This window comes from Dunckerocampus dactyliophorus, chromosome 11 (assembly GCF_027744805.1).
Source record: "Dunckerocampus dactyliophorus isolate RoL2022-P2 chromosome 11, RoL_Ddac_1.1, whole genome shotgun sequence".
Taxonomy (NCBI): Eukaryota; Metazoa; Chordata; class Actinopteri; order Syngnathiformes; family Syngnathidae; genus Dunckerocampus; species Dunckerocampus dactyliophorus.
Genome location: NC_072829.1, coordinates 19,803,743 through 20,380,458, shown reverse-complemented (window position 1 = coordinate 20,380,458; position 576,716 = coordinate 19,803,743). Strand labels below are relative to the sequence as shown.

At 40.6% G+C, this 576,716-nt stretch overlaps 12 protein-coding genes across 50 annotated transcripts; 5 read left to right on the top strand and 7 right to left on the bottom strand.

Annotated features, from left to right (window-relative positions):
* Positions 1–93,672: 93,672 nt before the first annotated feature.
* tenm2a (teneurin transmembrane protein 2a) lies at positions 93,673–390,018 on the top strand. Of its 16 annotated transcripts, none has more exons than XM_054791378.1 (39): positions 93,673–94,042; positions 172,367–172,660; positions 190,811–190,855; positions 191,372–191,404; positions 192,537–192,830; positions 206,334–206,384; positions 293,459–293,665; positions 305,657–305,888; positions 325,767–326,005; positions 344,203–344,325; positions 346,775–347,001; positions 347,550–347,745; positions 349,617–349,718; positions 350,117–350,311; positions 353,203–353,403; positions 357,050–357,235; positions 358,073–358,099; positions 362,637–362,783; positions 363,096–363,306; positions 366,528–366,647; positions 368,125–368,386; positions 368,672–368,939; positions 369,921–370,064; positions 370,720–370,969; positions 371,106–371,126; positions 371,245–371,474; positions 373,571–373,725; positions 375,193–375,294; positions 377,166–377,983; positions 378,211–378,386; positions 380,660–380,895; positions 381,004–381,300; positions 382,269–382,826; positions 382,944–383,213; positions 383,341–383,751; positions 385,027–385,137; positions 385,242–385,509; positions 387,564–387,694; positions 387,779–390,018. In XM_054791378.1, the coding sequence occupies exons 2-39, from the start codon at positions 172,444–172,446 to the stop codon at positions 388,514–388,516; spliced, it is 8,499 nt and encodes a 2,832-aa protein (XP_054647353.1). In that variant the 5' UTR covers positions 93,673–94,042; positions 172,367–172,443; the 3' UTR covers positions 388,517–390,018. The 16 variants fall into 16 exon arrangements, with proteins under 16 accessions (XP_054647353.1, XP_054647355.1, XP_054647358.1 ...); XM_054791380.1 differs by having other exon boundaries at positions 93,702–94,042; positions 346,796–347,001; XM_054791383.1 differs by lacking the exon at positions 206,334–206,384 and having other exon boundaries at positions 93,702–94,042.
* A 5,289-nt stretch (positions 390,019–395,307) lies between these two features.
* On the bottom strand, positions 395,308–407,253 carry LOC129190369 (cysteine-rich and transmembrane domain-containing protein 1-like). The gene is made up of 3 exons (XM_054792999.1): positions 407,098–407,253; positions 401,853–402,149; positions 395,308–396,261 (listed from the first exon to the last, which is right to left on the bottom strand). The coding sequence occupies exons 2-3, from the start codon at positions 402,133–402,135 to the stop codon at positions 396,158–396,160; spliced, it is 387 nt and encodes a 128-aa protein (XP_054648974.1). The 5' UTR covers positions 402,136–402,149; positions 407,098–407,253; the 3' UTR covers positions 395,308–396,157.
* A 5,183-nt stretch (positions 407,254–412,436) lies between these two features.
* On the bottom strand, positions 412,437–418,358 carry eif4ebp3l (eukaryotic translation initiation factor 4E binding protein 3, like). 2 transcript variants are annotated; one of them, XM_054791961.1, is made up of 3 exons: positions 417,971–418,358; positions 415,880–416,053; positions 412,437–412,989 (listed from the first exon to the last, which is right to left on the bottom strand). In XM_054791961.1, exons 1-3 carry the CDS (start codon positions 418,095–418,097, stop codon positions 412,961–412,963), a joined length of 330 nt encoding a protein of 109 aa, XP_054647936.1. In that variant the 5' UTR covers positions 418,098–418,358; the 3' UTR covers positions 412,437–412,960. The 2 variants fall into 2 exon arrangements, with proteins under 2 accessions (XP_054647936.1, XP_054647934.1); XM_054791959.1 differs by having other exon boundaries at positions 412,437–412,992; positions 417,971–418,357.
* Positions 418,359–420,333: 1,975 nt separating this feature from the next.
* zdhhc2 (zinc finger DHHC-type palmitoyltransferase 2) lies at positions 420,334–438,781 on the top strand. 4 transcript variants are annotated; one of them, XM_054792359.1, is made up of 14 exons: positions 420,334–420,632; positions 424,102–424,128; positions 427,829–427,923; positions 428,534–428,654; positions 429,708–429,777; positions 429,888–429,920; positions 431,466–431,586; positions 431,716–431,754; positions 432,736–432,868; positions 433,188–433,314; positions 437,701–437,793; positions 437,926–438,041; positions 438,118–438,152; positions 438,252–438,781. In XM_054792359.1, exons 1-14 carry the CDS (start codon positions 420,506–420,508, stop codon positions 438,276–438,278), a joined length of 1,164 nt encoding a protein of 387 aa, XP_054648334.1. In that variant the 5' UTR covers positions 420,334–420,505; the 3' UTR covers positions 438,279–438,781. The 4 variants fall into 4 exon arrangements, with proteins under 4 accessions (XP_054648334.1, XP_054648335.1, XP_054648337.1 ...); XM_054792360.1 differs by lacking the exon at positions 424,102–424,128; XM_054792362.1 differs by lacking the exon at positions 431,716–431,754.
* On the bottom strand, positions 438,560–446,982 carry cnot7 (CCR4-NOT transcription complex, subunit 7). Of its 5 annotated transcripts, none has more exons than XM_054792367.1 (7): positions 446,785–446,982; positions 446,142–446,248; positions 445,873–446,066; positions 445,492–445,653; positions 443,453–443,597; positions 442,793–442,903; positions 438,560–440,483 (listed from the first exon to the last, which is right to left on the bottom strand). In XM_054792367.1, the coding sequence occupies exons 2-7, from the start codon at positions 446,142–446,144 to the stop codon at positions 440,352–440,354; spliced, it is 747 nt and encodes a 248-aa protein (XP_054648342.1). In that variant the 5' UTR covers positions 446,145–446,248; positions 446,785–446,982; the 3' UTR covers positions 438,560–440,351. The 5 variants fall into 5 exon arrangements, with proteins under 5 accessions (XP_054648342.1, XP_054648343.1, XP_054648340.1 ...); XM_054792368.1 differs by having other exon boundaries at positions 446,858–446,925; XM_054792365.1 differs by having other exon boundaries at positions 438,562–440,483; positions 446,142–446,265.
* Positions 446,983–448,281: 1,299 nt separating this feature from the next.
* Positions 448,282–464,353, bottom strand: mtmr7a (myotubularin related protein 7a). 6 transcript variants are annotated; one of them, XM_054792527.1, is made up of 15 exons: positions 464,258–464,353; positions 463,849–464,171; positions 459,240–459,368; positions 458,970–459,132; positions 458,280–458,437; positions 458,065–458,193; positions 455,759–455,893; positions 454,995–455,127; positions 454,033–454,142; positions 453,123–453,248; positions 452,604–452,653; positions 452,324–452,524; positions 450,459–450,593; positions 449,713–449,839; positions 448,283–449,630 (listed from the first exon to the last, which is right to left on the bottom strand). In XM_054792527.1, the coding sequence occupies exons 3-15, from the start codon at positions 459,255–459,257 to the stop codon at positions 449,301–449,303; spliced, it is 1,815 nt and encodes a 604-aa protein (XP_054648502.1). In that variant the 5' UTR covers positions 459,258–459,368; positions 463,849–464,171; positions 464,258–464,353; the 3' UTR covers positions 448,283–449,300. The 6 variants fall into 6 exon arrangements, with proteins under 6 accessions (XP_054648506.1, XP_054648502.1, XP_054648500.1 ...); XM_054792525.1 differs by lacking the exons at positions 463,849–464,171; positions 464,258–464,353 and adding exons at positions 459,433–459,513; positions 459,582–459,859; XM_054792531.1 differs by lacking the exons at positions 463,849–464,171; positions 464,258–464,353 and adding an exon at positions 459,645–459,674 and having other exon boundaries at positions 448,282–449,630.
* Positions 464,354–471,735: 7,382 nt separating this feature from the next.
* On the top strand, positions 471,736–489,054 carry slc7a2 (solute carrier family 7 member 2). 4 transcript variants are annotated; one of them, XM_054792347.1, is made up of 12 exons: positions 471,736–472,161; positions 474,482–474,859; positions 474,944–475,099; positions 475,368–475,533; positions 475,621–475,757; positions 478,181–478,403; positions 480,388–480,524; positions 482,738–482,840; positions 484,313–484,527; positions 484,682–484,848; positions 484,917–485,025; positions 486,555–489,054. In XM_054792347.1, exons 2-12 carry the CDS (start codon positions 474,490–474,492, stop codon positions 486,740–486,742), a joined length of 1,971 nt encoding a protein of 656 aa, XP_054648322.1. In that variant the 5' UTR covers positions 471,736–472,161; positions 474,482–474,489; the 3' UTR covers positions 486,743–489,054. The 4 variants fall into 4 exon arrangements, with proteins under 4 accessions (XP_054648322.1, XP_054648320.1, XP_054648321.1 ...); XM_054792345.1 differs by lacking the exon at positions 480,388–480,524 and adding an exon at positions 480,025–480,164; XM_054792346.1 differs by lacking the exon at positions 480,388–480,524 and adding an exon at positions 480,025–480,164 and having other exon boundaries at positions 474,479–474,859.
* A 1,413-nt stretch (positions 489,055–490,467) lies between these two features.
* pdgfrl (platelet-derived growth factor receptor-like) lies at positions 490,468–495,550 on the top strand. Of its 2 annotated transcripts, XM_054792349.1 has the most exons (7): positions 490,468–490,626; positions 491,390–491,592; positions 492,044–492,320; positions 492,398–492,549; positions 493,196–493,489; positions 493,608–493,744; positions 495,306–495,550. In XM_054792349.1, exons 2-7 carry the CDS (start codon positions 491,538–491,540, stop codon positions 495,492–495,494), a joined length of 1,104 nt encoding a protein of 367 aa, XP_054648324.1. In that variant the 5' UTR covers positions 490,468–490,626; positions 491,390–491,537; the 3' UTR covers positions 495,495–495,550. The 2 variants fall into 2 exon arrangements, with proteins under 2 accessions (XP_054648324.1, XP_054648325.1); XM_054792350.1 differs by lacking the exon at positions 492,398–492,549 and having other exon boundaries at positions 492,044–492,271.
* A 478-nt stretch (positions 495,551–496,028) lies between these two features.
* On the bottom strand, positions 496,029–520,734 carry mtus1a (microtubule associated tumor suppressor 1a). 7 transcript variants are annotated; one of them, XM_054792754.1, is made up of 16 exons: positions 517,281–517,534; positions 516,410–516,717; positions 513,859–515,896; positions 512,789–513,017; positions 511,794–512,012; positions 510,663–510,755; positions 510,189–510,341; positions 505,704–505,927; positions 501,498–501,564; positions 499,058–499,272; positions 498,796–498,901; positions 498,511–498,584; positions 498,333–498,425; positions 497,516–497,632; positions 497,349–497,446; positions 496,029–496,910 (listed from the first exon to the last, which is right to left on the bottom strand). In XM_054792754.1, exons 3-16 carry the CDS (start codon positions 515,812–515,814, stop codon positions 496,682–496,684), a joined length of 3,873 nt encoding a protein of 1,290 aa, XP_054648729.1. In that variant the 5' UTR covers positions 515,815–515,896; positions 516,410–516,717; positions 517,281–517,534; the 3' UTR covers positions 496,029–496,681. The 7 variants fall into 7 exon arrangements, with proteins under 7 accessions (XP_054648729.1, XP_054648728.1, XP_054648727.1 ...); XM_054792753.1 differs by lacking the exons at positions 516,410–516,717; positions 517,281–517,534 and adding an exon at positions 520,575–520,734; XM_054792752.1 differs by lacking the exons at positions 516,410–516,717; positions 517,281–517,534 and adding an exon at positions 520,487–520,605.
* A 130-nt stretch (positions 520,735–520,864) lies between these two features.
* On the bottom strand, positions 520,865–528,541 carry sybl1 (synaptobrevin-like 1). Its single transcript, XM_054791740.1, has 8 exons — positions 528,415–528,541; positions 527,924–528,122; positions 527,495–527,552; positions 527,151–527,288; positions 526,914–527,004; positions 526,496–526,563; positions 524,861–524,953; positions 520,865–523,102 (listed from the first exon to the last, which is right to left on the bottom strand). The coding sequence occupies exons 2-8, from the start codon at positions 528,067–528,069 to the stop codon at positions 523,037–523,039; spliced, it is 660 nt and encodes a 219-aa protein (XP_054647715.1). The 5' UTR covers positions 528,070–528,122; positions 528,415–528,541; the 3' UTR covers positions 520,865–523,036.
* A 493-nt stretch (positions 528,542–529,034) lies between these two features.
* Positions 529,035–537,516, top strand: polr1d (RNA polymerase I and III subunit D). The gene is made up of 5 exons (XM_054791741.1): positions 529,035–529,177; positions 529,551–529,648; positions 529,732–529,808; positions 533,894–533,976; positions 535,718–537,516. The coding sequence occupies exons 1-5, from the start codon at positions 529,139–529,141 to the stop codon at positions 535,763–535,765; spliced, it is 345 nt and encodes a 114-aa protein (XP_054647716.1). The 5' UTR covers positions 529,035–529,138; the 3' UTR covers positions 535,766–537,516.
* Positions 536,757–565,742, bottom strand: LOC129189740 (endothelin receptor type B-like). The gene is made up of 8 exons (XM_054791739.1): positions 565,577–565,742; positions 563,016–563,553; positions 557,159–557,271; positions 556,869–557,073; positions 552,795–552,944; positions 552,573–552,706; positions 552,357–552,465; positions 536,757–542,731 (listed from the first exon to the last, which is right to left on the bottom strand). The coding sequence occupies exons 2-8, from the start codon at positions 563,397–563,399 to the stop codon at positions 542,591–542,593; spliced, it is 1,236 nt and encodes a 411-aa protein (XP_054647714.1). The 5' UTR covers positions 563,400–563,553; positions 565,577–565,742; the 3' UTR covers positions 536,757–542,590.
* Positions 565,743–576,716: the final 10,974 nt, after the last annotated feature.

Genomic DNA, 576,716 nt, shown 5'->3' with positions numbered 1-576,716 from the left:
CAATCAGAAGATGAGTGAATTCAGATTTTCTGAGGTTCAGAGGTAGCAGGCCCGTTAAAGTTTTCTATGGGATTTTTTCTAATTATTCTCTTTTATTATTCTGTAGCTTTAGCGAAATTTACGTAATTCCTTGCAAGATTGCATGTGAATTCTGTTACCAACTCATGCTGCATGGATAAAGAAAAAGAAAGACATTGTTATAGATTTTGTTATAGTGTTGATTAAACACGTCAAAACCAATCTTCATATACAGTGGTGCTTTGGTTAATGTCATTAATCCGTTCCAGAAATCAAATCAGGACTCAAATCAAAATGGACTCAAACCAAGGCAAGTTTCACCACAGAAAATAATCGAAATCCAATTAATCCATTCCAGACAATCAAAACATTTAACACAAAACATAATTTATAGACAGTAATTACAGTTTTACATGCCGAAAATGACGCAAAAATAATTACAAATGACAAATAAATGGACAACTAAAGATTTACCTAGTTTTGCATTGACCAGGGCTTCCAGTACATCCTGCCGAGAGCGTTGTGATATTCACTCTCTTTGGAGTGTTGCTGTCACTCCTTTGGACTCATATCGGCTTATTTGGATTTTGTCGCACTCAATAAAAAAAAATGCACAGACAGGAGTCATCACTGCAAGGGTCCATTGTTTTGGCCACTGGCATGTTGTTCGTCTATATCACACTCCTTTGCATGGACAAGTGACCGCAGGAAATACAGTAATACACTGGTAGTATTTAACAATAAGAAACAAGACATTTGGCAAACCTTCAGGGTTGGCGTTATGTAAAGCTCGTGTTGGGTTAGTTAAGTGGTTCTAAATTATCTTCTGTCACGCGCCCACTGGGGGACAGAAATGTTTTGCCCACCCGATTTGACTACTATTGAGAAACTGATGATTTATTTATCTATTTATTTATCTGTATTGTACAGACTGAACTCGAAATTGAAACCAGCCCTGGGTTAGTTAAAGGAAAACTGCACTTTTTTGGGGGAATTTTGCCCATCATCCGCAGTCCTTATGTGAGACATGAGCACATATGGCTTTCTTTTTTTTGTGCGTTCTAAAGATAAGTACCTGGAAAATTTTAATTTTCAAAACCATCCTTTTTCAAACTTAAAGTTGGGACCCAAAACAAGTACCAAATCATTTTTAACATAAAATGAAAGAAAGTGCTTGGATGAAGAATGGTACTTACTGATACTAGAAACAGTTTGATACACAAAATAATTTCTTTCAGTGCTTAATTACTTCACATTAATTTGATTTTTTTGCTCTTCTGCATTCCCACAATAAACTATTCCACTGAATGAGCATGGTGGACCAACTCTGGAGCAATTGCTTCTGTTATTTAGAGGTTCCTTTTCATTTTTCTTTTCTGCTTCCTACCGTGGACTGAGAGACAGACCATGAGATGGCATTCAGCCGGTATGACTTAGCCTAAAGGGCAAAGAAGCACCAATGCTGACTGTTGTGTTGCCTCGCATTAGACATGGACACTTTGTGTGAGGGGAAAGAAATGTCCAGCACAAAATGTGGTGGTAAGAATGTATGTATTTATCATTTACAAATGAAGCTGCATTGATCTGTAAAACCATTGTCACACCACACTCAACAATGACGTGGTTTGATCACAGTTTCTTCCAATGATTGCATTTTAATCGCATTAATCACAGTTTAGAAATGTATTTTTCATGAGAAATCACCACTTGCAAATGTCTGAAATATGCCCATTTTCACTGTATTTTATTAACAGAATGACAGGACGTAATTCGATATATTTAACATACTGCATGTTTACTAAGACCTCCACGTGAACTGAAAATATGAATCAAGCTAAAACATGCCACATAAACCAAAATGTCTGTCTTTGCAACGTCTCTTGCGTGTCTCTCTGCAGTTCCTTGGCTATAGGCTGGAGTTAGATATTTACAACAGTATAGTAGTAATATTTAAACACAGTACAGTTAGAGTAGTAAAAGAGATACCACACCATTATCCTCCACAATTGAATTGGGCCATCTTCATCATTGCTCTTTTTTGTGTAGAAAAATTGCTTGAATGAGCTTGAATAGTTGTTGTTACTCACTGGTCTCCTATGACCTGCTTTTCTTGTGTTGATGTTCGGAGTGCCCCTTGCAGTAGTGTAGTAGAGAATGAGGAAGTGTTGTTCCGAGGATGAACGGAGAGACGTGTTTTCGGGTTAGTTGTATATGGCGTTTGAATTGAGCATGCGCTAAGGTAGGGATAAAGGTAAACCCAAAAATGGCATCAGACTCTGTGTACATCTGTGGGGACGCGCCACCATCATAAAGCCCCGGTCACAACCCACCGTGCGTGTTTTTAGTCCGTATGTTTTTTGGGGACGCCACAGTTACTACGTTTTTCTGAAAACGTGGGGAGGGAGTGGCAAGAGCAGGGAGGGAGTACGTCAACGCACATCACTCGCACGATTGTACAATATGTAGGTACGTGGCCCGCACGCCATGCCTGGCCGTGAGCGGTTGCGTGCATGGTATGTTACACACGTGGTTCAGTGAGTTGTACGTGCTTGCAACGTACGATCTCCGTGAGATTACCACATTATTGTACGATGTCCTTACTCACCCGCATGTTGTGTAAGTGCGATGAATGTGATTTTTTTTCGGAGGGGTGGGGGTATATATAGGACGGCCTTCCGAGGTTCTCCAGATGTCCCTTCTGCTGCTGCTTCAAGCCTGCTTCTGCCCATTCCGCTGCAGAGGGTTCTGATGCTGCAAGAGCAGCTTCAAGTGGCATTGCACCTCCAGCACCACCCTCCTCATGATCACACTCTATGGCATCACCATCTGACCCTTCTTCGCTCCTCCTCTCCTCTTCCTCTCTGCCCCTCTCATCTTCCGCTGCCCGTTTCCGTTGGGCCTCTCTGGCCGTATCCACTGATGCAGCTGACCCCTTCTTCTGTGTCTTCGGCATCTTGGAGACGAAATGTTGGCACTCGTCCGTCAGCTTTAAACAGGCACAATAATCCCTAACATGGGCTACTGTTGTGGTCGTAACCCATACCAAGCTAAAAGTAAACTCAGAACCCCAAAAGCCTCTTCCTGTCAGCGCCCTCCCAAGCAGCTCCGCCAGCACCGTAACATATTTACAGCAACACACACAAGCACAAGTCTAATCTCTTAAATGGCTTGTTTTCTGTTATTATTTCTTCTATTGGTCAACAACTAAATTGTCTTCTGTATTTGTTATTTACATGTTCATTACATGCTCTCTTGCTATGATGTCACACTATTTACATAACCGATGCTGTTATCTCCAAGTCTGATCAGGGTTTATCTATCTTAACTGTAATGTGGTAAACAGCACTGCTTGGTGACATATGCCCCAAAAAGCGGAGATGTCTGAGGAAGAGAGAACATTTAGTCACTCAAATTGACCTGTAAATATATTTCATTACGACTTTAGTACAGCATTGTGCAAATATCGCGTTTATTAACTACACAACTGGTGTCCATGTAAATTTGTAATCAAAGGTTTGAATACACAGCTTTTCCACTTCATTATCTTTGATAAAGCGATGACGTCTCCAGATGCTCCTCCACAGATGGATCTGAGCTATCTGGTGCTTCACATTGACCATACTTGCTTTAATTTTTGGCTTACTCTGTTATCTTCATCCAAATGTGGTTTCAGCAATAATTTTACCAGTTAACTAAATCAAGGTGCCATATGCCATGGTGTGTTTTACACCAAGCAAGACCGAGTGAACTCCTATAAAAAAAAAAATAAAAAAAACAACTGCTGCTCTGCTCTCTTGAGAGTCTGGACCAGGCACTGAACATGTTGTGGTTGCTTTTACTGCATTCTGCTTCCACAATGAAAGATGGAAGGACTCAACCAGAATGAATAACGGCATTTGTGACACAGGGGAACAATTATTTGTTTTCATCACAGCGGCAGCGGAGACAAAGTTTTTTTTTTTTTGTTTTGTTTGTCCCACAAGTCTCCTGAGAGGAATTTAAAATGTCAAAACTGAAAAATGAAATTGATTGGTATGTTTTTATGTTTTAGTGGTGGATTAATATCTAGGACTCCCTGGGCCACATATTTAAAAAAAAAAAACGAAAGAATGCAAGTGCCTCTTTGATATTTTGTAAACCAACACATGTAGATACGCTAATAAGTTACATATCGTTCAAGAAGGAACTGCATCTCAGTGTTGAGATATTGGTGAAGAAGTGTATTATTAGTATGAACCCCCGTCTTTGCTCTATTTTCCCATTTTTTTTCTGTTTAAATTTAAATTTACCAAATCAACTTTCTTCTTAAATCTTTGTAAATTTTCTTTTCATAATATTAGGACTTTATTCCCATAATATTTTGACTTTATTTCTATCGTACAGTCATCCCTCACCACTTGGCGGTTTGAACTTCGCTTCCTCGCTCTATCACGGTTTTTCAAAACTGTATTTCATGGTTGACTATGACTTATTGTTGGTATAAACAAAAAAACAACATATTAAGCACATTTTTGCATATTCTTGGCCTAAATTATGCACTTTCATGCATGAAAATTACTAAATGAACTAAAACACAAATACAGCTTGAGATATTTAAAGGACATTGATGAGCTGTAGTCCATACTGACCACTAGGTGTCGTTAGTAACGCGTACCAAACTTGATCGCTGTCAGCAACGATTATTGCAGGTTTGAATTATCTCGCAACAGGCACAATAATAACAATAATAATCATCATATAATCATAATAATAACATAGGGTACTGTTGTGGCTGTGATCCAGCTAAAACTCAACTCTGAATCCCTGACGTCACTTTCTGTGCACACGTCGGGAAGACATTTATTGAAACACACAGGAGCATGAGTCTCATTTATTTCTTAAATGGCTTATTTTTTCAAATTATATCTACTATATTTGGTAACATGAATGTAAAGGTGACTATAGGGGTGTTATTCCACGTCTAGAGGGCTCTAATAATAATAAAAACCGTATATAGAAGGCTGTACACAGGTTTTCTGTGTTGTAACTAGAAAATATTTGATTTATAAATCCGGATTCCTACTTCACTGAAATGAATTTATCGCGGCGGGGTCTGGAACAACTTAACCGCGATAAAGGATCGATTACTTTATAACTTTCCCCCAACCTAATTTTCCAAAAATTGCAATTTTTGTGTGCGTTTATTAATCTGCCAATAAAAAAAAAATAATACAAATCTGCCACGGGACGCAAATTGCCGCAGGGCCACACTTTGGACACCCCTGATCTAGGATTATTGTTTAGCAGCAATTTTACAGGTCTCATTCATCCTTTATGTTCTTTGTATTTGCAAACAGCATACGGTCGTTGCTCTGTAAATAAGACAATAAAGTTATCGGGAATAGAATGCAAACGTATGCAGTTGTATTGCGGTCTGAGGTGGTGCTCTGTTGTGTTCCGTGTGGAAAGTGCAGAAGCGTGTAGGTTGAGAGAACAACACTATGTTTACGGCAAGAGAAGAAAATGTGGCAGGGCTTCAGGGACTGGGTTCAAACCAATCGCCTGCAGTGAGAGGAGACGGTACAGAAGAGTGGAGGAGGATAGCTGTGTCAAAGCGAGTAACACCGCTGACTTGACTCTCAGGAGTGTGGGACGACAAGCTCGACTGTCAATTTTCCAACCTCATGCCTGTCGAGATTCTATTTTCCATCCATCCTCTTTAGGTTGCGTTGGAAGTATATGTGTCTACCTGAGATGGTATCGTCCAGATTACTTTCGGCTTTGATATTGTGTTGTTGCATAGCAAGACCATAGGACAACAACCACTTCGAACCTATCAAAGCTGTCACATGCTGTTCCTACCAAAGCACCTGTTGTTAATAAAGGCCAAATTCAGCAAGGCCAACAACATGGGTTTATACGCATACTGTGCTTCATGCTTGTTTCACATCAAAACGCCATATCTAATCTCGCATGCAGTACGTCGTGTATGCATGTACACACCAAGAATACGCTCACATGCACTTATGCTGTTGGGAGAAACATTGATTGATTGTTAGCCTCAGTGAATCAGTGCACATAAATACACATTTAGCAAGTGAAGTAGCATATAATTATGTCAGGGAGATACACAAAACATTGCTTTTCAACCACATTATTACGATATACATATATTGTCATAACTTGGGCTGTCTAAAATAACATCTAAACGGCGGTGACTAATTTATTCAATTAATTACATTAAATGTTTTCATAAATTAATACATGTGCATCATGGCAAGCCACGACATTTATGTCTTTCACGTTTTTTTGTACGAGACCCAAAAAGAGTTGATGATGAAAGTGCACAATAACAGATGTCACTTTTCAAGCAGTTTTAAGCCATAAAAACGGCCACAAGGTGGCAGAAGTGCATTTGATAAGAGCTCGGCATGGATCTTTTGCATGTATTAAGGCACTTGAGAGCAAGGAGGAAGTGTGAGACTGTGGAAGAGCGTAATGTGCAGAAGGTTGCGCATTGTAGGGAAATTTTAATGCATGCACACACGCGTGCACATCCACAGTTTAGTTCCAAATGTGAAAATTGTAAATAGTTCATGGTGTTATATTTTTAAATTCATTGTTAAATACATTGTTATTTTGATGTAAAACAACCGTTTTTGTGTTGTTTATGTTGTGGTGCAATTGTTTTAGATATTTGAGCTGTCACAAAAAATTAGTGTCAAAGAGAAAGTTATGTTTGGTTTGGTTTAGGTTTATTTCGAACATGCATATGTCCGAAAAGGAGTATGAAGAAGCAGAGCTTATTTAATCCTACCCCCTTTTCGTAGCATATCAGTTGCTAATACATACATGTGTATACATCCAAACACATGCATACATATATACACACATACATCTACACCTACACAAGTACACAGTACATAAGTACACACATATATACGTATATAGTGTACACATATACAGTATAAAGGTACACAAATGTTTTAAAAAAATGCTTGAAATGTATCTTTTCACAAAAAGCTGTTTTTCCCCCTTTTTTGTTGGGAACTGATATTTTCCTGATATGTATCCCTGTTCTACTGCTGATTACTAAAGAACAGAAAAAAAGTAGAAACACATTTTTTTTCTGATGAAAGACGAGAGTCAAATCTTTTTTTTTGGTGTTTACATAGCCATAACACAATATTCTGTGTGCCTTTAAAAAATCGGTCAAAATTGTCTAAAATGGGTGGTTACTGAAGGGGTTGAATTTTGAAAAATGGCTGGGAATGAATGAGTTAAGGTCATGCCACAGCATCTCAATATTATTCAGGTCAGGACTCTTGACTAGACCACTCCAAAGTCTTCATTTTGTTTTTCTTAAGCCATTCAGAGGTGGACTTCCTGGTGTGTTTTGGATCATTGTTCTGCTGCAATCACTTTTTCACACTTTTTCTCCCTTAATAACAAAAAGGTTCATTTAAAAACTAGGTGTTGTGTTCAGTTGTGTTGTCATTGACTGATAGTTAATTTTGTTTGATGATCTGAAACATTTAAGTGTGACAAACGTGTAAAACAATAAGAAACCAGGAAGGGGGCAAACACTTTTTCACACCACTGTATATGCATATTACATATGCATATTTTGTGACTAACTACTCATCCACCATGAAACATGATTTATTAACTGCTATATTTTTGAAAAACTGAGAAAGTGTGAAGCCTTTAAATTCGAAGCGCGAAGTGGCGAGTGATATGGCGAGGGGTATCAGCATATACAAGCATAGATAAAAGACACTCAGAGTTGCCAACCTTGAAGAAATTCCATCTGATAACTCATAGGTATCAGACATTTCCCAAAAAGGGATGTTTTGCTATAATAAGACACTCCTTTGGAAACGATAGCTGTTGGAAAAGTTGGTGGTAGAACCAAGTAAACCAGTCAAACATTCTACTCGTTCCTGCACAATTGTTAGAGTGTGGATGAATGCCGTCTACAGTATAGATAAGCAGTGAAACAAATGAGTTACCAAAACAAATGGTTATGATGTCAGGCTGTAATCTATGTGATTTGTGCGTGAGAACCCCGGAGAACAGCAACAATGATTATTAATGGTAAACACTGTATAAAAAAGACCATATTAAGAGATCCATGATTAGATAAAGAGAAAAAGGTCACAGCAGGTTGATGCATCTGTCTCATTAGCTGCTTTATTTGTGTCCTTTCGTTTACCCTTCATTAGCCTGCATGTTTTATCCTCTCTCTTTTTCCCCAAAATCTCTCCATTCATTAGGCCTGCCGCTCTCCATTATTTTCTCTCGGCATGTTGTTTCTGACTTTAATGGCTTCCAATAGTCAGTCTGTCTTACCAAAATGTCACCCGAGTCTCTACACAGCATACTACTTTTGACACGAGCACTATGTGCGGTAGACAGGGCATAGGGATTAATTTGCCGTGTGCGTGCACCTCGATACCAGACAGGGGTAGAGACTGTGACTGAGACCGGGCTGACAGTAGAGACGGGGAGGGGGGGGGGATCTCTGGATCTCAACGTCTGCTACTGTCACACAGCGAGCAAAGAGGGAGGATCAGGTGTGGCTGTAGCCTTGTAAGCAATAGAGACAGATGTGAGAGGAGGCTGGGGGATGAAGGAATTGTGTGCATTGTAGGTGTAAAAATGGAAAAGTGGAACGGGATAGATCCCCCCCCCCGTATAGTGCCACCACTGTAATTCAGCTGAATGCCAAAAGAGGTCACATGTGTGCTGCAGTTTTGGTCATTAACAATAACAGCAAAGGACTCAGAAGTATTTTAAAGCACATTTCATGAATCTCTGTAAACAGATATACACTGTTTAAAACTGTTTATTTAATTTTTAAATTGTATTCTTATTTTTTAATAATGCCACACAATTAGTTTTCTCTTAACACACCACTGCACGAATGTTCCCTTGTTGTGACAACTTGTTTCCATCACAGAATGTATTGATTTTGTCTGCTAACGTAGAGTCAATCTTGTAATGTAGCAGCTTTATTTGCCATGGAATCACTCTCTATAATGGCAGCTACTCCAGGAAATCTGAAAATATATTGAAGTGAAACTGACATCCTAAGCTGCTATTAACTTCCTCCATAAATGGGCTTCTCCCATTACAGACATGCATAGAGCGAAGTTATTGTGACTCCAGTGTGATGCATGGTAGTGAGGACAAGTTCCCTGTTGCAGTGCAGTTCACAGTAGCTTCTCTAACAGTTCAAACTAGGTTTAAGTGCTACTGCAGGGTAAACATCACTGTGAGTGTGTAGGGGCTGCATAGAACTTGACAGTTGAGATAGCATCGATAAGAGAAATGTCTCTGGTGCTTTTATTCAAGCCCCACAAAGGACCAGGGTGCTGAATTTGGGAGTGGTTGCTGTAGAGGTGCCGGTTTGATGCTCAAGCGTTAATGAGGTGCCTTCATGAGGACTTCATGGGTCCATCATAGGGAAAGCGTCATTGTTTCTAGTTGAATCCCTTTCATTGTAACTCCAAACAATGGACTAACATAAAAAACATTCATTGAAAATATGCAGCCTGTCATAGAAGTCTCGTGACTTTATGGACTTTTTAATGGCATATGCTGTTCTCGCAGTGTTGATATTTGCCCATTTCAGAGCTTGTGGTTTAAATTTTCCTATATTGTTTTTCCAGAGTACACACACGATCAAAATTGTTGGTACCCTTATGCCAAAGAAAGAACAGGTTCGATTGGATTTAAATCAGGGATCACAGAGATCCACTTCAGAATAGTCCAGTGTTTCACCTTTAGCCATTCTTGAGTGTTTTTGGGTGTGTTATGTGTCATTGTCCTGTTTGAGGACCCATAACCTGTGACTGAGACCAGACTGTCTGACACTGGGCAACACCTTTGGCTCCAGAATGCCTTGATAGTCTTGACATTTTACAGATTAAAGACAACCTGTGTCAGATGCAGCAATGCAGCCTCAGAACAAACCAAATCTCCACTGTTTTACAGTATGTATGGTGTTATCTTGTATGATTCAGTTTTGCTTCTGTAAACATACAACCGATGTTCAGTTCAGATGTGTCGTTTTGCACCTTGTTAATATGCATTTCCAGTTTTTGTTGTAATTAATTTTGTCAGTTAAGAGTTATTTCAGTGGCCATTGTGGGTCTGCCTTTCACAAAACGGGAGATGTATAGCATAGGATACAGTGACGATGACTATCGATTATTAATATAGCCAGAGAGTCATTGCTCGTGGTACCACGTTATTTCAAGAGGTTTTAATTAAAACAACAGCAAATCCATTCAGACTGTTTTTGGTACATGTGTGTGTGTGTGTGTGTGTGTGTGTGTGTGTGTGCGTGTGTGTGTGTGTGTGTGTGTGTGTGTGTACACAACCTCCTCAATCTGACATTGTGTGCTCCATACAATGTTATGCACACTGTATGCAGTAATTCCTTTGTGTATCCTCATCTTAGTTAATAACATCATTGCAGTATTTTTTGTAACTGCCCTTTTTGGGAACGAATGAATGTGTTTTTGTATATAGAACGAATGCTGTCATAAAATCTTTATTACACGTACAGATGTCGCCTGAAGTAACATTTTAACACCCTTACCTTCATAACTAGTAAGTGTAAAAGGAAGTCAACTCATATTAAGAGTAAAACATAAAAACAGTTGTGCCCAAAGTGTATACAATGCTTAAGGTGCGCGACTATATAACCACATAAGCACTTGCCTGATGAGATCAAAGCAATACAATCCCAAACACAAATAATTGTGTTTTTAATCCATTCATCCATCCTCTAGACTCGAGTCTAGGGCTCGTCCAGTCTTAGGCTGTCCTACCTAGTCGGACTAGTGTTTGTCCCACATAGTCATTGAGCATGAACTGATAAAGTCTGCTCGGATGAGAGGTGAGAAATCTTCTAAGACAACCTGAAAAGTCCACATGGGATGGATTCAATGTCCTGAGAATATTCACAGGCACGTTCATCTATCCATATCCATTACCAAATTGCCTGAAACAGCATAAATAATATTCATAGACTTCCTGCAGTGCTAATCAAATGTAGAGATGCTGTAATGTACTCCCAATTCAGAGTTAGCTGATAAAATGAACCTATTGAGGACAAGACGTATAGCGGATGGATACTTAAATATTTTATTCAAGGAGGTTTACCAATAACATTTTAAGGACGCAGGACTCAAGCCTTTATAGTTACAGGTGGTATTTGAATTCTAAATACAAATTCTTCTTTGCAAACACAGCAGTCGACTTTATTTTCTACAGTTGTTGTGAAAAACGTTTTAATACACCTAAGAAATAAAGTGGGACTTGCTATTTAGCCCACTGCTCCATAAAGTAAGACCACAAACTCAGAGCAATCTCAAACTTGTCTTTATTGTTCAACAGCTGCATCTCAACCTTCCCCAGTGAATCACAATCTCTGATGAGAAACTTAACTACCCATGCACCATTCCAACTTCAGCATTGTTCTTGACAGGCCACTGCAGCAAGAATAAAATCATTTCTGGAGCGTCTGTGAAAGTCTGGGAGGGGATATGCAATGGACTGGGGAGTAATGAGCAAGTCTGAGATAAATAATGGATTGCCTTCATTCACATTACAGAGGAAATGACTGTAATGGCGCTTGCCGGGTGAAAGACCTCCATCAAACACATTAACGCTCAGGACAAAGACAGAGAGGAAACAGGGACGAAGAAGAAGACAGGGAACATGAAAGTGGATGACATGAAGCAAAAAGAGGGGAGAAACACACTGTGTTGTATGTGATCTGACATTAAATAAACTAAGGGAGGAAATGAGCATGACTATTTTGAGGCTAGGATTGATTGAAGCACCTAGGAGCTTTATTACCACTGTGAGTAATAACAGAGGGAGAGCTTCTTGCTGCCATCCGAGCATCTTCCTCCTCCTCTTGTGAACTCCTCTACCCTCACTCTCCAGCTCCCTCTCCCTCTCCACTGTGCTCTCCTAGGGCATTAGAAAGAGAATGGTCTGAATGTGAGCCTACAATAGTGGAGATAAATGGGATTTGAAGCGCAGGCTATAAGGAGCGGCAGTCATTAGACAGTAAGTGAGCCAAACGACTTGTTAGGACATGGGCAGCGCTAGTTGTTAGGAAGGGATGAAGTGAGGGAGAGATGGAGAGATGAAGGGAAGTAAAGAGGCCACTGGCTGTTTGTTCTAGGACTAAGTGCTGGATAATGAGATCAGACTGACATGACCCGGCCTCAGAACTGAGAGAGACAGCTTCGCCATTACACCTCTCGATTTGCCTCTACGATGTACAGTACAGTGTCTCTCGACCTCATTCTCTATGTCTTGCACGTACTTTGTCTTTCTCTTTGTGTTACTCCCATTATGTAACACCCCTTCTCTTATCAAGGCTACAACTGCGTCACAAAGGGCATGTGAGCTTTGCAAACTGTATTTGGACAGAGTACTTGCATAAGTGCTGACATTATTGTTTAGAATTCTCTGTAGTATTTGACCAAACATTAGTGCAGTTATGTTAGCGCAGAGTTCAGTTGAGTTTTGTCACTGTCCAATAAAAACCTTGTATATCCACTTGATGATTTTGAGGTTTCCATATTTATATTCTCCATGTTGTCCTGAAGTCCTGTTAAATGTAAGCAGCGAATGCAAATAAAAACCACATACTTCCGTTTTAAGCCAGAGAGGAAAGCCATTACGTGTTGACCATGTGGAAATATGGACATGTTTTGAGGGGAAGACTTACTGATGATTTATTGTACATATTCCCCCGGAGTGCTATTGCATATTTCTTGGCAGAGACCAATGTAAGCTGCGCGCCGCAAAACCATGTTGCTCACAAAATACAATCCAACCTGAACTGTAAAGGAAATAAACATATAACTTATTCTGTACCATTTTGAAATGCAACGCAGTTAGTGACAGAGAACAACAACTGGTAATATGTAACACAATGATGAGCACTGTCCAGCCAATGATAAGATCCTGTTTGCAGGTATTTACTTCCACAGCCAATCAATTCATTAACAGCGCCGCTGTTTTGCAGGTTAGCATATTGCTAATGCTGCTTGCTAACCCTGTATTATAGCTGGCTGTCAAAGAGGCTCCAGCATACCCCTAGTGAGGATAAGCGGCATAGAAAATAGATGGCTGGATGGACAACTTGTAGGAGTATGTGCAAACAGAAGAATAAGAGGTGAAAACGGGTGATATTTTTTGAATGAGAAAGGGCTGCTTTATAAAACATGCAGCAAAGCCAAAGTAGCAAGCCGGTTTTCAGAGTGTAAGGTGTGGATTGAATGTGTGGTGTAACTGCTTTCATTTTGATGGCCGGACGTACCGAAGGGACTGAAAGGTCGGTTGAGAGTTTTTTTTTTTTTTTTTTATTTAGACAAAAGTAAACATATACAACAAACATGGCATCAATTTCATGCAAATTTTCAGGATAAAATAGTGACACAACAGGCTGCTTTAAAACAGAAAGTGAAAGTCAAATAAGGAAATTAAAGTATCCCTAATTAACAATATAAATGGTAAGCAAGAAAATATGTTGAAAATAAAATGATAAACTAGGGGTTTTTACATGATTGAGATGGTTAATTGTATGAGACCTGGCTTATTTTGTCTGAGGTATAGAATAAAAAAGGCTACATTGTGGAATCCTCCTTGCCATCTGTTTGAAACCACTTATATACAAAATATGACAGAATGGAAGTCCTCAGTTCTCAGGTTTTGGACAGATACGATACTACAGTGTGCACATCTGATGATGCTCACAGAGGTCCGAGGAATGCTCAGGTCATTTTTGTGTAACCTCAGATACTTTAAAAATTAGAGGGAACTTTGGCTGAGATGCTCCTGAATTTGCACCATTGTTTCTTTTGGTTTGGCGGAATTTTAAAAATGTCTCCTCCTTAGTCAGCCATTGTGGGCGTAACTTAGCTTGGAAACAGTTTTGCTCTGATCAACCAATCCGAGGATGGAAAAGTGCTGATGTCACTGTGGGACCCTGAGAGGTGATTCTGAAGTCTGATTGGCTTAAAAACAGCCTCTTTGCTCATAGTGTGTAGGTGACATGAACCACCACTCCTGATTCTGAAGGCCCTGGGCAGGTTAGATTGATATGGCAACACATAGAAGCTGAAGTCTGATTGGACAAAAAAAAAATCTAACACACAACAGGAAGCAGAGCAGTCAAGAAACACGCTGCTAAATGAAAATAATCGACTGTTGGAATAAATTAATACAATTTCATAGAACAAATAGTATAATTTAAGAATTTAAATGTATGTCAGTGCTCCTGATAGTGTTTAGGCCAGCAGAGAAGGCCTTGGCGGCCCTGACTGCACACCACAGCATGTACAAAATACAACAATGTCTGTGAAAATATAATTTTTTTCTGGTAATAAATCTGTCTATATGCTGTGTGTGTGAAACCATTTTAAAATAAGTCTTTCAGTTCTCTTGGTGTGTTTTGGCATAGCCACAAGATGCCTTTTGGCCAGTCAATCATTTTCTTTGGCCCTCAGAAACAACTTCATTGGGGATCAGAGGCTAGATACAAAGAACTACTGAGTGAAGAGACAATGACTCTACCTCATAATCACCTCACTGAGACTTGTTGAAGTGATAGAATTTTCATTTCTTTCTCTCATGAGGCAAAATTCGGATATACATCATTGCAGGCCGGCAGCATGGATTGGGATATTTTCAAACCAAAAATGTGACAGCAGTGTGAGTGGACAGATATGCTGGAAAGATATACCCTGTCAATACGAGCAGCTGTCAACGAAACACACTAATCGACAAGTAGTACACACGCTGGATGTTCCTCTCTGAGGAAACTTGGACCTGCTTCAAATTAAGTTGCACTTCATAATGAAATATTATTTACTATTATCTATGTTACTTTAACAGCCTCATTATTAATTCGCAAAGTCAATAGATAAATTTATGCTTGAGGGCATATTGCAATTATATCACATTGACTGACCTTTATTTTTCTTAAGTTTACTATAAGAAAGGTCAGCGGGCTTGTACCCCTCTGGGATTTAGCAATAAATTAGTTCTGATTAGCCTCTGCTTTTTTTATTTCTTACTTTGCTGACTACTCATACTTCTCTGTATTTATATGTCACCATGGTTCTGTCTTGTTTTTTGCTTTTGTCTCTACCGTGTTCTTAACTCTTCATGTAACAGAATGTGAATGGTTGGCTGTCAGTCCTGTGACTGGCAGGCGATCAGCCAGATGGGTTAAGCTCCAGGTGTCCATGACCCTGAATGGGATCACCGGCACACAAAATTGACAGATGCATCGAAAACTGAACTGTATTTTGTTGAAAGACAAAAGGATTGTAAGCTCATGATTTTTGTTTTGGCCTAAAGCTGATATGTTGGAAAGGGAAAACCATGGCAGATGCAAACCATTTATTCAGAAGATGATTTTCCCAGCTACCACTGCCACTCTGGTTTAAAATGAGTCCAGGTGGCGACTGTTTTTGCCAAAGCCAGTGTGGCTATTCTTTGAGAAGTGAATGTCCATTATTGGCAGTTTGACTGACACGAGGCTGTTTGAATGCAGCCATCAGTGCTTATTTGGCAGCTTCTTTGTGAATGTTGGATTTTTTTTTTTTTTTTGCTGCGACACATTTGCATTGGGAAATTGCATTGAATTGAGATCATTGCTATGGCATGCAGTAATTAAGTATCAATTAAACTCACATTGGTTAATCAGACCCTCGAGGATTTTGCAATGTTGCAATCGCACCAGTTCAACCAACCCCTGCGAATTATGCGTGGCCTTGCAACCTGGTCCAATCTCCTCAACTACCCCGCCAATCATTGCCATTTTTGCCCATCAGATTTGGCCCTGAGCAGTGCAAATGCGCACTTCAACTGTCTAACCAATCAAATGTACCTGAACCTGTATCGCCCACCTACTGTTATGTTTGTTTCTTGTGTATACAAAGCAGGAACAACAACATGAAACAATATCTCAACTCAACAGTACTAGAACAGTGTCCGGACCCTGTATACTCATTTATGTGTATTTTTTTTAATTTTGTTTGTAGTGTCCAACAATGTTAGAAATTCTTGCAGCATTAAACAACTATTATAATCAATTCGGTGGATTGAAATTGACTAAAAGTAATGTTTATATTTCCAAGCACGGAGAAAAGCAAACCTTCAGCTCTAATTTGCGCACATGATTTTATACCATATTATAATGATAGTGATTTTAGACGATACCGATGTGCTTGTTCACTGTCACAGTTAATGAACAGCATTCCCAAATAGCAGCAGTTGAATACTGCTGTTCACAAATTATATGTTTTGGTACCTCGTTAAAGTTCTGTTACCACTGTAAAGTTAATGACTTTGAATTGACTGCTGTTATTTTTCCTTTGGACTATGTGATCAACTTTACAATGCATAACAAAAAGTATAAGAGCGCTATAAGGAATATAGAGAGCTAAGATGTAAAGAGTAACATTTTCCATTCAGGGCCAGTTGCTACAAAAGACAACTTGAACTTGTATTGTGACTGTGGCTTCTGCAGATTCTAGCAATGTATGTCTAAATGACACAAATATTTACCATAAAGATCTATCAACTGGGTGGTTGAACTGTGCCTCGATATATTATCTTGTGCAAAATTGTCGCTGCTGCAGCTTTAATTGTTTTTTCAACAATGCAAAAACCTCTCTTACACTAGAACTCTTCTCTATACTCTAGGCAGGTTGTGAAAGTATTATTTGTTATTATTTTGTTAGTTTCATCCATTTGTTTGCCCACCAACTGAAATGTCCTAAAAGTAAGCATGAACTTTCTTGTTGACCTCAATGGTGCATCCTAATTTCAAATGAAATGTCTAAGATACCCGCTAATCTGATCGTCTAACAATTACCTGTCTGCGCTAAAGATTTATTTTCCTCTGAAGAACACTGGATGGTGTCTAGGTGTTTAGCACAAAAACACCTCAGCTGGCATGTTTCCGTGAGCAGACCATCCATCATATTGAAATTGAAGCTATAACTATCGATAAGACTTATCATCTGTATGATTTTTGACGTAAAAGAAAACAAGTCTATACTGCTTAGTTTGAGTGATATATTGGGACAGTTTCGGTGATGATAGGAGTGGGTTTTTTATTGCGTGCAATGGTTAATACATGAGACACAGGTTGAATATTGAAAAAACGACTTATTTTAGTGTGCAGTGTCACCGTGTAATAAACATGGAGTAATCCCTCGCTTACCGTCTTTACTATCAGTTCCAGATCCGACCATAATAACTGAATTTCTACAAAGTAGGATTCCTTAAAAACTTAATATTTTATGACATAGAAGAATTGTATGACATTTTTACGTAGCAGATTACTGTTTGCTTTATGCATAATTTTAGCTGTTTGAAAATCAACTAGATCATCAAATTGTAATGATTGTGATTTTAGAAATAGAGGATTTGTATGTTCTCTGTATGCTGCATTTTGGATTATCCTAACTGATCTTTTTACAGTACCTTTAGCAAATGAAGTGTACTTTTATAGTTATTTCCCCATATCTCCACACCATAAGTTAGATATGGTAATAACTGGGAGCAATAGAGAGTATGGAGTGAATTTTGATTGAGGACGCATTTTGCTTTATTCAAAATTGATGTATTTCTCACCACTTTGTTGTATATTTTTAATGTGAGATTTCCAGCTCATCTTTTCATATATAATGACCCCCAGGAATTTGTTTTCGTTCACCCTTTTGATGTTCACTCCATCAATTTGTATCTGTGTATAAGTATCCTTTCTGCTATTACCAAATAACATTATCTTAGTTTTACTTAGGTTGAGGGGCAATCTGTTTTTATCAAACAATCTTTTTTGTATCGTCACTTCATCTGTGACTTTTTTTTTTATTAGCTCTTGTGTACTTTCTCCAGAACAGAAGGCAATAGTATTATCTGCAAATAATACTAGTCTTAAAACTTTAGGTCTTTCGTGGCTTTACAGATGTCATTTACTATATCTAAGTTGGTCCCAGTATTGACCCCCGAGGTATGCTGCACGATATATTTAACCAAGCTGAACTATATTGCTTCCTGTTGGCTGGATAGCTTTGAACCAAATTCAACACTAACCTTCCTAGTCCATACTTTTCTAAATTTGTCATTAGGATGTTGTGATTATTTGTATCATAAACCTTTTGTCAAATCCATAAATACTGCAACTGTCCACTTTCTGTGGAACTATAGCGGTGGTCATTTCCTCAGAAATTTTAATCAGTGCCATGGAAGTTGAAATGTTAGCTTTGTCTCCCTGTTGGCTTTCTGCAAGTAATTCATTTTTATTAATAAATTTGTCCAACCTAAATTGTTAAATTAATAACTGTGCTAAATTATTGACTGCTAAACCTTATTTTCCTCATAGAACTCTGATCCTTCCCCCGACAGCAACATCATTAAGAACTACTTTTGCTTCTTGGAAAACAGGGGAAACTTTGATAAGGTAAAACAGGTTTAGTATAAATCACTGTCAGATAATTTTACCTCATTCTCTGCAATGCGGCATAAAGCACGATGACCAAACCATAAACATGAATAAAATATGGCACAAACAGACTTACTAAACATAGTTGAGGGGGGAAAGTCAGTCAGCTGAGTGATTCCTTGGAAATGGCAGAGAAAAGTGCAAGAAGTGTAACAAAAAATGGTACCGGATGGCCTGCTGAGCTGAGACGAGTCAAGCTTGAATTCATGTGTTCCATTACACACAAGCACATATGCGATCCACAGAAATATGCACAAATGTGTACCCCCATTCTTTTTATATGTATGAAAGACTTTTGAAAGCATTGGTGAGCCCTTTGTCAGTACTTTTATTTTTTTTTGGTTTTATCTGTGCAGAAAAGGGCTGTGTCTAGAATACTATTCAACACTCAGTGTGTCATCACCACACAGACCTTGCGCCGTATCTCCAAGTTCTAATTTATCATTTTCCGATCAACTCACTTTTGTGCACAGATACCATTTTGCATCAACTTGCTGCAATCAGGGTAGGCAAAAGTGTTTGTTTTATGCTGGGGTGCACTTATGCAGATTGTTGCTGCAGTCCTACCATTAAATGGTTTGCGCTGTCTAAAGTTAATGATGCATTTTACTGGGATTGAAAAGAATGTGCTTACATGGGCAAGAGAGAGGACACAAACACACACAGGGACACTAAAACTCAACAGCAAAAAAACAAACGCGCAACAGACTTAAAAACTTTAAATGTTGTTTTTACTTGCAGCTTCGTGTTCTAGTTGGAATAAAGTAATAAAACATACATGGTGCCACCTGACATGTCACTAAAGGCTAAAAAGCACTGCACTCACCCATACACATAGACAGAGAAATGCATCAAGACTGCTATTCTGGTGGATGTACTGTTAAATATTTGTTTCTCTATGTCTTTTGCATGGTACGTTTTGCGAGTACACCACTATCTGTATTTGTTCACCCATCTAACAGATCTGTATCTGTACTCAGAGTGGGCGGGGCATAAAACTGAAGTGGACGTGGTTTGCCCGGAAATGTGTGGGGCTTAAATCGGTACATTATTTTCTGAAATTGCCATGGATTGATCAGAAATTGCTATATTTATTGTTTATTATTCAGCTATATGTGTACTGTGTATGTGTGTAAGTGATCTGCAAGACTTTATTATTTAATAGTTTTTTATTTATGATCTGTGTGAAGTTGGTGATTCATGCAAACATCCAGTGAAGGCAAACAGGGAAATAATCTGTCAGCCTTGTTCACTGTAGTTTTCTCAAAAGCACTGCGACGAGCAAAGCTTTCCAACTGACTTTATATCACTAGCCAAATTAGAAGCAAGCAGACAAAAAAAAACAAAAAAACTCCTGCAGTGACCGACTCAACACGAGCCGTTTACAGCTCTGTCTTGTCAAATGCACCATGTATGTAACGAAACAAGTCTACCAACTAACTTTAAAGATCATACAAACTGAAATACAGCGAAATAGAGAAAGTGAGCCGGAATCGAATCACTGTTTGCATTGTGTTTGGCTGTAGCGAGTCTGTCTAGGGAGGGGCTGTGTGTGACTGGCCAATCACAGCTGTATTGTCACAAATGTATTATCCGTAACGTATCTGGCTCATCCCGAATGGACACCCATCTCTTCAAACGGTCTTGGTCTGCTTGTTTGAGGCACATCAGAATTCAGATGACAACAAGGCCTAAGGTGTCCAGAGGATAGTACAGCGAAGCAGACTCTCTTCTTATCAGGATAAGTTTGAGGATGAAGTCCAGGGATCCTGGGTAAGTAGAAACTTGCTTTGTTGTACAGGCCTCTGGTGCGCATGAACATGATGTCTGGTATGAACAGACTATGGTTATCACAGACGTCCAGTAATATGCTTGTGTTGAAATCAGGCAGGCTGTATTACCCAATCATGCCGGTCCAGGTAACATTCATTGCATACATGGGCATCAAAGTCTCCCGGTGAAATGATGCGCCCCTGCACTGCCCTAAGCCATTCGTGGTAGTTATTCTGAACTGCTATTTGGAGGCAAAGCACCAACCTCAGCCAGAGCCTGGTCTGAGTCAGAGGTGTAAATGAGATGAAATAACCCTCTTAACCCTTCACCAAACTTACTTACTTCAGTGGTGGGTGATTCATTCTCAAACCTTAACCTGTGTTAATGACTGAGACAAGGGGGAGCGGTCGTAAAGTGGGTGTGAAAAAACATTGCTTTTATTACTGTTGATCATTTTAAAGCACACTTAAATGCATACAACTTCAGAATGTTGGTTAAACAATCAAAATCTTAACACATAGGTTTGGTACCTAGCATTCTCTGTAACGTGCACTTTTACGGCATTGTGATGGAGGCATGAAACGCATTGAACCTCCAAAAAACAATGATTAAATTAAATGTATCAGTACAAGATCATGTAATGGGATTCAACCAATGCAATTTTTATTTTAAAGGATGATTTATACTAAAGGTGTGTCCCATTATATATGGCGTAAAAATAACGCCACATTTCAGAATAAGAACATCATACCAACAGTAAAATATGGTGGTGGTAGTGTGATGGTCTGGGGCTATTTTGCTGCTTCAGGACCTGGAAGACTTCTTTTGATAAAATGGAAATCCTGTCCTGTCATTTATCTTTCTGTTCACAAAATACAGTAAAATGAGCATATTTCACATGTAATTGAAGATGGTGGTTAATAATGATTAATTAATTTGAAAACTGATTAATTTGATTAAAATTGTTAATCATTTGACAGCCGTAGATAAAAGTTAAAGTAATGACAGCAGTTGCAGCTGCTACTACTAATCATTTATGTTGATGTGTAGTTATGTCAAGACACATGTAAAATAGATTGCAGTAGATTAGATTTATGTTTCCACTAAAAGAACTACAGTTAGTGCTACTTAGAAGTTGAGTGTCTCTCTCTTCCCTCGCTCGTCTGTCTGCACCGCCCATTGTTTTCTGCGTCCTGATTGGCTGTGGACCATTGTCAATCAATCTCCTTCGTGCCGCCCTGTGTGTCTCCTGTGTCAATGCTAGCTTGCTAGCTTGTAGATTAATCTTCGGTTCGAAGGACAGCAGCAATATGTTTTAACAAGGATAAAAAAATGCTACAGTACAGTGGAATGGCGCCAGGATGATAAGGCACGGTCACAGGAGAAAAACGACGCGTGAGTGACTAATAATTTCTTGTGTCCTGCCTGTAGGTTGATCATTTAAAAACGAAGGTTCAAACGACGATTTGAACTTCTTTGAGAGTGTTTCAACAAGAGAAAAATATGCTAAAATATTAATGCCTGTCTGAGAAAAGAGTATAAAGTGTATGGTCAGGGGTGTTACAACCTTAAAACATATATAATCATTGTAAAAAAAAAAAAAAAAACAAGTTGGCTACTTCACGGATTTCACTTATTGCGGGCTATTTTGGGAACATATCCCCCGTGATAAATGAGGGAACAATGTACATCTGTGTTGTTGGACCCCAATGCAGAGGCTAACAAAAGTTACAAAAATAATATTTGGTTAACAAAAGGCGCAGAAGTAGTGTATACAAAGTCAGAAAAGAAAAGAACAGAAAGATTAGCAAAAAGAAAAAGTAGCAAAGTAAAAAACAAAAACAACAAAGGAATGGTGTGAAGCCAAACTAAAGTAAATATAAGGACAAGTAACCGGGAGCACTAGTAACCAGGAATACAGGGAGCAAAAAGGTAGCAGCAAATACTCACAACTTGGAAAGGGAATAAAGAACTAGGGAAAACTGGCTTGAAAAACAAAAGCAGGTAACGAGGTGTCATGGAGACATTAGCAAAGAAAACAGTCTGCTGTCTTTCTGTTGCAGAGACAGGCTCGTTACAGGTGTGCACTGGTGGCTCTGCCCCAGAAACATCAAACATGGTCACTCCAACTGAAAGGAGAGAGCCAACAGAAAGGCAGGTGCAGCAAGACAGAATCATGACAATCTGCTTTGGTTCTTGTGGTTATGGTGCTCCTCAGAGTCATAGAAAAACAAAAAAGGCCATCGTGATTGCCTGCTCTGACTGACTATTTAAAAACAAACTTTCCACTGCACAGTGAGGTATATTTTATTCATGGATTACATGTCAGTGACGCCCAAATTGTTGTATATGAGCATTTCATTGTTACTTCACTAAATAAAGTTTGCTTAAGCAGACCATTGTGCTTCTTGTCAGTGTCCTTGAAATATATTTATTGAGAGACAATGAATACTTTTTAGCAACCTTCTTGTTATCTACTGCCACTTTAATGTTGTCTACTTATCACTGACTAACGAAATACAGACATATGATTTTCAGTCTATTTGAAAGAAAGTTTTCTACCCAAGAATATGTGCTCAGGCTTCTTCCTTCTTCTAGAACATTCTGCCACTTATTAAACATGTAAGTTTTTATGGTATCCATTAGGGCTGAGCCGGGTACTCGTTTTAGAAAAGTATCTGTTACGGAGAATGCATTTTTGCCGAGTACAACCATGAAATGAGTACAGCTCATCCTTTTCTGTACTCATGCTAACGGAAATCCTCAATGGGTACCTTATGTATTCAGTATTCACGCTCTGCGATTGGCCAGTCACACACGGCGACCGCTCCTCGCTAAACAAACTTGCTGCAGCCGGAGAGGAGCCGTGCCTCACTTTTTCGCACACAGAAATTCTGATGATCTCTCTGGTTTTGCTTGGCTTGACTCCAGGTCACGTTGCTTGAATCAGTTGTCAGTTTTCCTCAGGTCGCCTATATTTTGATTTTGTATGATATTTAAGTTAGTTGGTGAACTTGTTTCGTAATGTCCGTGGTGCAAATTGGCAAGACAGAGTTGAAAACGGCTCGTGTCACGTTGGTTACTGCCGCTACTCCGGACGGGTTTGTTTTTTAGGTTTTCATCAGCTCGCCCCTATTTAGGTTTGTATCTAAAATTACTTTGTAAACTTGTTTCGGTACGTATGCGGTGCATTTGACAAGACAGAGCTGTAAATGGCTCGTGTTACGTCGGTCACTGCCATTTTTTTTCATCTGCTTGCTTCTAATTTGGCTGGTAATATAAAGTCATAACTATAAAGGTAAAACTCGGCTCATAGTAGTGAACGCAGTGCTTTTCAGAAAACTACAGTGAACAAAGTTGACAGATTATTTCCCTGTTTGCCATCACTCGATGTTTGCATGAATCACCAACTTCACACAGATAATTAAAAACGAATTAAATAATAATGTCTTATAGATCACTTACACACATACATAGTACACATATAGTTGAATAATAAACAATAAATATAGCAACTTCTGATCAATCCATGTCAATTTCAGACTTCAAATAATGTACTGATTTAAGCCCCCACCGATTTCTGGTTAAACAACGCCCATTTCCAGTTTATGCCCCACCCACTCCGAGTACAGATACGGATAGAGATCATTTAGATGGGTGAACAGATACAGATACAGATGGTGGTGTACTGTACTCGCTCATCCCTAGTATCCGTATACTTTAAAAGTTTTAGCTTATTTCAGCATAGCCTCAATTTGTGTCATTGTTGGTATAAACAGCACCCCGATGAGCGCGAGTCTTATTTATGTCTTAAATGGCTAATCGCTTAAATTATTATGTCTACTATACTGAGAAAAGAAGGGTGTTATTTCATGTCTAGAGGGCTCTAATAATGTTAAAATCCGCATTTAAAAGGTCGCAAAGCGGTTTTCTATGCTCAAACTATGAACCAATTTGATTTATGAATAATGAATCCTCCTTCACGGTCGGGTTTGGAACCAATTAACCGCGCTAAACGAGGGATGACTGTACAACTGACCTACTTTACAGCAGCATAGTCTGTGTGTTAATCCGATCCTTAAACAGTCGAGCACAATCTGATTCAAGTGTTTACATGTTTTCTAAAAAGCCAGTTTCAACCAAATTCATTCAATAATTCCGAATTTTTTAATTTTTTTAGTGCATGTAAACTAAGTGACTGACTTATTACAGTCTGTATCTGCCAATGATGGATATAGTCAGTGAGGCTTGACTCAAACAAAGCTCCAGACCATGGTCACAACCTCACAGGCCACATTTCACTGCTGCCTCAGCACATTAAGTGCCCATTGACTGTGAGATTCTGTTTTCATTCACTCATCATCATCCATTTTCTATACCTATGGTATAATGGTAACGGGTAAGGTGGAGCCTATCCCAGCTGACTTTCGTTGAGAGTCTCCAATTAACCTACCATGTATGCTTTTGGAATGTTTTGGAATTTAAGCTGTTGTCGTTGTCCACAAACTCAAATTGCTTGCTTCCTCAGTTGTCAGTCTCACTGTCTGTCCATCCATGTCACATCTATGTGTGTCAAGATTTGCTTCACCTCCTCTTATCTAGACATCTCACATTCATTACTGCATAGCCTTGGCTCAGTCTGCTCTCTCCCCTTCCGTGGTACTCAATTACTCTGTCTTCCTGGGGCAAGCACTGGTGTCAAGTTACTGTAATGACTTTCTGATTATCTGTCTTTATGTGATGAATGAGATGGAAATGTACCACCACGGCCAAACGGGCCTGGCCCTGTGCCAAGCTGCCACACCACAATCAGCATATGGCAGAGAGGGATGAACAGCAAAACAAATAACATTAGATATGTGCTAAAGCGCCCATTGTTATCTGTCACTGCAACTTAAGGAGTCAATTTTGGTATTTTAAAGCCGTGATATAATGTATTGTTTATGACACAACAATTCAGACAACAGTTAAAACCCATTGAAGCAGTGATTAATTAGTCAGCCACTTTGGAGGGGAGAAACATAGACAGCTCTAATGGAGTCGTTATGAGAGATAAAGTCTTTGTAGCATCCCAGTGAGAAATGGGCTTAACCTCTACCTGCGTGGACGTGTTTCGTGTGTAGATGCAGTGCAGAGGACTTGTCATAAAGACACCTCCATCAAGGACAAAATCACCTGCCATTGCATCTCAATCTACAGTTCTTGCATGAAGTAAAGTGATTGCTGATGCCTGACTTTGACCTTCTAAAAACTCCTCTATTGATTTTCTCCCGGTCTTCCAAATCAGTGTTGATGCCTGTTCAGCCTCAGATATGATAGGGCTGAAAAATGAGCTTGACACCGACGTGGTAAACCATTAATGCCAAGGTGGGTGCCACTCTATTGAAGCCAGACACCTGAGGGGAGCAGGCCCAGGTCCACCTTGCCGCTCAGCCACCCACATCTCCACTTCTATTATTCATCCCTCATTCAAATGCCTTTTGTGCCGCTCAATTATCCCTACTGCGGCCCAGTGTGAACACTGTAATGACATTCTGATCATCAGTCTGTAAATGAGAAATGAAATGAGTATGTTATGCCATGCCAGGGAAAGAATGGAAGAACTAGAAGCCTTTCAAAAATGGAGAGAGACGGGTAGCGACAGGATGGGGGTGCAGGTTGAGTGCAGCACTCTTGTGATCATCAACATGAAGATAAAAATAGGAAACATTTTCTAAAACACAATACATGTATAAAATTACAATTTGGAATTTAATTGCTTCCTATTGAGGTTCTCGGTGTAATTTTAACAATGAATTGAGGTCCTTTGATTTGAAAGAATGAATTGGCTTGAAAGAAACCATGTTATGAATGAAAATATGTTAAAACATCTGGTCATCTTAAAAAGCAGCTTTCATATCCTCATTCTAAAACAGAAATTATAAAAGTATAACATTGAAATTCACACCTTCACCACTTCACCACTAGGGATGTCCCAATCCACATTCTTTGGCTTCCGATCCGAACCGGTACTGATCTTTTTTTTGGTTGTTCTTTCAATAATAATAAGCTTTTGTTACAAACATGAATTTGTGGGATTACACAGCATGACCAACAGTATGGTTTGGCTTTTGTAACAAAGGTCCCTAATCCAAAAAAATATAAAGATAATGTTGCCTTATGCCCTGCTCTCAAGGAGGTTAAAAACCTTATGGAAGAAAATAGAGCATGATGCAATGATGTCAGTTTTCTACAGGATGATAAGGCACTATTGGAGGATAATGCTGCCTTGCGTACCACTCTCAAGGAAGAGAAAGAAGCAAAGGAAAATATCACCAAGCAAATGAAAAATATAATTGATGAGATGGATCAGAATGCACGAATGAATGATGTGAGCCTCACAGGGCTCGGAATTACATCCAGGTCAAAAGATAGGGCAGTACAAAACTAAGGAAAACCAGATGGAATGGATGTTCTTTCAACAAAGCAACAGATCCTACAATACAAGGAACAACACCATCGATATTTGCATCCCACTATATGGCAGAAACAGTACCACACCCGTTATCATTAAGTTAATCAACAGGGAATTAAAAACTGCACTGCTGAAACACAGAAAGAAGCTGATAGATACAAACATGTACATGAATGAGCATCTGACTAAATGCAATGCTGACATAGCCAAGAAAGCATGAGACTTGAGGAAGCAGGGAAACATATATACCTCTTGGAAGACCAACGGCAGAATCTACAGTACATCAAGCAAAATGGAGGACCAGTAGAAGCAAGAGCGCTTGTTGTCAAAGACATCAACGTCTGGATACATATTAAAGAAATTAAACCAGAGCACAGCAACCACCCAGAACAAGACCCAATAACAATGTCAGATATCTAAGCAAGACTGTCAAAGATGAAGAGCTGGACAGCACCAGTGTCCAACATGGTCCACACCTACTGGCTTAGAAAGCTAACTGCACTCCATGAATGCTTGGCGGCACAAATGAATCAACTGCTAACATTGGGAACCCACCCAGAGTGGCTAACCCAAGGTCAGACAATCCAGATCATGAATAACTCCCAGAAGGCAACTGACATATAACCTGCCTCGGCACCACATGGAAGCTCCTATCAGGCATCATAATGTCCAAAGCCAGTAGGTATATGGATCAATACATGAGAAGAGCACAGAAAAGTACTGGCAATAACTCCGGGGAGCCAAACATCAGCTATTGGCAGGGCAATTGCCCAACAATGTAAGACCAGAAGCACCAAGAACTCGATGAGGCTGTGTTAGTCAACTCAAAGCCAGCTGCACAGGTGAGCATATTCCAAGGAGATGCTACGTCCCCGTTGCTGTTCTGCCTAGGCTTAAACCCACTGAGTCAGATTATAACCAAGAGTGGCTTCAGGTATCTGTTTCCAAAATGGAACAATGATCAGCTACCTCCTCTACATGGACAACATCAAGATGTATGTCATGAAAAACATGACATAGACTCCCTGATTAATCTCACAAGTATATACAGCAACAACATCGGAATGTCATTAGGGCTGGAGAGGTGTGGGCAAATTATACCTAAAGGAGGGAATTTGATCCCAACTCAAGTGTTGGACTACCTGAAGGCAACATAAAAGATGTGCAGGACAGCTGCAAATATCTGGGGATTCCAGGCAAACGATCACCATGTGTGGGCAGCTCGGAGGTCAGCCACAGCCAAATATCTACGGAAGGTGATCCAGATCCTGAGAGAGAGAGAGAGAGATGCAAGCTTTGACATCATGAATAGAAAGCTCCTTTAAAATGCATGGAGGGCTCTGCCCCATCCTGAGGCTGTACACAAAGTGAAAAGTGGGGGGCCGAAAACTAGTGAGTGTCACATGCATTATCCAGGGGAGAAAACAGGCCTCCAAGAAGAAGAATCAAGGGGATGGCCTCCGGGAAGAGCCTACTAAGTGAATGCCTCAGGCAACAAAGCCCAGTAAGGAGGAGCCATGGGCTGTCATGGGCCCCCTGCATGGCCTGTACCACTGACAAATTGGAAGGTTGGAGGTTGGAAAAGGCTGGACTGAAAGACAACTCTGAGACACTAATCATGGCAGCACAAGAACACACCCTAAACACAAGAGCAATAGAGACCGGGGTCTACCATATCACACAGGACTGCAGGTGCAAAGAAGCTCCAGATACAGTGCAGCACATTACATCAGTAGGTAAGATGCTGGCAGGCAAGGCATACATGGAGCAACATAACCAGGTAGAGGCATAGTGTACCGGAACATCTGTGCCAAATATGGACCGGAGGCCCCCCAAGGGAAGATGGCAAACACCAGGCCGTGGAGAACAACCAGGGTGGATCAACAGAACCCCAGTGCAGGAAAGGAATACAAAAGCTTGAGAAATACCAAAGGCTGAGGGAAGAGCTAGAGAAAAGGGGTGTGAAGGCAACAGTGGTGCCAGTCGTGATCAGGGCACTGTGGCAGTAACCACAAGCTGGGTAGATGGCTCCAACAGATACCAGGAATTACCTGACAGCTCTGTATAGAAAAGTGCAATTCTCCGGCTAAGATACTGTGCAGAACCCTCAAGCTCGCAGGCCTTTAGTAGAGGACTTCCGCTTGAAGGAGACACCCAGCCCAGGACTGCGAGAAACCAATTATTATTTTTTTATGCCATCTATAAAATAATCATTCACCAAACAAAAAAAAAAACCTTAACTTAAAATTTTGCAGGGTAAGAATAACCTTTGGCTTAACAATAATCATTCTGTTACTGAGAGTCAACAGAACATATTGTAACGACCCCCTGACTATACAAGACATTCATGAAAGATAAATGTTGATTCAAGTAACGTGTTCATTGTCATGCATGTAATATGTTAAAACCACATCACCGTTCTTCTCTTAGCTCATCTATTTTCATTTCCATATCTAGATCAATTGGCATTGTGTCGCAATTACCCACATTATTACTTGTCTAGGTTTATGTGGCAATAAAATGCATATCGGTGACTGGCCTGGTCTGCTAAATTGAGCCTCGTCATCCTGAAGCGTCACTCTGATTTCAGTCCGATCAAAAGCAATGCAAAGCAGTCATGACTACTGATTAATTGTATATTAATATACTCTGATCACCTTAATTGATATATTTTAGGGATCAACACTTTCAAATTCTAATGGATGTGATTGTCTGATGGGGTGTAGAAACTAGGGATGAGCGAGGACACCACTGTGTATCTGTTCATCCGTCTAAATGATCTGTATCTTTACTCTAAGTGGGAGGAGCATAAACCGGAAGTGAGCATGGTTTAACCGGTAATGGGTGGGGTTTAAATCGGTACATTACTTTAAGTCTGAAATCGACATTGATCAGAAGTTGCTATATTTATTGTTTATTATTCAGCTATATGTGTATGTGTGTAAGTGATCTGTAAGACTTTATTATTTGATTATTTTTTCATGATCTGTGTAAAAATGGTGATTCATGCAAACATCCAGTGATGGCAAACTGGGAAATAATCTGTCAGCCTTGTTCACTTTGGTTTTGACAAAAGCACCACGTTCAGTACTACGAGCAAAGATTTTTCAACTGACTTTATATCACCAGCCAGATTACAAGCAATCAGATGAAAAAAAATAGAAAAAAACACCAGCAGTGACCAACGCAACACGAGCCGTTTACAGCTGACTTGTCAAAAGCACCTTGTACATTACGAAACAAGTTTACCAAGTAACTTGGGATATGAGCTGAGCTGAGGAAAACCTAAAAAAAAACCTGTCTGGAGTGGAGGCAGTGACCAACGTGACACAAGCCATTTTCAACTCTGTCTTGTCAAATGCACCGCGTACTCAGCGAAACAAGTCAACCCACTAAGTTTAAATATCATACAAACAGAAATAGAAAATGTGAGCTGGAGTCGAGCCAAGCAAGCAGAGAGTCACTATCTGTATTGTGTCTGTGTGTGAACGAGTAAGAGGCATGGCTCCTCTCTCTGGCTGTATGTAGCGAGTCTGTCTAGGGAGGGGCGGTCACTGTGTGTGACTGGCCAATCACAGAGCATGAAGTGTGAATACATAAGTAGTTACCCAATGAGGATTTTCCTTCATCACGATTAAGGGTAATGATGAGCTGTAATTATTTTGTGCTTGTACTTGGCAAAAACGCATTATCCGTAACAGATACTCGTCTAAAACGAGTATCGAACTAAAACGACTATCCCTAGTAGAAACCCCACTGAGCTTTCACGGATGCATGCATGGGAAAGATCTAGAATGAGATGGTGCCAGCTTCTTTGTGGGTAGAGGTAGATATTACTCATGCTTCGCCACCAGAGGAATTTTCTGGTTAAATGAGCTGAAGGAACAGTCTGATAATTTTTAAACAATCCGTTGCATGCATACAGCAATACATACAATCATTTAAACACTGAACTCTGTTAGCCTTTTTGAGTGTTTTCCATATTTGTTTGAAATGAAAACTAAACGTAGCCAACTTTAACATAAAGCTCATCAGATTTCACATTTCTGCATCTCAGTGTTGTTTGCTCAGTAGCATTTACGCCTGTCCTGTCCTTGACTCTATTTGCAGAGAGAGACATTCTTTCATTTTCTCAATCATTTCTTGTTCATTTTTTAATTCGGAAAATAGATGCTGATATTTTTATTAACAGTTCTTTCATGTATTCTCCATCTGTGAACGGCTTCCCCCTCTTACCGACCTCATGTACAGCCACTGTTGCCAACTCGGCCATTTTCACTAAATCTCCCGACTTTCCAAAACCTCTTGGTGACTTATTTTCCCAGACGTAAGTAACGACACATGTAGGGACCGGTAGTTTCTGCCGAGAGGTCCACCCCGCCTCACAGCAGTCAGCAGTCAATGCACAGTCAGCTTCCGTGGCACACTATCTGCCTCTCCCGGAGTCACCACCTCGGCGATTAGCGTGTCACGGGCTCCAAACACATAGCTACAGCGCACTTCTTGTTATAAAACATATTGCTATAGTCACATTATTAATAGTTTTATTTTACTGCACAGTAACTTGTTTCAGACTCAAACCAAAACTCCCTCAACTTTTTTCTCTCCAGTGAGACTCACTGCATACACTAGCCTACCTTCCCTTCCCTTGCTCATCCAATCAGCTGTCAGAACAAAGTGTCGATGCACTCATGGACTTGCGTTGAGTCGGATATTTGGGTGTTAAAAAAATCACTGGGCTCGGCGAAGGGAGCCGCAACAAGGAGGCTAAAGGGCCGCATAAGGCTCCGGAGCCGGGGGTTGCCGAACCTTTTCTGTTCCAGCATAACTGTGATCCAGAAAGGTCCATAAATGCACGGTTGAATGGGTTTGATGTGGAAGAAACCTCTTGACCCTCATGTCCAACATCAGTGACTTTTGAACTCACCATTTCTGGATGACATGTCCTGGATGAATGAGCTAACATTCCCATAGATACACACCTATGTAGAAAGTTTTCCCAGAAACGGTATAGTTTGTTCTTTTTCCTTTGCTGTCGGGATGTAATGGCCAGGTGTTCTAATACTTTTTTGTTGTTGTTGTATGTAGCGTATGTATGCAATTAAGTGTAATTGTACAGGTATTTTCATTCGTGTGTGTGTGTGTGTGTGTGTGTGTGGGTGTGTGTGTGTGTGTGTGTGTGTGTGTGCCAGCGATGCCATATGGTGTTGTGTGTTGACTGCAGTCACATTGTGTATTATGCCATTAGAGCCAGGAGCTTAGGAGTGATTTTGGCGTCTTCATTAATCTTGGCTAACTCCCATGTGCCAGGGAGCCCCATTCCACAAGAGGCTGCTGATGCTAGCACAATGTCAGAACTCACTCAGTCACTCCTTGAGTTCCTTTCAGTGCACAGCAGGAGAAAGAGCCCAATTGTGTGTAAAATGCTAACAATTACTCCACTAGCTGAGAGCATTTGAAGCCTGTTCTGTATGAAATCTTTATTATAGAATGAGATAATTCTTCTTATAAATTCTTAGTATAAAATGCTACTTACGTGGCCATTGCGGCACTGCCATTATGCAGCACCCATAGTGTCTATGAATATGTGCTTATTTATTTATTTACATGAATACACAAATGGTCATAACAATAACGGAAACACAACATTGAGTAATTACAGCATACACTGTACAAAATGAAGTGATGTCGACTAATTGGTGTGCCGAGCTTTGAGCAAAAACTTGACTTTGTGTCAAGTGTTTTGCTTTGTGTATGTGCATCAGTATCATCAGTGCCCTTCACATCATTAAATGCTGGAGTGCCTAGTCGTAACATGATGGAAAGGAACATTTAGAACACAACATTTTTAAGCCTAAAAGCTGCTGGGTGTCCCTGTTTCAAGATATAACATTTTTCAATCAAAACATATAAGAAAATTGGATAGCATATATTACCAATAGTGGTTTAAAAGAAGTTTATATTTTCCCCAAAATTACCCCAAAAACTGCATAAAAATTGGCGTAAATTGTCGTTCATAAGATGACTGATCACTCACAGCTGTCAGGTATTCACACACATGTCCGTAGCACGCACAGACACACAAAAGCAGTCTCAGAGAAGCGATCAGCTATATATTCAATGGTAGCTAATGTCAGTAGCTTAACTTTGTTAAATCACTGTCATGAGCTGACAACACACATAACTGTTGTGTGTGTGTGTGTGTTATGTGGGGTGTAGTTTACATGCTTAAAGCAGTAACAGGGTGGGATATAATGCTTTCAAAAACCTTTGAGTTAGCACCCAAGACTGCCGTCTATCCGTGACGTACAGCAGCTTGAAGTAAAACTTGTTTGTTAAGAGAAAAACATGCAACTTATAATGAATAAAGGTGTGTATTCATTTCAAAGAGAGCGGTACGGTATATCATACTAATTGATAGTCAAGGCAGAGCACTGTAGACATGCTTTCATTAGCTGACTGCCATCTACAATCATTCATGCTTCAAAATACCATCACATCATTTTGTAAAGTCTATTTGCAACTTTGAGTCACATAAGAACAGGATCACTTCAACACTGTCAACATACATTTGCAATACCACTCACAAGGCATCCCTTTTACTAGTACAACGACCCCACTATCTGCCTTGAGAAAACAAGTACATTTTCCCAGTGATGGGTAGGAGAGACGATTGTAGGCGGTCACAATTTCAAAAGAAAAATAATACAGTGGAACCAAGGTTATTGTCCGCCTGGGTTAGGAGGTTTTTCGGTTAATGTGGAAAATTTACGCCTCAATTTTTCTTCAGTTTTCATGCATTTTCCGATTAGCGTACAATATAGCGTGCATCTTGTGATGTTAATACACTGCATGAGTCCAACAGTGTTCTTAATGTATTTTTTTTTTATCACAAAACGCCCTTCCTTCTTAGCATCCTATTAGCTAGCTTACAAAACCACCTGCGGGGGCAAGCATAAAGGTCCAGTGCACTGTGTTTTGGGTGGCGGTCGAGGGCGGGCGCATAGGCGACCTGGTCTTCGGTGGCCAAATCTGGTTCTTGGGACATGGAATGTCACTTTTCTGGTGGGGAAGTTGCCAGGACCTGTGCAAGAGGTTGACACATTCTTACTAGATATAGTCAAACTCACCTCGACCCACAGTTTGGGTTCTGGAACCAAACTCCTCGAGAGGGGCTGGGCCTTGTTCTACTCTGGAGTTGCTGCAGGGGAGAGGCGGCGAGCTGGTGTGGGATTATTAATAGCCCTCAGGCTCGGTACCTCCGTGTTGGAGTCATCCCCGGTGAATGAGAGGGTCATTTCCCTACGCCTTTGGGTTGGGTTGTGCTTACCCGCCAAATGGCAGTCCAGAGTACCCAGCCTTTTTGTAGCCAAGAGAGGGGTGCTGGAGAGCTGTACAGCTCCCGTTGTACAAGGACCAAACTGAAGGCCGAGGTACCAAATGCACTGCCGACTACTGAGTTATAGAGTCCCAGTCTCTTAGTCTTTCAATGTGTCACACGTGTTCGCAATCATCCCCGCTCGTCCCCTGGACACTTATACCTCATTTTCTGATCTCGGAAGGCAGCTCAAGTTTCCAGAGGAGATTGCAGTTACCAACCTCCGAACAGACATCGTGCTCTGGTCCCGGACAACAAAGCACGTTGCATTGATAGAACTGATGGTACCCTGGGAAGAAAGGATCGAAGAGGCCCATGAACATAAGCTGAGCAAATATCAGTCCCTCGTCTTTGAGGGCCAGCAAAGAGGATAGAGAGCCTGGAACTTACCAGTGGAGGTTGGTTGCAGGGGCTTCCCTGGACAGTCACTCTGGAGAACGCTGGGGATGCTTGGGGTCAGAGGTGTAACCCACAGGAACCTGGTGAATGTCACTTCAAAACAGGCAGAGGGCATCCAGAGAGCTGTGGCTAAAGAGAAGCGAGCAGTTGCTAAACCAGGCTGGCAAAGAAGAGGGCAGTCAGAGCTGAATTGTGAAGACCAGAAGGGCTGAGGGAGCATTTCCAGGACGCTGGTTCGGCTGTCCAGCCCCACCGAGGTATCCTGGGCATCGGTGAAGTGGCCCACTTGGAAACCCTGTGAAGTCCCAAGGTCTGAAACATATAGCTCCGCCCTCAGTTGAATGGCGTCTGAAGGGAGCGACTTCTATGCCATCAACTCACATCAAGAGTGGGAGGTAACTTCTGCCAAGTGTGGTGGCTGCGATATCCATCGTTTTAAAAACATTTTAAAGAAATCTCCTCGTTTGTTTTTGTACCACATGCCACACCTTCTAGCTGTTATTCCCAGTGTTCGTTGTGCTTTTTGATCTCGCTTTGCACTGATGCTTTGTCTTTTGACTGGGCCGATTTGATAGCTTTGTTCCGACTCCTTTTTTTTTGTTTTGACCTTGGGCTGTATTAAAGGATTTTCTGAACTTACTCTATTACCTGTTGTGCATTTGGATCCAGTTCCTTCCTAACATCCCTGTCACCAACTATATGACAACCTTTTGTTCGTAGGTATGCCCACTATAGGCTCATTTTTATGGCAAATTAAAGGAAAAGAAAGACAGACATGCACACAAAATAAATGCAAATTAGAATGAATTCTTGGTAGTGCACTAGTTCCTGCTCATAATACAAAGTCATCACAGCCTCATTGTCATTGCTTACTTACAAGGACATGAGCTTGATTGTACGGTTTTGAATTTAAATAAATTATGAATGATAAGAAACTGATGTCATCTCGCTCCAAAAATTTAGTCAGCCTTTCCAGATGATGTCATTTCATTGTGAAGACGTATAAATGTGGTTGCCGATGGCAATTAGAAATCATTGTGTTGTTGTGGTCTTTAGGTTGCATGACGTTACATTAAAATATGCACTTTTAGCCCTTTATTTCATCCATTACTGGATAATTGTGATCTGAAACATGGCTTCCTTTTTAAGTGAACCAACTCAACTCCGTATTTAACAGAGAGGCAGCCAGACGCGATCAAAGAGCAGTGTTTTTTTTTTCTGCTTAGTTTGTCCTTATACAATATTTAAGGATCGCTCATTATACACCTCTTTGGTGTACCATAGTTCATGTCAATGATGATGCACAACACTGGAAACATAGACAGACAAAGCCAGCAATTATTAGCGTGTACATTTTGACACAGCATTGTGCTTAGCTAAATGTTAATGTGATTATTATTATGAAAATGTCACGTTGACGATGCCACCGTAACTAATACACCGCATGTTAATATGTTGTAAGAGTAGAGAATGACTTTGCTCACGTCTGCTAATTATCTCTCATTACAATGTCCCATTGTTGTTTGCACCAAATTCCACGGCAACCAATTCAATAACTGTCAAGCGATTTCTCTAATGCATAAATGTCAACCTTTTAACAGCACAAGTGAAGAAGTCAGGGGGTCACAAAGTAATTACAGTTCATATATTTGTGCCAAATTGTGGCAATCAATCATAGAGCTATTGTGTTATTGGACCAGAAGTGGACCAGAAGATGGGTATTTCTGTATATTTGTATGCTGACTACACAGGCAAGTTTGGAATAATGGGTGGGGTGGGGGGTCAGGTGGGGTGGGGGGGGATAACAAATATTACACTGGGTATTTACTTTGACTATGTTCCTAGTACAGGGATTGCTCTTTTATTGTGATTAATCGGTTCCAGACACGGCCGTGATAAGTGAATTAGTAGGATTCCTTATTTATAAATGGAATATTTTCATAGTTGGAGAATAAAAAACATGTTTATGACCTATAAATATGTGTTTTTAACATTATTAGAGCACTCTAGACATGAAATAACAAATGTGCTAGCTTGATACTAATTTACAGTACATTGAAAATCCCATATATGTGCTAGCGATTAGCATTAGCAGTTTATCGAGTGATTTAGATCACCTACTGTATATGACAGCTACTTAGACATTTAAATGTACACTCCACTTAAACATATGAGGCATAATGAGCATAACAACAAACTGATTCAGGTGCAGAGAGCTTGGGTCCATATACGCCGGAAAGGCCACTCCTGGAAAGAATGCCACCACCAATGGAGCTGCTAACAGACATGGGGCCACCCAAAAAGCAGGAAGACGGGGCAACACAACTGTAAGGGTCTGTTGACCACGCAAATAAATACCGTATACTACAATATGAAAGCTTGGAACATACTGAACGAAATATGGCAGAAGTGCGACAGTAGCTGAAAAACCTGAAGCAATACATTCAAGAGGAGGCAGAACACCTGAGGAAGGAAAACAGAGACCAGCGCAACTAAATCAAGGTATTACAGGACAATAATGCTGCCTTGAGCACCGCTCTTAAAGAAGATAATGAAGCAAAAGAGAAAATCATTGAGCAAATGAAGAAGACAACTGATGAAATGGATCAGAATGTATGAATGAACGATGTGATCTTGACGGTGCTCCGGATTAAACGCAGGTCGTATGCCAGGGCAGTCAGGAACAACAGTTTGCTAACTTCCTACATTCAAACGAGGTGGACATCCCACCATAGATACTTGCGCCCCACTGTATGGAAACAGGGAAAGAAGCTGAAAAGAACAAACGTCTGTATGAATGAGCATCTGAAATAACGCAACACGGACATTGCCAAGAAAGCACAAGACTTGAGGAAGCAGGGAAAGAGTGCCAACTGTAAAATTTGCATCAAGTTAGGACCAGAAGGGCCAGAGTGCTTGCTGTCAAAGAAATACTGAAGACCAAACCAACAAGACAACAAGGAAAAGGGACACAACTCACAAACAATAACGATGCAGAGGGAAGGATGACATTCATTATCATTTGACAGCATCATCAGCACATCACAAGGGCCTGATCAACACCAAGCACTGGATTTATGAACTCATTTATCTACTATTACTAGTATTATACTATATACATATATCTACTACTAATTCCATGTTTTGTGAGAACGTTGTCTGTACTCTCTCATCATCCAACTACAGTATGTTTCTGTCTACTATTAAACCTTTCATCAGTTATTATTATTATTGTGTGTTTATGTATTCTAATGTAACTTGTATGCATGTTCAAAATAAATGCAACCATTCAACCATTACTTTCAAGAAAACCTTCTATGACTCAACAAGATACAGGTGTGACACATTGAACGTTCTATTGGCAGCAGCTCCTGTACCTCCTGACCGCAGCATGACGGAAAATAATTGAGAACCACTGTTTTAATATTTAAACATGACTTCAAGTTTTAACTGGACAGCACGAGTGTCGCCAATTTACACATCCACGCGTCACGTTGGTGCAACGATGCCAGAGCATGATACATGGGCGGGTAATCCAGGGAATACAGTAGATACTGCACATACAATACAAATATGCCTCTTTGGTCCTCCCCTTTTTCATTTTATTTCGACAAAATTCTTTGTAAATATTACATACTTAAAAATAAGCTTAGAAGTCAAGTTTTATCAGATTATTTTGTACTTAGTTTGTCTTATTTTGATCATACATAAAGTGATTTTGCATTTATCTATCGTACGCTCTAGGCAGGGCAAAATTAGAATCCAATCATGATAATTATTGTAATCGTAGAATATACTGAATGACACTCGTGTATAAAAGTTATACATCTTTAGTTTGGGGTTGTAGTTCTTTGTCAGCAGAGAACCAGGTGAGAATACATCAGAGATAAGCACATTCATCTGACAGAGGGCATTCTTTTGCAGATGGGCAGTGCTGTCTGACTTTGCACATTTGTCTTCCGCACTGTGGCACATCAGCAGTTCATCTTGATAATGGAAAAGGCTATGCGAGCGGATTTGGCGAAATAACCTTTTTGTGAATAGAACTTCAATATTGAATAGCAGTGGCTGTGTGTGTGCGCGCACGCGTGCGCACATGCAATGTAAATTAAAAAAAAAAGACAAAAGAAATGATTTTATCATCAGACATTTTATCTCGGTCTCTTTTCATTCTGCTGACCTGCGCCTCATAAAATACATTTTTTGACTTCTGTGTTACGCTTTGTGTGTGGACACTTTCTTGGAAGTCACTTAGATGTGTTTTTTGCAGGGTTTCATTGGTACTGTCAAAAAAATTCACTTGCATTTGTTTTATCAGTATCTTTTGTAGTTCGGCTTCACATGAAGGATCATGAAGATGTAGCATAGAAAGCATCAACAACTTGCGTAAGTTATGGGAAGAAGGAGGGATTGAGCCTGTTGAGCCAATTAGAGAGTGTACAGAGTCCAATTGATCTTGTTACTAAAACTCATGCTCATGCTTTTATCCGCTCTGCATATCTATCCTGCTCAATTGCACAGGGGGCCAAAACTCAAAGCAGACTTTAGGCCGCAGGCTAAACAATCAAAATTGTGAATGTGTTTTTATGTGGACATACATTTTTTAAAAACTTCATTCATGTGGATTTTTTTTTTACATCGGAGTGGGGGAAATGTGCATTTTTGAAAATATCAGTTTGTTCATTTGTGCTGGGAATGTCTACATTCCGATAGTCTCCAGGGTCGTGAATGTGTCCTGACTGCTGATTGGATGAGCCAGGAAAAAGGGAGACAGCTGTGGATTTACGACAATGGTTGTTTGGGCGTGCCGTCGTTTGATTAAAGTGATTGTTGATCGACCACCTCCTCCTCATTCTCTCAGCGGCTGGGCAAAAGCTACAGTATTTTCTCACACGAAAGCATCACAATTGCGAGATGTGTAACCCGGGAGAGTTTGCAGCTGTGGAATGGGCTGATTACACGTTTCCCAGCATGCTTTGTTGTAGTTTAAATATTTTTGACTGTCTTATGCCTCTTTACAATATGCACACACTTACACACACATACATATATATATATATATATATATATATATATATATATATATATACACACACACACACACAAACATATTAGGGATGTCCGATAATATCGGCCCCATGAAAATGTGATGTCGGTACACATCGGTATTTTGTTTCCCGATAATGAAAACCAATATTACAAAAATGCTTTATAGATGGACATTTTTATTTTCACATAGCCGGGATGACATCAAATTTGTTGTGCAATATACATAATAAATAATAATACATAATAAGGTAATAAGTCCAGTCCTGTCCAGTCCAGTCCTTCTACGACAAGAAATATGTGATACACATATCATAGATACACATATATACTGTATATCTATGATATGTGTAATAAATCCATGGGCCTTGAGTTTGACAACTGTGTATGAGATGATGTAGTGTATACGGGAGTGGGATTCTTAGAAAGTGGTGCATTGTTCTCACTAGAAAGAACCATTAGCAGTTCCATCCAAATGAGTTCCATTTGCGAGGTTGTGACAACATCCTGCCATTTAAGACCAATCCAAAAGTTGTCTGGACCGACGTTTATTTAACTTGAATTTTCTTTCTTCAAAGGCCGACGAAGTAAGCGGTGTGTGTGCAGTGTTTCAAGGTCACTGTTAATTAATGATCGACATACCTTTTGCAAGAAAGTTAAACCTTGAAAAAGTCAGTGGATTAGTGCAAGTAAAAGCATGTTGTCTGAAGGATTTGACTTGTTAGAGAGTGTGTTCCTTATGTCTCAGCTGCAGAATCTCATTAGGCTTATTTGAATTTTGTTTACTTTCACTGATGACATTAATTACATACAGACAATTCATGTTGTGTTTATGCATTCAGGATTTACGAGACATCATCCATCGTCCAAATGTGGATCAATGATTATTTTTGTGTCTGCAGCTGGTAGCCACCTGCTGTTTTTATTCAATCCAGAAATGTAAATGTGTTTAAATGTTTGTTTAAATTAAGTCATTTTATGCTATCTTCTCTTAACAATAATAATTGACAAATTGCCATACAGCAGTTTTTACAATGCAATTTAAGAACTTACTTAAAGGTACAGTGTATGTAAAGATTTCAACATTGCATTGGAGTTTTATGTCTGAAATTCAGTTTGTGTGTGTATGTTGTCTGCTGTGTACATGCCGTTAATTCCATAATTATTCATACACTGTTGGAATTCAACAGAGTTCAACTGAATTTCTATTTATGATCATTTTACACATCCATCCAGCCATTTTCTATGCCGCTTGTCCTCGCTAGAGTCGCAGGGGTATGCTGGAGCCTATCCCAGCTGACTTTGGGCGAGAGGCAGAGGCAGGGGAAAACCCTGGGCAATTTAGAATACCCGATTAACCTAACATGCATGAAACAGGAGCACCCGGAGAAAACCCATTCACAGGGAGAACATGGAAACTCCACAAAAAGATGCCCAAACGGAGATTTGAACCTAGATCTTCCCGACCTCTTGACTGTGTGGCCAACATGCTAACCACTTGTCCACCGTGCAGCCCGATTTTGCACTTGTATTGCATATTTCATAAGTGGACAAATTAAGACAGTTATTTAGAAGTACAATAGTCCCTCACCACTTTGCTGTTCGAATTTCACGGCTTCACTCTGTCACAGTTTATATCACATGATATAATATAGTATATCAATTAATAAATCATACTTGCATGCTTCATGGTTGAATATGGTCAATTCTTAGTAAAAAAATTCAAATAAATACATATTTAAGAAAATTGTACATATTTTTTTACTCACATTATGCATTTTCACACATAAAAATGCCTAAATGAACTAAAATACAAATATAAGGCATTCAGAAGAGTGGCAGCACACAAAATAAAATTCAACCTGAACTGTAAATAAAATAAACACATAATTTATCCTGTATCATTTTGCAATGCAGCTCAGTGTGACAGGCGACAACAAGTGCTAACAACATACAACAGTCGTCCCTCAGTACATCGCGATTCACTCTATAGCTGTTTTTCAAAAAATAATTAATACATAAAGGTTTATTTATAATCCTTTATTTATTAATATTAAAAATAAATGCATATTTAAGCAAATTGTACAGAATCTTAGCCGAAGTTAAGCATTTTAAAGCATAACAATTGGCTAAATGCACGAAAGTACAAATATAAGGCATTCAGAAGACGCATTGAAAGACATGATCTATAATAGGGTTGGGCGATATGGACCTTAGCATGTATCACTATATTTTTGCGGCATCTTGTATAAAAAGCTACAAACCTTAACCCATATAATTAAATACACTTAAGTCACATTTATGAATTTAGTGGTAAAGGGATTACTGTATTGGGGAAAGAACTCTTTCATGACTCTTCCAAGAAAAACAAACGGTTGTTCTTATTAAAATATACTTATACATTTTAAACGTTTCAGTTTTGCTGCACCACGACACACAACTAAATCAGAGGTCATGTGGCAGGGTCACAATCTGTTATGAGCATTGGCAAAAAAGTTGTGCAAGGCAAGCAGAGGCCATTAGAGCATTCAGAGGGGTGTGGGGAGCACCTTAAAATGAAAACAAAAACAGGGGAATAAAACCATATGTTTTTATTATGACTGATGAAGATGGAACACCAAAACTGCGGGGATTTTCTTGTAGGCTACCATATATTTTGTCGTTTTGTTGTCTGTCATGACCAGAGCATTTTCTTTTTTTTTTTGGAAAAAGGAAAGAATAAATGCATACCTTTTTTGTTTATGTTCAACACTGCGGGATGAGACACACTCAAGTTGTAACCAAATAAAGACAAAAGCTCACTATTAAATGCATACACATTTCAGGTTACCTTATCTCAAGTTGTGTATATAGCAGAAAGGAAGTAGTTATTATAGGAAGTGATTGTTTTATAACCTATATGCACAGGTGTTTGTGTGCTTTTTATGGGTTTGCGCTGTGCAATGCCATTAAATGACCACAGCGCCATACAAAAAGCAATTACACTCTCGTCTCCAGTTCGCTTGAATTCATCGTCAATGAATGTGGACTTTTTAGGAGAGCCTGGGGTGATCCGGCAGTTGGAGCAAGAGGCGGAAATGAGGTGAGACGGATGAGAAACAGGAAACGGGAGACGAAAGGAATAGATGTGTGAGTGAAAACGCTCAATTTGGAAGAGCGTCAATGTGATATAATAGCTGTGGAGTGAGCCAATCTTGCAGAGTTGAATAGCGCTGAAAGATAGACTGGTGGCGAGATAAAAAAAAAAAAAAAAAATCCAAACAAACTTTGACTGAGATGAATGCTACTGTTGAGCAGAGGTCACACACACAAGGATGTATTAATTGGGCTTTCCTTTGGTGGATTTTAGAACAGGGGTGGGCAAACTGCGGGCAACGGGCCAAATCAGGCGTGCCAAACATCTTAATCTGGCTCACCGGGCATTTCCAAATTACTTTTTTTAAACCTTTAACATTGAAGCTGTCGCTGGCAACATGACTTGCGATGCTACTGTGAGTCACACTCAGCACTCTTTTTCTGTGACTAAGTCTTGTCACATGCAATCTGTAGCTTGTACATAAAAGCAATCTAACAGCACAACACGTCAACACACGTGACATACAATGTAACCTACCTACTGCACCATGTGGGCATACAAATAAACGTCTGCGCACAACACCCATACCAAAATTACAGCCATGTATTCTTGCCGCAAGGCATGCTGGGTAGCTTGTGGCACTCTCGTTCCCAACATGCCACCATGATTGTCGCATTTTTGCTTGACTGCAAAACATGTTGAGGAGGTCATCAGTGAAGTAAACTAGAAGGGACGTTCCCATACTCCTGATAGCCAATGTTTTATCATTCATAGTTCATATTGTTGTTGCCGCTGGACTACCCAGCATGCCTTGCGGGCACTTGTAAATAAAAGTATAAGTTACATGTTAAGTTTAGCAGTTAGTTGTTGGTTATTACCCACATAGTAGTAGTAGTTCATTTGTGTGATGCATTAACTTGCTGTAGATGTGTTGTGTAATTTCATTGCACCGTGAGTAAGTATGCCGTTCTGTTTGATGGCAATCTATATATAGCCAGTCCCTCGGTCGAATTTTTGAACCCAATGTGTCGAAAGGTTTGTAACAACACTGAATTAGTTTTCCAAGTTAAAAAAAGATGCTCAATATTGGCTTTCTGATCGAAATTGTCCAGGTACTGTATTTCCGATATCAATATCAACTGATGCTCTTCTTTCAAACTAATATCAGGTCATATTTTATGTAACGAATGAACGCATTATGCTTTGTTTACTGTGATGTCACAAATAAACACTATTGGTGCAAAATAAGAAAAATACTGCAATATGCAGTATATAGTATCTATATTTATCTTAAACATTGCCTCAATAAAAGTCATTGAAATATCATGACCAATAGTATAAAATAACATGTTCTCTTACTATCAACAACTGGCCACATTCAGCACGTAACTCATGAATGCAGCATGATCGAAACATGTTAGACGCCTTACTCCTCCCTCACATGACCATCTCTTTCATTGCAAATTGCATATTTACAATCCATAAGAAAACTTGCACATCATCATTGTCATTATCAGCAGAAAAAACTACACCGATATGAACCGATATTTCACCTTTATGCCAGTATTGGTGGGCCCATATTATCGGACATCCCTATTAAACACACTTCGAAACAGTTGAAACAAGCACTGGGGCACATTAGGTTTAAGTCCCTGTGAGATTGTGACATGTTAACATGAATTTTCATAGTCATGAGATCTGTCTCGCAACACTTGTTCCTTGGGAAGAAATAAGGTTTCATGAAAAGTCTGAGTAGCCACGCTGAGAGGAGGGATATGGGAAGTGAAGCGAGCATTTGAGAATCTATCATTTCCAGTCCAGGTGTCCAATCCTCCAGTGATGAAGTTAATCCCAGGAGACAGACAAATGCCTAACCAGTTGCTCCTCAGAGATAATGAGCTGCTGAGTGCTGAGAGAGATGTTTACAGGGCCAGAGGGGTGGGATTGGAGTTGCTTCAGTGGTTCTGTACGGAGTGGGCCGGGGCTCGACTCTAAATTAGCGGGCCTTCTAGATCAATGTGGGTCGTAATTAGCTACTATTGATCCCAGGCATCAGCCACTACAGTTGGCCACAGTGAAGCTTCTCCCAACGTCCATCAAGCAGCATCTCCACTATACAGAACAGCAGCCTTATATCATTCAGAGAGTAAACAAATTATATCAGCCGCCACACTTTACTTCTGGTAAATGCACTGCAGATGCTGTTCAACATTTTTAAGATTCACTTACACGTTCCATTAGTGCACAGTGCAATGCATCATTTTGAGTCTGTTTTTTTTTTTCCATTTCTTTTTTACATGAAATCTTATTTGTATGTAATATAATCACATTATGTGCAGTACATGCAGCAAAAAAAAAGTCAAATCTCTTGCTGTTACCCTGATAAAGGACCCATAAATCGGGCATCATTTTCTCTTGCGGACACCGCCAGACCCACCAGAGATGATGGTAATGCAATCTGGCATTTAGAAGAAGAGATCCAATCTGAAATAATTAACATCAAGACTTTGTACGTAGCTCCTCAAAGTGTGGAGTGGTTCTTCTCTTTCGCTGCTGCTAATGATCATCATTCAGTGCATCACCATCATCCAGTGTATTTCACATTGTCTAGGAAGCAAAACAAAATTGTCATTGTTTGTCTTAATTGGTGTTGCCAGTTACTCTGAATAAGTAATCTGATTACATTTTTAAAAAGTATCTTCGTTACTTTATTGGTTATTATAAATGGTTATTAAAAATGTCACATTACCTTCCAAAAATACACCTCACTGCAAAATGACAAGTGGTTTTGGCAGTAATCATTTTTATTGGCGGTGCATTTTTAACAGTAATGTCAACAAAGTATCTCCTGACACTAAAAGCTGAACTTGAAAACCTGAAAGAAATAGGTTTCTTTTATTATTTTTTTTTTTGTAGAAGGGTTTTTAGAAAGTGATACATATTTAAAGACAAAGCTTTGTGTTATTGTTGGTCATGTCAACATTTCAGCTTTTTCTCAGTGTGCTTTTTGCTCTTTTTTTTTACCATTTTGCTGTATTTGTTTTGTTTAATTTTGTTCTAGCAGTGTGCCTCGGGCCACTGACAAATGAGCTGCTGGGCTGCACTTTGGCCACCCCTGCTTTTGTGGCTCGGTTTGACAGCTTACTGTTTTGGGCGAGAAGGGGTTGTTGCAGTTGGAGCTGATTGATGCGCTACAACAGCCAGCCTTAACAATCTGCGTCGTTGCAGCTGGAAGATTTTTGAAGGTGCACGTCACGCAATGCTTGTTGCTCACAGGGCGAGGCGTGCCGGTGTGACGTGTGCTGCCAGTTCTCGCTGGTGTTTGGGGGCTGAGCTCAGGTCGCTAGCACGGTGTGCCTTTGTCGAACAGTGAGGCATCCGGGAGTGTTCAGGGGTCAAAATGTGTGCCTGTTGGTCGCTCTCCGGGAGGGGAGGGCACTGATGTGATAATGCAGTTATTTTTCCAGATATTTTATATTTTTCCAGATATCAACCAGCAAAGTCACAAAGATCGCCGGGTTTTTCGACCACTGCTCGAAATAATAGCTGTGTTTCCCGCTAGAAACTGTCCATGTCTCTCCCACCTCCATTGTGTTGCTCGCTGTGTGTAGCCACGCAGAGTTGTCCTCATGCTGAAAACGTGACTTACCGCATGCATGATCGTCCCTCACCTGGGTGAAGTTGGCCCCCAGCCCACACAAAACTCTGGTCAAATAGCCTAATTTTATTTGTGCTGTCTTTGTGCTGTTTTGTGCAATTAAAATGAACATTTGTGCTGCTTTTGAGTTATTACAGTGTCTTTTATTGGCCAACCACAGTTCACCCAGCCCCCCATTTGCGCCAAATGAAACCAATATAGTCTCATTCTTTTGTGCTGTTTTGTGCAATTAAAATGAATGTTTGCGCTGGTTTCGTTTTTAGGTTATTACATAATTAGCCTCCTGCTCAGAATGGAACTAAAATAGTCTATTTTTTCCCTCTTTGTTTGTGCTGTTTTGTGGAATTAAAATCAACGTTTGTGCTGCTTTTGTTTTTGAGATATTACACATTTTTTAAAGGTCAACCAAAGTTCACCCAGCCCCGCACTGGCTCCAAATGAAACCAAAATAGTCTCATTCTTTTGTGCTCTGTGGTCTTGTGCTGTTTTGTGCAGTTAAAGTGAATGTATGTGCTGCTTTCGTTTTTGAGATATTAATGATTTAAGATTTGGGCTATTACATAATCAGCCCCCGACATGCTCGGAATGAAACCAAAAACCGTGCTTTGCCACTTTGCGCTTCAAATTTTGCAGTTTCACTCTATCACGATCTTTCAAAAATAATTAATGTATTATGCAATTAGGCACAACAATTCCGAATGAAAATCCCTCATAAATAAAAACCCATCTACTTTTGCGGCCATTACCCACACACAGCTGAAACTCAACTCTGAACTCCCAACATCACTTCCTGTCTGCCTCTCTTCCAGGTCCCGTAAGGAACATATTTACAGTACACATGAGCACGAGTCTTAGTTATGTTTTAAATGGCTTATTTACGCGTATTTTGTCTACTATAATTATTCCGTATTACGAGTGTAAAAGCTACTATAGGGGTGTTATTTCATGTCTGGAGGGCTCTAATAATGTTAACTGTATTTGAAATGTTGTAAACAGGTTCTAACTAAGCTGTAACTATATTCCATTTATAAATAAGGGATCCTACTTAGCGGAAATTCACTTATCATGTTCGGGTCTGGAACCAATTAACAGCGACAAATAAGAGATTACTTTACTGTTGGGATGCTTCGATAGATTGGCCACCGATTTCCGTAAAAAATTGCGTGATGGGCATATGCTGATAAATGCCTTTAAGCGCCGATCACAAAAGCCGATCACCTGTGGCTAGCACTACTGTATTGCAACGACCCTTTCGTGCAGTGTAGTGTCTTCCTCTAGCTAACGTCTCGGGCAGCGTCGTCCTCCCACTTTACTTCAAAACAGAAGCAATCATGTCTGCCGTGTGGAACCTGACTGCACATGCCACAAAAACTGTGGTGAGTGTCGGAGGCTCACGGCAGCTCACGTCAAACGGCAGCTAACGCAGCCATGTGGCTAACGCCCACACATATGTGTGTGACAGTCGGACGGCTAAGCTAATTACCCGAAAAATAAATAAAAACTGAGCATCCCCTTCAATGGCACAGGGATGTCCATCCCTGCGAGATATGTGATAAGTGTGTTGACCTCTTCCAAGTAACATCTTCTCCAATTGGATAAACCCTGAAGGCGAAATCCTCTCTCCATTGGGAAAAAGTACAATTTAGCCAGAGAAGAAAAACATTGGAAGGTCTCATCTTGGTCCACATAAAGTGTTGCTGTCCATCTTGTTTGTTCTTCAGGGAATTCTACCATTCATCCAAGAGGATTCATCATTTCTGTTGATTGCAGTAATGATACCATATATATGTGTTCTATTTTAAAGCAATTCAGAGATTGCTGAGGTTCGCTGCCAAACATGAATAATTGTCTTTGCCTCTATCCAGTCTTGACCTCAAATGTATTGAACTACTAGAATATCCAATATCACTCGGCCAAATGTCCTTTTGCTGCAGTCTGGCTTGGTTAGATTCAATATTGCTGTGATGTGTGCAATTCCAGGCCCAAATGAATTTCCCAGCACAAGTCCATCTCAGAAAAGATGTTGCCAGAGATTGAAGAAGAGGGATACCAGGTGGAAGGGTAGTGGCACAATGCAAGGCAGAGCAATTTACACTATACAGGTTCAACATAGTTTGTGTGGTTGATAGAGAAAGGTGAATCAGCAACTGGGTAATATAGTTTTCAGATTAAAATTGGTACAGATCCAGGCATCCGCTGCTTATTGAAGCTTGTGATTTTTTAAAATGGCAGTTATTCAGTCAATGTGCCATTAGTGGATCAACTTGATTAATGTCTTAGAAAGTTTTTAAATAGAGAACACGCGATGGTTTCTTAATAAAACTATTATTTTCGCATAACCCTTAAAATGTTAGTCAATGTATGCTCAAAAACCAAAGACTTACAAAGTTTGCTCCTGTTGTTTGTGAATTTTCAACATATACTGTATACTGTACATGTAAGCGTAGGGCGTGTGGAGGAGATTTTATTAACATCTCAATTGAGATACATTTATTTATTCTCTCTTCGGCAGGATGAAACTTATTGTTGATGCGACAAACTTGCCAAATGAATGAGCCCTTACAGCAGGGGTCCTCAATTATATTTGTCCAAGAGCCAGAATGTTTCTCAGCAGACATTGTGAGGGCCCAGAATTCATGACAGCGCCTCAGGCTAGGGGACGTGAAACTACTCAACACATCTTCAACAAACTCCCTTTTTGACTCATTGTATGACCTCACAAACACAATCAACTGAGTATTATCAGTGGTGTCAGTGGACTCATCCACAGCTAGGGAAATGCACGCCGCATTTTTTATTCTATAACACGGCTGCTTAACCAGATCACCAGCCAGTACTTCAGTGCGTCTGGTTGCTGTGGAATCTGAGGGGGATTTGCCTTCATATATTGCATCCATCTCTTCAGTCATGCATTATTTCATTATTTCTGCATCTCGGGCGGACACAAAATCCACGCCACTCTACGTGAGCACTCTTCTGCTCATAAATGTGACAAAAATAGCTTGAGAGAATAGTTTGCAGCTGGATTTGACAATTTCCGTGCATTTAGTTTTGTTGTCCTTGTTGTGGTATGGTATGGTATGGTTTGGTGCTCTATGTTTATTTGTTTCAGACGTGTGTAACAATTTACATGAAGGAACATCGCATATAGCAGAGCTTATATTTAATCCTCCCCCTTCATCATGTCTATTACTGATAATTCATTAACTTTTAGTTGTTGACACAACATTTCACTTTCCGACATTTTTCATTTATATTTTTTCCCACTTCCTGTATGAAAGGATGATGTTCAAACAATCAAGAAGCATATCGGAGTTACTATACTTTAAACATTGTGCAGTATTAAAGGAATACATAACATTTTAAATTGGAAATCAATTGTTAAATAAATAGAAAATAGCAATGCTACCTTGTTTCTTCTGTTGTTGAACTTTATGATGATTAGGTGTGGTGGTGTTATTCCTTCCAAACATCGGGATGCATATACAGTATCTATGTTGTTGACGTCCACATCCACCTCTTTTGACTGCAGAACGTTGGCCACCTGTTTCTCTGTTGGAGAAACATTGTGTCCTCCTTCATTGTCAGCGGCACTGGCATAATACCTGCGTGTTATGTGAAGCCCGGTCACAATTACATTGTTAATGCACGTTGACTACTCCAAATCATCCACTCTGCATGTCATTTGCGATATGTGATCCTTTTCATCATTTTACTTATTTAAAGCTTCCACTTTTCCTTCTAGCCCAGGGGTCTCAAACGCAATTTACCTGGGGGCCACTGGAGGTCGAGTCGGAGTGTCAAGTATTGGGAGTAGGGCTGGGAATCTCGGGGTGCCTCACGATACGACACGCGATACATGGCTCACAATAACAATAATATCTTGATACAGTAATAGGGTGAATCAAATTAATAAATAAATAATTTCACAGTTTATATTTTGCTGCATTCAGCTGGGATAGGCTCCAGCTTACCCGTGACCCTAATGAAGACAAGCGGTATAGAAAATGGGTGGAATTTTTTTACCACATTTTTTAAGTGACTCCCTCACTCTTAGTTCAGTGTAGATTTATGTGTGCATCCTACGAGTAACATTGGCTTGTCGCTTGTCGTATTACAGTAATCTTTGAAGACAAGTCGCGGGCCGCAAAATGTGACTCGGCGGGCCGCAAATGACCCACTGGCCACGACTTTGAGACCCCTGACTTAGAGCTTAAGGGCCGCATTTACAGTAGTCTTTCCTGTGAAGTCGCGGGCCGCAAAATTTGACTTGGCGGGCCGCAAATGGCCCGCAGGCAGCAAGTTTGAGACCCCTGTTCTAGCCCATCCATTTGTTTATGAAGTGATGCCTTTTCATTCTTCAAATCCTTAATGTGTTTTGTTAAGGATTTTAACAACAATTAGCTTGTCTTGTTAGCAATTGTCAGCACTCGACATAGCTTGTTTTTTTAACGAGTTAATTCCTCACACTAGACGGTATACAAGCTGGCGGTGTCAGTAAACAGATCTGCAATTATAGTCGAGATCTGTGGGCAGCAAAAATGCCAGAATGCCAGAGATTGGTGCAGCGCTTCTTTGTCCATCCACACAGGAAGTGACATCACAAAAAATTCCTATAATTTGTCACGTAATACCTTTTGAAAGCGGACATTTCCATCAGCCTTCTGGCATGCTGAGCACGAGTCTCGGCGGGAGAACGAATGCAAGTGCTTCAGTCCATTCTTCTTTTAAATACAAATGTTGACCGTCCACGTTTCTTTTAGCAGCGAACTTTCATACAATGGAGGCTCCCACAGCTGGTGAAGTGTTGACATGTGCTCCAAAAACAAAAGTGAAAGTTAAAAAGTGCACATAGCACTGAACTCTGTTTGACACAGTAAAAGACTGTCAGTGTATCGTTGGCATGGAGTCCCAGTATACATGCATTGACCCAAACAAAATACATAGGGAAGGAATAACAGTCCGAGGGCCACAAATAGATGGTCGCCTATTGAGGGGCCCTGCTTTACATGATATCGTGGTGTTGTGTAAACTAAGTATCATGTGATTTGCTGTTGGGTGTGTGATCCAAAATGGCTGAATAAGCAAGCATTGCATTGCCGTCCATGTTTGTACCATAGGGTAAAATTAAACAGCACCATAACCGAGATAAAAATTTTCTTCAAAAATGAATGATATGAAAACTTGGGCATTTGAGTGCATGCAAGCAGTAGAGTGCAAACATACCTACTTAACATTTACAGGAATGGTTAGTAGCCTTTGTAAGATTATGTTCACTATGATTTCCCTAAAGTATGGTCATGGTTGATTTAGTTTTTTTTATTTCAAACATGCTTGACATAGTGTGACCAAAAAAATCTAACTTTGACAACTTAAATGACAACTTAAATTTTGTTTTGGTAACTGTTTGTTCTGTCTGTAGATTCTACTGTCTGTAGATTCACAATCTAAGTCTTTCATGTAAAGACTTCATGTCATGTCTTCACATGTCAGATGTACTTTTTGAATCCATTTATAACAGTAGCAGAATATGAAGCTTATGTAGTCATTCAAAGGCCCTGCCTGAGTGGCTATGTTTGAGAGTCTACCCGCGTTGCAGTCTGTAGTGTCCACTTCAGTCAGTGCTCAGAGTCAGAGATGTGTCAGTGGCTCCGATGCAGCTTGTCAGGCATGCTCCAGCTACCAGCTGGCCTGGTCCACCAGCCCTGACCCTCCTTGCACTCCTGGGACTGTCCACAGGCATCCATCACAAGATGACTCTCTTGCTGTCTCTCATTTTCTCGTCACCCTCATCTCTTTGTCCCTCAAGACTTGCTGTTGTGTGAACATGAGAATTAGATAAATGAAAAGTGAAATCCACAAAGTTGACTGTCTGACTACCGTTGTGGAGTTTGATGAAAAGGAATATGTTCTTGATTTGTTGTGAAAACTTGAACAAACACTGTTTGTTCCTACTGAGATGCCATTAGTTGTGGCAGGTAAGTTTATTAAGCATAAGCAGAAAGCCAATCACAATTTGTCTTTGTGGGGAAATACAAGCTTTGACTCACATTACTTAATTATCCCTGTAATGAAGGCTGTCGAAATGAACATGAGCTCTTCTACACTACACCTTCATTTCCCAGGAAGCTTCACGTATAAAGTGTGCAGTCAAAAAAATAACTTCTTCCACACAGATTCACCCGAATTCCATTCTCACATAGAGTATTTTTCTCAATTCTATTCAGGCTTTCAAGATAAAACTGAAATCTGTAGCAAGAACACTTTCAATTAGTGCACAATAAAAACTCGAAGAAAAGCATTCCGATTGGATTTGTTCATTGGTTAAAATGCTTATGCAATTCTAAGGTTCATTGGTTTATTTTTAACCATTTTGGACTAAACAAAGAATTTAACCTATGACTCTTTTAGATAGTTCTTTATATTTGGCTTTGGTGGAGCACCGCTGTTTGATTAAAACAGTAGTTTCAGTTCAATACATTACAAGGGGAGTTACATCCTGGCGTACGTGCTCCTACGTGCTGGCTATGTGCAAAAATGGGGAAAATTGCAAGAGACACGCACAATGCCCACACAGATTTTCAAACCCGCAGACAGCACGCAAAGCCCTCCCGCGGCGGGCGACTCCTCCAGCTGTACACTCTGGTTCTCCCGACCTCTGTGGACGCACGGTGGATGTTCACTTAGCGTATTCAACATTAATGCGGCTTGCCCAGCCACGGGGGGCAGCTTCTCTCGGCCAACACTTTGGTTCACCCGACCTCCGTAGACGCACGGTGGCTGCTCACATAGTGTATCCGACATTAATGTACTCTACCCGGCCACGGTCGGCGGCTCTTCCCTCTGTACACTCTGGTTCTCCTGGTCACGATAGCCGTAGGTGCTGTAAGAAGCCAGTCCAGCCATCTTGCAATCGAAGTGAGTGGGCTTCACAAGCCTCGTACGATGCCCACACACGGTACATCCCCAGTGAGTGAAACGTACGCCAGCCTTACATGAAGCACACCTAGCACGCACCAGTTGCACGCCGCACTCACGATTTAAAAGCTACCAACGGAGGGCGAGAGGCAAGCACATGGGTGTCACAAATCTCTATAAGTACGACAGACTTGCAAACCCTCTGATACCCTACTTCCTCTACGTGCTGGCCACGGCCAACAAATTTCCCAAAATTGCGGAGCCAGCGCGGGTGGTAACACGTACGCCTGGGAGTAAGTCCCGCTTAACTAATCAGAGATATCATGCATCGACAACAGCTCGACTGGCAGATACATGGAAAGAAATGCCTTGTGGGGAATTGGGGAAACATGTTAGTAAAAATTTAACCATAAGCGGTCATATGGTTACAAAGTATTCGTCTATTAAACAGGATAAAGTAGAAAATACCTTTTGAGCATCTGTTTCTCTCTCACAAGATGGTGTCACTGTTGTTGACTTGTCATGTAATTAAGATTTAAAGAATACTCTGGCAATTACCCATCTAATGGGCCATTTATCAACCCTTACTCTCCAAGCTGTCTGTCTTGCTGCCTGACTCCTGTAAAAGCAGACAGATGCAGATGCAAGTGCTGCCAACAGACAAAAAGGGAAAAAAAAAGATGTCCAGACGTCGGATGCAAGTCTTGAGGTGCAATGACTATGGGTCTTTGACTCTCTCTCGTCCACTTGCAGTCGATCATAGTTATTAGAGGGGGGAAAGCCTATATTTTCCAGATAAGAGAATTTATTGATCAGCTGACCCACCAGCAAGCCAGAGACACATTTCTTGTTTCTGTCTCCTGGGGATGATTGGTGAGAAGAGGAGGGTACCACAAACAGTGGGAGTGTAACCACCCTGAACAACCCATATTCAGTAATGCATTGATGTGGTGGTGGTGGGTAACCTATTCTATCATCTGTGACAGTTGGAAGAGGCCCTGCAGTGTTACCGTGACAACATGTTAGGAACCTGCATACCACCCAGGGTGAGGACAGGGTTGAGTGATGTCTTGTCTTTTTGCCACTGTGCTCCACTGATTGTGTTCTTGCAGGATGCTCTGCATGTGTGTTTGTATCAAGCTGTAATAGGACAGAAGGATGGTTACCAGTGCAACTCACCACTGATGTTGTGCAAGTATAGAAGGGTTAAAGTAATTGCAGACAGCAAAGACTCGAGGGAATAAAGCGATTGAAAGTACGAAGTTGAACTCCAAAGATATATTTGTGGTTTATTTTTCAGTACCAAAAATGAATTAATCATTAAAAATGATTGTGTACTTTTTGAATATTACATGTGGGGAAAATTATGTTTGTTTCATATGCTATTCTTGCTTTGGCACATTGAGCTTCTCATGCAATATTTTAGAATCTAAAATATTTGCAACTGAAAAGCTTAATGCTCAATGTGTAGTTTAGTCTATAGCATCGGTGGAAAAAAATGTGTTTTTCAGGTCTCAATTAAGTCTTTAATCCCAAGTCTCGAGGCAAGTCTCAAGTAAAGACGCGCAGGTCCAAGTCAAGTCTCAAATCTAAACAAGACAGGTCGAGTCTGAAGTCATAGGCTTGAAATGTCCAAGTCCTTACAAGTCAGAAGCTGTTTAAGTAATAAGACCAGTGTGACAAGACTTGAGTGCTGACATAGCATTCGGGAATTAGTCAGTGCAAACGAGTACAACAACAAATGAACTTCTGAAGATGTTCAAGAGATATTCATTTTACCTAATTAACTGTGTAACGAGTGTGTGTTTGCGCTCGCGTGCATGTGGATAACTTTCTACCACTCTCCAGCAGTCTGCCGCTCACCCTCGTGTTTGTTCTTAAACCTGACTGGACCTTAGTAGATTCATTCAATGAGGCAGATTCAAAGGGAAAATATGTTGTCTTGCTGGAAATTACATAATGATGATTACGTTCGCTGAATACTTTCAATGGGGACGCATTTCACTCAACACACTCACTGAAAATCTCAAGTATTTTCACATCATCAGAAGTCCGAGTCACGCCCCGCGTCATTGATGTACAAGTTGCAAGTCTTTGATGATATCGTCTGCCCCGGCAAAGCATCTCCAGGGATGAAACCCCAAATTTGCATTGACTGCAAATTAACTAAAAAAAATACGACTTTGGTGTGAAGAACATATGGTAAAATGCTTTACACTGCTCCGTATGTTGATGCTATTTCATGTTGTTGCCTTGCATGTGGTTGGCCGCTTAAGCACTGTTCAACTCGAACAAGCATACTGACTCATTCAGATTGTTTAGGTCATGTTTGGAAATTAGTAGCCTTTTATTTTTTGTTCTCACTTCCTATTTCTTTTCAGATGTCACTTCTTGTTGTCATGCTCTCGTTGACATGCCTCTCCAATAATGTCTTCCCACTTTTTGCACCACCAAGTTGTTGGAAGTGCTTCGACGTTACTCATCCTCCATGTGGTATGGACATCCCTATCTACTGGTGTCTTGTTGTCTCATTAACTCTTAATCTATTTAGTCCACTGCTTCATTTCCCTTTGTTTATGGCAATCTTTAGGCACTGTTATCTCAAGTTTGATTTTTTTCTCCCCAAAGTTAAGAGTTATCTAGCATTTCCCAAACACCATTTCTGTTTGCTAAATAAAACTGGATGTCGTTATTATGTTGTTATTATTCCTTGACACCACAACCATAACTAAGACAGATATTACAGGAACCGCCTGCAGTTTTGGTAGCACGGTGAATACTGAATTAGATTGAACAGATAGGAATCCTGAACAAGACTATCATCACAACAACAGAATTATTGCAGATCTTCTGTTATGGATATCTAACTAAAAGTAAGTACAAATTGACCTGACCGCATTGTTTTGTCTATACTGTAGTTTGAAATGCTGGGCTGTTATAAGGTTAGCCAGTGTGCATCCATGTATGCTAGAGTACAGAAAACCCTGCATGATTGATTAATGGGTAGTGGTTGTTTAATGTAAGTGGTCGATAAGGTGTTTCAGGTTAGTGATTGTTAAATTGACTAATTCCTTTTTTTTCCTGGCATGTAATAATTACCTATTGACAAGCCAACACATCCATTTCTATTTATTCTATTTGGGTGCGTAGTTCTTTTGCCCAATTTGACAACAAACCGATTCATAAAATTTGAGACTTTGCAACACATTTATCTGTGTAATCATTGGTAATTATTGAAACAAGAGCGATTAGGAAAAAAACATGTTGTACTACGATATTTTTTTTCATACAGGTGTTCCTCAGGTTAGGCGTCTTATGGTTACGTACATTTAAAAACATGATTATGGTCCATAAACAGTGGACTCAGGGGAGAGCGAGCTTCAGCACACGCAGCGGATGAATACATGCTGCACGCTTCAAGGATGCAGTGTGTGCTTGTCTTGCGCACTGCGGATGAATGCAGTCTGTGCTTCATTCAAAGCTACATGAAGTGGATAACCTTGCTTATTAATTCACTTTTTGCCCTTCATTATGTTTCCCGAGCGCAATGCAGGCTCTTCTGGTGGAACTGCACCACGGAAAAGGAAAATACATCACCAAGAGGTGAAAGTGAAAGAAGTGAAAATGAACATAAAAAGCTAAGAGAGAGGCAAAACACCCAACAATATTGGCAGCTCGACTATCACGACCATCACTCGGGATAACGATCGTATCATCCAGCATGTTAAACAATCTGATCATATGAAAGCGACAGTAATAACTAACCAGCGCAGTGGTCTGTTATTGTTTTATTTGTTCCCCTGCCTCTTCGGCTTCTTCCTGCCAATGAGCCACAGAGTATTGTTAGGAATTGTTCTCTCCTTTTTTTAGTTACTGTTTAATTTATTTATTATATTTAATCTCTTTGTTATTGTATTTTATATGTCCTTAATGTGTTCTGTGTGCATTTATTATATTTAATCTCTTTGTTATTGTATTTTATATGTCCTTAATGTGTTCTGTGTGCTGTGTGAGTGACTTAAGAGCTAATTTAGGTATAAGATCTGGTTTACACAAAAACTCGACGTACATGAAGGTGTACAAACAAAACTGATACGTAACCCACGGGCCATCTGTATAAAGCATTGCATATTTTAATAATATAACTTAAAGCATTCAAATAACCAGGGATTTTGAGCTGTGGAAAACTGACCCACCACAGAGGGTATAAAACAACCGGGGCCTCCCCTAACCCAACATTTTCCCACTGTCACTGTACATTGTGGCCACCAAAATGTAATTTTACATTTATAGACAAACCTAAAAATACCCCTTTTAAAAGGAACAATATAACCTTATTGCAGTTCAAATCAGTCACTGAACGTATCACATTGACTCCTAAAAATGGACGCATTATAGCTGGGTAGGTTTAGTAAATAAATAAAAATAAAGAAATATATCATAATTTTGTTCTTTACAGTGGAACCTTGGTTAGCGTCATTAAATAGTTCCAGAAGGTACGACTCTAACCAAAAGGGATGTTAACCGAATCCATTTTTCCCATAAGAAATAATGTAAATCCAATGAAACCATTCCAGAAAGTCATAAATGTTAACACAGAACATATTTCTATAGTTGTAAATTAGAGTTTTTGATGCAGAAAACAATTTGAAATTCATTTAAATGATGAATGAAAGGGATAAATTAACATTTAAGGGTATTACCTTCATTGAAGACGTGATCAAGACGTGTAAAACTATAAAAACATGTAGAGTCAACCGCTAATAGCATAGACGAGCTACGTAACTTCCGGTTCAGGTTGCCATTTTCTTTAGCAGGCACTGCAGGCAATGCTACCAAGGAAGGGCGTTTTGTGATTTAAAAAAAAGACATTTAGAACACAGTTGGACTCAAGCAGTGTATTAATAACATGACAAAACACTAACCGGGGAATAAATGCAAAACATGAAAAACACACTAACCGGGGCGGATGTTAACTGAGGTTCCACTGTATTTTTCTTTTCAGCTTTGGCATCCCTGAAGTGTCCCAGGAGAGGTACCCCTTACACCCTCAAACTGCTGCATTTAACCATAATCTCGGCGCACCTCTCTCCATTAACTACCTGCTGGTCACAGCGTGTTATCTCCCGGCATTACTTGTGCATGCTTGACTCTAGCCAGCATCAGAGTTGATTCTACCACAGACTTGATTAGCCAAAATAAAACTCTGCATTGGTATTGTCAATTAACAGATTAGTACCCTGCCTTTTTTGTCCTGGCCTTTTGTATTGCATACTAATAATGTGATTGGGAGTTCTCTTCCGCAGGCCATTATCACACACAGCATGCATGGGTCTGTGTCGCTACAATAGTCTGACCCAGTTACCAAATCACTCACACAAACAAACAGAACTCTCTTATGACTGTTGCTTAGGATATTTTAAGTGTTATTCCCACATCAGAGTGTAAAACATGATCCCTACAGTTTAAGGAGACAGAAGGAAAGGAACAAATAATGTCTTTGAGGACACAAGAAGTTTGTGTGCTCCTGTGTGTGTGTAACGCATATGCTTTCTGACTTCTCTCAATGGATGAGCTCCACTCTGGCGCACAACTACTATGACTGTTTCGACCAGTTCAGCCTCCACTCAATCAGCTGGAGCTTAAGAACTACCCTCAACCCACCCACACTTACCAACAGGGGGGGGACTTACCATTAGGCAAACACAGGCAATTGCCTAGGGCCCTGAGATTTCTAGAGGCCCCCAAAGGTCTCATAAAACTGATTGTTTTTCATAGATTTAAAGTAAATAGGACTGTTTTAGTGTAACTCCTAGGTTCCCAAAGTGGGGTACGGATATGCCCAGAGGTACACCAATTGAAATGGGGGTATGTGAATAAAAATGAAAAACAATTAGTGTCTAACACTCACAATTACGATGGTGCCTGAACGCCTCACGACGCAAGATGAACGGAGTAGAAAGAAGACAGAGCATAAATTTGTTCATTGCTCTGTGTGCATTACATGGTCATGTAAGTTTGATGATTATTTTGTGCATTAAGAGTGTTTAAACTTGAAGATTTCATTTATATTAGTGTTCCAATCCCCGCACGCTTCGTGTACTGCTTTATCATGATTGTTAAACTTTCCCCTTGGTATTAAATTCATATGCAGACTTAAACCATAGCCTTTGGAGCTGCGCCTCATGAGCTCCGTCTGGTGACGGTAAACTATATTAAATGTTGCTTAATGTTCTTCTCAATTACAGTAATGGGCGCCACACACGGGAGGCGACAAACGACCGAGATTGGCGAAATTCATCGCCATCGTGTACGAAACCGTGCACACAGGAGGCGAAAAGCGATTGTGACCTGCTACACAGGTGAGCGCCGCATTCACATTCAGAGGGAATTGTACGAGTCTCCTATGGTTTGATTGGCTGTCAAATGTGGAGGGAATTCCGGGGTATCCAAGTAGTTCAGAGGAGGAAAAGCGGCTGGTGTTGATTGAGGACTCTTGCTTGTGCCGGATCTTGCTAGTATTGAAGACAAACTTGCACAAAGGTCCGTGTAAATTAATGTAAACTTACCAGATATGTTTACCTTAGCGCCAACGAGTTGCCAAGCCACTGCTTTTTTTTTATTTATTTATTTTTTTTTTAAGACTTGTGCCGCATGACTTTCACTTTCACACGCACAAATTTTGCGTGTGGCTTGGCTGGACGGTGACACACAATAATCGCCCTGTCGTGCAGGTTCCACTGAAAATGAATCGAGTCGAGGCGATGTCGCCTTCCGTGTGTGGCGGCCATTAAAGCGTGGAGATCATTCACAATCTACTATTCTTTTCTAGAATGGTCAGATGTCGCATGTATTTTCAAAATGTCCATTATCTGAAGAGTGCATTGTGGGTCATTCACCATTGCTCTAATTTGTGACAGACATGAACACATTTGTCAAAGATGGTCTAAGAAGACATTTTATAATGTTCAGCCTCTGTAGGAAGGGCCTTCCCAGCAATTAGACCAGGGTTGTCCAAACTTTTTGCATCAAAGGCCGCATACTGACAAGTCAAAGGATGCGGGGGGCATTTAGATATTTGTAAATGGTTTTTTTTTCAATACATTTTGGACAAAAAAGTTCAACGCACAGTATAATTAAAGACAAAGCTTTGTGTTGTTCGTTAACAGTGTCAACATTTTCTTTTTACATCGTTCCTACATCATTTAAAGCGACACTTCAAGCATTGTTGTTAAATTTTTAATGCGTAAACATGTTAATATGTACTAGTTTTGTATGGTGCGAGTGTTGTTGCGTTAGTGAGTGTGTGCTGGAGCATGGTGACGTAGTTACATCACTGTGCTTGTGCGCTCTAAGGTAAGACGTGAAATGTGTTCTCTCCCCGGAAGTTGCGTGAGATGTGTTTGTGGAGTTATGTGCTGTATCGTCGCAGGCTGTGCCGTGTTGTACGTTGCATTGTGGATGTCTGGTGAGGGGTTCTGCTGACATTGTGTTTATTGTATTGTGCACTTTGGAACAATGGTCTGCTGCTGAAGTGGAAGCTTGCTTTGCTATCACCGGTCGACTAACGGAACCGTCTCTTCGTGTCTGCGCATGTGCATTTTATTTAGTGTCTTCTTTAATTTCCAAGAGAGCCAGGAAATGCACGGAGGAGCACCCAGCTCAAGCACTGTATGTTTTCACGTAGGTACGATGCCATTGTTGCACCAGCTGTACAATTGGTTGTTTGTTGTTTGTGCCTTTTACAAAGTTGAGTATTGCAGTGTGTGCCGTGTGCTTTATTGTGCTGGGTAACCTGCACACATCCTTCTGATGTGGACGAGGAGAACCAGGAAATGCACGGAGGAGCGCACAGCTCATGCATGTTTTCGCGCAGATGTAATAAAAGACATCAAAGACCATCAAGACTCCCTTCTTCATAACCCTACAGAACACAACACAGGGCAAAGAGAGGCGGGTTACATTAAGCTCTACTTTCCCCATTTTACATTTTTTTTTGTCTTAGTAATATTTCTACCATATGCCGTGGCCCAATAAAGAAAAGGAGCCGCAGGCTGGCAATAGCCCCCAGACCACATGATTTGAATTTTACATAAAAAAAGGTGGACATTCATTGCTTCTGTTATTCAAAGCATGCAGCTTGTCAATGTTATATCAGAGCCCCACTGCCACCATGGGCCACTCATGCCGCAACACAGATGCATTTTATTGATGGCTTTTTGAATGCATAGAGATGCTGTGATAAGAGCCTGAGGCCCACTGTTGCGGAATTCATCCACAAGCATCACCTCATGTTGCAGCATGATAATGCATTGCCCCACGTTGCATGAATCTGTAATTCCTGGAAACTGAAAACATCCCAGTTCTTCCATGGCCAGCATACTCACTGGACAGCCATCAATCATCCATTGAACATGATTGGGATATACGGTATTTGAGTCAAAGGGTGATCACACCAGATACCGAGTGATTTTCGGACCCCTCTTTTAGTTATGTAGTAACTAATTGAGTGTCCACTGAGTGCGGAAGGCCTAGTTATAATTTTGTCTAATTGCACAGAAGGGTCTTGTCTTAAACATTACCGTCTCCGTAAAGCTTACATTGACATTCCCATCTCGAAGCCTAGCCCAGGGCTTGGAAACCTGTATCCAGTTGCACTGAATATGCAGTGTTGCATCCAAGGCACTGCTCCCTAAAACCTTTGCTTTACAGGATGGCGTTTTAATCATCCAAACCATATTGTCCTGGAGGTATCGGATGAATTATGTACATATTAAGTGCAGGGCATCATGGATGTGGTAGACTCTGGAGGTGTCTGACTGAAGCCAAGGGCTGAGGTAAAGGCCTGCAGAAAAGGCACCATGCCATCATCTTTGGCCAGGGCTCATGTCAGGACTGTGGCCGTCGTTGCCATGTCATACAGCCTGAGGATATAGTGTAGTGTTGGCTCATTCCTGCCTGCTCCCCCGTCCTCTATGTTGTGAGACACATTATTGCCCTGGAGCGGAGAGCCTTGGCACTGGACCTGGTCGGCCTACCTGTGTCTGCCCTCATGCCAGCAGCCAGTGGGGACAGCACTGTGTGCAAGGAAACAAAATCCTCTCTGGTCAGTCAGCATTTTGAAGGCTTAGCACATCTAACGCTGTTAATTCCATTATAATAATGAAAATGATTGTTTGAATGAGAATGATATCAGCAACCATTTTTTTTTATCCCGGAGGCCAAATTAAACATAATGTTTTCAATTCAGGCATATGTTTGTGTCATTCTACCATATTATGTTAGTTGTTAGGTAGCTACAAAGGCAAATATGAGTTTAAATACATACAAACATACACATTATTTCTGTCCCTTGATTTTTTTTAGTACCACTTCCTCAATACATGAACAGAGAAAACACATATACAGGAATTGCCATACTGTATGTGGAAAAATGTTTGGTCGTGAGTAAATTAGATCAGTCTGTGAGTTGAGCATTATTTAATATTAATTGTTCTTTTAATGTTTGATAATACAAATGCAACAATCCAAATGCAACCTAGCTGCAATGCTATTGTACATGTTACCTTTGTGTGTTCTTTTTCTTTCCCCGTGACCTGTCAACAGTGATAAAATCATATGTTTTAGGAAGGTACACAACTTTACTCTCAACATGCTGTTTGTCCATTGTGACTGAAAGATACACATACAGCCTAGTCTCCTTATTTATACACCCAAACTCCTGATGAGCAGAGAGGGTGGCTGGACTTGGGGAGCACACAGGACTCACCTCTCATGGTGACATCAGCTGATGTGCGCAGGGTTCTAAACAAAACAAACCCACGAAAAGCAGCAGGCCCAGACAACATCTCAGGACGTGCACTTCGGGTTTACTCATCAGAGCTAGCTGATGTGCTTGCCGACATATTTAACCTGTCGCTTGCACAAGCATCTGTACCGACCTGCTTTAAGTCCACCACCATAGTGCCCGTACCCAAGAAGAGCAACGTGACCTGCTTGAATGACTATCGCCCTATAGCACTCACTCCTATTGTTATGAAGTGCTTTGAAAGAATAGTCATGACCCACATCAAAAAGAGCATCCCGGCGGCAACTGTGGACCCGCTACAGTTTGCATATCGCCAGAACCGATCCACGGATGATGCAGTCAACACTGCCATCCACACAGCCCTTTCTCACCTACAGGGCCAGGACACATATGTCAGAATGCTATTTATAGACTATAGCTCTGCTTTTAATACAGTCTGCCCCCACAAACTCACAAATAAGCTCCTCACACTTGGCCTGTCTCCCTCCCTCTGTAACTGGGTGTTTAACTTTCTAACAGGCAGGCCCCAGTCAGTCAGAGTCTACAATAGCACATCCAGCTCAAGAATTGTGAGCACCGGCACCCCACAGGGGTGTGTGCTGAGTCTGCTCTTCTACACGCTCTTCACCTACGATTGCGTGGCCTCCCAGAACAACACCAGCATCATTAAATTTGCGGATGACACTACAGTCATCGGACTGATCACTGGTGGTGTTGAAACATCATACAGAAGAGAGGTGGCGGACCTCATAGCTTGGTGTTGTGCTAACAATCTCCTTCTCAATACAGATAAGACTAAAGAGATGATCATCGACCCAAGAACAAGGGAAAAGGAGCCGCATAGACCCCTGTTTATTGATGAGACTGAGGTGGAGAGGGTGAAAACCTTCAAGTTTTTTGGCACACACATCAGCGAGGACCTCACCTGGTCTCACAACACCCAACAAATTCTGAAGAAGTCCCAAAGGAGACTGTACTTCCTGAGAAGACTGAGGAAATTTGGCATGTCCACCACAATCCTGAGTTGCTTCTCCAGATGCACTATCGAAAGTGTCCTTACCGCCTCCATCACTGTTTGGTACGGTAACTGTACAACACGTGATAGGAAGGCACTCCAGCGGGTGATCAAGACCTCACAGAACATTGTTGGGGCAGCCCTCCCCTCACTGCAAGACATTTATAAAACTAGAGTCCTACGCAGAACACACAACCTCATCAAGGACAGCACACATCCACAACACTCATTATTCACACTCCTACCGTCAGGCAGACGCTACAGGAGTTTGAAGTCCAGGACCACAAGACTGGCAAACAGCTTTTACCCACAGGCCATCAGGCTTCTCAACGAAGCACTCACACACGCCACACGCAACACAAACACACACTCATAGCACTTTATTTATTTATTTATTTATTTGTATTTTTTATTTGTATTAATGTCTCTTCTGTTTTTGTTGCTTAATTTATTGGTATATATGTTTGTGTTTATGTTTCTTATGTTCTTATTCTTTCTTGTGTTTTCTTTCTTTTCGTGGGAGAATGAACAGAATAAGATTTTCATTGCATGGTATAACTGCTGTTTTACCATGCACATGACAATAAAACTCTCTTGAATCTTGAATCTTGAATCTTATATACTGTCCTGAATGCATTTATGACTCCCCCCGAGTCCCACTTATCTTGCACATTGGCAGCGTTGCTAATTATCGTATTTCTATGATCAGTTAACCCCCTGTACGATGTATGTCCAATAATTCCAAAGATCCCATAATGATAATTTGACCGGTTCAATAGTAAAAGCTTATTAGCAAACACAAACAAGATACATCTTGCACTGCGCCTGATGTTGTGCCTTTTTACAAAGAATCACCGTACGACATAGCACAAATGACACACGATTAGCACGAGTGACGCACGACATAGCACAGAAGCACGAAACGTAAACAATGAGACAGTGAGCACGTTGGGGAGGGAGCACAAAAAGGAGTGGGAAGACGAGGAAGCAGACACAGCAGAGAAAAATGAACAGCAACATCACCAGCAGGTTTAAAGAAGCGGATGGGGGGCGGGGGGGGGGGGGAATGTACTGGGTGGTTACAATATTGTTGGCGTTACCAGCAGCTTTGAGTCGCTGTTGCAATGTCAAAATACTGTATTTTGGGCTATTTAGTACAACGACAAATCCTGCACTGTGGCAAGTGGCAGTGGCAGCTTTGTTCCAAGAGTACTGTCAGTATTTAAGGGTAAAACTGCATTAGAATATATACCGTACACAGTCTGTGGTAATGTTTTACTGTAGCAGATGGTCCTGATGAGCAATGAGCAATATCAATGTACAATAACTGTCCTCAAGATATGATAATTGTAAGCTTCTGGTTGGACAATTTGTCATTTAACATCTGGCAACACTGCCCCTCAGTCCGACCGTCTTAAGCGAGTAGCCCCCGCCTTTATCACAGATCTTTTTCAGTCGGAAGAAATTATGGAGTCCATTTGCGGCCAGGTCCCCCTCAAACGTAAGCCTGTACAAAATATTGTAGGATTCACAAAGAAACACTGTAGACATGCTTGACACGCATGTGTATACTCCTATTCCATACACATGCATTTGAATATAGTCAAAAATAAACAAAACAACTACTTATTTCTTTACTTGCATGCAACATGACCAGTGAGTTATACCATGACTATATTGTCCCGTTTGTTCTTTCGATAACTAAAAGGCCCACTAATGCTTTTTGCTCTTTCATCCGTTTATTTAATGCTCTAAGGCACAGGAATGCTGCACAAAGAAATACCCGCTGGTGCAATGCACTCCGTCACAAAAATACACACACACAACACAAAAACATTCAGATATTCTGACCCAAAATAACACTCGAGCTTCTAGCACGCACACAAAACATACAGACAGCTGCACTGGAGCAACAATAAAATCAAATAAGAAATGTCAGGATCTGGCATGTATGTATACAAATACTCAGGAGAGAGTAGATATTTAGTCGCATATTTACAGTACGCACCCTCTTTCCTGAACCTATTTTCATTATCTTCTGTCAAAGGTGAATTGCCATCCATTCTTGCATCCATTTTCTACACCGCTTGTCCTCAATAGGGTCACTGATGAGCTGTAGCCTATCCCTGCTGTCTTGTGGCATGAGGCGGGGTACACCCTGGACTGTTTGCCAGCCAATCACAGGGCACATATAGACAAACAACCACTCGCTACCACACAAGTACAGCTGTCCAAGCCTGTTCAGAGCAGAAACCTCACACTGTGGATCTGTCTCAGGTCCTGACACCATCTTATGGGAGCTGTCCTTTGTTCTGAATCTGGCATAGCTTGTACAAACTCTGCAGTGGTAAACAGTGGGTTTGTTCATTCAATTCAATAAGTTTAACGTGTTTTATGGTTTACAACACAGTGCAAACCACTGTTATTGTAATACAGTACACTGCCAAGCTCTGGAATTTGATTATTTAGACAAAAGACACCAAAGTCAGCTATTATCAGAATGATGGTAACAGCTTCTGATCCAATGCACGCTACATTATGCTTCAAGCATGGTGAAAGCAGCATTATCGACATCAACGGTCGTCGGCCTGCGTTTCACTTATGGAAGACAAAAGTGAACGTAAAAAGACACACAGACAACACCACAAGTCTAAAAAATGTTAACCCAAAACACGTTTTTAGAATCTTACAATTACAGTTTTACAGTCAGGAAACCCGTTGATCTATGTTCCTACCCTCACCTATGGTCATGAACTTTGGGTAGTGACCCAAAGGACACGATTGTGGATACAGGGGGCTGAAATTAGTTTCCTTCGTAGGGTGGCTGGGCACTCTCTCCTTTAGAGAGAGTGTGAGAATTTCTGTCTTCCGGTAGGAGCTCGGAGTAAAGCCACTGCTCCTCCACATTGAGAGAAACCAGATGAGGTGGTTCGGGCATCTGGCCAAGATGTCTTCTGGACTCCTCTTTGGTGATGTCTTTAGGGCCCGTTCGCCTGGCAGGAGGCCTTGAGGAAGACCCAGGACACGTGGGAGAGACTATGCCTCTCAACTTGTCTGGGAACTCCTCAAGATCCTCCGAGAGGAGCTGGACAAAGTAACTGGGGAAAGGCAAGTCTGGGCTTCTCTGCTTAGGCTGCTGCCCCCACGACCCAACCCTGGGTAAGCAGAAGATGGAAGTTCATTAAGAACGCCTAAAAATGACAAACAAATTGAATAAATGAACATTTAAGGTTACTTTTACCTTTATTGAAGACGTGACTGTTGCCAAAGACACAGTGTGGCAGCAAGATCAACACGGACACCACAATTGTGTTTTGCCATGAGTTATTTCTTGAATTCAACCGTGTTTCTCACCTTCTTTATCAAGCTGGCACTTGCAACTTTCTCTGTCTCAATTTTGGGTTAATTTGCAGCCGTGATCAAAAGAAAAGCACGATTGAATTGAATTCATGAAATGACTCATGGCAAAACACGTAGGTGATGATCTTGCTTACACATCGTGTCTTTGGCAATAAGTACATCTTTGATCATTTGATGATCTTCATCATTTATCTCGTTCATTCATCTTTTATATATAATTATATATCTTAAGAATTGTTTTCGGCATGTAAAATTATAACAGTAAAACTATAATGTTTTGTGCAATGTATTTGGCTTTCTGGAACAGATGAATTGGATTTACATTATTTCGGTTAGAGTATGTATTGGTTTGAGTCAGACCTTCTGGAATGCCTATTTGACACTAACCAAGGTTCCACTATAGTTGCAAACAGTTTCGGACAACAATTTCATGTGACATGTGTTTTATTGATGATATCCCACAGCATGTTTCAAGTTCAACTGACAAGTGAGCTGTAAAGAATATATAGTTCTTTCACTGCAAGAACTCAGATTATAGCAAATGTGTATGCATTTCTATACATCTGGGCCAGGATGAGAATTTTCATGGTGCAGCCTGAGTCATGATGCTGGTGGCAGACTCACCGTTAAATGTGATTTCTCTGACTTCTCCATACTTAGCAATGTGGGACACAGTTCAAACGAAGAGCTCAGACAGAATATATTGGGAAAGCAATATGTGTGTGTGTGTGTGTGTGTGTGTGTGCGCGTGTGACAGAGAGAGTGAGAGACTGCAGGCTGATGAAGATTGTGCATGCACAGAGGTGGTATGTTTGTGTGTGTGCACTTGTGCGTGCACACGCTCACACTAAGTTGGCCATAACGATGGATTCAAAGGGAGCCTTTGAAGTATTTTGATGTTCCCTGGCTGCTCTCTTGCCAGTTTCCTAAATAGGTCAGAGACTCTGCTCCTCTGCCTTATACACTAAGCTATCAGTACTGCAGCCTGCTAGAAAGTGTCATAAAGAGCAGGCAATTTTAGGAAATAAATCTGCTTTACATCCCCTCATATAACTTAAAAGGGTTGCCACTTTGGAAAATGGATTGGTTTAATGCTGATGGCTGTTGTCTGCAGGTGCACACACTTAGCGAGGTGGAGAGAAAGATAAACAAGTTAAATCAGAAAAGTCAGAGAAGGAGAGAATTACACAGTTGAGCTAGATCTCCTGATAGGGTGAAATAAAGGCTTAGAAACTGAACAAATTTGTAGATTTAGGTGGTGTTGAGAGGGATGATGCAGACACATGGCAGAAGAAGAGGTACGTGACTACCGGTGTGGTCCTGGAGGCCATCTGTCCATGTTGCTGTGAGTTCTGGCTGTGTCCTGATGGTTCCATGTAGGCCAGTAATTTGCATCTAGCAGATGATTAATTTGATAACTACTGGAGGTTTTTTCTCAGACACAGCAGTTCAGTCGGGCTCACAACGAGTGTGCTTGTGTGTGTGTGTGTGTGTGTGTGTGTGTGTGTGTGTCTACTGCTACCATCTCTTACGCCACAGTGAGAAAGTATGCAGTTTGTATAAGATGTATGCATTGTTTCTACATTGCAGCCACCCTGTGGTGCTGCAAAAGTATATCGGGGTGGTCTAAACTTAGAAAAACAAATGTTTTATGTGTCCTCTTTTGCAGTGCACACACTTAAACAAGCACTTTCTCTTCCCCACTCCCAGGGTATCCCATCCTATCCTCTCTATGAAATAGGAAGAATAAATCAGGGTGAGTGAAGCGCTTGGTAGTTGCAGTGGTGGCATGTCCAAACCTTCAGGGGTAAGGGATGGAGAAAGGAGGATCCCCCAGAAGAATAGGATTTGTCCTCTGCTGGGCAGGACCATATTAGCAAATAAAGCACCCCGTGTTGCACCACACACCATGTTGCACCACTGGGGGCTCGCCAGGGGAGAGCAAACGAGGACGGGAGAATATCTGTGTTAGAAGAAGCCACATCCCATTTTTGTCTGCTCCACCCTGCTCATCACAGTCCTAAAAAGAGGAACCTTTTTCTGATGCTCCCTCTTTTCCATCACTGCCCTCCCCAGCAGGTGGTTTTGACTCAGCCAGATACCCCCAGTCTCCCTGTGGGTGTCTGTGATCCTCTGCATGTCCCCAAAATGCTTAAAAGCAGTCTTACATCCTCACAGATTTATTGCCAAAATTCAAGGCCCCATACAGTTTGTACCACAGCTAAAACTGGATCTTACCATCATACACTGCACAGCAGATAGTGCATGTACATTAGTTGTATACACACACACACACACACACACACACACACACAAATCATGCGTGCTCCATTTCAAAGTTGAGTCCAAATATGCTCTCATTTTTTATTTAATGTGCAAAATAACAAGATTGAATATATACAAGTCAAAATCAGATTGATGTCTTATCATATGTGAAGTATCACCACCTTCTGAGTTTTGATAAATGAGGGGCTGTATTTGAAACATGAGCATTGGGTCCACTTTTCTTGACTGTTTGTCTTAGTCGACGTCCCGTGGGAGACTGGAAAGCCTGAGTTTGGGGACGCACGAATAGAGATGTGTGAGGTTACGAATTTTCAATACATCAATGCCAGGAATCTGAGCTCCACTATTATACAACTGTCATCTCCCACTGTGGATTATAAAGATTTTTAAAAAGACGAATGCCTGAGTGTTAAAATACTAAACTGAAAACATTAATGGAAATAAACACCTCCAAATGAGGTGTTTGCAGATCTCACTTTTTAATGCGTAAAATGAGGGGCACAGATCATAGGAAGAGGATTAGTCAGAGTGAATGCACCTGGAAAATGTTAAGTGCGAAAGTATCTGAGCCTGAAATAAGAATTATGGATTGGAAGGGTTGCGTGAGAACTTTTGCAAATGTCAACTGTTACAAGGTGGCAATCTCCCGCGATTGCGTGGGTGCTTTTTTTTTTTTTTTTTAAATATGGTGCTTCAATTCACGTTTAAATTTAGAAATTATGTATGTAGTGTTTGAACTGATGACCAAAGCCATCAGGGCATAACATAATATTCCCATTCGTGTCCCATTATGTTGTGCTAACAATATTTACACTATATCTGCCATTCAATTTTGTTACTCCACTGCCACTTAATGAGTGGTATACCTTATTTAGAGTAATATTTATTGTAATACAAGATACATACAATTTAGCTTATCACAATGCTGTGATAGTCATAGATACGGTATATTTAACATACCATGGGGGGGGCAGACATTTTTCATTGGGGTGGCCAGGGCGAGACCATTACTCACATAGGGGTGGCACCTGAAGTGATACCTGAAATGTCTAGATGGCCAGCGGGGTGGCCGGAGACTGACCAGGGGTGGCCACATATCACATAGGAATCCTACTATGCAGAAATTCAATTATCACTTAAGTAAAATAGCATCGGTTTTGTTGTCTTGCAGTAGTCCCATCTCCTTGAACTACTATTGTCAATCATGTCTGCATATTAAAAGGTTCAAATAATGACCAAGTTTAAGATTAAGCCTGTCAAAATACAGCAAATCATTGAGACCTAACAAGCGAAATGTCTCCCACTGCATGTGACATTTTTACTGCAGCCCTCTTCCTGACTGCCACACTGCACAATGCAATGCTGAAATTTACAAGTGCAGACAATCTACCAAATTAAATATTGTTATTCACCAAATGCAACAGTCTTAGATCCAGCGTAAGCAGCTTTCCGAAAAATCATAGCCTTCTCCAGGGTACGAATGCAGAGCAGGCCACAGAGCAGTCAAAGGTAAGTGTTGACATGTTTGTGTCAAGAGCAAGCTATTTAGCTGTCGCATCTTCTTTGTCTGGGAGATTATGTAATTTCAAGGATCCATGACCATAATATTTGATCATTTATGAGGTCAGTTGTTTTTATAATAATAACAAAACTTGATGAGTGATATGCAAAAAATCTGTCCTTTTATCATTGTCCAGATATAAATATTCCAATTCATGATCTGGAAATGATGGCTTTCATGTTAATATTACAACGGATTATGGTATAAACACAATTGTCTACATTTACATTTTAATTTCATTTCTTTCTCTCTTTCTTTCCATGTAATACTGCGTAGAGAATCAATTGTTCTTTCTGGTATATTACATATTACTAAGACGGAAGTGGAATTGGTTAGCACAAGTTCAATATGCCTTCAGATGGCGCCCTTCAGAAAAACAAATGATGAAATAGTTGTTTCTTCTGTCATTTTTCTTTATTGTATTAACTGGTAATGATTTCTAAATAGGGCTTAGGTGTGACAATCAATTGTGACTGAGCTTCATCTTTTGCTTTTTCTGACACACTGACTGCAGAAATATCACTTTTTGTTGAAAGAAATGTTGTTGTTTTTTTTAAATTACCGTGTGACGTTTTTCATATTTTAGTTAAGCATTAAAGCAAGCAAATGCTCTGCCAAAACAATGCATCAGCAAACTAAATACTTGTGTTCAGAACGTCTGCATATTTTAAATGTCTAGTATTAAACTAAATGTTTGCAATTAGCATGGTGCTTAACAGGCGTTAACAATGTGTCAACAACAGTAAGGAGGTACAGTATATATGAAACATATTGAAACTAAGTATTTTGGATACTGTCTTTGTTGGATCTTTGTTTTTTTTGTCAAGTCTGCAATTTGCAGAAAAATACAAAAGGACTTTTTTTTTCTTACAAATATTGCAAACAGCGTCTTGGCTGTTTCTGGGTAGTTCCCACCATCTGTGTATCATTGAGACAAGATCTCAATAGTTTAGTTACTTTCCACTGTGTTCTGATATACAGTACGTTACCTCAAATGACTGAAGTATCAAAAGTACTGATATTTTGATTTGTGAATCAATTTTAGAGGACAAAGATCCGTTAGCGGAAGTGTCAACGTTTCAGTATCGATCTGCACATCACTAGTTCTGGGAGCACCAGTGAACAGCGAAATACTGCGAATAATACTCCCTGCTCCAAACCCTCCTGCTAGCTTGATGTTGATGTTATCCTCCAATTTCAACATTTGCAATAAAAGTGACTGTTGCAGTTATTCAATTGGATTCAACTTCAGAAACCTCCCCTTCTCTCTTCAGTTGCCATTGTTCACTTCAGGTACCTCAAACGCTTATTAGAAATTCAATTAATATCAATAATATTCTAAAGTATAAAATGTACAGGACACTATGTTGCCTGTCACACTATGATACATTTGAGGACCGCCAAAAAGTGTCTCTACGGTTGATGAAAAAACATTTGTGAAGCTTAAAGAAAAAAATGTAAAAACTGTGGGCTTTCTAACAGTGGTACATGTATACTGTGTATTTACTTGTATTATCAAGTATTTATAAATTATTACCAACTTATGGTGAAGAAGATGTACGGGGCCATGAATGCTGTATGGTTTGAGATTCAAGTGATTTTTACTGAGAAGCTGAGAACCCTGACAGAGGTGTATATTAGGCAACAAGTTGTCTGTTGGCGTAGCGCTGTGATTGATGGCAGGAGGCATGCACCATTTACTGACCAAGCTGAGGCTAGAAGGAATCTCCATCTTTTCTTTCAAAGCAGTCACAAGACACCTCACAGAGAAAATTGGCCCATGTCCAGGAGGGAAGGACCGTTAAATCCAGTGTCAGTCACACAGACACATACAAAGGACTTCTCCACACATGCATACAAATATGCAAGTTTGGTCACATGGGCAGTTGGACACTAAATGAAAGCTCACTCGGGGCCAATAAATCTAAGAAGATGTATTTTATCACACCTGCAATGTAGTTTAGCATGTATATGCACTTCATATAGAACTTATGCAAATTCCAACACAAACACAGTTCTGTATTTCCACTGCCCAGCTTCAGAAAAATGTGTTATATTCCAATCAAAAGTATTTGCACTTGAAATAGTTTATCCGCGGATAAAAAGAGATCATTTTCTAATAACACTTTGTACTTCCAGTAAACAAATCTATGAGAACAGTTTATCTATTTGAAAACACTTTCCCCACTCAATCCAAGCTGGTATAGTCTCATCTATGTCGTATAAACATGACTCACAGTCATCGCTCGGTTTAAAATAAAGCGATGCCGTCGCAAACACAATCAATATTATTGTTGTGCAGCTTCTCAAGTGAACAACACTCATCAGCAATATGATAACAGCGGCATGAGACTGCTACCCAACCAATGATTATGTACTGCCTTTCACGGAGGAATAGAGCTGATTAGGCTGTTCGTTGTAGCTTGTAGGTCACTTTTGTCTTCACTTTTTTACTATTTCCAAAAGTGATCTGAGTGACCTTTGTGCTCAGTTGTTATCACAAGCAAACTGACATTCCAGATGGATTGTTTCAGAAAATGAGCTTGGTTCACAAATCCATCTAGGAAATAGCTATTTGAAACAGTTTGAAAAAGGGCACCTTAGAGGTGTCCAGTCCCTGATAAGAAAAAGAAAACTGCATTCCCCGTTAAAGGAAAAGTGCATTTTTTTTTTTTATTTGCCCATCATCCACAATCCTTATGTGACAGATGAACACAAGTCTTTATCTTTTCTGTGTGTTCTAAAGATGTAAAAACTGATAAAAAGAGACAGCTCATTACTGCATGTAAAGGGATTCACCTATGCTGCCTACAAAGACTCGCCATTAAAACACCTCCAACAACCTCCAACAGGCTTTTATGGTTTTATATAGAAGCTGTGGCCATGTAGCAACCGGTATATTCATGATATCATGTAATTCTTACAGTATTTTGCATATTTTGGCCATTTTTATACATTACCGGAACTTCCTTCCTCAGAGCATTGATTTCACAAAGCCATATAGAAGTGAACGTCTACACCTAACGTTAACTTTTCCAAACTCAGAAATAAAAACACAGCAGCAGTGGTGTCAGCTCAAATATGTAGCCATACTTGTGAGTGCGACGCTGACTTGCTGCAGGCGAGTCTGTGGTGAAGCTAGTCGCTAGCCGGCTAGTAGCTAGCCCACGTGTTCTGGCTAAGTGTCAATGTGCCAGTAACGTAGTTCGATTGGCATAACGATGTTAATAATAACAATGACAATGTGGCTGTAGCTTGGTTATAGGCACGTTACATTATATATATGTAAATGGGGCATTGTTGGTACTTGTTGGAGGCTTTTTCAGGAGGCTTTATAGGCGGAATAAGCGGTAGTACAAACTGGTACAATACTGGAAGTGGATAATCATCAGTTTGGCACAAGGTCCAACAAGGAAGTATTCCTCTGTGGTCACCCCAGACTACTTCAGTTGTGCCACTGTATGGTTTTTATGACTTTTCATTTATACGCACTCAGTTTATAAGTCACTGAAGTGTAGACTCCCTACACTTCAGCCATCTGCAGGGGTTCAATTGTATAGTCGTTCTTCTTATTCAAAATAAATAAATTAATAAGTTATCACTTTTGCGGTTGACGACGGTCTAGTATTAGTCAAAAAAATATACATGTACGTATTCAATCCAATTTTACGATCACTTGGGTTAAATTAAGCATTTCCAAGCATACGCAAATGGCTACATGGATGAAAATACAACTATCAGGCATTCAGAAGACGCATTCAAAGATGTTACATGTTGTAATTCTATACATGTCACTCGATGTCAGTAATGTTACATTGATGAGACAATAGCCACTGTAGGCAGCATGCTGTCCAGAAAAAAAACAAGTAGCTCTCCCAGTGCTAATGTGTGAATCTATGTTATGTCCTATTCATGTCTAATATGTCTTATTTTCTGTTATTATTTCTACTGTCTTGAGTAATACAAGTGTAAAGGTTACTATAGGGCTGTTATTTTATGTCTCGAGGGCTCTCATAATGTTAATAACTGTATTTAAAAGGTAAACAGGTATTCTATGTTGTAACTACAATAAAATTCAATTTATAAATAAGGAATCCTACTTTGCGGAAATTCACTTATCACAGTCTGGTCTGGACCCATTAATCGCGATAAATGAGGATTTTCTCTATTTGGCCAATCACATTGGCTTTGTAAATACAGTGGATCCCCATTTAAGAACCTGCAAATTCACAGATTTTTTTTTTCTTCAAAAAGAGGCCGTTTTTTCCACAAAAACACATCTCATTCTCCAGAACTTATAAATACTGTACATGGTAATACAGGTCAAATGTACTGCATACATGTACCACTGTTAAAAAAAACCCAGGTTTTTACATGTTTATGTCTTTAAGCTTCACTGATCAATGGAGGTGTCACAAGATCTCGTGTCACAAGATCTTGTGAGATTAAAAGGTGACAAGATTTCTCATTCAGTCTCATGGACACTAGGCCTGAGGTGATAATAAATTAATTAATCAATCACACAATAAATGAAACTGAAGTTCACTTAACACCTTAGTGCATTTGTTCCATAACACAACGGCATGAATGGAGTGAGTCCTTTTGTCAGTCATTCTGTCTCTGTGGGTGGAGACGGGGCCGGTAGCATACACACAGACTGTAGAAGAGTGTAACATAGTTGAAATGAAATTAGTAGATTGCACACAATAAGTGTGAGAGGCATATTTAGCGTTTAAACCTGGAATGTGTCACAAATGAACAATGGCAATTGAAGAGAGAAGGTGAGGGTTCGTATTGAATTGTATTGTACTTTATTTATCCCACAGCAGGGAAATTCACTTGTTACAGCAGCTGGATTCAGGAGCTGAATCCAATTTAATAATAGCAACAATCAGGTTTTTGCAAATGTTCATCCGAAATCGGAGGAGAACGTTAAAGTCAAGTTAGCGGGGGGGTTTGGGAGTTTGGGCATTGACATCGTTATTGACATTTTCATGGGCGTATCAATTACTTTGGATTTTTGCCATTTGCTGTTGGTCCCACAAGAAAACCCCTGCTTTATAACCATATTTGTTAATACTTGAATGAAACTCTTTTCAATGACTGCCTAAAGTTTGGAGGCCATGGACATCACCATTTCCATTATGCGCTCCTTATCATGACCATACCGACTCCAGGAATTCAACAGTGACACCAGTTTCTTGTAGATGAAATTTGACACTCTTTAAAATAACATTGTCACACACTCGTTTAATAGCTAATAAAAGACAGATTGGTGTTTAATTAAATTACAACCAGTAGTGTATGTCCATGCTCCTTTCTTCAAACAGAATGACTTTGCATCGGTGTCGTTTGGCCCTTCATCAGCCTCGTCTAAAAGCAATGGGCTGTTTGGAGCCAAACTTGCCGTCTTTGTCATTCTTGGGGTACATGGGCTCAACTCTGCTAATTTGATTTTTAGAAACTGTCACAGCTACATGCGCCCTGCATCAATCTAGACCATGCAAACAGAGGAAATAATGGGCTTAGGCTACTTAATTACTGTTTTGTGTAGATTTCTTAGTGCGGGCTGACTGATATGTCACACTTGTCATACATCGGGAGGTGCTTTTCTTACAACGGGTATCCAGTAGAAGTGTCTCAACTGCATGTGGAACAGTGTGAAGACATCTGTGTCTGTCATAAGTGCATGTGTGAAAATATCTTCTCATTCACCACATACACCCGTAATAGTTACGTTTCCAGATACATACAGTTATCATTGTGAGGAACAACCACCCTCCCCCATCCTAACAACCGGTTCATTTACATGACAAAAGCACTTTGAAGCGTGAAAATGCACACTTAAAGATAACATTATTTTTACCGTGGTGACAATGGAAGCAGTGCTCTGTGAAAAGGGAGGGCAGCGTGAGTATGTCGCAATCAAAACAGCAACGGCACACCACAGTGCTGTTGAGGTATTTTTGCTTGTGACACTTCTCCAACAAAGCATGCAAAACCATCACTATGTTTAGCCAAATAACTTTCATACATAACATTTGACAAGGGGTTTTGGAATAGAACCTGGAGTGACGCATTTGCAGCTTAATAACAAAATATTTTATCTATATCAATATTACATCCAATGCTGTTGTCTAACTTTCTCTCTATAGCTGACATTTTATTTGGCAATGTATGGAAACATAATTTTGTATATAAATACATGCAAATATTTGATGCCTATGCTATTGTAATTGATTCAAGTATGTGTTAATTCTAGAGCTGCAACAATTAATCGATGATTAATTGCTTATCTAATTAATCAACTATGTTGGTATTCGATTCATCATTTTTTATTAGCCTTTCAAATATGAATATTTTAAAATTTCCTTAGTCATCCATGAAAGCAGATCTATTATCTTTGTTTTTAGGAAAAACAAGAGATTCACACACATCAGCTTTGACTTTTTGCCTCTTTCCTGATATGTTGTGAACCAAACAACATATCTGGTCCCGCTGGGGCTGTCCAAACTTTTTCCAACAAGGGCCACATTCAACAAAATGAAAGGATGCAAGGGCATCTTGATATTGCTCTGATATACAACACATGTAGATATGCTGAAAAGTTACATATATTTCAAGAATAAACAACAACATCTCAGCTTTGTGATATCGTTGAAAAAGCATGCTGTATGAATATATAACTAGGGATGTCCGATATTGGCTCTTTTCCGATCACCGATACGCCGATACTGTCCAACTCTCAATTTACGATTCCGATGTCAACCGATACCGATATGTGTAACATCACATATCTTTAAAATCTAGTAAAATTGTTCTCAAGTAACAATACCCTTAAATGAGTACAGTTGTTTTGTTGGCTACCCCACCCATCTCTGAGTAGATAATTAATGTATTACATAATTTATTCCCATAAAATTATAGATTTTTCATCAATTTAATTTTGCAAAAATGCCAATTTTATTTTGTTTTGTTGGTTTCAAAATAACATATTATTTCTTGAATATTTAAATTCTATGGTACGAAAATGACATCAGTTTTCCTTATAATATTACCAGTTTATTCTTTCAAAACTATGCCTTTGTGCTTGTTACAAGACAACTTTTTCTTGTAATATTTTTACTTTACGCTCATAAAATTACAGCTGTTTTTTTTTTTCATTTTTGCTGTTTTTTTTAATTTCACTATTTCAACTTTCTTATTGGAAATTTTCTTCTCATAATTATGATGTTATTCCCATAATATTTTGACTATATTCTTGTAACATTATAATTTTTTCTGCTAATTAATTTTCCCCAAATTACATTGTTTTGTTTGCTTTTTGTAATATTCTGACTTTAAAAAAAGAATGTCTTTCTTTCTTCATGCTTATTTTTCTTCACAAAATTACGTTATTCTCGTAAAATTATGACATTTTATCATTTTTTTCAGTTAACGTTTTTTGACATTGCAGTCATCGATTGTTTATTGTGGTGAATTGGTTCCCTAATTCATTCATTGTAATATTTTTTGTTTCGGTTGTCCTGGAAGATATGCGAGGCATCATATGTTCTTGGTGGTAGTGCTTTTGTTTTGAAATCTCACCACAGTGGAGTGTGAATAGCGTTTCAGTGTGTGCAAGTAATACTGCCTCCAAACATACTAAAATGAATTTTACATTTTTTGAAGACATGAATACATTATCAAGAAGCCATCTGTGTATGGGTGGGAATGTATTTTTATGCTGATATACATAGTTAGAATCTGCACAGTATTTGTGTTGAAAAGACACCTGTGGATGCGGATGCTTCCTATTCCATACAAAATGACATGAAATAGAAACAGCTGAACTGTGAAGTTGAATAATATCAGAAGCGGTCTCACAGAGAGCCAAAGCTTCCTTGCAAAAAACATTTGTGCATCTCACTGCATCATTTGTGCATCTCGACATCTGACAACCCCAGGTCTTGCGTTACATCTGTAACTGCAATTGAAAATTACAATGAATGCAACCAGTTATAACTGTTATCACTCACATCAATAGTGTTGCCATGCGCTGCTGGTTTCCACTAAAAAGCAGATTACCCATTGTTATGCGATACCAATTACACAGCTTATCATACGGACAAGTATGCACAATAAACATAATTTACCGGTGGCAGAGCTGCGTGGTCGAATAGTCTCCATCCCTCTTCACCAGTTCGACAGCCTCCCTGGAGTCCATCTGATAAAATTAATTGAAAAGAAAAGCAAGTAGCATCCTAAGGCAGTGTTATTGTTATTATAATTAGCAAGCATAGCCTGGACCTCTGTCTCTGTGGCCTGTTAGTTCATGGACTGAAGTCTCTAATGAGGTAGCTGTTATGTGGTGTCAGCTACAATGGTGAAAAAGCAATGGATGAAGTAGGATCGTGGCTTTGCGTCTATATGTGAAAAACTTTTGAAACTGAAAATCAAGAAGCAAGATCATATTAGTTATTCAGTGCCGCGTCATAATTCTGAGTGTTGTCACAATGTCTGTTGAAACCCTGCCAGTGTTGTTGCTGTAAATTACATTCCAAATCCATACCAATCTAGTTACAGTCAATGAAACCCAACATTTCCATTTCCGTGTCACTTCTGTTCTTGATGTGTGCTACATTGGCGATGTGCACATGGCCAGTATCAGGTCTGGGGATGTTTGCGTGTGTTGTTTTGGTTGTTAATTTACGTGACAAAAGAGTATGGTCTCAAAGTGGATGTTTTTGAAAACATCACAGAGTAAATGCTGAAAACTGAATACAGTCGTACCTCGGTACATTGTGGTTCGAACATCGCTCCCTCACTTTATCACGCTTTTTCAAAAATTAGTTAATGAATGATTGCTGTTTTGTGGTTGACTATGGCCCATTATTAGTCAAAAAGTGTTGAAAAACAAGTCATATGTAATATTCCGGTCACTAGCCAACAGTAATAACACAAAACATTGATGCAGCATGACATTACATTACATTACCTTAACACTGCATGGAGTCAGCCATGACATGTCTGACATAATGGAGTGAAAAAAGTTTTCCTCCCATTCCATGTGGAAGCGGTACGTTTATGGCTTCTTACGTTGTCCTTCTTCCCCACTCTGTTTGAAACCCTTTTTTAAGGTTAGAATAAATAAACTGGTGGATAACTATTTAGCTCGCTAGCATACTGTGCTTAAAGCCGTGGCTGTTTCTTGTGTCCCTGCAGTGATCCCGTAGTCTCCACATTAGTGTTGTGCAATGTGGCGTAAACAAATAATAATAGGAGTTTAAAGGTGACAATGGGGTGTTATTTCATGTCTACACGGCTCTCCATCCATCCATTTTCCTCCGCTTATCTGGGTCCGGGTCGTGGTGGCAGCAGTCTCAGTAGGGAAGCCCAGACTTCCCCGTCCCCGGTCACCTCCTCCATCTCCGCCGGGAGGACACCAAGGTGTTCCCAGGCCAGCTGTGAGACATAGTCCCTCCATCGTGTCCTAGGTCTGCCCCGGGGCCTTCTCCTGGCTGGGGATGCCCGGAACACCTCACCAGGGAGGCGTCCGGGAGGCATCCGGACGAAATGCCATGGCCACCTCAACTGGCTCCTCTTGATGTGAAGGAGCAGCAGCTCTACTCTGAGCTCCTCCCGGATGACTGAGCTCCTGACCCTATCTCTTAGGGTGAGTCCAGCTACCCTACGGAGGAAACTCATTTCAGCCGCTTGTATCCGCGATCTCGTTCTTTCGGTCACAACCCAAAGCTCATGACCGTAGGTGAGGGTGGGAACATAGATGGAATGGTAAATTGACAGCTTTGCATTCCGGCTCAGTTCTCTCTTCACTTACACGGCTCTAATAATGGTAACAATGTATTGAGAAGGTCATAAACAGGTGTTCTATGCTTTAACTATGAAAATATTCCATTTATTAATATTGAATCCTACTTTGCCGAAATTCACTTACCGCGGTCGGATCTGGAACCAATTAAGTGCGATAAACAAGGGAAGATTGTGTTTTTCACAGACTCAGCGTACAGTGTACTGTGAGCCGAGCTTTTCCCGCAATCCTTGCGTGTTGTTTTACATTTTTTATGTCATTGCGTCCTACACTGACAACAACAAAGAGGAGCTGCTCTGTCTGGTGGCTTTGCAAAGCAGTGGAAGATATTTTCACTTCGCTCTGCACACTGCCTCATCCTTGCCCAGTGTTTGAGCAATTTCTTTCCAAGGGTTCTTTGTTTTTTGGTAGTCCACGTAGTCTTTGGTAGTCTCTCTGACGTGCCATAAAGATGTTGTGAATGTCGCACCCCGTCTGTCAGTCTGTCTTCAAAGCTGGGCTTCGTCGGACTTTCTGGCTCTGTTCCACCAAACGATGATGGAAAAATGCAGATTGTGTCACATTAAAAAGGCATCAATGTGAAAAATACATGCCGAGCAGTGTTTTGTGTGATAGCAGTGCATGCAGCGGAGTCCGTGGAGTAGTAAAATCCGAGCTTCACGCGCACAAGGCTTGTAGACGTCCGCTTTGAGTTTGCACAGCCCTCTGCGGACTCTTTCCTGCACCCAAGTATGTATGGGCCTGAAAGGGATAGTTCAGATTTTTTGACATGAAGTTGTACAACCCCTGGCAAAAATTATGTAATCACCAGTCGCGGGGGGTGTTTCATTCAGTTGTTTAATTTTGTAGAAAAAAAGCAGATGACAGACATGACACAAAACTAAAGCTTTCTGGCTTTAAAAAAAAAAAAAAAAAACGCTAAAAAAATAAGGAAAACAATTTAAGTAGTCGTGACCGTTTTTTTGGCCGAGCAGATGGTAAAAATTATGGAATCACTCAATTCTGAGGAAAACATTATGGAATCATGAAAAACAAACAAACAAAAGAACACTTCAACACACTACTACTACTTTGTTGCACCACCTCCTCTGGCTTTTATAACAGCTTGCAGTCTCTGAGGCATGGACTTAATTGAGTGACAGACAGTACTCTTGATCAATCTGGCTCCATCTTTCTCTGATTGCTTTTGCCAGATCAGCATTGCAGGTTGGAGCCTTCTCATGGACCATTTTCTTGAGATCTGTTGAGAAGCAGGGCTTTCGTGCTTTGTTGCACACTTTGGAACCCAGATACAACGTCCCATCGCAATGTGATTTCTCTGACACTGCAATTGTGAATAAGGGTAGTCTAGTTTTTTTGGTTATTCATAATATACTGACTGACGTCTATAAGCTTTATTCTTGTATGTGCCGCGGGTACAGAAATCTATATTTTGTATGAAAACTGTTTTTCACTTTGCTATACAGCAAAAATATTATTTTGTCAGAAATTCTATGCTCGGGATTTTAGTTTGAATTCAGAAGTCTATTATTTATTTGTAAATTATGGCAGATTTGTCTGTGTTGGAATATGCTGAAGTTTGTTCATTTTATACATGCTGCTACTGGTGCACTTTACTTTTCCTGCTGGTTCTGTGCAATGGGAAATATGTCGGTAGATGTAACCTTCCCATTATTAAAAGATAATGGAAATAAATTAATCTGTTTCATGTTCATTTTGACTTTGGATCATTACAAATCTGCTTTGCAGTAGTACACAGTGAGTGAGAAGAAATGATATATAGAAAAAAATTCAGTTTGAAAAAATTGACAAACTATTGATCACAAAAAAAGATCCATCGAGATGCATCGATAATCGTTTTATCATCGCATCGCAGGCCTCTGAATCGTAATTGCATCGAATTGTGAGGTGGCCAGAGATCCACACCTCTAATAAAACGTCAGTTGGAAAACTTAGCTTGTAGTACTGAACACGGTGCTTTTGAGAAAACCACAGTGAACAAGGCTGACAGATTATTTCCCTGTTTGCCATCACTGAATGTTTGCATGAATCCCCAACTTCACACAGATCAATAAAAAATAATTAAAGAATAAAACGTTTTACGTTTTACGTTTTACTTACACACATACACAGTACACATATAGCTGAATAATAAACAATAAATATAGCAACTGATCAATTCGTGTTAATTTTAGACTTAAAATAATGTACTGATTTAAGCCCCACCCATTTCTGGTCAAACCACGCCCACTTCCTGTTGCTGCCCCGTCCACTCCGGGTACCAATATGGATCCAGATCATTTAGATGGGTGAACAGATACAGATACAGATACAGATACAGACTGTGGTGTACCTGCTCATTCCTAGTGAGCAACCAACATCTTTTGCAACATTGCATGGTGATTTACCTTCTTTCAGAAGTTTGATTATCCTCTCCTTTGTTTGAAGTGACATCTCTCGTGGTGGAGCCATGATTCATGTCAGGCCACTTGGTCAACAGCTCTCCAAGGTGTGATCACTTCTTTTTGACTGCAGACTAACCAGCAGATGTTATCTGATGTGGAATGAAGGTGTGGAATGAAAATTTACTCTATACTCTATATACTCTATATATTTACTCTATGATTCTATATTTTTTTTCCCTCAGAATTGAGTGATACCATATTTTTTTTTTCCCTCTGCTCGGTCTATAAAAGTAACTGTTACTGACGACCACAGTTTTTTATTTTATTGTTGTAGTGTTTCCTAAAGACAGAAAGTTGCCATTTGGAATGTCTTTAGTTTTGTGTCATGTCTGTGATCTGCATTTTTCTACAAAATTAAACAACTGAATGAACATCCTCCGAGACTGGTGATTCTTTCATTTTTGCCAGGGGTTGTATGACATCCCAATCAGCAGTGTAGTGCAACAACACTGACTTACACCCACTTCACAGCGGATGAAGACCACTCCGACGCGAGAGTCTCGCGTAGCGATGCGACGGGAGCGAAAGTAACGCCGAGCGATTGTGAGGTCTAATTTTTTTTGATGCAAGTGTATTACTCTTTTAAACGCATATTGTTTTGAGAAGCCAAACTCTTTACTTAAGTGGCCCCAACAACTAACCGGAACTACATCCTCATCACCGAACTCCGACCAGAACTCTGCTCACTGGACGATTGTGGGGAAAAAAGCTGAATCATGATTTTCTGGGACAATTTTTCTCACACACACACCATGCCCAGGGCCATGTGCTTACGTTTTAAAGAAGGTTTTAGAAAAAAAAAAATATTAGTGTTGTCTTGTTTTGGTTTAGAGACACTTTCAGTATGTTTCTAATGTTCTTCATGGAAGATTCTGGAAGGACAGTTGATGGGTGGACTTTTGTAATAAGAATGAGTATGCAGTCACAAACGTAATAAGCTTTCTCACTCGACGGTACGCTCATGCACATAATAAAGACAAGACATAAGGAAAGTCAATTAATTAATGTGATCAGGCAAACTGATGAATGGTAGCCAGCGAGCCAGTCAGCCATCAGCGGGTTGAACCAGGGCAGTGGAGTCAAGTCGTCCTGGCCAGTGAGGCACAGTAAGAGCAAGAGGAAGTGCAGTGTGAGTCCTTGAGTACTATGGCAGCATTTATGACTGTAAAATATGATTGTGTCCAATTGTTGGTGTTATTGCTTCAAATCCGGTGCAAATTTGTTTTGTGTTTAAAAACATAGTGTGTCACATATTATCCAAGAACTAATCTGCTTATCTGTTTGTTTTTGTGCTGCATCACTGTAATAAAAAGTTGAATGCAGCCTGAGTAAAAACTTGTCTGGCAGCATTTACGGTTATATCAATAACAACTCCTTCTTACTGCCCTTGTTGCTGTACCAGGCATGTGAACCGTAGCCTTTTTATCACACCGGGTTCTATTTACACTTTCAAGTGCTCAGCAGTACGTGTCCTAATAAAGCACTGGCTCATATATACCAATACTGTAACAAAATTTGAAAAAAGAACACATCAACTTATGTGTGTGTGTGTTTTACGACTATGTGTTCTGATATTATGGCCATTGTAAAGCAAATTGTGGCAAACGTTTTACAATGTACAGTATCTATTGTTGCCATTTCGGATGTTATATGAGTAAAATGACAATGCACTTGCACTGTAACTCCCTTTCCCCCGTGGTATAAAGTCTGCTGCCAGAATTGAGTGTGCTTAGCTTCTCTGAGCCATCAGCTGCAAAGTTGCTGAGTAAAGGTGTGTGTGTGTGTGTGTGTGTGTGCACAAGATGTGACAGAGGGGGTACTCAATTAAAAAAACAGCTGTGGCCTATCCCTCAGTAAGCCCTCCAGCATTTCTCGCTCCCCCCTCCTTTCATATCTGTGCCCCATCGCCTTACTCCTTCACCCCCACCTACCTCGAACCCCCTGCTGCTCTGTAAGCTGCCTCGAGCTTCTAGACGCGTGCTGACGGATCTAATGCTTTTTTGAAGGCACACTGCACACATGTAAACACACGCACGCATACACACACACAAACACATTACCTACCCCTGAAATACAGTAAATGCTCATTTGCCCCCCACTGCTTGATGCAATTTTGGCAGATGGGTGCAACTTAGCTAGCCAACCTCCACTACTTTCTCTCGTTCCCCGCTGTACCTGTTAATGATGCACATCAGCCAGCTCCCACTATGGTGGGCGCAATTAAAACACAGAGGGAGGTCAGGAAATTAGGGGAAGACATCCGAATTCACATTTTTATTAAGTCAATTGACAGCAAGTAGACAGAAATTGGTAACTTGCTGAAATGTGGCCTTAAACAACCTACAGTACCACAAACTGGTTTAATTCCTAGTAGTCAAGACAGGCAAAACATTTATATAGAATTCTGCTGGATACTCTTCTTTTAATGTGGAATCGCCAGACTTTGGATTTTTTTTTTTCCCCTCACGCTCCGGCTTTCCCCACATCTAACGCAATGGCAATTTCCAGTCAGGCTCAATATGCTGACACAAGCTCTGGACTTGGCGCCCAGGCGCAACAAGGTGGCTGCCCACTGCTCCTTGGGGATTGGTTAAATGCAGACAAATGTCACTGTTTATTGTACATGTGACAAATAAAGTACCTTTACCCTTACCTTTTAAACTTCCCCAGTATATATAATCTTTGGAGGACATCATTGTTTATAAGCCTGCAATTTCACTTTCATAGCCTCCAAAAGACCCCAAAGGTGCTGGCTCACTCGCTTAAAGAATAATACATGAGCCTGTCATGTTTTTTTGGGTTTTTTTTTTTGTCTGTACAAAAAACAGACTTTGTTGTCTCCCATACAAGTTTGTACTGTGTGAGTGGAGATGCTCGATATTGGCTTTCTTCCCGATATAATCCAGCACTTCATTACCGGTACATGTTAACGTGTGGTGGGGTTCATGTCTGGTGGGGTCACTCCTTTGCAGTTTTTTTATTTTTAATGCAGGTTGCTCGTTAGGAGGGTAACAAGACAACAAAGAGAACAATCCACTTTGGTTAAAAATGCTTTCAAGTTGTTTTAAAATACTTTTTAGTCCCATTTATTCATTTATTTTATTAACTGAAATATATTAGTGTTTTTACCTTTTATCTGTATATGAAGTACATGCTATCACCCTGTCCTTCTCCAGGAAAAGTTCTGGTTCTTTGTTGTAAAAGTTTGATCACCTCCTGGTGAGCTTGGATTTGGCCTTCAAATTCATTCATTCATTCGGCAGAGCTGTTTTGTTTCCTGTTTTGTGCTCTTATTTTGTTTTTCTGGTTGGTGTGATGTGAAGCTGCTTTGTGGTCACTGGTAAGCGAGTGCAGCAGTACCTGTTTCTATTAGTACAATAGTCAGCGCTGCTATTTTTGCAGGTTGTATATACTATTTTTAGGCCAATATCGGCCAATAATATCGGTCTGACAATATTATCGGACATCCCTATATGAGACCTAATACCCTTTTTAGGTATTATTTTCATCGTATTTTGAACATTTTACATGAAGTGTGATATTCCTGCTCTACTGAGAAAAAATGCCGCTATTGTGGCTTAATAAGACAGTATCCAGAGGGCAATGATAGTGCTTTGCCAGCCTAATCAGTGCTAATTCTATAAGTTCAGGTTCTTTAATTAGATCATTTACATTTTGAGAGTTAATCAAATTGATTATATAATTAACAGTCCACTGCATCTTCCCAGTGTTAGCCAGGCACATACTGCAAAGCCCACTGACACACACTGGTGATTCCCGCTGGGAGAGGTTTAACTCTTGAGGGTGTGGATATTATTGCATGTGATAGATGTCCGTTGGAGAACTCCTTGCACAAGGTTAAAGAGAACCCCTGACACTGTGCAGCCTGTAATGGTGGCGATAGAAGTGATAACGCAATTCACAACTTGAGTGCTTCAAGGTTCAAGGACCTCTGGGCACTGGCTATTAAGCATTAGGCTTTGATAGGTTATAATGGCGCGTGCTAATATTGGCTCATAAGTGGGAAAGGTCAGCTAACTCATCTATACACACCACATCTGACAACTTGCCTGGGGATTACTTTTTCCTCATTTAAACATGGCCCAAGAAGTACTGTCTTTGAAGGGTCACATTTCATGCTGATTCATCACTTTTTAAATAAGCACGTTCTAATTATAACATGAGATATGATAGAAAGCCTGGATAAATAAGCAACAGAAGTCACCATTGTTTCTGAGGATAAAAATGAGCTTGGGAATGGCATCGAGAAAAAAGTATTGCCGGTGGAGCTTTATCTCAGCCTGGATTTCACCTGATGGTAAAAGTGAGTGTGGAGGATTGTTTACATTATGGTAGACGGAGGGCCATCGGCAGCCTCCAGGCAGAAGCTGGCGGGTGCTTTCTCAAAGCCTGATTTTAAAGAGATGAACAAAAAGACAGTCAGTCAGCTTCTGGCTGATCTTATCTGGACTGGCAAGCGTCCCACATGTAGGTGTTAAAGGACATATTAAGGCTAATCTCAAGGTCTGCCCATATGCATTGAATTAAGTGCAGACGGATAGAAAGGACAGGACGTCATTACTCTAAAATCCTCACTAACTCCCGAGGAAGAGTGGAGGGAGTTGAAGGCTGGTGTTGCCTGATTGCAAAACATATTTGCATTATTTGTTTCAGTATGCTAACTTTAGATCAGGGGTCACCAACGTTTTTCCTTGTGAGAGCTACTTTTACAAAATGAAGATGGCCAAGAGCTACTCATTTTTGTAACATTTATTTTCAGAGCTTATTTTAAACCCAAACAAAGCGAAGATGCTTGTTTTACCAGAACATGAACAAAATGCTGGTGTCCACAACTCACATTTTGTATTTCAGAATGCATTTCTTTCTACTGTTCTTTCATTATTAACTGAAAACCTGAATGAAACGCAGGCTTGCGGGCACCTCATGTGGTCGTGGGGGGGCTACCTACCGTTGGTGACCCCTGCTTTAGATGTTGTGGCTTTGTCAATAACACATGCACAAAAATAGTGCAGATGGCTGTGTTGTTGGCAACAAAACATACACCAAAAACCAAGTCAAGAACGAGACTATAAGGAGTTAAGGCAAAGTCAAGAAGAATGGCAAGTGGAGTCAAGAACGAGACCAAGTTAAGACCAAAAGCAAGATAAGGTCACAAAAAGCTCACACACTACAATATTTTGTTGGCTCGCCTTTAGCTTTGATTACGGTGTAGCTTGATTTTTGCAAGCTTCTGCAATGTCACAACATTTATTTCTGTCCAGGTGGCATTCTTTTTCTTTTTATAAGATCTTGTCTTGATGACTAAAGAGCCAGACCACTGCACACATTTTCCTCACTGACCTTCCACTCTTTAATAATGCGTTGGACGTGTAATGTCCAACGAGCAGCGCTACGCAACAAGCTCAAAGCCCTGTGCTGTCAACTTGGTGCATAGCACAGCTCTTAAGGTCTCAGGGAGGGAGGTTTACGCACATCGTATCACACAGCCACACCAGCTGGCATCCATTACAGACAGTTAACACAATTTTTGTAGTTTCAGCGATCTCCTTAGATTTTTCCTCATGCTTGATGCATGCCAATAATTTGACCCCTCTGAAATACTTTCCACAACCACAGGATGTGTCTAAGACTTGGTTATTTAACAAATGAGAAGCTACTCAGTGCATCAGTTAGACTTAAACAACTTTTTGCCAACTGAAACATTATCGCCCATGCAGTAATTATACAATGAGAGTCTCAGGCCCAGAAGAACATCTGAATGTGATTAACACCGAGATTGGCCAAGACCGCCCAATAGAGACCAATACTGATAGCAAGTATGACAACACTAAGAGTAATACAACTAAAATCAGCAGACTTACAGTGGTGTAAGAAAGTGTTTGCTCTTGCTGATTTCTTATTTTTTTGCATTTTTGTCACACTTAAGTGTTTTAGATCATCAAACAAATTAAAATATTAGTCAGTGACAACACAACTGAGCACAAAATGCAGTTTTGAAATGAAACTTTTTGTTATTAAGTGAGAAAAAAAATCCAAACCTACATTCTGTGTGGAAAAAGTGATTGTAATTGAGATCTATCCGTCTGGTAAAGGTTGTAAAGCCATTGGGACTCCAGCAAACCACAGTGACAGCCATTATCCACAAATGGCGAAAACATGGAACAGTGGTGAACCTTCCCAGGTGTGGCCGGCCAACCAAAATTACCTCAAGAGCGCAGCGACAACTCAGCCAAGAGGTCACAAAAGACCCCACTGTCAGGTTTTGGCTTTGCAGCATTGTGGCGATGATACCGGTATGCAAGAGATGAGGACCAAAGTGCAGGTAAAAAGTGTTTTTAATAATTTAAGGCTGCTATGCAGCGGCAGGAATCCAACAGATGAGCAGTTCAATGACAAACGACATTCGTCAAGCAATGCTCCAACAGTGACTCACACTAACGGCTGAACGAAATAATCCAAAACACAAATTGGCAGCAGGTGCATGAGAACAGAAAAGTAAAACAGGAGGAAGCCAGGACGGAGCAATGACGGAACTAATACAAAATAAAAGGCATGGATACCGGAACTAACGACATGAAAGGGGAACTAAACACACTGTCACATGGGCTAACTCACGGAGCATGACACCCACAACAACATCCAAAGAACTGCAGGCCTCACTTGCCTCAGTTAAGGCCAGTGTCCATGACTCCACCATAGGAAAGACATTGGGAAAAAACAGCCTGCCTGGCAAAGTTTGAAGATGAAAACCACTGCTGAACGAAAAGAACAGTAAGGCTCGTCTCAATTTTGCCAGAAAACATCTTGATGATCCCCAAGACCTTTGGGAAAATATTCTGTGGTCTGATGAGACAGAACTTTCTGGAAGGTGTGTGTCCCATTACATCTGGCGGAAAAGTAACGCCACATTTCAGAAAAAAAAAAAAATACCAACAGTAAAATGTGGTGGTGGTAGTGTGATGGTCTAGAGCTAATTTGCTGCGACATGGAACATGGAAGACTTGCTGTGATAAATGGACCCATGAATTCTGCTGTCTACCAAAAAATCCGAAAGGAGAAAGTCCGGCCGTCTGTTGGTGACCTCAAGCTGAAACGAACTGCATCAGGACAATGATCCAAAACACATCAGCAAGTCCACCTGAATGGATGAAGAAAAACAAAATAATGACTTTGGAGTGGTCTAGTCAAAGTCCTGACCTGAATCCTATTGAGATGCTGTGGCATGACCTTCATGCTGGAAAACCCTCCAATGTGGCTGAATTACAACAATTCTGCAAAGATGAGTGGACCAAAATCCCTCCACAGCGCTGTAAGAGACTAAGGGTGGCCCAAACAGTTATTAGGTTTATGGGGCAATCACTTTTTCACACGGGCCATGTAGGTTTGGATTTTTTTTTCCACCCTTCAAAAAAAGTTTCATTTAAAAACTGCATTTTGTGTTCAGCTGTGTTGTCAATGAATAATATTTAAATTTGTTTGATGATCTGAAACATTTAGGTGTGACATACACGCAAAAAACTAAGAAATCAGGAAAGGGGGGGGAAACACTTTTTCACACCACAGTGTGTCATTTTTTCTTTACCAAGTAAAAATCTTGGGATGCATTGAGCCCAAGGTGTTATATTAATTTTTATGTAGCATTTTTTTTTATTAAAGGCTAACTGTTTGGGGCATGGCACAAGCTGCAACAGCATAACTGGGCCAAACACAAAGCTGATTTTTAGGCTATTATTTTGGAACTTTCAAATGGTCCAATATGTTATCCTACCATCGTCTGATTTTTCTGTCTCAAACTGCACCTGTGTTCCCCTCTAAAGGCATCTTGCATAGCTTGCATTCAATTGAATGTGAATTTGTTTGATTTTTAAATTGTAAGCTTTTACTTAAGCTTTAAGCCACTGTGTCTAATTTGCTATATATGGATGGGCCACACAGTTATGCATAGCATAGCCAAAATAGAAAATGAAATGGAAAAATAAATAAATAATACTCACAGTGATGGATCGTGTTCCATGTCAATCCCTAGTTATGCATTAAAATGCCTCTGAAATGAAGTCTTTATCAAAAGAGCCACAAGGTTCTCTTTACGGGATGTTTTCAAATAAGCAGAAGTTATTATCGTAGCTCCAATGGGAAATATGTATTTACAGCTTGCTTGGAGAGTAAGCGGCAATAGTGTAACTGTTAACTATGTTTTCCCTTGTTATGGTGCATAATTGCATGCTCCTGTTATTACACCTTTCTATTGCTGCTAATATAGCAAAAGCCCATTAGGCAGTGCACTAATGTGAACAGCAGCCTGCAGTGCCGTGGTTGCACTGTTTAAACCGAGATGCATGAGGACCACTGTAATGAGCGCTGGGCGGTGGAAGGTGGTGACTGTACCCAAAGCGGACAGATATAATAGCGTCGACTTTGGCACCACGGGTGATGAATAAAAACTCACAGGCCACAAGATAAGGTACACCTGATCCAATGGAATACTTCGATCAAGGGTTCTTCTTTCACAACTCTTTTACCTATTGATGTTGTGCCATTTCCCGCTTGTTCTTTATTGGCCCGTGGCACATTGTAGAAATAAAATTGAGCAAAAAAAAAAAACAGCATAAATGGGAAAAATACAGCAAAAAGGCAAAATGAAAAGAGAAGAAGCGCAAATGTTGACACTAATAACAAAACAAATAACAGAACTGGACATTTTCCTCAATTTAATTTGCAGAAATTCAGAACTGCACTGCAGCCCAATGAATGTTACTTATGGTGTCAAATTATTTTACTTAGATGCTTGTGTTAGATCGGGGGTAACCAAAGACCAACTCGAAGAGTCACTTGTGACCTCCAGCTTGTTTTTTTTTTTTTTTATTGCCCCGCAGCATATTCAAAACATGAAACATGGTGTCGCATCAGAACAATTACAAACTATTTGCTTCGTCACCTATAACCAATGTTGGGCAAATTACTTTAAAAATATAATTAGTTATAGTTGGTGACAAAATTGTATAACAATGTATAATAACGTACCACATTTGACTTTCGGTAACGCCGTTGTCAGGCTGTTATTTTTAACATAGCGTCTCCCAACACTGCCTATAACACAAAGCTTCGATATAGGCCGCTTTTTCTTTTAATACAATTAACTGCTTAGCATATTGTGACCTGTGCTGAATTGGTTTACTTGTGTTAGATCAGGAGTCGCCAACCCGTCGACTGCAATCGACCGGTTGATCTTTGGGACGATTGCAAAAATATTAGGAATAAATAAATGTATTATCACATCAGTCCCCCCCCCCTCCCAGAGAGTGACCAACAGGCACGTATTTTGTCCACTGAACATGCCCGTACGCCTCGCTGATCTCCAGGCACGCAAGGTCCAGCCTGGAGTCCAGTCCCCAGCGCATGCCACACCGGCTCGCCTCATCCCGCAAGCAACTAGCGGTACGTGACGTGTGCCGCCAAAAATATCTTTGAGCCGGGGCGATGTGGATTAGGTGACTGTTGTAACACGTTGACCAGCCCCTCTGTCCTCAATCACCATCACTTGCCTGGGACACTAAAAGCCAACAAGCCAAATAGAGTTGTGACTTGCTCACACGCCCAACTCTGACAAAGACCTGCAAAAATAGGGGTGCCCAAAGGGGCCATCCGTGGCCCGTGGCTTATTTAATCATTGCATCACTGCAGAAAGAAAGTAACATTTAAAAAACAGCAAAAATGGTAAAACTAGAGAAAAAGGCACAATGAGAAAAAGCTAAAATGTTGACAGTAAAGAACAATAACACAAAGCTTTGTCTTAAAATATGTATCTTTACTTTAAAAACCTTTTTATAGGCATGCTAATGTTTTATATTTGTGTGATATTACGATAACTTATGCCATTTTCACCAAAAAAGTACAACCACGGGTCACATTTTTAAAAAATAAAATCGTGATTTTCATCTACAAGTCCAAAAGGATCACATAATAGAATTGCATCTGGCCACTTCTTGTGAGGATGCTGCAGCAGCCAACAGTACACGGTGGATTAAAGCCACATGCACTGATAATGATGACCATTTGCTCGACCGTGAACGCGCGCTCCTTCATCCTCGGTCATTGTCGTTTGTTGTTGTCTCTTCACAGCATGTCCGCCAGCCTGTCTGAGTCCTTCTCATCCTGAAGACGCTCTACGTTTGCGCACTGCTGCGCGTCTCCGCTCACTGGCCAGCTTCTAAAGTTAGCGCTCTTTCTGCTGCTGCCTGCTTCGACACCGAATGGATTGCTCCGTTTGAGCACCGCATCTGCTGGGATGTTGCGCTGGAGGTTTTTTGGTCACCCGCTCTCACAGCTTGTCCGCATGCTGTAGCGCCGGCAAAGAAAAGTATGCACTAAAATATAAACTGTTTTGTTTGGCGGGGAGAAAAAAAAAGTTGCAAGTGGAAGAAGGAGGATTATGCAGTGAACGCTGCGCATACCTGGAAAAGGTAGGTGATAATTTAAAATATCCCGGTGCGAAGAAGCTTTACGGTGTCAGCTTGTGTGGATTCATGCGGTTCGTGTGTGGATGCAGTGGGTTGATGAGTACAGAGCTGCGTGGTGCCATGACATTGAGGTGCCTTTCATGGAATAATATTCGCAGTCCTGAATGGTGAGCATACACTTGACTGGCAATGGTCACATGGTGCTCTTATTGCTTGTATGCGCTGCAGGGTACTGTGTGTGTGTGTGTGTTCTGTGTTCAGACTGTGATTCCTAAAGCAGATATTTGGGAGGCAGCATGCCGTCACGCAGCAGAATAAAAAAAAAATCCTGAGTTAGTGGATTTTTTAATATATAAAAGGTTGATTGTAAATGTGAGTTGACCCTTAGATGAAGATGCCTGAAGTCTCTGTGACTGATTTAACATTACTGGAGCCCACTATCCACACCCCTTCCTCGACAGTCACTACAGTGCTTGGTCACATCTGTCTTCGCTTGTTTCTGCTTCTGTTCATTTACTCAGATAATATGTTGGGAAGCCAATTCAACATTTATTTATATCTCTTTATGGCATCTATTCTTTAACAGTCCACATATTCTTACTTAATGTCTCACATTAGATGTGAAGCACACATCTGGAGGAACTAAATCTTGTGGTCTGGTCAGGTCGTAGCAACCATATTATTAGTGGAAAATGTTAATACGGTCGCTGTGGTTTTATGACACTTGTGATGTTTTATCATAAGATGTCCTGCATGTTATAAATACGCGGCCAACCAACCAGTGGGAAACCTGTTTCAAACAGCCATGTTTACTATAGTCATGTATTGACTGTCGCTATTTGATGCCAGAACTGTCCATCAAAACATGTCGGCTTCAGACCACACCACCTTCATTCCCTTTGTATTGCAGACAAACAAAGGCATACAACTTGGAGCACCGTTACTTTGTTGTCATGAATCAAATGCCAGGCAGTAAAGGATGCAAGGCAATAAAGGTAGATCCCCGCTTTTCGCAGGTGTTACCCTCCCGGACCATCTGTGAATGGCAAAAAAAATAGGAATAATTGAGAGGGCCATAAGATGTCCATATTTTAATTCCATATTTTAATGCTGTGGGTAAATGTGCATTCATATATGTGCTTGGGGTGCACGAGTATGAGGTTGGAGGTTATCGGGACATTGTTTTTAACTCTTTAAAGTAATTTAGGTTGAATTTTGTATGTATGAAAAGCACTTCATAAATAAAGTTTGATTTAAAAATGCCTATTTTCACAATAACACAGGAGATCATCCAACCAAATGCCTCCCTCATTCACGGTATAACCAACACGTGGAACATACAATGTAACCACACGGACTTGCGCTTCACTTCGAAGTCTGACTACTTCACTAATCTAGGAAGTTGCGGGGTCCTGAATGCTGAATGGGAACTATACGGAGATCCACTGGACTTTTTTCCCAAACTGAGTTTGACGGATACTTGCGAATCCAAATTGTAAAGTACAAATTGATGCAATGTAATATTTTGGTGTATAAAGTATAGAGTAAGTCTGCTGAAACATTTTAAAACATTAACGAAGGAATGCTGTGAACAAATATACATAAAAATGTGCATGTTTGGTTAAATGGAGACTGAATTTCCCATAGGTGTGAGTAATTTGTGCTTTTTGATTGGCTGGTGGCCACGGGTGTACCCCGCCTCTTGCCCAAAATCAGCTCATGTAAGGCCCTATAATTTCGGTTAATAACGGAATCACGGAATTGGCCAATAAAAACGGGATCTACTGAAACGTAGAATCTCGTGGATATTGACTTATTGTGAATGAAATGCTGTAATCGTGAGGAGAAAGAATGTTGGTGTGAAATATTTCCCCAGCGGACCGCTCATTCTGCCGCACGGTGGTCTAGTGGTTAGCATGTTGGCCACACAGTCACAGTTTGGAAATCGGGTTTGAATCTCCGTTGGGCATTTCTGTGTGGAGTTTGCATGTTCTGTGCGTGCGTGGGTTTTCTCCGGGTACTCCGGTTTCCTCCCACATTCCAAAACCATGCATGTTAGGTTAATTGGCGACTCTAAATTGTCCATAGGTATGAATGGTTGTTTGTCTATATGTGCCCTGCGATTGGCTGGCAACCAGTCAGCTGGGATAGGCTCCAACATACCCCCGTGACCCTCATGAGGAGAAGCGGCAACGAAAATGGATGGATGGACCGCTCATTCATAGCAGATTGTCCTACCCCCTCCTGAAGTAAATCCGTGAAAACACTCTTTACCTCACGTATAACAATGGGAAGCGGCGCATGCTAGTGCGGCCGTGTGTAGTTAACATAACCGAGCGTTTTGGGATGCCCATGCACGCTGACGTGTGCGTGAAATAAAGACGACAGCCATGGCTGCAAGAGACACTTGCTCACTGTCTCACTTAGCAACAGTCAAAATATATTTCCAACACACGCCATACTTCCGGTCTTCAAAATAAGAGTGGCGCACATCAGTGGTGATAAAATAGGGGTGTCTTAAAAAAATAGCTTACATTAATGAAACAATTGCACTTACTGTACATCTGCAGCTACATCATCTTGAACCACCAGCCATGGATATGATCGTTTGTTGAGGATTCTGTAGCAATTGAAAGAAAAAATAAATATATTGGGCAAAATTGTCCCGTTATGTATGGCATCAATAAATGTATGGATTTTTGCTTTTTTAAATTTTTTTCTTTATTCACTGACATACGAAAACACGCAATCTGTGGTGATAAAATAAATGTAAAGGAAAAAAACGGAATTTAGGAAAAAATAGAACCGACTCTGGGAAAAAATAAGGCCCTACTAGTGTAGGCTCCTGCTCACCCGCAACTCTAATGAGGACAAGCGATACAGAAAATGGATGGCTGGTTCAAGTGACACGATTCAGATTTTTTCCCCCCCTCTGGATCTATTCAAATATGCATAATTGCATTGTAAGCAGAAGAAAACACACAGTATCGGATTTAGTCAGATCCAAAGTAGGCCTCAGTGATTGGATATACCCTGTCAGTGACTGAGAGGTAGCAGATCGATAATGTTTAAGTTTGTTCACTAAATTACTTCCTGGTGTTGTCACTTCCGTCTCTCTACGACATGTAATTGCACACCTGTGTTTTTATACACATGTTTTGTTTCTGTGGTTCAGTAAATAAACGGATATGGGTCACTTGAAAGTAGACGTCGATAAGCAGTGCCAAAAAAATCAGATATAAGCATCAAATCACATTTGGCCAGTCGAGAGCTGCAGTGTAAATCCAGCCTGAGAGCATAAAAGCTCTGGTAGCCCAGCTCCAGTAGAACCCCCAGTCCTTAGTAAAGACTATGTCACTGAAAGGAGAAGGTGTTCAGTCAGGAATGAAGATTCATTTAGCATGCTTGGTTGAAGGTCTAATGTGTCTGAAGGTTAAGGTTGTATCCGAATAGTTAGGGAATAGGGAAAAAAATAATCATGGGACGGTGTGTAGGGTAAAGGTCCCATAGTCCAGCAGTCATCAACTTATGACGTGATAGCACGGAGATTATGAGGCACCTTGCTGAGATCACACTTGTCTTTAACCCATACAATTTCTCTCTGCAGCTTCTTCTCCACCTTTTACTCTCGTCATGTGCCTGTGTGATGTGTCACCCTCCGTAGTCGATCTTCCCACCACTCTGTCTTGAACTTTATACAGGGTTGTACAATTCAAAAGGCAAGCAAAACCCATGCAATCATTACACACTTAAAACCACTAAAGCGAAATATATACAGTATGGAATGATGTTTGACTTCTGAGACAAATATACTTGCAAAGATGAGCACTTTCAAGTCAGGCATCACTAAGATCTGTGGGTGTGTGTGTGCGCGCGTGTGTGTGTTTGCATATGTGCGAGGACTAATAGGAGCTCACTCTGGACAGCAGCAGGCCATGTCAACCACAATCCCCAGACAAACCCTGAGGGTGTCCTATTTGGCACAAATCCATCAAGCCACCCACAACAACACAGATACACACACAAAGTCACACACAGACTTATAGTGTATATGTAAACAAACAGACCATAGACTTCTAAAGCCGACACAAGAGTCGTGGCATTCAAAGGTTGTCAGCGTGTCAGTGTCCTTGCTGGACCTTTACAACTGTGCCATAAGATTAACTGTCTGTAGTCGCCATGGAGATTAGTATTTCCCAAACCTCCTTTCTAGAGACATGCTTTCCAGAACTGACAAACCATCATGACCCAGTTCATACAATTCCCCATTGAATATAAGACATATTCAGTAAAATATTGTATTGCAAAGATGTAAGCATTTGCCCTTTTTATTGAAGAAAACTATTCAGTTAAGATGAAAAATGATGGAGTAATTATGGCTTTGTGTTTGTTAAATGGGTATCTTATGACTGACAAGAAGGCAAAAAAAAAGACTGTAAGAAGTTGTATTAACTATTAATTAAAATTGTTTGCCATTTTCATACATTCATACATGATGCAAATCATTGATCATCGTTGACGATTGCAGCCCTTTTTTAAAAATTATTATTACCATTCTCAGGATTCTGCAAATTTTTTGCTTAACTCATTGAATCCCATTTTTCAAAAGACAGCCCCTTCAGTACCGATCATTTTAGACTATTTTGACTCATCTTGCAAGGCACACAGACTATTGTGTTCTATGGCTATAGAAATGTGGAACCTACCAAAAGAACGATTAGACTCCTCTCTTTCATCAGAAAAAAAAGTCTGCTTCTACCTTTTTCCGCTCTTCAGTAATCAGCAGTAGAACATAGGAAAAAGGACCCTCCAAAAGAAAGAAACCCAAAAGCCCACAGAAGCAAAAAGGAGAGGAGTGGTAGTCCCTTATGTAGCGGGGGTCTCCGAAAATTTATGGCAACACAAAATTCCTACCTATTTCAAACCAGTAAATACCCTGAGACAAAAAAATAGTGCATCCTAAAGACAAGGCTCCAAACCAAAAACAGACCAATGTGGTCTATTCCATCCACTGTAAAGATGAGGAATGCAAAGAGACTACATTGGGGAAACTAAGCAAATGCTCCAAAAAAGGCTTTATGAACATCGCAGGGACAATTCTAGTGGGCCTCAATATGCAGTACATCTACACCTTAAAGCAACCAATCACTCTTTTGAGTACAGTGAGGTAAAGAAAACCAAAGAAAACAGATGGTTTGAAAGAAAGGAAGCTATTTTTGTCAAACAACAGAACCCATCATTGAATCGGAATGGTGGTTTGAGGTTTAATTTGGACCCTGTGTTCAGCAGGTTACTGAGACCAAAACCCACAGCTCTTAGTCTTGCAAATGAGGTGAAGCCAGGGCCGAGCCATAACAATAGATGCTAACGAGCCAGTATCAGAGTCGTTCATACCCAACTCAGGGAGCGATACTTCCCTTTTTTCGGAGGTGCTAATAGCAGGAGAGGATTATACCACTACTCCGCCCAGGCTTAGTGTAAGGAACCAATAAAAGGAGGGTGTTGGCACACCAATTCCGCCCACTCTTACTGTATTTAAGGCCTAGGCTACCAGCACTTTAGTTCGCTGACGAAGCTCTTCGGATGAGGAGCGAAACGTCCGACACCTTCTTCACAGAAGTACAGATGACGTCTCAAGAAGCCTTTTCCTCGATGGACAACTTTTGTACGACTGAGAGCCTACACAGACGCACTCAGTAATGAGTTGCTGCACTATTCTTGTTAATCGCCTCAATAAATGATTTGGTTTTAACCAGGAGGCTAGTGGTAATGTTGCTGTAGGTGGTGAAGATGGTTTCACAGGGGGCATTCACTGTCTGGAACTGATGTCCGTTTTTGTAAACTTCCCTTGCCATCCATCCCCAAATGTTCTCAATTGGATTTACATCAGGCGAATACACAGGATGGAAGACCTTTGTCAGGTGGGCATTGTGAACTGCCGCATTGTCCTGTTGAAAAACCAAGTCATTACCACACAGACAAGGCCCTTCAGTCATGAAGGATGCCCCCTGCAACATCTCCACATAGCCATCTGCTGTTTGACGCCCCGCACAACTTGAAGCTCCATTTTTCCATTGAAGGAAAAAGCACCCTAGATCATGTTTGCGCCCCCTCAAAGGTTACATTTTTTCTCATTAGACAATAAAACTTTGTTCCACCTTTCAATGGTCCATGTTTGGAGATTTTTTTGGCGTCGAAGGAGACGAGACCTTTGAAGACGTTTTTACTTCTTAAAGGGATAGCTTTGATTTTTTTGGAGACGAAATTGCATGACATCCCCATCAGCAGTGTAGTGCATCGACAGTGACTTACCCACCACTTGGTCCTGTGAGCCGCGTTCTGGTCGGATTTTGGTGATGAGGAACGCAGTTCCGGTTAGTTGGTGGGGCCACTTATGTAAAGAGTTTGGCTTCTCAAAACAATATACTTTCAAAAGAGTAATACATTTTCATCACAAAAATGCCTCCTCAAAGAAAAAAATCAAACACTGAGGGGGCGAACAATTTTTCACACCACTGTATATACACAGTACACTAAGTCCCCAACTAACGAACACAGTTGGTTCCAGACGACCGTTCTTATGTCGAAGTGTTTGCAAGTAGGGGAAAAGGTAATATTACCAATGATATAGGTACTACATGTACGTGTATACATATACAGTATATGTGTATGTATATCACTATGAGTTTGGATGCAGTAGTAATATTAAAAGAGGATAATTAATGAAAATAACAGTAATAATAATGATATAATAATACGTAATGATAAATGTTATTTACCTTTGAAGAGGAGTGGTCGAGCATAGTCGTTGTGGTGGAGTTGGAGGAGGAGATATTGAAAAAAAGGACACATTGTCGTGGTTAGACTATTCTAAAAGAGGTAGTGTTCTGTGGGTGGTGTAGAATTAAGCAGGCCTATTAACTCTTCATAAACTTTAATCACACGCTCTGTCCGGGTTGTATTATACAGCTAACAATGTAGCTTTCTCTCTGCCTGTTCTACTGCTGTTGGTCCCATTAGCAGTGTCACAGTGCCCTCTGCTGGTCAAGCATGTAGCAGTATAAATATGGACTTTATAAGGCAAAACACATGAAAATATAGACTAGTCGGCTTTGTTCGTATCTCCGAAAGTTCGCACGTCGGATGTTCGTTAGTAGGGGACTTAGTGTATACACTACCAGTCAGACGTTTTAGAACACCCCAATTTTTCCAGTTATTTATTTAAATTCAAGTCGTTCAAGTCCAATAAATAGCATGAAATGGTACAAAGGTAAACGGTAAAGTGCCTGAGGTTAAAAAAAAAAAAAAGTAAGGTTACCCAAAACTGAAAAAGAATGTGTTTTCAGAATTTTACAAAAAAGTCCTGTTTCAGGGACCACAAAATGGGTCAACATAAACAAACAAAGCTGTTCTGCAGAAATGGAGGTTGATCAAGCCTTGGCTGTTGGTGCAACTAATTCCTACAGGTGTTCCAAGTTCTGGAGTACTTCCTACCTCCTCTGTCTGCATAGAAACATTGCTCGGAACACACTGTAGTACTATACCATTGTGAACATCAGTTCAACACCATTGTACTGGAGAAAGTAATTTGTTTCTACAAAATTGGCAAGAAAAAAGGCTATTAGCAATGGAAGAGAGACAGTCTTAACTCTTAACTCTTAGTCTATCTCATCTGCACAGTCTGGACTGTTCGTCAACCAATCGCAGAGCACATTTTGACAAATTAAAATTCATTCATTAATAAAATCAAATGTCCCACCGGATCTTTTGGGAATTCATTGTGCAGATTAACTTGTATACCGTTTCCTTTCCTCACTGCGCACGGTAGACCTTTACTGGCCAAAATAGGAATAACTGACTTTCTTGTTATCTCTGCTTCCTCTCATGTCCTCGATATGGGTTATGTATTTCTACATTTTACGACAACACCTGTGAGGTTTGAACAGGGGAGCATCAATCTTCATTAGACCGAAATGAGTCTGACCCTGCCGACTAAATTACTATCACCGTGTGTGTGTGCGTGTTAATGTGTTTTGCTCTGTGTGTATATGCCTGTACATGTGTTTGAGTGTTGAGCCCTGGTCTAACCTGGTTGACAGATGACTGCAGTGATTTCCAGGGTTCAGCAGATTAGGGGATTAGAGACCGAGGCTTCACACAATAACCATAATGCATTTGATGCATACGTCCATCAAATAAACATACACTCTTGGGACAGTGTGCCTTTGTTAGGAGCCACTATTATCCAGTGTGACCCTTGTGCTACAGTCCAGTATATCTTGTCCTGTGTTGCGTACGCTTCACATTCACACGGTCAAACAGATGGAAAAGAGCATTAGAAAACCTCAAGGGTCCAATTTCACTAATGCCGCTTTCACACTGCAGGCATGACCCGTGTTGGTACTGAGAGCACAGTTAATACATTTTGTCCTTCCAAACTAATTCAGAGCCCACTCAGAGTTAGAAAATGAACCAACATGGTGGGCTGAATGTTTGCAACATGGCCAGCGTTGTTCTGTTGCCAAATGACAACCAAATGTCTCTATTCGATGTTAAAAAAGGCACAATTGCGGCCATTGTGACAATTGGAACAATAAATGCCTTCCACCATGTTTACTGATGCCAAAATATCTCACAGTTTTAATTACCTCAGCTGCAGTTACTGGACGTTTCCTTTAGCCATTAACTTTGAATGTTTCTGATTCCTAAGAAAAATGAAAATTAGCTTTACTGAATAATTTTATGTCAGCATGTTCCGTGCAATTACCATTTGTTAGTTAAACACAAAAAAAGATAATCCTCCATTAAGTTGTGCTCCATTTTGGGTTATACTTTCTCAATACATTAAAGACTGAAAAATGATTATTTATTTCCAGCAGCATGCATCACCTACACCCCAAAGCCTCTATTGTTTTCTTGTTGATTTTGATCCATTTTAAGCCTCAGGCAGGTGTTCAGTGCTTCACCGGTAAATGGAGTTGATGGCATGGTTGCTATTTCATCAGCTAAATTTTGAATAACAGTAAAGGCTTGTGCGGCACAGTACATTACCCCCAAAGCATCTTATTATTTGGGAGACAACAGGATATGTGGTAATGGAAGGAGAAATAACCTTGTGTCACAACTGATTAACTAAGAACTCTGAGCTTTGGAGAGTGGATAGGCGCTCTTTATCTTGGATTGCGGAAAGGGGGAGGTATTGTTTAATTGGTGCATGAATTGGTTAGGACACAAGGTGGATCTGATGGTATCGTCATATACGTCCCTTCTGTGATTTTACAAGTAGACCTTGTGTGTGGTAAATTGTTAAACACTGCTATATCGTGACCATACAAATTTAGGTATTTAAAATCATGTTTTTTCTATATCTTGTAGGCTTTTGTTTACCTACAAATTGAGGTTTAGAATTGGAAATTTAAACAGTTGGGATTTTTGCTGTCGGCTTTCCAAAAATGTTTCTGTGCATTTTGTTCCGTGACCCCTTAGCTTTCAAGGATTTTTTGACACCTAAAACATCTTTGTGTTTTAGGCAAATCAAGATATTGACATACATTAGCTTTGACTTTGGAAAACAGTGATGGATGCAGTATGTCTGCCTCTTTTCTGACACCAGACTAAACCACTAACTGTTTTTGGTTCATATTGATTTGGTCTGTTTAGGACCTAACCGATTACTGGATTAATCGAAACAACAAGCTTCAGATTAATTGAGGAAAAAAAAAATTGTTAGGTGCAACCCGAGGACATTATGTGTTTATCGGCGAGGGTGAATAGAGAGCCATCCATCCATCCATTTTCTATGCCGCTTATCCTCATTAGGGTCACGGGGGCATGCTGCAGCCTATCCCAGCTGACTTCGGGCGACAGGCGGGGTACACCCTGGACTGGTCGCCAGTCAATCGCAGGGCACATATAGACAAACAACCATTCACACTCACATTCATATCTATGGACAATTTAGAGTCGCCAACAGAAAACATGCATGTTTTTGGAATGTGGGAGGAAACTGGAGTACCTGGCGAAAACCCACGCACGCACGGGGAGAACATGCAAACGCCACACAGAGATGGAGAGAATCGAACCCAGGTCTTTCCGATCTCCAGACTGTGACTGTGTGGCCAACATGCTAACCACTAGACCACTGTGAGGCCCTGAACAGATAGCGCCAAAACTGTTTGTGACAGTCCAAATGTATTGTAGGCAGGGGCACCGCAAATAAAAGAATGCATAGGAAATACTGCATTAATTACCTCCTAGAAGTGCCAAATTACAGGATTGAGGGGTGTCGTTTTCACCTCTGTTATCTTGTTGACTCGCATGGTAGTTGAGTGCACTCACATTTCCATCAAACTGTATGCATGGGTTGCAAACGTGCATTGTAAGAACACATAAAATATTATCAATAAGTGGATAGAGAAGGTTATTTTTCGTTGTCACTGTTTGCACTCCATTGAATTGTCAAATACTTCTTATTAACATATTTTCCAAAATTGGTCTTTTTCCACATTCTACTGAGTGCCTTGCTTGTAAGTGAATAGATGGGCTGTACATTCTTAAGGCAGTTGTAGATAATTATTCTCCATGAAATGAGCGGCTTTTTAATGTGAACTGTTTTGTATATGTACAGTACAAGTGTGTACTTGTTTTTGAAGAACACTTAGGTTAATTGCTGATTAACCATCTTGAAGTAAGATGGAGTGACATAACGTGCAAGGTACTGCCATGATACCGCTTTATTCGAACGCTGAATCTTAAAATAACTGTCAAGATAAATTGCATAAAATTAGCCTCAGAGATACAGTAGTAACATAATGAGTAAACAATTAAGGATGACATAATATTAGCTGAAGAGAGAACCTTCAATATTCAGCTCTTTCTGGCAACAGATTTAAAATTGCGGACTGGACTCGGCTTAGCTTTCTGTGATTTGAAATTGAAATCTGAAAGTCACGAGTGCCTTCCACCCATCTATGTTGAACATCTTCTTTGTGACCTTTATGAACAATATATATATTTTTTTCATTTCTAAAGAGCATCGTGAATCTCAGACACCGCTTCTTATCGTGCAATGCGTGTGCGAGCTGGTGACACCCAGCATTAGCTGTGCTTTAGGAAAAGTGAGACTTGCCGAGAGCAGCCTTCATCTTGGATTACTATGCTCCTGTATCCGGTGAGTTTTTTAAGAGGATGTGATCGCAGAGCTGGATGATATTAAGGATGATATTTACTACATCAGCCTGACCGCTGACTGACTGATTTTATCTCGACCTTCTCGTATGCCCCACACGTTGCGGGCCTTCGTGAGCTTACTGCTGCAGGCCATGTTGAGTAACCTAGCGTGTCCAACCTACGTGCTTTCTAGCACATAAACTCATGAATAATGGCTCAGATTAATGCCAGGTAGGTGCGATGTTCATGTTAATGGCTTAGCAATAAAGAGCACTGTCAATCATATTTCATTGCATATGTAAACTAGATATGCACGTGTTTATGTATGGTGATCAGGCATCCTTTTCACTTAATGGGATCTATATAGAGCATCTGGATTATTAAAATTCTGTGGGGTTTTTCCATTAGTCTGCATTTCCTTCATTAAATTAACTTTATTGGAAAACAAGCCATATTATAGGCGTGCATTTAAAGACTTTCTGTAGGACTGAGCGATTTATCGTTTTCTGATCAGAACTTCGATTTCAGACAACGCGGTTATACAATCGGCAAAGCTGCGTTTTTTGCAGCACTCCTGACTGGCACAGGATATGTTGTATCAAGTATACATACCACCCACCACAGAGCTGTGTGTCACTTTTGCCCAGGTGTGGAAAAAAAAAACAAGGAGGTGGTCGATCAACTATCAATTTATTAAAACAGGTTACTTTTGGCCAAAACCCCGCAAAAAAACATCCACGGCTGCCTTGCTTGCTGCATGCGCCCACACACGCACACACACACGCACACAGATGAACACACACTCTCCCTGTTTCTTGACTTCGCGCTCATCCAGTCACCAGCCAGGACACACTTATGGCCTCATAGATAGTCGGACATTTTTTAAATCAGAGCCTTGGAAATAACATGTTTTTTTTAATCACCTGTGCAAGTCAAAAGGTGCACAGACACACACACACACACACCACACCTATGCACATCAATGTATATAACTGTGCATATGTAAACTTTGGACATGGTCAACATTTCTGACGGTTAGCTTTGGATCGTGATTGGTTGTTACTCTTGCCTTGTTTGCTTGACGTTGTCACCGTTACTTGGGTGGAATCTTACCGCTTTTTAGACGTTTTTGGCTGTTGAACAGGCCGATGGTTCATCCTCCTCCTGTCACAGAACTCATCATTGGCAACTTAGCAACATTTTGACGACAACAGGCTGAAAAGCTAATGTTTTCACAGCCTTGACATGTTATATACTCACATATTTCATGTAGGCAGCCCGTTCATCGTCACGCTCCCTCTTTTGCAGAGAAGTAAGTCGCTTATTGTAGGACCTTGAAGTGTTTCACCCTATCACAGTTTTTCAAAATGATATTAATTACTAAATCATGCTGTTTTGTGGCTTATTGTTAGACAAAAAATGAGCAAATTTCAGCAAATGTTGTGGAGGGAGAGCCCAGCCACTCTACAGAGAAAACAAATTTCGACCGCACTCCACCCTTTTCTAAGCGAGAATCATGGACTCGGACTCGGACTAAAGTAAGCATTTTCAAGCATAACAATGGTTAAATGAAATAAAATACAAATATAAGGCATTCAAAGACGTTGGTGAATTATGACATGTCGTAGTCTACACTATTTTTACCCACACAAAGCTGAAACTCAACTCTGAATCCCCGACATCACTTCCTGTCCGCCTCTCTTTTTCAGGTGTGAAACACATTTATAGTAAGACACACGAGCTTCAGTCTTGCAATTGGGCTGTCAAGAGCTTTCAAAAAAAAAAAAGCCCCAAAAAAAACAATGAAATGTGTCTTTTTTTCGCAAAAATTATAGTGAAATAAAAATCATAACCAAAAACAAGAAAAAATAGACCCTATTTCTGTTAAAAAAAAAAAAAAGCACTCCGATAAAAACCACACACAATAATAAAAACAATAAAATGGACTATCAAGTTTCTGTGAACAAAATTGCACTTCAATGAGCATTGGGTATTATTCCTTGACACGGTGCTTCTCAAATTTGGGCAAGAGGCGGGGTACACCCTGGACTGGTCGCCAGCCAGTCGCAGGGCGTTCGTCGCTCATTGGTGTTCATGAGCTAAAGTTGTTAATTCTGTTTAAAACCTAAATATTCCCACACTGGGGCTGTGGCATTCGCCTTAGAAAACATCACTTTTGTGCCTTCATTCATACGTATTTGCATTTCCTCACTTGCAGGCTGCAGCACTCTCGCTATAGAGCCCCGATTCCACCCACTGGCACAAAAAGACTTAATCACTGACGGGGGGGTTCATTCACTCCATTCATTCCGCTATAGAACCAACGCGTGCAGGTGTTGAAACAGAGGCACAGAGTTAACCTTCTTGCCATCCAGCCTGTTGGGTAGAAAGATAGAAGGAAAACAAACACGCATGCACGTCAATTTAGCGAGGCCGGCAAAAATATCGAGTTCATTTTTATTGATTGTATGATTAATTGATTTATTGATTATCGTGACGGGCCTAAACGGCGGTACGAGACAGAGGCTGAAGTCAGCTTTAAGTGAAGGTTGACGCACTGCTGTCTGTTAAGTGGTCAACAGAGAAACATCACTTCTGTTCGATAATATAAATGAGATGGGAAGAACATAACAAAGCCTTTTCTCAAACAGTGTCTCTTATAGTTCAATAAAAGGCCACAATCTTAGAAACATATCTTCTTTAATTCATGGATTGGGGAAATATGGACAATTGATTGAAAAATGGAGTGTGATTATCAAAGTCCTTTTGAGTAATGGACACATCCATGAGCATACGCATGCACACACGTTCTTCACTTCCATTGTCAAATTGTAGAATATTTACCATTTATTGGGCACTAACTCCATCATCCTTGATTTATGGGATCATTCAGTTCCTTGTTCAGCTAATGGAACCACAAACTCTCTACGGCAACCATTGAGTTCAGGACATTTAGTGTAGTGTGCCTCTACGCCTCAGTTACATATTCCTTCTCTCCGCCTGCCTTTCTAGCAGATATGTCTAGTTACAGTCTAAAATGGCATTGTGAAGGAGGACGTGAGTTAAGATGGCATCCCCAGAGACTTTTCAGAAAAGTAATTTAATAAACTGGGATATTTTCCCGCTCCACAAGGGAAAGAGAATAAGCTCAGAAACGTAATGAAACTTGGCTGTTGAATTTTTATTAAAGAATCAATTTCCTGTACTTGAACATAACAGAGGGAGAACACAGACGTTTTTATTTCTGCACGGCATTCCTTTCATACTGTTTCCTGTGAGCACGGAAGGTGTAAAAGCTTCATCGATTGATGGGGAGTGTCCCATGACTTCATCCTGCCCTTCAACATTGGCGCAGCAGCTGGAACTACAGGCTATCTGTAATGTGGTGACTGCTGGGGAAGTGCAATAGTGACAAATGAAAGCATGTCTTCCTCATCTACAAAATAATGATGAAGAAAATGAGACCCGGCCCTGATAAGTGAATTTCCACAAAGTAGGATTTCTTATTTATAAATACAATATTTTTGTAGTTAAAGCATATAAACCTGTTTACGGCCTTCTAAATACGTTTTTTTTTTACCATTATTAGAGCCCTCTAGACATGAAATAACACACCTGTAATCACCTTTTCACGCGTAATACACAATATAGTAGACATAGTAAAAGTAAATACTGTAAGTCATTTAAGACATAAACAAGACTGTTCCGGTGCGAGATGAGCTGAATGAGGGACGGACAGGAAGTGACGTCAGGGGTTCAGAGTTGACTTTCATCTTGGCCCGGATTATGGCCGTAACAGTAGCCTGTGTTTTCATTAAGGATTTTCATTAGGGATTATTGTGCCTGTTGTGAGATTACCATAAAAGCCTGTTGTTCTGGGGATCAAGTCTGGCGCTTATGTGCCTCACTGAACATTACAATAACATTACTGACACCTAGTGACCAGTGTAGTACTACATTTAGTGAGTACCACATATCACGTCTTTGAATGCATCTTCTAAATGCCTTATATTTGTATTTTAGTTCATTTAGCCATTTTTATGCTTGAAATGCTTAATATAGGCACAAAATATGTAACATTTGCTTAAATATGCAAATTATTTTACCAATGATAGGTCATAGTTAACGACGAAACAGCAATGATTTATGAATATATTTGAATATACAAAACAAATACAATTATGTGTAAAATTACGATTTCACGTGCAGTGTAAAGTCTTACAAGTTTAAAATCTTGATGGTAAATACAATCTGCATTAGTCGGCACAAGCTAATTAATGTAAATGTTAAAGGGAAACAACTGCGTTATAACATCATGTTCTCAACACTGTCCGGTCATTTAATATAACGCAGGAGATACTAAAGTAAGAGATTCATTATATGGAAATGACAGCCGGTGGATTTACGTAAAGCTAGTCCAAATTTAGTACATGTTTCATGAACAAAAATGAGATGTGCTATATCAGTTATTTAATGATTCAAGAGAATGATTATTTTCTTTAGGAAATAAAATGAAATTAAATGATAAAGACATACAGTTCTTATTTGTTGGAAGCGAAGAAAAACTCTCACTTCGACACTGGGTTACAGATGGGCTGTTGTGGTCTTTCTTCATCTATCTTTGACAACTCTGGACTCTGGTTGCAGAGATTGCACAAGCACCACTTGCTTGTAACACTTGGAAAGAGCAAAAACTAAGATTAAATGGGACCTGTCACGTCTCAATTACCTTACAGTACTGTAGCATATTACAATTATTTTTGTCACATTCATTCTTGATAAAATCACAATAAAACACCTCCTGTAACAGAATGTAGTTGGTTTACATCCTGCAGTGTTTCCCCCACTACCCCCATCCATCAGCACTCATTATATTAATTGTGTTTTCTTTGTCTCTGAGTAGCTTTCTTTCATGAAAGGTTTTCAAATGTAACTAACTGTAATGGAGGAGCGATTGCAGCACATGCATGTACAGCGGTGTGGAAAAGTGGTTCCCCCCTTCAATTAGTCAAAAACAACACATGAAGTTTATAAATGAAACTTTTTATTATTAAGGGAGAAAAAAAATACAAAGCTACATGGCCGAGTGTGAAAAAGGGATTGCCCCCCCATTAAAAAATAACTTAACTGAGATTAATTGAGATCTATCAGTCTGGAAAAGGTTATAAAGCCATTTCTAAAGCTTTGGGACTCCAGTGAACCACAATTGGAGCCATTATCCGCAAATGGCGAAAACATGGAATAGTGGTGAACCTTCCCAGAAGTGGCCGGCCAACCAAAATTACCCCAAGAGCGCAGCGGCGACTCATCCAAAAGGTCACAAAACACCCCACAACAAAATCCAAAGAACTGCAGGCCTCACTTGCCTCAGTTAAGCTTGGTGTTCATGACTCCACCATAAGAAAGACACTGGGCAGAAACGGCCTGCATTGCAGAGTTCCAAGACGAAAACCACTGCTCAACAAGAAGAACATTAAGGTTCGTCTCAATTTTGCCAGAAAACATCTTGATAATCCCCCAGGCCTGTTGGAAAATACTTTGATGAGACAAAAGTTGAACTTTTTGGAAGGTGTGTGTCCCATTACATCTATAAAAGTAATTCCACATTTCAGAAAAAGATCATCATACCAACAGTAAAATATGGTGGTGGTAGTGTGATGGTATGGGGCTGTTTTGCTGCTGGAGGACCTGGAACACTTGCTGTGACAAATGGAACCATGAATTCTACTGTCTACCAAAAAATCCTAAAGAAGAATGTTCGTCCATCTAAAAACTAACTTGGGTTCTGCAGCAGGACAATGATCCAAAATACACCAGCAAGTCCACCTCTGAATGGCTGAAGAAAAACAAAATGAAGACCTTGGGGCGGCCTAGTCAAAGTCCTGACCTGAATCCCATTTAGATGCTGTGGCATGACCTTGAAAAGGTGGTTCATGCTAGGAAACCCTCCCATGTGGCTAAATTACAACAATTCTGCAAAGATGAGTGGGCCAAAATTCCTCCGCAGCGCTTTAAGAGACTCATTGCAAGTCATCGCAAACGCTTGATTGCAGTTGTTGCTGCTAAGGGTGGCCCAACCAGTTATTAGGTTTTTCACACAGGCTCATGTAGGTTTGGATTTTTTTTTTCTCCCTTATTAATAAACAGTTTCTTTTAAAAACTGCATTTTGTGTTCAGTTGTGTTGTCATTGACTAATATTTAAATTTGTCTGGCAAACATGTAAAAAAGTAAGAAATCAGGAACGGGGCAAACACTTTTTCACACCACTGTATGTGTGTTTGTGTTAGCGTTCGCCCACTACCCAATTCATTCATTCATTCATTCATTCATTCAGTTATTTGTAATATTACATCACAGTGACAGTGGTGGTGAGATTTGTGGCAAGCAAGGCTCTCAAAACAACAAAAAAATAAATAAAAAATACAACCGTGAACCCAAAAGAGTAGCTATTGGTTACGATGCTCTCTACATGATATTAACATGTCATGTATACACTTGGACAAGGAAGAATGTTACATTTTTAAATTTTATATCAGTGTTTTCCACAGGGCTACCATCTATTTGTGGTGGTGGGATTGGGTAGGTGACATAATGACGTCATCATCTAATTTGCACCTGTTTTTTTGAAAATTAAAAGGTGGCATTGTTTTATCTGCCTTACCTGACTGCCCTGTATCCTATACAGCAATGGTTCTCAGCTGGTTTGGCAATGGGACCCACCATCACCTCACATTGACAAGTGGTGACCTAAATTGAGGGGATTTTTCAACTTAAACTTCACATATATCTTTCAACACAAGGTGAGCTGCAGCACTGACACACTCTTTTTTTAATGGCGCGCTATTCTTCAGCAGATGTCTGCAGCTGTGTGTCGGACGGACAGCATGTTAAGTCTACCCTCTCTGTCCTTCCTGTCCCACTCAACTTCACAAAGTCGCCCAGAAACATGGCGTGCACCTCACGTCAGCAAGTGAATTGACAAGAATGTGAGGTGCATTCACGGACGGTGCCGCCATTCACTTTTGGGTCCCCACCCACCAGTTGAGAACCACTGCTTTATAGTACACCAGTTAAAGTATCACTTATTTTGCCCCTCACACGATTCTATACATTTGACTGATCCTAAAATACCTGTCAGAGCATTTGCATGTTTGTTCATCGTGGCTATGCAATGACACTCCTTTTACCCTGACTTCACCGCGACGTGTGGCAGCAGCAGAGCGAGGGGGGGCAGGTGATGATTTATGACCAAGATGCTGCATTCCAGCACAGGATGATTAATCTCTTCTGGGAACACTTCAGGAGTACAAGTTTAACCTACCTCGGCCTTGCACTCTCACGTACACACGCACAAACACACACAACTTCAAGCCGCATGCCAAAGAAGGACATAAACACAGGGGCAGAGTGCATGTAGGTGCTTTTGTATGCAATTTGTGTATTTGTGTGCGAGCCCCTCCTCCTCATGCTTCATTTTCTCTCTGCCTTCCTTGTTCATGTTCTCTGCTTTTTCTATCCTAACTGACCTCAGTTGTCCAGTGTCTCACATTCAGCCTCTCTTCTTCTGCTTTGTCCATTCATCATAGTCATAGACACAGACACACACAGAGAGGGATGATGGTGAGGGAGGGAGGGTTGAGGATGAGGGCAAGAGCCTCTCTATAAGGCCACTTGGCTGTGGTACCAGGGAGCATAAGGCTATAGGATTAGCGCAGCTAGGTGCAAAAAGCTGTAATGTCTTAATAAGCCCAACGAAAACCCAGAACTTCTTCCATATGTTTGTTACAGCTGTGTTTGATGTGCAGTAGATATAGAGGTGCAATAATGACTGTTTTTCTATCTGTCTGTCAGCCTGTCTATCTGTCTGTTTATCTGTCTATCTATCTGTCTGTCTGTCCGTCAATCTGTCGATCTATCTGGCTATCTGTCTGTCTGTCTTGTCTGTCTAAAATACCATAGCGATTTCAATTATTAATCATACCTAAGGTATTGCTGCAACTCTAAAAGATGACCATCAAATTAGATTCATTCTGACCCTATATTAGAGGTGCCATTATCTTAAGTGCCATGTTGAATTGAATTGTGAATCATTTATTATTTATTTATGTATTTCATTTTTTTTTTTCCTCAAGGTGATGTTTTGGTTTTATATCGTTCTAATGGAAGTATGCAAAGCGGAAAATGAGGCAAGTATAGCTGCACCTGATGCATTGAATTTCATTTAAAACTTGTACTTTGGAGTTGAAACAAATGTAATGTAAATAAAATACATGTAAAAGATTTTGACGCCCGATTAACGTGTGCACGTCCTGTTTGACCCTCGGCCCACACCGTAGTTTGAGGAAATGCGGGAACAAATAAAGCGGGAACAAATATCATGCAGAAATGGACAACGAAAAGGGTATTTTGAATGGTAAGTATAGCTTCAAAGCCCTGGCAGATGGCTCTCGCAGCAAGACCAAAGTTCTTTGTGTCTACTGTCGCTGTGAGCTGAGTTATCACGCAGTATGTCGACTGCGAGAGAGAAGTGAGAAGGTACTGGAGCACTGCCAGTATTTTTTATTGTCATTTATACCGTGGTACCTTGGCATACGAGTGTCCCTAATGAGTGTTTTTTAGCTGCGTCTCTCGGGTGAATTTTTGCTTCGAACTGAGTTACGAGCTGCTAGTTACCGGCAGGCATAGCCGAGGACAGCTATTTGGGGGCTTGTGTCAATGTGACCATGACTGAAGACGAGAATAGATCGAAATAGCATTAGTAGCGCTAGTATTAGCAGTGCTAGCATGAGCACATCTATTGACCGGGAAAGATTTTCAAGATCGGCAAAACTCGCTTCTTTATTTTATAATGCAAGATTAATGTCTACATCAGCAAACGCAACCGTAGAATCGTACTGAATCAAATTGTATCATTTGTACACTGTATCAAATCGTCTCAAATCATTCTGTCTTTAAAATATATCGCCTTTAAATCATATCTTAACCCGTGTATCGAGATGGAATCGCTTATCACGAGATATTTACATTCCTGCTTATTATAGATAAAAACTTATTTTTATATGTGGTTAATTGTAATTAATTATGAGTTAACTATGGACAGAATGCAATTGATCACGATTAAATTTTCAATCACATCCTAGATCTGATTGAATCAAATATCTTTATGAAAACCTTTGTTCTCTACATAGTTCAATGTGCTGACAACAAAATCACACAAAAATGGAAATAATGTCCCTTGGACAAATTTGTTGGAGGAGCCATGCCCTAAATTGTCGGTGTGAATGGTTGTTTATCTACAAGTGCCCTGTGATTGGCTCGAGGCCAGTTCGGGGTGTACCCCGCCTCTCGCCCAAAGTAAGCTGGATAGGCTCCAGCTCACTCATGACCTTGGACAGTGGTGGAAAATTAATGTATGAATTAATTAAATAAATGCTTATTCAAAAGTCAATCGTCTTACACTATCTGCAAAAGAAGTGATTATTCCAGACAAATGAAAATGGGTGCTGTGAGTTATATAACATTTTAAATTAGGATCATGCTGACACAAAAGAAAATATATTTCTTTCGGTTTGAAGTTAAAACTTACAAGACAATGCTCTAAATCTAATATTGAGGTTAAATCAAGTTGTTATGCCTTGGAGTAATTGGTTGGAAAAAAAAGTAATTATATTTGCATTTTTTGAGAAAACGAAATTGGATTCACCTCACAAGCAGGACTTAAGAATGTTCAAATAGTGTTAAATATACAGAGAGTGAAAGTGGCCATTGGCCCACTTTAATAATACAAAAGAGAACATGCGATTACAGGAAAAAAGATTTGGCGTTGGCGAGGCCTACTGGTTAGCATGATGGCCACACAGTCAGGAGATTGGGAGGATGTGGATTTGAATCTCCGTTTGGGCTTCTCTGCGTGGAGTTTGCATGTTCTCCTCGTGCATGCGTGGGTTTTCTCCGGCTACTCCGGTTTCCTCCCACATTCCATAGGTTGACTGGAGACTCTAAATTGTCCATATGTATGAACGTGATTGGGAGTGGTGCCCTGCGAATGGCTGGCTACCAGTCCAGGGTGTACCCTGCCTCTCGCCCAAAGTCAGCTGGGAATGGCGTTAGCATACCCCCGCGACTCTAGTGAGGACAAGCGGCATGGAAAATGGATGGATGCATGGGTTTGGTGTACAAACTAGTGAATGGACCAGTTCGAATGAAGAGGGTTCATGCTGCCGACATCACGGTCAGAAATATGCTCTTTAAGGTCTTACCTAAAGGTGTGCTGTGTACAGTGAATTAATTCTTCTTATAACGCCAGCTTGGTTGATGTCATTAGGAGGGAGGTGTGGCGAAGAGATAGGGAGACAGCATGCGGAAGGTTGTAACATACAGTAATCCTTTGTGGATGTGCTGTCATGTCATGAAACCTCATTCAATCGTTTCCTCGCCAGCTGCAGAAGAGGTGAATGTCCACAAATCATGGTGAATCACTCTAATCTCATTGCACACACACACAAACAGTAAACAAAAGCTCACGGTGAAGGACTCCACCATCATAGTTTATGTCCACACACACTTGCATTAATACAGTATGCCCTCTGAGGCGGCTGCGCATGCTACAGCGTAGGAGTGATTTTTATATGTTTTGGTCAGCCATGCTTTAAAGTTAATTCCTCAGCTTCCAGTTGTGACTAGGCGTCATCCCGCCTTAAGATTGCTTTGTGTTTGTGTCAAGTCGTTGTAGTCCCGATGTGGCACTGAAGATAAAAAGTCGACGTCACTACACTCAGTGTGTGCTTTGTTTATCCCAGCAGTGTATGATTCTGTTAGTCTACTCCGCTGCCTCCGTTTCGCCATTATCATCTCATGCTGATTGAAAAACATGATTGTGGGCAAGGTCTTGGATGTGTTTGATTATAGCGGTGAAGTTATCTACATCTTACAAGTTTGAAGTGTTCCTTTTCAAGGGTGTGTTTGATGCTCGCATAGAGGATGTGGGATTTTCCAACATGTCGTTCAAGGGTTATTCACAGCTACAACTGAGTTAGATGTAAAACACAGTTCTGATTTGAATAATTGCTGCTTTGCTTTCCATGTATCAAGCACCAGTGTTGCAACTTCTCCTCTGGGACATTTCACTCAATATATTGACATACATGCTCAGTTTAAGTAGTTGCTGGATAATTAGCATACTCTGCTTTGAATGCCAAACATACAAAACACTGGCAAACAAATGCTGTTAGTGAAATGTAAATACATCAGTGATGAATTGGTCAAACACTGACTTTTACAAGCTGTCTTACAATCTGGTTCAGCAGTTACAGCGTGAACTCATTAGACAAAACAATGTTGCATGAATTAGAAAACACTCAGCCGAGTCACATGCTCTCCGTGTTGGATGCTTTGGACCGTTTGTCAAAACAATAAACCCACATCAGTTATAAGAGCAACATAAGTTAAGTGCAAATTTTCTGTGCAGTTTTGCCTCTGATTGTTGTATAGTGCAGCAAACACGCCATGTGCTGTTTTCATGGATTTTGTGTCAGGGATTTTCATAGATTTAGCAAGTGAGGGCGCACCAACAAAATCACTTATGTTCGTCTGTATTTGTTTTTTTCTCTAACGAGTAACCCATGAAGGAAATAAATCCAGTAGGAGTTTGAAGCAGAATCGGAATATGTTTATTAAATCAGAGCTACTGGCAGAGGGGGGAAGATATAGTGAAAACCTCCCATTGAGAGAATTACATATTTATTAAGGAGCTAATGCATATATACATGTACATATGCTGTATATGTAGTGTGCAGTCAGGGCTAAACACTATCAGAAGCACTGAGTATTTGTTCCATGAAATTGTATTAATTTATCCCTAACAGTCTATGATCGTGTGTCTTGGCTGCACTGCTTCCATTACATGTATGTATATGTTTGGATTTTTTTTTTTGTCTCATCAGATTTCAGCATCTATATGTTGCAATATTAATGTAATCTGCCCAGGGCCTTCAGAATCAGGAGTGCTGGCCCATGTCACTTAAATTAAATATGAAATATTGGTTTTAATGATGTAGTGTAGAGGTTTGGAGTTGTCTTAACGCTTTACCATCGAGCAGATCCGTTTATGCTTGTTACATTTGGCTGAGCGCCAATCTCACCGGTGAAAGTTAGTGACTAGACGCTACTAGCACAAATGTAAGCATATTGGTGATCATATTGGTGATCATTTATTTGAATGTACAGGGTTAGAGTGGTATTATTAGGCCTGTCACGATAATCAATAAATCAATTAACCGCACGCTAAATAAAGACGAACTTGATAATTTTGCCGGCCTTGATATATCATTTTCCCTACATGTTTTAAACTAGCAAAGAGTACATCTGGTATACAGGAAGTGAACAAACATATTGCAATTAATGTAAAACGCATGGGGGATAGCATTAACAAAGCTTTGCTTCTTCCGACTCCTTTTTGGACATGTAGCACTGCGAATTGTAGTGTGTGATGTATTCCAATTTAACTTGTATGCATGCTCCAAATAAAGTTTACCATTATCATGTCTGAAATATGCAATTTTTTACTGTATTTTATTGAAAGAAAGATAAATGACAGGGCAGGAATGTGTATATTTGTAGGTATTAAAAGCGCCAAATTAACGGAAAATTTAAGTCAAGTTAAGCATGTCTGAAAATTTTGGTTTCTTTAATAGCAGAATATTTGAATCAGACTTTTAACTGTGTTATTATGACCAATGAGGAGTTGCGTTCGAAGACACCACGCCGTTTAACTTGAATTCATGTTTTGAAGGAATTTTCTGGAATTTCCGAGCATACTTAAGTGCAGCAATTTTGACTTCCGCATTAAGAGCTACAAAGTGAGTAATAACAACATCCACTTATTGATTTTCTTTGCATTTCTGTTTTTTTAGACCACCCATACTTGCATAATAAATACGTTGTTGTGATGTTCCGTGAATGCATGTCTCTCTGGTGACAATTAGGAAGTGTCGTTGCAATGAGGGACGGACTAGGGACGTGTTTGTTTGGAGTTGGAGATACATATGGTGTTGGAAATGCTGTTGTTGAGTTCAGGTAAGAATAAACTTATAAAAGAGAGTCAGACTCTGGGGGGCGTTCACTGTGCCGCCATCTGTCATCATAACAGAGAGCCGTGGCTTGCCATGATGCCTTTGCGTTAATTACGCCAAAAAAAACTTACCGTAATCAATGAAATATATTATTTACCGCCGTTAACGCGCTATTTTTGACAGCCCTACTAATAACATGCTAACCGGGAAATGTACTTAAACGGAAAAACATGCTATCTGGGGTGTACTCTAACTGAAGTTCCACTCTGTAACTATTATTAGTTATTGTGAAGGAGTGTATAAGGTAAAACAAGTGATATCAATATCAATATCAATATCAATATCAAGATCTCGCTCAGCCATTTTTCATGTGTGACTATGCAAATTAACTGCAGCATTTGTTTTTAGTGCGCACACAGGGAAAGCTGGAATTTTAAAGAGATAATGCAAACATTTTTGACAATTACATTTTGTAAGAGTATTTGTCAGGAAATTGTGGGGTACACTGAAAATTTTAATCGTAGTGATTGCTTAATTATTTGGGTTTAGTGTGCATTATTATCACAGCTGTGCCAGTGATGTGAGTGAAAAGTAGAACCCTCAAAAGAGCTCTCGCCCACTGGGCTCATGTTTCTTTCGGTGAGCTCACCCGGCGTGAGACCCACTTTCCTATGGCACCAAATGCTCTTTATTGCTTTCACGGGTAACAGCCGAACAGCACATGCTTCCGAATAATAACTGAAAGGGTTTTCATGGTGCTACAGTTCCACAGAATCCTTTGTCATGTGGCTAAGCAGGGATGAGGCATGAGGAAGGCAAAATAGGAAAGAAAGAAAAGACAAAATCCCAATCGTAGGGCTTTTTCGAGGGGAAAAATAAAATAACTAATCCATTATACTAGCACCACCCCGACTGTGTTCCCCTGATTCCTCCCAGCTATTAGCAGCTTAGGACACAAATAGATCACCCAAGATACCAAAGAGATATGGGATAGATTCAAACAGTTTAGTAGCCCCACCATAATCCTCACTGTGGAACAAAAACAAGTCTGAATATAGTGAAATTACATTGACTGATCCTTTCTGCTATCTAGGTTATTGTTTTGCTTTTCTCTATTGGTGTCAGTTTATTAAAGTAGAGAACCACAGAGAATTAAACAATGTATCACAGTCGCAAGTCAAAAGAGGAACATTATAAAAATACCCCCTTGCCCTCGTTTAAATCATTCTACAAGGAAATGCTGAATAGCAAAAGAAACGGATAAGTCCACCCAAGAATACTGCAACACAAAATGGACGTACACAGTATAGACTGTCCATATTGCCTAATTAATTGAATCTAATTGCTCAACAATCACTTCTGGGGGACAGTTTGTTTTTTTCTAAATGAGTGATAGCTCTTATAGTTGCAAATAGATCTTTAAAATCGAACACACGGTGGCCTAGTGGTTAGCATATCGGCCTCACAGTCGAGGGTTCCAATCTACCGTGGCAGATCTCTGTTTGGAGTTTGAATGTCCTCTCCATGCATGCGTGGGTTTTCTCCGGGCGCTCTGGCCTCCTCCCACACTCCCACATTCCCACAAAAATATGCATGTTAGGTTAATTGGAGACTCTAGATTGTCCATATGTGTTAATATGAGTGTGAATTGTTGTTTGTATATACACTCCTGATCAAAATGTTAAGACAAGCTGAAAAATTGCAAGAATTTACTTTTTTTTTTTTCAAATCAAAGACTTTCAAATGCAAAAAGAATAAATGGGTGTGAGACAAAACCAGTTTTGAGTATGCAATTTATTGCAAACAAGCATTAAAGTGAAATAGGCTGTTCATCAGCTGATCAAACGTTTAAGACCACAGCCTTTAAAAGCCAAAACCTTGGCAAAAATTCTGGATTCAATGTCATTTTCGATCATGTCATTATCTCTCATGTACTGAGTGTCCCTGAATGCATCTCGCGTTCTTCTAATGGAGGAAGTTCCCAGGATGAATGGACTAGAGTCGTGTGCGAGTTGGACGTACATACAGTATATGGTGTTGGGACTGTACTTCTGTTCACGTGTTCAGGTCAGAATTAATAATTGACATTGGCTGTAGCTAGCTAGCTACAGGCTTGGCTTCTGGTCTTCGGACTCCACATGTGACTTTTTCCAACTGTGAAATTTTGTTTTTAAAACAAACGCGCAACGTGTTTCGTTCGCAGCTTGTTTTTGTCCCACGGGGAAGCCACGAGTGGATATCACGTTCATGGGGTACGTACTTTTTCAAGCGTCACTGAAGAAGCTTGCTCTCTTGTTGTTGTTAAACGTAATTATGTTAATTACGTTGTCCTCAAAACACTATTTGTGTGTGGTCGTTGAGTGAACGTAAACACGTAGTGTCCAGCCTTTTGATGGTGAGACTATGACAGGGCTCTTATATCTCACCAGCTGATTTTGAGTCGCTCACCAAAGACCTCAAAGAATATTTGCTTAATCTCTTTGTAGTTTTTTTTTTTTTTTATAATGACTGTTCAAGTCAGACTTTATGCCTTCACATAATGACACATGACCACAAAATAGCATAAAGACGATGGCCACACAGTTTGAGCGGAGGTCTGCTTGTTAAATGAAGTAGTGTACAACTGATATGTTGCCAGTCGTAAATAAAACACAAATCGTTGACAGCTCTAACAGTGATGAAAGTTGCAGACCCCTGCGACCTGGACACTGATTTTTAAGTTGAGCAGGTCAGATTTCTATTCATTAAAGATATGTATTTGTATTATTTTATTCAGTTAATTTTGCTATCTAATTATTGAACAGTCTATTTCCCATGTATTTGTATTACTCCAAAACGTGCATCAAATTAAATTCAGGTGTCCGTCAAGGCAAAAAATACGCCACAATCCATCCAAATGTTTATTTTTAATATTTACCTATTAGCCCGGGGCCCTTGGAATTGTCGAACGGTGCCCCTGGCCAATAGCACTAATTATAAATAAATTGAAAAATTTACTGTTAATTCATGGGAATCGGCAGCTAAAACCCTGATCGGAGCATCCCTAGTCTTGAATGGCTTATTTTCTGTATACTATATATATTATGAGTGTAAAGGTGATTATAGGAGTAGTATTTCATGTCCAGAGGGCTCTGATAATGTAAAAAATCATATTTAGAAGGTCGCTGATGAGGCTGCATGGTGGCTGACTGTCGCATGTTGGCCTCACAGTCGAGGGTTTGAATGTCCCCGTGTATGCGTGGGCTTTGTCCAGGTACTCCAGCTATGTGATTGGTGGGTGACCAGTCAAGGGTGTACTGTACCTCGCCTCTCACCCGAAGTCAGCCGGGATAGACTCCAGCTCACCCCCATAAGACCTAATGAGGACATAGAAAATGGATGGAAGTATAATAAGCTGTGTGTACTTTAAGGTGTATTTTCTGTTGCGTCTGGATGATTTTTTGCGGCCTGGGGGTTGGGGACCCCTGCTGTAGACCGTTTGACATTGGAGGTTCCAGTTTCTTATTTTTTTCACTGTGCCACAAGGTAGTTTATGAAAGAAAGGAAAAGGAGATGAATGCTACTGTACATGCTTTTACAGCACTCTTGATAATCTATGGGCACCAAACATCTCCCCAGAGAAAACGCTAAAAGCTGTTATGCAGGGCACTGTTGCATAAATGTTTTAGAATCAATATGCTTATTATAAAGGAGGCCCACTTGGCATCTCAAATGCTCCAGTCCACATGAAAATAAACAAGTCTCTAAAAAGACTTATTAAATGCACTGTATTATAGCTTACTCAAAAAGACACTAACCATTCTTATGGAATGCAACCCCTAAAGCTATTTTACTACCATAAACAGCGAAGTAGCTTACATTTTAGCCATGTGGATCACTTTCTCATACTCTGTTTTTGTAAGGAGGTAGATACTGTGAGCAGTGGATTGTATGTGTGAGGTTGTGTGTGATCTCTGCCTGTGAAGCTGTAAGGTACGACTTCCTGATCCAGCAGGTTAAAGATGGCTTTGGCTCATGTGCTGCTGACCCATCTGGACTGTTTGCTGGGCTTCAGCCTCATTCCTGGAATATCTCCACAGCTTTCACATTTGGCAACTACAACTCTCACAATATTTTAATAGTCATTGACCCAATATGCCCCTAAATGTATCTTTGTAATATAGGTTCGTGTGTGGCGTGTGTGTGTGTGTGTGTGTGTCAGTAATCCTTTGGCATATGTTGCTCACACTTCATTCCATCACACACACAACTATACAGACTAGTAACTGGAATTATTTTTCCATATTTCCCTTTGCTGGTAAAATGCTGATCCTTTTTCCAATCTGCTGTGGATGAATTTAACTCCCATCCAAATTTTGTATCTCCTTTTGCTCTAGCTTGATGCGACCTCTTACACACATTTTGTGAGTCAAAGAGGATCAGCATTCAGATCCACTCAGATTACCAGCTTCTATCACACAGAGCAGGAACACGAGTGCTTCCCCTTCCCTGTCCACAGAGCTATGAATGAATACGTTGTTTAGACATGGGAAAAATAAAACACGCACACACATACACGCACACCATCAGACGTTGCAGTGTTGTGTAACATTTGAGGGGCTGGATAATGTCAGCAGACCGAAGTGCTCCTAGTCATCCATGGCTGCCAGCTTCACTAACATCAACTCCACTCTGCAGTACCAGGACAAAGGCAGCCTGGTTTCTCTGCAGCTTTTAATAGGGCAGCTCACGTGTGTGTTTGTGTGAGCGTGTGGGCAGGTCAGCATGCGCAAGACTTTTATGCCTTGTGATAAGAAGGGCGACCCCAGCTGGAAGCAACACAATAAGAATGAAGGCTCCGTCTGATGTTCCTTCTTTTTTTGTTGTTGTTGAAATAGTTAGTTTGGCCCATATGCAGTGTGTTGTCTTTCTTACAGTGTATACCTCCGTTCTTGTGTCATGTCCAAATGTTGCACTCATCTACAGTTTTTTTAATTTTCATGAATTTCAAAATACAAATAAAATAACTGTGCCAAGCAGCAACTGAAGACAAACAATGAAAACCAGCTCTCGCTATGCTAAATGTAGTTGAAGTTCCTACAGTGAGGGAGGAGGTAGTTTTGGGGGGAATCAGTTTGTTAGGGAGGGCAGATGAAAAGGATTTGCATACAATGATGAGAGGTAATACAGAAAGCAGCACTGTATGTGATTTATTTGAGTGTCCGAACCCACTTCAATATGTCCAGAAAGTCAAAGAATTGGAATTTCTCAAAAACCTTGTGATTGCTTCATTTTTGCTAAAATGTGCGTATTTCAGGAGGACTATCTGCAGCTTTGTCTTTATATGTTAAATCATCATAGAAATAGTCGTGTGTGTGTGTGTGTGTGTGTGTGTGTGTGTGTGAAAATATGCAGGGTGCATATTTGCATCTGCATTATTTTGCGATTTTGCGAGTTTTTTTGACCAGTCGTATTTTTTTATTGTACTTTTCGTAGAATTAAAGTTAAAATCTCATCTCGTCCCGTTGAACCCAATCTCGTGCATCACCTTATCTCTTGCGTTAGGTGTCTCGTGACAGTCCTGGTCTCGTGGCCAGAAAACTACATCATTTCTATTTCAATTTGTTTTTTTTTTTTTTTTTTTTTTTACATATGATGGGCCAAAACAGCGATCATTCATTAATTAATACATTTGTAACCGCGTTGTAGCGAGGGACGACTGTGTACACATGTATACAAACTAAACCTGACGCAGGATTCATGTCGGTTGTCATTAAACTCCCAGTTGTCCTCCCACGTGCTGCACCATGAGGGCAGCCAGCCTCGTGACACAATTCAATTTAGCCCACATGCAGACTGCAGGAATCGGCTAATGAGTCACATAGCCCTAATATAGTCATAGTGACGAACAACTACTTTCAAGAAGAATCTGAGGAATCATGGGAAATGAGTGAATGTGCAACCTTGAGGGTGGATAGTATATATATATATATTTTTTATATCAGACAAAATGCAAAACCTGTGCTAAGAGTCAGCAAGGAATCGCTCATCTGAGCTGAGGTTGCATTGCAGCACACACTCATCACTATTCAAGGCTGTCTCTGTCTTTTCCCCGGCAGAGCGATGAAACAAGCTGGAAAAGGAAAAAGAGGAAAATAAACATTCTAAACGTGTTAGAAATCAAACTCATTCCCCAATAGCACTGAATTACCTGAAGCGACTGGGGACGTTGAGGAAACACGTGCGCACCAACACACATTTCGCTTATAGTGGTTGGACAGCAACGGTAACAGGATAATGTCTATTGATCACACATGACTGTAGAATCATCCCTGCAGCATGCAGCAAGGCTTCTCTGGTCAATTAATACAAGGGTGATATTAACTCTGTTTCCTCACAAATGATGACATAACACAAAAAAATGACAGGGTACATTATTGTATAGGTTTTATTTCTATGTATTTTCCCTTTGTTTAGACTCTATGCCATTTGCACCGAACATGTAAATACTCATGGCACCTACCTGATGGTGCCTTCGTTTTCTATACAGTCATCCCTCGTTTGTATTGTTAATTGGTTCCAGACCCGACCGTGGTAAGTGAATTTCCGCAAAGTAGGATTCCATATTAATAAATGTAATATATAGAAAACCTGTTTATGGCTTTCTAAATACAATCTTTACCATTGTTAGAGCCCTTTAGACATGAAATAACATCCCTATAGTCAGATATACACTCCTATTATTCTTTGGAGCTGGAAATCTCACATCCAAAATATACAACATAAAGTAGCAACAAATACATCAATATTTAATAAAGCAAAATTTGTCCTCGATCAAAAATCCCTCCATACTCTCTTTTTCTCCCTGGTATTACCATATCTAACTTATAATGTGGAGATATGGGGTAATAACTATAAAAGTACATTTCACTCAGATACTATAAAAAAAGATCAGTCAGGATGATCCATAATGCCGCGCATTGAAAACATACAAATGCTCTATTGCTAAAATCACAGTTGTTAAAATTTGATGATCTAGTTGATTTTCAAACAGCTAAAATTATGCATAAAGCAAACAGCAGTCTGCTACCTAAAAATGTCATACAATTCATCTCGACAAGAGAGGAGAAATGTAACCTCAGAAAATGTAACTTAAAATATTTATGCACGAGAACAACGCTAAAAACCTTCAGCATCTCAGTATGTGGCATCAAATTATGGTACGGATCGAGCAAGGAACTCAAACGGTGCGCTAAGAAACAAGGAACAATACAAGCAGTTGATGTTTGCAAAGTACAAGGAGGAAGACATAGAATGCTATGTCTAAACACTACTACACTCACTACTAACTCGTTCTTCTTGTCACTTATTACTCTTTATTCTTTGGTGAGTACATTGCCAGTACTCACCCATTATCCAACTGCGTTCTGGCATATTTCATTTGTCAGTGCTATGTCTAATCACTAGCACACTTAATACTTACTCTTCCTTTTAACGAGTTCATTGTCATTACCCACCTATTATCAAAGTATGTTTTGTTAGGTTTCTTTCATATTATTTATTAGGATTGTCAAATCAAGTACTTACTGTGACAAGAAATCTACTAAATTTGAAACTTGACTACTATTTTTTTCTACTATTTATCACATTGTTACATTATCTCATTAATCTTCGATGTATTGAACTTGAAGGAGGTTGGAATACAGGACGTGAACAAATGTATTGAAATTGATGTAAAAATGGATGGGGGGTAGGATTAAATAAGCTTTGTATCTTCCTACTCCTTTTGCACATGCGGAACTGTGAATGCAAAACCTTTACATTACCATTGTTTACACCGCATTGCTGAACTGTAATGTGCAGGCTACAGGGTCACTGCAGAGACACAAGAGACGGCCATGGCTTTAAACATTACCAAGCTAGCGAGCTAACGAGTTAGCCTCTAATTTGTTTAACGTGGGGGGAAGGACAAGGAAGCCAAAAACTCACCATTTCCACACTGAATGGGAGGAGAACTTCTTTTCACTCTATCATGTTGGACATGCCATGACTCACTCCATGCAGTGGTAATCTAATGTCATGTCTCAATAATAGAACATTACTGACACCTAGTGGCCAGAATACTACATATACCTTTGTCTCTCAATATTTTTTGACGAATAATACGCCATATTTTGGGGGATTTTGATCCACCATTTGCACAACACACTTAGAATTAGTGTGCACTACATACGCTGTATGTAGTGCAGTCTGATTGTTTGTGTTCTGGCTCACATCACGCAGCTAACAACATTTCTGCTAGGCTTGGCTCTCATAAAATCAAGGCACATTTTCTGGACCATGTCGAAGGGCTTCTTGGGAAATATAGGAAATCACTAACTGAGGGAGAAGTAGATTAAAGATGGGTGACAGAAAATGGATAGAACAGAAAGGTGAGTTAAGCTCCATTTAATCGCAAAAAAGCTGGCACTTTCTCCTTTAATTTAGTTCTTTTTAGGAGACTTGGTCGTTAGGTTGTGAGGTCTGTGCTCCTTGTACATGTGGTCATTGGTTTACAGTCGTCCCTCGCTACGTTGCGGGATGAACATCACTCCCTCGCTCTATTGCATTTTTTTTTCAAAAATTTACCAATTAATGAATGATTGCTTTTTCGTGGTTGACTATGGCCTATTATATTTGGAAAAAAAATATTGAAAACAAGTCATATGTAGTATTCTGTTCAGTACATGTCAGTAATGTTACATTGATGAGACTTTTCTTTAAATTGCATTGCCTTAAGTTGCAGCCATTGATCTTTGCAGTCCGACATGACATAGCGATAAGTTATCCTCCCATTCCATGTGGAAGTGGTAGGTTTTTGGCTTCTTACTTTGTCTTTCCCCACTCAGTTTCAAACCTATTCTTAAGTTTAATAAATAAATTAGGGGTTAACTAGTCAGCTTGGTAGATTACTATTGTTAAAGCGGCGGCCATTTCTTGTGTCACTTAAGAGATCCCGTAGCCCGCACGTAAGCGGTGCGCAATGTGGTGTAAACTAAGCTAGCGGTATTGTTGGAGTGTACGTCTATGTACATTAATGTTAGACTGGCTGTCCTGTATATTAATCAAGTGACAAACGTCATAGTGGGGATCGATTTTTTTTTAATGCCATGCGATTGACCTCCATTATGTTTGCTATAGTACAACAACAAGGAACTTTCCCAATGCTAACGGTGAGTTATTATGCCTTATTATTGTTTATCATCCATCCATCCATTTTCTATGCCGCTTCTCCTCATTAGGGTCGCGAGGGTTTGCCGGAGCCTATCCTAGGTGACTTCGGGCGACAGGCGGGGTACACCCTGGACTTGTCGCCAGCCAATCGCAGGGCACATCTAGACAAACAGCCATTCACACCTATGGACAATTTAGAGTTGCTAATTAACCTAACATGCATGTTTTTTGGAATGTGGGAAGTAACCGGAGTATCCGGAGAAAACCCACGCACGCACGGGGAGAACATGCAAACTCCACACAGAAATGCCCAAGGGAGAATCGAACTCGATCTCCAGACTGTGACTGTGTGGCCAACATGCTCACCACTAGACCACCGTGCGATCCTATTGTTTATCATGTCTACTCAACACAAGTATAAAGGTGACTATAGGGGTGATAATGATAAAGCAAGTGTTTAATAAGGTCATAAACAGGTTTTCTATGCTCTTACTACAAAAATATTCCATTAATTAATATTGAATCTTACTTTGCTGAAATTCACCTATCTATCGCGGTCAGGGCTGGAACCAATTAACTGTGATAAACGAGGAACGACTGCGCAGTGTTCCGATAAAAAATAAAAATAAAAAAATAACATTTTATTTTGTGTTTCGTCAACACACGACTCACCTGAGAACCAGTTACAGAGGATGATTAAAATATGTGCGGCACACACGACTCTCAACACTTCACTGTCCCGCCATCATTAAGCATAAAGATGGTGGATCATTCAATGAGACAGAAACACAAATTCCTACAATTTGAACCTCATTTAAGCTAAGGCTCAAGGTGATACATTTGTTTGCTTGTACGGATGTAAATGTCTGTGTCTTGGGGCCGAGTAGTTTCTGTGGTTGGTTGACTGAGGTTGAGTAGAGAGAGCTCATTTGAGAGGACACGATTTGAGGAGCGATCAGGGAATTCCTCCAACATCTTCCTCCCAATAAATCATCTCTTTAATCAGCCTGAAACTACCTCTCACTGCACAGCTTATACATAGACACATCCGTATGCAAATAAAAAAAAAAAAACCTTCTGCAAGCCAACAGAGTAAGAAACTAAACCTGAAACTAAAAATGAAGAGACTTACTGTAGTACAACTATGCTGGCAGACACAACGAGGCTGGTAATTGGATGAAGAAGTCTTTAAGGAGAGGTATTGACACCGGGAACGCCAGTCTTGGACACTCAATGATTTGGTTGAAGGATTAACAGAATGTCAAACAAGACCCCCTCACTGGACCTTGAGTGTGTTATGCTTCCAGCTATTCGGCAAAAGTTTGAAGAAGGATGTTTTTTGTTCTGCACAAAGTTGCTTCCATAAATGAGTTTGGTGTGAAAGAAAGTGAGAACGCTGACCTCAACTCCGTCAAACATTTTTGGGGGGAACTCAAACTGGTGAGCTCTTGGCCGACCTCAGTACTAACGTGTTTTTTTGGGAGTGAATATACAAGGATTAGCATGTTGGCCACACAGTCACAGTCAGGAGGTCGGGAAGACCTGGGTTTAAATCTCCGTTGGGCATCTCTGTGTGGAGTTTGCATGTTCTCCCCGTGCGTGTGTGGGTTTTCTCCGGGTACTCCGGTTTCCTCCCACATTCCAAAAACATGCATGTTAGGTTAATTGGCGACTCTAAATTGTCCATAGGTATGAATGTTAGTGTGAATGGTTGTTTGTCTCTATGTACCCTGCCATTGGCTGCCGACATTTACTAAACATTAACAAATGGAAATCAGACATTGCTTTTGAATTACCCCTCATGAGCAAACTACTCCAGCTCTGTCAGGTTTGATGGGTGCCTTCTCCAGACTGCATGTTTCAGCTCTTTCCACAGATGTTAACTTGGATTTAAATCGGGGTTCATAGAAGGAGACTTCAGTATAGTCCAATGTTGCACCCTTAGCCATTCTTGAGTGTTTTTGACTGTGTGTTTTGGGTCATGTCCTGGTGGGGGAATCGTGACCTGCGACTGAGACCGAGCTTTCTGAAACCGGGCAACACATTTCGCTCCAGAATGCCTCGGTAGTTTTAAAATTTCATTGCAGCCTGCACAGATTAAAGACACCCTGTGTTGGATGCAGTCTTAGAACATTACCAAGTCCGTTTCAAGTTTTTTCCATGACCATTGTGAGTTTTTCTTTCTGTCCTGGTGTCCTAATACTTTTGTCCAAAAGGTGTATGTGTGCACAACATAGCACACAATCTGTTGACATAATTTAACCGAGATGTCCAAAAGGTAATTACGCACAAAGCACTCAATCCATATGCCAGGTAGTTGTTTTCATATAAATATGCAAAGTATTCATGTTAAGGCAGCTAAGTGTTACTTATATTAAAATTGAGCACTATGGATGAATCTACATCAATACCATCAGTCTCACTAATCCGAAAAAGTGATATAGTGAGATAGAGATGTCCTATAGTTGTATTACAGTAATGCTTTGGTTTAATGGATGGCTGGTTTGAAACAAGGTTGTACTCAGTCCAATTGAGATTGTGTTGCATTGGAGGGATGAGGTGCAACCCCTCGTAAATCCTCTTTTGGATGAGATTGGGGTTCAAAAAAAGTGGGAATGAGCAGATAGTAAGAAATACAGAATGATGCACCCAAATCCTGCAGAGGATTTTGTTGTTGTGATGTGTGTTTGTCCCCCATACGAGCTCTGTTAATCCGCCAGTCAGGCCTGGTGCTGTCAATGTGGCACAGTCTTTTGCCCACACATACACAGGGGTAAGAGCTAATGTTTCTTTGCCACAGCTATTTGGAGAATATAATTTGTTCTTTCAAATTTTATTCCTCACCTTTACGACCCCACGCATGACGTGCAGTACTGGTACATACCTTTAAATGCACTAAAACAGTCACCGTTCCAAAACAGTCAAGCTTCTCCATTTTCACATTTCTATGTTTACAAAGACTATCACTTTTCAATCGCTGGCCAAATGCTGTGTGCCTCTGATTCGGAAGGGGGAGATTGTGGTCATTTCTGCTCGCTGAGCTATGTGGGTGAAGGAAGAGAATGCTAAATTCCAATAGCGTCATCGCAGAAGCCATCTGCTGAAATGACTAAGATAACTTTACATAGCTTTTTCGTGCTGTTGGTCACATTTCAATGTGTCTTTAAATGGCATCTGCTTTGGTTCTTGTGGTAATGGTGCTTCTCAGAGGCATAGAAAAAAAAAAATACATGTAATAATTCAAATGTTTTAGTGCATGTAAACGTAATAAGTGTCTAGCCTTAGTTTTTTGGATGTACTGTAGATTGCTAGAATGAGTGACAGAAGGGGAAGCGGATGAGAGGAGCGATGCCAAAAGGAGGGAGGAGAACAGCTGGAGGTGGAAAAGGTCAGCCAGCCAACAGTTGTGCTTTAAATTAGAAAGCTGCAGTTGTCTGCATGGAATCAGTTTGCCTTCAAACAATAAACAAGAATGGGATGACAAGGCAGATGAATAAATGAGGGCAGACATTAGAAAAAAGCACATCATGGGATGACACAATGAAAGAGGTTAAACAATAAGAGCAGCTTAGAAATGCCAAAAGCAGTAATTTTGTCCAGAGGCTAATGATTTTATCGGCTCCTATGGTGGCACACGGGAGGTAGGGTCAGGTTGCCCGTGTGTAAACAGCAGATGTGAAAAGCTGACTGAACAAGCTACAACCCCAGGCGTAGTCAAGGACTTTTTTCCCCCCTCCTGAACCCTCGCCCATCTGTCGGGCTTCAGCCCCACGAGATAAAGCCTGTAAAGACATTGACAGTGACAGCCACAGCAAAGCCTTTAAGATTCAGGTGTGATTAAAACAAGCGCTTCCATTTGGTTTGACACACACCTCAGCAGAAAGGTGCACAGGCCTGGGCACGCTCATGCTCATTAGTAGCATGGACTGTGTACTGGCAGGCTCTTAATTGTTTTTCTCTGTTTAACTGAGCAACTTCATCAATAATCATTAAACATTGCTGAAGCAGGTGGGCCAATTCTTAACTTGGTCACAGGCTGCACAAGACACCACACAAACACTGGCCATGTGCATTATACGATATATGAGCACCAGCGGTGGGACATGCTCTTCATCAATTAAGTGTGCAATTAGGGGCTGCGCTCAATCAATTAGGCCCCCTTTATTGTTCCAAGGGATTTTGGTGATGCGAATGGTTTAGTTCAGTGCTTCTCAAATAGTGGGGCGCACTTCTCCGGGGTGGCGCGGCGAGGTGATGGGGATGCAACGGGCCATAACATAAACAAAACATTAAAGCACATGTGATAGCGTGATGCTAATTTACATTGAAAATCCCATATACACGCTAGCTATTAGCATTAGCGATTCACATGGTCATTTCAAACACCTCCTAATATGCCGCTAATTAGACAGTTACACGTACATTTCACTTAAATAGATGACGCATAATAAGTAGGGTTTTTTAACAAGACACTCACTTCACGAGACGAGGTTATACATGAGATCGAGTCTACAAGAACAAAACGAGATGAGATTTTAACTTGACTTTGAAGAAAGGTACAATGAAAAATATAAAAAAAAAAACAATACATGGCAATCTACTAATAGAACTTCTACTACGTTACACTCTTTTACACTCTGTGTGTATGCTACTGACCATTCCTACATCCACTGAGGCAAAGAGACAGTATGACTGACAAAAGGGCTCACTCCGTTCATGCCATTGTTCTCTGGAACAAACGTGCTGAAACCAATGCACAGAGTGAGCTCGCTTCCTGCCTGTTTGGAGGCATCTGTTGTGTGATTCATGTATTTATTTGTTATCGTCCCAGGCCTAGTGCCCACGAGACATTTTTTTTCTGAACGGGAAATCGTGGATTTACTGACAAGAGATCTTGTGACACTCCTAATAATAAGTATGGTTGTGAACGATGAACCGATGCAATTGGATATCCAGGTTTGACAAGCGAGAGCAGTGGCAAAGCTCCGGCCACCCCAGTGGCTACCCCCTTGGCTGGGGGACAATTTTGACAAATGCAGCTCTGACCTACGTTTCCGCTTGGACGCATTTCACTGCAGCACACAACAGAAGAGAGCTACCTATTTTGCGGAGGCGCTGGCAATAAAACCGCAAGTGGTAAGTACATTTTCTATGATTACTTCGGTCGGTTCTGGTGAATGTTGACTTTGACTTAAATTCTGAAGCGTGATTCAGCACATAAATCTGTTAATATTGGAAGCTCTCTGTAGCAGCATGAGTGGGCATGTAAACCAAAGAGTCTAGAGTTAAATCAGGAGTGCCGATAGACATCCACTTCTGTACTATGCCCTGCACGGGTGATTCCGCTCACCATCATGGTGAGCGGAATCCACAAACTATGCATTGAAATGAAAACATGTCCTCGGCACACTGCTCAGCTATTAATTGCCTTAATAGCAGTGGAAGAGCTACGGAGTGGCCAGTGGTGGCCGTGTCCACCCCAGGTCACTCTCCAGCCACCCCACTGGCCATCTCGACAATTCAGCTATCAGCTTATTGTCACCCCTATGTGAGTAATGGTCTCACCTTGGCCACCCCAATGAAACATTTCTGGCTCCGCCACTGAGCAAGAGATACAGTTGGATCGGTAGCAGCCTCCTTGATCGATAAGAATCAGCCATAATTCCTTACATTAATCGATTGTAGAGACATGCATCAGGTATTGCAACACTAGCAACCGGTTGACAATACTTAATGCGAGACCCTGGGCTGCCGGCGAAATGATTGTCACGTATTCTCTGTAGCACACCATGACTGAAGACAAGAATGGATGATAGCAGCAGCGCACTAGCTAGTCACCAGGAAAGGTCTTCAACACATCAGCAACATATACGTACATACATTATAGCTCTCTAATTTATCAGATTTATTATGTATTGTGTAAAACTAAGACAGGGACAACATCAAATTAAAAGCACTAAATCAATACAGAGCCACCATCTGCCAGTACGAGCTTGAAGTTAGTTTTTCAGAGAGGTGCACTGAACAAATATGCATATTAGCACTCAATAACGCCATCAGATCTTACCTTTATGCATTCCCACATAGTATCAACATTTGGGACAAAATATGAGGTGAAAGAAAAAGGGAAAAATACAGTGTAGTAGTCTATCTGTGCAGCATGGCCCATGGTTTGATGAGTTTGGTGTGAAGTACTTTATCACATTGACCTCAACCCTGTCAGACACCTGCAGGATGAACTAGAACAGAGATCGTGAGCCAGGGCCTGTCATCCAACATCATACATGTGTATTAAACTCATGCTTGTGGTTCTTTGTACCCTGTTGCAGAAACCCCGATGATTTGAACTGGCTTCATGTCACACTGTATATGACTCAGAGGCTCGCTGAAAAATGTTTCAAGTAGGCCCAGAAACTTTAAACGACGTAAAAGGCAGTGCAGATTAGATTTTTTTTCTTTGTTTCTTTTAACAAAGAATGTCTTTGACTGAAGTGCTCCTGCCGTCAAGAAGCTCCTATAGTGCTGTTAAGTGATTCTCTGCATCCAGCACTGCCTGCTGCCACTGACATTTCAGCTGTACATTTGGAAGCATGCTGAGTTCTGCAAAGGTTCTCTTGGCAAAGTCTCAAACTACTTTCCTCCCCTGCCTACCTTTATTTATCTGTATTAACTATATTTTTCACTCTGCCAGTCATTTTGTTTACAGCTTTTTATGTGGCTTTCATTTCATATCATTATTAAATACACCCACATTGTTCCGCTCAGCAACCTCGTTTCTGTCTGACCTCTCACAATATGAACATACAGTGTTGTGAACAAGTGTGTTCCCGCTTCCTGATTCCTTATTTTTTTGTATGTGTGTCACACTTAAATGTTTCAGATCATCAAACAAATGTAGAAAAAAATAAGAAATCAGGACGGAGGCAAACACATTCTCACACCACTGCACTTGTAAGTTTAAACTCCACATTGTTCCTCCTTTTTTAATATTTAATATGAAGTTGTTCTGATCTTATCTTGTTTTCTTTGTTTGACATGTTCCTATCTTGTCATCGCTTCTTATTCTTTATATGACGACACCTCCCCTGACATTCTGAGTGTCTGCTGGTCCATAGCTTCTCTACACCCCTCACTGTGTTCGCAGTGTTGTAGCTTCACTTTGCTCTCAGTCCTCCCAATTATGTCATTTGGAGCTCGTAGCTGTGTGTATTAGAGGAATCTATAGCCTTTGGGTAGCCTCATGTAGTATAGGCATCAGCACACGTGACAGAAAAAGCTGTACAGCCAACGCTTTGTGTGTTTGCTTTCATAATAACCCAAAAATTCACTCTTGTTCAATTTACGTAAAGTTTGCCTGGCTTCCACTTGCAAAGCCTGGATTTATCTTATATATGTACACTAAATCCAACAGTGAGCATATAAAGTGTAGCTGTGGGTAATGAGTGTTTCTCCAAGCGCATGTGAGTCGTAGGCAGAGAGGAAAAGGGGGGCTGAGGCATTCAGTTGTCTGATTGATGACTTCAACCATGCATGCTATTTTCAGTGTTAATTTGGACTATGTGAAAGACATCATGTAATAAAAGAAAGCTGCAGGTGTGGACTATCCTGGGATTTAATGGTGACATGACATTCGTAATGATCATATGTTGGACCTCATCTGGTTACAAAATGCGGACCCCAAAAATAACATAATGTAAAAATCACCATAAATGAAAAAAAGTTTGTTTTATTTTTGTAATATCACCCATTTGAACTTTAGTTCAGGCTCATTGCAAATGAGAGTTGTGATACGTCTGGCCTTTATAACATCATTAATAGTTAAACAAGTGTAAAATGACGTTAACCCCTGTTACTGTATTTTCCCCGGAGTATAAGTCGCATATATAAAAACATATATAAGTCATACTAGACTATAAATCACATTTATTTAGAAATATATTTCACAAAATTCAAGACCAAGAACAGACATTTAATCTGGAAAGGCAAGTTATTCAACTTGTTTGTGGGAGGGCAAAGTGGGAGGACCCTGCCAAAGATCTTAGTTAGGCCAAGACACTACACTGCACGAAAGGTGATCAGCTTTTGTGATCGGCGTTGAAAAGCATATATCGGTATTTGCCGATCTAATGATTTTTCACGGAAATCGGCCGATATTGATCGGTGGCCGATCGATCAGACCACCGAATTTGATTTATATATAAGTCACACCTGACTGTCGCAGGACCATAAAAAATGTGTAACTTACAGTCCATAAAATACAGTAATACTAACACAAATACAATAATCCATTCATCTTCTATGCCGCTTCTCCTCATTAGGGTCGTGGGGTATGCTGGAGCCTATCACAGCTGACTTCGGGTGACAGGCGGGGCACACCCTGGACTGGTCGCCAGCCAATCGCAGGGCACATATAGACAAACAACCATTCACACTCACATTCATACAGAAAATTTAGAGCCACCAATTAACCTAACATGCATGGTTTTTTTTTTTTGGAATGTGGGAGGAAACTGGAGTACCCGGAGAAAACCTGCGCACGCACGGGGAGAACATGCAAACTCCACACAGAAATGTCCAACGGATATTCGAACCGAGGTCTTCCTAACCTCCTGACTGTGACTGTGTGGCCAACATGCGGCCTCAAATACAATAATAATAATAATTATTATGAATTAATTCTTTTTTTTGATTGTTCTTTTGACATCAGAAGTGTTTGCCTTTTGAGTTTTTACATATTTATTGATTTTTTTTCCGGTTAAATACAATATTCATTGTCTTTATACGGAAAATACAATGATTCTACCAATGATTTGTGTTCTCTGACAGTGGAAAAGCATAAAAGAGGTGACATTTTCAAACACCACACTCACTTTCATCCCAATCACACTACCCCTGTGTCTTTGGCATTTATGGCATGGCTTTTGAGGGACAAAGTGGATGTGCATTTCGAGGAGAAATTAAACCGAGCTTTGCCTTCTGCACATTAGGAGTGTGAAAATAGATGCAAAGAAAAAGAAAAACCCTAAAAATGTTGACTTGTCAATTTCAATTGCAGAAGGAAGTACCGTAATTTCCGGACTATAGAGTGCACCGGTATATAAGCCGCACCCAATCATTTTAAAGAGAAAAAAAGATTTGTACATACTGTATATAGGCTACACCTGCCTATAAACCACAGGTGTCCACGTCGCAACACACACTTTGTCAGTTTCTTTCTCTTTTGTTGTCACTCTCAGTGTCACTTTTGTCTCAAGGCAAATTAGCCTTTTAGTTTGAGCTGTCCTATTCATCACGCAGTAATTCAGCCTTTCGAAACCTGTTGGTGACGACACACTATGAACCTCGCAATCCTACCTCCACTCGATGTTCCCAGCGTCACTCGTTAGCGCTAATGATGAGACGTGAGATGCTGTTTTTCGTCTGCCGCGGTCCAAGCAGTCCAAACTGAAGCTGGAGTAATTCTACACTTGACCAAACATACTTAATATTTGTCAGATCAAAACACGATCATTGCATAAGACTTCAAAATGTGATACAGTATTTGTGTCCACTTCACTACTTCCTGAAGCTGCACTCTAGGCATCATGGGAATTGTATTTCTTTCAGCCATAAATTAGCCACATCACTGTACAAGCCGCAGGGTTCCAAGTGTGAGAAAGAAGTAGGAGCTTCTACACTGGAAATGATGGTAGCTGGCCTGGTCAGAGGGATAGTGCTTGTATCAGAAAAATGAGCACACAGTATTTTAGGGAAATTGAATGTCATTTTTTTTAGTTTTGTGTCGGTGTTCCCTAGAAGCAGTCTCAGCTCTCTTTTTGTGAAACACTGTGATATTCACAGCTAGTGGGAGAATGCTCCTCAGGCTACTAACTGGAAGAGAGCCACGGGAGGTTTGTTTGGCCTGCAGATAGAAACGAATAAGTTTAACGCCTTTTTTTCCCCTTTTTATTTATTTACACATTTGTGTCAGCAATGCTGAATTTGTAAGAAATGAAACATAAATCACTAACATAATTTGCTACTTGCAAAAAGAAGAGGCAGCAACAAATGTTCTGTCTTTTGAGGGATCTAAGTAGAATGCTGCTGCAACATTTGTGTTTGCTCCAAAAATGAGAATTTTAAAAGGGTTCACAGCGTGTTGTTTTTATATTGCCTGCAAGAACATTAAGGACAAGTGATGGCGCATACGCTTGCAGGCACTCAAGCATGCAAACACAGCATATTTAGATTTACACTCTCAGGTATGCTGCAAAAACACACACACTCGCATACAGTGCTTGAATTTACACTTTCAGGGCAAAATTAACATTTAATTTGCTGTGAAATCGGCTTTTAACACCATTAAGTGAACAGTACATCAGTGGTGGCAGGGTTAAAACTGTGTTTTTATGCTCCTAACTCTCTGAGCCATCATGATTAAATGAGCAGAGCACACCACAAAGGGGAAGAAGAGCCGGATTGAAGAAAATAAAGAAAAGAGCACTTATTACTGTGATCCTTATGAGTTGGTCCTAATTAGCATAATGAAGAGAGGAGAATTAACTGAGAATAGGGTACATACGACCATGGAAGAGCACAGTTGCCATGGAAATTAATAAGTTGAAGTGATAGGAGTCAAAGTTAGGCCACTGGTCTTCTTCTGGTCTTATGCTGTGTTTACAGAATATCGAGCTAGTGACAGCTTTATTTAAATAGTGTCTATCTACCTGCTTTATATTATTGTAACAAAAGCATTACTATAATTCAGAGCTGAGGTTATGAATGGGGGGAGGCATGGCTCAGGTGGTGACATGTGACCGTGTCAAAGAATTCTCCAGTTACTGAACCCACAGTAGTTCCTTATGCTGTGCCATCAGTGAGTAGAAGAATGAGGTAACAGTATCAAAGTTCTCCGTGTACATTCAAGGTAGAAAAGCGTAATACAAGTGAACACCCATATACCATAATTGATCCAAAATCCATCCAAAACATCAACCACACCACCGCAAAATTATTAAAGGGATGAAAAAGGAAAAACTAACACGATTAACATAGGAGACATACAGTGGAATTTCTGTTACCGTACGGCCCGGTTGGCATGTTTTTTGGTTAATGCCAAAAATGTAGGCACAAATGTTGTCTTGGTTCATGTACATTTTCTGGTTAGTGTACAATATGGCATGTCGCTTGCTGCTCCTCATTGTTGTCTTTGTCATCAATCAAAGTAAATGTGAAGTTAAACGTTCATTTATCCCTAGGCGACTATATACTGTATCAGCAGTTTGGACTTTTGCACCTCAAAAAATATGAAGAACCTTCCTGTATATTGAGTTTTACTTTGTCACACGGTCCCTCAAGGACTTCATTTATTTTGAAGACACATAGCGTTATTAATCATAAAAGAATTTGGACATTTGTGTTTGGTAGATTATTTCTCTGTAACAATGATTCTTGTGAATGGTTTCATTCTGTTGGAAAGTTGGAATTCCCTTGTGAATGATGAGCAGCACAACTGAGTATGTGCATTGTGCCCATGTTAAATGTGCAACATTCTCAATGCCAAGCAGCTTATTCTGTTGTTGCTACTGGCTCTTGTTTGGTGTTCTTTGGCGAACTGGATGATGATTGATTTGTTGATTAAAGGAAGAAACAAGTCAAGACCTGCAGCTTCAAGATTTACTATTTATTCTTAAAAAAAAAAAACATACAGCCTCATGCAAGTCACACGCTGCTGTAGGATGGCTTTCAACTCCCCAACCAGGACTCGTATCAAGCAAGCTCACGTGGTTGTTTTGGTGATTCTAGCACGGACAGCAAGATCAAGCTAATCCTACAAGTACTGCGATTGCCTTCAATGATGACAAACCTTTACACAACATCACACGACCTTCACTTAAAGGTGTTACTCATGCAGTGCAGCAGTCGCTGTGCTCCCCTGCGCGTCTTGTACACTATTTTTTGACTTATTGCTTTACATAGCGTCCCTCCACATGTTCAGGTCATTGCAGGTGTTGCTGTCACTAGTAGTGCCAGACGGAGTGCAGTCATGGCAGCCCTGTGATCCCGGAGTTCGGCTATGTGCAGTCCGTTCTGAATTGCCAATATTTTTGGTAGTGTTTGTGTCATATTGAGAAAGTATCTTGTTCACCGAAAGCAACCGCAAACGAGCATACACTAGGAGTCGAACAGAAGCCATCCACTGAACAACAAATGGCAGCTTAATGAAACAAGTTTTTCTAACAGCTTTTGTGTGACAAACAAAGCCTTGTCCTTGGAAGACAAATATATTCATACTGCAGGTTCCTTTCCAAGTCCTTGTGTTGCTTATGCTGCTGAGAGAAGAATATGAAATAAAAACAGAGTGAAAGTTATCTAATTTCTTTTTTATCACTACTTGTAAAGTAATCTGCACAGTGCGGGTTTACTTGCATATAAATGTGTGATCTATTTGGGTTTAGTTTAATTTTGTCTTCCTGCGTTGCTTTTTTTGTCAGAAGATATGGGTTTGAGAGATCTTTGTCTCCACGTATGTGGTTGCATGTGAATGATTGCACAACAATGCTTTTACATACATTTGTAATTGAGGTTACAAATAGGGATGGGGTAGCCATGGACTGGTATGAGATTCTGACGGTATGACCTAATATCACTGTTTGACAGTTTCACGTTAGAACGTAGCAACTGAGACCTTGTTAATTGGTTGTCGCTTGTTGTTCAGTGAAGAGTAAACGCTTTATATGACATATCCTCCACTCCTTTTCAATCACAGCTACACATATGGTGACCCTCGACGTGAGTAATATGTTGACCGACAACAACGCGGCCATACCGGCACCGCTCAATACTAACAAGGCCGCTAAAAACGTCTGTGCTATCCATGCCCGACATATGGCAACACAGCACACACCTCTGGCTTCAACACATCAAAGCCCAGTTTCGACTGCGAGGAATAACACGGATTTCTACATAGTGGCCGCGCTGGACCTGCACTTTCTCTCATACATCATAGAAAAGGTGTGATGGAAAATTGTAGTGGTTTTGAAACGGACTTTTTCATATCATGTTATACCTTGAAACCGGTAATCGGCCCGTGCCCAGGATGGGGCAGAGCCGATCTCGAATCAGCGTCGGGTCCTGATACCAGCATAATTCACTGGAATTGCCGATACCACCTGTGGAAAATGTCCATTCCATGAATCATGCAAACGTAGGTAGAATATCAACATATGTAGCCAAAAGAGTACATGAGCACAGTACTGCAGTGGCTACTGTCTCTGTATCAATGTAGCATGACTAATACCTTGTGACCAGTGTGGAAAAACTACATATCACAAAATGTCTTTGAATGTGTCTCTGAATGTCTTATATTTGTATTTTTGTTTATTTGGTCATTTGTATGCTTGAAAATGTTAAATTTAGGCCAAAAATACAAAAAATCTGCTTAAAGATGATTATGTTTTGACTAATAGGCTGGAGTCAACCACAAAACAGCAATTATTTATTCATTAATATATATTTTTTTTTAAACTGTGACACAAAATTTGAAGGACGACGTGGCAAGGGATGACTGTACCAGCAAGCACACATTCACTGCAGCCATCATCGCTCCCGAATTGTATCAGTATCGGCAGATATCCAAATTCAGGCATTGGGATCGAATTGGAAGTGAAAAAATGTAGCAACCCATGTTACAACTTGTATTTGAACCTTTCGTTTGAACTCCCAAGCACGCAGAAACAGAGTCACAGCTACGTGGCCACTCATTTGCATGACAAAGGCTTGCATGGTTAATTATTTAAGATGACTTATTTGATCAATACAGGAGAGCTGTATCCGACGGTAAGGACACTGGCTTCTACAGGACTTCATTATTTATGGGAACCACAGAGAGCGACCAGCCAAGAGGTAGGAAGGAAGGATGGGCAGAATGAGAGTGAGCAATAGCTAGTGAGCGACAACAAAGGCAGCAGGGTCTTGTTACATGTGTATTAAAACTTTTCTCTTTTAGGTGCTAATGAATATTTGACAAGGTTTGAAACTTAGACGGGGTGTTTCTATTGGGGTGAGTGCAGGGTGTGGGTAGAGAGTGACACTGCTGCAGAGGAAGTTAATGGTATGGCTTACACAAGAGCGTTCGCGTTACAATCCTTCACATCAATGTATTAGTCGTATATTCCTAAATTAGGGGGAAAAAAAAAAAAAAAAACAGTTGTAAAATTCCTACAACTCATTTAAAATGTGTCCATGTACTTTCTATGAATCGACTGCCTGGATTGTGAGCATGTTGTATAAATGTGGCACTTGTTTGCGTGCTACGTGTTATGGATTAGTCGCAGGTACGTGTCTGTGCTTCTGCAAAGCAAGGGTCATGTCTAAAAATAACCATAATCCCATTGGAATGTATGTGCTGTCTTCCATGTTGTCTGCCCTCTAACCACACCAGAAGGGGGGGGGGGGATTTCTAGCTGTGTGAAGAGTTTGTTGAATTGCTTAACACGACCCCTACACAAAAGATCATGGTCCATACAGTATGGGTCAGTCACAATACACAAGAAACAAGGATTATTTAAGACTTTTGGGACATTTGCAATTTTCACCAGTTATCTGACTTCAGCTTCCTATGCCGAATTCACAGTATGTTTTTTGTTCATGACATTTCTTTTTTGATCCTCACAAAGGCATACACCACATCTAGTGTAGGTTACTAATGTCATTGTGTGTGTGTGTGTGTGTGTGTTTGAGCACACATGTGGGCTTGCCTCAGTAGGGGATTAGTCTAGTTCCTGCCTGGACACCTGTGGTTTCTTTTGGAGGTTAGGCATAACTGCAGATCAGAGCTAAAACGTGATGAAAGTGCTAAAGTGTAGAAAAGAAAACTGACTGAGTAGCAATTACTTATGAATTTTATATATCCAAATGATATATATAGTATTTTCAGGACTACAAGTTGCTCCGGAGTATAAGTCGCATCAGTCAAAAAATGTGTCCTGAAGACGAAAAAAGAACATATATAAGTTGCCCTGGAGTATAAGTCGCTTTTATCTGTGTTTATGATCAGAAATTAAATTCACAAGAAAAGAAGACAAAGCCAGAGGGAAGGGGGTAATGTTTGAACCGACAAGGAGACATACTAAAGCTACAGAAGCTGAAATAAGTATACTTATTATAGTATATAAATATATGTTTTTAAAGAAGTAAAAACTTGCCTGTTTAATAAATGTCAGAATGGTCTTGAAGAAGACACTTTTAATATGTGACATGATGCCTGGATGCATCCCGGTGTGTAGAAACAATTCAAACAGCCATATTTTAACTAAAATATATATTTTTTTTATTCACAAATGAACATCATAAGAGTGTATTTAGTCAGTGGCTGTGACAGCAGCTACAATCGCCAACCTAGACATAATTAGTGTCCTAATTAAACAGCACTGCTGCCTCAGATATGACATTTCTCAATCCACACATGTATCAAATAATTATAGTTGCATCGAGGGAAAGGCTTCTTGAAACGTCATCTGTACTTCTGTGAAGAAGGTGTCGGACGTTTTGCTCCTCATCCGAAGAGCTTTGTCAGCGAACGAAACCCCTGACGAGCTTCGCTGACGAAGCTCTTCGGATGAGGAGCGAAACGTTCGACACCTTCTTCACAGAAGTACAGATGACGTCTCAAGAAGCCTTTCCCTCGATGGACAACTCCTGTACGACTGATAGCCTACACAGACGAATTATAGTTGCACATTACTTACAGACACAAAGTCTCCAAGGCAGACATGCATTCTATAACAAAAAGCATCCGGTATCCTCTGTATCATTCAATTTGTACGCCTAACTGCATCATAAGTTCAACTCAACTAAATATTTCAGCCATTAGGTGTCGCCAAAAACAACCACCACCCTACTTTAACTTAAAACCAGCACATCTTTATATGATATATGCGTGCTTTGCTATACAGGGTGACCAAAAAAAAAATGGATACCGTGTTAGAGAAGACTTTGAAGACGAGGAGTTTTATTTTCAGCAAAATGGAGCACGCCCACACTACTATGGTGATGTTAAATCCTTCCTTGATGGGATCTTGCCAAACAGGTGGATTGGAGGGAGGGGTTTCGTTGAATACCGTCCGCGTTCACCAGACCTCACACTACTAGCCTCTTTTCATGGGGATACCTAAACGGCAAAGTCTAGACCAGGGGTCACCAACATTTTTCCTTGTGAGAGCTACTTTTACAAAATGAAAGTGGCCAAGAGCTACTCATTTTTGTAACATTTATTTTCAGAGCTTATTTTAAACCCAAACAAAGCGAACATGCTTGTTTTACCAGAACATGAACAAAATGCTGGTGTCCACAACTCACATTTTGTATTTCAGAATGCATTTCTTTCTACTGTTCTTTCATTATTAACTGAAAACCTGAATGAAAAGCAGGCTTTCGGGCACCTCATGTGGTCGTGGAGGGCTACCTGGTGCCCGCGGGCACCACGTTGGTGACCCCTGGTCTAGGCTATGAAAGTTGCAACAGTTGCTGGATTGAGAGCAGCCATTTTACGTGAATGCACGCAAAGGGTTTTGTGATGTGTGCGATTCCTTTGCTTCATGTTGTCAGCAGTGTCTGGACCACAACGGATGTCAATTTGAGAACAGTCGGTGACAAAACAATAGAATGATGTTTGTAAATTGTTTTACACTTTGAAAATTGAACAGATTATGATGAACACCTAGTTTACAATTATTCAAAGTGTGTATACACCTTTTTGGAACACCCTGTATAGGTCGCACATGACAATAAGTCCCATGACCAGCCAAAATATGTAAAAAAGTGTGACTTATATATTATATTATATATTATAGTCCGGGAAATACAGTAAATAAAGCTGTTAAAGTTAAAAGCAATCACAAAGAAATGAATAGATGAGCACAATTCACACATGTGAGGTGACTGATTAATTAAGTTCTTGGGTTGATCCGGGTACTTATGCTCATGTCGATGAAGACATGCACGCTACATGGCACATTGCTGCAGTGGATGCAATTTTCGTTTTAAATTCCTAACAGTAGCTTTAGTTTAATTCTACTAGCGGACCCTGAAAATGGCAGCACTTCTGTAAATGATCTTAAATAGGATTTGCGTGCACAGATGCAGTAAATGCATTAATTTTCTCAAGTATCCACATGGAATTATAAATTCCTTCAGCAGTGAACAGACTTTCAGTGGGTTAAGGCAGCGGATAAACGCTGGATCAAAATCTGAGCTTGACTAGCTGATCAGGTTACAGCTGAAGTGTTTCCTTTGGCGTGCAGCTCCATCAAAGCCATTAATGGATTAACAGGAAGCATGTAAAGGTTCGGCCTCGCTCGTACACTTGGTGTTAACTATGAAGTTCACGTCAAAACTAATAGTCGATGTGATGCGATTGCTCTGTGAGTGTGTTGCCATTAACAGCCAATAATGGCCTACTTTGAGTAGACTGTCATTTGCTCTGTCTGAGCATACATGAATGGCGGAGAAGAGCACGATGGAGAAGGCTTATGATACTGGATTGTGATCATTCAGTGGAAAGAAAAGGACTCATGGTGAATCCCTTAAAATGTAAAAGTCAACTGCGTAGTTTGATATGAATCGTGTGTGGTGAATAGCAATGCCAGCGTGTCCATCTCGTAGCCAACACACAATTGAACAAAGCCTTGTGTTTGACTGTGGTCACTGTTCTCTTCAGCGGAGCATTTTACCTGAACTTGTTTGCTATTTCAAGTGAAGGTGAAGTAAAGGAGAGAAGGATCAGGATGCTGCTCATCACCGAGCCTGCTGTCTCCTACCTTGTCTCCTCCAAGAGCTCTGGCACCCCACTGGGAAAGATGAGAGGCTTGATTACAGTCAAATTAGCAAATGAGCAGGTTAATTACAGAGCCAAATTCCTGTATAAGAAGTGTCATTTCTATGAAAGACACTCTCACTCCTGCTCAAGCAGACTAAAGAAAAAAGAGGGAGAAGGAAAACGGAGACAGACGCCTTTTTGTTACCTTTCATTTTCAAGAAAACACCCTGGCGTCTGCTCCTCCTAGCTCAGAAGGATATTGTTTTAGGTTAAGGGGAAATGGTGACATCAATGAGCCATTATTCCTTGAGAGCACACTAACCCCCCGCCCCTACATTTTTTCACTTCCTTACTCAGGAGGGTGCATCAATCCCCTCATCCCTGCTTTCGACCCACTCTTTTGCTCACTGCCTTTCATCCTTCACTTCATAAGCGCTTTTTGGAGGCTTCACAGTTTTTTTTTTTTATGTGCTGCAACTACATGTAAAGGAATATTGGAATTTTTTTAAGGTTTGCAAGGACGTTCTAATTTTTCCCCCTTACAAGTTCTGTGTGAAATCACTGGAGAAAAGGCAAAGTAATTAAGCAGACAAGAGAGCGCTCTCGGCTGACCTTGTTTAGAGGCGGGCGCTGTTGTTCATGCCACAGCCTCCAAATGAATGTTCAGGAGCCGCATGACTTAGTAGATGGGCTTCTTTGCCTTTCATTGGCTTATGTGCTTACGACAGGTAGGGTGTGTGTGTGTGTGTGTGTGTGTGTGTGTGTGCGCGCGCGCGCGTGAGAGTGTGTGTGAGCGAGAGAGAAAGAGCGGGCGAGATGGATGAATTTTGCGGGCAGATGTGTACGAAGTCTGGAGCAAATGGAGTGATAAGTTGAGCAGCTTGCAGAGGACAAGTAGTGTGGGGTCGTGAAGAAGATTCGCACACACACGCATGCAAAGATTATTCACATGACACATGAAGTGCCATGAGTCACACCAGTTCACTTATCAGACGCTGTCATTTGTGTGTCATCACTGAGGCAACCTACCGCAACACTGCTAACTTCATTTCCCTGCGTGTCACTGCCGCACTTTTTCCAGAGAATTTGTCTCAGATGTTGTCGTGTGTCTTAATGGAAGTGGACACTGACTGTTGGCTCCTCAGAGTTTATGCTGATTTGGCCAGAGGGATACACAAGGTCGTGTCGGAGGCCTTTGCACTCAGGGAACTTGAGAGGGTCTAGCAACCGAGGGAAGTGGCGGAGCATCTATATTTTATCTGTCATTCATATTTGAGTGCAGTGGATGGGGAAAGAGAGGTAGCACATGTCTCACTCTTTACATTTACACAAGTATCCCAGCGACAGGTTATCTATTTTAAATTATAGCATCAGCAAACCCCCTCCTCCTTTTCTCCATTTCTCTGACTCTCTGTTTTCCCCTACCCACTTAGACAACTCTATTGGATTTTTACTTTATTCCAAATGAATTGAGCTGCAGAGCTCATGTCGAAACGAGCCCAGTCAATTGCCTAAATGTAACTACGCTCAGTTATCGGTACTGCACCACATGCTATTTGTGGGAAACCTAAGCATTATAAACAAATAAAACAGCCACATTGCCTCTAGTCCCTTGGTTGGGAATGAACTGCAGTGGTGAATGGGCAGTGAGCGTGAAATTCAATATATGCCTGTGTGTAGGGGAAAGAGAACACTCAACCTGAATCGTCATCAATATAGGATAATACGAGAGCCCTATTGTTGTTGACCACTTCATGCCACATTTGATATGGAGCTCTTAATAGCACAGGCCTCCACCATGCACAATGATGCCAGATAATGGTTAGCATAATAGTAGTGTACACGGGCCATTCCAGTGAATCGGTGCCTTTTCCTGGTTCTTATTCTCTTAAAATAAACTTACATTTCTGTCTTTTTTCAACTCAAAATCTGACAATACACATATAGAACTACTCAAAATGATCAGCCCATCTAAGGGCTCAATATTTGTATAAGCTACCTTATCCAAGATGACTCATTTAAGTAACAGGACTGAAAGTAACAGGAATTAGTTTTTAGCACAGAATGAACAAATATGATCCCTTGCTATGCATCTTGGATTCATATCTCCTGTATGCAAAAGCCTTTTCCATTTTCATCCTCACCACGTCCCTGTTGTTCCTCGTCTTAACATCTGAAAGAAGTTCCACTCAGGCTCCCATCAGATTCACCAGTACGATTGGGGGGGCAGTAGTTAACTTCTGATTGCTTAGATTTTTTTTTACGGCCAAAGCAGCACTTGATTTGCCTCCTGGTGTACGTTTCAGAGTGTTTACCATCACCTCACGACACCCCAGCTTTCTCAAGTGAGTGCGGTAGATTGGCAGTTTATTCTTCAAGCTAGCTTTCCATCCAGCATATCCAGTGAGGGAGCCTCTCTTCGTCAGACAGGGGTGCTTTGAGATGAGGGTCTCTCCAACCATGTCAAACTGTTTATCGGTGACAAAGTCTGTAGTGAACTATTTCTTGTATCAGTCCTTCTAGAATGTTGACTTCAGTTTTGGATCTGGAGTAAGCAATGAGCCCTTTCCTTGTCCGCTATATTGCCTTACTGAAGTTTCTTCTCTGCATTGTAGCAAAACTGTGGAACATGGAAAATGATAGGCCAAAATGAGTGCATCCATGAATTGCCTCGAGGAAGACCCAGGACACGTCAGAGAGACTAAGTATTCAATAGTTTGACATCCAGGGGGAAGAAACTGTTTTTGTGACTGGTTACAGTGCTCTGTATCGCCTACTGGAGGTAAGGAATTGGAACAGTTAGTGGGTGAGGTGTGAGCAGTCCGCAGAGATGTTGCCTGTTCTCTTCTTGGCTCTGGATGTGTACAGTTCCTCTATGGAGGCCAGGCTGATCCCGATGGTTTTCTCTGCAGACCGCAGTGCTCTTGTCCGGCTGGCAGGGGAGCCAAATCAAACTGTGATGGAGGTGAAGAGTACAGACTGTATTGTTGAATTGTAGAAGCTTGTTAGCAGTTCCTTTGGCACGTTGAACTTCTTGAGCAGCCTCAAGAAGTACATCCTCTGCTGTGCCTTTTTCCGAATCGTGTGTCTGTGGTAGGACCACTTCAAGTCCCGGGTAATGGTGGACCCTAGGAACCTGAAGGAGTCTAGTGTCATCTGCGAATTTCAGCAATTTCACCGCTGGGTCACCTGAGGTGCAGTCATTTGTATTTAAGGAAAAGCGCAGAGGGGAGAAGACACACGCCTGGGGGGCACCAATGCTGATTGTCCGGGAGCTGGATATGGCGCTCCCCAGCCTTACTTGCTGTTGATCCACTCACAGGTGCAGGCAGGCACAGTAAATTGGGTGAGCTTCTGAAGGAGGATGTGCAGGACTATAGTGTTGAAGGCAGAACTAAAGTCCACAAACAGGATCCTGGCATATGTCCCTGCAGAGTTGAGGTGCTCCAGGATGTAGTTCAGCCCCATGTCCACTGCATCCTTGACACACCTGTTTGGCCGGTAAGTAAACTGCAGGGGATCCAGCAGTGGGCCTGTAATGCCTTTCAGGTGGACCAACACCAGTCTCTGAAAAGATTCCATGACCACAGATTTCCCCTTTCCTGATTTCTTTATTATCTTTCTTTATTTTCTTTACGTTTCAGATCATCAAACAGATTTAAATATTAGTCAATGACAACACAACTGAAGAAAAAAATGCAGTTTTTAAATGAAACGTTTTGTTATTAAGGGAGGAAAAATAAAAATCCAAACCCACATGGTCCTGTATGAAAGATGGGTTCCAATAGGTTGATAAGCTTGTTGTGCTTTTTCTCATTGCTCATGATTGGCTCCTGTCACATAAACATCTGACTCGTGCGTGCCACAATATGCCATTTTATGGGCATGTGCGGCTTATAGTTCGGTGCAGCTTATATATGTACACATCAAAAACCATGGGTTGCAGAGCTTTCAGCCGCTCTGCTCCCAAACTTTGGAACTCTCTCCCACCGGACATCCGCAAAATAGACCATCTTCCTCTTTTCAAATCCACACTCAAAACCCACTTATTCACCACATCTTATTCTTTATAATTTCCTCATCCATTTTCTTTTTAAATGTGTGTGCTGCTTTTAACTGGATCTATGTACAGTGTCCTTGGGTTCCTTGAAAGGTGCTTACAAAAAAAAATGCATTATTTATTATTATAAATCTGGTTTTCTTTAAAAATGTAGTGGGTGTGGCTTAAACGTCGGAAATTACAGTAATCTTTTAAGTCGTGTTTATTAAATATCCAATGAGATCAATAAAAAATGTGTAAAAATTTTAAAAAAGTAAATAAATAACTTCATTGTGCATTTATACATTTTAATTCCTGGGGACGCAAATGGCACCTATTTGGTAGAATGGCACACACAATATTGAAAATAAAGAAAACACAGAGTGAACTAAAGACAGTTATAATCTATTAGGCTCCTGTCCAGCAGGTATCATTCAACTAGCTGACTATTGCCAAACTAATGAAGGAAGGAGAAGACATGTCCATCTAAGCCAAATTGTTGAAAATATCCCTCAAATATGAACCAAAACATACTGGATGTGTGCCATTATCATGCTGTGAAATCAGCAGGCTTGCATGCACTGTGAGAGAACCAGAGACTCTTCTCTCCTTCACTGATTTGCTGAAACCCAGTGGTTACCATAGAAACCTATTTGTCACCAGCTATTATTGTGACATTGACCCAAAGCAAGTGCTGGGGCTGAGTGTGTTGACCTCACACCATTTGTCGTAGGGTGCCTTTTGAGGACGTTTGTTGTATTCTTCTCTCGGAAAGGGATGGACTCAATGAGGCCATCCGCTGATGCTTCATGGCACACACAAAAAAGTACAAGCTTTTTGTGTTTGTGCACTTTCCTCTGGCATTCTGGTGTGAGTGTTATGTGTGCACACGGCGCTAAGTGACAAGGTTATAGGTAACATGTGTCTCCTCTGATGGATGACCTTGGGGTACGCTGTCCAATCCATTGTGCAGATACTATCAGAGCTACACTCCTGCTGCCACCAGTCTCACAGATAACCTCTCAAAGAGCCACATCGACTAATGTGACCTCCCCTGCTCCATGCCTGCAATAGATCTCATCTAGCCATTCTCTATTCATTAAAAAAAAAAATGTCGTCCTGTAATGTTGTAGTGTACTGTAATTTGACTCAATTCCACTGACTGAAAACATTTCGCTTTGACATCAAAAGATGAATATGATAGCAGAGAGCAACATTTCCGCTTTTATTTCCAGGTGTTTACATGTGGATCGGACGCACAACTTAGAAGATCGAACCTTTTGTTGAAACCGACCCCATTTTTCATGTGAGCAAACGTAATGGAACACGTGAGTTACAGGTGTGTTTTTTTTTTTTTGCCCAGGTGTGTTGAATTGCATTGCTTATTCATAACACTGAATGTCTACACTGGGCATAGGCCGGTATGAGATTCCGATAACCTTGGGTAAAAATATTGCAGTTTGACGGTTTCATTGTATTATAATTATAGCTCTAAAATGTGTTATTTTGAAATATCTTTATTTAAAAGACAAAAAGGACAAGTCAAAACAGTCATTTTTAAACTATATAATATAACACAAAGAAAGTGGAAGATATGTATTTAAAAGTAAATAGGAAAATAAAAAAAAACTATTATTTGTAACTAAATAATACATAAATAAAATGCAGTTCTCAATGCAGTCAACTATGGCTAATAGTGCAACTGAAGTCACAACACAACACATATTTCTTAGCAAAAAACAAAAAAAAACAAAGCAAAATGCAAATACATGCAATCAAGTGACGAAAAAAGGTCACAACATAAATATATATTTTTTTCAAAGTCGTAATGTTACAGTATTATTTAACAGACTTCTGTTTCCGTGTCATGTGATTATTGTTGGTTAGTTATTAGTTAGTAAATATTGTTGCTCGTTCGCTGTAGAGTTAACACTTTATACCACTTTTCATCCACTCCTGTCTCCTTCTCAATCACATCTCCACATCTGGTGACCTTCGACGTGAGTAATACGTGGCCCGAGAAGGGCGACAACAGCGTGGCCGTACCGGCGCCGCTCGATGCTAACGAGGCAGCTAACAACGCCTGTGCTATCTATGCCTGGCGTTTGGCAACACAGCACATGCCTGTGATATCAACACATCGAAGCCCAGTTTTGACTATGAGGAATAATGCAGGAAGGTGACAAAGTATTTCCAAATCGTGCCCGTGCTCAACCCCTACTTTCTCTCATATCGTAGAAACGATATGATGCTAAATTTGAGTGGTTTTCAAACCGTGACTTTTTCAAACCGTGGTATACAGTACCTTGAAACCGGTAACCGACCCATGCCGAGTTTACACTCAGTTTCAGATTGGGTAGGATAGGTTTTGCCTATGTAGTCTGCATTTAGAGCCGAAAACAACATGACAACCAGATAGCTGTCTATGGGTGAAAAACATGCTCTTGTGAATCTGAGATAAAATGGAAAATCAATCCACAAACATTGGTGATAGCTCGTACAACCATTTGGAATGTCCTGAAGAAGAAATAAAAAACCTGTGAACTAAGTAACAGATGTTGAACAAGGTGTCACCTACTATTGTTCATAGAAGACTTCATGAAGAAAAGTACAGTGGCTACACTAAAGGTGCAAACCACTCTAATTGTCAAGAACAATCAGAACGCCAGGCTGGAATTTGCCAAAAAGTACAAAGATGAGCCTCAAATATCCGTGAGTCCACAAAACCTTTATCTCAGACTTATTATAGTCATCTCTGTAGATTTTGGCAAATTCCAAACCTGGCTTCTTATTCTTCTTGCTAAGCAGTGTGAATGCGCAAATTCAGCTATTTTTACTTAAGAAAATAGTTTAAATGATTGGAATCGTACAGAAAATACAATCATAACACAGCTCAACGAACAAATAATATTTATTTTATGTTTTTTTTTCATGATGAGGCAGGAGTCTCACCTGTCTCATGACCGCACATCACTGATATGGCGTCTTTAAAGGTTAATATGATACACTTTTTGCATTTCATTCAGCGGTACTGCAGAGTGGCCCTACGAAAGCCTACAGTAGCTGTCATTCCCCCATCTTACCCCTCATTTAATTTCTTCTGTGTGCCTTCCCAGCCACGTCTTCTCTAATGAAGCTAAATCTAGCATGCTAAATGGAACCAGTCAGCTATGTCATTGGTGCTGGAGTGGCTGTAGCTGTCTTCTGCTGGACCCAAAGGTGCAAACACCAATTTAAAAAAAGCAAGCTGATGGTTCTGGAGACATTTACAATACAGTGGGCATGTGTAGGCCCAATCCAACAAATTTATATGTGTGCTAGCTGTGGAATATGACACCTCTTGAATTCATCCAAAAACAGAGGCACCCTTGTGATGACTGCAAAAAACTGATAAAGCAACAGATTTAGAACATGCTCATACGAATGCAACTGTAGTATCAGTTGAGGTTCTGTTACACAGATCAAGAGCACAGAGACACTCTCTGCAGGCCACCAGCCTACTGATTGTGCTGCTCTTAGCTTCAAAGTTCTCAGCTTTGGGATTTGTATGGAATCTAATGGCTTTGGAGTGTGAGTGCACATAGTAACACAAGTGGAAAAGCGCCGTAATAGAGCACCCTACATGACAATCCAAAAAGCACACACACACACACTTAGAGATGTACACATGTGATCACACACTGTGCAAAATCTCATCTTGAAGTCCAATATATCCCTCACAAACCCATTAAAGGTGCTTCATACAAAAGCCTCTCTCAGGATATAGTGATGGAAAGTGAGAGCACCGACATAGCCTAAAGTAGGAAAATTGTTAGTGAAAGTGGACTTTTTGTGCACACTACTAACTCGGTTAATTTGTGGAAATTCACAAATTTAGAGTTAATAAGCTATAAAATACTGTACATTGTAAAAGCTAATTTAAATGTGTGTATAAGTGAGTAAGTGAGCGTTAAGCTTGTGTGAGTGAGAACAATGTGTCTATTTTGTGTCTCCCAATATTTTTCCATCAGTCGTATGTACATGTTGTGCAACTCGGATTGTGTTATGTTAATGTGTGTGTCAAGAAGGCCTTCTAGAAGCTTTTAGGCTGACATACTCTTGGATAAGTTCCTTTGCACCGTGTTGCTGGTGCCAAATGTCACCTTGTGTGTTATCAGCATATTTTAATGCATTGTTGTAGTGTTGCAACTCAACATTTAACTTTGTGTTTTCCCAATGAACACAGAAGTAGCTTGGTTTCAGGGCTGGCAGTGACAAAACAAGATATATTGCAATCAAGGCGCTGCAAGACGCTTAACTTTGCCAATTGTTCTCCCGGGTGCTGGAGAGCTGCCCACTGCTTCAGTGTCTTACTAATGGTGTGTACTTGCTGTTTTCAGTACTGTATGGGTTAAAATCTGGAGCCAAAATGTTGTGTATGCATGTCAATGGCTAAAGACTGTTTTTTTTTTTCTATTATGAAATCTTTATTTCAAGATGAATAGTTCTTGTAAAAAAGTGAAACACAATGAAGTGGTTGTTTTGTAAGGACAAGTTACTCCAAGCGTATTTTTTAAGTTGTTTCGCGCCCTCCACTGATTGCTTCCAAGTAGTGAAATCTATTATGCCTCCAATGATGCCAACCATAGCAACATAATCCCACTGATACAAAGGTTAAATCAATCAAATATGACAATAAACAAAACTTCCTATCGATCAGTCCCTACACCGCATTGACCAGAATGTAAAACAATATTTTTCCCTATAAAATAGTCTGAAAAAGATTAGTCGTCTTATATTCGGGTTATAGAGGTTTATACATGCAAAACAACAGGTCATTGTTGTTCCTGTATCATTCTGCCTCATGCACACGAAAGAGCAGAGAAAAATTACCTTTTCATGCTTTTTTTCTGTAATTTTATTGCTGTTCCGTGTCTTTGGCCCGCGTAACGGTCACGGCTGAGTGCTTCGTGAACGCACAGCAATGGCGTTCTTTAAAATGGCCAATTTGAACGCTAAGCCAACTGCACCATAACAGGCACCGTGTATCTTACTTTCATTTGTGACCAGAGTACGGAACCACAAGGGAATGCAGCCTGAGCAAACAACGATGCAAATTTTAAGATGATGGTGATCGTTGAAGCGGAGTCATCAATTGTCAACAGCTAAGGGGCATGCTCAATAAAATCTTATGAATATGATGGATGATGAAAATATAATTTGTTAACAATAACAAGAATAACAACAATTGTCTTTGTTTTTTTGGAAAACAGGTCTTGAGAAAGTTGGGTTCAGGTAGTCATAACAAGACAATTTCATCCATTGGGGACTTCTACACAAATGTTATTATTAGGCACAAATGTTTTTTGGTTTGTTTTATTCTTTAACATATCTTCACAAGCAATTTCCCATCTTTGAAGATTTGTACCTCAGAGGCAGCAATGATAAATGGTGGTGAAAAATAGCTTCATTCAAGTTCAGGTATGAATCACTGTGGCTTCTTTTGACCCAGATGTGTCTACCTGGGTTGAAGCAAGACACCTGATGTAAGTCTGACAATCTGCTCCCCTCCCTGTTCTTTCACTTTTTGACAATACAGCCTAAGGAAATGACTCTTCTCTGGCATTTCTTCACTGCAGGGTTCTCTCGCTTGTGGGTTCAGCCTTCTGTCACTTATACTTTTTGAAATCTGTCTTATTGCACTATCTTGCAATTTTGTTGAACAATCAGTAACTTCCCAAAGAAAGGGCATGGAAGTTCAGCTGACTAAAGTGCTCCTTGGTGGTTAACCTCTGCATGTAGAGATCTCGGGTGACCCAGATGCAGAAGAAGCATGTTGTACAGTTAAAACCAGCCAAAGCCTGTGTGTCAACTCTGCCATAGTGTTAATTAGACAGTGTCACCGTCTGTCCCCAATGACATTTATTGCACATATGAATATTTTACCCTGACAGATGGTAAGAATGTCAAGGCGTGACACTGAGTTATTAAGCGCTGCCCCTCTCCCTTGGTGACAGAATGCCGGGCTTGTCAGCACTCAGTTGTTTTAATAACTCACTGGGAGCTTCTCTGCAAAGTTTGCCCTAACTGTGGTGAAACACCGTCCTAGGGCAGAGGTGAAAGAGTCTGCACACGTGAGATAGCAGAGAATTGGACTGAGTGGGAATTCCTTCACTGAATAAAAGAACAGGCATTCTTCCATCCCTCCGCCGACTGCTTCCACCTGCAGACTGACGGGCTTTTTTACAACACCAGACCTTCACCTTTACTCTGTGGTCAGATGCACGGCTTATCATGGACCTCCCCTGTAATCTTGGAATGTGATATTACACTGCTGTAGTGCAGCCCAATGCTTTCACTCATTGGACTGCGTTCTACTGAAGGCATCTATTACTACCTTTCATGATGACCAGATTTAGAATCGGCTTTACCCATTAAATACAATATATTGAAGTGAAGAATAGGCATGCACAATCGTCTTTCTTGGGATTACTTTCCTTCTAGATGCTCATTGACCTGACGTCTAATAAGATATGATGGAGTCTTTCACATTTACATATAAGTTATGCACTAATAGATATGCTGTGTGGGCGTTTAATGTGACAGAACAGCTCAATCTTTGTGTTTCTGTGTGACTTTAGATGCGTATTTTTCTACAAAAAAAATGTATAATAATATTGTACCAGCTAGGGGCAATTCAACTACAGTAGTTGCACTGCTTACTCAAAATGCAACCATAGATGTATCTGTATCGAAACGTTCAATACAGTGGTCTTAGTTCAATACCACTCTGAATCGAACAATACTGTAACCCAAGTCACAAATGTCACATGACACCAGCCAGATGACATCAAAGTCCCCTCTTGATGTAATCCCAGAAGACGGCGTACAAAACTGCATTTTTCATTTTACTATCCAAATTCTGGATAAAATAAAATAAAGAAAATAATAGCCCTTATGGCATTTGTTGTGGCTAGTTCCATGCAAAACCTTAAACTGCACTGTGTGTGCCCTGAACTCCATTACGGAAATGTGTTTTTCCACACCTACTTGTTATTGTTGCCACTATCTTATTAGGGATGAGCCAGATACTCGTTATAAACAAGTATCCATTACGGATAATGCATTTTTGCCGAATACAAGCATGGAACGAGTACATTTCGTCATTATCCGTGATCGTGATGAAAGAAAATCCTCATTATGTATTCACTCTTCACGCCCTGTGATTGGCCAGTCACACACAGTGACCGCCCCTCCTGAGAGAGACTGTGCAGGCTGGAGCCACAGAGGAGTTGATCGGTGCCTCATTCACATACACGGTGCAATTGACAAGTAGAAACCGGCTCAGGTGGCGTTACCCACCTCCTCCACTTTATTAGGTTTTCCTCAGCTTCCCTCTATTTCGTTTTTTAACTAAAGTTACGTAGTAAACGTAGTAAACGCGGTGCATTGACAAGACAGCGCTGTGCAGGCTTTTCTTTCATCAGTCACTTAAGCCCCACCCATTTCCGCTTAAACCACACCCACTTCCGGTTTATGCCCCACCCACTCAGTGTACAGCTACGGATAATTTACATGGAACAGACACGGATACAGATACATTTTTTACAAGGTCATATTTTTGTTTTATATAGTTCTAACTTTTAAGTATGCACTGCAGAAAATGAGGCAGGTATAGCTGAACCAGATAGAATTTTTTTTAAATTCACTTTTGAGTTGAAACAAATGTCGGTAATTTCAATAAAATATATGTTTAAAAAAGGCATGAAAAGTATTTTTGTATCAAAAAAAATATATATATAAGAACTGGAACACCAAAGTAACGAATTGAACCAGACCTTTCTCTATCGTTGCACCCCTACTTACTATAAATCAGTGACAAACTGACACAGTGATTCAAAGTGGAAAGGTTTTTAAGAGCGAGTGGATTGTTCGGCTTTACATATGCGTTACATATACGCTGTAACTTCCAAACAGGCATCTATAATTTAATTGTTGCATCAGTTCAACATGAATTATGTTACAGCACAGTAAACTGAAGTCAATAGCAATTAGAGTAAATGTTCTAGCTACCCTGCCTTATCAGGTGACACATCTCTTGCACTAAGATTTAAGATGAGGGTTTATGGTGGCTGTATTTTCTTGTTGCATACTTGAAGCATCAGTGGCAGACAAAACTGTCTTGCAGGTGTTAATTTGTATTCTTATCAGCCGACGAAAAACAGTTTGAGTGGCTGAAGTTGCGGCAACAATCTTTGATGAAATGACGCTGTCCGCGTGTACGCCGTTCCTTTGGAAGCTTCATATTTTTTCATCCTATACTGCAACAAAGGCGCATATCTTTGCAGTGTTCTCATTAAGGCACAGCTCACTAATCCCGGTAATTGTGTGAACATAGCCATAAAATGAACTGAACCCACCAGTAAACATTATTACATGCTACATTTGCTCAATGTACTCACTGTTACTTAAACATGTAAGTGAAAAATTAACAATACAGTGGCTACAGCTGATATTTGTACAGGCAGCATGTTGGTCTATAGTCTGGCATTGTTGGCTCACAGCATGTTGAATTAAGGGCCGCACAGAGGCCTCGTGGTTAGCATGTTGGCCACACAGTCAGGAGATCTGGAATCTGGGTTTGTATCTCTGTATGAAGTTTGCATGGTCCCTTGCGTTCATGGGTTTTCTTTGGGTACTCCAGCTTCCTCCCACATTCCAAAAATATGCATATTAGGTTAATCGGAGACTCTAGGTATGTCCATCGGTAAGAATGTGAGTGTGAATTTTTTTTTTTTGTCTATATGTGCCATGCGATTGGCTGGCGACCAGTCCAGGGTGTACCCCGCCTCTCACCTGAAGTCATCTGGGATAGGCTTTAGCATACCCCGACGACCCTAGTGACCCTAGTGAGGGCAAGCGGCATAGAAAATTAATGCATGAAAGTTGAATTAATTAAAGACAGCAAATTGGCCATACAGGTATGTGTGTCTGTGTTTGTATCAGCTCCGCAATAAGCCCCTATATAGCCATGAACAGGGAAAGTGACATAAAACAGAGGTGATCAATGGAAGTCTGTACGAAATGAGCCAGGATGTTGGATGTTATAGTGCCTCTGGTATAATATTAAATCTTATTTTTATATAATCATTCATTGTGTTCAAAAGCAACCCCAAAACAACTCAACTTAATACAGGTGGTCCTTGGGTTAAAAACAAGTTCTGTTCGTATGACTGGGATATAAGTTGACTTTTAGTTTAAGTTGGAACTCATACCTAAATTAACACCTAAGTCACTTACACTGTACACATGATGGACATATAAAATACAGTAGACGCCCCTACAACGTAAATATATACGTTATATGGAGCGTAAAATACATGTAAATAGCCTAATCCGTTCCAAGATCTTCCCAAACTCACCCCTTTGGCCCTTCAAAATATTCAAGAAGAGATTTCAATGCGTGCAAACTAGTTTAAGGGCGACTACGATGAGGAAGGGAGGTTGAAGGGAGAAGCCTGTCTTTCACACAAACTCACGTACGCGCTGTATAAGTCAGCCAATGAGATGAGAGCATAGGTGGTGCCCCGATAATCAGCCAATGAGATGAGCGTAGGCGGTGCCCCGACAATCAGCCAATGAGAGCGTGAAGCGTCAGAAGGCGTCACCAAGTGTACTCTGTTAGTCATGCAAAATGTTTCCCTCTCTCTGTCGCGCGAGCTATTCAAATCAAATTTCTGAACTTGCACCGACTTGACGCTTTACGTTATATGGAATTTCTTACGTAATACGATGCAAAAACTTTACATAAATTCTTTACTTTCAGTGGAATTTACGTAAAAGGAGGTTTACGTTATGCGAGGTACTACTGTACACAAATAAAAAATTAAATACAAGAATGAATAACAGTAATCAAAAAAGACAACTTACTTTAAAACCCTTTGGTTGTCTTTCACTGGAAGGGGTGTTGCAAGGGATGGAGAGACAGGCTTATTAGGAGGAGCAAATCTAAATAATAAGAACACTACACTGCCTACTTGTTGCTGTCCATTTCATAGAAGCAGATCCTTTCACCTGTTCAAAGATGCAATCTTTATCCTTTATTATGGTTGCAACGTTTGAGCGGCTTGGACTGGGCATGTAGTCAGTCAATGTTGATTTCTCCACCGAGCATTTTACGATGTCTAATTTCACTTCGCTTTTCATTGTCCTTTTCTTTTTCACGCTGGCACCACAAGTCTGCCTCACGCTTTTGAGACATAATAGAGGTTAACCGTAAAATGTTAACCAAAAGGTAGAAGTGACATTGTCCTTCTTCATTGTAATGACCGGCAAATACGTATTACTCTGCCTACATATTACTCCACCTACCTATTCTTCTGCTGAACACACATAACCAGCTTATTTTTTTCTTTTTGTACAGTATTAAGAATAGATGGGGGTGCATCTGTAACCAGGAAACTTTGTTTAGAATAATTATATTGTATGGCCAAATCTTAAAATAAAAAAAAACTGCACAAAAGGTAGATTTCTGTTTAGACGTTTTCTTTTTCTGCCTTGTATAATTGACGACCCAGTTTTCCTTTCACCCATTCAGTCCCATCATATTTAAAACCCAATCGATCATTACTGTCCGCTCTGTTTGCTGCGTTACAGTATAACACAGCATTTTAGTGTGGTAAATAAACTCATTAAAAAAGCTATTGATGTTTTGCTTTTGTTTGGTGGGCCATTCTCTGTAAATCGGGAACTGTTTGGAATGTAAATCCCAGTGGATCAACTGTTTCTATCATGCTAACCCAGCGCGTCTGGTATCAACAATCATTTGCACATCCGCTCACCTTTCTTTCTTATGTTGATGCTCACTTTGGACTTCAGCAAATCCCACTGAACTTGTTTTCATGCTTGCGGAAACCGCCACGACTGGCTGATTAGATATTTGCTTTATGAGCATAAACTGTAGCAAGCCTGTAGGCACAAACGTGTGTTCCTGGCATTCACTGTATACAATGTGCAAATGAAATTGACTTTTTTGCATCATTTGGGGTCTATAATGTAAGCCTGGTTTGCTTAGTTATTCCGGTTATATCCTTCACGCTGTTCACTGTGTTTCTTTGCCACAGCTCACACTCATCTTCTCCGTCATGTTTCCCATGAGTTTTTGAGCTATGTGTAATTACCCAGTTTGTTTGCGTCTTGGCTCTAACTGCCTGACTTGTCGCAGCCAGCTTGTGTTCACAGGGCACAGGATGTGGGTTTGCGCGAGGGTTTTGCATTGCACAAATCAGTCTTTAGCAAATATGGGTGTGACAAGCAAGAGCATGCAACAGTGCCAATGGGTTTCTCAGCACATGTGTGCATCACCCCTAATGCACGCTGGCAGCCAAGGGGAGACAGAGAGAGGGACCATGTCATCTCTAATCCCTTTGTTTTGAGTCAGATTAGAGCTTTGTGAGGCGTTTGCGAGGCCTGCAGAATGTGGATTTAAGGATTAGTCTAATAAACAGAGGCTCTGTGGCACTCTGGCGGATTGTCCTGCATCCTTTTATTTATATTCTAACAAATGAGAGAATGAGAGGACAGACATAAAGGAGGACATGGAAGGTGGAAGATGTCTTAACAGCGCCCCATCACACAAATGCTGTGCAGTATATTCCAGTGCGGGGAACGCTACCCTGAGTTACTCCTCCCGTTACGTTCTAGTACTCCACTCTACTTTGCAATGGCTTTAAAAACAAGGGATGATTGTGTGAATGCTCACTTATAAAATTCTAACCGGGTGCTTTGATCATTCGGACTCCTTAATTTTTCAACCGATTCGAACCAATCCAGCATCAAATCATTCAGCTCATTCGGGAATAGTTTGGTATTTATTCAGATATTTCAAAACATTCCCAGATTTTCCAAAAATCCACAACATTTTTCCCATTGAAAATGAATGGGCCATTTTTCAAACTTCCACCATTCGTACATTTCTCAACTGATTCCAGCCACCGCCATGATTAAGATTTCTTTCGACGTGAAGATTTCTCAATTCATTCAGACAGTCCAACATCAAACTGTTCAACAAGTTCAGGACATTCAGGCTGCCTATTTTTCAGATGACAAAATTTGTTGTTTTACGCCAAATTCTCGCTTTCTTTAAAAACATATCAGGTGGTTCTACTACCACATATCTCAACCCATTCAAACCACTCCAACATCAAACTGTTCAATACGTTCAGGACCAATTGTTCAGATAACCCAGGGTTCAATACTGGGACCAAAACTGTTCATCCTATACAGTATATACTGTATATGACATCTGTAAAGTCACACAATACTAGGTAGTATTATTTGTAGACAATATTACTGCAGTTCTACAAAAAGGACACAAGCTAATAAAAAAGTAACAGATTAAAGATCTATACTAAAATGGTGGTTTGACAAAAAAAGATTATCCCTAAAAGTAAGTAAAAAAAATAGAATAATCGTATTTGTTAAAAACAGAAAGGACATTTATGAGCCAATACAAACAGACGGCGTAGACATTGACAGGGTCAACGAAAATAAACTTCTCGGTGTTATAATATATGACAAAATCAGCTGGAAATCCCACATTAAAAATATACAACATAAAGTGGCAAGAAATACTTCAATACTGAATAAAGCACAATTCGTTCTGGACAAAAAAATCACTCCATACTCTATTGTTCTCTGTTGTTACCATGTCTAAGTTATTGTGTAGAGATATGGGGAAATAACTACAAAAGTACACTTCACTCACTAACTGTACCACAAAAATGTCCCTCTGATTCCATACGTTCTTGTTTCATTGCAATTCTGTGAAAAAGTTAATGTACTGTATATGTAAGTAAAAATGTGAAAGATAGCCTCAGCACATTTGTTGCACTACTCACTAGCAGTAAGTATTTATACTGGTAGTATTGAACAATAAAAAGCGATTAGTGCCATCGAAGTTGAAATGTTAGCTGTGTATCCATATTGGCTGTCCGCAAGTACCGTAATTTCCGGACTATAGATGTCACTGGTACGGTAGCTGCAACTACTAGATTTTAAGAAAAAAAAAAAGATTTGTACATACCTGTATACAGGCCGCATCTGTCTATAAGCCGCAGGTGTCCACATTTTAACATGGGATATTTAATACTCAGAAGGATGTTACACTGAAAGATTGTTGAACAAATTTAGATTGAATAAATGCTTTTTTGCAAACAGTGCCAAACAGTGTGTGTAATATGACTACCGTAGTTAAATAGTAGCTTACCAGAAAAGTCACTCATCGCTGTTCTCCTCCTCCTCGTGGGAACTAAAACTAAAGCTGTAGCAATTCTACACTTGATCAAACTTACTTAAGATGTGTCAGAGATCGCCGCATAAAACTTCAAAACGTGATATTAGCTTCCACTCCACTGTTCCACGTCACTCTTTCCTGAAGCTGCACGCTAAGCTTCATGGGAATTTTTTTGCCATAACTTAGCCACATCAGTGTATAAGCCGCAGGGTTCAAAGCGTGAGAAAAGAGTAAATGTTTATACACTGGAAATTACAGATTGAATTTGTCTAACCAGTTGTTGAATATATTTTCAATAATTTTGGTAGTAAAGAAACTGGTCGGTAGTTTGTAAATCGGTGTTTGTTTGAAGATTCGTACAACTTTTGCTATTTTAATTTTGTTTGTGATTTGAGTGTATTCATTAATACATTATCTAAAAAGCTACTAGACATTTTCTGATGATCCATAATACACGCTAGTCTTATTTCAAAGTATGAAAGCAATGTGTATATTTGGAACCTGATAGAATGGAGCTTCAATTACAGAGATAAATCAAGTTTTATTCTTGTAAATGACCTTATTGCTATATGGCGGTGCAGATGAGAGGCCGACCTCATTTGAAGAGTCTACATTCGGTTTATGGTGCCTTCACTTGCTAGTGAGGGCCTCCAAAATCAGAGCTTTCAGAACTTGTTGCATAACTGCATGACCTTAAAAATGAAATTGTTGGAAATTAAAATGCAAATGACACAATAACCTTTGACATTATAGAAAATTACCATTTTACATCTTCTTGGATTTCTGAGGCAAACATTAATTTTAAACTCCTTAGTGAAATGTGATATGATTATGCTAGCTGATTGTACAAAAAATTGCTCTAATGGCACACAAATGTCATGCCAGGTATTACAAAAATAACCCTGCTAGTAAATAGCACAACTGATCACATTAAATAATCAAGTGATTTTCCTCCTGTTGGGCTAGGAGGTATGAAGGTAATGGGATGAAGTCATGGCGAGAGAGGGAGCTCATCTCTGCTGTTACCTCACAGCTCATGTTGCATTGGAAAAAAAGATCTCATTTCAAGCTAAACTTGAACTTATTCTTGCAAGTGTAAACTGTATCTATGTATATGGTAAGTATTTTGTCTGTACACTTGCAATCCCACGTGTGGTGCCTTTCATTCAAAACCGCAGCATCACTTGTCTTTACACGAGCACTGATCTTCCTACAGTACAAGTGCAATATGTTGGTTAGCATCATTTTTCTTTTGTGCCTGATTTATTTAAGAAAGGTTGATGATATTACACGCCATTTATTTTTAGCAAGCACAGTAGCATTTCTGCATGAATGCTTGTCTCTTCCATTATTATACAACAAGAAGAAAGATGAGTGCTATTCCCTCAGCATGGCTGGATGGACAAATATTGATTTGGGCTGTCAACATTAACAGGTAAATAATGTGTGAATGCAAATTCTATTTCTATTTTTGTTTATAATTTGAGATTTAATGCTCTCGTGTCCTGTAGTTTGGAGAGACAGAAAAAGATGCATAATGGAAAACAGTTCCTTAGTTGGACGTATATGGCTGCAGGAAATTGTGTTATGTATGGCAAGTTTAGGTTTAAAGTCCTGTCAGATGGTTCTGTTGACAGGAACAATGTTATTTGTATTTACTGTTGCTGTGAACTGAGTTACTTTGAGTCACTGACAGGTAGAGTTTGCTTTTGCTTTCACTTCATTGTATGCTTGTGCAGATTTGATGTATCATCCAGGTCACGGTAATCCTGACTTGAAGACGTTTCACCTTTAATTTCAGGATGTTTATTTGGCCATTCTTTTGTGTGAGAATGAATGAAGTAGCCAACTGTTTTGCATTTCACGGAACATTCTGGAAATCGTTTATTTTTCTGGATCATTTCAAACACGACCATTTGTCTAAAGCAAACATACTGTAGGTGACTGCTGATGAAGTATTATAGTGTTAAAAAATATGTCTTTAAAGTAAACAGAACATTTAAAAAGTGATTAATCATGAGTTAACTATGAGGAAGTACTACATTTGGAGTTGATTGTGATTGCAATTTTTAATCTAAAAAAAAAAAGATATTACAAATACATACAGTATTTGGCATGCGTGTGAAGCCACACTGTGTAAAGTTCAAAGTTTAAGATTGTGAGGATGGATAACAGCAGGATTTTTTTTTTATGCCATGCAATCACTTAAATCAGCTGCTTTATTGTCAACAAAAAATGTTTTGTCTTGAACATGTTGTTCATAGGGCCACACGGTGGTTAGCACGTTGGCCAATACAGGAACAGCCTGGAGATCGGGAAGACCTGGGTTCGATTCTCCCCTGGGCATTTCTGTGTGGAGTTTGCATGTTCTCCCCGTGTGCGCGTGGGTTTTCTCCGGGTACTCCGGTTTCCTCCCACATTCCCAAAAACATGCAGGTGAGGTTAATTGGCGACTCTAAATTGTCCATAGGTATGAATGTGAGTGTGAATGGTGGTTTGTCTACATGTGCCCTGCGATTGGCTGGCGACCAGTCCAGGGTGTATCCCGCCTGTCGCCCAAAGTCAGCTGGGATAGGCTCCAGCATGCCCCCGTGACCCTAATGAGGATGAAGCGGTATAGAAAATGGATGGATGGATGTTGTTCATTTGATGACCTGGATTCGAGTCTCCGCTTGGGCATCTCTGTGTGGAGTTTGCATGTTCTCCCCGTGCATGCGTGGGTTTTCTCCGGGTACTCCGGTTTCCTCCCACATTCCAAAAACATGATATTAGATGAATTGCCGGTTCAAAATTGTCCATAGGTATGAATGTGAATGGATAAGCGCCATAGAAAATGGATGGGATGGATGTTGTTCATTTGCTCATTACTTGCCGCTTGGACGACTGCAACTTCTAGTGTTGTGGTCTGGACCTGTCATCTATACATCTGCTCCAGCTGGTTCAAAACGCAGCTGCCCGCCTGTTAACTGGCATTAAGAGACGGGAACTCATAACTCCAGTCCGGGCCTCCTTACACTGTTTACCTGTTACTTGCAGGATCCAGTTCACAATTCTTCTTATTTTTTTAATTGCTGAATTGTCTGGTTCCTTCACATTTATCCGACTTATTTTCTGTTAATGTTCATGGGAGAACAATCAGGTCCAGCTCACAGTTGCTTTTAACGGGCGATAGGGCTTTTTCTGTTGCAGGTCCAAGACTTTGGAATAGCCTGCCCCTTAACATTAGAGCTGCACAAACACTGGATCATTATTATCAAATCTTTATTGGAATTTACCTTTATGGACTAGCTTTTAACACAGGTTAAACTGATCATTGTTTTACTGTTTTATTAGTGTCATTATTTTTTTGTGTGTTGTTTTATTGTGGTTTTAATTGTACTGTTTTTATTTTTGGGTATGTTTGTCTAGTTTTGTGTTTTATTGGCTATTGTACAGCACTTTGGGCAGTTGAACTGTGGGAAATGTGCTACATAAATAAATTTCATCTTGGCCTTGACTTATAAGTCACAGTTTGGGTTTTGAATTCTTTCACTTTTAAAATTGTTTTGAATGAGGGGAATGGGAATCGTAAACAAAGACACGTTGTTATTTCTTCTTAGGAATGTAAACTGGTATATTCAGATGAAGAGGTTTCAACTTTCTTATCAGTTTCTTGTTGGCTGCACATCTGGGCAAAAAACCTTTCTAGGCAGGTTGGCTCCAACCACTAAAATATTCTCATAGTGATACCACGCCGGTTTGATGCACACAAGCAGTGACTGACATCTTACGGGCTATCAAGCAGGGTACGTTGCCAGTGTACATCTACATGCAGCAAAGGCGGTGAACAAATATTTACATTTCATGAGGGTTTTGCATGCATGCTGGAAATAGTTTATCATCTCCTCCTGAAGTACACTACCATTATGAGTCCACCCTGTGACTGTGCAAAGTGATAACAGGGTGGTCAGTAACAGGGGTAGACATTTTACGTTAAAGTCAGCTACTATTGCTCATTGGATGAGTAATGCATGTTGATGCGGTGTTAGTGCAGAGTGAGGGAATAGCAATGGGAGTAGTGATGTGGAGTAGTGAGTAGCAGATAATATCACGTTTAGAAGTCGAATGCAGCGATCATGTTTTGATCTGATAAATCTGAAGTAAGTTTGATCAAGTGTAGAATTACTACAGCTTTTGCTTGGGCCGCAGCAGCTGCTGCTTGGATGCTGTGAACACTGAGTGCAGGTAGGATCGCAAGGTTTAAAGTGTGTCTTTCTGTTAGCCACATACTAGTTAGCCGCCAATGTATTTATTCTAAACTTAAGAATAAGTTTCAAACTGAGTGGGAAAGAAGGACAAACTAAGAAGCAACAAAAGTACCACTGCTACACGGAATGAAGAGAGAACTTTTTTTTCACAATGTCATGTCAGACTGATCTGACTTCATCTACGTAAGTCATTCATGGCTGACGTAATGCTGGTACTGATTTATCAAAGTAATATTACTGATGCCTAGTCGTGACCGATCTTGTTTTTCAATGTGTTATCACTAATAATGGGCCATACCGTGAAAAAACAATAATTGATTGACAAATTAAATTTTGAAAAAACGCAATAGAGCGAGGGAGTGATTTTCAAACCACGATGTAGCGAGAGACGACAGTACTTACTCTGCTTCTTGTACAAAAGTATGTTGTTATTTCCTGAAGATCATGTTATGCGAGGAATTGTCATTGGGTGTATTTAAAGGGACTTTCATCAGATTCATTTGGGCAGGGGGCAGTCAACACAGGGACAGAACTTATTAAAACATTTGAAAGCATTAAAAACTCAATATAACCAAATTACATTTGTTCAGAAAGTTGACAAAAACAAAATATGTAGAAATTGTTTTAAAATTTGAATTTCTATTAGTTATATTGGTAACTGTAGTTGAGCGACCATGAGTGGGGACATGCCAGTGTGGCGTGTTTGCAAAAAAGCAAGATTAATTATTCTTAATTAATTCATCCTGTTTTTCATATTGCTGTGCTTTATGGTAGAAATGGACTTACGTTTTGAAGTGTGATTCTTTACATTTGAATTGTAATGTTTTTTTTCAACAAAATATAGCATGTCATGTCATGGGGACTCAAATGGCACCGAATTGTAGGAATGACCCACTTGATGTTTACTAATTCATTGATGCCATTAGCCTTCATCTACATTATACTGTATATACCACTTTCCTCAATTGTCTATCCAAGCTAATACTTTCAAAGAAAATGCCTCTATTTGAGACAAACTTCAACATAGTAATTTCCAAAATGAATTCTCCACCTTCCCCGTCGTCGTCCAATTACATTTCTCATTCTGCCTGGATTTCATGGTCACTTCACGGTCGCGGGTGTGTCTATTTTCTCCCTCATCTAACTATGCTCTCTCATTCTGTCAGGCAAACACAGTTACAGGCGGCCTCATGTATGTGTTTGCTTAGTTTTGCATTTTTCTTTCTCTTCGTCTGTTCCTTTGTGCATAAAAATGCAAATCTGCGGTCCTGGCCGGTAGCATGCCACTAAATCTTACGATGGCGACATTCAGAATGATAATAAGTTAAGTACAATTCTTATGAACGGGATAATCCACTTCTGTGTGATGTTCTCGAGAGGTCGTGCTGCTGTCACCAGAGTAATTAACAAGCTCAAGATGGGCGCTTGCTCCTTTGTGAAGGTGGCTGCCTCGATGACCTTGAGGAAAACACAGACGTGGGTGGAATGTGATTGATATGCGATCCAGATCTCTTGATTTACCCCCTCGGCTTTCTTCACTTTATCCATCTAGCTCTCATTCCGTGACCTTTCTCCTTCTGCTTATCTTAACACTTAAACCTACTTAACTTTCAAATGGCTGCTTAACACTTTTTGTGGGGCTTCTTCACACACATGCAAAACACCTGTTTAGAACTCTACTTGTATTAAATGACAATTTTATTGGATAAGGCAGGGCTTGTCAAATAGTGCTATGGGCCCCCCCTGGGGGGTAAGGGGCGAGATGAGGTGTTTGGTGTGAAAGGCAGGGGATACTCATAACATTTCTTCAAGTTTGGCAGGTCTGTTAGCGTCTTTATTCATGTTTGAACAATGCTGGTGCCAGCAACTCATGCAGTGTTTTGTACAGATAAATAAATATGATCAGGTTGTCAATACTATTTCAAATTGGGGGGGGGGGCAAAAGTATAAAAAGTTCCTTTAAGGTGGATTAGCTGTCAGAGTAAGAACAACAGTTGAATCTGGGTGAGATTTTGTTTTCTTTTTCGAATGACAAAGGGCTGCTCTGGAAAACGTGCTGCAAAGCCAAAGTAGCGAGATGGTTTTCTGAATGCGGACTGAATGTGTGGCTTAAACGTGCATGTGGTACTGGCATGCTTTTATTTTGATGGCCGGACTCACCGAATACAGGACGTGTCACGCCTGAGTGATCCCAAAGGGACCGGAAGGTGGTTGTTTTTTGATGGTTAGATTTGTTTTTTGTTTGTTTTTTTTACTTTTTTATTTAGAAAAAAAAAAGTAAACATATGCAGCAAATGTGGCATCACTTTAAAGTACATCTCCAGAATGAAATAGTGCCACAACAGAAACAGAAAGGAAAAAAGGAAATAAAAGTATGCATAATTAACAAACTAAATGGTAATTTGTATATGCTCAGACGCTGGAAAAATTAGGGGGAACATGAGTTTCGGACTGTTCAAATATGTCTTATTGACTGGGATTAATTTTGAGGGGAAAAAAAAAAACAATGTAATGATAAATCTTTTAGACCATACAGTATTTCTATAAATTTAATGAGTAAAAACATTGTAAATACTGCTGCCTATAGTGGTAAATATTGATACGTAACCAACACGGTTACTCAAATATTTTTTTCATGAAAAAAAAAATCTCATTCATTTGTTTTCATCTGTCTATTCGTCTTCCCCGTATTCAAATGCTTTGAGTGTGACATTTAAAATAAATACAGTGCAACCCTAAAAGGTCGAACACAATCTGTTTCAAATGTATCTGTTTTTTAAAACAAAGTTTCCCCTGGAAATAAGCCATAAAATATGTCCCAGGGTGAAACTTTTGCCATCGTAATACTTACAAAATGATTCCGGCAATGTTTTCAAAAAATACATTCTTAAATGTCATCCAAGTGAAATAAAACTCAACAAATAAAAGTCACCCTTTGATGTGCGATGTATGTATGCATCGCCTTTATGAGAACAGTTGCTCAAGGCAGTGAACTTAATATAACACTCAGTTTAATATGTGTTTACTGTTTCACCAGTGGTGACTGACAGTGTAGTGTCTAGGGCTGTCCTACCTCGTCAGACTAATCTTTGTCCCACCTATTGAGCGTAAAGTGATGGAGCCAGCTCGGATGAGAGGCGAAATGTTTTCTAAGACAATCCAAACAATCCAGTTACAGTCGATTCAGCGCCCTGACAATACAGTGACCTGTATGAATGAGAATATTCACAGGCATGACAGTGTAGTGTGTGAGGGTGAATGGTTTGTTTGTTGACCGGTGACCAGTTCAGGGCCTCGTGCACCTTTTGCTGGAAGTTAGCTGACAAAGGCTTCAGCTCTCTGTGACCATGAACAAGAAAAGCGGCATAGAACACTGACAGATGGATTTTACAAGTATAAAAGTTAACCATGACAGGGTGATTGTATTTTTGTCCTGGATTGTGTGTTTTTTTTTCTTTAATAACTGTCTTTAATAGCAAGTTATCAGTGTTTGGAATGTTGAAGATTTGATATTCATGGAAAATGACGCCCTCCACATTTTACTGTCGTTGTTCATGAATGGCTACTTCTCCGGCAGAGTCGGCTGGCCTATTAGCCAATATAGGCACATGCTAAGGGCGCCATGGCCTCCAGGGGGCATAAAAAATGATAATACTTATGTTAAAGCTAGTTGTTACTATGAACTCTTCAAATGGACATGTTTCATGTTTGTTTTATTTATAATACATTACTATTATTATTTATTCACTTATTTACAGGATTTGTATTTTGTGCTTAGATTTGTTTGTGTATTTATTTGTAATTTGTTAACCATATAAATTGGGTGACAGGTCATCTTACGAATTAAAGACCACGGTAAGAACTATTCAATTTTACGTTCAGTTTCTTTTGTAAGCGTATGTAAAATCTCATCTAGGGCGCCTCTCGTGGTCGTGGTCCACTTGAATGGCCAGCCAGCCAGGAGTCCCGACTTAGCACACTGTGGCTTTTCAAAACGTCATGATAAATGGCGTATTCACCATTAACTTCTAAACTTCTAAAGGATCCTTATTTGGATTGTATTCACACTCCTCCCACAGCCACCGCACAAAGCTTTCCTTGTTCCTTATGTGCGTCATGCCAGTCAGTGTCCCCACTATATACTTTACCTCTTGATAGCCTCACTCTCCATTCAATGTACAAACACATTAAGGTTGGGCTCCTAATAGCTCGTGTGATGGATACCGGAGCATAATGAGCTCTTTATGAGACTTAAATCCTACTGTTAATCAATGCACATAGCAGGGCACTTTTCAATATTACCTTCTAAGCATTTTAAAATGAGCCCTCATTGAAATCATTGACTCCCATTTTGGATTCTCTCTTTTTCCCTCCATCTTCTTTCAATCATCCCAGCACGCAATTTGTTACATCACACTTTCAGAATCAAATGATGCCTTTGTCTTTGCAGCTCTAGACTCCCCTGATATTGACGAATACTCTTCAGACTGAGAGTTATGGAAATGTAATGCTCTGCTCTAATGTAGTGGGTGGACCAGACTTCCTGTAACCTCAAGCAAAGAAACCCAGCCAGTCTATTTATTACCTTAAATACCCCATACTGGCAGCTGCTGGGGGCATTGCTGTCAATTACTGCTGGTTGCTGTATTGTTGCACTTTGATCTTTAGCTGCTAATGTACTCTGTTGCTCCAGGCTCTTGCACTTGTATCATACTGTATTAGCATCACCAAGTATAGTCTGCATCTACAAGTATGCGATTTCAATATATTAAAAGCAGGCGGGCTGATTGTGACGTAATAGAAATGGAAAACTGAGGTGTCAGTTTTTTTAATGTTGAAAGTTGTTGGACTGTGTGAAGTTCATGAAACAATTCTTCGCGTGGACACAGGACGCGCACATGCTGGGTTTGTGCATCTGGATGTATGTGTTTCTGGGTGTTTTTGAAGTTCTGTGTGTGCACATCTTTGTCTGGTTGTGTTTGATTATCCTTTACAGTCTCAGAGGGAGCGGGATTCATTCTCACTCTGATAATGAGGGCGAGACTAGCAATGCCCTAAAGTCATTTCTCCCATTCTTCAGTCCTTCCTGTTGCATCTGTCGGCTTTTCAGTCCTGCTCACCCGTTTCCTTTTTTCTTTATTCCTTCTCATGTCCTTCTGTCTCTCATTGTTCTTATGTTCCTTTATTCTCTGTCCCCTCTTGTCATCATTATTTTCCCTTTAGTACATCTATATTCATGCAGTGCTGACACCAGCCGAATGACAGGGACATGTTTGCTATTTAATGTCATAGATTTAGATTCTGATTGAAAATTTTTCAGCATCCTCACTAATATTCGTCTGTCTCTATGGACCTAAGGGCAGGCAGATTTCCACAACAATATCTCCCATCATGTTGCATATTTGCCTGCCGGACTGCTTAAATGTCCATTCAGCACACTCATTCTGATGACCTTTCCCTGTAGATTCTCCTGAGAGCCCAAAGCAAGAGCGAATGCGTTTATTTCATGACTACCCTTTCCTTTATTTCTATTTTCCAGGTGACTGAAGTAGGGATTAACTCCAGCAAGGCCAACTAGGAGTCATATCTACAACAACTGCATCCACACACACCAGCATGGACCTAAAGGACCGAAGGCAACGTTCCCTGACCTGCTCCAAGGACTCCCCGTACAACACCTCATCCCTGGATGCAGATGAGTGTCGCGTGCCGACTCAGAAGTCTTACAGCTCCAGTGAGACGCTCAAGGCTTTTGAGCACGAGCAGAGGCTGCACTACAGCGGCTGTGTGACTGACCTTGTTCACCACGAGGCTGATGAGTACTCACGACAAGGTGGGTCTTCGAGCAAAAGTATTTTAGGGATTATCCGTACAATGCTGGACATGACACAATGCAAGTTTAACTAAATGGCACTCAGTGTGGTGCAGATCTTTGCCAAGGTCAGTCAGCACAAAATTGCACCCACCCTATGCATACGTCAACATTTTCATAAATGTATTAATTATAAACTCATAATTTAAGGAATGGATGCCCTGTGTCCCATTGTTACCAATAATGTAAACAAATTCCTGGGCCACACCTTTATCTGGACCGCACCAACTACAGTTAGTTGGCCTGTGTGCCACCCCTCCACAAAAAATGTAATGTAGGCTTTCTGCTGCTCATCTTAGCTTTTACATCATCCATGATCCAACGTATGACATCTCACCTCATATTGTTGTGTGTATAATAGGGGTGTGAGGAATACATTGAACTATTACAATATTTTTTTAAATTAAAATATAGCCCCTATAAACGTATTATCACCGTTCCTCCTTATTGAGTCGAGTAACCATTTTACATGTAAACCAGGAGGAGCCCCTCGCGAGAGTCGCAGCAAATTGGGCGGAGGTCATAGAAGAAGAAAAAAACGCTACGGCAGACTTGGGCGGTGAAGATAACCTCAAAGATGCGCTGCACAGTTGAAGTCAAAAGCGGGGTCTAACTTCGGCTTTCATAGCGTGAATGGGACGCCGCTGGTGACGGACTTTGCAGTATGTAAGAAGTGTCTCACGAAAGTAAGATTTGATCTCCATAAGAGACATGAGATGTTGTGTTTTCTGAATAAGTTTAAAATAGTGTCACTGTTTGTCAGACAGCTAAAGTAAAATTCTGTTTACGATTATATTGCAATAGATAGATAGATAGATAGATAGATAGATACTTTATTCATCTCCAAGAGACATTCACATTTCCAGCAGCTCTGCAAAGATGGGAACACAGAGGCATGCAAGGTACAGAAAGTATAATAATAAACATAAAAACAACTTAAAAATATGAAGCAAATATTCTGCAAAATATAAAGTCAATTTTTTTGGGGGGGGGTTGTTTCACCATATTGCCATATTTAGATATTACCGTTATTGCGAGTCGTGTATCGCAAATGATATGGTATCGTGGGGTACCCTGAGATTCCCAGCCCTAGTGTATAATGTCTGTAACACAAATACATGATAGTGAAATATTTCCCCACCCCATTATATGAGTACAGTGTACTTTTGCAATCAAAATTCAAATTGGGACTCTCTTGAAAAATGAAATTCTGCATCTCAAGGAGTTATCCAAAATAAATTGAAAGTGACAATCTTCAAGCGGCACAGTATTTAAACGATTAGTAGTAGTTATGAAGTAAAGGAGACATCACAAGATTAGAACATGGCCATAAATTAGCCGCACCGCTGTATAAGCCGTAGAGTTCAAAAGTTTGAGAAAAAAGTACCGGCTTATACACTGGAAATTATGGTATATTTGTTTTCTGACTGGAAGCTATAACTATTTCCAAAAAAATGTATTTTTTTTTATATTTTTGGGTGTCTGGAATGGGCTAATTGGATTTACATTATATCCTATGAGAAAAACGTGCCTTTATACGATTTGTATATCTGTCTACTTATTTTTAGTTGAAATAATAGCCCTGGTGGTATGATTGTACATGCTGCCCCAATGCCCAGAGATGCCCAGTGCCGGTCCCAATCCCAAATAATGGGAGGGTTGCATCATAAAGGGCATGCGGTTTAAAAACTAAGCCAAATCAAACAATTGACTCACTGAGGCAACCCCTGATGGGATAAAGTCAACAGACAAAAAAAAAAAATCGTATTTACTTTCAATTTCCGGTTAAATATTGACGTTCACAAAACATGTAACACATCACTGCACATGCAAATATTTTTTTTGTCTGTATTGTAGCTCCAGCGTGTTTCTTGCAAGGATGGTGTGGTAACCTATCACTGTAATCACTCATTGTAACTGTTACGCTTTGCTTGGCAGAACCGAAGTAGACCTTTGGCCCTGGCGAGCTTGTCATAATGAACTTCTGTGTTTTCTAGTGTGCAAGTTAGCTGATAGGTCATTGGTAAAGGGCGCGCCTGCTCTGTTAGGCATGACTTTAAAGCACTTGTCTATACATGTGCACAAATATATATTACATAGGCACATGAAACAGGCAGTATCGATCCCTGACTGGTGAAAGGAGTCTGACTCAATGGGATTGATCCACATATTTTCCACTCTATTTTCTGTGTACGTGCATAACAAAGAAACCAGCAATGGAACAAAATGTGATTGTTACATACAGAAGGGAAATATTACATCTTGCTCAAAAAAGGCAAAGGTAGATAGATATGAAAAAAAAGAGGATTGATCGGCATCATGGATGAAAGACAGAAAGTCAGTAGTGTGTGCTGGACATATTCCACTGCTGCACAGAGCTGACATCACACCAGGCGATGGCTGGTCGATACCAACGTCCTCTCAGCCAATCAGCACCGTCAAAAGACCAGAGCCGCAGATGCATCGTGGGAAGTGTGGCCACAGGGGACCAACAGTGTTGCAGCACCATAAGGACTGTGACACCACAGGAGAAGTAGAGCTCAGAAGGCGAAGTGAGAAAAGCAGCAGATAAATAGTTTAGAACTAGACACATTCACATTATAACTGTAAATGGGAGATTGGCTCAGTATCATGCTGGTTGTTATTTTGAACAGATTGTATTTTAAGTTTCAAGATGTCATCTCGCTTCTGAAACTTCCGTCTTGAAGATCATAGTTTCACTTTTTTTTTTTTTTTTCCTTCACTGCTTAGCTGACCGACATGGAACATGGAGGAAAGTGAATTAATTTTAATGAATATTTGACACATTTAAGATGGGAACATTTTATATTTAAAATAAGCCCAATGGTTTCTATACTAAATCATTTATTGACTGATTTAGCTGTGCAGTAAAATAGTATGAACTTTGATTAAATTATAATGATATTGGATTTTCGGTTGGGTGGGTATGCTTCTTGCAGCACATTTTTGGATCACTTCTGCAGTAGAAACAGAGTCCACCGATTCAAAGCGTTCTGTGGCGCGGCGATACACTTGATACAATGTCGTTACGCATCCAACATGGCCGTCAGACCAAAAGGTGCAGGTTCGATATAGAATTGGCACATTTGCTGATGTTCAAAGATTTTAATTTGTGGTTTTCCAGCTACACTGTTGATGAAATAAGTTCTGTTAAATAAAAGGGATGGTGTTCACCAGATCACTCCCCTTAGATTTATTTCTATGAGGTTATGTTAAATATATAGATGGATGGATACTTTATTAATCTCCAAGAGAATTTTTCATGAGTGACGCAAAAGATCACGGATGCTATTGCCATCATAGATGAGACAATGCTAAAGCAAATTGGCAAGAAATCGAGTAGGGAGCAGTGACGTGCGGAGAGGTTCGTGGCTGCTGAGGCACTGAGTCCTTTGGAGTTAAAAAATATATATATTATAGGTTTCTTATGAAGAGGACACCACAAATAAAAAGATCATATTTCACTTTTGGTTAAAAAATGTTTGTTTTTTTTTCAAATACTTTTTAGTCCCATTTAATTATTTATTGATTTGTTTTCATCGAAAAACATGTGGTTACCTTACCTGTTACCTGTATATAAAGTCCATGCACCCTATCCTACTCCAGGAAAACTTCTGAAACTGTTTTGTAAAAGTCTGAACATATGTCTTGCATTTGACTTGCTGCTCTCCAGCTGTGCTGCTGCTGTTCAAAAAAACAAAGCAAACAAACGGGACGCTTTATATGGAAGGACGGCAGTGACAAGCACCTTCCAGCTCACGTACTCCCCCACCCCTTCAGGATGAGGAGAGTACTGTAAGCGCCTCCCGTGTGACTTTCCTATGTATTTTATTGTCTGATTAGCAAAAATAATGATGTCACACTTACATTAAAGACGTTACATGGGCTGTAGAAAGTCATGGTGCATAATAAGTGTTTATGCAATATTATTGGCAACATGCTGACAAACAGAAAATGGCAGGGGCCATGATCCAGCTGAGTGCACTCACTGAGTACACAATTTCTCTTTATCCAGAGCTGCTTCATTAAGATTGATGTCGCAGATATCCAAGGATAGATTTGGACATCATTTCTGGCTTTTCTTCCGTTTGTCGGTAGAAGACCTCCAAAATCTTCCTGCAGCTGCCACTCATAATGCCTTCTTCACGTGATTAAGCCCTTTACAACTTTCAAGCACTTCTTAGCGAGAGTGTTTTGAGCGTCTGTATTCTAGAAACATAGCATTTGTTGGCCACACATGTGGTACAGACTCTCCAGATATGTCATTGTAGTTCCTTCTAGCCAGGGGCAGACTTACCATGAACACTAGCAGGCACACTAGGCTATTGCCTACGGCCCCTTGATTTCCCAAATATCTCATAAAAACCATTAATTTATTTTTTTTTCTTTGAGTTATAGAACATATTACTGTTTTAGTCTTAATTTGAGTGCAAGTACATCAAAATGCCTAATCTGTCATGATCGTTTGGACTGCTTCACCCTCCCTTCTCATGCTATTCCATGCTGCTGCGCATGTGCAGATTGACGGGAACGAAAAAACTTGTTGCTGCGGTTTGGAGAAAAACAAAGCGGCGTTAACCGAGTGGAGTGGAAGAAGAAGAGGAGAAGACGAGAGGAAAACAGTTTTTCTCAAAGCTGCCAAAGGTGTCAACCTTTTTCACAGCCACAACAAACGTAGACACACAAAACAAGAAATTATTAAGTCACACGCATATTTCACTCCTGTGACCGTGCCTTTTCGTCCTGGCGCCGTTCTGCTGTACTGTAGCGTTTTTGTATCCTTGTTAAAACATATTGCTGCGGACGAACCGAAGATTAATTTACAAGCCAGCAAGCTAGCGATGACACAGGAGACATGGCAGGATGGCAATGAAGGAGATTGATTGGCAATGGTCTACAGCCAATCAAGACGCAGAAAGCAATGGGAGATAGACACTCAACTTCCCACAATGCAAGTATTCTTAAAGGGCCAGGCTTGGCCTGTAACAGTGTTCATACACCGTAATAAGAAAAAAAAAAAGGAGCACTAAAAAAATCAGTGAATTCGCAAAAGGAGAACTGTGATAGAGAGAGGGAACGCTGTATTAAATGTTGCTTAATATTCTTACAATTACAGTAAAAGCGTTGATATGATTCACTTGTTAGGTGCTAATAATCCTCAGGAAGATTTTAAGGACTTTATTACATTAACATTTAATTGGTTTTTGTGTGGTATATAAACGCAGCTATATAACTAGCAACTTAAGCTAACGGATGACTGTAACAGATTTCAAAAGCAGGAAAAAAGTGGCCTCAATGACTTCTGTAAAAATTAAAATGAGGAAAGTTTTGTCAGTGTAGTATAAGGATGTGGAGGGTTCCAATGACTGGGTTTCCCTTGGGCTCCCAAATGACTAATATGCCCTGCTTCCAGCACAGTGTAGACATATTGTTTGTAGCAGAATTCAGGACACTTGTGCATTTGGAATTTGGAATAAATAAATATTGTGTGTGAATTCACAAATCAGTTTTGTGCATGTCCATGCATGCTACATAGGGTCCACCCAAACAACTGATGATGAAAGCGAGAACAACGCAGCTGTGCGCTATTAAAAATAAATGGTGATGAGATTAGATACAATTCATCAACCCCTTTGTCTTCTCAATGGCATCTGGAGCCTCTGCCAGCTGCTGACACTCTAAAGCATCACGTATCTTCAGCAGTAGAGCACATGAGGCACTGGAAAGTACGCTGTGGCTCCTCCACAGTGCAACACACTCTCACACTCCCGGTGCCGGTGTTTTATTTTTCTGTAGATACAAACTGTACACATGGACTGCCTCAGCTGTATTTTTTAATTCATGCTTTTTGCTCAGAAGATGTGTAGCCAGGATGGGATCACTGCATCAGCTACGTAAATAGTGCCTCATTATACAAGCATGACACAGTGCAACCCGAAAATGATTCAACAAAGGGGAGCACAACGCAAAGCAAGTCACACAGTGGTGACTTGACTTCTTTCTTCTTGGCATGTGGCTGTTTATAACAAGAAGACAAATTCTGTTTGGGGGGGGAAAAATGCTAGTTTTATTGTTTCCTTTGTTTTGTATTCATATTATTCCCATTCCGTTATTTTTGTCCCAAGGAACCGAAGATTCTCTGTCAACCAAAAAAATGGACTGCAGTTTATTTTGGTCCACTTTAACTAGACCCATGCAGTTGATGTCACAAGTGCCAAGATGCACAATAAATAATGCTTGATTCAAATGTATTATTGGGCAACTGAGGTGAAAGCCCAAATAGCTCATTCCACACTTTTGGACAATTATGGTAACCAGATGTTTCCCAAGCAACTCATCTTTCATCCAACGTCAGCTGGCATAGGCTCCAGCTCAACTGTGACTAAATTGGATAAGTGGTAAAAAAAAATAAATAAATAAATAATAAAAATAAAAAGTTCAAATTAATAAACTAGTAAAATATTAAATAAATATAGTAAATATAGTAAATATTAAAATAAACAAAAACACTCATAAGTAAAAACAAATCAGTAAAAGAAAAGACACAGAGGACCAGATGACTGACGCCGAGTGAGCCAGAGAATGAGATTTAAAGCACTCATCTGTGGGGGCCATTTGGACTTGAAGGGGAAGGGGGTTCCACAGCTTGGGCCGACCACAGAAAAGGCCTGGTCTCTCTTGATTTTAAGTCTCCTCTTAAGCACCACTAATTGGAGCTGGCCTTCGGACCTCAATGAGCGCGCTTGAGAAATTTGGATAAGGTCCGTGATGTGCCTCTGACCATTTCCTGTGTGACTCAACATCGCCACAATATGCATGAATAATTGCCCTACATAAACACATTATATACGTAGATACAAGTGTATGGCCACATGGTCACTGCACCTAAAAGAAGTGAAAATAAAGGAAAACATACTAAGAGCTCGAACAGCTTCCCCCATTTCCATAAGACTTTTTACAAGATATTGGGGTGTGTCTGTGGTAACTTTTGTTGATGCATCCAGGAAAACATTTCTTAGGTGAGAGGTTGCTAATGTTGGACCCGACCGAGGGCCTGCTGGACCATCACCTCTGTTCAAGTGGTTCATGACCCTGTGTAAATTAAGTGAACATAAAGGCTATTGGTTCTCTTTAGTGTTCTTGCTGGTTCTTAGGACCGTAGTCAATGATCACACAATTGAAAAGGTTTTCAAACTGTATTAACAAATATGAGCAATAAATTGGGTCCAGCGCTAAACTCTAGCATCAAAGAGAAAGATCTCTGAAAATAAAAGTTAAGTTTGTGAGAGTTACAGTAAGCTGGTGTGAGTGAGAAACATGCGTCTACTGTGTGTCTCCCAGTATTTTTCCTTCAGTCGAATGTAATTGTTGCGCGACTCCGATTGTGCTGTGTGAGTGTGTGTCAAGAAGGCCTACTGTGAGAAACCATTAGACTTAAAATGCACTGAATCAATAGGTGTAATAATATCTAACAAAAAAATGCACAATAAATTCAAACTTGTGCACCCAATTCTTGTCTTTAAAAATCAAGAAGTCAAGAAGCAGTCAAGAATGTGGCTTTGTCACAATTTTGGTTTAACAAACAACAAAATAATTCCGTGGAAAACAATCAGCTATTCTCTCTTTGCCGTACTGTACCATTCATGGCAGGTGATGCCTGTTACACAGCACTAATGCCATTCCCCAACAAGCACACACATTTGCAAATACTGAATAACAAACATGACAACCGGCATCGTGCGTGTGATTTTGGTCGAATAAAAATACATTGCTAACAGACGATGTGATTGTATGATAGTTGAGTTAATCTATGTTTACTGCGTAATGACCCTCTTTGACTCTGCTTTGGCAGCTTTTGATAAATGAGGCAGATTGTAAATGTCACTGTTATCAAGTGTTTTTTTTTTCCCCCACCCTCGACTGAGTCACTTGTCTCCGAGGCTGTAATTAAACTTGTTCCCCTGCCACAGAATTTAACTGTGTGTGTATGTGGATGTGTTTGTGTTTGGATATGTGTCGCATTCTTAATGTGTAAGTCACTTTTCATACTTGTTATGCCCTTGCCACAGTCAAAAGTGATACCTTTACCAATGATTTGTTGTTCTGGTGATGTTGCCATGTGTCACATTTCACTGTGAGCTACATCTTCACAGTGCCAACCAATTTATTTTGGGCGGAAATGCTCAAAACAGGAGTTTGTAAGCCAAGCATAACCAACGCCGTTCCCAGTTGGTGGGGACAGGTAACCCGTATGTTCAGATTAGTTAGGGGACATTAAACAGTTCTGCAACATATTATCGCTTTTCTACAAAATTATGGCATGTTCTACGAACCTGCGGACTGAAAACCTGACATGGGAGTCAAAATTTAAAGTTGAGGTGCACTCGAAACTTTTTTGTGGTGTTCAATCACAACCACATCATAAAAAACACGTAAAAATGATAACCGTACAATGTTAAGTTCATGAAAAATAGTGGCAAATAAAACCTTTACTCAAAAAACATGCACGCCAGTGATAATAGAGCTGATTGGACACCACATGATTTTTAAATATCAATACATAATTGACTTATTCATGTTTTATTCACGTGGATTCATTTGGCCCCATACCTATAAAGCTGAGCTTCTTGCTTTGCAGCTGATTTGTGTTAGAAACACAACAGAAGGCGTTCAAGGCACTTCCCATGCCAATTCCCGTGCGTGATAGCAGAGGACAAAAAAGGTAACGATCGTTTTTGGATTTCCAAAGTGCCTGTAGTCCGTGAACATTAGCTGTGTAGCAAAAATTGTGTGCATTTTGCAAATAGCACATCAATAATGACTTCCACTGCAAATCGTTACAGTTAATATCAAAGCCCACTCAATAAAACCATGATATTCCTGTCAGGTTTTTGTGTCCTTCTTTGCCTAAAATAAATCATCAATCAAAAAAAGACCAAACTTTGTCATCTGTATATCTCAAAAATGAAACAATTACAACCACGGAATTTTCATTTCACTGGCGACCAGTCCAGGGTGTACCCCGCCTCTTGCCCGAAGGAATAACAAAAGTGGAGGAGTGTGTACGTGGACAAACATCTGAACTACAAATGCCAAAGAACATGTCATTTGCAATTTAGAACATTTTACAATGCACATCGATTTGTTTTAATAGTTTTTTTCAACCAAATGAAACAAACACTTACAAAAATGCAAAATAAAAAGAACACTAGTTGAAAATAACAGGGCAGAAGCAAAGTTCATGTAAATGTCCTCCCGTGATCATATAACAAATATGACTATTAAATACACTTACATTACAGATACGGAATACTTGAAAGATTCAATAAAGTGGTGCCATATCCCCATGCGTTGACAGTGAGATCACTATTTTGAATTTCCCTCGAGCAAAAATTTTGTGTCACGATAAAAACATCACAGGCTACTGACAACTTCCATGCAAAACCACTTAACTATAAAATTCTCCACAGAAATTATTTGGCAATATAGAAAATTACACATAATAAATAGTCATAAAATATATATATATATATATATATATATATATATATATATATATATATATATATATGTATATAAAAATATATAAAAATTAGGACATTGTAAAAATGTGAAAGCAAAATGGCGTTGTGTATATTACCTGAACTACTATACTCAGGAGAAAGAACCAGAAAAGTGAAAGCAAATGCTGCTATGTTTCCTTTGACTGATGTGTTTTTTTTTCAGCCGCTAATATCCCTGACACAGCAGTAAACATGGCTCCAGTCCAGTCTGCTGGTCTGCACCCTCTATTTTATCTCCTTTTGCAAAAAAAGTCTTCAGTCCTGCCGGAGAGCGCTCACATTAAACCCCCCGCACATAAAAAAATACATACACACACACATACACAAACATGCAACCGGGAGTCGGTTGTCATTGTTCACTTGAATGACCCGTTCAAAAGACTCGACTCGTTCGCAAACGTCACATCCCCACTGCTCCACTGGTAACAAGATGTCCTCCTGAGTGCATATTATTGTGTCATGTCCTGTCATGTTCTTTTCTGAACCAATGTCTTTTCTCTGGGCAAGGGCAGATTGGGCAAGGACGGGTGACATTTGTCGCTACTATATTAGGCCTCTTGTTAGTAGGTAGAAGAGCTCCTGTGGGTAGAAAAAGAACAGATGTCATCTGAGAGGCGTGGGAAGTGTTTGACCATGACGGATCATCAGGGGGACGTTGTTAAATCGTGGTGTTAATAAGATACCACCGATGTGATTTTGGATTGGACATTGAGCTAAAATGTATCCTTTTCAGATGTCTAGATAAAACCCAGTCGGCCGAAGTAATCTGTTTTGCTCTTAGTGCCACAGAATACTGTGAATAATGTCTGAACATAATGATGATGTCTCAGATAAGATAATTTAACAGTCTGTTTAGACACCCTTGAACATAAAACCTAACCTATGTGAAACTGGATAAGGTGTTATAAGTTGACTCAAGAGCACGTCTGGGAGTCACAATGGATCCTGTAAATCATATCATTGCATTATGAGTTATCTAAAGGCCCTAATTAAGTTGATATAGAGGTATATTCCCCAGTCCTACTGCCAGATAATGCCATTCATATTGATGAGTCTGCAGAACCATGATGAAGAACAGCCAATATATTCATACAAAACTATCTGCACATGGCAGCTCCGCAGTCGGAGGTGCCAACAAAATGTTCAAGTAATTGCAAATGAGTTATAGCTACGGTAAAACAATTGTTTAAACCTGTATGTCCTGATTTGGTCCAATTAGTGGCAGCACGGCGAGCTATTACCTGCACATGATCACAATGTAAACTTAACAAACAGACAGTTGTTTTAGGGAGTACAAATAAGCATTTAAATTAGCATGTATTTACAGTTGGCTTTCTGGTCACATGGCAAGTTCAGTCGTCACTTTATTTTAGCAGCTTTATTTTAATCATCTCCATGCAGCTCAGGAGGGAAACACATCTAACTAGCTGTCAAGATGCTAAACGCTGCAGTCATCTACTAGTCACTATTTACCGTGGCGTTGTTGTTTGGCAGATGGCGTACAAGGAGCTTCTTCTGACAGCTGTATTCCTCATATCAAGCTGATGACAGTAAACTATAACAAAAGCAAAACTACTCAAAGTATTACAACATTCAGTCAAGCTGAAATGAGAATTAACTTACATCGAGGCCTGTCACAATAACACATGGAGCTGGTCGATAATTGTCCTACAAATTATTGTTGACAATCGATATAAGATTTTTGAGACCGTTTTTCATTGATGGTATGGAATAATAATGAGAGAACATCGTATCAAAAGCAATAAACTTTCATTTCTGAAGAGTATTCAACATTGTAATTGGGATGTCAGCAGCTTTTAAATAAATTAAACAACAATACAATTAAAAACACAAAAAAAGACAAAGAAAAATCAATGAAAATAAAATGAACTGCAATGGAAAAAAAAAACCTCCAATAAAAAACACACACAGTTATGTAGCGTATTGTTAAACTAATGTGGGGGGTCCTATTTGAGCTGGCCCACATATCTGTGGTGGCAGAGTAAAATGAATTTTTTCTGATGTCCTTCAACACGTCTCCTTTTACTCGGTTACACAGTTACAGAGACATGTTGTACATGCACATTCTCCCAGGCAATTTGTACTGTCTGTCAAACATTTTTAACATTTCCCGAAATCTTTTGCAATGTAGCCAGCAACACTGACTGACTGTCGGGACTAAGGCTCCTTTCAACCTCCGTTTTTGGTGCGTAGTTGGTCGTATTCCCCTGCTTCCTCGTCACTACTTTCGAACAAATGCGTCACCTCAGTTCATCGGTGTTCATGAAATACTCCCGAAATATTCCCACACTGGGGATGTGGCATTCACCTTTGACACTATCACTTTTGTGCCGTCATTCATGTTAACGTACTGTATGCTGGCTCACAAGGCTAATTTGCTGCTAGCCAAGGTAGCCGCTCCTCCACATACAGGGACAAAGAAAGGAGGAGACGACAGGAGGGTTCACTCTCTCCATTCATTCCGCTGTAGCACCAACGTGCACAGACAGCTGCAGAGTGAACCCTCTTGTCATCCAGCCTAAAAGAGAGACGAGGAATCTTGAAACATGAATGCATGCACATGTCAATTTATTGAGGCCGCTGAAAATGATCAGAGTAGTTTGGTTTTTTTATTGTTCAATTAATCGATTTTATTGATTATCATGACAAGCTTGCTTATATCAGACTTTGTCTTCTGATTCCCAGTGAGTCTTTTGAGCGGCTACGGTCACCGTGTGTCATGTGTTGGAACCGAATGTTTGTAGAGCACGACTGTAGTTAGGATCCCAGGATGCACTTACAGAGACAGTGGAAGTGGAACAACAAAAAAAACACAGACAGTAGGGGAAAAACAATCTGAACTAGCCGGGAAAAAACACTGGACATAAACTGGTGGGCAAAATGGCCAAAGGGGAAAAAATAGCCGGTGGAACGCGTCCTCGAAGACGCATCTGCAGAAAAAGGATGATACACAGTAAAACAAAATACATCACGGATTCCAAAGAACAGGAGCTGTAGGTGAAGGAGATCTAGGATCACGTATAGACCAAGAACAACAAATCACAGAATAAGAAGGGTGGCCGATGGTGATGAGAACCATGGTCGTCCTGTGGGACCGCTCACGATATAACTTGACAATCTACGGTGAGGCAACACAAGCAAAGGCGAGTCACAAAATAAAAACCAGGACAACACATAACACAACGTGACACATACAAGAGAGCTTCGTTCCCCTCCACAAGTGCAAACCATCGCCCCAAACCATTCAAGGCGTCTATAGTGGAAAAGTGTATGAGTGCTGTTTTTGAGGCACAGGAAAGGGAAAGTATTAGAAACATTTCGAAGTGTGATGCAGGGCTGTTCAATACCGCACCAATTAAAATGCAGCATTATTGTCTTAGTGGTAAGTGGAGAACCCTCCAACCATTGAAGTATGGAAATAATTGCGTTTTTATGTTTACTGTGTGTGTTCTGTATGATCATAATTGAACAGCATTCCCACAAAATCTATTCTTTCTCATGGATAAAAATGACCTGGTGTCCTGAGAGTAAAATAGGTATTCCAGTCAAAGCTAAATTATTCTCTCACTCTACTCCTCCGTGGTTTGGTGCTTTCATTAAACACTGTGCCGTCCATCACAAACTTTGGCCCTGTAGTCTGTCTCGTCTCTTCACTCGGCTTGCCAATAACTAGGGATTTCACTGCAGCATTTCATGATCCCCTTCCACCATAGGCTCACCTCATGTTCTATTGTGCAGCATATTTTTCCCAATCAAGGTAAGAAAAAATACATTGTCTCCTCCTTACAGCACACAAAATAGTATAACCTGAACTCAGCTTGCTCTATTTTCATACCAGGACCCAAAGTGAATTCAATGACCACATCAATGAAAATTCATGAATTTTCTCCATCTCATACTCCAGCAATTGTATCTGGAGCCCCTTTTTGCATATGTTTACATAATCAATTTCTTTTTTTTTTCTAATTCTATTACGACGGGAACAAAGAGGGGGGCACTTTAGAAGGTGCAATTTACATAAACATTGGCTTGAGATAGGCAACTGTCTGATGGAGGCTGAATAGTGATCATAAGATTTGTGTGTGTGTGCGTGTGTGTGTTTGTGGCTGGAACCACCAAGAGAGTAAATGTACAATTTTCAACATGTAAGCGAGGGGGTCAGAACAGAAACAGTCCGCCTATCTTCACTTAAAGAATTACATGGTGTTTGAGGCAAGTTTGCATTGAAGTGGCACTTGGCTCAAAAGCATATGACATTTGAATTACGTAATTTAGCCACAAAACTGCAAATGGCAACTCCATGCATAAATAATGCATCACAGTAGGCGTGAGCTCATACTGTGCACGTCCACACACATTTCAGAGGCCCATCATTAACATTACTCCCAGCAATGATAAAGACCCAAATTGGCTGATTTCATGCACTGCTGTTGAGAGTACAGTCTGTGTTTCGAAGAAAAAAAAAACTGACAAGCTAAGCTTGCTTGTTGCATTGGACTTTGACAAAATGGTAAACTATGTTGATGTGAAAGTAGACTTTCAACAGTGGAGATGTGTGCCTTCAACATCAATATTAAGTTTATTAGGACAAATGCAAAAACAATTAAATTCATTGTTTAGTTTTTTTTACCATTATTTTTAGCGGTGTCGAATCTTACAAAATGTGTCTTTATCACCAATTTCCTAGGCCTTTTAAGGAACTTTGATTTTTGTACCAACTGTACCGACGGAGGATGCAGTGTGGGAGAAAGTATTGTAATTTGATCAGTGTATGTGCCACTGTTGGGTCAAAGTTGTCTTCTGCACTGATTCATGTACATGGGAACATCGGTTAAAAGGATGGTTCAGATTTTTTGATATGAAGTTGTATGGCATCCCCATCACCAGTGTAGTCCATCAATGGTGACTTACCCCCCCCACTTTGTTCTGTGAACGGAGTTCTGGTCGGATTTCGGTGAGGAGGAACATATTTCCGGTTAGTTGCTGGCATCACTGAAGTAAAGAGTTTGGCTTCTCAAAAGAATATGCTAACAAAAAAGTCAGACCTTATTTCTTCACCTTTCGTATCACTACGCGCTCTCGCTTGTTCATTTTTGTGTATGTGTTCCACAGGGGAGGAAGACCGTCGCAGCAGTCTCCATCCGCGCGTAAAAACACAGTGGAACACCCACACAACAAAGGACAGACAAGACTGACTGAGCGGTCTGACTACTTTATTAGCAACGGTTTTGTGATGCAAATGTATTGCTCTTTTGAGCGTATATTCTTTTGAAAAGCCAAACTCTTTACAGCAACTAACTGGAACTGCGTTCCTCCCCGCCGAAATCCAACCAGAACTCTGCTCACGGAACAAAGTAGGGGGTAAGTCACTGTTGATACACTACATCGCCGATGGGGATGTCATACAAACGCATGTCAAAAAATCCAAACTATCCCTTTAAGATACGTGCCGGTCAGCGTGATTTTCGGTTAACATTGGAAATTTACACCAAAACGTTGCCTCGGTTTGCAGATGTTTTCCAGTTAGCATGCAAATGGAGCACGTCTTATCATCTACATCAGATCCACAACGGTCGCTGAATTGAGAGCAGCCGTGGAACGTGAATGCACGCAAATACCAATGTAATTGTTTCGTGATGTGTGCAGTTCCATTGCTCCGCCTTCCGCATCCTGCTCCTGTCCCCAGACGGGACGTCAGTTTGACAAAAGACAGTGACAAAAGAATAATGTGATTTTTGTAAATTCTTAAAACTTGTGGTTCGTTTTCAATTTGTTGAAAATGTACATGGAAAATAAAACAGCACTTTGATAGTGTCAAAACCTGGCATTTTCGAAAAATGGTTTCAACCATTAAAAAGCCTAATTTCAGCTATGCAGAAGAGCTGTTAAAGAACCTTTTATCAGCCAGCTCCATTTGGTTCCTGATTTGAATTCCCCACCCAGGTGCAAATCAGTTCTCTATTTTAGCAAATCAGGCCAAATCAGAATGGGCTTTGAAACAGCGCTACCTCCGAAGCTCAAAATGACTTGTCCGAGGGAGACCTGCACTGTAAACTGTTGGTTCTGGGGCGAAAAGGGAATATAATTGCAATGATTGAAGCTCACAGGTGCAGCCTGCTTTACATTCATTCAAGATTTGCACAATGCTGGGTGACACGATATCAACCAGCATAAAGCTGCTGCCCTCTATACTTTGTCTGTCAAACTGCTAACAAGTACAAATTATTTTTAATGGTAGGCCATACCATCCCACCAAGCTACTACTCACAAACAAACACACTTGTACACACACACTGACACAGCAAATTATACACATTTGCTAACACACACCTTCATAATGACCTTTATCAGGGGAAGTACATTTAGTTTAATGGATGACTGCAAATGACCGCATAGCATCACCAAGATGCATTCTGTCGCCCTGTGCAACTTATTTTTAAGACATAACAAGTGGAGCATGACTACCCCAAATGAACAAAATACATCCCCCATTAGGCTTCAGTTCACACAATGACTATTGTTCCTTTCGTCAAGCGGAAGAAAACAAATGTCTGAGGTAGTAGAATTATATTGATTTCACAATTTGTATATTTTTAATTGATACTTTTTCTCATTTGACTTCTATGAATGGAAACATACGTGGAATTATTACATTCTGCCTCTGTAGTTGAATAAGTAACTGGCACACTCGTGGTAATTGCACATCTTAAAAATAAACCAGCACAAACACAATGAATCCAAAAACATGGATCATACTGTATGTATTACCCACAGCATATAATATACCACTGGCGGGCAGTGAATTTCATACGTAGGCCTTTAGTGGGGACTCAAGTGACCTAATCCACCTCTTAATATCACCACTATCACGCCGCAATTATACAAACCATTAGGCATTACAGAATTGGGGATGAATACCATTATTACTAAAGCAAGAAACACAGTTAACCCTTTATCTTCGAATATATTGTCTCTGTAAACTCCAAACCTCTGCACTACAATATCATTTGGAGCGGTTCAGAATCAATATTTATCTAATAAAATGAAAAATTCAAAAACTAAGGAGTGTGCGCCCAAGAAGTTTGCTCCTTAGAGGCTGTAAGCCAGTTGTACCGTTCGTAAGCACTGGTCTGGAAGTGGTGAACAAACCCTCTCCCGGCTGTGACAAGCTAGCTAGCTTCAGAGTTGGTCTACCTTTCCTTATGATGTGTAGCTTTTTCAGAAAAATCCACCTTGAAAATAGATTTTGAAGAATGTTCGACACCAATACATTTTTTGTCGTCCGTCTGCCATTGTGGGCTTTATTGTGTACCAAGCGCTACAGGCTTTTCTTCTTCTGTTGTTGATTGGCAGCTGGCAAGCAACATTTGGTGTGCATCACTGTCCCTTTCTGTTTGTCAAATATTGTTTTGTTTTGCTCTTATCAACCAAAAATGCTGACATTGCTGTTGACATGCTCGCTGGCGCTGTGACGTGAATCTGAAATCTGATTGGTTAAAAAAAAAACAGCCACATTGCTAATGTTGCTAGTTTGTATGTGACATGGGCCAGCACTCCTGATTCTGAAGGCCCTGGGCATATTACGTTGACATGGCAACATATAGAAGCTGAAATCTGATTGGACAAAAAAAATCTTACAAACACCTACACTACTGGAAGCAGAAGCAGTGAAGCAAAGACGCACTATGAAATGAAGATGTTGAGAAAAAAATTCATACAATTTGATGGAAAACTATCATTTAAGTTGTAAATGTAGGTCAGTGTTTCTGATAGTGTTTAGGCCAGCAGAGAGGACTTTGCTGGCCCTGACCACCACATCACTGCTAAAATCTGATTGGACAAAAAAAAAAAAAAATCGAACATACATGCACTGGAAACAGTGCAGCCAAGAGACACGCTACTAAATGAATAAACGGACTGTTGGGAGTAAATGAATATAATTTAATTGAAAAAATAGAATATAATGTATTGAGACTACCTGATTTTGCTGCATAGGAAGGCAAGCCGAAACAAGCTCAAAACACAGTAGTACATTACAATATGGCATGCATGAGACAGACATTGATCTAATTAGAATGCAGCACCATATTGGCCCCCCACATCTGTCATAATATCAAGTAACAAACATGTTATTGGGTTTCTAGTTATGGACTAACTGAGATAGATTTTCATGTCTGCTTCAGCCTCTCGCGTCAATCCATCTTTCTTTGAGATCATGTAGATTGCTATAGCACAGGCCCAGCACTTATGGGGAAACATGGGCATTTCATGTGTAATTGCTAGTTACGGGATGTTAATTGTGTGGATTGACAGCCTGTGGGATGTGATAGTAGAAAGGTGGACTCTTTACTCACAGTGTGAAATTAAATTGATATTCAATTTGTTTGTGGCTATTGTCATTGTAGCTGGGTTTTTGGAAAAAAGATAATTCTATTTGTAGGATAGATCTTTTTCTAGTTAGAACAAGCATGGATGGTGCTAAGAATCAATTTGTTTGCTCTCTCAGGACTTCTGGAATTTTCTCCTGTCCTCCTCCGATACTTCATCTCAGGTATGGATGTAACAACAACGTCATAAAGCGGGGGTCTCAAACTCAATGTACCAGGGGGCTGCTGGAGGTGGGCCACATCAAGTATTCCACCAACAAGTACAACTGATCCAATAACGGTTCTTCAGAACATCGGCTTCTCTTGCCTAGTCCTTGTTGGCAGTGTTTCCTCGCTGAGAAGGAATTCCCAGCATGCCTTGTGGCACTTGTTTTGTAAAACATAGCTAAAGTGTTTAGAATTAACATCATTGTTGTTTATTACTCCCCTAGTAGTTGCCCTATGCATGTTTACTTACCTGTTTCATGTTTGTGTTCGCACTGTGATTGTAGGTACTGTTCTGTCGAGTGGACCCCCCACATAGATTTTGATGTCACGTAGGGGGACACAAAATATGGTCCGGGCCTCGAGTTTGAGACCTCTGATATAAAGCGTCTGTATGTAGAATAACACTTTCGTAGAAACTGTCTAGAGCTTTCTCTATATAGGAGAGTAACACTTTCTTTTGTCTTTTTTTAAAGTGGGAGGGAGACAACCAAAGAAGAAGCCGACTGGTAATATTCAATGATGTATTGCAGTGTTTGGTACACTACAGTTGCTGTAGGCACTTGGCTCCAGCTAGATGTGGAGTCATTTGTGGTTGTGTAGTCTTGTTTGTCGTCTTAGAAGCCCCTTGTGTCTTCTAGTGCACGCTACAAGTTTTTGTTGCGATCTTTTAAAGAGCAGACGAGAAGATCCAGCAGATGAGTTCCATCACTTTAATTCCTCTTCGTCTGATTGCTCCTGATGAGTCACAGTTGACCGAGTCACACAGCTGTGTGATTCTCAGTGCGCTTATTCATACAGTATGCCGCCACCATGACAGCTTCTTGTCGCCGGTCTCCTCCCCATCTCTTTCCCATCCTCACAAACTGCTAATGAAGTGAATCAATTCTGTGTTTTTTTCCTTATCTCTCTACCCCAACAGCTGATGGTGAGAAATTGCATCCACAATACTCTTTTAATTAGTATAAAGAATGAATTGGTTGAGCATGCCTTTTCCCGTAATTGCTTTTTCCTCAGCTTGGATTTAATTGGGCAGTGGTACGTTGCTATTGATCTCTTTTGATGTGCTTTAATTTGGATAATTTTATCTATTTATTTTGGGTGAGACAAGTCAGTTTGTCTTGAAAGGAGTTGAGGTAGGGACAGTGTTAGGCAACCTGGCTGGTGCTGCAGCACTTTATTCAGTTAGCCTCGGGTTCCAGCATGCAGAGGTGACTATAGGTGAGATGTTCTGACCCGGAGGCAGTATTACAGTTCCATTACTATGTAGAGACTGCATGTGAGCAGCACTTTCATCCCACATCAACATCTTATGAGTGCAAAAGCGGAGCATAAAGTCAGGGACCGAGGCATTCTATGATGTCCTTAACAAGCCTGTAGGCCACCACATATTCCTTCCAGCAGCTACTTTGTAGTTTGTCACTGATTCATTCTGTGTCATCTCTCCCCTCCTGTGTGCATCAAGAAAAAGCAATTTTCAACCTCCTCCGTTGTTTTATAATTAGTTTGCCTCTCTGCGTGTGATTGTAGATTTGTTTGCTAGGTGAGTGTGTTTGTTTGTGCAGTCACTTGTGTGAATGGCTCCATTTGCCAGCCACAGCCCTTCACTCCACCTGTGTAACTGCTGTGCCTCCCTTACAGGGGGGACATTTACCCTGGCCGAGCTGGGAGTGTGCGAGCAAACGCCCGTTCCGCATCCTGCCCCTGTCCCCTACTGCCCGGAACTGGGGCTCCTCCAGAGGGGCTACTCCCTCAGTGCTGGCTCCGATGCAGACTCTGACCCAGACGGCCCACTGTCACCTGACAGAGCCATCCAACTTTGGGCCGGAGGAGGAAGAGTTAAGTCCCGCCGCAGCTCAGGAGTGTCCAGTCATGAGAACTCGGCCCTGACGCTCACCGATTCTGAGAATGACAATAAGTCTGACGATGAATCAGGTAGGAAACCTGCATTGTGGGTCATGATAACATATTATCATATGTGCAACTGACCTGAGAACAAAAGACCTAGATATAAAATAAACTGGGCGTAATAATGCCAAACCAATTAATAAACATTCAAGTAGACTACATTAAATAGACACTTCAGTCTGTGAACCTGCACAAACTAATAACATTCAATTCAACAAAGATTCAGATCAGTTCTGATTTTGCTCAAAAGCACCTTGATAGTGCTCAGCAAGCAGACACAGGTGGTCCTTGGTTTACGGCATTTGTTGTTATGGCATTCCGTGTTTACGAACACGCTCGCTCAAATTAATTAGAAAATTAATTTTGGTCTATCAACGTCAGACTCTCTCACTCTTTAACACTACACATAACTGCCAGGTCGTTAGAGCATCTTTGAACATGAGGATCTGCTACTATGAAAGTGAGAGTAATAACTAAGCAGCATAGTGTTTTCTGTGTGTTATTTTTTTCATTTAATTCTGGTATTTAGTGTCCTTCATGTGTTCTGTGTACAGTCTTGAATTTAGCTAAGAGTTCCGACTTCAGCCTTGTTTACACTTGCATGCATTTCATCCCTGCAGTGGTACATTTGCGTGCCAATGGCGTGCCAATGAGTAAACTCGATAACTCGATAACAAGTGTTAAGTATGTATAAACTGTGCGGGGCTGCGTGACAGTGTGCAAAGAAACTTTTGAAATGTTTGTGCCACGCAAAATTTCTGTGAAGAAGTCGTAAATACAACACGCCTCAACCTATATCCAAACAATGCGGGTGGTGTATATTAAAGCATGTCTACGTGTGTCTCATTCACATGATTGGGTTAACTTTTCCACCATCTGTTGAAGCAAGTTGAGGGGAATGCTCAAGTAATTTCTGTCGCCTCTTGGATCTTCCTTGTGCATCTCTGTTAATAAGTGATCATAATGCCCAAAGCAATGTCTTCTGGTCAGCATTTCCCTTTCCCACACTGTTCGTGCCTTCTTTATTCTCGTTTATTAACCCTTCCTGCTATTTGCACATTCTCTTTCTGCTATTAGAGCTTCTTCTCTGGAGTTCAACATCTTGTTGGTTTCTTGCAAGTAGAGAAATTAATGAAGCTTTACACTGAATTTTGACTTGTCAACGCATCATGGGAACGAAACTCGTTCATAACCCAAGGATCACCTGGATGAATAGGACCCTTAACTCCCGTTTCTCAAAGTGATATACTTATGGATCAAACTATTACCTCCCCACAAAAAATAACAATGCTATATTATAGAGGTATTATTCTAACAAAGGTGATGATTGGGTTTGTAGTGTACAGTGGTGGAGAACTGCACTGCAATATTATATGATATGAGAGGCAAGATTTGCCCTTGCATTGGATCTTACCAGCTTGCACAGGTGTACCAATGCTGAAGCAGAACAACAAGCATAACGGTGTGAATTTGCACTTCATCGGGTTGCCACTACAGCATCAGAATGTTGAGTTACATTCTGTAACATGTTATAACACCTATCCAACGTGGCAGCGCTTCCTCTGCAATCACAACTTGAGCTGCTGTATGACTACATCAGTCACACTCGACTCATTATGGTTAAATGTTAAATCTGACATGAGATAAGCTAAATCACATTATGTTGGGCTAAATTTGCTTGTTGCTCTTTAAACAAGCTCATCTAATCTTGGACCCTTTCCGCACAAGATAGCAACCAAGAATAGGTTCAAGAAGTACAGAGAAATTAGGAGACAGGGACGACAGAAAGTCACGTGGCGGGACAAGATTGTCGAATGTGTCTGCATTACATGGATAAAAGTAGCTCATGACATGAAAAAAGATGGTGGCAGATTAGGGAAGCCTTCACCCTTCAGTGAGCTGACAATGGCTATAATATGATGATGATGAGAAGAAACCAAAAATTATCATTTTGGTATTTGAGTGTTGGTTCCCAGTAGAATCAATTTGAAAGGTTCCCAGAGGGATCTTCTTCCTCCAGCAACTTTGTTTATTGCAGACATCCTATTTTCTTGTTAATCCTGAAGTAGTCGCAAACCTCATTGTGGGGTTCTCAGATGTCTCAACAGAGGTTAATGAAAAATAGATGGAAGAAACAAACAGCGACCTAATTAATTACATTTTCATCAGCCGCCTGAACAGATGTGCTGAAACCTCTGTCATACGAGACGTATGTCAACTGATCAAACTACTCGACACCCATTAAACACATCATGAAACGCCTTACCTGAGATGCACCTCTCATCCCAATGGCTGATAATTGGTTTGTGGTTAATTACCAAGCTAATCTTGCAACCCACAATATCTGCGGCAGACGCCGCCTAAGCCTTTTGAGGCTTTAAAAATTAACATTTTAATCTGGCAGTAAATTATGATTATCATCTGCTGGCAGTATGTGTGACTGCGTTATATTGTTGTCATAAAATGTCTTTTCTTGCACTTTAGAAGTAAACAAAAGTGGCAACTTATTGATTTTGCTGCTTTTTGCTTGTTCTACTACTCGACAGGAGAGCTTTGTCAATCTGCTACTCCCACTCAAATATCTAGTTATCAAATCATTTAGGTTAATTTTGTTTATGGGTGATTCTCCTGAAAGGAATACCAGATAGAGTGCCTATTCTTTGAGGGGCATAACGCACAGACTTCAGTGATTTGACGCTATAGCCATATAAAAATATACTGCAAACACATTGAATAAGGAGGGGAAATAGTGTTGAATACTTTATTCGTGTCTGTTGTGTATAAAACACGATATGATGTCCATTTCAGCCCGTTTGCGCGTCACCATTTTGTGTCATGCAAAGGTTTGTCACAAAGACAATGAAAGGAATAATACAAAACAGTGGAACTTACGTTTCAGCTCCTGCTAGTTCCAATTGTGACATCTCATTGCGCATCAAGCGCATTATGCTGCATCAAAAACATGTACTCAGACTAAACGCCGACAAAACATTACACTTAGGTAACGTAAACAGTGTAGTCCACACACAATGTAACTAAAATTGAAGCGAGGAAGACTTTATGCAAATAAACTGACATCTCCATCCGCTAGCTCTGTGTTACGTCAAATACACGACGTCATTACGTCACATCCTGGTCGGTCAGCCTAACAACACCGAAAATGGTAAGCTGTGAAAAGAAAACTTCACAGAAACAGCCTCACCATCATAAATTGTAATAAATAGTGTGCGCAATTCCACTTTTCCATTCAACTCAAGGAACGGGGAGGCACTTAATCACACCGAAGCACATGTAAAAAGTCACCCATCATAGCGCACGTGTGCAGGAACTTCCACATACGCAGCAAGTTCGGCAGCCGAGCTGTAGATGCTCGCGTAACACCCAAGAGTCAAATATGCTCAACTCTATGTCGAGTACCATGAGTCAGTGAAACTCGAGTTTTTGTCCAGTACCGTGATTCAGTGAAACTCGAGTTTTTGTCCAGTACCGTGATTCAGTGAAACTCAGGTCTTCAGCAAGTACCCATGAGTCAGTGAAACTCAAGTATACATGACGGACTCGTTAATCAGTGAAACTAGAGTCTTCGTCGAGTAACATGAATCAGTGAAACTCAAATCTTAGTTGAGTAACCGTGAGTCAGTGAAACTCAAGTTTTTGTCGAGTACCAGTGTGTTAGTGAAACTCAAGTCTACATGAAGTACTCGTGAATCAGTGAAACTAAATTTTTCGTCAAGTAACATGAATCAGTGAAACTCGAATCTTAGTTGAAAACTGTGAGTAAGTTAATCTAGAGTTTTCGTCAAATACCTGTGAGTCAGTAAAACTCAAGTTTTTATTGTGTACCAGTGAGTCAGTGAAGCTTGACTATTTGTCAAGTACCGTGAGTCAGTGAAACTTAAGTCTTTAGCATGTACCGATGAGTCAGTGAAACTCAAGTCTACATGACGTACTGATGAATCGGTGAAACTCAAGTCTTTGTCGAGTAACAGGAATCAGTGAAACTCAAGTCTTTGTTGAGTAACCATGAGTCAGTGAATCTAGAATTTTTGTCAAGTACCTGTGAGTCAGTGAAACTAAAGTTTTCGTCAAGTACCCGTGAGTCAGTGAAACTCAAGTCTATGTCAAGTATTTGTGAGTCAATGAAACTAAAGTCTTCATCGAGTAACGTGAATCAGTGAAACTTGAGTGTTTCTGAAATGCCGTGAGTCAGTGAAACTTGAGTCTTTGTCGAGCACCCGTGATGTAGCTCGGGTAGGAAGGGGAAAGGAGAGTTGATTTGAGCAAGGACCAGATCTGTTGCTTAATCCACGTGGTTAATACATTCATACAAATGCTATTAGAGAAACAGTTGCACAATTAACAGACAAGTTACGTTGTTTGAATTTAGCTAGCTGTAGCAGGGGTGAGTAAGTGGAAGAGTTAATGGTGACGATGACAAGTGAGTCCCGCCCTCGCGAGTTTCAAACAACTCGTTCACGACTCGCACATCTGTACCGGACAATTCTAAAGTTCCGCTGTCTTTCACGTAACAACAGTTCACAACATTGACGCTACTCATAGTCGGGTAAGTCTGGTTTGCCTTAACGTGTGCTGTTTTTATGTTTTATGTATGTTCTGTATCTGATTGGGAAAAAATATGCTTACAATTTTCAACTTCAAAAGTTTTGTATGTTGAAGTGTGTACAGGTCCAGTGGCTCGAAGCTTTTGGCTCGAGTGCTGGAGAGATCAGAGGCAGTGAGGACGCCAGATAAAAGTGCCAAGTGTGTGTGTGTGAGTGTGTCTGATAAAGCCACTTGCTAAGCTACTTAGTCATTTTGAATGAAAAACACCCCACCTCTGCTCCTGCATTTGGTCCAAACATAACACGTGACACTGATGGCACCTCAAAGCACCCAGAAGTACGACTGCACTTCCCCCCAGGCCTAAACAATATGAGTTTGTGTGTGTTTGTGTGTGTATTCTTTCTGGCTACAGGTATGTGAGCGCGTATAAATGTTGCACATGTGTATAAAAATGTGAAACAGGAGCAACAACAGTGTCAAAACAACAGGGGGAGGATGTTAGAGTCTAATAATAGAGCTTGACTGAGACAGACAGAGAAACATCATAAACACATGCTAACAAATCAAAAAGATGGTGACGTGCCAAAACGCCAAGATGCACCTCTCTCATCTCACTGCGTCTTAACTAAGCTTCCAAAGTCTCGCTTCTTCCATCCGCTTCCTTTTCCTCCTCTTCATCACCTTCTAAGCTTTTTCGTCTGTCTTCTCTTATCTCTTGCTGCGTGTCTCACCATCTCTCTGCACGCTGCTGTCAGGTGAGTGACTGACAGGTGTCAATGTAAAGGTCTAGGGTTCCCATCAAGGTGGGAGTCTACGTGTTAGTGAGTGCGCATGCGTGCACTGCTGCAGATCTCGATACCCAAAAATAACCAATAACAGATATCAGGGAAATAGCTATTTGTATTTGTGCATCATCGGGGTGGTGTTTGCTCGACAACTGGCGGTAGATTAAACGCTGGATGTTCTTAGCTTTCTTGGCATTATGTTTTTGTTTGTATTAATGAAATTTTAGTTGACTAAAATTAATTCCAGGCAAAGACAGACTACAAACAGAAATGTTCCATCGTCCCATTATCATTACGCTTTCCAGCGTTTGTGTTATGTTATTTACAGCGATGCATCTGCTGATCTGCAAGGCACGAATGGATCACTGAGGTGAGTGGTGAGAACAGTCAACACCTTCTGTGAAGGACAAATCTGGTACATACCGTATCTGCGGTAGTAACCTCCACATTCATGTTGCGTTTGGCCTTTGTTGTTTCTCTTGGAGAAAAACATTTAATCATTTCAATAGTTTTCTTCTTCTTTGGATGTTCTTCAGATATTTCATCTTGTCCTATTTTTGAATGTGTGTGTATGGAGGGGATGGAAAGTCAATAAAAAAGTCAGCCAATAACAAATTAAAAAGTGTGATACGTTGACAGATACGATTCGTCAGTCAAGGTGTTTGGCGCCTTTGCCAGTCTCAACACAATGAGCGCCAAACTACACAATTTGCAACATTTTAAACAGGTGGAGGTAAATAATCATTTAAAGGCTGTATTGACCAACGTCGTGATGAGGCCTGCTGATGAAGCGTGTGATCCACTGTGTATTTACGGATGACATGTGTTAATGACTACACTGTAATACAGCTAAAAACATGCTCTTTGGTAATAAACTTTTACAGTAGAAGTAAGACACACCGAAACGTGTACAGTCCGTGCGGGCTGTGCAATTTTAGAGGTATATTATTTGTTTTTTGAATACTTGAAGATGTATGAGGAAATGACTAATTTGTTCGTGCAGACATGAACAAAACGATGAGCAAATAAAAAAAAGAAAGAACCAAAACACAGGCAAGCACCTTAGAGTGGAGCACGAACACCTGCCATAACCGACCGTTAAATCTCTCCTACTTGGGAGAGAACCGACCATGTGGTCCATCCCCCTCACTTCACTTTGCATTCACGGCACAGCGGTCAGAGCTGTGGGCGGGTCTGCGTGCACTGAGAGGTGCCGGCTATTTGCATATTTTCAAAACATTTATTTCAAGATTTAACATTTAATTTAATTCATATTTAGATATGCTATTTATATTTAGACATAACATATATATTCCATATTTATACTATATAAAATGTACATTTAGATTAAAATTTTCTTTTTAACATTTAACATATTTCATATTTTCACTTAGATTAAACATTTATTTTTCACATGTATATTTAGATGTAATGTTTATCATTTTGGTTTGACATTTAGATTTACAGTAGCATTGCCATGTACATTAAACACTGAGCTTTAGCATTCAGACATAGCTTTGCCATTCAGATTCACTATTTCATTTTTACCTCAGATGTTAAGAAAATGACTTAAATGTGAGAAAAGTGAGCTAAATGTTCAAAATATATCAGCTAAAAAAGTGTGAATTTTTACATTTAGAACCCCATACGTATTCATGCTTTTAATGAATGGTGATAGTTATGTTGAATTTATTTACTCGAGTAGATGAAACTTTTGAAGTGAGTTTCATAAACACGGAAGATTCCAGAGTTTTCCTACATCCCACTTTATTGTCAAGTATTGAATTTAGACGCTTCTCTTTTATTGCCCCTTCCAGACACTATTAAAATAAAGAGAGTAGAACACTGACTTGGCAGAGCTGATGGTGAGTTCAATTTGTGCAAGCACCATAGTGAGACAAACAAATATGGGCGTGAAGAGCAGCATCAGGAGATTTCATTTTGGCAAAGTGGAGGAAGAGATTTAGTGTCGCACTCCGCGCTGCCTCGTAAAACGTCCGTCTGGAAACACAACCAAAAGAATGCAGAGCTTGTAAATTCCCACAGCCTCACATGATGGCCCCATTCAAAATGCATTGATCAGGAGGGGAAAATGATTAAAACATGCATTAGGTGAAATAAGGCCGAGCTTTGACATTGATTTACACCTGAAGCCCAGGGCAGGGTTACAGTTCGCTGCTTTGTGCGTGCATGCCTCTGCTTTTCTCTTTCATTAAACACAAGGCCTGGATGTAATTCAGGTTCAGCATCGCTTTCTGTCAGCAGGGGCAGATTTTTACAAATATCCAGGCAAAATGATTGAATGGTGATATTAACAAATGCACCGTGCATTAGATAAATCAATATTTGCCACTAACTAAATCTTGTTTTATAGCCTGCCATCAAAGTCATTTTAAAGAGCTGCGTTTTGCATTGTTACGTAGTACATATGAACAGTACTATTGATGAATTATGTATAACTACGTTGAATTGAATTGTGAAAACAGGCATGTTAGGTTAATTGACGACTCTAAATTGTCCGTAGGTATGAATGTGAGTGTGAATGGTGCAACTGCGATTGGCCTGCGACCAGTCCAGGGTGTGCCCCGCCTCTCGCACCGAAGGCAGCTGGGATAGGCTCCAGCATACCCCCGCGATCCTATTGAGGATAAGCGGCATAGAAGATGGATGGATGGATTGTTTTTGCAAGGTGCTATATTAGTTTTACTGTATATGCTTCTAACATTTAAGTATACACAGCAGAAAATGAGGCAGGTACAGCAGCACCAGATACATTTAATTTAAAAACTGTACATTTTCTTTATCGTTGCACCCCATAATTTGTTTTTCTATACAATTCCAGAGGGTTAACCTGCACAAGCCCTATTCTCAGATAAGAAACTACCAGATACTGAAACCTTAATTATGAGTGGCTTTTGTTTGGGGACTGGTGCAAGGATCCATTGGGATGAAATACTAAATATATGGTACCCCAGCATGAGCTTGTTGCGTGTTCGTCTGCAGAAGTAGCAGCCATGAAGAGCATTGTTGAATATATATGTTGATGTTCCATCTCTGTAATTTTGTAATTTATCATTTGACTGTCAGTATGTCACTCTCCATTCCTCTGTCTCAACTGTGTTAATTAGCTTACTTGAAGAAATAAAACACTGCACTCAGACTTCAGAGTTTGACTTATTTAATTTTCCCTTGAGCCACCACGCTTAAATTTGAAATTGGATTGGCCGAAATTGGGATGCCAGCTGCTCCTCGATGCCACCAAGTTGCTTGACCTTTAATAAATCTTGGGTTTTATTGCAAGCTGAGTTTATAAACAAAGACGCATCATGGCTGCATACTCTGCAGTCTAGTGGCCTAATGACACTGGCATGCTGATTAGCTTCCTTCAGACAATATTTCTCTCTGTCATCTCTCTCTGTCTCAATCACTCCATCTGTTCCACTAGATAATAAATCATAGGCCAGCATTGTGACGTGTGTGACGGGATGTATTAATCTCATAATTAGAGAATGAAAAGGTGGCGCTAAATTTAGTCTGGATTTACTGTCTAACCCTGCCCTCCATTCGGCATGTTCTTCGCTGATATTTCCCCTTTTTTGTTGTTTTCTTGAATGATAATAATAATTTAAATACATAAATAATACAATATAATATACTGGATAAAATCATTATAATTTAAGTAATATAAATCACAAACACACACACTCACTGAAAGGATCTTAAATATTTAGCCATGATTATTTCCATTTTGATAGTAATAGAGCTCAAAATGATACCCAGTTGTTACACAATTATCTCCCAGTAATGCCACAGTTCCCACGAATAACACAGTTCACTGCACTACCTGTCTATCAAATTCAAGCAGCACTTATAGCGTTGGACTGACGGGGTCCCTCGAGACCAATGCTGTCCCTTCAGGGTCTCTGCTGATGTGCAGGAAACTGGGCGTGAGTCGGCATGTGTGCTGGAAAGGTTGGCGGCATTAGTCTCTGATTGAGTTTTCAGAGAGCAACGCGGGGTGCGAACGTCTCGACAATGGTCTAACAGAATTAGTCGCTTGTGATGAATGGTGTGTAAGAGCAGCACTGACATTCCGCTTACACAAATACACACACGCCTGTGTGTCTGTGCATGTGTGTGTGTGTTTGTGTGTGTGTGTTTCCATACCACCTCACCAAATGGTTCAAGGACTTTTTTTGCACATGCAACAAGAGCTACGTGAGCTGCAAAAGAGTCCCGAACGCAGCATGCTGTGTGTGTGTGTTGGTCTGACAATTTCCTGCAGTTAGAATCAGAGCTCAGCATACTCACCATAAGTCTTATTTATTTTGCTTACTTGCTCACCTTTGAATATGCACGGTGTTCCATGAGACCTTGCAACTGTTTTCGAACAGTAGGTGCTACAAATGAGCAACACTTCACCCTGAGCAGCCCGGCCCAACAGTATCGATCTGAATGATGTATTCATGAGCCTTGGGCGAGGTTTTAATTGGAAATAATGTCTTAGTTCAAAAATGTAAGTAAAACTATTTGTTGAGGAAGTAATATTGTTGACCACCTATGATGACGAGCTCTGGGTAGTGACCGAAAGGACAAGATTTGAGAATACAAGTAGCCGAAATTTGTTTTCTCCGTAGGGTGGCTAGGCGCTCCCTTAGAGATAATGTGAGAAGCACTGTCATCCGGGAGAAACTCTGAGTAGAACCACTCTTCCTCTGAATTAGGAGGAGCCAAATGAGGTGATTTTTTTAGTTGGGAATGACACAATTGTCATGAATGTAAGACATGTTACACTATATTGATGAATATATCAATATACAGTATATAGAAGAAGAACATATATAGAATAAGATACCCATTTAACAAATCCAAGCTGAAAATTTGGTCAGATTTGGTGTATTTACTGTTTTGTGTCATATGGTGTATCATCCCCTGGAATGTCAAAATACAAAGATCATGAAGGCTTCCTTGTGAGTGATGATGCACTGCCTGAAACAGAAACATTGCACAAATGGAACTGAGACTTGGGAAAATAAACAAGATGATGATTATAAAAAACATGTAGCCACACCCATGTCAGGTCCGACACTGTCTTTATTGGACCTGAACCACACCCATTTTTAATCGAGAGAGCCCTGCGAAAGCAAATGCACCTGCAGCCTTATTCTCAAAGCCGAAGAATAAAGTTACAATAATGTATGTGAACTCTTTTTTTGTGTGGTGGAAAACACCTGAGACAAGACATGTTATTACCAGTATTTAGTGATGTGTGTATGGGATTTTTGTATATTTATTCTGAGTACAATGTGGAAGTCTGGTTCATCAAAAAAATGTTTGCTCACAAGTTATTTTACACCACATTATGTCTTTATGAACCTTGTTTTGTGCACCAAGACACAGCAAAGGGTCTTCTCTAAACTGTTCCCTAAAAATTGGAAGAACAGAAATGTCCAAAATGTCTTGACACGATGACACGTTGCAAGTTGTCGTTGACCTTGGCCAAGCCAAGAAATTCAACAAGGCAATATCACTGCTTTCCAATATCACTGCTTTCTGTGATGTTTTTAACACCGAAGTGGAGGGAATGTGCATTTTCAAAAAGAGTTTAAAATATCCGATTCACTGCAAGTCCGTGAATGCATCTACACTGCTGATTGGATGAGCAAGGCAAGGGGGAAGGGAACCAGTGTGTGCAGTGAAACATGAAAAAGAGTGAGTGTGAGTGTGCTACCCCCGCAGTAAGCTATCAATGATCATGAATACGTCCCTAAAGAAAAATCTTGGAAGAAAACAGAGTTTATTTCTGAATGGACATACTGTATATTTCTGTTGAAAGTAGGGATGCTCCGATCGATCGGCCATCGATCAATATCGACCGATTTCTGTGAAAAAGCAAGTTTTCAGCATACTGTATACCGATAATTGCCTTTCAACGCAGATCACAAAAGCCGATCACCTGTGGCCCGTACTATTGCAGCATGCAGTCTGCCACATCCATATTTCTTTACACTGCGCAGGTGTGCCAAATCCAAAACAAACATGTCTGCCATGTGGAACTTTCCTGCCGTTTGTGAGAGTGATGTACATTTTGCACTCTGCAAAAGATGCCACGAAAAATATCTTGCCGGGGTAGTACGTTAAAAAGCTTTAATTCATTACGGCATTTGAAGAACAAACACTTGATGGAGTATGGTGAGTTTTCGAGGCTCACGATGTCAGATGGCAGCTAATGTAGCCAAGACGGTGGACAGCATTCACCCGTATGTGCGTAGTCAGACGTCTAAAGCAAATAACCCCAAAAATAATTGAATTCATCGGACTAGATGACCAGCCTCCCTCAGCAGTGGAAGACACCGTGTTTGCCGACTGCTCTCTCACTTGGAGCCCTGCCACGCACAGCTTTTTCTAAAAAGTACCCAACTGCAGATGGGCGTAAGAGAGTGATTTCGGAACTACTACAAAAGGTTGAACAGAGCAAATATACAGCACTTTCAAGAAGTGGATCAACACTCCAAACTCAACTACAGCTGCTAGTGTTGAGAGATCGTAAAGACGGGGAAGCCGTTAACAGCTGGAGAATACGTGAAAGAATCTTTCAAAAAAATATCAGAGTATCTATTCTCCAAATTAAAGAAAAAAGAAACAGGAAATTATTCTGAAAATGAAAGAAAGCCTCTTTCTGCAAAGACAGTCAAGGGCAGGACCAGTAGAATGGCAGCAAACATCACCAGTAAGCAAATTGATAACATTAATTAAGCGCAAGCATATTAAATTGCCTGTGATGAGCCAAGTGATGTAAATGATATTGAACAGACAGAACTGATATGTGAACTCTGATATATATATATATATATATATATATATATATATATATATATATATATATATATATATATATATATATATATATTTTATGTTAAAGTTGGCTCCGTTTTGTTTTAATTTTACACAAATACGGGAGTGACTCACATAAGCCTACATAGTTCAGTATTGAACGTATTTCAATGTACAGGAGGCCTACACATGCACTATGTACTTCTGTTAGTTGAATTCTGACAGTTAAAATTGAAAAAAGATTAAAACTTCCAAAAGTTAATAAGCTGTGCCATGTTTTGCGTCTACAGACTATGTTTCTTGACTGGAAGAGGACGCAAAATGGCTGTTTTGATAGTAAAGGTTGCCGACCCCTGGTATAGGAGAATGGGTATGGTAATGCTCCTCATGTTTCCAACAAAGTCAGACTATTTATCATCTATTTATTTATCAAACCCTTTGCTTTGTGCTCGGTCATGTATGGCTTGCACACAGCTGCTCGACCACAGCGACCATAGCTTTTGTTCTGAAGTTAAAGCTGGAGAAAGTTAGGAACTCTTAATTTATTGAGTCAGCAGAATGATGGTGACTTTTACGCTCTATGTGCCTCAGCACTCATTGATCCCACTCAGTAAATTTCTCTGCTTTTTGAATGCTTTGCAAAAATACCACTTACCGTTGACCATGGCACATTTAGCAGGGATATACTGCAGTTTGACTTCTGGCAAAGGTGGGTGGATGTTTACCTATATTAAAGTGGGGAGCAATTTAAATTTAATGGACATAAAAAGGGAAAGGGACACATAAACTTCCAATGAAGAGGTAGAGAGAATTGAGGGAGACTTCCGCGCACGTCGTCAATGTGACGGGTGTCACTCGTTTCTAATAGGCAGAGTGAGACAGCGTAATCATCAGGTAAAACTCAGTCATAGGCTTACTGATATATCAGTGGCACCAGACTTTCTAACTTACTATTATCATAATGGCTTCGATGGTCTCTCACGTCATCGTCAAATGTACGAGGGGACGGAAGACAGATTGGGAGAAGTAAAATAAAATAAAATATGCCACATGATAATGTTTTCTTCTGTGTGGTGCTGAAACTATTTGTAATGAAGTTTAATGGTCAGAGCTGTGCTCCCAATGAACGACAGAGCTAATCGAGAATAGCAATGAGAAGAGTGCATAAGTCGATGTTCACTTTTCTTTTCTCTGTAATATTTCTTTATAATGTATTTTGTTCAGCACGTTCTTTAAGTTTTTATATTTTAATTTCAAATGTTTCATCCTTTTTACCCCTCCATTCATCATATTTTTCTGTTTCTTTTCTCCTTGTTCCCTTTTTCTCCCCTCAATTCCTCCCCTTCAGCTTATCTAGATGATGAGGAGAATGAGGATCCATTTGGGGACTATGTGATCAGTAAGTCATGACGGTGTATAGCCTCTCGTAGAATACCCAACACATCAATATCTGTTTTTTATTATGTAGTTGTGTTTCCTGTGATTTTAACTGTAATTGACTCTGTCTGTCTGTCTGTATTGTTGATGCCTGGATAATAGAGGCTGTTGAACACAGCATAATAGCTTTTATCTGGGTCGCAGATGAATGAATACAACATTATACCCCAGTCGGTTGAAAAGGCTCTTTTGGAAATTGTAATTGTTCATATTGTTGTAATTGCTGTACCATTCACACCTCTACACCACACTCGACATTACGCCATTACATTTTGTTCAAACGTCTCATCGAGAGAAGTTGTACTGATTGCGGTAAGGATGATCAAATATTTTTTTTCTTTTAGAGACTCCTTTCAGAAGGCAAAGCTTTTTTTCACATCTCCATTTCTGAACTTCTTTTGTTGTGATTAATCTACTTTACACGCATTTCTCATTGATCAGTGGACATTTCCCAGAAGGTGTTGTTTGCTTTTGAAAAGCTGAAACACATGTTGGTGCTCTGTGCTTGCTACGCCATCTCGAGGTGCGTGCCATGTTTATGGGCGACTTGGCCAACTTGGAGGGTGTTGGAAATGAAATTCTCCTAATGGTCAAAAGGACCACTTTAGAAAATTAATTTCACCAAATCTATTTCACCTCCCCTTACGTGTTTATTAATCTCCAGTTATGAGAAGGAAAAAAGACTCACACACTGGTATTTCACTTACAAAATGTATTGAAAAATAAATAATAATAATAATAAAAAAAAAACTGAATAATTTCATATTCTTCAGATATCCGGACCAGCTGTCCATCCTAATGTCCTCCTGTGGCTTCCTGACCAGAAGGAGCGAGAGCCGCCCTGGTCGCTAGTCCCCTATGCCTTTTTATCATTGTTTTCTTCAGACCATTGGCGCCAGTGTCTCCCCAGATAACTGTCTCCCGGATTCTTTTACGAAGTTGTGTGACGCCAGCAGGCTTTTGCTGACTTGTTGACACTTTTTTTGCACAAACAGCATATACTTCCCAGTCTGTCTCAAGGCCTATTTTGACTATGTTTTGTTCCCATATCTGGCTGCTGGTCCCGGCTGGCCTTCGCTTATTGTGAGCTCGCAGTATTTCTGTTTGACCTTTGACATACTTAAAAAGTTGTCCATCTACTTAGCTAATTGTTTAATAAGGCATTAATTCTATAAACTACTTGTAATCACTCACTCAGTTAATTATCAAACAGTTATATTTATACTGTACTTATATTAAGGCACTCAGTTAATAATTCAATCAATAAACTATCAATGCAAAGTTATTTTGAAATCTACTTGTAATATTTTCTCACTCAGCTAACAAGTTAATAAAACAATATTATGCTACATGCGGAAGGACATCGAGTGTGGACTTAACGTTGCGTCTACTGGCACACAGCTATAGAAGGACTTAATATCTTAATATCTGCTGAAGAAGAGCGTACGATCAGCGTATCCCCGATCTAGCTCATGCTCATAAGAAGTTGAATCAGAGCAAATAGACTAGCTTACAGCAATAATCAAAATATTGGAAAGAAACAATCAGTTACATGACAATATGTTGGAATCTAAAAAAGGGGACAACTTACAGGTATATAATGAAAGAAAGAAATATAATAATATTAAATAGGAATTCATTAAAAATGCATTTTTCTCTCACAATATTTCCATAATTACTGCTAGATATTACATAAAATGCGACACAAACAACAGTTATTGGGCACATGTAGCAGCAATATATAAGTATATAGAGTAGACTACTCACAAAAGGTTTGGGATATTTGGCTTTTAGGTCATATTTCAGGATGAACCTAAAATGCAGTACAATCTTTGCAGGAACTTAATTTGACCTACTGTAAACTTTTCAATGCACATGTATGACAACCGTTGACCCCCCCAAAAGAAAGTCATTGCAAACAATGTAGTTACCTATTCAGCCATCATGTAGCCACCTTCACGAACATTTTTGAACACTTCTCTCACACTAAACCAGGCTAAATGTGAATTTGGAAAAGGTACTGTAACAAGTAGGGCAGGGACAGGTGTGTCCTGTTACCCCAGACTAGAAAATCATTGCACAGATTTTTCGGAATGTGTGGGTACTACCGAGGATTGTGTAAGAACTTTGCCGACGTGGTTGCTCCGCTCACAAGTCTAGTAAACCCAAAAACATCATTCATTTGGTCCTCTGAGTGCCAAAATTCCTTTGAAGCTGCCAAGCTGTTATTGTGTAGTGCTCCCATCCTCGCTGCACCTGACTTCACGCGCTCGGGAAAAACAAAAACAAATGCATTTATACAGGGTGAGCCAAAAGTAGGGTTGCTTCGTGACGTGGTAGTACCACAACTCAGAACCAAAGCTAACGTTGACAAAGTGTGCTTCCAGCAAGATGGAGCACCTCCACGTTCAGCGCGGACAGTAAGAGAGTACAGCATCTTCATCAAGCCTTTCCGCAGCGTTGCTTTGGAAGACGGGGCAGAATAGAATGGCCACCACGTTCACCTGACCTGGCACCAATAGATGTATTTTGTTGGGGTGTAGCCAAGAACAAGGTTTATGAGAGAAATTGCAACACCGTGAATGAATTGAAAGATAAAATTTCAGATGCATTCACTGAAATTTATGGAGATCGGAATTTGTGTCGTCCAGAGTGTTTTGGACAGATATGAAGATTGTTGCAAGGTAGAAGGTGGACATTTTGATCACTTGAGAGGTTAAATATTCAGTGTAAAATGTCTAATATGTAAATATAATGTATGTAAATGAATTTCTAAATTTCTAATAAATGTAAAATGTCCAATTGTTAACTGTAACCCTACTTTTGGCCCACCCTGTGTTGTTGTTCAGTGTACTGTACATACTGTCCTACATTAAATACAGTAGACTATACATCCATGCACTAAGGTAGCAAATCCAGCCTTTTGTTCAGATTTGTTTATATGCTTTAGGGAATATTGTATCCACTGGTGGACAGTGGAATACATGCCCTGTAGTACCCCTACATCCAGTATTTGTGTGAGGAACAGATGCAATATTTCTGTTCTTCACAAGGACTTGTAATATGTGTGAAATTATATCTGGCAAATATTCCTTCCAGAGTTGGATATGCAACAATGGTGCAAGATTCTCAGGTGGGGCATTAGTGTGTTAAATTTGTTGAGTTATTGGGATTGTTACCTGTATATGGATTTTCGATTTTAGCTTGCTTATCTATTTGCTTTGTATCTATTTCTCTGCTCATGAAAGGTAAAAGTGTGAAGACTGCTGACAAAAGACTTTTATTGTTTGGAAGAAGGCCTCGTGTCTCAGAAAAAAAAAAAAAAAAGTCTTCTGGGACAAGTCATGAAATACACGAGCAACAGATAGCAAATCAGAGTGAAAAGAGAAGGAAGTGTTGGGTTGTTTTTATCATTTGGATTAGGAACAGTTCCTGCAGCTGTCACGTTATTGTTCCTGAAAACAAATAAAAAGAAATGAGAATCAGTGTCATCATTAACAAAAGGTAATCAACTGTGCCATTAAAACCTCAGCTGGGTCCTCCTTTTAAATTTAAAAAATAGAACTAATTCAGCACATACAGTACTTATCCAAAAGCGGAGTCTCGGCTGCTTGTTCAGAGCTTCCTACTCCTGCAGAGTGATTATGACAAACTGATGGGTGTTTTGTTTTCTAGGAAATGAGAGGATCAATGCACAGTTGACAGTGGGCTGAGCTGCTACAGAGAACGCATAAGAGAGAGTGAGGATAGGTCTTGTAGCTTCCAAGAAAATCAGGGATGAAGAGAGAGGATAGAGTTAAAATCAGATGATGGAAAGAGGATCAAGCGCAGTGGGCAAGATTTAGTAGGCTTCAGCCGGAGCATGGGGAGTAATGGATAAAGAAAGGACTGGAAGTGGGCGGGATTCCGGAGGAGGAATGATTGAGAATCCGATTGAGATTTAACAGTACAGTTAAAAAAAAGATGGCTGAGGATTAACATTCTGTGACTGTCTGTGAGCGCCGAGATAATCTCTGGAGTCCCGCAGAGCCCTACAGGGAGTCCAGAACTGTCTTGAGGGTAGGGCCCTGTACCGCCAGGCCTGTCACTGTGCGTACTGTACGTGTGTGCTTTTGTCGAGGTGTGGCAGGTGGAATGTGATGCTGATTCCAGCTCCCCCGCTATGCAGTTTTCTAAGCAGCTTGATAGCTCTGCCCAATGGGTGGTGGTGATTTTATTTATTTCTTTATTTTTGTTATCATAATGACTTTCAGTTTGCGCTAGTTTACCTCCTGGACTCCACTTTTCCTCAATGTTATAAAAGGCTAAAATTGCACAATCCATCATAATGGTTGGACACATTTTGCTTCAGACAGCATAGTGGAGAAGTCAATAAGTAGCTACATGCAGAGTTTTAATCCATATCGATCTGCGCCCCATACTGTCTCATCAAATGGAGCCCGGTGCTGTGGGGTGCCACACAGCGTGGTGGGGAGAGGCTTGGCATCACCTTGTTTGTTTGAAATATGCAGAAAATGAGACATACACTATATGGACAAAGGTCTCGGACACACCTCTCGGCCAATTAATTTATCGATAAGGGGTTGGGCTAGACCAAATAGACCCCGCCCTGTCCTTCATCTTACAATAACAGCCTTTTCACTTCAAGCGTCGCTCTGTCCCAGTGCACAAAGCGAGGTCGGACGTGTTTGATGAGGTCAGGTCAGGACTCTCACGTTCCTCTACACCTGGGATGAACAGTAACATACAGTGACCTCCGATCTCACAAATTGTCCTCCGGATGTCGACCTAACAAAACCATAAATGTGCATTTGTCCATATAGTGTGCAGGATTTCAAATATTTTTATATTTCATCACAGGCCGGCTTTGTTCATATCCAAAGCGCTCTCTTACTACATGAGTCTGAAGACTGCGGTTTGTTGACATTTACATTGAGCACTTGTACTTTGTTTACCCTGGTAAAGGTGTAAACTAGGGATGCACCAATCAGGGTTTTATGCTGCCAATTCCGATACTGATTATTACTATATTTATTATGATGAATGATATTATATACACGGGGGAAAGGCTAGGACAATTCCAAAGGCACCTGAGGCCCCCAAAAAATAGGTAAATATTAAAAAATAAAAAGGGGGGGTCCCCAACGTGAATTTTTTTTTTTCAAGGGGTCCGGTGTTCTTGGCTGTATCCCTGATATTGGCTTAGGATCTGAAAAAAGGAACTGTAAAATCACCATAATTTAGACAAATATTTGACATACTTTTTCAAGAGAACATAGACAGGTATCACTCGTGAAACTTACAGAGGCTGAGAAACGCCTTCTTTTAGGAGACTTTCGATGTGAGAACATTGTCTGGTGGAGCTCTGGCAGTGCTGTCTGTGAAATATTTCCTTTCAGGTAGCAGCAATAGGGCTCCAAGTGAGAAAGCAGTTGTAATGCTGGTCATCTCGACCCATGAATTCAATCATTTTTCTAATTATTTGCTTATCCCTCTGGCTGTCATGCCCATATGGTCGAGTGTTGACTATGTTAGATGCCATTTGACTGTTGCTGTGCCATGAGCCTCAAAAACTCACCATACTCCGTTAAGTGTTTGTTCTTCAAATACTGTATTAAATTAAAGCATTATAGATATTTTTAGTGGCGTGTGTTGCAGGATGTAAACTTTACATCACTCTCACAAATGGAATAGAAGTTCCACACAATAGACATGTTGGGTTTGCTGTGGCACGCCTGTGTAGTATGAAGGAAAGTGGGAGAGGGACACTACCAAAGACATTAAGTAAGGCACGCCACTGCACACGGGGATCTCTACAGGCTGCAAGCTGGAATAGTACGAGCCACAGGTGATCGTTTTTTGTGATGGGCACTGAAAGGTATTGATCAGCATGTGCCGGTCACGTGCTTTTCCACAGAAATCGGCCGCTTAGCTTTTTGGAGTGCGTTTTTGTAGTTCCTTCAGCGACAGAAATTGACCACCAAACTTACATTTCTGTCAGCATCCAGATGCTTTTCCTCATGCAGTCCCAAGCTGGCCTTCTACTTGTGCTCATACTCTAATAACCACTGTTGACACAAAAACTAACGGCAGGGTTAACTCCTGAGTGTCACCCTGCATTGTAGAGAATTTGCATAAAACAGAACCTAGCACTTTCCAAAGTGTCATCTTTACTCTGGATCAAACAGGTCTCATAATGTCCCACCAGACAGGCCAACCGGTGACCTGCAGCACTTTTACTAATGCAAATCCATGAACTCATCTTTGCTGCTCATGCACAGCGTGGATGCCAAGCAAAGAAATGGATTCTAATTTAAAACCAGCAGGAAAAAAGCTGTTAAAAAATGGCTACACTGATGTCAATATTTCTCTTCAAACCATTTTGTCTCCACTCAATACTCACTTTAATAGCTTGGCTTTGTTTTGCAGACAGACAGATAAGGGGGAAGAGAATAGCAAATCCATATTGGAGTCTCTAACCCCTGATTGTGAAAATGGTCTTGTTTTTGCCACTTAATGCTCAAAGCTGACAAATCATCAGAAACACTGCTAGTGAGTATCTGACTGCCTTTCATCACTATAACCATGTTGGACAGGCTGCCATCTCATCGACTGCCAAATCTTTTCTTTTGCAACAAAATTCTCAGTTGTCTTTCTATTTAGGCTGCTGAGGAATGTTTTTGCATGTCTTCCTTTTCCTCGCTGCACTAAAAGCTTTGTCTATGCTGCAGTCGCCACAGTGACAATCAATAGCACAACCCAATCACCTTTAAATCGGATCAATGGGTCAGTCCATGTGTACTCAAGCCTTTTTCACAGTGATCCTTTGCAAAGTCATGGCTATCTATTTTAGGGCAGACAGCAGCAAGTCACCATAATCAATTACAATGCATGCAGTAAATAAGTCCCCGGTTGATCTTTGAGGTAAGCCAATCAAGGGCATTTTTAAAAGATGTTAGCATCAAAAGATGGACTCTTACTGAAAACCATGCATCACATACATAAACAGACAATGACTAACACGCCTTGCCATCCAAAATGCTGCGCTTAGTTGCACATTCATGTGGTGGATAAAGAGAAACCATGAAATGAAACCCCCTTTTTACTCAGACTGGCCAACAGTACAGGTGGTCCTTGGTTTACGGTGTGTGGTTGTGTTTTTTCATCAACGAAATATACACTATGAATACACTGTGCGGCTCATGCGCAGCCACGCTACTCATAACACTGGACTGTTGCCGCCATTAAGGATGAAGATGGTATTGTAACGTCTAACCAGATGTTTTAAGGATGACGAGGGGGCTGTCGATTCACAATCTCTTTATCGGAAAAACAAAACTGTCTACTGTCAGCCAAACAATGCCAAAATCAGCAAACTCAGCTGTCCTCTTTGCAGAGAGCCATACTCATCCCGCACCCACACACACAGTCGCTTTCACGGCGGGTCGGAAATCATAAAACTCTTTAACACTACACATGACTGCGAGGTCACAACAGTATTTTTGAGCATGTTAAATGATCTGCTCCTATGAAAGTGACAGTAATAAATACTGCAAGCAGCCAAGTGGTCTTATTATTGAGATGGAAAGGTTGCTTGTGCTTTGGTTTTATAAGATAATCTAGGTGTACGTGTCACGGTCGGTCATTTAGCCCGCATGACAGTGTGTTTATGTTCGCCTTTATGCCTTAAGTTCCGGTCTTAGGCTCTTATTTTCTAATGACTTCCTGTTCCTGTTCTGCTCCGTTCTGTTTTTATCCACTTTTACTTTCCTGCTCTGACGCACCTGTTTCTGATTTTGTGTCGTTTATTTAGTTCAGCCGGTGGCGTCCTTCTGTGTTGCAGCATTGTCGTTTGTATGGTTGTTATGTTGTGGATTCCTGCCGCCGTTTAGCAGCAGTATAATTATCATTAAAAATATACTTTTACCTGCATTTTGGGTCTCATCTCTTGCACTCTGTGTTCGCCGCCACAAAGCCAAAACGTGACAATAAGATCCAACTTTGTCCAAAACATTGCAGTCTAGGAACGGGACTTGTACATTAATTAACATGAATTAACCCTAACCTAAACCCTTCAAAGGGGGGAAAAATAATTGTAATATGGATGTGGGGCTTTACATTCACTGCCCCTAAAAACAATTACTCTAACACATTTTAAAGTTTGATTTTGGAATTTTCATATATGACCAGCTCTGCATACCTGTTGTTGCCCTGAGACCCCACTCCACCACAGTTAAGTCACAAATACAAATGTACGGCTTACGTTTTGACTGTAATCGTACAGGCTGCACTGATAAACAACAATAAATAAACAACATCTGTCAATCATAATGATCAAATTAAACACATTTATCACTAAATTATTACAGATCTGAATGTCACTAATTACATGCAAAATAAACATTTGAAAAATATTACATTATTTCAAAGTTGGTACACGTCTGTGCCGTAAGGAGCCAAAAACACATAGCACATCGGCAAAAAAAGGGAACACACGAGCACGCTGTCGCAGCATGTCGAAGTTTTCTGTTGATTTCATTTCAGCTGAAAATCTTTTGTATAGTGCCAGATTGATTTTTCCCAGTAGACACCTTTTTTTCATGTTCATCCTTCTTTCAAGCATTTCAGGGACGAAAACCGTGAGATTGCTGATGGGCAGGAAGTGTGAAGATCACTTCAGTAACAGCACTTATTTTTGTGTATCTTTTATTTGACTGCTGCCACAGGACATGCCCATCTCCATGGCGACAGTTTGCTATTTTAACATTATTTTTTCTCTGTATTGTGTTTTCAAGAGAGCTCATGAGAAGGCCGAGTAAAACTGTGTTCCTCTACCTATTTCACATATACTCACCAACCACAAAATATACTACTAACACCTGTACAGTTTGGTGAATAGCAATGCAAGGGCAACTCAAATTATGTGAGAAATGTTCATTTCTGCCTTTGTGGAGACAATAATGCTGAGTTTTGATTGACACTGTCACATAGGTATTCATTTCACGGCATATTTATTACTGTGGCTGTAGTTTGCAGTGATGTAGAATGGCAGCGCATCGCAGCACATTGTCCAGAAGCTGGAACAGTTTTTAATTGGCGTATGGTGCAGTTATGTTTGACTCATGTGAACTCTCCATGGCAACAAGTGGAAATGCACATCTCCGATTTGACCAGGAGTTTGCCCCGCCATTTTTTCCATATAAAATGTTACTGAATCTGTAGTTCATCTCTGACACTGTAGTACACGCAGCGCTGTACATTTACTGTGAAGTATTCTTGAAACGCCCTCTTCAAGTGATTTCACATACACTAGCTTGTTTTAATGCAGACCAAACCTGCCAAGTTGAAACACAGCCTTTTTGTTTTGATGGACCGTGAAAAACTCTATGTATGTGTCATTTTCTTATTTCCTGGTAAATTTCAACAGCATGTTTCGCTGTCCAAAGTTAGCAATCGGGTTCAGTCGACATCTTAAGTGTGATTTATTTCATTTTCGGGATAGGGAATGAAGTTTGATAAATCCATACAAGTGATATCATTCAAAACTGGAATAAAGTAATGCCTCCAAGATGACACCGTGAGTCAGATTGTTATATTAAGTAATGACCTCCTGCCTTTTCCAATGGGGTGATAAGGTCGTTGTGAGTTCCCTTGTAGGTCGTGATTGGCTCCTGTCAAATAAAGCGCTATCTGGTCCTCAAGGACTTATGCCATTTTATGACGTGGACATGTGCGTTTTTTTAGTCTGGTGCGGCTTATATATGTACAAATCGGTTTTGTCTCTGGAAATGTAGTGGGTGTGGCTTAAACAGTGGTGCGTCTTATACACCTGAAATAAATAAATGAATTAATTACACTGATGTCTACTAGTCTTTATGTGATGATTTGAAATACAGCACTTTTTAAATTACCCAGAAACCTTAGGTTAATTTACACAAAACATCAGTATAGGATTGGTATCGCCGATACCAGCCTGAATTATACACGGAATCACACGTCACTACTACGTCTTTGAATGTGTCTTCTAAATGCAACATTTTATTTATTCACTTATTAACTTATTTACATTTTTTATTTTGTGGTAAAGGTATTTATATTGTATTTCTGATTTGGTCATTTTTGGTCGACACGTTATCGTACAAATAAATGTCCACGGTGATAACGATGCCATTCAATTTCTCAAGCGTATGTACATTGTCGCTGAAGCGGGTGCCATATAAAAATATCACCTCGGGTGCCGCTTTGGGTAGGGCTCTGAGCAAATGTGTGCGATCTCTGAATCCGTTGTAACAGTTACAGTTTGCAATGTGGTGGTGTGCAGCGGCAGGTGACAAATTGTGTCAGTATCCATATACTTGGCTGATTAAATTAGGAGTTGCATGTGTGAGACATCAGCCACCCATGAAACTATTTAGCTATTTTACCCAGGCGCACCTTCTCTCTGTCTCTCACAAACCCATTTTGTCGCTTATCGACACACGTTGTGGTCACAAATACGTGCACAAACACACACACACACACACACACACACACACACATCATTTCACAATTAGCCCTGAGTGTGCTTGACTCGGTGTGTTAAGGACCTATCTGGTGCTGTGGGATGAGAGAGGTATGAAAATTGAGAGATTACTCACTCTTCCCAGTACACCCACGCACCTGTGTCCACGTTCACCCCTTTCTCTCATTTGTTGTGCGGTTAACAACAAAATCCTATTTTGTCTTCTCAGTCCCACACATTGAACCACAAGTTGTGAGTGGAACTAGATCTGTGGCTGTGTCTCATAGCCGAGTCATTGCCTCCTCCAACACACACACACACACATTCACTTTGCAGAGGCCATGTGTTAGGATGATGATAGAGGGCTTCAAAGACACACTGCAGAAGCTGATCTTCCACATTAAACGTCTCAGAGGTGAATCTCACTTCCATGCACGTGTCCTGTCTCTGACACACACACTTTATGTGATTATACTGCCAAACTCCAAAATTTGGGAAAAACAACACACATGCGATGAAGCTGTAGCCGTTGAATCACATTTTACCCATCACTTAGAGGAGTACCCAGTGGATCAAAAACATTCTACAATCTAGCACGATGCAGAGTAGATAGCCGCAATTTTGGGGGGTTTACATTCAAAGACAAACAAAAATGGCGAAAATGGCAAGAGGCTAGAAGGCTAGGAAAGGTGTTTCTCCAAGCCTGTCTGCATGTTTCCTGGGATTTAGCTAGTTTAGAGTAGCAAAGGTATAGATTATTGATGGGCATGGTATCGATATATCGATGCTCACAAAAGTATTGAATGAGTATCGAATACTCTTCTAAAGTTCTGATGCTAATTAAATGAAAAAAGAGCTTGTGTCACTTCTTCATCTTTTAGAGTAACTTATTACATACAGGTTTTGTGTTGCAACGCGCCCCGGTAGCATAATATTGAACAGATCCATTAATGTTACGTGACCACTGACCAGAAGAGTGGGGACTAGTTCAACAACAACACATGTTAATGTGTTAATAGAAAAACTAATTAGCAAACTACCATAAATTCCGGTGTATAAGCCGCACCGGTGTATAAGCTCAACCCACTAAATTCAGAGGAAAAAGCCAGATTTGTTCATATATAAGCCGCACCGGTGTATAAGCCGCACGTGTCCACGTCATAAAATGACATATTGTGTCACGCACAAGTCCGTGAGGACCACGCAGCTCTTTATTTGAGAGGAGCCAATCATGAGCTATGAAAAACTCACGACAAGCTGTCAACCCATTGGCAACTGCAGGAGGTCATGACTCAATATAATAGTATAATAATCTTACAAACAACATTAAACTCGTCACACAGCAACTTAACACTCAATAGGTACCTATGAAATATACATCCTGCTGTGGAGACTGGCACGTGCGCAAAGCGCCGGCTCCGCTCCAGTAGCGCAGACATGCAAGAGCGAAAATTACTTTTCAATCACACAATCAAGGTATGCTAATCTGACTTTTAAAAAGCCAAACACAATCTAATTAAGGTGTTTACATGCATGTTGATAAAGACATAAACATGTAAAACGTGGTAAATGTATGCTGTACTTTCTACCTGTATTATCACGTATTTATAAATTATCACTGACTTGGAGTGTATGAGATGTGTTTTATGAGAGAAAAACTGCCTATTTTCGAAGAAAAAAAAAGTTTAAATACCTTGGATGGATGAATAAAGATAAATCTATGTGGACTAAGCTGACGGACACATAAATGGCACCTAAAAATGATTGATGCGATAAAAAAAAGATTGATCTAGTCTTCTTGACCCTGTTAAAGTTGTCATTTGAGCCTCAATGGCGAGGTAGATTGCATTTTGTGGCATTTGACTTTTTGGGAAAGTTTCGTCGGAGCTTTTTTTTCACTGTGCATATGTGTTGAGGGAGTTTGATAGCATCAGTGTCATCACCTGGCTGTATATCGCGTGTAACCCACCTTCAGATTTGTGCACACATATTTTTTTGCCTTCACCTCGTCAGTCGCCTGACTTAGAATTCAGTATCGATTCAGACATCTCAGTGTGGGGGTCATCAAGTTGACCATCTTAGTGCTGTTTGTGTGCTTGTTTTGAATATGTTTGCGTGTTTGTAATGTAAACGCCCTCCTCTCTTGAGAAAGCTGCTCGGCCCCTCTGCCCTTCAAAGTCATTTGGAATTCATATGGAAGCATGACCCTGACAGATGTTTCCTTTTCTTCTCCAGAGAGCAGCAGAGGAAAGGGGAAATTGGGGTGTTGTTATTAAGTGAGAAATATGAGAGAGGGCATATGAATATCGGAAGTGAGACACTGAAAGACAAAATAGGGGACAATTTTTAATTCTTGTTTGTCTGTTGTTAGTCTTTAAATCTTTGAGAAATACAGAACAAAAGGACATCTGAGGAGCTTCTTGAAATATTTTAATAAATGTCTTGGCAAAAGATGCAGAGTGAGGGAAAGCAAACCACAGGGAGCTCTGAAGTTATAATACTTCTGGATTTAAATATTCACTGGGCACAATACCCTGGACTACGCAGAATCAGTTTTTGTGCAAATATAACAATCACTTGCAGTGTGATTCTGTAACAAAATACAATCATAAACACAATTTTATAGTTTCCATGATAAACCCTTGTTTATCGTGATCTATTTGTTCTAGACCCAAAGTGAATTACTGCAAAGTGGGATTCCTGATTTATAAATCAAATATTTTCATAGTTTGAGCATAGAAAACTTGTTTATGACCTTCTAAATATGGTTTTTAACATTATTAGAGCCCTCTAGACATGACATAACAGCCCTGTAGTCATCTTTACACTCATATTCCCTAATATGGACATAATCAGAGAAAATAAGCCGTTTAAGACATAAATAACACCCTTGCCTGTGTATGTTGCAGTTGGATTACGGCCACAACAGTAGCCCATATTATGATGATTATTATTGTTGTTGTTATTATTATTATTATTACTGTTATTGTTGTTGTTGTTATTATTACTACTACTACTACTACTAATAATAATAATACGTATTATTATTATTATTTATTTATTATTATTATTATTATTATTATTATTATTATTATTATTATTATTATTATTATTATTATTATTATTATTATTATTGTTGTTGTTGTTGTTCAAATTCAAATTCAAACCTGCAATAAAAGCCTGTTGTTCCGGCGATCAAGTCTGGTGCTTGTGTACCTCACCAGACATTACAGTAACATTACTAGCGACACCTTGTGACCAATGTAGAATACTACACTTGAACTTTATTGGAAACCTCAGCAGCAGGTCCAATCATCATTACACACACTGGCCCGGCTCACTGTGTGTGATGTATCTCCCTCTAACCGTTCCCTGTTCACTACCTTTACATTACAATCCTATTGTAACTGACGCTCCCTTCGTCCTTTGTTATGAGTTCTTCCTTGAACTTAATAGTGTTTCTCACCTTCTTTATCAACGCTCTGGCACTTGCAACTTTTTGCAAGTGAGTCCCAATTCAGTAAAAAACTTGCGAACGGCTCGTTCGTGACTCACACATAATTGGAGTGAAACCTCGGTTGGCATCATTAATGCATTGCAGAATGTCTGACTCAAACCGAAATGTACTCTAAATTAATCAAACTGTCCCACAAGAAGTAATGTAAATCCAACTAATGAGTTCCAGAAATATTAACGCAAAACATTGTTTAATAGACAGCGAGAACCACACAGACACCACCTTTGTGTTTTGCTATGAGTTATTGCTTGGAGTCAATAGTGTTTCACACCTTCTTTATGAAAATGCTGGCGCTTGCAACGTTCTTTGGCTCCACTGCGGGTTATTCGGCAGTCATGACCAATAAGAAAAGCAGAGACCTGTTGCGTAAGTGTATTAGTTAGCAAAGAACTACACCGTCATCCGCTGGTGACATCATAGATGGCCGGTTCCCGTGCTCGCGCGATGCTAACAGGGACGTTTTGTGATAAACATACCTTGCAGACACAGTTGGACACACACAGTGTATTAATAACACGTCAAGACACGCACAATAGTGTACAATATTGAAATGTACTGAAACCGAGGCAAATTTCCGACGTAAACTAAAAAATATGCTAACCGAGGCATACACTAACCAAGGTTCTATTGTATTACACCAGCCAGATATTTTCATTGTTTGCTCTTAACAGCTGTTTTGTGTACGATACATAATTTTGTGCCTTGTGAGAATATGTTTTTCACAAAAGATTTCAGTGAGTTTTTTTCATTTTGTGTATTATGAAGGACAAACAGAATAAAAATGCCTGGATAAAATGATGTTGTTTATTTGTATTTGATGTTGGTGTGAGGCATAGGAGTGAGGAAGGAAAACAGCAGAGGCCAACAGCTGAGAGAGGCGGGTAGCATGAGAGTCATAGGTGAAAGGAATGCAGGAGGAGAGGGATGAGTGGGGAGAAGCGGCCTGTGATTGGATAAATGGGAAGACAGGAACACTGTCAAGGGAAAGGTGCGATCCTATTTTTACACTTCTCCTTTTGGGAGCCCCTACTCTCCTCATGTATCTATCATAATGACAGAAACCCCCAAACTCACCTGCGTCCCCTTTTCCGCCCCTCTCACTTTATCTCCTTCCCTGCAGCTTTAGTTTAGCCCACATTTTGTTTAGTGTTTTTTTTTTTTTTTTTTTATTTCATGTTTTATTGAATGCAAGCCTGTCTAATGGGAATGAATTATCGCTGTGTGATCTACAAGGCTCGCACATTGAAATTGCTTATCGACTAAAGATAACTATTTGGAGCATGCACAATTCATTCAGACAATGAGTGCACACAAATTTGCACTCCCGGTGCGTACAGTTCTCCTCTCCACAGCTGAATTCTCTTTTCACAGGTGGTGTGTTGGTCTTGTGTTTTCTAGAACAGCTACTTTGACCACAGTTGGTGAAACAAACGCTTTGTAATCTGCTCTGAATTTATACACCCATATTGCACTTTGATCCCATGAAAATACATATAACAGCACCAAAGCAGATTACATGTTCGCGTGGAGAAATCTTGTGCAGCCACGAGAGAAAACTTTTCCTTGCGCTTTGACTGATTATTATGCATGCTTTCATGTGGAGAAGTGAGCCACACAGGCGTTTTATTTGGTTGTGCTGTGCTGTTTACTTAGCCATGACAGGTTTGTTGCAGCAATGCTTGTGTGTACGCTCTTGGTTGGAGTCTGATTAAAATCCCAATGGAGAGATTTATCATCTTTAGAGGGCAGAAAATACAAAATTACAAGCACATCAATTATTCTGTTTGATCTTGTACTCTGTGTCTCGGGCTTCTTTATCCTGCGAATCCATGCCTTTATTTACTCATCTCTCCCCAGGCCCACCATTTCTGTGATGTTGGGGGGTCATTTGTCTCCATGTTATAGCTGTCCTATCGCTTGCTTGTCCTATGTGACTCCTCCAAACTCCGCTTCTCATTATCAGCCCAATACTTCCACTTCTGAATGGTATTTGTGGGATTTATTTTTCCCTGTATTGGTGCTTACTTCTATATCTCCCTTCAAGGATATGTTGAGTTATTTTGTAATTGCTGCTGCATGTCAGATGGTCCTGTGTAGGCGATTTTTTCTCTCTCTAAATACAATGGAACCTCTATTTTCTTCATTAATCCGTTACAAAAGATCCAACAAAAAACAAATAAATTGTTCACATAAGAACTAATTTAAATCCAATTAATGCGTTGCAGACACCCAGAAATATGAACAAAAAACACACTTTATAGGGAATAGTTACTGTATAGTTTTACATGCAGAAAACAAAAGCAAAATACATATAAATGAATGAAATGGATGAATGAACATTTAAGATAATGTTTTTACCTTTAGTGAAGACTTGTTGGTGAACACGGTGATGAGTGGAGGGAGCAGGGGAGGGCAGGTGACGAAAGAGCCACGCTGTTTCACTGTAGTCCGTTACAAACATATTGTTCAGGAATGGACGGCTAGAGCTGTTCAATGGCTCACTTGAACTTTATTGGAAACCTCAGCAGCAGGTCCAATCATCATTACACACACTGGCCCGGTTCTCTGTGTGCAATGTATCTCCCTTTAACCGTTCCCTGTTCACTACCTTTACATTACGATCCTATTGTAACTGACGCTACCTTCGTCCTTTGTGATGAGTTCTTCCTTGAACTTAATAGTCTTTCTCACCCTCTTTATCAACGCTCTGGCACTTGCTACTTTTTTTTTTTTCATCAGCGCATGGAGCAGTGCTTGAAAAGGGGAAGGAAGGAGACAGATATAGAGTTGTTCAATGTTCTGTGTGTGTTCTATGAAGAGATAAACCACACAGACACACACTCATAATAAAGATGATTAAAGGAGTCTGTCTCTGTCAGTGTCTCAACTCTTTTCACAGAGGCTGAGTCACCAATGCATGGATGCTATGTTTTGGAAACTGTTTAGCAATACGATAACCAAAACAGTGTGCAAAAACCATGACATGTGTGGCAATACTTTCCGTTGCAAAACGAATCCGAGGGTGTACAAAAACTGACATTTTTAATGACATTCATGATATTTTTTGTTCGCAGAGTGTAGAAATGTATTGATTTGATGGGGGGGGACTGGTTGGGATTTTCCACAACCAACATTTGACAACATCTGATTCATCTCGTGTCAGTTATTTTTCAAAATCAGTTGAGATCTTGCAATGAAAAAGTAAAAGAAATGAATAAAAACATGTGTTTTTGTTCATCTGGTGTCTGGGATCAGTCAGTTTCACCATGAGTCTTGTTTTGGCACAGAAATGTTATCTTTACAAGTTTGAAGGGGATTGATTAGCAATTGTGGACAGTAGGGCTCTGACAAGGACCATGCGTCTAATGATCTAACATTCCACCTCAGCTTTTCAGCCTTCTCGTGTTCGAGGTTTTTTTTTCTTTTCATTTTTGTTTTTAATCAATAAGGTTGTTACTTTGTCAAAGAAATACAATCGTTGACGAGTTTGTGAAGGCATATGAAAGAAAAGTACAAACCTGCAGGGTTCAAATGAATGAAATGAGAACTTCAACCAATCCAGCGTTTGGATGCCGTACAGTGGGCCTCATATGTTGCTCTATGGCAGGGGTAGGGAACCTATGGCTCGGGAGCCAGATGTGGCTCTTTTGGTGGTTGCATCTGGCTCTCTGGCTTTAACACAATAAAATGTTTTTGTTGTAATTTTATTTGACAGAAATCACAGGGTTAAAAATAACATTCAAAATATAAAACTTCTTTATGCACTTTAATCCATGCATCCATTTTCTACCGCAAGCACAGAAGTCACATTAATGGTAAGAAGTATTTTACAGTATTTATTATTGGTTAGCTTTAATATAACAACGTTATTAAAAATAATAATTCGGAGACTTATTATGCTCTAAAATTGTTGGTCATGCTTAATAACACACATTTAGTTGTATATGGCTCTCACAGAAATACATTTTTAAAAATGTGGCTTTCTTGGCTCTCTTGGCAAAAAAGGTTCCCGACCCCTGCTCTATGGGGTTGTGGGGGCTATAATGAAAGAAATAGTGTGTCTACCCCCGTGACCCTAATGAGAATAAGCGGCATAGGAAACGGATGGATGGAATTCCAAAGGGAGTGTGCTTGAACAATGATGTAAATAACAAACCACACAGACCCCTGCTAGGCAAATCGGTGCCACGGTGCCTCTCAGTGCTTCACACAAGAGGAAGAGTAGGCCATAACCTTCTCTCACTCTTTGTTACCTTGCCAAATCCCGTATTTTGGCATGTGTATGTGCTGTTCACTCGTGTCAAGCAGTAAAATGACCGTGACGACAAGAAGTATTCTTTTTTTTCTATTTGGACTTGTACTTTAGTGTGTTGCGGTAAAAAAAAAAAAGGAAAAATGTGAATTTTTGAACCGCATCAATACTTAGAGGAAGCACTCAACCTCCCACTCCTCAAAATCCAGCTTCTGTCCCCCTTTTTGCTTTTTAAATTAGGTATTACATACGTCCTCCACTGCTCCCACGGTTCAGCCATCCATGCATTTAGCTCAGGGAACCCAAAGATTTCAATGATATCAGCCTGGCACAGAATTATGCCCACAATCAGCTGCTTGGAACATGCAGCTGCATCAATATGCCGCATGCTGCATACTTTTCTCAGAAAATATTCCACCACCGATATCTTTCTAAGAGAAAATAATTTCTCCCCCTTTTTGTCTCGTATACTCTGCCATTAAGCGCATGTGCCAATCTTTGTTTTGCATTGTAGTTAAATTCAACAGTGTGAGAATGCTCCAATGTCACTTTTGGGATGGAAAACATCTGGTAAATGGTCACATTTCGCTTTCAAAGCTGATCAAGCCTATACCTGACGTGTGCCTCAGTCTGCGTGTGTATGTGTGCGTGTGCACAAACCTTGGCACGCCCCCGCCCCCCAGTGTGCCTCCCAAAGTCCTGTCTCTGAAGAGCTATGACCATTAAGCAGCTGTTCGCTGCTAAAGCTGCACGCACACACAAAAATGAGGGAACAGGGAGAATGCAAATGAGTCTTAGTATGCGCCAAAACTTCTCCAGAGGGATGCACTGTTTGGGTCCGAGGCATAGAGAATTGAATATCTGTGATGGCATGTGCACTACTGTTGCAGCTAGGTCAGACTTCCCTATAATTTAGAGCAGAGAAGCTCCTCCTGAATATCAAATGGTCTTCTGGTAAATACATTTTCTCTAAAGTGAAAAGCAGAGGCCAGCATATAATCCATTTTATTGTTTGTATACTAGTATCAACTCTTCTGAAGCATGTTTGAAGCCAGTTTGAAGCATGCCTGATATAATAATATGCAACAATTTTACTGACGGTGTGTGCGTGTTCACCAAGCAAGGTAATTAGTCTAAGGATGGTACTCTTTGTGTAGCTGTCCATGGTTACTAGACCCAGTCTTGAAGGTCAGAGGAGGACAAGGCAGTTATTGTTTTTCTTTTCCCTCCTTCAAAAGCAAGCAATTTCTCTGTTGATCAGCAGAGGTTTTTATTATATGGGTTGAGTCTATAAAATCAATCACTGAACAACTATTTGAGAGGGTAAAAAAAGTGTTTGTGTTCTTTTGAGAGCGTGGTTTTCAAGCTCAATTGTGTTGGCCTGATCTGAATTAATTCAGTGTTTCTCTCTCCTCGCAGAAATGTGATTATTATACGGAGTCAGCGCGCTGGTAATGAGAATATATGGTGAAATGTATGAAACTATCGAGGTTATTCTTTTCAGCGCCCTAGTTTGTTTTTCCTCAACTCAGGCTTTATATAAAGCCAACATCAGTCATCCTTTGCCGTGCTGATGAAAGAAATGTGTGATTTTTGTGTTATTTTAATGCATGCATAAGGGGCTTGTGGGTGTACTGCTTGTGCTCCCTCCCTAATCAGAGCTTAACCTTATTAATCACATGAGTGTGCTGAGGGTGGCCCTGGTGACACTCACACACAGGCTTGTGTAGACACTCACGTGCATGCACAGGCAGAGGCATGTCACTCTGTTATTAGTTAATAGCTCATTAGCACAAGGTGATTAATTACTCTGGCTGGGGCGTGGGGAGGATGAGGATGGAGGAGGAAAGGAAAAGGACTTTGCAGGCAACCGGGGAGAAAAGTTCTGAAGGGTGGTGGAGGCTTCCTCTTCCAATGCTTTCACCTCTATTGATTGTGCATTTTGAACACCACTGTATGGGCCATGCAAGGGTGTGTGTGTATGTGTGTGTGTGTGTGTGTGTGCTGTAGATACATAGGAGGAGGCATTTTGCTTTGCTGTGTGTATTCCTCTCTCACGGGGATCAGCTGTAAAGGTTAACTAGTCTTTTCTTAAGCTTTCAGGCTCATGACAAATGACCATGTTCAACCCAAGGGGGCACCTTACAGCACACCTTCCCTTTTCCTCTCCCTCCCTCACTCTCTTGCTCTTCTCCTCCATGTTTCAGTTCAGGAGGCAGGTGAAGGGGAGAAATAAGAGATGGGGCATTAGAACAAGCAAAGCTGAGAGGACATAGGGGAAAGAGAAAAAAATATCACTGGGGAAGTTTTTAAGGCATAATATATATGTAAAAACTGCAGGCTGTTTCTGCCCAGTGTCTTTCTTATGGTGGAGTCACGAACACTGACCTTAACTGAGGCAGGTGAGTCCTGCAGTTCTTTGGATGTTGTTGTGTGGTCTTGTGCGACCTCTTGGATGAGTCGTCACTGCGCTGTTGGGGTAATTTTGGTCGGCGGGCCACTCCTGGAAAGGTCCACCACTGTTCCATGTTTTTGCCATTTGTGGATAATGGCTCTCACTGTGGTTTGCTGGAGTCCCAAAGCTTTAGAAATGGCTTTATAACCTTTTTCACACTGATAGTTCTCAATTAATCTCAGTTAAGTTATGTTTTAATGGGGGGGCAATCACTTTTTCACACAGGGTCATGTAGCTTTGAATTTTTTTTCTCCCTTAAAAACAAAAAGTTAGATTTAAAAACTGCATTTTGTGTTCAGTTTTGCTGTCACTGACTAATATTTAAATTTGTTTGATGATCTTTATATAAATAAATAAATAAATACATTTATTTATACAGTTTTGTGAAATTGTTTCTGGGCTGATTTTTTTGCTTGGAGCTGCGGGCTAAAATTTGGGTACGAGCTGCAAGTTAACGGCAGGCATAGCTGAGGACATCTATGTTGGGGCTTCTGTCAATGCAGCGCTAGCATTAGCTAGAATTAGCAGTGCGCCAGCTAGTCATCAACACATGAGTAAAACATGCGTACATTATAGAAATCTAATTGATCTTATTTATTGTGTATTCTGTATAACGATGACGTGAACAACATCAAATTAAAAGCATGAAATGCATACAGATACAAACTGGATTTTTTTCCAAAGAGGTTGTGTACAACAAATATTCACATTAGCACTCAATAAGGTCATCAAATTTTACCTTGATGCATTCTCACGTAGTATCAGCATTTGGGAGCAAATATGAAATGAAAGAAAAAGGGTGACAATACAGTATAATAGTCCATCTGTCATGATCGGTGCTCTCGCTCTGCTGCCGCCTGTCTGCCTTGTGTCGAAGTGCATGCTGTCCTGCAGAGGCGGAGCTGTCGGCACACACCTGCAGCCAATTAGTCTGGACCTTCTTAAGCTGGTTGAAGGCAGCTGTTCAGTGCCAGATTGTTCCTTTGTTCATCACCGGCGACCTGTGCCTACGTGCCGTGTGTTTCCCATGTTTGTTAGCTTTCTGGTCGCACTACCTACCGTGTTGTGAGTGTTTTTCCTGCTTGGCTACTTCCAGCACTGATCTTGTTTTTGTGTGCATCAGCTAATGCGAGTACCTTGGTTTTCAGCAGCGATTTCCATTTCACCTAAAGTGTGTTATGTTCTTGCAGCACTTTTTGCTAGCACTTTTTCTGTGGCTTCGCCCTGTATTTTTTATTCTCGGACTGTTGAGTTTGCCTTTTTCCTCTGCGGAGGTCATTTTTTGTATGAAACCTTTTTTCACTACCGTTGTGTTCTTCTCTGCATCTTGGGGTCCAACTACCTGAACACACCAGCGTGTGACACCATCTGTGTGAATTTTTGAGATGAATAAAGTATCTATTTGTGCAGCGTGTGAGAAGCGGAGAAGGTGCGTTCAAGGACAGTCAAGCAGGGACAAATCGCCGCTCGCATTAAACATTCAAAAACGTGGGGATTTCTAACTGTTAATTATTTTTGAATCCACCATCCACCAGTACGAGCCTGGACTTTTCTTTTCAGACAGATTGTGTACCGAACAAATATGCACATTAGCACTCAATAAGGTAATCAAATCTTACCTTGATGCATTCTCACATGGTATCAGAATTTGGAATCAACTGTGAGGTGAAAGAAAAACGGTAAAAATACAGTATAGTTGTGGTAGTACTGTGCAGCGTGGGACAAAGTTAGAAGATGCGTTCAAGGACTATCAAAGTGGGACAAAATGCCGCTCACATTAAACATGCAAAAACAGTGGGATTTCTAATTGTATATTATTTTTTGGAATAAAATAAAACATAAAATTGTATGTAGTTATCATTACTTACGTTACTTTTTAGAGATAAAAACTTTTTTCATCTGCGATTAAATGTGATTATGAGTTAACTATGGGCAACGTGTGATTAACGTAATTAGACAGCCATAAGATATAGATATATACAGTATATATATATATATATATATATATATATATATATATATATATGAATGTTTGATTGAACACAGTCCATTCCAGAACATGGGTCATCTTATGATTTCTTGATTTCGTCATTGATAATAATGTAAATCTAATAGGTTCCAGGTTCACAATGTCAACCTTTTACAGTATTAACTACATGTGCAATGGTCAGGGTCCGATTTAGGTTGGAGCCGGTGGGTGACAAGGCCCATAAAAAGCCTCTGTGTTCCTTTTAAGTGGGGATGCAGCGGTATGCGGCACAATATCGGACCGTTCGATCCGCCTTGCATGTGACAACCTGTCCTGATGGACCGCGTTTTTTGGGGGGTTTTTTGCACTGTGTGTGTCTGTGTGCGTGCGTATACCTGAGCAGGCCTGCGAATAGCCCTCCGTGTGATGTAATGTCCCATTTCCCATACTGCGCATAGTTCAAGTGAGGGACAGTCGGCCTAAAGGCAAACAAAAAGGCAAGGCATTTAGCGAACTTGGAATAGGAGAGCTAGGTGACAACAGTTGCTTCCCCTGCCAGGTCTCATGCTTTGGGATGTTCCGGAGGAACTCGTCAGTGACGGTGCTCGTCGTGCCCCGCGCTTCCTAGCCCCGTCCTCGAGGTGCGGTGCACTTGTTTTTGAACACCTCCTGTGAAATGCATAAATAGACAAAGATGAGGACATAAATTGAACGCAGTGTGCAGCATAATAAATAAAGATGAGAACGGTTCTTCATACTGCAACCTCAGGTAATAAGGAATTTTACTAAAAAATTAAATAATCATCACCCTGTTCCAACTCTTAGTGTTGCACTTGCACCTTCTTAAAAATAAACACTACATTATTGGCCCACAGCTTGTTCTTTATTGGCCCGAGGCTTATTCTAAAAATAAAACTTGATATTCATGAGCTATATCATTATGTATTACACTCATTTGCCGATGCTCATTTGCTTATGCACAAAAAACGTACCAAAACTGAAGCAAAATTGTTGCCCAGAAACCAAGCTACCGTACTGTTGGTTACCTGCACTGTTGCTCTGCGAATGTCTACCGAAACTTGGTACCATAATGGCACCATTGCAGGATGTAAACACTAGTAATCAGGCTGAAAAAAACGTCATGTTAGTAACTCCATTTTGCTCAATCCGTACGCGACTCTTGCATGTCGGATTAACTGGAAAACATAGTTACACTTAACAGTAGTCTAGCGTCGCCAGAATTGTATGTCAGTAATCAATTTCTGCACAAATTGTGTGGAGTGTATGCACTTAAGGCCGCACGGTGGTCTAATGGTTAGCATGTTGGCCAACACAGTAACAGCCTGGGTTCGATTCTCCCCTGGGCATTTCTGTGTGGAGTTTGCATGTTCTCCCGGTGCGTGCGTGGGTTTTCTCCGGGTACTCCGGTTTCCTCCCACACCCAAAAACATGCATATTAGGTTAATTGGCGACTCTAAATTGTCCATAGGTATGAACATGAGTGTGAATGGTTGTTTGTCTATATGTGCCCTGCGATTGGCTTGCGTCCAGTCCAGGGTGTACCCCACCTGTCGCTGGGATAGGCTCCAGCATGCCCCCGCGACCCTGAAGAGGAGAAGTGGTATAGAAAATGGATGGATGGATGGATGGTATGTACTTAATGTACTGTCAAATCATTTTTTTTCTTTTTAACACGCCCTGTTTTGTGAAATGCTGATGGTTTTGCTGTGATAATTATGTTATGATATGTTATTAGAGTCAGATTTGATAGTGGTGACTTTATTAGTTAGTTAAAATGTTATTTATATTATTGAAGTACTTCAATTACGATTCCGTACAACTTGCATGTCACAAAATTCCATAAAAATAAAAAGGCATTGCTTTTGGAGAAAATTTTTATGCTTATTTGTTTTTTAAGTACCGGTTTGGGCACTTTTAAAGCAAGGGTGCTGTTTCCAAAGTACTGATTAGGCATAGTTAATATGCAAACGATACACAACCCTACTTTCTATATGTAGGTTCTTTTATACATTGACAACATTAACAACATTCTATATGATATCAAGTAATAATAATTTAATATAATTATTGTAGTATATTATTAATATACAATATATTATTATATATTACTATATTTGTTTGTATAATAATAACAATGATAATCTAAAATATTGCATTTTTCGTGTAACATGTCATGTGGTATGGCACATATAAGAAACATGTGCTGTAACTGCAGAAGGCTGCCCGAAAGTAGGTGGCGGGAGAAGCCTAACTCTCTAGCTCGCATGCCCACATACATCGCAGGTTATAGGGATATGTGCTGGTGGAATGATGCAGGATGGCAATGATGAATACCCTGCTGGAAACAGAAATTGTATCACTCTGCATTCACATGCATGCACATGTGCAGGGCTCATGAGAGTGGATGTGCGCATGTGTGTATGATAGAGTATTACAAGGTGTTGTCAAGAAAGCAATTTGTTTCTGTCTCGGATGAGTTTTTCATCATGACAAATTGATGTAAACCTCATCTGAAAATCCAGCACCTCCCCCTATGCCCCCGCCGAGACTACCTGGGCGCCACTTTATTAGGATGAAGTCATAGCTGCAATCCCCCCCCCACACACACCTTCTGCACCCCTCCCCTGGCCCCGCCTCTGCTGTAAATCCAGTTTCGACACCTGTGTATACGAGTGTGTATATAAAAGGGGAAGAACTGGATGTGTGCACAGCAGTCCTGATCCCCGCATATGTATGGGTGAACATGCACGTACGTGCAGACACATACAAGCCCACCTATGCGCGCGGCAGGGTGCTGCGGAGGATGATGTCTGAGGATGTCACATGAAGAGGTTGAAAATGAGGCTAACAATGGCCCTCAGCAGCCGTGGCACAGAGGTTGGCATTTGACTGTTCCAACTTTTCATATTGCTCACACATACACACACACACGCAAACACACACTTTTACTTGGGTGAATTCTACAGATATAGACTCGCTGTTCAAAGTGGGTGACTATTGTTCTCTCTCAGTCTTCAGTCACTGTCCTCCAAAAGGTCTGTGTCATTTTTCTTCATACTCATGGTTATTATCCACAAATCACGGACAAACTGACATGCCATGCATACCAGTATGCGCTATTTGGGTTTTGCAAAGGATTATGCAAATTAGTTAGAATGCATAATGTCTGAATAAGTGTTGAGTCAGACATGTTGCTCAATATGTTACATTACTTTTCGTTATAATTATGATAACCAGAGGTTACAAGAGCATGTTGCTTGAAATGGAGCAATATGTCTGCCCTCTGCTGGGCAACATGAAGACCTCCACTTATTGGTAGCATGAAGTGTTGCGTCCTAACACTGTTAAGGCCACATTTTATTGATCTAACATTGTCGTTTTTTGTTTTTGATTTTCTAGTGTGTGCTTTGGCTGACATTTTGTGTTTTGGATGGTTTTGGGGATGTGGGTACATCTTGCCATGTGAAATCCGACATAATGCTGGATTTATCTCTGCAGTGTCCTCCTACCTGCTTGATGTTTTTGTTTCCTTGCTGATCCTTTCCTTCAGTCTTCTGCCACATCCTTTCTGCTTTGCCTATGTGTTTTCTCTCTAAAGCACGTACGTCATCCATTTAATTCACCCATATCCTCAGAATCACCTCCTCCTCACCCTTCACCCAAAGGCTACATCCCTCTACTGTTTTGGTGTCTCATCCTTACCTCTTTCTCCATCCCTTCGGCTCACTCGTTAGCTCTCACAATCGTGCTTCCTCCCTCTGCTGCTCACTACATCGGAGAGAAAGGAAGAGAGAGAGTGTGGGAGAGAGGGAGGTGGGAGTGTGTGTGCGATGAGTCTGCTCTCAGTCTCAGCCGTGGCCAGATGGAGGATGGAACCACAGCCACATCTCGTCTTTTCTTCTGCTCTGCCTGCCACAGGCTGAAAGGCTCTCTCTTTTTCACTCCCAGTGTCTCCTCATCCATCCAGTCCCCCCCCGTGCCTGCCTTGACCTTGGTGTGTGTGAGGGATTGAGCAAGGACAAGACGCAACGGGGGTAGACAAAAAGACTGGGATGGCAGCAAAGAGCTCCGTGCTCATCATTTTTGCCTGAAGCGTGTTGGTGTGCGGCGTGTCTCTCTGCAGTGCAACAGCTACACGTGTGTGTTAGTGTCTTGGTCCACACACTGCATGAGTGTGTGCTCATTGAGAGATCCTCTTCCATATCTCTCTTGCACAGCGCTTTAGCGCTCAGCAAGTGGACTGTGCTTCTCAAAGCTTGGCTTAACACTGACAAAGAGGAAAGAGAATAGAAGAACTGCTAAAGGACAGACTGCCTTCAGGAGGAACTTTGACAGTGCAGGAAAACAGGGTACAACAAACATTGAGAAAGAGGAAAAGGGCTCTCCAAAGGAAGCAGAGAGCAGAGAAGTGGAGGAAAGGACAGAGGGTTAATCAGAAAGCGATACAAGTGTAGAGCGATGCATCACTCAGGCAACACAGGAAGAACAAAGACCCTCTCTCATGAGACAGGTAAGACCCACGGACACTTGTCTCTATACGGTAGTCTCATGCTATTGTGCTGTGGGGTCTCAGGAACAATGGAGCATGGATGTCACTTGACCAATGTGCCGCTGTGCAAACCTCAAAGTCGTCTCAACTGATGTGCTTTAGACTGGGATGAACTATTGCTTGCCTGTTGGAGTGTGTGAGTGAGCATTATGTGTGTGTGTGTACATTCCGGGGATCAAACGGCATACATTAGAACTGAACTTGGCTTTGATGTGCGCTCTAAGTTCTGACTGACATCTGTGAATGTCGGTATGTGTGTATGTGCGTGTGTGTTTGTGGTCAATAATTCGAAGTCGTCGGCGAGTTGTGTGTGTGTGTGTGTGTGTGTGTGTGTGTATGTGCACTTTTGTGCCCCCCAGCTTTCTGGTGATCACCTTTGAGTTGGTGGTAATTATAGTGAGTGACAGGTAGCTGATGGCAAGAAAAGTACGCCGCTGCTTTCACTTGAATGTATAATTCATGCATGTGTGAACCTCAGTGTATGCAAGGTTACTTTTTTATTTGCCTTTGTAATTCAAGACTGCTAAAATAATTGGTTATTATCGTGTGGATTAATTTGGAAAAGTGAAATCTGGCTGCAAACTCTGGATGCAGGTAACTTTTGGTGTCTGTGTGGGTATTTCTGTTCCTAATGGTGATCAACTGCATTGTTGCCGTGAGGTGATAACTTGAACTCTTCTGGATAATCAAATGATTCTCTCAGACACTCTCAGCATGGCACAGACCCTCTCAGCAGCTCTGACACATCTGCCGCCTTCCTATCTGACAAACATTATGAATAAAAGCCTCTCTCACATGCACACTAGCACAACAACATACACACATCTGTTACAGAGATTCAGCCCAGCAATGGATGAATGTGCCTTTATAATTGCCTCTGCAAGAGGACATGATTGGCATGGTAGACCAAGGAATTAGCCTGTGGTTTCCATGGTGACTAATTAGGCGGGTTCTGACTGGGCACTCTATGAAGACAGACGACAGATCAGTGGTTCACTTCCTGATTTGCTGAGTGGGTGGTCCTCTTGGCTCGCAAGATGCCCCCGTCGACACTGGTTACCACACTCATATCCAAATGTCACCAATGTATTAGGTAAATTAAATTACGCTCATGCTCCCTTTTTACATTTAGTGTAAATCAAGACAGATGGATGGACCACCCCTGTTCGTGATGATAAACAGATCAGACATGTATGCATACTGAAGCTGGATGAGTAGGTGTGCGCGGGCCATGAGAGAGAGAAATAGGTGTGATTGGGTCCATCTGTGGCAGGAAAAAAAAAAAAGGAAAGAAAGAGTGTGTGTGACACAGACGGTGCTCCATCTGCGGACACCTGCCCTTCCTCCAGGCTGCCGTCCCCTTGCTGCCACACAAGGCCAACAAGATGTGTGCGTGATGCCTAGGTGTGTGTTTGTGTGTGTTCTTGCGAAGAGTACATGGGCTTTCATTGAGGTTTAATTTGGCTTAAACTTAAGCATTCATTGTCATTTTACTTTGGCATAAAAGTGCTTAAGTTTATTGTCGCAATTTAAACAATTAAAATGTGGTGCTTCATTTGGAATCTCATTTAAGGTAGTAATTCAGTAAACAAATTGCTAGACCTCGACAAAAATAAAGCACAAATTGATGCTGAGCAATTGTAGGGAGAGAGGACTTCCATCCAGTTGTCCATCCTGCCCTTTCCTCTCACTCAGCCAGGCACCAGCTCCACCTAATGGCCTCTGAAGGTATTGTGACTGTACGCACACACATCCGGTGTGTCTCAGAGACTTGACATGCTGACACAATGTGATTTTTTAAATAATATCTCACAGTTCCACCACTAAGATAATGTATGCATTTTTTGGAAGGGATGCGCCTATCAGGAAACACCCGCCTGGATGGGGAAGTAAAGTAATGCTCGAGGGTAGGAAACACAGAGTAGCAAAAAAACTAGGAAACGAGCATGTCACGGCTAAGCAAATAAGCATGTGCGCGCCCAGATGGTAATAAAGTTTTCTGTTACAAGACGAATAGCTTGTGCACACACACACCCACACACACACACATAAGCACAATGTCATTATGCAGAGTATTGGGCCATGAGTTGTTAAAAGGCGAAGCTGACTCGAAAGTGAGCAGCGACAGTCATCGACAAAGGCCACTCTCTTGTACTCTTTTCGCTTTGCGCCTCTTTACTCCGTCCATCTGTCTCTGTCTGCTCCACTCCCTCTCCGTCTGTGTTTCCACCTACTTTGGCCTCTTCACTGACTCGGCTTTCCTCTCCACCCACTGCTCTTCTCCTTCTTCCTCCATTCCTCCATCCCAGCTCATGCTTTTCTTTTTCATTTTAATTCCTGCACTGTGCTTTACTTGAGGAAAATGAGCACCCCATCCTCCCCAGCCCCCATGCTTTCAGTTTAGCCGACATGTGAGGTTGATTCGTCCTCAATCACAGTGAAAGCATTTGTTCCTCTTCACCGCTGGAGACAGATTATGTATTTCACTCCTTTTCCTCTTGTTGCCTTTTTTTTTTCACCCCTTCCATCACATATTTTGTCCTCCCCACTCAAGGTCAACTGGAAGATTGCTTTCAGCCCCCTGTGTCCTTCCTAGACGCACCGCACTTTATTGTGTGCAGGCCTATCAGCACCTATGCATTTGTCTATAATACATACAACTTGACAGCTTTGTGTGCGCGTGCGTGCGTGTGCGTGTGTGTGCGCGTGTGTGTGTTTGTGTGCACAGTTGAAATCTTCATCATCATTTTTGCATGTCCAATCTGTCCGGTCTCTCATTGGGTGAGCATGTGGGAGGTTTTGCATCATGCTGATGAAAATGCAGTCAGCCAGCAAGTCAATCTTATGTTTGCAGTAGAATAAAAATGACATTGATAGGGTGAACACAGGTGACATTATAACAGGTTATTTATTTTTTAACTGGTCAGACATGTCGAAAGCTGCACATTGTCTCCTCATGTGCTCCTGCGATGCATTTTCCATAGTTAATGTTTAATATGTTTATCACTGAGTGTGTGTGTGTGTGTGTGTTTTCGTATGGACGTGTGGTGGTTTTAATTTTCACAGTGGTGATTTGGGTGAGTAAAGGACTGGCAGACTAACTGATTTTTGTCAGTGTGTGTGTGTGCGTGTGTGTGTGTGTGTGTCCAGCGAGGTGGCCGATTTCATGCTTCACCACGCTGGCTGTTCATCCATGTGTGCCATCTGCATGTGGCGCTGCCATGTGTGTCACCTATCCTCTAACACATCCCACTCCTCCCGTGCCTTGAAGCACCCCTCCATCCGCGACTGACACCATCTAACCATTTTCTTCACTCTCAACATGTGAATGCGAAGAGTCAAGCATTCACACTGTTCCTAAAAAGCTACTAAAAAGCTCAATGCTAAACGTTTTAACAGCAGGTAATGGCACTGCCACTTCTCAGTGCATTCAACCTCAGTCAGAGAATAAGCAACTCATTCTAGAATAGGATGATTTTTTTTTCAGACAAAACACATATTTGTGTGGAAGTATTGTCCTTTTCCACGCGGTGATCAAAGGTAAAGCTGCAGCAATGATGTCATGGCATCAGAAAATTACAAAGCATGCAATCATATTGCTTTGATGTCATCCTTCTGCTGCACGAAGCCCAAAGGGGGCATAGTTTTATGCTAACAGGGGATTGCTGAACTGTGCTCGGTTAAATTTAGTAGTAATAAAATTAGCAGCACACAAAATAATCCTGTTAACCCCAGGTGGGTAAATTTGTGTTGATACATAACTAATGCATATCAGTATAGCATTATAAAAAAATATATATATTGACATTCCACACAAACCAGTGTTTGGCGAAAATGTGCAAGTAATTGATACGCTCATAAAAAAGTCTATTTTTAACACATGGCACGGTCCTACCCCTCCAAACCCTCATGCCAGCTTTGCTACCCCTCATACGTCAGATCAACATCTGAAATAAAAGTGACTGTTGTAATTATTATATTAGATTTAGCTCCAGAACTCCTCTTTTCAATTGTCATTGTTCACTAGTGACAGAATCTAACATGCTGAATGCACAATCTAGGTCGAAGCCCTAAATATGCCTCACAGACGTATTAATCGCAAGTAAAGTAAAACATGTATTGGTACTCAGCATTAATGAATGTTAACATAGATCAGGGGTGTCAAACTCAATCGCACAGGGGGCCAAAAGTCAAACCTCCTTTAGGTTGTCGGCTGAATTACCCGCCACCCCACGCCCCAACTTTGTATCTTTCTTATTATTTATTCTGAAATGTTCAATACTTGTATATTTCTGCATATTGAACGTATTAGAAACCTTAACACCTTCTTGTCCTTATGACCAACATAATGGGCGAATGAAGCACACTCATATGCATCATCAGTGCACACACACAGATGCTTTATTGAAGCTGCCCCAATAATCCAGGCTGAAAAAATAGTAGTTAGTATGGTCAAATTTTGAAAAAATCTCTCATTAACACTGACGAATCAGTAAGTAAGGAGTCAACACACCTTTTACATCGGTCCCTTGCGTGTGCAGTGGCGGAATTGGAACATACAATATAATGCATCCCTCTGGCTGCGTTTTCAGATTGGGACAAAATGTGCCTGTGTCTTACATTTTTTTTTAAAACTTCACTCATGTGGATGGGAATTGTGCATTTTTTCATGTCTGTTCATTTGTGATTGAGATAGTCTGAGGTTATATGACTTTGGTTATTTTGCCGTGGTTGATTGGCCACCTCTTTGTCATTCTCTCAATGTCTGCGCAAATGCTACAGTATTTTTATATAAACACAAAAACATCACAGTCCGCAAGATGTGTAATTTGGAAGAGTTTGCCTCTGTGGGATGGACAGATTACACATTTCCCAGCATGCTTTGCTGTAGTTAAAATGATGACTTTTGACTGTCTTTATGGTTATGGTTTCATTTATTTCAAACATGCATACAGTTGACATCGAGTGCTTTATGTTTCAATTCACAATTCCACATGTCCGAAAAGGAGTAGGAAGATCTTATTTAATCCTACCCCCTCATCCTTATCACATCGCTATTATCATTACTATTTTTTTTTTAGCAAAAAACAAACAAAGCAAACAAAAAAGTTGGTTTTTTTTCCACTTCCTACCGTCTTTCGTGTTGTACTATGAGTGTCATTTAATGTAGGGTTCCTCCTTCTAACTGCATGGCTCTTTCTTGTGGCTTGTATCCTGCATTTTCCTTGTTGTCATGGTAATATGTTCTTTAATATGTACCCAGATCTGTGATATCTTTGACAACAAGCACTCTTGCTTCTGGTGCTCCAAGTCTTTGTATCTTTCCCGGCTTCCTCAAGTCTTATGCTTTCTTGGCGATTTCAGTATTGCGTTTTGTACGATTCTTGTTCATGTAGACGTTTGTACCTATCAGCTTCTCTCTCTGTTTCAGCAGCGCAGGTTTGAATTCCCTGTTGATGAACCTAATGCTGAGGGTGTGGTATTGTTTTTGCCATATACTGTAGTGGGATGCAAATATCGATGGTGTTGATATCCACATCCTTGGATTGTAGGAAGTTGGCAATCTGTTGCTTTGTTGAAGGAACATCAAGTCCATCTGGTTTCGTCTGTTTTGTCCTGCTCTATCGTTTGACCTGGGTGTAATTCGGTCTATCGCTTATATTTCTCATTTGCTCAGTGATATTTTCCTTTGCTTCTTTCCCTTCCTCAAGAGTGGTGCACAAGGCAGCATCATCCTCCAATAGTGCCTTGATATCATCCTGAAAAATGTTGATATCATTGCATAATGCTCTTTTTTCTTCTATAGGGTTTTAACCTCCTTGAGAGCAGGGCATAAGGCAGCATTATCTTCCAATAATGCCTTGATTTCATCTTGTAGAACCCTGACACCGTTACATAATGCTCTATTTTCTTCTATCAGGTTTTTTGCTTCATTAAGAGCAGTGTGCAAGGCAGCATTGTCTTCCAATAATACCTTCATATCATCCTGCAGAACCTTGCATAATGCTCTATTTTCTTCCATAGGGTTTTTAATGTCCTTAAGAGCAGTGCACAAGGCAGCATTTTCATCTTGCAACTCCTCGCTTTCCTCTCTTAATGCCTTGGTATCCTTGCTCAGTACTCTTTTTTTTCCTCCATAAGGTTTCTGACATCATTATGGACCTCCAAGATCATGTCGATGAGGCTGTCGTTCTGCGTTTGTCCACGTTTAATCTGTGATTGCAGATTCTTAATTTCTTGCTTTGTTTGTGCTTGCAGACACCTAAATCCTCGCTCTGTTTGTGCTGCACTTGTATCTCCTACATCTTCTTCTTCAAGGCGTGTAATAATATCAGATTATTGCTGTCGGGAGGTGGGGGAAGACTTCTCATTCATCTTTTTCTCAAGGTTGTGAAAAAAGACCCAATTATTGCATTTGAGATGTTTTTCCAAATCTGAATCTGATAGTACATTTGAGGCGTCATCCTCATCCTTCGACAGCCAGACTGACCCTATTTCTGATTTGGAATCCATATTTCCAGGGCCGGTATCATTTTGCTTTGTGTTTGGCTTTGTTGCTAGGCAACCGCTTTGAACTTCAGCAGTTTGCCAGTTCGCTTGACTTGAAAGCACCAAAATAGATCAAATTTCTAGTATCTTCAGCAGAGCTCTTGCCATGTACGTCTTTTCCAGTCAACAAGGAAAAAAAAACACCGAAACACCTCTTTAAAGTGTTATTTTGTACAGACACAGTGTTGTAGTTAAAGTGCTCCCGTTTTTAATCGTGTACAGTTACATTATTTTGACTTTTGGTCTGCATCTGGCACCCTTATTAAGAAGAATGTTTGTGAATGTTGTACCATACACAATATTGTTTCCAGGTTTAATATTTAAATGCCAGAGGAGTAGTTTATACCGGAGGAATCACGTCAATTTATTACGGCAATCGCTGTAAGCACTTTGTTTGATCAGGTCCGCGAGGCGTGCCAACTCAATGCTATTTTCCAAACAGTTCCGCGGGCAACTATGGTGCATTCAAGGGCTGCCGAACAAAGTGTAAATCTCAACACTTGATGAGAAAACATGATCATAACATCAATGAAACATAAAGATAAAAATTGGGTGATTTTTTTTTTTTTAAACTGTGGTACATTTGTGCTGTACATTATCACATATTTATAAATTATTAGAGACTTGGGGCGAATGAAATGTATGCAATGAAATGTAACAGCCTATTTTAATCGAAAAAAATGAATAAATAAATACAACTTTTGACCTTAAATCCGCAAATTTGCAGGGCCGTGAATGCTCAATTGCGAACGTGCATGGGTCCATTGCATTTGTGTCATCACTCGAAGTCAGACACCTGCTACTATAACCCATTTTTGATGTTTTAATGAAATACAATTAAGTGTTTATTTATTTATATTTGTATTTATTTTTCAAGTGACACTACTATTACTGCAATTCCTTCTGTTCCCACTATGAGTGTTGTCTCTTAGCCCTTCTGGCCCTAGTCTTGGTTACAGTATGTCCAATGTTTTTTACTTTTAGCGGGCAGTTCAACCATACTGCTTGCTAATGGAGGAACTCCTGAATGTCTGCATGCCTATGGTGTTAAACCTGGTCAGAACAGAAATAAAATCGGGGCATATTTTTCCGAAAAATGTAGGTTGAACCCCAAATTGCAAACAATTTGGAGAAACTGGCTTTTTTGGCGGTTTCTCTATTTCTTTCCTGTGGCAGTTTTGCTCAGCATTCACACACAAAAAAGACAACTGCAATTTTCATAAGGTATCACAGTTACTTTAAGTCATTCCAACTACTTTGCACTGCACAGTACAAAGACAGCAGTCATTTTTGTTCTCATTTTAATGTCTTCTAAGCAGGAAACCATCATACACTCAATCACAGTAACAGTAACTTGCAGTCTTATCCCATTTGTTAGCCATGCAACACTAACACTCCAAGTGATCGATCTATGCTACAGCTAACTGTGTGATGGATGAAAGTGTCACAGTTACAGTCATGCCCAAGTGACAAACTGATCCCAGTCTTTGTGCTGGAAAGGAGTTTCTGTCTTAGAAGTGCCATTGTTCATCCATGTAGACTTATTATACCTTCTGGGTTTAGACATGACAGCAGTGACTCATTGACTCATCACGACATTGTTTGTAAACTTGAAACCCAAATAACCGTTGCACGTCCCATTCTTCTTATTATCTAACATTCCCCTGCTATCATCGCCTCGCTGCTGCTGCTGCTGCTACCTCCACACCTTCTCAACACTTCCCTTCCTCTTTAATATCCTTCTCCCCAAAGCACTGACTCCATGCAGCTTCCTTAACTCTTCACCCCTTCTTTTGTTCTCTCTGTGGCGTCTTTCCCCCTTTCCACTCTCACGAAAGCTCTCCTTCTTTGTGATTAACATTAAAAAGGAGGAGAGCCTTCCTGTCTCCAGCCACAGACTGAGTCACTCCACGCCGCCAGCTAGTGGTTCCCTCGCTGGCTGTCACCGCACCACACATGTGAGACCAATTCTAAGAGACAGGCTGAGGACAGCAGCTCAGATGGTAGAGAGTTGCATCACGGCAGCGTTACAAAGCCGTTCTCCCCCTTGATGTCGCTACCTCAAGGTAGTTTGCTGTTTTACTTTTGAAGCCAAAAAACAGGGCAAGTATAGGATTTTTTTTTTATTCCAAGAGCACACACACACAGGAAATTTCAGGGGGCCCTGTCACAGCTACCGTACATGGTTTGCTTTATTGTACCTAAAGCATTTCTTCATCGCGACTCTGCTCAGTTTTTTAAACATTTTGTTGTCTGTGTCTTTTGTTCACACCACACACACACACACACACACACGCAACCACACAAATGTTACATATTACCAGGCCATGGCTACGAGATGTACAGTATGTGCAGCAGACTAGGTTTGGCAATTATTTACATATTGCTTGATATCAGTACCAAATCGGTACTTTTAAAAAAAACAATGCTCGATTCAGTATTTTAAAAATGGAAAATGCCCTTTTATACACTGCTGGTCAAAAGTTTTAGAACATTTCAATTTCTCTGGAGGAAAAACCTACATTTTCAAGTGTTAAGATGGTCTCTTCCATTGTTAATTCCCTTTTTTCTTGCCATTTTTGTTGCAACAAATTACTTTCTCCAGTACAATGCTGTTGAACTGATACTCACGAGGGTATAGTACCACAGTGTGTTCCGGACACTGTTTTTATACAGACAGAGGAGGTAGTAAGTACTCCAGAACCTGTAGGAATTAGTTGCACCAACTGCCAAGGATTGATCAACTCCCATTTCTGCAGAACAGCTTTAAATTGTTGACCCATTTTGTGGTCCCTGAAACAGGCCTTTTTGTATCATTCTGAAATACACATGATTTTCAGGTTTGGGGAACCTTACCTTTTTTAAACCTCCGGCACTTCACCACTTACCCTTTGTATCATTTCATGCTATTCATTGGACTTGAACGACTTGAATTTCAATAAATAACTGGAAAAATTGGGGTGTTCCAAAACTTTTGACCGATAGTGTATCTACGAAGTTTAACAGATTCACAGTATAAATACTTGAATGATATACATATAATTATAACAACGTACAGTCATCACTTGTCATTCTCATAATTATCACAGCAAATTCAGCAGCAATACAGAACAAAATATTTGCAAAATATCACAGTACTTTATGTGCATACATTCCGCACAAATCGAGCAGAAATTAATAACTGATACACAATTCTGGCAATGTGCTCTGATATCATGTTCATGTTCAGAATTAGGGTGTTTGTGAATGCACCTCACTCATCATTGGTGGATAATAAGGAAGTGTTGCGTTGGTGTGGATAGTGACAGAGACGCGTGCATGTGCAGGTTTACAGTGTTGGAACTGCATTTAAATTGTGCCCATCATCCACAATCCTTCTTATTTCTTATTTCTGTGTGTTCTAAATATATAAAAACAGCTAAACAGACGCAGCTATGAATTCACGTAATGGGAGGCACCTACAAGTATTCTGCCTATAAAGCCTTCTGAAAAAAAGGCTTCTACTTCTCCAAAAATGCTCAATTTCAATATAATGTGTCATGCATATTAACCAAGCTACAGCAATATTGTTATTCTTATTATTATCATTACCATTGTCACACTGAAGAACTATGTTACTGGTGTAGTGATACCTGCAGCGACTCGCTTCAACACACGCTCGTGCTTACAACGCCTCAGGCCACTACCGAAAGGTAACTTTTTTTTAAAAAGTACAGTTTTCCTTTTAGGTTGGCAATACAATTTAAAAAGAGCGTCGGACACTGTGTGTCTCTTCGGGGAGGTTGCATTACTTACAAGACGTTCTTTGCACAATACGACCTTCAAGCACTTGTTGCAGGTGGCTGTGTCTGCATTCATTTAGCACCGAAATAAGGCACCCATAGGTACCGTTTATGTCAATACAGAGTATGGCTACGCATCCCTACAGTAGTTATGTGGCTGTGACCTTGCTGAAAGAAAACTTTGTCATGATGTGCTTTGGGGCATGTGTTAAATTGGTCAGCCCCTATAGGTGAGATGGGCCAAAGAGGCAGTGAAATGATTCCATCGATCATTTAAACAATGACGCAGAGCACATTTATCTCACACTGTGTGCCTGTTGGACTTGCTCTGTCTCCTTCTCAGTCTTTGTCTCGCACATTGACACACATTGTGACTCTCAGCGTTTGTTTCACTAATGCATTCTGATGGATGTCTGAAAGTGTGTTGGTGTGTGTGTGTGTGCTCACATGCACGCATTTGCTTTCAGCCTGATGCAGCAGTGATGGCACTGGCCAAATGCCAGCTCCATTTGCGTTGTGAAGCCTGGCCGTAGATTGCTATTGATCAACTATGGCCACTATTCATAGGCTATTCAACAACACACGCTCACACACACATGCGAGAACATCACTGCAGAAAAATCCTGAAATAAAATGGACCATAAATGCTGACATTTTTACTGTAAGTTTGTTAAGTTGTATCTGAATAAACGAGAAGTAATTTTGTAAGTTGCATAACTTTGCTAAAAGAAAATCTGTATTTTTTTTGGCTTATTTCCCTCTGCATTAATTTTGGCCTTGGATAACAGGTCAACTTACAGATTTGGGTTTTAGGCAAACCGCGTCCATGTAAGAATGGACCCCATGTGTGCTTATTAATTTAATAAAAACACCCACGCTCAGAGAAGGCTCCTATTCACCTCCTGGTCTTTTTATAACATCTTCCACCGTTTCCATCGTCTCTCTCTCCTCTCACCTCATTTCTTTTGCTCGCAAGAGAGCAGACACACATAATATAAAGTGTCTTAAGTTTCTTTTCTTGCCCCGATTTTATCTTAACTGAGCTTCCACAAGAGACCTTCACAATAAAGCAATGAATGTAGATTCATGATAACGTGCCCTTAATAACCATGTGGCACACATGTACGCTTGTGCAACCCCTCTGTGTGTCCGTGTGTGTGTCTGTGTGTGTCAACATGATGAAGGGATTAGGGATATACAGTAATGCGGCAGGATCCAACAGGTATACCCTCACTTTTTCTGCAGAGACGAGGCTCGAGATGCAGGTTGTTGGAGGGAATGTAGACAGAAAACGATATAAAGAGGCTTTAAGCAAACCAACAGACTGTTTTCCAAAAAAAGAGGATTTTGAACACAGAGTAATGGCCTGTGTATTTGGGAAAAAGAGTAACATGTTTGAAACAGTCAGGATTTTCTCACCTAAACTATTTTGAGATCATGCAGTTTTGCTTTTTAGTTAAAAAAAAAAAAAACCCCGTGCAGCGTGTCTGCAGTCTGTCCGTGATTGATGATGATGTGGAGTGTCATGCACTTAGAAGTGTTAAAATCCCCAAATCCTTTTATATTAATAAATGTTAATAAATGTATTACAGTACTACAGTAATACCTTGCCACTTCACACTTCACGCTTCACTCTTCACTCTTAGACAGTTTCTCTAAACAATATCAATTAATAAATCATGCTGCTTCATGGTCAGATATGGCCTATTATTAGTTTACAAAAAAGCATATTTAAGAACACTGGGCCTCATTCACGAACATCTTCTTAAAAGTCTTCTTAAGAAGTGTACTTAAGAAGGCGCGGGTTGGAAACTGCGCCGCATTCACGACACGTTCTTAAGTAGGGATAATCGTTCGCACCGGTGTTCTTAGGTTGATGAATGCCAACTGCGATGCCCGTGCATGTGAGCCCTAATTTGCATAGGTCACCGCCTATTATTTCCCATACTAGGTAAAAAATGTGCCGTGCGCAACAGGCAGCTGGAGGCGGAGATGGCAACGCGCAAGAGCAAGACTGAGGAGCAGCTGCACAACAAACGAAAGAAAAACTTCAATTCTACAGAAATAGAGGTGCTTTTACAAGGAGTGACCGAACACAAGACCACCTTATTTTCACGTGTATCCACCGGTCATCAGGCCATCCAAAAAGAGTGGGCATGGAGCACCATTGCAGGAAACATAAATGCCGTTTCCACGGAGAAACGCACCACCGCAGAGGTTAAAAAGAAATGTTTTGACTTAAAATAGAGTCCAAAAAAAGATTGGACTGCACCGGAGGGATCTGGAGGAAACGGGAGGTGGGCCATCAATCAGAAACCAAACCATTTTGGAAACTCTAGAAAATATTTACACAATCATGATGGAAAAATAAAGTCAAAATACATAGTTTGTGTGTGACAATTTATTTTTTCTGTGGTTACATTTGATTAGACGCTGCCTAATTAATACAGCAGCCCCGTGCTCTGGCTCAAGACGTGGCTGGGGGCGCATGTCGTTATCTGGGGGTGCTCCGTGCGCAATAGGCACACCACGTTTCATTGCGATGTTATTCTAATGATCCTGAACACCTGCATGAACAGAGAGGGAAGCCTGAAGCGGGACATCAAATATTCGTGACTTTCAGCAAATAAATCTACATGGTCCCTATACATTCTCTCTCTGTGCAGCGCACGTCCAGTCAGCCTTTTTTTTTTTTTTTGATGAATTGGGATTTGAATATATATTTATCGATGGAGTATATTTTAGTTATTTTAATGATAAATAATTGTTGGGATATTTTATTTGCACTACATTTTTTGGGATCAGGTTGCAAAATCCATCATGAGGGCGATTGCGCATTGAAAGTGCAAGCTTTGCTTGTGCGTAAGAGTCCTCCTCAGCGTTCGTAGAATTTGTTCTTAGATCTAAGAACTGTGAGTTAAGAACACGTTTTGTGAATGCCAAAAATCTTTGTAAGAAGGCTTTAAGAACACATTTGTGCGTAAGAACGTTTCGTGAATGAGGCCCATTGTATGTATGTTTTTGCCTAAATGAAGCATTTCAAGCATAAAAATGGCTAAATGAACTAAAATTTGAATGCATTCAGAAGATGCATTCAAAGACGTTATATGTAGTATTCTACACTAGGTGCCAGTAATGTTACTAGAATTTTCGGTGAGACACACAAGCACCAGACTTGATCATCGGAACAACAGACTTATATTGCAGGTTTGAATGATCTCACAACAGAAACAATAATCTCTAACATGGGCTACTGTGCGGCCATAACCCATGTCAAGCCAAAACTCAACTCTGAACCCCCGACCTCGCTTCCTGTCCGCATCCCCAATGCACACGAGCATGAGTCTTATTTATATCTTAAATTGCTTATTTTATTTATTATGTTTACTATATTGGGTAATTCGAGTGTAAAGGTGACTATAGGGGTGTTATTTCATATCTAGAGGGCTCTAACAAGATTAAAAACCGTACCTAGTAGATCGTAAACAAGTTTTCTATGCTCTAACTACGAAAATGTCCCATTTATAAATAAGGAATCATATTTCCCGGAAATTCACGTATCACAGTCAGGTCTGGATTATTATTATGTATATACACTTTATATAATTTATATGCGTAAACACAAATATATTGTAAATATATATTTGTATGTTATTATTGTATTATTACATTATTAAATTATAATATTATTTCTCACTAACAAGGTCTTGAAAAAGTGTTTGAGGAAAGGAAAAGACGGACTACTGCATAGAAATAAGGTGGAGACCAATTGACATGAGGAAAGGAGGGAAGAAGAAGACAAAAGAGGAGCTGAAATATAAAGGAGGAATAGAAACAATGGTAGAGGATAATAAGTTTGTCCTTTTCATGTGTTGCAACACATTTTCAGATGTGCTAATGGCAACAAATCCTTCCTGCACCCTTTTCTATTTGTTTATTTGTGTCAAAAAAGCAGTTGCTCTCTAATGCCGCTAATTGCACTCATGGCTGTTCAAGTATAGCAACAAATATTCAAACGTAATGAGTTGAGTCAATGCCATTTCACTGCTTCACTGTTGAAAATGTTGTTTTTTTTTTATTATTATTTGTATTATTCAATTTAGAGCAACACACTGCTTCAAGGCCTCCACGGCCTTAGCTCACCAAGTTGCATTAAGCAAAAATAAATGGGCAATGTGAGCAAAAGAGCCTGTGTTTCTATTAAAAACAGGGCAGCAACCGGGGGTGTTGTTTGTTATCAGTGATAACTTTTTTAAATGATTTAGTAATTATGGCGACCAGTCCAGGGTGTACCTTGCCTCTAACCCAAAGTCAGCTGGGATAGGCTCCAGCATACCCCCATGACCCTACTGAGGATAAGCGGTATAGAAAACGGATGGATGGATGGATGGATGGATGGTAATTATGTGTAACATAGAGCTGAGGGGAAAATGTGATGTGACATTTGCAGCAACGCTTTCATCGGAATCTGTCAGTGTGTTGTGGAATGAAGAAGAGACAGCAAAGGTAAATTGGAGGCATGGTATGGATACTAATGTATGCACACACCCAGTGAGTGAACCTTTGGCAGTGCTTCTCAAGTCTGTTTGAAGTAGGCTCTCTTGGGAGGCTATAGGATTGTGGCAGAGCTTCACCCGCTAAAACACACACAGTGGCTTGCAGGGGAAAATAGTTTGCAGATGGAAAACAGAAAACCGACAGTATGAAGAGTGCTTCCCCTCAGACACACTCCCGCTCCTCTTATCCCATATCTTTGGTCTCTCGTTGCTCCCAGAGCAACAACTCGGAGACTCCGAGATCAGGCCAAAGTTGTTTACAGACTTTATTTCTCACTCCCATCACATTCACACCGACCGTGAGATAGAAACAGCAGCACTACTACACAGCGAGGATATCACGGTGCATCAACATCTGACGTGTCGTTTCATTAGAATAGCAAGGCAGACGAGATGACTGGCTGTAAGAGTTCAGTCGACTGATAAAAGCCCCTCTTGGAAGAATATTTTAAAGCACAGCTAGAGCGCTCTGACTATGCAGAACGTGCTCGCTTTTGCTCTATGACCCAGTCAAGGCCGTACATATTTCAAGCATCACTTGTCAATTTCACGGCCAGATAAATCAAATAACACAAATCGTAGAAATAAGATGGATATTGAAACGTACAAAAACCAAGGCCATTTTGATGTAAATCCAATCAATCTCTTCAAGACACTCAAAGATATTAACAAAAAAATACATTTTAGAGAGAATAATTATAGTTTTGCACACAGAAAACTATGCAAAATAATTATAAAAGACAAATAAAATGGACAAATGAACATTTAACATTATTTTTACCTTCATTGAAGACAGCGACGAGCGGAGAAGGAGGAGAGGAGGGGATGTCATCTTGCTACTTTCTTGAATCCAATAGTGCTTCTCACCTTCTTTATGAAATTGCTGGCACTCGCAACTTTCTTTGGCCCCATGGCGGGTTATTCAGCAATTGCAACTATATATAGACAGTGACCACTCACTAACGTGTAGTCTACTTTGTTTGGTTGCTCGATTCCGCAGAATGCTAAAGTACAGGGCAAAAGGATTATTGTACAAAAAGTGAGGCAAAATCTTTGCGGAAATGTTTGTTTAAAATTGAGGTTTGGCTAACAAGCTTATTTGAAAATGTTCATCCTTTGCAAAGGAGTAAGTAAGCCCACACGTCGGGCATATGTCTTTCAACACCCCCATGCAATCCCACATGTGATTCAATTCATGTTGCTCTCCTGAATTCCAAACATGTTTTTCTTACGATTGTACCAGACTGCTTAATATGCAGTATAAACCATGCAGACAATGTGTTGGTCCGTGTCTTGCTCTTTTTTTTTTTCTGGCATTCCTGCCATTTTCCCAAAGCAGCTAATAGAGAAGGGGTGTAGAGAGAGATGGATGGCAGCAAGATTAGACGAGTAGAACCACACAGACACTGAAGTGCAAGTGTAGAAGAACAGAGAGGCTGGATGCTGTGAGATGGAAGGCAGAAACGAGCCAAACGTTCAGTTATGATCCTTGTTATCTACGTTGTATCTGCCTGAGACTTCTCCAGGTAATAAAGTACCGCACCTATTCCAGTCACAGAAAACTACAACCACAATAATTTAACACATTGTTAAGTGAATTCACCTCTGACAGTGTCAATCATGATTGTGTTTGTAAAGGCAAAGATTTCAGGGCAATTCTATTACTGGATCTCATTACATGTTTGTGACGAACTGGCTTGTCACACACGCGAATGGCTGCAATATTCAGTCAGCAATCAATTTTATGCTCAAAGAATTGTGTGCAACTAAAGTGTGAAATGGTAATATAACAAACAAACGTATTAACATTAAAAAGTGAAAGACCTGATTACTGTTGGTGGTATTGGAATTAGAATGTTCATATGTTTGCCACTTTTGACTCTTACTGTCCACAAATAGTTATTCATTTACAAGAGGATTGTCGAAAAATGTATATTCAGTGGCTCCCCGCACATTCACCACTCACCATTTATGCTCACGCAAATTGTAGGTAATAATTAAAATAAAAATATATAAATATGTGATAATATAATTCAAATGTACAGCATACTTGTACCACTATTAAAAAAAGTTCACAGTTTGTACATGTTTATGTCTTTAGGCATGACTTACAATGTTTTTACGTCAAGTGTTGAGATGTCGCACTTTGTTCAGCGGTCCTTGAATGGATCATAGTAGTTGTGAGACCCAAAAGTGAAACTTATTTGTAACTACTACACCGTGACTCTTGAATCTGTTCATAGATCAACTTGCACGATCAAACATGAGTGGTGAGTACACATTTTGGTAATGGTAATGGTTGAATTCATCTTGAGCGTGCACAAAAGTTACACCGAGGCACGTCACATAGCACGATTCGCAGTCCCGCGTGTCCAAAAATGAGTAGGAAGAAGCAAAGCTTATTTATTCCTCCTCCTCATCCGTTTCACATCAGTTGCAATACATTTGTTCACCTCTTCTATTCCAAATTTTAAACTGCATAAAAATTGTCTAACAATATAATGCAATGATAGTCAAGGTTTATACTTACTGGAAAGAAACTATACAATAGACTTAATGGGAGTAATAAATTGATAATAACTGATAAACTGTTTGTATTGTTTCTTGAAATCGCTCGTTTTAGTGCATTATTTGAGTTCCTTGCTCAATCCGTTCCACGACTTGATTCCACACACAGAAATGCTGAAGGTTTTCAGTGTTGTCCGTGCATATACCTGTTTTAGGTTTCATTTTCAGATCATATTTCGCCTCTCTGTTGAGAAGAATTGTTTTCCTTTTTTGTGTAGCAGGTTGTTGTTTGCTTTATGCATAATTTTAGCTGTTTGAAAGTTCACCAGATCGGCAAATTTGAATAATTGTGATTTTAGAAATAAAGGGTTTGTATGTTCTCTATAGGTGACATTATGGATTATCCTAAGTGACCTTTTTTGGAGCACAGTTAGTGAGTGAACTTTTCTAGTTATCACCACATATCTCCACACAATAAGTCAGATATGGTAATACCAGAGAACAATAGAATGTATGGAGTGATTTTTGGTCTAGAACAAATTTTGCTTTATTCAGTATTGAGGTATTTCTTTCCACTTTACGTTGTATATTTTTAATGTGAGATTTCCAGTTTATATTATCATCTGTTATGACCCTGAGAAATGTATTTTCGTTCCCCCTGTCCATGTCCACGCCGTCAATTTGTATTTGCGCATACGTATCCTTTTTGCACTTACCAGATAGCATTGTTTTGGTTTTACTTAGGTTCAGGGATAGTCTGTTTTTATCAAACCATCTTTTTAGTATAGTTAATTCATCTGTGATTTGTTTTTATTAGCTCTAGTGTGCTATTTCCAGAACTGACTTATACATTAAAATGGGTTTGATGAGTGTGTGGGGCATATTGAAGAGAGAAGGGGATGCTAATGGAGCTGATTCTAATCTAATAATTACAACATTCATTCCTACTGCAAATTGATCAGAAATCAGAGGAGAACGTCAACGTCAAGCTAGTAGGGAGGATTTGGAGGGGGAGAGGGAGCGTCATTTTCACGGACGTCTCAATTAATTTGGTGGTGGACCCATAATGTAACACCAAGTGGGGAAAAGTGGGGATCTGGAAATGTATGCTATACTCTGCTCCACTCTCGTCATTCCCCCCCCTCTGTTTTCCTTTCTTCTCCTACTCTTCCATCTTTCACTCTGCTGTAGTTCTAGAGGCTTTTTCCCCCCATCTTCACTTAGCTTTTAGTGCTCTTCAGTGCCCCACTCAAGGGGAATCCACCTCTTTCCAGACACTGCCTTATTTTAGCAACACATGCCGGGCCATGGAGAGCGCTGTCAGACCTCACTGCGCCGTGAGGCTGTTTTTATGTGTGTTTTCAAGGGTGTGTGCGTGTGGTCTTGGATGTATTTCCACATTTGCTTACTGACGGGACATGCACAGTCATCAGGATGACATAGTCGATGCCGATTTTAGTCGTCCTTTATTGTGCTCCTTTTTGGTTTCGGTCTAAGCGACAGGTAAATTATGTATGAGTGGGAGTATTGTCATTCTGCCTCAGCTCTTCCACCTGCCTTCTACATAAAAGGGGTGAGGAAAATCAGGAAAAGCCTCTGAAGAAGGGCATGAAATACCAAACATTTCTGGTTTCTTCTGAAATTCAGGAGCCACGGATATGTCCTTTGTAGATTACAAGCTCTTTGTGTACACGGACTTTATGGAACTATGAATATATAATATTCTATTTTTTTCATATTTCCCTCCTCTGACATGGAAATCAATCAAACTTTCGTTCCCTGGTTCATCCTTCCTTCCTCCGTTTTCACTTCTCAGATCACCTGGTGGGGTCTGGCTAGCTGTGCAATGAGCCACGCAAAATGACCAGGAGAGACAATCGTCAGAGGCGTCACTGCAGGCCAAATGCCTTATTATGTTAGATTTACAAATTCCTATCATCCCCTGTTCAGAGAAAACGTGACCTACATAGCTATAGACCAGGAAAAAGAGACCAATGGCCCCATTCTGCTCTTCTCCTCTGCTACCTCTTTCTATGTCGTTTGCTCCCTTTCTCCCTCGTCTAGTCGGCCCTCGTTTATCTCCATCCTTTCCCCGACAGCAGCTTGGTGAGTTATCACCCCTCATTCAGATGAGAGGAGTGGCATACATAATGGTTCATTTTTTTCTTCACATCACTGTGTGTGTGTGTGTGTGTGTGTGTGCGTGTGTGTGTGTGCGCGAGTGTTATATGGTTGGCGGCGCTAAAATGGTATGGTCTGCAGAGTGGGGGTGGTTAGGTGGTCCAAGCAACCTGCTACTAGGTAAACACCATCTGTTCACACAAATCTCCCCCTTCCGACACTATGACCAGAATAGAGCGATCCAATCGCACCTCTCTAGTCACACATCTCCATGCCAGGTTCACACGGAGCAGTGTGCGTGTGCGTGCGTGCGTGCGTGCGTGTGCGTTACTGATAATAATGGATAATGTTGCCGGCTTGTAAGTCACATTTTCAGATATCGCCTGTTTGGATTTTACAGCAAAAATCTTAGCCTCAGCACGCCGTCTTTGTTTTTCTCGTGTCCACCCCCCCCAGTCGACATGTTCTGTCAGCCGGTCGCTGACTGTCAGTCTTCTTTCTCCATTTTTCCTCAATCTCTTTCACTCAGCCTGCAGTAGAATACAGTCAAATCAATCAATTTAGGTTTCTTGGCTGGAGCAGTGGCGTGGCAACAAATTGACCTTTCTTTTCAACGCGTGTGTGTGCGTGTTTTCGCAGAGAGAAACAGTTCCAGCTACAGCGCCTTGTGCCTCAGAGCTGATGGTGCTGTGCACTAAGGCACTGCCGGCGGCTAGCCACTAAGGATCATACACACACACACACACACACACACACACGCTCACAGTAAGGCACACACAAACACAACTTTCCACCCTCAGCTATAGAGGATGAGTATAAGGGCTGTGGACACAGTATTAACAAGGCTCCGTGTCTTTTTATAGCTTTTATGTTAAGTAGCATGCTGTTACGGGCTTCCCATTTTTGCCAGACTGGCTATCGAGTGAGTGAGTTAGCCTGGGTTAAGTGGCTGTGCTTAAGGGCACAACAGCACTGCTGCGATCGCTGGCTGCCCGCGTCCCCGCTTTGCAACCAGCCCTGCGAAACACAAGATAAAAGGCTCATGAGAAGACACACATGCTGGTGGAGGGGACGGCAGTGTGTGAGGACGGGATGCTTTATTTTCTGTCATCCTTTTGTTTTTTTAGATTGTAAATTTGTATTTCTCTCGTTCCCTCTCCTTTCTCCCAATATAGATTGTGCAGTTTATCTCTCTTTCTCATGCACACAAACACACATAGCGTGCCAGATGTGCAGTGACACTCCTCATCTATCCAGACGATGAGGGTTTAATAGATATTTATGATTATTAGGAGGGGAGGGAAGAATATATTGATGGTACTCAAAAATGTATGGTTAGTACGCATAGAGAGGTAAAAGAGGGAGAGCAAGGGAGTTGACGCGTTAAGGCAGGGTTGTCCAAACTGCCGCCCAGGGGCCATTCGTTACCTTTGGCTGTTTTATTATTGGCCCACGGCAAATTCTAACATAATTTAAAAAGAAAACAAAAAAGAATGGCAAAGGTGGAAAAACCAGCAATCATTTTATATGAATAAAGCCAACATATTAAGAAAAGAAGTTGTAATCTAACAAGAAAAAGTCGTAATTTTAGGAGGTAACGTTGTAATATGAGGAAAAAAAACGTAATTGTAGTAGCATTAAGTTGAAATATTAAATAAAAAAGTATTTTTTTTAAGTCATATATTACGAGAAACAAGCAAAACAAAAAATAAAGCTGTATTTTTTGGAGAATTATGTTGCGGAAAAAGTTATAATGTTATGAGAATAGAGTCAAAATATGATGGGAATAAAGTCATAATTACGAGAAGAAAATTTACAAGAAGAAAGTTGAAATAGCGGCACAGTGTTTAGCATGTTGGCCACACAGTCAGGAGAGCGGGAAGAGCTGGGTTCGAATCTCCGTGTGGAATTTGCATGTTCTCCCCGTGCGTGCGTGGGTTTTCTCCGAGTACTCCGGTTTCCTCCCACATCCCAAAAACATGCATGTTAGGTTCTTTGGCGACTCTAAATTGTCCATAGGTATGAATGTGAGTGTGAATGGATGTTTGTCTACATGTGCCCTGCGATTGGCTGGCGACCAGTCCAGGGTGTACCCCGCCTCTCGCCCATAGTCAGCTGGGATAGGCTCCAGCAGCATAGGCTCCAGCGATCCTAATGAGGATAAGCGGCATAGAAAATGGATGGATGGATGGAAGTTGAAATAGTTGGAAAGTTAAAAAAAAACAACAGAAATGGATAAAAGCTGTATTTCTTTTTAGCATAGAGTCACAACATTTTGGAAATAATAACAAGAAGAACATTTACAAGATGAAAATTTAAATATTTGGGGAGAAAACAGCAGAAATGGTAAAAAAAACATCTGTAATTTTACAAGAATAAAGTACTAAGACAATAAGTCAGTTCAAATGAGAAAAAAAGAATAAACTCGTAATATAAGGAGGGAAACTAATGTAATTTTAGTAGCATTGAGTTGAAATATTAAAGATAAAATGTGGCCGGCGAACGGGAAGTCTGGGCTTCCCGGCAAAGACTGCTGCTTCCACGACCCGGACCCGGATAAGCAGAGGAAAATGGATGGATGGATGGAAAAAATGTGATGCTTTTGAAAAGTTTTAATACAGTCCAATTAATCCACTCCAGAAAGTCAAAAATGTTAACACAAAACATGTTTTTATAGTTTTACAATTATAGCTTTCCATGCAGAAACAATTCAAAATGCATATACATACATAAAAATGCAAAATTAAAATGATAAATGACCATTCAAGGTTACTTTTAGCTTCACTGAAAACGTGATTCTTAGCATGACCGTTCCCAAAGACACGATGCGGCAGCGAGACACATTAACATGAGTGATTTCTTGAATTCAATAGCGTTTCTCACCTCAATACTGTAAACCAAAATGGAGCCAAAGAAAGCCAGAATTTTGATGAAGAAGGTGAGAAACACCATTGAATTCAAGAAATAATTCATGACAAGACAGGAAGATGGTGTCCGCGTGGCGTCGCGCTGCCACATCGTGTCTTTGGAAACAGTTACATCTTCAGTGAAGGTAAAGGTAACCTTAAATGTTCATTTATGCCTTTCATTCATCATTTATATGCATTTAGAATTGTTTTCTGCATGTAAAACTATAAAAACTTGTTTTGTGTTAACATTTTTGACATCATAGAGGGGAGATATACCGTAGCTCACTTCCGGTTGCCATTTTGTTAGTAAGCTAATGATGCTAACAGGACGTTTTGTGACAAAAAATACATTAAGAACACAGTTAGGGTCACACAGGTTATTACTAACATGACGAGGCACATGCCATATTGTATGCTAACCGCAAAATGTACGCAAACTGAGACAAAATGTTGCGTGTAAATTTTTTGCGTGACCCGAAAAACATGCTAATCGTACCACCGTATTAAGAGACATAAACAAAAAAATTAGTTTGTGAGAATAAAATCCAAATATTGTGAGAATAAAGTCATAATTATGAGGATAAAGTTGAAAATGGAAAATGCCCCCAAAAAATGGAAAATGGAAAAAAAAAGAGCAAAGACCAAATAATAAAAATAAGACACTTTTTCACCTGTATCACAAAGCTAACATGCATTTTTTATTGAAATACGTATATACTGTATAACGTCTTAGCATATCTACATGTGTTGGTTTCCGAGATATCAAAGTGGCCCTTGCATCCTTTCATTTTTCAGCATGTGGTCCTCGGTGGAAAAAGTTTGTCCACCGCTTCTTTGAGGAGTTTCATCACATAGTTTTGCTTTGCATGCAAGGATCTATGGGTGCGTTCCAGAGCTGCAGGCAAGGTCATAAAAACATTAAAATGAGACCAAAGCTGTTATTACCTGAGGGCATTATTTTGAAAAGACAGTGTCTGTTCAAAAATTGAGAATGCGTTTCTCAGTACGGATGCTTACTTAGACCTCCCACTATGTAGACTTGCTCTTTGTAGCCTCAGTCGAATCATCATAATGCACTATGATTCCTCCACTCTTAGCGCTCTCCAGAGATCTCCCCATGGAGAATTTCTTGGCCAACCCGAGCTTCCCTCTCCTCCATCTTTACGTCTGTCCTTATGCCATCGTTCCACACTAAAACACCCCATAATTATTGTCTTTGCATTCTTCATGTATAATTTATCAGACGACAAAGCGGGGCTGCATGCAAATAAATCTGGAGGGAGCTTCTGTCTTTCCAAATCGCTTCTTCCTATCTCTCTTTCATAATTCCTGCTAGCTCTCACGTGTTTAGGAGTATTCAGCCGTGTCCTTTTACTCTTTTTTTTTAGGCGTTCTGCAGACCAATTCCTCCCTGTCCCTTTCACTAAGTTTTTGAGTACTTTGCTTCCTCATCTTTGAAGTACATGTGTTGGAAATTGGATAAATTGTGTGGAGGTGTTGCTGTTCGCACTCTGTATATGTTTTTGTTTCATCCTTCACTCTTTTGCTCCCTTATCCTCTTACTCCCTGGGAAGAGGGAGAGGAGAGGCGCAGAGTAATTGGATTCCCCCTAATAGCGAGGGTAATGTTGACAGTACATAAATCCTGCCACTGAAATAGCGCCTCGTTTATCTTCTGATTTTGCTTCATTGTTTTTCGGCGTCTGTTCCCCACCCTCGTCTTCATCCTTCCCAGCTCCTTGTATATGCATTCCCTTCATCCCTCCATCTCCCAGCGGGTCTCATCAGGTAGCCTGATTGTATAGATGGGCCGCGTATGGGACAATCCCTACATAAATTGCTTGTCAAAGCTTGTTTGCAGGTTCGTACATGTTGAAAGGAACTTTTTATGCAATGGAGCCTTCGAAGTCAAATGCCCATAAAGTCGTATAAAACTTCTGGGTGCGTACCACGTTTAACCAAGACATCCGCACAGCCAGCATCGAATGATTGCTTTTTGCAACATTTACAGTCATGGATGTTAGCAATGAAACCTGTACATCAAGCCTAGAGTTTTCGCTCTATATGCGGTGCAAGCATGCCATTGGCTCTGTGGCTCTGCGCAATTAAAATCTGTTCATTCTTGCGGTACATATATTTGACCTTGGATATTCAGGGGAGCTTTAACTAATGATGAGTTTCAAGCCTTCAGGCCAAATTAATCGGTTCTACTTATTTAAGAGAAATAATAGAAAAATAATTCAAAAATAGTAATAGAAGTACTGTAATACTTTTTGTAACTTGTAGTGAGTGATATGTCAGAGTTCAGATAAGAATGCAACACAGCACTGCGTCGTGATAGAACATGCTGACCCAATCAAAGTGTCCCAACTGAATTCTAAACAATGGCCCAGAACTTGATACTGATTCCTGGGAATGAAATCAACCACAAATAAATGTCAGTCTTTGTCTACATTGAGATTTATTCCAGTTTATTTGTTGGAAAAGTGTAACCCATCAATACCCATCTTACTTTGTCCACTCGTTTGATCTTGACACAGCCTGTGTAATGCGGTTCAGCCGTGCACCCTGCCCCGGGCTTGAAAACGCATCCACACATTGCCACTGTTTGAGAGTGAAGTTGAGCAGCACTAGCTAATCAGCTAAAAGCCAACTTATTGTCCAGCGCAGATCTTAAGGCGCCAGGCTGTGAGGTTTACACATACTATCGCATATCCGCACTTGCTGGAATCCGTTACACCTTGTTGTTCTTTTGGATAGGTGCATTTCCTCTCTGTCATCCCTAGCCTCTCCTCTGTCGGACGTATTAAACATATTCATCAATAATTGACCAAGAGCATTGCAGTTGATCATTCATGCACAGCCTTTTATAGGACCATTAGAGACTTTTTACACCAAGGCACATACACACAAATACCCCATGTTTGATGGTCTTTCATGATCTATCTCATTGACATATATACTGTACTGTAAGCCCAGGTCAGGTCAACTAATCAATCACCTTCATGGCATTTGATTTGTTATGTCCGTTGAATGGGTTCCTGCATCTCTACTCCTTTGATCTCCGCTAGCCTAGTAACATTACCGTCGTGGGTCAGCGGGAAGAAGGGAGCAGCGAGTGCTATAGGTTGAATATCACACACCGCGCTCTCTTGTCAGCTGCTGTTATGGCCAATCCTGAAATTCAAGCCAAAGCATCAAGGTCAAGTTGTGCTCTTTTATCCTGCTTGTTTGCAGTGGTTCAAACCTTTCAACCTTGATATTCCGAAAGATCACAGGCAGGAAAAAGATTTTTAATTTACGTGTGTGGTCATGCTATCGTTCAATGCCTTTCATGTTTCTTCTATAAGTGACTGCACAGACTTCACAGACCCAGTAAATCACAGTGTTTTCATTTCACTTGCAGAGCAAAATGTTCTCTCGTTGTTGTTCCCATGCACTGTCTGCTGATGCTCTTAACACCACATGCTCGTTTCATTGGATTGTCAATCTGGGCAAGCCCATTTTGTGTTCTGTTTAACTCTCACAATAACACTCAACAGCCCTCAGGCTACCTTAACCACACATCACTGTCTTATAATATAATATAATAAGATCGTATCTTTCACAGATGCTTGGGTTAAAGATGGTGTGCTGGCAAATGGATGAATCAGAGCTAACATAAATTCAAATGTAATGTTGTGGCATGTTGTTGCTCTCCAAAGCTGAGATGGCCGTTAGCCTATCAATAGGTCATATTTCTTATTGCATCCTGGTGTTCACCTAAACAGTTTCCTTCCTGGTATGTAGACACACACACAAACACACACACACACACACTCCTACAGGAGCAATTCTTTTGTTTGGTGAGTCATCGTTTTTCAACTCCATCCATCTTCAGAAGGCTAAAATTTCCCCACCTCTAAACAAACACATGCAGCATTCTATTCTTGTTTTTTTTTCTCATGCCTCCCTTCTTTTCTTCATCAGCTTGCTGCTCGTCTTTTCATCAGTCAAACAAGTCAGCAGGCTGACAGACGAACGAGGCTCTGATGGACGCTCTCAGACTGTCAGCAAACATTTATTTACCAGCATTCACGTGGTACACAGTGTAATGGCTATTACTCCTCTTTAGCCCTTGTTCCTGGTTCTTTGGACCGTGTGGCGCTTTCGTAGAAGTTGTCAATGATCACACAATTTAAAAATTTTTCAAATTGTATTCAAAAATTAATATAATTTAGCTACAGCTGGACTCTACCAGCAATGAGGAAGATTGAGGAAAGAGCCCAGAATGAAAGTACATAGAGTCCATATAAAAGTTGCTGCACCCCTCAAGAAAGTACAATTTAAGTTTGTGTAGAAGTGACAGTTAAGCTTGTGCGAGTGAGAATAAAGCATTTACTGTGTCTCTCCCAGTATTTTTCCATCCATCATATGTACGTGTTGCACTGATAGCTTTGATTGTGCTGTGTAAGTGTTTGTGTGGGTGTGTCAAAAAGGCCTTCTATGCGAAGCTATTACACTGAAAATGCACTGAGCTTATAGGTTCTTTATAGGTGTAATAATAATAATAGCTAACATTAGGTGTAATCATAATAGCTAACAACAGTAAAAAATACTACGTTTGATCAAACTTTCCTTGTATTTCCTGAAAATGTGTCTGAAGGGGATGGCATTATAAATGGGAATGTCACAAAATAAATAAACATTAATGTTAAAGTAATGAAGCGTAAATGATATCAGACTGTCCTTAGGCCATGTTTTTACAGGCCTTCTTTACAGTTAGTACCGTATCAGATTTTTCAATCAATGTTTGATTCCTCAAAGGTTTCGAAACAGGACCCAATTCCTCACTGAGGCAGCTTTGATTCTGAATTAACACTACTTCAACAAGTTTGATTCTGTCTGCTATCTAGTGGTGCAGAGTAAACAGACGCAGCAGGCCTTTGGTTTGGCACGCTGGTGTCCTGTGGGAGTTGCTCTATGAGCAAAGATGAAAATATGCACAGTCTGATTCAGAAGAGAGATGTCCTGCACCCTGCTTCTTCCTCTGCTTTGTTTTAATCCCCTATTCCCTTACTTGTCTTTTCCTGGCGTCTCCAGGGGTTTGGGAGGAACGAGTTGGAGATCAGAATGGGGACTGGTTGAGTGTGAGTGTGTGGACTGTACAACTGTTGGAATTTAAGCATGCTGGAAGTGAGATAATGTGGCGGGATGGGATGTGCATTAGCTGCATCTGGTAGATTCACCAGCAGGGGAATGGATGAAGAGGACAGAAAGCCAAATTTGTCCCACATGGCTTCCAAGTAATGCTTAAACTACAGTGGGGTGCATTTTATGAGTGTTGGTATTTGGAGATTTATAGAAATGGGATGAAGTCAGAGAACAGGCAGTGCTGGCCATACAGAGTCAATCTGTTCCTGGCTCTATTGTCAGTGGGGTTTTTTTAAAAGCTGCATTGATGGGCTGGATGGAGATGGCCCTTACTTGCACTTCCTGTTAGGAATTGTGCAGTTAATCCACTAGCCGGAGTACCATCAAGCCCCTTCTGCTCTACTCTGCTTCCCCATGCATATCCACGTGCAATCTTAGCGCCTTTAAACAACAGCCCGATGGGAAGCCTGTGCCCCCCCATTTGTTTTCCACTTTTTTATTGCCTCTCATAATTTAAATTAGCATGGAAACTGTGATGCACACAAGACAAATGCATTCAAAACTCAAGGCATTTTTAAAAGAAACTTTTAGGACAACATTTGTTAAATGGATCATCAGTAAATGAGGCGCTGCCTGTTAAATGAAGAATCGAATAATGTGCAGTTAACGATAAACAGAACCTCATCATCAGCCTGGTCTAATGATAGCCTAATTGAATTTTTTTCATGGGAAAGAATCGGAATGACGGTGTGTGCCACAGGCTACAATGCACTTTTGCATCTTCAATAAAAATAGCAGGCCATTTGGAACTGTCATTTCCTCCAACTGTATGGATGTTGTCTCCAAGTGCTTGTTTTAAGTGGACTTTCACTGTAAGACACACAGCTGCATCCATCCTGAAGTGGAGCATTTTCTATTTTACGCTCCAGTTAAGACCTGATTAAATTGTTATACGCTCTTAAAAATTCTGACCTGGACTCGGATCAACGGACTAACTGTTGGAGTCCATTTGATAAAGTAAATTTCCCAGTGACCGTAGCATTATTGTGACCATAGTGGTCTTTGGAAAAGGCCACCAATTGTGCCTCCAGAATGACACCAACTGAGGCTGACTTTGTCTCAAGGCGAGACGTGCCAGATGGGGGTTGTGGAGTAGTTAGCGAGATGGAAGGCGGAGGCCTTCAGGCAAAGAGCAGCCCTGTGACATTGAGGGGCACAAGTGGCCGCAGAACTGACAAGATGAGAAGTGATATGCCCTCGCCATTTCTGTCAGTCACGCCACCTCATTAGAGACAGAGAAGAAGGAAGCGAAGCTATTTAGAGGGAGACGCAGAGAGAGGATTCTGGCCGTGTTATTCATCTTAGCGAGAAAGTTTTTTTTTTGTACTATTACAATCGCAGGAAGGATCCACATCTGTCAAAGAAACTAGTTTAACAAATTGTTTAAATTAGCATTAAGCGTGTTGTGTGTTGCTGCGGAGGCACAGAATCAGTGCTCAGGCTAACAGTAGAGTGAAAGTAGAGGAGGGTGGAGGGAAGAAGTGGGGGAGATAACATGAAGGCATGAAATATTAACCTCTGGCTAAACACCCAAGCTTAGCCGTGTGTGAAATCCCACGGTGGACAATGCTAATACATTCTTTCACTAGGGACATGATTGAGCCTTGTTGCAGCACCAAATGGGGGGAAATTTTCTTATGCATTCAAACTGTCCATAATAGGATGTAATAGACGAAAATCCCAACAGTCATTTCAATAACACAGACAAAACAATTGAGAATAAAGAAACGTGTGCTCATACACAGTCGCACACACAGCGTTTGCCTTTGAAGCTAAACAGTTGATTGATGGCCTAAGCTGTGAAGAAATGCGCTCCTTTATGTCTCTAAAGGTTTGTAATTGCTGCAGTGAAAGGATGCTCACTCGCCTGGAATATTGATCCTAATGGGATTACTATCCTCCACCAGAGAGAGAGTGATGGAGGGAAACGGATGGAGGAAGGATGAGGGAGGGATGGGTAGAGAGAGGTGAGCAGGATAGACAAAGGTAAAAATGTAGTTTGTCTTTACCTTATTTCATTGATTGTTTTTGTTAACTCACCAGTCCTTACTACTTTCGTACGGGAAGGATAAAGCATCACTCATGGAGGATCACAGGGAATAGAAAGGATGGGAAAAGGAAAGTTCTCTTGAGAGGAACCATAGAGGGATGAGGCAGCCCACCTCCGTCATGGTCCCTCCAGGGTAGTTGTTGTTGTTGTCAAAGTAGCTGCGGCTATATGGGTGCTGTGTCTATCCCAGCAGCTACAAACAAAATTGAGTTCAAGCAGAATGTGCATTCAAAGTTTCAAAGGGGGATATAAGGTGAAAAACTGTTTTCAAAGAGAGGGAGGGGGGGTGATATAACTGCAGCTGTGTGTTAACTGAGATGCAGCGAGAGAAGTTGAAACAGAGAACAACCATAATAGCTTCTGGTCACCATATTATAATTGCGGAGAAAGTACAGCTCACTGCCTCTGATTGTTCCCATCACTGTGTTCGGGTTTTACCCCGCCCTAATCGCCTCTCTGAATTAATCAGTGTGGAGCCATCAGCAAGTGTGTCCATCCGCCTGCCCGTGTGACTGCACTAACTCCATATGGGAGGCATGGCCATCAGTGTGTGGCCAGACTGTCCTCTGCAGCCATTGATACGTTATGATGAGCCCAAGTCACGCAGCGGGCATATGTGCACGCCCCGGCTGACGGCCCATGTGTGTTTTTTATGTGTCAGTCTGTTTCGTTATGATAATGCCGGCCATTTGGATGTGTTGTGACTCACTCTGTGATCCTTTAGTTGGAGCACTCGCAAAAGTCATTTTATGAATAATTAGTAGGGAGCCTTTATGTCAGTTCGGTGCCTCTGTGGGAGTGTGTCTTTTGTGTCTTTTCATAAAGGAATGTGTGTATGGATGAATCATTGTTTTGGGAGACTTTGAAAGTTTTTTCCCCAGCGGGGGACTCGGGGAGAAATGGCTTTCTATAGAATTTGAAGGGAAGTACAAGGTAATATATGTGAGAATAAACACAGAGTAAGTCATTCTGAGTGTTGGGGGGCAAGGAACAAACACAAGAAAAAAAGACAGCAATAACCAAAAGTGCTTGGAAATGGCGGAAAGGCACTGTGTCCATGTGTGTGTCTGAGTGTGTCTACTGTGGCTCTCAGAACTACAGTAAACTTTTAGAGGGCAAAAACCGCATGAAAGAAGGTAGGAGAAAGTGAAAAAGGCAAATAAGGAGAGGAAGGTCAGCTTCAGGTTTCCTCTCATCTTTGTGCTTGGATTTATTTTGGCAAGTCCACTTGCTGCTTTAGGAAAACCAAAAGCTTTAGTTCGCTGCGGCATTTGGGGGGCTGGTGTGGTGAGTTATCAAGGCTCACGATGTGATAATCGGTTGGGTGGCAGCTAATTTATGGCCCAAAAAGTGGCTGGACTGCCCGGGGGTCGTGCTGGAGCGCTATCAAGCTAAAGAAGGCGCCTGATCCTCTAAGTTTCACCAGTGATTTTGAAAAGGTCAGTCAAATATGTTTTTGCTTGGGTTGAAAGAAGACATGAAAATAAATGTTGCCAAAATTAGGAGCTCTTGGCCATTTTCATTTTGTAAAAGTAGCTCTCACAAGGAAAAACGCTGGTGACCCCTGATATAGCCAATAGTAAATTGAAACATTTACACTTAATCTATGTGATTGGTGTCGGCCGATTTCACTCATGGATGATCGGTATCGGTAGCATAAAACCCTGATGCATAAATATGCATATGTTTGTACTACAACCACGAAACAGCTGATTTCTTAATGAATATATTTTTCAAAAACGAGTGAAGCCGCAAAATTTGGACCACAATGTGGCGAGGGGGGACTGTATTTAGTAGAAAACATTTGGATGTACTTACTGCCAAATGGCACTGGCACTCTTTCCACTCTTTCCAATGTCTTCTGGGTTTTTGAGCTTTAAGTTAGTTCATTGTGATCTGCATCAGTGCTTGTGTCCTTGAAATGTGTCGAACATAATACGTAAGAACCTGACGCAGCATCTTTTGGAAATGTGAACAGCCTTACTCTGTCTGCTCGAGTGTTCGAGCAAAAGCCTGCCACACAACCATCCGGCACAGTATCAACAAATATATATCCAGTATAGAGTAGTGGGGGGGGGGGGAAGACCTCATAACTAGGTACAATGGCTTAAATAAGTAACAATGGGGATGAATAGTAGGTGAGGGATTTTTTAAAATACAACTCATAGCTTGTACTATTACGTTGATTTTTTTCATTTCAAATTTAGCTCCCTGAAATTTCGCGCCTGACAGTGTGCACACATACCTAATGAGGGTGTAGCCAGTTTGTGTAAAGTATACGCACGGATGTCGGCAGATTTCAAAGGCAAACGCTTGCAAACTCGCCATCGTTGGTTGCAGCACTTCTGGTTGATCCACAGCCCGTATGTCAGTCTGATGGTCCGATGATGATCATTCCTGACACGAGCTTGCCACAGGGATCCCCAGGGGCCCCTCAAGGGCCACCCGCACTCATTCTGGGTGACATCACTGACAGGCTCTAACCCTGGAGGCGGGACATCCCTATCGGCAGGAAGTATCTAATTTGACTGAGTAGAGGGAAAAGGGATAATAACAGAAACTTTCAGATAGAATTGCAAAGTAGTACTCGCACAAAACTGAAACTCAAGCCCAAGTTGTTTCTTGCCTTTACGTAACTGTGCTGCATATATAGAATGGTATGTCTTTCATTTATTTCAGTTAATTCAGACCACAATAGTTCCTTCCTTTCTTGAAATTATTACTACATCACTTTACCTTAAAGAGGAGCACTTACCACTTTCACCTTTTAGTTGAAGTGTCAAATCCTCTACATCTGCAATTTTATAATTGCATATCCTCTATCAGGAGCTGGAAGTGTTCAACAAAGTTTTCCCATTATCCCCTGAATGAATGTCTTTGAGGAGATGAAATGGGGTTTGGGGTTTGGGGGTGGGGTGACCACAGATGTAGATGATGTGCGACTGATAATATCTGGAAGAAGTAGGATATTACTCCACATATTTATAGCGTTTGACAGAAACTCTGTTACTCCTTTGGTGATTACAACGGGAGGGCTCCACAGGTTGATGATAATTTGTTTATATTTTTCAGGACACGTTACCCCAAGAAGGATGTACCTTGTGTGTAAAAGTGGCAGTATAATGGGATTTTTAACTTTCCCTCTTTGAATTATAATGTACATTAAATATGGAAATTAAAACGCCCCCCTACACCTCCACCACCACCAAACCCAGACCACCCTCTCCTCATCACCATGTCCAAAACTATTTTCTGCATGACTCCCTTGTGGGAGTGCAACGGAGAGCATGTTTGTGTGTGTGTGTGTGTGTGTGTGTGTGTGTGTGTGTGTGTGTGTCCATCCACGTCTGGACCTTAACTGATTGTGATTACATTTCCATCGGATTTTCTCCCAGCAAGAAGGAGAGCAGGACCTAGACGGTAAAATGGGATCAGTGGGGGAAACTCATCTACCCTTCCCAGACACATTCCCTTCCAGCCCATGGTCTCACACACACGGGCACACACACATACTGTAAATGGTATCATCCATTACTTAGGGTATGAGCATTACTAATGAGGTGTGAGAGATGGACAGAGATGGAGTGAGGAGGCAGAAAGTGAAGCGTAGGTGGATCGCAGTAAGAGATCAAGAGCAAAAGGAGAGAACCAACCTCATTTTAGCAGAATGTGACAAAGTGAAAGAAGTGGATTGAACAGATGCATACCTGTCAACCTCCGGTTTTCACCTGGAGCTACCATATTTTGCCCTTCTTTTGGGGTGCCCTCAAAAACTCAACTTTAACGAAAAAAAAAAAAAGAAACGCACATAATTCATTCTACCAAATCGGTGCCATTTGCTTGTTGTAATTATCTCAAAATACACTGAAATGTCTGCCCTTTTTTAGCTCTATATCTGATAATACACATATTACACAACTCAAAATGTATATTGGTTGATCTCAGGCAACTTTATTTGATTTTGTACAAAGCTGAAGATGACTCATTTAATAACAGGACTGAAAGTAACAGGGATGAGTTTGTAGCATAGAATTAGCAAATGTGTGAAGTATAGCTACATGGCATTTTTGTGAACAGCATTTTGACGAAGCACATTACAGTGATTCGACAGAAAATTGTGTTTTAAAAATAAACAAATAACATAAAAAAATAATGTAGGTAACAGGACTGTGCTGAATTGGCTGTACAGAAAATACATGAGTGAACTTACATTTGGCCTTCCCATGACCTGAAGAGGATTTGAATGATGCAACTTCCTGTGGACCATATGACTTGTGGAATGTTCCAGATTTTTCAGAGGTGGTAATGTGCTAACAGGATTGAGTGAAAACCCAGTGACATAACTAAAGTGTGATTTTCAACTAAATTGTTTTGGTTATTTGGTTATTTTTAAGATGATTTTTTTTTAGGTATAGTTGAGATTAGAAGTAACACAAACATATAAAAAAACATTTCTGAAAGATTTCAATTATTATATTTCATGGTAAAGTCTAATTTTAGAAAGTGGGGACAGTCAACAAATGCTATTTTTCCAGTGTTCAAGGTACTTTAAAATAATCTTTGAAATGCCCTGTACTCTGCTGTGGTTTGTTGGGGGAGCAGCACCAGCGAAAAGGAACCGGATGGCCAAACTGATCCCGAAAGCCGAACAAGTTATCGGCACTTAGTTGGAGTCGTTTGTAACAGTGAGAGACAGGAGGACTGTCTCCATCTTGGACAACCCCACCCACCCACTCCATCAGACAATAGAGGGACAGCGGAGCTCATTTTCCAATGGACTCCTCCAGTTCCGTTCCCACAGTGAATGCTACAAGACTTCAATTATTCCACACGCCATCTAGCTCTATATACCTCACCTGTCTGTAAAAGATAATTCACAACATTATTGTGCTGTACTGTCTGCCCTCCCTTGTATAAAGTGTAAATTTACTTGTCCATCCATCCATTTTCTATACCGCTTCATCCTCATCAGCGTCGCGGGGGCATGCTGGAGCCTATCCCAGCTGACTTCAGGCGACAGGCGGGGTACACCCTGGACTGGTCGCCAGCCAATCGCAGGGCACATATAGACAAACATCCATTCACACTCACATTCATACCTATGGACAATTTAGAGTCGCCAATTAACCTTTTTCATATTGCACTACATTTTATTTAAGAGTGTTTTTCTTCGTCCTTTGCAATCGAGCTACCGTTAGCAAGCAATTTCCCCTGTGTGTCTGTCTAAGTCTAATTGTATAAATGGTCCACATATCTGAACCTTTAAGTCCATATGAAGGAATGTGTTGTGTCTGTCCCCTGTTGAAAACGTCCAATGTGTTTGTTTGTTTTCGGAGTGCAATCATTTTAAAAGTGATGCCCTCTCGACACCTGTTATGATGATTTAACACTTACAAGCTTATTGTTCACTGATACTTCCTCTATAATTCTACACAAATCATGACACCCTAGAGTCAATGCACACGTGGTTGTGTTTCATGTATTTTACCACATCTCCGCTCTCATTAAACTTTTTTTGTTCTTGCCTCGAACCACCATTATCCCTTTGTTGGGGAGGGGGACTGCCGCACAAAACTGAGAGAATTGCTCCTAATTCATCTCCTCCTTCCATCCATCCACATTTTCATCTCATTCTTTATTCAGCTGTTCCCCTCTTCTCCATCTGGCGCCTCTCTAACTTTTTTGTTCTCACTTGTGTCATCGCTCACTTCTTTTCATTTTCTTCCTCTTCCTCATCTTCCTGCCCTCTCTTTGTGACTGTCATTGCCGCACACAGCGCACTCATTTGTGCTGTAGTCTATAGCTAGAAGCCCTCTTGCTGAGATAGATGCCTGCCTATGAAAGATATTTGTTTCCTTTACTGTCACACTGCAATAATCAGCCGCTCTAACGTAATCAACATATTGCCCTTGCAGTAAATACAGCTGAGCAAGTGGATCAGTGCACATTCATATGGGCATGTGAGCTTGCCTTGGTAGATGTGAAAGCTGGGGGGCTATATGTCTTGTGTGTGTGTGTGTGTGTGTGTGTGTGTGTAGCTGCAGTTGTGTGGATGTCGGCAATTTTGGGGAGACTCTGATACATGCGTGTGCCATGTGACAGAAAGAGAGATGGTTCTTGGTGAAAAAGCAGTTTGTTAACGAATTAGAGTTAATTAGCCAACTTTCGGTTCCCAATGCTGTAATTGGGCCCATTTCTCTCTCTTTCCTCCAGCTGGCATCACCCATCCGCTGCAGAGAATGGAGAGGAGGAGGAGAATAAGGGGAGGGTGATGGGGGAGGCGGAGGTACATTACATGTCTGTAGGGGTCTGTGGAGTGCTAGTGAACCTACCCCCTGGGGGTAAGAACCACTTGCGCATGGGATTGAGACTGAAAGGTATTAACAGAAAGATAATGACGAAAGAAAGACTGATAGGAATAAAAATGCAGAAGAACGAAAGATGTGGGCGGAGAGGATGTGTAGAAGGGATGAAGAGGGGAAAGTGACAGAAATGTTGAAGGATGAGAGGGCGGCTGGTGAAATCATATGATGGATACACCGTGGAGCAGCGGTTTCCAGATTAAGCACGAGAAGACAGTCTTCAAAGTTCAGCTCATCCACAAGTTTGACGCACAAGCTGTTTGCTCTTTCTCAGTCTTTACTTCTTCTCTGCATCAGACTGATAAACCAAGAAATGCCTCAGATGATGTTTAAAGAAAACAACACTGCGGAGGCTGGCTGAGAAATGAAGCAGCATATAAAAAACAATGAGGGGTGGCAGAATGGGTGGGAGGCAAGGGAGCAGAGATGCAGAGAAAGAGTGATGAAAGAGGGGAACAGGCCCTCTCTTGGTACTGCAGCATGATGATCAGTAGATTCTAATGAAGGTGCAGATGCCCCAGAGGAGTTCTGACACCATTGGGAATGGCAATTAATGTGCTGGAGGAAGATACATATACACACACTGGCTGGGACACACATTCCAAATGCATTTACATAAAATGCCATGGTCTTAATTGTGAAGTTGCTGCATATAGTCAAACTCTGCCTTTCACTGGGTTACGCTCTGAGACCACCTGCAAATAGCAAATAAACAACAAATAAATAATCGAGATGCCCATAACAATGTTTATTTTTGACACTCTAATAAAGTCTGAATTATGCTCCTGCATCGATGCGCCACCACAAATATCATTCTCTTCTCAGGAATCTCAGGAAATATAATTGCGACATTACAAATAAAGTTTGCAAAAACACCCACCAACTAAGTGAAATGAAAACAGGGTGTTAGAAAAATAAATATTGAAAAAAAACAATAAATACTGTACAGTGCTCAAGAACAGTCAGTAGTTTATACACATACAGTATACTGTAGTGTAGCCAGGCTATAGCTTATACTTCACTTACACTCTTTTAAAGAGACAGTCAAACCCTCTTTTACACACACTTTATCACACTTTTGTTGGTCTCGCAACTTCAGCAGTGTGGAAGTTGCAACATGCAACTTTCATTCTGTCATCTTTGACAAACACAGCAGTTCAAGCACAAACGCTTGTGAGCCTTTACTGCCATCTCATTGAGCACTGTGTGTGTGCTCGCTCACTTCGGCCTTTGTCACATGGACACGAGCCCTCCAAGTAGCTGTCCTCGACTATGCCTCCTGGTAACTAGCAACTCACAACCCAAATTTTAGCTCGCAGTTCAAAGCAAAAAATACACTCCAAGGTACCACTGTATAAATGACAATAAAAAAATACATGCAGTGCATTCCAATATGGAATTCTCCAGCTGAGTCCAGGAAGTAGCATTTGAGACTTGACGTACTCCATGACGACTCAACTCGCAGTGACAGTTGATTAAAAACAACTTTGGTCTTGTAGCGAGAGAGCCATCAGCCAGGGCTTTGAAGCTAAACTTACCATTCAAAATACCCTTTTCTTTGTCCATTTCTGCTCAATGTTTGTTCCCGCTTGTGACACAACATCAGCTGCCACACCGCGGCGTTTTGTCAAACTACAGCGTGGGCCGAGGGTCACGTTAATCGCGCATCAAACAAGATAGTGGCGTGAAAGGGAATTTCTGTTAACTCATTACTAATGCGTTAACTTTGACAGCCCTAATAAGTCTTATAATAAGAAATAATGTAAATCCAATTAATCCATGCCAGAAAGCCCAAAATCCTAGCACAAAATGCGTTTTTTATGATAATTGTAATGGTGATGTTTTAATTTTACTTTGAACACAGGTTGCATTGGAATACACCACGTTACAATTCACAGTTCCACATGTCCAAAAAGGAGAAGGGAGAAGCAAAGCTTATTTAGTCCCACCCCCTTCCCGTTTCCCATCAATTGCTAATACATTTGTTTGTGCATTTCCTAGAGTCAACATGTACCATGTACCAATTTTGAAATAGAAGCAAAATTGATAAAAGAAAACGACAAGGCAGTATCACAATGTGTTACAATAATAAAACACTGTATTGTTGTAGTGTATTGATCAATTATATAACATTCATAATAAATAATAATACATATTTAATAATGAGTGCTGAAAATTTCATGGTTGACAGAAACATAGTTTGATCTTGAGTGAGTACAGACTACGTATGTAATACTTCAAGTAATCCTAAGAAAAGAGATCTAAGTAGTCAGTGCAGAAGTGGTTAGACATAGCATTGTATGTACACTTTGGTTCAGGATTCTTCTTCCTTGTACTTTTCCTCGAAATGGCTCATTTTAGTGCATTGTTTGAGTTCTTTTCTCAAGCCGTTCAAGAATTTGACTCCGCATACTGATATGCTGCAGTTGTTTAGTGTTGTTTGCGTGTATAAATGTTTTACGTTAAATTTTTCCCTCTTGTTGAGAAGAATTGTATTATGTTTTTGGGTAGCAAGTTATTGTTTGCTCTATGCATAATTTTAGCTGTTTGAAGGTTTACCAGACCAGCTATTTTAATAATTTAGATTTTAGGAATAAAGGGAATTATGGATTATCCTAAGTGACCTTTTTTGTAGCACCGTTAGTAGTTAATTCCTCATGTCGCCACACAATTAGTTAGATACGGTAAAACCAGAGAACAATAGAGAGTATGGAGTGATTTTTGTTCCAGAACAAATTTTGCTTTATTCAGTAGAAATGTATTTTTGCTTACCCTGTCAATGTCTGTGCCATCTATTTTTATTCACGCATAAATGTCCTTTCAGCTATTACTAAATAGCATTATTAACAATGAAACTATCCTTTTGCTTCCGTGTCACTCTATATCGCATATGCATGCCCTTTGTGTGTGTTGAACAGAAATACCATGTCAGCTGTGCTCATTGTCCTATGATATTTTAGATTCCATTTGTTGCATTGATGCTAGAGTTTTACAATATAAAAAGGGAATGAGCTTCAAGGTTCAGTCAGATTGGTTCCTTCATTGTGGATTAGTTGGAGCCAAGCGGAGTTGCATGCATACACTGTGGAACAGCTCCTTTAAGAGCAGGTCGCAGAGGGTCCACATGGTTATGTAACAATGACAGGATAAACTGTTGAGACAAGAGAGACTTGGACAGGGTAAGAAAACAAATAAGAGTCTGTGTGCATAACTGCATTTATGTGCTTACATCTGTGCATGTTTGAAGCTGCATTTGTGTGTTTGTGTGCACGTGACTGCAGCTAATACACGTCGTGTCTCTTTGTGGGTTAATGTTAGTATTGAAATATTGTGTTTGCCACGTGTCATAGCCTTCAAAACCACCTTCACCATCTGTCATTTGAAAGTGTTCTTTTCATGTCCTCCATCTTTATATTACAACATTTCTATTAGGGGTGTCACAAGATCTCGCGAGATTAAAAAGTGACAAGATTTCTCGTTCAGAAAAGAAACCGTCTCCTGGGCACTAGGCCCGGGACGATAATAAATTAATGAATTAATCACACAATAAATGAAAATGAACTAGATAATTTTGCCGGCTTCAGTACGTTGCCATGTGCATGCATGTCTGTTTTCTTCGCCTCTCGCCTCCAAACAGCCAGGAAGAGGATTCACTCTGTGCGTTTGTTTCAGCACCTTGGCGCGTTTGCCCCATGGAACAACGGCATGAACGGAGCGAGCCCTTTTGTCAGTCATACAGTCTTTTCGTCTCGGTGGCTGGAGGTGGGGCCGGTAGCATACATACAGAGTGCAGAAGAGTGTGACGTAGTTCAAATTATAATAGTAGATTGCAATATATGATCATATTTTTTAAAAATATTTTTTCATTGCACTTTACTTAAAAGAAAAGTTCAAATCCAGTCTCGTATCGTTCTCGTAGACCCAATCTTGTGTATCGTCTCATCTCGTGAACCGAGTGTCTCGTGATGTCCCTCATTTTTATATATTCCATACTCAATGTTACGTAGGCTTAAAACCTGTCCTATTACCAAAACATTCAATTGATATGTTTCCATGTTCATTACTAGGAGCTTTGATGTTGTCACTTGCATATTCTATGGCAGGGGTGCTCACGCTTTTTCAGCCTGCGACTAAAAATGACTAAGTCCCAAAAAGCTACCTGCTACTATAAATATAAAAAATATGAGTATTTACGTACATTGTACATGTGTATCAGGGGTGCACATGCTTTTTCAGAAAGCAAGTTGCAAGTCAACATGAGCTAATTCTTACTATGAAACGTACAACTTTGAAACTACTATAATGCATCTAGTATATTCACAGTTTCAAAGTCTACAGCCAATCAGAGTAGTTGATATTCACAAATAAGTGACAATTCAATTCAGTATGGCAATAAAGATAAATACACATAATTCCTCAATACATTGTGTACATTGTATTGTACACAAGTAATATGTCAGTCAAAATAGCGACGTAGTGTTCATTAGACACACAGTTCATGCATTACGTCCAGTTAGCATTTACTATCAAACATTTCCGATATAAAATAAATGAAAATGATTGTGCAAAAGACAATGCAGCCGAAGTTAAGGCAGTATATTAAAAGGGTTCCAGCAATGGGCACATTTTCCAATTAATCATGAAATAACAGTTTCAGAAACGGAAGTGTAGCACACACGCATTTCTATATAATTTCTATGAAATTCTGTATAACAAGCCAAATGAGCTGATAACTTTTGCTATGGATATAGGCGTCTTACCGCCGAGTTAGTTTATCCGTAATCGGAACACGAAAGATGAAAGTTGCATCTCCGTGTGTCGTTTGAGATGTCTGTTCACCATTGCCAAGGGGAGCAACAACGAATCAGAAGGGAAGCTCAATGTCAGCTGATCGATGTCATATAAAGCGACGTTTATGAGATCAACCCAAACTACCTTCGCGATCGACCAGTAGCTCATGATCGACGTGTGGGCCACCCCTGATCTATGGCTTAAAAGAAGACTTAGCTTTTTATCTCGACCCATTAAATATTTATTTAAAACCAAAGTCAGTCATCCTTGCACACGCACATCAGGATAGTTTAGTGTCAGAGGTATGATCAGTTGTAGTTAAGGAGGAGGTGTCTTAGTTACCTCTAGGTTAATGATCCTCATTAATATGTGCTAATATACCCCAGGTCATGCAGTAATTAAAAATCTCATTCAATACCCGCAGCTTAAAATGACTGTCTTAGCTCCATCCTATAAAGATCGGCATTTCTTATTTGTCTCTAAGCTCTGTAGTTCATCGTTTGGTGTTGGGTTAGCTAGCATTCTGGAGTCAGGGATTAATCGTGAAAGGTTGAACATTTTGACTGTGCAGTCTCTCCCCACCTGAGCTGAGTCGTCTGCCTGTGGTTGACTGGGCAAAATAGCTTTTGCAGGTTGTGCCTTGGAGAGTTGCATCACGTTTGCAAGAGTGTTTGTGTAAAAGTGGCACACAAATACACACTCAGGTGTACATGTGGATGCACTACTGCATGTGAAGTGCATCAGCATGGGAACCTCCATATTCCTCTGAGTCCTCTCGTGTCTGCTGATGCAAGCTGAGCTAATTGTAACGCTGAATGACGAATTCAACAGAATTAACAGATAGATAGATAGATAGATAGATAGACAGATAGACAGACAGATAGACAGATAGATAGGCAGATAGTAACTAAATAATGTAGATAAAAAATGTATGTAGATATATGAAACCCCCCAGGTCCAGCCCGAACTGTCAGCTCAATGTCCAGTGCTATTCTAAATGCATCAGAGATTGTGGTTTCCAACGTACTCTTGCACATTTGCACCAGCTGGTACACTCACCCCCTGAACCTCACTCTCATCCGAGTCACGGCACCAATGTAACCCGTCTGGTGTTCTCCCGCATTCCACCGGGGCTTGAACCAGGCTCCGCAGAATAAGAGTCGAGAACCCTCGCCATCGAGCTAAAAGCCCAGATTGTCAACTCGATGTCCAGAGCGACTTTTCATGGAAAACTGCAGTTTTGGGGGGATTTTGCCCATCAGCCACAATCCCTATGTGAGACAAGAACCCACATTCATGATAACATGTAACTTACAGTTTCACTTACAGTATATTGGTCATTTTAAGCATTACCGGAACTACTTTCCTGGGTGTATTGATTGCACAGAGCTCATAGCGTAGAGTCAGGACATTGGCATGACTCGGTGGTGTAAATGTGGAGCTTGTCAAGCCGCGCTGACAGAAATCGAGTGTTTCTGCTGCACTGAGTGGCACACAGTGTTACCATGAATGGAAAGGCTCCGCGTATCTGGCGAGAACATCTACTGCTCCAAGAGACTGCATCACAACGAAGAATTGTTAGTGCCTGCAGTGGTAGACACTTTTATCCACCAACACAAAATCAACTTGAAAAGACGCCCCGAGCCGGCTGGACCAGACGGACAACTGGCCATTGAGTAAGTCACCATGATATTGATTCTGATACATGGAGCACATAGTGCTTGATATCACAGCTATAGACACAGTTGATGTAGCCGTGTCACTACGCCAGACAGGTAGTCCCTCAGTTTTATCTCCTACAATAAAAATGTCACTATAGCTTATTTAATATGCAGGTCACGCCATGTAAATGGAACGTTGTTGGCGGTTTTTGGAGGTTTTTTTAGAGGGCTTTATAGGTGGAATATAGGTGAATCCCAATCATGTCCAATCTTAATGAAAAACTGCCAGCACGAGTTGGCTATCTATAAAGCACAAAATAGAGAAAGACCTGTATTCTTGTCTCACATAGGGATTGTGAGTGATGGGCAAAATTCCCCCAAAAACTGCAGTTTTCGTTTAAGTTTTCTGTTTGTGGGGTTTACCAACATACTTCTGCACAGCCACACTGGCATGCACCCGGTACATACACATCAAAAATAGATAGATGTATATATAATAGGGAGGTCCCAATTTTTTGGCTTCCGATCCGATTTCTAATAGTCTTGCCGATCCAATCCGGTACCGATCTTTTTTAAAATTTTTATAATAAGCTTTTGTTACAAATATGAATTTGTGGAATTGAATATGATATGATGAATATGATAATATGAAAGCATGACCAACAATACTGTTTGGCTTTTGTAACAAACCTCTGTGAGTCAGGTCCCTAATCCAATAAAAGATCCAATAAAAGATCAAATTGGAAAAAATGGGCATGCAAAATACATTTAGGGTAGGACTAATCATTTAACATGGTTATTGATCAATTTGTGGTCAATATAGAATATATTAGAATATATAGAATACAATTAGAATATATGATGTTTTTTTTTTAACAAACTCTCTTCAACGCCATAGTAATTTATGGACGGTCCATAGTATAAACAACCAGCAGGAACAGTGGCACTTACCGTGCAAGATGCCCACACCATGACACAGCTGTCTGGGCACAGTGAGGGGGAACTACCGCTGTAGCTACGGAGCCGAATATTCAACGTCCAACGTGAAACTAACTTCACGACTGTACACCGCGGACATGTCCGCATGGTGGTGTTGCGTTTTCCTCTTCTTGTGAGTGGCGGGAGTCGAGTGGCAACCAGCTTTGACGCGCATTACCGCACCTACCATGTTGGAGTGTGGCCCAGAGTTACGAACGTTACAAGGCAACCCGATCGGCCCGATCTTGTCACGATCCATGAGTTAGCCTGCGTGACAGTTTAGTGTGTTTCCACTTTTATGCCTTAGTTCCTGTTCTATGTTCTTATTTTGATAGTGCTTCCTGTTTTGCCTGGTTTGTGTTCACCTGCTGTGCACCTTAGTTTGTTGTTGCATTGTTTGTGTAAGCCTGACACCCTACGGCAAACATGTCTATAAGATAAGTTTTTCCTGCAATTGGTTCCTGCTTTCTGCGTACTGGGGTCATCGCCACAATGCCAAGACAAGACGTGACAGCGGAAACCGATTTTATCCCATTCAAATTACAGTGGCTCGGCAGCCGATCCTCAGTAGATAATATAGTATGTGTAGAGGGTCAGAGCGTAGCAGACTTTTGTGCAAATTCATTGTGACTGTGTCTCACTCAGTGCGCTCCTTACAACTTCCCTGTGACTGACTGGTGATGGGGTGTTCCTCACCTCTCACTCAAAAGACAGCTAGCATAGGCTGCCGATCCTGTCATGACCCTGATCAGGATAAGCAATATAAAAAATGGATGGATAAATGTTGGTAATAGATGTATGTACATATCTACCTGCCCTATTTTGCTGTTCTTTCCCGTCGCCCTCCGGTTTGAATAATTTCCCGTAAAATTCTCGGAATGTTTCTTATTTTCTCCTATTTTCCAGAACATTTCCCATATTTTCAAATGCAACTGCTGACAGGTATGTGTATGTATGGATGAATAAACTGATGGGCAGATACAGTAGATGGCAAATCCCTGTCTATGTTTGCTACATCAACAAAAAGACAGACATCTCCTGCTGACGTGGCTCTCAGAGGCTTGTCACTCAGGGCTTCCCTGTCACAAACAGGCATATTTCCACTCAACCATCCATGACCTGAGAGGAGCTTCTACCTCGGAGGGCCTCCACATGCATAGTAATCTCCAATCACTTCTCTGCACTCTCCTCTCACAAACAGACAAGGATGGAACTAGCAGGTAGCGGGCCAACTTCACATACAGCCCTGAAAGTGCAACACAAGTTCATGGCACACGTTTCATTCTGTTTAAGCTGGTAATCTGCATGTAATTAACATCTGATTCACCAAGGCAGGAGCTAATAATGCAATCAGGGATGAGGACACCCCCCAAGCACATTGCCCAAGTAATGAAGAGCTCATGAGGTGCAGGATTTGTCTGAGGTCAAAAAAACATAGCGTGTGCAATAAAATGACAGTCCATAAAATGAAATCCTCTAAATCCACAGAGCAACTAACTGGGAAATAAATTGGGACTCTAATATGATCAAACTGTGATAATTAAGTAATCAGGAAAGTTATTAAACTGACTTAAACAGACATAACCCATTAAAAGTTACTGAAAACAGCAACTACAATTTTAATTTTAGGGTGTGTTTAGATCTATGAGTCCATTCATGCTAATTTGCTATTAAAATTAAACAAATTTACCAAGAAAGGGGATAAAAGTTAGGAAATTATTCTTTAAGTAATACGGCTATCGCATTTGAGAGCCTTAATTATTGCTATGATATAGATCAAAATATGTAATTTGCATCTTTTGGGCCATTGTGCTTGTGATTGCCTGTGCATACAAGAGATCTTGAATGTGGTCATACGTGTGTTTCACACGGTTTCCCACAGCTGCCTCTCTTTTAACACGCACAGAGCTCTCCAGGCATATTCACATCTGAAATGCAAGTCTGAGTGAATTTAGTCCATTCTATTTACCTCCAGAGACGCTGCTCAACAGTGTGCTTGTTAGAGAAAATATACTTAACCCTGCTTTTTTTAAAAAAATCTTTTTTGGCTGCTGCTACTATAAATAGAGCAAAAAATCAAAGGGAGGCAAGCTTGTTTTTTTGTTTTTTCAGCAACCACCATTATGTGTTTCATACAGCTCTTGCCTGCTGATCACACCCTCCAGTTTTGGGTGCATGCTTACTAATTGTCAGAGGATTTAATGCTGATTCAGCCACACACAAACACACACGCATGCACACACACATACACATACTTCACATTATGTCACATGCAACCTTCGTTGAAATTGAATTTATTCATGAGATTATAGCAGCATACAATACTCTCTTTTACTGCACAAGGTCATAGTGTTGCAATCCCATTCATTATGCTCTCCTTTCTTCTTTTCTTGCTTTTGCTTTTTCCTTTGGATTTTTTTCTTTGATTTTCAGTTTAGTGATTGTTTTTTTATGGAACTACAAGTAGATTGTCATAGCAACCACAGGCATTGATGTTTGCCAATGTGGAGTTAGTTGTATAGGCTTGTGTGCGTGTTTCACATTTGCAAAGGCTTCTATGTTGTATGACTCTATATTCTGCTTATGTTTACATTGTTGTTGCTATTCATCCATCCATTTTCTATACCGCTTCATCCTCATTAGGATCGCGAGGGCATGCTGGAGCCTATCCCAGCTGACTTCGGGCGACAGGCGGGGTACACCCTGAACTGGTCGCCAGCCAATCGCAGGGCACATATAGACAAACAACCATTCACACCTATGGACAATTTAGAGTCGCCAATTACTGTAACCTCACCTGCATGTTTTTGGAATGTGGGAGGAAGCCGGAGTACCCGGAGAAAACCCACGCGCAAACGGGGAGAACATGCAAACTCCACACAGAAATGCCCAGGGGAGAATCGAACCCAGGCTGGTTCTCCAGGCTGTTCCTGTATTAGCCAACGTGCTAACCACTAGACCACCGTGCGGCCCAAAATAGAGATATGTAAAACTGAAATAAAACAATAAGTAAAGAGAATGCAAATACTTGTAGAATATGGCCTGTTGGTGAAATGGTGCATGCTGCTGCCTTATGTGCAGACAGTGCAGGTTTGTTTCCTGGCCAAGGCCCCAATACTCAGCAGTTGGAGATTTCCAGTGCTGGTCCCAAGATTGTATAAATGGGTGGGTTGTATCCATACCTGTCAACCTATGCATTTGAAATTAAGAGCACTTTCCCGCAAAATGAGGAAAAATAAAGGAAATTCTGGTCTTTCCACCTGACTGGCAATTAGGGTTGGGCATCGTTTAATTTTGAACGATTCTGATTATTCGTTTCGATTTTGGTTCCTAACGATTCTTGATTCCGACGCTTTTAAAAGGCAGGTTCATAAAAGTTTACATGATTTAAATTAGGGCGCTAGCCAGAGTTCTTTTTGGATGGAATGTCTGAACTTCTCCATGAATTGTTTAATGCAGGGGTTGTCAACCCGTCGATCGTGAGCTACTAGTCGATCTTTGGGACTTTGCAGGTCGATCGCGAGAACATTTTGAAAAAAAATGATTATCACATCAGTGCCCTCACTGTGTCAAAATTGCTGAGTATCGGCCGATGATATTGGCCTGGACGATTATCTGTCGATCACTACTTGAAACATTACGTTCATATTTGGTTGTCACCCTGTTTCACACAATTGTATTTAACACACACAAAACAGCTAATGGTGGCTCAAGTGAATATTTTGGAAAAAAATAATAATAATAATAATAAATAAATGCTATATGTTGAAGTGAAATCAGGGAATTTGGCACTCCATAGAAAATAAGGTTGCCAACCCCTGGTCTAGTGAGTGTATAGCAGCAGCTATGATAGTCTGTTGCCACCAATGGTAGCTGCAATGCAACTTATGAAACACACTGATAGGTTGTGCAAAGTAGACACTTACAGTATTAGATTTGTGTTTGGCTTGTAGTACTTCCTTCTCCGCCTTGTTACATTCAGCAGCACAAAATATAATTTCTTGCTTTAAGCTTTTTGATTCTGCAACATCCAAAAGTTTTCTCTGGCCAAAAAGAAACACAAATTGCAGACACGATCTAAATCTAAGACAGACTTCACAAGGCTGCAGGCGTGTTTGTTGTTTGTCTTGAGTGCCAACATGGAGAACTATCATGGAGCAAACGCTTTTTTGCCGCTTTTGTGTCACTGTCATCGCAAATTTTCAGTGCGCAAAAGTGGAGCATTACTTTTATCTCATAGAGTACATGTTATATTTTAATGCCATTCATAAGCACTGGATAATGTGAGTCAGAAATAATCTGAAACATTAACTATGATATGCTGTTTCCCACAGGACTGCAATCTTACTGTTGCGTTGGTTGCGCTGGAGATACGACACCACCATCTAATTTACATAACTGGCCACGACGCATGTCGCATGAGTGCTTTGAGGCCATGTCCGCTCCAATACGGATATTTGTAAAACACATATGTGTTTTGACCTCTCGTCCATTTGCAAATGTAGGTTTTTGTCTCTAAAAATTGAGGTTTTGGAAAACTAAAAGCCATCTTTGACAACTAAATATGAAGGTATTGACTTAAGGGTGCTGGTTTCATTTCGTGCAGCGGTAGATGCACTTGCATGAACCTTATAACAAGCATGCATTATAATGTGTTTATGAGCAAGGGCAAACAGGTCGTGAAATCTAAAAAAAAAAAAAAAAAAAAAAACAGAGCTATTCAGCCATGAAAGCAATTTCAAAATATTGGCATGGTGCAGTAATTTTATTTACTTAATATTCATCATTTATTCATTTGTGGTTTTTTGTAATTAGAATGCACTACTCTTTATACAAATTATCTCTGAATTCCCCTGAAAGAAGCATGCAATAACCAGTACAGGATCCTGCCCTCTGATAGAAATAGCTTTATTAGAAGAACGGATTAAAGTTTTTTTATGATTCCTGATGATTTCAAGTTTATTGTGTGTTTATATTATTATTCATTGTACATTACTATTTATAGGTTAGCAGGTTTATTAAATTTTGCAGCATCCCTGCTTATGAATTATTAGCTTTTGCACAAACACACACACAGACACACACACGTTCACTAAATGTGTTCTCCCTTGCAGATATATTACTTTGAAAAGAGCATGTTTGGAAGTAATGGAAGGTTTCGTGGGTCACTGTCTCTGTTTCTCTGCACATGGGGTTGAAAACCTGTTGTTGTTTGTGTGTATGACACACACACATATACGTGCACTTATTGGGGAATGTGTGTCTTCATGCACCCGTGCGTGTGGCTGCATTTATGTTGAAAGAGGAGGCTATTTATTTTAACTGTTTTCAATGGGGGTCCAAAGCATAGAATCCATAATGATACCATCAATTCGCAGCAGCATCAACAACATGTATGTAATTTATATGGTAATGCAGCCTTCGTGGTTACGCAGTGGACATCTGACAATGGACAGCGTGAGTGCACTGTCGCATCCTAATGTCAAGAGTAGCTGTGAGCACACACTTCTCAGCAACAAGAAGACATGTTTCAATTAGCAGATGCAGATGGGTGCCGGGTTGTGTTTTCTGATCTCGGGCGAAAGGTTGAGTGTTTTTCCTTCATTTCTTCTTGTGTCTAGCTCTTCTCTTCTCATGATAAAATCACTGATGTTTGAACAAATACACTAGAGTAACAAAGTAACAAAGTTGATATACTGGTGGAATTCATGTGTCTTGGATTGTTCTAATTGTAGAAGGCCCATGGTCATTTTATCGAGTATTCTTAATCTGCGATGATTAAATCATAATTACTTCATACAACAAAGCAATACAAAATATATACAGTATATAATGTATATGTATGTGTGTGTATGGAACACATTCTGGGGTCAAACTGCCATAGTAAAACCTATTTTCTGTAAAGGTTTTTATTTAATCTTTTGATACACACCAAGCGGTGATGTAGGCTAAGGTCACACTGCGGGTCAATTCCAATTTTTTTGCTCATATTTGACCTATATCAGACTTATTCATGTCAGTGTAAACAGTATAATTAAGATTTTTTCAAAAGGGGACCCAAGTCTCTTTCATATGTGGATATATAAGATGATATGTATCCAATGCTACTGTAGTCTGAACGTTTGGGTCGCGCATATCCCACCTGTATGTCATTGAAAGGCGTGTTTTGCCGTGTGAAAGTTGGGGAAAGGTACTCAGGTGTAGGCAAAAGTTTTTCTTGTCATCTGAAAAGTACTTTAATGTCTGTTGTCAGTGAAGAGGTTCACATCAATGTCCCACCACTGCTAACTCCTAGCGAGACTTCTGAGAACCCACACACTCCTCGGATGTCGCAGCAAGTTCCCCACAACAACAACCCACAACTGGTCTTGTCCTCTTTCCTTTCAATCTTTTACGCAAAATAATTTTGTTAAGAAAATTTGACTCCGCTTGCACAAAATGCTTGTGCGCATGCACGTCGCTTCCCGGACGCAATGCGTTCACATTCCACACAAATACAAGTCACATTTGCTAATGTGAACGACCACATAAGTAGATTGTATTTAACAAAAAAAATGGTCATTATACTCTGCAGTGTGAACATAGCCCTAGTGTGGTCCTCTGCGGTTTTCATGGCATAACCCCCCATAAAACTACAAGAGCAAAACAGAGACCAAGTTAATCCTTTGGTGCTCTGAACTGAGTTGTGTTTTGTTTGATTGTACATTCCTGAGAGAGACGGAAATTAGTTCTGGAGTGTGCTCCCAAACACCTCCATGGGACAGTCATGGACCCACAAGCGATCCCACTTCTGACACCAAATTGGAAAGGCAAAATAAAGTTTTAAATGTTTTTTGTCATATTTATTCTGCGCAGATGAAGACAGTTGTCTGCCACAAGTGTATGCCTGTGAATAGTGCCACAAGTGTCACAAGTGTACCACTGAAGGACAGAGCAAAAGCACAGCTATACAAATTTTATCAGGTGCAAGGGCGTATTTTAGGTTTCTCAGAGCCGTTGACATGGAAACGCCGTTGGAAAAACTTGTTTTGGAGAGGTCTCCAGCCTTGAGCAGTTCATTGAAATATAGCAATCACTTCTTTTAAGCAAATTATTTAGTTAGAAATACACATACATGTATGTTATGGCATAACATATAACTAATATTAGTAAATGTAATAGAATAATGGTAAGATCTAAAATTGCCACTCCAGGTGAAAGTCAGAATTGACTTTAGAGGTTCCATTGTACATGGAATGTAGCTTTCAGACCATGGATGATGATCAAATGAAAAACACATCTAAAAGCACCACACACATTGTTACAGGTAATGGCAATCAGGAATAAGGATGGACAGATAACCAGACATTGAGATTAACTGACTGGCAGAAATAATAACGTACAGCACAGTGGAGTACTGTACAGTGCAGTCATCCCTTGCCACATCGCACTTTGAATTCCCCAGCATCACTCTATCACAGTTACACAAAAAATATATTAATAAATCATGCAGTTTTCTGGTTGAAGACGGCTTATTCTTTTTTTTCAATGCATATTTAGGCACATTTTACTAAACTAAGCATTTTCAAGCATAGAAATGGCTAAATGAACCAAAATACAAATATAAGACATTCAGAAGACGCATTCAAAGATGCGATGATAGTGATGATAGGTAGTATTCTACACTGTTTCACAAGGTGTCAGTAATGTTACTGTCATGTTCAGTGAGACATACTAGCACTAGACTTGAGCTGGCTTTTATTGCAGTTACTGTTGAGGCTGTAACCCATGCCATATTAATGGTGAACCCCCGACGTCACTTCCTGTCCACCCTCCATTTAGCTTCCCAGGCAACAGAACACATTTATAACAACACAACAAGCTTCTGTCTTTTTTATGTTTAAATGGCTTATTTTCTATTCTTACTGTAGTGGGTAATACGAGTGTAAAGATGACTATAGAGCTGTTATTTCATGTCTAGAGGGCTCTGGTAATGTTAAAAACATATTTAGAAGGCTTAAACAGTTTTTTTATGCTTGAACTACTAAAATATTGCATTTATAGATAAGGACTCGTACTTTACGGAAATTCACTAATCAGAGTTGGGTCTGGAACCAATTAACCATGATAAACGAGGGATTGCTGTAGTATGTCAAGTGGTAATAACACCTCATAACAAGTCTGACAGATGCAGTGAAAAATGTAATCACATCGGTAAGCAACATGTCACTAATTTGACCTGACAAGTGATACTTGAAAATGGAAAGTCCTGGCAGAAATGAACAAAATAAGACAAAAAGGAAGACAGTAACTGTAGAAAAACAAAATATAAGCTTTTTCCTATACTTCTACCTCATCTGCAGGCTTTGTGCGCAGACGACTTGCCTGTTATGTTTTTTGAAAGAGGGGCTGCATACTTTTGGAGTGTTGGAGTAATGCAAGCAAGATGAAAGAGAGGAAGAGGAGAGGAGAGCTTGAGGCCAGAGAAAAACCCAGACTGTTACACATCAAAGACAGAGTGATACAATCGTCTCTTTAGGCTGCGAAAGCCCAACTTTATTAATTAAAGCACATCTGTTGAATCACCCTCTTATCGCTCCCTCCACTCGTTACTCATTTTATCCCTCCTTCTCTGCAGTAGCGCTGATTATGAGTTTGTGGCAGCACACATGTGGGGTTTGAAAAGCAGACTGAGTCAGTTTCTTGAGAGCTGAAATGTGTGACATCCATTTGTTGCACCCAGTCACACAACAGGTGTGCATCTGGCCACAATGTTGGGATATCAAGAAACGGTATGAATATGAGGAAGTGATGGAGTTGAGATGCAGATCAATAGAAAAAGAAGCCTGTTGTGTCAGCAGATGTCGCCACTAAATAGCCGTCGGATAACATCACATACAAGCTGCATGAATGTGGATACGTGCACACGTACTGACTGACAGCTCCCCCTCAGTCCGACATCTGTGCTGACAGCAGCTGTGGTAATCACTCTCCACATGCGACGGTGTGGGTGTGTCTCTTTTTTTTCCACCCGCTTCCTGTGCGCAACTCATTAGGCCGTTACCTATCTCCTCGCCAACACACCTATGCCAGCATCGTCAAGAGTGAAGTTATGTGATTTTTATTTCCAAATTTGCCACACAGGTGTGTGGAGGTGTGAAATAAAGGGGGAGGAAATATGGGGCAGATGAAGAGATGATAAACGGCTCTCGTTAGAGGGGTAATTTGTCTCTCCTTGTCTGACGGGGCTCCAGCTGTCGCTCCATCCCTCTACTGGCTCCTCTCTGCTCTCCTCTCCTCAGCCGACCACTCCTCACCTCAGCCAGATGGGTGGATGCATGGACAGAGCAAGGCAGGTGGGGAAAGGAAAAGAGGGACAGAAATAGTCAAGGACAGGGAGGAGATGAAGCATTGTAGCGTCAACGGGCAGCATTAGGTCTGTATAGTACCACAGCACAGTTAAAGCGTGGCTTGAGAAACATTAGAAAATACAAATGTAGCAGTAGTTTGCAAGCAGAACAGTGTGCCAGCACAAAACAAGTGCAGTAACATGTCAGGAGCAATATGTTTTAATCCACAAAGACCAACTTATTTTAACAAAACGTGTCTGTTAAAGTTTTCCATTTTGCTCCCACAGACGTTTGGTCTCCAGCTCAGGAGATACCAGGGACTCAATGAAGACTTCCATTGAGTTTCATTTCAGAGCCTCATTGTCCAAATGTGACAATGAGGCACATTCCACTTAAACAGCTGATATACTTACTGTATAATAAGTGGGGCTGCCAGTCGATAAAAATATTTAATGGTGATTAATCACATGTTGTCCATAGTTAACTCATAATTAATTACAATTAATTGCAGATGGAAAGAAGTTTTTATCTATAATAAGTAGGGCTGTAAATCTCTTTGGTGAACGATTCAATAGGCATGTAGCTACATGGGTTAAGATACGATTCAAAAACGATATATTTAAAAAACTCGATATGATTTGATACAGCGTATAAATGATACGATTCGATTTGATATGATCCAATGGTTACATTTGTTGATGTAGACATTAATCTTGCATTATAAAATAAACAAGCCAATTCTATAAAAGTGGCATTCTTACAGTATTTTCAAATGTGTGAAATAGTACATCATATCCCCAAGCATGCTTTAAGGTAGTGGTCCCCAACCACTGGGCCGCGGGAAACGTTCAGGCGCAATGATAAAAAAAACAACAAAAAAACAAAACACATAATTTGTAAATGACTACTTCAAATTTTATGTAAAGGGATATCAATTTTGGAAATATGGGCCATTATTTAATTTTAAAATAATATGCAGGTAGAAATCCCACAGTTTTTGCATGTTTAATGTGGGCCGCAACTTGTCCACTTTGTTTGACAGTCCTTGAACACACCTAACTTTCTCCCAAGCTGCACAGACTACTATACTGCATTTTTCCCCTTTTTCTTTCACCTCATATTCGCTCCCAAATGCTGATACTATGTGGTAACGCATAAAGGTAAGTCCTGATGACCTTAGTGAGTGTTAATTTGCATATTTGCATGGTGCACCTCTCTGAAAAACAAACTCTAGCCTCATACTGGTGGATGGCTGGTATGTATTCATTTAGTGTTATCGTTGTTATAGTTTTACACAATATGTAATAAATAAGATAAATTCAATCGTTATAATGTACATATGTTTTGCTGATATGTTGAAAATCTTTCTCTGTGACTAGCTAGCGCACTGCTAATGCTAGCGTTGCTAATGCTATTTATAGCCATTCTCATCGTCCGTCATGGTCACACTGACAAAAGCCCCCCAGTCCTCGGCTATGTCTACCGTTAACAAGCAGCCCGTCCCCAAGTTTTAGCTTTCAGTTCAAAGCAAAAAAATTAGCCGAGAGACGGCTCGCATCTAAAAAAAAACACTCGTATGTCGGCAGTCGACATACTCCGTGACAACTCAACACACAACGACAGATACAAATAACTTGCAAGAGACTTTTCTTCATCCATTTCTGCTCGATATTTGTTCCAGCTTGTGGCTCCACATCCACTGCTGCGGTGTGGGCCGAGTGTCAAAAAGGACGTGCGTACGTTAATCACACATAAAAAAAAAAAATAGTGCCGTTAAAGGACATTTCCGTTAACAACACGCTAACATTGACAGCCCTTAATAATAAGCATAAAAGTCAAGCACTGTCTAAGGCTCAACCAGATACTAGACTGTCACATTCAACATCTTAATGACAGTAGACGCCCAACAAACTTCTTCTATGACAGCGGGTTTCAAATAGCACCACAGAGCAGTAGCGCCATCTTAAGGAGTATTAATAGACACATTAAAAAAAAATCCCTTCAGAATAATAGCGCAAGATTAAGACCCACCAGTTGAGAATCACCACTTTAGATTTCAGAAGTGAGGCATCTGGACAGAAAGGCAGCTGAAGCATGCCAACAGTCCGATTTGTCAAGAGAACCACGTGAGCTCATTGCCAAGCTTTTGTTCTATTAACACAAAGCAATTTTCACTGACCTTTCTCGGAAATGTAGCGGGCAGAATTGGCTGAGTTAAAGATGCCCCACAGCATAATTGCTAAAAAGATTAAAGTTCTATTAATTGCTTTTGTCCAACTATTCCAATTTTTTCCTTTTTTTTGTAATTAAAGTTATTGATTGTTGCTGGGAACACTTCCTGTTTCCCAGCATACTTTGCTGGGGGTACCTCCTGTTCCCAAACAGCTTTGCTGGACTGCTTTGTAAATAGTTGTAAATATTACATGTTGATGTGTACGTAGGTTGTATTAGTAGTTGCCCTGTGTGTGTCTGCTTATCTATCGGTGTTGAGTTGCTTTTCTCTTTGACTCTTTGCTTAGAACTTTGCCTACACCGTGCTTTGTAGTTACCCCCCTTTCATTCCTGTTGTGTGCCAAGCTTATTGCAAGTTCCGTCCTGATAACTGCTTGCCCAAATAAAGAGCAACTTCCTTTCAAACAGCTGAAAGATCTTTGAACGTCTCTTCGCTGACGTGAGATTGCCGCAATATTAATAAGTAGCCCAGCACATACTGCACATGACCTTACACATGAGTTCATGCTCTGCGAACGGTGTGTGCATGCAGTAATAGCATGCAGCCATAAATCAGGCTTGTATGTGTGCGCTTTCCACACACATGCACACACACACACACACACACACATAGGCAGATGTTTACCGCTGCATGTTTTCGCCAACAGCCTCATTAGAGACCTTCTAAAATATGCAAATAGCTATATCCCATCTCAAACATCAATTGAAGGGCGTGATTGATTTGTTTAGATCAATTGCTTTTTTGCATAAGTAAAGGTGGCTTATTCCCTCTTTACCTCTTCATTTGTTTTTCCCGTCCTCCATCATCCATTGTTATTGACTAATTACCCGCCGTGATTGCCTTCTGCTGTCATTTCAATTGCGTTCGCCTTATTTTTAATGGAAATAAGTTTACATCCCTTATAGCTTCTGGACCGCCTTCGCCTCTATCCTTTCAGTCCAATCATTCATATCACTGTGCTCTCCTTTCATCTAGTTGACCCCCTGACCTTGCAGACCCACCGCCCACTCACTCTGCCTTTGCATCATTCTGTCACGTTGCTTCCCATCAATTCCCCTCTGTCCACCACAGTGTTTGCTTTGCCATTGTTAATCCATTTTTCTCAGTTTGCACTGATGAGATTGACCGGAAGCACATACACACACACACACACACACATGCAAACACACACTCGCATGCTCGTACACGCACATGCGCAGACACATACCTATATAGAAGACAAGGCTGGCCTCTCTTGGGTGCAGTTAACACCGAGCTGTGGATCGATCCGAGCTCTGGTATCCATGACACAAAGCTCTGGGCTGGGGCAGTTTGGGCAGCAGGACAGGGCATCACTCTGCCTCCTCTTCTACCAAATATATCTCTATAGAGCCATGATGGCACCCGTATGGATTAATGCTGCTTGCATTGATGCGACTTTATCCAACTTGTTTCTTAAACAATACCCGTTTTTGATCCCAATTGCAACCGTTTCATGATACTACGCTTTACAGCCACAGAGAAAAAGCTCAATGAAAGCTTTTACAGACAGTAGTTTATCTCCTTAAATCGGTGTTTCTCAAATAGTGAGGTGGGCATCCCCCAGGTGAGGTGTCAGGGGAGCATGAGAGGCAGGGGGAACTAATCATAAAATTTCTTCAAGGTTGGCCGGTCTGGTAGTGTCTTTATTCATGCTTGGACAATGCTGGTGCCAGCAACTCAGACATTGGTGTGTACTGGTAAATACATTTTATCAGGTCCTCAATTTTAATTTCAAATCAAGGAGTTGTGAAAAAATGTCTGTCCTCGAAGGAGACATTGGATGCAAAAAGGTCTGTTTTCAGAAAAAAAACAGTGGTATCTTGTTTTCCGTTATTAATTTGTTTCCAAAAAGTAAGAAGAAAGGCGAAACATGCGAAAGTCATTTTTTCCAATAGGAAATCCAACCCCAAAACCCCAAAATACTGTCAAAATATGAACAAAAAATACATTTTATAAAAGGTCATTTTAGTTTTACATGCAAAAAACAATGCAAAAATAATCCTAACTGACAAACAGACAAAGACGGGGAGGAGTGGGGAAGGAGGATCGAAGGCAGTGTTTCCTCTAAGCTGCGCGTCTGAATAATCGCACACTCCTCCGGCGTTCTCAGCGCACAGCAAATCTATGCAGCGCACAAAATAAAATCCAACCTGAACTGTAAATAAAATAAACAAATCATTTATTCTCTACCACTTGTTGAGTTGAGTTTGACCCAAGATGGCTGAATAAACAACCAATGCTTGGAGTATTGTCTGTCCACATCTTTATTAATACCACAAATTCAATGTACCAAATGGTCAGAATACAACCGTTAGTTACGTGCAATATTGTGCAATCACCGTGGCAAAATTCTAGCACATTTTTTGTCTGAAACCGAATCATACAAAAGCGGGGGCTTTCGAAAACCAAGGTTTGACTGTAAAGGAAAGAAAATGATTACCGATACTAAATAAGGAATGTGTTGCCGTTTCTGTCAAGGTCTCGGTCCATTTTCTTCTCTCCTCTTTCAGAGAAGAAAAATAAGTGTGCAATGAAAGAAGTGACAAACTAAGGACACGCATTGTAACCTCTCTGTGCCTTGTGAAATGGCAAGAGAAGATGAATGGATGAAGTGTTTGGAAGACTATTCTTCTCCCACTCCTGTACACGCAGGCTCAGGATGGTGCAGAGCAACGTGTATTTGTAAAGCACTTAACAGAAAACTCATTTGAAGCCCAAGGTTATTATGGTGATTGTATGGTCAGGAGAAAATGAATGATTATCATCACAGTTTCTTTGTTTGACTGTTAATCAGCGGTGATAATAACCTGAGTTCTTCAGTGGATTGACTGAACTCAGTGGCCTCATTCTTACTGTATTGTTGATTGATTGAGCGACAAATATGGCAGACATAATTATTCTACATTTTGAGCTGTCTCTAAATAGAATTTATTAGATTTGTCTTGTCCTTGATTTTCAAACCTTTGGAGACTAGAGTGATTTCTTTCCATCCCTCTTTTGTCTCTCTGGTGTATGGGACAGCCTGATTGTGTCCGATTGTCCCACAGCTCCTCCTATTTAAAGAGTGTTAACGTTCTTGTGTGGTACCCGTGTAGAGGGTGATTGTACAATGGATATAGGCCCTCACAAAAATCAAATCCCATCATTGCATTCCAGCGAGACCATGAAAGAAGAAATAGCTCATGACTCCTTCGCTAAATTAAAAGTTTAAGCCATAAGTCACTAATTAAAAAGGTTTTCAATTTCACCTAAGGGTTCATTTTCTATTGCATTTACTTTGCAGTACAGCTGCACTTCAGTTTTTGTTATGAATCCCTTCCAAAGGGTGCGTCTAGAACCAAATCGTATGAAAACAAACAATTTTTCCCTTTGGAAACAACCCATCAGCACCCGAAAATGTTAACACAAAACACTTAAAATAGAACAATTATAGTTTTACATTCTGAAAGCAATGCAAAATGCATGTAAATGACGTATGAAATGGATACATGAACATTTAACGTCACTTTTACCTTGAATGAAGACTCTTGTTGGTGAGGATCGGAGAGGAGGATAGAGCCTTACTGATGACACCTTCATACTTGGCTACGAGTTATTTTTGGAATTCAGTATGGTTTCTCATCTTCTTTAGCAAAGTGCTGGCAAATGCAACTTTCTTTGGCTCCATTTTGGGATACTCAATGAAATAAAAGCAAAAGAGAAAGTTTGTTAGTTTGTTAGTCAACACCGTCAACACCCACACCCTCTACAAGAAGGGCCAGAGTCGTCTCCACCTGCTGAGGAGACTGAGGTCCTTTGGTGTGTGCAGGACTCTTTTACGGACCTTCTATGACTCTGTGGTGGCCTCAGCCATCTTCTACGCTGTGGGCTGCTGGAGAGGGGGCAGCACGGACAGGGACAGGAGCAGGATAAATAGACTGATCAGGAGAGCGAGCTCTGTCCTGGACGGTCCTTTGGACTCCGTGGAGGAAGTGGGGGAGAGAAGGATGTTGGCTAAGCTGACATCCATCATGGACAACACCTCTCACCCGCTACATGACACTGTTGTTTCCCTGGGCAGCTCCTTCAGCAGCAGACTGTTACACCCACGGTGTAAGAAGGAGAGGTTCCGCAGGTCCTTCATACCGACCGCTATCAGGCTCTACAACACCTGAACCATTTTGTATTTCACTATGTCTATGCATTGCATGCATTGTCTATGACTATGCATTCTTGACTTGTGTACATACTTGTGTATCTTGCTTGCTGCTGTAACAGATGAATTTCCCTGCTGTGGGATTAATAAAGTACTACTACTACTAGTTAGCAAATAACTACAGAGTCAACCATTCATTTAATCAGGGGTGCGGTCCAAGAAGCAGTCAACCAGACAGCAGATCTTTTTGATATACATCGCTTTCCCAAATGAAACAACATATCTGTTTTTTAACATCCAGCTAGCCTGGTTGTTTTGGCTTTATTCACATAGATTGTGAGTTTTAGTCTCCGAGATTTCTCACTGTAAACAGTTTTCATTTGCGCTAACAAACAAATAGATTATTTTTTCACACTCAAACACATTGCGTTATTGATTTTGGAAAAATCCTATGTTATTTAACAAAGATGTTTGTTTATATCTGCAAATGCGTGTCTTTAAAACAAGCCCACGACATCAGTGTCTCACTGTCTGTCATTACCATCTGTTTTGTCTAACGTTCACCCTCCCTCCTTTCTCTCCCTCCATCTTCCAGGTCGCCCACTGCCTCCAACCTCTTCCTCCTCCTTGCTCCCTCCGTCCCTTCCGTCCTCCTCGTCCGCCCCACACCACCCATCCCCCGGCCCTTCTCCACCCATCAGGGAGTGCCAGGTGCCCCTCCTGGAGAAAAACTCCACCCATTCTCACTTGGAGCCTCACCCGGATGATTCATATTTGCTGCGGGCCCAGCCATCCTCCACGGGTAAGAAAGCTACCCACTCATCCACCCATGATTCTTCCATTCATTTTATGAACACATTCACATCATCCCTCGCATACTGTAGTCCTCCATTAGCTCATGATGTGTCCATTTGCCATTTATGGCTTTTAAAATTGTGATATATTGTAATTTTTCTAATTTACGAAACAGTGAAATTCCTCTAATTGTTGTCTTTGTTGTATATAAACTGTAATCTGTCATTTCTGTCCTAAAACAGTAATTTCGCAAACACATTTTTAAAAATCCATTTTAAAGTAATGTGACGTACACTCAACAATACAAATTATCGCAACAATTTGCATGTGACAACATCTTCAAAAATTATGTTCAACAGACAACCTGAATTGAGTTGGAAGAATTATTTTTTTCTGTTCCATCAAGAAGAATTTTAATGTTCGGGCATTTCAATCACATTTTTTACGTTTATTGGCTATTGAAAATTAAGTTAATCCAATTACTTTTTTGTATTATTGAAAATTATTTTTTTAAATAAAATGTACTTAATTGTCATAGCTATACCATTTACTTTTAAATGGACATGAGTTAAAAAAATTAAGTTAATCAAATTTTAATCCAAATTGCGCAACAAAATCGACAGCAAATCAAGTTTTCTAAACAGTTTTTCATTTGAAGAAAGAACATTCAGTATCAGCATGCAGTTACAGTGCAGCTGGCACAATTATCCTTTTGTGTAGTTAAAAAAGTGCCAAATGTGATAAACATCTGCGTCGCTGTATAAATAAATCCAAAAAATACAATTTAAGCTTTGAAAATGTACATGAAATGCAGCGGACATACTTAACATTACCCATAACATTTTTGCAGGTGCTTAGTTGGAAAAATCACCAAAATTGAGTAGCATTTTAAACAATACTATTCTTGAAACTCATTATTTTTGCACAGATTTTCAGTCCGTCAAGTTCAAGCAATAACTTTTTGAAAAACTTCAAAGGTATATTTAAGTTCCCTACAAAATAAAGAAATCAGAGCATCAGCAAGGCACAGCATGTTGGGCTATCCTTGACCATTAGGATTTTTTTGTCCTCAGTTATGAAGGTTGCCGTCTTAGGGTCTGGTCCTTTGCTGGAGTGGTATCGAGGATGGCAAGTTTCATCACTTGCATTCGCACTACTGCTTCTAGCTCTTCTTTGTCCTTGTAAAGCAACAAAGAGATAACAATGCTTAGAATACGCTGACTTTTTCTATTAACAAAATGAGTGTTAAGTTTTTGCTATTGTTTGCCGGGTGTGTCTTTATAAATGCACTTTTCAATCTAATGATTGAGCACCTTACAAAATTGAGTACTCACATTTCTGCTAATATTTTATCATATCTTTTCATGGGACAACAACAAAGTTGTATCAAAACACTTTGATACAATGTAAAGTAGTCAGCGCGCAGCTTGTATAACAGTGTGTAAATGACTATCTCTTTAAAATAAGTAGACCACGGCCAGGACTGCTCTGAGTGGAAGCTGTCCTGTTTAAGTACTGTGTGGTGTTGGCCACTGTGTTGCAGCTCACTTTCAGGGTGTTGGCGATCTTCTTATAGCCTAGAACACCTTTATGTAGAGCACCAGTTCTTTGTTTCACATCTTCAGAGAGTTCTTTGTCATGAGGTGCCATGTTGAACTTTCTGTGACGTGTATGAAAGAGTATGATAGCGATAACACCAAATTTAACAAACCTGCTCCCCATTCACACCTTGGATCGTTTAACACTACCGACTAACGTGACCCCAGGGATAAAAAAAACGCCTAACTGGGCCCAATTTGTGCAGTTTAACATAAGCGTGTACAAAGTTTTACTGCCTAATAGTTTGACAGTAATGCGTGTGCATACAAGCGGTACAATCACTTCTTTACATTGTATAAAAGTGTCATTTCTTCAGTGTTTTCCCATGAAGGATATAATAGAATATTTGAAATGTGAGGGCCCAGGGTGCAATCACCTTTTTCGCACACTGCTTCCAATACAAGAGCAGCATGACTACTTGAACACCTAAGTGTAGAGCTTGTGTAGAAACAATTACTTTGAATGTACTCATTTCTTGTAGTCACTTACTATGAAGTCTGGGAAAATATCCTAAGGTCCCCAAGGCAGACAACCTGGCAGAAGATAGCTACTTCTCGGTGGACTTCAACTGTATTGTTGTCTTCTGGAAAGAGAAAAAATCTACCAATGGAATGCAACAAGAATGGCTTAGCACCGTAAACTTAACATAAGTGTTTAAGTTATGACACCTGAAGAAGCATCCTTAATCTGTCCGGTGCCAAATCAAGTGGCTAAAAGTGCCTCATTTCAGTGCTAAATGAATGCACAGGTGCTTGAAGGTGATATTGTGCATCATCTTGTAACTAATGCAACGTCCCGACCAAGGAACACTTTTTTAACTTTATTACCGACCTTAACATACCAACAGCAGTGCTCAGTTCCAACATGGTAGACTCGCAAACGTTCCCCCGTTTCTTTCCACGCGAGCAACACAACACTTCATCATTACCCACCAAACACACAGACGTGCATTTGTGCCAGGTGCATTCCCCGGAATTCTGAACATCAAAATTACAACACAAGCATGTCCCCAGAATTGTTTATCAGTTATCAATTTCTGCTGGAGTTGTGCAGAATGTATGCACTTGAAGTCATGTAAAATATGCTAATTGTTTTCCGATGTCGTGAGGATTTCATTTTACGTTGGTGAATGTATGACATATAATCACAAGCATTTAAAGACCTTTCTGTTCAACTTGCGTGTCACAAAATTCTGGGAAAATAAAAAGGCAATGTTTATAGAAAACATTTGTGTGTTTTACACGAGCCAAGTTTGTGCTATTTATATACATCTGTATACAGCATGCTGCAAACACCCCAATTTTTCCAGTTATTTATTGAAATTCAAGTTGTTCAAGTCCAATGAATAGCTTGAAATGCTACAAAGGTAAGTGGTGAAGTGCCAGAGGTTTAAAAAAAAAAGGTAAGGTTACCCAAAACTAAAAGATAATGTGTATTTCAGTATTATACAAAAGGCCTGTTTCAGGGACCACAAAATGGGTCAACAATTTAAAGCTGTTCTGCTGAAATGGAGGTTGATCAAGCCTTGGCAGCCTTGGTAACCTACAGGTGTTCGAAGTTCTGGAGTACTTCCTGCCGCCTCTGTCTGCATAACAACAGTGTTCGGAACACACTGTGGTACTATATACCCTTGTGAAAATCAGTTGAACAGCATTATACGGGAGAAAGTAATCTGTTGCTACCAAAATGGTCAGAAAAAAAGGGAATTAACAATGGAAGAGAGACAGACCATCTTAACACTTAAAAATGTAGGTTTTTCCTCCAGAAAAATTGGAGTGTTCTAAAACGTTTGACTGGTAGTGTATATGCGCGCATGCATACACACAAACAGTATATGACATTAATAATATTAATAATCCTGCCAAAGTGTAATGTCGTTAATTGGCTGCGTATCAGAAAAGAAGAGTGAGTTTGTTTTCCCAACTCCAGGCTTTCGTTATCTTTGATGGAAATTCTCTTAGTGGCCCTTATTGGCCCTGTGTGCAGGTATGAGCGCCTTGCAACCATTGATTTCCCTCATAAGCACTTACACAACTGCATTGACATGCCTCAGCACTCACGTTTGTTTCAACTATTAGTTACCGTGGGCCAACTCTGTCTTTCTGTCCTCTTTTGTCTCTACACTCCTGTTTCTCCTCTCCTCTGTGCTTCTCTGCACTTGTAATCAGCAGATATATTTAGCGGAGGCCTGATGGGAGGGAAAGGGAAAGTCCTAATGTGATTTTTGGTGGAATACAATCTATTGTTAATGGCGTTAGGCTCTCCTTTGATCCAGTATAAATCTTCATTAGGGAAGGCCCGGGTCCCAGGTTCAAGAAGAACGTGATTAGGAGGCTTTTAAAATGACGTTACATCAGCCTTCTAATTGGTTTACTATTTGCTGGGGCAACATCAATCATTAGCCCAGTAACCACACAGCAAATAAATTCACTCTGCCACTGACACCCTAATGGCAGACCCTGGCAAAGAGGGAAAGTGAGGCTCACAGGCACACTCTCAATCTCTCGCTGTTGTTCGCATACACCCACACTTTTTGTTCCGGGGGCCTCTTTCAAATCTCGGCTGAGCATGTACACACAGAGGCGGCGAGCTCCAGCGACAAACTTATGAAGTTGCTTAATGAGACATCTTCCATGAAAAAAACAAAAGACTGAGGGCATTTTTTTTTTAAAGCCCAAGTAAAAATAGATGCACAAAGTAACCAAAGGGTAATGAAGCTACAGGAGTCAAAGAAACACAGTTAAAAGAGCATTGTGAATAAAAAAAAAGGCTCAGCTAATGTGTATTAAAAGGGTGAGAGGAAAATATTGAGGCAAAATTGCCACATTTTCCTGCCAAAGATGACACTCGAATGCATGCATACTGGCTTTGTGTGTTTAAACGCAGTCCTAAATGATTTAGAGTGGCAGTGTAGCACTTCCCATAAACCCTGCCATGTAGAAGGACAAGTAAATGGCTGCAATTAAATAAAACATTCTTCAGCAAGTTTGTTTGGACCAACGCATGTCTGCATGCATGTGTGATTGTGTCTGTGAGCATACTGTATCTGTGTGGTCATGTAGAGCGAACGCTGCGAAGGAAATGAGCTTGACCAAGCCAAGCAGAAACTGACCACAGCGAGATAATCCTGACGGAAGCTGCATGCTGTTTATGTACAGTACGTGTGTGTGCGTGTGTGCGTGTGTGTGTGCGCGCCTGCAAAGTAGTCTGCCATTACCAAAGCTAACAGGTGGACAGACATGACTTGTGTTCTTAGTCAAGCATGACAGCTGAATGGAACGGAACGCTGTTGCCGAGGATTGGCTGGGAATTGGGTTTTGCGAATGTTTATATGGGAATAATATCTGGCTCAGAGCACCTGTCTGGGAACATTTCCTCAGAACGCCAGGAGAGCTGAGACGGCCAAACGGAGCATAGCAGATCACTCCTGGAAAGAGCTAACGTTAGCGCTGTCTCCAGCCATTCATTATGCATGGGGAAAGCTAAGATATTTTTAGCCCGAAAGTGGCTATCTTTCTGCTGCCAGGGAAGCCACCTCAAGTCACTGCTAATGCAATAAATGTTTGATGGCTTTGTTGAAACAAATCTACAGAAACAAAGGCCAAACAAAGGCACATTCTCTTCTACTGCATAAATGTTGTATTTCCTAATAGTGATTATGTCAGGGTGATATTTGTGTCAAAGCACGAGTGCATTTATATGCAAAAGCGTGTGAGTTTAGGTGAAATGCACATGTGCATTTGTGCACATAGTTTGTTTTTGGCTAAATGTGATGAGTCTTCTCTAGCGGATTATTGCCTCCTAATTAGACAGAGATGACTAGCCAAGGCAGAGGCGGTGTGTGAGTCTCGATGTGTGTACGTGTGTGTGTGTGTGTGTGTGTGTGTGTGTGTGTGTGTGTGTGTGCATGCTTGCATGATATACTGTACAGTAAAGCCTCTGAATTCCAACACAATCACTTCCCACACGCTGGTTGACCTCTGATTTGTTCAAATTTGTAAATGTATTTTAAATTTAAAGATATATATTAATACATATTCTTTTCCTAATGAATCCAGAATTAATAATAATAATAATAATAATTAGGGATGCTCCGATCACCGATTGATATCGTCGGATTTCCATTTAAAAACACGTGTTCAGCTATTGCTGATAAACGCCTTTCCGATTATAGAAACCGATTGCCGCGCAGCAGCAAATCCTACGTGTCTGCTGTGTCACGTAAGTTGCCACCAAAATGGCGGGTCTCGTATTGAGCTTGCCACAGGCTACGCCAATCGATGCCAGCGTGTTTGATCACTTCCTTACCAAACCTATCTTCGGTCAACGATTTTTGCATTTTTCTTTACATGCTTTGCCTAGCTGCCACTGGCTATACTTTGCATTGGTGGCAGCTAGCTAGATAGCATTATCCGCCTAGCTTCTGGTCTTCGGACTCCAAATGTGACTTTTTTCTACAGTGACATTTTGTGGTTAAAACAAAGAAGCAATGTGGTTTGTTTAGAGCTTCTTTTTGTCCTATGTGGAAGCGACAAGTGGATATCACGTTCAAGGGGTACATCCTAACTTTTTCAAGTGACACTGAACAACTCTCTTGTTGTCATTATACGAATTGTATTTTGTCCTCAAAGCACTATCTGTGTGTTGTTGTTGACTGAACATAAACACATAGTGTGTCTATCTTACAAGCTGATTTTGAGTAGCTCACAAAGGGCCAAACTCAGTATTTTTTTTTTATAACTGTTGAATTCAGACTTTATGCCTTTTATATAATGACAAATGAGCAGAAAATAGCATAAAGACGATGGCCACACTGTTTGAGTGGAGATTTGCTTGGTAAATAAAGTAATGTACAATTGAAATGTTGCCCGTCATAAACAAAACTGGTCTAGTGTTGCATGTTGGCCACACAGGAGCTTCGAATCTCTATTGGGCATTTCCCTGTGGAGTTCACATGTTCTCCCCGTGCGTGGCTGGTGACCAGTCCAGGGTGTACCCCGCCTCTCGCCCAAAGTCAGCTGGGATAGGCTCCGGCATACCCCCGCGATCTTAATGAGTAGACGTGGCATAGAAAATGAATGGATGGATGGATAGTTGTATCAGGCATTAAAATGAACAAGAAGCTGAAGAAACAAGGGTGGTCCAATCATTATTTCCATGACTGTATAAATGTATTAGCGCTACAGCCCGTGTTTTAAGTGCCATTTTAAGGCCTAATGCGAAGATTTCTGTTGTTCGGTTGTTCGGTTTCTGTTGCAGCTGCTTCACGTAAACACCAATTTTATAATAAGAGTGTTACTGCTTTGAATGTGAGTCTACTGAACATCTTCTGGTGTGTGCCGTATCCGCATGCTCTTCTTTTAAATAACATCTGTTGCAAAAAAGACACAAAAACCACAGGAAAAAACAAAACACTTGCGCATAGTTAATCCTTTGTTGTACGCTGAACTGAGCTCTCCCGAGGTATGCTGATGTCTCGTGCATAACGGTGCTTTGAACTCTGTTTTGCGCAACTTTAGAGGCAGATTTTCCACAAATCTTGGTCTAATTCTGAACTGTACAACCTCAGGGGTCTTTGACTTCAGAGATTCCACATATATTTCTTTGTCTGGGTTTTCTATATGTTAAAAGCATGCAAATGATCCTGCATGCATTGGTATGCGGTCTGTGTGTGTGACTTGATTTTACCTCGGGTTCTCCTTCCCTTGCCTCTGGGAAGAATGACAAGTAGGGTGTGATATGCTGAGACAAAGGACCTGAGCTAACAGCACATGGGAATATGCCACCAGAAGACATGGCGAGCATAGCAATTAGCTCAGAGAAAATATGCATGCCAAACAATGAGCATTATTTTTTCAGTAAACTGAAACAGTGGAAATACGACAAATGAGTTAAAGAGATGAAGAAAGAGGAGTGGGAAAAACAGAGAGAGGGTAGGCAGTGAAGGTTGGAGGGGCGCAGAGCCTTGCAATGATCCTTTTTAAATGCTGAATGGGAATTTCTGTCCTGCACACACACACACACACACACACCCCACACACAGAGATCCTACCCAGCAACTTTTCTTTGTTAACCACAGAAAATGTCAATAAACACTTTGCCTATTCGGGACTGCAAAACAAACCGCCTTAGCTGGTTGCTGCTGCCAGTTGGCCCAACACACACACACACACACACATACACACATACACACACACACGCAAACCACTGTGAGATTAATCAAGTGTGGCGAGCCCTGCCTTTGCATGATGTGTGTGTGCACTGTGTTCCTTATAGGGGAGGCAGGTTCGCTAATGCTCCACTCCACTGAATGAGTGTCCTTTGAATTGGGGGATATAATGAACTTTCAGGGATAAGCCCCAGCCGAACCCTGCGGTTTACAGCTATAGTCCCCTTCTTTGGGCACCAGGGATTTTGGACAGAATAAAGTGGGTCAGGCCACAAGAACAGTCAGAGGGGCTCTGAGCTTTTGTTGAGACTGAAAACCCAACTGAGATTGTTGAGAAAATACTGTATGTGCACGCTTGCTGTGTATCCAGTGAGTGAACATAGGGAGATAAGACAGAGAAATAAAATGAGGTCTGGATGCTACCTAATTGCTCTGCTTGTTCGCCATGTTTTGTCTTTTATCAACCCGGCTTCCTGGTAAAACAACCCATCAGCCTACCTGTGGCTTGTACTTTAGCAAGTACACACTGCAAATGGATAGGCCTTCTAGTTTTATTTTATTGGCCCCATTTACACCAAGCATACTCGTTACTGTGCACTGTTTCTGTTCCGGTTGTTAATTAGATGTGTTCTTTTCAGCAGTCTAAGAAAAAGGGTCCGTGTAACTTTTGGTCATTGAATTTCTTGTCACGAATGGGAACTAAAAGCAAAAATGACTGATTCATTTCAATTTCATTTTGAAATAAGGAAAATAAGAATGAAATACAAAATGTCCGTCTTTTTTGGTGCCGAAAAGCAACAACTACAGTTTAAAAAACGGTTAGATTTTTATCGTATATTTCATAAAACCAAAAACAAAATCAGCAGTCCCCGGAAAGCAAAAAAGAGACAAATAACAGATGTGTTTATATTCAGACACGAGCCGCTTTCATTTTCAAAGCAAGAGCGCGAACCACGACTTACAGGTCTGTTCGGCAACACTCGGGCCAACTCGGCGCAACAGTTTCTGTATCCGGTAAAGTCCGGTCTTCAGAAAAAAAGCATGCCAGCACAATGTAACTTGATTACACCACACCTGTCTACCTGTGGCTTTGGAGGCTAGGATGTCTTTGGAGCCCCTGTACTATTTTTGGTAAAATCCTCTAAAAATAGGACTTTTTTTCTGCAGAAAACACATCTCATTCACCGTAAGTCCATAATAATTTAGTTTATTAATTTAATACATCATAATAAAGGTCAGACTTACAGCATGCATGTACCACCATTTAAAAAGCTCACAATTTTTACACGTTTATGTCTTTATGCTTCACTGATAATGTTTTTTCGTCAAGAATTGAGATTTTGCACTTTGTTCAGCGCCCCGTGAAAGCACCGAATGAAACTTGTATATAAACTACAAAAAATATATGTATAAAAAAATATATGTATAATTTTTTTTTAGATATATGTATAAAAACATGTATGAAAAATATATATAACTTCTATAGTGTTACTCCAGTTCCTTCTGTCCATCAACCAACATTAACTTACATTTATTCATTGCTGGTGAGTAGCAGTAATGTGTTTTTTCAAACGTGAAAGGTACCCATCCCTGGTCACAGGTTAGGGCTCATGCTTTTGTTTTGTTAATCGCTGTGTTGCTGTCAGCGCTACAAATGTTATGTTCCATCTCAAAATCTTAATGTGTCTGCATGTCGTTTATACCATGTATAGCAGTAGCTCTGTCAAACATGTACTCTTCCTCCAAACAAGGTGTGCCATACAAAATTGATGTACATTTAAAATTTAGATTCCGAAAATATGCTCAATATTCATGGCAGGAAGGTGAACAGAGAGCAACACATGCATTTGTATACGCGCATTTAAATAGCGAGCAAGCCAGCGAATACATTATTTTTGCACTTTTGGGACTTTTTGGATATGCCTGAACTTACATTTTTTTCTTGCTTCCGAATATTATAAGGTATTTGTGTAGAAGGTGCTATCTCACATTTATTATAGTGCTGTTGTCGGCAGGCAAAGTCATCAAGTTTACTCATAAAAGGCTTTTCGCAAACAAGCTTTATCTCTGGGTGCTTTACAACTCAGTAAAGGACGCCAACAACAAGTGAACCACTACTCACAAAGATATAAGACAGAGGAGGACAAGGAGAGGACAAGAAATAAAAGTCTGTCTACTTTAGTGACAATTTACACTCTCTGCATGTAAGATGCAAGAGTTTGGTATCATCAGTGTTTTTCAAGGTGCTGTTTGCATAAGTGACTGTATGCGACTTTGAATGTGTGTGTCTTTTCTCCCAAGACGATCTTTGCATGCTCAAACAGATGTTTTGTGTCTCTGTTGAGAGGGAGAGGTCAGGCCTCCTCCATCTTCTTAGTCTCCTTCCCTTCCTCTCTCCTTTTCACGGGCATCTGTTCCTCAGCACCATGTGGTTGACACCTGCATTCCCGTGGCAGGGGAAACAGGTCACCTTCCAGGCGGCTGGAGTCCAAGGGAGCTCACTTCCGTGCTCCAAATGCCCATCTATGAAGAATTACAAGTAACAAATATCCAAGCAGAGGCGCAGCCGAGAGCCAATTCATATCTGCTCGTCCTTTATCACATTCAAGAAGAGATGAAAACTACACGAGACCATATGTGATTGTGCAGCGTTACAAAAGCTTTTGTTTAATGCCACTTCAATCTGGGGCGTCTACTCTATGAACCTGCTCAGTCTTTTGATCACTACTTGGAAGGCATCATGCAAACAGAGAGAATGTGTTTGCCAATTAAGTGTGTAAAAAGAGAATGAAACAATGCTTGTGGAAGGTTGGGATATATTTGCCAATTGTATCAGAATGGAGGCACTAATTCTAGTTTATCTACCCAGGCTACACAATAAATGAGGGAGTAGGAACTGTGACATGGGACAAGGGATATTTCTATTGACGGTGTTTTACTGTGTGTGTGTGTACTAAAAGAATGTGAACGCACAATACTGTTTTGAGCCTCTCTGTACTACTGTATAGTACAGATTTATTGATTTTTATGCACAAATACACACACACATAGCCTGAGACACGAATGGGATGTGTGAATGGATCTTCATGTCTGGGTCATCTGGGTTTGTTTTTCCAGCTCGCTCGCTCAACAGTCCATTAGCTCAGTGCTGGAAGGGTCGGTATTGGATTCTAACATGTTCCCCCAAGTCTGAGAGCAAAGGATGAGGGTGCATGCTGTGCTGAGTGCTCTGATATTGCTCACACGAACACACACACACACAGAATTCGGCTCTGCTGTGACATTAAAGATTAGCTAAAACTAAAATGGACAAATGCAGCGGGGAGTCGATTCATGTCTGTTCAGCTGAAAACTCCAATTTGAATGAATTTCCACCTTTTCCAAAATATGACACCTTCTTTGACAGAGTGATTGCTGATGATGAAGTGCTAATGATTGCTGGCTTCCTTTTAGTCAGCTTTTGCAGTGGATCCCCACGCATTCGTGATTCAGCATTTATGGCCCCAAAAATAATAAGAAATAAAAACTATTTTTTTTTAATTCTCTGCAAAGAGGCTATTTTTTTAATGAACACACATCTCATTCGTCCTTAATGGGTAATAACTTATAATATGTGATAATAGAAGTAAACTCTACAACATACATAACCACTGTTAAAAAAGACCACAATTTTCTTCACTGATAATGTTTTTTTGCCAAGTGTTGAGATTTTAGTGGTCCTTGAACGCAGCGTAGTTGTTTTGAGACGGAAAAGTGAAACATATGTACATCGTCTACACCATGACTCCAATTCCATCTGTTTATCGATGATTTTACATTTACATTCATTGGTGGTGAGTAATTTACTAATTACAACAGTCACTATTACTGGAAATGTTTCCGAAATCTGAGATTGTCAACATCAAGCTAACAGAGGGTTTTGGAGGGATGGGGCGAGCTGTGTGTCCAAAATAGACATTTTGGTAGGCGTGCATCTGTTGAATGAATACAGATGTGATGTCCAAAGTGTGGCCCGGGGACTCAGGAATATTCTATCTGTAAAATTAACATGAAACAAAATGAAGGAGGGTGTTTAATAAAAAATAAAATAAAGAAAAGTCAATAATATCAAAGTGACCCCTACATTCTTACATTTTTTAATCTGGCTCTCAGAGAGAAAAGTTTGGGCACCCGTGTCCTAAACGTTCATTTAATTTCCTTTCAATTATTGTTTTTATTGTTCTCTTCCAGGGGTGGCAAACCACCACACCCAGTCCAAGCTACGGCCTCCACTGCCCCCGCCACACAACCATCACACCTTGTCGCACCAGTCTGCAAACAGCTTGAACAGAAACACCCTGAGAGGGGGGCGGAACCCCATTCACGCCCCCACGACTGGCACCGGAGACGGACCCACCACACCAGAGTCCGTGCAGCTTCAAGACAGCTGGGTGCTCAACAGTAACGTCCCCCTAGAGACCAGGTGAGAGATGTTTCTCCTTGCTTCTTTTTTTTTTTAAAGTTGACAAATTTACCTTAATGTTGATAGCGAGACCCTTAGGCTTTATGTACTGCCCAGTAATCAATAGTAAGGAAAGAAAGGTCAGAGACATGCTGCTAAACACCATTCCTGTCAGAACAGGGTGATGGTGTTGGAGAAAATAGCTAACAGAAATAATAAGAGCGAGGGAGGAAGCAGTGGCGGCCCTGTATATTTTAGATCACCCAAAAAAAACAATGTGAGGAAGGTATGCTTTTTACAGACATAGTCCAAAATACATTGTCAAGCACCTACAAAAAAAACCAATAGATAGCACCACCACCGACTCTATTGCAAGGAGTTTCTTAAAAGTCAACTCAAATTTTGTGTTTTGGTATCACTGATCAAACAAAGCAATCAAATCGTTTATCATGTCATTTATGTTTTTCTTCTGGTGTATTGTCAATTGCAATTAGAAATGTGATATCAAAAATGAGTGGTGGTATCATGATTGACAGTTAGTACATTTAAATTGTCAGTCGACTTCCGACTGCTTCAGAAAAGAAGTGAATCTAACATTTAATAAGTGTGACTGCTTCAGTGTTGAGAGGTGCATTTGTTACCTGGGCCCTAAGAGACACAGTCCACCTCTTGATACCAACACTATCACGTCACAATTATACGAATGATCAATAATATACAAAAATGCAACATAACAATGTGTGGCATTACAGAAATGGGATGAACACTGTTATTTCTAAATAAACAAACCCAGTTAACCCTTTATTTTCCAATGCATCATCTCTAAATAAATCCAAACTCCAAACATCTCCACTACAACATCATCTGGAGCTGTTCAGAATCAATTTGTATCTAATAACATGACACAGACATAAAAAAATTAAATAAAACACATTGCACTGACCACTCACTCGTAAAACACTGGTCTGGAAATCTTCTAGTGGATGTGGCAACTTTTTCCCAGGCTGGCTTATATATGAAATACATGTATATAAACTTGCTTATTTGTTCATATAACGCACACAGGATCTATCTCCAGGATCAATTAAGAGCCGCAATGTTCATGTGATGATGTGTGCAAGCGCACAGGTAAGTGAGTGTTAGGCGTAGGCTGTCAGACATCAACAAATAAGAATACAGAAAAATGCTGACTTTACTCTATGCCAGCTAGCTAGCCCTGTGAGGCGAATGTGAAATCTGTGTATGGTTAGAATTTTGCGTCGTCACTCTATCATGTATGTTTCCATCTTTTATGCCGCTTATCGCGTGTATGCTGGAACCTATCCCAGCTGACTTTGGGGCGAGAGGCGGGGTACACTCTGGACTGGTCGCCAGCCAATCGCAGGGCACATGTAGACAAACAACCATTGACTCTCACAATCATACCTATGGACGATTTAGAGTCGCCAATTAACCTGACATGCATGTTTTTGGAATGTGGGAGGAAACCGGAGTACCCGGAGAAAACCCACACACGCACGGGGAGAACATGCAAACTCCACACAACGGAGATTTGAACCCAGGTCTTCCCGATCTTCTTGGCCAACTTGCCAACCACTAGTTTTTCCAACATATATTAATAAATCATGTTGTTTTATGGTTGAATACGACCTATAATTGGTAAAAAAAAAAGAAAAATATGCATGAATAAAAATTAGGGAGGCCTCATTAAAATTGTGAAAGTAGTATTCTACATTAGTCACTATGTATCAGTAATTGTTTGGTGAGACAAGTGCCAGACTTGATCGCCAGAACAACAAGCTTTTATTGCACAATAATAACAATAACATAACAGTAGGGATGCTCCGATCGACCGGCCACCGATCCATATCAGCCGATTTCCATGAAAAAGCATGTGATCGGCATATCACACCTGTGGCTCGTACTATTGCAGCCTGCAGCCTGCAGCGATCAAAGCATGCAGTGTATCGGTAGTGCCAATGCAACTTGCACAGACTGGCTCTAAAAAATAGGCACTGGAGTTCTTGTGATTCAGAGCAGCCCACATCCATCCCATAATTCACAAACCCCATTCCTGCACCATTGCTATGAACACACAAAAAAGCAAGCCTAAAACCCTGAGTAGAAAAATATGGGGTTATAGATATGTCAGATGCATAGTCACAAATCAAGATGTATCTAATATTTATTGTATTCTATAGTTTCTTTACATTACTTCAACTAATGTGCTCCACGGTTGGTAGTGTGCCAAGGAAGGCATACTGTAATGCTGGTCACATCAATACAGACAGAAATACATGATATTCCATGGATGACTGCGTCACATTTGTTGTATTGCAGATGTTTGTCCTTTCAAAAGCACATATACTGTACTGTACTGTGTCAGGGTAAAAAGAAGTAATCTTGGAGTTTAAGAATGTGTCACTCATGAATGCAAACCCTCGCATTTCAACCTTGTAATGCTGTCTTTGTGAAAATTTTGAACTTGCCCGAGCTCCAGGAATCACGTATACTGTATACGGTACTCCTTTTTTAGCACTTCTTCAAATGTCAGTGCTGTCAAGATGGCTTTCAATCGGTAAACAATTAATGGCATTCAGAGGAAACAGTGACACACGTGCCCATGTGAGCGCCATGTTTATAAAAAATGTATCCGCACACCACCAAGGCTTGTCCGTCAAACATGAATAAAGGTGGTATCAGGCAGGGATTAATGGAGACAACCTATGACCATGCTGAGAAAAACCATTTCTAAACAAACTGATGATGTAAGTCTGCAGTCATTTGCATGCTACTGACGGACAAGAAGGAGGAAACACAAGCCATCCACACAGCCCTACACATGTCCTTTTCCATATGCAGGGCAAACCGTGCCTTGATGCAGAGCATTGCAGTTCATGAGGCACGTGTTGATAGCGACCCTGCATATATGCTCGCTAGCATGTGCACGTTTTTGAGCGTTTACTCTGTAAGCTGTAGTTGTGTTTCTCCTGCTGAGCACTGGGGCTTCCAGCTCTGATGGTTTCGGATGCGTTCCCCAGTGTGCTGGCCCTTTGCAACATTAATGAGGCCTGGCTATGTTTAATTCAGCTTCACTGATCGCAACTTTATGCTCAGCCTGTGCTGATGCATGCGTACATGTGGAATAGAGGAAAGCCTTGTGTAGCAACAGCTTTCAGCAGGTAGCATTTGCAGTCACATTTGTTTACCAGTCACAGTTGCCCTCACAAATATACACTTACCCACTACAACTTTAGGTGCTCATGCACAGTAGAGTAAGTTCTGACAAAAATGAATGCTCAGCTTTGATTATCACTGTTCTGCTTGTTAGTTGCAGTGATGTAGAACAGCACTGCATCTGTTCAATGTGATTTGGGTTATTAGATCTGATTTAGTTACATGAAAATGGTAAAATATTGGAAACACCTGCTGCAGAGCAGATTTACTTTCAATCTATGCTGATGATGATAATGATGAGCAAATTCATTTCTTTCTGACATTGTCTGTTTGTTTAGGGATATCATTTTAGGCAGGATTCATAGATTTAAGTGAATTTAGATGTATTGCCGATGTCATTTTTTTGGGTATTTTCAAGTGACCCAAACAACTCCAGTAATCCCTCGTTTATTATCGTTAATTGGTTCCAGACCTAACCGTGATAGGTGAATTTCCACAAAGTAGGATTCCTTCTTTATAAACGGAATATTTTTGTAGTTAGAGCATAAAAAACCTGTTTATGACCTTTTCAATATGTTTTTTTAACAGTATTGGAGCCCTCTAGACATGAACTAACACCCTTATAGTCACTTTTACACTCACCTTATCCAATATAGTAGACATAATAAAAGTAAAGAAGCCATTAAAAAAAAGACTCATGCTAATGTGTGTTGTTATAAATTTGTTCCTTAAGGGAGCAGAGTGAATGGCAGACAGGAAGTGACGTTGGGGGTTCAGAGTTGAGTTTCATCTTGCTGTGGGTTACGGCCGCAACAGTAGACCATGTTTTCACTGGGTATTTTTATTAGGGATTATTGTGCCTGTTGTGAGATAATCCAAACCTGCAATAAAAGCCTGTTGTTCCGATGATCAAGTCTGATCCTAGAGCTGACCCAAACATTACACTACTGACACCTAGTGACCAGTCTAGAATATTCATTTCATCAACATCTTTGAATGCATCCTTTGAATGCTTTATATTTGTATTTTAATTCATTTATACATTTTTATGGTTGAAAATGCTTAATTCAAGATTACCTTAAATATGCATATAGAGGAAAAACCTACATTTTTAAGTGCTGGTGTGTCTTTCTTCCGTTGTTAAATTCCTTTTTACTTGCCAAAAAATTACATTCTCCAGTACAATGCTGTTCAACTAATGTTCACGAGAGAACACTGTTTTTCAAGATTCAAGATTCAAGATTCAGGAGTTTTATTGTCATATGCATAGTAAAACAGGCAATTATACTATGCAGACAAAGGGGATAGTAAGTACTCCAGAACTTGGAACACCTGTAGGAATTAGTTACACCTACTGCCAAGGCTTGATCAACCTACATTTCTGCAGAACAGCTTTAAATTGACCCATTTTGCGGTCCCTGAAACAGGCCTTTTTGTATAATTCTGAAATAAACATTATTTTTCAGTTTTGGTTAACCTTACTTTTTTTTTATATCTCTGGCACTTCACCACTTACCTTTGTACCATTTCAAGCTATTCATTGGACTCGAACGACTTGAATTTTAATAAATAACTGGAAAATTTAGCATGCTGTAAACTTTTGAACAGCAGTGTATATTTGAAAAACTTGAAGCTTTTGAAATTGAAAATGTTAAGCGAGGGACAACTGTGCACAAGTGTTAATTGTGGGTCTGCTTATGATCTGAAAATATCTGTTTCCGTGTCTTTTTTTTTTTTACACTGAATTTTCCAAATAGGGAAAACTGTAAATTGCGGAAAATTGTAGAAAAATCTGAGTTGTGTGAAGAAAGAGACTCAATAGCCTCATGATGCTTTACTGTTGTCTACTGTTGTTCTGTAGAACTTGGTTCGAAAATGTGATCCAAACATTCATTCAGTGCTACAGTTTGGTCATGTGGGGTTTGGCTGAGAGCCCATGTTAGTAATAGGAGCTCTGAGGAGTTCAAATGGCACAAATGGAGCCCACCTTACTGGGCATAGTGGTAGCAAAGCCTGGATGGGATTGGTGGATAACATTACTTGTTGATAGTTGAGCAAATTTTGAGCACTGTTGAAATTTATCTCATTACAAGAGGCAACTATAGGGTAATGAAGACGCATGTGGGTGCCTTTGTGTGTTTATTTGTATCCAGGCATTTGTCCCTGAATGCAAACTCTCCTCATTGGCATCGTATGTAAATCTTGACATTTGTCATCCGCTCGTTGTTGCAACTGTGTGTGTGCACATTTGTGTGTTTGGCTTGACCCTATAGTGTGACAGCTCTGAGAGGATGAAGATTGATCACCGAAGAACACCCCAGGGTCTGGATGACTGGCAGAGGAAGCGAAAGATCGAAACAGATGAGGGGAGAGAGGTGATCTAGCATAGAAATATAACCTGGAAGAGGGCGAGAGGTAAGGAAATGGAAAGTAGTTTACGGTAGAGGAGGGAGCGATAGATAGGGAGACAAATAAAGAGAGATGGCGAGTGAAGGAGATTGTTTGGGGAGTGTGAGAGAGAAGATAAAAAGGAAGACAGGGCATTCTAGAGCATGGATTTTTTTTTTTTTACTGGCGTGAGACAATTGACTATAGATACTTGGTGACATTGTGTATGCATTTCTGGGCAAGAATGTAAAAGTTGGTGTGCATTCATATATTTGCTGATGTTTTATAATAAAACACCCAATTTCCTGTTGGTTCCTCCCTTGGGAAACTGATAGGGGGTTTTGGTCTCATGCTATATTCTCAGGACATTCCTCTGCTTACTCCTCCATGGGCCACAGCTCAAGGGGAGAAATATGATCAATGTGATGGGTGCAGCATCTCAATTTATCTGGATGGAGCTGCAGAAAGTGGAGGGGGGAGCTGCTAGGTTACTTTCAAATGCATTACTGCGGGAACAGATTTGGAGATGCTACCTGTGGAAACTACAGGGGGTGAATAAGAAGGAGCGGTTACAGAGAAAACATTCATATCCTGCCAGCACTGTGTGAAATAGCTATCAATTCTCCAACAAACTTACATATCTTACTGAGGTAACACATTCTGTAGATTGGAAAAGAATTATATAAATATTACACAAGCATTCAGCATCATTCACCATAGGTGTTCAAAATCCTGGGGGTGCAATGGTTCAAGCCATACACACTTGGCTTGGAAGAGCTTAGAGTCATGGGTCTGAGACTCCCTGCAGACTCATCCAGCAAAAATGCTGCCAAGATGGAGGCCTTCTTCTTGTGCACTGTTAAGGCACCATCATTATTATTAAATAGTAGGGGTGTCATGAGACACCCACTACATGAGAGGAGACAATACGTGAGATGAGAGGAGACAATACGTGAGATTGGGTCCACGAGAACGAGACCACACAAGATTTTAACTTTACTTTTAAGAAAAGTACAATGAAAACGTCAAAAAAATATGACAATATAATGTCATCTACTAATATAATTTCTACTACATTACACTCTTCTGCACTCTGTATGTATGCGAGCGGCCCCGCCTCCACACACCGAGACAAAGAGACTGTATGACTGACAAAAGGGCAAAAGGACAAACACTCCCAGGTGCTGAAACCAATCCACAGAGTGAATCCTCTTCCTCGTCTGTTTGGAGGCAAGAGATGAGGAAAGCAGACACATGCACATGGCAATGGGGGCCATGGAGGCCGGCAAAATTATCGAGTTCATTTTCATTTGTTGTGTGATTCATTCATTTGTTTATTATGGTCCGAGGCCTACTGCCCATGAGAAATCTTGTCACGTTTTAACCTTGCAAGATCTTGTGACACGACATCTTGTGACACCCTTATTAAATAGCAAATGGACTTTTACTTGTATTGCGCTTTTCTACCTTCACGGTATTCAAAGCGCTTTGACACTGTTACCACTTTTACCTACTTTTACCTAATGATGATGCAGCATCTGGGGGTTCATATCTTGCCCAACGATACTTTGACATGGTCACGGGAGGACGCAAGATCAAACCAGCATTCTTCAGGTTGGGAGACGACCACTATCCCACCTGAGCCATGCTGCCCCATTAGGTAGTAGTAATTGAAAGTTAACATAGTTTGCTAACTAAAATGGTTGTGGACAGAAGGCCATTGGACGTGTATTCAGTGTACTGATGTTGTGTTATGCATCTGACCTCTGTGTGTGTAGCATGTGTTAACACTGTGTAATTTATAATTGTCAGTTAGGGGGACAGTAGTTTTTGTTAAATATTTTTAAAAATAGTTATGTTTGACATTTGTTTGTGTCCATTCATGATGATACTTGTTCCCCAAGTCAATTTGCAAAATTGAAATCAAAGCTAATCAGAAGACGGAGTGTGTGCAGGGCTATACTGTACTTCCAAAGTCTTGAAGCAGGGCATATCAAAGCATTTACGAACAAATGACATGACTTTCATACATTTGAGCTTAAAAAAACAACCTTGTCCTTCTTCAGAAGAACATGTATCTGATGAATGTCCATTGTTCTACATCCATCTGTCCTGCTTTGTACCGTTTCCCGTAAACAATTCTCGCGGCGACATCCTTGAGCCCTTTGTTTCAGACTCAGATCTAGCTCCATCCAGAGTTGACTTCTTATGAGTTGTCCGTCTGATGTTTCCCCGATTGCTGTCCTGATCAAGCAGGTTTGTTAGAGCTGAGGAAATAAAGATGCGTGTGTGTTTGCAAACGTGTGTCCACATTCGCTCAAGGGAAATGCTTGCTTTGACTTCCTACTAATTACCCAGCAAGCTCTCTGTTCTGCGGTTAATTGTCGAGGTCCTCTTTTCTCTCGATGGGGTTGCAAAGGAGTGAAAATACATCCTCCTTTCTTCTAATCTACAGCCCCCTGTCTGTCCTCCATTCTTCTCATTTTTTCTCCATGTGGATGCAAATTAAGTGTTTGCAAGCACATATGGGCCAATCCCATAAAAGAAAACCCACATCACTTTTGATTATTTGTGCGTGGGAAGGAACCTCTGTGAGAAAATGTGTCTCAGTGTGTGAGGAGGTGCTTGCCTCCTCCCTGTGTTTGTGCATGAGTGTTTCATGTGTTAGATAGAATGCATGGCAGCGGGGTAGCGGTCCTTCTACTTTGTGCTGCTAGCAGTCCGAGGGGAAAAAGAGGTAGTGGAGGGGTCTCTGTCAGCTTTCTCTAATTATGTGTGATGTTTCCATGCTGGACGACAGACGACAATTCCACAGCACTCACACGCATCACTCACACAACACACATGCACACCCCAGCTTAATGATACAATGCTGTGATTGCCAGCTGCCTGCTATGATAGAACCCCTCCATGGTCCTTTGCAACATAAATCAATGTCAATTACCTCCCCAGAGTACATTAGACACTTTCCATCCCTAGTAGTAATTAGTGTGGCTTGTAGACATATTTTCATCGCACACCAAGCTCACAGCGGCCCCTCCACACGCAAGCAGTAAAGGGAAAGAATGCATGCACGCCATATACTGTGCATTGTCTCATGTGGAATGCAAGTAATTTGCTTTCTGTCACACACATCAGTCACATTGTGTTTAATCATTGGCAGGGGTGTCATGGGTGGTGAAAATGAGTTGAAGGAAAGGCGCACACTGAATGACCTTGGTGCATGTGTGCATATACGCACAGGGGCTCTTGCGTTTTGTTTTGTGTAAGCTCATGCATGCACATTAATAATGACGACTTTGTCGCAGAGAAACTGTTATTTTTAGTACCCTCACGTTTCTCTGTGTGCGCGCCTTCTCCTCAAGCTTGTCACCCAGATTACATATCAGGTAGAAGGGGAGGACAGAGGAGGCAAAAAGCCGAGACTCCACCAGGATGCCATTCCAACAATCAGTAGCATGTGGTGATGAAAGAGTGAGAGACAGGAGAGACTGGATGAATAATTGATAGCAAGTGGAACGCTGCTCCCACATCATATCGTCATGCTCTGAGCACATCACCTGTTTCCACTGACTGTTCTTAGATGAGCAGACACATGTTCAGACAGGCTGTTACGAAACAGCAGTTATTAAAGACATCAAAAGAATACAGGAGACCACACAGTACCGTGCTGCTAAGCATATTTTAAATTGCAGTCATCAAATCCGGCAACAGTGGTGGATTACCACTGATCCTTCTCACCTAGTGTGAATTAAAGAGATAGGACCTAAGAGGACCCAAGGGAACACTGACGAATATTTTTATACTTCTAGAGTTGTAGACCCGAGTCATGTGACCAGGTGACTTGAATCTGAAAGCAACAGCAAACATGATGTCATAAGAAAGTGGTCATAGAAACTGAAGATGAGTCATCGAGTTAGGTTTTTATGTGTACACAAATATCCAGCTATATTCGTAATTCAGAGCTGCCAACATGTATGAATTTTGCCTACACGGCACACACTTTGACTCTGAAATACACTTGTACGCCTTGCTGCTCTGATGTACATATTTTGTTGGTTTCAGTTTCCTTCACCTCCAAAAAAATCATTGCGCTACAGCGACGTTACCCGTTAAGGCTGTGATTGTTCAGCTTGTACTACATTATTTCCTGTGCGTATACGACTCGTTCAGAGGGTGGACAGCCCACCTGCACGAGTGCCTTCCTCTCTGATTTTGGATCTACTGACTGCTGCCATCTATTAATTCCAGCTGCAATAACACTCTTTCTTTAGTTAACAAGCAAGATATGGCCACATGAACACATGAACGCACCACTTCTCCACTCCGGTGTTAAAAAATAACCATCCATATGAGTGTCTGTGTAGGCTCTCAGTCGTACAGGAGTTGTCCATCGAGGAAAAGGCTTCTTGAGACGTCATCTGTACTTCTGTGTAGAAGGTGTCGGACGTTTCGCTCCTCATCCGAAGAGCTTCGTCAGCAAACTAATAAGTGCTGGTAGCTTAGGCCTTAAATACAGTAAGAGTGGGCGGAATTGGTGTGCCAACACCCTCCTCCTATTGGTTCGTTACACTAAGCCTGGGCGGAGCAGTGGTATAATCCTATCCTGTTATTCACACCTACGATAAAAGGGAAGTGTCGCTCCCTGAATTGGGTATGAACGACTCTGATACTGGCTTGTTAGCATCTATTGTTCTGGCTCGGCCCTGCCTTCACCTCATTTGCAAGACTAAGAGCTGTGGGTTTTGGTCTCAGTAACCTGCTGAACACAGGGTCCAAATTAAACCTCAAACCACCATTCCGATTCAATGATGGGTTCTGTTGTTTGACAAAAATAGCTTCCTTAACTCCTCTTTCAAACCATCTGTTTTCTTTGGCCAAAATCTTAACCTCGCTGTCCTGAAAAGAGTGATTGGTAGCTTTCAGGTGTAGATGTACTGCTGATTGAGGACCACTAGCATTGTCCCTGCGATGTTGATAAAGCCTTTTTTGGAGCATTTGCTTAGTTTCCCCAATGTAGTGCTCTTTGCATTCCTCATCTTTACAGTGGATGGAATAGACCACATTGCTCTGTTTCTGGTTTGGAGCCTTGTCTTTAGGATGCACTAATTTTTGTCTCAGGGTATTTACTGGTTTGAAATAGGTAGGAATTTTGTGTTGCCATAAGATCCTCTGGAGTTTTTCGGAGACCCCCGCTACATAAGGGACTACCACTCCTCTCCTTTTTGCTTCTGTGGGCTTTTGGGTTTCTTTCCCTACTCTCTTCTTTTGACATTTGTTAAAAGCCCACCGTGGGTACCCACAGGTTGAGAGCGCTCTCTGGACATGTTGTGTCTCCTTTTTCTTTCCCTCAGCACTAGTTGGTATTTGTTCCGCTCTATGTTGGAGGGTCCTAATAACCCCTAGTTTATGTTGTAGTGGATGGTTTGATTCAAAAAGCAGGTATTGGTCAGTGTGTGTGGCCTTTCTAAAGACCTCTGTAAGTAGCTGTCTGTCCTTTCCTATAATTACCTTGCAGTCTAAGAAGGCTAGTTGGTTTTCTTTAGTGTCCTCGCGAGTAAATTTGATATTGGTGTCCACCGCATTGATGTGATCTGTGAAAGACTGAATTTCTTGTTTTTTGATTATGACAAAGGTGTCATCCACGTATCTAAACCAGTGCCTTGGTTTTGTCCCTGAGAAGGATGTGAGAGCCTGTTTCTCCATCTCTTCCATGTACAGATTCGCCACTATGGGTGAGACTGGTGAGCCCATAGCACAACCATGAATTTGTCTGTAGAATTTCCCTCTAAACTGAAAATATGTGGTGTTAAGGCAAATTTCCAGTAATTGGCAGATGTGGTCAGCACTAAGTTTTGTTCTCCGATGCAGAGTTGAGTCCTCGAGCAGTCTCTTCCTCACCACCGAGACTGCTGCTGAGGTGGGGACAGATGTGAAAAGTGAAGTCACATCATAAGACACCAAAGTTTCCTCTGGCTCCAATCTGAGGTCTTTGATGCTCGCCACAAACCCTTTTGTGTTCTCTATATGATGATCAGTGTTGCCTACCAATGGGGATAAGACTGTTTTTACATATTTCGCTACATTGTACGTGGTAGAGTCAATGCTACAGACAATGGGTCTGAGGGGAAACCCTTCCTTGTGGATTTTTGGAAGGCCATAGATACATGGTGTAGCCTCCCCAGGGTATAACCTATGATACATCTGTCTGTCAATTAGTTCTTCCTTCTCTAACTTTTGGAGACAGTGTATGATTTCTTTCTTATACCTACTGGATGGGTCCCTTTTAAGTTGCTCATATGTGTTGGCATCACTAATTAGACTTGTTATTTTTTCTTCGTAGTCCAATGTGTTGAGAACCACTGTGCATCTGCCCTTATCAGCTGGTAAGATGGTGATGCTCTCATCTTTCTGCAGAGCCGCTAATGCTTTCCTCTCACCTAACGTGATATTGGACGGTGGTGGTTTGGCACTACTGAGAAGGGCCGATATTCTCAGACGAAGGTCCCCTGCCTCTGTTCTAGAAAGGTTATTGTTCCTGATGGCCGATTCAGCTGCTGTGATATAGTCTACTGTGGGTATCGTTTTAGGAGTCACTGAGAAGTTGAGACCCTTGGTTAATACTGCCTTCTCTGTCTCCGAGAGGCTTCTGTCTGACAGATTTTTGATCCAATTTTCTTTAGTATTGGTCTGATTCCCCCCATCCTTAGTGTTTACGACAAGCTGTGGTCGATTTTCCAATAGAAGTTTCTGGAATTTTCCCTTATGCCTTTCTTTGGTTTTGCTATGGTGCTTCATATAACCTGATTTGGTAAATTCACAAACCTCCTGATAGGTTTCGTGCGTAAGCTTGGTTTGCAATCTCTGATAGAAGGTTTCTACTTCAGACTGTTTATTTTTTATCTCTATGTTAAGCCTCCTAATTCTCAAATTCTGTATTTTTCTGATGTAGTTTTGTTGCATTTTTCTTGCCAAGTGTCCTTGCTCAAGGGACGCTTGCCTCATGCATTTGGGGATTAACCTACTCTGCCTGCATCTAAGATTAAATCTGAGGTGGTTCCTTAAATCTGCTAATTTAAGAGTGGCCTTTTCTAAGCTACGTACCAGCAGAAGGATGTCTCTCCCAAAGTTGGTCGCAATGCGTCTGTGTAGGCTCTCAGTCGTACAGGAGTTGTCCATCGAGGAAAAGGCTTCTTGAGACGTCATCTGTACTTCTGTGTAGAAGGTGTCGGACGTTTCGCTCCTCATCCGAAGAGCTTCGTCAGCAAACTAATAAGTGCTGGTACCTTAGGCCTTAAATACAGTAAGAGTGGGCGGAATTGGTGTGCCAACACCCTCCTCCTATTGGTTCGTTACACTAAGCCTGGGCGGAGCAGTGGTATAATCCTATCCTGTTATTCACACCTACGATAAAAGGGAAGTGTCGCTCCCTGAATTGGGTATGAACGACTCTGATACTGGCTTGTTAGCATCTATTGTTCTGGCTCGGCCCTGCCTTCACCTCATTTGCAAGACTAAGAGCTGTGGGTTTTGGTCTCAGTAACCTGCTGAACACAGGGTCCAAATTAAACCTCAAACCACCATTCCGATTCAATGATGGGTTCTGTTGTTTGACAAAAATAGCTTCCTTAACTCCTCTTTCAAACCATCTGTTTTCTTTGGCCAAAATCTTAACCTCGCTGTCCTGAAAAGAGTGATTGGTAGCTTTCAGGTGTAGATGTACTGCTGATTGAGGACCACTAGCATTGTCCCTGCGATGTTGATAAAGCCTTTTTTGGAGCATTTGCTTAGTTTCCCCAATGTAGTGCTCTTTGCATTCCTCATCTTTACAGTGGATGGAATAGACCACATTGCTCTGTTTCTGGTTTGGAGCCTTGTCTTTAGGATGCACTAATTTTTGTCTCAGGGTATTTACTGGTTTGAAATAGGTAGGAATTTTGTGTTGCCATAAGATCCTCTGGAGTTTTTCGGAGACCCCCGCTACATAAGGGACTACCACATATTTTCAGTTTAGAGGGAAATTCTACAGACAAATTCATGGTTGTGCTATGGGCTCACCAGTCTCACCCATAGTGGCGAATCTGTACATGGAAGAGATGGAGAAACAGGCTCTCACATCCTTCTCAGGGACAAAACCAAGGCACTGGTTTAGATACGTGGATGACACCTTTGTCATAATCAAAAAACAAGAAATTCAGTCTTTCACAGATCACATCAATGCGGTGGACACCAATATCAAATTTACTCGCGAGGACACTAAAGAAAACCAACTAGCCTTCTTAGACTGCAAGGTAATTATAGGAAAGGACAGACAGCTACTTACAGAGGTCTTTAGAAAGGCCACACACACTGACCAATACCTGCTTTTTGAATCAAACCATCCACTACAACATAAACTAGGGGTTATTAGGACCCTCCAACATAGAGCGGAACAAATACCAACTAGTGCTGAGGGAAAGAAAAAGGAGACACAACATGTCCAGAGAGCGCTCTCAACCTGTGGGTACCCACGGTGGGCTTTTAACAAATGTCAAAAGAAGAGAGTAGGGAAAGAAACCCAAAAGCCCACAGAAGCAAAAAGGAGAGGAGTGGTAGTCCCTTATGTAGCGGGGGTCTCCGAAAAACTCCAGAGGATCTTATGGCAACACAAAATTCCTACCTATTTCAAACCAGTAAATACCCTGAGACAAAAATTAGTGCATCCTAAAGACAAGGCTCCAAACCAGAAACAGAGCAATGTGGTCTATTCCATCCACTGTAAAGATGAGGAATGCAAAGAGCACTACATTGGGGAAACTAAGCAAATGCTCCAAAAAAGGCTTTATCAACATCGCAGGGACAATGCTAGTGGTCCTCAATCAGCAGTACATCTACACCTGAAAGCTACCAATCACTCTTTTCAGGACAGCGAGGTTAAGATTTTGGCCAAAGAAAACAGATGGTTTGAAAGAGGAGTTAAGGAAGCTATTTTTGTCAAACAACAGAACCCATCATTGAATCGGAATGGTGGTTTGAGGTTTAATTTGGACCCTGTGTTCAGCAGGTTACTGAGACCAAAACCCACAGCTCTTAGTCTTGCAAATGAGGTGAAGGCAGGGCCGAGCCAGAACAATAGATGCTAACAAGCCAGTATCAGAGTCGTTCATACCCAATTCAGGGAGCGACACTTCCCTTTTATCGTAGGTGTGAATAACAGGATAGGATTATACCACTGCTCCGCCCAGGCTTAGTGTAACGAACCAATAGGAGGAGGGTGTTGGCACACCAATTCCGCCCACTCTTACTGTATTTAAGGCCTAAGCTACCAGCACTTATTAGTTTGCTGACGAAGCTCTTCGGATGAGGAGCGAAACGTCCGACACCTTCTACACAGAAGTACAGATGACGTCTCAAGAAGCCTTTTCCTCGATGGACAACTCCTGTACGACTGAGAGCCTACACAGACGCATTGCGACCAACTTTGGGAGAGACATCCTTCTGCTGGTACGTAGCTTAGAAAAGGCCACTCTTAAATTAGCAGATTTAAGGAACCACCTCAGATTTAATCTTAGATGCAGGCAGAGTAGGTTAATCCCCAAATGCATGAGGCAAGCGTCCCTTGAGCAAGGACACTTGGCAAGAAAAATGCAACAAAACTACATCAGAAAAATACAGAATTTGAGAATTAGGAGGCTTAACATAGAGATAAAAAATAAACAGTCTGAAGTAGAAACCTTCTATCAGAGATTGCAAACCAAGCTTACGCACGAAACCTATCAGGAGGTTTGTGAATTTACCAAATCAGGTTATATGAAGCACCATAGCAAAACCAAAGAAAGGCATAAGGGAAAATTCCAGAAACTTCTATTGGAAAATCGACCACAGCTTGTCGTAAACACTAAGGATGGGGGGAATCAGACCAATACTAAAGAAAATTGGATCAAAAATCTGTCAGACAGAAGCCTCTCGGAGACAGAGAAGGCAGTATTAACCAAGGGTCTCAACTTCTCAGTGACTCCTAAAACGATACCCACAGTAGACTATATCACAGCAGCTGAATCGGCCATCAGGAACAATAACCTTTCTAGAACAGAGGCAGGGGACCTTCGTCTGAGAATATCGGCCCTTCTCAGTAGTGCCAAACCACCACCGTCCAATATCACGTTAGGTGAGAGGAAAGCATTAGCGGCTCTGCAGAAAGATGAGAGCATCACCATCTTACCAGCTGATAAGGGCAGATGCACAGTGGTTCTCAACACATTGGACTACGAAGAAAAAATAACAAGTCTAATTAGTGATGCCAACACATATGAGCAACTTAAAAGGGACCCATCCAGTAGGTATAAGAAAGAAATCATACACTGTCTCCAAAAGTTAGAGAAGGAAGAACTAATTGACAGACAGATGTATCATAGGTTATACCCTGGGGAGGCTACACCATGTATCTATGGCCTTCCAAAAATCCACAAGGAAGGGTTTCCCCTCAGACCCATTGTCTGTAGCATTGACTCTACCACGTACAATGTAGCGAAATATGTAAAAACAGTCTTATCCCCATTGGTAGGCAACACTGATCATCATATAGAGAACACAAAAGGGTTTGTGGCGAGCATCAAAGACCTCAGATTGGAGCCAGAGGAAACTTTGGTGTCTTATGATGTGACTTCACTTTTCACATCTGTCCCCACCTCAGCAGCAGTCTCGGTGGTGAGGAAGAGACTGCTCGAGGACTCAACTCTGCATCGGAGAACAAAACTTAGTGCTGACCACATCTGCCAATTACTGGAAATTTGCCTTAACACCACATATTTTCAGTTTAGAGGGAAATTCTACAGACAAATTCATGGTTGTGCTATGGGCTCACCAGTCTCACCCATAGTGGCGAATCTGTACATGGAAGAGATGGAGAAACAGGCTCTCACATCCTTCTCAGGGACAAAACCAAGGCACTGGTTTAGATACGTGGATGACACCTTTGTCATAATCAAAAAACAAGAAATTCAGTCTTTCACAGATCACATCAATGCGGTGGACACCAATATCAAATTTACTCGCGAGGACACTAAAGAAAACCAACTAGCCTTCTTAGACTGCAAGGTAATTATAGGAAAGGACAGACAGCTACTTACAGAGGTCTTTAGAAAGGCCACACACACTGACCAATACCTGCTTTTTGAATCAAACCATCCACTACAACATAAACTAGGGGTTATTAGGACCCTCCAACATAGAGCGGAACAAATACCAACTAGTGCTGAGGGAAAGAAAAAGGAGACACAACATGTCCAGAGAGCGCTCTCAACCTGTGGGTACCCACGGTGGGCTTTTAACAAATGTCAAAAGAAGAGAGTAGGGAAAGAAACCCAAAAGCCCACAGAAGCAAAAAGGAGAGGAGTGGTAGTCCCTTATGTAGCGGGGGTCTCCGAAAAACTCCAGAGGATCTTATGGCAACACAAAATTCCTACCTATTTCAAACCAGTAAATACCCTGAGACAAAAATTAGTGCATCCTAAAGACAAGGCTCCAAACCAGAAACAGAGCAATGTGGTCTATTCCATCCACTGTAAAGATGAGGAATGCAAAGAGCACTACATTGGGGAAACTAAGCAAATGCTCAAAAAAAAGGCTTTATCAACATCGCAGGGACAATGCTAGTGGTCCTCAATCAGCAGTACATCTACACCTGAAAGCTACCAATCACTCTTTTCAGGACAGCGAGGTTAAGATTTTGGCCAAAGAAAACAGATGGTTTGAAAGAGGAGTTAAGGAAGCTATTTTTGTCAAACAACAGAACCCATCATTGAATCGGAATGGTGGTTTGAGGTTTAATTTGGACCCTGTGTTCAGCAGGTTACTGAGACCAAAACCCACAGCTCTTAGTCTTGCAAATGAGGTGAAGGCAGGGCCGAGCCAGAACAATAGATGCTAACAAGCCAGTATCAGAGTCGTTCATACCCAATTCAGGGAGCGACACTTCCCTTTTATCGTAGGTGTGAATAACAGGATAGGATTATACCACTGCTCCGCCCAGGCTTAGTGTAACGAACCAATAGGAGGAGGGTGTTGGCACACCAATTCCGCCCACTCTTACTGTATTTAAGGCCTAAGCTACCAGCACTTATTAGTTTGCTGACGAAGCTCTTCGGATGAGGAGCGAAACGTCCGACACCTTCTACACAGAAGTACAGATGACGTCTCAAGAAGCCTTTTCCTCCATCCATATGAGTGTAGTTTAAAAAGAAAATGTCAATCCATATATAAATACATTCACCAGCCGTCAATTGCTTGTTCATCGGAAGCCTGAAAAGTCAACCACATCTACTGGATTGTGGATTGTAACGGCTGATTCATAAATATAGTGATATATTAGATGTACAATAACATGTACAGTACATTATCTTTAAAATCAGTTCTTGCTTACATGGTAAACACAGGAAACACCATGAATGTTGTGGGGGGTTTTTAATCACCCATGAGCGTTATAACGTTCACATGACTCTACTACAGTACTGCACAAATTGAAAGCAAAACCTGTAATAACCTCAATAACTTCATGTTCTGTTGTCAAATATGCTTGAAAACATTAGGTAATGTTGCACATTTCATGTGACGCAAACCGAAAAGGCAGGTGCGTGGAAAGTGTGGTCCAGTGACTCGTATTTTCTTGGCCCGCTGGACATTGTGGAATAAAATTAGGCAAAAAAAAATAGCAAAAATTGGAAAAATATAGTAAAAGGCATAATGCAGTAAGAAAAATATCACTTTTTTTACTCTTTTTTTCAAAGTAAAGATGTACTCATGACATTTCTTCAAGGTTGGCAGGTCTGATAATTATTAATTTTCTCTTTGTGGCTGGAATGACCCCACCTCCTCCAATCGGCCACATTCACCTGAAGGAGTCTGTTGTCTTCTCTCACCTTCTGTACATGCACAACAGTGAGATGCAACCAAGTGCACCTGTGTCCTTAGAAATATGTTCCTTCTGGCAGTCTTTCATTTTCTTCTTGTCTCTACAATGTTCCTTCTCAATTAGAGCTAGAAAAGTCTCAAAAGAAAGAGGCGGAAGAAAATTTAAATCTTTCATAAGGGAATTAGGGATGCATAAGTAGGGAAATAAGATGCTCCATGCTGATATTGAATAAAGAAAAAATAATAGCACAGGAAATGGGTAAAGAACGACGTGAGAACCGTGCACTGTGAGAGCAGGTGCAGCAATAGCAGAGGATAATGGGCAATATGAGCCAAGGGATGATAGTTTAGATTCTGCTTATATCCTCTTTCTGAGCCTTGACCCCTCTGGGGCAATGAGAACAGAAGAAAGGGACAGCCAAGATCCTTCACAGCCGTCAAAAGCGGGGATACAGCATTATAAATTGTGTGAAAAGAAGCAAAGCAACGGAATTGAAGAGAAATAAAACAGTAGATGAAGGTTCAAAAGTGACCTTGAACTGGAACAGGCTGTACCGGAGACACAATCAGTTCAAGAATTTTCAAATTCATATGGCATGGAAGGGAGACATTGGATCAAGGATTGCACACATGTGACCCATCGCCTGATAGTTAGTTATATATGTTAGTTTGCAGTGTTCAATCCACTTTATCTTTCCTAGCCTCCAACACATATAGTACCAATTTAGTCCTAAACAAATGTCCAGTATTTTCCTGGGTCAAAAAAAAAATCTAGGTGCAACAAAATGTCAGCCCACATGAAAGTGCATTTACCAAGTGTCAATCAGTAGCCTTGAAAAGCAACAGCAACCACCTTATGACTTGTGACATTGTTTGAAGAGGTCAAACCAAAAAAAAACACCTATTTTCACATCTCGCTGTAATTGCTGAAAATTGAGGTTTTTTTTTTTAAAACTAGTCCCTTTTATATAGCCTGTTCAAGTGGGGATTTTTCCGCTTTTTCCGGGCTGCTGTTCTCGAAGACCAAGTCCCTCTACCAACATCTGGATCAGAGGCATGATGTTTCAGACCCAGCTTGACTCAACTCAATTTTCCTGTGCTGTTGTTTTGAAAGTAATGACACAAAAAAAAAAAAAAAAAGTAATGACACAAAGTCCTAGTATTTTATTCGTCACAACGAGATCCAAGCTTAGTACATAAAATCACACATAGTTGTCGCAATATGTTGCCTTTGCTTGGTTCTGTGTAAAAAGCAACGGCAGCTTCTTTCAAGATCTTCTGAGGCTTCTTTTTTCCATGACTGAAAAAACAGGTTTTAGGCGAAATGCATCACAAAATATATTTTCAAACAATATTCATGTTTGTTGTGGCCCTAGAGCAACCAGAATGTTTGTGACACCTTTCTTAACATCGGTATTGACAACTTGTCTTGTTTTCTGTCTTCAGGCACTTCTTATTCAAGACATCGTCTGGGACCACCCCTCTCTTCAGTAGCTCCTCTCCTGGCTACCCTCTCACCTCGGGAACAGTGTATTCTCCGCCTCCTCGTTTGCTACCCAGAAACACCTTTTCCCGCTCAGCCTTCAAGCTAAAGAAGCCGTCCAAGTACTGCAGCTGGAAGTGTGCAGCAGTGACGGCCATTGCTGCTGCTGCCCTCCTGGCCATCCTATTGTCCTACTTCATTGGTAAGAAGTTGGTGACTGTTATTCATTTGTTGTTCATTTGATTTAAAGTCCTTTCTCATTAGGAATTCAACATGGAAATTGTGCAAGTTAAAATAGCCCTGCAAATGTACAATTTTAGTCAGTGGATTTTAATGTAACGTTTTGTCATACAGTGCGGGAACAATAATTATTTGAAAGTTTACCACCTTGCAAAGACATGAACATTCCATTATTTGTGTTGGTAGCTTCATTTTAACAAAGAGAGACAGGATATAAAAAAATGAAATAATTGTTATACATTAATTTGTAATTTCACGGCGGGGAACAAGTATTTGATGTCCAAGCAAAATATGAGAAATCCAAACACAGAAGTCAGACGTTTGTTGTAGTTGGTCACCATGGTTGCACAAATTTTCGAAGGGATTTTGGACCACTCCTCTTTATAGATATTTCCCAAATCCTGAAGATGTTGAGGCTGTTGCTTGGAAAGCCAAGGTTTCAGCTCCCTTCGCAGATTGTCTATAGGGTTAAGGTCTGGAGACGGGCTCGGCAGCTTCTTCTTGAGCCGCTCAATTGTTGGCTTGGTTGCTGGAAGACCCATCCACAATCTGTCTTAAGAATTCTAGCTGAGGCCAGGTGATTCTCATCCAAGATTCTACGGTACATGGCCCCGTTCATCAGCTCCTCAGTGCAGTGAAGTCTTCCTGTCCCCTGAGCAGAGAAACATCCCCGAAGTAGAATGTTTCCTTCTCTTTGTTTGACAGTACGGATGGTGTTCCTGTGGTCCTATTCAGCATTTCTCTGCCTCCCAACTATTCTGTGAGTTGTATCAATCAGCGTTGCATCTAACAGATCCAGCAGGGTAGCAGATATTTTTATGATTTGAATCAAAACCCTTGTCGCTGGGATGGTTGTGCAGGAGGGAGAGGCTGCTGCTTAAAGACAGTCTATGCGTGTGATGGTATGGATTCTTATTTGACTTGATTCACAGGACAGCATTGTGTAGATGTGAGTCATTGTGTGTGAGAGCGAGACAAAATCAGACAAAATGTGTGTGTGTGTGTGTGTGTGTGTGTGTGTGTGTGTGTGTGTGTGTGTGTGTTAGATGGTCGTGGCAGATGCGTCACCAAGCCCTTGATTAGCCTCTTACCCAAGAGACAAGAGTCAACAGAGAAGGGAGCTATTCAGTCATGGCAAAAGTAGCATCAGCAGAAACACGCACCCCTCACCCCGCTCCTCATTGTCATAACTTATTTAGAAGGTTTTAGATTATTTATCTGGACATATGGTATATGTGGTATATATTTATGTATATATACATCACGGTCCATCCATCTATGTGGAGTTCCCTAGGTGCATCCCATGGATTTCTCCAAAATGCAACTGTGCTATCGGGTGTGCATGTGTATACAAGCTCATATTTGTGTGTGTGTGTGTGTGTTTATGCATGCGTGTGTGCGTGTGTGTGCATGTGCACACTTCACCTCTCCCCACAGAGTGCCCTTGAGAGTCCTCCTGAGCAGATCAAGGTCCCTTGCCCCTGGCATTAAGACAGATCCTTTCTCTCCTGGGCTTTTCACGGTCACACTGTAGTGGACAGCCACATATGGAGCCGTGCAGCTGGGGTGGGCGGGGGCTTCCACTCCACCTGGCTCCTGAAAAACCTCCCTCCGATGATTGAGTAGAACATGCGGTCAAAGCAAGCAAAATGTAATTTTACGGACCGGTTATATTACTAGAATGCATATAATTTCTCTATTAGTCATGAAAAGTTTGCCTCTTTTTAGAGAACGGACTCTTTCGGCTCGGCACACCAGAAAGAGTGTGCTCTTTCAGCTCCCAAAAGGCTCCTCAGATTTTTAAATTGATTTTTTACCAAAATACAAATAAAATTAATTTCTAACATAAAAAATGCAATTTAGGAATGTAGTAAGCTAGTACACCCCTATCGGTATCTATCGGTATCTATCTGTTCACTCATCTAAATTATCTGTATCCATATCTGTACTTGGAGTGGGCGGGGAATAAACCAGAATTGGGCGTGGTTTAACCGGAAATGGGTGGCTTAAATCAGTACATTATTTTAAGTCTGAAATTTACATGGAGTGATCAGAAGTTGCTATATTTATTGTTTATTTGAAAACTATTTACAGAACAGCCTCAAAATTGAGATTCAAATTACATTTTTGATCACAAAAGTAAAAGAACCCCTTACAGAACATATTTTTGTTGACGTTTTTAAAGTTTTTTTTAATGATCTTTGTGAAGTTGGTGATTCATGCAAACATCCAGTGATGGCAAACAGGGAAATAACCTGTCAGCCTTGTTCACTGTATTTTTCTCAGAAGCACCGCCTTCAGTACTACCAGCAACGTTTTCCAACTGACTTTATATCACTAGCCATATTAGAAGCAAGCAGACAGAAGAAAAAAAAAAACACAGGCGCAACACGAGCAGTTTATAGCTCTGTCTTGTCAAATGCACCGTCTACGTAACGAAACAAGTCTACCAACTAACTTTAGATATCATACAAACCGATAAGCAGCAGCGAGCGCTTATTCAGGCACCGCGAGCGAGCATGAGTGAGCGCGCAGCAAATTCAGACATGGTCCACATGCGCGCTGAGTATGTTTTTACGCGTGCCAGTTTTGGCATTAATGTGAACCCAAGCGAGTCTGTCTAGGGAGGGGTGGCCGGTGTGTGAGTGGCCAATCACAGAGCGTGTAGAGTGAATACATAAGTAGTTACCCAGTGGGGATTTTACTTAATCACTATTACGGATAATGACGAGCTGTACTCATTTCATGCTCGTACTCTGCAAAAATGCATTATCCGTAACGTATACTCGTCTAAAACAGGCCCGTCCCTAATGCAATTACATCAAATGCTTGTTTATATGACTTTATTTAGATGCTCAACAACAAACAAACAGAAAACAAATTAAAGAACACAAAAACAAAGACCCACTTTAATGAGAAAAAAGGTTCAATCTGATTGTGTTGTAAATGCCCAACTATTTACGGTAAAACATCACAACATCAATAAAACATTACACAATGAAATATAAATTCAAATGTACAAAACTAAAAGACATAGCAACATCCAGGTAACAGTGTTTGCTCGTCTTTACTGAAGATTGACATTCAAAACATGTGCCTCGGCTTTTGTTTCCCGCTGCTTATTTTCCTCACCTTTGCATGCTTGCTTGCGTGTGCAGCCCCTCCTTTTCCCTCCTGTTTAGGTGTTGACACACACGGCACCAAAAAATACCAATCACATGCAGCTTTAACAGCAAAAAGACGAGACAAAAATGACGACTCGTTCACTTCAAAGAGCTACCTCTGAGCCATTTCATTCACAACCGACACATCACCAGGCTCCATACGCTTATACTTGTATGCTTCTCTACATTTTGTCCTGAAAAACATGAATTTTCCTATTGCCAGATAGAAAAAGAGGAATTATATTCTGTTTTTATTTTATTCAAAAGTTTTTCATCAAGAAATATTCATTTTCATAGACAAATCACACATCATCAGATGATGATATCAGATGCTGCTGTCATGTATGTGCATGTATGTATGTACGTATGTCAATGTATGCATGCATGCATGGGTAGCCGTGCCTCATCTGAATAGCCTTGCAACCCCCTGTTCGACATATGGTTGTCGGAGCGGTGGAGGATTGTGCAGTACTTCCTTCTCCCTGTATTGCTCATGACTGAGCAAGGTACCGAACTTGTTCTCTGTATTTACTGTGATGGCTTACATGCAGGAGTAAAATTTAATGTATACCTGTACACAACAACAGAGAGAAGTCTGAAGTGCTGCAATGGGAGCATTTGGTTAAAAAGTACAGAGAATACTGTTATTTTACTCTGATTTTCAATTGGACACATGAGTTACTGTTGAGTTTTCTAGAATTCTTTGATGGCATTTCAAACACCAGTTTTCCAACCAAATATACTGTAAATGTCTATTTGGTTTTAATTCAACATGCTAAGCACTACTGAAACGTAGCTCATTGTTACTTTTACTTTGGAAAACTGCAAGGCCCATTTCAGCTGTTGTAATGGGATGGTTTTGATGTTTTGTCTGAGCTGAACAGAGCTGTTACAGAGCTGCCAAGCCTGAAACCCTTGTGTTTACCTAGCTTTTTGTTGCGGTAATCGTGCAGCGAGTTTCAGTCGAAAGAGTTCACTGCTCATAAGGGGATTTTCAACATTGTTTTTGTTCTGTATGTGCGCGTGTCTTTGTGTGTGAGCATGATGCTCACAGGCAGGATTGCAGAGAGCGCCCAGAGCCATGCAGCGTGAAGAGGACGCCTCTGAGGTGCTTGCCCAGGAGCCCCCTTCATAAATTACACTAGGACACATGTGCCTGAACAGCACTTTTCTTCATTGTTGGTGATTGTGCGTTTGTGTGTGGGTCCTCCTTCCCTCAGCACAAACCACAGCATGTGCATGTGTAACTTGGTTCTCATTGGGTTGCCTTGAGACGGTGCTGGCCTTCAAACATATTTCTTCTCTTTATTTTTCCAGTCCACAAATACTGCTTCAGAACTTTTCAGACAAGCTCACAGAAACACAGAAATGTGTAGGAATGATTCGACTAGAGAATAATTTGAGTCTTTTTGAAATTGATCTTACTCTGAGTCATAATGTAAGACAAATGCTATACACTGAAAATTGCTTATCTGCCCCTGCAGTTCTTGCTGTTTTAGAGCATTTAGTGTCATATGCCCATTGTTTGATGTACTTGCACCGCATGGATCACCAGAGCCAACGTGGGGTTGTTGCTAGGATACAGGTGAACAACTGGTATACAGGAGCAGGTGTAGGTCCGTCACAAACTGGCGGGTTACAGGAATGCAAGGGTGTAATGGCGTTTGGTTCAGAGAGGGCAGAGGGGAAGAATGGAAATGTGTCGCTGTCACCTTGTTGCCAAAATATAAGCGGCAGACGAAGGGAGGATAGATGACTGGAGACACAGAGAGGAAAAGGGCTGAGGCTGCTCTGTCACTGTCTGCTCTATAAGAGGCAAGGGTAAAAACTCCATAGTGGGGGTGGAAGTGGAAATTTGCTAGAAAAAAAGGTATTTTTCTTGCTCCCCAGAATGGATTGTGAGCTGATCTGGGTCTGGCTGTAGGAGTGACACAGATAGCCAGGTGTGAAGAGGATAAAACTGAAGGGAGGAGAGATGAAGGATAATGCAGCCTCCTGAGGTTACGTCGCCTGGAATATCAGTGGGACTAATGTTTCCTAATTGATCACAGCGAGCACAGAACAGAGGGAGTGTGACAGCGAGAGAGAAAAGAACGAAGAGACTGTGTAGGACGCCAACAGGGCCATGAGGACAGAAGAAGTGAGAAACGATATGAGGATTAAAAATTGACAGAGCCAAGAAAAAAAGGAAGTCAGCCTGATCCTCAGATAAAAGATCGGGGTCATGCCACAGTAGACATGCGCTGTCGATACACACACATGGTCGAAATTGTAGCAAAAGAAGAAAAAACCCACAAGAGTCACTGAAATAATTGGAAACTGACAAAAGTAATAAAACAGAAAAATTTACTAAAATTTACGACTGTACAGCACGCATCAGTCCGTACATTTTCTATGCGACTTTCTGTTCCTGCTCTGATTTTTTGTTGTTTAAATTGATTTCTTACTATAATACATGGAAAATGACTTCCCAGTGTAAAAATCTAATGATGGGCCACACGGTGGTTAGCATGTTGGCCACACAGTCAGGACATCTGGAAGACCGGGGTTCGAATCTCCGTTTGGGCACCTCTGTTTGCGGGTTCTCTGCGAGTACTCCCGTTTCCTCCCACATTCCAGAAACCATATATTTATATTTAACACATTTCAATCAGAAAAACATAGACCCATCTCAAAAAACAAAAAGGGTGTAATCTGATTGTGTGTATTATTTGTAAATTTACAAGTATTTACAGTGAAACAACACAACATCAACAAAACATTGTCAACAAAATTTAAATTCAATTGTGCTAGATAGACAGACAGACAGACAGATAACAGTTTTTGTTGGACTTTTAGTGAAGAGTGGCATTCAGAAACACAAAATTCCTCAGCTTTTGTTTTCTGATGCTCATTTTCCTCATATGACCAATCTCATGCAAGACGAGAGAGATGACTCGGCTCACTCACTTCAAAGAGCCAGCTCCCGCTGTTCACGTCAAAGAGCCAACTCTTGCATTTGCGAGCGACACATCACAACTTCAGAAGTCCAATGTTTCGCCATTAGCCATTCTTGAGTGTTTTTGACTATGTTATGGGGTCATTTTCTCGGAGGACCCACAACATGTGACTGATACCAAGCTCTCTGACCCTGGGCAACATATTTGTCTCAATAATGCCTTGATAGTCTTGAGATTTCATTGTACCCTGCACTGCATTGTACCCTGCACAGATTAAATACAAAAAGCAGCCTTACAACATAATCAATGTTTCACAGTAGGTATGGTGTTCATTTTGTATGATTCATTTTTGCTTCTGTAAACATAGAGCTGATGTGACTTGCCAAAAAGCTCCAGATTGGCAAATTCTGGTATTTCTTTTTATTATTACTTGTGTTAGTTTCAAGTTATTTCAGTGACAACTGTGGGGTTTTCTTTCTTTTACTGAAGGGTACCAATAATATTGTCCACATCTCTATGGTCAAAGGTGCGCCCTTGACTGCAGTGAGTAAACTTGCCAGCGGGCGTGGGTGTCACCTTTGTGGGGATGTACCGCATCAGTGTGTGTGTGTGTGTGTGTGTGTGATGGTCGAATTTGTGGCGCATTGTGGCATGTTCCACATGGTATTGTCACGACTGATAAATGAGAACACATACACACACAATATATATTTTTAGTCTTACTCTCAGGGCCCTTGTCTGTTGATTAAACAAGCCACACACGCACGCACACAGAGTCATCAGGTGTGACCTTCATGCCTGTAAGCCCCGACCACTTTCAATCCATCATGGCTGTCCCAGTATTCCATGCTGATCACAATTACTTTCTGCTCATTCTTCATGCTTTGAAAGTGTCTGACAGCAGTGTGTGTCATGGTAAATATTCTTTATTTTCAAAAGTGTCTTGTCCCAAATATTCCACCGCACACACAATTATCACATTTCATCGCCACAGGCTGGGAATACTCAAACCACCATTACTGGTTCACAAATTTCTCAAAAGAGGACATGTCAATTTAAAACAGTTCCGACTGAGTTTAATGAGGATACAAAATGGTTCTTTTTTAATGACACATTTCCTGCTGCAAGGAGAGTCACCATAAATCATAAGGCGTAAATGAGATCACCCACTCATGCTGTAAAAATAGTTAAGGAATGTTAGGGTTGCAGTAGATCCCCGTTATTTGCGGGGATTGCGTTGTCAGGCCACACACCGATGGCGAAAAAATAATTGAGCCGCACATAGAAATGTCTATTTTGTCACTTTTAACACAGACCAACAGGGGGTCATCAAACCAAACATCTCCCTAACTCACAGTGCAAACAAAATAACACAATGTAACTGGACCACACGTATATGGGTATTAGACTCTTACACACTAATATACATGCAAAGCTATACTATGTTATAATAATTTATAACCTGTAAGGCATGCTGGGAAGCCCATGCGCACACTTTCCCAACAGCATGCCTTGCAGGTGGTGTGAGCCCCACTCGTTGTGGGGGTTGCCTTCTCACACCACCCGCAAACATAAAGTAACACAAGTGGAACACAATGTCACTGCACCATACAGACTGTGCAAAAATCGACAGCCACGCTTACACGCTACATGCAATATCCATGCAAAACAATACTATTTTAGACTAATTTATAACCCTCAAGACATGCAGGGTTCTTGAAGTGTGCACGTGGGATTCCTAGCATGCCTTAGTGGGTTATAAAGTAGTATAAAATAGTATGCTGATTTTCTTATGAGTGATCTTTTATTTTATTTTTTTACTCTTCATGCTTCCAGTAATATAAAGCAACAAAGAATTTTCAAACAAAATAACATTTTTTACAGTGTTTCCTTTTCATCATCAGAAGAAACGCCAGTAGCATACTCGAGGGCGGGAAATTTTTGTGTAATTGTGTCAGACCTGCAGCTTTCACAATGTGGCTCCTTTCCAAGCCCAGCTCCTTGACCCCAAAGTCCCCTCTCCCTCTACATGTGGCTTTCCTTCTGCTTCCCCAAGGTGGAACAGCTAGAGGTCAGGATGTGTCGCTCATGCCAGCGCCAATGAGTAGGTGTGTGTGTGTGTGTGCATGTGTTTGTGTCCTTAAGCATTTGGTGTGAGTTTGCGCAAAGGTGAAGGCGTGAAGTCAGGCATATGGTGATATGCAGGAACCTGGGCATAAGGATCAGACGTGGAGCGTGTGTCCGTAGCAGCAGGGCCTGTCGTACTGAGAAAGGTTAGACTCTTACCACAGTCTGCCAGTCCAAAAAAGGGCAGGGCATGGCCAAGACCACTCACAAGGTGCTACACCATCTGCACCTGAGGGATAAATGGTCATCTCCTTTGTCCAAGACATATAAAGCAGACTTGTACAGACTGCTTACAGTGACTGTAACATCAGTATTTATCCAAGAACTGTGTGATAAATAATTGCTCTTTCTGCATGTATTAATGGTAAAGACTTTATGCTATGATTAGTGCATTTAACCCGTAACGCTCTGAATTAGCAGCCTCATTGACGTCATAGCCGAGTGTGTTCATATTGCTTACATTAGTGTGCAAGGGCTGGTTTGATTCATTTATTTTCTCATTCATTTATTCATTAGTGTGGGTCTTATCAGGGCTCAATTGTCAGTCCAATTAGGCCCGCAGTGCTTCACCAGTCCTGTGTTGGAAACAGGAGACGGATGAAAGAATCCCTTTTCCTCTCTTCTCTCGCTTTCTCCCATTTTGTCTCTTGGCCTCCACAACATGTTCTGCCGCCCTCCATCCTCCATTCCCCCTCACTCATTCTCTTTCGTTTTCTGATCTGTGATAAGATAGTATAGTTCCTCATATCCTGTTTCTAATACAGATCGATGAGAGGGAAAGGGCCGGTAGGATGGATGAGACACGGCAGAATGGGTTGATTTGGAACAGAGAACGTGGAGGGTGGGCGAGGCAGAGTGAGGGTGTGGAGGATAAGGTAGAGATATCAGAGAAGGAAATGAGGATTCAGAAAAAGAGGACATCACTCAGATTCACATCTCTTTTCATTTAGCCCATCGTGCACACAAACACGCTTTTGCCGATGTGCATGCAAGACCACATTTGTATGGAGCTGTCTCAATATGTTCAGAAGCTACTTCTGGTGCCTGATTAAGTTATAGCTTGTGTAGCAGGTGGCGCAGCAGTGATGGGCAACTCACATAACCTTTTTGTGTTGCAGTCAGTTTCAGTTGGGTTGCATCAGCTGGGTGAGAAGGTCCCGTCGGGGTTGCCTTTTGTGTCTGTGTGTGTATATATGGACGCACAAGTGCACACTGCTGTCGTTAATGGCAATTTTAAGCATGCGTGTGCAAATGACACACCATCAGAGGCAGATAAATTAACCTTCTTAGCTCATTTGACACCCCCAGGACAACAGTCAAATGCCCTTTATCTGAGACAAATGATCTCAGGAAAAACTTTGAAAGAAAGAAAGAAGCCACATTAATGCGTAAGTGAGTGTTAGATTATTTAAAATGCCATCAAAATAGTGTAAGGAAGAGTTTGCAGTTTCTCTGTGTGTTTGTTTTGCGTTAACTGTATGAACACCGGCCACAAAAAGAAGTACAGCAGCTTTGCAAACTAGTGAGCGCCGATACAATATCTACTTTCATGAAGCTAATGCTAACTTGTATTTGAGACTTACACACACTAGCACGGTTAATTGGTTCTACACCCGACCGTGATAAGTGAATTTCTGCCAAGTAGGATTCCATCCATCCATTTTCTATGCCGCTTCTCCTCATTAGGGTCGCGGGGGTATGCTGGAGCCTATTCCAGCGACAGGCGGGGTACACCCGCCTATCTATCTGTCTGTCTGTCTGTCTATCTGTCTGTCTGTCTGTCTGTCTGTCTGTCCGTCCGTCTATCTATCTATCTATCTATCTATCTATCTATCTATCTATCTATCTATCTATCTATCTATCTATCTATCTATCTATCTATCTATCTATCTATCTATCTATCTATCTATCTATCTATCTATCTATCTATCTATCTTTCTATCTATCTATCTATCTATCTATCTATCTAAAATATTACAGTGAAAAAACAGAAGTCTTAACCATCAGTCCAATCAATAATAAAAAACAAATAAATAGTGTGAAGCCCCTTAAATAATGACACATCTCTTCCAAGCACAGATAAGTAAATAGAACTATTTGTCACATAAATGCAATGAAAATGCTGTGTTAGATTGGAAAAGTAAACAATCCCATACTAAAAATGTCATAAAAATAGTAAGCATATAACATTTCAGACTGAGCATAGTGTTTTCAACACTCCAGGTAGGAAACAAAGGTGCATGGCAAGCCATGGAGCGCGTGCGACAATCCCTTCGCCTGCAACCCAGACTCTTGCGTTGTTTATAAGACACTCTGTCAGCTGACTGCTTCTATACCCAGTGCATGTCTCCACAGTCGAATAATATAAAGATTTATGGCTGATTCGTATCGATGCAGGAGGCTGCTACCGACGCAGCCGAATCGTTCGCTCGTAAAAAACGGATATCCGGTTGCATCGGTTTATTGTCCACAACCCTAATTATTAGAGTGCTTTAGACATGAAATAACACCCATATAGTCAGCTTTGTATTCAGTGTAGTAGATATAATCTGAGAAAGTAAGCCATTTAAGACATAAATAAAACTTGTGCTTGTGTGTGTTGAAATAAATGTGTTCCAAACGTGTGGACAGGAAGTGACGTTCGGGTTCAGAGTTGAGTTTTAGCTGGATTTTGGCCGCAATAGTAGACCGTGTTATTATTATGATCATCGTTAATCATTATTGATTATTATATTATTATTATTGTGCCTGTTGTGAGATAATACCAAACCTGCAGTAAAAACCTGTTCTTCCGGCGATCAAATCTGGCCCTTGTACTGTATGTTTCACTTCCTGACACCGGACTTGTGTAGAATACTGCAAATCATAATTTGAATTTGTCTTCTTAATGCCTGATACAATGTTCCCTCATTTATCACGTGGGATGGGTTCCCAAACTCGGCTGCAAAAAGTGAAATCCGCAAAGTAGCCAACTTTATTTTTTTTTACAATTATTATACATGTTTCAAGGCTGTAAAACCATACAATTCACCATGTTTTCTCAGACAGGCATTAACATTTTCCCACATTTCTCTCTTGTTTAAACAATATCAAAGTTCAAATTTCCCTAGAATTTCAATGATCGACCTACTAGGTTGGCCACAAAAAATTATTAAGTGACTATTCACTCCTCTGACCGTGCCTCAATCTGGTGTTGTTCGGCTGTAGCGTTTTTGTATCCTTGTTAAAATGGTAATGGTGCCCTAAAGCCAGTTAGCTTCTTCTTCTTCAGTTGTTTATTGGCGGTTAGCAAGCAGCTCACACGGTTAGCTAGTTTGCTAACGACCTTTGACCACAATAGGAAGCGGCACAAAGGAGATTGATTGACAATGGTCTACAGCCGGTCAGGATGCAGAAAACAATGGGCGCGTTCTCCCTTAGCCAATAAGGCCACAGAACGCGAAACACATACTGAGAGGAGGTAGAACATCTCTACTCCAGCGCGCACGTCTTCAACTCTCACATGAGTATATAACACCCTCTACTGGTAGCAGTAGTAAATACAATAACAGACACATAAAACAGAGCACAGATAGATCGCTCTAATACACAACTCGGACGCACAACACAACATGCGTTACTACGCTGTTAAAAAAAACTTTCAAAAATCTGTGAAACAGCGAGTCCACGAAAGGTAAACCGTGATGCCGCGAGGGAACACTGTATGTGTATTTTTGTTCATTTAGCCATTTTTATGCTCGAAAATGCTTAATTTTGATTAAAAATATGTAAACTTTTTCTAAATACGCATATTTTTCGTGTGAATAAGCCATACTCAACCACAAAACAATGATTTATTAATTCATATATTTTTGAAAAACTGTGATAGAGTGAAGTTGCAAAATTCGAACCGCAAAGTGACGAGGGTATGTTTATTCATGTAGCAACCAAATGATGCATTGTAATTCAACACCACATTAAACATCAACCGCAATAATAAATAAAGTCAATGATTATTTCAATTCAATTGATACCTCTTTGAAGGCGCCAATCAAAACTCAGCATTATTATGTTTGCAATAGATCAGGGTTTTGGTGGTGGAAAAGAAAGCAAAAGACTTCCTAAACTAATTAACAGCAGGGCTGAGAATAGGGGGTTGGTCTCAGCAACAATTACCAGCCTAATTGAGGTCAGAGTTGTTCGTTTAGTGCCGAATTAGAACAGTTAATATGCATTTATTGGGATGGCCATGGGAGATGGCAAAGCAGTAAGCTTCCTGTGTGTACAAAGGAGGCCGGAAATCTATGATTTTGCTGTCGCAAAAAACCTCCATCGGCTTCTTCTTGTGGTGTGAATACTGAAAATAAGCTAATGCATGGAAATAATTTGTTTCCTGCATCCTGGACATTAGTCTGCTAATAGAGCAAAGGTGACGCCCATAAAAATGTTTTCAGCCTAAGATGCCTCCTCTTCTCTCTTCAATTACCATTGTTCACAATCCAGGTTTACGCCCTAAATATGCCTCAGACACACTTATTAAACACATTTAAGGTATAAAATGTATAGGTACTCACCACTAATGAATGATAATGTAAGATGATCGATGAACAGATGCAGTCATGGTTGCGATGTAGCCTTTAGCCTGGTTGTCAGGCTAGTGCGAGAGGCTAGCAGGCTAGAAAAGGTGTTTGCAGGGCTGTGAATGCTGACTCACAAATGTGCAGAGATCTACTGTGCATTGTTTTTCTTATTATGATTGTTTACTTATTATTGAGTTAGTTATATTGTGCTGAGCAACCTACACAAAAATATGCATACCAGACAGACAGCTAATTTGCATCTATCCACCAATGACGGTTCGACCAGTTCGACCTCCCAAATTTTTGTGTGGCCTTTATGCGACATATTTTCCTAAAGCCGAATTCCAAATCATAGGATTTTAAGACGTTCGCCTGATATATTGTGATTATTAGTTACATTTATAATAATCAATAGAAATGTTAGCTTTTTAGCTCAGCATCCCACAGCAATCACACACAATTGCTGCAGGAATTGCAATTCCTTTGTCAGGGATAGTGCCGTTCCTGCCATAAAAGATGTTTTTCCATTAGTCATGATAAGACTGACTTGAGAGACATAGGAAGCGAGAGAGAAAATGGTGATTTGGAACATATTTCAGAGAACAGACTGATGATGATGAGACAATATTTCCCAGCATCGGGACACTCGAGCGCATAGTCTGACACAAAGTCACCTTCTTCTATCTCTTCCACTCTATTTTCCCTTAATGCAGACATCCATTAACATCCTTTTACTCGAGACATATAAATACTTCCTAAACACACAATGCCTACACAGAAGCATTGTATTTCTGTCTGATCACCCATATTGTGAACCACTTACTGTCACACAATGAATCATGACCATTTTCTTAGCTCACCAGTCAATGCTATTTGTCCCTTAAATCTTTGTTCCCTGCTTCTCCCTTTCCTCTGTACATCTGCATGACCCTTATTCATCTGCTGCTTTTCCTGCAACATCATCTGCAGGCTGTTTTCCTGCTTTTTCCCTTCCTCAGGGGATGTGTACATTAATATTCTCTCAGTTCTTTCTGTCCTCCCATATTCTCTCTGTTCCTTGTTTCTGCGCTTCTGCTCACTGCCGACGTTTAGAAAACGCAGCGTTCTTTCGTCTTGGCACTCCTGACTGTCGGCCCCCTCTGAGCTTAGCGGGCACCTCCTCCTTTTCATCCACCCTCCTTGTCCCAATGTCCACTGGTCCTCACTCCTTCTTTTTGTCACAGCATCACGTGTGCTTCGTCTTCAGATGCTGTCTTTTGCAGATGATACTGGCAAGCACTTTGCCTCTCTGAATTATGCATTGAGATTACATAAAAACCACATGAAGCATCTGATCTATTTTTAATCCAACTCGTTTGCTTGTTAAACCTGCATCTCTGTGATCTCGTGTGTGTGCGCGCGGGTGCACGCACACGTGTGACGAAATGTACATGAAGGGAAGATAGAGATAAAAGAAAAAAAAAGTCAAAAAAGCCAAAATTAGAATACACTTTTCCTTATCTCTGTCATTTGAATTCAATTCAATTCCGTTTTCATGTCATGTAGCATTTCAAAAAGCCGTCATTGTAGCTTGAAAACAGTAATTACAACCATTATGTGCCAAAGAGAAAATTGTTAAAATTATGGCAACAAAGCTAAATACATCAGTTTCATTTAATCACACCCTGTGTGTCTGAAAAAGGCATTGTGCTTGCAAGAAAGTGTTTTTCTCTATCGCTTATCCCTGCATCTCCTGTAAAGAATCCTGTAGGTTTGTATCATCGCCAAAGAAAAAGAGTGCCATCTATGGGTCTCTCGAGAGAGCAAAATGTCACTCAAGAAGCTCACGCACAGCTGAGTGCATGGTAGTTGGATGTGTTCTTGGGGATGACCTAGATTGAGCGCGCCATCACAAAAGACTTAGTGTTACGTACTGTCTCTGACTCATTCAATGGGTAATCTTTCCATCGACTTCTCCCTCGTGATACCATCTCTCTGTGCGTGCGACTGTATGTGTGCGGGGATGCATGACCGCATTATCCACGAGGGGAGGACAGGCAAAAGATAAGAAGAAAAAGGGGAGAATTAAAATGGAAACGAGGAAGACAAATGAAGGTCAACATGAGAGAAGAGGGGCGAGAGGTGGCTGTGCGAGACAAGGAAGGACACTGTCATCCCCCCACCGTGTCCCCAGTCACACTTCCTCTTCTTCACACCACTTCCCCCATGAAGAATAAAAAAAGAGCTGACAGTGGTGGAGGCCGGGCAGTAGCCCAGGTGTCAGCACCTTCCTTTGCCCGCAAGCAAGGAAGGGAGAGAGGACTGAATAATAAAGAAGACACAAAAAACAGACAAGTAGCGATGAGACGTCTGGAGTGAGAATGAATATGGCCCGGCAGCGAATCCTGAAGCTACGTCCGCTTTTTCAGCAACGTTTACACTCCTCCACGTGTGTGCAAAGCATTGACAAGTGGAGAAAGATTTTGACAAGAGGGAAATTGATTCCTGAGTTTCTGATGCAGGTGTTACAGACTCCCGTAGCTGGGTGGTGCCCAAGGCTGATAGTCATTCATAACACCTGTATTATGCATCATATCATGTATACTCATGTATCTAAGCCATGTGCTGCTGCATGTAGACATACTGTACTGTACTGCAAGTGAATAATTCATTTTAAATGACATTATCTGGAATACTTACGATACCAGAAAAAAGAACTCATTTTCTCCCAGCAAAAAGATGTACATTTACAACTAAATGCAAGAATTAAAGAAAAAGTCATTTTTCAGAACAAAACCATGCGCTGCTTAGTTATTACTGCATCGCTTTCATAGGAGCAGATGTTTCTAACATGCTCAAGAATACTCTAGTGACCTGGGAGTCGTGTAGTGTTTTGTGTTTTCTAGGGGTGTGACGAGTGACAACATTTCTTGTTTGGAGAAAAGCTGTCTCGCAACAACAGGGCAACCAATCAGACTGTGAACTATGGCATCATTGCTATGAATGATAATACAGTAATGTGGAATTGGCAGCGTGGGAGGCATGATTGGAATTAAATAATATTAAATGCTTTATGCAGTCCGACCTACCTCTGTGCTGCCAGTGTCAGCGAGTGACGTGTGGCTGTTTTTTCCATTGGAGTTGAAGAGCTGCAGCCATGTTAATGTCCAAGCAGAAGCTGTAATAATTTTACATTTAATCAAAGTTACTTGCCAGATCAAATTTGTCTGCACCTTAATCACCGAGTGATTCTATTTACGCTCCTTACGTTTGGCTGAGCGCCAACTTAAAACACCTCATACGTAGAAAAGATTCATGTTGACAATTTAGCGACACGGTCGCTATATTTAGCAAGCAGAGCTGCACATTAAAAGTGAAAGACGGGAAGTGCTTCTTGCAGAAGTACCACCGTGCAATGCAGGGGGGCGGCATGGCTCAGGTGGTACCTGAAGGTTGCGGGTTCGATCCTCCGTCTTCTTGTGATCATGTCGAAGTATCCTTGGGCAAGATACTGATGCTGCGTCATCAGTAGGTAAATATGCTAACAGTGTCAAAGCGCTTTGAGTACCTTGGAGGTGAAAGACCATGCAGACCATTTACCATGCAGGTCAGAAAGCTGCATAAACCCCTCCACAATGCAACCCGTGTGGACCCGTGTTGTGAGTTCGGTCCCCTAGTGCTTTCTGACTCTGTTTGTGTGTGTGTGTGGTTGGGGGGGGCATCAATGCAGAGAGGACAGTTGCGTTTGCTGATGTTGTTTTGCCGTGGTTCGGCTGACACTAGCCTGTTTTGTTTTTTCAAAAATCCGATTATTGATCCACCACCTTCTTGTCCTTCTTGCAACATCCGGATAGACGTTACAATACAATAATGATGGTCATGACAGTCGAGTGTTGAGAGTAGTGTAGCCCCACACATTGTATTCTTCCACCGTAACTATAGTCCTCAAGAGTCTTGTTTTGACGGACCAAAATTATGTGCTTTAATTCATTTATGGGGGCGCATTTGTAACCACGAAACACCATAACATGAAACTATTGTAAAATGATTCTTGTCCTGTGAACTCCAGAGTACCTTTTGTTCTGTGAAAGTCAGTTGAACTCAGGCCTATGTGACTGAGGGGGAGGTCATCGTGACCGAAGTTATACAAGATGTGTTCCAGATGTTATGTGATTTCAAAATGTCCTGCCAACAGGTCCAAGGAAGGACGAGGTTTTGGTAATCCACGTCATTGTTATTGTTCACTGGGTCTATTTAAGGGTGAACGGAATAAACGGGGTGTCCCTTTTCCCTCAACTGCATACGAGTTGTGTTGTGCCTCTTATTACTCCACAACAAAACCCCAGGGCCACCTGTATTACTAAGTTGTTAACTAATTTAATTATCTTTAATTAGCTATCTTTGCAATTGTATAGTACATGGAGTTCCAAGCATCTTGAATATGTAAGAAATGTGAAGTAAATTTATTTGGATCAGTTTTCCATTTTCATGCATTTCCCTCCCATGACCTTTTACATACATTGTAGTTTGACAAATACTGCAAACGACAACCACAATTTTAAAAAAAAGCATGATTTGAAATGAATACCTGGCAGTGACAATCGAAACTTTGCTTTCCTGAGCTTTTAGATCGGATTAGATTGTGCGAGTCTTCCTGATGTTATGGCTAGTACACTATGTTAATGTTAATTAGCATTTGTCGATATGCTATTTGGGAAATGTGTGTAGTTATGTCTTATGCATTGAAGGAATCTCTTGAAATTGAAACATTTCATCTTGGGGACTTTATTCCTCTCATAATGTTCTGAGTAAAAAGATGAAGTAAGGAGTTGAGAACATGAGGCACAAACACAGAACACAGTCCTGTTCCAGCAGCAGACAATAATAGAACTTGGGAGGAAAAGAGGAGGACAAGGGAAGGAGAGTCAAAGAGTGATCTCTTCAGAGAGCAATCTGTCACCTGCTGTCTACGAGTCAGTGTAAAGGCCCCCAAATAAAAGCAGGAGACGCTGTCAGCTTGAAAGACGATTGCAAGCGGTTGAGGTATAGAGGAAGAAAGCTGAAAAAAGATGACTTTTTTATAGTTTTGCTGTCTGTTTTGTAAGACTTTCCTCAGTTCTATGCTCTAAGTTATCCTCCACTGAACCAACTGCTTTTTTTAATTGATATGCAGTGACACAGAATGAAAACACCTTCTCGAAAAGCTGCCTTAGTAGTTGTGTAAATGACAGACTGTACTTATACGGTCAGCCCTGTGTACTTCTATGGCATGATGAGCTTTCAAGTGTGACTGTTATCATGCCAAACGTTATAGACACTGTACTGTTCGTGTCATATGTCCTCACACTCCCTCTCACTCTCGTCCCTCATCTTGCTCTCCCTTGTGTGCAGCTATCAACTTGCTGGGTTTGACATGGCAGCTGAAGCCGTCTGATGGCCCTGTGTTAAACAACGGACTGGGGGCGGGCTTGCCTGTCAACAGTGATGTGGCCACGCTGCCTTCTGGAGGCAGAGGTATGAACTGCAACACACACTCCCTCAGAAACAATAGCAACCTTGGCTACAATAATGCACACATAGCAAGGAAAAACAGAACAAAAGGCATTAAACCCAACTAGTCTTCAGTCTCAGTTTGAAAAAAATAATACTGTATGTTTTTTTTGCTTTGGTGATTGGATTCTGTGTTGTTGAGCCATATTATTGCACTGGGTCACATGATTCACAGGTGTATTAATGTACTCTTTAGATTAGTATATACAGTATTTAATGTTTGTGACCTCAACTATAACAGCAGTCAGTAGAAGGGAATGGCTAAACAGTCAGCAAAAGCGCAGTACTGTATTCAATCTGCAATAAGCAGCATGTGCTCTGACAAGAATGGCGTAATACTTGTAGAGTGGACTCAGTGGCAAATATTGTGACCACTTGTAAACGCAAAGGACAGGGATCTCGGTCCTGCACACAATCCTGGTGGAACATAACACCTTGTCATTGAAGCACAGCATAAGTCAACAACAAGCAAAACTCAACATAAATCATAACATATAGCACACAGAATTAGATGTTTCTTTTATTCTGTGGCTCCCACCATGATGTGAATGGCAAATGTGCATAGATAATCATGGACATATAAGTGTGTTGCTTTTGCAAAAAGAAAGAAAGTATAGTATACCACTCTCGTCCTTGAAGCTTTTATGCAGTTTTCTGCTGTATAACACATTTTTGCGCCCAAATGGGCTCACACCAACTAAGATATGCCTATAAATTATGACACCATATGAGCTGTGCTATCACGATGAGCTTTTTAACCACTCTGCTGAGTTATGGCGAGGGAGAGTAGGTTTATTATCTCACGTCAGCAGCCAAATAAAACATCAGCACCTTACCCATCAGCCCCACTGCATTGTATCTCATCCTTTTAAGGACCCCCATGTGGTTTTCTAGTTTCACTTACTCAAGCAGCTGGACTACTTGTGGGTGCTGCTTTGTGCCTGTATTACTGAAAGGACTGTGACGTCTAAGCCTAATGCAGGTTTAATTCTTCTCCGTGTTCTTTCCGCACACACAATCTTTTCCCTTTCCTTTAAACTCACCGCTGTTAGATGGTGACCTGATTGCAGGTTGCTGTGAGTTTCTTCCTGTCTGGGTGTCTGTTCTGGCAGTCAGTGGCGGTTCTAGCTATGGGTCTCATGGGCAATTGCCCAGGGCGGCATTCTCCAGGGGGCGCCTCAGCAGGGGAAAGAAAAAAAATCCTATTTACTAATGCTCAGCGCTCATCAAATCCTCATCAAGTCAGCACATATGTGTGGCAGATGGGCGCCCTCTACAGGCGTGATACTCGTGCCCCCCCCCCCCATGCTGGTCAAAAGTGATCAAACGTCCACCACGTGATGTGGATCAAACCAAAGAAGAAGCGAGGGGGTGGGTTCCTCACATTAATTACAAGGTAAAAAACGTCAATTATATAATTGCTCAAAAATAAAACATATTTAATTGTTAATATTATATTATATAAATTATATCCGAGAGCAAAGTTCTCAAACATTTTATTTCACAAGGAAAGTGTGAAATAAAAAGGAGGGAACTGTAAGTCGATATGAGTTGGTTTAGCCTTGACTGCTAGTTGGGTGTCGGTGGGAGATGATGATAAAAGTGCTGTTAATTTGTGTCAACAAAACACAGAAAATACAAAATCAAAGCCATTAGGTGCACAATTTAGAAAGAAGAGGAAAGAAGAAGAGAAATGGGCCAAAGATAACGGTATGGAGCTGTAGCATCACTTTATGTACACCACATTGTGGAATGTATTGATGAAATAGGCTAACGTTACTTGGTGGTAACTGCTGTTTATTTGTTTTGTTGACTGAGAGCTTTAATTGTGGATTTAAGTCAAATAAAATGTAAGGAGAGCTTGAGCTTTTGAAATAAGCACCTTTATGTAGTTCGAAAAAGTGTTGAAGTGGAGAGAAGGGGAGCTGGTAGGGGGGTGTACTTGAAGGGTTTGTGTGCTGCAAAAAATAGTTTTCCTTTCTATTTGTGTTGTGTTCAATATTTTGTACTTATGTATTAATATGTAGTCTTTTGTGCCAATGTATAACTTAATACATACATTTTTACATTTAAAAAAGTAGCCTTTGTAAGGAAAAAGCACTAGTGAGAATTTGAGCGGGGGTGGGGCATTTGGGGGCTCCACAGCTTCGATCCGCTTAGGGCGTCATTCAAGCCAGAACCGCCACTGCTGGCAGTCTTGTTTTTAAGCCCATATAATATTGGTTTTAATTCAAAAGTACCAGTTTGACAGATAGCAACATTTATACCTGAATAAACAATTATTAGAGAGCTAATGGTGCTCGTCCTCCACTATTCACTGGCCATGAATTCCATCAGCAGATTATTTTGCTGTATACTGTGATGATTAACTATTGATTCTGACAATCAATGCCTATAATCACAGATTATGCAGTTTCTTTCCCCCTCACACCAGGACCCTGGGCAGGACGGAACAGCAGCATAGACACAGGCAGCATTGATGTGGGGAGGCGAGTGACTCAAGAAGTCCCACCAGGAGTGTTTTGGAGGTCCCTGCTTTACCTCAGCCAAGCCCAGTTTCTCAAATTCAACATCTCCTTGGGCAAGGATGCCTTGTTTGGAGTGTACATCCGCAAGGGCCTGCCCCCCTCGCATGCACAGGTAAACAGTGGCAATGGTACATGACAGTCCTTCAGCATCCTGGTTGTGCAGTTCTAATCCCAGAAATAGCATTTCATTAATCACAATGTCTGTTTTGATCTGCTAAATTAGTCCTGCGCATGCAAAATCCATTAGAATACTTGCTTATGTCGTGGGACATTTTGTAATTCATTTGTGACTCATTGCTTGAAAAAAACAAATTGAATCCATGATTTACATTTAATTAAATCTCACAGTAATGTGACTTTTATGGCCTCCTATTAGCTTGAAAATACGCAATTAACAGCCAAGTTGATTTGTAGATAACCGTCTCACTTCCTGAACTGACTAAAGCCTTTTGAAACCATAAATCTGTGCCCACTAGGCTCCACAGTAAAGCACTCTGTGCTGTATTTATTGCACCCTACAGTAAACCCGGTCCTTGGATCTCTTTGTGGCTATCTGTAGCCATCCATGACACTTTTCAGCCACTTACTTTTACTTATATCTACTGTATATACAGAGCTTTCTCACTACCATTCAACTCTCTCTCCCATGTTCTCCTGCAGTACGACTACATGGAGCGCTTGGACGGGAAGGAGAAGTGGAGTGTGGTCGAATCTCCTAGAGAGAGGAGGAGCATCCAAACTGTGGTCCTCAATGAAGCAGTTTTTGTCCAGTTCCTGGATGCCGGAGCCTGGCACCTGGCTTTCTACAATGATGGTCGCGAGAGGGAAACAGTTTCCTTCAGTACAAATATTATGGGTGAGTCAGCATGTGTGCCTACCTTAGTCATGCTGCAACCAAAAATAACTCATGTGAAACATATAATGTAACTACACCACACAACCTTTGTGGAAATCAAAATAAACACACAAATTTACATGTAAAACATTACTAGTATTTAGAACCTGCAAGGCATGCTGGGTAACTTCCTGTTGGGGAAATGTGCGTTTCGGCTTCCCACCGTGCCTTGTGGGTATAAATGTAAATTTCAAGCTAATTTATGTTATGTACAGCAGTGCCTAAAGTGCTATATCAGCATAGCGCAGCTCGACGGTATTGTTGTAATGAAGCGCCATTATTTGTTTGCTCAAATATATATTTTTTAATTATACATTATCATTATTAATATTATAAAAATGCATGTAACCCTTACATGTGCCTAGTTCTCTTTGCAGCTGAATATGTAGATGCCACTATATGAGAACTACAGTAGTTTAATTAACATCTTTCTGACCCTTTTTTAATAGATTCCACTGCATTTCTGTTTTCACTAGCAACATGGCAACAACCATACAGTCAAAAGGCGACCGCTTAGTTACTTCAAACATTCATCAACAAACCACTAGGAGTAATAAAACCACAGAGCCCGTGTTTGTAAAAATTGAATACTGCAAACCAAGTTAATTGTTTTCGGGACCTGAAAAGCCTCCATTAAATTCAAGTGTGTTCACGGCACGAGTATGAGAACATGACAGAATGAGTCAAGCCGAGGGAGAGAGTATTGTTGAGGACGAGAGCCCGAGGTGGCGAGGTGACACCATGTAGTGAGTAAAGAGGGGGAGCTTGTGGAAAGACATAATGGTGGGGGCAGAGCCAGAATGGACTGAAGTGGCAGGAATGATGTGAGGAGGAGTGGAAGAGAGGTGGCATTAGGATAAGAGGCAGACAAGGGCTGGAGATTTGGAGGAGTGAGGGCATAGAAGAGACAAGAGTGGGGATTTGGGAGAGTTTTGCCTTGTGGTTGTCAGAGTGGTATCTGCCAAAAGCATAATGGGAAACTATTAGAAAACTTTCCACCAAAACTCTCTTGGGTTTCCTGACACCAAAATGTGCGTTGCCGGAGTTACGTTCCGGGACCACCAGCGTATGGTGAAAAAACACAAGTAATCGGTATACCCATAAAAAAATTATATGAACTGTCTGTTGTGATTATTGGATTAGATTCAGCTCCAGAACCCTCCTCTTCTCTCTTTGATTACCTTTGCTTATTCGCAACACAATCCAGGTTTGAGCCCTGAATATGTCTCACACACTGATTAAACACATTTAAAATATAAAATGTATCGGTACTCGCCGCTGATGAATGATAACGTAAGATGATTGATTGATTGTACATTTGACCTTTACATTATCACATCTTTCTAAATTATCACTGACCTATGATGAATGAGATTACTTTTCGGCAGAAAAATACGTCCGATTCTGGGAGAGAAAAACAAACAAACAAAAATGTAACAACTGGATATTTTGTTTGAGTAATTAATGCCTAGTTGTGAAGTGATTTACCAAAATTACAGTTGGAGCGTTAAACACAAGAAATTGAGAGGGACAGAGAGAGAGTATCCACTAAGAAATGTTACTTTACTAATACTGCATCCTGAGAAATAGAGTTTGGGTTATGGCTGACTTCTGCAGGAATAAATACATTTTTTCCACACTGTGAAAAAGGCTGTGGAAAGGAATGAATGCGTTTCCTTTTGATGTGTGTGAGACTGTGAGACTCTGAGCTCCTTTGCTCAACTTATAGTATCTCAAAGAGTGAATAGTGCCAATGGTTTAATCGAAGCTTTGAGGCTTTCTCACCCGCTCCTCGTTCTCTCCCTCTCTGTCACACTTTATCTTTCTCACAGATTCAGTGCAAGAGTGCCCGCGCAATTGCCATGGTAACGGAGAGTGCAATTCTGGCGTGTGCCATTGCTTCCCTGGATTCCATGGCATGGACTGCTCCAAAGGTATTAGCTGCTTTCAATGGAGTTACCCCTGTCACAAAAGTGTGTTGCTTTCTAATGAGAGAAAAACATGAAGGAAGGAGGTTCGGGAAGATTAAGAGCTGTAAAAATGGAGTGTTGAGCCGTGACAAGATGCCTGATGATGAATGGCAGCTGCTCAAGCTAATATCTCTCTCGCTCTATGCTCACCTGGGATAGACAGCTTTGATGAATAGTTTAGTTACTTTTCCTTGTAATTACTCTTCATGTCAGCGCTGCTCTCCACAACCTTAACCACTATATTTACCGTCCGTCCACTAAAGCAAAAGTAGGGTAAAGTCAGTGAGTGTCGGCGGGCAGTGTGACTTTAAAAATCTCTTTAAAAGATGTTAATTGTTCTTTTTGTTGTTTTTTTTTGCCAGCGGCATGCCCAGTGCTGTGCAGCGGCAACGGCCAGTACGACAAGGGCTCCTGTGTGTGTTACAGTGGTTGGAAAGGACCCGAGTGTGATGTCCCTGTCACACAGTGCATTGACCCTCTTTGCAGCGGCCACGGCACCTGCACCAATGGCAACTGTGTGTGCTCCATCGGCTACAAAGGACAGAACTGTGCAGAAGGTGAGCGGGGGTCGATTTAATGATGTTGGAATCTTCAGGAAGGTAGCAGTAAAGCCAGACAGCCTTGGCAGAATTTTACAAGGAAAACTTAAATAATGGCCTCCTGCAACACCTCAACGAAATATAGCGGGTGTGCCATGCTGAACGTACTGAATTGTAGCAAAACAAACACAATAGTGGGACCACAGTCTTCATCATTCCAAAAGATCTGACGAAAACTGAAACATTCAAAACCCAAATACATTTTTCCCATAAGAAATCATGTTAATCCAATTAATCCGTTCCAGACTACCAAATTTCTATATATATATATATATATATATATATATATATATATATATATATATATATATATATATATATATATATATATAAAACACATTTTATACAGAATAATTCTACTTTATATGCAAGCAAAATGCTTATAAATTAAATGGCTACATGAACATTTAACATCACTTTTATCTTTTTTGAACACTTGTTGGTGACCATGGCGTGGAGGGGAGGGAGCGGCAGAGCCACACTGACGCTATTTCACTGTGGTTACTTACAAACTTAACTTTATAGGGTGTACCGTTACAGATGTATACCATTTATATTAGATGTATATCATTTGAACTTTATTGTAAGCTTCAGCAGCAGGTACAATCACCATTACACTCACTGACCCGGCCCACTTTCTGTAATGTGTCTCCCTTAAACCTTTCCCCCTGCAGCCTGTGTTAAATATGATATAATATTTACATTGGAATGTTATTGTAACAAATGCTACCTTCGTACTTTAGTACAAATTCTTTCTAGACTTCGACAGTGTTTATCACCTTCTTCATTAAAGTTCTGGCACTTGTGGGTTATTTTGCAGCTGTCCTCAATTAAAAAAAATATGCAGTGCGCTTGGACGCCTCATCAGTGCAGGGTGCACTGTGCTTATTAGGAGGAAGAAAGGAGACACAAATTGAGTTTTTCATTGTTCTGTGTGCATTCTATGTACAAATAACCCCGCCCCCCACACACACACACACATGATAAAGATGATTAATGGATTGCCTATAGTGTCTCAACTCCAAAAGAAAGAGTCACTAACGCGTAGTTCTTTTGTTTGGGCACTTGATTCCGTGGAAGTGTTTGGCTGTACAATTATCAAGACAGCGTATAAAACCAAGAGATATTTGTGCCAATAATTTTTGTCGAAACCTTCTTTAACAACATAACATGAAGTTATTGACTTATCTGTGTTGGTTTAATTTAGTGATGATTTAAAAGAAAACATTCATGATGTTTCCTGGGCTCTGTGTAATTGTGTGCTAATTTTAAAGATAATATACACATAATTGTATATGTGATATATCACTGGATTGATGAACAGAGGCATTATAATGCAAGTCAGCTGTGGTTGATTTTTCAGAGTTCTGATTGCGAATGACAGACGGTGAATGCGTTTTTATGTGGACAGACTTTTTTTTTTTTAACTCCACTCGTGTGGGTGGACATTTTTTTAACACTGGAGGGGGGGAAATGTGCATTTTTGGCAGCATCCCTTAACCTGCGGCCCTTGTAGCACTCCCTCATTTTTTAACCAAACAGATTAAAGCTAGACACAAACTGGGAAAAATTTTGTACAAGCTACAATTCAGCACTCCCCAACCTTCCACCACCATTAATGATTGTTGCGAAAACAGGCTAAAAAAATAGCTCAACTCAAAAAGTTTTATTTCCTTAGCAGCTCTATATATGGTGATTATTTTCCAGGAAACATAGATGTTTGTTGCCAAAAATGCACATCATACATCCACTGACATACTCCTCCAAGCTCGTGTGACAGCTCATCATAGCACGGTCTCACCCTGAGCGAGCGTCCTTTCCCTCCATATATACACACAGTTGACGGATGGTTACACAGCCAAACACATCACAGATTTTATTAAGGGATTAAATTGCATCTATTGATCTCTGTTAAGAAGTACCTGCCTACCACACTCGTGGTCATCAGAAAGATAGAAGAGCAAGAGGTGGAAAATGACATAAAAGATGAAAGCAGCTGTATGAGGCAAAAATGAGAGAGTTGAATGAAAAAGGAAAGCGTATACCAGTGGTAAAGATGAGGAGGAAGAGTGGAGTGACAGGCCGAACAGGTCACAGCATAAGGCCATAGAGCAATGTCAGCGTTCGCTCCTGCTTTGCTTTGCCCCTCTAATCAATCTTTTCTGCTCTGGTCTCATATATGATATTCATCCCAGCAGACTCCCTCAAACAATTTACCTGGAGTGCCACTGACATGAAAATCAATAGCTGTGATTCGCCTTTTCTGCCTGGCAAACACAAATGGAGGGCGGAGGTTGCGATGTGTGAGCATGTGTGCAAAAGGGATGGGGGGGTGGTCAATAATGGCTGAGGACGGGAAAGAGGACAAGGAGAGGCTGAGCGAGCAGGACAGGGATGGGTGGGGTAGAGGCGGAGGATGGGGGTCTTTGCCCGAGAGGAGGTAATTTGTCAAATAGTTTTTTTTTTCTAGAGCTGGCTGTCAGCTTGGCAGACTGACATTGTCAGATTCTCCTGTGTGTACAGCACATATACACGTACACACAAATGCACAGGGAAGCATGCACGCAGAATTCTAATTTGTTATGTGGCTGGTTGGTCTTTCATAGTAGTACACAATTAAAAGATGCTGCTCGTCATTATTGTGCACTTTAGCTGCCTTATGTCTGCTAATGGTGTCTTTTATTCCATTATCTTCTGGTGCACACAAAGGATGACAGCATGCCTTCTGTCAGTTCTCTTCCTTTAAACACCTACTCATAACATTTCTTTGTCTTCAAGCGTAAGCTCTGATGTGACATTTTCTCACTCGTGTTGGCTTTGTTGATTTGGTTTCTCTGCCTTTATTGCAGTGGATTGCCTGGACCCAACATGTTCCAACAATGGCATTTGTGTGAATGGGGAGTGCCACTGTAAGCCAGGGTGGGGAGGACTCCACTGTGAGCTGCCCAGGGCTCAGTGTCCAGACCAGTGCCACGGCCACGGCGCTTTCATTCCAGACACTGGACTGTGCAGCTGTGACCCTAACTGGATGGGACCTGACTGTTCTATGGGTAAGTACAGCTAAAGAGCGGATGCTTAGTCAGAAATTATAAATGAAAAGTCAGCTTTAAGTAGCTAAAACTGCAATTATGTAGTCTGTGTGTGTGTGTGTGTGTGTGTGTGTGTGTGTGTGTGTGTGTGTGTGTGTGTGTGTGTGTGTGTGTGTGTAATTCACAAACTCATCACATTTGTTTTTATGCTATGTAAACAGCCTGTGTTTTGAAACAAAAAAATGTTTTTACCACTGTGGGGGGTTTATCTGCAATACAGTAGTGTTTTTTGTTATTAATTCGTTCCAAAAGGTCAGATGAAAACCAAATCACACAAAAAACAACAATTTTTCTCATAAGAAATAACATAAATCTAAATAATTTAGACATTTTGAAGACAATTTAGACAATTCTAGACATTCTAGACATCCAAAAATATTAACAAATCAAAATTTGACAGAGAATAAATACAATATTTTATATGCAGAAAATGCAAAAACAAATAATTATAAAGGACAAATGAAATGAACAAATGTCCATGTCATAAAAAGACATATTGTGGCATGCACAATTCCATGAGGACTAGGCAATTCTTTATTTGACAGGGCCAATCATGAGCTGTGAGAAAACTCATAACAAGCTTGTCAACCGGAAATCATAGGAGGTCATTACTCAATAACATTCTGACTCACGTTGTCATCTTAGATAGCATGCTAAAATCATCACACAGCAACTTAACACTCAAAAGGTAGCTAAGAAATACACAAGACAAGTACCAATACAAGTTTAAAATAAAACTTCTTCCCATAATGCATTATTTCCAGCAGAGCTTTTCATTGACTAATGGCTGCCATGGTTGCCACCAGAGGGAGTTCATGAGTCCCCGAGCTCATGAGCCCCTTGGCTACACTTTGGACACGTGTTTCGCCAGGAAGGCGGGGTGTTGCCAGGCGACGGAGCAGTATGACCAAGCTCTGCCTTCTTGGCTCTGTCGCTGGTTAGGGGTTGGGTTGCATTGTGGAGGGGTTTATGCAGCTTTCAGCTTTCAGCTTTCAGCTTTGCACGGCAATACTTTTGCACAATCAGAGGTGGAGCTCCATTCCTGCTCGCCTGTGCGGCTGATCCTTCACTTTTGTTGACCGCTTGTATTTAATTACCGAATGAATGCATAATAATGGCCGCACGGTGGTCTAGTTAGCATGTTGGCCAATACAGTAACAGCCTGGAGATCGGGAAGACCTGGGTTCGATTCTCCCCTGGGCATTTCTGTGTGGAGTTTGCATGTTCTCCCCGTGTGTGCATGGGTTTTCTCCGGGCACTCCGGCTTCCTCCCACATTCCCAAAAACATGCAGGTTAGGTTAATTGGCAACCCATGAATGTGAATGTGTGGTATGAATGTGAGTGTGAATGGTTGTTTGTCTATATGTGCCCTGCGATTGGCTGGCGACCAGTCCAGGGTGTACCCCGCCTGTCGCCCGAAGTCAGCTGGGATAGGCTCCAGCATGCCCCCGCGACCCTAATGAGGAAGAAGCGGTATAGAAAATGGATGGATGAATGCATAATGCAAGAAGCGATTCCTGTCGCTAAATTGTCAACACGGGTTTCTACTACGTATGAGGTGTGTTATGAAATGGAGTACAATTATTAATGAAGCAACACACCCACTTAACCTTTTATCTTCCAATACAGCATCACTGATATGCCTGAATTTCATTTCTGCTACTAATTTGTCCCATTAGGAACATACTGAAATATAATATGGATACAGTGACACCGTTACAAAATGCATCTAGACGAGACAAAAAAATGCATCTAGATGAGAAAAAAAAACCTACTTGTGCATACACATCAGGCACTGTTTACATTCAATAAATCAATAAAAATACTCCTATTCTCACCAGCAGGGCATCAGCATTCATTATGAGTGCAGCAATGCTTGACTTTAATAAAAACAACATACTTCCTCTCAGCAGTACCGCTCAGTAAATGTGTATCAGAACATCTGTGCATCCCTGCATCCCCAGCTCCACGGGGGTCTCGGACACATAATCAACGTTGTCACATCTCACCACATGCCTCTGCCTCCAAAGCCACGAGCCACTTTAATGGAGGCACGGGGAGTATGTATATATCTATTTATCTACATCATCACTCATTTTAATTGAACCAGCATTACTCTCTATCTTATCTGTTACTAACCACCTTTCAGATTTGGATTGTAGTACACTTGAAGTGCAATCAAAATATTTTTAGGTCTTAAATATTTTGTAAATTGTAAGTGATCAACAATGGGGCAAATTACTGAAAAAAGTAAGTAGTTATAGTTAGTAGTTACTTTCCCATAAACTTAATTGAATAGTAACGGAATTACTCCTTCATAAATGTAATTATTCAGCCGAGAAAGTAATTATTGTGTTACTTTTTTGAAAAAACCTTCAAATATGGAAAAGAAGGATTTAGCTGTGTAGTGGGTATGCTGTTGAGAGAGATGTTTCATAAGATTGAGGGTTGACTTGCAATTTTGTACTAATACGCTAGGGGGCAGTGTTTTCCTGAGCACAAGCAAACAGAACTTCTGTTGACTAGCTTAGTGTGCTGTGTAGTAAGTAATGAACAATGGCAACTGAAGCGACATACAGATTGTTGATATATTGTAGATATTGGGGCTTAATAACGCGGCACATTTCACGTTCGATAACGGTAACAGCATTGTAACGTTTGAAATAGTAGTTATAGTAATTATTATACTAATCTAGTGGTTTTCAGTTATTTTCTGTCATGCCCAAATATATTCAGAGAATTTGTAATATTAATATATTTCTTTGTACAAACCACTGTATGAGTTGCTGGCACCAGCATCGTTCATGCATGAATAAAGACCCTAACAGACCTGACAATGTTGAGAAATTTTATGAGCATAGTCCGCCCTGCCTCTCATGCCCCCCTACACCTGACTCCGCCCCACTATTTGAGAAGCACTGTACAGCAATTCCAACAATGGTGATCAAATATACTATATTATAGGTTAAAATGTAAGTCATTCCAGTGTAGTGCATTTTATTGAACTGTTAGTGTGTGTTGCTCATTGTTGCAAACGGTGCGGGTGCTGCAATGGCATTAAGTCATTTTTGCACAAACACCCAATTTACTGAATGTGCAAGACATATTATATGAATAAAATACCAAAAGTATGTTGTTTGTTAGGGTCGCACGGTGGCCTAGTGGTTAGCATGTTGGCCTTACAGTCAGGAGATCTGGAAGACTTGGGGTCAGATCTCTGTTGGGCATCTCTGTGTGTAATTTGTATGTCCTCCCTGTGCGTGGGTTTTCTCCAGATACTCCGGTTTTCTTCCACATTTCTCAAACATGTTAGGTTAATTGGCGACTCCAAACATGAATGTGAGTGTCTGTTTGTCTATATGTGCACTGCAAGTGACCAGTCCAGGGTGTACCCTGCCTTCCTCCCAAGATTCAGCTGGGTTAGGCTCCAGCATACCTCTGCGACCCTAGTGAGGGTAAGCGGCATAGAAGATGGATGGATGTTGTCTGTTATTATGGTTGTAGTTTGCAGAAGAGTGAGAAGTGTTTGTAATATTTTGTTTTTTGGGCTCCCGAGAGCAAGCCTCAAATGTCAGAAACACAATAACTATCTCCCTCTTCCTGCAGAGGTGTGTTCTGTGGACTGCGGGACACATGGAGTGTGTATGGGTGGAGCTTGTCGCTGCGAGGAGGGCTGGACAGGTGCCGGCTGTGACCAGCGTGTGTGCAACCCGCTCTGCATCAAACATGGAACCTGCAAGGATGGCAAGTGTCAGTGTCACCAGGGCTGGAATGGAGAGCACTGCACTATTGGTGAGAGCACATCACAGTTTCTGTGAGTGTGTGTGTGGGTGTGTGTGTGCGTGCGTGCGTGCGTCTGTGTATGTGGGGGCATGCACTGAAACAGCAGCACCCAGTCAGCCCCTTCCAACTTCCAACTTTGTCTGACAAATTTGGCTAAAAGAAGTTGAGGAAGCTCAAGAGGGGTGCTGATGTAAAATGTGGGTGGTTCACAAAGCAGAAGGATGTAGCTGTTTTATAACCACCGACCCCGGGAGGCCTTTCAAACTCCAGGGACATTTGATAAAAGGTGAAACTTTTCACCTCACTGGCATCAAAAATCAGAATGGTTTTCGTGTGTGTGTGTGTGTGTGTGTATGTGTGTGTGTTTGTGTTTTCCCATGTCGATCTATCACTGTCTCATACTGACATCACTGTCACTTTGGATGGATGAGTGTCAGATTCTTTGGATTCACCCACAGTGCTTTTAGTCACAATGTCTCATTTTCCTGTCACCGCAAGTACTGTGATTGCAATCTGATACACACACATAAACCCAGCACTTATATCGGCTCACACACAACTCACTCTGACACATACATAAGCACAGGGGAATAGCAGTTTATGATCTCCCCATTTCCCCCCATCAGAAAGTAGGGCAGCTTTGACTGCGCCATCAGCCCGAGATGAAAGAATTGTCAGGCCTCCGCCTGGTGTGATGCAAACTTCACCAGCAGCAGACACTCTCAGCTTATCTCAGCTTGCCTGTTGTTCATTTCAGCTCTGCATGATGTTGCTTGCATTTATTTATTTATTTGATTTTCAATTCTCCCCATCTCTTACCTTTTTGCACGTTTTCTTCCACTGCAGACCATGGGAGCATGGTTGACAAAGCAGGTACCGTATTTTGACTCTGGTGTTTTCTTCATTAGCCTGTGATGGTAGTAGCTAGCTGCTGCATTTGTGGGTTCTTGGCCCGGCTTGGCTCTGTAGACTCTGTGGTGCTATCTGTATGTAGATTAGGATGCGAACCTCAATGATAACTCCCTACATGTAGTGCATTCCCTTTTTTTTTGCAGTGCACTACATCAGGAGTCAGGTGTCATTGAGCCCAGATGTGGGGATCAGTAGATCCGAGTGTGGTATCGGCCGTGTGGAGGCGCTGTGCTGTGAAAGTGTATGCATGCATGTGAGCGTGTTTTTCATTTAACACACAAACACACATATGGATAATAACTAGATGGGGTATTCTAGTATTGTATTACTTGAAGCCTTGCTGTTTCACAGAAGAAGAAAATTCTGAAAGCGGTAATAACTTTTGAGGTAATTGGAAAATTTCATAGGTTTCCGATGCAAAAATTACAGAGCTGTTGAATGTGTGTGTGCTTTTGTGCTTGGATATTTGTGGCACCTTTCATGGCCATGGTAGAGCAGTTAATGCATATTTTTTATAAGCATATGTGTGGGTGTATACGACGCGTTCTCCAAACCTGAAAGGATCTTTACAAGAATCTTCTATTCTATGTATACTTGTTAGTCATAGGTGAAACGGAAATGCCATGCTTGTAGTTAGATGATTGATGTATAGTGATGATAACATAACATTTATTATTAGATAGTGGCTTACATTTGGTCTTCTCTTGATTGGTGATTTAATCCTGGAAAAAAGGACACAAAAACCTGACACAAATTCCATGGTTTTATTGAGTGGGCTCTGTAATTGCATCCTGTAAAATGATTCATAATGGAAGTCATTACTGATGTTCTTTTTGCAAAATACACACACAATTTCTGCTCCACAGATAATACTGACGAAGTAGAGGAACTTTGGAAATCCAATAACAGTTTGTTACTTTCCCTGTCTTCCACCATCTGTTTTGTTGTTTTGTTTCTAACATACACCAGCTGCAAAGGAAGGAGCTAGGTTATAGTTATGGGGCCAAATTACTCCACGTGAATAAAAAGTTATAAAGTATTGCTCAGTAAAAATAATGTGATGTCCAAATCATCATCATTGTTATCACTGACACATCTTGTGTTGAGTGCATGGTTTTATTTGCCACTTTTTTATCAACTTAACATTATTCAGTTATCTTTTGTTGACCACTGTAAAAAAAATATACAGTGCACCTCAACTTTAAATTTTAACTCCCTTGTCGGGTTTTTAGTCAGCAGGTTCGGAGAACGTGTTATATGCATATGAGCAAGATACCATAGGCGGCGACAGGCCTATTAATAAAGGTCTTTTTTTTTTTTAATAAAACCTAATTCATGCAGCATTTTAAAAAAGTGTTCGGATAGCTATCACAATTGTAAACAGAATAGCTGCAAGGCAAACTTCATACACAGAACACGTTTCAGGATGACAGCCCAGCAGCTAAACCAGTGTAAGGTTGAGTGCAGATTGCGTGGCAGTACAGGTTCCTGGAGCACTTTTGAGAGTGTCCTCTCACCTTCGACGTTTAATGGAAAAGCTCTTATGAACAGCCAGTCCAGGAAGAAAAGTTAAAGACCGGGGTTAAAGAGGGAGCAGGTACAAAGTGAAACAATCGGAGCAAAAGCGGAGACGGTTCAACAACGAGGTAAAGGAATACATGAAATCCTACTACCAATAAAAATGAGATCAAGTGTGAATCTGCAATGATATCTGATCCACCTTTATGCAGTAATCCTGAAATTATACTTGTGACCTTTAGTGTGTGACCTTTAGAAAAGGTGAGGCTGAACAAAGAGAATGGTTGAAGCTTTTCCTTTAATGTCAACTTTAACTTTCTTTTATGCACTTTGTTGTAATTCATTCTGTCTGTCTGAACGCCCCCCCTCATTCATTCGTCGTCCTTTGTCCATACACATGCACACACACACACACACACACACACACACACACACACACACACACACTGCAACCACACAAGTGTGACTGCCAACCCATAACACAAAGCAATTTCTTCTACTTTTTAAGGGGACTTAAGTGTCCAACCTCGTTAGTGGGGAGTTAATAGTTTCCAAAAATCCCACTTTATTCTAGTTAGTATCAGTGGGTCTTGATTACTGGGTCCTGGCATTAAAGGGAGAAGAGCCCCATGCTGGCCTGCCTGGGCAGGCCGATCAATTCCCACTATGGATTGTCCTATCTGGTTGTTTCATAAGTATCACTGTTTTAAATGGAAAATATTTAATAGGCAATCACTGTTAACTGCCTTTGTTCTTTGAGCTCAATGCAGAGGAACAATATTTCAGCCTGATTGTTAATACAGAGTCATGAGTGGTCCGCCGATGCAGAAAGTGGAAATAATTAAAGCTTAAAAGAAAAAAAAAGAAAAACAACCTTTGATTTGATTGCTATTGCTGAGCTCAGATGTGTCGTTATCCAACCTCTTGCTACCCCCGCCGTCCTTCTATCGCATTATTTCTTGTTTAAGCAAGACGACACATCGTCTTTCTCAAAGTCCTTTGTTGACTTTTTCTCATCTGCTCATGGTTTAGACATATGATAGAATGCCAATCTTGGAGGAATGCTTGTTAATTCAGCTGCTGCCACCGGTTAGATTACACTATTTATATTCATAATGCATGGCTTTATTGATGCAGCGATTTGTTAGAGGGCAAAACCCTATAGTGCAACTTGAGTGAAAATATGTTCATTAATCTACAGAGCAAGACTCAATGAAAAGCATTTCATTTTCATAATCTCTCGTTCGGTTCTCACTCTATTTCGGCATACTACTTGAGCTCATATCTAGAGCGTCTTTCCAGCTTCTGTGTGTGTGTGCGTGTGTGTGAGTGCAACTGCATGCATGCACGTATTGTTTTATCAGGTAACCCCGTCTGTGCCTTCCTCTACCGTGGGAAGAATTACAAGTCTTGCTGACTTATTTATTGAGGAAATGACTGTGATAAGTTTGTCTGTGACCCTTTTTGCTGCTGGAGAAAACATTGTCATTTCGTGTCATGATGTCTTTCCCCTCTGCCTGAAAGATTATAATATGACACACACTCTTTTCAGTTAGCGCTACAAAGCTGTGTTTTACATTAAAGTGTTTTGATAGGAAACACTGCCGCATTATGCAAACGTAACGTACCTCCATTTAATTTTTTAATACAAATGTACAGTGGAACCTTGCAATTTTTTCCGTAAGAAATAATGTAAATCCAATTAATCCACAGCTCACTTGAACCTTATTGTAAACTTTAGCAGCAGGTACAATCATCATTACACACCTTGGCTCGGCTCACTATCTGTTATGTTAACTGTTCCCCCTGCAACCTGCATGTGTTAACTAAGGAATCTTTACATTGCAATCCTATTGTAACAGCCCCTACCGTCATACTGTGCTACAAGTTATTTCTTGAATTCAATAGAGTTTCTCACCTTGTTTCTCAAAGTTCTGAGACGTACAACTTTCCTTGGCATCATGGTGACTTATTTTGCAGCCATAAAATAAAAATAAAAAAACACACACTCAGAAATGTGAAGTGCGCTTGAATGCCTCATCACCAATTGCTTATTAGAGGGAAGAAAGGAGAAAGAAATAGTTATTCATAGTTGTATGTGTTCTATGAACAAATAAACCACACACATAATAAAGATGATTAAAGGATTTCCTGGGTGGAATTTTTCTATAGTGCCCCAACTCTAAAAGAACTACTATCCATTCTTCAGAGTTGAGTCACCAATGTGTGGACGTTTTGCTTGGGCACTGTTTCGCCGTACGATAATTGAGACAGTGTACGGAAAACGAATCCTACAAAAACTTTGGTGTATGAGAACCAAGGGTGCACTGTGTTTCATAACACGGATACTGATTTCTTTTTTAAAAAATGTAATGGCAAGGACACAAAGAATATAGTGGTGCTTGTTGATGTTGTCTCCCTCATCCCTTAGTTTCCATTATTCATGGTGAGACACCCAGTATTGAATTATGCAAAGGCCTTATTGCTTGAATGTCTGATTTTCACTCAATCTTGTTAAGCTGATGATAGTTTGGGTCAAAGTGAATGTTTAGCAGACAACAACCATTTATGCATACACATGCATACACATGCTCACAGTTAATTGAATACACTTGTATTCTCCTATCTGAAAGCATTACTCTCAGGCCACCCAAATCCAATTACATGCACTAATTCATGATGTAAGTGAGGGAGAGATTGGCAGACAGACATTAGCTACAGATAGGTAAATGAGCATCAAAGTTGGCCTACTGAATTAAATTGATTATTGGACATTCAATACATACACCATGGATTTCCATACAGGTGAAACTCATTACATCATCATAATATAAGCATTTATGTGTGTATGTCCAATACGTGTAAGACTGCAAGACTGCATTATTTAGCAAGTTTAAAAAAATTAAAAAGCATCACTCTGCCTCTCTTCCATCATCCCACCTTCCTACCCCTATCTCATCTTACCCCTTTCCTCACCCAGATGGCTGTCCTAACCTATGTAATGGGAATGGCCAGTGCACCATGGGACAGCAGAGTTGGCATTGTGAATGTCAGACTGGTTGGAGGGGCCCTGGGTGCAGTGTTGCCATGGAGACCTCCTGTGCTGACAATAAGGACAATGAAGGAGGTGAACTGGGGCAAGCAGATGATGGAGATTTGAGGAAGATGCAGGGATGGCTGGAGATTGTCAATTACATTTTTTTTGTTTGGGAAAGTAATATAATACAGTATACTCAGAAATGAAATAGAACAGGAAGTAGAATTAAGATAAAGGACAATCCTTTACTACCTTTGTGTCTTTTACTGTCTTTACTTTTACTGTCTTTTACTGCTGTTTAAGATGAATTAATTGGTCAACTATTTGCAGTGGCAGAAAGGCGTTTTTTTTTTCTTGTTTGTTCTCTTTTCATTCCTCATTATTGTTGCCTTTCTCTTTCAGATGGACTAACAGACTGCATGGACCCAGACTGTTGCATTCAAAGTCCTTGTCAAAACAGTCCACTGTGTCGAGGTTCCAGGGACCCCCTGCAAGTCATACAACAGACCCCCTCGTCCCAAACCCGCGTCCACTCCTTCTACGATCGTGTTAAGATGCTTGTATCACGGGATGGCACCCATGTCATTCCTGGAGAAAATCCATTCAACTCCAGGTAAGGCATGAACTAACAAGTGAAAAACCGTACTGTACTGTACTGTACTTAGATTTTACCCTCTAATGCTCCTCTTCTTTGATGAAGAGTTAAGTAAATTAAACTATAGGAGCACACACTTTGAAAGTCTAAATTGATATTACAGATGAAAACATAGCTGTTTCTTAAAAAATATGTTGATTTGTATACCTGTAAATACATGTGTATGCACCTTCTTTTATACAGGACGAGCAGTCAGAAGATATATTTCATTGGTAGTTTTTGAAGTAAAAAGGACTAGCAGTCAGAAGATATATTTCATTGGTAGTTTTTGAAGTAAAACCATTAAAACAAAAAACTATAGCAAGAGTTACTACAGTACAGCAGGATCACAGTATGTGAAATCCTGGGTTGCAATGGCAGCAGACTGGATAAGATAAAACAGTTCTGTCCATCCACTCATCCCAGGGACCCAAAGGCATTCCCAGGCCAGCTGAGCCATGTAATCTCCAACCTTGGGATTCTAATCAGATGCCGGTACCACTCCAAATGTTACCTTTTGGTGCATTTGTGTCAGTAATTCAACTCTGAGCTTCTTACAGAGAAGTCGGAATTGTAATACACAGTGCAGTCACCCTGATAAGGAAATAACGTAGAGTTGGTTGGATCCGTACTATCATTCTTTTGTCACACCCCATAGCTCATGATCTTAGATAGGTAGGGTGGTACATCCGGGTCATTTGAAATGAGAGCTCCCTGCAAAAATCCATAAAGTGCATCAGTGCACATTTGTGATTCAGCATTCAGATTTTTGGTCAAAAAATTATTTTTTTCTCAGAAAACACAACTCCTCATTCACCCTTAGTCAATAATTATTTATAAATATGTGATAATACAAGTCAATATTTCCATTCTTTTTTTCTTTACGCATCACTGATAATGTTTTTGACATTTTGCACTTTGTTTGGCAGTTCTTGAACACGCCTTAGTTGCTGTCAAATGGAAAAATGAATATAGTGGAACCTCGGTTAATGTCCGACTCGGTTAGCGTGTTTTTTGGTTAATGCAAAAAATTGACGGCACAATTTTACCTCGGTTTGCCTGCATTCTCCGGTTAGCATAGAATATGGCGCGCATCTTGCCGTGTAATTAATACACTGCGTATTAATATACTGCCTTCCTTGAATCCGATTAACTAGCGTACAAAATGGCAACCGGAACTGGACGTTACGTCCCCGTCTATGATGTCATCAGTTGTTATATTTATCTATATGCATTACCATTGTCAATCGAATGGAGCAAATGACGCTAACCAAGGTTCCACTGTATAAAATGTATAAAATTGGAGCGAGGTGAACCCAAGTTAATGTATTGTTGTAAGGCATTACTGGAATCACAGCAGGTTAGCAGTGTCGATTGTGTTGACGCCGCTTAGAGAAACGCCTTCTTCGACAGCCAGCCGGAACGACCCTGAGGCCCGCAAAGCATGGGAGGGAGTCTCGTACTACCGCTAGCTGCTTCAGAATGAGATGGAGGCGACTTAACAGAACACAACACAACACAACAGACATAACCACATTTGTCGCACTAGCCTGTGACTCAAATTCATCTGTTCTACTAATCATCATTATCATTCATTAGTAGTGTCTACCAGTGCAGTTTATGATTTTAAATGAATTGAATTAGTGTGTGAGGCATATTTTGGGCTTAAATCTGAATTTTTAACTTCTGTCGCTAGTGAACAATGGCAATTGAAGAGAGAAGGGGATAGTTCTGGAGCTGAATGTAGTAATTCCAACAGTGCCTTTTATTTATCTGAAATCAACATCAAGCTAGGGATACTAAGGATCCCTAAGGATACTTAGGAATGAGCTGTGTTTTCAAAATAGATATTTTTATGGGCAATTACTTGTGGATTCTCGCCGGTAGGCATGGAACATAACAAACGTGGATCAACTGGAAATAAAAATACTGAAAGGATGTCAAGAGAACTAGGGAGCTGGAGAGTTTTGTTTAGTTCCAAGTTCTAAACTTCCATTGCATCATGTGCACTCACAAGAAAGAACCCATTGCAAATTCACTTATGATGTGCTTTGTGTTTGCCCCTTTCTATTCCTCTCATTGCTCATTGAGGCGACAATTCGATGCTGATCAAGAAACAATCAGATGTGTGTCTAGTGCATACCAAAATAAGCAAAAAAGGGCCTGTGAATAATCTCAGGCCATCGAATCGATCACACTGGGACTGTTCAGGTTGTCTTAGAAGACATTTCGCTTCTTACCTGAGCAGGCTTCATCAGCTCATGCTCATTGACTAGATAGGACACCTCTCGTCTATCTAACTATCTAGTTATGGATGAAACATCATGGTGAGACATTTTCTAAGACAACCTGAACAGTCCTGTTAGAATCAATTCAATACCCTGAGAAGGCAAAAGAGTGGTACGGTATGGCCAAGAATATCTTTTGAGTTACCATCTCCCGAACAGCTCAGATGCCAAGAGCACAGAAAAGGCATTCTAGGATTTCCAAACCATGTGCTCTTTAGTTCCATGATTGTGTCCATGGATATTACAGCCAAACCGATGAAAAGGGACAAATGACCTTTGTGGAGATACCAACTGGAAGTGTGTTTGATGGTCCACTGGGACTACAGATGCAGCTCCCACTGTGGCTACAGGGAATGGATGACTCCAAGTAAAATTCTGCAATGTGTAGAATATATGTACAATACCACCTTCTTTAGAAGGTTTGACAATGATATAGTATGCCTCCAAGAAAAGCCCGACTTCAAATTCATCCTCACAAATTGCGATTTTCTCGGAGACAAAAGCAGAGTAGGTCAGGAGCCTCTGTAGATTTAAAAAGTCTCTGAAGCAATGTCCATGCCCACGCCCATTCTTTTTGGACACATGCAGACTTTTACACTTACAGTAAATAACTTAAAAACCTTGAAATGTATAAAGCATGTCTGGTGTAAAGTAGCTAACACGCACATACATGCAAGGTTGATTTACTGTACAGTACATCCAGCAATGTCATGGCATGTTTACGAGATTGATAGGAACTAATCTAGATGGCATTGGCTGCTGATTGTGGCTAATTAATAAGTGGTTGAAGACCAGTGGCATGAATAAAAGGGCAAATTAAGTGATTGAAAGATGGAATAATTCATCAAACCAGATGATAGATGGTATCATAACTACCACTCTCTCAATGGTATCTCTTTTGTCTTTTTCCAGTTTGGCATCCCTAATCCGGGGTCAGGTGTTGACGACCGATGGAACTCCTCTGGTGGGAGTGAACGTGTCTTTTGTCAACTACCCCCACTATGGATACACGCTGACTCGGCAAGATGGAATGTATGTACACCAGATACCCGGCAATGTTTGCTGAAACTACCTCACCAGATGATTTAGGATTATTGGAATATTCGTGCATTGTGATTCGCAAAAAAAATGGAGACTGCAATTGCAAAAGAGCCTATTGATAGGTGTGACAAGTAATATGTACAGGGAAGTCTTCAAAAGGACAGAATGCACTGTTACAACCATTCATACAGTATGGGATATAAAATAACTTGTGGTTTGATTCCAATATGCACGATTTAGAGTTGATTTATCAGTATTTATATCATTGACAAATCTGCATTGATATTTCATCATGAGAATTATGCTTATTCCAGTGACCTCTAATGTAGTTTCTAGCTCGTGAATATTCTCAGTCATCCAGGGCATTGTATTCTCAGAGCACTGAGTCAATCTCCATCAGTTCATCAGGCATCATCAGTTCGTGCTCAAATACTAGCTCGAACAGCTCAAGTCGAGTCTGACTACAGCTGTTCTAGTTAGGACTCATTTTACTAGAGCTATCCTATCTAGTCTTTGAGCATGAACTGAGGAAGCCTGCTCGGATGAGAAGGAAATAACTTCTAAGACGACTTGAACAGTCCAGTTGCGATCGATTCAATGCCCTGAGAAGGTGCCATTTTTTTATTTGAACCTTGTGGTTATTTTTCTGTTAACATTGTTAATACTTTGTTAACTCCCCTAGCAGGTCTTTTTCCTTTCTTTGCAGAAATTACACTTTCCAGTGGGAAATGTCAGGGGTTGCAGGGGTTGTCCAGTTCTGTTCTTTACAAATTAAATTGGATTTAAGTCAGGCTGTGAGCCAATGAATCAAATTTAGATTCCCTGGCTCCTTACAGTGACCTCCGCTCATTAAATGTGCAAATTCTTATTTTCTTATCTCAGGTCTTTTAAGCATTGTTCTCCTTCCCTGCAGTTTTATCAGTTCTTTCTTTGCAGCATATTTCTTTCAGTTTGATCAAACTGATGCTGAAACATCTGAACTTCTGCTAACATAATGACAGCTGACATTGGCTTTCAGGGGCAGTTTCATAGACTTCAGTGAATGTGTTCTGATGTGTCTGCCTTGACCTTGGCCTTCCTTGATGACTGTTATTTTCTTGCAGTTGCAGAGAGACTGAGTCACCTGTTAACAGCAATTCCAGAAACAGGCCTCATGCTGTTTATCATGAGAATAAACATTTTTCACTTTTTTAACGAACCCACAGGAGGCACAACTGGTGATGAAAAGAATGAGAAATATGTGAATTGCTCAAAGAACTTTGCTTTAACATTTCAGACTTGAAACCAGTGTCTAGACAGGATTGATATTTCAGGCGTTGTTGTTGTTTAATTATTCCTAAAGCAGCTGTGTAAATGTTGTATAAGAAGAAGAAAAGCAGTAACCGTGTGTGAGTCAATGTACCATCCATCCTCTGCAGCACTCCCCATCTGTACCTCATTCCCCTCCTCTCCTTGCAAACCTCTCCAGGTTTGACCTGATAGCTAATGGTGGTGCATCACTGACTCTACGATTGGAACGTGCCCCGTTCCTGAGCCAGGAGCACACCGTGTGGCTGCCATGGAGCCAGTTTTATGCTATGGACACTGTGGTGCTTAAGACAGAAGAGAACACAATCCCTGGCTGTGACCTGAGTGGCTTCGTCAGGCCTGATCCTCTTGTGATTGCATCCCCTCTCTCCTCCTTCTTCAGCTCCAAGCCAGGGGAGAAACCCATCATACCAGAGACACAGGTGCAGTACCACTGACCCCTGGCAGCCGGCTAATCCTCCTTCTGGTTCCCTTGCTTTCTACCCGCTTTTCTTTATGTCTGTCTTTTATGGCTCTCTTTCTACTTTTGCTTCAATAGATTCCCTTCACTTTCCTACTTCCTTCGTTCCCTCTTTCTCTATTTCCTTATATTTTTTCCCTGCTTCTATCCTTCAGCTGTCAGTGGAAGCGTGACCTTCATTATTCCACCCACTATTTAATCCCCCCCTAATCCCTTTCTCCTGTCATCTCTTCTCTTTGTCTTCCAGGTGCTGCATGAGCAGATCGAGGTACCTGGCACCAGTCTAAAGCTGTGCTACCTAAGTTCCAGGACACAGGGTTACCGCTCCCTGCTCAAGGTGACCATGACCCCTGCCGTGGTTTCCATGGGTCTGCTGAAGGTTCACATGATGGTCGCAGTGGAGGGCCACCTCTTTCAGAAGTGGTTTCATGCATCGCCCAATTTAGCCTACACTTACATCTGGGATAAGACTGATGCATATGGGCAGAGGGTCTATGGGCTGTCGGAGGCTGTTGGTGAGTATAAGGGATGAAATGAATTTTAGTTTCAAAGCGTGTTTTTTTCTGTACTTACTGAGAAGATGAGAAACTTTACCAGTAATAGAGCACAGGGTATGACAGGGTGAGAGAGTTCTAATTAGGAAGCCTGAAGGAGAGATTATACACTAGAAATCCAGCCTCAATCCACTATGCAGTATAGCCACAGTTAAGTGTTTTTTTTCATATGTCTATTTTTCACTGAGACTGCACTTGGTTCACTCAGCCAGCCGGAACTTCAGTGAAGGGTTATTAGGCATCAGGGTGAGTTAGCAGTTAACAACTGGGGCAGCACACAGAGTCCTCAGTGGTATTACATTCTGCTGTCACAGTCACTTGTCAGAATAAACGCACACATGGACATCAGGAGCATCAACGTGGACTAAAATCATCAGAGCACACCATTTGGAAAGTCACTTTAAGATTCCTAACTTTCTAAGTATGTCAATTCTCATTAGCCATCTTCGAGGCTTGATATCAGCAGAGGTATGTTGTTAGCAGTGAAGCTGAAGGTGCTGGAAACAACACTCTCACTAAGACGCCATTGGGAATTGTTGCGTGTACACACAATTCCTGTTAACATTTATGTACATATATGCTCACACATACAATGACATGGTCATCATCTTATCCTTAGTGAATCAGATACCGATCCTTGATTAAGATTCTTTGTAAAATGTTTTCCCTGTAGAGTTTTTACGTGTGGCCTGTAGGTTTAAAGATCCTCCAGCAACTCATTACCAATTAACACGGATTCTGATTGATTTAGCAGCATTTGAGTGTGTTAGTAAGGTGTTAGTTCAGAGCTGGGTGCAGGTGCTAACTAGCTTTGCTTTGTGTCACACAATTCACAGCATACAGTAATTGAGTTTGGGAGGTGATTATCTGATCTATTCTTTATTGGTCATCACTGTTTTTTTGTCTCACCTATTCCTCTCTTTCGTTCTTTCCAACATGCAGTGTCTGTAGGCTATGAGTACGAGTCATGTGCTAGTCTCATTCTGTGGGAGAAGAGAACCGCCATCCTCCAAGGCTACGAACTGGATCCTACCAATCTGGGTGGCTGGTCACTGGACAAGCACCATATACTCAACACACGCAGTGGTAAATATGAAAACACCATGATACCTTGAGATTTATTCTGACTATTTGATTCAAGGAAGGTTTAGACCAGGAGTGTCCAAAGTGCGGCCTGGGGGCCATTTGCGGCTCGCAGCTGTTTTTTTTATTGTCCCGCAGCACATTCTAAAAATATAATTTAACAAGAAAACTAAAAAAAAAAAAAAAAACATCAAAAAGTCGCTGTTATTGGACTACAATGCTGATGTGGATGTCATTTTTTTCAGTTGTATGACATCTCCATCAGTATTGTAGTGAAATAACAGTTGCTGTTATTGGACTACAATGCTGATGGGGATGTCATACAACTTCATATCAAAAAATCTTGTGTAACCAATCTGGTCCAGCCATCCCATGTTCCGCTGCAGATTGAGAGCCAAGAGTACTCGGCATTGAGCTAAAAGTCCAGAGCTGTCAAAGCAATGTCCAGTGCGACTCGTAAGGTGTCAGGGAGTGAGGTTTACCAGCGCTGGTACTGTTGTACAGCTGCACCAGCTGGTATCCATTACATTTATCCCCCTAAACCTCATCACGATCATGGCACCGGCCACGTTCCACCTGGGGCTGGAACCAAGGTCCGCACATTGAGAGTTGATATAATGTAGGTGTACCACTAACAATTTGTATGCTGTATGCGCAGGCATTCTTCACAAGGGGAGCGGAGAGAACATCTTTGTGACAGAGCAGCCTCCAGTCATCACCAGCATCATGGGTAATGGTCGCAGACGCAGTATCTCCTGCCCCAGTTGTAATGGCCTTGCGGATGGCAATAAGCTGCTGGCACCAGTTGCCTTGGCGATGGGCATTGACGGCAGCCTCTACGTAGGGGACCTCAACTTTGTACGCAGGGTTTTCCCATCCCTGAACACCACCGGCATCTTGGAATTGAGGTAAAGCATCACATGAGTCAGGGTGAGAAGACAAAAATACTGGAGAATGATGGAGTAAGAAAGAATGTGCGAGATTTAAACACCAGAGACCTTAACATGTGTTTTGTTGTGTTTTTTCTCCCTTTTTCCCTTGAAGGAACAAAGATTTCAGACACAGGTAAAATCAGTTTATCAATCATTTCTTCTAATTCATCATGAACATACATGAAGCCATGACTGAAGATACACATGAAGTGATTCCTTGAGATAATCATATTTTTTTTCTTTTCCCACAGTAATAATCCAACCCATAAGTATTTCCTGGCAGTAGATCCATTATCTGGGGCATTGTTCATCTCAGACACCAACTCACGACGAATTTACCGTGTTCGCTCGTTAACGGGTGGTCGCCTGCTGTCTGACAATGCTGAGGTGGTTGCTGGGACTGGAGAGCAGTGTCTGCCCTTTGATGAACGCTGCGGCGATGGCGGCAAAGCCACTGAAGCTACGCTTATGAGCCCGAAAGGTGAGCAGCATGAAGGGAAGTGAAATGAGCCCATGTCGAGCCAGTAAACTGTATATTTAGTCCTGATTATGGTTCCACTATTACATTCATTTATTCTGATTGATCTCATTCTTCAGATTTGTATGTAATCAAATGATGAATGAGGATAACCGCGGGTAATGGTGTTCATTATTTTCAATTTTGCAAAGCCGCTTTTTCTTGTAGTCTTTGTCGAGCTACATTTCAGTGCACAAAGCATGAAGATTATTGCTGCTTTATGTTACCTTTGCTATGGAAGTTACATTGCCCTCCAAAAGTACTGTAACAGTGAGGTCAGATTTTTGTTGTTGTTGTTTTTGACTGAAACCATTTGGGTTTGACATCAAAAAATGAATATGAGACCAGAAAACAAATGTTAACTTTTATTTCTAGATATTTACATCTGGATTGGATGCAAAGCCCAGCAGATAGAACCTTTCATTGAAAACCGCTATTTTTTCATGTGAGCATAAATATTGAATCATGTGAAAGGATGTCACATGATCATGCGAGATTAAAATGTGGCAAGATTTCTCATTCAGAAAAAAAACTGTCTTGTGGGCACTCGTCCTGGGACAATAATAACTTCATTAATCACACAATACATTTTTTAAACAATAAAAGAACTAATTTTGCCGGGCTCAGTATATTGCCATATATTTTTTATTGTACTTTTCTTAAAGGGATTGTTCTGATTTTTTTACCTTGTGTGACATCCCTATCAGCGGTGTAGTGCAGCAACAGTGACTTACAACCCCGTGAGCCGAGTTCTGGTCGGATTTCCGTGCTGAGGAACGTAGTACCAGTTAGTTGGTGTGGCCACTTAAGTAAAGAGTTTGGCCTCTGAAAACAGTATGCGTTCAAAAGAGTAATACATTCGCGTCACAAAAATGCCTCCTCAAAAAAAATCAGACCTCACCATCGCTCGGTGTTACTTTCTCTCCGGTCGAATCACTGCGTGCCCATTGTTGTGTATGTGTTCCACAGCGGATGAGGACCACTGCAAGGCGAGACTCTTGCGTAGCAACCGCGCATGTAAACACTGTGGAATTATATATCATTAATAATGAAATATAACAGAAAATCACACTTATGTCAAGTCAAGTATGAGCAGATATAGTTGTAATTTGTTGTGCTAATGTAGATTGCATTTGACCATCTTTAAATGAAAAGATAATTCATTTACCAGTTCATGTCACAGGAAACTAATGTTAAAGCCTCAGAGGAGGTCTGCGCTCTCCAAGTGCTCCAAGTGACGGAGACAAAAAGCAGGGCATAAATCAGGTTAAAATTAAACTTAGTAATGGAATCATTTTAGTGGATTATTGGATTTATGAACACTGACACCAAACTGTCAAGGATGTCAAACTGTCATATTTCCCTACAGTGACACAGAATAGCATACATATATTGCAATTGGTGAGTGTGTTACAGATGATCGGAGAGCTTAAAGAAGACAATGAGCCACTCTTACCTGTCACAACAACAGCCTGTACACCATACGCTCCCTCCCGACTGTTTGTGCTCTGTCTTTCGCCATCTCTGTTTCTCATTTGCTGTGTGCCCTTCGCTATGCCCCCCATCTGTTCTTACATATCACAGTGTGCGTAGTTATTTTGGAGCACAGTTGCTGAGAACAAACACACCTGTCTGAATGTCTGCTGCCTGTTAGACGAGTAAGGCTGACACAGCAGCGCTTTGAAATGGAAGACAAAAAGCTACAACAATCAGGAAAAAGAATGGTTGGGGAGAGAGAAAAAAAAAGGAGGTGAGAGAACAGTCAGTGGCTTTTTTCTTCAAATTTCCTTGCAGTCTGCATACTTTCTTTGGGAATAACAACAGCTCACATCCTCATATGATGACTCATTCCAAAACTAACACTTACTAAAAGGTTACGCACCCCCGCCATCACTTTGTTCTCTCTTACTCAATGAGAAATTGTGCTGTTCAGCAGTCCAGGCTGCTATCCGTTTTCTGCAGGTGGAAAGAGCAAGGTTTAATTGACTCAAGATGTCTTTGCCTGTTATAAATTATGAGTAATGAGTCATCATTCAGACCACTCATATCGGCTTCTGCAGGTATCGCCGTGGATAAAAATGGGCTTATGTACTTTGTGGATGCCACTATGATCCGGAAGGTAGACCAAAACGGCATCATCTCCACTCTGCTGGGGGCCAACGATCTGACCGCCGTACGACCACTGAGCTGTGACACCAGCATGGATGTGAGCCAGGTAAGAGAGTTGCTCAGAAGTGGGGAGGACATGAGAGGTGATGGCATGATGGATGATGATCTTACAGCTTTGTGAGTGCTGAGCTATGACAATTGTGTGGCCTGCAGCCAGCCAGCAAGTGTGAGACGAGCTGATTTAGGGAGCTTTAAAGAGTCTGTGGATAAATGAATGGATCAAAAGAGAGTGAGGAGTGCAGTTACTTTAAAAAAATGAAGAGGAGAACTTGGCATCTTTTAAAATTCTCTCCATTAGCATATACTGTAGATTATTTTATGTAAAGTCACGGATGGCCTGATTGTCGACTTGCCTGACTTCAGTTGCAGGCTGCATGGGCTCAGTCCCCAATCAGTGACGTTGTGAATGTGAGTGCAAATAGTTGTTGACACTCCTGGTCAAAATTTTAAGACCAGTTGAAAATTAGCAAGAATTGTATGCTGCACATTTGGATCTTAAGGAGGTTCTAAATGGAGCTTCAAAATGCAAAAGAAGAAACGGGAGTGAGACAAAAAAATTTTTTTGAGTAAGCAATTTATTATAAACAACGCTGAAATAGGCTGTTCATCAGCTGTTCAAAAGTTCAAGACCACAGCCTTTAAAAGCCAAAATCTTCGCAAAAATTCAATGTTAGGTATTCACACTGTCATGATCTCTTGAAGGCAAAGGCTAAAAAGCTTTCTCTCTTTGGAACGCAGCCGAATTGTTGCACTGCATAAGCGAGGCCTCTCACAGCATGCCATTGCTCCTGAGGTCGGATGCAGTAAGACAGTCATTTAAAATTTCTTAAAAGATGGTTATTGAACAAAAAAGTTGAGTAGCAGACCAAGAGGCTATCTGTCAAGACATGGGACGATCCTCGGCCCAAATGAATGTTGTTACTGGTAAGTGCATCAAGTGCAGCCCAATAACCATCAGACAGCATCTGCGAGAGAGGGGCTTTATGAACAAAAAACGTCTCCAAAGGCTTTGTCTCCTTCAGCACCACAATATTGCTTGTTTTTTTAATTTTGCATGAGAGCACCAAGGTGGAGAGCACAATGAAAGGTGGAAGAAAGTTTTATTCTCTGATGAGAAAAAAAAATGTACCTTGACAGTCCTGATGGCTTCTAATGTTACTAGCATAACAAGAGCCCACCTGAGATGTTTGCACACGGCACAGTGGAGGGGGCGCCATCATGATCTGTGGTGCTTTTTCCTTCAATGGAGCATTGGAGCTTCAAGTTGTGCAAGGGAGTCTAACGCAGCCGGCTATGTGGAGATGTTGCAGGGGGCATCCCTCATGACTGAAGGCCCTCGTCTGTGTGGTAATGACTGGGTTTTTCAACAGGACAGTGATCAGCAGGAATACTGTTTATGTGCCCTGTGATCAGTCATCTGGTATATACGCCAGCTACCTGTGACCCTGAACAGGATGAGCGGTAGAAAATGGATGGCTGGATTTCATGTAAAACTTTTGTTTCTGCCTGCTAGGTACGCCTGGAGTGGCCTACAGACTTAGCAGTGAATCCCATGGACAACTCTCTCTATGTTCTGGAGAACAATGTCATTCTGCGCATTACAGAGAACCATCAGGTTTGTACCACACCATTGTGTCCCAATTAGAGATCCTTCCAATTTGTTGGAAACCAGTTTTATCTGGCTATGAATTTTACAATGGTGGTTCCATTTCAGTGGATCGTCCAAGGTTGAACAAAAAAGCCAGACAACCTCAAGCTTGGATTTAGAAAAAAAAATCCCATACAAAAATTGAAATAAATATACAGTCAAACCTATGATTCATTTTTTTTTTGTTTGTTTGTTTGTTTTTTTATGTTTTTGTCAAATTTTGCCCAGGTTTTTGTACAGTATAACGTATCGCACGTAACAAACTAGTCCATTTTCCCTGTACAGTATTATTCTGTGAAATCGAGTGCCCAAACAAAGCACCCTACGCACTGCTGTCTCACTGTCCATGCATTTTTTATTGCATGCACCTGCTACAGTAAATAAACCGCAATGGGGTCATCAAAGAACATTGCGGGTGCCAGCAATTTGACAAAAGAAGGTGAGAAACACTATTGGATTCCATCTCGCCAGTGTGTACTGGAAGTCTGCATCAACAATAAGTTCCTTCCGTTTGTCATTTAATTCTTCTCTATATAATTATTCTCTATAAAATATATTTTTGTTTATATTTGTGTGTCTGGAAGAGAATAATTTGATTTACATTATTTCCCATTGGAAAAATTGCCTCAGTTCTTTTTCGTTTTATTTTTGTCAAACCTTTTGGGACAAGATAATAACAAAAACTGAGGTACCACTGTAACCTCTTCCAGGGATATAGTGTCACAATCAAAAAAACACACATAAAAAAAACACCAGTGCAAATATCAAATCACACTCCAATTTCTTTCACACAATGTCAAAACAAACCAACCACTGCTAATAATGAAACATTAAAACAATAAAACACTTAACTACGATAACAACTGATGGCGTGTATGGTTACGCGGAAATCTTAATTACTTGTTATATATATTCTTCTTTTTCTCGACCCCTGTTGAAGCTGGTCCTTATTTTGAAGTAAGTGTTGCAACTAAAAGCTAAATATAAAGTAAAACACACAGATAGGTAATAATTTTGGGCTCTTTAAACTTACCTCTTGTGAAGTATTTATATCTTCTGACGCTGCATCAATTACAATTAAACCAGGGGTGTCCAAACTTCCTCCAAGGAGGGGCCGCATACTGAAAAATCTAAGAATGTGGGCAGCTATTTTAATATTTTTAATATTGCAAAAAAAGGCTAAAACCAATCCAGTATGCCAAGAAGTTGTATAAATCCGCTTTGTGTTATTAGCATCAACATTTCAACTTTTTCTCTTTATTTTTTAATTTATTTTTACTATATTTTTGCCATGAGCCGCAAATTTTCCCAGGGCCGCACTTTAGACTCTCCCAGAGGTAGCCAGTAGTTGAAAACCCAGTTTTGTGTGCAACTCAAATGTAATTTTCCACAAAATGTTGATATAATTCAGAATTATACTTTGTCAGCAGCGTTTGAAGTTCAATTCTACTGAGTTACCTTAAATTCCGGACTAATGAGCGCACCTGACTATATGCCGCACCCATCAAATTTAAAGAGAAAAACTGTAAATTCTACAAAATTGTACATATAGGCCACACTTGTCAACAAGCCGCAGGTATCCACGTGGTAACATGGGATATTTACACAGAAAGACACACTATAAAGCTTGCAAACATACCTACACTCAGTATTCCCAGCGTCACTCATTAGCTCTGATGTCCAAGCAGGAGCTGTTATAATTTTACACTTGATCAAACTGACTTAAGATTTGTCAGATCAAAACACGATCACTGCGGCGTGTGTAAGTAGCAGCTTATAGTCCGGAATGTACAGTAATGCTCTTCAGGTTGTGAATACATTTTGTTGTTTGTTGACAGGTGAGCATCATCGCAGGCCGGCCAATGCACTGCCAGGTGCCAGGTATTGACTACAGCCTCAGCAAGCTGGCAATCCATGCTGCCCTTGAGAGCGCTACAGCCATCGCCCTGTCCCACACTGGCATTCTCTACATCGCTGAGACAGATGAGAAGAAGATTAACCGTGTTCGACAGGTGAGCACTAATGGAGAGATCTCCCTCCTGGCCGGAGCTGCCTCCGACTGTGACTGCAAGAACGACGTCAACTGCAACTGCTTCTACGGAGACGATGGCTACGCCCCTGACGCCGGCTTGAACTCTCCTACCTCCCTGGCTGTGTCCCCTGATGGGACACTCTTTATCGCAGATCTCAACAACATACGCATCAGAGCTGTGCAAGCAAACCGGCCTGGACCTGCCGTGTCTAGTCCAGGCTACAGTGGATCTGGGGGCCCGCAATATGAGGTGGCATCTCCCAGGGAACAGGAGCTGTATATCTTCAATGCAGAGGGGCTTCACATCCAGACCGTTAGTCTTGTGACTGGAGAGCCACTTTATAACTTTACATATGGTGCAGATGGCGAGTTGGCCAGTCTGATGGACAATTGCAATAATTCAGTCAAGGTGAGGAGGGAAGGCCTGGGCCAGGGAGGAGGAGCAGGCCTGCTCCGACTGGTTCTTCTGCCAGAGAATCAAGTGGTGACCTTGGGACTTGATCCGAGCGGAGGTCTGCGTAGTGTGTCAGCCATAGGCCAAGAGGTGGCTCTGATGGGCTACAGCGGCAACACAGGCCTGCTCGCTACCAAAGCTGATGAGACTGGATGGACCACTTTTTACCAGTAAGTGTGAGATAGGTGTATATTTTATGCTTTTTTCTCTTGTAACTGAAGGAGTTCCACATGCTGTCCCTCTTACACCTTGCACAGTATTCTGCTGACCCCTGGTGGCAGGTTTTCAAACTATAGGCAAATCCTGAAATGCTTGTGTAGTTTTTCATAACTTTTTAGGCCAACTGTGTTTAAAGCATGTGCATCAACGACTATTCTTGACATGTCTCCTCTTCCAGGTATGACAGCGAGGGTCGCCTGACTAATGTGACATACCCCACGGGCATGGTAACAAGTCTCCATCGTGAGATTGAACGTTCCATCACCATCGACATCGAGAGCTCTAGCAGAGATGACGACGTGACTGTCATCACCAACCTGTCTTCTGTAGAAGCCTCGTATACTGTGGTGCAAGGTAGGAAAATGTGCAGGTCATGAATGAATTAAGAGGTCATACTGGGCCGCATGGTGGCCTCACAGTCAGGAGACTGAGGGTTCAAATCTCTGTTGGTGCGTCTCTCTGTGGAGTTGGCATGTTCTACCTGCAAAGACATGCATGTTAGGCTAATTAGAGTCATCCAATTTTCTGTGAATGGTTGTTTTTTTCTACCCTGTGATTGACTGGCGACCAGTACCAGGGGTGTGCTCTCACCCAAAGTCAGCTGGTATGGAAAATGAAATGACTGAATGTACGGTGGACAGTGATTATCAACTTAAAGCATTTCAAATGTGCCATGACATTTGGAAAATAAATTATTGAATTACATATTGCAAACATTCACAGCAATCCACGTTACTTTAATGACACCTAGTGTCATTTTTACTCATTCCAGTGGATTATTTTCTCTCTCTCTCCTTGTCTCCTGGAGTAAAATTACCAATCTGTGGTTGTTAATAGCAGTAGATGCTCCTGTATTTGAATATCTTCAGAGTGCCAATTTCATTAACTTGTGTGGAACCAATCCTCATCTCACACACACACAAGCAAACACAGCTCTCAGGCAGTTCCCAATATCCCTTAGCTTATTTGGTCTGGTTAGAGCTGAAGAACAAGGAGAGTAATTGTCTGTCCCCCTGCTGACCAATGTAAGTGTTGGACCAGCAAACAGTAGGCTATAAGGCTTGATGATCTCTGGGAGAATATGATGGAGATGTCTTGTGATCCACCTGTGTTGTAAGAGGAGAGGGGAGAGACGCTGGCAGAGTTGTAAGTAATTTAAGGTTTCCACGACCCAGTGTGGGTTTTCAGCGCAACTCTCTGCTGACATACTCACTTAACCATTTCCCATTCTTCCACTCTTTCTCGTTCTCTTCATTAACTCCCGCACTGTGAATTCTCCTCGGCCCACGAGGCCACATTTCTCTCGCTTTCTCTCGCTCTCTCCCCTCTCACTCCCTTGCTTCTGTTTTATTACGAGCTTGTTCAAGCAGACGGTGCAGAGAAGATTTATCTAAAGGCTGTTGCTGCCAAGTCACTGGGAAAAAAAGCATTTGCTTGTCTGTTTGAGGCATTGTTAAAATGTGCCTGGAGTTTTATTACAAATTGGCCTTATGGATTACTGTCATTTATGGTGGGGTTTAAAAGGGAGGTGCCAGCTGATCCCCTCACCTTTTGTAAATGAAGAGAACAAGCTCCCCCCTTTTGTAGCAGACAGATATTTCTCAGCCCAAAACCATTTTATCTTCCTCTCAGTCGCATCACTGTGATTAAGACGTGTGTTTTCAGTCTTGAGAGAGAGACTTTAAGCACAACATTAGGCGTGGGCTTATCTGATTCCATTCTTGTACTTGTCAGTGATTCATTACACTGTGGAGATAAGGAGAGCTGCAGAGAGATGTCAGTTTTCCTTCAGAATATGTTAGTTTATTTAATCCTATACCCCATCCGTTTCACATCGATTGCAATACATTTATCCACTTCCTGTATTACAAATGTGTTCTTACCAATTAATACATAGGAAAAGGATAAGGTAATGTAACAATGTGGTAAAATAGTTGTCAAAGTTCTTGTCACTGTAAATAACTCATATAACAGTCATAAATAATAATAAAATAATAATAAAAGTATAAAATAGACATTACAGAACACAGTTGGCTAATGGGTGAGTACTGACAATGAACTCATAAGAAGAGTTAGTAATGAGTGTTGTAGTGATTAAACACAGCATTTTGTACACAGTGGTTCAGGAGTCTTCTTCCGTGTATTTTGCAAACATCAACTGCTTGTATTGTTTCTTGAAATCACTCATGTTAGTGCATTGTTTGAGTTGTGCTAGCGATTGCCCGAATAGGATCTAGTTGAGTTGGTAAATAAATACATACTGGTATGATTTTATCACATGAACATGTAATGTAATCGTTTCTACACAGTAGATCCCCGGTTTTCGTAGCTGTATTAAGCTGTATCATCATCTGATAAAGTTATGTATAAGTTAGACTTTTGCTTTGCCTCATACAACAATGGTGCGTTCAAGAACCGCAATAATTTACGTCAAAAATCAAATCTACAAAAAAAAATCGGGGCATATAAAACCCAATACATTTTTGGGTACATTTTTGTTTTCAGTTTTGCAAAGATGTACAGTATATACCATACTATGTTATATCTTAGTCAAATAATGATTGTTCCCTGGATTTACTGAGTGTGTCAATATGTTTTGACCTTAGTTTCTTGTTTCCTCTCTACAGACCAGGTAAGGAACAGCTACCAGCTGTGTAACAATGGGACCCTGAGAGTGATGTATGCCAATGGAATGGGCATAAGCTTCCACACAGAGCCTCATATCTTGGCAGGGTCTGTCAGTCCTACTATCGGTCGCAGGAATATAACACTTCCTACAGACAACGGCCTTAACTCCATTGAATGGCGCCTACGTAAAGAGCAGACCAAGGGAAAGATTACGGTTTTTGGCAGGAAGCTGAGGGTGAGTTTAGCAGACTTAATGAAACAACAATTGTCTAATGTCCTATATCGAAGTCCTCCTAAATATTTGATCTAACTTGCCTTTGCAAATACACTTTGTTTTCTCCAGGCACATGGCCGCAATCTCCTCTCCATCGATTTTGACCGCAACACGCGCACAGAGAAGATTTACGATGATCACCGCAAGTTTACACTGCGCATCATGTATGATGCACAGGGCCGGCCAGCGATGTGGTTGCCTAGCAGCAGCCTGGCAGTGGTCAATGTGTCCTACTCATCCACTGGGCAGCTTGTTGGCTTGCAGAGGGGGAGCATGAGCGAGAGAACGGAGTTTGATGCGCATGGACGCATCCTATCTCGTACTTTTGTGGACGGGAAGGTGTGGAGTTACAGTTATCTTGATAAAGTAAGTATATTTATCACATGTATTACATTATACAAGAAATAGGACACTTGGCCACTACACTTTGGCTATAAGCTGCAACAGCTTTGACTCCTCCCAGAAGACTTGAACGCTTCATCCCAAAGTTGTTTGATAGTTGAGGTCAAGGCTTTGTTTGGGCCACTCAGTCAACTACACCTTCATGGATCTTGATTTATGGAGAAAATGACCTTCTTCAAACTTTTGTCACACAATTAAGCTCAATTATTCCAATCCAGTAGGAGCTAAGGGGCGCCGACTGATTCATTGCAGGTGGTCCTCTATTTACGGCCTTCTGTGTTACGCCTTCCCATAAATTAATTAAAGACTTCATTTTGGTATGTCAACACAAAACTTGCTCGAGAACTAGTTAAAGTGGAAGGATACACTGTGTGTGGCTCACACATCCCTACACTACTCTCAACACTCGACTGTCGCGACCCTCATTAAGAATGAAGATTGTACTGTAATGTCTACTTTACATTCTACGTAAGAATGACAAGGAAATGGTCGAGCAACAATCTCTTTATTGCAAAAACAAAACAGGCTACTTTCAGCTGCAACCACATCAAAACAACATCAGCAAAATGTGAAATTAGCAAAGCTGGAAATAACAAAACTGGTTGTTGCAGTATCCTTGAGCATGTTAAAGCTACAATAATAACTGAGCCGCTTAGTGGGGGGGGTTTTGTTGTTCTGTGGTGGTTTTTTATTACTGTTTAATTGAATTCTTGTATTTAGTGTTTTTATAACTGTATTTGATGTCCTTCAGTGACTTAATTTTTATATGAGTTCTGACTTACACTAAAATCCGACTTACAACGCTTCGTAGGAACAGAAATCGTTCATAACCTGAGTGTGTTGATATATTTCTGTCCATGTAATGTTTATCAAAACTGGGCATTTAAATGATATTCACTGGCTCCTTTGTGCTTATCTGTTTCTGTTTCCAGTCTATGGTGTTATTGCTGCAGAGCCAAAAGCAGTACATCTTTGAGTTTGATACCTCAAACCGGGTCACAGCTGTCACCATGCCGAGCGTTGCCCGCCACACCATGTTCACACACGTGTCCATCGGATACATCCGTAACACGTACAACCCCCCAGAAAGCAACGCCTCCATCATCCACGACTTCAGTGAAGATGGCAGGCCTCAGGCCACACATTACCTGGGAACCGGCCGGCGTGTCCTCTACAAGTACGGCAAGCTGGCCAAGTTGTCCGAGATTGTGTATGACAGCACTGCGGTCACTTTCGGCTATGATGAGACAGCCGGCGTGCTGAAGATGGTCAATCTCCAGAGCGGCGGCTTCTCTTGTACCATCCGCTATCGCAAAATGGGCCCACTCATTGACAAGCAAATCTATCGCTTCAGTGAGGAGGGGATGGTCAATGCAAGGTTCGACTACACTTACCACGACAACAGTTTCCGAATCGCCAGCATGAAACCAGTCATAAGTGAAACGCCTCTTCCTGTTGACCTCTACAGATATGATGAAATCTCTGGCAAGGTGCACTTAATAATGTCTTTGAGCATTAGTATGCAGACTTGATAAGTGATTTCTAAGTACCAGTATGTTCCTTGGTTGGCAGAGGACTTATACTTTGTGCAAACATTTCTGTCGTAGGTGGAGCACTTTGGAAAGTTTGGGGTCATTTACTATGACATTAATCAGATCATCACCACAGCTGTTATGACGCTGAGTAAGCATTTCGACACCCACGGTCGCATCAAGGAGGTCCAGTATGAGATCTTCCGTTCCCTCATGTACTGGATGACAGTGCAGTATGACAGCATGGGACGTGTGGTGAAGAGAGAGCTCAAAATCGGGCCCTACGCCAACACCACTCAGTATCGCTATGATTATGATGGAGACGGACAGCTCACAGGGGTCAAGGTAAATAATTCATGTGGAAGGGTCCATATAATGTAGATTTACAGTCTTTGCTATCAGACATTGTACCGATGATTTTCTGACCAACTGTCACTGACGCTAGACTCTGGCCTTTTTATTGTATGTTCAGGTGAACGACTGGTCAACATGGCGTTACAGCTATGACCTGAACGGGAACCTTCATCTGCTGAACCCCGGGAACAGCGCTCGGATCATGCCGCTACGCTATGACCTCCGTGATCGCATCACACGACTGGGAGACGTCCAATACCGCCTGGATGAGGATGGTTACCTCAGCCAGCGGGGTTCTGACATGTTTGACTACAATTCAAAGGGTCAGCTGCTGAGAGCCTACAATCGGGGACCTGGTGGCTGGAGCGTTGTGTATCACTACGACGGGCTCGGACGCCGAGTCTCGACAAGGAACAGCCTAGGACAGCACCTTCAGTTCTTTTATGCTGATCTCAACCATCCAACTAGGGTGACACACATCTTTAACCACTCGAGCTCAGAAATCTCCTCGCTCTACTATGACCTCCAGGTACGTGTGCTCATATGTGCTCATACGCCTGGGCGAACAAGTCACACATTGATTCAGCTATCTGCTTAATAACTTATTGCTCATCCATCTTCGAAGACATGGTCATGAAAAATGGTTATTCAGTTCCACAGAGGTCATATTATTGACAAAGAGAACTACAGCTGAAAAAAGACATGGTTAAAAAGCGGAAGGGACAGTGGAGCAAAAAAAAATTAATACTGGATTGCTATGATCAAAGTTCACATAAACATGTGAGGACAAAACATCAACATCATAAAAAATTGATAGCAGGACTTACGGTCATGTACAGCATATTGCTGAGAGTATGAGTGTGTTCACAAGAGAATGGAAAGAAAAATGGCCACAAAGTCATAATTAGGGATGAGCAATCATTTTTGATCATTTACATTGATTGTTGATTAGTAATGTCTGCAGGCAACTGAGGGAAAAATGGAGCACACTACTTGGCTGCGACCAGCAGAGGCACTGTTGATTCAGTCTCAACTATATGATGGAATTTATGGGAAGTCGAGTAGAACATAGAACACCGGCATCGAAGCAGGAGTTCAGAACATTGACAGAAAGGAATTCTTCTATCCCATTAAAAAAATATGGTTAAAAGCTAATAATCAAACAACTGATCTATGAAATCAATCAAAGAAATATACTCAGATGCTCATCCTTAGTCCTGTTGGAATGTTTTATTTGCGCTTATCGGCAAAGATAAGAAGGAGAAGGCTTCAATTGGGAGTATAAAGATAATGACTCAATGGAAAAACGTCAGGTGATTTGATGAGTCCAGATCGACTGACTTTTTTCCCGTGTGCGGAGTGCATCAGGGGAAGAAGAAAGGTGGATAGACTGATGCTGTCGACTGGAATACAAACATATATCTGCTCTACTGAGCTTCTTCACCCGTAAAAGTTTTTCTCCTCTCCACCGTGTCTGTGAGCACCGTGTTTTTAGCACAGTGCATGCACAGCTTTCACTGCTGATTGGCTGTTAACTATGAAGTGGCTCTGCGTTTAACCAATCAGGAAACAGAGAGGCTCGGCTGCATCACAGCCAAAATAACCTAGTTTTAAATTGATCTCTTATTGGCCGGATTAAAAGTAAAAGGTCGATGCCGATATGTGTCAAAATGCCGAATATAGGCTGATAATATCGGCCGATCACTCGTACCTACCATTGAAGATCCAGAGTAATGTTATGATCTCCCCAAAATTAGTTAGGCCATATTCCAAAATGAACCTAAAATTGAATGTTTTTGTTTAGGGTCATCTGTTTGCCATGGAGGTAAGCAGTGGTGAGGAATACTACATAGCATCCGACAACACTGGAACACCCTTGGCTGTTTTTAGCAGCAATGGACAGATGATCAAACAGGTAATGCAAGTACAATGTGACACATTTGTATGGTACCTGTTTGTTCAGTATTTTTATTCATCACATTCAGCTGCTGTGTAACAGGCCATACTTGCCTCTCTCAGTTGCAGTACACAGCTTACGGAGAGGTTTATCTGGACTCCAACCCAGAATTTCAGCTGGTGGTTGGATTTCATGGTGGTCTGTACGACTCACTGACCAAGCTGGTCCACTTCACCCAGCGTGACTATGACGTCTTAGCGGGGCGCTGGACCTCACCCGACTACAGCATCTGGCCCAAGATTGGGAAGGATCCATCTCCGTTTAATCTGTACATGTTCAAGAACAACAATCCCCTCAGTGACATGTTAGATGTCAAAAATTATGTCACAGGTAAGGAACAAACTTTGCGGAATACAAGGTCATATTTGTAAATACTACAAGGTGCATTAACATGTACAAACAAAACAAAATACGTTTTGAATTATGTAAGTTAGTTAGATAGCTTTTTTTTGGGTTTCTTGCTTTTGTTATTGTGAAACAATTTTTGTACTATTGGCAGTGGTGGAACCAGAAATTTTTCATTGGGGTGGCCAATGTGAGACCATTACTTACATAGGGGTGGCAATAAGTTGGGGTTGGGGTGGCCGGAGTGCTTAATACGGGTCTTGGTAATCCTACGTGACACAGCACATATTAGGGTTCGCCACGGCGCGCCGATCGTTTTTTGTGATCGGCTTTGAAAGGCATTTATTGGCCGATACTAATCGGAGGCGGATCGATCGAAGCATTATATATATACAGTATATGTGTGTGTGTGTGTGTGTGCATATATATAAATACACATCTTTTCAATTATTATTATTTATTTTATTATTAATTATACTCATAATGATCCCAGATGGGAAATTTTGTTTACATTTTGCTGCATTATATACATATATATTACACATATTTTTTTTCTTTATTGTTTTTTTTATAAAATACTATTACTTAATGTCAAAGATGTGCAATGTTACATACATGATACATTGGCATTCATGGTAAATGTTTTCTTTATTTGACAGTCACTTCAATGCACACCTTTTTGTGTTAAGTACCACAAATATACATGCAATCAAAGCAAACAACATATTCATTGAAAATAGAAGCAGTGACATTTATTGGGTGGCTGTTCAGTTCCTTTTTAGAGAACAGCAGGTGGTGCTTGTGCAAGAAGTACTGAAACACTAAAAAGTTGGACATGTGCATTTAAAGATGTAGGGAATGTCAAGTTAAGTTCACTTGTACAAACCGGGACAGCGTACAAGAACAGAGGCAAAATAAATTTGGTGCAAATTTTCCTCAAAAAGCCTATCTTATGAAAACAGGAGTCTTTGAAAACCAAGGTTTGACTCATTTAACTTCCTAAAAAGCTTCCTTTTTTCTTCTTTGTTTTTGTTTTGACATTCATGTCTAAGCTATCTCAGCAATAGGTAAGGGAGTGCATTTTAACTTCAGGCTGAAATTTCACTCAAATACAGTGGAGCCTCGGTTTTCGTCATTAATCCGTTAGAAAAGACCAGATGAAAACCAAAACCTTTTTTTCCTATAAGAAATCATGTAAATCTAAATAATCTATTCCAGACTCCCAGAAATATGAACAAAAACATATTTTAGAGCAAATTAGAGTTTTACATGCAGAAAACCGAGCAAAATCCATATAAATGACAAATGAAATGGATGAATGAACATTTAACATCACTTTTTAACATGACTTCTTGTTGAACACGGTGATGAGCGGAGGGAGAAGTGGGGGGACGGCATGGAAGAGAAAGGCGTACGCTGTTTCACTCTAGTCTTTTACGTAATGTAACTTTCAAGAGTGGACAGTTGGAGATGTACACTTGCTCACTTGAACTTTATTGGAAACTTCAGCAGCAGATACGATCACTGTTACACACACTGGCTCGGCTCACTTTCTGCAATGTGTCTCCCACAAACCATTCCCGCTACAATCTGTGTTAAAGGTTCCTACCTTTACAACCTTATAGTAACAGATGCTACCTTCATACTTTGCTGCAAATTCTTTCTTAAAATCAGTAGTTTCTCACATTCTTTATCAAAGTTCTGTCTCTCTATCACACACACACACACACACCATAAAGATGATTAAATCATTCCTTGGCCGGAATCAGTCAATAGTCTCCTAACTCTAGCCACTCTTCACAGACTGAGTCACCAATGCGTGGATGCTTTGCTTGTTGCACTATTTGGCCATACCATACCATAACAGAGACATTGTGCAAAACCGAGACATATTTCTGAGAATAACTTTCGGGAAAAACCGAGGCGTACAAAAATCAAGTTTCTACTGTGTCCGTAGCTTATCAGAAGTTTAAATCAAATCATTGGACACCCAGTGCATATTTGTCACTCAGAAATATGATTTCTATCTGCTCCTGTAGATGTGAAGAGTTGGCTGGTGATGTTTGGCTTCCAGCTTAGTAACATAATCCCAGGATTCCCTCGACACTCGCTCTACTTTGTGGAGCCGCCGTACGAGCTGCAGGCCACCCAGCACTGTGAAAACGGACAGGTACTGTATGGTAGATCAAAGCTATGACATTGATTTTTGTCATGAGTTTATGCCCTATTCTTTTCTTCTCTCATTATTGTGTAGCTCATCACTGGAGTGCAGCAGGCTGCAGAGCGTCACAACCAGGCGTTCATGGCCCTGGAGGGTCGTCTTCTCAACAAGGAACGCCGCAGACGCAAGGACAAGCCGGGCCACTGGTTTGGCACTAGTACCCCCATCATTGGCCGTGGGGTAATGCTAGCGCTGAAGGAGGACAGAGTGGTGGCTGGCGTGTCATCTTTGGCTAGCGACGACAGCCGCAAAGTGGCTCTCGTGCTGAATGGCGCCCAGTACCTGGTAGGCACGCACTACACGCAGGACGGGAAGGACTGTCACTACTTGGTCAAAATTGGCTCAGCTGACAGCGATCTCTTGGCGCTGGGACTGACAAACGGACGTAAGTCACTGGAGAGCGGTATCAACGTGACGGTGAGCGGGCGCTCCAGGAGAGGAGTGACCGTGGAGTTTGCGGTGCCATCGTTTGTGCTGAGCATTCGTTACGGGCTCTCTGCAGACGTGGTGGATGAGGAGAAGGTAAGACTGTTGGAGCTGGCTCGACAAAGGGCCTTGGCGGGGGCCTGGGCCAAGGAACAGCAGAAGGCTAGAGACGGCAAAGGAGGCAGTCGCCTCTGGACTGAGGGAGAGAGACAACAGCTCCTAACGACAGGCAGAGTACAAGGCTATGATGGCTACTATGTACTACCTGTGGAGCAGTACCCAGAACTGGCTGACAGCAGCAACAACATCCAATTCCTCAGACAGAACGAGATGGGCAAGAGGTAACAGCCCACCTTGCGCCAGTCCCACTCATCCTAACCCTTTCTTTCATTCCCAGCCTCCTCAACCCTTCACCAACAAACGGGGTTACTCATGGAACGCTGCAGGGACATTTGAAAAGAGTGAAAACTATTATTAATTTTACTGCCACGGGCAAAAAAAATTAAGGTAATATTTCTTTTGATGACAGAAACACTGAAAAGTGAAAAGGCGCTGCTTAATAAATAAGAAGATTCCCCTTTTTAAAAAAGATGATTGATATTTTCGCCCATATTTTTGGGTCCACACTGAGAGCGACCATGAACATTCAGTGGAGCTCGCTGGCTTCTGTGGCGAAGCCTCGTCTGTCTCTCATGGACGATGAAAGCAAAAGAACTCGAGTGGAGACCACTTCGAAGTGTTGTCATGACAACAACACACGGAGGACGGACAAGGAAATGTTCAAGTCGGTCGAGCACTATGAGTGGTCACCTTGTCTCAGGCCTCCCATTGTCCATCGCTGAGCAGTCGTCCCCTGCTGATGCAGTACTCATCAAAGCAAACAACACACACGCTGAAGGCCTCCCTGAACTACTCTTACTGGACCAGAAAATACTTTGAAGAGAAACAAAAAAAAAAAAAAAAGATGGCTATATTTGCGGACAGTGGCACGTGAAACCGGGCGAAAGGACATATTAGGACATACGTGTCCAACTCCACTAAGGTTCAGGATGTGGCGTATACTGTAGATGCTGTAGTTTTGTATGTTTCAGTCGCAGTAGGATTGTGAGACGTCACCGAGGCATTTCTGTACAGAACACACCGCTCACAGAGTCCAAACATACTAAGTATTTATTTTCATTTTCTTGTTTTTTGTTTTATTTATTTATTCTTAGTACTATATGACAATCATGAATGAGTCGGTCGTATTCAAAACGAATTTGAACATATGGGTTGATTTTTTTCTTTTGTAAATTATGTTTCCAATTTTCTTTTTGTATTACTTTTTAGATTACTACCAGGGCAAATAATAGTAAGTCTCTAAAAAGAATAATTTATGTGTTTAAAATGGTTTATACACTAAATGAAAGTCTTTAAAACTGTGAAAATGTTTTTCCAAGCTATATTTCGATGTACAGTTGTATAGACCTACCTTTATGCAGCACAGTAGAATATTGTTCAGAATATCAAGTTTTATATTTCTAAGAGGAAGTGGCTTGTTGTGTGCAAATTCTTTGGCTGGTATTACTACTCTAGAGTTTTGTGGCACTCTAATATTGCATATCTACAGCATCAGTCCGCAGTTTGTTGTTTTCTTTTTTGTTCTTTCTGTCTTTGTTTTTGGAAGCAGATGTGTTTCTGACCTAGATCCCAACAGCAGTAGCAGTCATGGATCCTCCTCACTGTGAAGAGACTCGTGATGGATGTCAAAATGTACCAAATCAGTATTATCAAAGGATAACACTTTCACTAAAACGAGACTCTTCTGGGACCTTATGAATAAAACATGATTGTTTACTTCAACTCAAGCATGTCTAGTTCACTTTCATCTCATTTCTTTTGCATAGCACAAATAAATGTTCCTGTTTTTTTTTTCCCCTCCCTTAACGTTCTAATTCCAGTAGAGGGGACATACTTGCATTTGAAAGACATTCGGTCACGGCTGATGGTACCAGACAGTTCAACTGATTGTAACAGCTTGCTGTGTATTTATTGCACATTCCCCTCACACTGCATTCCTTCCCCACATTCTGGTCATAAAGAATGACTTGAATCATGTTGGATTAATGACGTATGGTTGAGCAGTACTTCTCACTTCACATGTGCTCCTTAGTAGAATGTTAACAAATGAATGTTGATCCTTGGCATCACTGCAGAGATTACTTTTTTTTTTTTTCTCCTGTGAAGACATTGGAAAGTTGTTTTAAGCCGTCTCAATAAAAAAAAGACTGTCTAAGAAGTCACTTAATGTATGAATTATCTCCAAATAGAATACACAAGCGCTATACCGAACATTCTGCCTTCATAAAGATGCTGTCCAAAGGTAGCTGTTATTTTTAAACATGTTTACTTATCGTGGTTGTATCTTTCAGTGATGGGAAACTCGATTCCTTTTACTGACCCAGTTCTTATGAGTCACTCACTGAAGTGAATCGGGTACTGAAACACAGAGCGCATGCGCAGAAACTCGCGAAACATGTGCGACAGGTTGCATCCGTGAATCAGTGGAACTCGAGTCTTCATCGGACACCCGTGAGCAGGTGGAAATTGAGTCTATGTTGAGCACCCATGAGTCAATGAAACTCAAAAGTCTTTGTCGCGCATCCTTGAGTCAGGGAAACGAGTATTTTTGGAGCACCAGTGAGTCAGTGAAACTCGAGTTTTTCATCGAGTCTTCGTAGAGTACCCGTGATCAGAGAAACGCGTGTTTTCGTTGAGCGCCCGTGAATCAGTGGAACCCAAGTCTTTGATGAGCACCCATGAGTCAGTAAAAGTCAACTTTTTGTCAACTCATGAGTCAGTGGAATTCAAGTCTTCGTTGGGCACCCTTGAGTCAGTGAAAAGCCAATCTTCGTCAAGTACCAGGGAGTCAGTAAAACTCCTGTTTTCATCGAGCACCCATGAGTCCGTGGAACGCGAGTCTGCGTGAAGCACCTGTGAGTCAGTTCGCTTCTTTGTCGAGAGCCGGTGAGTCACCTCCTTAAAATACAAGAAAACAAAGGTATTTTTTGGAGAACAAATTCAAAATATTAGGACAATAACATCATAATATTAAGAGAAAAAATAGCATAAAGTTGAAATATTAAAGACTAAAATATGTTTTACCGAGTGAGAAACAAACAAAACAAAGAATAAAGCTGCAATTTAGGAATTTAATTATAATTTAATTATATTATAATTCTAATAATTAATAATAATTTGTTTTTCTTTTTGTTTTGTGTTTTTCACTTCTTGGCTACAAAGTACACCAGAAAAGGAACGTGCCAACTCCCCGGAGCTGATTGGTCCAAACCTTATCACTTCCTATAACTCTGAGATTTGGTAAATTCCCTTTCCGGATCAAAGTGAAAAAATGTTACCTCCCGCAGGTAGGTGAGCGTAAAAAAATGGGCTACACCAGCAACTGTGCTATAAATAGCCGCATGGATCCAGGGTAGTCTTGGCCAAGGTCACTAGACTTGAACAGAACTGCCGATTCAGCCGTAAACGAATGGAACAGAGTGTCCGCCATGATGGTGAGCAAGATGGTGGGCGGGGCTAGGCGCACAACAGTGTACAATGTATTTACTAGCTCTGAGCTGAGTATAAAATAAAGTTATACGCTGTGCGTACATTTTGATGAAACGGATGAATGTTATTTACTGAACACAACGAACATATATGTGTATATATAAATGTGTAAAAATCTATTATACTGCAGAAACCTACACGTAGATGTCAATAAAAACCCAAGCAGCGGTATGAAAGAAACCTTTTCCTTCTTTATTTGACTTTTTTCCTTCCTTACAGCGCTACCAACGCTTAACAATCAACATATAAAATACTAATACTTATATGGATAATTATTGATTTTCACATTTTTTTTAGATATTCAATCATTTTCCATGTTTTGAATTGTTGATTGTGCTAGTTATAACTAGCTGGCTAACGCCGATATCTAACTTCACTGCAAGCTAGCGCATTTCATAAATGATTAGACAATGATTAGATTGCGGCCACATAAGCCTGTTAACTTTAAGTTGTATTTTAAAATAGCTCGCTCGCTCTGACGTTTGCATTTTTTATTATCACTCATGTAACGCAGCGCATCGCGCAGCACATCGTAGTGAGGTCTGTTTGCTGTGAATTGTAGCCACCCTAGTCCACCAACAATGCTCATGGTGAGAGATGTTAACTGTATTCAGCATACAGTATCCATCATCGGGAAGTGAGCTAAATAAAAGATAAATAACAGCATGGCCATATGTGGACAGCACATCAGATTATCAGAGATTTCAAGCAAAAACCTCACATATTGCAATGTCTTGGACAAGGCATGAAAACATTCAATAAATCACAAAAATATTTGGACTGAAACTGGTGACTGATCGCGGGATTGTGCTGATAAAGGCATAACGACAAAGGTTTTTGGCAGACAAATTTATTGAATCAAGAGAGCACCTCCTTAAAAAGCCATTACAAAGCAGCAAACGAGTATTTAAAGCTGCTGGTGCCTCTGAAGTCTCATGAACCTCAAGGTGTAGGATCCTCCATAAGCTTGCAGTTATGCATAAACCTACTATGTGGCCACCCCTAACCAATACTCACAAGCAGAAACAGTTGCAGTGGGCCAGCAAATACATGAAGACTAATTCTGTTTGCTGATGCAACCAAGGTGCAACCTTGGGTGGTCCGGATGGATGAAGTAGAGTATGGCCAGCATATCACAGCAACGCTGTGATGTCAGCAAGGAGGTGGCTGAGTCATGCTTCAGATCGGAATCATTAGGAGAGAGCTGGTAGGCCCTTTATGGCCATTGAAGGTGTGAAAATGACCTCAGCAAAGTATGCATAGTTTCTGACTGACTACTTTCTTCCTTGGTACAATATGAAGAACCGTACCTTCTGCAGCAAAATGACCTTCATGCAATGACAATGTACCATTTCTTGATGCAAAGAATACTTACCTCTCTGTCATTGGCTGTTATGGGCATAAAAGGAGCCCATTTTTTTCCCCTGAAGCATTGTCAAGCAAAAAATCTATGAAGGTGAAAAACTGCAATCTCAGTATGGAAAAATCAAATGCAACAAAATACCATTCTGGATTTTCTGACAAAAAAATCTGAGGACAGGAGGAGAGAGAGGCCAAAACAGGGAGGTTTTTAAACCTTGAAATGGCACTTGATAAGGTTTATGATTCAAGAGTTTTATTGTCATATGCACAGTAAACTGGTGGTTCTGCTATGCAATGAAATTCTTGTTCTGTTCATTCTCCCAAAAAAGAAAGAAAGAAAAACACAAGAAAATGAATAAGAACAGAAGAAACATAAATACCAATAAATTAAGCAACAACACAACAACAACATAAGAGACATTAATACAAATAAAGGGCTATGAGTGTGTGCGTGTGTTGCGTGCGGCGTGTGTGAGTGCGTCGTTGAGAAGCCTGATGGCCTGTGGGTAAAAGCTTTACACATTTGTTGATGAAGTTTGTTATATTTTTTCTATTTTATGTACAGTGGTGTGATAAAAGTGTTTGTCCCCTTCATTTTTTTTTTGCATGTTTGTCACACTTAAATGTTTCAAATCATCAAACAAATGTAAATATTAGTCAATGACAACACAACTGAACTGTAGTTTTTAAATGAAACTTTGTATTATTAAGGGAGAAAAAAATTGGTGACCAAAAGATCTTCAAAAGCTAGACATCATACCGAAATCTAAAGAAATTCAGGAACAAATGAGAAAGTAATTGAGATGTATCAGTCTGGAAAAGGTTATAAACTTTAGGAGCTTTAGGACTCCAGCAAACCACAGGGAGAGCCATTATCCACAAATGGCAAAAACATGGAAGTGTTGAACTTTCCCAGGAGTGGCCGGACAACCAAAGTGACCCCAAGAGCGCAGCAACGACTCATCCAAGAGGTCACAAAAGACCCCACAACATCCAAAGAACTGCAGGCCTCACTTGCCTCAGTTAAGGTCAGTGTTCATGACTCCACCATAAAGACACTGGACAAAAACGGCCTGCATTGCAGAGATCCAAGACGAAAACCACTGCTCAACAAAAACGTTAAGGCTCGTCTCAATTTTGCCAGAAAACATCTTGATGATCCCCAAGAGCCTTGGGAAAATAATCAAAAGTAGACAAAAGTTTACTTTTTGGAAGGTGTGTGTCCTGTTACATCTGGCGTAAAAGTGACGCCGCATTTCAGAGGAAGAACATCATACCAACAGCAAAATATGGTGGTGGTAGTGTGATGGTCTGGGGCTGTTTTGCTGCTTAAGGACCTGGAAGACTTGGTGTGATCAAAGGAACTGACTAAATAGTTACAATAGTTTCTGCAACATTATATTATTGGCGACATGCTGACAAACACAAACGGGTTCCATGATCCAAATGACAGTAGGCAGGCACGCTCTCAGCAGCCTCACTTTATCAGGAAACGTACAAATTCAGCTATTTTTACTTGAGAAAATGTTAACGCTTGGACTTGTACAGACTTGTAACTTGTACAGTTAGACAAATACTATTTCATTTTTCATTTCTCACCTTCCTGCCCTGACCGCACGTCACTGATCTTCGTTCATTCACCCTGATACGCACTTCTCATTCACTTTGTTGTACCCTTCAAATAAACACAGCATTTCATTTGATGGGAATAAATTACTTTAATGTCAGATTTTCATCTAAAGCAAACAGGCATTCAACAAGTCATTTGGTTTATCGATCACAACATGGTCTGTTATCTTCAGTTCAATCTCTAATGCATGAATAATAATGTGATATATAGATCACAATGGAGAAAGAAATGTGTGACCATTAGATTCAATGTTTATCTGCTAGAAGTAAAAAGTGTCCATCGTGATGTGATTTCACCTGAAGACGATGCGGGAAGGGAAAACATTCCAAATGTCAGCTCCTTAAAGACCACCCAGGGCGTATAGACGTGTGGGAGACCAATGAAAGTCAAGTAAGAGATGAGCTGGAGCAAAGAACGCAAGTAAAGGATGGAAGGATAGACGGGAGTGAGGAAGTACAAACAGAGGTAATCATCATAAAGTGCTGAAGAGCTTCACATGAGATGAGCCTGAGAGCCAAGTGTAGTGTGTGTGTGCGTGCGTGGGTGTGTGTGTGTGTGTGTGTGCGTGTGTGCACGCGCCTTTCATATTGTCTTGATGGTGCATTCTGCCATGTTGGACTGAGGTGTGGTGCAAGACTACTGCAGAAAGCCTGAAATTAAGAGCAGTTTACACGACACTGTTTTTTTTTTTATCCATTTACTCTTTTAAGATGACAACCTTCTGGAGCTGCAAACACAAACCAATTCAAGTGGAAGTTTTCAAAAATTACAAGTGTTCCAGTGTGAACACTGTATAAGGTCATCTAATAAAAAAAAGGTTTTGCATGGATGAGTATGTGCCTGTAGTAGTAGTAGTAGTAGTGATTGTACATCAGCCAAGAGTACATGTACTTATAAGTTTGGGTTTAAGATCGAAAGGTCAAGCTGCTAGTGTGCATTCAGACAGTTTTTCTTCCAAAGAGGTATCACCATCCACTGGCTTGGCATGCATAATGCAGTGTTTTCAGTCCATTTTTTTGCAGGTTTGTGTCAAAGCGGATTTGTCTTACAATGTTGTCATCTGTCAAAAACATACGGCAAAAAAAACATTGTTGTCGTGTAAACGCACCCTCAGGGTAGGTCTTGAAGCTCACTTACAAGCTGCTACAATGGTAGCGTGTGGACCGGGTGGCTCAGTCAGTTGGCGCTGAGGACTTAACATCGACAAAAAAAAAAAAAAATACAGGAAAGAAGCATGTGGAAAAGATTTGTTAAAAGAAATGAAGGCAACATTGAGAGGGGGCGCGAGGTTTAAGGCCAATGCGGGCAGGGGTTGGTAAGTGTTTTGAGGCACAGAAGCAGGGAACTAAGGGGGAGGTGATTGAGGTGCTGAGGACATAACATTGTTATGTCAGCATGTCCCAGAGACAGCAGCAACACAGGGCTGTCCAGCAGGCTGTCAGGCATGTGTCTGATGAGTCGTCTCTTCTCCTGTCCTCCACCATGTACACTGGGGGACAGAAAGTGAAGTCATTAGTATTTCTTCTCAAAAAGTCAAGAGTCTTCAGTGGTACGTTTAAGTTTTAACCGTCATCTGTTGGGAATCCCCTTCAAGTAAATCAAGGGAGGAATGTCACTGTAGTAACGGCAAACACTTCACGGTTAAGTAACACGAGCTCTGCTTTGGGCTATCATTGGCCGTATGCAATTAGTTTGTAGAACTCAGGTAAAAGAGAGCGGGGGTAGGATTCAGTTACCAGCAGGTGTTTGGTCTATGTACAAGTTAGACAACAAACCTGAATGAACACGTCTCCATCCCTGCGTATTCGTGATGAATCATTTATGAAGAAGAGAAAAACTCAGGCGGCTTTGAACGAACAGGTGCACTGACTGAAGACACTACAGACTGTCACCTGGGTGACAGCTAATGAAGTGACCATAGAACTTCTCGTAAAGGCCGACCTCTGAAATGATATGATTAGACTCAAGTGGTTATTGATTATTTAATAATGAATAAGCCAAAGGATGCTCGTCACAGATAGTTCCACCTTGACACAATTCAATCTTCCAACATGGCAACAATTCAGTTCAGTTGTCTCCAAGAAATATTTCAAAGTAGAAATTTCGAACATCTTAACCCCTTAGCATTATGGGATTTTTTTTTGGGCTAAAGTATCTAAAAATACCCAAATTATTTGTAAGGAATGGATGTGTCAAGGCATGGTTGGCCTCTTTTGAAAGCTAAAAAGCTGAAGTTTTATCCCCAGCACTCAGAATGTGTGCATTTTTTTGGGGGGTTCACTTATATTTGTGTCAGAAAAATGTGCCTTCAAAACAGTACAACTTTGGTTAGCGTACGCCCCAGTTGGCGTGATTTACGGAAAAATGTTGCCTTAGTTTACATACATTTTCACAATTATAGTTTTACATGGATAAAACAATTGTAAATGCATATAAATGACAAATCAAAAGGGATTATTCAACATTTTAAAGAAAACTGCACTTTTATTTGTTTTTAATTTTGCCCATCCACAATACTTAAGTGAGACATGAACACACGTCTTTCTCTTATGTGCCTTCTGAAGATTGCGGTGGGACAATTTATAGTTTACAGGTCTAACTGAGGTATCACATGACTTGAATTAGTTTTGATAGCTTTTTCTAGAGTTTGAATTCTTTTATCGGAGTACATCTTGCATTCCACTGAACTTTTCCTTTCATTTGCATGCAATGGAGTAGAAGGATTGCTGTCAGGAAGCCACACATCTGCAGACCGCCATGCACTCTGCATTTTGTCTGAGCCGTCTGCAAGGGAATAATAAACTGCTCTAGTTCTGTCTTTATTTCAGGCACTCTTTGTTAGTTAGGATGAAACTTTTTCCACAACAATTTGGTGTCAGAAGTGGGATTCCTTGGCTGAATGGATGTGGATGTGGATCTGGATCCCCCCCCCCACATCATTACCACTGGAATCTCTCATCATAGTGGAACTATGTGTTTTGCACAGTGAGAATGCTGAAATAAAAACCATTTTTGAGCATTAGGTAACAATCTAAACTTTGTAATATCTCCCATAGGCACATTTGATCAATGTTCCGTCGAATTTGGCTTATTTGAGAATATATCATTAAAAATGAGCATCGCATGACCATACGTGCGTTCATCAAAGAGTATGACAATTGGAAAAATGCATGTCTTTCAAATCTCTGATAAAAATCTGATGAAAAATTGACTTGTTTGAGATCTACAGTATGTGACGTACATATGACATGCATTACATGATGCTAGGTGGTTGTACAGAGTAAATAATTGGTAAATTTAGTAGAGGCCACGACTTAAATGATTGTAACGAGACAAGACTGCAGAGACCACTGGTATGTAACAACTATTGTTGCTTCATGGTACAACAGTGGCTAGTCTGAATAGTAATTTGATAGTATTCCTCTTTGACTCAAAAGGTTATCAACCAAACCTGGCAAGCTCCTGTAAATAGCTGAAGTGTGAAATAAAACTCAAGAAAATGTGCTGGAGTTGAGTTGATAAAGCATCCTCGCCGATCTTCTCAGCCTTTTCAAGTGCAGGCTGCCTTTAGTCCAATTGTGCCCGAGTGAACAATTTGGATGCGCGGTAAAAATCGCGTCTTAGGCTTTCTTAGTTGTGCCCGAGTGAACAACACAGATTAGGGGTGACAACCTCAAGTATTGTGTACTCAAAGTGACATTTGTGAATATGGGAAATCTGGTGAATAATCATTTGGGGGGGGGGGAATGGGTAAGAGCATGCATGGGAAACTAAATTACGGGGAACTTTTGAGAAAGAGTGTGAGTTTAAAAACATACAGTGGTGTTCCCCCTTCTTGATTTGTTATTTTTTTGCACGTTTGTCACACTTATGTGTTTCAGATCATCAAACAAATTTAAAAATTTAGTCAATGACAATACAACCAAACACAAAATGTGTTTTTTTGTTTTTTAAATGAAAGCTTTTATTAAGGGGAAAAAAAAACTACATGGCCCTGTGTGAAAAAGTGATGGCCCCCTGAACCTAATAACTGGTTGGGCCACCCTTAGCAAAACAACTGCAATCAAGCGTTTGCGATAACTTGCAATGAGTCTCAAAGCACTTTGGAGGAATTTTTGCCCACTCATTTTTGCAGAATTGTAATTCAGCCACATTGGAGGGTTTTCCAGCATGAACCGCCTTTTTAAAGTCATGCCACAGCATCTCAATAGGATTCAGGTCAGGACTTTGACTAGGCCACTCCAAAGTCTTCATATTGTTTTTCTTCAGCCGTTCTGAGGTAGACTTGCTTGTGTGTTTTATCTTGCTGCAAAACCCAAGTTCAGACCATCACACTACCACCACCATATTTTACTGTTGCTATGATGTTATTTTTCTGAAATGTGGCCTTACTTTAACGCCAGATCTAATTTCTTTTTTTCACCCTCCATCTCGTCAGACCACAGAGTATTTTCCCAAAGGTCTTGGAGATCTTGGGGAATTGAGACGAGCCTTAATGTTCTTTTTGTTAAGCAGTGGTTTTCGTCTTGGAACTCTGCCATGAAGACTGTTTTTGTCCAGTGTCTTTCTTATGGTGGAGTCATGAACACTGACCTTAACTAAGGCAAGTGAGTTCTTTGTGTTGTGGGGTCTTTTGTGACCTCTTGGATGAGTCGTAGCTGCGCTCTTGGAGTCATTATGGTTGACCAGCCACTCCTGGTAATGTTTACCACTGCTCCATGTTTTTGCCATTTGTGGATAATGGCTCTCACTGTGGTTTGCTAGAGTCCCAAGGATTTATAAATGGCTTTATAACCTTTTCCTGACTGATAGATCTCAATTAATCTCAGTGATGTTTTAACGGGGGGCAATCAACGGCCATATAAGTTTGGATTTTTTTTTCCATTTAAAAACTGCATTTTCTTTTCAGTTGTGTTGTCATTGACTGATATTTACATTTTTTAATGATTTGAAACGTTGCGATTGGCTGGCGATCCAGTCCAGGGTGTACCCCGCCTCTTGCCCAAAGTGAGCTGGGATAGGCTCCAACATACCCCCGTGACCCTAATGAGGGCTAGTGGCACAGAAAATGAATGTATCTGAAACAAGTGTGACAAACGTGCAAAAAATAAGAAATCAGGAAGAGAGCAAACACTTTTTCACACCATTGTATGTCTATAAACAAGGAAGTTAAACAACCACATTCAAATAAGCGAGTCTTGTTTAGTTTTTTGTTAGAAAAATTATGATATGGGAAAATATTACATGGCATTCTTTTAATGGAAAAAATTTAGGTGCTATCCACAGGGGCTATAATTTCAGCCTTTCTTCCCCATAAAGACGGCGTTCTGGGTACCCTGAAAAACGCCGGCATTGTCATTTTCGTAAAGACAGCTGAATCGCTGTTTGACCTACTCAAAACTGGATGTATCGCACTTTTGATGCAAGGACAAGCCATTCACCAAACTTCATGTCGTGGCTACAAATGGCCGCTTGCAGGAAGGTCATCCAGAAGAGAGACTGGAACAGCAATACAACCCTGGCATGTGCAACAAAAGGAGACTTAGGACAAAAGACTCTGATGACTTTCCCAGCAAGTGTGGCGGACTGAGGCAAGGGGGTGGGACGTGACAGGATTATGCCTCCTCTGACTGATCTGATGCCAAGGATGACACTGAAGTTGACTCCTCTTGTTGATAGCTACTGTATGTACGATATTAGCTACTTCTCTTTTAGAAGACGATAAAACAAGACTTGGTATACATAACATGGCAAGGTTATTTATTGTCTTTTTTTCATCCACAATCCTTACGTAAGACATGAACACACGTCTCTTTTCTGCGCGTTCCAAAGATATAAAAACAGCTAAAGAGAGACAGCTAAGAATGCACATAATGGGTTGCAACTATTCCGCCTATAAAGCCGTCTGAAAAAAAACTCCAAAACCTGCCAACAAAGCACCATTTACAAAATGTGAATTGCCTATTAACCGAGCTACAGTGACATTGTTATTGTTATTAACATAGGTACGCAAAATAACTACTTTACTGGCGTAGTGACACCTCGCTACAACACACTGGCTAGCTACTAGCCCGCTACCGACTAGCCTAACCACACATTCAATCATAGCACGTCAGCACCGCGCATCAGGCCACTAACAAAAGGTAACGGTACACTTTGGACCTGCCGCCACTGCTGCTGTGTTCTTCTTTTTGAGTTTGGAAAAGTTTGTTTCTATATGAAATCAGTGTGCCCAGGAAGGAAGTTCCGGGAATGCTTAAAACGACCAAAGTACAGCAACATTCTGTAAGTATTACATGTTATCTTGAATGTACCTGTTACTACATGGTTACACTATGTATATAAAATGATAAAACGGTTTTGGAGGTGTTTTAATATCGGATTTTGTAGGTGGAATAGGTGTGTCCCATTACGTGCATTGATGAGCTGCCCTTTTTTTTAAGTTTGTTTTTATATATTTAGAACGCACAGAAAAGAGAAAGACGTGGGTTCATGTCTCACATAATATTTGTGGATGATGACCAAATTTTTTTTTTTTTTTTTAAAAAGGTGCAGTTTTCCTTTAAAGCTGTAAAAACTGACACGACCCTGACATTAAACACTTTGATGAAGCAATATGCCAATCGGTTACATGCACATCAAAGGAAGCTGCAAATGAGTGACAAGAGTGCACAACTGACGGAGGAGATTGACTTCCCTGAAATTGACTTTACCACACACACACACACACACACACACATACACACACACACACACACACAATTCATGCAATTGCATAGGGATAGCAAGAACATGGTGGACAATGTACCGTGACTTAAATTGTTGCAGGCTCTCTACTGTGTTGTTGGAAGACAAACTACTGTGAACTATTCAAACCTAACCTTCCGTGCTCCACATTAGCAAAGCACATTTTCTTGTCCTATTTATGGCTTGCATGGAGGTGGGGTACCAATGTGTAAAATGCCAAACAGAATTGTCCTTTTGTGTCAAGTGTAATTGCAACTGACATAATGTGTAGGAGATTTTCATTAGAGGTCTAATAATCCTGTCATTAAATAAACATCCTGTTGTACCACCCACCTGTGTTTTTAGGAGCTTCACCATACATGGGTCCTGGAGGGGGCCCACCCTGCCAGCCATACTGTGGTTGTCCAGGGTATCCTTGATAAGGTGCCTGTCCTGGACAGGGACCTCCGGAGCCCATTGGTCCAGGGGGGTAGTTTGGGTATGACGGCTGTTGCATGTTAACAGGGTAACCCTGTGGGGGAAAACCCTGTTGTGGGTACCCTTGCGGGGCTGGGCCCTGGCCTGGGTAGCCTGGAGCCGTCGGGCCTGGGTATGGGGGCGGCTGGTCTGGATTCATCTTTCAGGAATGACCTGAAACAGAAAAACATAACGCCTGAAAAAAAATCCGATACGCCAAAAGAATATCAGCCAATGTAGCTGGAAGTGACATCAGCAAACGCGGCTGTCTTGTCTCAACACATGTAGTGCAACACGCACGCGCGCACACACACACATACACACACACAAAAAGCACTCAGCCTGACAGATCAGAAATCTTCACAGGTATCATCGGCAATGTCCAATACATGAATTACGCTGGTATCGGAATCCAATACTGATACTGGATCGGATCAGCCCCATCCCTACACATAACTGTGTCCCTAACAGCACAGTGCATTTTGTATATTGATTGTAGGACTAAAACAATATCAGTTAACATCGTGGTTTAAGATGACCGTGATCGTCTTTTCTTATTGTTCTTATTGCCACAGTACCTGACTTTACGACAGATGCATTTGTTTGTGTTCTGCACTTTGCCCTCTAGAGCCACACCCCGTAACGACTTCCTTTGGATTCTTTGCACAAGTGCACAATCCTCTCTGAAAGCCATGATGCAACTCTTTCCCACAAGACAGCAGTAGCGGTTTTCCTGAATCCATAATCCTGTTTCATGCCTGTTGTAGTCTCATTGAACAAGCGGAGCATATTCTCCACACTGTCAAACTACGTTGGGAATGTCATGTGATCCAATCATCAATCACAACCTAGCAAATAAGCGCAGCTATCTTGCTGTTCACATAGGCTTCACAAATAAAGAAACTACAGTCACAGTTGGCTGCAAGAGGCTAATCACATTCACCATGGGAAAGAGAAATGCTAAGCAGACAAGGGCTGACATTTGCATGGTTACACAGGTAAAGAAACCCAGTGTGTGTGTAATGTGTGTGTGTGTGTGTGTCTGCGCGTGTGTGTAATGCATAAGACATGCAAAGCTACTTTCAGACGGTCCAATCAATATCTTCGGGTTATTTGCTTTACTCCAGACCTTGTGAGGAGGAGGTGTATTTCCCAACAAACTGCTAATGGCTCCCGCCTAGCCAGACCTGGAACTTACAAAACATTTGACGCTAGATTTTCTCATGCAGAACAAAAAAACCTGAAAAAACAGAAAAAAAAACCTGCACCTCGGCCCCTCACTCAGTATATGTACACTATAAACACCTAAACAACACACAACTGCTTTTAGCTGAGCCTCTGTAGCCATATTACACTTCCTGGCAGCAGTAAAGATGTGGCGTCAGTATTATAAAAGTTCCAGCACGCAATGCTCGTTGACCAGTGTCTTTATGACTTATTATTATCTGTTTTGGAAACGCAAATTGCCTTTACTAGGGTCAAAGTATTTCTTTTTACAACACTTAGTAATAGTATAAGTTGTACAGTATTAACAATATCTCTTTTGGAAAAGCAAATTGCCTTTACTAGAGTCAAAAGTATTTTTTTTTTGCAATAAAAACATGAAGTAAAAGTATTAGTTGTACAGTGTTAACAACGCAAAAAGAGAAACTGTTGTATGCCCTGCTTTCAGTTCGTCAATTAGTGATTTCGTAGAGAACATTTGACCTTTTACCTCAATATGTTCCAGTGCTGCTGACAGATGACGAGGCAATGTAACTATGGTAACGGTGCTCTGGGAGCAGGAGAACAACGCTTAATGACTTGTTTTGTTTCACCTGAAGGCAGCGAGATGCAAGTACAGTACATGACAACAAAGTTGGCACTTCTAACTGAATACGGAGGACATGATCCGCGTAGTACTTTTTGTGTCCAAGAGCATTATTTAATTTTTACCTTGTGTAATTTAGGGCTGCAACTAATGATTATTTTAATAAATAAGCCGTTGCTTATTTTTTCGATTAATCGATGAATTGGATTTTTAAAAAACACACATTTTTAATTTCCACCTCTTTATTCAGAAATACAAGGTTTGAACTGGCAAATAATTGCACAAACACCAGGTTGCCGCTTGAATATTCTGTTAAAATCATGTTAAATAATACAACATCTTAATGTTTGTCAAATAGCTTGAGGAAAACAATAAATGTACACAAAAATACAATCATGATCATTTTCTTAGTCGATTAATCTCAAGCTTGTTGTTTCAATTAATGGAGTAATCGGTCAGGCCGAGCAAACACCTACAGTTAGTGGTTGGGTACGCAACATATCAGAAAAGAGACAAAAATGTCCATCACTGTTTCTCTAAAGTCAAAGCTAATATCTTGTTTTGGCACAAACATAAAGATAACAGGTCTGCTTTCATGGATGATTCAGGAAATAAAAAAATACTCACATTTGAGAGGTTGAAACTAGAGTATATATTTAAATTAATAAACGTTTAATAAATTACCAAAATAGTTGTCGATTAATTGGGTAATTGATTAACCATCGATTCATCGATTAAATTGTTGCAGCTCTAGTGTAATCAATTCATGCCATGTTTGACTTGACTCTTTCAAATCGATTTAGTATGAAAATGGTTTCATTACAGTCGAATAATATAATTTTTTTTTATGTTTCAGCAGCTAAAAGCTCCAAAATATCAGGTGCCTGTCTGCATCACTTTTTAAAATGGTAAAAGTGATCAACTTAAAATAAATACAGCTGTACAAATAACAAATACAATTATACAATACAAATAAACTGAAGACACGGAAATAAGGCATGTCAGTTATAACTTACAGAAAATACAAAATTAATTCTCTGTGGCATTCAACATAAATGAAGTGCATTTAAAAAAATGCTCAATGCTAATTTACACTGAAACGCCCATATACACGTCAACTTTCTCTGTCTTAGGTCAGTTAATTACCAAACGCTGCAATTTTGAGAGAGAGAATATTTTAGAGAGTTTTTATGACTTTCTTCACGGTCAAAAGTTTCCCGACAATTTTCCTTAGTGTTCGGTAGCATTGCCTTTGAACTGTATGACTTGTGTTTTGGGTGTCCTTCCACAAGCGTCTCACAGTAGTTTGCTAGAATTCTGGCCCATTCCTCCTGAGTTCACGTTTCACATTTCCAACGTCCTGGCTGCTGGCTTGAGATATTGCTTCAATATTTCCACATAATGTTCTCGCTTCATGATGCCATCTATTTTGTGAAGTGCATCAGTTCCTCCTGCAGCAAAACAGCCCAACAAAATGATGCTGCCACCCCCATACTTCACAGTTGGGATGGTGTTCTCCGGTTTACAAGCATGCTCCTATTTCCTCCAGATCAAACGATGGTCATTATGGCCAGCAGTTCCACTTTAGTTTCATGAGACCACAGGATATGTCTCCAAAAAACGGGGGCTTTGTCCCTGTCTATGTTTGCAAACTGTAATCTCTGGCCTCTTAGCACTTATACCAGCATCAGCCTTCATCTTCACATGGTCTATAGCTTTGGTTCTGGGTTTGATATGTATATTTCGGACCAAAATTCATTCTCCTCTGGGCCACAGAACCCATCGCCTTCCTAAACAGTATGATAGCTTGACATTGCAATGTTTATACTTGCCGATAATTGTTCGAAAATATGAATGTAGCACCTACAAGCATCCAAATTGCACCCAAAGACAAATCCAGACTTGTGGCGCTCCACAGTTCTTTTCCTAATATCTTGGCTGTTTTCTTTTGATTTTCCCATAATGCCAAACAAGGAAGCAGTGTGTCTGAGGTATAGCGAGGCCTGTCACGATAAGAATACGACACAATAATTGTCCTACAAATTAATTGTCGAACACATATGTAAACAAGATGGCTGCGATGCGATGCAAATGCGTTGCTCTTTTGAACGCATATTGTTTTGAGAAGCCAAACTCTTTACTTAAGGGCCCCCAGCAACTAACCGGAACAACGTTCCTCATCACTGAAATCCAACCAGAACTGGGCTCACGGAACCAAATGGGTCACTGTTGATGCACTACATCATGTCAAAAAATCCAAACTGTCCCTTTAATAGACGACACCCCGCTGCATAAAAAATCCCGTCAGAATAAAAGTACAAGATTAAGCCCTGCAACCCCACGGCAAACCAGTCCGTGCCCATCAGTTAAGAAATCGAGAGGACCTGAACTGACCTTTATGGCTGTGTGAAAATTTGCGAAGACGGCATCTTTGAAGTCATAGCCATTTTACTCAAAGACTCACGCTGCACTGTGTGTGCCCAGTGAGAATTGCAAGCATGCCATGTATTTGGCTTGGTTATTTTGTCTTTCTATTAATTCTTATTAAAACTGTCCTTCTGGGACATCCCTTTGAAGGACTGCAGAAAGACCAGGGTTTTTTTCACAGCAGAACAAGACAAGGAGGAGTCTAATGATTATGATACTAGTGTCTGTGTGTGTTGCAATGTAAATTCTAAGCAAGAAAACTCGTGATTCACATTTTTTTTTCCAGAATCAAGCAGCCTGAGCGTCAATAGTTTCAGATTAGCGAGGGTGTGTCTGTATGTTTATGGAAAGAGAGTTTAATCATTTGCAAAAGTGTCATTGTTTTTCCTCTGTTGTTAAGCCGCCATACTTGAGTTTGCTTCCACATCCATATGAGGGTGATTATATAATGTACAAAGCTCTTACAAAAGATCAACAAATGACATATAACATGTAACATATACCGGTAAATTGACATAGTGGTGATGTCCAGTGACGACAAGCATTTTAAATACAAACGGAACGGACACGTTTAACATGATTTAAATAATCTATTTGATTTATAGCAATTAGTTAAAAACAATTGACAATTTAAGATGTAAATAACAGTTTACTGTTAGCTTGTGTTTTTTCTAGGGATTAACCTTATTAGCAACGTATTCGGGTTTATCTCTTAATTCAGTAGTAGTTGTAGAAATCCTACATTAGTATAATGGGATTTTGAGGAAGTCGTTAAAGTGCACCTGTAGGCCAAAGCCCAGCCCCACTCAGTAAACACACCAAACTTCGGAATGACTCGGCGTATAAAAACAAAAACCCAACAGACACTATATGCACTGTACGTACCTTAACGTGAATAATAGTTGAATTCAACAGCTGCGGTGGTTTGTTTATTTGATGAAAGACGTCCTTGTAGGCTGTTACCTATGCTCGTATTTCCACCGCAGTGAACGAGCCTTTCTCTGGCAAAGCTTCCAGTGCGTATAGCGGGACGTGGCGTCACTAAGGCAAAAAAAAAAAGAGTGTGAGAAACAAAATATATGATTGGCTAGTGCGACCCTCATCGTCCAATAAGAGGCCAGAGTGATGACCAGTGGGACGGGAGAAGTGTGACTCCTGATCATCTGACACACATAAAAAAAAGCCTACGTCACCAAGTCCACAAAGAATAACCCAGATAAGTGACTAATTAATTTTAATCATTTAGCGGTGACAAATAACTTTAGTTTGTCACCTTGTGTATCTACAAATAGAAGGCCAATATTACCAAACTACAAGCCGTAATGTCTGATAGTAGGCTATAGATAACAGTCGAGCCTGTGCTTTGTCAGCATAGTGTAATTTCACTTGTTTCCCAACAGATGGCAGCATGGCCCCAGTCTACATTAGCCTTCATGCAACCTTAACAGTTGGGTAGTACAGATAAAATGTGTCCATTCATTTGGCAGCATGCATTACAATGCGAGCATTATGTATCTTTTTGAATGTCAATTTGTCAGTTTTGAGTTTCCTTGACATTATACTGACAAGTAAGCACAGGAATGCATGTATACTGCACAGAGTCTGGGAGACTAGGTTGTGAAACACGAGCCAAAGTTGTCTATATGACTTGATGTTACATCAGCACTATGACTACAGGGGCATACAGGCCAGGCACAGCATGACAGCCACCACTGACTGTGGTACCTAAATGGAAAAGATGGTATCTAATCAGCAATGTAATACCAGAGCAAAGATATGTGACGAGACGTGACCATGTCAATATATATCGATGTACACTAGATTGTTAAAACAGCTCCTCAGTACTGTTAGATCATATACATATTTATCACCTAATCTTATGATTAACCACAAGAGAAAATACACTGTGTTCATGTCATGTTAACCAGGTGATGTTGAGCCATGAATATATAAACTATTTATGAAAGTGATTTACTTCCATGGGACAGGCTGTTTGGTCAGATGCATTATACAGAAACCAAAATAAAAAAGTTACAGAGAGCAGAATGGAAGAAAGCAGAAGATCTGCAGCAGTTGCTGCTCAAAGGCCAGCCCACATGCCATTTGGAAAAAAAAAAACATTGAACAAATCCTGCAAGGATGATTAGGGCCACACAAAAGAAGTATTTAAACGTTGTTTGCTGTGATGTAAAAACAAAAAAAGGAGAAGTACTGAAGTACTGTAATTTAAAAATTGTAGTTGAGTAAACTGAAAAAGTAATCCCCAAGCCAAAAAAAATCTGTAAAATTATGTAAAAAATAAATAAATTATTTCATTAAACATTTAGAAGAAAAAAAGAAGTAAAATGTATCGGCCTTTATTTTGTATGTAGTCAACTTATTTAACTACTTAGCATATCTTACCTACATTGGGTTTATTCTGGCATGTTTTTTAAACCCACGCGTGAAGAATATCAGAGTGACCCCCAAATGACTGATTTATATCAGGTCAGCTCACGTAGAGCCAGTGTATTATCCAAATTGTAATTACAGTACGTGCAAGTTTTCCATTTCTTTTTATGCGTGTACAAAGGTGCTGGTATAAAACCATAAATGAAATGATTATTTTAATGCTCAGCTGCTGTTACGTCCCTACTTAATCCTTGCAGTGCATCTTACCTTGCAATTATCGCATCTACTGTACATGATCTAGTATGCGATGGGGGCGAAATGCTGACCTGGTCAGAAATTCACCTGCATGTCCACTTTATGGGTCAGTCACAGGGAAAGTATCATTATTTCTGGTCAACATCATTTCAGTGTAACCCCACACAACGGACTAACATAAAAAGCGGCCCTCATTCATATCAAACTAAGTTAGAAAACCGCAAAGGTAAGACAAGCGTCGCGCTAAACAAGTTTGCCATGAAAAACAGATGATTGATGGACCTTCAACATCTATCTACTATCGACCAAAAATAAAAGAGATATCCTTTAGTCAGAGGAGGATTGACATTTGGCACACTGTATGCAATCTAAGCTCTGTTTACAGTTAAATGTATCCATGGAAAATATGTCAGTGAAAGTTTCTATTACTGGTGACACATGAAGCAATATGTCGTCTGGCAGCAGCTGTTAAAACACAGGTCTTACACGCGCTGCGAGGTATATCAAACACTCTGCAAGTCAAAAGTTGACAAACATTTCCTGTGCTAGTCTTGCCTTTAAACCGTATGAGCTGGTTGAAGTGTTTTGGGTATTCTTCCACAAGCTTTTCACAATCGTTTGCTGGAATTGAGTTCCATTTCTCCGGACAGACCTGGTGTAGGCGAGTCAGGTTTGTAGCCGCCTCGCTCACACACGCCTTTTCAAATCTACCCCACAAGTTTGATCAGGGCTTTGTGATTGTCAGTCCAACTGACAATCCAGACTTTTTTGTCCGTAAGCCACTTGGTGACTGTTTTTCTTAGGGTCACTGTCCATTTGGAAGACCCATTTGATGGCTTGAGACATTGCTTCAATATTTCCACATAACGTTCTTTCCTCATGATGCCATCTACAGTATATTATCAACTGTACCAGTTCCTCCTGCAGCAAAACAGCCCCACACCATGACGCTGCCAATCCCCTTATTTCACAGTTGGGAGGGTGTAGACACAGCCTCCTTTTTCTTCCAAATGTAACATTGGTCATTATGGCCAAACAGTTCCACTTTATCTTCATCAGATCACAGGACATGTATCCAAAACTTAGGGTCTTTGTCTCTGTGTACATACCTGTAACATGTCTTATTTCATGTTGCTTTTGGATTGTTGTTGGCTTGTTCTTGGCAGAGTAGCCTTTTAGCGCTTGTCAGTGCAAGACTCGTTTGACTGTGGATAATGACACACTCTTACCAGCTTCAGCCATCATCTTCACAGGGTCTTTAGCCTTGGTTCTGGGGTTGATTCACACATTTTGGACCAAAATATGTTCATCTCTGAGAGACAGAAACCATCCCCTTCCTGAGCAGTGTGATGCCTGGACATTTCCATGTTGTTTATACTTAATGAACGTGGCACCTTCAAGCATCTGGAAATTGCACCCAAGCATGAACCAAACTTGTGCAGCACCACAATTCTTTTATATATATATAATATCTTGGCTGATTTCGTTTGATTTCCCCATAATGTCAAACAAGGAAGCGGTGTGTTTGAGGTGTGGCCTTAAAATACACGCACCAAGGTGCCTCTGACTAACTCAAATGTTGTTAACTTATCAGTGTATGGAAACTTTTGATTATGAAGAAAGTGATTTTTTTAAAAAAGCATTTAGCAAATAGAAATAATGTTGGTAATCCTAACTGACCTAAAACAGGAAAAGTTTAGTCTGATTTAATTTCAGATGGTGAGGAATGAAAACTTCGATCTGGTTTCAACTGTAAGTACAGTGCACACACTGTAGGTTAGTGTGTTTCTGCATGGGACAAACATGCAGTGGGCCTCCCACCCTGAATTCTCCTCTCTGTGACAGAAGCAGGCCGTGTGTTTGAGTGTCTATTTACACCGTCACCCCAGCAATGATCCTGCACCACCTTGAACAGGAGCAGCGGACAAAAATAGAGCCTGTCGACCAACCCCTCTCAATGCAGCCTTCCAACACAGAAACTGGAGCGGGAGAGAAGGGAAGAGGGGGAGGTGGCAAGGAAAAAGGGTGATATTTTCACTCTGGAAAAGGGCAATGGAGCAAGTTTACTCCGGTTCATTTTAAACTCAGGGAGATGGGAGTGTCTAGTCTGAAGTGAAGTTGTTTACAGTGATGCAAGGGCAACACTTCACTCAACAACACTTTAATGAGTGTGTAGCAGCCGAGCTAAGTGACCATTTGGTTTTCCACAAACAAGATGAGGAATTTTATATCAGGAGTCCAAAATGTTACTGGCAAACCCATGTGTCAGTGTCTTGGATAAGCTTTTTTTTTTATTTTGGATTACGCCTGCCTTACACTACAGTACATGGATAAGCTCTAAAACAGAAGCCAGCAACAATAATACTCATTTTTAGCTGAGATTTTATATTGCAATTGCACTTTCTAGTGGTATATGAGGCAATACTGTGTTTTGTCGCTTTGTGGATGTATAATATATTTTGTATGGACCACCAAGAAGATGAAAACATGCTTTCTCATGCACAGAACTATGCAAAAAAAAAAACAACTTTTTTAATGTATTTTTCTTGCCCATACCTCCACTTGCGGAGGGACTTTATCCACGTTTCAGTTACCTGGCACATGAGATTGCTCTCACGTGTGCACACGCGGCCAACAGGCACGCTTTCCAAAAAGTGTGCACAAACCACACGCTCAGTGACGTTAAAGTAATCCTTACCGTGCGGCTTTTAGATAATGTCAGCTTCCAGTATTTGCCGTATAAACAAACTTTACTTTGTACAATCGCTTTACCGTGCAGCAACTACTGAGGGTCCGTTGACCTGAAAAGTTTAGAAATTTGAGTTTAATCAACAGCTGCCTACATGAATACTCATATATTGAAGAGGCCAACAGTGCCACAAAGACTGACATAATTTAAGGATGCTCACTACTACAAAATCAAATATCACAGTTAAATACCAAATTGTGCCACACCCTACCCTCTAACTGCCGAGTTGCAATTCGTGCATCCTTTAGGCTGCAGCTGCCCTCATTCCGCAAGACCAGCCCCTCTCCTAATCTACAGATCAGTGCCCACCCCAACCAGCTGATGCAGTTTGGGGGCCGTGGAACATAGCAATAACAACCTTTTCGTTTTACCAGTTAGAAGACATATTACGCTGCCGTCTTTCCGTGAGCTATTCACCAAAATGTATCACAATATTTTGATTAGAAACAATTCAGTATAATGCTGCTCCGTTTAACTGATTCTGAACCATAGACTTTCTTATACAGCACTTGTTCAAGGTGATTTAGTTCTTGCGGGTGTGCATACTTTAGAGGCCAGTTGGAGACTAAAAACTTAGGGTCCTTCCGCTGTGAAGTTCTGCATGTCTCAAAGTGCCTCAGGGACCAACTCCATAAATGAAGAAAAACAGTGCATTTATGCAAGTCATTACCTTGCTTAGTATGTAGGTTTCTTATGGCTTATGACCTTCCATTACACAAGATATTCCTTAGCACAACTTCCTGTCACTGAGTAAATATACTGTATACATATTATGGCTCCAGTATACGCAAAGCATGTATAAATGACATACAAAAACAAGACACATTTTCAACAGCCTTTATTTGGAATTACTCACATTTAATCCCTTTCTCCATAAAAAAAAACAGTCTGGGCAGTTTTCCAACAGGCCCTGACCCCCAAAAGAAAGGAGACACTTGCAGTGCCTTATACGTATACAAGGGGTGGAAAAAAAACAAAAGAGGAAACATGCCTGCAGTGAAAAGGCTGATTTTACATCTCTTAATGTAATCATCCAACTTAAAAAAGCTACATTATACATTGTAATATATACACAAAAGATATAAAAAGTGAAATCAAGACTGTGTGTCTGTTTTTCCCCCACCAAATCCTGCTCCAGCTCAAGTGAGCAATTGAACCATTTGGTGCCGTGTCTTAGCGAAACACACTTTTTAGGGTCAAAAACACCCTAGTTTTCTCAGCTTCCAATCTTTTTGGTTCCACGGCCTTTGTTTAAAATAAACAAAAAGTGAACAAAAATCTTTATTGCAATGCTTTACGGTCAAGACTGACCGTGGAGGTGTTTGAATTGTAACTCTCCACAGGAGGTAAAACTCAGATGTCCATCTCAAACTGGTTGTCGTCTGCTGAAAAGGGGGAGGAAAAAAAAAAATGTAAATCAGGCAAGAGTACATGCATTTCATGCTTGTTGCACCCGCCCCAAGAGGAACCACACCTTAACGGAACACAGACATGCAAACAGCCCACATAACTTATCAGTCCATTCACAGCTGACAAGACAAAAATACTGAGAGGGTCCGACCCTCACAGCCACAAACTTTGGACAGTCTGTGTACACTCATTTAAACATGACACAGCAGAGGCCTCATCTTCAAGACTATTCTGACAGGACAACACACCAATATTTGGCTGCCATTTCCCATGATAAACTGCTGTCTCAACTTGCCCTTCAGCCAAAACCTTTGGCTGCACTGCCAGGAAAACCTTATTTACAGAGCTCTCTTAGGATTAGACATGCTGGCTTTCTGTAGAATTACAGTAAAATTAGTGAGGAGCTATTTTTGCTAAATAGAAGTAAGGTCAGTCTATTTGATCAGGAAAGCCCCTCCTATGTACTTGCTGCATTCCACATTGCTGGAAAGTAGGTCCTTGGAACTTCACGGATCAGACCTCGAGCATTCAAGTCAAAAGTAAACAAAAACATGATGTACGTGTTTAATTTAGCAACAGCGGTTCCATATATTCGGTATGTTCATCGGTATGTTCAGTATGCTTGGCTAAATTCCTTCATGCAGAATAAATATAGGAACATACTAGTATTTGCACACCAATTTCCATCCACAAGAAGGTAGTGATACATGTTACAGCTGCAGTGGAGCCCCGCACATTCGTGATTCAGCATCACACGGCCCCGCAAATTTGCGGATTTGTGGTCAAACACACACACACACACACACACACACACACACACACACACACACACACACACACACACACACCAATCTGAAGACCAGTTGAAAAATTGCTAGAATTTTCATTTTGCACATTTGGATCTTAATGAGGTTTAAAAAAAACAAGAAGCGAGGGTGAGACAAAAAGCATTTTGAAAAAGTAATAATTTAATAATTTTAGTAATAATTTATTGAAAAAAACAAACTGAAATAGGCCGTTTAATCAGCTGATCAAAAGTTTAAGACCATCTCTCAAATAATAATAATAATAAAAAAAACTCTCCAAACCAGAACAGTTCTCAGTAGGACTCAGTAATGGATAGCTCCACCGTTCTTGTTAATCACTTCAAAAATTGCTTTGGGCATGCTTGATGCGAGTGTTTCCAGGAAGCTAGTGGGAACATTGCTCCAAGTGGTGAAGATGGCTTCACGAAGGCATCAACTGTCTGGAACTGATGGCCATTTTTATAAACTTCCCTTTCCTTCCATCCCCAAATGTTCTCTATGGGATTTAAATCAGGGGAACATGCAGGATGGTTCAAAAGAGTGATGTTATTCTCCCTGAAGAAGTCCGTCAAGCGAGCATTGTGAACTGCAGCGTTGTCCTGTTGAAAAACCCAGCTGTTACTACACAGACGAGGGCCCTCAGTCATGAAGAATGCCCGCTGCAACATCTGCATGTAAGCCTCCACCATTTGACAACCCTGCACCACCTGAAGCTCCAGTGTTCCACTGAATGAAAAAGCAGCCCAGATCATGATGGACCCCCCTCCACTGTGCCGGGTAGAAAACATCTCAGGTGGGATCTCCTTGTCATGCCAGTAACGTTGGAAGCCATCTGGACCGTCAAGGTTACATTTTTTCTCATCAGAGAATAAAACTTGTTTCAACCTTTCAATGTCCCATGTTTGATGCTCCCTGGCAAAGTCTGAACGGGCAGTTTTGTGGCGTTGAAGGAGACGATGTCTTTGAATTCCTTTTTCCCCCGCAGATGCAGTCTGACGGTTATTGCTCTGCAGTCGGCACCAGTGCGGGCCTTAATGTAGGTTGAAGATCGCCCTGTGTCTTGAGGGACAGCCAACTGGATTCTCGGGCTCAGCGCAAGTGTGATTTTTTTGGGTCTACCACTTGACTTTTTTGTTCCATAATGCTCAGGATCTTTCAAAAAAAAAAAAAAGTAGAATGACTGATTTACTGCACCCAACCTCAGCAGCAATGTCACGCTGCGAGAGGCCTTGCTTATGCAGCTCGACAATCCGACCACGTTCAAAAAGAGAAAGCTTCTTAGCTTTATCCATCAGGAGGGCATGACAGTGAATGCCTGACAGAAAATGAACATTTTGAGCAGACTGTAGCTTTTAGAGCCTGTGGTCTTAAACTTTTGATCAGCCGATCAACAGCCTATTTCAGTTTGTTGCTTTCAATAAATTACTTTTTCAAAATGCTTTTTTGTTACTCCCCCTTCTTGTTTTTGCATATTGTAGCTCTACTTAAAACATCATTAAGAGCCAAATGTGCAAAATGCTAATTCTAGCGATTTTTCAACTGGTCTTAAGATTTTGATCACGAGTGTATATACAGTATGCGCGCACACACACACACACACACACACTGTATATTCATATACTCATGATTACTCATGATTTTCACTATTCACTGGTGGTCCCAGATCATAACACCTTTGAAAAGGGGGTTTGTACGTTTGTACTGTACGTATCTTAAGTTGTAATTTTTTTCTAAAATGCAGTGTTTGTCTAATGGTGGAGAAGTGGGCCTTTTTGTCATGAGGTTCGACGCTCCTAGTTACGCGTAGTAGGCATCTCGAGTGACACGTTACAATGATGTGTTGAGATTCCTGCCCCAAAGCTCTGCATGGCACAGCTAATGTAGTATGTTAAGGGCATAACAAGTCACACCACTTGTACAGTATGTAACCACGTTAAATGACATGGGTGGGGACAACAGGTTCACAAAGCCAGAAAATACATACCTCTGCCTCAACAACTAGAAGCAATTATGCAGTATTATCTATGGGAAAATGTTGATTTTACAAACTGTTTACCCGCAATGTCCTTCTCTTCCTCTTCGACCTCCTCCTTGACGTCCTGGAGTTTGCTCACAGTGTGAGTTGCAGGGCACGTTACCCCTGGGATCTGGGGGAGACATGGCGGGGTGCGGGCGAGAGGAGAGTTTCTGCAATCCAACAGAAACTTCCTGTCATAGATGATCCGGGTACCTGTGTTGATGAGAGAAAATTAAGTTATTTTTTGTTTTTTTTTCCTCCCCAAGTGGCAAATCTGACTTTTTAGTATTAAATACAGAGAATGTAAAATACATTCAGGGATTGTACTGGCTCAGATGGGACATTTTCAGGAGTTAAAAACCGTAATCCCCCAGTGGAAGAAACCCAAATTGTAGAAGCAGGGTGTGTGTGTGTGTTTATGTTAGTATGAGAGTGCAGAGGGGAGGGGTTTAGGGTGACTTCTAGGAAATCAGAGCACATAATATTCCCTCTTCAAAAAGACACATGGAGATTAAAGCCACATGGCTGAGATGTTGGCTTGGCTGTAGCTTTTCTATGAACAACATAACATTCTCTGCTGTGTAATCCAATGTTCACTTCCTTCTTGTTTTCTAGCAACAAAGTTCTAACATTAAACCTGTAGACTGTCAAAGATTACAACATTTTAGCATGTTTTTAGTGCCTCAAGAGTTGGACATAGGCCAACTTCCAACACACTGAGCCATAAAATGCTGTTTATGTCAGAGACGAGGGACTATCAGCTGCTCGTGTCATTCTTTAGTGGAGTTTGACCCATTCTGTACATCTGATGAGTCTGTCCACGAGCGGAAAAACATGTTATGTAATAACAGTACTCTGACAAAGGGAATGGGAGCAGAAGGGGGGGTGATAAGGTAAGAAATGTTGGCCGCTATCGAGAAACGTGACAACATTTCCTGTATCTGTACCATATTATGTACAGTACTGTATGTCAGGGCTCAGTAACTCACAGAATTGAATGTGTGTATATTAGCAGAAGCACAAAGGCATATACACGTATGTTAGAGCATAATAATACTGTTAAAAGATCAAAATTGCCATTACACTAGTCCTACTTCTTTCAAATGATTTTCTTCATTTTTTTTTAATTGTATGCATTAGAGAAACACTGAACATTTCTTTCTCTTAGTGTGTCCAAAATGTTCTCCGTCCCTGAAATGCAGAGCAGAAAAGTGTGCAGGGATAGGACATTCTCCAGCCTCTATGCAGCCAATCACTTTGCCATCCTGGCAACAGAATAAACACCCTCTTTTAACGCCACTGGAGGGACAAATCCTGTTTACAACAGCAGAAAGCATTGGCTACTGTGAATGCATTGTGTAAAAAAGCCATTTGATAAGTAGAGGGGCCACATTTTTATTTTCAAAGTCAATTTCGGTTCAGTTTAAAATAATACTTTGGGATATATATGGCTACTTGAAACACAAAACAGTAGAGGATATGGGAACTCCACATGCACACACTTTGATAATGTTCAAATGTTACATACAATTAACATTTTTTGTTTGCCAAAAGTGGATAATTACGAGTGAGTGGATCGATCCAAATAGCCACAGTACTGATACCAATATATCAATATTCTCAGGTTTTCTGTTTATTTTCACAAATAAAAGGGGGGGGGGGAGATTTGGATGAAATAGTAGTTTTTGCTTTTGTTATTTTGCACTGTTGGCGTTATTTTTGTTTATTTATTGAAATATTTTGTGTCTGCCTAAAATCTTTGTCACTTGTTTTTGTCTGATTATAACAACAATCAAGAAATTAAGGGCAAAAATCACAAAATCTTTCACATTCCATATAAAAAGTGTCAAGTATCGAACATAATGGCCCTGAATCTACTCTTGATTTGCAGCCCACACTTAACAATTGCTAACTAGGTAACAGTATAAAGCACGTGCGCTATAAATCAAAGGAGACTTAACGTGATTTCTGGCTAAAATCTCGCGGGAACTTGTGCTCGTGTATGTTTTTAGCAAAACTTTCCATCACGCGGTTGCACTTTGAAGATTTCAGTTCATGTTTAAGATTTAATGTTTAAGATTTCAATGTTTAATATTTGTGAGACACGTCTCACATTTCTACCGTTCTTACCTCCGGGCGTAGTGGAGAATAGAGTACCCCCGGGAGTCTGGCTGTAGCAGTCGGGTAGCTGAGACCAGTCCTTCAGGGTGAGCACCCTGGTGGGGATAGGACAGCTTTTAACTTGGTTTGTGGACATGCTAGCTTCTTGGTTGATGCAGCAAACTAATCGAGATCTAGTTTTGTTCAAAAGCCCTCAAATTCGCAGTTAAGTGCTTTCTGTCAGTCTTCGCGCTAATTCACTTCAACTATGTTAGAATCTCACAGTGACCTGCTCTACTGAAGTGTAAGGCTTGTAACCGAGTTCGGAAGTTGGTTCTTGGGTCGTGTCCGCTTGCAAAAGCAGCTGCCAGCCAGGACCATGTGCTGTATTTGTGGCAGACACTCGTGATGTTTTTGTGCAGAGCTTTATGAGGCACGTGGGGCCACGCAGAAAGGGTGCGCTACCTTTAGAAATCGGAACAATCCGCGGGGGCGGGAACACTTCCGCAAAGTAACAGTAAACGAAAACAATTTACTACCGTGGTTTTTATCCTAAAATAAAATTTCCTATGCACAGGACTTGTGCTATGATGAGGGGGGAACAATCCTTTCCAATCAACCACATAAATAATTTACATTTAATTGCTGGACTTAACTTTATTTTTGATTTGACATTGACAAAAAAACATTCAAAACCGTGAGTGTGGACTTGAATTGGTTTCTTGATTTTGGCATTCTTTGCAAATTGAATGCCACACATTTTCAAATATGACTGATATTGCAATAAGCAGTTTTTTCTTGGTTGCACACATGCAGGTCTGCTACTTCAAATGAAATCACCAAGAAATATTGCAGTTTTTCATGATGGTGCATAAACTGTTTGCCACCACTTGAGGGCAACATTGACTTGATTTGGTAGAGTATTTTTCTGCAGTTCCATAGCTAATCTAAAGAGGGAGACAAAATCAGAATTCATGGAAGACTTCAAAATAATATCTACCCCCAAAACAGAAACTATTGAGTGTCTCATAATTTAAATTATTTCCTCCATAAGTTCATTCCTTCATAAATTGTCTATATATTGCTATACATTCTCTAGTTTTTCTCTCACTATTAAAAAATGGTGACAAACACAGGAAGTGAACAAACTTTAAAAGACTAAATGTAAATACATGAATTACTATAAGTGTGAGATTTAAAGGAGACGGTGGGAATAAATGATCAGTGAACGATAAGAAGAAACGGTTAGTATTAAATTAGATCAGTTTCTTCCAACTACTTTTTGTACAAACAAATAAACCATACCATATGCCGGGGGTGTCCAAATCTTTTCCACCAAGAGCTGCGAGAAGGCAGGGGTCACTTTGATATATTTTTTAATTTAATATTATAAATATATACATATATATAACATTCATCCATCCATTCATTTTCTATCCTGCTTAATCCTCATTACGGTTGCGGGGGTATGCTGGAGCCTATCCCAGCTGACTTTGGGCAGGAGGCGGGGTACACCCTGGACTGGTTGCCAGCCAATTGTAGAATGACATATGAAATGGAGAAATGAACATTTAACATAATTTGACCAGTAGTGGACACCCTTGGACAAAAAAAAGGACAACAAACATATAACAGCAATTTGTTCACCAAAAAACATAGTGCTGCTGTCAAATTTGACTCATGTAAAATACATAAAAGAATACATTGAAGACGTTGCTTATCTCTCTCCGGCAGCAGCAACTCTGATATGCACTGTTGTCCTAAAAGTTGCGCTCGTGGCCCACAATGCATTATGCGATCACGTGCAAGCATCGCAAGATTTCATCTTGGGTGCATGACCCAAGATATTGCACGCTAACTAAACGGACGAACGCAAACCAAGGTAAAATTTTAGCAGAAATTTGTACCAAAAGCTCTTAAATTAATGCCCAAAGTCCACAATTTTACATTTTAATTGTTTCATTTCAAATCAATTGTGGTGGTGCACAAATGCTGTCAGTGTCCAAATATGTTGCACAAAAAGTCAGCCAGCGTACTAACATTACCTCCGTAAGAAACACTCATCCATTCATTTTCTGCTCTATCAATCCTTGTAGTACGCCTCTTTACCGCTTGGTGGCGATAGAAGCCATAGCTTATAAACAAGCTTCGCAAGCCACGCAAAGTTTCCCCAAACGTGTTCTCCCTTTGCAATGATTATATTTAGTCTCCCTTCCTTTATGGATGTTACGAAAGCCATAGCTCACGTGAATTGCGTGTCTACAGGGTGGCTGCCGCTCACATGAACCCAGTGAACCCATCTGCTTGAAAAAATGTGCCAGCTTTGCAGCATCCTGCGGCCGTCATGGCAACCAGTGGGTGGGGGGTGGCTGTTGGGGGCGGAGCTACTGGTGTGTTGTAGTGTGTAGCGTGTGAGCATGCTGCTGCATCACATGGTGAAGGGCTTCATGCATTGAGATGAGCGACGATGCATTGACAGTCCTCGGGGAGACACCGAGACGCGCGTGCACATACATAGGCGAGTAAACACATGAACGCGCACCGGCTATGATCCGCTCCTAGACTATGGCACCGTCAGGCTCGCGTAATGTCAAATGGGGCTGCAAGAGAGTTTGCTACTGGATCCCCGTCCTGTTCATCGCCCTCATAGTGGCTTGGTCGTACTACGCCTATGTTGTGCAGCTTTGTTTGGGTAAGACAACACACGTCTGGCCACTGTGTGTGCATGAGGGGTGTCTGAGTGTGCGTCTGTGGAGTGCATGTGTCTGACTTTAACCATTGAGGGGAGTTTTCTCCTTCATGTGTGCACTCCAAGGTATTTTGTACAAATGATGCATGCAGATGAGTGTCATATTGTGGATGCAGTGTGTGAAGAGTGTCACTCAACAGTCCAGTCACCATTTTGACATGCACACATTGTTCAAGCAAAATCTAATTGTTCATATGCCTTATTTTATGGTACAGTTGTGTAGTTCATAGACTACTTCATACGCTACAGCAGTGATTCCCAACCTTTGTTGAGCCAAGACACATATTTTACATGAGAAAATCTCAGACACCATAAAGTGATTTATTCTGTCGTATGAATGGCAACAGGTGGATCAGATGTTGCCAGATGGGAAATGACAAATTATCATATCGTTTAATATTATCGTTTTTTAATGAAAATTCTTGTACATACCCGATTTGAGACAATGCTCGGTACCGTCTGCGACACTAAAACATTACCACAGACCATGTATCGTATAGCTTATAATGCCGTTTTACCTTTAAATAAACAAACAGCACTGTTGGAAAAAAGCTGACACTGGCAGAACAGCGCCCACAACTGGCTTTAAAGAGGCACGTGAGACAATGCACAACATCAGGTGCATAATCGTCAAATTATCGTACATTTTAGGGTTTTGGAGTTATTGATCGTACATTATACAAAGGATGCAGTTAGCGTACAAATATGATCATTATTGTACGTCTGGTAACTCTGAAGTCGATACACATAATTATCATGTACCTTCTGCCATCTACAGGAAGAGCGTTTCATTGTTCTGCCTCTCACTATACATCGCGGGCATAGACAGAGAAACAAACATACGTTATTTGTAGTAAATAAATAAGAATTTTCCGACAAATGAAGTGAAATTGGATAATTTCTCGCGATACTTTAATGTGCTGCGGCACAGTGGTTGGGAATCACTGCACTACAGTACTTTTCTGTCAAGATTTTCTGCCATATTATGACCATCTGAACTCCCAACAAGTGCATCGTTATTATGTTTTTCTGTCTTGTTTATACTCTTTTGGGCTTCCGAACAGTGAATATTAGGTTCCAAACCCTGAATTTGTAAATGCAGAACAGACAGTTGATTGTGATATTAAGTAGTGGTCAGTTGAAATAATAAAAAAAACGATAAAGCTGAGAGGCAGAGCAGAGGAAATTCCAGCTTGACCCAAACAGTACCTCTGAGTGTCCTGGAATGAACTTAACTTAGAAGATGACTTGCAATAAACACAATTCACGGGCCATGATGGCACTCTTTAAATGTGGCCACAGCAGTCTAAATCTGTCTTAAAAGTTACGTGTTTTGCATCCAGTGGAATAATTGGCAGAACTGTGTGATGGATTCGAGTCACACGGGGCAGCATGATGACAACAGGAAGAGGACGGGACGGAGGCTAAAGCATGTGCTCTGCAGACACACACAGAGGCAGTTGTGTGGAAGTAGCGTCAGCTGACACTCTCTTTCAGCAGCTCAGTTAATCCCATTGTCGGGTTTATATAATTCACCTCAAGCAATCTGAGGTTGACCCACTTTTTTTTTTAAAGCAACCAACATCTGCCTTTGAACACTTGGACCGTCTCTTTGCAGAAGGTGGAAATAGTTGAAAATGTGTCATAAATTGATGACAAAGATATTTCACTGAACTAATATTGTGACATTAAAATACGACAAGTAAATAAGTAAGTCTCTAAGTACAGTATGTGACTGTATATTAATGCCTAAAGTGCACAAAAAATTGTCTGCCTCTATTATTATTATTATTATTTTATTTTCTATCGTCCTAATGAGGAGAAGCGGCATGCAAAATGGATGGATGGATGGATAATGCTAATCATAAATATTACATTCTCATATATATATATATATATATATATATATATATATATATATAAAATTTAATAAGTAATACAAATTATATTTATTATTATTATTATTATTATATTATGAGCCATTGCTTTATGATAGTGCATATGTGACTGCATATTAATGCCAAAAGTGCAGAAGGAATTGTCTGCCTTTACGTATTATTATTATTATCTTATTCATTTTATTTTTTATAGTTAGAATATAATTTCATGATAAGAATAATAGTTTTTATGATATATAAAATGTAATAAGGAATAACAATTAATACATATTTGTTTTATTTTATTTATTTATTATTATTTATTATTATTGTTACATTATTAGTCACTGTTGGGGTTTGCACATGGGCACAACTTGAGGATATCAGACATTTTTTCTAGTATGTGTAAAAAAAAAAAAGGTCAAATCCTCTGCAGTATCATACAAGCTCCTTATGAGTATACATTGACTTATTGCATGTAGGTGTCACAGTGGCGGTACACTACCTGGCCTAAACCACGTTTTGATTGATGGGTTGAATGTTTGTATCATAGTTTATTTCTGATTCACACTGCACTGTACTGCATCAAGCGGTGAGGCTTTTCCAATATTTTACCTCTCACGTGCAGCTGAGTAAAGTAACCAAAATAGTAGAAAGCCCTCTCTATATGATGTATTACAGTTCCATGTTACATGTCTATACCATATGCTTGTGTGATAGAGAGAATGAGGGGGATATAGTAGGTTGTTATACAAGCTGATGATGGATGATTGTATGCTTGGATAATTGTTTACATAAAACATAATCCCTGTGCAGCTGTCTCAGATTTTATCTGAAATCTTGAAGTCAGCATAAGGGTTACTTCCAGGGGCTTCTCAAGTTTGCAGTATACAGTAGATCCCCACTTTTCGTGGTCGATACTTTTCAGGATATTCAACTATTGGCGAAAAAGTGTGAGTCTTTTTCCCCCATAACGCGTCATTTCAAACAAACATTTGCAATCAAAGTGATACAATCCAGATGTAAACCCTAAATATGCCTCACACACTTATTAATCACATGCAAACACATTTAAACACTAATGAATGTAAGATAATAGATGAACAGACAGAACTGGAGTCACAGTGTAGCCAGTCACAGCACACATCAATGGTGCGTTTGAGGACCGCCGAACAAGGTGCGAAATGCCATGCTTAACAAAAAGACATAAACATGTAAAAATAGTGGGCATTCTGACAGTGGTATATGTATGCTGTACATTTTTCCTGTATTATCACATATTTATCATTTTATACTAACTTATGGTGAGTAAGAACGGAGGAAAAAATAATAATTTGGACCAAAAATCCACGTTTTGCACGAATCCACTGTATACATATGGAGCATTTACGCTAACTGGCATATGCATGAACATATATGTATTCAAAATCCGCTCAAGCAAACCACCAATCAGATTTAAGTTGACATATACAAAAGCAGGACTGTGATCAAAAATAATAAGCTCTTTACGTGTATTTGTCTTCTTCCTTTTGCAGTGTCAATTGAAAGCACGTGGGAAAAGGGTAAGTGTTTCATAACACTGTCTAAAATCAAGAAGAATTATTTAATCTACAAGCGTCAGATGTTGAATTGACTCCAGTCGGGAGACGTCTGGGTAGATGCAGCTCATATCAAAGCATTTCTAGCAGTCTGTCTCATCTGCGTCCTGACATATTTTTCTTCACCCACATACTTAATCGGGGACACTATGCTACCTGGGTGTTGTTATCATTTCATCGTTGATAGTTTTCTCATGATTTCCGTAGCTTTGAAAGAAATTTACTCTAATAAGGTCCCCTTTGGGCTTGAGAAGCTCTTTTGTTGAGCATATTTTTATGTGTGTGAATTGAAAATGTGTGTTCCCATACTTTATGAGAGCTTAGTACTGCTTATAAGGAGTTTTCCCTTTAAAGTTGTTTAGACCAGCGATTCCCAATCACTGCTCTGCGCCACATTAACTCATTCAATCCCAGCCATTTTTCAAAAGACAGCCCCTTCAGTACCGGCCATTTTAGACGATTTTGACTGATCTTTCAAGGCACGCAGAATATTGTGTTCTATGGCTATATAAACATGGGACATACCAAAATAAAGTTTGTTTCTACCTTTTCCCAAAAATATATATAGTAAAAAAGGGAGGAAAAACAGCTTATTGTGAAAAGATACTGTACATTTCAAGCATAACTTTGACAAAAATGTTTTGCTATTGTGACAGCTCAAATATCTACAACTATTCCAACATAAAAACACAAAAAAGGGGTTGTTTTACATCAAAATAATGTATTTACAAATATAACACAATGAACTATTTACAATTTTCACATTTGGAACTGAACTATGTGTGTGCATGTGTGTACACGCGTGTTTGTGCGTGTGCATGCTTTAAAATTTCCCTACGATGCGTAACCCTCTGCACACTGCACTCTACACTCTGTCACTTCCTCCTTACTGTCGTGTATGATTCTTCCATTCACATGATCCCTGCCGAGCTCTTATCAAATGCACTGCTGCCACCTTCTGGCCGTTTTTATGGCTTAAAATTGCTTTGAAGTGAAATGCATTAGTGGAGAGTTGCGTCATCACCTCCTTTTGCCTCTCGCGCAAAAAAAACAAAAAAAAAAACTGAAAGAAGTGTAAATACGTTGTTGGGTCGGGTGTTCGGGATTATAAAAACATCAAAATACGTCTTTGGTATTGAATGACTTAATGTGCGGCGATAGATCGTCTGGTGTTCCATGGGAAATGACCCAATCTCACTTAATTGGTCCAAAAAATGAATAGTTATTTAACACAACAAAATAAGTGAAGCACTGGTGCTTTTTTTCTATTGTTAATCATGTCTCGAAACAATTAAGGCACGAATTGGCTGCCACTCGTGGTGGTGCTATTGACTCAGTCTACTAGTTTGCAGTCTAAATAAGAACCTTATTACACAAGTAGAAAGAAAATAAGATGAGCTACAGTCACAAAGTTGTTTTTGGGCAGCTTTATTCTGTTTTATGACACTTATTATGCTTTATGACACTGGCATTGATACAAGTGTTCAGAACATCTCCCGTCGTGTGAAATAATTTCATATCAAAACGAAATTGCAGTCAAATATTCAAATGCCTACGCTGAGTGTGAGTGATACAAATGTGTGCACGGATGTAGACTTTGCAAATCTAGCAAACAACAAACTCGTTTGGGTAATTTGTCTTGCGCAAACATGCATATGATACTGTATACCGAACCTGCAGAGATCTTTACAAGGCCCTTCTATTCTATGCATATTTTGAAATTGTTAGCTTTAAGTGAAATGGAAATCACATGGTTGTAATTGCTGCATTGTTGAGGTATAGTGATGATAAATCAATCTTTTCTTATCAAGGTTTTTATTGAGCGGCTCTGATATTAACGGTAATTGCATCCTGTAAAATGTTGTGCAGTGAAAGTCGTTATTGAAATATATGCACACTCTTTCTGCTATACAGATAATATTGACGAAGTGCAGGAACTTTGGAAATCCAATAACAGTTGTTACCGTTCACGTTCTCCTCCATCACACGTGTTAATTAGCATAGGAACGTCTTCTACTTTGCTTCTAACTCGGGCTGTCAATCGATTAAAATATTTCATCGTGATTAATCACATTTTGTCCATGTTCGCTCGCAATTAATCGCATATAAGATAGTTTTTATTTTTACGTATTTATCTATAATAAGTGTAGAAAGATCATTTTAAAGTTTTGAATACACCTATCGACATGACACTGGATAATATGTGTGCTGATGCAAATTTTTGTTCATTAAACATTTTGTTTTTTTTAAACAGCTCAACACAAAATGGACCTCAATGTATAAAAAACAAACACAATGTACAAGTAGACGTAGATAAGGTAAACTGCCCATCACACACATATCATTCTCTTCAAGCAGATAATCTCACAAAATATAATTATTAGTAATTGTTATCCACCAACTAAGTGAAATGAAAACAGAGTGTTAGAAAAATAAATATTGACAACCTACAAAAAATGAAGTGGTCAAGAACAGGCAGTAGTTTACCGAAGTAGGACTGCGCCCATATATGGTAGTGCAGTCAGGTTATAGCTTATACTTCACTTCCAAACACTCCTTTACAGAAACATACACACACAAAAACCCTCTTTTACACACACTTTATCACACTTTTCTTGGTCTGGCGACTTCAGCAGCATTAAATTATGACACCGCGGGTCTTGCGACATGTCCGCTTTGACATACGCAGCAAGCACAAGCACAAACTTTGATAGGTAATAATAATAATGCTAATAAATTACCTCATGGGCCTGCTATTTCATTGGCCGCCGTGTGTGTGCTCGCTCACTTCCGCCTTTGTCCCCACATACTCAGGTGACACAAGCCCTCCAAATAGCTGTCTTTGGCAATGCCTGCTGGTAACTAGCAACTCGTGACTAAAATTTTAGCTTGCAGTACAAAGCAAAAAAATCAGCCAAGAGACGGTTCGTATCTAAAAAATATTCCTAAGTTGGGACACTCGTATGCCAAGGTAGCATTGTATAAATTACAATAAATACCTGCAGTGCTCTGGCAGTTTCTCCATCTGTGTTCAGCTCATGGCGACAGTGGATGCAAGTGGCTTTGGTCTTGCCTGCTGGGGCTTTGAGGCTAGGCTTGCCATTCAGGGTGCCCTTTTCTTTGCGGGTTTGTTCCCGCTCGTGGCTCGGCGTCAGCTGCGGCGCCGCTGCATTTTCTCAAAACTACGGTGCGGGCTGAGGGCACGATAACTGTGCGTAAAAAAAAAAAAAAACAGAGGCGTTAAAGGGAATTTCTGTGAACTCGTTATTACTGCGTTAACTTTGACAGCCCTACTACTAACTCACACCAGCTGCAAAGCAAGATGTGAGGTTATAGTTATGGGGCCAAATTACCCCAGGGTTTTATTTGCCACTATATTTCACAAACTCCACATTAGATATCTTTTACATGTTTTTTATGCTGTGGCGGTCATTGAACATTGGAAAAAATAAGAAAGCTTTGAGTACACATCAACTTAAATAAATTTGACTCGGAGAAGATGTCGTATGCATCAATAATTTGCAGTGTACAGTACATAAGTGTTTCTAAGGCATTTAAAAAAGTCCAATTACACCTCTAATATTTGCATTCAAGTCTTCAAAATTCACTTGCAACCACAATGTTGACAGACATTGATCATTTGTAAATTCCCTCTTCTTTTCAGTCTTATACTTATTGGTGTACCATATCATCTTCATAATGTTTGTCTGGGCTTATGGACAAACTATCTTCACCAAGCCCATGAACCCGCTGAGCGAGGTGAGTGAGACGACGACACTGCTTTATTGACAACGTGAGCTGAAGCATTGTGGGAAGTGCAGAGGTAGGTTGGCGTCTCAGTGTGTGATTGAGTGCTGCATTTGGACTATCCATCCATCTAGCTTCTTCCACTTATCCGAGGTCAGGTCGCGGGGGCAGCAGCCTGAGCTAAATACTTCCTATAGCAGAAGCGCCAACAAGTGCAATAGCAATTCAGCTCTGTATCAGTAACACACGACACAAATATGTTGAGGATATTTACAAACTGAAGCTTGTCTCCCAAACAAAGGTTACTGGTTCGATCCTCCATCCTCCTGTGACCATGTTGAAGTATCCTTGATAAAGATAATGCCCCCCCCCCGTTGCTCCTGATGCAAGGTAGAAAAGTGCTATACAAGTGAAAGTCCATTTACCATTTGTAAAGACAAACGTAAAGGAAAGGGAATATTCCTCACTGCTTACTGGGCTTAAACATATTCCTGCATTTCCCTTAACATGCCAGACTACAAAACGCTTGCACCGGTTTTGACAAATGTACAGCGAGAAACAAACAAGCACTGACAAGTGACAGCTCGTGTTTTGTATTTCCTTTGCGTCTTGTTTTACAAAGTTTCACCTGTCCTACTCGGACAAAGAGCTGCTGGAGCGTGAAGACAGGGGAGAGTCTCAGCAGGAGATCCTGAGGAGAATAGCCAAGGAGCTGCCCATCTACACTCGCACTAACTCTGGAGGTATTCATTTCACCCCCACTGCCTTCTTCGTCCATCGGTCATTTGTGAGTGTGCATGTTTTTTTGTGCCTTGTCAGTCCAGGGTGTAGTCATCTTTCACTCAAAGTCACCTGGGATAGGTTCCCGCTTCTCATCGACCCTGACCATTAAGCAGTAGAGAACAGATGTAAAAAAAACCCCAAACATTTAGGGGGTTACATACTAAAAAAACTACAATACAGAAAATCCCTGCTTTGGCAAAAAAAAACCAACCAAAAAACGTCATTGAGACGCACATAAAAATATATATTTTGATAGAGAGCAGGAGGTTTTCAACACAAAAGCCTACACCTCCCTCACGGTGCGACCAAAAATAACACATTAAGTAACACATGTGGAACACACAATGTAAACGCACCAAACAGACTATGCCCGGTATCTAAATAAACGCTAATATATTTACAAACCGCAGAGCATGCCGGGTAACTTCCAGTTGGGGAAAGGTGCACATAGGCTTCCCAGCATGCCTTGCGGGGTCTAAATTGCAATTAAATTGTATTGTTTTGCATGTATATTTGTGTGTAAGCATCGTCAAGTCAGTGTGGTACAGTTCCATTGTGTGTTCCACATGTGTTGATTGCACCGTGAGTAAGGTAGGCATTTGGGTTGATAAGCACGTGAGTAAGCAATGAAATATCAAGCTGATTCACTGCGTATACTGTACAGAAATCCTTCTCAAGTAATACGACTCAGCAGACGCTGAATTGCGAATATGCGAGGAGCTACTATACTCATTCTTACTGTCTAATGCACCTTTTTAAAATTACATTGTCTCCAATGGCAATGAATTGTACAGAAATCCTTTGTGATTCGTTATAAAACACAACAATTCATTTAAAAAATGGGCAGAATTCAAAGGACTCAATCATAACTGTTTCAGAAGAGACCAATAAGAAATCATACTGTGTATGCATAGTCCTAACCACTTGACATTAACTCCAAAAACTGCACTTTAAACATTTTGAGACATGCCACTGCAGACGTTGCTGTGATTAAATTGTCTGTGTCCTCTTAGCAATCCGCTTCTGTGACCGCTGCCAGCTGCTGAAGCCTGATCGATGTCACCATTGTTCAGTTTGTGATAAGTATGACTCTCGGTCTGCATGTACTATGCCTACGGAGAAAAGAGCGCATGATGTACTGACTGACATGGTAAGATCCGATAATACTGACATCTGACCCTGATTTGTTTCAGATGCATCCTGAAGATGGATCACCACTGTCCCTGGTACGTACGGTAGATATAGAGAGTCTGTGAATCATCATGGAGAATTTAGTGAGAATTCAATGACATATTTTTTTGTTATTTCAAAAAGCTAAACTAAAACTGATTACAATTATGACAAAATTTTGTGGTCTTTTTTGTAGTTTGTCTTTTTGTCTGTTTTTGGAGACTGACACTGTTTAGATTTTGTGCTCAAACAGCTCAAACAGCTGAAATGATGATCTTAATACAACAAATCCCTTGCCCCGAAGCACTTTGAAATTCACAGCTTCCCTCTATCACGGTTTTTAAAAAATATGTTATTAATAAATCATGCTGTTTTGTGGTTGAATACAGCCTATTATTAGTCAAAAAAAGTTCATATTAAAGCAAATTGTACATATTTTTTGCCCAAATTAAGCATTTTCAAGCATAAAAATGATTTAATGAACTAACATACAAATATAAGGCATTCAAAAGACGCATTCAAAGATTCTGTGAATGATATGTAGTATTCTACACTGGTCACTGGGTGAAATATTCGGTGAGACACACAAGCACCAGACTTGATCGCCGGAACAACAGGCTTTTATTGTAGGTTTGAATGATCTCGCAATAGGCACAATAAACCCTAACACAGGCTACGGGTGTGGCCTTAACCTACGTATTTCATGGCTAGAGGGCTCTAATAACGTTAAAACCGCAATTAAAAGGTCATAAACAGGTTTTCTATGTTCTAACTACAACAATATTCCATTTATAAATAAGGAATCCTACTTCACAGAAATTCAGTTATCACAGTCATATCTGGAACTAATTAACCGCAATAAACGAGGGATTACAGTACTGCAAAATAGTCCAGCCATGAACATATTGAATAAAACACTTTGAAACACCTTGTACGATAAGATAGCATTAAATTAATAATGATAATTCCATGTTGTCATGAAGTAAGCACAATTAAACGTAATTCATACGTCTACAATGACATTAAGACATATTTTAAAACTATAGATTAAAAAAACAACTATAATTTACACAGGTGGGCAAATCATTAAAATAACAGTGGGAGCACTTTGTAGCACTTGTGATACTAGTTCACAGTTTGACATTATACTTGTATATGAAAAGACATAATATCCTGTTATCAGTCTGTAGTGTATCTAAGCCAAGTAGATAGTGTGTAACAAGAAATCCAAAAAATCTGTCATCTGTCACATTTGGTGTAAGAGAGAAATGTTGCATCTAAAATTACATGAAACGTGTCATACACTCTCTTTGTCATAATGTGGCAAATGTGGTCTCCAGACCATGATGAACTAAAAAATAGGATTTGTGATTCGTCATTGGATCACTTTAAAGCTGAAGGGATTTTCTCCTTTGTTCTCCAAGCATTATTAAGTAAAAATCCATGTTATACAGTAAGGAACCACTAACACTAATAAACTGAGCACCCAATTCCATGAATGCCTGGCATCTAAAATGATAGAGTATCTATGTTGTACAGTATGTACAGTATGTGCGAAATATTACTGTTTTACTTCCTGCTGTCTCATCTTATTCTCGCAGGGTGAACAACTGTGTGGGATTCTCCAACTATAAGTCGTTCATGCTGTTTTTGTCATATTCGCTCCTCTACTGCCTTTTTATAACTGCAACAGACCTTAAATACTTCATTAAGTTTTGGATGGTAAGTACATACCTCAATAATACATGTATATATACATATACTGTATAATTTAGAGAACATAATATCATAAAGAACTCAGTTTTAGACTGTTCATAACAAATATCTACTGCTGTGCATTTTTTCCACAAGGCTGGAGGTAAAGCCCATTTTCGTCTGAAAGAATACCTGGTAACCATTCAGCCTTTTGATCGAACTAGTTAGCGTAGTATGGTAGCGCTCACACCCGACAGACAACACGCACCAACTAAGTACCTGCACTGACCTGAATACAAGACAGTATTGTTGAATATTATTGTTACACCTTCAGATTCAGTCTATTAACTCAGTGCACTTTCAGTCTAATAGCTTTTCACAGAAGGCCGCCTTGCCACACACACTTACATAGCACAACTAGAGTTGCACAACACTCACAGATAACCCATGGAAAAGTACTGAGAGGAGAAGATAGTAAAAAAGAAATGCTATCAGCATAGTTAGAACCAGTTGGAGCCAGTCTCTCTCATACAAACTTAACGTTACTTTCACTTTTCCAAGCACACAAGCATACGTTTCACTTTCTAGAGGAGTGCGGCAACTGCTGTATAGACTCTGTGTACTTTCATTGTGGGCCCTCCCTCGATCTTCCTCATTGATGCTAAGAGTCCAGCGCTGTAACCAAATACGTATAATGCTCTTATTCTTTAATTTGAAAGTCTTTTAAATTGTGTGATCATTGACTACTTCTGATAGCAACACGGTCCTAAGAACCAGGAACAAAGGCTAAAGAGAAGAAATAGCCTTTGTAGTATATTTTTCTTGACAAAAGTCTGAAAAAGACAACCCTGAAGAGCTTTTTTTCCTGTCACTCACGCACACTTGGCAAGATGCAGCCGTGACACAGTGACCTGTTGGAAAAAAGTGTCTCAAACGTTACAGTATGCTGACAATTTTAAGATAATGGTGATTAATGAAGCAGATATCCTTCCCATTTCAATCCATCAGGTGTTATTTCACTGGTATTTATATTGCATGATATTATTTGTCTTTAAAAAATAATTTATCTGTCTTTTCTTATATTTTGGTCAATGTGATAGTTCATGCTTGACCACGAGCTGGCGTCCATTCTGTCATCATGCATTTGTGTGTTTGTATTGCTTGTTTCTCCCACAGAACGGCTTTCCAGACACGCAGGCCAAGTTCCACATCCTATTCCTCTTCTTCTCAGCCTCCATGTTCTCAGTCAGCCTCGCTTCGCTTTTCATCTATCACTGCTGGCTCGTCTGCAAGAACAGGTCCACTCTTGGTAGGTGTTGTCCTGATTGTCTTTATCTGTCTTCAGAGTCGGTGCTAAGCCACCGTCTCTTCTTTGTGGATCTTTGGGTTGTCAAACAGAGCAGTGTGTAGCGAGAGGAGATTGATTATCCAGGGGGAGTGTATGTTGTGTGCGTTGCAGTGTCATAGCAAGACAAAGGCTCAGAAGTGTAAGCAGATTATAGACACTCCTCAGGAGGGGAAGTCACACATGGTGTCTGTCTGAGGCCTTCATCGCTCAGTGTTCCTATTCAGCTGCAACCATCTGTTATATAAAAGTAAAACACCATTCTCCATGACTGTGCTATCAGAGGCTGTTCGTGCTCCGGTTTTTCGTCACGGAACAGACAAGAACGGATTCAGTCTTGGCTCCCGTAAGAACTTCCGTCAAGTGTTTGGCGATGAAGCCAAATACTGGCCCTTTCCTGTTTTCTCCAGGTACGGTCCTTGGATCAGTTGGTGAGAGCATTAAAAAGCCACAAATGTACACTGTGTTCCAAATTATTATGAAAATGATATTTTTCTCTGATTTTGCTAAATCGTCAATATCATTTACAGTCATCATAATTTTCAAGTTATCAACCTTTAGAGGACAATTTCAATGATATTGAACAAACCTCCAATGATAACAAAATGCACTGTTCCACATTATTATGCATTATAACTGTCACAATTGTTACATTGAACTTGTGAGTTTTTGGAGCGTTTCTGCTTGAATTTGTTTGCAAGATGTCAGGATAGCCTCCCACAGATGCTGTTTTGTTGTGATTTGCCTCCTACTCTCACAGATTTTTTTGCTTGATGATGCACCATATGTTCTCAATTGGGTTTAGGTCAGGGGAAAAAAATGGGCCAAACCATGAGTTTCTTTCCTTTTATGCCCATAACAGCCAATGACAGAGAGGTAGGTATTCTTTGCATCATGAAATGGTGCATTGTCATTGCATGAAGGTCATTTTGCTGCAGAAGGTACGGTTCTTCATATTGTACCATGGAAGAAAGTAGTCACTCAGAAACTCTGCATACTTTGCTGAGGTCATTTTCACACCTTCAATGACCATAAAGGGCCTACTAGCTCTCTCCTAATGATTCCGATCCAAAACATGACTCAGCCACCTCCTTGCTGACATCACAGCCTTGTTGTGCTATGCTGGCCATATTCTACTTCATCCATCCGGACCACCCAAGGTTGCACGGCCCTCATCAGTAAACAGGATTGTTTGAAAATAAATCTTCATGTATTTGTTGGCCCACTGCAACCGTTTCTGCTTGTGAGTATTGGTTAGCGGTGGCCAAATAGTAGGTTTATGCTTTACTGTAAGCCTCTGTTGGATCCTACACCTTGAGGTTCATGGGACTTCAGAGGCATCAGCAGCCTTAAATACCTGTCATGGCTTTTTAGCAGATGCTCTCTTGATTCGATAAATTTGTCTGGCAGAAACCCTTCTCATTATGCCTTTATCAGCACAATACCGGCTGTGATCTGAATCAGCCACACATTTCTTCACCTTACGAAAGTTTTTGTGAATTATTGAATGTTTTCATGCCTTGTCCATGGCATTGCAATATTTTACGCTTTTTTGTAAGCAGAGAGATCCTCTTTCCCGTATTAATTGAAATCTGTGGCATGCTTAATAATGTGGAACATCATTTTAAAGTAGTTTTCTTTTAAATGGGCTCACAAGGCAAACTAATGATGACAGTCGTCCGAGATTGATATCAGTAATCCAAAGAGCCCCAAGACACAATGCCATCCATGAATTTCATTGAAAAACAAAAAAAATTATGTTTATGATGCTAAAATCGTATTTGCATAATAATTTGGAACACATGGACACAATCAGTTGGTTTAAAACTCATGCATATTACTAATAACTACTGTTCTTTACAATGAACTCATCTGCTGCATTATTAAAGCTGGCTGAGCAATTGTCTCCGTACTAGTTCAGTACTCCTTTGCTTATTGTGGTTAAGTGGTTCCAGACCCGACTGTGATAAGTGAATTTTCGCGAAGTAGGATCCCTTATTTATAAATTGAATATTTTTGTAGTTACAGCATAAAAAACATGTTTACGACCTTCGAAATAAAAATTTTAACATTATTAGAGCACTGTAGCACCTCTAGACTAGTCACCTTTACATTCGTATTACCCAATATCGTAGACATAATAAGAGAAAATGAGTCATTTAAGACATAAACAAGACATTTAAGACATATATAAGACATATTATAGACTGACACATTAGCATTGAGATAGTTCCTTGTTCCTTTTTTCACTTCTGGGTTTTGTACAGTACTTCCTGTGGTGGCTATTGTCTCATCAATATAACATTACAGAGTGACCATTGTAGAATACTACATAGCATCACGTCTTTGAATACATTTTCTGAATGCCTTATATTTTCAAGATTCAAGAGTTTTATTGTATCCGGGTCCGCGACCCGGACCCGGATAAGCGGAGGAAAATGGAATGGAATGGAATGGAAAGAGTTTTATTGTCATATGCACAGTAAAACAGGCAGTTATACTTTGCAATGAAATTCTTGTTCTGTTCATTCTCCCAAGAAAAGAAAGAAAACACAAGAAAAAGAATAAGAACATAAGAAACATACATACCAATATTTTTTATACCGGTATCATTATTAGGGGCGCTCCGATCAGACTATTTCTGTGAAGTATCATAAGATCGGCATGTGCCGATACTTGCTTTTCAACGCCAACCACAAAAGCCGATCACCTGTGCCTATCACTAATGCAACCCACAGCGATCCTTTCGTGCAATGTAGTGTCTTGACCTAACTAACGTCTTTGGCAGTGTCGTGCTCCCATTTTCCCCTCCCACAAAACAATAACAAATAATGTATGGCGTGTGGAACTCCCTAATGATGATATTATAATTGTATATTTTACTTCATTTAGCCATTTGTACCTTGAAAATGCTTAATTTAGGCAAAAAATATGTAAAGCTTACTTAACTCGACATGTTTTGACTAGGGCTGTCAAATGATGAAAATTTTTAATCAGATTCATCACAGTTTTTAAGTTAAATAATAATGATTAATCGCCATGGCACATTATGTCTTAAATATGCCCATTTTTACCGTATTTTATTGAAAGAAAGATAAATGACAGGGCAGGATTATATATATTTGTATGCGTTAACAGCGCCAAATTAAGTGAAAATTTAAGGGAGTTAGGAGATGGCACACGTCTGAAAATCTATTTACCTAACACTGGTTTCTTTAATAGCAGAATATTTAAATCATATTTTAACTGTGTTATTATGAGCAATGAGGAGTTGCGTTGAAAGACACCACGTCTAAGTTCAAGTCACATGTTTTGAGTGCATTTTCGGGGATTTCCCAGCATACTTAAATGCAGCAAATTGTACTTTGCACAAAGAGTTACAAAGGGAGCGATAAGAATATCCACTTATTGTTTCTCTTTGCATTTCTGTTTATTTAGACCAGGGGTCAGCGACCTTTTTGAAACTGAGAGCTACTTCATTGATTAATGCAAAGGGCTACCACTTTGATACACACTTCTGAAATAGCTAATTTGCTCAATTGGCTACCCTGATGCATTCAGATGCCCATCTTGCGTCGTAATTGAGAGCTACATTTAATCACACGTTAACTTAAGGAACAAAAGAGAATGGGCACTACTAAATGTCTGTTGTACAATTTTTTAAACTGTTTTTTAAAAATATATATTGCCATTTCCAGTTTACATGTAAGTGTGATTTAAACAAGAAGAGCAACACCCCAAAAAAGAGATGCAACCCGTAGGTAAGTGGCGCTATTTGAGCTATCTTCAGAACAGGCTGGCGGGTGACTCGTGTGGTCCTTAGGGGCAACCAAGTGGCCACGGGCACTGTGTTGGCGACCCCTGATTTAGACCACACACACGCATTATAAAGACGTTATTGTGATGCCCATAGTGTCCCTGAATGCATCTCGCGGTCTGTCTAGTGACAATGAGGAAGTGTCGTTGCAATGACGAATGAACTAGAGACGTCTTTGGAGTTGGAGGTACATATATGATGTTGGAATTGCACTGCTGTTCATGTGTTCAGGTAAGAATAACATTATACTGTGTGTGACTCTGTGGGGAGCTACACTGTGCGGCCGTCTGCCGTCATAACAGAGAGCCATTGCTTGCCATGATGGGCATGCATTAATTAGGCTAAAAAAATTAACGTAATTAATTAAATAAATTAGTTAACGTCGTTTTTGACAGTCCTAGTGTTGACTAATAACAGGCCATATTCAACCACAGAACGGCGATGATTTAGGATTTCAGCCAGCATTAATAATAGCAGATGAGTTCACTGTAAACAACAGTAGTGTAATATGCACGTGTTAAATCAACACCTGCGTAGCACAACCGTTTTAAAGTGCATGCAAAAGTGTATAAAGCTGATGCATGATGAGCCCTCGTGATACTACAAATACAGCTACTGCATTCTTGTGGTGCTGATAAATGATAAATATTCACAGGGATAAATGCCAGTATTTTCTGACCTGCCCCTTATCAGAGACACCGGCGGTTATTTGCATTTGTAAACCACGTAGACAGCAATTACAGGTATATCATTTACTGTAACCATGCCTTGACGGGCCTTGCTTGAACCAACTAACTGCAATAAACCAGGGATTACTGTAGTGAGTTTTAAACACCGTGATTGTTATTGGAGAATTTAGGGTGTGTTTTGTGTGAGGTTGTGTCAGGTGACCAGATACTTTTGTCTGTATGGTATACAGTATGTGTATTGATTACCTGATATAATGATAAGAATTTTCTTTCTCATGCACACTCTTCAGTTTAGGGGATGGTTGCTCGTTCCCAACATGCCTGGTGAATACTGACCCTGAGCAGCCATCCTCACCCGCTGGCCACATCCCTGCAAACAAGAGGTATTACAGTACAGTATTTATTTAAAATATTGAACAAGCGCAATAATCATACAAGACAGCAAAACCCCTCACCATCGGGAGTACCGTTAAGCATTTGAAGATGTAAAAAAATATGCACATTTCTGTTTCCAGTGCTGCAGAAGGTCGCCACTTCCCATCCAAGCCAATGAGGGAGAGTCAAAGTCGTCTTCTCAGCAGCACCTCCTCCTGGCCTGAAAATGACATTACAGCAGATGTAGACAAGAATGGTAAACTTCTTTCTCTACCATCCTATTTTTATATCAGCTGATTGTGTTTTTATTCCACCTGTGTGTGCTTTTGCAGGCACTAATAACCCGGTGATGACCATAGAAAATGAGGTATAGCCAAGGAAGGTTTGGATGCCTGTTGGAATTGTATGCAAAATAAGGACATGGTAAAAATGTATGTCATGGATATTTGTTATGCTCATTTAACAGGTCAGTACTGCTCCTTCCTCCCGATGATGCCATCACTGGTATTTCACTGACATCTAAACACGGAAAAGTATTCAGCTGCATGCCCTGCCTTTATCTGAAAGGTTGTGGACTTTAGTGTGTGATCATCCTCAAATTGCATTCCAAAAACCCTGATGATGCAATGGAAGAGCTGTGTAGTTGTTTATCTGTAGTGTAACCGTATGTCCGTGGAGGGCTTGTAGCAATATGTCTCATATGAGATCAACATTTAAGTGTTTTTTTTTTGTGTAATCTCTGCAAAGTGAGGTACACATGCTGTTCTTTCTCTGGCTACTTCCTTGTACATGTCCGGTTTCTTATTAGTCATGTAATTTCAAGAATGTGTTTCAAAAAGGCATAACTGTTACAGTCAAGTTATATTTTTCTATGCGTGTGTATGAGTCAATATGCAATATAGTCCCTAACAATATTAAAACAAAGTGCTTGTTTGTCATTGCTTTGCACTCGGTGCTGCACGGTACAACAATAAACTTTGACCCTTTCAGACATTAGTGAAATTGTACTTTTCAGTAGAAAAGCTTTGAGCCTTTATTTACAAAACAACCTAAAAACTCGTGTATTTCATACTCTTTTTCTCCTTTTACAGTGTCAAGGATGCACTGCAAAAATGACCAAAAAACCCACACCTTTCAGTCATCGTGACACTGAACTTGGTTAATATCTATATTTCAGCACACACCTACAAATGTTTATAACACTATTCAATGACTGCATTTGTTCAAAACCTTTGGAACATGCGGTTCGTCTATGCAGCATGTTAGAGCGGAAATGTGACACAGACAGAAAACAATCTCACCCAAAGGCCAACGCATGAACGTTGGCGAAACAAAAATGAAAAAGATGCATGTTAAAATGCAACACCATTTTCCCCAAGCAGTAAAGTGTTATTTTCTTTAATTACAACACTAAAACTCTGCAAAAGCAACCTCAATTAAAACAAAATGAATGAAAATGGTGTCACAACAGAGTATTCAGCATGTCCGACATGAAGTGTGTTTTGTCTCCATTTGCGATATGAGATGTATGAGTCGATTGTATTTATGTGCATACAACTTCCAATCTCAGCTTTAACACTGTGCATGCCTATCACCCAGTGGCCCTGTGGGTTTGGGGGGCGTCTTTAGTGTTTTGGCGCCAGAAGAAGTTTCCACTGGCAGTTGACAAAGTCCAGCTTGAAGCAGTTACTGCGTGTCTTCAAACTGCCACACTGAATCACGTCGGGGACACCAATGTGGCAGTTTGAAGAGACACACAGTAGCTGCTTCAAGTTGGACTTTATTTGACAACTGCTAACAACCAAATGAACAGGAAACTTCACCAAAAAGCCAATCGCTAAGCACGGCCCCCAAACCTAGAGGGCCACTGGGTGAGAGGCATGTCCCCTCATGTCTGTCACAGGCACACTGGGGCATTTAGGTGCAAAGAACAAAAAATAAGTAGCGCAGAGAATTGCAAAGAATTACAGCGGCTATGTGCATGTGAACACACCCAATAATCCCTTTCCATTTTGAGGCAATATGGTAACATGCGGTAATTTAGTGGCATCTTTTAGTATCAGATAACCGGCACAATAAATTATAACTTAAAAAGGATGAATTTCATCTTAAGGCTGAGTGTGGTGGCAAAATGTTATGGTAACATTAAATAAACATGGCGGGTTCACAATGTAAAATGGGAACATCGAGAAGGCAACAAAGAGACAGATACGTTTTCAGCTTTCAATATAAAATCAGATTAGAGCTTTAAAGTGCAAAAAAATTCTACAGAACATTTTAGGAAAACTAAAATCCCATTTTTTTTTTCAAGCATGTTAAATTGAACCGAACCAACCAGATGTCTGTGCTGCTTTACCGGAGTAAAAGGTTAAACTCACACAGGTGCAACTGTGTCCTGTGTGAGGACAACTGTGGTACTTTTCCCTACTGACAATTATACTCAATTGTCTAAGACGAACAGAGCCGATGACAAACAGCTAAATGAAGCACTTTCTCCATTCTTATCATCATCATCCGGTTGTCCAAGCTTGGCCTCTGTGCCGCACATGATGGTGCGAGTGTGATGTCACGACTGCTGCTTGTTGGCTTCCTCTTCATAAGCGTTCCCTGTTCCGTTCTGGACATAGGCGGAGCCAGAACCAAGCCCGTACAGGTGGCCACAGTACTTAGCATCATCGATATGATCCTCAAAGAACATCTGGTGGAAACATAAAGGAGAAGACCATGCCAAATAAATATATACATTGGACACATTCACTACACGAGCTGTATTGGAAATTCTATTTATTGTTTATTGTTGCTTGAAGCTTACAGTGGTGTAGAAGTCAAAATGTTATATTTTGGGGGCGGTTTTCGGTGATGCCACTGGATGCATTTCACAAATACACACTGTGCAAAATAAGACAAATACTGCAATATGCAATGTAGGTTATAGAAAAAGTGCCATATTTATTATAAACATTTTGTCTCAACAAATTAGTCATAAAAGAAAATGTGAGCAATCGTTGAGTATAACAAGATGGTCTACTATCAGCTTTTTAGCTATTGGAGCTAATTCTGGCATATTTATGATAATACACCGTCCTAATTAAATAAATGAAATAAAACAGCAATACAATTTGGAAAGCTGCACATTTCGATGTTGCAAAAACATCTGTGTAAGAACAAGGTAAAGTGCAAAGTATGAAACTCAGGACTAATACAATCAGTGAAATTATAAATTGGTTATATCTGGGTAGTTTTTTTATGCTTCTTATTATTTTGCTGCATAGCGCTGTGATATGATATACAGTCGTCCTTCGCTACTTTGCACTTCAAATTTCATGGCTTCACTCTCACGGTTTTCCAAAAATATATGAATTAATAAATCACGCTGTTTCATGGTAGAATATGACCTATTATTAGCCAAAAAAATATGCATATTTCAGCAAATGTTACATATTTTTTGCCAACATTTTTTGCATTCTCAAGCATAAAAATGGCTAAATGAACTAAAATACAAATATAAGGCATTCAAAAGACGCAAAGACTGATGACATGTAGTATTCACACACTGGTCACGAGGTGTCAGTAATGTTACTGTACTGACACACAAGCACCAGACTTGATCATCAGAACAACAGGGCTACTGTTGTGGCCGTAGCTCACGCCAAGCTCAAACTCAACTCTGAACCCCCGACGTCACTTCCTTCCAACACCGGAACACATTTATAGTAACACTCAAGTACGAGTCTTTATGACTTAAATGGCTTATTTTCTGTTATGTCTACTATATTGGGTAATACGTGTGTAAAGGTGACTATTGGGGAGTTTTTCATGTCTAGAGGTCTCTAATAATGATTAAAACAACATATTTAGAAGGTCGTAAGCAGGTTCTCTATGCTGTAACTATGAAAATATTTGATTTATAAATCAAAAAATCTACTTTATGGAAATTCAATTATTACGGTCAAGTCTGGAACCAATTAACTCCCCCCCCCCCCAAAAAAAAGAGGGTTTACTACACACTGGTCCGTCGTTTATCGTGGTTAATCGGTTCCAGATCAGACTGATAAGTGAATTTCCGCAAAGTAGGACTCAATATTAATAGACGGAATATTTTCACAGTAGAGAGTATAGAAAACCTATTTCGGACTTTCTAAATACGATTTTTACTATTATTAGAGCCCTGTAGACATGAAATAACACCCCTATAGTCACCTTTAAACTCCTATTGTACTTTGTTTACAACACGTTGCTCAACTGTAACGTGCAGTCTGCAGGATCACTGCAGGGACACAAGAGACAGACGCCGCTAGCATAGCAAGCTACCCAGCTAACTAGTTAGTCTTTGCAATTTACTTACTCAACTTAAAGTGTTTCAAATGGAGTGGGGAAAAAGGACAAAGTAAGAAGTCAAAACTATGGAAGAGACTGGGTAAATAAGTCAAACGATTTGATTTGATTCTCATATTACTTTTTTTTTTTCCGACTTTCAACTCTGCTACTAAAATAATTTTTCCTCATAATATTTTAGCGTTGAAACTATTTTCTTTTAACATTTTGACTTTATTCTCGTAAAATTACAGCTTTTTTCGATTTCTGCTGGTTTTTTTTTTATCTTTCTTCTTGTCAATTTTCTTGTAAATATTAATTCTCATAACATAACTTTTCTTGTTTTGTTTGTTTCTCGTATTTCATTAAAAAGAAATTTACTGTTTTGTTTTCCAACTTTACGCTAAAATTATTTTTCCTATTACAACTTGTAAAATTCTTGTAAAATTATTAACATTTCTGTTGTGATATTTTGACTGTCGTAAAATTAAAGCTGTTTTTTAAAAAAATTCCCCAACCATTTCAACTTTCGTCTTGTAAATTTTCTTTTCGTAATATTCTGTTTTTTTTTTTAATTTTCTTGATAAATTATATTTTTCAGAATGTGCCGCGGACCAATAATTAAACAGCTGCTAATGGCCCCCAGACCGCACTTTGGACACCCCTGCATTATCATTACGGTAAGGAGCCTACCTCTCTCATCTTGAAGAAAGCCATGCCTGTGAGTAAAGAGTCAGAGCCCGCCTGATGCTGTGGTCCGATCCTCTCTAGCTCCAGTTGTTCGGCAACTTCTTGCAGTCCACCCTGAACACAATCATTGATAACATACCTGTCAGTCTCTCACTACCACATACATTCATTTCTCTGTGGCGGCCCGCCACAAATAAATTTGGACCACCACAGATAAGATTTAGTGCTACCTTTTTTGTTTTAGATTTGGCACCACCTGTTCACCCTTGCTTACAAGCACATTAAAACGGGGGTGTCTGTCATACAGTAGACGGCATCATAACTCTGCTTCTTAACACACTTCATATGCACCCACCACAACTGTGGATTATGAACGCACCTGTTTATCAATATAGTGAGTTATTTGATGTGCAATGACGTGTAACTTATATTTAAAATCAGCACACACTTTAAAGACGTGAGATAAGGCTGCGCATTTCTTATGACACAAACCCAAAAGTTCCACTTTACACATCCACACATGAACACTGACAGTTTTAGAAAATCTCCTGCAACCCCACCACCGGTCCTGTGGGAAACACTGCACCCACACCATAGCCAAGGCCAAGCCCCCGAAAAATATGTCAAGATGTGCTGAACGAGAATACTTGTCAAAAATCCTACCTTCAGGTTTTTGCAGCTCTTCATGAGGTACTTGACATCATAAATGACAGGAAAATACAAGTGAAGAACCTCAAAGAAATCAACTTCCTCCTCAGGCAGTTTGGCGTTGGACAGAAGCTTGATCAGGTATCCAAAGTCATAGCCGCTGCAAAACAGTCCATCCCATGTCACCAAGGAGGGGTGAACACATTTATGTCCCATCAACTCACACATGCAGAATTCAGAGCTGTTGAATAATCAACTTGCTGGTTAAGATTTAAGGACTGTTGAAATGTGTCCTGCATTGCATGTTATCCTAAAGCAGGGCAGCTGGGCTGCTGTTGCCATTAGTGAATGCTGGCCAAGTGTATTCATTGTCAAATGATTACATCAGGGTTGAGCTAGTGACTTGCAATTCTGTACAACTAGGGGCAGCGTTTTCCTAAAGGTGAGTAACCACAAATCTTGTTTACTAGCTACTGTATTTCCCTTCCTGTGTAGTTGTAGTGGACAATGGCGACTTCAACAAAATCCAGATCGTTGATGTAGATATCAGCGCATAATAATGTGCAACATTTCACTGTCTGTAATTAATAGTAATTAATTACATTACCCGTAACAGGAAAACATATGTATTCATATCTAATAACATATCTCATTAATTATGAACTCATTCTATTTAAAATATTCCGACAAGGGCCAATAAAAAAACAAAATCTGGCCGGGAATGGCCACTGGGCCACACTTTGAACACTCTTGTCCTAACTACCATATTTTCCCCACATACAGTAATCCCTCGCCATTACACACTTTGAATTTTGCGGCTTCACGCTATCACGGTTTTTCAAAAATATCTTAATAAATCATACCGTTTCGTGGTTGAATACAGCCTTGTATCAGAGTACGCATATTAAAGCACATTTTACGTATTTTTTGCCTAAATTAAGCATTTTCAAGCATAAAAATGGCTAAATTAACTAAAATATTAATATAAGGCAATCAGAGGACACATTCAAAGACATTGCGATGATATGTAGTATTCTACACTGGTCACTAGATGTCAGTAATGTTACTGCAATGTTTGGTGAGACACAAAAGCACCAGACTTGATTGCCGGAACAACAGGCTTTTATTGCAGGTTTGAATTATCTCACAACAGGCACAATGAAACCTTAATACGAGCTACTATTATGGCCGTAACCCACAGCTGCTAAAACACAACTCTGAACCCCCAATATTACTTCCCGTCTGCCCTCCACTCAGCTCCCCAAGGGAACACATTTACAGCAACAACACTAGCATGAGTCCTATTTACGTCTTAAATGGCTTATTTTGTCTTATTATGTCTACTACATTTTGGGTAATACAAGTCTAAAGGTGACTATAGGGGTGTTATTCAATGTTTAGAGGGCTCTAATAATGTAAAAAAAACATATTTATGAGGTCGTAAACAACGTTTCTATGCCCTAACTACGAAACTAATTCATTTATATATAAGGAATGCTAATTTGCAAAATGTCACTTCACGGTTGGGTCTGGAACCAATTAACCGCGATAAACCGGGGATTACTGTAGTGGGCATGACCATTTTTTTACTCTCTCTGTGGTGTTTATTTATTAGGGTGCAGGCCTTATTTTTTAACAAACACATTTGTATAATAACTGGCACATATGACATTTAATTAAAATAGTACAGCATAAATCATGCCGCCAAGTTATAATTCATGGAAACAGGTGGATACACGGGTTAATTATTTACCTTCTGCCCTATAGTGGAAGAGCATTGAATTGTAATGCCTGTCTCTATACGCCGCTGGCATAAATACAACAAATAAAACAATAGAACAAAGACACGTTATTTTGAGTAAATAACCAATTACGTGAACTTGGATAATTTCCCGTGGCACGAGTGTGATGTGAGAGACGATCAGGTGTGCCAAAAGAAATGATCACACATGATTCTGAATCACTTAACTAAATTACTCATCTCTTGTAGTATGGTTTATTCTCAAGAAAACATCAAGGCACACAAAATGGATCAAGAGATGCTGAGTGAATACCTGTGAAAAGACAGCCATTTGACCCCATCGCACAGTACCACTCCTGATGTCATCAGCAGCTCCGCAAAGTATACCACCTCGATGCCTTCATCCTCCAGCTTCTTGAACTGAATCCCTGAAGTTGTCAGGAGCTCAATAGAGTCCTGTGCGTACATATCCTCCCTACGTAAGAAATGGGGAAAGTGAAGATTGGTTAGTGTATACTGTACGCTCTTCATTTTGGTACACTTATTGCAGCTCATAACTGCAAAACTGCAAGCGGTTTTATCACTCAGTCTCTTTTATGTGGTAATGCAACTAAAGTGTGGTACTAATTATTTAGGTATAAGGATGTATTTCAATGCCATTCTAAGAGCGAGAGAGACAGGACAGTCGTCTTACGTGAGGTTAAACCTAAAATTGAACTGCCAAGTTGATGTTCCCGGAGGGTATTCCCCTTGTTCATTCATAAAGGTGAGGCCCAGCTGGATGATCTTGAGCAAATCCACATTGCAGCGCATCAACTGGTACTGATAATCAGCATTGCTTCGGAATTCCCCGATGGGTCTGGCTACCACGCCAGGAAACTCGGTGTCCTGTCAAGAACAAACAAAAGTCATCTGTCATGTTTTCCCAGGCATTGTCCATATGCCCCGCTGAGCATCACTCACCATGGCGATGTAGTTGTACTTTCGAATGACATGTCTTATTCTTTTCAGCTCTTCCTCCAGGTTGTTGGCCCAAACCTCACATATTCTTTGGCTGTGATCCACGGTAGCTGCGGGCATAGTGCCACTTCAACATGCAAACATACATAAGTAGTTAAAACAGATAGGTCATAATGAAGGGACTAGGAATGCTTATAGGGAGGTGTCAAGGAACATGATGTCTGGATATGTCATCAAACTGTTGATGTTACATAAGCTGTAAGAAAAGCATAATAAATAGTGTGTATTAGTGAGGTTGGCATTTTTTGACCAGGATTCATAAGTTAAGCAAACATCAGCTGGCTGTTGTTAACATTAGCTTGCAGGAGCACTTTGGGCTAGCTAGCGGCTAGCAGGTCCCACTGTACAAAACCTCTGCTAACATGTGTAAGACAGCTGCCTCTCAGGTGAGTGTTTTTCGCACCTTTCTTCTTTCCAGCTGTCTCACAGGTTAAATAGGTGTGTGCTGCTTCGACGCCACGAGTCAAGTAACAAGCAGAACACACACACACACACACACACTATCTCTCTCTCTCACACACACACACACACACACACACACACACACACTCTGGTCCTTGGATAGTGCAATGCTTCGGTAACTTACCCTTCCCCAAAACCGCGCGCTTAGTGTGTGTTGTGTGTTTCAAGCGTGTAGTAGCTTAACCTCTTAAATTCACCTTGGTTACCACGTCACGGCTTTTTCCCGCTAACTTTTTTAATAATCTACAATTCAGCATTGAAGCGATGTCAACCTGCGGTTGCCATCATAGCTAGCCTACAACGTGACGTCATTACGCACACCCTTACGTCAAGTGCGTACGTTGCTCACGTGCATTTTTCCGAGAATGCCTGACCTTAAACATTATTAACAATGTTGTTAATAATTGTAAAAAAAATATTCATAAGCGGCATAAAAAATGAATGGATGGATGGATTTTCTTTAATTTAGAAGCCCAAAAAATTTGCATTGGTCAAACCACTCAACAAACATTTAAAAATAAGAGTATCTTTTTTAGCATAATCATCTTTTTTTTTTTAAATGTTCAACAGAATATTAGTGTGTATGTCTGCTACTAAAAAGTACCTTCGGTCAGTGGTGTCCAAAGTAGGGTCCAGGGGACATTTGCGGCCAGTGGCTCATTTTTTAGTGGCTCTTGGCACATTCTAAAAATATAGAAAGTTTTTTAAAAAAGAGTTATAATTTTACGAGAATAAAGTACAAATATTCGGAGAATAAAATTAAGAGAAAAAAGGTGTGCTCATACGAGAAAAAGTCTGAATTTTACAAGAATAAAGGAAAAAAAATGTGGGGGGAAATTTAAAAGCATAAAACTTAAATATTAAAGAAGACAAATAGTCATTTTTCAAACATCGTGATATTATGAGAAACCTAGTTGCAATAAAGTTGCAATTTTATAAAAAACTGTGAAAAATACATTACACAGTATAAATATATTACAAAAATAAATATAGAAATACATGTTGTGCATGTGTGTGTGTTTTTGTGTGTGTCTTTTTGATATTATTACATTGTTGATATATTTATATATTACTATATTGTTTACAAACCCAAGGTATAAGTCCTTGGACACAAGAGGGTTTGGGGGACAAAAAGCCAAAGGATTTAAATGACAGCCAGTAGTTTTTGGTTATGTGTACTCATTTTGCACTATTAACTTTATTTTGCAAGAACAATTAAATAATGTAATAAAATTAAATAAGTGAATAATTGTATAATTTCCTGCATATATATATGGGGTATTTCTATTAATGGTACTCTATTGGGTTATTTTAAAAAAAACACCTTTTTCCGAATATTCACTTAGAAATGACATGAAATTATGATTTAAAAAAAAAATTAACTGACACTATTTGGGCACCTCATCAGAACAATGTGTATAGATGGTTATTTGTAGTGCAATTCAAACTACAGTTTACTATGAATGAGTATCAGTGGTGACAATAAAACTAGTTGAGTAGGGGAGCAGATCCATATAGATGCGTATTTCTACATCCATACAGGCTATACAACTTATACATGACGCTATACTTTTTATTGAATTTGAGCCATTTGGCAGTGAGCATAATAATGGGGAGTAATTGGGACAGGTGAGGGTAATAACTTATTTTATTTCCCAAAAAAATTACAATCAACAATACTGGAATTCAATAATATATCTTACAGGGACTCTTAATTCCACATGAACAAATAACCGCTCTGATGAGGTCGGGCAAAACAATGTAAACTTTTTCGATACAATAAAAATGACATGCATGCCAGCAAGATTACAAACAACCAAAAAAAAAAACAGTACAAAAATATATTTGCATGCTTCATTGTTCATTGGCAATGTTATACAGTACAGTAATAGATTCTCCTAACACAGTGATACTTTGTGTTCGCATGCTCATGTTCTCCATCAGTCATCATTAACAAAGGAAACTGTTCAATATAGTGGCTGCCCGATGACAATTTTTACTCCAGCCTTGTTCAAACACATTATACACATTAACACCTTCGGTCCTGAGCAATCACCATGAAACATGTAAAGACTAACACCATATTTACCTTGCATCACAAGTTGATTTTGTTCTTACCGGCCCTTTTTTTAAATATTGTTTAAGATCACACTTTCTTTCCGCACAACATGATTGAATCAGATTCAAGTTAGTCCCATCTGTAGCGGTGCATCTACTTGTATTCGGTTAGGTCTTGTCTTTTTTTGCCTGTGAAGTAAAATGTCTGCTGTATAAATACAACAAAGATTATATGGATTATAAAAGAAGGGATGCACATAAACATCCACTGCTCATGCACACTGAAGTGTTTTGGCACTTCACTATTTTAAACGGTGTCTGCACATAGTATCAGTTTAATTTGGCCCCGAATATCAAAGGCAGGGTGAAATATTCCATCCTTCTGACACTTCCATCATTAGTGGTAAACTCCAGTAAAGAGTGTTCAACTAGTATATGTTCAACACCATGCAAACAACACTTATTTATGGAATCTGACGGTGACTTTTGACTGAAATTAGCAAATAGCCTGTTTTTTTTTAGTGCATATGTAGGTAGTGTTTGTTCAGTCCAGTTGCATCTTCCACCACATGCTACATTTATTTAGGCAGCATCGTCAGAGTCCTGATCTCTGGTGCTGTCCTCGCTGAAGGGTGAACGGCAGCTCAGGTCCGCTATCCCAGACTCCCGGTCGCTGCCATTGGAGTGGTTGGAGTCGAACGTTCGGTTCAAGTCTTGGGGCGAGAGGGTCAGGCCGCTGCGTGGCGCTTTAGGCTGACAGGGGCTGCTGGTGAGGAATCCTGAGGTGTAATCTTGAGGGGTGTTTGCCAAGTTGAGGTCGTTACCAAGAACCCAGGCTGTGGGGCTTTTATCATAAGTGGTGGCTTTCCGAGTACAACGGCATACCTGCTCCTCTTCCAGTTCAGCAATTTTCTGTTGACCATGTAAAATCAGAAAAGGTTCAGTGTTTTTTTTTTTACATCAAAGGCAAACAAATGAAATGATTCCAGCCGACCTGCTTGTGTGAGGCAAGCAGCTCCTCTAACTGTTGGGTTTCCTCTTGAACGGCCCGCAGGTAATCCTCAACAGATTGACGAGGATGCATGCCACGGTCAAACCGGTTGTACAAACCCCTCCAAAATCTGCAAGACAAGAGCTTTTCAACACACAAACTGAAAACACCTGAGTTGACGACAAAGTCATTGTTTACAAAAACAGTAAAAAAAAAAAAAAAAAAAATACAGTGAAACCTCTAAAATGCCAAAATGCATCTGAGGGCATTTAATTGCGGAAAAAAGTGACTCTAAAGTTGTGCAAAATGTCAAAGTACACACATCATCTTATTGTGCAAGGCACATGTGTGCCATTCAGTCAGCAAATGATTAACTAAGTATGTCTATGCATGCATTGTGTTTTACAGTGGTTAACTTCTTTTTACACTTGATTGACAGGTAAGTCAAGAGGTGTGAGGCGCACTCACAGTGCAGCTCACTCTTGCATTTTGCCTTCATGATTAAGGGTAAGGCTGAGCGTTGGTTTACTGTTAATAATGTTAACTGTGGTTAACTTATTTTTACACTTGCATGATAATTAAGAACGTTAAAATGTTTGCAAAGAATTGGGATAGATTATTTTGCATTTCTATGGATACATTTCAAAATCCAAACAAATTGGAAGTCGACCAGCATCCTGGAGCGGATTATGTTTGACCTTAGAGATTCCACTGTGCTTTACCAACTACTGTATATGGGTATTACATACTTAAACCAGCAGGGGGCTGTAGATGGCCTAAGGAGGCCCTGTGTCTGGCTGTGGTCTGGTCTGTACAAGGGGTTGGTGTAGTCTGCACGGTTTGACCACAGATAACTCCATAAAGAGTGGGTCCTCGTACAAAGTCTGCATGAATATCAAATTGCTGTCATCAGATTAAGAAAGGGAAAGGTCAAATATGAACCCGGACAAAAGAAACCTTATGTGTATATACAGTAATCCCACGCTTATTGCGGTTCATTGGTTCCAGATCCGACAGTAACAACTCAATTTGAAGTAGAATTCCTTCTTTATAAATGGAATATTTTCATAGTTAGGAGAGATGCCAGATATTGGCTTTTTTGACAATAACCAATATTGTCCAACTCTCAATTTCTGATACCGATATCATTCCATTTTCCTCCGCTTATCCGGGTCCGGGTCGCGGGGGCAGCAGTCTTAGCAGGGAAGCCCAGACTTCCCGGTCCCTGACTACCTCCTCCAGCTCCACCGGGAGGACACCAAGGCGTTCCCAGGCCAGCTGTGAGACATATTCCCTCGAGCATGTCCTAGGTCTTCCCCAGGGCCTTCTCCCGGTTGGGCATGCCCGAAACACCTCACCAGGGAGGCATCCGGACTAGATGCCCGAGCCACCTCAGCTGGCTCCTCTCGATGTGAAGGAGCAGCGGCTCTACTCTGAGCTCCTCCCGGATGACCGAGCTCCTCACCCTATCTCTTAGGGTGAGTCCAGCCACCCTACAAAGAAAACTCATTTCAGCCGCTTGTATCCGCAATCTCGTTCTTTCGGTCATGACACAAAGCTCATGACCATAGGTGAGGGTAGGAACATAGATCGAACGGTAAATGGAGAGCTTTGCCTTCCGGCTGATACCGATATCAGTCGATGCCAATACCAATGTGTAACATCACATATCTCCTGTGGTGGAATTAATTAATTAGCACTCAGCAGCAGCATTGGCTGAGCCAGAAATTTTTCATTGGGGGTGGCCAAGGTGAGACCATTACTCACATACGGGTGGCAATACGTTAATACCCGAAATGGCCAGTGAGGTGTCCGGAGAGTAACCAGGGGTGGCCACCCCTGGCCACCACTGTGCAGCAGCACGCTGTATTCGTTTCCAAGCCACACTACAAAATGCATGTACACAGTAATTCCGGGCCAAAATTAACCTATTTCGCACCATCAGATTTTAATGAAACTTCAACTGCAGATAGGTATAGTGAATTTAGTGAATTTATATCCTACATACCTTTTATCTTGTCCTGAAGCTCCAATCCATGAGTTTGAAAGGCTTAAAGTTGGACTTGACATTCAAAGCAGTCGTATGAGTCGAAGTGGTCCAACATTCAGTATAAATACAATGTGAAATTGAAGAGGAAAAGTAATCTACCTACCAAACATGTATATGAATGAAAATACACCCAATATCATATGAAAAAGCAGCACATACAGTGTCAGATTTTACCGTTGCTTACTTCCGGTAATTGTTACATTCTTACTAGTGAGGATAGGTGGCATATCTAGAAAATGGATGGATGGAAGGAGCAAGCTAGTTTGCTATTATATAATGTGACTTCTGAATGCCTTATATTTGTATTTTATTTTATTTATTCAGTTTTAAGATTGAAAATGCTTAATTTAGGTAAAAAAATATGTAAAATTTGCTTCAATACACATTAAAAAAAATAATAGGCCATATTCAACCACAAAACAGCATGATTTATTAATTATAGTTTTGAAAAACCGTGATAGAGGGAAGATGAGAAATGTGAACCATAAAGTGGTGAGGGACAACTGTATATACATAAAAGGTATATGTGAGCACTGTTATCAGCAGAAAAAAAAAAGATCTCACCCGAGTTCTATTCTCTCCCGCTGGTTGTTTCCAATAAAGTTGCCGTACTGGCAGGAGTAGATATGGCTGTGAATGGTGATGAGGAACCGCTCATTGAACTCAAAGGCGCAGGGAAACTGCTCCATCAGCTGCCATAAACTCTCCAGGAACTGGTCTATAATGGGAGACACCTCTTTAGGGTCTCCAACCTGATGATTGCATCTGTACAGGAGGTGAAGAGCGTTAGACCAAACCCAAGGAAACCATCAATGCCGTGAAACAAAATGCCTTCAAGTCACACCTGTGAGAAAACTTGTGGCCAAATGAGACCCAGTCTTTCTCGATGAGAACCTAAAGAAAAAAAAACATGTATGTGTAAATATTGCTAAATCCACTCAGAATAAAAGTAATGGTGCACACTTGATCTTGGCAGAATATCTACAGTTGTATCTTTTGTCCATTGTTATTCCACCACTTAATCAGTTAATCAATCAGTAGTTGCACTAGGCCCCTTAAAAGCCCCTAAATAACGAAAGTCTAAATCTTTAAACATTTTAACAATTGTATGACTAGAAAAAGAAAAAATTGGCACAGACCAGACTCCTCAACCTTGTAGAAAGTATTCCCATAATATGTCAACTGTAAAAGCTGCAAAGGGGAGATCATCTCAAGGATTTCTATAATATTCTGAATGTGTAATGACCAAGTAAAGACTACTTTTGTCTATACATTGTATATATTCATACAATACTCCATACTCCAAATATATTAATATCCAATATTAAAACAGACAAAGATATAGAGTTTACAGTGTATGTACCATGAGTCCTTTGATGGTCCGATAGTAAGGATCCAGCAGAACACAGGCCACAGAGCACACCTGAGCAGTACGATCCCAACCATCTGAACAGTGAACCAGGACGCTCACACCCTCCTCTGCAACAGCCTGCACACAAACACATCACTCATCACCAAACTTGAACTTTTTTAATCCATACCACATGGTATAGGTCTGAGAGCTCAGGAAAATTAGAGCATATTGTTAATGCTGATGCCGCCTATAGTGTTGTTGAATGGTAAAAACTGTTTACGTTACAGTATTAGGGCCAGAGTAAAAAATTTTGATATTAGGGGATTAGATTCAAAAGTCCACAAAAAAATTACAAGAAAAAAAAAATACAAAAGAAGGAAGTATATGAGACTACTGTACTTTCTTGATCTCAGTGGATTTGGTACTTTGAAATTTCACAAATACCCTATTGACTGCATTATGAGGAGGAAAATAAAAGGATTTTATTCTAGTCGGCAGGGCTTTGAAGCAATTGTGCGAATGTATGTGTTCAGAGAAATAAAAGATATACATAGAACATATTCATCGGTGTATTTAATAATACTGTATGGATTATACCTAATACCTGCTGATCATAAGAGAGGCTGAAGTTACTGGGCTAATTTCACTTTTGTGGGAGTTTTGGCTCCTTTTCTCAAACTTTTTTTGTTTGTTTTTTTAAAGAAAATAAGAAAATTCTAAATCTGACCTCAATTACAAAAATCGACTTCAGAATACTCCTTAATACATTTCATGCATACCCTTATTTTTGTAAATTGTCATTTTTAGTAGTGGTAATTGTACGAGTAAACCACTAAGTACACATGCATGATGCAACACTAACAAGCTAATATTGTGAGTAGTGATGAAGCAGACAGCAGGGATTACCCTCCATACTGACCTTGGCGATGAAGATGCTTGCATCCAAAACAGCTTTGATGTGCTTCAGCCAGCCTGAGCTCTCGAGGCCCTCCAGGAAGTCAGACATGGAGGGGGAACGCAGCTCACACACTGGAAGAGCAACACAGCTGTCTCAGTGGTAAAACACAGGGAATACCTTATCCATTTTATTAAACAATACACTTCTTTTTAAGTGTCAGGTGGCATTCAGCCTCACGTGTGATGTTTTTTTTTTTCTGATAAATAGAAGTTACTTCCATTAACACCCAATTTGTGCACATTTATGTGTTTTTGGGTCTATGAGTGAGCAGGCGAACAGGTTCTCTCAAACTTTACTTTGATAACTAAAGACAGAATTGCTACGAGCTAAATTAACCATTTATGTTGATGTTGCCAAGCGGGGGGTGGGGGAGTTCAAAATTCTATATACGTGCACAACAGGACACACAAGCAATCTTTAAAGGCCACAGGCTTTGTCTCAACGTCTTAAGATCTTCTGCGCTGCCAGGACGGCAAGAGTTATAACAAGCGGAGAGCAGCTATAGCTTTTCAGACAAAAAAATCGCATCATTCTCACGCCCTCTGTCTTGCTTTGGGGGGTAGGTCGCAGATTGTACACTCCAGGAAACCAAAATAGCTCAGAAATAAAACCCAGATGGACTCAAAGTCTTCTTCAGCGAACCCCAGCACAATACCCAGAAATTCTCCAGTGGGCTCAATTGAGGCCTGATTGCAGCCGGGTGCAGTCTGGCTGAGTGCATGTGAGAAAGCCAAAGGGATAACATGGGGCTGTGCTGCAGTCATGTAAAGAAACAACAAAGTTCTTAAGATGATGCCAAATAATATACACTTTGTTCCACAAACACTGAAGTGATGAAATATTCCTGACAGTGATGGATGCACTGCCAAGGAAATGTTCCAACGACAAATGTCTCTGTAAGAATTTGTGTAGAATTTCTGTACCTTCTAGCATTTTTTGTTGGCTGTTCCTCATTACATGGATGTTCTCGATGGCGGCAAATTGGAATTTAATGTGAGCGTAGTTGTCCTCATTTTCATAGCCTTTTCCTGCTGCTCGATTCGCCATCGCATTCAACTAGAAAGATATTTGGTAGAGTGTAAGAAGATTTTTTTTGTTTGTTTAATAGGGGTGTCCTGATCCAGTATTGATATAAAAAAAAAACGAGTGTGGGATTATAACAGTCATCTAAATCTCCGATACCAGACTCCGCCCCAGCACGTCTATCCAGCAGCTGCCTGATAGAGTCTGCGTCATCACAACGTGTGCTAATGTGTTCAGCATGGAGTACGCCTTTGGTATTGAATGAGTTGAACAAGTAAACGGGTCAGTTTTTCCTGATACCTACTGTTGCGGATTATTGTTCTCTGTTTGAGTAACACCACTTGAGCAAGCCTTTTCTAACATTCCACACTATAACTTGTTAATTCCACACAAAAGTAGGTATGATCCGTGATATCGGATTATATCAGTAGCAACTGATATTCAAGGCTGCAATATTGGTCGGATCGGAAGTGAAAAAGTTGTATCAGGACACCCCTACTGTTTTAGTTGCATGATACTGATGAAGCCTAAAATGTTTCCACAAGTTTCTGTGAGGACATCCTTCCAGCTGCAAAAATGCTGTTTAAAAAACAAGCACCTGAACATACAGCACAATATTGCCTGACTTGTGTTATTGTAGTGTCCTTTCATTCATAGGGCTCACCTTGGGCCTGGTGTCCACCACATACATGAAGTCGCTGCGGGGATTGGACCTCAGTATGGCCTCCAGCATCTGCTCATCCTCCAGGCAGCGAGCGCTGAAGCCTGACAGGGGTTGACTGCTACGGCAGATGGCAGCCTGGGAGGAGGCAAGAAAAAGCTTAACATCTTTTCTAGCCATCAGTTGCATTAAGTTCATCTAAAAGGCATTTATTACTTTACAAGGAGGTTTGGGGGAAAAGAAAAACACCAACAAATATCCAAAGCTCTTTTCTTGACACACATTAAAATGAATCATTTTCTCATATCTCCCATTTGTTAGCCACAGGGGGACCAGACCAAGAATTATTATGTGATTCTCCCTCTAGGCCAATGAACCAAACTTAAGACTCTTGTATGTTTTGGGCTTGAGGCACTGGACCCTCAACCCTGGGAAGTTGACCTAACACTCATAAAACACTCAACTGTTCTATCAAGGACCAACAGAATGAAATATCAGCATTAGGGCTTATGAGAATAACTGAAGTACTGATGCTTTGACTCAGAAGTCAGATTGGATTACTGACTGAACCACAGGAACATTTAAACACATTTATTCAGCATGCTGTGCTGTATTTCCCTCAAAACCTTTTTAATCAGTGCCTCTTAGCACTGTAGTTAGTAACATTGGCCTGCAGCCATAATGAATGAAGTGAGCATGTAAAAACTGAGTTTTTTCCTTTGTCAAGAAACAAAGGATGCAAGAATAAATGTGGTAGCAAGAAGAATTAGTACATGCATTTACATCCTCAGACTGGTTGAAGAAACATTTCTAGTGGCAAATGAGTTCCCTACTGAAAAATTAAAAATACAATGGATCCCCCTCACATTCGCAGTTCAGCTTTAACGGCACTCCAAATCGTGGACTCCTGCTAAAAGAAATGTTTTTTTCTTACAAAAATATGAAGTTTTTTCCATAACAAACACATCTTATTGCTCATACTGTAAGTCAAAACTAAATGATAAATATAATACAGATCAAATACAGATCAAATATACAGCCTACATGTACCGCTGTTAAAAAAAGCCACCAATGTTTGCATGTTTATGTCTTTATGCTTCACTGGTAATGTTTTTACATCAAGCGTTGAGATTTCACACCTTTTTTGGAGGTCCTTGAACACACCTCAGTTGTGTTTGGCTTTGGAAGCACTAGCTTCGACAGTCCAACCAGCGTCAAAATTTACAGCAAGGTGAACACAAGGTAATATATGAGCTTAAGTCGTTACTGGAATTACAGTAACGACTGTAATTTGTGAATTATATAGACGCATCTTGGATAAACACCTTCTCTAGTCTGCTTGTTCTAGTATGATGACCAGGCTAAAAGCTACACCGTGATTCCAATTCCATCTGTTCATCCATCTTCTAGGGTCGCGGGTATGCTGGAGCCTATCCCAGCTGACTTTGGACGAGAGGCGGGGTACACCCTGGACTGGTCGCCAGCCAATCGCAGGGCATATATACAGTAGACAAACAGCTATTCACACTCACATTCATTCATACCTATGGACAATTTAGAGTCGCCGATTAACCCAACATGCATGTTTTTGGAATGTGGGAGGAAACCGGAGTACCCGGAGAAAACGCACGCACGGGGAGAGCATGCAAACGCCACAAAGAGATGCCCAGCTCTTCCCAATCTCCTGACTATGTGGTCAACATGCTAACCACTAGGCCAGCATGCGGCCCTCTGTTAATGGATCATTCATTAGTGGTCAGTACCTATACATTTTATACTTTAAAAGCGTTTCCTAAGTGTGTGATGCATATCTAAACCTGGATTATGTCACAAGTGAACAATGGCAATTAAAGAGCGAGTGGGAGCTTTAATCTAATCAAATAATTACAACATTCACTTTTATTGCAAATGTTGATCTAAAATTGGAGGTGAACCTTAACGTCGAGCTAGCAGAAGGGTTGGGAACAGCCTTGTGTCAATTAATTTTTTGGGCGTATCAATCAATTTTTCGCCATTCCCTTGTGGGGTAACGCTTTACAATAAGGGACACAAAATTACAGTAGTTAATGAGGAACGAACCTACGTAACCCTAACCACTCCTCATTAGTTCCTCAGTAACTACTCTAGTCATTAGTTCCTCATTAGTTCTTCAGTAACTACTCTAAATTTATGTGCCTTAGTCATTAGTTTCTCAGTAACTACTGTATTTTTGTGTACCATATTGTAAAGTGGTCACTGATCATAACCCCTGTGAAAAGCGGAGATCTAATGTGCACACAAAATCAAAAATATATATGCTGTCAACTTACATGATTGTCTTTGGAGTAGTATGACAAAGTAGGAAATCTGCCTCTGCTCCTGAACTTGGAGCTTCCTGCGATGACCGAAGGAGTGGTTGACTCAGGGACAAAGAGTTCAGCAGGGTAAGTGTCACTCACCTACAAAAATAAACACACGTAAGTTATGTCAAGGTCCACAGTTGTATGAAGATCATGTGCCTGGTCACTGATGTCAGCTCCTGGACCTTGTAGCGCCGGTTGACGAAGGAAAGTTTCCACAGGGAGTTTGGGAGTCCCATTCTGCTGTACTCAGCTCTCAGGTCCACAAAGTCCCATTCCTGTCCACTCTCTTTCTCATCCATGTTCGGTTTATAGGAAAAACAATACAGCTCTTCATAACTCTCTGTAAGGAAACAATAAATATAGTTTAAATAAAGTTTTCAGATGCCAGTCTGAGGAGCAGCATCTCACATTTTTATATGATACAACAAAGTTTGGCAAAACTTTTTTTTGTATCTTTGTCATGATGACACCAGGAACTTTCACAGACCTGTTAATGTGCTATAAACCATTCAACGATTTCAAAACAACTAGAGAAACTTGAGTGATTTGTGAAGCTATGTGAAGCGGGGGCAGACACCATTTGATTGACTTATTTGATTGGAAAAATCAGGATGTGCCGTGCTATATACCAACATTCCAGTCCTTCAGGTGGAAGTAATGCACTGTAATGTGAGTTGGTGCCAACTGCCCTTTTTCACTGCAGCTCCATTATGAACTGCTCGACTTTGCCCCAATGCAAGCAGGGTGTAAAAAATGTTGAAATAAATACACACTTCAAAGGAAAAAAACAAAGTTTTTTGAAACATGCAGGTCATTTTTTCATGCTTGGTGACAGTAGTAATTTGTGATGCGATCGAGTGCAAGCAATTCACCTGGCTGAGAGAGCCGCTGCAGGGACACATACACATCATGGCATTCTCGCTCTTGAGGAATGACAAAATGTAGAACCTGGAAGTTTTTGCAATGTATCAGGAGGGGGCATCCTGATGGTGTGGGTGATTGTTTTTCCACACTAAAAACCAAACTGTGCAGCACCTAATAAGACAAAAAGAAGTACATGATTGATCCATGCTTCAAAACGCAAGCAAGCAAGAACCTGCCAATTCAACATATGTTTGCGTACATCCCTTCATGCTGCCTACCCATGTTTCGTTGCGCATTTCAGCAGAGTGATCACTCTCCACAAAGATGGTGTGAGTGGCAGTCAGGTAGAGGGTGCCCACCCTGCTCCTTCTGGGGAACACTCTGTCAAGCAGCCTGACCTTCTGCACCTGGAATAGGCAAAAAAGGAATAAATCACTACAATCAGCCTTGCATGACGTAATCGTCAATCACCTCTGGCACAGCTGGAGCCTGGATTGCTTTGCATCATCATCATCATTACGGTCTACTTGGCTCTCACTGTTTAAGAGGAGACTGTATGGATGTTCTTATTATATGTCTTATTATAATAAAACCTCACAGTCATTAGTGTGACAGCTCACCACGGGTTAGCGTCAGTGGGGGTGAAATGCGGAAATGATCACCACAATCTGATTTGCAGTTACCTTTGGTAGTCGGATGTGCTCCATCAGCAAGTATAACTATAACCACGGTGACAATATATATCTACTGACCATGTATAAAGAACAAACGTCAAAGGTTAGGTTCGCCGGTCACAACGCGTCGACAGTGGCACTCATGTAAACACCGCCATTGTTACGTCAACGTATGGAAGGCAAACGGGCACTGCATCGCAGGGTCCTAACGCTCGCCTATTTACATAGGGGTGAGGGCAATTTTGCACCACTAAATCAAAGCTGTTGAATCAATGTACTCATCGTTTTACACAGTACTGACCTACAATGAAATTGAAAGTATCATGATTTCAATATTTTAGCTTCTGGCTCGAGGGAGCCGAACTTGTAGGGCATCCTCATGCGGAAGGTGGTTAAGTACATCCACTATCTTTGTGATGTCGTCATGAAGGAATAAAATCCAGTAACAATCTAGAATGATTAAGGCAGTGAGACGCTTTTGACACTTTCGACACAAATTGGCTTACTTCACTGTGAGATATAGTAATTTAATCATATTTGAGTGGAGAGTAAATCTATACTGCTTTCCAACCTGTACATTGACAGATATAGTAATTTAATCATATTTGAGTGGAGAGTAAATCTATACTGCTTTCCAACCTGTACATTGACTACTCTTAAGTTATATCCAAGTTTCATTTCGATAGTATTGTACCTTGATAATGACATTTACTGACCGATGATGTAGAAATAACACTTGTTCGAATCTTCGAAGAACATTTTGTGACCAATTGAATTGTGAAAAATCTAAAAAAGGAACATGTATTTATGTAACACTGACATTCAAGATTCAAGAGTTTTATTGTCATGTGCATGGTAAAACAGCAGTTATACTATGCAATGAAAATCTTATTCTGTTCATACTCCCAAGAAAAGAAAGGAAACACAAGAAAGAATAAGAACATAAGAAACATAAACACAAACATATATACCAATAAATTAAGCAACAACAACAGAAGAGACATTAATACAAGCAAATAATACAAATAAATAAATAAATAAATAAATAAAGTGCTATGAGTGTGTGCGTGTGTTGCGTGCGGCGTGTGCGAGTGCTTCGTTGATAAGCCTGATGGCCTGTGGGTAAAAGCTGTTTGCCAGCCTTGTGGTCCTGGACTTCAAACTCCTGTAGCGTCTGCCTGACGGTAGGAGTGTGAATAATGAGTGTTGTGGATGTGTGCTGTCCTTGATGAGGTTGTGTGTTCTTCGTAGGACTCTAGATTTATAAATGTCTTGCAGTGAGGGGAGGGCTGCCCCAACAATGTTCTGTGAGGTCTTGATCCACCCGCTGGAGTGCCTTCCTATCACGTGTTGTACAGTTACCGTACCAAACAGTGATGGAGGCGGTAAGGACACTTTCGATAGTGCATCTGTAGAAGCAACTCAGGATTGTGGTGGACATGCCAAATTTCCTCAGTCTTCTCAGGAAGTACAGTCTCCTTTGGGACTTCTTCAGAATTTGTTGGGTGTTGTGAGACCAGGTGAGGTCCTCGCTGATGTGTGTGCCAAGGAACTTGAAGGTTTTCACCCTCTCCACCTCAGTCTCATCAATAAACATGGGTCTATGTGGCTCCTTTTCCCTTGTTCTTGGGTCGATGATCATCTCTTTAGTCTTATCTGTATTGAGAAGGAGATTGTTATCACGACACCAAGCTATGAGGTCCGCCACCTCTCTTCTGTATGATGTTTCAACACCACCAGTGATCAGTCCCATGACTGTAGTGTCATCCGCAAATTTAATGATGCTGGTGTTGTTCTGGGAGGCCACGCAATCGTAGGTGAAGAGCGTGTAGAGGAGTGGACTCAGCACACACCCCTGTGGGGTCCCAGTGCTCACAATTCTTGAGCTGGATGTGCGGTTGTGGACTCTGACTGACTGGGGCCTGCCTGTGAGAAAGTTAAACACCCAGTTACAGAGGGAGGGAGACAGGCCAAGTGTGAGGAGCTTATTTGTGAGTTTGTGGGGGCTGACTGTATTAAAAGCAGAGCTATAGTCTATAAATAGCATTCTGACGTATGTGTCCTGGCCCTGTAGGTGAGAAAGGGCTGTGTGGATGGCAGTGTTGACTGCATCATCCGTGGACCGGTTCTGGCGATATGCAAACTGTAGAGGGTCCACAGTTTCCGCCGGGATGCTCTTTTTGATGTGGGTCATGACTATTCTTTCAAAGCACTTCATAACAATAGGAGTGAGTGCTATAGGGCGATAGTCATTCAAGCAGGTCACGTTGCTCTTCTTGGGTACGGGCACTATGGTGGTGGACTTAAAGCAGGTCGGTACAGATGCTTGTGCAAGCGACAGGTTAAATATGTCAGCAAGCACATCAGCTAGCTCTGATGAGCAAACCCGAAGTGCACGTCCTGAGATGTTGTCTGGCCCTGCTGCTTTTCGTGGGTTTGTTTTGTTTAGAACCCTGCGCACATCAGCTGATGTCACCATGAGAGGTGAGTCCTGTGTGCTCCCCAGGTTCAGCCACCCTCTCTGCTCATCAGGAGTTTGGGTGTCAAAGCGGGCATAGAACTCATTCAACTCATCAGGAAGTGTGGTTTGGCTGGACGTGGCTACGCTACTCTGCTGTCGATAGTCTGTGATGTGCTGGAGCCCCGCCCACATGCGCCGAGGGTCTGAGGTGGAATAGTAGCCCTCCAGCTTCTGTCTGTACTGTCTTTTGGCCTCTCGTATGGACCTCCTCAGGTCATATCTGGCCTTTTTGTAGTCATCAGCGGTGCCCATGACAAATGCAGTCGAACGAGCACGTAGCTTAGCCCTTACATCACAGTTCATCCACTGTTTTTGGTTAGGGTATTTTCTGTAATACTTGGTGGTGCTAACAGTCTCTATACATGTGCTAATGTAGCCAGTAACAGCAGAAGCATATTCATCCAAATCAACAGTACAATCTTCCCTCCCCGCTGCAGTTTTAAACACATCCCAGTTTGTGCAGCCAAAGCAGTCCTGAAGTACTTGATCAGTTTCTTCATTCCACACTTTAACTGCTGTACGTACAGGGGGAGCTTTTTTAAGAAGTTGTCTGTATGTTGGATAAAGGAATATAGAGATGTGGTCAGCCTTACCAAAGTGGGGTCTTGGAACAGCCTTCAAAGCACCTTTCATGTTGCAGTAGACTTGGTCCAGGATGTTATTTTCCCTTGTGGGAAAGCTCACATGCTGGTAATATTTGGGGAGGACAGTCCTGAGGTTACAGTGGTTGAAATCGCCAGATATAATAAATACAGCGTCTGGGTGTTTGGTCTCGTGTTTATCAATGATGTCATGCAGGAGGCCTAGTGCATTAGCAGTGTTAGCTCGTGGTGGGATGTAAACAGCAGTTAAATACACAGCGCTAAACTCACGAGGCAAATAAAAAGGTCTGCATTTCACCATCAGAAGCTCAATGTCCTGCGAGCAGTGCTTTTCCATCGTCTGTACGTCTGTGCACCACCGTTTGTTTACGTAAACACAGACACCGCCACCTCTGTGTTTACCAGACGCTAAAGTCCGATCTCCCCGGTAAGCAGCAAATGATTCCAACTGGATCGCCGAGTCCGGTATATCCTCCGTCAGCCAGGTTTCTGTGAAGGTGAGGACACAGCATTCCCTGATCTCACGTTGAGCTGTAATCCTTGCTCGTAGTTCGTCCATCTTGTTTTCAAGAGAGCGGACGTTGGCTAGCAGCAGGCTTGGTAGCGGTGGCCTCGTCGCTCTAGCTTTTAGCCTAGCATGCAGGCCGGCTCGCTTGCCTCGTTTACGCCTCGGATGCTTTGCTCGCCGGGTATTCAGCTCACCAGGCCCGCAGGCTGCTGCGTTCTCTCGGCGCAGAAGAAAGGCAAAGTCTGAGAGGCTAAATGAAAGTTCGTGGTGAACCCTGCCGATGTTCAAAAGTGTCTCTCTGTTGTAATGTACTGCATGAGTGTGTTGAATGTCCAAAATGAACAATAAAATAGCAAAAAATAGAAAAACACGGGAGAGTGTCACAGAGACGTCTGCCACGGAGGGCGCCATCTTTGACATCATTGAATTGCTGAGCGATTATACGCATGATTTGATGTGAGACTATTTTAAGGCTTTCTTTTGATGACTTTAATGACTTTTAAGTTTTTGCTTGAAAGATCTTGACCCCCGCCCTATATAGCGACGCTCAGATGGTGGGCTCACAGCAGCAAGGAGCTTTACCTGGTTCAAGCTTGGCTGCCGACATGGATCATGGGCTGCCTGCTCTCTCAGGTGTCCCTATAAAGGAAAAGAAAAAAAAGAGCAATGCTGTGTTTTACCATGTGGAAGATGCTACACGTACACTGACGAAAAAGGAGATGATGGTCCACAGCCTGGTGCAGAAGATCCTGGAGGAGGCCAGTTCAAATGTGCGCTTGTTTTTTACTGAGAAAAAAGCCGAGACCATCGTCGAGCATCTGCACGAGTGCATCTGGGCTGAAGTGAAGGGTGCTGATTTTTTCCTCACAGACGTGGACATGCTGGTTAAGGACATCTTCAAAGACCTGCTGACAGAGTGGGGCAGTGCAACAAAGATTGTGATTTGTCTATATTCATCTCCTGAGAGCAACCTCATCAGCGCCTACTTCACCTCCATATTGGAACGCCATCTTGTTACGCCTCGAAAGAAGCACTCTGCCCTCCACAGGTTTTTCTCCTCAATGGGCAAGAAAATCACCAAGATCTTGACTCAAGCCGTTAGAAGCTGAGCATGGTTTGTGCCGTCAAGATGGTTATCAGGCAGTGGGACGACACAACCACAAAATTATGTTTGGATTTGTCTGCATGTGACAAACAAAGTAATCAATCCTTGAAGATGGAGTTATGTCATTTGCCAATCAATGTTTATTATTTTAGTAAAACCGCTAGTACCTCATTTCTCAGGGGCTGAATCATACTTTGGACAAAGTGATATTATTGTAAATCTAACCATACTTTTTAACGCTTGAATGAGAATGCTTTGTAGTTAATGGCTGTCGGAGGTCTGGAGCCCGTCAACATCAAGTTTCCACGCTGGAGATTCCTTTCAAGCCTTCACGGTAGCCACCTTCACTTGCTGCTTGTTTGTGGGGCTTCATTTTTGTCTTTAGTAATGAAATGTATAGAAAATCTAAAATATTTGGGTCCTAAAATAAACATAAAATATATAATATAAAACATGTTTAAATTGGCCACATTTTTGGCCAATTTGAAGAATCTTTTGTTTTCCTGTCTTAACTTTTGATTCCCTGAAAATGGAGGATGACAAATGACTTAGCTAAAAGTTGACAGTTTACATTTCAATCACATTTTGATCGTCTGTCTTATTTCAAATCAATTGTGGGGGTGTTAAAAGGCAAAATCATCAAAAAATCTTTATCAAAATACATATGGAGCTAACTGAACATTACTACAAGAAGATTTACATTTAATATAAAATAAACTATAAACTTCAAATAAAATCTGCTCTTTCCGTTTACTCAGTAGTATCTCACAGTGGGACATGTTTTTTTTTTTTAAATATATTGTATACAGTATATATAATGGAAAGACCAGACATCGGGCTCTCAAAGATACAGCATGCCTTATTATGGACAGGTAAAACCACTGTTGCCAATAACAAAAGTAGCTATTGGCTGTCCTGGAAGTTGCTAGATGATGTCATCATCTAATTTGCATATTATTTGCCATCAGAGTTGTAACAAATGATGTAGGAAAAATGCATAATCTTGTAGGAGAGGCAAAAAAGTGAGTAAAAAAACCTTAATTATGTTTAGAACTACAAATACACTTGATTGATTGAAATTGGCAATCACTTCATCAAAATAAAATATTTTATGTCAGCCAACGCCTCTCAAAAGTCAACCTAATAATCTAATAATTACATCTGGACTGGCCTCCAGACTCCACCCTTTATCTTGCAGTTAGAACTACTTGTTTCATTTATCACACCGTGTTCTTCCATCACACGTTCTGACACTCTGACAGGTAAGTGACCGAGTCCAAATGAGGCTTGAGTGTAATGAGTAGTAATTTAATAAAGGTTAAGAACCATTTACGTTTGAGATCCCGTTCCGTAAAACAGGGCGAGATCCACCCCGGCAGCATTACGCCTCACGCATGAGTGATAGATAGATAGCTCTCACTGTGCCGCGGGAGCTAACTGGGCACTTGTGATTGCTTTGGGTCAGGGCGGACCTCTCAGCAGCACCTGCCGCTGCTCAGTGAGAACATAAACTGCATCACAACATGTGCTTTCACTTTTAATTCTCCCAACGACACCAGAAAAAGTCACTAGTTGCTTTTGAGAAAATATGTCGCCAAGGGGGTTTGGAATGTCGCCAGATTTGACGACAAAGTTGTCAAGTTGGCAACTATGGATGAAAACAAGATAGAACATCATAAAGATAAGCAGCGATAAAAAGAAAGCACATCACCCCAAGAAAAAAGAAGAATCTTAAATTCATCAGTTCCAGCTTGGTCTTTAGTCAAGGTGATGGGAATTGAGTAACAAGATTTTTAATTCATCATGACATAAATAAACAAAAGAAAGGCTTCACCAGAGGAGGAGATAAACATCTGGAATGCCTCAGTCAGAGCACACACAGTATACTGTATATTCTAAGTTTTTGGGTTGAGGCGAGGAGGGCTTTACACAGTTGCACTGCTAATCTGGAGTACATTTGCAAATATTCCCAAGTAAAGATGTGCCATACTGATAGATTCCTACCCTCTACAAAATCACTGATGTTGTCATTTCAGGGGCTTTTAAAATTCTGCATTCTTTTCCTCTTGGCCAAAAGTCTTGGATTCTCGAGCCTACTCCCCCGACCACAGCCTACTTGACTGCGATAGGTCAGGGGTTAAGGGTTGGCTCCCCCAGTTTACGTGGTAATGGTTATCAGCAAACAGTAAAGAAATACTGGATATACTGTAATTGGATCAATATTGAAGAATCCAGTGTCGAAATGTGTTTTGTTCATAAAACAGCGGTGAATTGGCAAGAGGAGAGAAGCAGTGAAAGAGAGGTAGGTCTTTAGCACCTCAGAAAACAAAAAATCTTTCCATCGCTGCCTTAAGGCTGTTTTATGCTTTCCGCATCCGCGAGGTCCGTGAGGCTCCGTGCGGGCAAATGACGTCATTTTTGCACCCGTGCCCCCTTGAGGGGCCCTTTTCATGGGGAAAATTCCTGCTCCGCACACCTACAAATTTTTCTAACTATGTGGAAAAAACGTAGAAAAAACGGCAGACGAGCAGGAGATCCTTGCAGCTGAAGTACGGAAATATCGGCATTTATATGAGGCAGCCTAACCTGACGCACAGTAGTTTAAGCATAATGAAACACTGAAACAAGTTGTGTTTTAAGTCAAGTTGTTCGGGTTTTATTTTATTGTGCTGTGTTCAGCATGCCTTTTGTAAGCACATTGTCCTGCCGGGGTACAAGTCCCTGTGGTGGGAAGAATGACGAGCTGCGATTGCAGCGCTCCTATTCAAAAGACGAGTGGACCACCTTCTCTTCCTTTTCTGTCGCAGCAGCAAATGAACACAACACAATTCCTCTTCTTCAAGAAGTAGGCACGCAAGTGTCGCCATGTGGGAAGTCAAGTAAACAATAGCAAACTTCTTCCGCTCTAGTTTAGTACCGTAGTAGATGCGTGTTTTCGATACACTGCCCCCTGCAGTTTGGGAGCAGATGCCGCACGGAGTATAAAGTCACACACCCTCTCTCGAGCAGATTTCCGAGCGGCTCTTTTCCGCGCAGCTCGTTCGAGCGGAAAGTATAACCCAGCCTTGACTCCAGTTTAGATACACACGAAAAAAGAGTACATGCAGGTGTGGCCAAAGACATTGGCATCTTTGGCTTGCCATTATTTGAAGCCATGACTCTACATAAGTCTTTAAAGTTGCATATGTAGGATGGGGCTTAGCCGTTAAACAGCCACACCACGGTAAACCATCTGTATGTTTTATTTTTCCCAACAATGACCTTCATCAAGTTACTCTGACACCCCCCCAAAGCTCTTTCAAGTGACAAATATTCACCTGTATTCTTTCAAATCCTACACGAGTAGACCACTTGGCAGATCAGCCGTCTGCTACAGGACAGTAGAGAAAAGAAAAATAATATAAGTAATTAGTTAAACTAAGCAGAAGTGACTACTCTACTCTGCATTCATGCATGAAGACAGTTTAATTGTCCACTGATTATATAACATGATATAGAGCAGATGCTTCACCTCTGACTCATTGGACTTCTGCTTATTAACAGTCCAATCTTTGCTGAACAGATGTTTTATGGCTCTTAATTGTTGCATCACAGGTCCATGTAGGAATTATTGAGTCATGTCGAAATGGTCAAACAAGACATTATATAATTATATCTCGACAGTGTAAAGAGAGAGCCTAAAAACAAATATTTAATTATAGTTGGGTTGTAATGTCATAAAACTCCATTCAGTCTGTTTCTTTATCGCTGATCGTGGACAAATATGACCTACTTTTAATCAATCCATTACTACACCGTTTGTCCTCATCAGGGTCGCCTGTCAGCTGGACTTTCCCGGCTGGCTTAGAGGGAGAGGCAGGGTAGACCCTGGACTGGATGCCAGTCAATCGCAGGGCACATGTAGACAACCATTTGCACGTGTGAGCAATTTTGGGGAGGTGACAAGAATTGTCTCCACACAGAGACATTTCAATGGAGATTCGAACCCAGATCTCTAGACTGCGAGGCAGACATGCTAACCACTAAGTCAACGTGCTGGCCCTATTTGGACAACATCAAAGTACATTTACATACATATCCTGTTCTTGAGTGTATCATCCGCTTACAGTATTTACCAAACATGCAAGAGATCGACAGGCGGATCGGTGTGGTGTTTACAGTGATGGGAACCCTGATGTGAGCTCAGCATTGGTCCGTCATGGTAAAGAGGGAGCTGAGCAAAAAAGGCAAAGCTCTCAATTTACCAGTCGATCTACTTTCCTACCTCCACCTATGGTCATGAGCTGGATAGTGACCGAAAAGAATGAGATTGTGTGTACATGTGGCCAAAATTAGTTTCCTCCGTAGGGTGGCTGGTCTTTCCCTTAGAGGTAGGGTGAGAATCACAGTCATCTGAGAGAAAGTCAGAGTAGAGCTTGCTGCTCCTCACATTGAGAGGATTCAGATGAGGCGGCTAGGGAATCTATTCAGAATGCCTCGTGGACACCTCCCTGGGGAGGTGTTCAGGACACGCCCGACCGTCAGGAGGTCTCAGGGAAGACCCAGGACACGTTGGAGATACTATGTCTCTCAACTGCCCTGGTAACACCTCAGGATTCCAGGCCATGCACCGTACTATATACAGTATTTGAAATAGTCATAAAATTGTCTACATCACACCAGAGTTTCCATAAAACTAGGTAGATTTATGGTCAATTTGTGTCTGTAGATCTCTGACAAATTAACAATAATAACCACACAGCATCATGGAGGAAATTAACTCATTGTTGAAGGGATAAGTTGATTGTTTTTACACTCACTCATACGCTCATCCTGCTCCTACTACTATTCTAATATTTACTTTCTGTCAGCGTATTTTATACCCTGGTTGTACCTACGCGACTGACCCACATACAGACAGGAAATCACTCTGAGCAGAACACCGGGGTGGACATTAGGTAAGACGAATGCACAGATAAGACTTCATTCTGCTTCATAAAAAGAGCATTAAGTTGAAGTATGTAGCCTACAGGTGATGTCTGCGGGCTTTTGTCCTGAGATTAAAATGTAATATGTGAAGGCTTTGTACACTTGACCTAAATTCAAAAAGTCATATACTATTTCCACCAAACATTATGACCACTGGTGCAGTGTAATACTATCCAACGAGCTACATCAAAAATGTCATTTAATATAATATTTATTATTGTGGCTGTAGTTTGCAATGTATATTGTTAAATTAATACTTCTACGACATTATTATTTTTTATGCAAAGTGCTATACAGTATGTATTGGCCAGTCATTTTGTTGTCCAATCAGACGGTGCAACGATGTAGATAGTGATGTTCATCAATACATTTATGAGTTAAGAAGCAAAGGCAACATGGTCAAGCAATCAACCAATTAAAACTATTCATGTGAACACTGTTGTTTTGATTTTAGCTAAGTCTTTTGTTAAAACCATTACTGCTGGTCTCTAATTTTAAATGACTCGGTAGAGAGTTCCGATAGCTGTGCCCCCTTTACAGAAAGAGTAGGCTGACAAAATAAGGCGTGCATCTTGGGACAAGGCAATCACCACCGGTGGAGGCTCGTGTGCTCATTCTGCGAGAGCTCTTGTGGCCAATTTAGAAAACAATGGTGACGCATGATTATTTAGACATTTACTGCATGTGTTGCCACAGTTTGGAGGTGTTACCATTAGCCTCTTCAATTAGTTTGGTGAAATAATTAGTCTTGGCTTTTCTCAGCTCAGACACCACTTTATTCCTTAAGTTAGTGAAAGTATGGTGGTCAGTATTAGTTTTAGCTATTAAGGGCCTTTCAAGAGCAAGATCTCGCTCTTTGATGACCTGAAGAATGTCGCTATTAAACCGCAGAAGACACTTTTTTTAAGGCTTAGGCATTATGTGACTGCTTTACCTTCAAACCATTTTTCTTCATGGGGTTGTTGTCTACGTTATCAGTCAATGTTCATTCAGACATTTCTTGGTGACATCAGTGCTAACTGGAGCGAGCAGTCCAGCATCCACAAGGCAAACACCACTCAATTTGTTGACCATATCCACGTTTCTGAAGCTAGGTCACTCAACCATTGGAGGGCAAATGACTTCAATTGACTTCACACAATTAGTGCAAGTCAACAATGAAATAGGTGGAGCAGGGTGCTACTTTCTAACCTGTTCCCTGGTAACAGAGTCTACCTATATGTGGGAGAGCATGGTGTTAATACCTGCAATATAATTGTACCTTTATTATCTAAAAGTTAGATGAATCGAGGATGTAATAATTAAAAAAAAGTCCAATTGCATAAAAAAATCCTCATTAGAAAAATAACAACAAAAATGCATCAGCGCATAATCAGTTCTCGTCAATAAAATTCAATTAATTCCCTCAAAGTGACACACTTTTGTGATGTTGTAGGCCTACCATGTGCTTGTAGTTGTTGCACAACCTAATCCCTAATTGGGCATGTTGACTGTCACGTTAACACAGGTGTTTGTAAAACAGCGATTCCCAACCACTGTGCCGCAGCACATTAGTGTGCAGGGAATCATCCAATTTCAATTGGTCCGAAAAGTATTTTGTCTATCTACGGCAGTGACGTATTATGTCAGGGAGAACAATTAAATGCTCTTCCACTAGATGGCAAAAGGTAGATAAATAACCTGTGTAGCCACATTTTTTGTTCAGTGGTCAAATGCACATGTGCTTTGGCTCAATAAACATTGGGAACCACCGGTGTAAAAGACAGCCACATGTACAACACTTAAGGAAATCATGTTCTTTGCCATCAGTATGCAGGTCACACAAGTGGCCCCCCTGCAGCCAAGGGGTGACGTGAGTGAGTTGTGAGTGGATGGACACTGAGAATGAGAGAGAGCTGGTTGCTGTCATTCCATTGGGTCTCCGGTCTGTGGTTCGGATGGTGTCTCTAGAGGCCAGCTGCCACCTTCCCACTGATGTTCTAAGCTAGTGTGAGGTGGTTTTCCTAGAAATGCTCCCGGCTAACCGCTGTTGCAGGTTATTGGCTATCTTCTACCATGTTTACCCCTCTCGAGAGCCTTAACATAACTGCAAAGAGCAAAGTAGCAAAGATTTTTTTCCTGATATGACCGTGGTGCACAAACGTGAGCCGCAATATTGATTCATGCCTGTGGGTCCAACAGCCCAGAGAGCATTGAGCAATACCCCATAAGGAGGAGTACACCCCCCCCTTTGCTGTTGCTTGTCTACACTTTATTGACCAATCAGCTGCCATGCTTTTAGCAGCAATCCTGCTGCCTGCACTGGGTAAACAGAAGTGTCTGACACTTTGTTTGTCAATGCCAGTTGCTTAACCATTTGTGAGTGCTTGGTAAGCATCCACACCTGGACTGTAGGCCTCTGTTCGGACTCAGTGGGCATTAACAACCACTATTTCCACCATAACAGTATTTACACTTCGTTTTCTCGGTTGCGTGTTTCCTTCTTGGGAGTTTGTGTTGAAATATGGCAATATTCCAAATCAACAGTGTGGAAATGAAGAATGGGGACATCTCTCACCAGGCTATGGAGGCAGAGTACAGGGGCAAGGCTGGGCAGACCCTATGAAAGAACACTTGGGACAGAGGGGAGGAGTAAAAATCCTCTCTGCACAGTTTGCACAGTCAGGGAGGTGAATTAGTGTGGAGCCCAGAAACTTAGGCTGCAGCTCAAGTCTGACTTTTACCGACCTGCAAATGATCTATGCTGAAAGACGTTGCTACTTTTTGCTTTTTTATCTGAATTCTGGGCTGCTCATTTCCATCCACAGGAACCACTACAACAGGTAGGGGCTCATTTATAATCAAACTTTAACATTTTAGAATATTATTTTTTAGAATGAAAGTACAAAAGTGCTGCAAAATAATTAAATTGAATAAAAACAGTCTAAATTGTGTTTTTACAGTCTTCAGCTTCCATGCACTGCATTGTATTGCAAGAGACACTGTAACACATTGTCCATATTGTCATGGTAATGAGGTGTCACATCCAAAATCCACTTCTCATGGATTAAATACCCACTCTTTAGTGCATATTCATGCACATTTGGATGGTTATCAGGGTTACTTTACGGTCAATTAAATCCAAATTTATCTTAAAGTAGTTGAAAACAGCCAAAGCAACGCATCAAGTGTATCTTTTTTAAGAGATCTTTTTTTGGTACATTCTACAGTATGGTGGAAAAAGAATTAGCCTGCAGCTCCCCTGCTTCTGTGCAATATTGGAATGTGATTTGCTGGGTTGTACTGATGCATTCATGACCCCTTGGTGAATGCAGCCCTTTCAACTGTCATATCTGCACCATGACTCCAAACAATACATTTCTAATGGGACGTTCACTCAATGAATGGTACTCCACAGCACAACAAGCTGTATGGCATAGTATGAAGTACAGTAGATCCTCTGATTTTCGTGGGGATCTACTGTACTTCATACATTTTGAAAAACTTCAAGTAACGCCCATAAAAATGTCTATTTTTTACATACGGTTCGCTCTCCCACCTTCCAAACCCTCCTGTTAGCTAGAAGTTGACGTTCTCCTGCGATTTTGGTCATTTGCAATAACATTTGCAATGACAACAAAGTGTGAAATCTCAACACTTGACGAAAAATGTGTAAAAATGGTGGGCTTTCTAACAGTGGTACATACATGTTGTACATTGTACCTGTATTATCACTTTCTTATAAATTATTACATGACTTATGGTGGATGAGATGTTTTCTACAGAAACGCAGCCTATTTTTGGAGGAAAAAAAACAACATTTTTTAGACCACCCAAGGCTGTAAAATGCTGAATCGCAACCCTGACCTCAACTTCGTGTCATCTTTGTGTGTTGTGCAACTGAAATTTCTGTATTTTTCAAGAAGCGCAAGAGGTTTTCAAGAAAGAAGGCATGGCAAAATTATAGTTGCATGTACAATAATCCCTCATTTATCTTGGTTTATTAACTTGACCGCGCTAAGTGAATTTCCGCAATGTAGGATTCCTTCTTTGTAAATGGAACATTTTTATAGTTATGGCATAGAAAACCTGTTTACCATCTTCTAAATAAATTGTTTTTACATTTTTAGAGCCCTTTAGACATGAAATAACACCCATATAGGCACCTTTACATTTGTATTACCCAATACAGTATATATAATCAGAATAAATAAGCCATTTAAGACAGTTTACCTTGTAAGGGAACAAAATCGGTGGTGGACAGGAAGTGACGTTGACAGTTCAGAGTTGAGTTTTAGCTTGTTGTGGGATATGGCTGCAACAGTAACCCCTGTTATTATTATTATATAGTAGTAGTATGTTATGATTATTGTGCTGTAATAAAAGCCTGTTGTTCTGACGATCAAGTCTGGTGCTTGTCTCACAACAATTACTGACACCTAGTGACCAATGTAGAATACTACATTCACAAGCTGAAGAGTGGTCCTAATGACTGATATTTGTATTTTAGTTCATTCAGCCATTTTTATGCTTGAAAATCCTTAATTCTGGGAAAAAAGTACAATTTGCATAAATATGCATATTTTTGGACTAATAATCCGTAAGGAACCACGAAAAACAGCAATGATTTATCGTAATTTTTGGTGCATAAGCAGTTACTTTTTTGTTAAACTTGTGACTTATACAGCGGTGCAGCTAATTTATGGCTAAGTTCTAATCTCGTGACATCTCCTTTACGTTAAAACTACTAGTAATCGTTTAAATACTGTGCCGCTCGCGAGTCAGGGAGGAAACAGTCGCTCTTTCTTTCTTCTTCAATCATCAGTGAACTCACGAGTTTGTCAACCCATTGGAAATCGCAGGAGGTCATTACTTAATATAAGAGTCTAATTCACGCTGTCATCTTACCAAGAACGCTAAACTCATCACACAGCAACTTAACACTCCAAAGGTAGCGAGGAAATATACAATACGTGTACCAATACCAATAAAAAAACAAGTATTTCAACCTTTTCCCGTAATGCATTTCGTCCAAGCAAAACATTTCATTGGTGCCTGCCGGGGCACAGCTCCCTCTGGTGGCAGAGCCTCGGCAGCCATCCATCCATCCATCTTCTATGCTGCTTGTCCTCCAGTGAAATGCTTTGTTCTCTGTTTCAGCAGGCCCCGACATGTTAGAACAGGTTCTATCATTTGGCCGTTCTCTGGTGCGCCGAAAGCTGGTTGACCTCAGCAGCTTGGAAGACTCCAAGCTCTGCCGCTGCCTGGGTACTGTAGACCTCATCGCCCTGGGAGTGGGCAGCACGCTGGGTGCTGGTGTTTATGTACTGGCTGGAGAGGTGGCCAAGGGAAACTCTGGTCCCAGCATTGTTATCTCCTTCTTAATTGCTGCACTGGCCTCCGTCATGGCAGGCCTTTGTTATGCAGAGTTTGGAGCTCGTGTCCCAAAGACTGGTTCTGCTTACCTTTACAGTTATGTGACTGTAGGGGAGATTTGGGCCTTTATCACTGGTTGGAACCTGATCCTCTCCTATGTGATTGGTGCGTTATTTACTAAATGCCTGTCATTGCTGGGTTTTCTAGGTGCTGCTGCCTCATCTTGTAGTGTCATCTGCTTTCTCATAGGAACCTCCTCAGTTGCTCGGGCTTGGAGTGGAACATTTGATGAAATGACGGGAGGACACATTGAGATATTTTGTAAAACTTACTTCAGCATGAACTCTCCTGGTCTGGCTCAGTACCCTGACTTCTTTGCTGTGTGTCTGATTCTGCTGCTGTCCGGTAAGATATCAAACAATGACTGGATAAGAACAAAATAAGTAATGCCTTGTCATAGACGACCAATGCATCCAGGCATCATGTAATTGTTTATGATACTGTAAAAATATTCACTATGAAAGTGAACGGCACCATCCACTCAGCCATCTTCTTCCAAGTTTCATTGATTAGTGGGTGCTCTGTAAAGACTTGAGTTTCACTGACTCATGGGTGAGACTTGTTTTGCTTTTAATTCAAAGTTTTCATATTGGTTGCCTTTGTGTTCATGCAGGACTCTTGTCATTTGGGGTGAAGGAGTCAGCGTGGGTCAATAAAGTCTTCACCTCAGTCAATGTGCTTGTACTTCTCTTCGTCATCATCTCCGGCTTTGTCAAAGGAGACGCACGCAACTGGAAGATAAGCGAGGAATCTCTAGTAAATGTCACCATAGTTGTCAGGTAATTGCGTCAATTTACAGTTGTGTGCTGATCTACAGTATAATCTATTTTTTTTACCTTTCTAAAATGACATTATTTTTGTTTTAGGAACTTATCAGTGACGGGCAATGTGAGCAGTGATTATGGAGCAGGAGGATTCATGCCGTACGGTTTCAGTGGGACGTTAGCCGGAGCCGCCACCTGCTTCTATGCGTTTGTGGGGTTTGACTGCATAGCGACAACAGGTAGGACCTAACATGTATGGGCTGGAATTTAAATTCAACAGAGATGATTTGTGTTTTGTGGTGAATATAATATATGCTTTAGGGCAGGGGTGTCCAAACCTTTTCCACCGAGGGCCGCATACTGGTCGCTGGCTAAAAAAAAAAATCTATATTGATTTAAAGACCAAGCTTTGTTTCATTATTAGTTATTAGGATCAAGATTTCCACTTTTTCTCTTTACATTTTGCCTTTTTGCTCTGTTTTTCTATGTTTGTTAGGATTTTTGGTTTAATTTTGTTGCGACAATATGTCGTGGGCCAATAGCAATAGCAAGCTATGGGCCGCAAATGGACCTGGGGCTGCACTTTGGACACCACTACTTTAAGGAAGGGATGGTAGTGCGCCACCGTATTCAGCAAATGGTGGTGATTTTCTTTCTTACTGATAGGAATGGCATATTTAATACAGAACACTAACTTTAACTACTGTACAAATAAATGTATAGAATACACCCCCACGTATTTGCAATTCAGCATTCACAGGCCTGCATTCATAGGTTTTTGGTAATAAAATGATTCAATATTTAAATAAATTATTAAAAATAGTTTTTTATTCTTATTTTTTTATGAAAATAGGCATTTTTTTCTAGGAGAAAACACATATCTCATTACAATTTATAAATTTAGCTTTAATATGACCGTTTAATAATTTCTCATTTATAAATACGTGATAATACAGGCAAGCCACTGTGAGACAGCCCACAATTTCTACATGTTTATGTCTTAATTACGGCTGTCAAATGATTGCAATTTTTAAATCAAATTAATCACAGTTTTCAAATTAATTAATCATGATTAATCACAATTTGCCGCTACGTGCGAAATATGCCCATTTCTGCTGTATTTTTATGAACAGAAAGATAAATTACTGGACACAGTTATTTACATTTGTATGTATTGACAGCTCCAAATGAACAGAACATTTAAATCAGGCTAAAAGATACCACACCTGTCTTAAAATCTATTTGCCTAACACTAGCCTCTTTAATAGTTGTAGAACATTTTAATCACACTTAAACCACATTATTATGAGCTATGAAGGGTCGCGTGTTCCCTCGCTCTATCGCGGTTCGCCTTTCGCGCAGTTGCTGATTTTTTTAGTGCTACAGCGCTACAGTGTTACAGCGTATGAACGCTGTTACAAGCCGAGCCTGGCCCCTTAAGAAGAATTGCATTGTGGGAAATTGAGTATCTCTCTCTCTTCCCTCTCTCGTCTGTCCGCACCGCCCATTGTTTTCGGTGTCCTGATTGGCTGTAGACCATTGTCAATCAATCTCCTTCGTGCTGCCCTGCTATGTCTCCTGTGTCATCGCTAGCTTGCTTGCTAGCTTGGAAATGAATCTTCAAAGGAGGAGGACGGCAACAGGAGGAGTACTGCAGCAATATGGATACAAAAACAGTACAGCGGAACGGCACCAGGACGAAAAGGAGTAGAGTGGTTGTCTCCCAACCTGAAGGTTGTGAGTTTAATCGTCCGCCCTCCCGTATTCGTGTCGAAGTGTCCTTGGGCAAGATATCAGTAGGTAAATGTGCTAGCAGTGTCAAAGCGCTTTGAGTGCCTTGGAGCTGGAAAAGCGCTATACAAGTGAAAAATCATTTACCAATGACCATATTTTCTATACTTATAGTAGGAGGTAGATCTTTGGGACTTGGTCATTTTAAAAGTAGCTTGCAGGTGTTGGATTTGCACTGCTGTTGCTGTGTTCAGGTCAAAATAAAGTTATTAAAGAGCGGCAGACGCTGCGGGGACACGATTGTGGCTCCGTATGCCGTCATAACAGACAGATGTGGCTTGACATAATGCGTATGCGTTAACGACGCTACAAATTTTATCGTAATTATTTAAATAAATTTGTTACCGCCGTTAACGCGGTATTTTTGACAGTCCTCTGCATCACAAATAATGTTTTTTCGTCACACATGGAGATTTTGCACTTTTGGAGTGGTCCTTGAGAGCATCATAGTTGTAAAAGTATTTGCCTCAGGAAGCACCAGCTTCGACAGTCGATCTGGCCTCAAAACTTGTTGTGAACACAAGTTAATATATTAAAAAACCCTCCTCTAGCATGCTAGCCTCTTGTGTTAGGCGAGCTAGCCTTGTGCCAGACTAGCCTCTTGTGCTAGCCTGGCGAAGGCTACACCTTGAATCCAATACCATCTGGCGAAGTAGTGTGTCCAAAATAGACATTTTTATGGCTATATCGATAACTCACATTTTGTAGCCATTCGGTGGTGGTCCCGGATTGTAGTCCCTGCAAAAAGCGGGGACCTACTGCACACAGTGCTAGTGTTGTTCTTGGAATGCAGAAGACATACAGAAAGTGGTTGGCACCCCACCGTTTTTTCCATATACAAACACTGTAAAAAACTGTTTTGCTGCTACAGGTGAGGAGGTGAAGAACCCACAGAGGGCCATTCCCATCGGCATAGTGGTGTCACTGACCGTGTGTTTCCTGGCATACTTTGGCGTTTCGGCTGCGCTCACACTTATGATGCCCTACTACCTGCTGGATGAGAAAAGCCCTCTGCCGATGGCTTTTGAATATGTGGGATGGAGCCCTGCCAAATATGTGGTCGCTGTCGGTTCACTTTGTGCCCTGTCTACCAGGTACCCAACAGATTGTTTTTACATAAAGATGGGATAAATGTGTTATGACTATTTAATTATGTATAATTATGCATGTTGTTGTTCTATTGCAGGGGTCGGGAACCTTTTTGTCTAAACCACACCTTTTTGAAAACCACATATTTTACAATGTATGAGAGACAAAGAATCATTTTTAACACTTTTATAACACATTTTTAAGCAAGACCAACAATTTTAGAATATACTAAGTGTCAGAAGTTAGTCTTTTGATTAACATTGTTATACTAAAGCTATCCAATAATAAATAAAATACTTCTTACCATTAATGCGACTTCTGGTGCTGCATGGTTTTGTATCTTTCTTTTTTTCGCCATCTTTTACGGTAGAAGGGTTTGCTCTGCAGAATTAGCGAGGTGACTGATTAAAAGGAGGGAAGTTTACTTCTTGACCTCTCAGTGACCCGGGTAGGCTACCACATTATGCAATAATCAAGTTTTGGTATGGGAAGGACAGCTGGCATTGGCTCTGGCCACCCGCATTGCGGTAGAAAATGGATGGATGGATTAAAATGCATAAAATAGTTTTATATTTTGAACGCTATTTTTAACACTGTGATTCCTGCAGTGTTTTACTTTAAAATGACAGCGGATAAATATTTCAAAATCAATTTTTTTGCATGTTAAGAGATGTCTGAGAGCCGGATGCGGCGATCAAAAGGGCCACATGTGGCTCCGAGCTGTAGGTTCCCTACCCCTGTTCTATTGGATTGATTTATGCTGCTAAGTGGGACATGGTGGGGCAAGGCTGCATTGGTTTCAGATATCTGCATTGCGTTTTCAATGGCTGTTAGAAAGCTAAACGGCCAATCATGCTGTAGGCAGGTTGGTCTTCAGACTATATATGAAATCAATTTGGGAAATGGTCACATGTCGAATCAAATATTAGTCATTTATAGCATAACAAATGAAGGTAGGATGTTACAAGTACAATTAGCATTTATAGGTCTGTTACAAAACCAAAATAATCAACACTCCTCAGCTTCTTTTTATGCTCAGAAAACTGACAAAACAATAAATAATCAGTAAAAAAGTTGTGACCAAGTGAAATTGATGGCATGAAAATAAGTCTGGAGTCTAGTGTGCCTTTCTTTCCCGAAGGTTTATGCGTGTTTTTTTAAGCTCTCTTTCACAGTTCCTCCCGTGAGCCTTGAGCTCGTCATGTGCATTCTTTAATATGTTCAAATTAAATTCATTTTATTTTGGCCACGGTGTGGTATTTTGTGTTTGCGTGGCTATCAGTCCTCTGGCGGTTTTTCTGTGCAGCTGCTTGTTTTTGCAGTTTTGACCCATTTACGATGTTTGGTTTGGCTTGGTTTTAAATCACAAATGGTCGCACCATCTAAATAATACAACAAGAAAAGGACAGCGCCAATTATTTATAACACGGTGGTCCTAGTCTTGACTAAATTTTGTGTCCTCGTGGAATCTGTCCAATGTTATGTTTTTTTTCTTTTACAAAAGATAATATTCCATCAGAAAAGAAAGGCACATCCATCCTGCTTGTCCTTGCTGTGTGTACGTGTGTTTGCTTTGGGGGTTTTGACTAACGTGTTGGTCTTGCATGTTTCTGCTGTCTCATGCAGTTTGCTGGGCTCCATTTTCCCTATGCCTCGTGTAATCTATGCTATGGCAGAGGATGGGGTGCTTTTCAAAGCCTTAGCCCGAATCAATCCTAAAACGAAGACCCCCCTCATTGCCACTGTGACCTCCGGTGTAGTCGCAGGTGAGAGCTGGGGGCCGGGGAGTGTCCGAGCTGATGTGATCCACCAATCAACTGTGAAAGACGCTGCCCCACAATTATAACAGCAACCCATTTTAACCTTTTCCGACAAAACACCACAGTGACGCCCTACCATCCCCTAATGTTGTGTTTTCACAGTTGTGTAGGTGACGTGTGTTCTCTCCTCAGTGTCCTCCAACTTAACCGTGAACCCTCTTCTCCATAGCCTGTTGGGTGCCATGTTCCCACTGCCACGCATTCTCTTTGCCATGGCACGAGATGGCATTCTGTTCAAATTTATGTCCAAAGTGAGTAAGCGGCAGTCACCTGTGGCTGCCACCATGGTGGCAGGTACCACTGCGGGTAAGAGGCCGAGACAAGGACTTGCCTGTAGTACAAGCTGGTGGTGTGGACTTTGTTTGGCTTGGAATAGTCATGTGGTGTTGGTGATGATGGCTGCATGTTCACCTTTGTGATTGTTTGCTCAAAGCATGTGAGAAAAAATCATTTATTTTTGTAGCTGGTCACTAGGAGATGATTTGTTTTTTTGGTAATTCTTTTGAGATACTAGCTAAGGCTGCTGCTGGCAGGTAGCTACTAGTATACCTTGGATGAGATGACCATGACATTTTTTTTACTTTGGGAATATACTAACTGGCCACAACATTAGGTATAGCTATTAGCGTTTCCCATACATTTATTTGTGGTGGCCCGCCACAAACACATTTGGCACTACCTTTAAAAAAATATTTTTTTTATATTTGGCACTTCCGGTTCACCCTCACTCATAAACACATTACTAGTCTATTATTAGTAAAAAAAATAAAAATGCATATTTAAGCAAATTGTATGTGTTCATGGACTAAATTAAGCATTTGCAAGTATAAAAATGGCTTAATGAACAAAACTACAAATATAAGGCATTCAAAAGACGTGATATGAAGTGTAATACACTATTGGTGTTGTGTGCGCCTTTCTGAAGCGGGGCCTGGGGAAGTGAAGTGTGTGACATCAGCTGACCAGAGTTGACTGTTAGCTGAGTGCTAGCAGCAGGTTAGCAGTGTAGAGAGTGGCTGACAGCAGCTCCTGTGTGAATGTTTGCTGCGTGTGGTCTCTGCTTGTTAATAAAATGATTAAGCTGCATCGCGAGTAAAAATAAACAATGGCAGTAGAGTAGTATTCTACACTACTCTAGGGCTACATTCACACTGCAGGGTATGATGCCCAATTTGGCTTTTGTGTTAAAAAGTACCTTTTTACTACATGGTCACAGCATGTATATAAAACCATAAAACCTTGTTGGAGGTTTTTGGAGGTGTTTTAATAGCAGTCGTAGGCGATGTAGGTGTATCCCATTACGTGCAGTAATTAGCTCTCTTTTTATCTAGTTTTATATCTTTAGAATGCCCAGAAAAGAGAAAGACGTGTGTTCATGTCTTACAGAACACATGCCGCTTATTCTCACTAGGGTCGCGTGTCTATGCTGGAGCCTATCCCAGCTGACTTAGGGTGATAGGCGGGGTACATTAACATTTTGACCAAGTGTGTATAAGGCACACACACGTGTCAAATAAATACTATAACTTGTGCAGTATGCACACAATACTGACAACGGCAGCTCCTTTTACAGTTCATGCTCAGTAGGAGCACGGAGTACACGGTTGTGTCAAGCTGGCATACAGAATAACTGGTGTTGCAAAGAGCAGCAGACATGCACTGAGCAGCCGAGATCAGCTCCACACTGCCGTCAGCTGTTGATACACAAGAGGAGCCGAGAGCCGCACCACCAGTGTGTCACTTCAAACGACTCAGTATGGAGATGATGTCTGCTGTTTCATCAGCTGAAGGAAACAATACAGAGGTGCATCTCAATAAATGACAATATCGTGAAAAAAAGTTTAAGTTTCTTTGCAGTTCATTTGCTGATCAGAGCGTGAACCAGTAGTTTACAATATCCGACGTTTTGAAATACTTTCACGTTTTTTGAGATACTGAATTTGGGGTTCTATTAGTTCTGAATTAAGAAATGTTTTCTCTGAAATACTTCACTCTGTGTGCAGTGAATTTATCAAATAAATAGTTTTCCTTTTTGAATTAAAATAAAAGAACTTTTCAAAGTTATTGAGGTGCACCTGTATATGCTTTTTTCGATGTGGAATTGGCTGCATGAAATACTTTATACCTGCAAATGTACAGTATGACAATTGTCTTGGATGATGTGTTGGGTCAAATCTTGGCTTTTCAAAGTGTGAAGTGGGCCTTCAGGGGAGGCACAACAGCTTGAGAAAAATAAAAAACAATATATATATATACAGTATATATATATATATATATATATATATTTTTTTTTTATTTAGCCACAAAACATGCTCCAGAAAATCACTTTCTTATAGGGTAGGTGAGGTCCCAGCCGTATTATACGCTCTGATATATACACTTTGAAAACCCCGGGTATATTATTTCTGTTGTCATCTGCTTTGGGAAAATGCTTCTGCAGAAGTCCAGCTGTTTGTGTATTTTATAAAGGTACCTGTTTACGTTCAATGTGCTAATTGCGTTGTCTTTGCTTGCCATAGCCATCATGGCTTTCCTGTTTGACCTCAAAGCTCTGGTCGACATGATGTCCATTGGAACACTGCTGGCCTACTCACTAGTTGCTATGTGTGTGCTGATTCTCAGGTGGGTAAACAGCAACAAAGATTTTATTTTTGTAACACCGAGGCACCTTTTTTGGAGCCACATGTATGAGGTGGTCGTCAGCATTTACACCTTTTGCGCTTTTGCTTAAAACAGGTAACATCAAGATGAGCACAGTATTTTATGAAATGGGGTCTTGGTTGAGATAAATAGTCATAGTGCATTTTTTTAAAAATGTGATGCAATTTCATAATTCTCCATTAAAACTGGATTGTAACTACGTAGAGAGCCGACCTCTGCCAATGGCTGAACAATCCTTAATTGGAACACCTTACCAGAGACCATCTCCTGCACATGTCTGAATGTATTGTGGTGTTTTTTGTTTTTGTATTTCTTTTTTTAATTGTGTGGGTTAAAATCAAAACTGCTTTCAGCTTCTGCAGCAATGGACTCCTTGCTTTTTTATTTTTTTTTATTAGCTGAACATGTGGTTCCTACAAATTTTACATTTCAGAATTCCCTACTTTTTTCAGACCGAGTAAATAGATTTGTAACATTAGAGCTGCAACAATCAATGTATAAATCCATGATTAATCGATTATCAAATTAATCGACAACTATTTTGGGATTCAATTATCATTTCTTGATGGTCATGGAAACATGACTATTTTTCCATACTTGAGCTTCCATTCTCCATACTTTTCCAGTATTCATAAAATCAAACCTTTAAATATGCTGGAAAATACACTGAAAACAAATTCATCTTAAAATTACGTGATGTCTTTGAACGCAACCCCTCATTGCCCATAATAACATGGTTTAAAGTGTGATTCAAATTTTCTGCTACTATTAAAGAGACTGGTGTTGACATATTCAGTTCATTTTGAGCTGTTAATACATACAATCCTGTCCTGTCATGTATCTTTCTGTTAAATTCCGTAAAAATGGGCAAATTTCTGACATAGTTGTTAATGGTGATTAATCATGATTAATTAATTTTAAAACGATGATCTGATTAAAAATGTTAATCATTTGACAGCTCTAATTAATACACATGTCCAAATTACATGTCCAAAGTTTGAAATAAATGAAGCCATTTTGTCAATGAAATAAGCAAGAACATAACTGCATGCATATTTTTAAAAATGACATAAAATGAAAATGAAATATCAGAATTGCACTAAATAAGACCATAACTGTGCAATTAACGTATACCAAGGAGGACGATGACTAAAATATTGCTCAATTTTTACTTAAAAATAAGTCCGATATCAGTTGTATATTAAACATTTTAATGTCATTTTTTACTTGCTGTCTGTGACCCACCCAAAGTGACCCACTTCTTAAAGGCAACACAATTTTGGGTCCCAACCCACCAGTTGAGAAACACTGTTCGAGTGGTTGACTCACCTGACTCCTGTGCAGCCATTGTGGCTTCCGTCCCCACTCAGTGGGTGTGAACGTCTCTCTGTATGCACCTTGTGATTGACAGTCTTATGAACGTTCCCCTCCAGGTACCAGCCAGACGGCACTCTGGAGCGGCGAGGAAGAGGTGGGTGCGAGAAGGACTACCTGCCCTCGGTGGTGCGCGAGTCTGAACTCACTGAATCGGAATCGCACCTCAACAAACTCAAAGCAGGAGGCTCAGCTCTGCAGACAGTCCTGCACCCGCCTGCCTCACCCTCAGAGCATTCATCTCGTGTAGTCAACATGGCCATCTGTGTACTAGGTGAGATATCTTATTATATATTTCATTTTTACACACAGGAGAGCCAAGCATTCCTTTTTTTTTTTTAAATGATCCAATATTTTAGAATCCTTAAGTGTTTGAGTTTGTTGACTGCCACTTTGAAGTAACATTGTGAGTGTGTGTCCATACACAGTGCTGCTGGTGTGTGTGCTCAGCTATCTGACCACTTACCACATTGAATCCATCTGTGGTCTGAAAGTGTGGATCCTGGCGTCGCTGACTGCATGTCTCCTCATGTTCTGTGGATGTGTCTTCATGATCTGCAGGCAGCCTCAGACCACTCAGAAGGTCTCCTTCATGGTATGTTTATCTGGAAACACGAACTGAGGCTGCGCGCAACAAAACTCATGTGTGTTTTGTCCCAACAGGTACCCCTTTTGCCATTTCTGCCAATTCTGAGCATCTTTGTTAATATTTACCTCATGGTTCAGCTGAGTGGAGACACTTGGATACGTTTCTCAGTGTGGATGGCACTAGGTGAGTCCCTTTCCCTAAATTAGTCCCACTGTAGAAATACACCAGAGACAGCTAGGAGATTATGTTATTTCTTAAATTAAAGAAAACCGATTCTGTTCATAACTTTCATGGTCAGAATTTCTAGGCCCAGCCAAGGCGTCAAGGGAGTACAGTTTGGGGGCCTTGAGATCTTTTCTCTGCTATTTGGCTGATGGCCTCATCAGGCTGTGATCTTCAGCATTTACTGAGGCGGTTTGCAGTTGAGTGTAAAGCTGGGATGAGACTCAGCACCTCCAAATCCGAGGCTATGGTTCTCAGTCGGAAAAGAGTGGATTGCAGCCTCCGGTTTGGGGACAAGGTTTTGCCCCACGTGAAGGAGTTCAAGTATCTCGGGGTCTTGTTCACAAGTCAGGGAAGGTTGGGGTGTGAGGTCGACAGACGGATCGGCGCAGCGTCTGCAGTAATACGGTCACTGTACCGGAGAGAGCTGAGCCGGAAGGCAAAGCTCTACATATACCGGTCGATCTATGTTCCCACCATCACCTATGGTCATGAGCTTTGGGTTGTGACCGAAAGAACAAGATCGTGGATACAAGCGGCTGAAATGAGTTTCCTTCCTAGGGTGGCTGGACTCACCCAAAGAGATGAAGAGCTCGGTCATCTGGGAAGGACTCAGAGTAGAGCCAATGCTCCTTCACATCGAGAGGAGCCAGTTGAGGTGGCTCTGGCATCTAGTCCAGATGCCTCCCGGACTCCTCCCTGGTGAGGTGTTCCGGCCAGGTGAAGGCCATGGGGCAGACCTAGGACACACTGGAGGGATTATGTTTGCTGGCCCTGCTAACGCCTTGGGGTCGTCCTAGTAGAACTGGAAGAGAGGTAGCCGGGGACTGGGAAGTCTGGACTTCCCTACTGAGACTTCTGCCTCCGCAACAGGAAAATGGAATGGAATGAAAACCAACCGAACCACACATAAGCAACGTTGCCGACAGAGGCAAGGAAAACCTCCCCTGAAGAGATCAGTGTGGGGCGGCCATCTGCCTGAACTGGTTGGATGTGTAGGGTGGACGATGATTGCCGTTGGTGACAATTCTCTGTAGACTATTTCGTAATTAGCCCCACCATTTACGTAATGTTGTACTCCCTTACTACTATGTACGGTGCCAAAAGGTGGCTTGGTATGGTTATTACAATAATATGTTAACTTGTGTTTACCTTGCTGCAAGTTTTGAGGCCGAATTGTTACATATAACTTATTACATATTACTTTTGCATCTCACAGCAACTATGGTGCATTCTAGGACTACTGAACAAAGTGCAAAATCTCAATCCTTGATGAAAAAAAACATTACTAGTGCAGCATAATGACATGAACACGTACAAATTGTGGGCTTTTTTAACAGTGGTACATGTGTGCTGTACATTTAGCCGGTATTATCATGTACAGTATTTATAAATTATTATTGGCTTGAATGAGATGTGTTGTCTGCAGAAAAAACAGCCTTCTGAGAAAACCACCTCATAAACATTATATTTCTATGCACTTCTTTCAGGGTTCTTAATCTACTTCGGCTACGGCATGTGGCATAGTGTGGAGCGCCAGCGCCTCCACCAGGGCTCTGTAGCCAGCAGCAGCACTACCCAGGAGTACAAGACCACCAGGGAGAAGGAAGCCGGCTTGGCTGCAGTAGAAAAGGAGCAGGAGCAGCTCATCCACCCAGAGAAGACCAGTCAGTGTTAAAAGTTCCCCACGTTAGTGCTAATAGACTGCGAGGTGACATAAGAGACCCACAATACATGTGCCTACGCCTTGATGCTCTTGTATGAACAGCATCAGCAATGTGGGCCTCAGTACTTTCAATCTGTGAAAGCCGTGTCAGTATTTTGTGTCAGTGGTCGCATGAGGAGGAGCTGCTGTCGTCATTCATGGTGATGGACTCAACACTGCAGACATTGTGTTTTATGGAGGATGTCATAGGGCACAATGTGAAGGACAGGTAACACACTGGAGAGTGATAATCCCTCAGTGCACGACTGAGATGTTTATTAAAAACATTGCTTGTTAGGGATTTAGTTTATCAATATTAGCAAGTTTGTCTAAACTAAGTTCCTAAATCCTCTCATCATTTAACGGCCTAAGTGTATTGTCAAGGTTTTGATGTTCTGTGCTATAGTTTTGTATAATTGCACACAGGCCACAATATGAGGCACCGGTCCAGGCTAATAAGATCCAAGTGAAGAGCTATAACAAAGAATTCTACCTAAAAAAATAACTGATTGCCCAAAATTTGATTTTTACAATATATTTTTTTAAATATTGTGGTTTCAAACATTGAGACGTATTTCTAATGTTTTGGTTACCTTTTTTTGGTGGGTATAAGTGCTCAGCATGATGCAGTTCTACATCATTCCAAACTACAGCTACAATAATAAACATATTGTTAAATGAATACATCTCTGACAACGTCAATCAAAAGCATTACAGTGGTACCTCGGCTTTTGTTATTAATTCATTCCAAAAAGGTGAGACGAAAACTAAAACACATGAAAATCGAAGTAATTTCTCCCATGGGAAATAATGTAAATCCAATTAATCCATTCCTGACATTCACAAATATTAACAAAAAACATTTTTATCGAGAATAATTGTAGTTTTACATGCAGAAAACAATCCAAAATACATGTGACAAATTAATATTTAACATTATTTTCACTTTTATTGAAGACTTGTTGGCAAAGACGGCGAGAAGCAAAAGGGAGGAGGAGAGTGGACTTTTTCCAAGAGTGTTTCTTACCTTCTTTATCAAATTGCTGGCACCTGCAACTTCATTTGGCACCATGGCGGGTTATTTAGCAGTCACACTCAATTAAAAAAAAATGTGAGTCAGCAAAGCATAGGGTGCTTTATTTGGGGACTTGATTCCGCAGAATGATCCAATAAAGGGCAAACAGTAGTTTGTTACATGCAATATTGTTGATAACTGAAGTTTGACTGTATTATCTTTGTAAAGGCCGCATTTTTGATACAGCTCCTGTACCGGCTGTCATTAGATTGTGCAGGTGTACGGTGAGTGTAGTTTAAAGCACTTTTATTATTACATATTGCACAACGCTAAAGGGGTGTTGTCAATCATTCTATTTTTGATGTATTTGCTGCACAATTGTTTCATTTGATTATGTTTGTAGCGATAAATCTGTTTAGTTTGATGACTGTTTTTTGTTGTATTTTACAGGACACTTGTATGCTTGCTTGTGTTTATGCTCTTGAGTTACACAACGCACAAAAAGTTGGGGATATTGAGCTTTTTTGGGGGTGAAATTTCCTGATAAAGCTAAAAATAATAATAATAATGGATAAGATTCATATAGCGCCTTGACCAAAGCAGCCCTGCCCTAGGGTAGCTTCACGGAAAGGCGGCTGCCAATGCACGCCTACAGCCTTTCAAACATTCATTCATATTCGTACACCAGCGTGGGCAGCACTGGAGGCCAGGTGGGTGAAGTGGCTTGCCCAAGGACACAACAACAGTGACTGGGATGGAGGAAGCTGGAGGAAGCGGGGATCGCACCACCAACCTACCATTTTCTGGGCAATCGCCGCCCAAAATGCAGTATATCTTTTACAGGTGAACCCTATCTGACCTTCTCGAAACTTTTGAGTCTGACTGTTCGATGTTTCAGGAACAAATGGCAAAAGTAGTTCACCTATACAGGTTATAAGTGCACTTTAGCTTCATCCTGAAACTCCAGCATAACATCCCTAACTTTTTGTGAGTCGTGTATAGCTGAAAACAGAAAGCCAGACATCCTGTTAGTGTTATGCAACAATGTATAGTCTGTATTCTCAGATGCTGTCACTAATGGGTTTATTTACCTAAAATATGTATTATGTTTCAGCTGTTACAGTCTGCATATTAAGACTGGTATTGGATGGCTTTCCCCAATACTATATATGGCTAATATAACCTTCATGATATATTATCTGGGACGTCTTCATTCGGCCTGTGTAACTTCATAGAAGGTGAACATGCTTTATAAAGTACATATTTTCCTCTCGGCTTTTAAGGGTCTGGCCTGTGATTAATTGACTCCTGCAAGAAGTCGGACTGTCTGTTTAAGTCGTACGGTGCTAAGGTACTGAAATTCTCCACGGTAGCATGTTGACGTATGCCGGCGTTAATCACTGCCCCTCTCCAGCAGCCCGGCGCTCACAGAAATATAAGCCACAGCCTCATTGTTCTTCAAGCTGATTGGACGTTAGTAAATACATTCAATGAGTTATTTTGTTTGTTTGATTAATTATAGGGAACTTTTTGTTTTTTTAAATTTTGATCAAGGATCTCAGAGAGGAAAGGGAGGTTTGGTGTGGGCCGAAAGTTATTGAGATCATCAGTATTGAGTCCAGGTTTCTTGAGGATGGGGCTAATGGCAGCCAGTTTGAGAGATGGAGGTCTAAAATGCAAGTGGAGAATTTCATGGGAGTGATGATTTTAGAGAGATCGGCTTGGGGGATGGGTGCAAATTTGGAGAGAGGAGACTTTTAATTGAACGAAAGAACATATTCATGCAAAACAATTGAATCAGTGAATCATTTATTGAGTAGTTTATTTACATTTTTTGCTATGGGGAAAAATACGTCACGTCAGGTTTTCCATAGCAATTTTAAGGTTAAAGGTGAATTTTCGTAGCTTGTGTTATAAAGAAGTGTAGATTGCGCATCTTCTTCCTCGACGGACCACCGCGGCGATCTTGTTTACGTGTGTGTTCCACAGCGGAAGAAGATGCGAGCGTCTTCGTCATGTACGCAAGAATGGACAGGCCGCAGTGCGCAGGGATACGGCGCGAGACAAATATAACGTCGAGCAATTTGTGAGATCTGATTTTTTCCAAGGACGCATTTTTGTGATGCAAATCTATTACAGTTTTGGACGCACATTGTTTTGAGAAGCCAAACTCCTTACTTGTGTAACCCCAGCGGCTAACTGGAACTGCGTTCTTCATCACCGAAATCTGACCAGAACTGGACTTAGGTAAGTACCTGTTGATGTACTCCACTGCTGATGGGGATGTCATACAACTTCATGTCTAAAAATCCAAACTATCCCTTTCATTCATTGACTAAATGTAGTAAGAATAGTTAGTGTAATATTTGACACCATATTAAAGTACTAGAATCGATCCAAATGCCAAAAAGCCATAGACTTTGAATGAAAGACAGTTTTTATTTTGTTCAAACAACTGTATCTAATAAAATGTAATAATTAGGGATGTCCTATAATATCAGCCCACAGATATTATCAGCCCGATATTGGCATAAAAATGTAATATTGGTAGATATCAGTATAGTGTTTTTCCCTATAATGAAAACCATTTAAAAAAAAAAAAAACTGCTGTATAAAAGGTGTATGGGCTCCCATACTGGCGGTCATCGAGGCATAAAAAAAAACAAAAAAACACGGGTGTGGGTTGCGTTGCTGGCTCAGATAGCGCCAATGTTAGCCGACTAGTTAGTTCGTAGCGGCGCCGGTACGGCCTCGTTGTTGTCACCGTTGTCAGTTGACATTTTTACCCACGTCGAGGGTCACCAAATGTGGAGATGCGATTCACAACGAGACAGGAATCAAGGTAGGTGGCACCAATCAGTTTACTCTCCGCTCAACTCAACAACAAGCAACAACTCTTTAACAAAAGCTAAGTGGCTACCACAAATTCAAGACCCGGAAACGGAAGTACAATTGGTGAACGTCTAAAACAATATTGCGGGTCACCACAATGTGTTAATTCCACGACAGGAAATATGTGATGTTACACATATCGGTATCGGTTGATATCACAATCAGAAATTGTGAGTTGGACAATATTGGCATATAGGATATCGGCAAAAAAGCCACAATCGGGCATCCCAAGCAATAATGTATTTTTTCGTTGGTATTGTTACATTGTCTTTTATTGTTAAATAGTTTACAAATGTTTATTTTTTATGCCCTGTATTTAATTCTAATTATAATCAACAAATTAAAAGAAAAATTACAAAATTATTCAGTAATCTAGAAAAATTTAAAAGGAATTGGTATCAGTATCGGTACCAATACTGGCCCTGTATTTACTTGGATCAGAACCAAAACCTGCAGTATCTCCCACCTAGGTGTTTACCTGACCTGCCGTTTTGGAATCATCACATTACTGTCACGTGACAACCATTCCAAAATGTTTCCTGTAGGTCAGTAGGCACCCTCTGTGTGGATCCCAATTGAGAACATTTAGTGTCAGTTAATTGTATATACGTGTATTATCCAGAAGAGGGCGCTAAAGGACATTTGTCTGTGTAGTCTTGAGTAGAGAGAGCGGTAACAGAAGTCCCCTAAACTCACTTTCCCTTCCCTCTCAGTCCGTCAGAGAGGATGGAGCTAGAAAGCTGAAGAGTGTAGCTGGAGCCTGCAGAGTTCCGGCAAAGCTCCGAATCTGACCTCGTTTCCCACTGAAGACCCTTTAGAAAGAGCCCGACAGGAGACTTTGGACGTAATATCCAGCACATCATGAAGCTCTGTGTGGTGCTTTGCTTGGCGCTCTTTTGGATGGAGCTCCAACACGGTAAGCTATGCAATTTGGAACTTGCAGTTAAAATGTTGGTTATCATGAGGAACTGGACCAAAATATTTGATAGTCACCCGTCTATTTAGAGGGTGCACAGTCACACAAGCAGTTTTCATTTTTGCAAAGTGTTTCTGCAGATCAACCTTGTGTATGAGATGTATCCGCAACAGACGTTTTTTATTAGGCGAACTTTCTTGGCAGCTGTCATTTGTCCTCCGTGGAAGAATAAAACAAATTCTGTGCAAGATTCTGCTTTGTTCAGTGTTCTGAGAAGCTGGCCACATGTGCACATGTTGCTGCAGACACTTCCTGCTCAGATGTTATTACAGCTGGTGGAAACACAAATGTAGGCCTTCAGAGCAGACGGCACCCTCTCCTGTCAAAATATCAAAATTGTTACGATAGATATCGGTTAAATTCGCACCTCTTCTCCTCCGCCGTCTCACAGGTGCCTGCCAACAAGCCAACAAGAGAAGAAAGGATGCAGGAGAGAACCGCATCAGGCCAGGAGGGAAACGGGGGAAGATGCGTCATCCCAAACTGAAAGAAGGTGGAGGGAGAGGCCACACCCTGCTGACCCAGGTGTTGGAAAAGGGTCGCTTCCTGCGTCTGGGCCAGAGCACCATACTGACCCCAGGGAACAATCTGGAGCTGCGCTGCAAAGGCAGTAAGATTGGTTGGTCTTACCCCTCCTACTTGGACACCTTCAACGACTCGCGTCTCAGGTGATGGGAGGATGCATGCGCCGGTTTTGGTTTTATGACGTCACTTTACTCAAACGTTAATGTTTCCCCACTTCCAGCGTCATACAGAGCGACAAGTACAGTCAGCTCATCCTGATATCACCCTCTGCTGCTGACACGGGGCGGTACAGCTGCTATGTGATCGTGTGTGACGGTACTGAGTGCCAAAAGGACCACGAACACGCTTACGCATCCCACATCTATTTTGCAGGTGACCGAACCCTCATCAGAACGCATGCATGGTACGGTTACTGGGAATTGTGGCTCCATTTTTTTTTAAGTTAAGATATCTACTGTATCGACTGAAATATACGGCGACACTGAATAGAACTCTTCTCTTTCAAGACTCTTTAGGACAAAATGAAACAAATGAAAATAAAATACAGTATTACAACCGGAAGATTGAATAAAACAAACAAAAAAACACTTTGCGGGGAGCTTGAGTGGCACAGGAAACAGAGGAAGTGCTCATCATTTGCAGCTGCAAACAAAAACAACACAAAACATTCCCTCCCACTGCTGTATGTGGGTATCAAAAATCAATTGCACACCTACCTGCCGCAAGGCATGCTGGGTAACTTGTATTACTCTCTCTCCCCCAACACGCTACACAATTATTTTTCCTAGCTGCTCAACAGTTGTTTGAGGACTCTGCTTGACCAATATCTTCAAGTCCTCCTTTGTTGTGTGAGTGACAGGAAGAAAAGCTCGCATGCGAAGAGGTCATTTGAAGCGTGCACACACTGATTTCATGTGTAACTCTCGAGACACCGAATGGAAGATAGGCCGACCAAACGTCCTGTTTTCCCAATTTCCTCTGATAGTTTTTAAATGCCCATTGATTTTTCCCCCATCAGACAAGGACAACCTCTTTGTTCCATCGGACATCCACTTCCAGATTGTGTACCTACGCCCAGACAAGCCCGCCGTGGTGCCGTGTCGCGTGACCACCCCGCACGCCACAGTGTCACTGCACAGAGAAGTCCCTCCCAAGGAGATAGCTGCCAACGGGACCGCGGTGACTTATGACCCCACCAAGGGATTTGTCCTGCAGACGCCCAGCCTAGAGTATCAGGGGGTGTTCTACTGCAAGGCCGTGGCCAAAGGAACGCCACAGATCTCCAATAAATACCAGCTGCTCTATGTGGAGGGTAAAGATGGCTTACTTGTGCTTAACTGTCCACATAACGGTTCACATGTCGAATTGAGGAGAGATGCAAGTCCCTGTGACAAGGAGGACCATTCTCGTATTCTTCTTTCTGTTGACAGTTCCCAGTAGTCCACCATTTGTGAGCCTCAAGGCTTCTTCTGAGCTGGCGAGTGGAGGCGACAACATAAATGTGACCTGCAGTGTGATGGGGGAGCCAGATGTGGACGTGAGCTTCACCTGGTCTTATCCTGGGCAGGTGAGTCACTTCATGACATTATTGATTGCTTGCTGATTTGGTAAGTTTTCCCCTTTTACAAGGACATGAGCGGTCCATATTTATTTTTGGTAGATTTATTTTTCAACAAAGACAGAATAGTGGAACAAGTATTTGATCCTCAAACAAAACGTGACTTAGTACGGACTTGGTGGATAAACCCTTGTTGGCAAGCAGAGGTCAGATGTTTCTTGTAGTCGGTCACCAGCGTTGTGCACATCTCAGAAGGGTTTTTGGTCCACACTTTTTTATAGATGGCCTCAAAACCTTCAGGAATTGGAGTGTCTTTTGGTAACCGTTTCAGCTCCCTCTACAGATTTCATCTCATCACTCCAGGATCGTAATGTGCATCATCTTGAACCACCTCTGCTGCCTTGGCTGGATGCTTTGGGTCATTATCATGCCCGACCCATCTCCAGAGCTCTCAAACATTCAACGGCACATGACCCTGTTACAGCCCCTCGGCGTGTTGAGGTCTACCTGTAACCTTAAGCAGATATACAGCCCCAAAGCATGTTCCCACCTCCATGTTTGACAGTAGGGATAGCGTTCTTGGGGTCATGTTCAGCATTTTTCTGCCTTCACGTCAAGCGGAATTGATGCCAAAGAGCTCAACTGGCAAAGTTCTGTATGTGTCTTCTTGAGCAGAGATCTTGCAGGCACTGCAGAATCCCAGTCCATTGTGTTTTTCTTCTGTGGTCCCTTGAGGTCATTAAGCAGCTCCTCCAGTGCAATTCTGGGCTGATCCCTCACCTTTCTCTGAATCTTCCATTCCCCACGATGTGGGATCTTGCATGGACTTCCAGAATAAGGACAATGGACTGTTTTTTAGTAATTTACAAGTCACGTTTTTTTTTGGTAATGTGAACAACCATTTAAATGTAACAAAACATAAGAATTGGCCCTCAAATCCTGCAGTGTGAAGATTTATGTGCCACAGGCGCACGTAACTGGTCAGTGGGAGTCAGAACTCTTATTTCTCTCAATCATGTACAAATTCATTTATAACTTTTAATGTTTTTTGTTGATACAATAAACCGTTTCTCCCTGTAAAAAATAACCTATAGGAAACCTATCAGCAGATCAAATAATTATTTCCACCAATGTACTTGAGATTGCACTCTTAAGACAATATTAACTTCATAAAGCAATAATCTGTAGTGACATTTACTTTGATATTGTTATACTTTTGATACATAACAGTGGCTCTCAACCAGTTAGGCTCCAGGACGCACCATCACCCATCAATGACAAGCGGTGACCCAAATTACGAAAATGTTTCAACTCAAACCTCTGCAGCTGTGTGTGTCGGACAGATGGCACGTTATGTTCACACAATGTCCTTCCCCTCCCGCTCAAGTCGCCCATAAAGGCAGACAAGAAAGGAACGTACATTCAAGGACATTGGGTCATTACGTCATTTTCTATAAAAGACCTGCAAACCCACTTTTGGGTCATGGCCCACTAGTTGAGAATCACTGATCTACGATGTATTATCTACTGTATCTAGTTTTATCGATGAACCTTGTAAATATTTGTTCAGGGCCAGCGTCCAGTTCATATCCAAACTTCGTGGAGGCTGGTCAACAGAGGACGCGTTCAAACTACACGTCTCACCCAAAGCGTCCTGAGTGTCGAGGACATGGAGACCATCGACTTTGGAAAGTACATCTGCAAAGCCAAGAACCAGCACGGCGAGACACTTGTGACAACCAGCATAATGCCCAAATAGCCTGTTTATGCTCATGTTGGTCTTTTCATAACGTATATAATAAAGCTATACTTTGCTGAGTGAACATTGAAAGTTAAGTGGACCAGAACAATTCCAACCAAGCTGACTGATGGGGTTGGGGCATGTTACCATGACGACAGTGTTGCGCTCCTCATCACTTCAATCAGTGCTTCTTTGATTTAAAAGTGTGATGCAGGAAAAGAAGACCATGAGAAGCAGTGAGAGATTTGCTGTGGTTTTGTAGCGAGCCACAAGGAGCAGAATCTGTTTTAAAAGCTGAAAAGTTAGCCCGGCTGACATCCTAATGTGCTCCGTATGTGGAATGTGTTACGCAGGCCCAGAACATGTTTTGTTTTCGTGCTGCTTTTTCCACATTCTCTTTCTGCACAGTAACGTTGTGCAGCTAGCTCACAGGACTTACCAAGTCATACGCCAAGAGAGTTTTGTTACCACAGTGCAAATATAAAATGATATACTGCAAGTAAGTCAACATATGTCAATATAATCACCAATTACAGCTTTAACCCTTGAAGTGAACTATATCAGGTTTAAAACTTAACTTTATTAATTGCATATTTCAAACAGGGTCAACACACCAATAATAGTATTTTCATACAAATTCTATTTTGGAGACGATTCCAAGATGCCGTGCTGCAGCAAAGTCTCTTCCTGCCAAAAGACCCCGGCTTTAAAGCTGTGTTTTTAACGAGGAGGGGGCGAAGTGTGCCAAGACTCAAACACACGCATAGAATGTGGAATGGTCCCTTGGTCAAACAAACAAAAATGGGGAAGGCCACCAGGTGTTAGACTGCACCTGCCACAACAGCTAAAGGAATAACGACATTAATAAATGGTGAGCAGCGCTTCACTGATATCACGAACGTTGAGCGGGTCAATCGTGCACAAAATGGTGAAATGGTGCATGCAGTGTGTGAGTGACTCCAGTGGTGACAAGGAAGAAAAATAGTGTTCCATGACAAATCCTGAGATTCCTTTCACTGCCCCTCCCGACGACTCCTCTACAGACCTGACAGCCAAAAGAACAATGTGGCCTTGCTTATTAAGTGCTTGTGTGCATCATTTTCATCAAGTTTGTGTCTCTGTGGGTAATGACTGAAGAAGCCGTCCCCACCAAGAGGGGCGACTTCAACAGGACTGTTTGCTTCCTGGAAGCAGGGGGGCCGCCGTTATCTGGGCGAGAGAGGGGGAGGAGAACATGTGCCAGGACTGCGAGGCGATTGGAGGCTGAAGGAGTGGGAAGGAGACATAGAGGTGGGGGACACCTTGTGAGGGCTGCTCAGGTCTCCGTTGTGGAGCTTCCACAGCAGCTCTTCATTCTCCATGGACAAACGCTTGTTCACCTTGGACTCCTTCTGGAGGGATTCCTGCAGCATGGCCTGCTCTGTGGACAGCTGCCTGCGGGCCAACAAAACATCAGCTTAGACAACATGCACAACACCAACCACACACTGCTGCTGCCTATTAAAACAGAATGGTTGGAGATGACCAGAATGTTTTCCACTGGGCATGTTGTGGATTTTTTTTTTCCCCCCGCACTCCAACTACACAAGTGGATGAAAGTACATTCATTCAAATGCATCGTTGTTTTAGTCGGTCAACACATTGTCAGAAACAAGTTCAAGTTCTTAAAGCATCAAATAAACCATATCAGCTATAGGAACATCTTATTTACTCTTGTGCGTGCATCCAGCATATATGGTTGGCAGTAGATACCATTAAAAGTGGCTGGCCTTCTCACAAGATGGTTTCACTGGGTAAAACACACATTGCAAAAGGTAACATAGGTGGTTAACTTCCCAGGAGCAAAGGAAACTGTTGGGGGTCACTTCTTACCTCCAAAGTGTGGCATGCCTCTCTATGCGAGCTTTGAGGTCCTCGTTCTCCTGCTGGACCCTTTTAAGGCTCTCATCCAACTTCACATTTTTCTCAACCTGGACAACAAAAGAAGTAAAAAGATATTACACTTCAAACCATCATCTGATCTTTGCTCAAGATCTTACAAGTTTGTCAACGTCCATCATCTTCTTCTCCCGCTGGTGTAGTTGTTTGTTTTTGATATCCAGCACCACCTTCAGGCTTTCCAGCTCCTGCTCCAGATACACAGTGTGCGAGTCCTTCTGCACGGACAGACAAATACATTTAGGAACTCCATAGGATCTAAAAAAAATGCAGCAACCCTGTGACACTCATACAATCATAAATGGAGATGTATGCTTCCAGCTTCCCAGCATGCCTTGCGGGACTTGTTTTGTTAAGTTCAAGTTATGTGTCCAGCGTTAACCGAGTTGTTTACTATTTCCCATAGCAGTAGTAGTTACGCTGTGTGTGTGTACTTACCTGTTACATGTTGTGCTTTCATTTTTGTGTTTACACCGTAATTATGCTAGTGTTTTGTCTAGTGACCCCCGTGTTCATTTCACTGTGTGACACGCTTTCCCATTTACAGATCCTCTTCCTTTAAAACACACTGACGCTAAATTTTGATGTCAAGTAGGGGGCCGCAAAATCGGGCCTGCGAGTTTGAGGCCCCCATTTTAGATAGAGGTAGCAGCTGTACATGGTCATTGTGTTACACTATGCTTTTGCCAAAGCTGCTTGCGTTATTTAACTACTGACAGCAGAGTGATTGAAGTAAGTTTCTTTAATTACTTAGCATGGCACAAATCCTGAGTGGGTTTAGAATCAATACCGATGTGGGGGCGGCAGCCGTACTTCACCACTGCACTTCTATTTAGATTAAACATCTGAATCAATTCATTTGAAAGACCATTTCCCCACCTGTACAAAAACATCATGACATAGTACAGAGAACAGTACCTGACTCTCAACGAGCTCCATCCTCTTGTTCTCCTCTGCTGTTAGCTTCTCCATCATGGCAGCGTTCTGCTGAGTCAGCTCTTCAATCTGTGCCTGCAGACAAAACATGAGCTTCATTTTTCCACGAGGTGTCCAGACAAGGTGGCAGGTTATTTGTGCGCCTCAAAGTCCAACTCACAGACAGAGTAGCTTCTGTGGCTTTCAAACTTGCACTCAAAGACTCCAGCTGCTGATTGTGGATATTTCCGAGCTCTGAAAATGTTATGGGATATTGTATTATTAAAAAGAAAAGGCAATACAATAGTGCATGAGTTAATGCATTTAACTTTGGGCAACTGGGATCTCACACAGCACAGCTTAGTCAACATTTACAATGGGATGTTTTTGTTTGTTTAAAATACAAACTAGTGTGTTTAACCTCAGAGGTTTCACTGTACTTGATGCAATGGCTCTAATCACTCACCTAGTAGTGACTGTTCATGTTGCTGCTTAGCACATTGCAGCTGCTCTATATGGCTGTGCTCCAATTCCAGCTTCACGGCATTTTGGCTGCATTCAAGTTCTGCCATCTTTTGGAGAAACGTAGGAGAGATTTAAATTACCACCACCACCACAACTTGACATGGATTCACTAATTATAATGAAAGTGTTCCCATACATTTACTTCACATGTACTCTGTAGCGGCACATAGAAAATGTAATAAGAGAGTCAATGAGTGGTAAACCTGCTGCTGTAGCAGAGCTTTGCACTTGTCTGCCTCCTCCTGGTAGCTGAGGTGGACCTTGTCGCACTCAGCCTGGTAGAAGACCTGCAGTCTCTGCTCCACCTCTTCCAGGTCCTGCTGGTGCTGCTCTTTCAATCTCTGCATTGCATTGTCCAGAGCATTCTGCAAGTCCTGCTTCTCCTTTTCCAGCCGTTCAGAGGAATTAACGGAGCATACTGCAAAATACAAAGTGCATTCAGTACACCTGCTCCCTTGATATACATGATATTGGTGGTGTGCTGTAGCTGTTCAAAGTAGAATGATTAGAGGAAAGAAAATCTGCTTTTTTTTTGTTAAAATTAGGTCAGCATGGTATTAGAATCAGTTTTCCATGACACAAATGACACAAGGTTCATGGAAACTCTTACCTCACTTGACTACATTTGCCAAATATGCCAGAGTTATTCATGGCCACAAGTTACACATTTTGAAATCTGGAACATTGGTAAAAAATAATTAAAAAAAATCATAAAAGCCATTGTGAACATTGTGCAAGCAGAGACTTTTACTCTTCTGTCTCACTCTGACCCAACGGTTTCTATTAGGGATGTCCGATGATATCCGTATACTGGCATAACAATAGATATCGATTCATATAGGTATTGGTTTTTATGCCAATAATGATGATATTGCCGCACGAGTGACAATCCACACAGCTACAACCTTGCTAGCTCAGTATGTCCGTGGTGTGGAATTGGCTCCACTACGATAAATTAATTTCCGTGAAGTAGGATACTTTCTTTATAAATGTAATATTTTCGTAGTTATGCACAGAAAACCTATTTATGTCATCTTCTAAATACATTAAACATTATTAGAGCCATCAAGACATGAAATAAGACCCGTATAGTCACATTTACATTTGTATTACCCAATATAGTAGACATAATCTGAGAAAATAAGCCATTTAAGACATTGTAGGGGAGCACAAATCGATGGCAGGCAGAAAGAGACATCGGGGGTTCAAAGTTGAGTTTTAGCTTGTTGTGTGCTATGGCCACAACAGTAACCAGTGTTATTAGATTATTATTATATTATTGTGCCTGTTGTGAGATCATTTAAACTGCAGTAATAGCCGGTTGTTTAAGTCTGGTGCTTCTGGTCTCAACGAACAATTACTGACACCTAGTGACCAATGTAGAATACTACAACCATTCAGTTGGTGGTCTTAAAGGCTTATACTGGATTTTTATTTGAATTTATTTTCATTTCATTCATTATTTTAGCCATTTTTATGCTTGAAAATGTTTAATTTGGCAAAAAAATCATACAACTTGCTTAAATATGTTTTAAAAATTTTTTTTTTACCAATAATAGGCCATAGTCAAACACGAAACGGCATCATTTATTAAAAACCTCGATAGAATGAGGGAGCGATGTTCGAGGGACGACTATACTAAGAGCTGAAGCAAATATTCTTGACCCCTTTGGTGGGTTACTCAAAATCAGGTGGCGAGCTACCTGTTGGAGAGCCCTGATCTACAGTATCAGGGTCTGTCCCGCAGAGGTCTGCATTCTGCAAAATGGTGAAAGTGATGTGGTCATATGAGCCTTTCAAGTCCGAATTCACCAGTGCAAACATACACCTTATGGCTCATCTGTTGACAGCAGGTCTATTTTATCACACATCTAAAGTTAGATGTAACAGATACAGCAGATGCAATACATGGAATCATTATTTAGAGTCACAGTTCTGGCAGAAATAATGTAATACTGTTTTAGGAAGAATGTAAAGACTGCAGGGGAAAGCGGAAGGAAGAAAGTTAAGGTAACCAACTTTTGTTCCACGTAGCACAAAGTCAATGCGATTTCAACTAAAGAATGTGTCAGAACAGTGCTATGCAGTTAAGAGTGGTCATGTGGAAGTCCCGAGGCACTTGTAACAAGGTGTGTGCATGCGAGCATGTGTGTCTTTCTCAAAAATGAAAAGAAAGTTGACAAATTGACTTCAAATCAATAACTTGGACAGCAAAGCATCTCATCGGAAGCGAAGACACAGAACACTGGTTATTGACTTAGGCAGTCTGCCTTTTTAAAATGGGTTTTGTTAAAAAGTAATATTTCCAATATTTTTATTTTTTGTGTCAAGATCTCATGCATGTATTGATATTCTTCTTGTTCACTATTACTAAAAGTTGTTTTACAAGAACATTTACAAGGTATTGAGTAAAAATTTGTGTTGCATGTTTGCTTTGTGAGCCGCGGATTCAAACTAGATGCTCAAAGCAAGCAAGGGATGACAGAATAAATGACCACAAAGAGTGATGATGGCTTTTAGCTATGGAAACATTATGAGCCTGACCGTATCGGCCATCACCGATTGATGGACTTACTGTAACGATATGAAACGTCAGGTATGAGACATGCGTCATTAGTGTGTACAATCAGCAGGTCATCTTACCCAGCTCTCCTCGGAGACTGACCAGCTCCTGAGATAGTTCTTTGCACCGCCCCATGGATTCATCACGCTGTACCGAAATGAAAACAGGACAAACTCTGAATGTTGTCAAAGTCTGCATTTTTGTGTTGAGACCACAAACAACAACACAAAACAGTGAGACATTAAAGCATAGTTGAATGAGAAAGTAAGATGAAACAGGAGTGCCACGTGCAAATATAACAGTACAAAATAAACTGCAGCCACTGAGAAAAGTAAACATCATCAGGAATAAGGGATTAGGGGAGGAGTATTAAACGCAAGACTTGATATTCCACTCCATGTTTACTGCTGGCACAGTTTTACTTCTGCCTTTTGACCGAGTGTGGGGAAGCAGCACTTGCTGCAGTGCAGTGCTCACTGAAAACCCTGAATCTGTTTAACTTCAGCTGCTCCTCAAACGACATGGTATTCTACACAAAATGGTTAAGAGAAGTTAAACATTCCCTCTCAATATAAAAACATGACACTGCAGAAAAGTTAAAGTTAGTTACCTGCTTCACATGACAGCGAGCAGTAAGGCAGCCTTTGCTGCCTGAACAGCCCATGATACAGCACTTGGATGCCTGGGTGCCCCTTCCCCCCACTGGGGTTCGGACACACGAAGTAAGCCAGGACAAGCAGCGGTCCAGGTGGTTGGACCACCTCCACTCACATCCTCCCTGATGATATTTGATGCAAGCCAGAAAAAGCTGCTTCACTAGCTGAGCTGACAGACTGCAAAGTGCACTGCTGTATTTAAAAAAAAAAAAAAAAAAAAAAAGCACATAAAAAGGGGCAGGCTTCCAAGGGAAGAACAGTCTCCTCCTCCTACCCACAGAGGTGAGGTCACTTTAAGACACCACTGCAAGAAGCCGGAATGGAACAACCAGATAAATGTACAGAGCTGCCCACAGCCTGATGGAGCACACGGCATAGTAAGATGTGTGGTGACCTTCCCAGGGGGATACAGGGAGTGTCTTCATTACTACCATCCCCCTTCTCATCCGAAGCAGCCTTAAATCATCCACAAACCTCTGCACCACTCCCTTACAATCATCTGCGGAGTACATGCTCACAATTCCACTGTTACACACCCACTCGCTACTGTGCCAGTTCAAACATCAAGTTTACTGTCAAGCAAATAATTTCACAGAAAGTGCTAAAGTGTCACTTTGACCAACCTCACACAAGCTAAATTAATCGTTTTTAAGCCTGTCCTAAAAAAAAATAAAAAAATCACTAAACGAGAAAACATTTCTTACTCTTTGTCCAAGGAGAGAGCCTGAGAAGTAAATTATATACTGCCATGTTTTGGTTGCCACAAGCTGACTTCTTGCGTGTAGTGGTAGTAGACGCTGAAGCTATGTTGGACGACACTGTACTTGTTTTGAAGCTTCCCTTGCAACACATGCATGCCGGCATGCACACAGGCTTCTGTAGTATGTAGGTGCTAAAACATTTTTGCAATCGATATAAGCAAGATCATGATTTTCACTGTAGAAAACCTTGTATTTGCATGCATTTCATGAGGCTATTTTTGGACATAATACCCCGTTCCTCATCAGGCATAGAATAACACATCATGAAGCTATTGCAGTGATGTTACAATTTCTTGGAAATGATGTTGAACATTGAATTGAGGCAATGATAAATATGGTAAATAATGTATCTCATGCCTGCTGGTTTCACAGCATGTAGTGGCTCCATAGTATCACACCATCCAAGCATGATAAGAAACCACGTGCAGTACTCGCGAAGGGATGCGGCTGCCTGCTCGTGTTACCATATCAAGTCAACAGCTGGGGCATTCTCACACTGTGATGGTAAGAGCTGTCTATTATTGGGCCTTTCGATTACTACTAGATTCCACTGTCTACCACAAGCACCGAAAGTGCCCTATTAATAGACCACACATACAATGGATGGAATTGCTTTAAAACTGTAGTAAATTATATTAAGGTGTGCATTGTGATTAGTGGTAGTAAGGTCAACAAGGCGAGGGGAGGAACAAATATCATGTTTAAGGGTGTAAGCAGTTTCAAAACCATGAAAACCCACAACAGGGAAATGAGACAAATATCAGTGATTGGGTGTAAGGTATCTGCTACTCAATGTGATCACTCTCAACACAACAAAAATATTAGGGTGCAAAGTGTCATATGAACTAGATGTGTCCTTGTGTTGATCCATATGTTGTACAAATACAGTCATTCCTCGTTTAACGTGGTTAATCGGTTTTACGGTCGACGGTGATGAGTGAATTTACACAAATTAGAATTCCCTCCTAGTTACAGCATAGAATATCTGTTTGCAATCTACTAAATACGCTTTTTAACATTATTTGAGCCCTCTAAGCATGAAATAACGCCCCTGTAGTCACCGTTACATTCATATTACCCAATATAGTAGATATAATCAGAGAGAATAAGCCATTTAAGACAAATGAATGTGACAAATTGTGTGTTGCAATAAATATCTTCCGGACATGTGGACAGGAAAGGACGGCAGGGAGTTCATAGTTGCGTTTTAGTTGGATTACGGCCTGTTGCACACACTATACTGATAGTCCTCGGGTTACGGCATTCCGTGTTTCGGTGCTTTGTGGTCACATATACACTCTCAAATTAAAAAGGTAATTTTGTTTTTCAGCATACGCAGTATGTGCAGAACACATGCTGCAAGGATGCAGTGTGTACTCTTCTTTCACACCATGGATGAATACTGTGCCTCATTCAAAGCTCTTGCACTTCATTATATCTCCCAAGCATAAGTCGGGCTCTTCTGGTGGAAATGCAGCAAGGAAAAGAAAAACAGTCACCGTGGAAGTGAAAATACACATTATACAGTACTGTAGCTCTGAGAGAGGACAAACACCCGCCTATATCGGTAGCACTTTTGGTATTATTAAACGCTCGACTATCATGACCACCCATTAAGGACATATGAAAGTGACAGTAATAACTAAAAACCATGATGGTCTCATTTTTTGTTCTCCTGCCTCTACTTCCTCAGCCCAATAAGCCACAGAGTAAAGTTTTTTTTAAGTAGTTTCATTTAATCCTTGTATTTAATCTTTTTATTACTGTATTTTAATGCTGGCTTTTAGGTGACGTTAGATCCGGTTGTCGTAACGTGCCCAAATAGCTGGGGAAGAGAAAGCATATTCATAACTGGAAGTCATGTAAAATCAGAGCAAAAATGCCGTATACATGCGCTGTTCTCGCATCAATACCAATTTTACTTGGAATGATAGTGCTAACCTAACGCTATCAATTTTACATCATGCAAACTAAAAATGCCTACATACACAATGATTGGATGAACACCTACCAGAGATAATTGAGTATTTCAATAATATTTCATTCATTCTTCAGAAATTTGTCTTCTAATGATGAGGCCATTTTTTTTTTTTTAAAAACAATGCAAAATTATTTTAAATAATAATAATCACCCCCCCCCCCCCCCACCACACACTTCAAAAGTAAGATCAGAAATAATCTAATCTAATGCAGGACTGGATTAGTAGCCAATTCATACTATACTTCTATTTCAAACCATCAAAATATAAACTGATGCTTCCAAAACACAAGGCGTTAAACAACTTAAGAGTCTAAATATAACTAGAGAATAAAAGAGTGCTACGTTTATGGAGAAATAAATATACCCGAATGTATGCTGTCAACCTTTGCAGTACAACTTTCTTAACAACCCTAATAGAACTCAGGCCCCGAGCTGTAATTTTGTTCATGACATAAATAAAAAAAGGGATGATGGCAAGACTGTGGGATTTGTGCTGCATCTTGAACAAACAGGCCTGCTCATAATGCACAGTAGCATGAATAATCCCTTGGGGTGCTACGCTTCTGGAAGCTAATCACATGACTTTACTGGGCAGGTCCAAATCAAACACGTTAAAAAAAACCTGTCCGGGTGATGAATTTCTGTAAATAGAGAGGGCATTTGACTTGTTGCTTTTCTTATCGTCACTGTAGTAACTGTATATAATCCATAATTTATTGTGTATTGACGTATCACGTTAAAAAAAAAAAAAGTATTTCCTTTTCACGCTATTGTCAAGACACTTGCACACTTAACATTACTTGATATTTGTGTGAGATAATAGTAGTATCATTGTGCAAAACTTTCAATTGTTAAAAAAACAAAAACAAAAAAAAGGAATTCTCATACCTCAGCCAGAGTTTGCTGCAACACAACGGTAACTGCCTCAAATCTGCAGTTGGAGGATGCAAGTAGTTCTGTGAGATGTTGGATCCTTTGGTCCTTTCTGTCACCCTGCTTGACACTAGGTGGTACCACATCTGGGCGTCCATTATTCTGCTTTGATTGAGATGTTGACACTTGCTGCAGAGGTGGTTGCTGGCGGCAACCGGCCTTTGGATTGTTGTTGTCCACTGTAAAAGAACACGCATCGAGCGTCGTGACAACATTCATGATCATCATCATGCCCCGTTCCTTAAACACGGCAGTTGGTCCAACAACACCCTCAACTCAATGCACTCTAAAAGATGCAGCAAGCTCCAGTGTCAAAATTGTGGATGGTTCTGCAGTCTGCAAATGTTTCATCCAATCAGCTGCACTGACGAGCCCCAGTGCGGCCTCACAGATAGCACGGACATAAAAATGGATCCTCTGAATTCAATTAGTTTTCCATTTCCTAATTCAGTCTAGAGCTCTGTGGATCTGGTGGTCACCACAGCAGCATGTCCTGCTACTGCAGTCTTGATTTAGATGAGCTTTATAAATATATCACCACCCCAAAAAAAGTACACGGTGCATCCATCCATCAAATGACAATAACCTCTATTTATAAATAAACTTTCAGAACACAAACTCCTAATTTTTATTTCACCAAATAGAAATGAAAAATATCAGGTTAAATAGTAGGAATATTTGAAACTTGTAGAAAACATGCTTCTCCAATGACAATGCCCAGGAGGAAACATTTAGAGTGTTGCGTAACATGGCAATAAGGCTAAGCTGAGACATACCCGGAATACCAGCTCTTGATTGGCGGAATACTGTACCAGCAGGGGAAATCGCGGGGTTGTCAATCTGCTCAAACAGTACTGCAGACAAGGTGATTAAAGTACTGATTTTAAAAAGATATAAAGCAACGTTAATACCTGACGCACTCTAACTGAATGAACTGCAATGTGCTCTGATCTAGGGTATTGAACAAAATCATTCTAGCCAAGTTTAAATTGTCACATCAGTGTATTTCTTCTAGCTTTTTTTATGGTCTCAAAACAAATGTGTTCCATGTAGGAGGCTGTAGGATATTGTAAAGGTTATGACCCATTATGTAGTGTAGTATTTTGCAGCAGAAAAAAAGCCTGCAAGCATAGGACAGTAGGAGGTGCACAATGAACAAGCTGTTATCTATGAGCAAGGGTGCAGGATCAAATTGCGACAGAATGAAATAAGTGAATACATCTTTCAATAATGACTTAAATGTGTCATTAATTCAATAAAATTGGAATTAAATACATTAATGTGTTATTAAATGTGCCATTAATTCATGAAATAAATAAAATACACCCGGGCTGCAACTAACGATTATTTTCTTGGTTGCTAGGCCTGTTGACCAGGGGTGTCCAAACTTTTTCCACCGAGGGCCACTTGAATATTCTTCACTTAGTTATAACCAATCCACTGAAGGTTGGTATATTTGAAGAAAACTGTGACATTTTAGCTTTGTGTTCTAATCAACAAAAGCACATAGTTATTAGTGTAATATTTTTTAAAATAATTAATTAAGGATAGGGCCAATTAAGGAAAAAACAACAACAACCTGGGGGACAAAAATGGCCTCCGGGTCACACTTTGGACACTCCTGCGCTCGATGGACCAAATCAATATGAACCAAACACAAACAGTGGTTTGGTTTGCAGCATATCAGATAAGAGGCAAAAATGTCAATCATTGTTTTCCAAAGTCAAAGCTGATGTGCACGAATACCTTGTTTTGCCTAAAAGTCAAACATAAACAATACAAACATCGGCTTTCATGGGTGATTAAGCAAACTAAAAAAGTATTCACATTTGAGAGGCTGAATTACATTTTTTCATCAATAACTGAACATATAACCATAAATTGATCAATTGAATAACAAAATACTAATCAATGGACCATCGATTCATGAAATACATAACATAATGTGTTATTAAATGTGTCAATAATTCTTTAAAATGACAGCTCATTTAATACAAAAACATACATCATGTAAATATTTAATCATTATTTCACTAATTAATTATTTTATGGAGCTGTCTTTTAGCGTTTGATTAATTAATCTATTTACTACTGTACTTTTGCTGTACAATAAAAATGGTTGGGATTAATGCACCTTGGCGGTCTTGCCATGTAGCCAATATTTGCTTACGAGTGCTACACATAATGATAGTACTGCTTGCTTGTCAGATTTATGATGGCAATGTAAACTATTAACATTGAACACCAAACTTTACTCATATAGTAAACATCTCTAATGTTTGTGATTCTAACTGAGCCTCTCTTCTCAGTACATAACCACCTAAAGTGGCTGAGGCTTGAATGAGGATGCCCTCTGCTGGCTGTAAAAGCAATGCACGACCAGATACTATGGGAATTTCGGTGAATAGGCTGAATCCATGATCAGAGACAGGGTCGATGGCTTGCAGCACACACTGAAACATTATGCTGCCAATAAATCAGGTGTTACCAACACATGTAACAGAACATTTCATATTCAGAATAAATATCAAACCAAATGTAATCACCCTAACTGATGACCTTTGAAATGACAGAAAAAGGACGTTGCGTGTGTATTATGTGTGTTAAGTCATATTTGTCATTTTTTCATCAAAGATGAGATATATCATCTGCAGAGAAACATGCTTTCATCTGTATGAAAAATAGTCCATAGAGGTAGAGATTTGAAGCATTATGTTACCTTCAACAATTATTCAAAGTGTGAGTTTGTTGGTACCAGAACATTCATTTTCCACTGTCAGTACACAACTGTCACATCAATTGTGTCCAGAGTAATGTAATGGGCCTATCGAGAAATCGTTCAAACTAATTTTCTAAGAATCCCTGTAGACTGCACAACAGTGGCATGTAAAGGGATATCACAACAGAGAACGGGTGATGATTGTGTTCTATTGTTAGCGCTCTATTGACACAATACCAGACAACAGTTTAGTGCAATAAAATTTGCATAAATTACATGACACACTTAATTGTTTGTTCACCAATTAATTATAACTGCTGCACCATATTAGGGTAACTTAAAAGCCAAACTCAAATACTTAATGATCCCATTAAAATGATACCCAACCTTTCAAAAAGAGAGTGAAATTAAATTATTAAATTATTTCACAAACTCTAGTTTTCCCACAGTACTGATCACCAGTTCCAGTGAGGGCTCCCATGGCTCAACCAAGCGACCAAAATAACCTATGTTCATTTCAGACTGAAACAGGAGATCTGGGTCTCTCTGTGTGTGGGCATATGAAATGTGATTTCAAACACAAGCATGCTCACTTAAAGTATTTAGCAACTAATGTAAGCAAATATCTTAAGTACTTTATCTGTTGTGAGAAAAAAATTATTGTTTTAAATCTTAACTATATCCTAAAATACTACCCTGCAGGCATTTAATGTCACTGCTACTGATAAATGAAAGATGAACCTCCTGATTTGCCAACAAGTAAACAACCGTGCTAAACATAGAAGCCCACATTTTACAGGTCAAGTAAATACCAAAACCTCAGCTAATTTAACTTACTAGAGAGACCACAAAGTCACAATAATATGTGTAGAATGCAAGATAACATAAGGTGACAAACCTGCTTGGAAAACCAGTGTGTTTTTCCTGCATCCTGACAGCAGCTGAATGTTTCGGAGTAAGCCCTTTGCTGTCAGACGCACGTGGATGTTTGAGGGGGAGAGCTTTGGAGACCATAACATCTCTCATAAATCAAGCAAGAAAGCCACTATTTTAGCCAAGTACACATAAAAAAAGCAAACAATTCTGAATACCAGGCTGCCGACAAAATATAAAATCAGTAAAAAGCACTCATTCTGTTGAGTGTTGGGGGGGAAAAAAATAAATAAAAGGACCAAGGTCAGCTGGCTATGTAGGACAGTGTGCTACATCTCACAAAAACCTTAATCCTGCTGGTAAAGCCCACAATTCCAGACTTGATGATGGCGTTGCTGTAGCTGAAGCAGGATGCTAGGGTGGCAGGGTTGAGCGGGGGTGGGGGTTATGGGAGGAGCAAACACAAACACTGCAGCCAATGAAAATTTTCACTTGCCCTCCATGTTCTCCATGCATTACTCTATTTCTTCCTGCATTACCAGCAGTGAGATGAGCAGACATGACAATCCAGCTCTGGGCAAGGTCTTGCCTGCTGAACTGAACTGACAACAGCCTGGTTGACACAGCTGTCCCCTAAGATACAGATTGCATCTTCCAATATTTCCTGTATTTTCAACTAGTTTCCACAAACATGTTAGAATGACTGGATTGTAATACGCTCTTACGATATTTCAGAGTAAATCGGAGATCACATACTCTACATTGTAAATTTAATGATGTTTACAAATAACATGGTAAAAAAAATAAAACAATTGCTCACTGTAGTGGACTCTAAAGAAAAACTTTACCTGGTCTGCTTGGTGTTAGATTAACTAATCTGGAAGAAGCAGATCTTTTCAAAGGGCTCGCTGTAGAAGTACAAGATCCTTTGCTGGTAATAGGAGCAGGCGTGCTTGTTGAGGGCATGACTGGAGAACACTTTCTGGCAGAGTCACTGACAACTGATAAAAACAGAACACAAGTAGTAAGAATCAAGTCATGGTGGAATTGTTTCAGATCATTCGCATATTTCACCTTTTTCATATTTCTTAGAATAATATGAAATGCATATAAATATTATAAATATAAATAATCAACGCTTATTACTCTAGATAACCTAAATAATGTTTAAAATGTTCAAAATAAATTGTGCACCCATGCAATATTTGTACAGACCAATTTACAAAAAACAAAACTGAAAGTCCTCTTAAAGAAGACTGGACTCATTATTAATACATGTACAGTACAGCATGTGTGTGTACAGTATATGAGTGTATTCTTACTTGGTCCATTGCTTTTTCCAGGGTTTGGTAAGAGTCTTGCTTTCAATCCAACAGTCTTGACAGTGGTTTGTTTACGTCCAGCACCTCCAGAAGCTGTTGGGCAAGCACAGACAAGTGGTTGAAAACGCAGTATATACCTGTACACATGTGAAGGCATCATCATTACTGCTACTTTGGTAGAAGTAATAAAATATTGTCTATCGAAGTTGTAATCCTACTTTAAAAATTGTACTTACTCCTCCAGTGCATTCTATAATTCCCATGAAATATAGCCAACAATGGGATGATACAAAAGCGATAGGATCCAATGAGCAGGCATGTCAGGAGGGTGAGATCACAGTTAGATCCTGCTCTCCTGTCTGCCACTTTAGAATAATTTGTAAAAATGTGAGCAGGAAACTCTGTCCAAGTGCAGCTTCGAAGTCCTGTGTAACCAGCCATTGGTCTTCAATGGAAAATGAATTGGAGGATTGTTGCTCTTTTATGAGTCCCAAACATCAGTGATACTGCCGTATGTCTACCATATACGCCTCTAGGCAGCGGTGTGTGTGAACTAGACTGGAACAGAATCTGCTGCCATGACAACAAACAAGAGCAGAGGGGGTCCCAGTTAAGGAAAGATTCTCTCAACCAATCAAACTGCCATGCTGCTGATGCTCAGATTTTATACATAGTACCAGGCAGTCAGTCAATACCCTTACACATTAGTCCCTCCAAGTTCATGAGCAACATGCAAGGTTTGATGTGCTCAGTGACATCAAATCACTAAAGAGGACAATAATAAAAAATATAAACAACATTTTATTGACAGTGTATTATTTTTACCCCACCTCTTGACCAAAGTCAGCTGGGATAGGCTCCAGCAGACCCAATGAATATCATTTTTATGACACCAAATCTTCCTCTTGGCAGACGAAGAGCTATTACGAGGATTTGCCCGCAGTGGCTTTTCAGCCAAGTCTAGCCCTTAAGTGGGTCACGATCTAGGCCCCTCCCATTCATGTCCAGATGTGTTCAAATAAAATCTTGACTTGACCCTGAAAAACAATCTGCGTAAACCTGATTTCATACTACCATTATTAAAATGATATATTGGAAAGCTTATGTAAAACTCTGATAGGTTCATTGCACCTTCACCCCGATCTCTGCCCACACTGCCTCCATTTTGGCTCCTGGATGGCACTGGGGTCTTGCGAGGTAGTCGAGAGGTAGGAGTAGGGGGAGGGCCCATAAGAGACGAGCGCGTGGGAGTCTGAGGAAGTCGGGATCCATTCAGCTGGGGCTTAACACTTGCTGATGAGGCTGCTTCAAGGGACTGCTCTCCTGTTGCCTGAGCCCTCTGACTGCCTGCTGTGAAATGAAATGTTGGAGATGAGCAGCCAAGGACTTTTTAGGTTAGACAAGTGCATAAAGGCCGTTTTTCAAGCAGAACGACAAGAACTTCCCTCTTTCTGTGGTCAATACAGCAATTTACCTATCTAGCCTAACCTAAACAATGTAGTAAACAAACTACAAACAGTAGTAAAAAATGACTACTGATTAACAAAAAAAATCTGACCTAATTTAATAACTATACTTCAAATAGAAATTAAATAAAACTTACCAATGTTACATACTACAGCCAACATGTCAGACTTACATCATCATAAAATTGCAACTAAAGTAGGGAGAATGTCTCCTTCTAGAATGTGCCTGTAGTTGAACTTGTGTTGGAGGACTACTACTACTACGACCACTACTACTACTACCAACATTGCATTTTTATTGCAACAGCATTGCAGAGTTTTACACCTCCCTTTCCTTCCCATGTTTTTCCACACACTCAGGAGAGGAAGAGTCCTCTTCCTTCCCTAGGACTCCCCTTACAATAAAGAGCAATGGAAAGCTGTATAGACATGACATGACAAGAAACCAGTGATAAGAGCGCTCGTTTTGAGGGCTTGAGCCCCCATATTAAAAGTGTGAAATATCCCCCTCTAATGGAGAACCTGCTTAAATACAATCCCCCTCGAATGGAGAACCTGCTTAAATACAAACTGCATACTTGCAGAAATACTCTACTCCACTAGTATACAGCATGTAGTCCCCTCCTGCCAAAGTTAATGAAATGACACATTTTTTTTTACCTGCAATGCTATTCTGCGTAGACTGTGGCGTGCCTACACTTTTAGGCATCCTGAAATCAACCCTTGAACTGGTTACTTGTCTCTGCCTGACAGACTGACTAGCAGGTCTGGGACTGGCAGTTGGAAGATGTGAAAGTGATGTCCCTCGTGATTGTCTTGGAAATGTCTGTCCTCGAGCCCTGCTCTTAGTCTGATCCAAAGAGGATCCAGGTGCTCTGCCAGATTCTGTCTGCAAAGATGTTTGTGTAAGATTCCCAAGTTTTGGAATTTTTACATTATTACTAATACATCAGACATTACAGACCTTTCAAGTACAGTGGAACCTTGGTTTTTGTCATTAATCCGTTCCAAAAGGTCAGATGAAAAACAAATGTTTGAAAACCAAATACATTTTTCCCATAAGAAATAATATAAATCCATTTAATCTGTTCCAGACACCCAAAAACATTAACACAAGAGATAATTTAAAGAGAATAATCCTAGTTTTGCATGTAGAAAACAAAGTGAAATACATATAAATGACAAACGGAAGAATCATCTAATACTCAGAAATACGCAATGGTCTTAAAAGCCTCATTAGCCCACAGCGTACTGTGCTTATTCGGTGAAGAAAGGAGACAGACATGAGCTGTTCATCATTCTGTGTGCGTTCTATAAACAAACAAACCACCTATACACACACAATAAAGATGATTAAAGCATTCCCTGACCAGAATCTCTATATAGTCGTCCCAACTCCAAAAGAACCATTATCCTTTCTTCACAGAGTCACTATGTGTTGATGCATTCTTTGGGCACTTGATTCCGTGGACTAATTTGTTAGACGCACATGTTTCACCGTACCAAGACATATTTTTGGCAATAATTTGCGCTGAAAACAAATCATACAAAAACTGGGGTGTATAAACACCGAGGTTCCACTGTAATGTAGATTACATTCAGGTCTAGAAAATATTTGTCTCAAAATATTTGGAACTGTTGTTTACATATATGTTAAACTCATATACAGTACTTCAAAAATATATAGGTAGTTGATTTGCATACTATTCATATGACAAACTTTTACTCACCACCAGGCTGATCTTATTAACTTCTCTTGTGGAGTTGCCCACAGCTCTTTTTGTGCCCTCAGCCAATGAGGTCAGTTTACTCTGGGAAGAGTTGCTTAGAGTCCGTGGTTTGGTTTGTTTTTCATTTCTGGGGAATGTAATGTTATTTGAGAACTTAGTAGTTGTTATCCTTTCCTTAGGTGTCCGAGATGAACATGGTAAACTCTCTGATGAGCATCGAGGCCTTGTTTTGACGCAACTCAAAGTTGAGCTTGACTTGACCTCAATTTTGTTTGACGTGTGCTTCTTGGGAGTCCGTTTAAGATCTTTCTGCACACTTTTATCAGGAGATGTTTCAAAGGATGACAGAGAGACATTTTGGTTGCCAGTGCAGTGAGATGGAATGTCTACTACTTGGCATGAGGCCGTTTGCTCATTCTCAGAGCTGACAGTGCTGAAACATGCTGTTTGAGCAGTTTCACTTGCTGTGGTGGATATGCTACTGTTGCACTTTCCATTCCCCGCACTATCCTCAGGTGACTGTATGATTGTCACACCCAAGGGAGCACCCCTTGGATTGACTTGTTTCTGGGCATTGTTTTCTCTTTTATCAGTGGCAGAAACAAAGGCATTAGTATGAATTCCTTTTCTGCTCTTGGTACCTATAGGAGCCTCAATGTGTTTGCTGTGCAAATTTGCTTGCAGTTGTTTCTGTTGTAGAGAAGATCCTGAACCTACAGTTCTAGCGACAACTTTAGATTTTGCATTACTCAAGTCTGATTTAGGACACTTCTTAATCTCTATTTTATTGACTTTGCTGGCAGGCTGAGACAGTCCCATGGCCAAATTTGTGGAAGTGACAGATTTTCGCTGCTTTTCAGCTGGTAATAATCTTGGACTGCCTGTACTTTTGGTGCAAGGAGATTCGGAAAGTGAGGGAAGTATTTTAATGCCAGTGTTTGGTACCGGTGTGGAAGTCTGACTATCTTTATTCAGATCATGCATAGGTGACAGATTGGGCACAAAGGTCGTGCCTTTTTCTGGAGTGAATGCCGCAGAGTAAGGTGCCACCGCTGCTTCCATACTTGTCAGTTGAACTGGTTTATCATCTGGAGATGCTTCGCACAAAAAGGTCATGAAAAGACCTCCCTGAGTTCCACCTGGCAGAACCACAGGAGAGGTAGCCGCACTCAAATTGTCTTCCTCAGGCAGCTCCCAGTGGTCTGCCAGGGTAAAAGTCATGCCAAGGTATGAATGCTCTGTCTTCACCTCAGCTACATTCTCACACACATCTGGCAAGGTGGGCGTGGTCAAAATCTTTGCTTCATTCTGAAATTCTGCAAGCGCTGTGACTGGTGAGATGGAGGATTCATCGAGGGAAGAAAATACCAAGAGGGACTGGTCCGCCAAACAAAAACTGTTGCTCCTTATCACCATTTCTCCAGAGCTCATAGAGAAGCAGTCGTTCTCAGCTGATCCATGCCGAGAACTCTCACATGAACTGATTTGGCCTTCTTCCCCTGTCCCAGCAGAGTCTGGAGAAGTCACTTTCTTATCACTTACATTTCCCTTGCTCCGACTGAAAGAGCAGTACTCCTGTGTCTCTTGGTTGCCCTGTGAGCTCAAGTTTTTATTGTCAAAATTCACATGATCACCGAGAGAAGTGGTGATACATGTTTGGGACAGGCTCATGCTTGTGTCACCGAACAAATTCTGCTGTAGTAGGGCAGTGCCTTGCAAGCTATTCAAAAGAAAGCCTTCTGTGATGCAACGGTCCAGCATGTTGATGTCAGGAGAGCTGCTGGCTTCTCTGTCACTGCGAGTAGAGACACTACTGGAGGAGTCCGGCGATGGGGACAGGGATCCATTGTCGTAAAGACTCCCAGGTGGGAGCTCAAGCTGTATGTCTCTGCGTGGCAGAGGAACTGTGGTCCCAGTGTGTTCATTGTAAGACATAGTAAATGCTGAATTAGGCATTGAAGTGTTTGGACCGAGTCATATCTTGGAAGCTATCAACTTCTGTTTGGCAGTATCAGTCAAGTTGATCCTCAATGAACATCTGTGAACAAGAGAAACATTTTCACATATCAAAATAATGTTGATACAGTATCCATACCACCATCTATACAAAAAATAATGAGAACATTTAAAGGTAACACCATTTTAGTTTCTCATATTATGCCAAACTTTACAATGACAGGTAAGGCTGTATGCTTAGGACACGCTCTCGTCAGTGCTGACCAGTGTAACAGTAGCTAGATGAGCAAATTATTCATGACTTAGTTACATAAAAAATGCAAAGGTCCTTGGGATTATTCTTGAGCAACATCCAAATTCAACACTTAGCTAATTACAAATATTGCTGTTGCTTCACTTCACTAGTTGAACACAACAGCTAAGGAAACATTTTCACCCCCCATTGAGCTACCAGCAGCACACATTAAAGTAAAGCTAAGACACATAAGACTCATAAAACATTAATACGCCTGTAATAATACATTGCAGTTAACTTTTTTTTTATTGTCAACTCACATTTATATGTAAGCAGACCGGTCTACTACAACAAACGCACCGTTATATCAATGAAGAACATCAAATCACCAGTGAAATTATGGTAAATGGTTCCAGTTCGCAGACTGCCATCCGTGCACATTTCATTAAGATACAATTCCACTTAAGGCAAAGTGGAAAATAACTCAAATAATTCTTGCGGTAGCATTTTTTCCACTTCAAATGGATCTTTTTAACTCATTTGCGAAGGCATTTGTTTGCAACATCAAACAGCACATGTCGAAATACTATTCTTGATGGATGGGAGCAAAGTCCTGTGCTGCAACAAGTGCAGTGATCCAGAGAGCAACCTCCTCAGGGACATGGCAACTGCAAGCGACAGGGTAAAACAACATTGTCTGAGCTCTTGGTTATTCTCTCTCTAATTTAACAGTTATATAGACAACAACAATGGAAATAGTTGCGTTAAAAACAGTCACGATTGTAGCCTCATTAAAAATTAATCTATGTGAAATTTAGACGTGTGTGATGTAATGGAACATTTTACCACACTAAAGTTTTCATTTTAAATGTGAGGTGGGCGCTGCTCACGGCTGTATAGAATTACTTTTTCTACAAATGAACAAGCGACTTGATTTTACAAACAGATTCAAACGTGTCATATTGAGAAAGCATGACACACTCTACAAATGTCAACACTGCTGTTGGAGTTAGGCTTTCAAGCAATGTAAAAAATGAAGTAGTTGATTGATAAGGTGTGAATATGAAACCTTGGTAGGACCTGTTCCTCTAAGAGCAACGAACATAGACAAGACGTGCTTGTCTGATTGTGTTGTGGAAACGTGTGAGAATGAGCCTAACAATCAGCAAATGATACACATTACAAAACATATACCGATCAACTGAAGCATGAACACACCATTTATTCTCACCTTTACGACTCCCAGCGAGGAAGAATATGCCCGCCAAAAGTCGAATCCTTTGGTGTATCAAACCAACCAATCATGTATCGTCTTCTCTCTCAAGACTCAAATTATTCTGCAAAGAAGTGCTGCTTTTCCTCCAAAGTGCTAATTTGCGCTAACTGAGCAAGCAGCTGTGAGAATCACTAACAGCACCCGTCCAGACGCAGCTCCCTCCTCGTGTTCAGAGCAAACCGTGCATCACTAATGACACATTCTGAGTGAGTGAGTGAGTGAGTGAGTGAGTGAGTGAGGGTGCCCCCCGTGCTGACTTTAGATCCTCTTTTTGTCTCTTTGTCGCTCTTTGTAAGTGGCGACATGACTTATGCCACTTGTGGCAGAGATTACGTCAAAGGCTGCCCAGATCCGAGTTAACGAAAATATGAACATGTCACCCTATCCTTGCCAAGACCAGTGAGGGGGAGTGGCAACAGACTGTCAGGCTTACATGGTATTCACTGTTGCTAAGCAGCCAAAGTCTCTCTTTTATGAGGGAATGGATCAGGCGGCTTTTTAGCAAGGGATAAGTGAAAAGGGGAGTGCAGTGGCACAGAGCAAGGCAGCAAAATTCAAAATGACAGGCCCAAACTAAAGTTTGCATGGAAACTTGCTTCGTAAGAAAAATACAAGATACACTGCAGCACAAATGATCATACACTCAAAACTGTCACACACCATGGGCTCATGCTGAACACAAACAGCTTGACACTTGATCCCAACACTGCAGCGGTGGTGTGACACCAGATTCTAAGACATGCTATTTCTGCTTAATCTATAGAAGGCCCCCAGGAACTACAGTCTAATCTTTACAGGAGGCCACATATAAATCATGGTGCACAATGCTCATTATCTTAACATACACTCGTTATCTGGAGGATACTTAAATGTTCAGGATCAGGTTTTATTACCGTTGTTAAGATAACATCAATTTTCACATGCAAACCAAACCACCTAAATATTACACACTCTGAATTGCATTAAACACATTTAGAGGGTCTCATAAATGGCCTCTAAAAATTTTTAAGATGTCTGTTATCAAAGTTTCAGCGCGCCTCTATTCCTGAAGTCCTTTGGCTGCCGTGCAAACAGACTGTAATGGCCTCCCCCGTCTTTGCATGGGTGACTGAAAATGTCAGTATCACACAGCAATAGCTATCAAAAGCCAAGACACAGGCCTAAAGCAGGGTGACAGGTCATGATGGGGAATTCCAGACAAAACAAAATAAGGACAAGGGTGTCCTCTGTATGGGAACGCAACTACAGAGATGAGCCTGTGTGCAGCAAATGCTTTCACCAGACACAAATGAGTCAGCGTTTTGAGTCCCTTTTTAAAAATGTTCAAATTTTTCTTTTAAAACTGGAAGTTGCAAGTATCACGTAACACAAAAGTTAGTATATGCTTCACATTTCAGCACCTATTTTATTATACCTTCTCAAGGGTCAAAACTATAGAAATAAAACTTGGATACAAGTAAAAGGCCCAAACACTTTGCAGCGGAACGGAGTCCGTGGACGTCCTCAAACACCGTGCACACAAAGATCACTTTTTTTTTTTTTAATGGGCATCCTAAAAGGCTCAGTTTCTTTTACAAGTTGTAAAATACAACATGATGTAAACACACTCATACAACCTGATTCGCACACACACATAGCCGCACTAGCATGCTCTGCTAAACTGAGCTATCCCTGCTAGCTTCCAGTCACACTCCATAAGAGATGCGTTTCGACATTTTTTTGTCCACTTTCGCCGGTGTTTCAGGCCGCCGTTTCAACATGTTTAGTTTGGGATGGGGAGGGTTAGTGTTTGTGAGGAGATTCCGCCACGATTGAGCAGTCCGCTGAGGAAATATATCCCCACACCACGTTCCTTCTCCTCACAATGAAAACATTACATTCACATGATGTCAATTTAGCTACTAGCCGGCTAGCTTCGCCACACACTCACTCGCAGCGTGTCAGCGCTGCGCTCATAACACCTCAGGCCACTTCCGAAAGGTAACGCTACATACTGGCGCTGCCGCCACTGCTGCTGTGTTTTTGTGTTTAAGTTTGGAAAAGTTAACGCTAGGTGTAGCATTCGTGTCATGTTGCTATGTGAAATCAATGCGCACAGGAAGAAAGTTCCGGTAATGCTTAAAACGACTTACGTACGGCAAAATGCTGTTAAGTATTACATGTTAAATGAATGTGCCTGTTACTGCATGGTCACAGCATGTACATAAAAAAATAAAACATTGTTGGAGACTTGATGCAGCTTGAAGTCAACATCCTCAGTATTTCTTAGTTTTATTTAGTGTCTTCTTAGTTTATGATTTTTCTATTTGTATTTATTCCCTTCCCCTAACACTGCAGAAGGTTAATAGTTAGTTTATCTCCAACTTGCTTCTTGATATATTGTTTAAACATCTTCCTTTCTTTACACGCAGGAAGTGAACCCTTCAAAAATTGTGTGAATGAGTTATCAGTAATAGACATGGGGAAGGAGTATATAAATTCCGCTACTTCCTACTCCTCTTCGGACATGTTGAGCGTGATGTTTCTGAATGTAACTTGGTAAGCATTTCTGAAACAAAATACGCCATGATATTTTCTGTCCATAATCTTGGCTCTGAAATTGAAAACGAGAATTGCTGTACAAGCATCACTTAGAAAAATCGACTTAAGTATTCACATGACATGCAAACTCACCTGCTTTCACACACGAAGTGATTATTACGTTTCACCATCATAATAAACGTAAACCCTTGCACCCAATTGACGGATTATCCTGCTCCAACAGGTGTACTCCATAAATAGATCCGGAGAAAGTATAGGGAGAAGCTACAAATAGCTGGGGAATGCTTATCCAGGTTCTTAAATGTTTGAGGTAACGCTACATACACCCCAAACCAATCAACCCATATCTAAACGCTTTGGGATATCGCTACAATACAAGACCGCAGTACGACGAAAGTGGTATCCCAACTGATTAGAAAGCACACACGTGCCATTATCGGCTAGGCTCGGCTCAACTGCCTTTAATAGTTTAACAAGTTATACGCTAAAAGTCAACTATTAGGCACCCCATTAGCATCATGTAACGCCGTTAGCATACGTCACGCCATACATTTTAAACATTTTGCACCTAAAATGACACATTTAAAGTACATTGTAAGTCAATGACAAGAGCAGCCTACCGGGCAGACGATGAAATGAGTCAGATGACGAGTTTGGTTGTAGTTTTATATACATTAAAACAAAGAATTCGGACTTCAAAGTGTGTACCTGTCACAGGAGCGCGCACAAACATCGCGTGCGCGCACTAGATGAGATCCATAATGAATTCCTCACATTGCGTCACTTCAACAGGCAACTTTTATGTCATATGATGTTTCTGCTTGGTCATGTGGGGGAGCTAAGATTCTTTCTTCCTACATTAATGTTAAACCACTTGTTTGCTTGGACTTCGACCCCACAGCAGGAGCAATAAAATGGCAGGTGCTTGAATGTTTGCATGACTGTGAGTTTTAATTTTTAATTCACATAAATGCGACACCAACAATCTGACCGTCATCTTTCCAGTAGGGGAGGTGTAAGTCACTCGATAAAGATGTAAACCAAAAGTCATTTTTTTTAACACTGGTGCAAGCATCAACGAATTAATTTAATCAGATTTTTATTATTTCAAATCAGGATGTACAATTATTAAATAGGTACATGGTTATCAACATATTAACACACCATGAACACACTAGAAGTACATCATAAAAAGTGCATTGTGTTAAAGACAGACTTGAAGAGGTCATACATGAAAATCTTTTCAATCATCAGAATCACATGCCAGATATTTATATTACATACATAATCATGTGTACATTTTCTCATACTCTTTTCTGTTTTACTGCATTCACTGATATTACCGATTGGTGAAAAAACATTACATGTACAGTGATGTGAAAAATATTTGCCCTTTCCAGATTTCTTAATTTTTTTTGCATGTTTGTCACACTTACAAATTTAGATATTTGTTAATGATAACACAACTGAACACAAAATGCAGTTTTTAAAGGCAACTTTTTATTAAGGGAGAAAAAAAATCGAAAGCCACATGACCCTGTGTGAAAAAGTGATTGCCCCCAAACCTAATAACTGGTTGAGCCAACCTGAGCAGGAACAACTGCAATCAAGCGTTTGGGATAATTTGCAATGAGTCTCTTACAGCGCTGTGGAGGAATTTTGACCCACTGATCTTTGCAGAATTGTTGTAATTCAGCCACATTGGAGGGTTTTCGAGCATGAACCACCTTTTTAAGGTCATGCCACAGTATCTCAATAGGATTCAGGTCAGGACTTTGACTAGGCCACTCCGAAGTCTTCATTTTGTTTTTCTTCAGCCATTCAGAGGTGGACTTGCTGGTGTGTTTTGGATCATTGTCCTGCAGAATTCATGGTTCCATTTATCACAGCAAGTCTTCCAGGTCCTGAAGCCCCAGACCATCACACTACTACCGCCATATTTCACTGCTGGTATGATGTTCTTTTCCTGAAAATGCGTCGTTGCTTTTACGCAAGATGTAATGGGACACACACCTTCCATAAAGTTCAACTTTTGTCTTGTCAGACCACAGAGTATTTTCCCAAAGGTCTTGGGGATCATCAAGATGTTTTCTGACAAAATTAAGAAGAGCCTTACTGGTTTTTTGTTCAGCAGTGGTTTTTGTCTTGGATCGCTGCCATATAGGCCGTTTCCGCCCAGTGTCCTTCTTATGGTGGTCATGAACACTGACCTTAACTGAGACAAGTGAGGCCTGCAGTTCTTTGGATGTTGTTGTGGGGTCTTTTGTGACCTCTTGATGAGTCGTCGCTGCGCTCTTGGGGTAATTTTGGTTGGCTGGCCACTCTTCGGAAGATTCACCACTGTTCCATGTTTTTTCCATTTGTGAAAAATGGCTCACTGTGGTTCGCTGGAGTCCCAACGCTTTAGAAATGGCTTTATAACCTTTTCCATACTGATAGATCTCATTTGATCTCAGTTGCTATGCTTTAATGGGGGCCAATCACTTTTTCACACAGGGCCATGGAGATTTGGATTTTTTTTCTCCCTTAATAATAAGTAGTCTCATTTCAGTTGTGTTATCATTGACTAATATTTAAATGTGTTTGATGATCTGAAACATTTAAGGGTGATGAAACAGTCCTGAAAAAAAAAAAAAAACAGGAAGGGGGCAAACACTTTTTCACACTACTGTATCCTAATAATATTTGGTGACCTAACGAAAGGACAAAGGGCAGCATAATGGTAGATCTGCACCCCATCTCTGAAACGTATGTGTTCCATAGGAAAGGTTTCTGTGCACATTTATGAACAGGCATGTACTATGGATAAAGTCATACTTTGTTCACTTTGGGGTTCATTGTTTCTATTTGAATGAATGGAATACACAAATACAAGACAGTGCCGCAAACTGAAACCTCAGGCAGACTAGTTTAAGACAAGATAATGGTGCCGCATTAGTTGGAGCTGCTGTCCATTTGAGTGATATCTATCTAGTAGAACTTCCAATCTTGAAGGCAAGTCAATGTGTGCACTGTTAGGAGGAAGGAGCGGGTGCGGGTGTCCAGGCAAGCTGAAGCAAAAAACTTAAAGCACGGGACGTTGTATTTCCTTTTCTGTCCATTGACAAACACAGTCAAACAGGGACTTCTCTCTCCATCTTTTCCAGACCTCCCACATATGGCCCATGGTCTCATTTGACACAAGACGGCCAGCTAAGGCCTCCACAGGAAGCAGAGACGATAATGTACAGGACCACCTGAAAGGAACAGAGACAAAAAGGGATAAAGTCTTATAAGGAATGATACATCTATATTCACTGTTTCCCCATATATTCATTTATTTGAATAAATGTTTTTTTTTAGTTTTAGCGCCTTGCTCACGAACACATTATAATGGAACTGAGTGTCAAAGGTTGTTACAACGCCATACAGTAGATGGCATGGTAACTCTGCTTCTTGACACGTCATACACACATACCACAGCGGACTTGGTCAAGCATTATAACGCATTTTTTTATCAAGTGTTTTTTTCGCCCGTGCCCATGTATCTATCTTTGATATTGTCACACGTTTCTTATGACACAAACCATAAAGCTGGGTTTTACTCATCCACACACACACTCAAGTTGGAATTGTTACTGTTATGGGTTACTGGTCCTTTAAGGTTTGGCCGTCAAGTGTAACTGTTATCATAAAGTGTGGGAGTGAAGTAAAAGGTGTTAAGCAGCACACGTGCTTATTGTCTAGTGCACAGACATAACAATTATGACAGTGTGAACCGTACAATACGGATGATTTTTTTCAAATGCAACCCAGGCCTCGTTCGTGTGTAGATATAAATCCCATATGTATCCAATACAGGCGATCTGGAAGACCAGGGTTCGACTCTCCGCTTGGGCATCTCTGTGTGGCGTTTGCATGTTCTCCCTGTGCGTGCGTGGGTTTTCTCCGGGTTACTCCGGTTTCTTCCCACATTCCAAAAACATGCATGTTAGGTTAATTGGCGACTCTAAATTGTCCATAGGTATGAATGTGAGTGTGAACGATTGTTTGTGTATATGTGCACTGCGATTGGCTGGCGACCAGTCCAGGTAAATGGGTGGATGGATGGATGGATCCAATGCTACTGCAGTCTGAACAGTCAGGTCGCATATATCCGATGTATACACTGAAAGGCATGGTTTATCGTGCAAGACTTGTTGTATACAGGTACTCACCGATGTAGGCAAAAGCTCTTAGAATTAAGTAAAATAATTGTCAGATTATTTTCAATTATTGTCAATTATTTTAAAAAGGTGTTAGTGAAGCGGCTCAATGTCTCACCACTCCTGCCTCAAACGTCCACCCACACGCTCCTTGGAACAGACGTGGCAGCATGTTGTCTATGACCCGCCATAGCCAAAATGATTGCCCTCTTTATTCGTAATATCCTACATGGAATCATTTGGTTGAGAAAATATTGACTCCCGTTGCACAAAATCCTTGAAATTTCCACAGACGCGTTAAGGAGAGCATGCTAGTGATGTGTGGATTGATACTGAAATATCGATACTTCCGATACAAGCTGTTAATGCTCTAAAATCGATTCTCAAATCAAAATATTGATACTTTTGATACTTCAGATATATGATTTTGTCCTTTGTTTTTTCTGATGTTGTATATTAGCTTGGCTATATTGTAAATCACACTGCTACCTCAATATACTTCAGGGTTTAAAATAAATCAATAAATTACTATGATGTCTTGATTCTTCATGCTATGATTTGAAATACCGTACACTACTTTTTAACATTTACCAGACACTTTAGGTGTATTTGCACAAAGTATTGGATCGGAAATGAAATCAGTGGTATCGCACGTCACAATTTCTTCTTGTAAATGCCATGAATAATGCAAAGTTTGCCGTTTAGGCAGTCACCTTAAAGATCGAGATTAGAAGTGTTTCCACAATGGAGATGACAAAAAGCAGCAATCAGCATTAAATAAACAACAACAACTAATCTTCTCTTACTCACCAGGCACACCAGCACAATGACAAGAGTCAGCTTGAGGTTTTTCATGCACATGGCTCTGGCAAGGTTACGACTTGTGGTCTTAAATGTGACAGACTACAACAAGAACATACAGAAAAAGGAGTGTTGATTACTTGACATAAATAGCCTTTTATTAACAAATATACAGTAGTCCCTCGCCACATTGCGCTTCAACTTTTGCGGCTTCACTCTATCACGGTTTTTCAAAAATACATTAATAAATCATGCTGTTTTGTGGTTGAATACCGTGTATCATTAGTCAAAAAATATGCATATTGAAGCGAATGTTACGTATTTTTTGCCTAAATTAAGCATTTTCAAGAATAACAATCTCTAACTGAACTAAATTAGTTCATCCAGAAGATGCATTCAAAGACACTGAATGATACGTAGTATTCTACATTGGTCACTACTTGTCAGTAATGTTACTGTAATGTTCGGTGACAATCCCAAGTGCCGGAACAACAGGCTTTTATTGCATGTGTGAATTACCTCACAACAGGCACGATAATCCCTAATAAAAACACGGGCTATTGTTGCGGCCGTAACCCACGCCATGCTAAAACTCAACTCCGAACCCCCGATGTCACTTCCTGTCTGCTCGCCACTCTGCTCTCCTAGCATCAGAACGCATTTATTTAAGTCATATTTATGTATTAAATGTCTTATTTTCTGTTATGTCTACTATATGGGATAATATAAGCGTAAAGGTGACTGGAGGGGGTTATTTAATATCTAGAGCAGGGGTCTTCAATCAAAATTGAATAAGGTCCATGCAATTTTTTTCACAGTGAACGTCCTATTTTGCCTTAAATTGTGCCAAACAGACTAGCTCACATAAATATCAAATGTAATGAAACCATGCATATCACCCTACAACTAGTGCTTCTCAAATAGTGGGCTGGGCCACTCCACCACTCGTTTTGTTTCGCTCCAATATCCATAAAATCCTTAGGGAAGACTCATTCGCACGTTGCTGTGCTGTCAATTAATGTGCTATGACTCTCGTAGATTTTTCAACTGGGCACTGCAGTTTCAGAGCAAATGAGACACAGAGTTTTGGCTCTGGATTCTGGAAGAATTAACATATAATGGTCCGCCCTTTTACTTTTAAATGTTCGGTTTTCTCAAGCGACTTTTGTTACTTTTGAGCAAGACGTGGTTCTATTCGAAGATTAAGCAGAAAAGATAATGGATGGATGGATGGTTGTCATTCGCTCGGCAGGTAAACAAACGATTTCAGTGGCTCATTTTGAGTGACGTCGTCGCGTTTGCTGTCACGTTAACCGCAATAACTGAAGTAATTGCGGCCGCAAACAGCTTCTGCGATCGGTCCAAGAGCATGATTATATGTTATTATAGTTCCCATTCACTTTAATTGGTCACGGGTCCGTAAAGGGCCATCACTACATCCGGATCCAGACCGAGATCCGCAATTTGTTGATGGCTGGCCTAGAGGGTTTTAATAATGTTAAAAAAACTATGAAAATAAATCATTTATAAATAAGGACTCCTTCTTTGGGGTAATTCACTTATCACGGTCGGGTCTGGAACCAATTAACCGCGATAAACAAGTGATTGCTGTACACCAGCAAACAAAATGGAAAAAATACTCACAGAATCAACCAGATTTTCAGTCTTGTCAATCAACAACTCCAGCTTCTCCCCTCTCTGAGCAACCAAATCTGCAAAGCACATAGGGCGATAACTTAAGTTGCATAAAATATTTTGGTATGTGCAATCTGGTGGACACAATTTCACACAGAAAAAATCCTTTAAAAAATTTAACATGACAATATTTTTAAAAGAAATTGCACTTAAATTAAGCACATACCTCAGCCATAGATTAATGACATTAATTAAAATGAATTAATTAAAATTATATCTTTTGATTAATTCCATCATTCTGGATCATGATCAAAACTTTGTCAATTTATTTTTCAGAAGTCGCCAAGCATCACTGAGCACACTGTGTTCAATCTCATTAGTTCCACTGTGCATACATAAAAACAAATGACACTGATGAGACCCCCACCTATGTTGCGGACCATAATACCCTTCAGGTCGTCCACTTGCATCTGTGTTTCTGTAAGGCGATCTGACCCCCGTGGGTCTGAGTGGTGTTTCTGCAGAAAAATGTATAAATAAATGAGATTACACATGGTCGCACTTTATGCTGCTCTATGGCCACAACATTGTTATACTTCTGAGGACGAAACGCCAACTGAAGCAATGCAAAAAAAGTTCCTCAATGTTCTCCATCCGTAATTACCATCTGTGCTGCAAGCGTAGATGAGAACTCGCTGTTCATGGCGTACGGCAGGGCTGTTTGTGCTCTCGACCCATAGGTTGTCTGGAAGCGCCTCTTGATCTCATTAAGGAAGTTGAACGCACGTGACCTTTCAAAGTCCTTGAGCACACAAGAAACACATTTGAATCAACACTTGTTTTTCCATAGTTGCAGATGCTTTTGGTGCATGCAAAATATTGTATGCCAGTTTAAGCAGCACATTCAACAACAGAACCTTACGTAATCAATGCCACTTGAATGGACCTTTCACATTTAAACAAAATTCCCTAAAAACTGAAAAACAGCTATCTGAGTCAGGTACTTACATCATCTGTGATACACAGGTATATGATTCTGTCATGACAGATGTAATGAAAAAGATAGCTGAAAGATAAGAGACAATGTGTAAGAAACCAACTTTGGCGTATATTTTCTTTCCAATGAAACAAACTGGCGTCCGCTTATTCAGGACGCATACCGTGCAACAATTGAGTTTGACAAATCAGGCACGGCACACTTGGAATTCTATTTACTTCCATTGCCCATGTGTGCATGCATGAAAACACTGTGACCCGGGTTAACATCACAGGGAGTGGTGCAATATCCTACTAAATGCTTGAACTGCCAAGTGATTGGGAGATAATGCACAACACACAACTTGGAGATTTTTATTGCACTTACAGTACCATACTAGTAGAGGTGGAGAAAACGGATAGATGAAAAAGTATGAAAGTGTCGACCAAATGCACAGCTACCTGCCGTGGCTGTAGGTCAATTTGTTATTCTCTGATGGGATCTTGGCGAGGATCTGTCCCGTCACTTCGAGGAAGTTTCCACCACACCATGCATGCTTGGCAAGGATGGTGGTTCCACGGGCCACCACGGCAAACAGAATTGCCATGGTAACAGCTGGATTGCACGCTGTGAACGTCAATGGACGTTGCTGTAAGAAACCTGTTGAAATAATCAACGGAAATAACATTACTAGACATGAAAAGCTCCAAACGTTTTTAAGATAACGTTGCTGACAATTACATGAGCGAGGACCGTAAAATGTCTCAATAGCTAATAGCTCTCAATTCGATTTTTACAATGTACACGGAAAAAAACGAAGGCCAAACTATGATGTCAATAACATAGCCAGCTACTTTTACTAATATTGACAACACGAGAGTTACATAGTTTGTGTTCAATCATTCCTGTTCTGACAGCGAAACGAATTCACATACAATGCTAACTTCAATACCTTGATGATTAGCGGTGTTCAAAGTGGCACATTTACACAAATTCCAACACCTAACAACACCTCAACACCCTAGCAAATCCCTTTCGAGTGACTTCTGCTTTGTAAAGCACTGAAACCTCCAGCCCGGAAGCAAATTTTCTTGTTCTGGGTAATGTAGTTTATGTCACAATAGCTATCGTATTTGGTCGGCATTACTTGGACTACATGCAATCATTTCCTGTTTTCGTCTCTGTTTTCGCTACACGTCACGATTGTGCGACAGATTTTCACAAAATCTTTCCCTCTTCAATTCTTAAAGGTAATTTACACACAGATGCAATAGCTTTGAGAGGAAATTATTTCGCATTAAATGCATTTTTGTGTTATTGAATACACATATTGGATTCATAAATATATTGTAAATGTTTATGTTAGACAATTCACGAGACATACCACAGTAAACAATATATTTTTTTACTGGTGTCTAGCATTTGGATCAAAATTAATATTTGGATCAAAATGTGCGCGTTTTTCTGAGTCATTTTATTTTGCCTTAATCAAAATTCACATTGATATATAATTATAGAGATTAAACGACTGAAACGACTGGGTGTTTTTTTATGTTGTTTTTTTTTAATGGAGGGTAAATTTCTTTAGCTTTGCCTGTCAGACAAAAAGACGGGTTTCAGTTCACAAAATTTTCAGCTAGAGGCAGCTGAGGGACGCGGACAACTTCATAGACAGCATGGCTGCGGAAGGCGAGAAAAAGCGAGTCCTAGAGATGGTAAGAAGCATAATTATTGAATAAAGGCTGAACTTGTCATTTTATTAAATGAGAACAAACAACGAACAGGCATCTTAAGTAGATAATCGATGGCGTTCACTGTAATCTACTCAACTAGCAACATAGCTGCTGCTGCTCGCTGCGTTATTACACGTGGGACGTTATGTGGTAAAATATGCTCCACTTTTTAGTTCCACTGTCGTTCCACACTTTAGATATAGAAATGTAACTAGTGATTGAACTGTAGCAACTTAAATTACTTATTGACCCTTTGCCTGACTTTCGTAGCTTTCCCCACTAGGCGGCAATATTGATAGGGAACACCAGCGCTAGTGTAGCAAATGTAATCATATGTATTGGTGATGTGTTTTAGGTCCAGGTTGATGGGGCAGATGAGGGCTCCGTCACATTTGTGATGCATGATGAAGACCATACCCTGGGAAACTCCCTGCGATACATGATCATGAAAAAGTCAGTATTTTTGGAAGATGTCCTGCCAATTTACACCCAAAATTGTCGATAATCTCACTTTTTCCATTCTTTATCTACACCAGTGAGTGTGTTGAGTTCTGCGGCTACACCATCACACATCCATCTGAAAGCAAGATTAACTTTCGAATTCAGACAAAAGGTAAAATATTTTGCCCCTTTTCCACCAAATGCACAGGAAATTTGACAAAAAACACAACAGACTACCAAAAAAGTTCCCGTGGTCCTTTGTGTTTTTCGTTTGCACAGTTAAAAGATCCAATTTAGAATTACAAGTTATCTGCAGGAATAGACATAAACCCGCTTTGCCTGAGAGGTTTATTGTGCAATACAAACACATGCAAATAAAAATGTGTGCAAAGCGGAACGCTATTAGTCAAGTAGTCAAGTGGTCGAGACTTTTCAAACGCGGCTGATGAAAGAAAATCTTCAAAGTAATCATACAATCAGTGCTATGAATGTCGTGATGGTACCTGAAATGGCCTGATAACGGCACGGAACTTAATTTGGGTCCCACAGTCCAAGCGCACATAGTTAGAGGGGTAAAGTTTCTAATTCTGGGGTAAAGTTTCTAATTCTGGGATAAAGTTTCTGCGGTGGAGACGGGGCTTTTGTCTTTCATGTTTTGTTTGTTTGAGCAGATGTGCAACATAGCAAGAGAGTTGCCATATTCCTTGTAAACATATCACTTGATCAAGTAACACACGCAGTCCTGAGGCTGTCATTTACCACACGCATTCCACCCATCACATGGATGATCTGTGAAAAACTGAGATAGCTTGTTGTTGGCCTTAGCAATGACTTATTTGAGCATCCTTGGCCTTGAGCTCTTGACCTCACGAACAATTACCTCTTAGGCAGCAGGAAGCATAAGCCTTGTCTAATCCACGCTATTCTTGCCATCATTGTACTGTAATGTGAGGCGGTAAAAATGGGTGGATCGGAGATATTTTTGTTGACATACTCGTGACCCTGGTGAGGATAAGTGGCATAGAAGATGGATGGATGGGTGACAATCTCCTAAATGAAAAACAAGCGGATGCTCATTAACTCCTTGATTAAAGAATACCGAACTCGTTGTAATCCCGAACGCCCGATCCCAACAACATATTAATACGTCTTTTTGAGCGAGAGGCAATGTCCGCATTGCGATGCATCGTGTAATCAATTATTTCCCCCATCTCTACTTGGCACACTTTTCCACAGTCGAACGTCTTGTAGGTTTTTGACCTTTTATTTCCATCTGTGGGGCAGTAACATTTGTCCCACAAAGTTCGCCGATCTGACGAGACGAATGGTGTCTTTAAAAATGTGAACAAGCATCTCCTTGAGTGTTCCAGCAAAAGACTTCAATACAATGAGCAGGCATAATATAACAAACAACAGAAATTCATCCAGAAATGGACCATAATAGTTGAGAAAGCATTGGAGTGAGCGTGAAGTTCTGGTTAGGACCGTCTGGTGTAGAAAAATTGAAAATACTTGAGATTTTCAATGAGTGTGTTGAGTACTATGTGTACCCATTCAAAGTATTCAATTGATTATGTCATTTCCAGCAAGACAACACATTTTCCCACAGAATATGCCTCATTGAATGGATCTATTAACATCCAATCAGGTTTAAGAACAAACAACGAGAGTGTGGATTACATTCTGTCACCGCCAAACTGCTGGAGAGTGGCAGTGTTGAAAGGGATAGTTCCGATTTTTGTGACATGAAGTTGTATGACATCCCCACCCGCAGTGTAGTCCGTGAAGAACGTAGTTCCATTTAGTTGCTGGGGACATTTTAAGTACAGAGTTTGGCTTCTCAAAACAATATGCGTTCACAAGATTAATACATTTGCATCACAAAAATGCCTTCTCAAAAAAAATCTGACCTGACAAAACGCTCGCCGTATCCCTGCGCACTGTCACCTGTGCATTCGTATGTATGGGATGAAGACACTCGCATCTTCTTCCGCTGTGGAGCACATACGTAAAGAAGATGGCCGCGACGCTCCGTTGCGGAAGAAGAGTGGTCTTACTGTGAGTGTGTTCATCCCATACACATGAAGGCACAAGCGACAGTTTTTTTTGTTTTTTTTTTTAAAGAAGGCATTTTTGTGATGCAAATGTATTAATGTTTTGAACGCACATTGTTTGAAGAAGCCAAACTCTTTACTTAAATGTCTCCAGCAACTAAGCGGAACTACATTCTTAATCACCAAAATCCGACCAGAACTGCACTTGGGAGACCAAGTGGAGGGTAAGTCGCTGTTATTGGACTACAATGCTGATGGGGATGTCATACAACTTCATGTCAAAAAATCCAAATTATCCCTTTAAAATGCGGTGCCAATGTGCTACCGAGGATCATTTTTTCATTTGCATTCGCAAATTATGAGGTCATGACGAAGAAAAACGAATTGCCGCTTGCACAACCTGCAGCATGACAATAGCAGACGGAGAAATGCCAACTTCGAATTTGTTCGGCACTTAACGTTGCACAAAGAACGGTAAGTTGGCCTGATGCCTGTTGTGCGCTAATGCTTTGGGAAACTATCTTACCATTTTACGAAACTGAAACACTGAAATTAAGTTAGCTGAAGTCAATTGCGACGTTAAAGGTGAATAAATAAATAAATAATGTGACGTTAGTGTGTTGCATGTGTGCTTCTGACAAACTAATGTCCTTGTTATGTATATAAGTAGCTAATATAAAATTAGCAGAGCTTATTTGAAGTGTGTTCTTTAATAGAACATACAATTTGGTGCACAATCAAAGTGCAAAAAGATGGACACTTTCATGTGAGCAGATAAAGTTCAAATGAAACAGGTAAGCTAAATATGCACACAGAACTTATCAAAATGATTGTAAAAAATAGCCATAGATTGTTATCATTGTTGTTTTTATTTTTTTTAAACTAGTGGCTTACACAGTATTTTGCTCATCACTTTGTATTATGTTATATTAAGATAATAAACTTTATTTTATAAACAGTGCTTGTGACTTGTAAGGACTCAAACCTCAAGCCTATGACTATGGACTTGACTCGACCTGTCTTGTTTTGACTTGAGCCATGACTTTCACTTCTTTACTTGAGACATGACTCAAGAGTTGGGATTAAAAAGACTTGAGATTTGCAAAACACTGACTTTCTCCCAGCTCTGCTGTACATCACAGTCTCGGAACAGAACTCGTACGTAACGTGACAACCACCTGTAGAGATCTTTCATCACACTCCTAATGTATATTTGATCAGACCCCTGCTGGTGGAAATGGTACACACGGCTGCCTTTCATGGCAGAGGGTGTGGGTTTGATTCCCTGCCAGGATATTCTATATGAAGCCAAAACAGTTGATGTGATTGTGATTGGCTTGCTGTGGCGACCCCTGACCGGGGTCAGAGGAGGATATTCAATGACACTTTTATATCATGCAAAATTCCCACTGATTTTTAAACATTCCAGGCATTATTCTTGGATAACAATTCAAAAGTTTTGAATGATGTTTTAACTGCAAAGTTTTAAAGTAACTGAGGTCACTTGGATATGTGTTTTTCTTTTTCCTACTTGATTTTCCACACTGTTCGACTTTTTTAGGGGGAACACACTTTCGTCTGAGACAGTTTTCTGGTTATCAAAGGAAAAAGTTAAGAACAATACTGTATCAAGCTAGCCCTGTGCAGTGATATTGTGTTTTTTTCATTAAAACAGGCCGGAGATCGTGTAGGGACCCTTAGTCACTTGAAAGCATCATTTCTCAACTTCTCATGTCCTCAGAGACCCTGAAAGACACCCGCTGAATGGGTAATTAATTAGACATAAAGTTGTCAAGACAGACAGATTACTTCCTCATTTTGTTCTTGAATAAGTGACCGCTGTCATGTTTCACAAATTATACTTCCAAGTCCCGGTTGCGCTGTATCACGCGATGAAGAGCTTGCAAGCATGCCATTTGTTTTTCAGCAATACAAATCGGTCAAAATGAGTGAGAGGGAATGATTTCTTATTGTTTATTAGCACTCACATGCTTAAAATATTTGCTCTCCAACAATCCCAATATGGCAGCACTAAACACCAAAAACACAAAATTTCTTTCCCACAGCTGTTTTCAGAGCAGTGTTAAAACCATCAAAGATAGAGTACCGGTTTCCAAAATGTGTGTTTCACTAGTGCGGATAGTTGGTGGTAGAGTTCTTTCCTTACGTGTGCCATGCTGTTTTTATGTTTGTTCTTTTTCAGATGGAACTCCAGCCATTGAGCCTCTTAGGAGGGGCCTAAATGAGCTCTGTGATGTTTGTCAACATGTTCTCAACACCTTTGAGGTAAGAGTAAAAAAAAAAAAAAAAAAATCAGCAGTTTCCCAACTGCCATCTGGAGACAAGCGGGGTCTACTTAAACAAATCTTCAATTCTTTCTCTCAACAATTTTATAATTCATCGGACCTTGTGTTAGGCACACCACATTTACAGTATCTCCCAGTTAACCCCTTACATTTCAGCAACCATTTTATTATATCTTCTCTAGGGACAATACTAAGTATAGATTTGCCATGACATAATCGTCAGTGAACATAAAGAAGATGTGATGGATGATAATTTAAGGCTTAACATTGGTATGTGGGAGTTTTTCCCAGCCACAAACCTAAACACACGTTTCCTACTCCTCTTCTTCTTGGTAAAGAATGTTGTTCTGAAAACACTGTTGCCATGACGGCACCCTTTGAGGATATTACAAGCAAGCTGTGGGTGTTGTTTTCATGTGTCAGCAGCAAAGCATGCCAATAGAGGTATTGGAATCCATTAATCAAGTAATTGCATGCGATGACAGCATCTGCACTCCTCTGTCTGATGAGAGAGATGTCAAAATATCAGTTTAAATGTCTCAGGTGTTTTCATGCATCCATCATTCTGGCATGGTTATCCTAAGCCTGGCACTCATGCACCAGAAAGCTTCCCACCACTCCATCGTTCACTAAGGGTGTGCGTTTGCTGTGTGCGCTTGCTGTGTTCCCTACTGCGTTACATATGAAAAATACAACAAAACAACCCTTAAAATGATCAATATATTTATCAATTTCAAGTAAATTTCCAGGATGAAATAGTGCCACAACAGGCTGTTGGAAAAACAGAAAGGAAATTAAAAGTTTCGATCTGCGATTAATTGTGATTATGAGTGAACAACATGCAATTAATTACGATTACAGTAAATATTTTAATCGATTGGCATTAATTATTAGCCTTTAATATTTCGACTTTGAAAATTACAACAAATATTCTGTTGTTCACACCATGGGTGTGGTGGATATTTGGGCTAGTGACCTCTTGGTCCTTTGTGCGGTGTAATAAGCTCATTCATTCATTTTCTGTGCTGCTTTATCCTAATTGGTGTCGCGGGGGCATGCTGGAGCCTATCCCAGCTGACTTTGGGTGCAATCGCAGGGCACATATAGACAAACAGCCGTTTACTCTCACATTCATACGTATGGACATGTTAGTCGCTAATTAACCTAACATGCATGCTTTTGGAAACTGGAGTACCCGGAGAAAACCTACGCACACTCGGGGAGAACGCGCAACAGACAACGGAGATTTCAACGCACATCTTCTGGCTGTGTGGCCAACCAGGCCACCGTGTGCCCCCTCTGCTAAGCCGATAGCTACAAATAAAGGGCATTTTCATATGCAAGCCAAAGTTTGCCTCTGACTTGCGCTTGTGCGACTGAAACTAACCATTATAAGTTGGCAACATTGAACCCTCGTGCAACATCTTCTTATTCCCTGGCAGACCAGGTGTGTAAGAGATGTGTGAAGAAGTGGAGCCACCTACTGTACGGACATCACGGACAGCTTCATTTAAATGAGTTTATGAGCGAGGGCGAACCAGAATTGCCAAATGTATTGGCTTGTAGTGTGCCGCCACAAATAAATGGATGTGTATTTAAACACTAATGTTATGGGACACATGCGATTCTAACTGTCTGTTTCAGTGGGGTTAGGGTTAGAGAAACAACCTGTCAGTTTTAATTCCAAGTCACAACTGAAATGTTCTTTTCTTCTACTCAAGGCAAAAGTAAACGAGTTCCAAGAGAAGCAGGAACAACCCATGGAGTGAAAAAAGATCATCTTGCAAAATGACTTTGTCATATCTTCCTGTGAATATGTTATTTATATGGTTTTATACATATGCATTGTACATAAGCCATGGCGCATTCCAACATTTGTACAGGCTCTGTTTTTGTGAGCAAATTACATTTTCGTATTTCATCTTAAATTGTTGGCATGTGGAGTAAAAACATGACATTAAACTTAAGAACACAGATGTTCATTGTCAACTCATTTTCCCTCCTTCCACTCCCCTAAGACTGACATTCTGCGATATTTATTGTCGTGAGTGCTCATGTATCAATTTTTTTGAGGGAACCGTGCGGCACCAAATTGCTTGCATCTGTCTTTTCTGCAGAGGTGTTTCACATCTGTAGGAAACTTTTGAAGTTCAGCGTCACTAATTAGCAGAAGAATGTGGTCTGAGGGAATTTTTGTACTGTGCAGCCAAGACGGGGAAAACGAATGAGGCGAGTGAAGTGTAAATAATGGGGTTATTTGGCGTTAATCATGTCTGTCTGTTTGCTGCGTGCAAGGGCACAGAGGGACTTGGGAATAACTGTCACTGTTTATTTGATGTTTTCAAAAGGGAACAAGAATTCAACGTCCTTTTTCTGTTCATTTGCTGTAACATTTTTCTTGAGCGTTTGCCTCTCGGCCCTGCAACATTTCCATGTGTTGAGCTGATTTGCCTCGACAGACATGTTATGTAGTCGCATCATTGAGGATGGACGTCCTGAGTAGTGAAGCCAAGGCTGGACAGAGCCACCTCCAAGTGGGCCATAAGATGTCTCCTGTTAGCGTCCAACCAGTAACGAATCTCCCGCTGTACCCCTCAGACAAACATTATATGTAGTGTTGGGAGTAATGGTGTTAAAATATGATGCCATTACTAAAGCCTTTACTGTTTTCCAATTTAAAACATTACAACGCTGTTACCGTTACCGACAGTGAAATGTGGTACGTTACTTTGCACGGATATCTAACAGCTTATATCCACTCGCCGCCTCGATCAGCCAATGTATAGGAAAGGAGCCGCAAAAATGTTGTGTTTTTTCTGATTGTCCTGCTTTGGTGAAGTGGGAGGGGTGACAGACGCGAAAGCTGATGAAAATGAGTGATTGGCTTAAGGTACAGTAGAATTTCATGGTAAGCCAGTCAGTTAACAGGGTTCTGGTAGGAGGGTGTTTTTACAAACCTCAATGCGACACGACCACACGAGAACGAGATGCAAGCAACAGTCCGAAGCAGTCTGTCGATTTAAAGGGTTTAATGTCAGGAAGTACAGGAGCTACTTCAACGTCACACATGTTAAAGGCATGAATATACATGTGAAGTGCACACGATGTCCCAGAGCGAAGTGTTTGTCTGTGTCGGTTGTGAGTAACTCTAAATGTCATCAAACTACACTACAAAGATAAATCCCAATTCTTTTACATATTTGATAATAATTACAATAATTACTTTCACTGATAAATACCGGTAACTACATTTATGAAAGAGAAATTCTGTGACTAATTCAATTACATTTTTGGGAAAGTAACAATATTTACTTTTTAAAAGGAAGCAGCCAACACTGGTTATATGGAGCAAGACTTTCCTGTGTGCATTTCAAAGAGATGCTTGCCTTAGCAATTTTGCAGCTGCTCATAGACAAAATGTACTGAAACTGAATGTCCGTATTAGGGTGACCATATTTTGATTACCGAAAACCAGGACACTTGGAACCCGGTAATGAGATACTCAAATGATAGCCGAAGAAAGATGCCTTACAATTTCAATACATTTAAAGTATGCCTCCTTCGTATGGATAAAAAAAATTGCTATATTTTAAATTTCTATCTATACCTGGAGACAAATTCCAAAGAAAGGATGTTAAAAAACCAGCACAAGTGATTCCAAAAACAGAACGACACAGGAACCTGAGGTAAAATGCTTGTTATAGTGTCAGAAATGCGTCAAAAGTCGAGAGGCGTGAAAAAAATATGTACGAGCAGATTGTTTCAATTCACACATGAGTATAATAGTCTCCACGCGCACTTTGTATGCCCCACGTGTACAGATTTAATGACCACCATCTCTACATAGTGCCATATTACATGTCACGCGCGTGTGGTGTTTTTCTACTCCCCTCTTTTCACTCTTGCTTTTTTGTTTTTCTACGCGCCTGTGAGAAAAGAATTTTTGGCAGTTTGGAGGCGGGACCCCAGCAAGAAGCACAGAGCTGCGTGTGATTGGTTGCTGTCCAGGAAACCCCGCACCCGTGACCTCTCTCTCACCTGATTGACAGCTAGCTTAGACTGCTCCATTGTCGAACTGGAAGAGTCGGAGCCGGCTAAGTGCGTTTATTAGTGATGGAAATTTCAGCTCTTTGTAGCGAGCCGATTCTTTTGGCTCTTCTTAGGTTCCCAAGTGGCTCCTCAGATTTTTTGTGTTCTTAAACTAATTCATTACCAAATTATGTGTATTGTGTAAAAGTACTACAATAATGCAGTGGCCCAGTGACCGTTGATAGAGTGACAGAAAGACTTTTAAAATCATTGCTAAATTTGGGCATGACTACATGCCCTGGTATGGACCACATCACTGTCTGCTTCCCAATTTTTAATGCATGTGCTATATATCTACTGCATTGCCAACAGAGCATATTTAACAACATACAATGACTTTGAATAAAATCTCTCTCAGACAGTCAGTGGGGGTATCGTTACAGTGGACTAACTTTGGGCCTTAGCGTATACCCTGGGGCCAGCTCGTCGCAGGACATAATATTGAGTGTTTCTATATTTAAGTGCGTGTTAGGAAGAAATAACAGAACTTTTAAATGTTTTACCTGAGGACTGTGGCTGGTTTATTGGGTTTGATATCATCCATAAATACCACATCTGCTCGGGCGTTTTAGTCCCTGCGTTGTTCTGAGAAGAGCAGACTCCAATTTAAAGATGTGCCCGGACATTAGTGCCTTAAAATGCCCAAAAAACAAGGGCAAACACAGATTTCAAACAAAGCTGTTCACATTATCAGATATGATAGCTTGGCAGGGACGTGCGGTTTAATGTTAATACAGGTTGCTCATTAACACTAGAACTCCCGAGGCAGTCATTGTGACTGTTTTCAAAATTTGCAATGTCATAACTGTACATTACTACTATACACCAATTCTGAAAGAGATGTGTTGGCTATCGTCCTTTATCAAACACAGAGAATTGTTTAAGTTCATGCTCGTCACCATGTTGTACACAACGCTTTCTGCTTCTACTAGGGTGTATTGTTGTACGAATTGAATTGAGTTAAATGCCATAGACTGCACCCTATCATCTGGGAAAATATGGGCTAACAGCGGGGACATGACACACTGACTGTAAATACTGCAAAAGTTGTCTGCCTGATTCTGCACGACTCATTTCTGCGCGGCACGTACATGTGTCAAGCATAACCCAAGCTTAAGAGCAATTATGAATGAAAAAAAACCAAGCTAAATCACGTTTAAACATGATTTAGCTTGGTTGTATTTGATTCTGTTGCGTAACTATACTTACATAGTGTGTTTGTTGGTAGCCTGTAGTTGCAAGAAAAGCTACAGTATGATGACTTTGCACCAATTTCACATGCGTTGTTGATATTTCTCAGACGTCAAATGCAAACCAAGAGTAACCATTCAAAAGCAAAGAACAGAGCGTGAAGTAATTGTTTAAGTGGAGTTTTAACTGTTACCTTTTGAACTTCTGTTTCTACTTGCGGATCTACTTAGAATAGGGGTCACCAAACTGTTTATCACGATCGACCAGTCAATCTTTGGGACTTTGCTGGTTGATCCCAAAAATATTTGGTAAAATAAATGCATCATCACATCAGTGCCCCTCCTGCCCGGAGAGTGATCAACAAGCACGCATTTTGACCCCTGAACACCCCCGTATGCCTTGTCGCTCTCCTGGCACGCACCCTGCCATCCTGAGCCCAGTCCCTAAAACCTGGAGGTGCCGGGGCACGCCACACACCCGCCCTGCAAGCAACAAGCACGGAAGCCATCAAGCCAAATAGAGTTGTGGTTTGCTCACAGAGACGATGTGCGACGAAACCCCACAAAGAGCCACAAAAGCAGGGTTGTCCAAAGTGCGGCCCAGGGGCTATCTGCGCCACATGGCTCATTTGTCACTGGCCCGAGACAACAAACTTCATGAGCTATAATTTGCAAGAACTCAATCTATCCCGAAAGACAATAACTCAAAAAAACAGATGATATAAAATATATATTTATTACTGCAGACTGTTTATAAATACATACAATCTAAATGCTGATCAGTCCTGACATCGTATTGAACTTTGTCCTTTTTATTTCTTCCTCCCTCAGTAATGTAGCTTCCAAAGCTGCTTGGACCTTTCTTGCACACAGTCTGGGGGTGGATTTGCTCTGAAACTCTTTGCTCTTGAGTTGATGAGTCACATTTTGCATGATCAGCTGATCCAGCAAGATCTATTTCTGTGACAAATGTGTGAGAAATGCATTTGCTCAATAATGTAGGCGAAAAGATAAAATGACAGCATAATAACTCACCAGATGATACACATTTATCATATGCCTCTACATCGGCATGTGCCAAAAGCGGCCACCATTAAATACTTTTGATTCTATAACTGTTTTTCTTGAAAGCAAGCAAAGGTAATATGTTTCTCCAAGTGCGATTACTATGGCTATACAATGAGTTGCACTGTGGAAAAGCCTGCTGTAGGTCAAACCTGCCAGTCACATTCAAGTACAAACGGCACTTATGATTACTGTATTTTCCCGACTAGAAGTCGCTCCAGAGTATAAGGTGCACCAGCCAAAAATGCACAATGAAGAAGAAAAAAAACATATATAAGTCGCACTGGACTATAAGTCGCATTATTTGGGGGAAATTTATTTGATTAAATCAGAGACCAAGAACATCATCTTGAAAGGCAAGTTATATTAATAACAATAAAATGGAGAACAGGCTAAATAGGCGTCTGTTAATGCAATGTGAATAGGTGGTATGTTAACGTAACATATAGTTATTTGAATCACTATAGCCTAAACAACCTGCAGAGTCACCTATATTCGTATATACCTATACCTGGGCGTGGAGACCTAACTGCACTGTTGACAAGACTCTCCCGGCCGCACGTTGTTCAAGCACCCATTTGTGAACTTGTTTCTCTAGCTGTGGCCATCTTGCTTTTAGCTTTTTTTTGTTTTCTTCATTGCAGTTTCAGTATCCTCCGCTTTTCGCCAGTACTTTCTGCTGCTCGAATTACAGTTTTCGGCTGCATATTTCACTACTTGCATCTTGTAATCTGTAAAATGTTTGCGTTCCGTCCTTCTCAGTTGTCTTTATAAGCTGTTTACATTGTAAATTTTCAGTGGTGCTGGAGTAGTAGATACTGGTAGATACAAGATACAAGCCTAGAGAGCCCTCTCGTGGCTGTCAGTGTGAAAAAAAAAACATATATAAGTCGCTCCGGAGTATAAGCCGCAGGACCAGCCAAACCATGAAAAAAAGTGCAACTTCTAGTCCGGAAAATAAGGTAATGACATTTTGAACACTTGACACACTAGTTGGACTAAAACCTCTTCAAAAGGCAAATTAATTCATTAGTGGACCATTGATTCTTCCTTCTATGTGTCCATCTTTGTGGATACAGTTTGGGCCCTTTCCTGCTCCGGCATGACTGTGCCCCAGTGCACAAAGTAAAGTCCGTAAGAGCAGACTGTTAGCCATAACAGTGGCATCTGACCTCATGAATGTTGGACAAGAAAATGCTACATTTCAACATCTTGCAGAAAGTTTTCTGAGAAGAGTGGAATCTGTTATAGTTAATAGTTCCTGTATAATGGTCAGGTTACCTAATACTTTTGTCCACATAGTGTATGTTGAGCACTTGCGGGAAGGTCTTGCTACATCTGTATATACTATCTTTCACATTATGATATCCTATATCTCTCCTTAGAAATCCAGGAGATCTTAAACTTGACTTCCAGTTGACGCACTACATATGACAGAATTCTGAAATACTAATGTATAAAAATATGCTTCATAAAGAGGTATAAAGAAAACGTACGTGTTACAAACATACCATCTCTCACAATTAACAATTTCCAGGCGTGACGTGAAAATAATAACTGATCACCACAAGAGAACCAGCCTTTGACTTGCAAAACAAAAGCCCTCATGTGGTCATGAGATTGGCTTTTTTTTTTTTTAACATAGTTGGAACACGAGCTTCTTACAACATGTAGAATAAACAAAATAACATACTGTGTCACAAAATGGCAATGATGTGGTATAGGTCAATATCACTTGACTTAAAGCAGCGTGACATCTGATGTTCAGCTCTCCACATTTCCTCTGTTAAGACGTTATCAAGGCGCGTGCGCACTGAGATCAGTTGTTGGATATGCTGCGGTTTGCATTCATGTAACTCAGGGCAATATGTTCCCTCCTGTCTTTCTCTCCGAGGTATTGAAGCTTCAGCGATTGTTATTTATACAAATACTGTAGCTAAATATACTTGTACAGTATATAATATATCGAAGGCTGTAATTTGGATGGAAATAATACTGTACAGACAGATTTAGCGTCCACTGAGCCTCCCCGTGGAATGTAGCCTCGGAGTCGTCCGTCTGCAGGTACAGTCCTGTGATTTCATTCATCAGTTCGGGCTGATCCTTTTGTGTCTTTCAGTCCAGTGTGAGTCCTGTTGAAAACTTAAAGACTTATACCTCGCTCCACTGGATCTGATATCTCGTCCATTTTCAGTGCTGATGGGAACAAGGGTTTTGGGAGGAAATGAAGTACGGAATGCGTGTGTGTGTTTACGAAGAGCTGGTGTATTTCTGACTGGAACGGGAGCTGGAGCGGTCTAGTCCATTGACGTGGCAGGAGCCCTTCCATCCTGCCCCTGATCCCCGCTCATCCAAAGGAGACGTTCCGTAGCACCAGCAGCACAGGCAAGACTGCAAGGACAAAACAGTTTTTTATCGCCTGCCTCTTTTTAATAATGTTACTACTTAGTCTGTTGATTTGTTTTTGAGTAATTTAGTTAGCAGGATTACCCACAAACTACACCACTGTTTTCCAAGAAACTTAGGTACAGTACATGCACACATAAAAATGTGGCTAGAGGAATTTATTTCGTCTCAATGACTTTCTGCCACAGGATCCAAATTGCACTTTTACACTCAACCACAGTATCCAGCACATTATCAACCGCAACTGTGTTGCTTGTAGCAAAGAAGAAGTCGTAATCATTGCCTCGATGCCGACTGTTTACCAATATATATACCAATATTGTCCAGCACTTCATTACCGCTACAGATATCGACCAATGCTGATGTTGAGAACAGTTCTTCCCTAAAACTAATGTCAGGTCACATCTCATGTAACAAACACATTATGCTTTCTTTTACTGTGATGCCGCTGGGTGCATTTCACAAATCAACAGTTTGTGCAAAATAAGACAAACACTGCAATATGCAATGTACGTCATAAAAAAGTGCCATATTTATTGTCTCGAAAAAGTCAGTGAAAAAGTCAGTAAAAAAATCAGAACCAACAATCAACTACAGTAAAATTACTAGAGCTGTCAAATGATTGAACATTTTAATCTAATTAATCACAGTTTTCTAGTTAATTAATTATGATTGATCACCATTTGCAACTGTGTTAAATATGCCAATTTTTCTACTGTATTTTATGAATAGACAGATAAATGAAAGGACACAATTTTATATGTACAGTATGCATGCATTAACAGCTCCAAATGAAGTGAAAATGTAAATCAAGCTGAAAGATGCCACACACGTCTGAAAATATATTTGCCTAACACTAGTCTCTTTAACAGGAGCACATCATTTGAATCACGACCGCGTTATTAAGAGCAATGAGGGGTTGTATTCAAAGACTGCACGCAATTTAAGGTGAAGTCACATGTTTTGAGTGTACTGTACATTTCCGAGCATATTTAAATAATAATAATGGATTCGATTTTCTATAGCGCTTTTCAAGGCACCCAAAGCGCTTCACAATAAAGTGAACCCAGTCACACACTGGTGGTGGTAATCTAAATCTGTAGCCACAGCTGCCTTCGGGTAGTCTGACGGAATCATGGCTGCTAATTCATGCCTACGGCCGCTCCAACCACCGCCACCAAACAGTCATTCACATTCATACACCAGTGTGGGCAGCACTGGAGGCAAGGTGGGTGAAATGTCTTGCCCAGGGGCAGAACAACATCACAAGACAGAATTGGGTGGAGGGAGCAAGGATCACTTTCTGGACAACCCGCTCTATCTCCTGAGTCTCTGCCGCCCAAATGCAGCCAACTGTACTTCTGCAGTTAGAGTTACGTTAATGACTGATGAAAATTCAGTTTATTTCGACCACACATACTTGCATAATAAAAACGTTATTGTGGTGTTCAGAGTGTCCGTGAGTGCATCTCGTGGTAGTCTAGTGGCAATGAGCAAGTGTTGCTCCGATGCTGAGCAAACTAGAGACGTGTTTGTGAGTTGAGATACATATATGGTGTTAGAATTGCACTGCCGTTGATGTGTTCAAGTCAGAATAAAGTTCTAAAAGACCGTCAGACGCTGTGTAACTCTGTGGAGGCGCTACACTGTGCCTCCGTCTGCCATCTGACTGTATGTTGGTGTTGCATTTTCTTCTTCTTGCGGGTGGTCGAGTCGAGTGGCAACCAGCTTTCAGACACGGTAATGGTAATTGTTTAATTTGTTTAATTATTATTAATCCAGTGCAAGCATATTGTATTCAATTGCCTGTGATGAGTCAAGTGATGTAAACAATACTGAGCAGACAGCACTGATATGCAGATACTGTATGTGAACTCTGATGGGTTTTTTATGTTAAAGTTGGCTACATTTTGTTTTCATTTTACACAAACATGGGAACGACCCAAAAAGGCATACATATTTCATTGAAAGAAAGATAAATGACAGGGCAGGATAATATATATTTTGTGAGTTTTGTTTCGACAATGAAAATTTCCTGCGCTAACACTTTATACATAATTTAGTTATGTAAACCGACGCGTGTTTCCATTTTATTGTTTGGTGCATTATAGGCTGTATATGTACATAATTATAAGATATATTTGGTGTGTAATTTGCCGCCATTAATTGTTTTACCGCTAGAGAGCAGTAAAGCCTAATAATGTGCCCTTTATAGAGCTTTGAATGTATGTTTGATTTGGTTGTTAACAATTATCTCTTATACCAACTATCATTGTGAATTAACAGATGTTGAATGCTGTGCCTTTTCATTTGATATTCAATATTTGGTTTAATGGCAACTATCTGTAGAGCATCTATTTACTTTGCATTTGTATAATTGCAGAACCACACACACATTGACACACCCACCTACTTTGTGGAGAGAAAAACATGTGTTGATCGTGTGGCACTTAATAAAGGACAACTAAAAAAGTGACCGTTGGTTTGTTCTGATCGGACATCCTTCAGCGGACCTGGAATTGGGCATCCACCAGCCAGAGAAATAGTAACAGTGCATATCACCAGCGCACCCGATTTTATGTAGTCCTCCGAGCCGGTTCCAGGCCTGCTATTGTCAATAATGTCACATTATTAAGATGAACCAACTGTGCGGGTGTGGAGGCAGACTACACTCCCTGCTTGTCTTATGGACTATGACCTTTCTGGTCTAGAATCAAGGAGACGAAGTTCACTGCCCACATCAACACACGCTCCAACTTACCAGCAAAGGGAAGAGGAGGAGTATGAGTGGGGTAGAGGCCACACCCGCTCATCATCACCAATAAGTCAGGAGCGCCACAGCCCATCACACTGGGAACTTAAGGACAGCTGGGAGCAGAGGACCAGTAGGTTACAGCAGGAGAACCGAGTGTTGAAGTTTCATCAGCAAGTACTCCTAGAGTCAATGCAGGACTTACGGTTGCGTAACGAGGATCTACGCCTCCAGTCAAGACAGAGTGAGCACAAGCTACAGCAGCTTAGACGCCGTACTACTCTTGAGACTGAGCAGCTTCGTCAGCAGATACAGCACCTAGGAAGTGTTGTCCAGCAGCTACAAAACACTCATTGTGTTGGAATTAAGGTAGTGTAGAAAAATGTATGCCATTTTAGATGATCAGCGCAATGTGTCATTGGCTTGAACAGAATTCTTTTTTTCACGTCAGAGGAGCAGAATTGAACTACACCTTCAAAACCTGTGCTGATTGTGGAAGCAGCTGGCAGAAGAGCGCCTGTATTCACAGTTCAGTCTATAGATGGAAAAAAACATCCCATTGCCGACACTCCATCCATCCATTTTCTATACCTCATTAGGGTCGCGGGGGCATGCTGGAGCCCATCCCAGCTGACTTCGGGCGGCAGGCGGGGTACACCCTGGACATACAGACAAACAACCATTCACACTCACATTCATACCTATGGACAATTTACAGTCACCAATTAACCTAACATGCATGTTTTTGGAATGTGGGAGGAAACCGGAGTACTCGGAGAAAACCCATGCATGCACGGGGAGAACATGCAAACTCTGCACAGAAATGCCCAGGGGAGAATCGAACCCAGGTCTTCCCGATCTCCAGACTGACTGTGTGGCCAAATTGCTAACCACTAGACACTCATTGAATGTAATGAAATCTCTAATAACAGATCAGAGATTCCAACACCAGAATCAGCATACAACCACCTGCACTTAACACAGATTTCAAGTAAAATCCCGCCACTTGATCCAAATGCTGACATCCTGCTGTTTCTTGGAAGAGATGTCATTAGAGCACAGGTTTGTGAACAGCACAATGGCCCTCATGACGCACCATTTGCACAAAGGCTTGACTTTGGATGGGTCATTATAGGAGATGTGTGCATAGGTGGTTCCTATAAGACAAACAGTGAGTACCATAAAGACATGCATTCTTGACCATGGAAGACCAACATGCCTAAAGCCCTGTGATAATCAGATACATGTGAAAGAAAGCTACCGTGTCAAAGATAGTGAAAAAATCTCCCTGATGCACAAGCCCTCACAAGGTACTCCTGTGACATCAAATAAAGACAAATTTGGCGATACAGTTTTCTGTACAACAGAGAATGATAACCTGCTTGCCCACTCAATTGAGGATCCAACTTTCTTCCAGATAATGGAAAAAGAGTTCCATCCAGAATGAGACAAACAGCTGGACTGCTCCTCTCACGATCCGCCACGCACGCAGATGTCTCCCTAACAACAGAGGCTATGCTTGCAACCATCTGAGGTCACTGCAACGGATGCTAGACAAAAAGCCTGTCATGAAAGCCCATTTCATCAAGTTCATGCAAAAAATGCTTGACAATGGACATGCAGAGCTTGTCCCACCACCCAAAGAAGGAACAGAACCGAATAAAGTGTTGCTTTCTGGCCCTGATCTGAATAACAGCCTGTTCTGATCACCTTTTTGGCAGAAGTCAGTGCCATTGTGAATGCCACACCTTTAATACCTGTTTCCACCGACACAGAGTCTCCTCTCATTCTGACCCCTTCCAAGCTGCTGACGTAGAAAATGGGTGCAGCGCCTCCTCGTGTTTGTACCTTCTCAAAAGGAAATCTGCTAAAGAACCAAAGAAGAAAGTGCGGGCCTTGGCAGAGACATTCTGGGCCAGGTGGCGGCAAGAATATTTGAGCACTCTCCAAAGCTGAAGAAAGTGGCAGTCAAGAAAACCCAATCTCAAAAAGGGAGACATAGTTCTGATGAAGGACAATCAGATGAAACAAAATCAGTGGCCAATGAGACTCGTGATGAAGGCTATTCCCAGCAAAGATGGACTTAAGGAAAGTTGAGGTCAAAGTGACGAGAAATGAGACAGTAAAGATATTCTCCAGACCTGTCTCTGAAGTGATTTTGCTTTTATCTGAGAACAACACCAACACGACATCCGTTTCTACATTGGCTCAGCAAGTCCATCAGCATCTGAGTCAATAGCAAAGCAATGGATCAGTTTCATGGAGTGGCCACGTCTCATGGCTCACAGCTGCCTGAGGGCAGAACCAGAGTTGAAACACCTGGTCAACAGACTTTACAAGTTACAGTCATATGGTTATGTTCAAATGTATAATAATACTTCTGTCTTATTTTGTATTTAGTAGCATATTCTTTAACATGCCAGGCTGGGAGTGTGTTGGAATTAAGGTAGTGTGTTTCAATGTGTTTTTGGTACCATCTGGTGGTGGGTTCAAAATAGCAAGCAATAACGGGAAGCGTAAACCCCGAAGTCCTATTTTCTGCATGCATGACAGAGTGAGCATCTCAGTGCAGCAATCTGCTCCATCCTTTTTTTATAAATCCACAAAACGGCTTCATCCGTAAGTTTTTTTTCTGTTCTCAGTTATATTAACATGTTTATGTCACTAGGGTGTATGATAATTAGTTTTTGGGAACTGAATATACTGTATTTTATATGTGAAAGTATTTAGTATTGTAAGTACTTATTGTTTGTATTTGTGTCTTTCTCAGTTTTACAACTAAGGATATTTCTTGAATTAAATCCTGCCAAGTACAACAACCTGCCTGTTCCTTGGAGGACGCAATGATGGAAAATGTTCATGTCAGCCAGTGGTCCCCAACCCCCGGGGACCACCCCCGGTACCGGGCCGCGGCTCATTTGGTACCGGACCGCACAGAAAGAAAAAATAATTTATATTATTTAATTTTTTAAAAATGTTTTATTTTGAAAAGTGGCCGAATTGTCTCTTTTCCATCCGTCTCACTTGACGCATATCCATTGTGCGTTCCCAGGTGAGCATGTTGGAACAGTTGGGGAGGAAAGGTAATGTGGAGCTGCAGTGTGGATCACATGTGTCTAGGCTGCCGTAGAAGCTACCTCATGACCTGAGATCCAGTTTCCGCCTCTTCATTCACCCCCATCGCATCCCCATGCCCACAATTCTCGATTTTTTGGATTGGTTAGAGTTTGAAATTCAAGTTCAGGTTGACACTGCCCGATACAGCTCAAAAGTCTTCGGCAAGGAGAGAGCCCAGGAATGAGCTAAGGATAGAGCTCAAGTCCTCAGGAAAAATCACAACCATCTTCCTCGGCACGGAAGGTCAGCCCACTGAGGTCAAGTACACAGTCCCCAAAGAAAGGATAAAGAAATACTGTCCATACTGTGACAACAGTAAGCGTTCACTCAATGCATGCAGCAACTTCAAACACCTCAGAAATACTGTACAGCTAGATTAAGGACAACAATGCCTGCTGGTGCTGTGGATGGGCTCATCGTGCCTCAGAATACAACCTGAAAATATGCTGTCAGACATGCAAGAACCTACACCTACTTGTGCTCCATGAGGTAAATGAGAAACCTCTCAATAAACAGGCCAGCCGTTATCAGCCACCTCCCAGCTGAAACCCGATCACGAGCAGTGCCAAGAAAGCAGCAGACTATTGCAGCAGGCTATTCCCCAATTAGAGCTCTGTGTGGCACTCACAGGAGCCCTACTGGTTAAAGTGCTCACCACAGAACTATCGCTGCCCAGCCAACAGGTCATCCTATGGACAGATTCCACGCCTGTCGTAACTTGGCTGAAGTCTGACTCATGTTGGTTGAAAGTCTTCGTTGGCACAAGAGTGGCAGAGATTCAGGATCTAACTGAGCGTGATGCATGGCATTACGTAGACTCAGCGCTTAACCTAGCGGATGACATCACCAGAGGGAAAAAACTGTCAGAGCTTGGATCACAGCATCACTGGTATCAAGGCCCATCCTTCCTCTATAGCTCTCCAGACGAGTGGCCTGAGTCAACGCTCACTACAAAGACTGACAGTGAAGAAGTAAGAAAGTCAATCATCTGTAACCTCACACTCACAGGCCAAAGACCCCTAGGACCGGACCCAAGCCATTTCAAGACCTTTACAGAACTTCTAGAAGCAACAGTTCTTGACATGCATGGATCAGCGGATGACACTCTCTCTGTCAGTGAGTACCAGAAGGAGAACTCTCTTCTGCAACAAGTACAGCAGGATTGCTTCCCTGAAGAACTGGCTCTACTGCGGGCAGACAAACCTGTGGCAAATAACAGTCGGCTTCTCACTCTTGCTCCACAGTTAGATAGCAGTAATTAAAGTTGGAGGATGTTTGCGACACACCACAGGACTTGACCAAGCCACTCTCTACCACCCTACAGTACTTAACCTGAAGCATGCCATTACCAAGCTCATCATTAAAGACGTCTATAGCAAACTACAGGCCCAGAACGCGTGTTTGCGGAGGTCTGACGAAAGTATTGGATACTGTGCGACAGAGAAGCCATTAGGCATGATCAGCGACAATGTACTGAATGCCAGCAATGGTGAGGCAAACTGACCATCCCAAAAATAGCGTATCTCCCTCCTGCCAGATTGCGACTGTTCCAGCCGGCTTTCTATTCCACAGGAGTGGACTCTTTTAGCTCTCATATGGTCATGGTGGGCCGCAGGAAAGAGAAGAGATGGGGAATTGTGTTCAAATGTATGATGACTAGAGCTGTCTATCTTGACCTTTTCTCTGTCATCGATACAGACTCGTTCCTCATGGCTCTCAGGCGATTCATCTCCCGCAGGGGGAAGCCCTTTGAGCTGCTGTCAGAGGGACAAACTTTAAAGGTGGAGAGCAAGAACTGAAAGAGGCCTTTGAAGCCCTACAGCCAGAGATCCAAACCCAGCTGGCCCCACAACAGATCAAGTTCACCTTCAACTCACCACATGCACCCTATTTTGGAGGCTGTTGGGAAAGGGAGATCCACTCTCTTAAAAGTGCCGTGCAAGTCACTTTGGGAGCACAGTCCGTCACTGAGGAAGTGCTGCGATTAGTCTTCTTTGAGATTGAAGGGATTTTGAATTTGAAACCCCTCAGCTACGTTTCCTCTGATACAGGAGACCTGGATCCAGTTACCCCTAATTCCCTGCAAATGTGGCGGCCAGATGCCTCCCTCCCACAGGTCGTCTATCCCGACATGGAGCCGCTGACCAGATGCAGGTGGATGCACAGCCACGTGCTTTCAGATAATTTCTGGGAGCATGTCTTCCAGTACTACTTACCTAACCTGCAGGCACGGCAGAAATGGCTCTCTGAAAACCCAAACCTATCCCCTGGTACCGTGGTTATGGTCATTGACCCACAGTTACCACAAGTGCTTGGCCTGTGGGATGGATCACCAATGCATGGCAGGATTTGATGGCAGAGTTAGGACCGTTAAAGTGGAAGTAGGGAACCACACCTACATACACCCAGTGTCCCAGATTATACAACTTCCTGCTTTGCCAGATTAACCTGATGTTTAGGCCCAAAATGATTTCCATTGGAAATCTGGAGGCAGCTGTAAAAAATGTCATCACTTTAAGCAGTCTGAACTGGTTGTAGACCATATAAACCCCCTCCTGCTCCTGGGATGCATCATCTATATGGACTAAGTCTCAGCCAGTAATCAAGTTAAGGTCCGTCCCCTCATCACACAGTTCCCATTAGATCGCCAGAGAAGTGGACGCTAGCTCCAAACAGTGAGAATCTCAACTACTGTTGCCCTTGTGGATTTGAGTTGGTGGATTTATGGTGTGCGTTTATCGAAAATGTGAGTCAGAACTTTTGGGGGGATATGGACAATTACTTATAGGACCCCGAGTGATATGTTTGCACCAGTAATAAGACCGGGTGTAATGTTACAGATAGCTTTATACATCGCATTAAGTTATGTTAGGCTGTATACATAGTTATAAGCTATATTTGTTGTGTAATTATGACTGTTAGGATCAATTTATTGGGATAATTCTACCATACTGTCTGGTGTGGTAGTGTGCAGACATGGTGGCACCTGTAATTAGAAGAATGCCAGTAGGTCATGCCGCCATTTACCTGTTTTACCACTAGAGGGCACTATAAGCCTAATGTGCTCTTTATAGCGATTTGAATGTATGTTTGATTTGGTTAACTTTTATCTCTTATGGCAACGCTCATTGTGAATTCACAGATGTTGAATGTTGCGCCTTTTTATTTGATATTTAATGTTTGGTTTAATGGCAGGTAGCTATGAAGCACATATTTACTTTGTATTTGTATAATTGCAGAACCACACGCACATTGATACATCCACCTGCTGTGTGGAGAGAAGAGCGTGTGTTGATCGTGTGTCATTTAATAAAGGACAACTAAGAAAGTGACCTTTGGTTTGTTCTGATCGGACATCCTTCAGTGGATCTGGAATTGGGCACCCACCAGTCAGAGAAATAGTAATAATGCATATCACCAGCGTACCCGATTTTATACAGTGTTTAAATTATTTCAAAGAAGGCCTACACATGCATCCTGCACTTCTGTTAGTTGAATTTTGATTTTGTAACAGGTCAAATAAAAAAAAGACTTTTATAAGTCAGACATTTTTTTTTTACTGGAAGAGGAGGCAAAATGGCTCTCTTGATGGTACAGGTTGCGGACCCCTGGTAGAGTGTGTATAGACTTTCCAATGGGGTAAAAAAAACAACTCAAAATAATCCCCAAATCAAAACCTACGGCACACGCAGACGAGACAAGCAATGTAGATGCGATCTTGTCCTGTCTTTGCGCTCTTACCTGGAAGCAGTTTTTGAACTTCTGGCTGACAAAGTAGAGGGCGATAGGGTTTATGCAGGAGTTTAACGAAGCCATGTTGATGCCAATGTAATCCATCACTAACAGGAAGCTGGAAGGGAAGAGGGAAAGTTTATGCAAAATCGCCAGGAAGTCACAAAGCAGAGAACAATGGGGCCTCGTGATGTGCACAGTGTATTTGTGTATGTGCATGCTTACCTGAGGAGTTCACAGCGGTTGGGGTCATTTTGGTCATAAACTGTTTTCTTCAGAATACGACTGAGATGAAGTGGCAACCAGCAGAGAGCAAAAATCAGCACAAGGCAGAACACCGTCTTTGCTACTTCCCTCCTCTGCACAAACACAAGCATTCATGCTGAAGACGGGGGAAGTCATCGAGTTGACCACAACCTTAATACACCACGCTGTTTGCAGTCATACCTGTTTCATGTGGTCGTTGAGTGCGACCCGCATGCCTTTCTTGAGCCTCAGCATCTCACAGGACATGAGGGTGTAGAAGATTCCCGTGCAGGCGAGTGGCAGGCAAAAGTAGAAACCAAACAGCCACCAGTCTTTTACGTCCTGGTAGAACTGGAGAAATGCAGACCCATTCATACAAAGTATCATATACTGTATATACAGTATGTGCAAATTGAACACCCTAAACTCTTATACTTTGATGGATGTAGACCTGTCACGATAATCAATAAATCGATTAATCCAACGATTAAAAAAAACAAAGTCGATAATTATGCCGGCCTCGATAAATTCACGTGCATGCATGCGTGTTTCATTTCCTCTTCTCTCTAAACCACACAGGCTCGATGGCAAGAGAAGTGATGGTTTGTAAGGCGAATGCAACAGCCCCAGTGTGGGAATAATTTGGTTTTAAACAAAATGAACAAGGTGAGCAAATGAACACCAACAGTTTTCCCAACTGGGAAAAACAACTACTGATGGAAGTTCCCCGGGCAGCGGAGCCTTTGTCCTGACAGTCAACGCTCACTGAGGCGTTTGGCCAGCAAAGTAAATATAAACAAAATAGTGCAAAATGGTGCACACTCACAGTGTTGTTCGCTATATGTTAAGCCTTCTTGTTAAGGAATAATACCAAATGTTCTTTATTGGTTCAAGTGCAATTTTGTTTACAGAGACTTAATCCTCCATTTTATTTATTATTGTATTTATTTTTTGTGTGATTTTTATTGGTGTGAGAGAGAGAATTTTTTCTTAACAGAGACAGAATATATTTTTTATTATAAGTTTTATTTAAGTGCATTTTTTGCTAAAAGAGACTCAGAGTCCATTTAATTTTCATTGAGTTGTTTTTGTCTGTTTTTGTTTGTTTAATTTATTATGTACTTTGTTTTTTTTAATTTAAAAGCTCTTGACATTCCAATTACAGTGTTAAATACTCTTGAGAAATTTAAGTTTATTGCTTTTGATACAATGTACTTGCGTTATTATGCCACATAAATAATGAAAAAATTGTCTCAAATAATGTTGTCAATTATATCGATTATCGACAATAATTTGTAGGCCAATTATCGACAAACAAAATGTGTCATCGTGACAGGCCTAGATGGATGTATCTTTTTGTACACTCAGCATTATGCTGGTGACTGGCAACCAGTCCAGTGTGTAGTCTGCCTTTCTCCTAAACTCAGTCACCTTACACACCCCGGACTGGCAGTCAATCACAGGACACATATGGACAAACAACCATTCACACTGTCACTTAGTGGAAACAAAACCCACACTGACTTCACACAAACCAACCAACTGAACTGGCATACTATCACTAGCTCGCCTGATGAATAAATCACTAATACAGTGGAATATTTGCAGCTTTTCGATTAAACATTTTGTTTTATTTGCAGCTTTTATTACCCGCAAGGCATGCTGGGAAGCCCATGCACACACTTCCTCAATAGGAAGTTACCCAGCCTGCCTTGTGGGTTAGAAATGCTGTTATTGTTTTCAAAGTATATTAGTGAGTAAACATTTATTTCAATAACTGCATAGTCTGTTTAGTGCAGTTACATTGTGTGTTCCCCATGTTTTGCTTAGTGAGGTAGGTGTTTGGGTTGATGACCTCCTGTTGGTTTGTGCTGTGTGAGTCAGGGTATAAATGTCAGGGTATAAATGTCAAGCTCAAGAAAACTGATGTTATGTAGGGCGGTGTCTAGACATAGCAGCATAGCCCAGGCTTGATTGGAGTGTCATAAAAAATAGACATCTTTACGGGCTTCTCACTCACTTGCTGTTTTTTGGCATTCACTGGTGGAAAAACAAGGATCTACTGTATGCATTAAAACTGGTCATTTTCTCCATGGGACTGTCTTTAGACATGTCAGCAAATTATTTGAACCAGTTGGTCAGTTGGTACATTTTCTTTTCTGATAAAAACAAAACAACTTAAAACGTTATGAGAAATGTGTGTCTAATGTTTAATGTCATAATGTTTACCGTATACTGTATGCGCTATATACCATAGTGGTCTAAAATTAAATCAAATCAAAAATGTAGGGGAAGCCCTGCAGCAAAAAAAGGATTGCTCCAATGACTCAAATGTTTTCTACTTCATTGTTGTTGTGTTAAATTACTGCAGGCAATGTTTTAAACGTAAATATTGATTAAGAAAATGCCACAAGAACATCTTTGACCATACCATTCTGTATGTCACCAATATTTCCAGTTCAGAATCAGGTTGATACATTGATCATGCCGGGATATAAATAAGGGAACATCTCCAGGATGCCAAAGCTGTAAGGAGGCTGAAATATCCAAGACATTTTTTTATTATTAAAATGTTTTGAATGTTAATTCACTCTGAAGCAGCCTACTTCTGACCATTTAATGTCATCACGTAGTCGCCACACAATTTGCAAAAATTTTGGTTGAAATTACTGTGAACCTTATTAACCACAACATTCTTTGTTATTTTCTAAACCGCCTGAACATATTTGAATAAAATGTTCTTCCTCTAATGTTCACTTTATGAATCATTTTCATGAATTTGTATTATATGGCTGCACAAAACAGTTTACAGCAGTTTTCAATGGATGAGGCGGGCCTTCCCTGGGAGGCATCAGAAAACTTTGGGGTGTGCGTTGCAGGTTGAAAAAAACTAAAGACAAAAATATTTTTCAAAACTGTAAGCTAACTTCAGGCATGTTTAGGGGTGTTTTTAAAGCATTCATTGCTATTAATGAATTCACATTAGTGCATTATTTTTTTAAAATCGAGTTTATCTAATTTAGTGTTTCTGTATGTGAGTCGGCTTTTTATAAAATCCGTTTTTATGCGTTGGGTTTCTTGTGCTTGAGTTGTTTGGGATAACAGCATCCCACTGTAGTTTGGAGGGCAAGGTGAGGAGCGGAGAGTAGCAGAGGGGAGACGTGAAAATATAGGACCATGTTACAGTTGTCTGTCCAAAGAATGGGAAATTTACATTTCAAAAACACCCCGATGGCACCATTCATAAAGGTAGAACACCCCACATATGAGCCTGATAGTCTGTCACTGACAGGCTGTTGAATGTTATTGCCAAGTGGATAGTGAACTGCAGGCTGATAAACATAGTTTGGAAGATGAGGGGTTAAAAGAGGTGTTGCAAACTGCGTCCAATGACCCATTATACAAGTTTTTCACAACAATTTTTAGGTGAGATTTAAAAAGAGATTAATTAGATCAGTTAATTACAGATCATAATGAACAAATCTCTCAATTTTTTTGTCTCTTGACAGTGCTAGTTATGTTTAAAGGCTATATTTATACCGGTCAATGTTTGCATTTGAAAATAACCGGGCGGGAAGACCCAACTGCCAACATGCTGCAAAATTCTTGTATTCATCATTGCTGCTTCAGTGACAGCAATCTGCAAGGGCAGATTGCTGTCACTCAAGCATGGACACCTTTAGCATTGTTACCCCTGGACAGGACAGGATTTTTTTTTGATGAATACAAGAATTTTACAGAAAACTAAACGGGAGAGTGACAGAATGAAGGGCAAAATACGGTACTTGCCCTGGAGTTGACAGGTATCTAAATTGACAAATACTCAGCTCCCATGTTGAGAGGAAAAACAGTCTGGGTTGAACAGAAAACACCAAAAAATATGCTGCAGAAAATGTGTTTTCTGGGAGGTAGAGGAGGCACCAGCGGTATTATGTTCTCTGAGGGGAGGATCACTGTGACACACTTTAAAAACCCTGGTTTAGTCAGTGATAAATCAACTTTGTGTAATCTGTGTTAAACTAGCAATGCACGGCTCCATTTGAAGTAGTCAATGTTTCAGGTTAAGGCTCTTAATGTAAACACGACTAATGCACTGCTACTAACCCTCCCACACAAAGAATGGAATGTACATAGCAAAGTCACATGTGTTTCGTGAAACGATTTGACATGTGTACCCTAACAGATAGTGTTGTTTCACTCCTAGACTAAGTCGGGTTTTGAGTGAAAGACATTTTCTTTGAATGGTGTTGTGTTGATGCTTCTGGTAGTGCCTACCTTTATAAAGTTGGAGCTCTGTTGCGGATGCAGCAGACACACACGCAGTTTGTTGCCTCTGTATGGCATCTCCAGCATGTCAAACGCCAACGCCTCAGGGACTGCCAACAACACAGCAATCACCCAAATCAGTGCCACCTCCACAGCTTTCCACACAGGGATGCCCATTCCCTTTACCCTGCTCCATGACGTCACTGCATGGTACCTGTAAATGCAAAATATTTATTTTACATGCATTCTTTGAGCACTAAAGTTCCATATAGATGTTTGCGGATAAGGAGCATACACACCTGTCAATACTCAGGGCACATAGGCTGAGGACAGTGATACCCACTGAAGCTTTTTGGATGAACGGCATCATCTTGCAGACATACACCCCAAAGGGCCAGTCCTCTGCTATTAGCTAAAGAAACAGAAAATGAAGACAGTACAATTTGTGGTTATGGAAATATGTAATCACCACATGGAAAATCTCTTTGGGGTTCAACTGAGGGTCTCTTCCTGTTTTTTTCTCTCCATCAAACCCATACCACTCCCCTACCTACCACAACCCCCATTTTCCTTGTCAGGGGTCGCCAAAACTAATAGTGCTAAATAAAATGTGTGGATAAAATGAATAAATGCTTACTCCCATGGGCTGATCATATCAGGTCAGCATCAAGGCAGTGTCTCAAGTCTTAGGAGAAAGAACTCACAACATTCCAACCCGAACTGGCGTTTTTAACACACACTGACAGTAAAGTAATACAGTAAGTTGACATCTTGAAATACAATATTAAAGACGGAATTCCACTCAAAAAAATACCAGAAAAACTAAGTATTCAAGACTGTGATTTGATTATACACATCCATCTTATTTACAGTCATTATTAACGGAATTTTAAAAAAACAGTAATGCACACATTTATAGTCTTATTAGCACATTTGGCAGTGGCTTCCATTACATGAAAGAGTGTTAGATGTTTTCACATGACAATGATGTTGTTGATCCAAGACAACTGTTTTCATGTCTTTCTGATACAACTGCGCACAGTACAGTAAAAAAAATGTAAATAAACCACAGCTACATGCAACATCTGCCAAGCCATCACGAGGAAATGGTTTTAGAATCAAGCCCTAATGAATTACACACTGGCCTGATGATGGATAATGCATTGAATTACAATTAGTAATTGGAAATGACATCTGTAGGAAATGAATAAAATATTGAACAGACCTTTAAAACGAGTGTAAATTCTAAGGCGGTCAAAGTTAAGAGAAGTTTCCTTAAATGGCACAATTTTTTTGACGTTTGTCCTGTTTCACCCTCGCACCACACCGTAGTTTGAGGAACCGCAGCGGCGTGGCAACCGATGTGAAGCCAGAAACTGGAACAAATATTGAGTGGAAATGCGCAAAGAAAAGGGTATTTTGGATGGTAAGTTTAGCTTCAAACCCCTTCAGATGCCTCTCTCGACAAGATCAAAGTTATTTGTGTTGCTGGGAGTCGAGTTGTCACGAAGTACGTCGGTGGAAAAAAGAGAGAAGTTACTGGTGCACTGCAGGTATATTTTAAAGTGTCAATAATACAGTGGTACAGTAGCACACGTGTCCCAACTAACGAGTGTTTTTTTGGATAAAAGCCGTCTCTCAGCGGATTTTTGGTTTGAACGGCTACCTACAATTTGGGTTAGAAGCTACTACTTACGGGCAGGCATAGCCAAGGACAGCTATTTCCGGGCTTGTGTCAAATTACATTAGTATTAAACATGCCAAAATTGTGGGATTTCTAATAATACATTATTTTTTTTGAGTAAAGCAATGGCCCATATTTCCAAAATTTGTATGCCTTAACAAAAAAAAATGATGTAGTTATTTACAAATTATTTCATTTTAAATTTTTGTGTTTTTATTTATTTATTTATTTTTGAATCATCGCACCTTACAGCATGCTTGAGGTTATGATGTGCTCTTTTACACATTTGAAAATACTGTAAGAATGACACTTTCATACAAATGGTTTATTTATTTTATAATGTAAGATTAAAGTCTACATCAAAAAAACGTAATCGTTGAATCATATCAAATATCGTATCGTCTGTACACTGTATCAGATTGTTCTGTTTTTTAAATATAGTTTTTTAATCGTATCTTAACTCGTGTATCTAGATGCGTATGGAAGCGTTTACCACAAAGATATTTACATTCCTACTTATTATAGATAAAAACGTCTTTCTATCTGCGATTAATTGTGATTAATTATAAGTTAACTATGGACAAAATGTGATTAATCGTGATTCAATATTTTAATCGATTGACAGCACTAGTAAATTGTCATCATTTTAATAACTATTAATCAATGTATCCAATAATTAGTATACAGATTCCAACATTTATAAGGTTTATACCAGGGCTGGGCCATATGGACCAAAACTCCCGATATATTGACTCAACTCAATATGTTGAATATCGATATCACGATATTTTTTCCACAAAGTGAGTTTCGACAAAGTTAAAGTTAAATATGCATGCAAAGGTGTTTCACGAAAATCAAAAAAGACACTAAAATAAAATAGTCAATTCTCTTTTGAAGTAAATATAGAAAAAGTAAAATGGAATCATCGATCTTCTTTATAACAAACCTTCAGCTATGCTCAAATCCTCAGCTAACACCAAAAGCACAAATAAATGAAATAAAGTGTCCCGTTTAAGAGCAAATTTTTAAATGTCAGCAGCACCTCAAAAATACTTTTTTTTTTTTTTTTAGAAAGCAGAACCTCATAAGAGAGACAAAAAAGTGAGTAAAAACGTGTTTAGAGCTGTTTAAATAAACCACAGCTACATGCAACATCTGCCAAGCCATCACGAGGAAATGGTTTTAGAATCAAGCCCTAATGAATTACACACTGGCCGTGTTTAGAGCTCCAAATAAACGTGATTCTTAGTTTGTTCATTTAAAATTGGCCAGCCCTTAATCAAAATAAAAGAATTTTAATGTAATAATTACATCTGGACTTGCCTCCACCTTTTATCTTGTAGTTAGGACTACTTGTTTATTTATCACACATCGTTCTTCCATCAAACGTTCTGACACACATTTTAGATCCCTTTCTGTAAAACAGGGCGAGATCCACCCTGGTGGGGATGCGTGGATCTCCACAAAGCAGTGTGCAGCCGTAGCAACACTTGAACTTGTTGCTTCCTTCGTGCTTATGGGGGCTTCTGCTCCTCCCCTCCTCTGAGCTGACACACACGCACAGGAGTGAGACATCCACGCCAACACACGAGAGAACAGCGCAAATCCAGTCTCTATCGATATAAACGATATGTTGGTTTTTGATATCGTGCTTAAAAGACATATAGATATTTTAAAAATAGCGATATATCGCCCACCCCTAATTTATACATATTAAAGCAAAATATTTAACTTTTTGCCCGTAACATATTACAGTTGTGCAGCACACTAGATTGAGCAATTAGTTATATAAGTATCTTTACCAGTTTGACAAAGCTTGGATGAGAACAGAGCATTTGCAGTAGATTTACAACAATGCATTTCTCAACATCAGACACCAATAGTCGCCGCCATGCTCCAACAACTAGCTGTCAAAAATAGACCCGTGTACTTTGCAAATTAAGAATAATAATATACAGCGTCTGATTTTGAAAGCAATCACAAAACTCCCCTTGAAGAGGTCAGTGAACCTGACATCTATACTTTTTAGACAGTCCCTGTCACCTCTGTTTGTGGCTGTGACTACTCCATGAAAGTGGTATGTGGAACAAAAAGTATTACTAAAGTTTTGTATTTCAAACTTTGCCACCCTGTTCCGCCCACATCCTATGGCCTGGGCTAAAACCCTTTGGAATTTTGCATTGCCCATCTATCTAATACAAGTGATTACAATTCGCGAGTACATGAAAGTAAAAATTCTGTAAATGGCCAAAATCACATAAAAATGGCCAGTTCAAACCAAAAAACTAAAGTTTCCATACACTCAGCATGAGCTCATTTTGGACCCTTAATGATTTATTTGAATGTTTCTTTTTCCAGGATGGAACACTTATACAACTTACATCATGATCAATTTATACAACTTACATCATAGCCACGACTGACTGCAACTTGTGGTGTCTCTTTGGCAGCATAGAGTGTCTTTTTTGACCGCACTTGGTTGATCCACCAATATTCTGAACAATGGGAAAGCCTGAGGAACTCATTTAAGAGCTAAGAATGATAATTGTAGATGTATACAAATTGGGAAAGTCTTTTGAAAGCTGCGTATTCCAAGATCATCAGTTCAAACAACTGTATATAAGTCCAAGTTATTTGGATGTGTCACCATTTTACCAAGGCCTGGACGTAGTCACACTCAACCCTGCCATAAACTGAAAACTGCTGGAACACCAGTGTCTCTTTCCACAGTGAGGCCTTACATCACCATGGACTGAGAAGGTGCCAACCGAGTAAGTTGACACAGTCAAGCTCAACTGAAATATGCAGCTGCCCAAAAGGACAAGCCAAAGGCCTTCTGGAAAAATGTTTGACCGTCAGACAAAACAGCTGTACAAGAAGTATGTTGGCAGGAGTCAAGGTAAGGCTTTCGAACATAAGAACACTTTACCAACTGTCAAGCATGGTGGCAGCAGCATCATGCTCTTGGGATATTTTGCTTGCCGGTGTGAATGAATGAAGAAATGAAGACGACAACCTCAAAGACATAATGAAAGATACTGAAATTAAGATTCCAGATTGACCATCTCAAAATTTGTACAGTGGTCAAAATCCTTGCTGCAGAGTTTTGCACCAATTGTAGGTGAGACAGCTCTTCTTGCCTAGACATGAGAAGAGACTATTACAGTAGTCTAATTGCAAAGAAACAAAGGCGTGAATTATCAGCTCCAGATCGTCGTATGACACCATATTTCTAACTTTGGGATTTTTTCTTAATTGAAGGAAACAGTTTCTCGTTAGTTGTTACAGTGTTGCTCTAATGACATGTCCTTGTCAAAAATAACACCCAAGTTCCTTATGGATGGTTTGGACGACTGGCCTGAGTCATCCAAGCACTGCTTAATTCCTGGGATTGAGTCATCAGGCCCAATAATCAGTGTTTCTGTTCTGTTAGCATCTAGCTGCAGGGAGTTAGCACTCAACCAACGCTTGAGTTCCTCTAAACAGCTTTTCAGGCAGTCTAACTTCTGAACCTCAGATGGCTTAAAGGAGCAGTAAAGCTGGATATCATCAACAAACAGATGGAAAGAAACATCACTGAACTTTTGGATGATGTTTCCCAAGGGCAGCCGATACGACACAAACAGAGCAGGACCCAAAACAGAACATTGAGGGTAGGTGTGTATGTAGATAACATATTTGAACCAGTATGTCGAATTTTGACCATGTGTAAATTAGATAAAAATTCTCAGTAAATTCAAAAATTGTGCACCCAATTCTTTTTATAAATCATTGAAAACATTGCACAGCAAGCCCTTGTTTATCACAGTTTACAACCGTGATAAGTGATTTTTTGCAAAGTAGGGTTCTTTAATTATTTATTTATGGCATTCTAAAAACAGTTTTTAACATTACGAGAGCCCTCTAGACATGAAATAACACCTCTTTAAACACATTAAAAATACTTTTGGGGATTTTTATTAGGAATTATTGTGCCTGAGATAATTCAAACCTGCAATAAAAGTCTGTTGTTTCTGCGATCAAGTCTAGCATGTGTGTGTGTCTCACCGAACGTTACAGTAACATTACTGACCAACGTAGAATACCACATATCATCAAAACGTCTCCTGAATGCCTTCTATTTTAGTTCAATTAGCCATTTTTATGCTTGAAAATGGTTTATTTAGGCAAAAAATACATAACATTCGCTTCAAGGCATATTTTTGGACTAAAAACAGGCCGTATTAAATCACAAAAAAAAGCACGATTTATTTATTAATATATTATGGAAAAACCGTGAAGCCACAAAATTTGAACCGCTAAGTGGCATGTGATGACTGCATAATCATTCCACCTGGAAAAAATATTTCAAATAAATCATTAAGGGCCCAAAATGAATTTATGAATGAATTAAATATGACAATTATTCCCATGATGAGTGTATGTCTGAATTTGTTAAGCCAAAAGAAACACTAGGAAGGAACACAAGTTACCTTATAAACATTGATGGGGATTGCGATGACGATATAAAGAAGGTCCCCCAGTGCTAGGCTGCCAATCAGGACGTTGGGTCCATTCCTCATGCACTTGTTCTTGTATATGATCCTTAGCAGTGTTGAGTTACCAATGATCCCGACCACAAAGATCAAGCAGGACACAATGGTGTTCACATACTTGAAGGCGTGCTTAATCTCCGTGGGCTTTATGCACATGGGGGGGAAGGATCCCCTTTGCCGGGCCGGTTGCGGGAGTAGGCTCTGCATGGAAGCATTAGTCTTGGAGACATCAGTGTCAGGCGCACTCGGGGAGTCCCGGATGAACCGAGAGGCCCCGACCTCCACTACCATCAGGAAACAGAGCAGTGCGACAGCTTTCATTGTGAAGCGAGGCAGGTTCTTTCACAGGGAGGCGTTTCCTGAGTCAAAGGCACACAGCAGTCTCAACATACACACACTCACACACTCATTTTCAACACCGGGACTTGCTTGCTTTGGGCACGGCAGTGCAGATCTTTGTCCCAAGGTGTTTGTCCTACAGGAAAAATAGACAAATCATAATGCTGGACAGGCAGGAAACCAGCTGTTTGTGTTTTGTGTGTGTGTTTTCTAACAGGCATGCAAACTTATTGGAAAAAAGTTATGGCGTTTAGTTAAAACGTTTAGTACTTATTTAGTATTATTTTTATTTTTGCATCCCACGCCTATCCAACCTAATGCAAACATTTTTGTACAATGAGTTGAACAGAGTGTTGCCATGTGCATGCACCTGAGAGCCAAATAGAATGGTGATAATGGACATGGCCAGTTTATGAGTTGGCTGGGAAACTAGTCTTGAATGTTTGCACGTGTGTGTATTATGTCTCGTGAAGCCCATACACACTGGGATTTCAAAATAAGGGAAATGATTTATGTTCACGAACATACTTTTTTTTTGTGTTCACAATCATACTTACACGGACAATCCGCTAATCCCAAGCCAATGTGCACACAACAGTCTCTAAAGGCAAACGTTTGTGGATAAAATGCATTTAAGCATTCTCTTTCTATAACGCTGCTGAATTCACATAAATTCATGCACAAAATCCATGAAACGCTGCTAGTATTAAGGCCAGAACACAGAGGCTCGTTATCTACACACACAAAGACAAAATCACATGGATGAACTCACACACATATCACAAGAAATTGGTCTTAAAAATTTGGCAAACTTCCACTCAATCCTCTGATGTGGCTTTGTGCAAGCCGGCCCCTGCTCAAGAGGCGAGGTCATTAGGCAGTGAGGGAGAGAGTGGCTGGGGTCTGATGGGAGTTTTGATTGGAATGAGCCTCTTAATCTAATATTCTACCTCTGGAACCCTTTCTGGCCGTTATCTGTCTTGGCTCCAGATTTTAGAACGAGGAGGACCATAATTTGGCAGTCTCAACAATGAAAGAAGGCACAGGAGATGAGTGAAATGTGCATGCATGGCATCTGAAATGAATATAAATGGCAGCTTGATCGAGTGAGAGAAGCAATGGGAGAAAAATGAATGTAGAAGGTTGCCATTCATTGGAAAAATAACAATGAAAAGGTGTAAGGGTCATGAGAGTGACCTGGAAATAGGACTACAGTAGCTGCAAGATGATGGCGCAATTAAGTGACGGCCCCACTCAGCAAATATTTAAGGATAAACAACTAAATCACTACTTTCGCTCTTTTGCTCCTGAACATCCAGCATGGACTTTACAATCATATTCTTCTTCAAGACGCAAAAAGACTTTAAACCCAGCATAAATTATTCCTCTAACAGCCGCACAAACCTCAAACAATAACAAGACTAAAGACAATAAACTGCGAAGCAAAGTCCTGCTGTTTATCAATGATCACGTTGTCTTACAAGTGACTTTGAAAGGGTTTGCTGCTGATTTGAACTCCTCTTCATTTGTCCCATGAGGTTTTGGAAACAAGAACCACTGCAACGTTAAAGGAATTCTGTGAGGGAGCGTCGATGCAAACAGGTAAGTTAGGGCATAACAACTAATCACCACAAATAAAAGGGTACATAAATGTTAGATTATTTCTCCAACTGTGAAATCCACATCATGCTGCAGTTGGTTACACTCTACAACACTATACAAATGATTGAATGGCTTGTTGTTGTAAAAGTGCGGTGCCGTTGCAGCTGGACATTCAGACTGCAGGTCAAGTTTGTGATTTGTGACAGAATGGCGGTAGATCAGACCTTTTCTTCTGCACAAGAATACTGTCATTGCATTTTAAGAGGTAAAATAGATTAGTAGAATCTGGAAAATTAACTTTGGTTGATTCAAAATGCACATTTTTTCTCATCAATAAAACATTCTGCAGGTAATTCATTATGTCAAAAGCCTAAATGTTTGAAAAAATGCCATCTTTTAGTTAATACATTTACAAAACTTGTCATGCAGACTCTATATATGCCCCAACAGATTAACGTTCTGTCTAATTAACTCTTTCATCAAACATTAATTTTCTTGACGAATAGAGAGCGCTAATTAGGCGTTTTCATAAACACATAAAATAGATCATGACCTACCGGACGTTATATTGCAGAGAATAGTTCTCAAGGCGAAATTTTCCTCATCAACATTCCATTTAATTGGCTTGGTGGCGAATAAAGGTAATCGGACTTCTTCTGGGACTCTCACGCTTTTTTCAGAGAGTGCTGGTGGTGTTTGGCTCCTCTCCACCCCGCCTGTCTGTCCGCGCTCTAGTCTGACGCACTGAAGCACAATGCGCTTTTATATGCGCCAAAGACACTCAGCCAATCACATGTCGGCACAGACGCCAAATGCGCCATAACTAAAATGATTTGCTATGTCACTTGTGAAAGTAGAGGGTCTTTTTTTTTTTTAAATCAGCCATTTCGTTGGACCTCAGTAAATCCCAAAAATGTATTTCAAAACACCAGACGCTCAACGTACACATCATTAGGTACACTTGTCCTGCACAACCTAATGTGATCCAATAGGAGGAGTAAATACAAAATTAAATGAATAAAAAAGAAATACTGTTTAATTCATATTTGTAAGTGAAGATAATCTTGCCTATGTTTAATTTAAAATGAGCAGATATTAAACAGACTGTATGCAACTCACGCCAAATAAAATTTTACGTAGAGATGCTCTATATTGGATTTTTCCCGATATAGCAATATTGTCCAGCACTTAATTATCGATACCGCTATCAGCCGATACTGATATAGGCAGCAGCTCTCTCCCTCAAATTAATCCATCCCACCCCACAGGTGTGCCATGTCAAGATGCTGATTAGACACCATGACTAGTGCACGTCTGGCATGTTGGAGAGGTGTTCTCTTCACGGATGAATCCCGGTTTACACTGTAACAGGGCAGATGGGGGACAGTGTGTGTGGCGTCGTGTGGGTGAGCGGTAACCCTAACAAAACCCCAGTAAAACAAAACTGCACATTTCAGAGTGTCCTTTTATTGTGGGCAGTCTAAGGCACACCGGTGCACTAATCACGGTGTCTAATCAGCATCTTGATATGTTCATCTCATAAAAAATGGGATTTTCTTGAGTGTATATGTACTGTATGTTCAATTCATTTAGACATGCTTGAAAATGCTTAATTTAGACAAAAAAAACACGTGAAATTTGCTTCAATATGCATATTTTTTAATACTAATAACAGGCCATATTCAACGAGGAATCAGGTTGATTTATTAATTAATATATTTTTGAAAAACCGCGATAAGAGTGAAGCCATGATATTCGAACCATGAAGTGGTGAGGGACAACTGTACTGCACATGCAAGGTAAGTTATAGAAATAGTGTGGTCATTAAAAAATCATGACCAGGTCAACTACAGTAACGTGTTCTCCTACTATCAACAAGAACGACAGGTTAGTCTTAATAAATTCACAAATAAGAATAAATAATGTTGGAACTTAGAAAGCTATAAAGTAGAGTGCAAAGTATGAAACTCTGATGATGATTTACATTTGTCACTGCCATTCATGGCTGTCACTCATCGCTGTGTGGTAGTCACGTACATGTCTGTAGCGTGTGCACATAGACAAACGCAGTCTCAGAGAAACGACTTGACAATTTGGAGTCATCGCGTGGTTATGACAGGCTATACATTCAATGGTAGCTAACGTTAGTGGCTAAACATTGCCAAATCGCTATTATTAGCAGACAACATACATTGCTAGTGCGCGTTACATCTTACGTACTCAAAGCAGGAGTACGTACTTTTGAACGTGGAGGGACCCGCTCCATACAGTTGTTTTCAGTTAAGCATAATGATATCTATGATTGCCACTGTTGCTGCAGTGCAACTGTGATCTGTTTCTAATATTTTGTCCCTCTTATCTAGCATGTACAGAAAACCAAAATATGAGAACCAGCTCTCGGTATGCAGTGGGCATTCAACGCCATTGTTAAACTCCATTAAACACAATGCTACACATATTGATAGATACAGCTCTTTCATTGGATTTCATTAAATTGCGCAGCCGTACGTAATATTGCGGCCAGTTCGTGTCATCTTCCCAGATATCAGCCCCCTTTCTAACACTCTCACAACATAAATTCTACGACGTAAGCATTTTTGCACATTATAAAGTATGTAGATATTAGAAATCCACTTTTTTTTGCAGAATCACAAAAACAGTTTGTCTATGTCCTGGCTGTCTTGATTGCACACAATATCCGGGAATGAAAGAAGAGTTGTTGTTCATGTTGTAAAACTTCTGTCATGGGAGCAACTTAGCCCCCAGGGTTTTACTGTGAATGAATATCGAACACAAGTCCCTTACACAGCCTGACATGTGTTTCACCCTTCTTAAAAGCACTGCCGTGATCCCTGTTGTACTTTGTTTGGCAAATGCTGGGGATTTTGTTTTTGTTTGGGGAGTGACTTTGCAGATCATGCCACAGACGATTTCTGATTCATGTTTTGAAAATACAGAGGGACTATTTAGGTAGAACCATCACCCTTTATACAATGAAGCACAAAAAAACAAGTTTAAATGATTTTTTTCTATTCTGTGTACTTGGGGTGTAACAGTACAACATCCTCACGGTTCAATACGTACCTCGGTATTCAGGTCACGGTTCGGTTAGTACAAAAAGAGTACAAAACACGAACCGTAAAACTATCCATCCATCCATCCATCCATCCATCTTCTACCGCTTATCCAAGGTCGGGTCGGATGTCATACAAATTCATATAAAAAAATCCGAACTATCCCTTTAAATAAAATTCTTCAATAATAAAAAAAAAATTATATATATATATATATATATATATATATATATATATATATATATATATACATATATATGTATATATACAGTTGTCTCTCACCATGTCATGGTTCCAATTTTGCTGCTTCATTTTCAAAAGGATATAAATGAATAAATAATGCTGTTTTGTGGTTGAATACAGCCTATTTAAGTAAAAAATGTGCACATGGAAGCAAATTTAACATATTTTTTGCCTAAATTAAACATTTTTAAGCACAAAAATGGCTAAATGAACTAAAATACATACTGTATATAAGGCATTCAGAACACACATTCAAAGACGCTGTGAATAATATGTAGTATTTTTATTACAGATTTGAATGATCTCACGACAGGCACAATAATCCCTAATAAAAATCCCTAATAAAACATGGGCTACTGTCATGGCCATAACCCACTCCAAGCTAAAACTCCACTCTGAACACCTGATGTCACTTCCTGTCCACCCGGCACTCAGCTCGTCTAAGGAACACATTTATAACAACACACACGAGTCTTATTTATGTCTAAATGGCTTATTTACTCTTATTATGTCTGCTATATTGGGTGATACTAGTGTAAAGGTGACCATAGGGGTGTTAGTTCATGTCTATAGGGCTCTAATAAAGTTAAAAATTGTATTTCGATGGTCGTAAACAGGTTTTCAATGCTCTCACTATGAAAATGTTTGATTTAGTGAGGAATCCTACTCTCCAGAAATTCACTTATCTCGGTCTAGTCTGGAACCAGTTAATCATGATAAACAAGGGATTACTGTACTTAGTTCCAGCTTGTAGCAGAACAATGTAGCTCACTGCTTTTGTCTTATCTAATTGTCTTTATCCATTTATGTGAGAGCTATCCAAACGTTTTCCACCAAAGGCCGCATACTGTATGTGGATGGGGCACTTTGATATTTATACTGTAATATTTATAAAAAAAGGCTAAAAAAAACCCCTGTTCAATACACATATATTTAAAAACAAATGTTTGTGTTATTATTAGTTATATTATCAACATTTCAGCTTATCTCATCTTATCTTGACTTTCTAAGCTACTCAAAGGCTAGGCTGCACGCTTGTGGAGGTTTTCGGGATGCTTCAACACTTTGGCTTTCACAGCGGTGGTAATGCACACTCCCCCGGGCTGTGGAGGTGCCCTTCATGTCCTGTGATGAATACTTTGCCTTTCACGAGCTGTTGTTTTTGATCACCGAGTAAATGCATGACACAAGAAACACTTCCTGTCTTTCACTTTTAATGCATGCCACGTGGGAATTCGGTATATATTACATGTACCATTACAACGTAATGTGCATATACGCATATGAAAAAACATTGCTGCACTCGCACATCCACAACTAACCAACATGCGATGAGCCAGATAGGACTTAAAACATAACAGGATAGCAGTGAATCCCACCAATATAAAGCATCCCAAAGCATTTCATCAGTGATCTCAGGAACATCTGCTTAACCGCTCAAGCACATTGGTCACACCACAACACAGCAGCAATGCAATAGCGGCACAGAAATACCCACTCACACCACCATACAATGGCCCTATTTGTGGACTCTGTTTATTGACGGCCAATCCATGGACTATTTTTGGATGCAACTATTCCTGGTGCATTATTGCCATTAGCAAAGGTTCATACTATTAAATCATTAACAGACAAAGACTCATGTTTACCTAAGTCAGAAGTGAGGTTGCATTGAACGTGTGTGGGTGAGGGAGGAGAGGATATGCTGTTGTCCGAGTACACTTTGTCCATGGGAGAGAAGAAACAACGTCACAGAGCGTCTGTAAAGTAGTTGCTCTTTCTAAACAGTAAACATTCTTCATCCTCTCGCAAAGGAAACACTTTGAACCTCACTGTGTGTACAGTAGATACTGTTCGAAGGAACAGCTTGCCTGAAGCCAAATTAAAGCAAACGACTGACGGGAGGCAACAATTTGGAAGGGCCTTCAAAGCGGTTCGCCTCCAAACGAGAGGCAGATGTCTTGATTGGCTTGGATGCTTCTTTCTTTACTCCATGGTGTCTGTGGTTAGAAGATGGTATCTCTATCACAATCCTCTTGTAGGTCACAGTCACAGTCCTTTGAAAGGTTAATTCAAGCGGGACGAAAATCAGAATCACACTATTGTACTGACACAACCTTATCTGTGGGTACACTACACTGTTGATGCAATGTATCAGGAAACTTAATTTTGGAGCAATAAACACTCCTTCATATTTTATAAAGATACATTCAAAGATTAGCCACATCAGTGAAACATGAGTCTACTCTAGTCATATTATCATAGCAGTTGGATTAAAAACCTTTTTGCATTCCAGGAAAACTCACACCCAAACTAAATGTAAAGCTGTCATTGAGCTATTTGGAGTCAAAACATGTGTTTTTGGAAGCCAAAAGCTGAATTTTTAACCCTAGCAGTCAGAAGGTGGTACTGACATTGAGGAAGATGAGTTTGAATGCACTTAAAAAAAAATGTTTTAGGGGTGTCACGAGACGAGACGATACACAAGACTGGGTCTACGAGAAAGAGCAGAGACAAGATTTTAACATTATTAAAGAGAAGTAACATGAAAAAATACATGACTGGACAGACTTTTCCATTTAACAGAGTCACAAAACAATGCAGTTGCATTTTGAAATGTTTACAGAACAACTCGTGCAAGATCGTCCATGGCTGATCACGTTGTGGCCATACCTCATGCTAAGACATCTATACTGGACAGAACCTTCCTTCATTCTGCAATCAGAATTTAGAACACCCTCCCAGACGCCATGGTAGGAAAAATCAAGAGTGACAGTATTCAATCATTCAAACAGCTAGTCAACAAACATGTGTCCCGTAAGATATGTTGACGAGTAATATGATGCCTATCTTGCAAGGACTGGAGAGTTTCCCTATGTGTTATCTAGCTCAGGAGAATAGTGCGTGTGGCTGGGTGACTCATTGTGTTCTAGGTAAATCACTGGGCTTACTAGAGCACTCATGATTTATGAGGTGGCTCGACTTGATCCTTAAACTGCTGGAGAACAGTGTGGAGCTTAGTTCTTTACATGGATTGTGAGCCATGCACACTCTCCCTGCCTTGTTTTTTTTTTTTTTGTTACATACGTTGTGTTTTTTTCCCTTCTTTTCGCCACCCAAGATAGTCTTTTTCTGAGAAGCAGCAAACCATTTGATTACGTAGCCTAATTTGGAACTCTTCTAAGCAGGGACACCTGAAATAGCTAATGTTTGCTATTGCACAACATAAAAAAAAACAAACAACAATGCGGGTTTTGAAATGATGTTTGTCCCACAAATTGACGCTAAGCTAAAACTATATTATTGTTTACATTTTTTGAGTCCAAATCAACCACTTTTATGATAATATACAATAACAAATAATAATGTATCATAATTCTGTAGTGCAATATTTCACTCACTTCAACTTGCGAAATTGGCGTTTGTGACATGTATTTTCTAACAGGCAATTCGTCTGTCAAACTTAAAGACAAATATTTGTGTTTTTATTAGTTATTAGTAACAACAGTTTAGCTTTTTCTAGTTACAATATGTCTTTTTGCTCTATTTTTCCACTTTTGCTGGGTTTTTGTTTATTTTATTTCTGTAATGAACCATGTTCCACAGATGGCCCCTGGGCCACACTTTGGAAACTCTTGTGTGTTCTTAGAGCCAGACTTTCTTGGTTTCGCCAGGAGGCAAGTCTTTGCCAGGCAACAGAGGAGTGTGTCCAAGCTCTGCGTTCCTGGTTATGTCGCTGCAAGAATTGGGCTGCACTGTGGAGGGGTTTATGCAGCTTTCAGACTGACATCCAACTTACATTGCGCGGCGGTATTTATGAAGCGAAACTGGTGATGCTGGAGCTTGTAAAGTGTAAATACAACTGCTCTGTGATTACAGGTGCAGAAAGGTCCCAACATTTACAGCTTCTGTTTGGACATTAAACACAGCGACAGCTGTTCAACTGTCAACACACATCACTCTGACACTGATGCTGTGAACACCGAGGTGGGTTGAATTGCAAAGTGTGTGTAAAACACTTAATATGCTGTTCCAATAATGCCTTGTACACTGCCACTTCTATATTATACTGTATTATCTTTCATAGTTGCGATGCCATTGTTCATAGTCTGCTTAGCTTCTGGCTGCCCTGTTCTCGCATTACAGCTTTTCTCCAAACCTGAATTCTTGTCACGTTTTACTGTTTTTTATGAAGTTAGAATCAGGTATTCAAAAGGTGTTCCATTTGGAGACCCTTGGTCACACTTGGTGAAATTCAGCTCAATAGCTTCTGACACTGTATCTTGTCTTTCAAGACAGTTTTGTCATGATTGTTTGTAAAATAAAGACAAAAAACCTTTCAAAGGCGCAACATTGACACACAGTGGTGACACGCTCCACATTTTCAATTCCTTGGTTTACACAGGACTGGTCGAAGCCCATGCTTCGACCAGCATGCTGTTTTCACAATTTCATTTGCCAGTCAATGTGTCAGTCATTATTAAGATTGGATGTAACTGGCCAGAGATACTGAGTGTGTCTGAAGAGGAGCTGGTATTATTTTACACACGGATCGGCCATTGTGCCACGGCAGAGCTGCTAACGAGTTATCTACTGGGTTGAGTGAGGGGTCAGTCAACATTCAGAGTTGTTTAAGTAACTTGAAGTGGCTAATGTATCCATGCAAATCAAATTCACGATCAATAAAATGTGGAAAATATGCACATCTGACGGAAATTTTACTGACTAACTATTTTACTGGAGTGCATCTGCTGGAGTCATTGTCAACGTAAAAGGACCAGTTTTGACAGGTGTTTATTTGGTATGGTACGGTATGATTTATTTCACTCTTATTATTCCTGTTGATTTAGTTCACTTCATATCCTTCTAGCTCAAAGCCCATGTCTTTCTAAACATCAATCCAAGTTTCTGAGACTACGATTACTTTGAAGGATTCATTGAGTGGTCTTAATGTTATTGTAGATTCCATTCAGACTTCTGCTGAAATACATATAACTGGTAATTTGTTGTCAGGTTTAATGTTATTGTTTTATTATTCCTCCGTGTAATAAAGCCTTTGTTTATAATTTAAAATAGATATATATTTTTCCTTTGTTGTTGTCCGGATGTATACCATTCTCCAATCCAAACGTTGTCTGGATAGCAAAAGATTTCCACTTCCAAGTCTTCCTATCCTGCTGTTTTCCTTGTTGTGTTGTGAATGTCATTGATTGAAGACACATAGGTTCCGAATTCCAGCGCTTCTTGTTGAGCAGGCCCTTTGTTGCAGTGTGATAGTGATGTCAAATGTGATGAACGTAATCCTTCCAGCTGCATCGTTCTATGTTTGTGGGTTGTACCTTTTTTCTTTGCTTTGTTGCAACGGTGACGTGAGCTTTAGTATTTATCCAGATGCTTGATATCTTTGACAAAAAGCAGTCTTGCCTTTTCTAGCACTCCATTAAGCTTGATGCGCTCCAAGAACCGTGAATATTTCCCTGCTTCCTCAAGTCTCGTGCTGTCTTGTCAGATGCTCATGTAGAAGTTTGCACCGTTCAACTTCTTTCACTGTCTCAGCAGTGCAGTTTTGAATTTCCTGTTGGTGAGCTTAATGATGACGGGTGTGGCGTTGTTTCTGCCATACAGTGAGTGTGTGTCTGTGTGTGAAACTGTGAAATCTAGATGTAGAATAGCCAGTAATTTCCTTTATAACAAAAGTAACGTGACTAAAGCATTTCCAATCTAAAGATACTGAACAGGAGAAAAACAGATCTCACAGATATCTCACAACAAATGTTTTGATTTAACCGTAACATCTTAGAATCAACTCTGATCCAAGTGGTCCCACAGTGGTTTCTTGGTGGCTTGGCTGCAATGTTTACAGATGCTCATGGATTTTAAAGCTGTTCTCCCAACCTCCTTTTTGAGTGTGTTCTACAAGTTACAGGAGGTATAGCCCAGACAAACCAGATCCAGCAAAAAGTAATGTAAAAAAATCTACCTTTACAAGGAAGTAAATGGAAATTTGACATCATTAAATCGTGTATCCAAAGTAATGCTGAAGCGCTCATCCAGAGAGGTGTTTCAATTATTTTGCCCCTCTCGCAAACCTAAATAACCAAAATACAGTATATGAAACACCTCTGGGGGCAGCCTGCAGGGCTGTTCTAGTTCTTTTGGTAGCTTTCATTTTTACATTTTTGCCAAAGGGGATGATGATTAACAGCTCAGTCCCTGTCCACATGTGAACGCTCCTGAGATTTGTTTTGGGTGGGTTGAAAAAAATATGTGTCCACACTGTGCCAGATTAGTGAATAATAGGGATGAGGGAGCACACCACTATGTGTATCTGTGTCTGTATCTGTTCACCCATCTAAATGATCTGTATCTGTAGCTGTACTAAGAGTGGGTGGGACATAAACAGGAAGTGGGCGTGGTTTCACCTGAACTGGGTGGGACTTGTATACATGTACATTATTTTAAGTCTGAAATTGACATGGATTTATCAGAAGTTGCTATATTTATTATTATTCAGCTATATATGTGCTGCGTATGTGTATAAGTGATCTGTTAGACTTATTTTTTAATGATCTGTGTGAAGTTGGTGATTCATGCAAACATCCACTGATGGCAAACAGGGAAATAGTCTGTCAGCCTTGTTCACTGTAGTTTTTTGAAAAGCATGACGATGAGCAAAGTTTTCCAACTGACTTTATATTACCAGCCGAATTAGAAGCAAGCAAACGGAAAAAAAACCCAAAAAACACCGGCAGTGACCAACGCGACACGAGCTGTTTACAACTCTGTCTTGTCAAATGCATCGTATACGTAACGAAACAAGGTTACCAAGTAACTTTAGATACGATCTGAGCTGAGGAAAACCTAAAAAAACCCAGTCCGGAGTGGAGGCAGAGACCAACGCGACACGAGCCGTTTTCAACTCTGTTTCGTCAAATGCACTGCATACTCCTCTCTCTGGCTGTAGGGAGTCTGTCTAGGGAGGGGCAGTTGCTGTGTGTGACTGGCCAATCACAGAGCGTGAAGAGTGAATACATAAGTAGTTACCCAATGAGGATTATCCTTCATCACGATTACGGATAATGACGAGCTGTACTCGTTTCATGCTCGAACTCGGCAAAAATGCATTATCCGTAACGGATACTCTTCCTCCCTAATAAATAGTTGCATCCAGATAGGACCGGAAGATTGCAGTGAAAATGATGTAATACACAAGGCACACCTACATGTGGCGCTGTGAACAGACACATAGACGGAATCACGTGACACACTAAACCACATGTGTCAAACTCGTGTCCTGGAGGGCCGAGACGCTGCAGGTTTTCTCTCCAACCAGTTTCTTCAGCAGGTGGTTTAATTGATGAGCTCCTTCCCTCAAATTGAAGGTGTTGATCATTAAAATCACCTGCTTTAGTGACTGGCAAGAAAACCTGCAGTGTCTCAACCCTCCATGGCACGAGTTTGACACCCCTGCACTAAACCATAACAAAAGGAAGACTACATGCGCATAAGTCCATCATCATCCGCTTTCCAAGGCTTATCTAGATTTACGAGAAGTGGAATTACTTTGGCGAGTCATTATGGAGTATAAGACAACAAAATATCAGGACAATGTTAACAGGGGTGAGTCATCTCAGTCGAAATATTCAGAAATGATGTTGGCTTGTTGTCAAAGCTCACTTCTGGTCACGTGACGGCGACGGGGCAGCGGTGGGTCGGTGACGTCATTGTTTCCGTCTACACGGAAATGACAAGCCGGCTTTTTCAGATTGTCCCAGTCTGAAAGCCGTTTCTAAAAAAATGGTAACCAGACATGGCGGAAACTAAGAGACACAAGATTAAAAGTGGAAACTATGCATGGATATGCTTCTTTGAGGCTGAATCAGTGGATGACATTACTCCCCTTCCACCAGGCGATGGTTCCAACTAGGGGAAGTTGTGCCGAGTTTTGGTGCAGGCTGGTCGGCATTACGACATTGTTAGCCTGAACAGAGGGGCTTGGCTAATTAGCTGGCTCGCAACATCACTAGGAAGACCCAGCTAAATACTCGTTTGCTGTCTGCATTTTTCACCTGAGGACTATGCTGACTTTATCAGCTAAATGGGGAACACAAGTCTTGCACTGAAAGATACAGAAATCCCATCAGTTGGCATCCCACTGACAGCGTTTTTATTAAGATCTTATTTTGTCCATGAAACCTTACGCACTACTGCTACATGATGATGCTATGAGAATGGCTTAGTGTTGTTTCACTACAGCTGGATCTTCCTAACACCCAGCAATGTTGTTCTCTGCCTGGGGGGAATAAAAGTAAAAAATAGTATTAGCTCTCACAAAGTCTGCCATGATTAGTGATAGCAAACGCTATGATTAATGATAGCA

What these genes read in the sequence shown, in the direction of transcription:
- tenm2a (XM_054791378.1), top strand. Translation starts at nt 172,444, where the DNA reads ATGGACCTAAAGGACCGAAGGCAACGTTCCCTGACCTGCTCCAAGGAC. An exon ending in ACCAAAGAAGAAGCCGACTG is followed by an intron (nt 191,405 to 192,536) that starts GTAATATTCAAT and finishes CCTCCCTTACAG; the next exon opens with GGGGGACATTTACCCTGGCC. An exon ending in CAATAAGGACAATGAAGGAG is followed by an intron (nt 362,784 to 363,095) that starts GTGAACTGGGGC and finishes TTTCTCTTTCAG; the next exon opens with ATGGACTAACAGACTGCATG.
- LOC129190369 (XM_054792999.1), bottom strand. Translation starts at nt 402,135, where the DNA reads ATGAATCCAGACCAGCCGCCCCCATACCCAGGCCCGACGGCTCCAGGC. An exon ending in TGAAGCTCCTAAAAACACAG is followed by an intron (nt 396,262 to 401,852) that starts GTGGGTGGTACA and finishes TCTGTCCCCCAG; the next exon opens with TGTACATGGTGGAGGACAGG.
- eif4ebp3l (XM_054791959.1), bottom strand. Translation starts at nt 418,097, where the DNA reads ATGTCCACAAACCAAGTTAAAAGCTGTCCTATCCCCACCAGGGTGCTC. An exon ending in ATTCTCCACTACGCCCGGAG is followed by an intron (nt 416,054 to 417,970) that starts GTAAGAACGGTA and finishes TCATCAACACAG; the next exon opens with GTACCCGGATCATCTATGAC. An exon ending in GGAAGAGAAGGACATTGCGG is followed by an intron (nt 412,993 to 415,879) that starts GTAAACAGTTTG and finishes CCCCCTTTTCAG; the next exon opens with CAGACGACAACCAGTTTGAG.
- zdhhc2 (XM_054792359.1), top strand. Translation starts at nt 420,506, where the DNA reads ATGGCACCGTCAGGCTCGCGTAATGTCAAATGGGGCTGCAAGAGAGTT. An exon ending in CAAGAACAGGTCCACTCTTG is followed by an intron (nt 432,869 to 433,187) that starts GTAGGTGTTGTC and finishes CTGTGCTATCAG; the next exon opens with AGGCTGTTCGTGCTCCGGTT. An exon ending in AGCAGATGTAGACAAGAATG is followed by an intron (nt 438,042 to 438,117) that starts GTAAACTTCTTT and finishes GTGCTTTTGCAG; the next exon opens with GCACTAATAACCCGGTGATG.
- cnot7 (XM_054792365.1), bottom strand. Translation starts at nt 446,258, where the DNA reads ATGCCCGCAGCTACCGTGGATCACAGCCAAAGAATATGTGAGGTTTGG. An exon ending in AATTTTAGGTTTAACCTCAC is followed by an intron (nt 445,654 to 445,872) that starts GTAAGACGACTG and finishes TTTCTTACGTAG; the next exon opens with GGAGGATATGTACGCACAGG. An exon ending in AAATGGCTGTCTTTTCACAG is followed by an intron (nt 443,598 to 445,491) that starts GTATTCACTCAG and finishes ACTGTTTTGCAG; the next exon opens with CGGCTATGACTTTGGATACC.
- mtmr7a (XM_054792531.1), bottom strand. Translation starts at nt 459,668, where the DNA reads ATGGAGCACATCCGACTACCAAAG. An exon ending in TCGTCAACCGGCGCTACAAG is followed by an intron (nt 458,194 to 458,279) that starts GTCCAGGAGCTG and finishes TTATTTTTGTAG; the next exon opens with GTGAGTGACACTTACCCTGC. An exon ending in CCAACAAAAAATGCTAGAAG is followed by an intron (nt 454,143 to 454,994) that starts GTACAGAAATTC and finishes TTGCTCTTCCAG; the next exon opens with TGTGTGAGCTGCGTTCCCCC.
- slc7a2 (XM_054792345.1), top strand. Translation starts at nt 474,490, where the DNA reads ATGTTAGAACAGGTTCTATCATTTGGCCGTTCTCTGGTGCGCCGAAAG. An exon ending in TCTGATTCTGCTGCTGTCCG is followed by an intron (nt 475,100 to 475,367) that starts GTAAGATATCAA and finishes GTGTTCATGCAG; the next exon opens with GACTCTTGTCATTTGGGGTG. An exon ending in CATGGCCATCTGTGTACTAG is followed by an intron (nt 484,528 to 484,681) that starts GTGAGATATCTT and finishes GTCCATACACAG; the next exon opens with TGCTGCTGGTGTGTGTGCTC.
- pdgfrl (XM_054792349.1), top strand. Translation starts at nt 491,538, where the DNA reads ATGAAGCTCTGTGTGGTGCTTTGCTTGGCGCTCTTTTGGATGGAGCTC. An exon ending in TTGGATGGAGCTCCAACACG is followed by an intron (nt 491,593 to 492,043) that starts GTAAGCTATGCA and finishes GCCGTCTCACAG; the next exon opens with GTGCCTGCCAACAAGCCAAC. An exon ending in ATCCCACATCTATTTTGCAG is followed by an intron (nt 492,550 to 493,195) that starts GTGACCGAACCC and finishes TTCCCCCATCAG; the next exon opens with ACAAGGACAACCTCTTTGTT.
- mtus1a (XM_054792753.1), bottom strand. Translation starts at nt 515,814, where the DNA reads ATGCCTAATTCAGCATTTACTATGTCTTACAATGAACACACTGGGACC. An exon ending in TCTAACACCAAGCAGACCAG is followed by an intron (nt 505,928 to 510,188) that starts GTAAAGTTTTTC and finishes GTTCTTTTACAG; the next exon opens with TGGACAACAACAATCCAAAG. An exon ending in AAGCTCTGCTACAGCAGCAG is followed by an intron (nt 498,902 to 499,057) that starts GTTTACCACTCA and finishes TTTCTCCAAAAG; the next exon opens with ATGGCAGAACTTGAATGCAG.
- sybl1 (XM_054791740.1), bottom strand. Translation starts at nt 528,069, where the DNA reads ATGGCAATTCTGTTTGCCGTGGTGGCCCGTGGAACCACCATCCTTGCC. An exon ending in CTACGCTTGCAGCACAGATG is followed by an intron (nt 527,005 to 527,150) that starts GTAATTACGGAT and finishes ATTTTTCTGCAG; the next exon opens with AAACACCACTCAGACCCACG. An exon ending in CTGAAAATCTGGTTGATTCT is followed by an intron (nt 524,954 to 526,495) that starts GTGAGTATTTTT and finishes TTCTTGTTGTAG; the next exon opens with TCTGTCACATTTAAGACCAC.
- polr1d (XM_054791741.1), top strand. Translation starts at nt 529,139, where the DNA reads ATGGCTGCGGAAGGCGAGAAAAAGCGAGTCCTAGAGATG. An exon ending in AAAAGCGAGTCCTAGAGATG is followed by an intron (nt 529,178 to 529,550) that starts GTAAGAAGCATA and finishes GATGTGTTTTAG; the next exon opens with GTCCAGGTTGATGGGGCAGA. An exon ending in ATGTTCTCAACACCTTTGAG is followed by an intron (nt 533,977 to 535,717) that starts GTAAGAGTAAAA and finishes CTTCTACTCAAG; the next exon opens with GCAAAAGTAAACGAGTTCCA.
- LOC129189740 (XM_054791739.1), bottom strand. Translation starts at nt 563,399, where the DNA reads ATGAAAGCTGTCGCACTGCTCTGTTTCCTGATGGTAGTGGAGGTCGGG. An exon ending in TCAACGACCACATGAAACAG is followed by an intron (nt 552,707 to 552,794) that starts GTATGACTGCAA and finishes GTGTTTGTGCAG; the next exon opens with AGGAGGGAAGTAGCAAAGAC. An exon ending in AACCGCTGTGAACTCCTCAG is followed by an intron (nt 552,466 to 552,572) that starts GTAAGCATGCAC and finishes CTTCCCTTCCAG; the next exon opens with CTTCCTGTTAGTGATGGATT.